The sequence below is a fragment of the Aulonocara stuartgranti genome (assembly GCF_965226115.1).
Source record: "Aulonocara stuartgranti genome assembly, chromosome: 6".
NCBI classification, from domain to species: Eukaryota; Metazoa; Chordata; class Actinopteri; order Cichliformes; family Cichlidae; genus Aulonocara; species Aulonocara stuartgranti.
In genome coordinates, this window is record NC_138944.1 from 16,136,754 (window position 1) to 16,708,290 (window position 571,537).

General features: G+C 40.5%; 17 protein-coding genes and 6 long non-coding RNA genes across 40 annotated transcripts; 10 read left to right on the forward strand and 13 right to left on the reverse strand.

Moving 5' to 3' along the window:
- The first annotated feature begins 503 nt into the window (after positions 1 to 503).
- LOC309708124 (tapasin-related protein-like) lies at positions 504 to 28,920 on the forward strand. 2 transcript variants are annotated; one of them, XM_082535902.1, is made up of 8 exons: positions 504 to 767; positions 6,399 to 6,472; positions 6,565 to 6,865; positions 13,569 to 13,621; positions 14,335 to 14,643; positions 16,293 to 16,397; positions 25,499 to 25,585; positions 25,979 to 26,038. In XM_082535902.1, the coding sequence occupies exons 2-7, from the start codon at positions 6,409 to 6,411 to the stop codon at positions 25,561 to 25,563; spliced, it is 897 nt and encodes a 298-aa protein (XP_082392028.1). In that variant the 5' UTR covers positions 504 to 767; positions 6,399 to 6,408; the 3' UTR covers positions 25,564 to 25,585; positions 25,979 to 26,038. The 2 variants fall into 2 exon arrangements, with proteins under 2 accessions (XP_082392028.1, XP_082392027.1); XM_082535901.1 differs by lacking the exon at positions 25,499 to 25,585 and having other exon boundaries at positions 25,979 to 28,920.
- An 8,704-nt stretch (positions 28,921 to 37,624) lies between these two features.
- LOC309708126 (CD276 antigen homolog) lies at positions 37,625 to 48,625 on the forward strand. Of its 3 annotated transcripts, none has more exons than XM_082535905.1 (8): positions 37,625 to 41,024; positions 44,034 to 44,110; positions 44,193 to 44,546; positions 44,894 to 45,217; positions 46,220 to 46,327; positions 46,888 to 46,920; positions 47,113 to 47,142; positions 47,351 to 48,625. In XM_082535905.1, exons 2-7 carry the CDS (start codon positions 44,044 to 44,046, stop codon positions 47,136 to 47,138), a joined length of 912 nt encoding a protein of 303 aa, XP_082392031.1. In that variant the 5' UTR covers positions 37,625 to 41,024; positions 44,034 to 44,043; the 3' UTR covers positions 47,139 to 47,142; positions 47,351 to 48,625. The 3 variants fall into 3 exon arrangements, with proteins under 3 accessions (XP_082392031.1, XP_082392032.1, XP_082392030.1); XM_082535906.1 differs by having other exon boundaries at positions 47,354 to 48,625; XM_082535904.1 differs by having other exon boundaries at positions 47,113 to 48,625.
- On the reverse strand, positions 48,436 to 78,063 carry LOC309708134. The gene is made up of 3 exons (XR_014277176.1): positions 77,592 to 78,063; positions 60,590 to 63,315; positions 48,436 to 48,523 (listed from the first exon to the last, which is right to left on the reverse strand). It is a non-coding gene; the product is annotated as an uncharacterized lncRNA (long non-coding RNA).
- On the forward strand, positions 63,572 to 66,741 carry LOC309708133. The gene is made up of 2 exons (XR_014277175.1): positions 63,572 to 64,809; positions 66,118 to 66,741. It is a non-coding gene; the product is annotated as an uncharacterized lncRNA (long non-coding RNA).
- LOC309708109 (uncharacterized protein) lies at positions 66,870 to 73,519 on the reverse strand. Its single transcript, XM_082535879.1, has 2 exons — positions 71,557 to 73,519; positions 66,870 to 70,899 (listed from the first exon to the last, which is right to left on the reverse strand). The coding sequence occupies exons 1-2, from the start codon at positions 73,502 to 73,504 to the stop codon at positions 67,148 to 67,150; spliced, it is 5,700 nt and encodes a 1,899-aa protein (XP_082392005.1). The 5' UTR covers positions 73,505 to 73,519; the 3' UTR covers positions 66,870 to 67,147.
- A 39-nt stretch (positions 78,064 to 78,102) lies between the features above and the next one.
- LOC309708170 (uncharacterized protein) lies at positions 78,103 to 90,468 on the reverse strand. The gene is made up of 21 exons (XM_082535958.1): positions 87,557 to 90,468; positions 86,120 to 86,188; positions 85,843 to 86,020; positions 83,627 to 83,707; positions 83,373 to 83,428; positions 82,989 to 83,061; positions 82,796 to 82,879; positions 82,252 to 82,307; positions 81,842 to 81,932; positions 81,694 to 81,756; positions 81,484 to 81,584; positions 81,304 to 81,360; positions 81,072 to 81,203; positions 80,856 to 80,979; positions 80,618 to 80,769; positions 80,413 to 80,512; positions 80,196 to 80,272; positions 79,908 to 80,016; positions 79,241 to 79,298; positions 78,914 to 79,071; positions 78,103 to 78,827 (listed from the first exon to the last, which is right to left on the reverse strand). The coding sequence occupies exons 2-21, from the start codon at positions 86,152 to 86,154 to the stop codon at positions 78,822 to 78,824; spliced, it is 1,791 nt and encodes a 596-aa protein (XP_082392084.1). The 5' UTR covers positions 86,155 to 86,188; positions 87,557 to 90,468; the 3' UTR covers positions 78,103 to 78,821.
- Positions 90,469 to 93,427: 2,959 nt separating this feature from the next.
- LOC309708166 (uncharacterized protein) lies at positions 93,428 to 105,850 on the reverse strand. The gene is made up of 21 exons (XM_082535954.1): positions 102,939 to 105,850; positions 101,502 to 101,570; positions 101,225 to 101,402; positions 99,018 to 99,098; positions 98,764 to 98,819; positions 98,380 to 98,452; positions 98,187 to 98,270; positions 97,643 to 97,698; positions 97,233 to 97,323; positions 97,085 to 97,147; positions 96,875 to 96,975; positions 96,695 to 96,751; positions 96,463 to 96,594; positions 96,247 to 96,370; positions 96,009 to 96,160; positions 95,804 to 95,903; positions 95,587 to 95,663; positions 95,299 to 95,407; positions 94,632 to 94,689; positions 94,305 to 94,462; positions 93,428 to 94,218 (listed from the first exon to the last, which is right to left on the reverse strand). Exons 2-21 carry the CDS (start codon positions 101,534 to 101,536, stop codon positions 94,213 to 94,215), a joined length of 1,791 nt encoding a protein of 596 aa, XP_082392080.1. The 5' UTR covers positions 101,537 to 101,570; positions 102,939 to 105,850; the 3' UTR covers positions 93,428 to 94,212.
- Positions 105,851 to 108,811: 2,961 nt separating this feature from the next.
- Positions 108,812 to 121,232, reverse strand: LOC309708167 (uncharacterized protein). Its single transcript, XM_082535955.1, has 21 exons — positions 118,321 to 121,232; positions 116,884 to 116,952; positions 116,607 to 116,784; positions 114,400 to 114,480; positions 114,146 to 114,201; positions 113,762 to 113,834; positions 113,569 to 113,652; positions 113,025 to 113,080; positions 112,615 to 112,705; positions 112,467 to 112,529; positions 112,257 to 112,357; positions 112,077 to 112,133; positions 111,845 to 111,976; positions 111,629 to 111,752; positions 111,391 to 111,542; positions 111,186 to 111,285; positions 110,969 to 111,045; positions 110,681 to 110,789; positions 110,014 to 110,071; positions 109,687 to 109,844; positions 108,812 to 109,600 (listed from the first exon to the last, which is right to left on the reverse strand). Exons 2-21 carry the CDS (start codon positions 116,916 to 116,918, stop codon positions 109,595 to 109,597), a joined length of 1,791 nt encoding a protein of 596 aa, XP_082392081.1. The 5' UTR covers positions 116,919 to 116,952; positions 118,321 to 121,232; the 3' UTR covers positions 108,812 to 109,594.
- Positions 121,233 to 124,181: 2,949 nt separating this feature from the next.
- On the reverse strand, positions 124,182 to 198,129 carry LOC309708168 (uncharacterized protein). Of its 2 annotated transcripts, none has more exons than XM_082535957.1 (21): positions 197,934 to 198,129; positions 132,279 to 132,339; positions 132,002 to 132,179; positions 129,782 to 129,862; positions 129,528 to 129,583; positions 129,144 to 129,216; positions 128,951 to 129,034; positions 128,407 to 128,462; positions 127,997 to 128,087; positions 127,849 to 127,911; positions 127,639 to 127,739; positions 127,459 to 127,515; positions 127,227 to 127,358; positions 127,011 to 127,134; positions 126,773 to 126,924; positions 126,568 to 126,667; positions 126,351 to 126,427; positions 126,063 to 126,171; positions 125,396 to 125,453; positions 125,069 to 125,226; positions 124,182 to 124,982 (listed from the first exon to the last, which is right to left on the reverse strand). In XM_082535957.1, the coding sequence occupies exons 2-21, from the start codon at positions 132,311 to 132,313 to the stop codon at positions 124,977 to 124,979; spliced, it is 1,791 nt and encodes a 596-aa protein (XP_082392083.1). In that variant the 5' UTR covers positions 132,314 to 132,339; positions 197,934 to 198,129; the 3' UTR covers positions 124,182 to 124,976. The 2 variants fall into 2 exon arrangements, with proteins under 2 accessions (XP_082392083.1, XP_082392082.1); XM_082535956.1 differs by lacking the exon at positions 197,934 to 198,129 and adding an exon at positions 133,716 to 134,971 and having other exon boundaries at positions 132,279 to 132,347.
- LOC309708175 lies at positions 135,063 to 173,005 on the forward strand. Of its 3 annotated transcripts, XR_014277196.1 has the most exons (4): positions 135,063 to 135,155; positions 169,882 to 171,298; positions 172,671 to 172,739; positions 172,839 to 173,005. It is a non-coding gene; the product is annotated as an uncharacterized lncRNA (long non-coding RNA). The 3 variants fall into 3 exon arrangements; XR_014277197.1 differs by lacking the exon at positions 135,063 to 135,155 and having other exon boundaries at positions 167,788 to 171,298; positions 172,839 to 173,002; XR_014277198.1 differs by lacking the exon at positions 135,063 to 135,155 and having other exon boundaries at positions 167,788 to 171,168; positions 172,839 to 173,002.
- Positions 139,892 to 156,974, reverse strand: LOC309708171 (ubiquitin carboxyl-terminal hydrolase 12-like). 4 transcript variants are annotated; one of them, XM_082535961.1, is made up of 24 exons: positions 153,989 to 156,569; positions 153,420 to 153,752; positions 151,450 to 151,548; positions 150,723 to 150,853; positions 150,066 to 150,157; positions 146,552 to 146,657; positions 145,157 to 145,237; positions 144,903 to 144,958; positions 144,519 to 144,591; positions 144,326 to 144,409; positions 143,782 to 143,837; positions 143,372 to 143,462; positions 143,224 to 143,286; positions 143,014 to 143,114; positions 142,834 to 142,890; positions 142,602 to 142,733; positions 142,386 to 142,509; positions 142,148 to 142,299; positions 141,943 to 142,042; positions 141,726 to 141,802; positions 141,438 to 141,546; positions 140,771 to 140,828; positions 140,444 to 140,601; positions 139,892 to 140,357 (listed from the first exon to the last, which is right to left on the reverse strand). In XM_082535961.1, exons 7-24 carry the CDS (start codon positions 145,181 to 145,183, stop codon positions 140,352 to 140,354), a joined length of 1,524 nt encoding a protein of 507 aa, XP_082392087.1. In that variant the 5' UTR covers positions 145,184 to 145,237; positions 146,552 to 146,657; positions 150,066 to 150,157; positions 150,723 to 150,853; positions 151,450 to 151,548; positions 153,420 to 153,752; positions 153,989 to 156,569; the 3' UTR covers positions 139,892 to 140,351. The 4 variants fall into 4 exon arrangements, with proteins under 4 accessions (XP_082392087.1, XP_082392085.1, XP_082392086.1 ...); XM_082535959.1 differs by lacking the exons at positions 146,552 to 146,657; positions 150,066 to 150,157; positions 150,723 to 150,853; positions 151,450 to 151,548; positions 153,420 to 153,752 and having other exon boundaries at positions 156,494 to 156,974; XM_082535960.1 differs by lacking the exons at positions 150,066 to 150,157; positions 150,723 to 150,853; positions 151,450 to 151,548; positions 153,420 to 153,752; positions 153,989 to 156,569 and having other exon boundaries at positions 145,157 to 146,238.
- Positions 163,384 to 165,266, forward strand: LOC309708177. The gene is made up of 3 exons (XR_014277201.1): positions 163,384 to 163,836; positions 164,287 to 164,423; positions 164,653 to 165,266. It is a non-coding gene; the product is annotated as an uncharacterized lncRNA (long non-coding RNA).
- LOC309708165 (ubiquitin carboxyl-terminal hydrolase 12-like) lies at positions 174,076 to 195,242 on the forward strand. Of its 3 annotated transcripts, XM_082535951.1 has the most exons (23): positions 177,943 to 178,019; positions 178,199 to 178,307; positions 178,917 to 178,974; positions 179,144 to 179,301; positions 179,388 to 179,481; positions 189,897 to 189,977; positions 190,176 to 190,231; positions 190,543 to 190,615; positions 190,725 to 190,808; positions 191,297 to 191,352; positions 191,672 to 191,762; positions 191,848 to 191,910; positions 192,020 to 192,120; positions 192,244 to 192,300; positions 192,401 to 192,532; positions 192,625 to 192,748; positions 192,835 to 192,986; positions 193,092 to 193,191; positions 193,332 to 193,408; positions 193,588 to 193,696; positions 194,306 to 194,363; positions 194,533 to 194,690; positions 194,777 to 195,242. In XM_082535951.1, exons 2-23 carry the CDS (start codon positions 178,261 to 178,263, stop codon positions 194,780 to 194,782), a joined length of 1,935 nt encoding a protein of 644 aa, XP_082392077.1. In that variant the 5' UTR covers positions 177,943 to 178,019; positions 178,199 to 178,260; the 3' UTR covers positions 194,783 to 195,242. The 3 variants fall into 3 exon arrangements, with proteins under 3 accessions (XP_082392079.1, XP_082392077.1, XP_082392078.1); XM_082535952.1 differs by lacking the exons at positions 177,943 to 178,019; positions 178,199 to 178,307; positions 178,917 to 178,974; positions 179,144 to 179,301; positions 179,388 to 179,481 and adding exons at positions 184,417 to 186,048; positions 187,421 to 187,489; positions 187,589 to 187,766; XM_082535953.1 differs by lacking the exons at positions 189,897 to 189,977; positions 190,176 to 190,231; positions 190,543 to 190,615; ... (13 more) ...; positions 194,533 to 194,690; positions 194,777 to 195,242 and adding exons at positions 174,076 to 174,604; positions 174,803 to 174,858; positions 175,157 to 175,226; ... (8 more) ...; positions 177,446 to 177,597; positions 177,703 to 177,802 and having other exon boundaries at positions 179,388 to 179,476.
- Positions 198,130 to 224,331: 26,202 nt separating the features above from the next.
- On the forward strand, positions 224,332 to 281,513 carry septin9b (septin 9b). Its single transcript, XM_082536589.1, is given in 12 exon segments — positions 224,332 to 224,442; positions 237,973 to 238,433; positions 238,437 to 238,650; positions 264,995 to 265,171; positions 268,778 to 268,906; positions 269,071 to 269,152; positions 269,621 to 269,758; positions 273,099 to 273,216; positions 275,258 to 275,353; positions 275,603 to 275,699; positions 279,031 to 279,082; positions 279,543 to 281,513. Coding segments are annotated over 12 exon segments (1,803 nt in total). The 5' UTR covers positions 224,332 to 224,420; the 3' UTR covers positions 279,760 to 281,513.
- Positions 281,514 to 285,205: 3,692 nt separating this feature from the next.
- LOC309708176 lies at positions 285,206 to 331,721 on the forward strand. 2 transcript variants are annotated; one of them, XR_014277199.1, is made up of 4 exons: positions 285,206 to 285,294; positions 286,717 to 286,818; positions 324,837 to 324,939; positions 330,366 to 331,721. It is a non-coding gene; the product is annotated as an uncharacterized lncRNA (long non-coding RNA). The 2 variants fall into 2 exon arrangements; XR_014277200.1 differs by lacking the exon at positions 324,837 to 324,939.
- Positions 331,722 to 385,699: 53,978 nt separating this feature from the next.
- Positions 385,700 to 426,147, forward strand: tnrc6c2 (trinucleotide repeat containing adaptor 6C2). The gene is given in 22 exon segments (XM_082535950.1): positions 385,700 to 385,720; positions 385,722 to 385,769; positions 386,694 to 386,715; positions 397,679 to 398,080; positions 406,769 to 409,225; positions 410,218 to 410,421; positions 411,008 to 411,174; positions 411,266 to 411,343; positions 411,777 to 411,834; positions 412,081 to 412,223; positions 412,948 to 413,091; positions 413,855 to 413,995; positions 414,485 to 414,604; positions 414,847 to 414,930; positions 415,568 to 415,847; positions 416,125 to 416,289; positions 417,242 to 417,430; positions 417,969 to 418,118; positions 418,957 to 419,172; positions 420,601 to 420,674; positions 420,961 to 421,100; positions 421,693 to 426,147. Coding segments are annotated over 22 exon segments (5,646 nt in total). The 5' UTR covers positions 385,700 to 385,705; the 3' UTR covers positions 422,042 to 426,147.
- A 4,939-nt stretch (positions 426,148 to 431,086) lies between these two features.
- Positions 431,087 to 436,191, reverse strand: LOC309708174 (uncharacterized protein). Its single transcript, XM_082535967.1, has 4 exons — positions 436,031 to 436,191; positions 434,955 to 435,308; positions 433,183 to 433,310; positions 431,087 to 432,793 (listed from the first exon to the last, which is right to left on the reverse strand). The coding sequence occupies exons 1-4, from the start codon at positions 436,089 to 436,091 to the stop codon at positions 432,608 to 432,610; spliced, it is 729 nt and encodes a 242-aa protein (XP_082392093.1). The 5' UTR covers positions 436,092 to 436,191; the 3' UTR covers positions 431,087 to 432,607.
- A 9,912-nt stretch (positions 436,192 to 446,103) lies between these two features.
- LOC309708173 (uncharacterized protein) lies at positions 446,104 to 455,176 on the reverse strand. Of its 2 annotated transcripts, none has more exons than XM_082535966.1 (5): positions 454,190 to 455,176; positions 448,654 to 449,007; positions 447,951 to 448,340; positions 446,916 to 447,025; positions 446,104 to 446,482 (listed from the first exon to the last, which is right to left on the reverse strand). In XM_082535966.1, the coding sequence occupies exons 1-5, from the start codon at positions 454,194 to 454,196 to the stop codon at positions 446,285 to 446,287; spliced, it is 1,059 nt and encodes a 352-aa protein (XP_082392092.1). In that variant the 5' UTR covers positions 454,197 to 455,176; the 3' UTR covers positions 446,104 to 446,284. The 2 variants fall into 2 exon arrangements, with proteins under 2 accessions (XP_082392092.1, XP_082392091.1); XM_082535965.1 differs by lacking the exon at positions 454,190 to 455,176 and adding an exon at positions 450,010 to 450,186.
- On the forward strand, positions 451,249 to 453,264 carry LOC309708178. The gene is made up of 2 exons (XR_014277202.1): positions 451,249 to 451,554; positions 451,687 to 453,264. It is a non-coding gene; the product is annotated as an uncharacterized lncRNA (long non-coding RNA).
- A 123-nt stretch (positions 455,177 to 455,299) lies between the features above and the next one.
- On the reverse strand, positions 455,300 to 462,859 carry znf207b (zinc finger protein 207, b). Of its 2 annotated transcripts, none has more exons than XM_082535964.1 (10): positions 462,676 to 462,859; positions 462,065 to 462,191; positions 461,796 to 461,934; positions 459,994 to 460,176; positions 459,058 to 459,133; positions 458,847 to 458,899; positions 458,604 to 458,728; positions 456,993 to 457,238; positions 456,450 to 456,606; positions 455,300 to 456,082 (listed from the first exon to the last, which is right to left on the reverse strand). In XM_082535964.1, exons 1-10 carry the CDS (start codon positions 462,714 to 462,716, stop codon positions 455,931 to 455,933), a joined length of 1,299 nt encoding a protein of 432 aa, XP_082392090.1. In that variant the 5' UTR covers positions 462,717 to 462,859; the 3' UTR covers positions 455,300 to 455,930. The 2 variants fall into 2 exon arrangements, with proteins under 2 accessions (XP_082392090.1, XP_082392089.1); XM_082535963.1 differs by having other exon boundaries at positions 458,604 to 458,731; positions 462,676 to 462,858.
- Positions 462,860 to 471,227: 8,368 nt separating this feature from the next.
- Positions 471,228 to 542,305, reverse strand: rhbdl3 (rhomboid, veinlet-like 3). Of its 2 annotated transcripts, XM_082536351.1 has the most exons (10): positions 541,630 to 542,305; positions 540,889 to 541,432; positions 540,293 to 540,316; positions 501,519 to 501,677; positions 496,667 to 496,891; positions 495,078 to 495,226; positions 484,392 to 484,504; positions 474,653 to 474,753; positions 473,884 to 473,944; positions 471,228 to 472,911 (listed from the first exon to the last, which is right to left on the reverse strand). In XM_082536351.1, exons 2-10 carry the CDS (start codon positions 541,027 to 541,029, stop codon positions 472,640 to 472,642), a joined length of 1,245 nt encoding a protein of 414 aa, XP_082392477.1. In that variant the 5' UTR covers positions 541,030 to 541,432; positions 541,630 to 542,305; the 3' UTR covers positions 471,228 to 472,639. The 2 variants fall into 2 exon arrangements, with proteins under 2 accessions (XP_082392477.1, XP_082392478.1); XM_082536352.1 differs by lacking the exon at positions 540,293 to 540,316 and having other exon boundaries at positions 541,630 to 542,300.
- Positions 542,306 to 547,201: 4,896 nt separating this feature from the next.
- rhot1b (ras homolog family member T1) lies at positions 547,202 to 561,243 on the reverse strand. 2 transcript variants are annotated; one of them, XM_082537211.1, is made up of 20 exons: positions 560,686 to 561,243; positions 559,770 to 559,828; positions 559,527 to 559,608; positions 559,377 to 559,420; positions 559,237 to 559,290; positions 559,024 to 559,076; positions 557,837 to 557,945; positions 556,659 to 556,760; positions 556,422 to 556,520; positions 556,208 to 556,316; positions 555,994 to 556,114; positions 555,712 to 555,796; positions 555,094 to 555,239; positions 554,450 to 554,550; positions 554,173 to 554,303; positions 553,690 to 553,773; positions 551,890 to 552,012; positions 551,578 to 551,780; positions 549,865 to 549,987; positions 547,202 to 548,416 (listed from the first exon to the last, which is right to left on the reverse strand). In XM_082537211.1, exons 1-20 carry the CDS (start codon positions 560,720 to 560,722, stop codon positions 548,299 to 548,301), a joined length of 1,983 nt encoding a protein of 660 aa, XP_082393337.1. In that variant the 5' UTR covers positions 560,723 to 561,243; the 3' UTR covers positions 547,202 to 548,298. The 2 variants fall into 2 exon arrangements, with proteins under 2 accessions (XP_082393337.1, XP_082393338.1); XM_082537212.1 differs by lacking the exon at positions 549,865 to 549,987.
- A 1,983-nt stretch (positions 561,244 to 563,226) lies between these two features.
- LOC309708102 (arf-GAP with dual PH domain-containing protein 2-like) lies at positions 563,227 to 567,565 on the reverse strand. 2 transcript variants are annotated; one of them, XM_082535867.1, is made up of 11 exons: positions 567,456 to 567,565; positions 566,759 to 566,889; positions 566,390 to 566,481; positions 566,107 to 566,195; positions 565,850 to 565,962; positions 565,586 to 565,732; positions 565,383 to 565,466; positions 564,403 to 564,465; positions 564,223 to 564,300; positions 563,787 to 564,015; positions 563,227 to 563,692 (listed from the first exon to the last, which is right to left on the reverse strand). In XM_082535867.1, exons 1-11 carry the CDS (start codon positions 567,541 to 567,543, stop codon positions 563,664 to 563,666), a joined length of 1,143 nt encoding a protein of 380 aa, XP_082391993.1. In that variant the 5' UTR covers positions 567,544 to 567,565; the 3' UTR covers positions 563,227 to 563,663. The 2 variants fall into 2 exon arrangements, with proteins under 2 accessions (XP_082391993.1, XP_082391992.1); XM_082535866.1 differs by having other exon boundaries at positions 565,586 to 565,962.
- Between the last annotated feature and the right edge of the window lie 3,972 nt (positions 567,566 to 571,537).

Consider the following 571,537-nt stretch of genomic DNA (forward strand, 5'->3'; position numbering starts at 1 on the left):
CTACTGTGTTAAATAAAAACCTAGCTGGCTCTGTCTCCCTCTTAGTTCAACATTCCGAAATCCCAATTTTTAAATATAATGATCGTATCACCCCGCGAAAGAAACCCCAGTAGATGCGTACAAACTAGTTAAATTAAAACTAGTGGTTTGATTAAATGAACAGGCTGAAATTACCCGTACAGAAGAAATTCCCATTTGTGCTGTTTTTAAAATAAAATGCATGCATCACTGCATGCTGAGACATTGTGAGAATCACAAAATTAGTGTGATTAAAACACAATTAGTAACACTTTTGACTACATGTAAATAAAAAGCATTCCAGCTTTGTTAAGGTGCACAGTGAAACAAAACAGCTTCCACTCCTCCACGCAAAAACAAAGAATTGCTTTTAAGAACACATATGTCTGCATAACTGAATGTTGAGACACGCCATGACCTCAGATAACCCCGGAGATATCTGAACACGCATGCATACAGGTATGAAACCTGTCAAACCGGTTTGGTTGGCCGCCATAATCGACTGCCGCCAACGTATTCCTACTCTCGGGAAAGGTGTTTGGGACTTGTGTGTGTGTAAATCCGTGATTTAGTCCGGTGAAGTGGCAGAAAATGTAAAACAGGGAGTTGATCGTGGCAGTTCAATCAGTTTCATGCGGGTGAAGAAGTGGACCAAAAAAGAGAAAATTCCCAACTACAGGCGTCAGTTGCGCTGCCATCTGAGATCACACTGGGACCTGTATTACGCAGCAGGATTTCGTCTTATCCAGGTAATTGAGGGTTAACTCTGGGTTTTCATATATGTCCTCTGTAATGGACATTTGTTTTTGGTCTGAAATGACTGAAAGATTAATAGGCTCTGTTTTGAGTTTTGTTCAAAAAAGAATGACTTCATATAGGGAAAAATATATATCACATATGCAGGACACTTTAAACTAGTTTTTTAATTAAGCAGCACAGCAGAACAAAGTCGGGGCTGTATCAAGACACGAGGACTAAACCCCAATTCAACCAGACCCAGAACTGATCCGCAATTAAAACAGGACTACAACAGTTCAAAATCAGGACTACTGAGGACTTAACCAAGACAGAACAAGAATCAGAACTAGATGATAGTAGCACTAAAAATCATCATAGACCTGCACTACACTTTTTAATTCTACCAAAGTCCACTATTTAGATTGAGAAAAGTTTATACAATTATTTAGCCTTGTTGTGCAAACAAGCCTGCATAACTTAATAAATATAGAATTTGAAAAATAACAAACCTAAAAAGAAACACTAGGTACGAGATACATGAGGACCTATGATACGGTGATACTTTTGGTAAACAACCATTTGACTAACGTGTGTCTCACCTGCTCTTGTTCATCTCTGTTCTGTCCTCATTCTCCATCTCCCTCTCTGTCCCCCTCTCTCCCTCTTTGTGCTGACAATAAAGCCAAACACCAACATCATCAAATATACACTTGAAACCAGATATTTACACACTCTTCAGATAAAAACACTTTTTTAATTTTAACATCAAATCAGACTAAATGTTTTTTTTTAGATTGATAAATATAAAAAACATATTTGTTAACTTTAAGAGTAAAAAGAGAACCTATCTGTGTTTCTTAATTGCAAATGGCACCAAATTGTATTCAAAATTGAGCCACACTTATGGAGCTCCACAATTATTTTCCTGGTGTTTTGGTTGACATCTCTTGATTTTCCCATGTCACAGAAACAGGCTCTGTGTTTTGCCTTATATGCATCCACAGCTGTGCCACCAATTTACTCACATGGACTCTACTAACCTATCAGAAGCTTCTTCAGCTCAGAATGGAATCGTCTGGAGTTTTCTTATTAATTAACAATAAACTTAGTGTATATGTACTCCTAAATTTGATGAAAGTGATTAAAATAGACAGTTCCCTCTTTTTATTCTCACATTTAACTAATTCAAATTTAATTCAATATTTATTTATCCAAAACAAAACAAGTTTAGTCTAAATTGATGTTGTACAGTAAAAAAAATGTTCTTGTGTTTTCCATAAAGTGCATGTAAATATCTGGTTTCAACTGTGAATATACTGCTGTGTATTGAAGTTCCTCTTGTTTTGCATAGAAATATACTGAACAACATACAAAGCATAATATATAAAATAACATCTACCAGAGTTTTTTCTTTGAAAGAAGCCACTTATGTCCATTCTTGTATATCAGTGCATTACTGAAACCGATTTATTTAGCCGTGGAGGGTAACAACTGAAAATATGAAATAAACGTACATGTAAGCTAAGACTCTCTAAAGAAACAGCATTGTTGTTGTTCGGCTTTTCATTTCACCATTTGTTGATTCACTTGAAGAGCAAGTACGGTAACGTAATATGGGTCAAGTGATCAGTTTGATATCAATCTTTCGTGATACACCGTCATGTTTACATTATTTGTACAGTACGAATGATTTGTCTGTGAAGGTTCTCAGTCATCCAGGTCATCGTAGTCAAAGGAGCTTGCAAAGAAAAGCGTCTGGACTTCTTTAAGTTGCTTGAAGACGTTTCACCTCTCATCCGAGAAGCTTCTTCAGTTCTAAGGTCAAATGGTGGAGAGTCCCAGATATAAACCTAGTGGGAGTGACCCCCCACAGAGGGACAAAAGGACCCCCTGATGATCCTCTAATCGCCTGAGCCAAGGTGTGGGACCCAATCAGCCAGAGAGGTGAAACGTCTTCAAGCAACTTAAAGAAGTCCAGACGCTTTTCTTTGCAAGCTCCTGCGACTACGAATGATTTGCTTTGGTATCTAGTCAAACTTCAGTTCTCCTCTGTCTGCCTAGCTCCATTTCTCCAACAGCGCACTTGTAGGCAGCAGCTGCCCTGCTTAGTGCCTGAGGGATCATACCAATATTAGGGGGGATTTACACACAGTCATAAATTCCCACAGTGTGCACTATGTGCTTCGAATATTGTGTGTCGTTTTTTGTTTTATACAGTTGTCAACCAGGCATCTAACTATGAAAAAATTACATACAAAAGACCCCGGGTTTCTGAAAAAACAACCCGGGCTTAAGCCCTGTAAACCACCCCCCCGCTCCGCCACTGGTACGAATGATTTGCTTTGGTACCTGGTCAAACTTCAGTTCTCCTCTGTCTGCCTGGCTGCGTTTCTCCAACAGCGCTCTCGCAGGCAGCAGCTGCCCCGCCCCCTCACTCAGTCGCTTAGTGTCTGAGCTCAGATCATACCAATATTAGGGGGGATTTACGCACAGTTGTAAATTCCCACAGTGTGCACTATGTGCTTCGAATATTGTGTGTAGTTTTTGTTTTATACAGTTGTCAACCAGGCATCTAACTATGAAAAAATTACACTCCAAAAGACCCCGGGCTTCTGAAAAAACAACCCGGGCTTAAGCCCAGTAAGCCACCCCCCCCCCCCCCCCCACCCCCCGCTCCACCACTGCTATAAAGGATCACTGTGGCTTATACTGAGGTTGGGTTTAAAGATGAAAAGATACCAAATCGCCATTCAATGAACTTAAGTGATCTTCAAAATAGCGCCCCCATTTCGCAGAAGATCCCTTGGACCTGTTAGCAGAAGTATGAAAATACACAGAGAAGTCCAACATCAATAGTAAACTGCACAGACGAGGATTGGGGAGGAATGAACACACATCACCTTTCGGCCATTTTGGATGAATGAACATACATGTTCGTATACAATGTCCAAACATACATTTTTCAAACCTTCAGAACTTAGGTTTTCTTATAGGTTTTGTCATTACATCTGCTACCATCTCATCTGTTTTACAATAATCTGAAGTTATTTTTCCTTAACTCACATTTGACCTTACAAAGTGATACCTTATGTCAACATGTTTACATCTGTTACAGGATTCTTAGCCAATGCATCAATGTATCTTTTTAAACTTTTCACGGCGCATATTTCTGTTCATCAATACCTCATAACAGTTGAGTTAAGTACAGGCACTCCTGTGAGGTTGTAGATAAAGCCATGAACTCATCTTCACAGGTAGATAATGCAACAGTAGGTTGCTTTTCGGTTTTCCACAAAATCAAAGAACCATTTACAGCCATACTTATACAATATCCAGTTGTACTAAGTCTGTCTGTTACATTACCTGTCCAATCAGCATCCCTGTATGCCCACAACCTCAGTTCTTCATTGTTACATTTCCTGTAACACAGTTCTTTCTCAGATGCCCCTTTCAGATATCTCAGTACATGTTTTACTGTAGTCCACTGGTCTTCAGTTGGCTCACTAAAATACTGCGACAGTTTACTGAGTATAAAACTCAAGTCTGGTCTTGTGCATGGTAGATCACACTACCCACTGCCACTCTGTACCTTTTGACATCATTCATCTTTTCTGCACCATCAGTGTAGTTCAGTTTTTGTTCACAAGGTGTCAGTCTAGCTTGGCAATCCTGCATGTTGAACATTTGAAGTATTTTTTCTACATTTTGTTTTGTTACATTTTTACACAGTTATCATGCTGTGTAAGCATCATGGTCAAAATATATACCAATGAAATGTCCAAGTTTACTCAAATCCTTCATTTTGAATTTTGCTGCAAGGATTTTCTTCAAAACAGTTCACTTCCGTCACTGGCAGGAATGATAAAGTCATCTACCCATTTGATCAAAATCACCTTATTTTCTGTCATCTTTGCGTAAACACAATGGTCAGTGGATTCTGCACAAAGTTGTTCTCCCTCAGATATTCATGTAGCACATTGTCCCAATTTCTACCTGACTGTTTTAGCCCATATAATGACTTTTTCAGCTGATCCTGAGTATCTGTGTGTTCTGTACTCACATCAGTCATTTCTCTGGTCCTGCTGGACCTGTTTTGTATCTCAAAGTCAATGTCATCATCTGGCATTATGTCAGGTTGTGTTTGTCTCTCTGCTCTTGTTTTGGTCTCAAACTTCATGAGTCAATGCTTCTGTACTTGTCCACTGTTTGGGTAGCAGACCATATAGTCTGAACTGTTTTTGTCATATCCAACAAAGATTCCTTTCTCACACCGTGAGTTTAGTTTTCTCTTGTTCTGCTTGTAGGCATAACACACTGACCCAGATCTTTGCAGATTTGTCCTTCTTCCTGTCAGCATTAAATATGATGTCTGTTTTTTGCATCTGTTAAAACATCTCTTCCTCACTTCAGCTGCTGTTTGCACTACATAGGTCCACAACTCCTTTGGTAACTCTTTCTCCATTAGCATACACCTGGCCATATCAAAGAGTGTGCGCCAATTTCGTTCAGCAGTAATATGAATAGCAAGTGGTTTGAATGATTCTGGCAGTACCTTCAAAACCAATAACCCATCACTCAGTGTTTCACCAGCATTTTTCAGGGCAGTGATAGCTGTCTCTGCTCTATAACATAATCAAACTCTCACTGCTGGACTTTTGGAGCGAAGTCAGTTCTGTATACAGACTAATTATACGAGGCTTTTATCATCCAGAAACTGGATCAGCTCCGCGTATACCTCTGCATTTTTTGGTGTCTTCTTCTCCCTCCATGTTGGTAGGCTGCTTCAAAATAATGCCTCTTAGTCCTTGCAAACACAGGTGGCCCACAAATTTTGTCTCCCACAGTTCATAATTCTTTTCATCCCCATCAAAAACTAGCCAAAACCAGCAGCTGTTTGACTCAGTGGCTCGTCGACTCATGGCGCTAGCATGGTATACTGATACTCAACGGGTACACTGTACATTGCGACGCTTCTCTCGGTGGCAATACTTTAACTCCTTTAGAAACGTCGTAGTTATCTGGGCCCATAGCCCGTCAGCAGAAGTATGAAAATGGGCAGAGAAGTCTGACATCAATAGTAAACTGCACTGACAATGATTAAGGAGGAATAAACACACATCAGCCTTCAGCCATTTTTGATGAATGAACACGCCCCCCGAGAGAGCGCAACTTTATTAACAGCCAGCAAACACACACGTACACCATGCATCAAACAGAACATAAACCCACTGGCCGTTTCCATAACTGAGAGCATTTTCTTTCTTCATGTCAACTGGACCTCTGTGCTACGATAGCAGGAGGCTCTAATGTTTTTTAAGACCGATGCTGTTTCCCCAATGAGCATCAATATTGATTAAATATATCCTTATACGCAATTTTCCCTGTTTTGAGTCCAGCTTTGAATCCCTTGGGGAGTGCATCAAGGACATGATGCACCATTGGCTACAAAAATCTGTCAAATCCAATATGTGGAGTTACATACTCTGACTCCTCTGGGTTAAGGGAGTAGCTAAAGTAGCTTTCACTTTGTTATACTTAAATGCACTTTGCACCCTCTTGTTTGATTAGTAAAAAAGCAAAAAAAATCCCTTTGATGTAAAACAGCTGCAAACTGATCCTGCTCATTTTAACTGTCATTTCAGATAAATAATCATGGCCTCCGGTGGTACTCTTTTATTCATTTTCACTGCCCTCTGTGTTACTGCAGTCAAGAGTGGTAAGTTTATTCATAATCTGAGAACTTTAAGCATGGAATGGTGTTTGGTACTCATGTAACCTCAAATCTATTTTTACTTTCTTTTTCTACAGGATTTGTGAAAGTGGAATGCAAAGCTGAAAATGTGGGACAATATGGCCAACAGTCACTGCTGGAGTGTGTCGTCAAAACATCATCAGATGTAAATGATCCAAATATTCGTATGGTCGCTTGGAAAAAACTGACCTCGCCAGAAGACGAAGGTGATCCCGTGTTGGAGTTTAAGAGAGGGAAATTGAACCGGCCAAAGCGAGGCTACAGGTTTGCTGAACCATCATGGAACGGGAAGAACATGAATGTATCTCTGCTCATCACCAACACTGCAGTGGCAGACGAAGGAGATTACAAGTGCATAGTGATTGTATAAAAGGCTCTGGGATTTTATGTCTGTTCTGCAATATTGTGTGGGGTGGAGTCGTAGGAAATGACATAGGCAGAAGTTGGGGGTATCGCGATGCTACTCGAGAAGAGGAGATTTTTCTGTGTTAGTTCTGTTACCTCGTAAGCTGTGTTCCTGGTTGCCATCCTTCACGTGATGCTCCGAGTGTTAAGTTCATGACTGGAAACTGCTGGCAACACTGAGCATCTAGGTGGCAATAAAACAGCTGGCGGTGACAATCCAGCAAAGTGGAAGCCTGTTGTCCTCCTTCCTGTATCCTGACCGATACACCATCTTGTTAGCTGCTGAACCTAAAAGAACTAGCCCTCACCACAAGTACTCCTCAACATTGGTCCTTCGAGCCGGATAGCAGCTATCAAAATGGAGCCAGATGGAGCGACATGTCCTGATGCAAGGCCTAAACGCCATACACGTCGACCAAGCCGGTTTGAGGACTTTGATGTTAACTATACAGGCCACCTCTTTAGGGAAATGCTGCAGTGGGATACCCCACAGCCTCACACAAGAAGCGACAGAGTTCAGCCTCAGTATAGTCATACGCCACCCCTCTACAGCGACAGGGATGGGGCCTATTACAATACACCCCCTCCACTGGGAAGAAGTGAACAAGATGTGGACCTTAATAGGAGCCTCTCACCTGAATTTGCAACTTCTAATTTGCTAGGGTCTTCAATACACACATTTCATACAGAATTCAGAGCCTTGCAGGCTGAAAGAGAGCAGCTACTCCAATCACAGCAAGTTTTACAGGAGGGCCTCAGAGAACTGAAGGAAGCAAAGAGTGACCTCAGAGAGCTGATTGAAGTGGCTCACCTGCTGAGGAAGGATATGGCTCACCTGACTGCCTCACAGCCTAGCACCAATCATCCCCCCAAGCGCGGTTCAGGAGAGGTATACACCACCCCTGAGACAATGCCACAGGAGGAGGATGAGGAGGTGTGGCCTGACCCACCGCCATGGCCTGAACCGATGGAAGAGTTGCACACGGGATTCTCCCAAATGAAGGTTGACGAACAATACTCCGATGATGGTGTACAGTACCACCCTCTACCCCGCACACCATATTTCGCTGGTGAGCCTTCGCTGCCTAGTCATCGCTGCACCCTATATCAAGACCCTGTGGTTAAGGATGGAAACACGTTTCATGCCCCTCCACAACACTCTGTGCCACCCCCCTGCTGGGCACCAAGTAAGACAGGTTTGCTCCCAACCAAGCCTGTTCCAGCCAGTTCCCCCTCTCTTGTCACTGGAGTAACCAGTGGGCACGGCAGCAACCCATCTGCTCCTCTTTCGGCTGAGCTAGTGTACAGGGGGCCCAAACCAACCATTCCAAGGTTCATTCATTCTGATCCCTCTGAGTTTGCTAGGCTCCGCATGGCTTTAGAGAACCTACTCCCTCCTAATGCTACTGAGCTCTTCAAGTATCAGATACTTGTGGACCACCTCAAACTAGATGAAGCTCGACTTATTGCCGATGCTTACCTGAACTCACCCAAGCCTTATACTGACACCATGGCAGCCCTCCACGACAAATTTGGACAACCTCATCAGCTCGCCTTGAGAAAGATAGCAAGTGTCCTGGATGGTCCTGAAATAAGGCGAGGTGACACAGTAGCCTTCCAAAGGTTCTCCCTTCAGGTGCAGTCACTAGTTGGGCTGTTACAAACATTAGGACTGGAAGGAGAAGCGGAGTTGAACTGTGGGTCCCACGTTGCCCGACTAATAAGTAAGCTTCCTGCCGAACAGAGAGCTGATTTTCGTCGACACCAGTTTAAACAGCCCGGGAGCACCTACACTCTGTACGACCTATCTGCATGGCTCCGTCAGGAGTCCTGGTGTCAAGGATTTGACGGCCAAGCAGGTGTAAGAAGCAGTAGAGAAAGGACCAGTGTAAAGGCTGAGGCCCGTCCAGGCCGACAAACCGTGACAGTCCTACATAACCGAAAGGGGCCATCAGAACACACTTTTTCACCAGTGAAGGAGAGTCGAGCTAGAGGGAAGGTTAAGAACAAAGCCTACTGTGCCTACTGTGAGAGCACAGAACACTATTTCAGCCAATGTGATGATGTAGCCAAGCTCTCCAAAGAGGAAATAAAGGACTGGATACAGGTCAACAAACGATGCTGGCGCTGTGCCCGAACTCATTTAGCTGCTCAGTGCACACTAAAGAAACCCTGCAGCCGCTGCCAGGGTAAACATCTGCTGGCTCTTCACGAGGTAAATGCCAGGACAGAAGGAAACAACGCTGGCATGGCTGCAAAGGAGGAAAGCTGCCTAACCAGTTCGGCTTCGGGCTCACTCTACCTTGATCGCCATGGGGCTGGCAATCGTGTCATGCTGAAGATTGTACCTGTGCTTTTGAGCCATGGAGAGCGGACTCTAGACACCTATGCTATACTTGATGACGGTTCAGAGAGGACCATGCTGCTCCCTGCTGCTGCAAAGACTCTTGGTCTGGCAGGCATCCCGGAGGACCTGCCATTACGAACCGTCCGCCAAGATATTCAGATGCTTCATGGACATACCGTATCCTTCAGCGTCTCTGCTGCTACCAACCCCGGATCCTACTACAAGATTGATGGAGCGTTTACAGCTGATCGTCTCAACTTAGCTCACCATACTTATCCTATCGACCAGCTGAGAAGGAAGTACAAATACCTGCATGGGATCCCGGTCCCTGCCCTGAAGGAAGCCAAGCCTCTGCTTCTCATTGGTTCAGACCAGCCACACCTGATCACCCCCATAGAACCAGTCCGCCTCGGCCCACCTGGAGGCCCAGCAGCAGTCCACACCCGGCTTGGCTGGACCCTTCAAGGGCCAAGTCTTTTCATGGGGCGGCAGACCCAGCCTGTCCTATCCCTGTATACATCCGCCCAATCAGACGAGTTGCTCAAACATGTGGAGCGGCTCTGGCAGGTGGACGTGGTGCCTTACCGATCCGAGAAAGAGGTCACTCGGTCGAAACAGGATCAGCAGGCTGTGGCCCTGCTCGAGGCAAGAACAACTCGCAGGATGGTCGATGGAGTCTTCAGGTATGCTACACCTCTACTCCGTCACCCACAGATGCCGCCACTGAATGCACCAAAGGAATCAGTCATGCCCATGCTTCGAAGCACAGAAAGGCGCCTGTTAAAGGATCCCAGTCGGGCTGATGCCTACAGGGCAGAAATGCAGAAGCTGATCCAATCAGGAGCCGTGAAGGAAGTTACGCATGAGACTTCGCCCAAGGAGAACTGGTACATACCGCATCATCTTGTCAGTCATAACGGGAAGAATCGCCTGGTGTTTAACTGTTCCCATAAATACCTTGGACAGTCCCTGAACCAGTTCCTGTTGCCTGGCCCTACTCTTGGAGCTTCCCTGCTGGGGGTGCTGGTCAGGTTTCGTGAACACCCCATAGCTGTGAGTGGAGACATCAAGGGGATGTTCCATCAGGTACTGCTCCTCCCTGAAGACCGGCCCCTGTTGAAGTTCCTTTGGCGGGACTTAAAGGTGGATGAACCCCCTAAAATCTTCGAGTGGCAGGTCCTGCCATTTGGGACAACTTCAAGCCCCTGCTGCGCCACCTTCGCCCTGCAGCATCACGTGATGGAGCACACACAGCCTGACGACAGCCTGAGATTCTCCATCGAGAGGTGTTTCTACGTAGACAACTGCCTACAGAGTGTTGGGTCACCGGAAGAAGCGAGAGATCTGGTGGATCGGCTAAGAGAGTTGCTGAAATCAGCTGGCTTCGAGCTACGTCAGTGGGCTTGTAATGATCCAAGTGTCCTGAGCCATTTGCCTCCAGAAGCTAGATCACAGAGTCTGGATCTGTGGCTAGCCGAGGACAAATCCAACCCGCTAGAGACCACGCTCGGGCTCAGCTGGGACTGGAATACCGACTCCTTGGGTTATAAGCACAGGCCCGTGTCCTATGAGGTGCCAACCCTCAGAAACATCTATAGAGTCCTAGCCTCACAGTACGACCCTTTGGGCTATCTGTTACCCTTCACCACTCGGGCCAAGCTCCTTCTCAGGCAGTTATGGGATAAGAAGCATGGTTGGGACGACTCGAATCTTCCCTCCACCCTCCTGCAAGCTTGGTCTGACTGGGAGGTGGAGCTTCAGTTTTTACCTCACCTTACCTTCCCACGCGCCTATGTTCCTGCCAGTGCTAACTTAAAGGGGGCCATTCGTGAGGTGCACATTTTTGGGGATGCTTCTGAGAAAGCTTATGGAGCGGTGTCCTATATGAGGACTGTAGAACAGGATGGGCAAGTTCACCTCACCTTCATCCTAGCTCGCTCCCGGGTAGCCCCCAAACGAGCTCTCTCTATTCCCCGCCTCGAGCTCTGTGGAGCTTTGCTGGCAGCGCAGCTGGCCAGTACCCTGAATAAGGAACTCACCTCAGCGATTGAAAGAACAGTCCTGTGGTCTGATTCGACCACTGTTCTTACCTGGTTGAGCTCACAGTCCTGCCGCTACAAGGTTTTTGTAGGAGCCAGGGTAGCTGAGATACAGGAGTTGACGGAACACTGTACCTGGCGCTACATAGACTCAGAGAGTAACCCAGCGGATGACCTGACGAGAGGGAAGGCTCTGGCCGAGCTCAAAGTGCCTAATCGGTGGTCGAATGGACCCCCCTTTCTGCTCAACAGTCCTGACACATGGCCAGAGAATCCGAGCTCCGAGCCCAGTAATGACGAACTTGAGCTCCGGAAAACAGTCTTCTGTGGAACCTCTATCACCTCCACACCTACCTGTCAGGATGGAATGGCGTGCAAGACTTGGCAGGAGCTCTTGGATGTTACTGTTAAAGAGCTTTGTGGTCAGGGACTCTCGACTGCGCCATCTAGGGCTGAGGACTATCAGAATGCTGAACAGGCCATCCTCCGGCAGGCTCAACAGGAGTCATTTCCCGAGGAGTGCAGATTGCTTTCAGAAAGAAAACCTGTCTCATCCAGAAGCCGCTTGCTTACCCTGGCACCTGAACTGGATACCTCAGCCGGCCTCATCAGAGTAGGGGGTCGGTTGCGACGCCTAGAAGGTCTGGACGGACCTATATTGCATCCGATTGTCTTGGATCCTTCACACCCTTTCACACGCCTGCTTATCAAGAAATATGATGTTGATCTGCATCATCCAGGCCCCGAACGGGTCTTCGCGGAGCTGCGGAGGTCTTACTGGATACTGCGTGGAAGAGAGGCAATTCGCAAGCACCAGCGAACCTGTCCTGAGTGTCAGCGTTGGAGGGCACAACCCTCTGTTCCCAAGATGGCTGACCTTCCAGCTGCTCGGCTTAGACTGTACAAACCAGCCTTTTACTCAACCGGTGTTGACTGTTTCGGGCCTATGTTTGTGAAGGTAGGAAGACGTCATGAGAAACGCTGGGGAATCATTTTCAAGTGTATGACGACGAGGGCGGTACATCTTGATCTCCTAAGTAGCTTAGACGCGGATGCGTTCCTCATGGCCCTGAGGCGATTCATAGCCAGAAGAGGGACACCGGCAGAGTTATGGTCTGACTGTGGGACCAATTTCAAAGGGGGAGAACGAGAACTCAGAGAAGCCTTTGCCAACATGTCAGAGACATTGCAAGGGAGGCTCGCCCGTCAGAAGATCAGATTCCAGTTCAACCCCCCGGCAGCCCCACATTTCGGAGGTGTATGGGAGAGGGAAATCCGTTCAGTGAAGACAGCTCTGCGCACCTGTGTGGGTTCCCAACCTCTTCACGAGGAGGTACTCCGTACAGTTCTGCTTGAGGTTGAATTGATCCTTAACGCAAAGCCCTTAGGCTACGTTTCCACCGACGTAGCCGATGTGGACCCTGTGACACCCAATAGTCTCCTCATGGGGCGGCCTGATGGATCACTACCCCAGGTGGTCTACTCTGAGACAGAGAACCTCAGTCGGCGACGTTGGAGGCACTCACAGATTCTTGCTGATCAGTTCTGGGCAAGATTCATCAGGGAATACTTGCCTGGCTTACAGGCAAGGCAGAAGTGGCAGTCAACTCCTCCTGAACTTCTGGAAAAGGCAGTTATTATGGTTGCAGATCCACAGCTGCCTCGAGCCTTGTGGCCAATAGGCCATGTGATTAAGGTTCATCGTAGTGATGATGGACTTGTCCGATCTGCTGATGTGAACGTTAATGGACGTGTTTACACCAGACCAGTTGCTCGGTTGGTAGTTTTACCTGCCGTGCCATCGGAAGACAGCGATACTAAGCAGAATAGCAAGTCGCCTCCCTCAACTGATTAGGGAGCCTTTTTTCGGGGAGCAAATGTGTAACCACATTTGGGGGCGGCTGTATAAAAGGCTCTGGGATTTTATGTCTGTTCTGCAATATTGTGTGGGGTGGAGTCGTAGGAAATGACGTAGGCAGAAGTTGGGGGTATCGCGATGCTACTCGAGAAGAGGAGATTTTTCTGTGTTAGTTCTGTTACCTCGTAAGCTGTGTTCCTGGTTGCCATCCTTCACGTGATGCTCCGAGTGTTAAGTTCATGACTGGAAACTGCTGGCAACACTGAGCATCTAGGTGGCAATAAAACAGCTGGCGGTGACAATCCAGCAAAGTGGAAGCCTGTTGTCCTCCTTCCTGTATCCTGACCGATACACCATCTTGTTAGCTGCTGAACCTAAAAGAACTAGCCCTCACCACAAGTACTCCTCAACAGTGATTACAGACAGTGGTGATGACAACATGGTCACTACGCTTAAAGTCCAAGGTAAAACTGAAACATTTTTATATTTTTAAATCAAGAATGTTTTTACATTTTTTAAACACCTTGTAAGCAATGAAGATTGCCTAGAGATGTGGGGACTCCAGGCCAATCAGATTGGTATTCCCCTTGAGCAACTCTAGGCTTGTCTGCTTACTTTCACTTCATTGTGACAGCAGTAACATCTAGAAAGGTTCAAGGTTCAAGGTTCTTTATTTGTCACATGCATAGTTATACAAGTATAACACACAGTGAAATGTAGCCTGACACGCTCCTCGACATGTGCAAAAATTGGGGGGGGTGTAGAGGAAGAACATTATATATATATATATATATATATATATATATATACATACATATAGTATATACATTGGGTGAATGTGCAGTAGTAGCAGCAAGCAGGTGAATTCTGTACATTAATATGAATAGAATCTGACTATTTTACAGGATAGACAATATAAACATATTTAAAATTAAAGGAATTGAAATGTACATTGTGCCTTGGTTTAGTGTCTGGAAGAGTCCTGTCTCTAAATACTAGTTGTACAAGTACTTGCAGCCATTTACTTAAGCAGCTTGTACTGTTTGACTTGTAACTTCTTAATGCATGTGAACTACTATGATTATCACATCTTAAGATACTTAATTGAGGTAATTTTATTTGACATCAAGGTGCAATGTTCAGCTCAGTGATTGTGCTTTCCATTTCGTCTCTGCAGCCAAATACAGTATCTCGACTCTATACTCCATCCCTGAGAAAATTGTCCCAAATACAGACAGTACCCTGGTCTGTGAGTCTCGTGGAGGCTACCCACAGGGAACAATTCGCTGGTTTGTTGAAGAGAAACATGACTGGACAGGAAGCTCTGAAATGGAGGCAAAACAGTCAGACGATGGTTTGTTTCAACTCACAAGCAGACTGTCTTTGTTGAGAGGATCCACTTTCTCAAAGTATACCTGCACTGTGTTCAATGCCAGTGGAGGCAAAGAGAATGAGAAAACATTTGAAATGCCACCATCACCATCAGGTATAGTTTATGACACGCTATTATGCACCACACATGATAGTTGTTATGCCTGCTGGCACCATCCTACTGCTCACAATACTGTTTAGTAATTTCAGCCAAAGTGGAATCAGAGAGAATTTAAATCTGAACCAGCCCCCCACCACCCCACCCCCAAAAGATGTCAGAGTTACATAAATATTATGTAACCATTAAACACTTTGTTTGTGCATATGGGAGATTTAATGGGGGCTGAATTGAAACGAGGAACCATGCTATGTAAAGCGCGTTTTCTCAACGATATTAAAAGTCCTGAAGTTTGTTGCAATCCACTTGGCGTTGTGTCAGTCAATATGTCTGAGGTAGACTTACTGAGTCCCCAATGCTCCATGAGCAGTTTGTTGCAAGCTGGGTGACGCGCTAGCCAACGTCCTAGCAGCATCCCTGACTAACGCATACGTCGTGTCAATATGATATTTTAAGCTGGAAGTGCTTTGGTGAAAAGAAAATTCCTTCTTGCACAATGTGCATAATACTTTCTATCGGTTGATTGTTCCGTCTTGTTATTTTTTTAATACTCAAATTTCCCATCGAGAGGGCCACTGTGCATTTATTGTCTTCCAAATTGAGTTGATGGGTTCAGCTGCTCGTCACTACCAGATCTACTGCCCATTTGCGCATGTGCAAATGTAACTCTACTTGGACAAACTGCCCGAAATGCGTTGACAGAGACATTTCAGAGATTTTGAGTCATTCTGCGCTCCAGATGCACTAATTTAATCACACATTCATTTGCGTTAACACATTGATTTTGACAGCATGAACTATGACAATAACAAAGATTATTATGGCTATCTTGCTCCCACACGGAGGTGGCAGTCTGCTGCAAATCTTCCTCTGTTCAGTCTGACCTCGCCTCTATCTGCTCCTCCTGGAACCTGAAAGACAAAACAAAAAACAACCCCTGCCGAACCTTGATAATAATATTATCTTCTACTGATTCTACGGTCTGGTTCAGTATATCTTGCTCGGCCTCTCTGACACAGAGACTTGTAGAAAACCATTATCAGTGTGTATGTAAGCGTTGCTGCAAAAATCTACGTGTCCCTGCAATATTTCAGCCTAGTCATAACACCAGACAAAGCTCATGACCCTCAAAACACGGAGCGCCAACTTGTTATAAGCACAATTGCATTGTGCATAAATAAAATAATTAAAACAGCTTTATTTAATAATTGAAATCAAAAATGAAAAATTTTCAACCCTAACAGGCCCACAATACTGGGTCCCACAGGTGTGCCCTATTTTTTTTTCTACATCTGTAAATAACAAGAAAAAAAACAGATTGGTTAATGCTTGCTGTGCTATGGAAAATCCCCCCACACATACATGTTTTAATGTTTCTGATGAAAAGAATTTCAGGTTCTCTTGGTAACTATCCCAGGCACTCACCTCACAATCTATAATTTCATTATCTGTCACAATACTGCAAGTATTGCCTGCCCTTTGTCTTTTTTACACTCTACTTCTACATGATTATTGTTTTAAAATTAATGGAGAAATTGAATGTAGTTCACTGTAGTATTACAGGGAGACAAAGAGTTATCATGTATTCCTGTGTTTCTTAATTTTAAAAATGAACTCACTATTTTTTTCTTTTATTTATTTTATAGGACAATTCTCAAATAAGGTAGAGATCTACAAAATAGTTGTCCCTCTGGTGGTCATTGGTTCACTGATCGTATGTGGGCTGTTGATCTACGGATGGCAATCTCGAGGTGAGTACATGCTCCTCGTTTCCTACCTGATGGATTATACCTCTTTAAATATCCTGTCTTCATCATTTAGAAACTAGTTCATGCATTTATTACTTCTAGGCTGGACTACTGTAATTCATTATTATCAGGAAGTCCCAAAAACTTCCTGAAAAGCCTTCAGTTAATCCAAAATGCTGCAGCATTTTGGATTAACATTTCTCCTGTTTTGGCTTCCCTTCATTGGCTTCCTGTTAAATCCAGAATTGAATTCAAAATCCTGCTCCTCACATACAAGGTCTTAAATAATCAGGCCCCATTTTATCTTAATGGCCTTGTAGTACCATATCACCCTATTAGAGCACTTCGCTCTCGCACTGCAGTCTTACTTGTTGTTCCTAGAGTATTTAAAAGTAGAATGGGAGGGAGAGCCTTCAGTTTTCAGGCCCCTCTTCTGTGGAACCAGCTTCAAGTTTGGATTCGGGAGACAGACACTATCTCTACTTTTAAAATCAGGCTTAAAACTTTCCTTTTTGCTAAAGCATATAGTTAGGGCTGGACCAGGTGACCCTGAATCCTCCCTTAGTTATCCTGCAATCCGGTTGTTCAGTCTGACGTCACTAGCCGTGTCTGGACCTAAACTCCGCTGCAGGTCCATATATCAAACGATCACTATGGCATTACTGAGAGTTGAAAAACTGTCTAAAGTCTTTCATCTTTAATAAAATGATCAGCGTTCTGCTCTACCAGGTGTAACAATTGAGTTTAACATCCAGGCATCCATGAAAACGGAATTTATGACATTTAACGGAGTTAGAAGTTAGCAGGGAGTTAGCTCGCTAGCTTCTATCTAAATAAGAGAGATACTCCCATACAGCTTATGACAAAATTTAATCCGAAGTGATTGATGGCCCTAATCATGACCTTTTGACCTCCCCCCTCCCCCCCGGAAGTGTGTAATTTGATCCCCTAAGCGTGTCGAATTGCATCCGGAGAAGGGGGGGTGAACCCCGGAAGCGCGCCATCTGTCGCTAAGCGTGTCGAATTGCATCCTGAGAAGGGAGGGGGGAAACCTCCGGAAGCGCGCCATCTGTTGTTGGGAAAAAAAAAGTTTTTAGAGGGAGGGAGTGCAGCAGGGGAGGAGAATAAAAAGCAGAGAGGAGTCCGTCACAATTTCTAAGGCACAGACGCAAGATGGATTTCCTTCTGCAGCCCAGCAGCGTTCCTGTGTCCGATGAGATCTGCTCTCCCAAAGAAGAAGGCTTTGAATATGACATATTCAAATACAGCATATTTACTATGGAAGGCCTCGATCCGGACCTTATGACCCTACCGGAAATACTCCGGAAGTGTCTAGTCATTTTCAGACCTGATGCGTCATGTTCCCTAAGCATGAGGGGAGGGGTATGGTTCCTGAAGCACAGCGGTGATGCAGCAGATGATTCTGTGATGTATAGAGAGACAGAGCGGCAGTTAGTTTTCCGCAAACTCATAGTTTGAATTCTGTTTCGATATTATGACAATTTTCTCTGTTTTTTACAATAGCGGGTGTAATTTTACTTTCTTAAGCTGCACCGGCGTTTGTAATGGGAATAAAGAGTGACTTCCTGTAGAGATTTCAATAGTATTTTATTTTCCTATAATACAGACGCTGTAAAAAACCTTTAAGATACACCATAGCTTGTGATGAAAAGAAGAACTTTCTATCCGCTTGTAACCTACAGGCTGCCTATGTGTAAAAAATGAATAAATATCCCTTAGTGAATACTACTTTTCCTTTTGAGAGACTGAAAAACAAACCATAATTGCCGCGACAGGCGATCTTGTTTCACACACACACACACACACACACACACACACCGCGGGTCAAGGAGGAGTGAGACGGCGGAAGTTTTTTTTTTTCTTCATTACTTTTACAATGGGTTTTCTCAATAGATAGAAAATGATGACGCTGAGGAGTCAACATCCGATATTATCATTGCTTGTAACCCGGTAAATAATTTCGTACATCTCCCCATAAAACAAGTCTTAGTGGAAAAAAGCTCATATTCGAATAAGTTTATTAAAGCACCCCCCCTCTGTGGGAAAGAGTCAACCATGAGGCGAGTTTTGTCAACAGGAGACGGGTTTTGTCCATTTGGTAAAACAAATATCCGCCTCAAAGTCGTAATTTTACCGTTGCAGAATGTGGGAAACAGACAGCCCTCACAGGAGGCACCCAGGGGCCCACCTCACACACCATAGTTAAAATATTTAAATTTCAACTAAATTTGTAGTAATGATCGGATTTCCTCGCTTATCTACACCACACTCCTTGTCCTTGATTTCTTATCGTTTCTTATCGTTCCTCTGTCCCTTAATAGAAACCACATATATAGAAACTATCCTCCCTTTCAGTTGTCTTTTGCACTTCCATATCGCAAAGCAGTTACTGTAGGTTATTTTCTGCTTATGCATTAATGTAATTAATTAACTTATTTATCCTTAAGTAAGGTAATGACTTGAGTTCTAATGCTTTTTGTCTCTTGAGTTAGCTGTCAATGTGGGATTTTTTTCCCCTTTTGTCCAGTTAAAGCTGCCTTTCATTCTTCAACACAGCTTAAACTCTAATAGGTAAGCTTTCTTGTAATTTCTTAGTTCTGCAGTCTTCTTGAAAGACATCCGAGACTCTTCTTTGGATGCTGGCTGCCTTTTGTTTTGTTTTCTGTCAAGATGATCCCACACTGCTTCGATTATCTTGAGGTTCGAACCCTGGAGAGATCAATCCATGACTGATGCGTTGTTTCATCCAGGCATACTTTGACTACATTGGCAGTATGTTTGCGATCATTGTCGTACTGAAAAATGAAGTTGAAGCCAATCAGACACTACGTGGTATTACATGGTCGATCAAAATCTGGTGGAACTTTTCTACATTCATAATTTGATTAATTTGGATAAGAGCTCCAACAACACTGGCTGAAATCCAGCCTCAAAGCACGGTAGAGTATCCACGCTGTGTTAAAGACAGCTATAGACATTCACTGTTGTATCTCTCTTCGGACCTCTTCCATGCATATTTCAAATTTGGATTCATTACTCCATAAGACATATTACAGCTGATTTCTTTTTCCAGTCAATTTCTTGTGTAATTTGGCACACCTCAGCCTTATTTTTCTCTGTTCTCCTTCCTTAAGAATGGCTTATTAACAGCCACCCTTCCAACTCAGATAACTTTTGATGAGGTTTCATGAAATGTTTACAGCACTTGAGTTACTCGCCACGGCCATCCTAAATGCTAAAAACACTAAACTTTAATTCTAAATTACGTAATTAACGTTAACCAGAAAAAACAAGCCAAAGTCGAAATGTTGCTGAGCTGACCTGTGGTATGCTATGTCTTCTAAAGCACGTATAATGTAAACAGAACTGGTCTTTGCACAGAAGCCTGTGGAGCTTCATAATTAACCTCAGTGTGTGAAGAGGACTCTCCATTTAATAATAGCTGTAATAAAATGTTATGGCCGACGGTGTTAAACGCTGCACTTGGGTCTAGCAGGGAAGATTTCAACTTTTCAATACGAATGAAGGCTGCAAACTGATTAGATTAATGTCTGATGATCTTTTCCGTGCTTCTTCAAGTTTGTAACACCAAACATATTAAAGGATGATGTAAGGCTCACAGGAAGAGTTTAATTAGACACACATTTACTATTTTCTTTATACTCTTTCTTTCTTGACATGTTTAATATGATTACTATCAGAGGAGAAAATGAACCTTGTGTAGTCTAAAAACTTTTTTATTTAATCAAACTGTAATGTTGTTGAACTCTGACGGACGTGTCTTTTAATCTTGTCAACAAATCCTTAATCATCTAAATCTGCCATTTATCATCTTGTAAAATGTTCCCTCTGCTTCTGTTGCACATCTCCCCCCGACACTCTCTGCTTCACCTGTCCTGTGCAGGTGGTCCAACCCCTGCCTGCCTCCTTAAACTGGGGTGTTTAAATCTCTTTACCTCTGTTGTGAACTTCACACAAAGTTTGTGGTAACAAAATCAAACTGACGAGGATCTCGTTTGAAAAACACACACACTCACGAGACAAAATAAAAACAGACTGCTCAAAGCAAAAGCAGAGCCCTCACAGCTGGTAGTACAAACACAGTGACAACATGCGTATTAGATACCCTCAGTGCCATTTTTAGGATATTCTTGACAAGATTAAAAGACACGTCCGTCAGAGTTCAACAACATTACAGTTTGATTAAATAAAAAAGTTTTTAGACTACACAAGGTTCATTTTCTCCTCTGATAGTAATCATATTAAACATGTCAAGAAAGAAAGAGTATAAAGAAAATAGTAAATGTGTGTCTAATTAAACTCTTCCTGTGAGCCTTACATCATCCTTTAATATGTTTGGTGTTACAAACTTGAAGAAGCACGGAAAAGATCATCAGACATTAATCTAATCAGTTTGCAGCCTTCATTCGTATTGAAAAGTTGAAATCTTCCCTGCTAGACCCAAGTGCAGCGTTTAACACCGTCGGCCATAACATTTTATTACAGCTATTATTAAATGGAGAGTCCTCTTCACACACTGAGGTTAATTATGAAGCTCCACAGGCTTCTGTGCAAAGACCAGTTCTGTTTACATTATACGTGCTTTAGAAGACATAGCATACCACAGGTCAGCTCAGCAACATTTCGACTTTGGCTTGTTTTTTCTGGTTAACGTTAATTACGTAATTTAGAATTAAAGTTTAGTGTTTTTAGCATTTAGGATGGCCGTGGCGAGTAACTCAAGTGCTGTAAACATTTCATGAAACCTCATCAAAAGTTATCTGAGTTGGAAGGGTGGCTGTTAATAAGCCATTCTTAAGGAAGGAGAACAGAGAAAAATAAGGCTGAGGTGTGCCAAATTACACAAGAAATTGACTGGAAAAAGAAATCAGCTGTAATATGTCTTATGGAGTAATGAATCCAAATTTGAAATATGCATGGAAGAGGTCCGAAGAGAGATACAACAGTGAATGTCTATAGCTGTCTTTAACACAGCGTGGATACTCTACCGTGCTTTGAGGCTGGATTTCAGCCAGTGTTGTTGGAGCTCTTATCCAAATTAATCAAATTATGAATGTAGAAAAGTTCCACCAGATTTTGATCGACCATGTAATACCACGTAGTGTCTGATTGGCTTCAACTTCATTTTTCAGTACGACAATGATCGCAAACATACTGCCAATGTAGTCAAAGTATGCCTGGATGAAACAACGCATCAGTCATGGATTGATCTCTCCAGGGTTCGAACCTCAAGATAATCGAAGCAGTGTGGGATCATCTTGACAGAAAACAAAACAAAAGGCAGCCAGCATCCAAAGAAGAGTCTCGGATGTCTTTCAAGAAGCCTGCAGAACTAAGAAATTACAAGAAAGCTTACCTATTAGAGTTTAAGCTGTGTTGAAGAATGAAAGGCAGCTTTAACTGGACAAAAGGGGAAAAAAATCCCACATTGACAGCTAACTCAAGAGACAAAAAGCATTAGAACTCAAGTCATTACCTTACTTAAGGATAAATAAGTTAATTAATTACATTAATGCATAAGCAGAAAATAACCTACAGTAACTGCTTTGCGATATGGAAGTGCAAAAGACAACTGAAAGGGAGGATAGTTTCTATATATGTGGTTTCTATTAAGGGACAGAGGAACGATAAGAAACGATAAGAAATCAAGGACAAGGAGTGTGGTGTAGATAAGCGAGGAAATCCGATCATTACTACAAATTTAGTTGAAATTTAAATATTTTAACTATGGTGTGTGAGGTGGGCCCCTGGGTGCCTCCTGTGAGGGCTGTCTGTTTCCCACATTCTGCAACGGTAAAATTACGACTTTGAGGCGGATATTTGTTTTACCAAATGGACAAAACCCGTCTCCTGTTGACAAAACTCGCCTCATGGTTGACTCTTTCCCACAGAGGGGGGGTGCTTTAATAAACTTATTCGAATATGAGCTTTTTTCCACTAAGACTTGTTTTATGGGGAGATGTACGAAATTATTTACCGGGTTACAAGCAATGATAATATCGGATGTTGACTCCTCAGCGTCATCATTTTCTATCTATTGAGAAAACCCATTGTAAAAGTAATGAAGAAAAAAAAAAAACTTCCGCCGTCTCACTCCTCCTTGACCCGCGGTGTGTGTGTGTGTGTGTGTGTGTGTGTGTGTGTGTGTGTGTGTGAAACAAGATCGCCTGTTGCGGCAATTATGGTTTGTTTTTCAGTCTCTCAAAAGGAAAAGTAGTATTCACTAAGGGATATTTATTCATTTTTTACACATAGGCAGCCTGTAGGTTACAAGCGGATAGAAAGTTCTTCTTTTCATCACAAGCTATGGTGTATCTTAAAGGTTTTTTACAGCGTCTGTATTATAGGAAAATAAAATACTATTGAAATCTCTACAGGAAGTCACTCTTTATTCCCATTACAAACGCCGGTGCAGCTTAAGAAAGTAAAATTACACCCGCTATTGTAAAAAACAGAGAAAATTGTCATAATATCGAAACAGAATTCAAACTATGAGTTTGCGGAAAACTAACTGCCGCTCTGTCTCTCTATACATCACAGAATCATCTGCTGCATCACCGCTGTGCTTCAGGAACCATACCCCTCCCCTCATGCTTAGGGAACATGACGCATCAGGTCTGAAAATGACTAGACACTTCCGGAGTATTTCCGGTAGGGTCATAAGGTCCGGATCGAGGCCTTCCATAGTAAATATGCTGTATTTGAATATGTCATATTCAAAGCCTTCTTCTTTGGGAGAGCAGATCTCATCGGACACAGGAACGCTGCTGGGCTGCAGAAGGAAATCCATCTTGCGTCTGTGCCTTAGAAATTGTGACGGACTCCTCTCTGCTTTTTATTCTCCTCCCCTGCTGCACTCCCTCCCTCTAAAAACTTTTTTTTTCCCAACAACAGATGGCGCGCTTCCGGAGGTTTCCCCCCTCCCTTCTCAGGATGCAATTCGACACGCTTAGCGACAGATGGCGCGCTTCCGGGGTTCACCCCCCCTTCTCCGGATGCAATTCGACACGCTTAGGGGATCAAATTACACACTTCCGGGGGGGAGGGGGGAGGTCAAAAGGTCATGATTAGGGCCATCAATCACTTCGGATTAAATTTTGTCATAAGCTGTATGGGAGTATCTCTCTTAAATACAATATAGCATGTCCTGACTGCCGGGTTTTGGAAACAAATTAAAACGTACAGCTCCGTTATCACTTCCAGCATAAATGAAGACAGAAAACTAAACAGCAGTGATGTTTGTAGGGTTACTGAAGTTGGGCTAGCTGGTATATAATGATGTGCTACATGACCACTAGCGACACAGCTATGTTCAGGAGAACAGGAGCCAGAACAGGAGCACAGAGGATGCAGTCTCCATCGCACTGCACTCTGTCCTCTCACACCTGGACAACAACAACACCTACGCCAGAATGCTGTTTATAGACTTCAGTTCAGCGTTCAATACAATCCACCCCTCACAACTCATCAGGAAACTGACAGACCTGGGCATCAGTTCCCTCATCTGCAAATGGTTACTGGACTTCCTGACCAACCGCCCCCAACATGTCCGGCTGGATAACCACTGCTCATCTACCATCACGATGAACACCGGTGTACCACAAGGCTGTGTGATGAGCCCTTTCCTCTACTCCCTCTTCACCCACGACTGCAGACCTGCTGATGGTTCCAACACCATCATTACATTTGCAGATTACACCACAGTGATTGGCCTCATCAGTGACAACGATGAGGCCGCCTACAGGGAGGAGGTGGATCGTCTGGCTGAGTGGTGCGACAGGAACAACCTGCTGCTTAACACCGAGAAGACCAAGGAGCTCATCATGGACTACAGGAGGAATGCTGACCCACATCCACCCATCCACATTAAGGGGACGGCTGTGGAGCGTGTGAGCAGCTTCAAGTTCCTGGGAGTCCACATCTCCGAGGATCTCATCTGGACGACCAACTGCTCCAAGCTGGTCAAGAAGGCTCACCAGCGCCTCTTCTTCTTGAGGACTCTGAGGAAGAACCACCTGTCCTCAGACATCCTGGTGAACTTCTATCGTTGCACCATCGAGAGCATCCTGACCAACTGTATAACAGTCTGGTATGAGAACTGCTCTGCCTCAGACCGGAAGGCGTTGCAGAGGGTCGTGAAAACTGCCCTGCGCATCGCCGGAGCACCACTTCCTGCCATAAAAGACATCTACAGGAAGCGGTGTCTGAAAAGGGCTGGGAAAATCATCAAAGACCCCAGTCACCCATCACATGGACTCTTCACCCTCCTGCCCTCTGGGAGGCGCTACAGGAGCCTCCGGACTAAGACCACCAGGTACCGGAACAGCTTCTTCCCCACAGCTGTCAGACTCCTGAACTCTGCCTCCTGACATCTGACCCACGTTAACACACGGACTGAACATACACACACCCACAATGGACAACTGTACCCTCAAACACACAATAATAACATGGACTGAACCACCACTCTCAACCACTAGCACTTATATAGCCTCTGTAGAAACTATCTACACCCTAACTTATCTTAACTGCACTACTGTATAGCTCTGTGTAAATAATCATTCTGTACATTCGATAATTTTTAATCCTACAACTGTTTACAACTTGCATAGTTCCCATGTCTGTATAGCTGTATATCCCAGATTCTGTAAAGTTATTTATTTCATATTCTGTATAGTTTTTCATATTTATATCCTGTTCATAGCCTGTACATAGCTTGTACTCACTACAGCCTGTACATACTTATAGTTATAGAACATTCACAACATACTTCATATCGTGTACATTATAACATACCATAATAGACCCATTTCTGGAATATACTTACATATCTATACTATTGCTAATATATATTGTAATATATCTATATCACTAAAGCACTTCTGGATGGATGCAAACTGCATTTCGTTGCCCTGTACCTGTGCATGTGCAATGACAATAAAGTTGAATTCTATTCTATTCTATTCTATTCTATTCTATTCTATTCTATGTTAGCATAATATAAACAAGCTAACTTTTTTTTCCACTCGATAAAAGTTAACGTGAGTGTTCTCGGTGGTCAGGAACAAATGTAATCGCATGGCAGGATGCTGTAAAAGGACCAAACTTCAGCCAGGAGAACAACTGAGATAATCCATCCACAATACGAGGTTAGTCATTTATATACTGCTGCATGGGCTGTGCTGTAGTTACATCCTAAGGTTTTAAAAACTGAGCTTAAATAAATGATTAGCGGTAATAAAAGCCGAGGGAGGTCAACGGTGATCACTGACTGTTTTAGGAGCTTTTTGAGATTAAATAGAAGAAAGTACAAAACATTAAACATGTTAACAACACAAAAGCCATATTAAACGCAGACTACTTTAGGCCCGGAAGTAGGATTCGTCGTGTCATCACTGAACAACCGGATAGACGTAGGCTGCTGGGAATTCCCATGATGCATTGAGTTTTTCCTTTCCAGTCACCTTTCTCACTCACTATGTGTTAATAGACCTCTCTGCATTGAATCATACCTGTTATTAATCTCTGTCTCTCTTCCACAGACGATCTTAATAATTTCCATCTCTCCCCCCGACCGGTCAAAGCAGATGGCTACACCTCCCCTAGTCTGGTTCGGCCAGAGGTTTCTTCCTGTTTAAAGGGAGTTTTTCGTTCCCACTGTCGCCAAAGTCCTTGCTCATAGGGGGTCATATGATTGTTGGGTTTTTCCTCTATATCTATTATTGTACGATCTACTGTACAACACAAAGCGCCTTGAGGCGACTGTTGTTGCGATTTGGCGCTATATACATAAAATTGAATTGAACTGAATAGAAAAATAAATGTAACTATCCAGAATAGTTGATGTTGGAACATATTTGACATTTTATTTGTTTGACCAGCTGTTTAAAGACTCAGTTACAATTTAACTTACCTTAAGGTGCTTGCTAGATGTATGCACTGTAACATTAAGAAATGCCACTAATCAACACAGTATTCACCTGTTATTCTAGTGTTAACATTGCCATTCGTAATTTTAAAGCAAAGAAAGTGGGATAATCAGTGGTGAGTGGCTGTAGTTGTTATGTGGTCAGATTCAGAAAACTGTTTTCAAACTTTAATGAGATACTTAAAGACTGCTTTGAGACCACTGACTGGCAGATATTTGAGGATGCAGCTGATGGCAACATTAATGAACTCACAGACTCTGTCAATGGATATATTGGAAAATGCATAGATGATATCATCGCCAAAACCACCGTCTGCAAATAGCCAAATCAGAAACCCTGGGTAAGACATTCATGCTAAGCTCAAGGTGCGGACCTCTGCCTTTAACTCAGGGGATGCTGATGGATAGAAAGCAGTCAGGTATGAAAGTGGAGTCCAGTTACCACAGCCTTTATGCCCGGCGACCATAGCTGGACTAGGCATCGTGCATACCGGGCAAATGCCCAGTGGGCCGATGTGATTTTTCGTATTTATGGGCCGATGGTTTGGTTTTTTGTTTGTTGTTTTGGGATTTTTTGTAACGGTATAAACAATGAAAGGTGGAGAATTGGCCAGATGCTGGGAGATGTGTAAAAATAACTCAGTTGTTTGGTGGTGGCTATGGCAGAGCTTCCACAGAGGCCAGCAGGTGGATGAGGGAAAGGGGAGGCAGGAGGAGGAGAGACCCGAGGTGGCCCCCGGTCCGAGTGTCAGGTGAATTGAACTTCAGGTAAAAAGTTATGACCTGCAGTCTATCTAGGTCAGATATAAACCAAGTTTAGGTGGAGTTTATTTTCGTTGCGTTGACTTTTTACAGTCAGTTACAATAATGCGTACTAGCTAGCATGACAGAGTTTCTATACAGCTGGGGGGGAGTTGCCAACCGTCCCGTAAAAGACGGAATCGTCCCGTAATTAGAGAAAATATTACGCGTTTCGTATTGAGCTGAAAAGGAATGCAGTTTGTCCCGTACTTCAGCTAGAATGGAAAAAAACACAAAGCTGGAATTTTTCTGCGTCTTTATGCTGTCAGCTGCCTCTTCTTCTCTCATTCTCTCCCCTCAAATTTAATTTTCTGTAAATTGCACATCTCTCGTGTTTGTAGGCCACCGTATAACGATAAGAATAAGAACATGCGTCTGTATGTATAAGACAACCAGGCATACCCTGTATTACTGTGATTTATCAGACAGGCCACAAGACCTTTATTCACTTAAACTCTGTAATAAAGAATAAAGTAAAGTCTTGAGCTAAAAAAACATCTTTGAATCAAGCCAAGATCAATGAGAGAACCATTACAGCCAAGTCATTTACAAACAATCACACCAGACTAGAAATGAAAGACTTCTGATTTCACTTGGTTGAGTGAGGAAATGTTTGTGTACATATAACACAGTTGTGTTGAGTCCATGCAGTAATTGTAACTTTAACAGCATTTATTCTCACTTTAGCTTCTCATGTTTATAATATATCTTGGGGATAGCACCACATTGTTATGTGTTTATGTATGTGTGTGTTAGGGACAATATTCTAAAACACTTCTTCAGTAAAGACTCAGAGAAGAGAAACACACAGAACTTCTTGCTAGCAAGGGCAGCCTCCAGACTGAGACTCGCGCTGAGCTTTGCCCTGGTCTTTATTTATATTTCAGTGGTGTGTGTGTGTGTGTGTGTGTGTGTGTGTGTGTGTGTGTGTGTGTGTGTGTGTGTGTGTGTGTGTGTGTGATCAAAGGGTCATAAAAGGCACATCCTTGGTCAGGAAGAGGGTAGACCTCCCTCACCCTAGATAACATTGGTGAGGAAGTCAAACAGTTAAAGCACTTAGACTAAAACAGACGTAACTACGTTAATCCTACCATAAAACAATAAAACAAGGTACGAACTCTCCCATGCTCCCAGGGTGTGGGGGCGCATTCCTGGAGTGCACCCCAAGCCTGCAGCCTGTTAGAGATCACACACAATTGATTATATGCCTCTAAGTCTACATGGTTGAATATTTCCTAATACAAATAACTACATGCAGTATTCTACCATATGCAAACTTATATCACTAAAAGATTATACTGACTACTAAATACAATTTTCCATTAACAGTGTGTCAATCTGTGTGTGTTGTTCTCAAATGTTACCAATGGAGCTTAATGATCTGTTTATGGTTTTATAATCCTTTACAAAATATAATACGTTTACTTAGACAATGATATGTAGAACTGTCTGAGACTATGTTTGATGTGTGGTTTGGCAGAGCAGTGAGGAAATGTTGGCCTTGCTGTTATTGTACTTTCTGTTTAAATCAACATTTAATTGTTATTTTGGATTTTTATTGCAATGCATTTGTTATTTTTTTAAGCCTTAAGTGTCTTTGTTTTTTGTTTATTTTCGTTTTGTTTTTTGTATATAAAATTAAAATTGTAAAATGTCATGTTTCAAAACAGTTTATAAGAAAACAATTCAGAACATTAAAAAATGCAATGTAATGACTATAAAGTTGTACAATAAAACAAAAATGTGTTGCCAATATTTGTTGAACCCTTGTGCTTTGTTTCATATTATATGTATATTGTGCCATATAATTTATTTTAAGCGTAATTGAAGGTGTGGGGACCCTTTGTAATGTAAAGCTCACATGCTTGTTCAAAGTTAATAACTAAGTTTAAAACTAGGGCCACCAGTTTCTACTCTGGTTTAAGTTTCCACATCTGTTTTAAATACTTCTTGCAGCTGGTATCTGAAAAAGCACTGCATTCCTGTTCAGTTCTTATGATTGGAGCATACGTCTTTAGCCAGCATGCAGAATAATTGTGATATGGTACTGTGACCAGCTGTTTACTTTTTACTAAGCTAAACAAGTTGCTCATTGTTACTGCTGCTCTTAGAGGTCAAATTGTGGTCTACAAGCTTGTTTCTTTGCTCTGTGCCTCTATCTGTGGTGAAACTTGACAATCTGTGGAATCAGCAGTTTAAAACTGATTTCCAGAGTGTGCCAGAGATGAAAAGGAACTTTCTAAGGAAGACCAGCAGTTTTTGATTAAAGTTTCCAGTACTGCCAAGCTACTTAATTTTCAGTATTACATTGGATTTCCATTTAAAGATTTAAAAGTCTGCATGCCAGATAATAGAAGTGTTGCTGAACAATGCCTTCAGAATCTGAAGAAAAGCTTCATGTCAGATATAATCTGTAAAGGTTATGAATGTGAGAGTGAATGAATAGTGGTATTGTAAAGCGCTTTGGGTGCCTTGAAAAGCGTTATATAAATCCAATCCATTATTATTATTATTATTATTATTATTATGGAGAAAAAGTCTCAGACAGAAACTTGGAACGCAATGATGGCAGGAAATGATATTTGTCACATCATGGTGTTCTGCATCCACAAAAAATTAGAGTGGTGTTTGACTGTGAAGCAGAGGAGTGTCACTAAATAGCCAGCTTTTAGAAGGTCTTGACTTGACCAGCACATTGATCAGAGTTCTAACAAGATTCCATAGAGAACCTATTGTCATTGCAGCAGACATTAAATCAATTAAACGTTTAAATGTTTCACCAGGTTAAAGTGCCAGAGGAGGATTAAGATGTGTTAAGGTTCCTTTGGTGGCCCGCTGGAGACTTCACTTAAACAATGGTTGAATATAGAACGACAGTACATGTGTTTGGAGCAACATCATCTTTTATCTTAGTGCAAAACTCACATTTTGCACTAAGGAAATGTGCTGAAGATCATAAACTACAGTTTTACCTTCAAGCTGTGGATACCATCTTGAACAACTTTTACGTCGACGATTATCTCAGCTGCCACAGAAGAGGATGCAATAGCTCCCTATCATGAATTCTGTGCAATATGCTTGAAAGCTGGCTTTCTACTCAACAAGTGGATAAGTAACAGTCGTAATGTGTTGGCTGTAATACCTGAACCTAACAGAGCAAACGAAATAAAGGGTCTAGACTTGATGCCTGCCCGTAACAGTGATGGGCTTCCAAGGGAAAGAGTTTTGGGTGTACAATGGTGTGTTGAGCCCAAAGTTCAGAATCACTTTGGAAGATTGACCTTTGACATTGACATGGGATCTTCTCTCTCTCATGGGATCCAAGCAGGAATGGGACACAAAAGCAGAGTCACTGAGGCAGAACATGAACTCAAAACTTCTGAGCTTTATTTGCTGGATGAAAGGCGATACAAAACGAAACTGGGAAAGTTCTAATAATAATAATACACTTGTGGAAGCATAGAGAGAGACACACAGCCATGAGGGAGGGCGTGATACCAAACTGAGGGAGACCCTGACATAAATACACAGAAAGATAACGAGGGACATGTGAGCACACGGGGAACACAGCTGATATAAATAGTCATAACGAGAAAGGGGAAGAGCAAACGCCATGTGACTGATGGGAGAATATCATAGTTATACGGGAAGTACACGGAGATGCTGACTGGAGGGGGAGAGAGAACACGGAGGAGCACGAGGGAGAGAGAGGACATGACAAGCTGGGGAACATAGATAAACATGACGTAATAAAACACAAGGAGAAACACGGCACAAGAACTCACACAATTAAATAAATACAGACGCCCACAGGGAAACACAGAGAGCAAAGACACAAAAGGGAATCTAATAAACAAAAGCTAAACAGAATAACCAAGGGACTACAGAATCAACCCTAGAATAACACAGTAAACTAACATAATACAAAATGACAAAAAACACAAGAAACTCAAAACACTGGGTTAAAAGACCTAGGACCATGACAGTTTATATTTCAAGAGATAAAATAACTAGTTCCTCTTTGCATCCAGACATCCCTGCATCTCTGTGTGGCTGATTTAAACACGTGAGTATCCAGGTGAGTATTTACCATAAGCCCCAGCGGCCGACACTCCAAAGATAAGCACCCCAACAGCAGCGCATACAACAGACTGACAAGCTTGGCTTTCACCAAACCACTGAGACAGGACAGGTGGACAGGATGGAGGGACAGTTAGGACATTTATAAGACATTACAGCATCAATTTTAAAGAGAAAATGAAGCCATAACAAAGATGTTATATTCATTCACATATATCCAACTTATGCAATCTCATACAAAGCCTCTGCCACAATTTCTACTGGTACCATTTACTTTTTTGCTAGCACTGTCCAATAGGTAATATTTTATATTGGCTGCTGAGGTTATTGTGAGGGCAGTAGAGTATTTGCACTGAAAAATGCTCTTAATATTTACCCCAAATTATTAACCTACATGACAAAAAGGAAATGCAGAGATCATGTAAAAGCAGAATTTGTGTCAAGGTTCTTATTGAATTCAATTACACTGTGCAGGTGTTCCTCACGAAGAGGGTGGTAAATATATGCTGATAACCACATGCTTTAGATAATAGCTTGGGACCTTTTTGATAACAAACACATTATCTGAAATCACTGACCAGTATACTAAAATACTCATATATTCGCATGTTAAGAAGAATGATTGTCAGTGAATGTATTCTGTTGGTTTTCTTATTAAGACAGAACATGTGATAAAGTATTTCAGAGCTTAAGTTCACACATGATGATCCACGGACATGACAATGTTAACTCTTCAAAGATTCGGGTGGCGATGTCCTTAGCGTTCAAGCTGTTGACTCCACCGAACCAGTCAATTGAGTTTCTTGCCTGAAGAAGATGACTTGGATCTCCATAGATCCGAGCTGACAGAGGAAAAAGCAAACACAAAACTCAGAAAGAAACTAAAAGCCAATCATCTAAATGTTTGTCACAATCCGTTTTGTTCATCGCCTTGCTTGTGTTTCATACCAACAGACTACAGAGCGAAAGCCAGTTAAACAACTGCTACCAAGACCTTTACACAGAACTATGGTTTCAATGCATCTTTTATAGATGACTCTTCTCTGTCATGAGGGAATATAAGAATCAAACATTTAAATTACTTTGTCATACTTATCTTCAAGCTAAAAAATATTGAAGACTTTGATTATCGGGGGTCAATCTAGCAGTAATGTAGTTGGTAAACAGACTAACTCTTACATAGTGCTTTTCTACTCTACTTGAGCACCCTGCCTCCTGAGCTACAGCCATCCCATTGCAAATGTTGTTGTTTTTTTTACGTGAGCTTAGAATAGAGGCACAAACATTTTGGCATAAGTATTCTTCAGTAAAACTGGGAGTAGTGAAGTATAAAGCAATAAAAGTCCAAGATGTAAAGAGAGTATAAAGAGCTCCACAGAAACACGTCTACTCTATTCAGTGCTCACTGGCGCCCCCTGTTTTTTACACCTTTGACCCTCTACAGAAACGGGAGATTTTACAGTCCCCTGTCTCCTCTTACAGGGTCATCTAGAGACTGCTCCTTGCCTCTTCTCCCATCCTCATATACATGATCAAGAGGCTTCACTACCTGTGGGATTCCCCCACACTGGGTGTCACTCGCTTTCTCAGAGGCATAGCTGTGTGTGCAATAAAGTTAAAATTCAACGCTCTTCCACATGTGTACCCTTTAAATGACCCAAAAGAGATATTACAAAACAAGTAACCAATATTAAAAAAACAAAAAGACATTTCCATTACACAAACCATACAGGAAGCTGTGCTCGCTGTCTTTCCTGTCTCTGTGTATATATACTCTGTGGTTTGAAAAAACAGCCAGTATATGTCGGCACTGCTGCAGCTACGATACCACTCTGGTAGTATGTCCATTTACTTTTCTTACATGTACTTTTTAAATGTAGTGTACTTGTAATCCTCACAAGACCAGCCAACAGGGATTTTTTAAAGCGTGCCTTTTTGTTTGACTTCATGTTCACATACTGGCCCTGTGGTTTAAATTAATGTCATTTTAATGTTTGACATGTGTCTCACATAGTAGTTCCATAACCTGATATTTAATCAGTGACATCTTTCTGATGAACAGATGTCTATCTTGTTATATTTTTACACCCTCTGTTCAAACAGTCTTTCTCTTTCTTGAAAGACAAACTCATTTTGCACATTTCATGGTTTCAAGGTGTGAAAATGGCTAGTGGTGCATTCACACCAACCTCAAAGCGAAGTTTTACATTGTGTTACATGCATAAAAACATTTGCTCCTGATAACCAAGCGAATCAGCTAAATTTCAGGCAATAGCTGAATGAAGTTACTGAAACATATTTTCAGAGCTTGCAATGAAACCTGTGATGTTTAGAAGGGATCAGGAAATCTGAGGTAGCAGCAATCGCTTCAAAGTGTCAGGTCAGGACGTGAGAGGAACAAACAGGTAGAATCCAGGAATAAAGTTAGAATTCCTTATATTCTTTGTGTGTGTGTGTGTGTGTGTGTGTGTGTGTGTGTGTGTGTGTGTGTGTGTGTGTGTGTGTGTGTGTGTGTGTGTGTGTGTTTATGCACTTGCATTTGTTAGACCTTTACTAGTCTTCAAAAGATAGTATTAATTAACTATAATAGATTTATCTCCATCTCTCCAAATCCCAGGACACAAAACATCAAAAGTAATTTTTCACCCTTCAGTTTGATTCATAGGGGCAGATCTCTGTACATCAAAACAGATGTGAACTTACAGTGGGGCAAAAAAGTATTTAGTCAGCCACCGATTGTGCAAGTTCCCCCACTTAAAATGATGACAGAGGTCAGTAATTTGCACCAGAGGTACACTTCAACTGTGAGAGACAGAATGTGAAAAAAAAATCCATGAATCCACATGGTAGGATTTGTAAAGAATTTATTCGTAAATTAGGGTGGAAAATAAGTATTTGGTCACCTCAAACAAGGAAAATCTCTGGCTCTCACAGACCTGTAACGTCTTCTGTAAGAAGCTTTTCTGTCCCCCACTCATTACCTGTATGAATGGCACCTGTTTGAACTCATCATCTGTATAAAAGACACCTGTCCACAGCCTCAAACAGTCAGAGTCCAAACTCCGCCATGGCCAAGACCAAAGAGCTTTCGAAGGACACCAGGAAAAGTATTGTAGACCTGCACCAGACTGGGAAGAGTGAATCTACAATAGGCAAGCAGCTTGGTGTGAAAAAATCAACTGTAGGAGCAATCATCAGAAAATGGAAGACATACAAGACCACTGATAATCTCCCTCGATCTGGGGCTCCACGCAAGATCTCATCCCGTGGGGTCAAAATGATCATGAGAACGGTGAGCAAAGATCCCAGAACCACACGGGGGGACCTGGTGAATGACCTGCAGAGAGCTGGGACCAAAGTAACAAAGGTCACCGTCAGTAACACACTACAACGGCAGGGAATCAAATCCCGCAGTGCCAGACGTGTTCCGCTGCTGAAGCCAGTGCATGTCCAGGCCCGTCTGAAGTTTGCCAGAGAGCACATGGATGATACAGCAGAGGATTGGGAGAATGTCATGTGGTCAGATGAAACCAAAGTAGAACTTTTTGGTATAAACTCAACTCGTCGTGTTTGGAGGAAGAAGAATACGGAGTTGCATCCCAAGAACACCATACCTACTGTGAAGCATGGGGGTGGAAACATCATGCTATGGGGCTGTTTTTCTGCCAAGGGGACAGGACGACTGATCCGTGTTAAGGACAGAATGAATGGGGCCATGTATCGTGAGATTTTGAGCCAAAACCTCCTTCCATCAGTGAGAACTTTGAAGATGAAACGAGGCTGGGTCTTCCAACATGACAATGATCCAAAACACACCGCCCGGGCAACAAAGGAGTGGCTCCGTAAGAAGCATTTGAAAGTCCTGGAGTGACCTAGCCAGTCTCCAGACCTCAACCCCATAGAAAATCTGTGGCGGGAGTTGAAAGTCCGTGTTGCTCGGCGACAGCCCCAAAACATCACTGCTCTCGAGAAGATCTGCATGGAGGAATGGGCCAAAATACCAGCTACTGTGTGTGCAAACCTGGTAAAGACCTATAGTAAACGTTTGACCTCTGTTATTGCCAACAAAGGTTATGTTACAAAGTATTGAGTTGTATTTTTGTTATTGACCAAATACTTATTTTCCACCCTGATTTACGAATAAATTCTTTACAAATCCTACCATGTGAATTCATGGATTTTTTTTTCACATTCTGTCTCTCACAGTTGAAGTGTACCTCTGGTGCAAATTACTGACCTCTGTCATCATTTTAAGTGGGGGAACTTGCACAATCGGTGGCTGACTAAATACTTTTTTGCCCCACTGTATCACCATATGATAACTGTTACTTTTTAAACTATTATTTCAGGTAAAGAAACATGGCTTCTAGTGGCAGCCTTGTTTTCAGTTTCACTGCCCTCTGTGTCACTGCAGTCAAGAGTGGTGGTAAGTTCTTTCATTATTTGAGAACAAGCATGAAAGGTATGTCCTGCTCATGTCACCCCATTTGTCTTTTTCTACAGGTTTTATAAATGTGGGATTCCACGGCCAACAGTCACTGTTAGAGTGTATCATCCAGACAACAAAAGACGTACATGATCCAATTTTACGTGTGGTCAGTTGGAAAAAACTGGCCTCTCCAAAAGATGAAGACGGTCTTCCCTTAGTGGCTTTTGTCAAAGGGAAATTAGAGAAAAAGCCAGGCTACAGGTTTGCTGATCCATCCTGGGACGAGAAAAACATGAATGTATCTCTGCTCATCGCCAAAACCTCAGTAGCAGACGAAGGACTTTACAATTGCATGGTGATCACAGACAGCGGTGATGACAAAGCGGTCACCACCCTTAAAGTTCAAGGTAAAACTGAAACATTTTACAAGGTTTTAGCACAGACTAATTATCTTTTTAAATGAATAATTTATACAAGAAATTAAACCTTTTAACAACTTCAGATGAAATGAAGTTTGATTGGTGACAACTTCTTATTACATGTCAGCTACTATCGCTATCACCAGGTCTGGGCTGGGACATGTCCTGGTATTTTTTAGTCCATTTAAATATCTGCACATATTCTCCACCAGTGCAGAGTGCCTCTTCAAACAGGCTTTAAGCCTGTATGATTACTGGCAAATGATATTGACCCGTCAGTCCACCAGTGGGTATCCCAGATTACCAGTCCAACCCACATCTTTTTAAGGTTTCATGTTCAGTTTATTGACACTGCTATAAAGCCCTGGCTGTCATATGTTCCCCTGCGTGGCAACTGATTGCTCAGTCTGTAGGTAACGGAGCTGCAGCAAGTTTATTGGATTTTCCGGCAGAGTCGGACTGATGCTGGCATGGAACTATAAGTTAACTTTGTGTGTACTGTGTTTCAGTATTAGTATTCATATTAGTTTTCACATTAGTATTCAATGGTATTTACATGCTAGTATTCATATTATTCATATTAGTAGTGTCAATGTAGTATTTCAGCATTATATTTCTGATCAGAGTTATTTCTGCAAGGTATGTTGTTACAGTGCAGGGTTACGATCAGATTTTGTTGTGTTATTTACCTTTATATTTAGGTTTATGAGCTACTAAATAGTTGAAAGAAACATTTAAATATTTTCTACTTATACATACAGTATTCCATAACCATTTTTCCACTGGCCACTCCATGCGCTTGATCTGTGTCAGCAATAAACCGTGACATCGTCAAATGTCTCTGACAATCGAGCATTACAGGAGAACAGCACTGATAACACATTTCAGAGACAGTGGGATTTTGTGTCCAATATAATAGACAACGCAATGTTCAGTAATACAATGAAATACTGTTCAATAATTTCAGCCACAGTTAAATTCAAGACCATGCTTTAAGTTAAATTTGAAACATGTTGCATAGACATGTATTGGTTAAGGATTTGAACAATCAAATGCCATAATTCATAATTCAACTGTAGAATAGCTTTAAAGTTGAGTTAAAAGGTTTATCTCGAGATAGTCAAACTGAATGCCAGCATATTGACACAGATGGGCTGCAGGATCTTGCCCAAGAGGTAGAAATCCAGCCAGAGACAAGCCCTGCTCCATTACCTACCTTCACTCCCACATGGGGTGGCAGCTGAGGTGAGTTTCTGTTGAGTGTCCTGAGTTCATGTATTATTGTGAGTTAATGAGTGACTTAAATCACACTTTATTTCCTTTCAGAGTTAGCAGTCCATGTGTCTTTCCTTTAAATGTTTAAAACCCACAGACTCACCCAGAGTAGTTGCTTTTCTGGTTGGCTTTGGATTGTTGATCGTAGAATGGTTGGTTGCACTGCTGTTCTATAGAAGGTGATTTCTATTTTTTTTCTTTTTCCAACTTTGTTTTATTGATTTCAACAATGACATACAAAGTCAGCAACAGCAAAGTCAATCTTGATTTCAGAACAGTTGTATGTCCATTATACCCTCCTATAGAAGGTGATTTCAATGTGAGTACAGATCACTTGTTCTTTGTTTTGGTTAAAATGAATTGATGCGTTGTATGTCATTAAATGAACTGCATCTACTGACAGACAAAACCACATGTAGAACTACTGATGTTTTAACAATTCATCCATCCATCCATCACTTATCTGAAATCTGGTTGTTTTGGCATAAGGCTAAGCAAGGTGTTCCCATATACAATGGGCAATATCCCCACTCAACACTTCTCCTCCCTGACCAAACAAGGCCTGAGCCAAGCGCTGATTTTCCCTTTTGAAGTCACCAGACAAATTCCGAGAACTCCTTTAAGGCTTAAAGCCCTTTACCCTCCCTCCCTGAACTCCTGCCACACATGAGTTTTTGCTTCCACAAAGGCTAAACCTGCAGCAAACCTACAGAAATTCTCCTTTTTTCTTCAGCCTGGTGACTTTCCCCACCAGCCGTGTTCACCCATGGCTCCTCATGTTGGTGCCATGACCAGCATGGTTTCAATCATACAGTTATACACAACAACACCCGAGAGCCACCTCTGCAATGAGCTCAAGACAGAAAATGACTCTTATTCAACGCAGAACGATAAACGCATGAACAAAATTAAGCCAACAATAATAAACAAAACTAAAGCTATAGAATAACAACAAAAAACAAACAGATCTCAACACCAGTGTTTGGGTTTATCCGTCTACAAGTAATTTAAATTATTTAAAGTCTTTTGCTTGATTTGATTTTCAGAACAGTTTTACATCATGAAATGTTTGACTAGTTCAGTAACACTTTGAGATATATAGCTAAACTCACAAGTGAAAGATTTATGATCTCAAATCGTTTTGAGCTTCTTGAAATAAGTGTTTGGAATTTAGCCCCTAAATTCACCAGCTTTACATGCTGCTCATTACCAACGATTGACACTATGGACTAACAAGCCATTTGTGCAACAAACTTTACTGTTTCTTCTTATTTGTCCTTTCAGAAAGTAAAGTTTCATACTGGACATCCACTTTCTTGATCTTGGGAAAACATTTTGTTTTGGTCACATATCATGAACACTTAAAGGTCATCTGGCTCCATTTCAGACACTTACAGTGGGTATCCAGTCAATTTGCATGTCATGAACTTGTTTTTTCATGGTTTTTACATCTCCCTATGGTAAACACTTAGTGTTATAAATCTTTAAAGCTGATCAGTAGGGATGGGTACCAGTATCCGGTGCCATTATGGTTCTGACATAAACGGTAGTAACCAGACCGAAAAGCAGTGCACATTTCGGTGCTTTTTTTCCCTGAGATGTCACACACTTTGAATTCTAGCCAATCATTTTACCTTTCCAAGGGTAGTAGGCAGGCCCAGGTATGTATGTTCTTTTAGAGCAGAGCTACAGATTAAAAATGCCCAAGGCGAAGCGGTCAAAAGTCTGGCTGTACTCCACAGCAAAAGATGCAAACTCAGCAGCCTGCAACAAGTGCTTTAAGGTGATACTGTGCAAAGGAGGTAACACCTCGAATCTGATGAAACACCTGGCGACGCATAGCGTTTTTTTAAAAGCCGAGAAATGCGCCGTATTTGATAGCTTGCTGCGAGACCTCACACCGAGCACATCTACTTCGTGTGTCGTGTCTGTTATCGGACCCGGAGTTAGCAGCCGTTCTTCTCTGTGTGACTAGCTTAATGTTGTCCGTGTGTAATTTACATTGAGTAGGCTAACCACGTTATTAAATTAATGCATGTAAGGTGAACTAGCAAACACCGTTGTAGTTATATGCGGCTGTCTTCTTGTTTGATGGCAGATGCTCCCTTCACCCTCGCCAAAAAGGCTAAAATGACCAAAGAAAAAGAGGGAAACAGCTAAACATGAGAGGTTTTTGATTAAAGTTTGTGGTTTTTCTCCATTGTTTAAGCACTGCTTCCAGCCAAGAGTGATACCATATATGCCCTATACCTGCAGAAAAGGCTAACATTGTTATCTTTTTACAAAAAGAACAGCTAAACATGAGAGGTTTTTGGACAAAGTGTGTGCTCTCCATTCTTTAAGCACCGGTTCGAGCACCGTTTAAGCACCGGCACCGTTTCAAAAGTACCGGTTTGGTACTGGTATCGGATAAAACCTAAACGATACCCATCCCTACTGATCAGTGTGTGATTCCTACAACTGAATCAGAAGATGAAACAGGTGTGTAAAAATAACATTTTGTTCTACTAATGTTTCCATTATTACTCTGTAAGACACTTGTAATAGTAGGCATATACATTTTTAATATCTCACTGTAATGCCCCCCCCCCCCTCCCCCACCCTCTGCAGGAAGCACCAGATTCCAGATCCATATACTGAACTGTTATATCAAGGGATGGGAATAAATAAGAATTTAGCAATTCCGATTCCATTATTGATATCACTTAACAATTCTACTTCTTACTGAGATTTCAGGCTGTGCTGAAGAGTAAAAGTGGTCATACCAAAAATAACTTTCAAGATCGATAGAAATGTTTAAACATTTTTTTTGCTTTGTTTACTGTATTTCCATATACATATATATGTATCTTAGCAAAATATAAAAAAAGACTGATGCAGAACTCAGCACAGTACTGTAACTCTGATCTTAAAGCTATGTAAATTAAAAGATTAACTAAAATAGCCTCACTTCTTTGGCCTTTTTATTATCCATGTTGCACTCTACGTAATTCATAATGTGAATGAATGACATGAATTAAAATAATTGATGGTGATCTGATTCTTGTGTTTTTGCTTTTATATTGTTTGACACATTTTAGTCATTTCCTTTTTAAAATTTTTTTTAAATCATTTAATCATCTTTTTTCCTCATCTACACATTTCATTGTATCTGTCTTGTCTCTGACAATGATTAGACATAAACTCCTTTCATAGCAGCTTGCACTACCACTTTTTTAAAATAGCCAACAGTCTTGTTTTCTCTTCCTTCACTTATCTAAGAGTAAGTGAAGTACATGTTCTTGTACTTGCTTAAGGACATGTTCATACTTAGAGTGCCCTCTAATGGATATAACTACATGGGCACTTCTTGATGCGTGCTCAATCGTCTAGGTAAATAAGTCCCTTTCTGGCTCTTTCTAATAAAATTCCTTCCATTCTTTTTAGGATTTCTCGGCTTATGCTGACTTCCACAGTGCTTACAGCTAAACTTTGTGTCATTTGGTTACAGCCAAAAGTAATATAACTCTTTTGTCTCGCATGATGAAACACATCATCACTTCATTTTAAATCATTCAGGAAACTGTGCTCGCTGTCTTTCCTGTCTCTGTGTGTATTTATATACTCTGGTTTAAAAAAACAAGTCAGTATATGTTGTCACTGCTGCAGACATTCAGGTAGTATGTCCATTTACTTTTCTTACATGTACTTTTCATATTTATATATTTAAGAGTTTATTTTGTGTTTGATTTCCTTGTTTACATAATGACCCTGTGGTTTAAATTAATATAATTTTAATGTTTGGTATGTGTCTCACAGAGTACTTCCAAAAACCTGATATTTAGTCAGTAAGGGTGGGTTTTAAAAATTGCATTGATTTTAGTTTGAATAATGCAATAACGATTGATGAAATCTTGAATCGATTTTTCTGGTCTTTTGTTTCTGGTTCTGTGAATTTTGGAGACTGACTAAAGTTGTTGCTTCATAATGTGAGATGTCTGCTTTCAGCACCCGACGGCACCCACACGGACATGCCGTCAGGTGTAAACGTCACTCATGAGTTGCCTCAGAACTTTGCACAACACTGTAAATCTGAAACTTTTTTCATACCAGCTTGCACTACCACCTTCTTAAAATAGCCAACGATCTTGTTTTCTGTGTCTTGCCTTACTCTTTGGTATTCCTAAGAGAGTAAGTGAAGAGTAAGAGTAAGTGAAGCACATGTTCTTGTACATGTTTTAGGACATGTTCATACTTATAGTGCCCTCTAATGGATATAACTGCATGGGCAGTGTTATCCTTATCACTAAACCTATTTTCTTTAAAATTATGAAAATGCTTTTCTACAGAATTTAAACATAGGTGTCATCATGTTCTCAACTCTATGAGATAATCACATGAAAAAAATAACTCATAAGGTTTTACTTACTTTACTTCAGCACAACATCAGTTCCTTGTCTTTAGATTCCAACTTAGCTGGAATCATGTAGTTTATTACATGATTCCATGTTTACCTTTTTTAATCTCTGAGATTGAATGTGCTATGTTAAAGCTCACAGATTTAATGATTTAATAGATTTTGTTAAAAACAAAACAAAACATATACACACCACTTACCCTGTTAGTGTGGGGATGACCACTACTCTGTGGTGTTTGGAATTTTGCAAAACTGAAAAAAACAACAACCCAAAAAACAAATTAAACAGACACAAACTATCTACACATATAAATTAAGGGCTCTTTCTAATAAACACATCATCACTTCATATTAAATCATTCAGGAAACCGTGCTCGCTGTCTTTCCTGTGTGTGTGTGTGTGTGTGTGTGTGTGTGTATATATATATATATATGTGTGTGTGTGTTCTGTGGTTTAAAAAAAAGTCAGTATATGTTGTCACTGCTGTAGACACGATACCACACTACTGACGTTGAAACAACTAGTAGCTCAGCGTTCCAAAATTCAGAAGAAGGAACGGCTAGAGATCGACAAGGTACAACACAAATGCTATGGCAAGGGGGAGCCAGGACGAAGTATCCAGGTCTTGAAACCTGGATACTTCGTAGCTGGTTACCAAGGCTACGTGAAGTACCCTTAGATCAGGGGTGTCAAACTCAAATACACAGTGGGCCAAAATTCAAAACTGGAACAAAGTCGCGGGCTAATGTTAATATTTATTGAAATATATTTATTCCTCCAGATATAAGAATGAATCTTTTCTTATGGACTCAAACACGTTTTGCTGAAAAACTGAATATGGAACAAGCAAAGCTTAATACTAAACAATATATATATTAGCTGTATAATACCAGTAGGCCAGCTCTAATAGTAATTTGGTATGGCTTCGCGGGCCAAATGTAATTAGGCTGCGGGCCAAATTTGGCCTGCGGGCCAGAGTTTGACACCTATGCCTTAGATGATGTGTATGCAGCACTATGGACCACGACCAATACCAAGACTACCCAGCTGATCTACACTATGGCAGCAGTGAACAGTGAGATGCTTGGTTACAAGTTGAACAGCCACAAGGAGCAGTACCCTCCATGGAGAAGGAGACCAGAGGTCAAACTCAAGGTAGAACAGAGGGAGGTTAGCCAGCTATGGGAGCTGCAGAAAGAAGTACAGCAAGCTGTCCATACCTGAGGCCTTGGAAACTGCAAAGCAAAGACTCACAGCCTTGGCTAGCCGCTTGAAAAAGTTTACCAGAGAAATAGAGGTATACTCTCAGTGGCAGGGGAACATTATGAGAACTTTCACTTACTCTTAGGTTTCTGTTTCTGAGTCCATACATATTATGATGACAGGTTTGACCTGACCAGGTTTAATCAAAGAAATTATCCACATCTGCTCATTCTGCTTAAAAGATGGGCAAGATGGGAGGTGAGGTTAGTGAAAGAGCAAGTGTGGAAGTGACACAAGCATAAAGAGGAGTGCTAGCATAGTTAGAGAGTCATTTAACAGTTTTTCTGTTTCACCAGAAGCATCAATATTGTTTAAATGTATGCTTACACACAATTTTCCCTGGTTTGAGTGCAAGAGGACACATAAATAACTTGGGGATTACATCAAGAAGGACATGATGCACCATTAGATACAAAATTCTGCCAAATCCAATATGTAGAGCTACACACTCTCACTTCTCTTGGATAAGAGAGTAGGAAAAGTAGCTTTTACTTTGAATCACTTAAATGCATTTTGCACCCTGTTGTTTAATTTGTAAAAAAAAACAAAAAAAAAACGTCACGGTGGCATGGTGGTTAGCACTGTTGCCGCATAGCAAGAAGGTCCTGAGTTCAATTCCACCATCAGGCCGGGGTCTTTCTGTGTGGAGTTTGCATGTCCTCCCCGTGTTTGCGTGGGTTCCCTCCAGGTACTCCGGCTTCCTCCCACCATCCAAAGACATGCACCTTGTGGGGATAGGTTAATTGGATAATCCAAATTGCCACTAGGTGTGAATGTGCGAGTGAGTGTGAATGGTTGTCTGTCCCTGTGTGTTGGCCCTGCGACAGACTGGCGACCTGTCCAGGGTGTACCCCGCCTCTCGCCCTATGACAGCTGGGATAGGCTCCAGCGCCCCCCGCGACCCTGAAAAGGATAAGCGAATGGATGGATGGAAAAAAAAAAAGCAGATCCCTTTGATGTAAAACAGTTGCAAACTGAGCCTGTTAATTTTAACTGTCATTTCAGGTAAATAATCATGGCCTACGGTGGCACTCCTTTATTCATTTTCATTGTCCTCTGCATCAGTGCAGTTAAGATTGATGGTAAGTTTATTCATAATCTGAGAACTTAGTGTGCTCTCTACTCATGTAACGTCACATCTAATTTTACTTTCTGTTTCTACAGATTTTATAAAAGTGGAATGCAAAACTAAAAATGTAGGACACTATGGCCAACAGTCACTGCTGGAGTGTGTCGTTAAAACAGGACAGTTTGTAACTGATCCAAATATTCGTATGGTTGCTTGGAAAAAACTGACCTCTCCAGAAGACGAAGGTGATCTCGTGTTGGGTTTTAATAGAGGGAAATTGGACCAGCCAAAGAGAGGCTACAGGTTTGCTGAACCATCATGGGACGAGAAGAACATGAATGTATCTCTGCTCATCACCAACACTGCAGTGGCAGATGATGGAGATTACAAGTGCATGGTGATTACAGATAGTGGTGATGACAGCATAGTCACTAACCTTGAAGTCCAAGGTAAAACTGACATATATTACAACATTTTAGCACAGACTTATTAAATCAAGATTTTAAATAAGAAATTGAATTACATTTTTTATCACATATAAAGGACTATGGCTATTACATATTATTATTATTATTATTATTATTTTATTTAATTAAAAACAAAGTGCAGTCTTCATCTTTGTAATTACGTTTTTATTTCTTTAGCCAAATACAGCACACTACACCTGAGAAAATTACTGCTGACAGCTTTTACATATCAGCTATTATAATAATCACATCTTTTAAAGATGTTATTTTATTAATGTCAAGGTGCAATGTTCAGCTCAGTGATTGTGCTTCCCATTTTGTCTCTGCAGCCAGATACAGTATCTTGACTGTATACTCCATCCCTGAGAAAATTGTCCCAAATACAGACAGTACCCTGATCTGTGAGTCTCGTGGAGGCTACCCACAGGGAACAATTCACTGGTTTGATGAAGAGAAACATGACTGGACAGGAAGCTCTGAAATGGAGGTGACACAGTCAGACGATGGTTTGTTTCAACTCACAGGCAGACTCCATTTGTTTAGAGGATCCACTTTCCAGAGGTATACCTGTGTTGTGTTAAATGCCAGTGGAGTCAAAGAGGATGAGATCATATTTGAAATGCCAGCACCACCAAGACTAACACCTCCTTCAGGTATACTTTATTACACAAAATTATGCACCACACGTGATACTTTATATCATATTCCCAGCAAAGATGCCCATGCCCACAGCTGGTAGGTGTGTTCAGCTGTGTGAGCAGGGCAAACCCACACATTCTATGTGGATCTCAAGTGAGTGTGCACATACAGGGTCCAAAGCAGTTTTGCCCTTTGGGGCTCCCAAGAGGGAATTCTGTGGACATCCACAGTTAATGACAGAAACCTATGGGGAGCTCATGAAGAGTAGCTACAGTGAGGAGTTCTTGTGGGGCTCCCCACAGTGCCTCCAGTGCATGGCCCAGGGCTCTGATAGGGGATATTTGCTGGGATATACAATCAAATATGAGAATTCATCTGTAGAATAAGTTTGTATTTGTGTCACATCAGATTGTATTGAACAATAAACTCTAATAGACTTAGAGCTTTTTATTGTCATTGTGCAGTTTCTTGCACAGTGAAATCGGCTAGCTGGACCACAAAGGTGCAAAAGTAAGAAGAAGAGAAACCAATATACAACTAGGGGGGAAAAACAGTAAAGGGTTTACACATTTAAAAAAATATAAATTGTATTTCAATTCTCTTTTTTACGTCTAAAAAAATAAAACAGATGTTTCTGACCAACATCGTATTGAACACTTAAAACAGTCTGGTGTTAAAGGCCAGACCAGACTGGCTAATGCTTGTTGTTTTATAGAAAATTCCCCCACCCATTCATTAACTATCCCAGGCACTCTCCTCACAATCCTATTATCCGTCACAATACTGCAAGTAATGCCTGCCATTTTGTTTCTTCTTTACTCTCTACTTCTACATGATTATTGTTTCAAAATAAAGGAAATGCTCAATTTGTACATTCCCCTCTGACAGGTAAAGAGACATTGAATGTAGTTTAGTATATTATAACAGGGAGAACTAAAAGACCAACAATTATCATGTATTCTTGTGTTTCCTAATTTTAGAGATTAGCTCACTATTTTTTTCTGTTGTTGGACAAGGTCCAGAGCCAATAGAGATCTGCAAAATAGTTGTCCGTCTGGTGGTAACTGGTTCACTGATGGTAGGATTGCTGTGTGTGCTGTTGTTCTACAGATGGAGAGCTCAACGTGAGTACGCGTTCCTCGTTTCTCTTATCTGATGGATTACACCTGTTTAAATGAACTGTCTTTTTAAGAAGAATCACATATAGAAAATAAATGTAACTATCCAGAATTGTTGATGTTTGAACATATTTAATATTTTAGTTTTTCTGAGAATCAAGACCCACTGTTTAAAAACTCCTTTACAATTTAACTTACCACAAGGTGCTCGCTAGATGTATCCACTGTAACATTGAGAAATGCCACTAATCAACACATTATTCAGCTGTTAATGTTGCTACTCATGAAGGAAAATTCTTACAGACAAATGCTAAAGTGAAGATGAAAAACCTGTAACACCTTTTTTTCAGGATGGGAAAATGCACTCCTTTTGTTATTTTATTGGATTAAATGAGGCTACTGTAAACTTTAATCAAGTTTAATCAGGTTACTTTTTCAATAATTTTTCTTAATAGGCATCATAAGCTGTCTCATACAGGTGATAAAATACAAGTATAGATATCTACAGTAATTTTTTTTTTTTTACCAAATACTGTCTTGTAACTTTTTTTCTCTCTTTTTGACAGAGGTCCAGAAGTGCTCTACTGAACCTCGTACGGGTACGTAAATCTTTGGATATACTGGATTTACTGCTCTTCTACTTCCTTCCTCCAGTATCACACTGAACATTTCCAGTTTTCAAAAGGCCAAGATTTCTGTTTGAGACACTTACAGCAGGATATCCGTCTGTGCTTGTATGTCCTGAACGTCTATATAAGTAAAATCTTAAACAGTGTTTTAAATCATTCCAGTTTACAGACCTGAAGTGAATCTGTAGGCAGGTATGTACATCACAGTAATCTGTCTGTATTTAACACTTGGTTTTAAGACATCATTCAGATTGTGATGTTAAATCTTTCTGTAGATTGCACTTCTCACATGTTTACAGGCCACCATATACTGATAAGAATACCAACATGCATCAAAATATGTATAAGACAAATACATATCAAAAGTCTAATGCCCTAATGCTGTTTCTTTGTCTCTCAGCAGGAGGCACCACACACCAGATGATTATACTGTATCAATTTAATGCAACACTTCCTTATTCGCTATTTGCGCTATTTGTATTTACCTATTGCAAACACAGTGTATAACCAAACATACCCTGTATTACTGCGATTTAGCAGACAACCCATAAGACCTTTATTCACTTAAACTCTGTATATAAAGAATAAAGTCTTGAGCTTAAAAAAACCCATCTTTGAATCAAGCCAAGATCAACGAGGCAGGGAACCGTTACAGCCAAGTCATTTACAAACAATCACACCAGACTAGAAAGTGAAGACTTCTGATTTCACTTGGTTGACTGAGGAAATGTTTGTGTACATATAACACAATCATGTGTTGTCCATACAGTAATTGTATTGCTTTGCAGTTAAACAGCATTTATTTGCAGTTAAACAGCATTTATTCTCACTTCCACTTCTCATGTTTATTATATATTTTGGGGATAGCACCACGTTGTTATGTGGTATGTGTGTAAATCTGTTGTTCCCAACACATACAGACATACAATGATCTTTTTATGGTTTTATAATGCTTTACAAAATATATATTAACGTCACTTAGACAATGATACGGAATACGTAGAACTGTCTAAAGCCTGAATAACTGATGGAACTGTATGTTTGATCTGTGGCTTGACAGAGCAGTCAAGAAATGTTGGCCTTACTGTTATATGATGTACACTTCTCCAAAAGGGCATTAAATGGACTTTCCATCCCCCAGCTCGCTCCCTTCATGGAGGTGTATGGGAAAGACAGGATCTGTGAGAAAAATTCTCAATTCCACCTTAAATGTACAAAGTCTTGATGAAGAGGGTCTCAGGACTGCTTTATGTGAAGCTGAAGCTTTTTGAATGCTCGTCCCACAAAGGCTTCTACAAATCCAAATGACCTTGAAGCACTTACCCAGAACCACCTGTTGCTTCTTAAGACTGCACCATTACTACCACCAGGATGTTTTCAGAAAGATGACATATATGCTCACCGCACATGGAAATAAGTCCAATATATGTTGGATTTATTCTGGAAAAGTGGATTAAGGAATATCTTCCACAACTGCAACAAAGACAGAAATGGTGCAATCCAAGACGAAACTTCATGCCAGGACACATTGTGTTCATTGTTGATGGTTCAGCACAATGGAATTCCTGGATAACTGGAAAAATTGAAGAGACAATTCAGGACAAAAAAGGATTTGTTCTTAAATAGAGCTATAAATAAAGTCTGTCTTTTGCAGGAAGCAGAGAACTTTAACAAACTTGAATTACTTAATCATCTCCAAGTGGCTTACTTTTTTTACTTATGGGTTATTAACTTCACAGATGGTGAACCGTGGTGTTATAAGTAGTGGTACTGGTCAATTTTGCACTACAGGGTAATTGGAATTCTTTATAAACCAGCAAAAGTTGTAAGACTTGATTATTTTGTAATTATGATTTGAAGAAGAATAATTAGGGGCCAGTATTGTAAGAGCCAAATTGAATGTTTATGTTTTGTTTATTTGTTCTGGTGGCACAGGTGTTTAGATTTTCCTGCACCTCAGGTGATTACATTGGGGTGTTATTTACCTGACGCTGGCGCACTAAACAGAAAGTACGGGTAAGTGTTGGGGTCTTTTTGCAAACTTTTCTGATGACCGTCATTTTAGCACGTTATTTCACGTCACCTTTCAGTCCTATTCACAAACAACGTAAGTTAATACATGCGCTATTTGTTTTGATTGAAAGTGGAAGTTTATTGTTTTTGTTTTAAAATAAAACAAAAACTAACTCAGCCTGATGGAAATCACAACACAGACTGATGCAACAAAAACCAGTAAGTAGGGTGTACAGCATACACCATAGTCTATGGCACACAGGAGTATTAGGTTATTAAGTACACGCTGGTAAGTTGTCTTGTAGAAACTGATTAATTGAAACAAATGAGCTGGCTGTGTGTGCAACAGCACAACAAAACATTACCTGTCCTTTTATTAACTGCACAAGTAGTGGTGGTCATTAGCTGCTAGCTAACTGGGTTAGGGTGTCAAGGGTTTGTAGCTTTGTCCACGGTTCAAGAGAACATATTTAGTTTTAAAGTAGGTTACAGGGCTTTTCCCTGCCTTTCTGGAGCACTTATATTTCACGAAAAACTATCTGATATGCCAATCCACATAATTATGGATCATTATAACATGATATTTTAAAAAATTACAGTGTTTAAAAAAATACATGAAGAAACAGATTATATTAGATTTATATTTGGAAAATGACAAAATGCTGATTTTACAGCAGTAAAATTATTGTATTTCTACAGTTTAAACATTTAATAAGCTTTCTACCTTGCACAGAGTTGATAGTGAAACAAATTATATCATCATAAATGCATTATTTATATTTATTACTTTATTTTTTAAATTCTCATTACTTTATTATTATAGCACTAGGAGTAAATAACAAGGCAAGGATTCTGTATCAGCACCATGATGAAAACTTGTGTCCATAGTGTATTAGAATTAGTATTAGTATTCTAAAGAAGGTATAAAATGTCATTGTGCGTGTGTTTGTACATGTTTTACATGTATCGATTTGTTTAATATATTACACATGATATAACATTGACCACACATGCCCAGTAAGGACATGAGGAGGAAACTGACAGAAGGAGCTGTGAGAGACTGTGGATCCCTCAGCAGCTGGATTAAAAAGACAGGTAACATTAACACATGTACAGGTTGTTGCATTGCAGAGGTATTCAAGTATTAAAACAATAATAAACACAATTGCAATGATTTGGTTCTATAACATTTTCTATTGTTACTTTATTATGGATTAGGTACAAGAGTTTTTAAGTATGGATAATTAAATAATAGTTTAATGCAATAGCAAATTGTGCCTTGTTCTCAGATGGACAGCAAGTGGACAGTGATAGATCAGTGAGGAGATGAAAGGAGGAAGAGAGGCAAAGAGTGAGTCACAGGCAGAGCGTTGTTTATTTCTGGTGTGTTATGGTTCCAATCTTTGCATTGTATTGTTATCATCTCATAGCACTTGTTTAATCAGCTACCATCTCTCCTATGGACTTCTTAATGTCTACAGTCTCAGATCAGCACAGCTCTGCCCTCCAGCACTGTTAGCAGCAGGAGCAACCGCTCAACAGCAACATTGTAGCTCATCAGGTAAAACACAGGCTACGTTTGCTTTGCATTGTTCCCACCTGATGACAGTGATATAGTATGATGCAATTCCATATTAGATTCTTGATAAATGTGGGTTTTTGTTATTCAGCCTGGTTTTAAACGCCCCTTTTTAACTTTGAGCACCCGCCCCTTTAAACATCTCTGCATGGCCCTGAGTACCTTTAATAGTACCTTATAGTATTGCTGTTTGTGCTATAACTGTCAATATTAAAGAGGGGGGGGGGGGCACAGTGACAAGTTTTCTGTCTTAATTTATGCTGGAAGTGATAGCAGAGCTGTACATTTAAATTTTTCAGAAATCCATCAGTCAGAACATGGTATATTATGTTTAGCTGGAAACTAGCAAGCTAACGCCACACTGAAAAAATGGGAATTGGGAGGCTTTTGAATTTGCACAAATGAATTTAGTTAATGCTACACAAGCCTTTCATGTTTCTCTTATTTACATGATTAAATAAAGTACTATTTACTTGATTATAAACAATACTGAGACTACTCATTTTTCTTGCATTGATTTAAAGTGACTAAATTAGAATACTAAAACCATTGTAATTGTGTTTGACCACAACTGGAAATGATGCAATATATTCAAAGACAACAACTAAATATGATTGGATAATAAGACCTAGTCTTATCCAATAAGACAACAACATAATTTAAGGAGAGCGCAATTGACCGCCAGATTCTGGAAGACTGTTCAGCCACATGCAACCTTTGGCACTGAGTCAGGCATACCGGGAAGGTAAGTAATTTAAATACATTTGTTTTAGTTGGGTATGTTTTCACAGAATTGTTGTAGTGCATGCTATATAAATAGTAGTCTGTAATGCATCTACATGTTGTTTTTACAGTGCTAGCTAAAGTTGGTATTAGCTTTGTGGCTAAAGCTGAAAAATAGTAACAAATTGCACATAGTCGGAGAAAGCAGCTGTTGTCAGTCAGATATGGAATTTATGCATGTGACAGAGAGCACTGACGTTTTTTGATGGCTTAGCAAGTTAAAACGTCACTGAGAGAGCACAATCGTGTTTGTGTTACTCGTGCTAGTTATGGCTACAGTGGCTAATTAGTCTGGCTGTAACCGTCAGAGTTTAAGAAGCTGGGAGCACAGTGCCATACCTTAATTCTTGCTGAGGACACACACTCAAGTTATAATAAGGATCCTGCCACCTTAGACGTGGGTTTAAGAACCTGTGCCCATAAATGCCAAATCATTTTTCCCATTTAGTCATTGTTTTAGGTGAAGTGTCACTTACTTGACTTTTCTATTGGTTAAGCCCAAATAATACAGCAGATATCTACAAGGAGATAAGTTTGTTCAAAAGAGTATGTCTTATTAAGTGATGTATTGTGAATTTTCCAACATTGTCCTTACAAAAATTAGGACCCTTTCCCCCGCTTTTTTTCTTCTTTGTGTAGAACATATGTGAGCTGCTTCTCAAAACATTATGTATAAATGAGAGAAAGATTGGTACTTTAAAGAAACCATTGATGCTCTTCTGGACTGGAATATCTTTTTTCAATTAAAATTAATGTTTTTTGTGATGGTGGAATTTTTACCTTTATGATTACAGAAGTCAAAACATCAGATGATGATAGCTTACCATCTAAACTCCCCATCTCTTGGCAAGTCTGAATTAGAGGTCTCAGCTGTATCTGCCTTTCTAGTGGATTTGCTTAAAGAGGAGATAGCTTATTATTATTATTAGGTACATATTCCCTGACATTCTAGAGGTCAACCTTGCACAGTGTGTGACATTAAAGGGCATAACCTATAGAAATGGAATGGCACTGGCCCAAAGGGCAGCAGGTGGATTGCCAGAATACTGAAAAACCATATCTGCATTGTACCACAGCATATTCTACATTGTCAGAGAGCTTGGTGGCTGGTACAGAGAGCACCACAGAGCTTTTGAGCTCAGCCCAGTATCCACAAGAATATTCACTCTGTGAACTCCTTGATACTTATCCATTGGTTGGCTATGAGATTGGATCAGTCCACATTGTGACTTTAAAAAGGCATATAGAATTAAAAGGTGTTCATATAAGTGTAATAGCTTTAGTAGCATGTATTTCATTAAATAAATTCTTTTTTTATGTCTGATCTTTATAACTTTGAGTATTGGGTATGGATAGCTTTATGAAAACTAAACTGAAAGGATTCTTTCTGAATGTCTGATATGTAATTCTTTTTTGCCTACAGAGTCCTATCGTCCTAAAGACTATTTTGGCTGACGGAACCTGTCGAAGGCTCACTCTCTAATGGAGCGCCTGAATCAACTGAGGATCTCATTGTTGAAGTCAAGTCTTCAGAGCAGTTTCAGACTTCAGTTTATGGATTCCTTGTTTGGGAATGAGTTTTTTAACCTTACCTCAGTTTCAGAAGTAGCAGACAAAGGGACTCTTAAAGCTATTGACATGCCAAAGCCCACCACATGGACATAAAAAAGAGTAACAGAGTTGGTGAAACTCAAGATGGAAAAGATTTTTTCATACAGAAGACATGAAGTTGTTCGTGATGCACCAATGATGGAGGCTTTCATAGCAAGATGGCCTGCTCTAATTGATTTCCATGAGGTAAGGTTTGCCTCATATACGGTGTTCTTGTGGTATTAACTAGAGATGGCACGATACCACTTTTTTATGTCCGATACCGATATCATAAATTTGGATATCTGCCGATACCGATATGAATCCGATATAGTGTTTTTTAATCAACAAAACTGTTTTTTTAAATATCTTGCTGCATTTTGTATAAGTTCATACTCAAGTTTAAAACAACAACTACACTAAAGCTATTCTGTTATACCTGTATGCAAAAAAAAATGTTTCATAGTTCAGCAATACTGATCAATCTAATAAACTTAAGCCTACACCATCCTCCCTATTCTGGTATTTTAAAGAGTACTTAGCGTAAATATTGAGCAACCTAACTAATAGGGTTCCAACTCCCAGCAACAAAAATAAATAAATAAAAAATAGGGAACCACCCCTCACACTCCACCTCATGATGCTTAATCGACGTAATCAACCTTAATTTGATGCAGTGTGAAAAAAAATGCACAGAAATCAATTATTTTTCAAGAAATATTAAATAGATTCAACATCTTTCTTCAACAAAATTGCAGACTGCACAGATGGTACCTTCCCAAAGTAAAAAGTACTATAGCTTACTAGGGTATATATTAGACTTAATAGTCACTATATACAGTAATTGACTTCTATTCATTTTACATCAAATTAAAACTTTGGGTGTCAGATAATTATTTATTAAAAGCTAGACATTTTAAATGAGAATAAGAAAGAAAACTATGTCTTTGTGCCCCCTTTTCCCTGTTAATGCCCTATCGGCCCCCCTGGCTAAACTTTGCTAGATCTGCCCCTGCACAGTTACCAGCGTCAGCTACGTAGAAAAAGATCCTGGTGTAGAAAGTAATATTAAATACATTCTAACAATAGCTGATCAAGCTTAAACGTGCTGCTGTTGTTCAGCCGCTGGTTTCCTCTTTCTGGTGCAAAGTGGGCCAAAAGCAAACCAGAGAGACAGACTCGCGACAGAAAAGCCGATCAGCTGATCGTTAAGCAGTTTCATGATTGAAGTAGCAGCAGGAGAGGCAGTCGCTCCATATATCGTTTGTTAAGCTTAACGCAGGAATGCTTTACAAACATTCAGAGATGGACTTACACACTTGCTTTACTTCTCTCGGGATAACTTTGTCGGAGATGAAATGCCGGGTTGCTAGCGAAGCTCCACATGCTATCCAGACCACCGACAGGTCCCGCATGCCACAGCCGCTCTATCACGTGATGCATACTGCTCCGACGTGCTAACTTTCTGAGGTGAGTTACGGCGTGTTGCAAGTTTTGTGAGGTGCTTTCGTGATATTTAATGGATCGGATTACATTTTTTATTTTTCTCCGATATCCGATCCAGTAATTTAGGTCAGTATCGGACCGATACCGATACGTGATATCGGATCGGTCCATCTCTAGTATTAACCTAAAATGGTTAAGGCACAGTTGTTATTTGACAGCCCATTTCTTCAGCATGAGTGATTGCGGCCTTCTTCCAGGTATTAAACCTTTGAAGCTCATTCCTCTGTGCTCATGTTTTCAGATCAACGCTGAGTTTAAGAGAATTGCCACCATCCCCCCTCAGACAAAGTTCCTGGCTCAGCTGGCTCTCCACTTGGACAACCTGGTGAAGTTGGTCAACAGAAGAGGAGAGCTTGGACTAATACTGAAAAGAATTGTGGCATAAATGGATAATGTAAGTGATAAAGCCTCAACATTCACTTAACATGATCCTCTTTGGATGAAACTTTACAATTGTGGAAGATTTCAAATGTTTTCCCATGATAAATTCTCTCATTTTGTATTTTTACATCTGCTTGTCTTTTTAACCTTCACTTTGTCAACTTATTATTAATTGCCAGTAAACCTATTATTAATTTGTGTGCCTTTACTTTAAAAACATTCATGTAAAGTACACTAGTAAAACTTAAATGAAGGACAAGGGCTGAATGAAGATGCTATATACATACATTTCATTTCAGTGTGAAGATGTTGATGCTGAGTGTGTTAAGGGAGTGTGTATCTACATGGGTGAAGGCGCTGGCATGCTTATCCAGGAGTATGTGGTATGTACTTGTCTTTTTTTTCTTTTCTTTTTTTTGGATTTTCCACAGTGTGTAATATTACTTACTTGGCATGAAATGACTAACATGGCTTCTTTTTTACAGGGCATGGAAGAACGTGCCATCAGTGAGACTGTTGAAGACACCACTGTTTGAGCTTCAGCAGATAAACAAGAGTTGTCCTTGCAGGCATCAGGGTGGCGAAGAATTTGGATAATGTAGCATTTGCTGTGATAATGCTATTTGGACTCATGTATGCATTAAACCTTGCCTACCCTGCTGACCTTCGCTACAACTTTGATGTTTTCCAGAAGGTTTTCATGGAACTGGATGGAGCTAAACTCTCTAAAGTTCTTGCTTTAAAAAAACCATCTGTTTCATTGAGAAGTCAAAGACTGCACTTCTGCAATTCTTTGCAGTTTTTCATTTTGTGTTCAGTAACGTTATACTGCTTATGTTTTTATTGCTTTCCCCTCATGTGACTGCAATGCAGGATGATTTTTCCTTTTGGTATCATGTTGTAAGAAATTTTTACTGACGATTTTTAACAATATGTTCTAAATCAACCTTAATGTCCTGCTTACATGTTTAAAATGAATATTAAAATTCATGTAGGTGTTTGGTATTAGTTGTGTAACAATGTCATTTAAGGCTCAACTTAGTTGAAATCTTATACAGGTAAATACTTGTACAGAAGCTGAAACTGTTGTCAAATAATACACAAGTTATATTTGTGTAAATCTATTTATTCATAAAAGCATGTTGCTTTTTTTCAGGTAGTCTTAATTTAGTTTACATTTTCAATTGTGTAATTAATACAAATGTTATATGTAAGAGATGACAGGATCATCTATAAGCACTTTCTTTTATTTGCTGCTAAGGTCACTTTTTTGTGAAACATTTGCAAATATATTCTCAAACTAACTTTGTCTTCTAGCTATTTCTGCAGGCTATCTTTAAAAATGTGTTAACAAGTTTATGGATGCGATTTTGGACTTGTTCATGGCAGAATTGCTGCTTTCACTGCTGTTACAGTTTAATAAAGGTGTATTGTTCAGTAGCACTCACAGTCTTTGCCTTTTTTGTCAATAATGATCAGTTAATATTTCAATTGAAAAAATTAAGTAGGATTTAAAGCCATAATTTGTCTTGCAAGAACATAATTGCAATGTGTTTACATTACATAATATCATTGCGTACCACTGGCAAATAAAAATAAGTTGGTGTTAAATATTAAAATATATTGACATTATGCAATATATTGATATTATGATAATAGATTAATTTTAGTACATCAAACATGATTTTTTAAAGTAATCTGATGTAAATAAAATACTTTGATGTGACAAGCATTAATTACTTGAGGGAAAGTGGAAAATTAAGTCAGTCATACTTATTCATATTATGTGGGACCGATGTACACAATAAAATCAAGTAAATTGAAAGAACTTTTTTTTTCAGTGCAGGCTAACTTCCCATTACGTTAAATTTCATGAGTTCTGTTTTCACGGATGCCTGGATTTTGAACTTAATTGGTACACCTGGTAGAGCAGCCACACTGACCATTTTATTAAAGCTGAAATAATTTAGACAGTTTGTAATGCTAAGTGATACCGCAGTGTTTGGACCCGGAATCGGCTAATGTCGTCAGACTTAAAGACCGGGTTACTATAAGCTATGCAGAGCGAGTCCTCTTATTAATAAACAATCTTTGGTCAACCATGGAGGCACGCATGCCGCGTCATTCCCTGGTTACAGGAAATGACTACGTGAGATCAGGGTTTCACTCAATTTTCACCATCTGGAAAGGTCCTGGGGAAAAAAATGATTTCTTCAGCTATTGGTTATGAGTTTTAGCTTCTTGTGTTTTATGCGTAAAGGAGGAACAGGTGCGCAACATGGCTAACAAAATTAAGCCAGAGGAAAATCCCAAATCTGAGTACGGTGAGCTGATGTCAACCATTGGTGTTCTCAGAGATCTGCTTTCAGCCTTTAAAGTTTCCAATGGCAGCTGAGAGAACAATGAAATAAATGAGTTTAGAGTTAAATGCTTTGTAAGAACTGTGTTCATTTGTTGTTAGAGATTTAAATCAGTTTCTAAATTTTTTTAAATAAAATTATTATTAGCATAAACCCATTGTTTCTAAAGTGGATTATATTTTTATGAGTGTTAGGTTGTTAAGTTCAGTGTTATCTTAATTATCTTCCTGTTTAACAGTAGGCAGTGTATTTTTATCCCACGTGCCAATATTAGCCTAATGAAACTGTTTTATTGTTTTACAGATAACTTAGTTGTAATATGTTTTGACAGTTTTTTTGCTGACAAATCAGGACACCTCAGAAATCTGACTGTAAGGAGAACGACAAAATATCCAAATGGGAGAAAATAAGAGGCTAAAATAGCTTTAAACAAGTGCATCCTATCCTTTAAATTGTATTCCATTATTAATGTCATGCTTAGAATTAACCACAGTGTCAGCTGAGCATGGCCTGATCAGTTAACATTGTTTCATATCAGTCCTTCAGTATTGCAGCATCTTTGAGGCCAAACATCTCCACTTTGGTCATGTCTGTCCAAGGGACACTGTCCCAGAACTCTCGTGATTTGTTCACATAAAACTTTGCAAAATCCTGCTGCCATGTTGTTTTGGGGGAGAATAAACTTCTTATTCCTTTTTCATTATTTTGCAAATTGGTGTTCGAATAAAACAACCGTGTTTTATTGTAGCCACTGGAATTTCTGTCATAGTAATTATACTGCAGCACATCTATGAACAATCAGCCCATAAAATATGAATACAAGTCTGTGAAAGTTTTCCTTATTCACTTACAAGTAATTCATTAACTTTAAAAATAGGGCCCCTGCTTTTAAAGTTAAACAAATATCACTGTAAGAAATATTTCAGGAACTGGCTAAATAACCCATATGGAAAAAATATATATAAACCTTATAAAGTTTGTATCCGTCTTGTGTGAAACTTGTATGAAAAGCATACAAGAGTGAAAACAGAAAAATTATATAAATGAAACTTGTATGTTCTGGATACTTACTAAAACAATAAATGAAAGGGGCCACTTTCATGAGTAAATCATATAAGCCTTATATGATTCACTATATGAAGTAGGCCACATCTGATGCAAGTCTTTTATAAGTTTTTCTATTTCTTTTCCATATGGGAAACCTCCAGTATAAGCAGGTTAAAAGACGACAATGGTCAAAATATGTCTTTATACAAAAGGGCCTGTTATTCATAACAGTACCTTCTCCATTGTTGCACTGTTATATACACAGAGAAATCAGCAGTTCAAAAATGTGTAAGAAACTGTGTGTCCTTGATCATCTTTTCATAAATAAGGAAGCTGTTGTTTAATGATGAATGTTTGCCTTTATCTTGGCAACCAGTGCAGTTTGATCCTAATTTCACAGGACCTGTAATGAATAGGTAAGTCTCACTCAAAGCTCACTGGATAGGTGGTGAAATCCTTACATTTTAGCCCCCCTGTCCTCTGTCTAGCTGTGTGGTTTCTGGTGTAATGTGTAGAGCAGGGCGATATGGCCAAAAATATTTATCACGATATATATTTGAAAATTTGCGATAACGATATAACTGACGATATAATTGATGCGAGACAAAATACAACTCCACAACATTACTAGCGCAAAAAGACAACCTTCCATTTATTTTCACTTAAATAAGAAGCTGGTTTTTATGTACATTAAAGCTTTATAAAAATGTAACAGTGCAAATGCAAATTCCTTGCTGAAAGTTTAACCAAAAGGCATTTCCAGTAGAAATGTGCTGACACATCCTGAGCATAACCATGTATAATATCCACTGAAGTTAAAAAGAGGTGCTTTGTAACATTAAACTGCAGTGTGCAGTACGTATTTTTCGGACCATAAGGTGCACGGGATTATAAGGCACATTAAGCGAAACAAAGCAGTCAGATAAATCAAACTTTATTAAACTCATTCTTCTTGCTTCCTCCACTTCTGTACCATTGATTCATTAATGTTGAATTCTCTGGCAGCTGCTCTATTCCCATGTTGTTGCAGTATATTAATGACTAACCTCGTATTGTGGATGGATTATCTCAGTTGTTCTCCTGACTGAAGTTTGGTCCGTTTACAGCATCCTGCCATGCGATTGCATTTGTCTCTAACCATGAAGAACCTTCACGTTAACTTTTATAAGTGGAAAAATGTTAGTGTTCGTCCTCCAGCTTCACTGTTTATGTTATGCTAACATAGCTGTGTCACTAGTGATCACGTAGCACATCATTATATACCAGCTAGCCCAACTTCAGTAACCCTACAAACGTGCTGTTTAGTTTCCTGTCTTCATTTATGTTGGACGTGATAGCAGAGCTGTACGTTTGAATATTTCCAGAAATCTCTGTCAGAACATGCTATATCATGCTTAGGTAACTAGCGAAGCTAGCGAGCTAACTTCCGCTAGCTTCCTGCTAACTCCGTTAAATGTAATAAATTTTGTTTTCATGGATGCCTGGAAGTTAAACTTCATAGTTACACCTGGTAAAGCAGCAATGCTGATCGTTTTATTAAAGATGAAAGAATTTAGACAGTTTTTAACTCTCAGTGATGCTGCAGTGTTCGTTTGACCTGAAGCATATGGAGTTTAGGACCCAGATTACTCCCAGATTTAAGAGCATCTTAGTCCGACAAATACGACAATAACGACGGCCGCTTGCATGTTCTGCAAAAAAATGTGCTTTGTCGTGTATCTGACGGACAAACACCAAACCAGTTCCACATCACTGAAGTTGCACCATTTTTACAAACCAATTGTGGTTCATCTGTTTCACTCAACAATCGGCCATGTGCGTATGAAAACAAAGGCACTGCGCATGCGCGTTTTACTCATATTCTATCGCGATATTTCATTTTCCTATCGTTACCTAACATTATACCGGTATTACCGTGAACAGTATAATATGGCCCAGCCCTAGTAATGTGTGTGTTTTTGTTGACCCCTGGAAGACACATTTATCACCACAAAATTAAACACCCATGCAAGACTTACCCTGTCCATGTTACTTAATGTTATCTCACTTCTTTTTAAAAAGAAAACACAGACGGTGTACTGATATAATGCGCGATATTCTCTTCCTGCTGTTCATCACCTATAGTAGTCAAAGTTTTAGTTTTAAAAGAAACCTAACCCTGTCACCCAAACTTTATCTGCCCCACTGTTTTCATATGTCCTTGTTTTTCACTCCACACTCACTGCTGCACTTTAGCAAACAAAGTCTCAATAAAGAGTCAATTATTAGTGTAGTATTAATGTGCTGTGCAACCAGTCAATTATGCTCATAAACCATTTGTTTTATTACAAGTGCATGTTTGAAACAATGTAAGACAGGCCATCAATTTACTTGTCCTTACCGCTGGCTGTGAACACTTCTGATTGTGAGAGTTCCTGTTCTCCCCCATTGTCTGCATCATGAAATGCCCACCCCTTGTCTGACCTCTAAAAAAAAGTAGAAAACTTTTGATCTGAGTCAGTGAGAGTAACAATCTGAATATAACTACTGTCCGATGCAGAATTTTTTGGTATACTGTATTTGTTAAATGCCTCTTACCGGACTCGTGATGGTATGACATATAGTCTGATTGCTGACAAAAAACCATCAAAAACGGTTGTAGCTTTGTTGTTGGTGGCAGCTTTAAGGTAGACAATTAACCTAGAAGAACCATCTATCCCACCATGGACAACAAATCTCCTTCTGACAAGGCAGAAATATAAAAAGAAATGTACTGACGACGGCTTGCAGTCTGAATAGATAACCTTCGCATCATGACCCCTTCTGGATTGACTCGTCTCATTGAATCCATCAGTCGAAATGCTGATTAACAAACAGATCATATCTACAAACAACTACAACTACACAAAGACTGTATTGTAAACACTGTGATGCATATATGACAGATCATCCTTGCTTGGTACCTGCTTTTTAAGGTACCATTTGTGCTACACTTCTGATGAAGAGGAAGAATATGTGGAAGAGGACCCAGCTGAGACGGAAGAATATATCCAGTCAAATATATAAATATCCAGTCAAAGGATGAAAAATTGATCTGGTCTTTAGTTCCTCCCAGCGACAGATTAAGCAAGTTGACAATAAAGAGAGGCAAAAGCCACCATGGTCCAACCGCATATGCAAGGTCTCGTATTGATGACATAAATTCCACTTTTTCCCAAGTTTATTGAAGAGGTGGTGCTGAACATGACAAACAAGGAGGGCCGACGTGTATGGCATCAAGTGGAGAAAGATGGATTGAATCGACCTGCAGGCATATGTGGGTATGCAGATTTTCGCTGGTGTGTACCACTCCAGTAAAGAAGCTACGGCTAATTTATGGCATGCTGAGTCTGGTAGGACAATTTTCCGTGCTAGCATGACACTCAAGATGTTTCATAAAATCTAAAGAGTGATTTGATTCAATGATAAAGACACAAGAGAAGATTGTCATGCACAAGGCAATGTTGCTCCCATACGAGATGTATGGGATAAGTAGGTGTCTCTTCTGCCAATGATGTACAATTCAGTCACTGATATGACTGTGGATGAGCACCTAGTGTCATTCAAACAGCTGTCCATTGTCGCTGTCCATTCAAACAGCACATCCCAAGCAAACCAGGGAAATATGGAATAAAAATATGGGCAGCATGCGATGCCAGGTCTAGTTATGCATGGAATATGCAAGTATACACTGACAAACCTGCTGTGTAATTGCACTACGATTCGTTATAACGTTTGACACCAGCAGCTGGCAGACTGGTTATGGAGAACCAGCACTTCTGCTCCAGCTCTACCTCTGCCGCAGTTCTTCCTCAACCAGCTGTCCCTACTTTCCCATCACCCAAGGAGGTGCAAATTCTGCCCTTGTAAGACTGATTTCAAAACATCAAAAATGGGCCAAAAATGCAATCCATACATCTGCAAAAATCAACCCATTGATTTGAAAAAGAAAAAAATTAAGTGCTTTAAAACTAACATGCCATCTTAACTTTTACATATTACAAAAAGAGTATGGTAATTTGGAAGACATTACAAGGGTTAAACTAACGGATTCAGATATTTGAGTACTTCCAGAATTCCCACCCACAAAGTGGTGACTAGTAGTAGTGTAGTAGTATCAATGGTACCAGGAACTGTAACCCTCTGGTGAGTCTACAGAGATACATTTTCAAACTTGTCTAAGAGATAATTAACTTACAGTCAATTCAGGGTCAACTGATCCAGCCCAAACTATGATCTTTATAACAAAAAACAAAAATTTCCAGCATTATCTTAAAAATAGAGAGGTCTGTTTTGTGAATTCAAACGGGGAGCTGACTTTATAGCAAAGGGGCCTGATAGCTGAGGGCTCTACCTCACAGTCTCAGAGCAAAGTGTTGTGATATGATGATTGATGAAGTCTTATCATTCAGGATTAAAGTGGATTTAAAATTAATGTTTACTAATTGGTTAACAATGTCATGGTCTGGGTGAGTAGATGTATTTTTCCCCTAAACCCTTAACGGTCTGCACCTGTTTGCAATTTGGACTACCTGCATAAAAGACCAGCGCTCTCAATGAGTCCTTGCCAGATCTTCTGCTAGCCTGCGTTAGTGTGAGGCCTCCAAGTTGTGCTATGCTTTTATTGTAAATATTTCTTGACTTGCCTCTCCTTTCACCGCCCCCCTCCTGATCACTAATGTGCATGTTAAAAAACACAGCAAAGCAGCAGGCAGAGTTAAGAGCTCTGCCTATCCGGGGTAAATCCTGATCAATTTCGTTTTAAGAAGAAACTCCGGTGAAATAAAAGAATAGTGACTGCCACTGCTCCTCTCTCCTTTAGTTGGCACCAGACAGGCAGAAAGGACAGGCGAGGACGGATTTTAATTTTGTGGCTGAGGCCATTGGACTTTTTGGCTGTATTGTTTTTATGCTTTTAACTTTATGTTCTCCCTGGAAGGCGTGTTTTAACTGTTTTTGTCTTTTTCTGAAATTATTTACATAAAACAAATCTTTTATATTTTTCTATTGCCTTGGCTCCCCAACTGCTCTGTCCGCTTTTGAAGGGTTTCCCATACCTGTTGTCCACACGCTCACTCAGGTCGGTTCCTGCAACAATAAATGAGTAAAGATTGTATTAGTGATGTGTCGGTTGCGAACGAAATGGCTCTTAGAGCTGCCTCTTAGAGCCGGGATCTTTGACGTGAACGACGCGAGCCGGCTCCTTATCGCGAGCCGTGGGGTTTAAATAGTTTTAATTTCAATAGTTAAAAGTTGAAACGTGAATAGTTTTGTATTATATGATTTCTTTATTACATTTTATGTGGAGTGAATAAATAAAAGTATATTTACGGTGGCCCTGAAGGATATAAAAAAAACAACAACAGCAATAGAATAATATTAAACACAAAGTGAACCCGTCTTCCTTCATTAAATAGGTTCTTTTAGATGTTAAGGAGGAATTGACTTAACCAGGCTGGCGGAGAATGAAGACAACCGGACACCTGCTGCAGATGGGGAATCAGTGAACTTTTATTGAGACAGAGACAACCTCTCAACACAGCTCACATCAGGAGATTCCTAATATTTGCTGTGAGGATGGGTATATATTCTCTAAAACTTACAGGAGGGGGTTGTGAGGAAAGTGCTGCATTAGCAGAAAAACAACTCCATAAAAGGAAATCGGCCTTGGGTGTTCTAGTCTCTTCGCTTGCAGATATCTTACACCTGCAGGATGAGGCGATCGCTTCTTATCGCTCTCAAGGCCAAAGTCGTGAGCACATTTTTATTACACAGTTGCACAGTAACTTTAAAGCTGAACAATATTTAAAGCTGAATAATGTTTGATCAGATTATATTTTCTTCAAATCCCCCTTTTGACCCATCTTAAATGGGTCAACACACAAAAATAAGTAACATTCAAAGGAACACAGAGACGTGTCGAAGCCTGGCTCGAAAAACTCCTCGGGTCTTATCATTTGTCTTTATCTGTCATTGCAGATGAGGAGAAAAGAGTCCAGGCACCACCCTGCCCAGGGGTCGGCTGCAAGCAGTCTCGGTTCCCGACGAAAGCAGTAACAGCTGTCCTGCAACCAAGGATACAACGAGTTAGTGCAACCAGGGTAGTGACACAAAATTAACAGTTCCTGTAACCTAGCAACCAAAAAGCATAAGTAATGATAAAAATGTGGAGAGTACAGAGTATACTATAATAATGAGAGATATAAACGTGAAAATGTGAAAGAATAAATCAACCGTAAAATAAACCCAGAACGGTAACTGCTAAGGACATTCAAAAGTGAATATGGTAAAACGTGAGGAAGGGGTGTGGAAAAAAACAATTTATATCCAGTGGTGGGAGTACACATTCGCTCAGGCTTAAGTCCGGAGACCCTGAGAACATCGCTTAACCCTCACAACCCGACCAGACACAGTTCAACCAGATATATCCTTCAAGAGGAAGTGGGTGAGGGAAACAATTAATAACAAGCCTAATACAAAACACCACAGAGAAACAACCATTCTAGAAGCATTTAAACAAGAGAAAGACGATAATGTTCGTCGCCCTCACGATCAGAGTTTTCATCATCCGTTGGCGAGGAGGTGGGAAGTTGACCAGCCAATAAAGGCATCTGCCGGGCGAGATCCTTATCCTCAGGAGTGAGAGCTGTAACAATCAGTCTCTGGAAGAGGGATCGAATGCATGGAATACAACAGCAACCGCAGGTGACTAGGACAGCAACAAAAACTGAGATGGAAACTAGGATGGAAGCTACAAGGGCCTTATATTTGCCAAACATGTTAAGCCAAGAGTCCCACATGGCAGTATCAACGCCCGAGTGTTCCTTCATTTTAACAGTAAGAGCTGTGAGACCAGTAATAGCTTTAGTGAGGGAACCATCAGGAGCTGTGTTATTGGGGATATAGGTACAGCACTCCTGACCAAAAAGGCTGCAGACTCCGCCTCTTTCTGCGAGGAGAAAATCCGTTGCGACCCTGTTTTGGAAAGCCATTAGGGAAGTGGCAGATAACTGTGCATGCACAGCTTCAAAACCATCTCGAGTGTAATTAGCCAACAGTTGCACATTAAAGTGAATGTAGTTAATTCTGTCTACATTCGCATTTATTTCAACCATCCAAAGTATCGAGGCCCATCCTGCTTTAACCTGGTCTCGCAGTTTATATTCATCGGGGACCCCACGGGGTATACCTACAGCATCAATATAGGTTGGATTATGAGCTGAACCTGGGATTAGAGAACGTTTAGAGCGGCGTTCAGAGGAGGATGGGAGGCCAACTTCGTGTACTTTTATAGAGAGATCTACTGGAGTGACTAAAACAGGTAAAATAAGAGTTATGAGAGCGCAAAGACCTGACGCATCCCGAGGGAAACCATCATATAACTTGTTATTGCCACACCACCACCACAAATCAGCCCTAGCCGTAGGTCGGAAGTTTGGTTTCATAACCGTCATCTCAGTGCACCAAGAAGAGTTCAAGCTACCTAGTTTTACTGCATTGCCAGTCAGGTTAATACAAGTGAAATTGTTCACAGCTACATCTGAAGAAAAGAAAGGTGGTTTATTAGAGACCGAGCGTTGAGTTTTAGGAAAGTGGTTTTCCAGATATGAGCAATGACCTCGTTTTGTATTGTTCATAAGATGCAGGAGGCATGCACTATTGACTGGCGCCGGTACCACTCGTAAAGTGGGGCGGGCTCCCATACACACTATGCAGTCGGAAGCCGTCTTGTCAGCAGCTTGTTCAGCTAGTAGTAACCAGTTGTTTGTTGCTCCAGAAATACCGGTTAGAATTTGGAAGAGGTCATCTTTAGACATTTTATTTGTGTCTACAATGCGTATTCGGCCGTTTCTTCCCCCGTTTGTATATGTCACCGGAGGGCCATTAAAGGTGGGGTTATCATCTTTAACTACAGAGCTTGGAGCTGCGCCAACGCTAGGGCATATTTCCATTTGCCAATACAGGGCGGTGCGATCAGTCCAAGGGGCAAGTATAAATTGTTGACAGGAGGTCAAGGCCAGATCCTTTAGGGTAAAAATTAAGCCTGAAAGATCCGGTTTTTTTGCTATTCTGAGCATATTTTGGTTTCTCCAGTGCAAAGCCTGACCCCTAGAGTGCTTGGACCAATCGAGGTCCGTTTCTGACACTAAACTGGACCACTTCCACTGATGCCAACCTCCCAGGGTTATATACCACACTGAGGAGGAGAGATGTACTGCAAGGTTAAAAAGATCCCCCCCTTGGTCTTTGGTGACGGGAGTGACTGGGAAGCTAGCGAAATCTATTTCGACTACCCAACTTTTATTGTTGGGGACACAGAGAGTAATCATTCTAGTCGTACTTGGGGTGCAGGAGGTAACCGTGTGTCGTTTCTTTCTAAATGGAGCGGGCGTGGGCAAAACTGGAGAGGAAGTGGTGGGCAAGACCCTAGGGGCTACATTTGTCAGATTGGGACTGTCAGAAGGGGGCGAAGCTTTTGAACTTGAAGGTGTCAGAAGTGTCGGGGGCCCTTCACAGATCAGGATTATGCCAATGGGAATGAGACCCAGGGCCAGGAAGCAAACAAAGACGCAACATCTTTGCCTGCCTGTCATTTCAGGGGGAAAGGGCCAAGACATGTTTACTTAGCTTGGATGTCGTCTAATAGAGGATGATAGGGCACAGAAAGGTGGTCCAGTTCCCCCCACCTCGCCAAGGGCGTGTTCTAGGAGTTAAAGAGCAACAAAAAGTATCAGTGACACAACTTTAAATGAGCTTTCAGCGGTTAAAACTATTGCAATGTAAAATGTAAATCTTAAAAACTCAAGCCAATATAAAAGCAAAGTCATAAAAGATGTTAAAAATAAAAAAAATGTTTAGTTCAGTATGAAGAACACCCCCTTTTGTAACCAGCCGGCTTGTAGGTTGAGTTTTGGCTCCCTCAAGTGGTTGGTGATGCTGTTGCAGCTCCTTCTGACAGGTCCTTCTGCACCTCTCTCAAGGTTCTTCCTGGTTCGGTGGCAGCAGCGCACTGTGTGTAATGAAACCAGGTGTCACCTTTCCCTTCGAGCCTGACAGCGTGGGAGGTCCGCTCTGTTATGCGGTAAGGGCCTGTCCAGCGAGGCTCAGCCCACTTTCTCTTTGTCACTTTCAGGAGGACGTAGTCCGTTCCAGGTGTAGCCGCCTCTTTCAGCTCTTGCTGGTTTCTTTCAGCGACCTGTGAGGAATACTGGGCAACAAAACTGCGGAGCATGTTATAATATGTCCTCGGATCGAGGTCTGAATCAGCTTCATCCGACATTAACAGGCGAGAGGAGGGGCCAGGAAAAGGCCTGCCATGCTCCAACTCAAATGGAGTGTAACCAGAGGTTTGATTTACTGAGCATCTTATGGACATTAATGCAAGAGGCAATGCCTTAACCCAATCTAATTTGGTCTGTGCACAGATTTTAGCCAATTTAGTTTTTAGAGTTTGATTCATCCTTTCCACTTTCCCTTGGGATTGGGGGTGGTAAACTGAGCCAAACTTATGTTTCAAACCTAATGCGGCTTCAACCCTCTGCAGATCGTGGTTCCTGAAATGTGAACCATTGTCCGACCTTATGACCTCGGGAAACCCATGCTGTGGTATATAATGATTAATCAGACACTTCACCACAGTTCTACTGTTTTCACTTGCTGTCGGCCAGGCTTCTGGCCAACCTGAAAATGCATCCACAGCCACCAGCAGGTACCTGTAACTACCTACTCTGTCCACCATGTCTGTGTAATCAATGATTATTTCTTTCCCTGGGCAAAGTGGGATGGGGAAGTACCCTGCTATTGGCTTGAAGGCGGGCTTGATTCCAAATTGGTTGCACTCCTTACAGGTTTTAACCATGTATTTTGTCATGTCTTTTAGATAAGGGTGCCACCAGGCGGCTAAGTTCCTCATCATTTGTGCAGGTCCCACATGCCCCACTCCATGTGCCTCTTCCATTGCTGTCTGTCTGACCCCTGGCGGTAGAATGGGCCTTCCATCTGGGCCACGCCAAACATCTGTGTTTGTGGCCCCTCTTGTTACCCATAATGATTTTTCCTGGGGGCTGGCTTTGTCCTGTAACTCTCTGATTGTGGCTAGGCCTAGTTGTATGGGTGGTCTTTCTGGAGGGGGTGTGGCTTCTGGGTCCATTACCATAATCAGGGAGGGTAAGTAACCAGCTGTCTGCTTCGCTACTAAGTCGGCCTGTTTGTTACCTAATGCCACTAAATCCAATCCGGCACTGTGACCTTTGCATTTTACCACTGCCACCTTAACAGGTAACAACAGTGCTTCCGCTAATTCCCTCATTTCTATCTCATGTTTAATAGGCTTTCCGCTGGCTGTCAAAAAACCAGCTCTTAGCCACTGCTTGAGCTCCACATGCACTGCTCCCACAGCATAAGCTGAATCACTGTATATATTCACTTTCTGTCCCTTTCCCATCCTTAAGGCTTCAATCACCGCTCTCAGTTCAGCTCTCTGTGCAGACTGTTGTCCTGTCAACTGCTCCGCCTTCACTGTTTTCCATCTCATGTCTGTCTGTTCCACTATTGCCCATGCAGCCTTCAACATTCCACTTTCAGTTCTGAAACAACATCCATCTGTGAACCAATCTTTTTCTGCATCCATTAGAGGTTCTGCCTGCAAATCTGGCCTGATTTTCTCCTGTACCTGCACAACCTCTTCACACATATGTGGTTCCCCTGATCCCATGTGATCAGCCATGTTTATGCCTTCATGTGAGTAGGTGATGTGTGGTGCTTCCAAAATGGTACTGAGGCGTCTCTGCCTGAGTGAAGTGAGTGTGAAGGCCTGTGAAGAGACGTAGGCCACCACACTGTGTGATGTCAAAATTTTTAGTGGGTGGTTCATCACTATGTGTGCTGTTTTCTGAATGATTTTTGCAAGTCCAGAAACGTGTTGTGTGCACGGTGGGTGGCGTTTTTCAGTGTTGTCAAGCATTACGCTTACATATGTCAACACTTTTCTCTCTCCCCCTTTTTTCTGGAACAGGATACCATTGATATGGGTTCCAGTTCCAGAAACATCAAGATGAAAAGGCAAAGCATAATCTGGCACAGCAAGGTCAGAGGCGACAGAAAGCTGTTGTTTTAACTTTATAAACGCCTGTTCTGTTTCTGTAGTCCATGAGAGGGGAGCAGAGAGGTTTCTCATGCCTTGTTCATTTACCAAAGCGCGCAAAGGGGAAGTAAGGCCAACATAGTCTGGGACATAGGTCCTGCTGTAACCAGTCAGGCCCAAAAATGACAACATGTCTTTTACAGTTAGAGGTTTTGGATGGTGCAAAATGGAGTTCCTGTGTTCTGGGGACAAGGAAATACCGGACTGTGAGACCATGCGGCCTAGAAAAGAAACCTGTTTTCTTGCAATCTGTAGTTTGTTTTTGCTCACTTTAAAACCTGTGTTGGCCAGGTGTTGAAGTACCACTCTGGTGGCCTCCAAACAGATGTCAGCCGTGGGGGCAGACAGCAAAAGGTCATCCACATATTGTATTAACATACAGTCAGATGGTAGTGGGCTGGTTTGTAAAAGTTCTTTCAAACACTGATTAAACAGTCCTGGGGAGAGGGCAAATCCCTGTGGTAAGCGAGTGTAACGCCATTGTCGGCCTCTAAATGTAAATGAGAAAATGTCACGCAGTGACTCACGAAGTGGGAGGCAGAAAAAGGCATTAGCCAAGTCAATGCAGGTGAACCAGGCATGAGATGGTGGGAGGTTGGTCAAGGCAACATAAGGATTAGGCACAGGCAAAGTAGGAGTGCCAAGTAAGGCATTAATCCTTCTCAAATCATGTGCCATTCTGAACTTCCCCGTGCCTTTTTTCTCAACGGGTAGGATGGGCGTGTTCCACTTAGAGCAGGAGGGCTCCAAGACACCGGCAGTGACCAAACCAGAAATTGTTTCTGCAATCCCAGCCTCAGCCTCCGGTCTGTGTGGGTACTGAGGCTGCCACAAAGGGGTAGCAGATGATAGTTGAAAAGAGACTGGCTCCACATCAACTAAACCTACATCTGTGGGTCCAAGGGACCACAAACAATCTGGAAGAGAGTCGAGTAAAGGCGCAGCATCACAGTGGTCTGTGTGTTCTCTGCCATGTGACCCGCTGACCACTCCATGTTGCAGTGTTGAGGAATTAAAGCAATCATTTAAAATTTGGTATGTCTTGGTAGATGGAGAAAACAAAACCTGTGGGAGTTTTGTAGGTGTCCAGTCAGTGGCCGCAAGGGAACGTTTAACCATTCCACCCAGCTCCTTAGCCTGGTGTCCAGGATGTAAGGCCAGTGACACATGGGGAGCTGCCTCATCAGACATCATGTACCACTGTAATTGATCTGTTGTAAAAGTAACCGCTGCTGCCACTCCCTCCGGTGCCGCAAAAATGCACGACATGTTCAAAGACCAAGCCCGCCCCTCACACTGCTCTTGGAACATGTGCTGGTACCAGGTGGTGTCATGCCTGTCATAAAACAGTGTAACATGAGGTGGGTCAGGGGGAGGGACATAAGGATGTAGGAGTGAGAGCCACGGCCGCCATTGCTGAAAAGCAGTCCAAACTCCTGGTTCAGCAGGTGTTTCAACTTCCAATAATGCCCAGTAGATGTCAGCAGAGTCCGCCAAACAGGAGGAGGGTTGCAGCAGAAACTGACCACCTCCCTCTGGCCCATTAGAACAGGGAAGCACAACCCCAGTAGGGAGAGTCACAGTTAGGCCTTGTGAAGAGCAGAGTATTGTGGCTCCTAATTTAATCAACAAGTCTCTTCCCAGTAAATTCACAGGCGCCTGTTTTGAACAAACATAGCTGTGTAACAAAGTCTGATCTCCAACCGTTGTGGGGAGGGGCACGGTGTAAGGCAGAGTTTTAGGTTCCCCAGATATGCCCACCACTGTAATCACTGTGTCAGTAAGTCTTTCACGAGCAACATCCTTAATGGTGGAGTACGTAGCTCCAGTGTCCACTAAAAAGCTGCTTCTTCTTCTATCTACAGTTATGGACAGCATAGGGTCCGCCGTTGTCCCTTCACCGTCCTGGGCAGTCTGTGGGGTGTCCTATAGCTGGGGACCACCCTCGTAGTACTCCCACCCCATCACAGGCATCTGTGGGGCCGGGGGCACTTCAACTAAAGCACCACGAGGTCCACCTCTGTGGCCAGGATGCTGATAGGGCCCACCACGGGCTCCCCTGCCTCTTCCAGCAGCCGGGTTCAAAGGGCAAGCTTTAGCCCAGTGTCCAGGTTGTCCACAGCGGAAACAAACATACATCTGGCCTCCCCTACCACCTCCCATCTGACCCCTTCCCCTGAAACCACCTCTGTTTCCTCCAAATGGGGAACCTCTCTGCCCATAAGGGGCCGGGGAGTGATAAGCACCATACTGGGGGGGCTGTGGATCAGTTGGCCATGGGTTCGGATACAAATCAGGGGCAACTGGACCAGGAGGGGGAGCCGCAGCGGCCACAAGCTGCTTTTTAGGCTTGTCACCTTTTCCACCCAGGTCGTTTTTAGCTTTCTGCAGCTGAACCTTCAACAGTTGCAACTGTAAATCTTCGACGCTCTCCGCTTTATCATCAGACTTAATCTGCACTTTGTTAAGATTAAAAATCAAATGTTTCTTCCAGATTGCAAAGTCACAGTCCTGCAAATCAGGATTATCCTCCATTTTCTGGCTTACTGACTCCGGAATGCCCCTCAGCACCGCCCTTCTAAACCACATGCTCTGTGAACAAGTCCTACTGGGGTGATGACCTGTATGGTTCACCCAGTCTTCAACAGCCTGATTTAGATAATGGGTGGGATTTTGCTTTCCCTCCCATTTAAATTTCTGTAAGGTGCCTTGATTTTTGGGTGGGAATTGTTTGCGCAGGGCCGGTCCAATAAACCTCAAGGCCTGCATTAGTGGCACCTCGTTCTCATGCGTGGTAGTACCCGCATTTTGTTCCAGGTCCGCTGCCTGAGATCGGGATGTGCACCTAGTTATAATAGCTCTAAAATCTCCCAGTGCGAGGTCCTGTCCAGCTGTGTATTTATCCAAACCAGCCAACCAGGCATTCCCTCCCTCCATTATGTCAGGGAGTTTGTCCACTAGGGCCTGGACATCTCCGAATGAATAAGGTTGATACACTGGTCTACGTTGCGCTTTAGTCTGGACCAGGGGAAACATGCCTGGAGGCTGAGGCACAGGGCCCTTAGATCTAGTCTGATATCCTAAACTGTGAGGGGTAGAGGGGGGTGTATTGTTAAGGTCACTGAGTTCATCATCAGTATCCTCAGTTTCTTCCCCGCCTGGTGGGGTAGCAGTGTCAGCAAAAGCGTGGGCTAAACTCATCTGTGTTTCCGGATCCTGACGGCCCACCAAAGACATGGTAACTGTGACATTTGGTGAAGTGCCAGGCTCAGTTTTTGCAGTAGCGGTCAGATCTCCTTTAACAGCGACAGGAGTGCTGGCAAAGGGGTTGGACCGGGAAAGAGGGGCTGACGCAACACGATTATTCACCTGGACCGCTGACCTATGTTCGTTTAAGCAGCTGCGTAATGCTGCTTCTAGATCAGTTAATTGTTGTTCAGTGGGTTCCTGTCTGTTCATTCGAACCGCAAATGGTGCGCTCGCAAATGGGTCAGTTAGGCCCTCAGATCCGGTTCCAAAACAATGGGACATAGAAGAGGGGGCTCTACTACTAGCTGAGGATGTCGCCGACAGAGAGGAGCTTCCTGGGCAAAAATGCTTGGTATCTATGGGAGTTGGAGCTACGGGCGGTTCTTCTCCAATAGTCATTATTCCACCAGAGATATTAAGTACCGGATATATGCCTGCTGAGGGAGGAGTTGAGGCAGAATAGGGAGGTGGCTGAGACCTATTTTTCTTCATGTGTGGTTTTGCAGTTTCCCATAAACACACCCAGTGATTAAATTTAGCTTTGCGGCCTGCGTGCTTATCTGCTTCCTTTCTGTGTCTCACCCCGCTTATCACACCTGCACCTGCTGCTGCTGAGTTGGCTTCTTCCTCTTTCTCTTTTGCCTGCATAGCCTTATTCTGCCAAATTATTCCCCAGTTACCACTACTCCCCTCGTCCTTTCCCTTTTCTTTCATTAACCTTTCAGCTGTTTTCCTCAATGACTCTTTCTGCTTTTTTGCTTCTTTAGGCTGGTGTGTGGAGTTGATGACTGTCTCAACACATGTTAATTGTTCTCCCAATGTGCTAAGAATAACACCGGGACCCCAACCATCATCATTAGTTTCTCGAGCTAATTCTCCATCCATTTTACTGTCAATGGAGGAGTGTTCTTTTATTGATTTTAAAGGAGAATTTGGGCCAGCTGGGTTTCTGTCTCTGTTAGGCACTAACAGCTGGGGCGCTGCTTTAAAGGTGAGTCAGCACTGAAATATCCCTTCAGGTGTTACCAAGCTTCTACCAAACCGGAGTCTGGCGGGTAACCTTGCCTAGAGCTTCCTGATAGGGGTGCTAGTTGGTTGTCACCTTGTTCACACGTCTCATTCACACTTCATACATTACCTGCAGTCACTCATTACCCTCCTTATGTATGTAATAAATGTGTAAAAAAAAAAATTCTATGTGTGGTGTATTATTTTAACCAAAAGAGGAACCTAGTTCCTTTAATTGTGTAATCTGTGAACAACGGAGAACCGAACTGTCCTGCCCAGTGTTCCACAGCAAGCATTCAGCGTGTATTTATGTGTGTCCAATATCAAACAGAACATCAAAACATTTAAAACACTAAAATCATCGGGGTTTTAAGAAGAGATCCGTTTTCTCCTATTGATCAAAGGGACCCCTCCTTTGGACTCCAACCAGTACTTCTCCTTTTTAAGTTTTAGAGGATCTTTTCTAATAAAGTCCTCTGGGCCTTCCTAACCCTTCTGTAGTTTAGAGAATATTACTAAAAAATATTCTCAAGGCCTTTAACCTTTTAATTTGTTTAGAAAGGCGTTACTAATAAACCCTTTCAAGGTCCCAGACCTGCACTGAGGTATATATCCGACACCGGAGAGCAACCCGTCGGCTGCAACCGTGGTCAGACCTCAGTTCACTCTTATCTTTATTCACTTATTCACTTATTTCTTATTCACTTATCTCTTATTCACTTGTCTGATTCTCAACAAGCCTTAAGTAAGCCAGACAATTTTGGTTATGAATTACTAGGAGTTTGGACACTAAGTATTTTTATAATGTTCAATATAGCAGAAATAAAAGGTCTGCTTACCTTGTTTTTGTGTGCACACAGCTTTTGTCCAAACTCCGTTCACTCAGACCACGGCCGAACTCCTCCCATCCGTTCCAGTTGACCTGGAGCGGATCCTGTTCCGTGACGCCAATTGAAGGATATAAAAAAAACAACAACAGCAATAGAATAATATTAAACACAAAGTGAACCCGTCTTCCTTCATTAAATAGGTTCTTTTAGATGTTAAGGAGGAATTGACTTAACCAGGCTGGCGGAGAATGAAGACAACCGGACACCTGCTGCAGATGGGGAATCAGTGAACTTTTATTGAGACAGAGACAACCTCTCAACACAGCTCACATCAGGAGATTCCTAATATTTGCTGTGAGGATGGGTATATATTCTCTAAAACTTACAGGAGGGGGTTGTGAGGAAAGTGCTGCATTAGCAGAAAAACAACTCCATAAAAGGAAATCGGCCTTGGGTGTTCTAGTCTCTTCGCTTGCAGATATCTTACACCTGCAGGATGAGGCGATCGCTTCTTATCGCTCTCAAGGCCAAAGTCGTGAGCACATTTTTATTACACAGTTGCACAGTAACTTTAAAGCTGAACAATATTTAAAGCTGAATAATGTTTGATCAGATTATATTTTCTTCAGCCCCTAGAGACAAAGCACGTACAAACTTCAAAACATGTCCGAACTCTGAAGCACGTACAAACCGTGAAGCCCGTACAAACTCAAAAACACGTAAAAACTCCAAAACATGTAAAAACTCCAAAACATGTACAAACTCCAAAACACGTACAACTCTTTCGGCTCGGCTCACTAAAAAGAGCCGGCTTTTTCGGCTCCGAACCGGCTCTTCAGATTGTTTTGTTGCTTTAATTAATTTATTATTAACAATGATATAAAATTATGCACAAAAGGAATTACTAATGTTAAAAAAAAAGTGGTTTTATTTATATATGTTTACATATAAATATATGCGGTGGCCCCTAGAGACAAAACACGTACAAACTCCAAAAAGCACGTACAAACTCCAAAACACATTTCTAGCGTTAACTGAACTTCCAAAGTAGAGCTACCTGGATCACTTAAATTACACAATTGAAAGCATATGTGTATTGTTTGTGTATTTATACACAAGCACTCATATATATTCAAATAATTAAAAAAAAAAAAGTTCATTTACCTGTTACTACCACACACCAAATCCGGTCGTTGGTACTTGCTGGGTTGTGTAGCCACTAGGTAACAAAAGCTCAACACTGCGCCTAGCATCCTGGAGCACTTCTGTTGTGTTTTGTACTGTTTTGAGTTTTTATGTGCTTCTGAGTTTTTACATGCTTCGAAGTTTGTACGTGTTTTGGAGTTTTTACGTGTTTTGGAGTTTGTACGTGTTTTGTCTCTAGGGGCCACTGCATATATTTATATGTAAACATATATAAATAAAACCACTTTTTTTAAACATTAGTAATTATCATCCCAGTCATGGTGTGGGTGCTTATCTTTTAGTGTTGGCTGTAAAACCATTATTTTATTCATATGTTAACCATATTGGGATATTTTTCTATCTTATATAGAGGTTCATATAATAAACTCTTGTTGTTTGGTTTTTACATGTTTCATTTTATTTAAAAATCTTAAAAGTCACATTTTAACATTTATTTTCACATTTATTTTTGTGAACTTTGAACATTATATGTTTACACAAAAAACCCAAATAATTCAAAATTGTTCATCTTTCTTTTTTTAAGTTTATGTTTTTGCAATTTATATATGTTTTACAATTTTTCAATTTTAAAGGAAATAGCAGGCAGACTAATGTGATTTTTTTGGAAGAAAGAAAAGGTAATTTTGGCTGTTTGCAGTCTTTCACTGGACAAGGCCTTGTATCCAGCATGATCAAACAGTACCCATGATAAAAGGATCTATTACAAATGCTGATAAGAATAATGTTCAGATATGTATATCATAAAAGAACCTTTAGAATATAACATTTAATAATACAAAAGTATTTATATATTTTTGAAAATATAATTTATATTTTAGATATTAATAAAATGTTATATATTTTTTTCAATCATCTGCAGTATCGACCTGTCAAGTCTGTGTCAAAGAAATATTATATATGTGGGAGAGTCTGACGGAGACATAAAATAACTAGCATGAATGAGTACCTTGAATAGTACCATATAGTAGTGCTGTTTGTGCTATAACTGTCAGTATTAAAGGAGGGGGAGGGGGCAAACTGACAAGTTTTCTGTCTTCATTTATTTCACAAGTGATAGCAGAGCTGTATGTTTTAATTTTTTCAGAAATCCCTCAGGCAGAACATGGTATATGTTTAACTGGAAACTAGTAAGCTAACTGCATGCTAACTTCTAACTGCATTAAATTTGATAAGTTCTGTTTTCACGGATGCCTGGATTTTCAACTTAATTATTATGCCTGGTAGAGCAGCTACTGCATACATTTTAATTTAAAAAAATTAAATTTATCCATTCGCAAAAACTGAGTTTTCGAAAATCTCCACCGTGGCAGGAGTTCTTAAAAATCTCAGTTTTCAGTGATTGAAAACGCAGTTTACATGTGGATGAAAGGTGCAAATGCATAGAAAAAGCTGCGTTTTCAAAAATACGTGTGTACGTAGCCTTTGTTTCACTGCTGTTGAGCTGTTTTTTTTGTTTTCAGTGATTATTTTACACTTCTTAGGCTACGTCTACACTACTCTGTTTTCCTTGACCAAAAAAGCCATCTCACTGAGACACTAATTGTCTTACGCAGTTTCAAACAGCTAGAACAGATTCTGTTTGGCAGAAACTTGTGAGTTCAACTTTCTCAACAGTTTTCCACCTATTTAACTTCAAATCTCAAATATCTTACTGCAATGATAGATTACCAGAGTTTTGAATGAGAGTGTATAGGAGTCAATCACAGTGATCAACCCACAGGGCGTTCCCTCTCAAAAGACAAGCAAGGCACGTCAGAGAAAAACCATGCCATGAAAGAGCTCAGGTCTTAGGAGGTTGAAAATGTCTCTGCTGATGAGACCAGTGAATGTGGGGCGACGGTGGCAAGAAAAAACTCCCTCCTGGAGGAAGAAATCTTGGGAGGACCAGGCTCTCTGGGAGGACCCTTCCTCCTAAGGGCAATACTTACTAATATTTGTCCTCCAGTCAGCGATGGTGGACTGGGACGACTGCTTTTCCTTCTCAGCATGATGATGACCTTAACTTCCTTCCGTATCCTGTTTTAGAACTCAGAATGAAGACAAAACTGGTTAACAAGGAAATAGCACATTTAAAAATTTTCTCACTTCAGGATGAGATGCTGTGTCTTCTTACGTTTCTCTTGTAAAACAGCATGTAGGCCGAGTGCTGCTGTTCCTCACAAGCTGCAACTGATCGAGTGAATGTTTGTCTGAAAACTTAAACTGAACTCCAAGCGTACCATTGCTCCAGCTTACCATCTTTACCTGAGTGAATCAGTTTGTTGAACAATCTAAATGATTCAGAAACTTCTGTGACATCAACTTAACTAAGGCTCATTACAAATTTCACAAAACACTGCTGAATACTTTTAATATTTTTTTTATTAGTTATTTTTGTTTTGTTGTTATTTTGATTTTAATAAAACAAAATAACATAAAGAATCAAATAATTTCTTTGTTTTTTTAAATTTAATTTATTTTACAAATAAATTAATAATAATATTAATAATAATAACAACAAATTAGTGCTGTCAGCGTAAACGTCATTAGTTAAAATGACGTTAACGCTGACAGCACTAATTTGTTGTTCCAGAGAGCAAGCCAAACACTGGTCTAGAAAAGGACGATCTCTAGTAGTGCTGCACTACTAGTAGATTTTGTTTTAACCTCCTAGGACCTGGTGTCCACATATGTGGACATAACATTTATGAGACCAAAATACAAAATTTTGCTCTTCAAAAACCTGATATCCACTTATGAGGGAGGACATTACACTGCCCCTGTTCAATCGAACTTTAAAATGAATGTCCTCATATGTGGATCTCATTTTTTTGAGAAACAAAAAAAAGATAGTCCGAATCTGATGTCTTTGTTTTCACATTCATCAGGTCCCAATCAACCCAAATGGCACAGAGAAATTAAAAATGCATGCCATGAAAGAGTTCAGGTCTTAGGATGTTAAAAATGTCCCTGCTGATGAGACCAGTGAATGTGGGGCGACGGTGGCAAGAAAAAACTCCCTCCTGGAGGAAGAAATCTTGGGAGGACCAGGCTCTCTGGGAGGACCCTTCCTCCTGAGGGCAATACTTACCAGTACTTGTCCTCCAGTGTGCGATGGTGGGCTGGGACGAGTGTTGTTTCTTCTCAGCATGATGATGACCTTCCTTCCATTTCCTGTTTCAGAACTGAGAATGAAGACAAAACTGGTTAACAAGGTAACAGGACATTTAAAAATTCTCTCACTTCAGGATGAGATGCTGTGTCTTCTTACGTTTCTCTTGTAAAACAGCATGTAGGCCGAGTGCTGCTGTTCCTCACAAGCTGCCGATCCGGTTGTGTGGAGCACCTGTGCGTCATTATAGGTGAGCCAGCGATCTGATGTAGAGTGCTGACTCTCCTCAGGATGGACAGAACTACAGATGTAGTGTCCTGAAATCACATTAAGACAAATGAATCCAACTTCTGGAAGTCAGCTGATTCAAGCAAACAGTGATTTTGACTTAGTGCGTCTTAGAACATCAAAAGCTTTTGTGTGTGAGTCCTTCACTGAAAAGTAGAAAGTTTTCATTTTCTGTTTGTAACAAGTCTGTTGTTTTACCTGACTCTGTGCCTCCATAATGATTGATGATGCTGACAAGACTATAACAGCCACCACCCTGAGAAGGAACAAATCCAAAGAGTGTTAGTTTCACAAAGTCTCACATCAGAGCCATAATTAAGCTGATTTGCTGAGGCTACGTCCACACTAATGCGTTTTCGTTTGAAAACACATCGTTTTCTCTCCGCTTTGACCTCCCGTCCACACTGAGATGGCGTTTTCCTCAAGGAAAAACACAGCATCTTGAAAACGCTCTCGAAAACGCACACATTTCAAAACGGAGTTGTCCCGTCGCAGTGTGGACACTCGAAAACGCAGACTTTCTAAAACGATGACGCATTTTAGCCATGTGATGCAGTCATGTGAGCAATTAAACAAAGATAGCCGAGTGCATTATACAGCGGTTGTTTTGATTGCTCTCAACTTTGACAGCCCTAAAAAAGATTAATATCAGTTTGTACATGCTCCGGATAGCTTTTCTTCAAATTCTGTAATCCTCACTCACTTTTGCGCATGCGCAGGACTGGAACGTAAGCGTTTTCGGCCGTTTCAATGCAGACGCACAACTATTTGAAAATGACTGAAAACACTAGTGTGGACACGGAGTTTTCAAATCTATCAGGGCTAGTGTGGACGTAGCCTGAGACGTTCTGCAGTCTCTTTTTACCTGATTGGATGGCACCACCAAGTCCCTCTGCAGCCTGACGGGGTCATCCACCTTCTTAATGTTGTAGGTTTGTGTAAAGCCAAACCTCTTCAGATGCAAGATCAGGACTCTGGCAGAAAAGAAAAAAAAAACACAAACAAGGTAGAAAATAAGAAGAATGAGTGTCAAACACAAACAGAAGATGGGAGAAAACGACTGCTCAAGTATTGTCTCGAAAAACTCTGATATTTGATGCGCCACAGTTTGGAAACCTGGTCAGTCGATCACTTCTGATGTGACCTTACTCACCTTGGCAGTGTATCAAAAGACGACTTCAGTTCTGAGGCCGTCCCTCCACAATCACAGCGAAATTCTATTTCTTGTTCCTGAACAACAGCACAGAGAAAACAGGCTTTATGGTAGAAAGAAATCTCAACATATGCACACACACATACGCACAAACACTAACAAAAAAGGTGTGTTAAGATCGCTGACACTACAACTCTATTGGAATTTGTGATCTTACCTTCAAGTATGTCTCTAACATGTTTATAATAGACCCCTCTGGAACAAGGTCAAGAGACAAGCTGGTGAAGTCCTCGTGCTGTGATGATTGGTGACCACAGCTACACATTTCAGGAGTAACGTAGTTAAAGTAAAGATCAGGTAGGTGGAAAAGAGGTATATGAAAATATTGCAACCAGCTCTGCGTTTCTGAAAGACAGGCTTACCTCTTGCATGTCCTCATGTTTTCCATTTTAAAAATGTGATGCTCTTCTACTGGGCAGGTATAACTTTGGCCCAGGAGAGCTGCGTTCCTCTCCAGGTGAGGTGCGAGCCTTTTGACCTCATTGAGGAACAATGTTAGGAATTCATGAGCGTCCTGAAAGAAAAGCAGAGAGATTTAAAACAGTACATCAAAATCAGAAGGTAAAGCAAAAAAACAAAATGTCCAAATAGCTGACGCACTTTCTGTGCACTGCCGGTGTATTCAGGAGCTTGACTGCTGAATGCCTTCTTAAAAGCTCTTAGGTGGTGATCTTTAAGGCCATAATCTGTTGACTCATGACAGTCCCTGACATCAATGAGCCTTCTGTAGAAAGGAAAGGGTAAACAGACATTTCTGCTGTTAGATCTCTTTGTTCTTCAGGTTTTTGAAGAAAGTAGAAGGTTGACGTAGCGCACCTTAAGAGCTGAGCTTCTGGATCTGTGCTCCACAAAACCTCCTGACGCCTGATGTCTCTTATGAACTCCTCAATGTTGAGGAGGCTCTGCAGGCAGGAGTTCATATAGCAGGTGTTTCCGATGTTTGGAAACCTGACACACACGCACAACGTTTACAGTATCAGTGTAAAAGAATTCATTTTCTCCACTTTGACAAAGTGAGCTTTGGTCTTTGTGCACCACGTGTACTCACCCGAAGCAGTCTATAGTCCCAGTTTGACTTTCTATTATTTCTCCACCGCATGCTACACTGCTCCAAAAAGGTAAAAACACAAACACAAAATTAGGAAAGATGTCAGGATGCTGAGCAGTGTATGTGCATGGATGCATGAGCTTTGAAGTTGAAACATTTTGGAGGACGTCTTTCTCTTACCTGTTAAACACATGCTCCCATCCACTCTCTTGGTCCAGAAGCTCCATAATCCAAGTGTCCCAACTCAGGTCTGCTGGGATCGTTTCCGTGGTGCTTCTTACCTGATATAAATATATAGGACATAGCTGTGTGCCTCATTGCTCTTAATTGCTCTCATTTAACTGTGATGAGTAAATGCTTGATGACAGTGACTCTTTCCATAAAACATACCTTCCCGGATTTAAAAAGAGTCTTCACAGTGTTGCTCTCTGCCTCTGCATCGCTGTCAGTTTGCTGCAGAGGACGAACAAACATAAGTTTATTAAAAAGTACATTTTAAAGAGAATGTGTATTTCATATGTTTTGTGTAAAAGCAAACCGAGGAACAGCAGAAGATGTGTCTCCATTTTCTCTTCTTTTGGCCATTTTCAGGGTTAGCTGGTGTGGCAGCAACAGAAGCATCCGGGATGCTGATGAGGACAAAAGTGTAAATGTTGTGGAAATTTATAAGAAGGAGTACATTTTGCTAATACAGATTGCTAATAAAAGTGAATAACTGTAATGGAATACCAACATGAACAAAATCATGTATTTTATACATTTACACTCTACATTTTCAAACGCTAATCTCTGCATCCATATAAATAATAGACAAGACTAGAAGGAGTAAAAAAGATGTAAATACACAAGGTGGAAGAAAAATGCCAATAAAAGGGAAATAAAAGAGCTCCAACCAAACCACTGCTATAAATATCTCCAGCAGCATTAAAGAGTGGCGCATTTCTTTACCTCTGATGAGACGTAGAAGGAATTTCCTTCTCTGCCACGTTTTGTTTGTGTAATTTCTGTTTAGAAACAAGAAAAGCAACATCAGTAATGGCATAAAACAAACATACCAAGTGGGTCTCTCCATGAAAAGTGTCCAGTTAGAGAATTTGGTATTATTTCATATTATTTATCACTTTAGTGAGCTGTCAGCTCATGAAGCAGATATAGGAATATCTTTAAATAAAATAAAAACAATTTATTCATGCCTTAAATTGAGTTTTAAAGTTTGTCCTATGAAATACAAAATCCTTCATTTGGTTCTGATCAAAATTCAGTTTTTACAGAAATCATCCATGAAGCTTCAAAAATGCTTATTCACCATAAAAAATATTTAGAGAAACATCCTGCAAGTCTCTTCGAACTTACCTTTCTGTGAAAAAAAAACGTTTAAACATCTTTGAACTTAATTTGAGGACATGGCTGTGTGCTAAATTGCTCTTAATTCTTCTCATTTAACTGTGATGAGTAAATGCTTGATGACAGTGACTCTTTCCATAAAACATACCTTCCAGAATTTAAAAAGAAACCAGCGACACTTTTTTTGTGTCTTCACAGTGTTGCTCTCTGCCTCTGCATCGCTGTCAGTTTGCTGCAGAGGACGAACAAACATACGTTTATTAAAAAAGTAAAGTCACTTTAAATTAACAAGTGCAATTTAAAGAGAATGTGCATTTCATATGTTTTGTGTAAAAGCAAACCGAGGAACAGCAGAGGTGTCTCCATTTTCTCTTCTTCTTTTGACCATTTTCAGTAACAGGAGCATCCGGGATGCTGATGAGGACAAAAGTGTAAATGTTATTTTTCAAAGTGCAAATTTTTAACAAGGAGTACATGCTGGAGATTGCAGATAAAAATTAATAACTGTAATGGAACAAAATCATGTATTTTGTACATTTACACTCTACATTTTCAAACGCTAATCTCTGAATCAATATAAATTATAGACAAGACTAGAAGGAGTAAAAAAGATGTAAATACACAAGGTGGAAGAAAAATGCCAATAAAAGGGAAATAAAAGAGCTCCAACCAAACCACTGCTATAAATATCTCCAGCAGCATTAAAGACTGGCGCATTTCTTTACCTCTGATGAGACGTAGAAGGAATTTCCTTCTCTGCCACGTTTTGTTTGTGTGATTTCTGTTTAGAAACAAGAAAAGCAACATCAGTAATGGCATAAAACAAAGTATATGGTATGAAAATACAAAATCCTTCATTTGGATTCAAAATTCAGTTTTTACAGAAATCATCCAAGAAGCTTCCTTAAAAGTTTCAAAAATGCTTGTTTACCATAAGAAAATATTCATAGAAATGTGCTGCGAGTCTCTTCAAACTTACCTTTCTGTGAAAAAGAAGTTTAAACATCTTTGGACTTGATGTGATCGCAGCCAAAATCTCCTCAGCTTTGCAAAAGTTCAACTGAAAACAAGCAGTCAAAGGTTGTATATTTATAAACTTTCAGCATAGAATGTTCATACCCTGAACAGCAAACATCATCATTATGATGTATGGGGCAAATTTGCATATTTTGGAATGTATGCTCATTTGAACTGTATGGTGCTCGTCTCCAAGCAACTGCTACACAAAACAGGTCAAGTCAAGTGGCTTTTATTGTCATTTTAACCACGTGCAGAGGTGCTGTACAGAGTGAAACGAGACAGCGTTCCTCCGAGACCCTGGTGCTATATATGACATATACGGACAAACCCAGGACTACATAAAGTGCAGTGTGCATAAATTGCAAAAATAAACAAGACAAAACAGTGCAAAACGTGACAGAACAGGACGAAACAGACACAAGACAATGGAAATGTGCAAAATGCTGAGTATTGTGCAAAAGTAACTTGGTGTCTGTATGTATGTATATGAGTGTGAGATACTGCAGATAAGTGCTTGGTAGTGACATGTGTGAAGGTGTGCGTGTGCCAGTGCAGTCACTGAGTGTTCAGGGGTCTGACGGCTTGTGGGAAGAAACTTTTCCGTAGTTTGGTAGCGAGGGCCCGGATGTTGTGGGACCTCTTTCCAGAAGGCAGCAGGGTGAAGAGTGTGTTTGAAGGCTGTGTGGGGTCCTCCAGCAAGCGGGTGTTATAAGGAGGGGAGAGGGGCTCCAATGACCTTCTTAGCTGCTCTCACAATCCGTTGTAGGGTACTGCGATCCAATACGCTGCAGTTACCATACCAGACAGTGATGCAGCTACTTAGGATGCTCTCATTAGTCCCACTGTAAAAGGTGGTGAGAATGGATGGTGGGAGATGGGCTTTCCTCAGCTTCTGCATGAAGTAGAGACGCTGCTGGGCCTTCTTGGTTATGGAGCTGGTGTTGAGGGAGCAGGAGTGGTTCTCCGCCAGGTGGACACCAAGAAATCTGGTGCTCTTGACGACCTCCACAGAGGATCCATTCATGTTAAGTGGGCAGTGATCCCACTGTGCTCTCCTGAAGTCAACGATCTCTTTTGTTTTGTTTTGGTGTGCTGGGGGAGCAGCACAGCAAAGAAGGACTCATCCAGGCTGGAGAAACTGATCAGGAGGGCTAGCTCTGTGGTCGGCATGAAGCTGGACACTCTGGTGACAGTGGCAGAGAAAAGGACATTAAAGAAACTGATGGACATTATGAACAATGCTGGGCATCCTCTGCACATGGCCATTAACAACCAGAAGAGTCTGTTCAGTGACAGGTTGCTTCTCCCAAAGACAAGAACTAACAGACTTAAAAACTCCTTTGTCCCACACGCCATCAGACTGTTTAACTCCTCTCTGGAGGGGAGAGGGAGGGGAAACAGGAGGACAAAGGAGGGGGGAACAACTAAGCTGTAGTGCCTCTTCACCTCACTGTGCAATACCTTTTGTGCAATACTTTTGTAAATAGTCAACAGTGCAATAGACTCAATACTTGAAATGTGCAATTCACTTGTATTTTTATTTTTTATTCCTATTTATTCTATTTATCCCCTTCGTATATTTTATTTATATTGTCTCTGTATTTATATATGTGTGTGTGTGTGTGTGTGTGTGTGTGTGTGTGTGTGTGTGTGTGTGTGTGTATATATATAATATTCAGTAACTCTGTAACTTCTGTCGGTGCTGTGCTTTTTTGGAAATCGAATTTCCCAGAGGAACCCACCCGAGGGATTAATAAAGTTCTATCTAATCTAATCTAATCTAATCTAATCTAAACATTCAGAGACAGGTTGTTGACTCTACACCTCTACAGATGGCCCGCAGTGCAACCCTTCAGCTTCCTAGTAAATGCACCTATATACAAATTTAAAGACCTAGGAGACTTACTTCTCGTCACAGAGTTGTAGCATTCACAACATTTTCAGAAAACTTGAACTCAAGGTCAAAGTCACTGATATTCAAACTGACCCCAGAACTTTAGTAAATGCACCAATGGCATCAATTCAAAATCCTGCCCCTCGTTCTCGACCAAGCTGAGTATACAATTATGAAACAATCATTTCCCATTTTATTTCACTATCTGTAACTAAGACAAATAAACAGTATTTGGGACACAAGTCACTATTAAAGTGGTTAGTGAGACTGTGTCTTCTTACGTTAATCTTGTAAAACAGGATGTAGGCTGAGTGCTGCTGTTCCTCACAAGCTGCAGATCCAGTTGTGTGCAGCACCTGTGCATCATTATAGGTGAGCCAAGGATCTGATGTAGAGTGTGGACTCTCCTCAGGATGGACAGAATTACAGATGCAGCAGCTGTTTCCGATGTATGGAAACCTGACACACAAACAAAAGTTTACAGTATCAGTGTAAAATAATTCATTTTGTCCAGGTTGAGAAGGTGAGCTTTGGTCCTTGTGCACCACGTGTACTCACCTGAAGCCGTCTCTAGTCTGAATTTTATTTTCCATTATTTATCCACCGCCCAAATGTTTCACTACGCTACTGCAAAAAGGTAAAAACACAAACACACAATTAGACGCTGAGCACTAGATGTGCATGTATGCTAGTGATGTGTCGAGTAATGGAGGGGGCGTTTCCGCGATGCACGTATCGAGGCTTGCTTCATTTATGGGAGGAGCTGAAAATGATGACGTCCGAAGCCTCGCTGCCCGGCTGTACCACGTGACTGGTTCATGAAGTGGTTCGAACTTTGCCGCGAGATGTGACAGCGATACAAACCCCTCAGACTTCAATCAAAATGTGGGTGTTTGATGGAGAGCTGCGGTTAGTGAGAGTTGGAGACAGCTGGGAGGCAGTTTGGAGGTTTATGAGAGTGAGGAGAGAAACTCAGGAGAGAATGGAGCCAGCTAAGAAGAGGAGGATGTCCTCCCCTGTGTGGGAACATTTTGATCTTATTCCTCCCAACAAGGTATTTCTACAGAAGATGTATTTTCATAATACTGATGGTGCAATACAATTTATGTTAAGCTGTATTTACTTTTGTACAAGGTGAAGTGTTTGCTATGTGCCAGGGAGCTGGGATATAACAACAACACCTCATCCATGCTTAGGCACTACAGAGCTTTGCATGAGAATAAGGGGAACAGCGATTGTTGAGCAAGACCAGGTGAGCCATCAAATGCCATGATAATAATAGCATGCCGTAATGTTACTAAATGATATAACAATATTATACAACTGTAATAAGTTACGTGTGTGATATTTATATTTGTGCTTTGTTTTTATTGTCTTTCCTCAGGAGAACAATCTCAAATAGATGAAAACCTGGTTAGCATGGTGATTGAGGACTCCCAGCCATTTAGCATTGTGGAGGACAAAGGATTTATAAGATTTGTTAAATCATTAAATCCTAGCTATGTTCTCCCCACTAAAAAGGTCATAAAAGCAGTGAAAATTTAGTTTTTACTGAATAAAATATGGGCAGGACTGACGCCTCAGTGTGTAGCTGTCCATACCTCAACGTTACAAAAGCACAACCACTGTCCACACCCCAACCACACCTCACCTCACAGTAAATGATCATTTCCATTTTAAGCATTTCCAAATAATCATTTTCCATACTGCCAGTATAAATATACACAGTATACTGCATCACTACAATATACATGTTTTACACACTCCTTTTGTTGTTGACATTTACAGGCTGTGTGCAAAAGGCCACACTCTTCAAATTCATGCCAACTAATATTTTTACGTCCAGTAGGTGTCCTACTAGAGCAAATAAAGCTTCAAGAAGCTTTGCGCTGGGGTAAACCAATTGGATGAAAAGCTTCAGTGCTTCATCTGCCCATCACTAATGTATGCATGAGCTTTGAAGTTTAAACATTTTGGGGGACGTTATTCTCTTACTTATTAAACACATGCTCCCATCCACTCTCTTGGTCCAGAAGCTCCATAATCCAAGTGTCCCAACTCAGGTCTGATGGCATTTTTTCAGTGGTGTTTTTAACCTCTTGGGAACTTTCACTACATTCCTTACTTGATGCAGAAAGAAGAAACGAGTCCATATCCAACCTTCAGAGCAGAGGCGATTAAGATCGGTATGGGTGTCACAGGTGTACCAGTCCGCCTTTTCTTCCAGGGCGAGAGGGGTTGCCATTCTTGTTCGCAGAACTATTCCTTTTATATTCAAAACTCAGATATGTGATCCAGGTGGGAGGTTCATACTTGTTACAGGTACAGTCAACTCCACCCCTGTAGTCCTCTTGAACATCTATGCCCCTAATTTTGACAACCCTGACTTCTTTAGTAAAATATTCAATCTTGTCTCACAATACAATGACCATAATATCATTATCGGTGGTGATTTTAATTGTTATTTCGATCCATTGTTGGATAGGTCTTCTGCGTCCCTGGCCCCAACCTTGAGAGCTGTTTCTGTACTCAATACTCTTACTAAATCTTTGGACTTGGTTGACATTTGGAGGCACCAGCATCCGTTAGAAAAGCAATACTCTTTCTTCTCCCCTGTCCATGGCAGCTTCAGTAGAATTGACTATTTTCTTATTGATTCCAGGCTTATTTCGAAAGTGGTTAGTTCCACTTATCACAGTATTTTAGTTTCGGACCACGCACCTCTCTCAACGGTAATTGACTTCAACCTATATACCCCCCAATACAATTGGAAATTTAACCCCTCTTTATATCTAAATGACTCTTTTACGGTTTACCTATCTACTAAAATCGCAGAATTTTTACAATTTAATGATAATGGTGTAGTTTCAGACTCTGTTTTGTGGGAGTCCTTTAAAGTCGTTATTAGAGGCCATATTATTGCTTATCAAGCTTCTCAGAAGAGGGACAAACTCAGGCTGCGTACTAATATTGAGGCAGAGCTGTCTGTGTTGGAGGAGAAGTATCGCGATACCGGGGCTGCTGACACACTTAATACCATTCTCAAATTGAAATATGACTACAACCACATGTTGGGGGAGCAGGTCATGAATTGTATTCGTCGATTAAAACAGAAGCATTTTGAGCTTGGTGAAAAGGCTGACAAGGTGCTTTCCAGACAGCTGAAGGGCATTCAAGCTGAAAGGGCGATACACAGAATTCTCTCTGCAACTGGCCAGTTGCTGTCCGATCACAAGCAGATAAATGACAGATTTCGCAGTTTTTATTGTCAGTTATACACATCTAGTACTACGGCCACAGTTGCTGAAATCACTAATTTTCTTAATGCTTTAGACATCCCGACTCTTCCTGAGGCTGCACGGGGCTTACTCGATGCAGACTTTACGCTGGAGGAAATTAGAAATGCAATCTGCTCCTTTCCTAATGGAAAAGCATGTGGTCCGGACGGTTTCGGGATAGAGCTTTATAAGACACATATTGACGTTATCGCTCCCCTGCTACTTCGGATGGTAAATTGCGCAGTGTTAAACGGCTCATTCCCTCATTCTTTCTACGATGCCCATATATGTCTCCTCCTGAAAAAAGACAGAGACGAAACTAATGTTTCTTCCTATCGTCCCCTAAGTCTTCTCAACTCAGACCAAAAGATAATTGCTAAAGTCCTAACCAACCGGTTAAATAAGCACATAGGCTCTATAATTCATCCTGACCAATCGGGTTTTATCCCCAATAGATTCTCTTTTTCTAATACTAGATGTCTCTTAAATGCGATGTACTCAACGACACTGCCCAATTCTGCGGTGATTTCACTCGATGCCCAGCAGGCTTTCGACCAAGTGGAATGGAGTTATTTGTTTGCTACTCTTGAAAAATTTGGTTTTGGGTCGAATTTTTTGAATATGATTAAGTTGCTTTACGCTTGCCCTCGTTCCTCGGTCCTTACCAACCATGAGAGGTCGCTCCCGTTCCTCTTACACCGTGGGACAAGGCAGGGTTGTTGCCTCTCTCCAATGCTTTTTGCTTTAGCTCTTGAGCCGTTGGCCATTGCCATCAGAGCCAATTCCCATATCTCTGGTATAAATTGTGGCACGTCAGAGTACACCATCGGTCTGTATGCAGATGATATCATATTGGCTCTTTCAGATTTAAAGATCTCCCTTCCTCCACTTCTTAAGCTGATTGACAGCTTTGGCCACCTATCAGGGTTCACCATAAATTGGAAGAAGTCTGTTCTTATGCCGCTGTCGTCTGGTCTGGGCCCTGATTTCCTGTCTAGTTTGCCCTTTAAGGTCTCCCAGGATTACTTTTCATACCTGGGTATTAACATCCCTAGGAACTCAAAACTCCTCTTCAGGCTTAATTATTCGGTTCTAACTGATGAGCTCAAGTGTATGATAGATAGGTGGAAACTTCTCCCACTTTCAATGATTGGCCGTATCAATATAATCAAAATGGTTGTGCTCCCTAAATTCATGTACCTATTCCAGAACGTTCCTATTTTTCTCAGGTCTTCCTTTTTCAAAGCGTTGGATGCCATTATCATGCCTTTCGTTTGGGCCTACAAGCCCCCCCGCATCTCGAAGTCTCACTTGCAAAAGCCCTCGGACGAGGGTGGTCTGGGCCTTCCAGTTTTCAGACATTATTACTGGGCCTGTAATGCCAGAGCCTGGGTCTTCTGGAATCTGCCTATAGTTGGTGATGCTGTGGGATGCAGGTCCAGCCCTAAATGGCTCGAATTGGAGCTTAGCACTGCTATCGAGCACACTGGAGCATCCTTGCCAGCTATCTTATTTTCAAAATCGGTTATTAAAAGTGCATGTGATGACTTTATTCTTTGCAACTCCGTAAAAATATTGAATCAAATTAAGAGAATCTTGAACCTCCCGGTAGTGTCAACTTTTGCCCCGATCTGCCACAGTCCTAGCTTTACGCCTAGTACAATGGATGCTGCTTTCAAACAATGGCCTGTCAAAGGGTTAATTGCTATAAAGGATCTTTATATTGACAATCATTTTGCCTCTTTTGCTCAGCTTCAGACAAAGTACAATCTCCCTACAAGTCATTTTTTTCGGTACTTACAAATTAGGAATTATGTCAAGCAAGCATTCTCAAATTTAGATACCATCCCCATACAGCATGTCTTTTACAATATGATGAACGAACCTCCCACCTCAAAACACTTAATTTCTCGGCTTGTCAACCTTTTTTCTTCGGCAGCCCCCTCTTGCCATATTAAAGAGGCTTGGACAAGGGACACTGGTTTGGTTATCTCTGACGATCTATGGGCTGAAGTGTTAAGTCGGATAAAACTATGCTCTGTTAACGCCCGGCTTCAGTTAATTCAATTTAAGGTTGTCCATAGACTGCACTATTCCAAAACCAAATTGAACAAGATTTTTCCTAACGTTTCCCCCAAATGTGATAAATGTAAACTTGTGGACGGTACTCTTGGGCATCTTTTTTGGTCCTGTTCTACGCTTACAGCCTTTTGGACTAGTATTTTTAGTTTCTATAGCACTGTTTATGATAGGCAACTGTATCCTGACTGTCTTATGGTGATCCTGGGCTGCTCCGGCGACTCCTTGGCACTTCCCTTTGCTGTTCAACAGGCCCTCATGTTTGGTATGGTGATTGCCAAACGTTTGATTCTGGGGGAGTGGAAATCTGCCTCCCCTCCCTGCTTCAAGAGGTGGCTCGAGGAGATGGTCTCCTGTCTATACCTGGAAGAAATTCGGTTCTCTACGTCTGATTCCATGGAGAAGTTCAGGAAGATATGGGGGCCCTTTATAGACCACATTAAGAAGGACAGTCCACGCCCTGGGTCCTGACCACATTGTTTTAACTGCTTTCATTCTGAGCTGTTGCCCATAACTGTTTTTGCATGATTGTTATCAGCTCCTCCTAGCGATCTTTGGATTTGATCTTGTGGATTGGACTCACTAGATTGTGAGTTGTTTGACATGTATACCAGTTGCTTTGTTTGCTTCTCTGCTGTTTTTAATAAGTGCTGGCCTTGTACCCTGTTGTGTGGTTTGTTGCTCTGTTTTTTTTGTTTGTTTGTTTGTTTGTTTTTTGGTTGTTATTGTCTTTATTGTCTGTGTTCTTCTGTCCCACTGTTTGTGAATGTGTAAAAAAATTTTGAAACTTGCATAAATAAATACATTAAAAAAAAAGAAAAAAAAAGAAAGAAGAAACGAGTCAGGGATGCATAGCAAGCACAACAAGACACCAGCAGCCCAGACCTTTCACCAACTGAAGACATTTGCAGCACCATAAAACATGACAGAGAAGAGCTGGGACTATGTGAAAGGGTGAAGTGCTGCAGTAAAGTTGCAATGGTCCTATCTTTTATACAGTCTATAGTTCACTCTATTCGATTACCCTTTTCTCATGTTTTTGTTAGTTAGGGAGATAAGACATTGTTATTTGGTTTTATTCTTTTCATAAATAAGTTTTGTACATCCTTTAGATACGGTCCCTTTTGTTTGTTGTTTTGGGGTCCACCCCGAAGCTGTAGTTCGCTCCTTTCCTTTGTTAGAATTCAATCACTGTGAAAAAAAATCACCATCAAAATTGTACTGGTTGTGTGATGTGCTGCTTGGGGTCAGACAGGGGTGGATCACCCTTATATTATGGTCTGGCCACCCTTAGACAGGCCATAACACTAACTAAAATGAAAATTAAAACTAGACTTATAACTGGCTGGCTGGTGTCCTTACCAGTGTCCTTGGGTCTGAACTGTGGGCTCCTCTTTCCAGGTGTTCGTACTGCCTGAGTGGCACCAAGGTGTGCTGTCTTGCCTCTTTTGGGTTTTCTGCATGTTTCTGGCTCAACATGCAAGTATCCACTTCTTGACGTTCGCTGTTGGTTGCAGCCACTTGAGGTTTTTGGGCTCATTTGGGTTCTCAACACTGGGCGACTTTGATGGGAGTGAAAGCATCCTCACAACATAAATCACCACACTACCTGCTTTTGTTTCAGGTTTTTTCTTTATCCTTGTTAACATGTTTGGGTACTGGGTTTACCTGTAATGCATTTTGTGCTCCAAAAGCTGTTATTTTGTGCAGCTGTGCTCCAAAAGCTGTAAGCATGACCTTTCTTATCATTAGATTGTGCCACACCAGCACCTGAGAGAAAAGCTTTGAGTTTGATTTTGTGTTTGTGTTTTGCAGGCACTCAGGAGAATAAGTCATGATGTTTCTTGTGTTTGTCATGTTAGTATCTCAGTGCTTGTCAATCACCAGTCAACAGTGTCACCACTGTGAACAACATCCTGCGACTGTTTGAGCCAAAACCTTCGAGAAGTCCCTGCAGCTGCTTCAAAACTCATCACTGAGCTCGATCTCTCTTTTAACACGCTGGAGACAACAATGAAAGATGACTTTCTTTCATATGCTGCTTTGAGGGCTTTGCTGATGAAGTTCAGCCAAAACAGGAAACATGCAGCAGGAGACAGTAACTTGTTAAAATGTTATAAAAGGTACAATTAAAGATTTTCACCCTACAGGGTTGTCAATGATCCAAGGATAAATGTCTAATTTGGTCAAAAGTTTATAAGCCATTTCTGGAGAGACTGCAGTGGAAATGTTGTCACTTTTGGACTTTGCTACCTGCAGCTAAACATTTGCAGCTAAATCATTTATTTAAAAGCAGAAGCTGCAACTGATCGAGTGAATGTTTGTCTGAAAACTTAAACTGAACTCCAAGCGTACCATTGCTCCAGCTTACCATCTTTACCTGAGTGAATCAGTTTGTTGAACAATCTAAATGATTCAGAAACTTCTGTGACATCAACTTAACTAAGGCTCATTACAAATTTCACAAAACACTGCTGAATACTTTTAATATTTTTTTTATTAGTTATTTTTGTTTTGTTGTTATTTTGATTTTAATAAAACAAAATAACATAAAGAATCAAATTGTTTCTTTGTTTTTTTAAATTTAATTTATTTTACAAATAAATTAATAATAATATTAATAATAATAACAACAAATTAGTGCTGTCAGCGTAAACGTCATTAGTTAAAATGACGTTAACGCTGACAGCACTAATTTGTTGTTCCAGAGAGCAAGCCAAACACTGGTCTAGAAAAGGACGATCTCTAGTAGTGCTGCACTACTAGTAGATTTTGTTTTAACCTCCTAGGACCTGGTGTCCACATATGTGGACATAACATTTATGAGACCAAAATACAAAATTTTGCTCTTCAAAAACCTGATATCCACTTATGAGGGAGGACATTACACTGCCCCTGTTCAATCGAACTTTAAAATGAATGTCCTCATATGTGGATCTCATTTTTTTGAGAAACAAAAAAAAGATAGTCCGAATCTGATGTCTTTGTTTTCACATTCATCAGGTCCCAATCAACCCAAATGGCACAGAGAAATTAAAAATGCATGCCATGAAAGAGTTCAGGTCTTAGGATGTTAAAAATGTCCCTGCTGATGAGACCAGTGAATGTGGGGCGACGGTGGCAAGAAAAAACTCCCTCCTGGAGGAAGAAATCTTGGGAGGACCAGGCTCTCTGGGAGGACCCTTCCTCCTGAGGGCAATACTTACCAGTACTTGTCCTCCAGTGTGCGATGGTGGGCTGGGACGAGTGTTGTTTCTTCTCAGCATGATGATGACCTTCCTTCCATTTCCTGTTTCAGAACTGAGAATGAAGACAAAACTGGTTAACAAGGTAACAGGACATTTAAAAATTCTCTCACTTCAGGATGAGATGCTGTGTCTTCTTACGTTTCTCTTGTAAAACAGCATGTAGGCCGAGTGCTGCTGTTCCTCACAAGCTGCCGATCCGGTTGTGTGGAGCACCTGTGCGTCATTATAGGTGAGCCAGCGATCTGATGTAGAGTGCTGACTCTCCTCAGGATGGACAGAACTACAGATGTAGTGTCCTGAAATCACATTAAGACAAATGAATCCAACTTCTGGAAGTCAGCTGATTCAAGCAAACAGTGATTTTGACTTAGTGCGTCTTAGAACATCAAAAGCTTTTGTGTGTGAGTCCTTCACTGAAAAGTAGAAAGTTTTCATTTTCTGTTTGTAACAAGTCTGTTGTTTTACCTGACTCTGTGCCTCCATAATGATTGATGATGCTGACAAGACTATAACAGCCACCACCCTGAGAAGGAACAAATCCAAAGAGTGTTAGTTTCACAAAGTCTCACATCAGAGCCATAATTAAGCTGATTTGCTGAGGCTACGTCCACACTAATGCGTTTTCGTTTGAAAACACATCGTTTTCTCTCCGCTTTGACCTCCCGTCCACACTGAGATGGCGTTTTCCTCAAGGAAAAACACAGCATCTTGAAAACGCTCTCGAAAACGCACACATTTCAAAACGGAGTTGTCCCGTCGCAGTGTGGACACTCGAAAACGCAGACTTTCTAAAACGATGACGCATTTTAGCCATGTGATGCAGTCATGTGAGCAATTAAACAAAGATAGCCGAGTGCATTATACAGCGGTTGTTTTGATTGCTCTCAACTTTGACAGCCCTAAAAAAGATTAATATCAGTTTGTACATGCTCCGGATAGCTTTTCTTCAAATTCTGTAATCCTCACTCACTTTTGCGCATGCGCAGGACTGGAACGTAAGCGTTTTCGGCCGTTTCAATGCAGACGCACAACTATTTGAAAATGACTGAAAACACTAGTGTGGACACGGAGTTTTCAAATCTATCAGGGCTAGTGTGGACGTAGCCTGAGACGTTCTGCAGTCTCTTTTTACCTGATTGGATGGCACCACCAAGTCCCTCTGCAGCCTGACGGGGTCATCCACCTTCTTAATGTTGTAGGTTTGTGTAAAGCCAAACCTCTTCAGATGCAAGATCAGGACTCTGGCAGAAAAGAAAAAAAAAACACAAACAAGGTAGAAAATAAGAAGAATGAGTGTCAAACACAAACAGAAGATGGGAGAAAACGACTGCTCAAGTATTGTCTCGAAAAACTCTGATATTTGATGCGCCACAGTTTGGAAACCTGGTCAGTCGATCACTTCTGATGTGACCTTACTCACCTTGGCAGTGTATCAAAAGACGACTTCAGTTCTGAGGCCGTCCCTCCACAATCACAGCGAAATTCTATTTCTTGTTCCTGAACAACAGCACAGAGAAAACAGGCTTTATGGTAGAAAGAAATCTCAACATATGCACACACACATACGCACAAACACTAACAAAAAAGGTGTGTTAAGATCGCTGACACTACAACTCTATTGGAATTTGTGATCTTACCTTCAAGTATGTCTCTAACATGTTTATAATAGACCCCTCTGGAACAAGGTCAAGAGACAAGCTGGTGAAGTCCTCGTGCTGTGATGATTGGTGACCACAGCTACACATTTCAGGAGTAACGTAGTTAAAGTAAAGATCAGGTAGGTGGAAAAAAGGTATATGAAAATATTGCAACCAGCTCTGCATTTCTGAAAGACAGGCTTACCTCTTGCATGTCCTCATGTTTTCCATTTTAAAAATGTGATGCTCTTCTACTGGGCAGGTATAACTTTGGCCCAGGAGAGCTGCGTTCCTCTCCAGGTGAGGTGCGAGCCTTTTGACCTCATTGAGGAACAATGTTAGGAATTCATGAGCGTCCTGAAAGAAAAGCAGAGAGATTTAAAACAGTACATCAAAATCAGAAGGTAAAGCAAAAAAACAAAATGTCCAAATAGCTGACGCACTTTCTGTGCACTGCCGGTGTATTCAGGAGCTTGACTGCTGAATGCCTTCTTAAAAGCTCTTAGGTGGTGATCTTTAAGGCCATAATCTGTTGACTCATGACAGTCCCTGACATCAATGAGCCTTCTGTAGAAAGGAAAGGGTAAACAGACATTTCTGCTGTTAGATCTCTTTGTTCTTCAGGTTTTTGAAGAAAGTAGAAGGTTGACGTAGCGCACCTTAAGAGCTGAGCTTCTGGATCTGTGCTCCACAAAACCTCCTGACGCCTGATGTCTCTTATGAACTCCTCAATGTTGAGGAGGCTCTGCAGGCAGGAGTTCATGTAGCAGGTGTTTCCGATGTTTGGAAACCTGACACACACGCACAACGTTTACAGTATCAGTGTAAAAGAATTCATTTTCTCCACTTTGACAAAGTGAGCTTTGGTCTTTGTGCACCACGTGTACTCACCCGAAGCAGTCTATAGTCCCAGTTTGACTTTCTATTATTTCTCCACCGCATGCTACACTGCTCCAAAAAGGTAAAAACACAAACACAAAATTAGGAAAGATGTCAGGATGCTGAGCAGTGTATGTGCATGGATGCATGAGCTTTGAAGTTGAAACATTTTGGAGGACGTCTTTCTCTTACCTGTTAAACACATGCTCCCATCCACTCTCTTGGTCCAGAAGCTCCATAATCCAAGTGTCCCAACTCAGGTCTGCTGGGATCGTTTCCGTGGTGCTTCTTACCTGATATAAATATATAGGACATAGCTGTGTGCCTCATTGCTCTTAATTGCTCTCATTTAACTGTGATGAGTAAATGCTTGATGACAGTGACTCTTTCCATAAAACATACCTTCCCGGATTTAAAAAGAGTCTTCACAGTGTTGCTCTCTGCCTCTGCATCGCTGTCAGTTTGCTGCAGAGGACGAACAAACATAAGTTTATTAAAAAGTACATTTTAAAGAGAATGTGTATTTCATATGTTTTGTGTAAAAGCAAACCGAGGAACAGCAGAAGATGTGTCTCCATTTTCTCTTCTTTTGGCCATTTTCAGGGTTAGCTGGTGTGGCAGCAACAGAAGCATCCGGGATGCTGATGAGGACAAAAGTGTAAATGTTGTGGAAATTTATAAGAAGGAGTACATTTTGCTAATACAGATTGCTAATAAAAGTGAATAACTGTAATGGAATACCAACATGAACAAAATCATGTATTTTATACATTTACACTCTACATTTTCAAACGCTAATCTCTGCATCCATATAAATAATAGACAAGACTAGAAGGAGTAAAAAAGATGTAAATACACAAGGTGGAAGAAAAATGCCAATAAAAGGGAAATAAAAGAGCTCCAACCAAACCACTGCTATAAATATCTCCAGCAGCATTAAAGAGTGGCGCATTTCTTTACCTCTGATGAGACGTAGAAGGAATTTCCTTCTCTGCCACGTTTTGTTTGTGTAATTTCTGTTTAGAAACAAGAAAAGCAACATCAGTAATGGCATAAAACAAACATACCAAGTGGGTCTCTCCATGAAAAGTGTCCAGTTAGAGAATTTGGTATTATTTCATATTATTTATCACTTTAGTGAGCTGTCAGCTCATGAAGCAGATATAGGAATATCTTTAAATAAAATAAAAACAATTTATTCATGCCTTAAATTGAGTTTTAAAGTTTGTCCTATGAAATACAAAATCCTTCATTTGGTTCTGATCAAAATTCAGTTTTTACAGAAATCATCCATGAAGCTTCAAAAATGCTTATTCACCATAAAAAATATTTAGAGAAACATCCTGCAAGTCTCTTCGAACTTACCTTTCTGTGAAAAAAAAACGTTTAAACATCTTTGAACTTAATTTGAGGACATGGCTGTGTGCTAAATTGCTCTTAATTCTTCTCATTTAACTGTGATGAGTAAATGCTTGATGACAGTGACTCTTTCCATAAAACATACCTTCCAGAATTTAAAAAGAAACCAGCGACACTTTTTTTGTGTCTTCACAGTGTTGCTCTCTGCCTCTGCATCGCTGTCAGTTTGCTGCAGAGGACGAACAAACATACGTTTATTAAAAAAGTAAAGTCACTTTAAATTAACAAGTGCAATTTAAAGAGAATGTGCATTTCATATGTTTTGTGTAAAAGCAAACCGAGGAACAGCAGAGGTGTCTCCATTTTCTCTTCTTCTTTTGACCATTTTCAGTAACAGGAGCATCCGGGATGCTGATGAGGACAAAAGTGTAAATGTTATTTTTCAAAGTGCAAATTTTTAACAAGGAGTACATGCTGGAGATTGCAGATAAAAATTAATAACTGTAATGGAACAAAATCATGTATTTTGTACATTTACACTCTACATTTTCAAACGCTAATCTCTGAATCAATATAAATTATAGACAAGACTAGAAGTAGTAAAAAAGATGTAAATACACAAGGTGGAAGAAAAATGCCAATAAAAGGGAAATAAAAGAGCTCCAACCAAACCACTGCTATAAATATCTCCAGCAGCATTAAAGACTGGCGCATTTCTTTACCTCTGATGAGACGTAGAAGGAATTTCCTTCTCTGCCACGTTTTGTTTGTGTGATTTCTGTTTAGAAACAAGAAAACCAACATCAGTAATGGCATAAAACAAAGTATATGGTATGAAAATACAAAATCCTTCATTTGGATTCAAAATTCAGTTTTTACAGAAATCATCCAAGAAGCTTCCTTAAAAGTTTCAAAAATGCTTGTTTACCATAAGAAAATATTCATAGAAATGTGCTGCGAGTCTCTTCAAACTTACCTTTCTGTGAAAAAGAAGTTTAAACATCTTTGGACTTGATGTGATCGCAGCCAAAATCTCCTCAGCTTTGCAAAAGTTCAACTGAAAACAAGCAGTCAAAGGTTGTATATTTATAAACTTTCAGCATAGAACGTTCATACCCTGAACAGCAAACATCATCATTATGATGTATGGGGCAAATTTGCATATTTTGGAATGTATGCTCATTTGAACTGTATGGTGCTCGTCTCCAAGCAACTGCTACACAAAACAGGTCAAGTCAAGTGGCTTTTATTGTCATTTTAACCACGTGCAGAGGTGCTGTACAGAGTGAAACGAGACAGCGTTCCTCCGAGACCCTGGTGCTATATATGACATATACGGACAAACCCAGGACTACATAAAGTGCAGTGTGCATAAATTGCAAAAATAAACAAGACAAAACAGTGCAAAACGTGACAGAACAGGACGAAACAGACACAAGACAATGGAAATGTGCAAAATGCTGAGTATTGTGCAAAAGTAACTTGGTGTCTGTATGTATGTATATGAGTGTGAGATACTGCAGATAAGTGCTTGGTAGTGACATGTGTGAAGGTGTGCGTGTGCCAGTGCAGTCACTGAGTGTTCAGGGGTCTGACGGCTTGTGGGAAGAAACTTTTCCGTAGTTTGGTAGCGAGGGCCCGGATGTTGTGGGACCTCTTTCCAGAAGGCAGCAGGGTGAAGAGTGTGTTTGAAGGCTGTGTGGGGTCCTCCAGCAAGCGGGTGTTATAAGGAGGGGAGAGGGGCTCCAATGACCTTCTTAGCTGCTCTCACAATCCGTTGTAGGGTACTGCGATCCAATACGCTGCAGTTACCATACCAGACAGTGATGCAGCTACTTAGGATGCTCTCATTAGTCCCACTGTAAAAGGTGGTGAGAATGGATGGTGGGAGATGGGCTTTCCTCAGCTTCTGCATGAAGTAGAGACGCTGCTGGGCCTTCTTGGTTATGGAGCTGGTGTTGAGGGAGCAGGAGTGGTTCTCCGCCAGGTGGACACCAAGAAATCTGGTGCTCTTGACGACCTCCACAGAGGATCCATTCATGTTAAGTGGGCAGTGATCCCACTGTGCTCTCCTGAAGTCAACGATCTCTTTTGTTTTGTTTTGGTGTGCTGGGGGAGCAGCACAGCAAAGAAGGACTCATCCAGGCTGGAGAAACTGATCAGGAGGGCTAGCTCTGTGGTCGGCATGAAGCTGGACACTCTGGTGACAGTGGCAGAGAAAAGGACATTAAAGAAACTGATGGACATTATGAACAATGCTGGGCATCCTCTGCACATGGCCATTAACAACCAGAAGAGTCTGTTCAGTGACAGGTTGCTTCTCCCAAAGACAAGAACTAACAGACTTAAAAACTCCTTTGTCCCACACGCCATCAGACTGTTTAACTCCTCTCTGGAGGGGAGAGGGAGGGGAAACAGGAGGACAAAGGAGGGGGGAACAACTAAGCTGTAGTGCCTCTTCACCTCACTGTGCAATACCTTTTGTGCAATACTTTTGTAAATAGTCAACAGTGCAATAGACTCAATACTTGAAATGTGCAATTCACTTGTATTTTTATTTTTTATTCCTATTTATTCTATTTATCCCCTTCGTATATTTTATTTATATTGTCTCTGTATTTATATATGTGTGTGTGTGTGTGTGTGTGTGTGTGTGTGTGTGTATATATATATAATATTCAGTAACTCTGTAACTTCTGTCGGTGCTGTGCTTTTTTGGAAATCGAATTTCCCAGAGGAACCCACCCGAGGGATTAATAAAGTTCTATCTAATCTAATCTAATCTAATCTAATCTAATCTAAACATTCAGAGACAGGTTGTTGACTCTACACCTCTACAGATGGCCCGCAGTGCAACCCTTCAGCTTCCTAGTAAATGCACCTATATACAAATTTAAAGACCTAGGAGACTTACTTCTCGTCACAGAGTTGTAGCATTCACAACATTTTCAGAAAACTTGAACTCAAGGTCAAAGTCACTGATATTCAAACTGACCCCAGAACTTTAGTAAATGCACCAATGGCATCAATTCAAAATCCTGCCCCTCGTTCTCGACCAAGCTGAGTATACAATTATGAAACAATCATTTCCCATTTTATTTCACTATCTGTAACTAAGACAAATAAACAGTATTTGGGACACAAGTCACTATTAAAGTGGTTAGTGAGACTGTGTCTTCTTACGTTAATCTTGTAAAACAGGATGTAGGCTGAGTGCTGCTGTTCCTCACAAGCTGCAGATCCAGTTGTGTGCAGCACCTGTGCATCATTATAGGTGAGCCAAGGATCTGATGTAGAGTGTGGACTCTCCTCAGGATGGACAGAATTACAGATGCAGCAGCTGTTTCCGATGTATGGAAACCTGACACACAAACAAAAGTTTACAGTATCAGTGTAAAATAATTCATTTTGTCCAGGTTGAGAAGGTGAGCTTTGGTCCTTGTGCACCACGTGTACTCACCTGAAGCCGTCTCTAGTCTGAATTTTATTTTCCATTATTTATCCACCGCCCAAATGTTTCACTACGCTACTGCAAAAAGGTAAAAACACAAACACACAATTAGACGCTGAGCACTAGATGTGCATGTATGCTAGTGATGTGTCGAGTAATGGAGGGGGCGTTTCCGCGATGCACGTATCGAGGCTTGCTTCATTTATGGGAGGAGCTGAAAATGATGACGTCCGAAGCCTCGCTGCCCGGCTGTACCACGTGACTGGTTCATGAAGTGGTTCGAACTTTGTCGCGAGATGTGACAGCGATACAAACCCCTCAGACTTCAATCAAAATGTGGGTGTTTGATGGAGAGCTGCGGTTAGTGAGAGTTGGAGACAGCTGGGAGGCAGTTTGGAGGTTTATGAGAGTGAGGAGAGAAACTCAGGAGAGAATGGAGCCAGCTAAGAAGAGGAGGATGTCCTCCCCTGTGTGGGAACATTTTGATCTTATTCCTCCCAACAAGGTATTTCTACAGAAGATGTATTTTCATAATACTGATGGTGCAATACAATTTATGTTAAGCTGTATTTACTTTTGTACAAGGTGAAGTGTTTGCTATGTGCCAGGGAGCTGGGATATAACAACAACACCTCATCCATGCTTAGGCACTACAGAGCTTTGCATGAGAATAAGGGGAACAGCGATTGTTGAGCAAGACCAGGTGAGCCATCAAATGCCATGATAATAATAGCATGCCGTAATGTTACTAAATGATATAACAATATTATACAACTGTAATAAGTTACGTGTGTGATATTTATATTTGTGCTTTGTTTTTATTGTCTTTCCTCAGGAGAACAATCTCAAATAGATGAAAACCTGGTTAGCATGGTGATTGAGGACTCCCAGCCATTTAGCATTGTGGAGGACAAAGGATTTATAAGATTTGTTAAATCATTAAATCCTAGCTATGTTCTCCCCACTAAAAAGGTCATAAAAGCAGTGAAAATTTAGTTTTTACTGAATAAAATATGGGCAGGACTGACGCCTCAGTGTGTAGCTGTCCATACCTCAACGTTACAAAAGCACAACCACTGTCCACACCCCAACCACACCTCACCTCACAGTAAATGATCATTTCCATTTTAAGCATTTCCAAATAATCATTTTCCATACTGCCACTATAAATATACACAGTATACTGCATCACTACAATATACATGTTTTACACACTCCTTTTGTTGTTGACATTTACAGGCTGTGTGCAAAAGGCCACACTCTTCAAATTCATGCCAACTAATATTTTTACGTCCAGTAGGTGTCCTACTAGAGCAAATAAAGCTTCAAGAAGCTTTGCGCTGGGGTAAACCAATTGGATGAAAAGCTTCAGTGCTTCATCTGCCCATCACTAATGTATGCATGAGCTTTGAAATTTAAACATTTTGGGGGACGTTATTCTCTTACTTATTAAACACATGCTCCCATCCACTCTCTTGGTCCAGAAGCTCCATAATCCAAGTGTCCCAACTCAGGTCTGATGGCATTTTTTCAGTGGTGTTTTTAACCTCTTGGGAACTTTCACTACATTCCTTACTTGATGCAGAAAGAAGAAACGAGTCCATATCCAACCTTCAGAGCAGAGGCGATTAAGATCGGTATGGGTGTCACAGGTGTACCAGTCCGCCTTTTCTTCCAGGGCGAGAGGGGTTGCCATTCTTGTTCGCAGAACTATTCCTTTTATATTCAAAACTCAGATATGTGATCCAGGTGGGAGGTTCATACTTGTTACAGGTACAGTCAACTCCACCCCTGTAGTCCTCTTGAACATCTATGCCCCTAATTTTGACAACCCTGACTTCTTTAGTAAAATATTCAATCTTGTCTCACAATACAATGACCATAATATCATTATCGGTGGTGATTTTAATTGTTATTTCGATCCATTGTTGGATAGGTCTTCTGCGTCCCTGGCCCCAACCTTGAGAGCTGTTTCTGTACTCAATACTCTTACTAAATCTTTGGACTTGGTTGACATTTGGAGGCACCAGCATCCGTTAGAAAAGCAATACTCTTTCTTCTCCCCTGTCCATGGCAGCTTCAGTAGAATTGACTATTTTCTTATTGATTCCAGGCTTATTTCGAAAGTGGTTAGTTCCACTTATCACAGTATTTTAGTTTCGGACCACGCACCTCTCTCAACGGTAATTGACTTCAACCTATATACCCCCCAATACAATTGGAAATTTAACCCCTCTTTATATCTAAATGACTCTTTTACGGTTTACCTATCTACTAAAATCGCAGAATTTTTACAATTTAATGATAATGGTGTAGTTTCAGACTCTGTTTTGTGGGAGTCCTTTAAAGTCGTTATTAGAGGCCATATTATTGCTTATCAAGCTTCTCAGAAGAGGGACAAACTCAGGCTGCGTACTAATATTGAGGCAGAGCTGTCTGTGTTGGAGGAGAAGTATCGCGATACCGGGGCTGCTGACACACTTAATACCATTCTCAAATTGAAATATGACTACAACCACATGTTGGGGGAGCAGGTCATGAATTGTATTCGTCGATTAAAACAGAAGCATTTTGAGCTTGGTGAAAAGGCTGACAAGGTGCTTTCCAGACAGCTGAAGGGCATTCAAGCTGAAAGGGCGATACACAGAATTCTCTCTGCAACTGGCCAGTTGCTGTCCGATCACAAGCAGATAAATGACAGATTTCGCAGTTTTTATTGTCAGTTATACACATCTAGTACTACGGCCACAGTTGCTGAAATCACTAATTTTCTTAATGCTTTAGACATCCCGACTCTTCCTGAGGCTGCACGGGGCTTACTCGATGCAGACTTTACGCTGGAGGAAATTAGAAATGCAATCTGCTCCTTTCCTAATGGAAAAGCATGTGGTCCGGACGGTTTCGGGATAGAGCTTTATAAGACACATATTGACGTTATCGCTCCCCTGCTACTTCGGATGGTAAATTGCGCAGTGTTAAACGGCTCATTCCCTCATTCTTTCTACGATGCCCATATATGTCTCCTCCTGAAAAAAGACAGAGACGAAACTAATGTTTCTTCCTATCGTCCCCTAAGTCTTCTCAACTCAGACCAAAAGATAATTGCTAAAGTCCTAACCAACCGGTTAAATAAGCACATAGGCTCTATAATTCATCCTGACCAATCGGGTTTTATCCCCAATAGATTCTCTTTTTCTAATACTAGATGTCTCTTAAATGCGATGTACTCAACGACACTGCCCAATTCTGCGGTGATTTCACTCGATGCCCAGCAGGCTTTCGACCAAGTGGAATGGAGTTATTTGTTTGCTACTCTTGAAAAATTTGGTTTTGGGTCGAATTTTTTGAATATGATTAAGTTGCTTTACGCTTGCCCTCGTTCCTCGGTCCTTACCAACCATGAGAGGTCGCTCCCGTTCCTCTTACACCGTGGGACAAGGCAGGGTTGTTGCCTCTCTCCAATGCTTTTTGCTTTAGCTCTTGAGCCGTTGGCCATTGCCATCAGAGCCAATTCCCATATCTCTGGTATAAATTGTGGCACGTCAGAGTACACCATCGGTCTGTATGCAGATGATATCATATTGGCTCTTTCAGATTTAAAGATCTCCCTTCCTCCACTTCTTAAGCTGATTGACAGCTTTGGCCACCTATCAGGGTTCACCATAAATTGGAAGAAGTCTGTTCTTATGCCGCTGTCGTCTGGTCTGGGCCCTGATTTCCTGTCTAGTTTGCCCTTTAAGGTCTCCCAGGATTACTTTTCATACCTGGGTATTAACATCCCTAGGAACTCAAAACTCCTCTTCAGGCTTAATTATTCGGTTCTAACTGATGAGCTCAAGTGTATGATAGATAGGTGGAAACTTCTCCCACTTTCAATGATTGGCCGTATCAATATAATCAAAATGGTTGTGCTCCCTAAATTCATGTACCTATTCCAGAACGTTCCTATTTTTCTCAGGTCTTCCTTTTTCAAAGCGTTGGATGCCATTATCATGCCTTTCGTTTGGGCCTACAAGCCCCCCCGCATCTCGAAGTCTCACTTGCAAAAGCCCTCGGACGAGGGTGGTCTGGGCCTTCCAGTTTTCAGACATTATTACTGGGCCTGTAATGCCAGAGCCTGGGTCTTCTGGAATCTGCCTATAGTTGGTGATGCTGTGGGATGCAGGTCCAGCCCTAAATGGCTCGAATTGGAGCTTAGCACTGCTATCGAGCACACTGGAGCATCCTTGCCAGCTATCTTATTTTCAAAATCGGTTATTAAAAGTGCATGTGATGACTTTATTCTTTGCAACTCCGTAAAAATATTGAATCAAATTAAGAGAATCTTGAACCTCCCGGTAGTGTCAACTTTTGCCCCGATCTGCCACAGTCCTAGCTTTACGCCTAGTACAATGGATGCTGCTTTCAAACAATGGCCTGTCAAAGGGTTAATTGCTATAAAGGATCTTTATATTGACAATCATTTTGCCTCTTTTGCTCAGCTTCAGACAAAGTACAATCTCCCTACAAGTCATTTTTTTCGGTACTTACAAATTAGGAATTATGTCAAGCAAGCATTCTCAAATTTAGATACCATCCCCATACAGCATGTCTTTTACAATATGATGAACGAACCTCCCACCTCAAAACACTTAATTTCTCGGCTTGTCAACCTTTTTTCTTCGGCAGCCCCCTCTTGCCATATTAAAGAGGCTTGGACAAGGGACACTGGTTTGGTTATCTCTGACGATCTATGGGCTGAAGTGTTAAGTCGGATAAAACTATGCTCTGTTAACGCCCGGCTTCAGTTAATTCAATTTAAGGTTGTCCATAGACTGCACTATTCCAAAACCAAATTGAACAAGATTTTTCCTAACGTTTCCCCCAAATGTGATAAATGTAAACTTGTGGACGGTACTCTTGGGCATCTTTTTTGGTCCTGTTCTACGCTTACAGCCTTTTGGACTAGTATTTTTAGTTTCTATAGCACTGTTTATGATAGGCAACTGTATCCTGACTGTCTTATGGTGATCCTGGGCTGCTCCGGCGACTCCTTGGCACTTCCCTTTGCTGTTCAACAGGCCCTCATGTTTGGTATGGTGATTGCCAAACGTTTGATTCTGGGGGAGTGGAAATCTGCCTCCCCTCCCTGCTTCAAGAGGTGGCTCGAGGAGATGGTCTCCTGTCTATACCTGGAAGAAATTCGGTTCTCTACGTCTGATTCCATGGAGAAGTTCAGGAAGATATGGGGGCCCTTTATAGACCACATTAAGAAGGACAGTCCACGCCCTGGGTCCTGACCACATTGTTTTAACTGCTTTCATTCTGAGCTGTTGCCCATAACTGTTTTTGCATGATTGTTATCAGCTCCTCCTAGCGATCTTTGGATTTGATCTTGTGGATTGGACTCACTAGATTGTGAGTTGTTTGACATGTATACCAGTTGCTTTGTTTGCTTCTCTGCTGTTTTTAATAAGTGCTGGCCTTGTACCCTGTTGTGTGGTTTGTTGCTCTGTTTTTTTTGTTTGTTTGTTTGTTTGTTTTTTGGTTGTTATTGTCTTTATTGTCTGTGTTCTTCTGTCCCGCTGTTTGTGAATGTGTAAAAAAATTTTGAAACTTGCATAAATAAATACATTAAAAAAAAAGAAAAAAAAAGAAAGAAGAAACGAGTCAGGGATGCATAGCAAGCACAACAAGACACCAGCAGCCCAGACCTTTCACCAACTGAAGACATTTGCAGCACCATAAAACATGACAGAGAAGAGCTGGGACTATGTGAAAGGGTGAAGTGCTGCAGTAAAGTTGCAATGGTCCTATCTTTTATACAGTCTATAGTTCACTCTATTCGATTACCCTTTTCTCATGTTTTTGTTAGTTAGGGAGATAAGACATTGTTATTTGGTTTTATTCTTTTCATAAATAAGTTTTGTACATCCTTTAGATACGGTCCCTTTTGTTTGTTGTTTTGGGGTCCACCCCGAAGCTGTAGTTCGCTCCTTTCCTTTGTTAGAATTCAATCACTGTGAAAAAAAATCACCATCAAAATTGTACTGGTTGTGTGATGTGCTGCTTGGGGTCAGACAGGGGTGGATCACCCTTATATTATGGTCTGGCCACCCTTAGACAGGCCATAACACTAACTAAAATGAAAATTAAAACTAGACTTATAACTGGCTGGCTGGTGTCCTTACCAGTGTCCTTGGGTCTGAACTGTGGGCTCCTCTTTCCAGGTGTTCGTACTGCCTGAGTGGCACCAAGGTGTGCTGTCTTGCCTCTTTTGGGTTTTCTGCATGTTTCTGGCTCAACATGCAAGTATCCACTTCTTGACGTTCGCTGTTGGTTGCAGCCACTTGAGGTTTTTGGGCTCATTTGGGTTCTCAACACTGGGCGACTTTGATGGGAGTGAAAGCATCCTCACAACATAAATCACCACACTACCTGCTTTTGTTTCAGGTTTTTTCTTTATCCTTGTTAACATGTTTGGGTACTGGGTTTACCTGTAATGCATTTTGTGCTCCAAAAGCTGTTATTTTGTGCAGCTGTGCTCCAAAAGCTGTAAGCATGACCTTTCTTATCATTAGATTGTGCCACACCAGCACCTGAGAGAAAAGCTTTGAGTTTGATTTTGTGTTTGTGTTTTGCAGGCACTCAGGAGAATAAGTCATGATGTTTCTTGTGTTTGTCATGTTAGTATCTCAGTGCTTGTCAATCACCAGTCAACAGTGTCACCACTGTGAACAACATCCTGCGACTGTTTGAGCCAAAACCTTCGAGAAGTCCCTGCAGCTGCTTCAAAACTCATCACTGAGCTCGATCTCTCTTTTAACACGCTGGAGACAACAATGAAAGATGACTTTCTTTCATATGCTGCTTTGAGGGCTTTGCTGATGAAGTTCAGCCAAAACAGGAAACATGCAGCAGGAGACAGTAACTTGTTAAAATGTTATAAAAGGTACAATTAAAGATTTTCACCCTACAGGGTTGTCAATGATCCAAGGATAAATGTCTAATTTGGTCAAAAGTTTATAAGCCATTTCTGGAGAGACTGCAGTGGAAATGTTGTCACTTTTGGACTTTGCTACCTGCAGCTAAACATTTGCAGCTAAATCATTTATTTAAAAGCAGAAGCTGCAACTGATCGAGTGAATGTTTGTCTGAAAACTTAAACTGAACTCCAAGCGTACCATTGCTCCAGCTTACCATCTTTACCTGAGTGAATCAGTTTGTTGAACAATCTAAATGATTCAGAAACTTCTGTGACATCAACTTAACTAAGGCTCATTACAAATTTCACAAAACACTGCTGAATACTTTTAATATTTTTTTTATTAGTTATTTTTGTTTTGTTGTTATTTTGATTTTAATAAAACAAAATAACATAAAGAATCAAATTGTTTCTTTGTTTTTTTAAATTTAATTTATTTTACAAATAAATTAATAATAATATTAATAATAATAACAACAAATTAGTGCTGTCAGCGTAAACGTCATTAGTTAAAATGACGTTAACGCTGACAGCACTAATTTGTTGTTCCAGAGAGCAAGCCAAACACTGGTCTAGAAAAGGACGATCTCTAGTAGTGCTGCACTACTAGTAGATTTTGTTTTAACCTCCTAGGACCTGGTGTCCACATATGTGGACATAAGATTTATGAGACCAAAATACAAAATTTTGCTCTTCAAAAACCTGATATCCACTTATGAGGGAGGACATTACACTGCCCCTGTTCAATCGAACTTTAAAATGAATGTCCTCATATGTGGATCTCATTTTTTTGAGAAACAAAAAAAAGATAGTCCGAATCTGATGTCTTTGTTTTCACATTCATCAGGTCCCAATCAACCCAAATGGCACAGAGAAATTAAAAATGCATGCCATGAAAGAGTTCAGGTCTTAGGATGTTAAAAATGTCCCTGCTGATGAGACCAGTGAATGTGGGGCGACGGTGGCAAGAAAAAACTCCCTCCTGGAGGAAGAAATCTTGGGAGGACCAGGCTCTCTGGGAGGACCCTTCCTCCTGAGGGCAATACTTACCAGTACTTGTCCTCCAGTGTGCGATGGTGGGCTGGGACGAGTGTTGTTTCTTCTCAGCATGATGATGACCTTCCTTCCATTTCCTGTTTCAGAACTGAGAATGAAGACAAAACTGGTTAACAAGGTAACAGGACATTTAAAAATTCTCTCACTTCAGGATGAGATGCTGTGTCTTCTTACGTTTCTCTTGTAAAACAGCATGTAGGCCGAGTGCTGCTGTTCCTCACAAGCTGCCGATCCGGTTGTGTGGAGCACCTGTGCGTCATTATAGGTGAGCCAGCGATCTGATGTAGAGTGCTGACTCTCCTCAGGATGGACAGAACTACAGATGTAGTGTCCTGAAATCACATTAAGACAAATGAATCCAACTTCTGGAAGTCAGCTGATTCAAGCAAACAGTGATTTTGACTTAGTGCGTCTTAGAACATCAAAAGCTTTTGTGTGTGAGTCCTTCACTGAAAAGTAGAAAGTTTTCATTTTCTGTTTGTAACAAGTCTGTTGTTTTACCTGACTCTGTGCCTCCATAATGATTGATGATGCTGACAAGACTATAACAGCCACCACCCTGAGAAGGAACAAATCCAAAGAGTGTTAGTTTCACAAAGTCTCACATCAGAGCCATAATTAAGCTGATTTGCTGAGGCTACGTCCACACTAATGCGTTTTCGTTTGAAAACACATCGTTTTCTCTCCGCTTTGACCTCCCGTCCACACTGAGATGGCGTTTTCCTCAAGGAAAAACACAGCATCTTGAAAATGCTCTCGAAAACGCACACATTTCAAAACGGAGTTGTCCCGTCGCAGTGTGGACACTCGAAAACGCAGACTTTCTAAAACGATGACGCATTTTAGCCATGTGATGCAGTCATGTGAGCAATTAAACAAAGATAGCCGAGTGCATTATACAGCGGTTGTTTTGATTGCTCTCAACTTTGACAGCCCTAAAAAAGATTAATATCAGTTTGTACATGCTCCGGATAGCTTTTCTTCAAATTCTGTAATCCTCACTCACTTTTGCGCATGCGCAGGACTGGAACGTAAGCGTTTTCGGCCGTTTCAATGCAGACGCACAACTATTTGAAAATGACTGAAAACACTAGTGTGGACACGGAGTTTTCAAATCTATCAGGGCTAGTGTGGACGTAGCCTGAGACGTTCTGCAGTCTCTTTTTACCTGATTGGATGGCACCACCAAGTCCCTCTGCAGCCTGACGGGGTCATCCACCTTCTTAATGTTGTAGGTTTGTGTAAAGCCAAACCTCTTCAGATGCAAGATCAGGACTCTGGCAGAAAAGAAAAAAAAAACACAAACAAGGTAGAAAATAAGAAGAATGAGTGTCAAACACAAACAGAAGATGGGAGAAAACGACTGCTCAAGTATTGTCTCGAAAAACTCTGATATTTGATGCGCCACAGTTTGGAAACCTGGTCAGTCGATCACTTCTGATGTGACCTTACTCACCTTGGCAGTGTATCAAAAGACGACTTCAGTTCTGAGGCCGTCCCTCCACAATCACAGCGAAATTCTATTTCTTGTTCCTGAACAACAGCACAGAGAAAACAGGCTTTATGGTAGAAAGAAATCTCAACATATGCACACACACATACGCACAAACACTAACAAAAAAGGTGTGTTAAGATCGCTGACACTACAACTCTATTGGAATTTGTGATCTTACCTTCAAGTATGTCTCTAACATGTTTATAATAGACCCCTCTGGAACAAGGTCAAGAGACAAGCTGGTGAAGTCCTCGTGCTGTGATGATTGGTGACCACAGCTACACATTTCAGGAGTAACGTAGTTAAAGTAAAGATCAGGTAGGTGGAAAAGAGGTATATGAAAACATTGCAACCAGCTCTGCGTTTCTGAAAGACAGGCTTACCTCTTGCATGTCCTCATGTTTTCCATTTTAAAAATGTGATGCTCTTCTACTGGGCAGGTATAACTTTGGCCCAGGAGAGCTGCGTTCCTCTCCAGGTGAGGTGCGAGCCTTTTGACCTCATTGAGGAACAATGTTAGGAATTCATGAGCGTCCTGAAAGAAAAGCAGAGAGATTTAAAACAGTACATCAAAATCAGAAGGTAAAGCAAAAAAACAAAATGTCCAAATAGCTGACGCACTTTCTGTGCACTGCCGGTGTATTCAGGAGCTTGACTGCTGAATGCCTTCTTAAAAGCTCTTAGGTGGTGATCTTTAAGGCCATAATCTGTTGACTCATGACAGTCCCTGACATCAATGAGCCTTCTGTAGAAAGGAAAGGGTAAACAGACATTTCTGCTGTTAGATCTCTTTGTTCTTCAGGTTTTTGAAGAAAGTAGAAGGTTGACGTAGCGCACCTTAAGAGCTGAGCTTCTGGATCTGTGCTCCACAAAACCTCCTGACGCCTGATGTCTCTTATGAACTCCTCAATGTTGAGGAGGCTCTGCAGGCAGGAGTTCATGTAGCAGGTGTTTCCGATGTTTGGAAACCTGACACACACGCACAACGTTTACAGTATCAGTGTAAAAGAATTCATTTTCTCCACTTTGACAAAGTGAGCTTTGGTCTTTGTGCACCACGTGTACTCACCCGAAGCAGTCTATAGTCCCAGTTTGACTTTCTATTATTTCTCCACCGCATGCTACACTGCTCCAAAAAGGTAAAAACACAAACACAAAATTAGGAAAGATGTCAGGATGCTGAGCAGTGTATGTGCATGGATGCATGAGCTTTGAAGTTGAAACATTTTGGAGGACGTCTTTCTCTTACCTGTTAAACACATGCTCCCATCCACTCTCTTGGTCCAGAAGCTCCATAATCCAAGTGTCCCAACTCAGGTCTGCTGGGATCGTTTCCGTGGTGCTTCTTACCTGATATAAATATATAGGACATAGCTGTGTGCCTCATTGCTCTTAATTGCTCTCATTTAACTGTGATGAGTAAATGCTTGATGACAGTGACTCTTTCCATAAAACATACCTTCCCGGATTTAAAAAGAGTCTTCACAGTGTTGCTCTCTGCCTCTGCATCGCTGTCAGTTTGCTGCAGAGGACGAACAAACATAAGTTTATTAAAAAGTACATTTTAAAGAGAATGTGTATTTCATATGTTTTGTGTAAAAGCAAACCGAGGAACAGCAGAAGATGTGTCTCCATTTTCTCTTCTTTTGGCCATTTTCAGGGTTAGCTGGTGTGGCAGCAACAGAAGCATCCGGGATGCTGATGAGGACAAAAGTGTAAATGTTGTGGAAATTTATAAGAAGGAGTACATTTTGCTAATACAGATTGCTAATAAAAGTGAATAACTGTAATGGAATACCAACATGAACAAAATCATGTATTTTATACATTTACACTCTACATTTTCAAACGCTAATCTCTGCATCCATATAAATAATAGACAAGACTAGAAGGAGTAAAAAAGATGTAAATACACAAGGTGGAAGAAAAATGCCAATAAAAGGGAAATAAAAGAGCTCCAACCAAACCACTGCTATAAATATCTCCAGCAGCATTAAAGAGTGGCGCATTTCTTTACCTCTGATGAGACGTAGAAGGAATTTCCTTCTCTGCCACGTTTTGTTTGTGTAATTTCTGTTTAGAAACAAGAAAAGCAACATCAGTAATGGCATAAAACAAACATACCAAGTGGGTCTCTCCATGAAAAGTGTCCAGTTAGAGAATTTGGTATTATTTCATATTATTTATCACTTTAGTGAGCTGTCAGCTCATGAAGCAGATATAGGAATATCTTTAAATAAAATAAAAACAATTTATTCATGCCTTAAATTGAGTTTTAAAGTTTGTCCTATGAAATACAAAATCCTTCATTTGGTTCTGATCAAAATTCAGTTTTTACAGAAATCATCCATGAAGCTTCAAAAATGCTTATTCACCATAAAAAATATTTAGAGAAACATCCTGCAAGTCTCTTCGAACTTACCTTTCTGTGAAAAAAAAACGTTTAAACATCTTTGAACTTAATTTGAGGACATGGCTGTGTGCTAAATTGCTCTTAATTCTTCTCATTTAACTGTGATGAGTAAATGCTTGATGACAGTGACTCTTTCCATAAAACATACCTTCCAGAATTTAAAAAGAAACCAGCGACACTTTTTTTGTGTCTTCACAGTGTTGCTCTCTGCCTCTGCATCGCTGTCAGTTTGCTGCAGAGGACGAACAAACATACGTTTATTAAAAAAGTAAAGTCACTTTAAATTAACAAGTGCAATTTAAAGAGAATGTGCATTTCATATGTTTTGTGTAAAAGCAAACCGAGGAACAGCAGAGGTGTCTCCATTTTCTCTTCTTCTTTTGACCATTTTCAGTAACAGGAGCATCCGGGATGCTGATGAGGACAAAAGTGTAAATGTTATTTTTCAAAGTGCAAATTTTTAACAAGGAGTACATGCTGGAGATTGCAGATAAAAATTAATAACTGTAATGGAACAAAATCATGTATTTTGTACATTTACACTCTACATTTTCAAACGCTAATCTCTGAATCAATATAAATTATAGACAAGACTAGAAGTAGTAAAAAAGATGTAAATACACAAGGTGGAAGAAAAATGCCAATAAAAGGGAAATAAAAGAGCTCCAACCAAACCACTGCTATAAATATCTCCAGCAGCATTAAAGACTGGCGCATTTCTTTACCTCTGATGAGACGTAGAAGGAATTTCCTTCTCTGCCACGTTTTGTTTGTGTGATTTCTGTTTAGAAACAAGAAAACCAACATCAGTAATGGCATAAAACAAAGTATATGGTATGAAAATACAAAATCCTTCATTTGGATTCAAAATTCAGTTTTTACAGAAATCATCCAAGAAGCTTCCTTAAAAGTTTCAAAAATGCTTGTTTACCATAAGAAAATATTCATAGAAATGTGCTGCGAGTCTCTTCAAACTTACCTTTCTGTGAAAAAGAAGTTTAAACATCTTTGGACTTGATGTGATCGCAGCCAAAATCTCCTCAGCTTTGCAAAAGTTCAACTGAAAACAAGCAGTCAAAGGTTGTATATTTATAAACTTTCAGCATAGAACGTTCATACCCTGAACAGCAAACATCATCATTATGATGTATGGGGCAAATTTGCATATTTTGGAATGTATGCTCATTTGAACTGTATGGTGCTCGTCTCCAAGCAACTGCTACACAAAACAGGTCAAGTCAAGTGGCTTTTATTGTCATTTTAACCACGTGCAGAGGTGCTGTACAGAGTGAAACGAGACAGCGTTCCTCCGAGACCCTGGTGCTATATATGACATATACGGACAAACCCAGGACTACATAAAGTGCAGTGTGCATAAATTGCAAAAATAAACAAGACAAAACAGTGCAAAACGTGACAGAACAGGACGAAACAGACACAAGACAATGGAAATGTGCAAAATGCTGAGTATTGTGCAAAAGTAACTTGGTGTCTGTATGTATGTGTATGAGTGTGAGATACTGCAGATAAGTGCTTGGTAGTGACATGTGTGAAGGTGTGCGTGTGCCAGTGCAGTCACTGAGTGTTCAGGGGTCTGACGGCTTGTGGGAAGAAACTTTTCCGTAGTTTGGTAGCGAGGGCCCGGATGTTGTGGGACCTCTTTCCAGAAGGCAGCAGGGTGAAGAGTGTGTTTGAAGGCTGTGTGGGGTCCTCCAGCAAGCGGGTGTTATAAGGAGGGGAGAGGGGCTCCAATGACCTTCTTAGCTGCTCTCACAATCCGTTGTAGGGTACTGCGATCCAATACGCTGCAGTTACCATACCAGACAGTGATGCAGCTACTTAGGATGCTCTCATTAGTCCCACTGTAAAAGGTGGTGAGAATGGATGGTGGGAGATGGGCTTTCCTCAGCTTCTGCATGAAGTAGAGACGCTGCTGGGCCTTCTTGGTTATGGAGCTGGTGTTGAGGGAGCAGGAGTGGTTCTCCGCCAGGTGGACACCAAGAAATCTGGTGCTCTTGACGACCTCCACAGAGGATCCATTCATGTTAAGTGGGCAGTGATCCCACTGTGCTCTCCTGAAGTCAACGATCTCTTTTGTTTTGTTTTGGTGTGCTGGGGGAGCAGCACAGCAAAGAAGGACTCATCCAGGCTGGAGAAACTGATCAGGAGGGCTAGCTCTGTGGTCGGCATGAAGCTGGACACTCTGGTGACAGTGGCAGAGAAAAGGACATTAAAGAAACTGATGGACATTATGAACAATGCTGGGCATCCTCTGCACATGGCCATTAACAACCAGAAGAGTCTGTTCAGTGACAGGTTGCTTCTCCCAAAGACAAGAACTAACAGACTTAAAAACTCCTTTGTCCCACACGCCATCAGACTGTTTAACTCCTCTCTGGAGGGGAGAGGGAGGGGAAACAGGAGGACAAAGGAGGGGGGAACAACTAAGCTGTAGTGCCTCTTCACCTCACTGTGCAATACCTTTTGTGCAATACTTTTGTAAATAGTCAACAGTGCAATAGACTCAATACTTGAAATGTGCAATTCACTTGTATTTTTATTTTTTATTCCTATTTATTCTATTTATCCCCTTCGTATATTTTATTTATATTGTCTCTGTATTTATATATGTGTGTGTGTGTGTGTGTGTGTGTGTGTGTGTGTGTATATATATATAATATTCAGTAACTCTGTAACTTCTGTCGGTGCTGTGCTTTTTTGGAAATCGAATTTCCCAGAGGAACCCACCCGAGGGATTAATAAAGTTCTATCTAATCTAATCTAATCTAATCTAATCTAATCTAAACATTCAGAGACAGGTTGTTGACTCTACACCTCTACAGATGGCCCGCAGTGCAACCCTTCAGCTTCCTAGTAAATGCACCTATATACAAATTTAAAGACCTAGGAGACTTACTTCTCGTCACAGAGTTGTAGCATTCACAACATTTTCAGAAAACTTGAACTCAAGGTCAAAGTCACTGATATTCAAACTGACCCCAGAACTTTAGTAAATGCACCAATGGCATCAATTCAAAATCCTGCCCCTCGTTCTCGACCAAGCTGAGTATACAATTATGAAACAATCATTTCCCATTTTATTTCACTATCTGTAACTAAGACAAATAAACAGTATTTGGGACACAAGTCACTATTAAAGTGGTTAGTGAGACTGTGTCTTCTTACGTTAATCTTGTAAAACAGGATGTAGGCTGAGTGCTGCTGTTCCTCACAAGCTGCAGATCCAGTTGTGTGCAGCACCTGTGCATCATTATAGGTGAGCCAAGGATCTGATGTAGAGTGTGGACTCTCCTCAGGATGGACAGAATTACAGATGCAGCAGCTGTTTCCGATGTATGGAAACCTGACACACAAACAAAAGTTTACAGTATCAGTGTAAAATAATTCATTTTGTCCAGGTTGAGAAGGTGAGCTTTGGTCCTTGTGCACCACGTGTACTCACCTGAAGCCGTCTCTAGTCTGAATTTTATTTTCCATTATTTATCCACCGCCCAAATGTTTCACTACGCTACTGCAAAAAGGTAAAAACACAAACACACAATTAGACGCTGAGCACTAGATGTGCATGTATGCTAGTGATGTGTCGAGTAATGGAGGGGGCGTTTCCGCGATGCACGTATCGAGGCTTGCTTCATTTATGGGAGGAGCTGAAAATGATGACGTCCGAAGCCTCGCTGCCCGGCTGTACCACGTGACTGGTTCATGAAGTGGTTCGAACTTTGTCGCGAGATGTGACAGCGATACAAACCCCTCAGACTTCAATCAAAATGTGGGTGTTTGATGGAGAGCTGCGGTTAGTGAGAGTTGGAGACAGCTGGGAGGCAGTTTGGAGGTTTATGAGAGTGAGGAGAGAAACTCAGGAGAGAATGGAGCCAGCTAAGAAGAGGAGGATGTCCTCCCCTGTGTGGGAACATTTTGATCTTATTCCTCCCAACAAGGTATTTCTACAGAAGATGTATTTTCATAATACTGATGGTGCAATACAATTTATGTTAAGCTGTATTTACTTTTGTACAAGGTGAAGTGTTTGCTATGTGCCAGGGAGCTGGGATATAACAACAACACCTCATCCATGCTTAGGCACTACAGAGCTTTGCATGAGAATAAGGGGAACAGCGATTGTTGAGCAAGACCAGGTGAGCCATCAAATGCCATGATAATAATAGCATGCCGTAATGTTACTAAATGATATAACAATATTATACAACTGTAATAAGTTACGTGTGTGATATTTATATTTGTGCTTTGTTTTTATTGTCTTTCCTCAGGAGAACAATCTCAAATAGATGAAAACCTGGTTAGCATGGTGATTGAGGACTCCCAGCCATTTAGCATTGTGGAGGACAAAGGATTTATAAGATTTGTTAAATCATTAAATCCTAGCTATGTTCTCCCCACTAAAAAGGTCATAAAAGCAGTGAAAATTTAGTTTTTACTGAATAAAATATGGGCAGGACTGACGCCTCAGTGTGTAGCTGTCCATACCTCAACGTTACAAAAGCACAACCACTGTCCACACCCCAACCACACCTCACCTCACAGTAAATGATCATTTCCATTTTAAGCATTTCCAAATAATCATTTTCCATACTGCCACTATAAATATACACAGTATACTGCATCACTACAATATACATGTTTTACACACTCCTTTTGTTGTTGACATTTACAGGCTGTGTGCAAAAGGCCACACTCTTCAAATTCATGCCAACTAATATTTTTACGTCCAGTAGGTGTCCTACTAGAGCAAATAAAGCTTCAAGAAGCTTTGCGCTGGGGTAAACCAATTGGATGAAAAGCTTCAGTGCTTCATCTGCCCATCACTAATGTATGCATGAGCTTTGAAATTTAAACATTTTGGGGGACGTTATTCTCTTACTTATTAAACACATGCTCCCATCCACTCTCTTGGTCCAGAAGCTCCATAATCCAAGTGTCCCAACTCAGGTCTGATGGCATTTTTTCAGTGGTGTTTTTAACCTCTTGGGAACTTTCACTACATTCCTTACTTGATGCAGAAAGAAGAAACGAGTCCATATCCAACCTTCAGAGCAGAGGCGATTAAGATCGGTATGGGTGTCACAGGTGTACCAGTCCGCCTTTTCTTCCAGGGCGAGAGGGGTTGCCATTCTTGTTCGCAGAACTATTCCTTTTATATTCAAAACTCAGATATGTGATCCAGGTGGGAGGTTCATACTTGTTACAGGTACAGTCAACTCCACCCCTGTAGTCCTCTTGAACATCTATGCCCCTAATTTTGACAACCCTGACTTCTTTAGTAAAATATTCAATCTTGTCTCACAATACAATGACCATAATATCATTATCGGTGGTGATTTTAATTGTTATTTCGATCCATTGTTGGATAGGTCTTCTGCGTCCCTGGCCCCAACCTTGAGAGCTGTTTCTGTACTCAATACTCTTACTAAATCTTTGGACTTGGTTGACATTTGGAGGCACCAGCATCCGTTAGAAAAGCAATACTCTTTCTTCTCCCCTGTCCATGGCAGCTTCAGTAGAATTGACTATTTTCTTATTGATTCCAGGCTTATTTCGAAAGTGGTTAGTTCCACTTATCACAGTATTTTAGTTTCGGACCACGCACCTCTCTCAACGGTAATTGACTTCAACCTATATACCCCCCAATACAATTGGAAATTTAACCCCTCTTTATATCTAAATGACTCTTTTACGGTTTACCTATCTACTAAAATCGCAGAATTTTTACAATTTAATGATAATGGTGTAGTTTCAGACTCTGTTTTGTGGGAGTCCTTTAAAGTCGTTATTAGAGGCCATATTATTGCTTATCAAGCTTCTCAGAAGAGGGACAAACTCAGGCTGCGTACTAATATTGAGGCAGAGCTGTCTGTGTTGGAGGAGAAGTATCGCGATACCGGGGCTGCTGACACACTTAATACCATTCTCAAATTGAAATATGACTACAACCACATGTTGGGGGAGCAGGTCATGAATTGTATTCGTCGATTAAAACAGAAGCATTTTGAGCTTGGTGAAAAGGCTGACAAGGTGCTTTCCAGACAGCTGAAGGGCATTCAAGCTGAAAGGGCGATACACAGAATTCTCTCTGCAACTGGCCAGTTGCTGTCCGATCACAAGCAGATAAATGACAGATTTCGCAGTTTTTATTGTCAGTTATACACATCTAGTACTACGGCCACAGTTGCTGAAATCACTAATTTTCTTAATGCTTTAGACATCCCGACTCTTCCTGAGGCTGCACGGGGCTTACTCGATGCAGACTTTACGCTGGAGGAAATTAGAAATGCAATCTGCTCCTTTCCTAATGGAAAAGCATGTGGTCCGGACGGTTTCGGGATAGAGCTTTATAAGACACATATTGACGTTATCGCTCCCCTGCTACTTCGGATGGTAAATTGCGCAGTGTTAAACGGCTCATTCCCTCATTCTTTCTACGATGCCCATATATGTCTCCTCCTGAAAAAAGACAGAGACGAAACTAATGTTTCTTCCTATCGTCCCCTAAGTCTTCTCAACTCAGACCAAAAGATAATTGCTAAAGTCCTAACCAACCGGTTAAATAAGCACATAGGCTCTATAATTCATCCTGACCAATCGGGTTTTATCCCCAATAGATTCTCTTTTTCTAATACTAGATGTCTCTTAAATGCGATGTACTCAACGACACTGCCCAATTCTGCGGTGATTTCACTCGATGCCCAGCAGGCTTTCGACCAAGTGGAATGGAGTTATTTGTTTGCTACTCTTGAAAAATTTGGTTTTGGGTCGAATTTTTTGAATATGATTAAGTTGCTTTACGCTTGCCCTCGTTCCTCGGTCCTTACCAACCATGAGAGGTCGCTCCCGTTCCTCTTACACCGTGGGACAAGGCAGGGTTGTTGCCTCTCTCCAATGCTTTTTGCTTTAGCTCTTGAGCCGTTGGCCATTGCCATCAGAGCCAATTCCCATATCTCTGGTATAAATTGTGGCACGTCAGAGTACACCATCGGTCTGTATGCAGATGATATCATATTGGCTCTTTCAGATTTAAAGATCTCCCTTCCTCCACTTCTTAAGCTGATTGACAGCTTTGGCCACCTATCAGGGTTCACCATAAATTGGAAGAAGTCTGTTCTTATGCCGCTGTCGTCTGGTCTGGGCCCTGATTTCCTGTCTAGTTTGCCCTTTAAGGTCTCCCAGGATTACTTTTCATACCTGGGTATTAACATCCCTAGGAACTCAAAACTCCTCTTCAGGCTTAATTATTCGGTTCTAACTGATGAGCTCAAGTGTATGATAGATAGGTGGAAACTTCTCCCACTTTCAATGATTGGCCGTATCAATATAATCAAAATGGTTGTGCTCCCTAAATTCATGTACCTATTCCAGAACGTTCCTATTTTTCTCAGGTCTTCCTTTTTCAAAGCGTTGGATGCCATTATCATGCCTTTCGTTTGGGCCTACAAGCCCCCCCGCATCTCGAAGTCTCACTTGCAAAAGCCCTCGGACGAGGGTGGTCTGGGCCTTCCAGTTTTCAGACATTATTACTGGGCCTGTAATGCCAGAGCCTGGGTCTTCTGGAATCTGCCTATAGTTGGTGATGCTGTGGGATGCAGGTCCAGCCCTAAATGGCTCGAATTGGAGCTTAGCACTGCTATCGAGCACACTGGAGCATCCTTGCCAGCTATCTTATTTTCAAAATCGGTTATTAAAAGTGCATGTGATGACTTTATTCTTTGCAACTCCGTAAAAATATTGAATCAAATTAAGAGAATCTTGAACCTCCCGGTAGTGTCAACTTTTGCCCCGATCTGCCACAGTCCTAGCTTTACGCCTAGTACAATGGATGCTGCTTTCAAACAATGGCCTGTCAAAGGGTTAATTGCTATAAAGGATCTTTATATTGACAATCATTTTGCCTCTTTTGCTCAGCTTCAGACAAAGTACAATCTCCCTACAAGTCATTTTTTTCGGTACTTACAAATTAGGAATTATGTCAAGCAAGCATTCTCAAATTTAGATACCATCCCCATACAGCATGTCTTTTACAATATGATGAACGAACCTCCCACCTCAAAACACTTAATTTCTCGGCTTGTCAACCTTTTTTCTTCGGCAGCCCCCTCTTGCCATATTAAAGAGGCTTGGACAAGGGACACTGGTTTGGTTATCTCTGACGATCTATGGGCTGAAGTGTTAAGTCGGATAAAACTATGCTCTGTTAACGCCCGGCTTCAGTTAATTCAATTTAAGGTTGTCCATAGACTGCACTATTCCAAAACCAAATTGAACAAGATTTTTCCTAACGTTTCCCCCAAATGTGATAAATGTAAACTTGTGGACGGTACTCTTGGGCATCTTTTTTGGTCCTGTTCTACGCTTACAGCCTTTTGGACTAGTATTTTTAGTTTCTATAGCACTGTTTATGATAGGCAACTGTATCCTGACTGTCTTATGGTGATCCTGGGCTGCTCCGGCGACTCCTTGGCACTTCCCTTTGCTGTTCAACAGGCCCTCATGTTTGGTATGGTGATTGCCAAACGTTTGATTCTGGGGGAGTGGAAATCTGCCTCCCCTCCCTGCTTCAAGAGGTGGCTCGAGGAGATGGTCTCCTGTCTATACCTGGAAGAAATTCGGTTCTCTACGTCTGATTCCATGGAGAAGTTCAGGAAGATATGGGGGCCCTTTATAGACCACATTAAGAAGGACAGTCCACGCCCTGGGTCCTGACCACATTGTTTTAACTGCTTTCATTCTGAGCTGTTGCCCATAACTGTTTTTGCATGATTGTTATCAGCTCCTCCTAGCGATCTTTGGATTTGATCTTGTGGATTGGACTCACTAGATTGTGAGTTGTTTGACATGTATACCAGTTGCTTTGTTTGCTTCTCTGCTGTTTTTAATAAGTGCTGGCCTTGTACCCTGTTGTGTGGTTTGTTGCTCTGTTTTTTTTGTTTGTTTGTTTGTTTGTTTTTTGGTTGTTATTGTCTTTATTGTCTGTGTTCTTCTGTCCCGCTGTTTGTGAATGTGTAAAAAAATTTTGAAACTTGCATAAATAAATACATTAAAAAAAAAGAAAAAAAAAGAAAGAAGAAACGAGTCAGGGATGCATAGCAAGCACAACAAGACACCAGCAGCCCAGACCTTTCACCAACTGAAGACATTTGCAGCACCATAAAACATGACAGAGAAGAGCTGGGACTATGTGAAAGGGTGAAGTGCTGCAGTAAAGTTGCAATGGTCCTATCTTTTATACAGTCTATAGTTCACTCTATTCGATTACCCTTTTCTCATGTTTTTGTTAGTTAGGGAGATAAGACATTGTTATTTGGTTTTATTCTTTTCATAAATAAGTTTTGTACATCCTTTAGATACGGTCCCTTTTGTTTGTTGTTTTGGGGTCCACCCCGAAGCTGTAGTTCGCTCCTTTCCTTTGTTAGAATTCAATCACTGTGAAAAAAAATCACCATCAAAATTGTACTGGTTGTGTGATGTGCTGCTTGGGGTCAGACAGGGGTGGATCACCCTTATATTATGGTCTGGCCACCCTTAGACAGGCCATAACACTAACTAAAATGAAAATTAAAACTAGACTTATAACTGGCTGGCTGGTGTCCTTACCAGTGTCCTTGGGTCTGAACTGTGGGCTCCTCTTTCCAGGTGTTCGTACTGCCTGAGTGGCACCAAGGTGTGCTGTCTTGCCTCTTTTGGGTTTTCTGCATGTTTCTGGCTCAACATGCAAGTATCCACTTCTTGACGTTCGCTGTTGGTTGCAGCCACTTGAGGTTTTTGGGCTCATTTGGGTTCTCAACACTGGGCGACTTTGATGGGAGTGAAAGCATCCTCACAACATAAATCACCACACTACCTGCTTTTGTTTCAGGTTTTTTCTTTATCCTTGTTAACATGTTTGGGTACTGGGTTTACCTGTAATGCATTTTGTGCTCCAAAAGCTGTTATTTTGTGCAGCTGTGCTCCAAAAGCTGTAAGCATGACCTTTCTTATCATTAGATTGTGCCACACCAGCACCTGAGAGAAAAGCTTTGAGTTTGATTTTGTGTTTGTGTTTTGCAGGCACTCAGGAGAATAAGTCATGATGTTTCTTGTGTTTGTCATGTTAGTATCTCAGTGCTTGTCAATCACCAGTCAACAGTGTCACCACTGTGAACAACATCCTGCGACTGTTTGAGCCAAAACCTTCGAGAAGTCCCTGCAGCTGCTTCAAAACTCATCACTGAGCTCGATCTCTCTTTTAACACGCTGGAGACAACAATGAAAGATGACTTTCTTTCATATGCTGCTTTGAGGGCTTTGCTGATGAAGTTCAGCCAAAACAGGAAACATGCAGCAGGAGACAGTAACTTGTTAAAATGTTATAAAAGGTACAATTAAAGATTTTCACCCTACAGGGTTGTCAATGATCCAAGGATAAATGTCTAATTTGGTCAAAAGTTTATAAGCCATTTCTGGAGAGACTGCAGTGGAAATGTTGTCACTTTTGGACTTTGCTACCTGCAGCTAAACATTTGCAGCTAAATCATTTATTTAAAAGCAGAAGCTGCAACTGATCGAGTGAATGTTTGTCTGAAAACTTAAACTGAACTCCAAGCGTACCATTGCTCCAGCTTACCATCTTTACCTGAGTGAATCAGTTTGTTGAACAATCTAAATGATTCAGAAACTTCTGTGACATCAACTTAACTAAGGCTCATTACAAATTTCACAAAACACTGCTGAATACTTTTAATATTTTTTTTATTAGTTATTTTTGTTTTGTTGTTATTTTGATTTTAATAAAACAAAATAACATAAAGAATCAAATTGTTTCTTTGTTTTTTTAAATTTAATTTATTTTACAAATAAATTAATAATAATATTAATAATAATAACAACAAATTAGTGCTGTCAGCGTAAACGTCATTAGTTAAAATGACGTTAACGCTGACAGCACTAATTTGTTGTTCCAGAGAGCAAGCCAAACACTGGTCTAGAAAAGGACGATCTCTAGTAGTGCTGCACTACTAGTAGATTTTGTTTTAACCTCCTAGGACCTGGTGTCCACATATGTGGACATAAGATTTATGAGACCAAAATACAAAATTTTGCTCTTCAAAAACCTGATATCCACTTATGAGGGAGGACATTACACTGCCCCTGTTCAATCGAACTTTAAAATGAATGTCCTCATATGTGGATCTCATTTTTTTGAGAAACAAAAAAAAGATAGTCCGAATCTGATGTCTTTGTTTTCACATTCATCAGGTCCCAATCAACCCAAATGGCACAGAGAAATTAAAAATGCATGCCATGAAAGAGTTCAGGTCTTAGGATGTTAAAAATGTCCCTGCTGATGAGACCAGTGAATGTGGGGCGACGGTGGCAAGAAAAAACTCCCTCCTGGAGGAAGAAATCTTGGGAGGACCAGGCTCTCTGGGAGGACCCTTCCTCCTGAGGGCAATACTTACCAGTACTTGTCCTCCAGTGTGCGATGGTGGGCTGGGACGAGTGTTGTTTCTTCTCAGCATGATGATGACCTTCCTTCCATTTCCTGTTTCAGAACTGAGAATGAAGACAAAACTGGTTAACAAGGTAACAGGACATTTAAAAATTCTCTCACTTCAGGATGAGATGCTGTGTCTTCTTACGTTTCTCTTGTAAAACAGCATGTAGGCCGAGTGCTGCTGTTCCTCACAAGCTGCCGATCCGGTTGTGTGGAGCACCTGTGCGTCATTATAGGTGAGCCAGCGATCTGATGTAGAGTGCTGACTCTCCTCAGGATGGACAGAACTACAGATGTAGTGTCCTGAAATCACATTAAGACAAATGAATCCAACTTCTGGAAGTCAGCTGATTCAAGCAAACAGTGATTTTGACTTAGTGCGTCTTAGAACATCAAAAGCTTTTGTGTGTGAGTCCTTCACTGAAAAGTAGAAAGTTTTCATTTTCTGTTTGTAACAAGTCTGTTGTTTTACCTGACTCTGTGCCTCCATAATGATTGATGATGCTGACAAGACTATAACAGCCACCACCCTGAGAAGGAACAAATCCAAAGAGTGTTAGTTTCACAAAGTCTCACATCAGAGCCATAATTAAGCTGATTTGCTGAGGCTACGTCCACACTAATGCGTTTTCGTTTGAAAACACATCGTTTTCTCTCCGCTTTGACCTCCCGTCCACACTGAGATGGCGTTTTCCTCAAGGAAAAACACAGCATCTTGAAAATGCTCTCGAAAACGCACACATTTCAAAACGGAGTTGTCCCGTCGCAGTGTGGACACTCGAAAACGCAGACTTTCTAAAACGATGACGCATTTTAGCCATGTGATGCAGTCATGTGAGCAATTAAACAAAGATAGCCGAGTGCATTATACAGCGGTTGTTTTGATTGCTCTCAACTTTGACAGCCCTAAAAAAGATTAATATCAGTTTGTACATGCTCCGGATAGCTTTTCTTCAAATTCTGTAATCCTCACTCACTTTTGCGCATGCGCAGGACTGGAACGTAAGCGTTTTCGGCCGTTTCAATGCAGACGCACAACTATTTGAAAATGACTGAAAACACTAGTGTGGACACGGAGTTTTCAAATCTATCAGGGCTAGTGTGGACGTAGCCTGAGACGTTCTGCAGTCTCTTTTTACCTGATTGGATGGCACCACCAAGTCCCTCTGCAGCCTGACGGGGTCATCCACCTTCTTAATGTTGTAGGTTTGTGTAAAGCCAAACCTCTTCAGATGCAAGATCAGGACTCTGGCAGAAAAGAAAAAAAAAACACAAACAAGGTAGAAAATAAGAAGAATGAGTGTCAAACACAAACAGAAGATGGGAGAAAACGACTGCTCAAGTATTGTCTCGAAAAACTCTGATATTTGATGCGCCACAGTTTGGAAACCTGGTCAGTCGATCACTTCTGATGTGACCTTACTCACCTTGGCAGTGTATCAAAAGACGACTTCAGTTCTGAGGCCGTCCCTCCACAATCACAGCGAAATTCTATTTCTTGTTCCTGAACAACAGCACAGAGAAAACAGGCTTTATGGTAGAAAGAAATCTCAACATATGCACACACACATACGCACAAACACTAACAAAAAAGGTGTGTTAAGATCGCTGACACTACAACTCTATTGGAATTTGTGATCTTACCTTCAAGTATGTCTCTAACATGTTTATAATAGACCCCTCTGGAACAAGGTCAAGAGACAAGCTGGTGAAGTCCTCGTGCTGTGATGATTGGTGACCACAGCTACACATTTCAGGAGTAACGTAGTTAAAGTAAAGATCAGGTAGGTGGAAAAGAGGTATATGAAAATATTGCAACCAGCTCTGCGTTTCTGAAAGACAGGCTTACCTCTTGCATGTCCTCATGTTTTCCATTTTAAAAATGTGATGCTCTTCTACTGGGCAGGTATAACTTTGGCCCAGGAGAGCTGCGTTCCTCTCCAGGTGAGGTGCGAGCCTTTTGACCTCATTGAGGAACAATGTTAGGAATTCATGAGCGTCCTGAAAGAAAAGCAGAGAGATTTAAAACAGTACATCAAAATCAGAAGGTAAAGCAAAAAAACAAAATGTCCAAATAGCTGACGCACTTTCTGTGCACTGCCGGTGTATTCAGGAGCTTGACTGCTGAATGCCTTCTTAAAAGCTCTTAGGTGGTGATCTTTAAGGCCATAATCTGTTGACTCATGACAGTCCCTGACATCAATGAGCCTTCTGTAGAAAGGAAAGGGTAAACAGACATTTCTGCTGTTAGATCTCTTTGTTCTTCAGGTTTTTGAAGAAAGTAGAAGGTTGACGTAGCGCACCTTAAGAGCTGAGCTTCTGGATCTGTGCTCCACAAAACCTCCTGACGCCTGATGTCTCTTATGAACTCCTCAATGTTGAGGAGGCTCTGCAGGCAGGAGTTCATATAGCAGGTGTTTCCGATGTTTGGAAACCTGACACACACGCACAACGTTTACAGTATCAGTGTAAAAGAATTCATTTTCTCCACTTTGACAAAGTGAGCTTTGGTCTTTGTGCACCACGTGTACTCACCCGAAGCAGTCTATAGTCCCAGTTTGACTTTCTATTATTTCTCCACCGCATGCTACACTGCTCCAAAAAGGTAAAAACACAAACACAAAATTAGGAAAGATGTCAGGATGCTGAGCAGTGTATGTGCATGGATGCATGAGCTTTGAAGTTGAAACATTTTGGAGGACGTCTTTCTCTTACCTGTTAAACACATGCTCCCATCCACTCTCTTGGTCCAGAAGCTCCATAATCCAAGTGTCCCAACTCAGGTCTGCTGGGATCGTTTCCGTGGTGCTTCTTACCTGATATAAATATATAGGACATAGCTGTGTGCCTCATTGCTCTTAATTGCTCTCATTTAACTGTGATGAGTAAATGCTTGATGACAGTGACTCTTTCCATAAAACATACCTTCCCGGATTTAAAAAGAGTCTTCACAGTGTTGCTCTCTGCCTCTGCATCGCTGTCAGTTTGCTGCAGAGGACGAACAAACATAAGTTTATTAAAAAGTACATTTTAAAGAGAATGTGTATTTCATATGTTTTGTGTAAAAGCAAACCGAGGAACAGCAGAAGATGTGTCTCCATTTTCTCTTCTTTTGGCCATTTTCAGGGTTAGCTGGTGTGGCAGCAACAGAAGCATCCGGGATGCTGATGAGGACAAAAGTGTAAATGTTGTGGAAATTTATAAGAAGGAGTACATTTTGCTAATACAGATTGCTAATAAAAGTGAATAACTGTAATGGAATACCAACATGAACAAAATCATGTATTTTATACATTTACACTCTACATTTTCAAACGCTAATCTCTGCATCCATATAAATAATAGACAAGACTAGAAGGAGTAAAAAAGATGTAAATACACAAGGTGGAAGAAAAATGCCAATAAAAGGGAAATAAAAGAGCTCCAACCAAACCACTGCTATAAATATCTCCAGCAGCATTAAAGAGTGGCGCATTTCTTTACCTCTGATGAGACGTAGAAGGAATTTCCTTCTCTGCCACGTTTTGTTTGTGTAATTTCTGTTTAGAAACAAGAAAAGCAACATCAGTAATGGCATAAAACAAACATACCAAGTGGGTCTCTCCATGAAAAGTGTCCAGTTAGAGAATTTGGTATTATTTCATATTATTTATCACTTTAGTGAGCTGTCAGCTCATGAAGCAGATATAGGAATATCTTTAAATAAAATAAAAACAATTTATTCATGCCTTAAATTGAGTTTTAAAGTTTGTCCTATGAAATACAAAATCCTTCATTTGGTTCTGATCAAAATTCAGTTTTTACAGAAATCATCCATGAAGCTTCAAAAATGCTTATTCACCATAAAAAATATTTAGAGAAACATCCTGCAAGTCTCTTCGAACTTACCTTTCTGTAAAAAAAAAACGTTTAAACATCTTTGAACTTAATTTGAGGACATGGCTGTGTGCTAAATTGCTCTTAATTCTTCTCATTTAACTGTGATGAGTAAATGCTTGATGACAGTGACTCTTTCCATAAAACATACCTTCCAGAATTTAAAAAGAAACCAGCGACACTTTTTTTGTGTCTTCACAGTGTTGCTCTCTGCCTCTGCATCGCTGTCAGTTTGCTGCAGAGGACGAACAAACATACGTTTATTAAAAAAGTAAAGTCACTTTAAATTAACAAGTGCAATTTAAAGAGAATGTGCATTTCATATGTTTTGTGTAAAAGCAAACCGAGGAACAGCAGAGGTGTCTCCATTTTCTCTTCTTCTTTTGACCATTTTCAGTAACAGGAGCATCCGGGATGCTGATGAGGACAAAAGTGTAAATGTTATTTTTCAAAGTGCAAATTTTTAACAAGGAGTACATGCTGGAGATTGCAGATAAAAATTAATAACTGTAATGGAACAAAATCATGTATTTTGTACATTTACACTCTACATTTTCAAACGCTAATCTCTGAATCAATATAAATTATAGACAAGACTAGAAGTAGTAAAAAAGATGTAAATACACAAGGTGGAAGAAAAATGCCAATAAAAGGGAAATAAAAGAGCTCCAACCAAACCACTGCTATAAATATCTCCAGCAGCATTAAAGACTGGCGCATTTCTTTACCTCTGATGAGACGTAGAAGGAATTTCCTTCTCTGCCACGTTTTGTTTGTGTGATTTCTGTTTAGAAACAAGAAAACCAACATCAGTAATGGCATAAAACAAAGTATATGGTATGAAAATACAAAATCCTTCATTTGGATTCAAAATTCAGTTTTTACAGAAATCATCCAAGAAGCTTCCTTAAAAGTTTCAAAAATGCTTGTTTACCATAAGAAAATATTCATAGAAATGTGCTGCGAGTCTCTTCAAACTTACCTTTCTGTGAAAAAGAAGTTTAAACATCTTTGGACTTGATGTGATCGCAGCCAAAATCTCCTCAGCTTTGCAAAAGTTCAACTGAAAACAAGCAGTCAAAGGTTGTATATTTATAAACTTTCAGCATAGAATGTTCATACCCTGAACAGCAAACATCATCATTATGATGTATGGGGCAAATTTGCATATTTTGGAATGTATGCTCATTTGAACTGTATGGTGCTCGTCTCCAAGCAACTGCTACACAAAACAGGTCAAGTCAAGTGGCTTTTATTGTCATTTTAACCACGTGCAGAGGTGCTGTACAGAGTGAAACGAGACAGCGTTCCTCCGAGACCCTGGTGCTATATATGACATATACGGACAAACCCAGGACTACATAAAGTGCAGTGTGCATAAATTGCAAAAATAAACAAGACAAAACAGTGCAAAACGTGACAGAACAGGACGAAACAGACACAAGACAATGGAAATGTGCAAAATGCTGAGTATTGTGCAAAAGTAACTTGGTGTCTGTATGTATGTATATGAGTGTGAGATACTGCAGATAAGTGCTTGGTAGTGACATGTGTGAAGGTGTGCGTGTGCCAGTGCAGTCACTGAGTGTTCAGGGGTCTGACGGCTTGTGGGAAGAAACTTTTCCGTAGTTTGGTAGCGAGGGCCCGGATGTTGTGGGACCTCTTTCCAGAAGGCAGCAGGGTGAAGAGTGTGTTTGAAGGCTGTGTGGGGTCCTCCAGCAAGCGGGTGTTATAAGGAGGGGAGAGGGGCTCCAATGACCTTCTTAGCTGCTCTCACAATCCGTTGTAGGGTACTGCGATCCAATACGCTGCAGTTACCATACCAGACAGTGATGCAGCTACTTAGGATGCTCTCATTAGTCCCACTGTAAAAGGTGGTGAGAATGGATGGTGGGAGATGGGCTTTCCTCAGCTTCTGCATGAAGTAGAGACGCTGCTGGGCCTTCTTGGTTATGGAGCTGGTGTTGAGGGAGCAGGAGTGGTTCTCCGCCAGGTGGACACCAAGAAATCTGGTGCTCTTGACGACCTCCACAGAGGATCCATTCATGTTAAGTGGGCAGTGATCCCACTGTGCTCTCCTGAAGTCAACGATCTCTTTTGTTTTGTTTTGGTGTGCTGGGGGAGCAGCACAGCAAAGAAGGACTCATCCAGGCTGGAGAAACTGATCAGGAGGGCTAGCTCTGTGGTCGGCATGAAGCTGGACACTCTGGTGACAGTGGCAGAGAAAAGGACATTAAAGAAACTGATGGACATTATGAACAATGCTGGGCATCCTCTGCACATGGCCATTAACAACCAGAAGAGTCTGTTCAGTGACAGGTTGCTTCTCCCAAAGACAAGAACTAACAGACTTAAAAACTCCTTTGTCCCACACGCCATCAGACTGTTTAACTCCTCTCTGGAGGGGAGAGGGAGGGGAAACAGGAGGACAAAGGAGGGGGGAACAACTAAGCTGTAGTGCCTCTTCACCTCACTGTGCAATACCTTTTGTGCAATACTTTTGTAAATAGTCAACAGTGCAATAGACTCAATACTTGAAATGTGCAATTCACTTGTATTTTTATTTTTTATTCCTATTTATTCTATTTATCCCCTTCGTATATTTTATTTATATTGTCTCTGTATTTATATATGTGTGTGTGTGTGTGTGTGTGTGTGTGTGTGTGTGTGTGTGTGTGTGTGTGTGTGTATATATATAATATTCAGTAACTCTGTAACTTCTGTCGGTGCTGTGCTTTTTTGGAAATCGAATTTCCCAGAGGAACCCACCCGAGGGATTAATAAAGTTCTATCTAATCTAATCTAATCTAATCTAATCTAAACATTCAGAGACAGGTTGTTGACTCTACACCTCTACAGATGGCCCGCAGTGCAACCCTTCAGCTTCCTAGTAAATGCACCTATATACAAATTTAAAGACCTAGGAGACTTACTTCTCGTCACAGAGTTGTAGCATTCACAACATTTTCAGAAAACTTGAACTCAAGGTCAAAGTCACTGATATTCAAACTGACCCCAGAACTTTAGTAAATGCACCAATGGCATCAATTCAAAATCCTGCCCCTCGTTCTCGACCAAGCTGAGTATACAATTATGAAACAATCATTTCCCATTTTATTTCACTATCTGTAACTAAGACAAATAAACAGTATTTGGGACACAAGTCACTATTAAAGTGGTTAGTGAGACTGTGTCTTCTTACGTTAATCTTGTAAAACAGGATGTAGGCTGAGTGCTGCTGTTCCTCACAAGCTGCAGATCCAGTTGTGTGCAGCACCTGTGCATCATTATAGGTGAGCCAAGGATCTGATGTAGAGTGTGGACTCTCCTCAGGATGGACAGAATTACAGATGCAGCAGCTGTTTCCGATGTATGGAAACCTGACACACAAACAAAAGTTTACAGTATCAGTGTAAAATAATTCATTTTGTCCAGGTTGAGAAGGTGAGCTTTGGTCCTTGTGCACCACGTGTACTCACCTGAAGCCGTCTCTAGTCTGAATTTTATTTTCCATTATTTATCCACCGCCCAAATGTTTCACTACGCTACTGCAAAAAGGTAAAAACACAAACACACAATTAGACGCTGAGCACTAGATGTGCATGTATGCTAGTGATGTGTCGAGTAATGGAGGGGGCGTTTCCGCGATGCACGTATCGAGGCTTGCTTCATTTATGGGAGGAGCTGAAAATGATGACGTCCGAAGCCTCGCTGCCCGGCTGTACCACGTGACTGGTTCATGAAGTGGTTCGAACTTTGCCGCGAGATGTGACAGCGATACAAACCCCTCAGACTTCAATCAAAATGTGGGTGTTTGATGGAGAGCTGCGGTTAGTGAGAGTTGGAGACAGCTGGGAGGCAGTTTGGAGGTTTATGAGAGTGAGGAGAGAAACTCAGGAGAGAATGGAGCCAGCTAAGAAGAGGAGGATGTCCTCCCCTGTGTGGGAACATTTTGATCTTATTCCTCCCAACAAGGTATTTCTACAGAAGATGTATTTTCATAATACTGATGGTGCAATACAATTTATGTTAAGCTGTATTTACTTTTGTACAAGGTGAAGTGTTTGCTATGTGCCAGGGAGCTGGGATATAACAACAACACCTCATCCATGCTTAGGCACTACAGAGCTTTGCATGAGAATAAGGGGAACAGCGATTGTTGAGCAAGACCAGGTGAGCCATCAAATGCCATGATAATAATAGCATGCCGTAATGTTACTAAATGATATAACAATATTATACAACTGTAATAAGTTACGTGTGTGATATTTATATTTGTGCTTTGTTTTTATTGTCTTTCCTCAGGAGAACAATCTCAAATAGATGAAAACCTGGTTAGCATGGTGATTGAGGACTCCCAGCCATTTAGCATTGTGGAGGACAAAGGATTTATAAGATTTGTTAAATCATTAAATCCTAGCTATGTTCTCCCCACTAAAAAGGTCATAAAAGCAGTGAAAATTTAGTTTTTACTGAATAAAATATGGGCAGGACTGACGCCTCAGTGTGTAGCTGTCCATACCTCAACGTTACAAAAGCACAACCACTGTCCACACCCCAACCACACCTCACCTCACAGTAAATGATCATTTCCATTTTAAGCATTTCCAAATAATCATTTTCCATACTGCCAGTATAAATATACACAGTATACTGCATCACTACAATATACATGTTTTACACACTCCTTTTGTTGTTGACATTTACAGGCTGTGTGCAAAAGGCCACACTCTTCAAATTCATGCCAACTAATATTTTTACGTCCAGTAGGTGTCCTACTAGAGCAAATAAAGCTTCAAGAAGCTTTGCGCTGGGGTGAACCAATTGGATGAAAAGCTTCAGTGCTTCATCTGCCCATCACTAATGTATGCATGAGCTTTGAAATTTAAACATTTTGGGGGACGTTATTCTCTTACTTATTAAACACATGCTCCCATCCACTCTCTTGGTCCAGAAGCTCCATAATCCAAGTGTCCCAACTCAGGTCTGATGGCATTTTTTCAGTGGTGTTTTTAACCTCTTGGGAACTTTCACTACATTCCTTACTTGATGCAGAAAGAAGAAACGAGTCCATATCCAACCTTCAGAGCAGAGGCGATTAAGATCGGTATGGGTGTCACAGGTGTACCAGTCCGCCTTTTCTTCCAGGGCGAGAGGGGTTGCCATTCTTGTTCGCAGAACTATTCCTTTTATATTCAAAACTCAGATATGTGATCCAGGTGGGAGGTTCATACTTGTTACAGGTACAGTCAACTCCACCCCTGTAGTCCTCTTGAACATCTATGCCCCTAATTTTGACAACCCTGACTTCTTTAGTAAAATATTCAATCTTGTCTCACAATACAATGACCATAATATCATTATCGGTGGTGATTTTAATTGTTATTTCGATCCATTGTTGGATAGGTCTTCTGCGTCCCTGGCCCCAACCTTGAGAGCTGTTTCTGTACTCAATACTCTTACTAAATCTTTGGACTTGGTTGACATTTGGAGGCACCAGCATCCGTTAGAAAAGCAATACTCTTTCTTCTCCCCTGTCCATGGCAGCTTCAGTAGAATTGACTATTTTCTTATTGATTCCAGGCTTATTTCGAAAGTGGTTAGTTCCACTTATCACAGTATTTTAGTTTCGGACCACGCACCTCTCTCAACGGTAATTGACTTCAACCTATATACCCCCCAATACAATTGGAAATTTAACCCCTCTTTATATCTAAATGACTCTTTTACGGTTTACCTATCTACTAAAATCGCAGAATTTTTACAATTTAATGATAATGGTGTAGTTTCAGACTCTGTTTTGTGGGAGTCCTTTAAAGTCGTTATTAGAGGCCATATTATTGCTTATCAAGCTTCTCAGAAGAGGGACAAACTCAGGCTGCGTACTAATATTGAGGCAGAGCTGTCTGTGTTGGAGGAGAAGTATCGCGATACCGGGGCTGCTGACACACTTAATACCATTCTCAAATTGAAATATGACTACAACCACATGTTGGGGGAGCAGGTCATGAATTGTATTCGTCGATTAAAACAGAAGCATTTTGAGCTTGGTGAAAAGGCTGACAAGGTGCTTTCCAGACAGCTGAAGGGCATTCAAGCTGAAAGGGCGATACACAGAATTCTCTCTGCAACTGGCCAGTTGCTGTCCGATCACAAGCAGATAAATGACAGATTTCGCAGTTTTTATTGTCAGTTATACACATCTAGTACTACGGCCACAGTTGCTGAAATCACAAATTTTCTTAATGCTTTAGACATCCCGACTCTTCCTGAGGCTGCACGGGGCTTACTCGATGCAGACTTTACGCTGGAGGAAATTAGAAATGCAATCTGCTCCTTTCCTAATGGAAAAGCATGTGGTCCGGACGGTTTCGGGATAGAGCTTTATAAGACACATATTGACGTTATCGCTCCCCTGCTACTTCGGATGGTAAATTGCGCAGTGTTAAACGGCTCATTCCCTCATTCTTTCTACGATGCCCATATATGTCTCCTCCTGAAAAAAGACAGAGACGAAACTAATGTTTCTTCCTATCGTCCCCTAAGTCTTCTCAACTCAGACCAAAAGATAATTGCTAAAGTCCTAACCAACCGGTTAAATAAGCACATAGGCTCTATAATTCATCCTGACCAATCGGGTTTTATCCCCAATAGATTCTCTTTTTCTAATACTAGATGTCTCTTAAATGCGATGTACTCAACGACACTGCCCAATTCTGCGGTGATTTCACTCGATGCCCAGCAGGCTTTCGACCAAGTGGAATGGAGTTATTTGTTTGCTACTCTTGAAAAATTTGGTTTTGGGTCGAATTTTTTGAATATGATTAAGTTGCTTTACGCTTGCCCTCGTTCCTCGGTCCTTACCAACCATGAGAGGTCGCTCCCGTTCCTCTTACACCGTGGGACAAGGCAGGGTTGTTGCCTCTCTCCAATGCTTTTTGCTTTAGCTCTTGAGCCGTTGGCCATTGCCATCAGAGCCAATTCCCATATCTCTGGTATAAATTGTGGCACGTCAGAGTACACCATCGGTCTGTATGCAGATGATATCATATTGGCTCTTTCAGATTTAAAGATCTCCCTTCCTCCACTTCTTAAGCTGATTGACAGCTTTGGCCACCTATCAGGGTTCACCATAAATTGGAAGAAGTCTGTTCTTATGCCGCTGTCGTCTGGTCTGGGCCCTGATTTCCTGTCTAGTTTGCCCTTTAAGGTCTCCCAGGATTACTTTTCATACCTGGGTATTAACATCCCTAGGAACTCAAAACTCCTCTTCAGGCTTAATTATTCGGTTCTAACTGATGAGCTCAAGTGTATGATAGATAGGTGGAAACTTCTCCCACTTTCAATGATTGGCCGTATCAATATAATCAAAATGGTTGTGCTCCCTAAATTCATGTACCTATTCCAGAACGTTCCTATTTTTCTCAGGTCTTCCTTTTTCAAAGCGTTGGATGCCATTATCATGCCTTTCGTTTGGGCCTACAAGCCCCCCCGCATCTCGAAGTCTCACTTGCAAAAGCCCTCGGACGAGGGTGGTCTGGGCCTTCCAGTTTTCAGACATTATTACTGGGCCTGTAATGCCAGAGCCTGGGTCTTCTGGAATCTGCCTATAGTTGGTGATGCTGTGGGATGCAGGTCCAGCCCTAAATGGCTCGAATTGGAGCTTAGCACTGCTATCGAGCACACTGGAGCATCCTTGCCAGCTATCTTATTTTCAAAATCGGTTATTAAAAGTGCATGTGATGACTTTATTCTTTGCAACTCCGTAAAAATATTGAATCAAATTAAGAGAATCTTGAACCTCCCGGTAGTGTCAACTTTTGCCCCGATCTGCCACAATCCTAGCTTTACGCCTAGTACAATGGATGCTGCTTTCAAACAATGGCCTGTCAAAGGGTTAATTGCTATAAAGGATCTTTATATTGACAATCATTTTGCCTCTTTTGCTCAGCTTCAGACAAAGTACAATCTCCCTACAAGTCATTTTTTTCGGTACTTACAAATTAGGAATTATGTCAAGCAAGCATTCTCAAATTTAGATACCATCCCCATACAGCATGTCTTTTACAATATGATGAACGAACCTCCCACCTCAAAACACTTAATTTCTCGGCTTGTCAACCTTTTTTCTTCGGCAGCCCCCTCTTGCCATATTAAAGAGGCTTGGACAAGGGACACTGGTTTGGTTATCTCTGACGATCTATGGGCTGAAGTGTTAAGTCGGATAAAACTATGCTCTGTTAACGCCCGGCTTCAGTTAATTCAATTTAAGGTTGTCCATAGACTGCACTATTCCAAAACCAAATTGAACAAGATTTTTCCTAACGTTTCCCCCAAATGTGATAAATGTAAACTTGTGGACGGTACTCTTGGGCATCTTTTTTGGTCCTGTTCTACGCTTACAGCCTTTTGGACTAGTATTTTTAGTTTCTATAGCACTGTTTATGATAGGCAACTGTATCCTGACTGTCTTATGGTGATCCTGGGCTGCTCCGGCGACTCCTTGGCACTTCCCTTTGCTGTTCAACAGGCCCTCATGTTTGGTATGGTGATTGCCAAACGTTTGATTCTGGGGGAGTGGAAATCTGCCTCCCCTCCCTGCTTCAAGAGGTGGCTCGAGGAGATGGTCTCCTGTCTATACCTGGAAGAAATTCGGTTCTCTACGTCTGATTCCATGGAGAAGTTCAGGAAGATATGGGGGCCCTTTATAGACCACATTAAGAAGGACAGTCCACGCCCTGGGTCCTGACCACATTGTTTTAACTGCTTTCATTCTGAGCTGTTGCCCATAACTGTTTTTGCATGATTGTTATCAGCTCCTCCTAGCGATCTTTGGATTTGATCTTGTGGATTGGACTCACTAGATTGTGAGTTGTTTGACATGTATACCAGTTGCTTTGTTTGCTTCTCTGCTGTTTTTAATAAGTGCTGGCCTTGTACCCTGTTGTGTGGTTTGTTGCTCTGTTTTTTTTGTTTGTTTGTTTGTTTTTTTTGGTTGTTATTGTCTTTATTGTCTGTGTTCTTCTGTCCCGCTGTTTGTGAATGTGTAAAAAAATTTTGAAACTTGCATAAATAAATACATTAAAAAAAAAGAAAAAAAAAGAAAGAAGAAACGAGTCAGGGATGCATAGCAAGCACAACAAGACACCAGCAGCCCAGACCTTTCACCAACTGAAGACATTTGCAGCACCATAAAACATGACAGAGAAGAGCTGGGACTATGTGAAAGGGTGAAGTGCTGCAGTAAAGTTGCAATGGTCCTATCTTTTATACAGTCTATAGTTCACTCTATTCGATTACCCTTTTCTCATGTTTTTGTTAGTTAGGGAGATAAGACATTGTTATTTGGTTTTATTCTTTTCATAAATAAGTTTTGTACATCCTTTAGATACGGTCCCTTTTGTTTGTTGTTTTGGGGTCCACCCCGAAGCTGTAGTTCGCTCCTTTCCTTTGTTAGAATTCAATCACTGTGAAAAAAAACCACCATCAAAATTGTACTGGTTGTGTGATGTGCTGCTTGGGGTCAGACAGGGGTGGATCACCCTTATATTATGGTCTGGCCACCCTTAGACAGGCCATAACACTAACTAAAATGAAAATTAAAACTAGACTTATAACTGGCTGGCTGGTGTCCTTGGGTCTGAACTGTGGGCTCCTCTTTCCAGGTGTTCGTACTGCCTGAGTGGCACCAAGGTGTGCTGTCTTGCCTCTTTTGGGTTTTCTGCATGTTTCTGGCTCAACATGCAAGTATCCACTTCTTGACGTTCGCTGTTGGTTGCAGCCACTTGAGGTTTTTGGGCTCATTTGGGTTCTCAACACTGGGCGACTTTGATGGGAGTGAAAGCATCCTCACAACATAAATCACCACACTACCTGCTTTTGTTTCAGGTTTTTTCTTTATCCTTGTTAACATGTTTGGGTACTGGGTTTACCTGTAATGCATTTTGTGCTCCAAAAGCTGTTATTTTGTGCAGCTGTGCTCCAAAAGCTGTAAGCATGACCTTTCTTATCATTAGATTGTGCCACACCAGCACCTGAGAGAAAAGCTTTGAGTTTGATTTTGTGTTTTGCAGGCACTCAGGAGAATAAGTCATGATGTTTCTTGTGTTTGTCATGTTAGTATCTCAGTGCTTGTCAATCACCAGTCAACAGTGTCACCACTGTGAACAACATCCTGCGACTGTTTGAGCCAAAACCTTCGAGAAGTCCCTGCAGCTGCTTCAAAACTCATCACTGAGCTCGATCTCTCTTTTAACACGCTGGAGACAACAATGAAAGATGACTTTCTTTCATATGCTGCTTTGAGGGCTTTGCTGATGAAGTTCAGCCAAAACAGGAAACATGCAGCAGGAGACAGTAACTTGTTAAAATGTTATAAAAGGTACAATTAAAGATTTTCACCCTACAGGGTTGTCAATGATCCAAGGATAAATGTCTAATTTGGTCAAAAGTTTATAAGCCATTTCTGGAGAGACTGCAGTGGAAATGTTGTCACTTTTGGACTTTGCTACCTGCAGCTAAACATTTGCAGCTAAATCATTTATTTAAAAGCAGAAGCTGCAACTGATCGAGTGAATGTTTGTCTGAAAACTTAAACTGAACTCCAAGCGTACCATTGCTCCAGCTTACCATCTTTACCTGAGTGAATCAGTTTGTTGAACAATCTAAATGATTCAGAAACTTCTGTGACATCAACTTAACTAAGGCTCATTACAAATTTCACAAAACACTGCTGAATACTTTTAATATTTTTTTTATTAGTTATTTTTGTTTTGTTGTTATTTTGATTTTAATAAAACAAAATAACATAAAGAATCAAATTGTTTCTTTGTTTTTTTAAATTTAATTTATTTTACAAATAAATTAATAATAATATTAATAATAATAACAACAAATTAGTGCTGTCAGCGTAAACGTCATTAGTTAAAATGACGTTAACGCTGACAGCACTAATTTGTTGTTCCAGAGAGCAAGCCAAACACTGGTCTAGAAAAGGACGATCTCTAGTAGTGCTGCACTACTAGTAGATTTTGTTTTAACCTCCTAGGACCTGGTGTCCACATATGTGGACATAAGATTTATGACACCAAAATACAAAATTTTGCTCTTCAAAAACCTGATATCCACTTATGAGGGAGGACATTACACTGCCCCTGTTCAATCGAACTTTAAAATGAATGTCCTCATATGTGGATCTCATTTTTTTGAGAAACAAAAAAAAGATAGTCCGAATCTGATGTCTTTGTTTTCACATTCATCAGGTCCCAATCAACCCAAATGGCACAGAGAAATTAAAAATGCATGCCATGAAAGAGTTCAGGTCTTAGGATGTTAAAAATGTCCCTGCTGATGAGACCAGTGAATGTGGGGCGACGGTGGCAAGAAAAAACTCCCTCCTGGAGGAAGAAATCTTGGGAGGACCAGGCTCTCTGGGAGGACCCTTCCTCCTGAGGGCAATACTTACCAGTACTTGTCCTCCAGTGTGCGATGGTGGGCTGGGACGAGTGTTGTTTCTTCTCAGCATGATGATGACCTTCCTTCCATTTCCTGTTTCAGAACTGAGAATGAAGGCAAAACTGGTTAACAAGGTAACAGGACATTTAAAAATTCTCTCACTTCAGGATGAGATGCTGTGTCTTCTTACGTTTCTCTTGTAAAACAGCATGTAGGCCGAGTGCTGCTGTTCCTCACAAGCTGCCGATCCGGTTGTGTGGAGCACCTGTGCGTCATTATAGGTGAGCCAGCGATCTGATGTAGAGTGCTGACTCTCCTCAGGATGGACAGAACTACAGATGTAGTGTCCTGAAATCACATTAAGACAAATGAATCCAACTTCTGGAAGTCAGCTGATTCAAGCAAACAGTGATTTTGACTTAGTGCGTCTTAGAACATCAAAAGCTTTTGTGTGTGAGTCCTTCACTGAAAAGTAGAAAGTTTTCATTTTCTGTTTGTAACAAGTCTGTTGTTTTACCTGACTCTGTGCCTCCATAATGATTGATGATGCTGACAAGACTATAACAGCCACCACCCTGAGAAGGAACAAATCCAAAGAGTGTTAGTTTCACAAAGTCTCACATCAGAGCCATAATTAAGCTGATTTGCTGAGGCTACGTCCACACTAATGCGTTTTCGTTTGAAAACACATCGTTTTCTCTCCGCTTTGACCTCCCGTCCACACTGAGATGGCGTTTTCCTCAAGGAAAAACACAGCATCTTGAAAACGCTCTCGAAAACGCACACATTTCAAAACGGAGTTGTCCCGTCGCAGTGTGGACACTCGAAAACGCAGACTTTCTAAAACGATGACGCATTTTAGCCATGTGATGCAGTCATGTGAGCAATTAAACAAAGATAGCCGAGTGCATTATACAGCGGTTGTTTTGATTGCTCTCAACTTTGACAGCCCTAAAAAAGATTAATATCAGTTTGTACATGCTCCGGATAGCTTTTCTTCAAATTCTGTAATCCTCACTCACTTTTGCGCATGCGCAGGACTGGAACGTAAGCGTTTTCGGCCGTTTCAATGCAGACGCACAACTATTTGAAAATGACTGAAAACACTAGTGTGGACACGGAGTTTTCAAATCTATCAGGGCTAGTGTGGACGTAGCCTGAGACGTTCTGCAGTCTGTTTTTACCTGATTGGATGGCACCACCAAGTCCCTCTGCAGCCTGACGGGGTCATCCACCTTCTTAATGTTGTAGGTTTGTGTAAAGCCAAACCTCTTCAGATGCAAGATCAGGACTCTGGCAGAAAAGAAAAAAAAAACACAAACAAGGTAGAAAATAAGAAGAATGAGTGTCAAACACAAACAGAAGATGGGAGAAAACGACTGCTCAAGTATTGTCTCGAAAAACTCTGATATTTGATGCGCCACAGTTTGGAAACCTGGTCAGTCGATCACTTCTGATGTGACCTTACTCACCTTGGCAGTGTATCAAAAGACGACTTCAGTTCTGAGGCCGTCCCTCCACAATCACAGCGAAATTCTATTTCTTGTTCCTGAACAACAGCACAGAGAAAACAGGCTTTATGGTAGAAAGAAATCTCAACATATGCACACACACATACGCACAAACACTAACAAAAAAGGTGTGTTAAGATCGCTGACACTACAACTCTATTGGAATTTGTGATCTTACCTTCAAGTATGTCTCTAACATGTTTATAATAGACCCCTCTGGAACAAGGTCAAGAGACAAGCTGGTGAAGTCCTCGTGCTGTGATGATTGGTGACCACAGCTACACATTTCAGGAGTAACGTAGTTAAAGTAAAGATCAGGTAGGTGGAAAAAAGGTATATGAAAATATTGCAACCAGCTCTGCATTTCTGAAAGACAGGCTTACCTCTTGCATGTCCTCATGTTTTCCATTTTAAAAATGTGATGCTCTTCTACTGGGCAGGTATAACTTTGGCCCAGGAGAGCTGCGTTCCTCTCCAGGTGAGGTGCGAGCCTTTTGACCTCATTGAGGAACAATGTTAGGAATTCATGAGCGTCCTGAAAGAAAAGCAGAGAGATTTAAAACAGTACATCAAAATCAGAAGGTAAAGCAAAAAAACAAAATGTCCAAATAGCTGACGCACTTTCTGTGCACTGCCGGTGTATTCAGGAGCTTGACTGCTGAATGCCTTCTTAAAAGCTCTTAGGTGGTGATCTTTAAGGCCATAATCTGTTGACTCATGACAGTCCCTGACATCAATGAGCCTTCTGTAGAAAGGAAAGGGTAAACAGACATTTCTGCTGTTAGATCTCTTTGTTCTTCAGGTTTTTGAAGAAAGTAGAAGGTTGACGTAGCGCACCTTAAGAGCTGAGCTTCTGGATCTGTGCTCCACAAAACCTCCTGACGCCTGATGTCTCTTATGAACTCCTCAATGTTGAGGAGGCTCTGCAGGCAGGAGTTCATGTAGCAGGTGTTTCCGATGTTTGGAAACCTGACACACACGCACAACGTTTACAGTATCAGTGTAAAAGAATTCATTTTCTCCACTTTGACAAAGTGAGCTTTGGTCTTTGTGCACCACGTGTACTCACCCGAAGCAGTCTATAGTCCCAGTTTGACTTTCTATTATTTCTCCACCGCATGCTACACTGCTCCAAAAAGGTAAAAACACAAACACAAAATTAGGAAAGATGTCAGGATGCTGAGCAGTGTATGTGCATGGATGCATGAGCTTTGAAGTTGAAACATTTTGGAGGACGTCTTTCTCTTACCTGTTAAACACATGCTCCCATCCACTCTCTTGGTCCAGAAGCTCCATAATCCAAGTGTCCCAACTCAGGTCTGCTGGGATCGTTTCCGTGGTGCTTCTTACCTGATATAAATATATAGGACATAGCTGTGTGCCTCATTGCTCTTAATTGCTCTCATTTAACTGTGATGAGTAAATGCTTGATGACAGTGACTTTTTCCATAAAACATACCTTCCCGGATTTAAAAAGAGTCTTCACAGTGTTGCTCTCTGCCTCTGCATCGCTGTCAGTTTGCTGCAGAGGACGAACAAACATAAGTTTATTAAAAAGTACATTTTAAAGAGAATGTGTATTTCATATGTTTTGTGTAAAAGCAAACCGAGGAACAGCAGAAGATGTGTCTCCATTTTCTCTTCTTTTGGCCATTTTCAGGGTTAGCTGGTGTGGCAGCAACAGAAGCATCCGGGATGCTGATGAGGACAAAAGTGTAAATGTTGTGGAAATTTATAAGAAGGAGTACATTTTGCTAATACAGATTGCTAATAAAAGTGAATAACTGTAATGGAATACCAACATGAACAAAATCATGTATTTTATACATTTACACTCTACATTTTCAAATGCTAATCTCTGCATCCATATAAATAATAGACAAGACTAGAAGGAGTAAAAAAGATGTAAATACACAAGGTGGAAGAAAAATGCCAATAAAAGGGAAATAAAAGAGCTCCAACCAAACCACTGCTATAAATATCTCCAGCAGCATTAAAGAGTGGCGCATTTCTTTACCTCTGATGAGACGTAGAAGGAATTTCCTTCTCTGCCACGTTTTGTTTGTGTAATTTCTGTTTAGAAACAAGAAAAGCAACATCAGTAATGGCATAAAACAAACATACCAAGTGGGTCTCTCCATGAAAAGTGTCCAGTTAGAGAATTTGGTATTATTTCATATTATTTATCACTTTAGTGAGCTGTCAGCTCATGAAGCAGATATAGGAATATCTTTAAATAAAATAAAAACAATTTATTCATGCCTTAAATTGAGTTTTAAAGTTTGTCCTATGAAATACAAAATCCTTCATTTGGTTCTGATCAAAATTCAGTTTTTACAGAAATCATCCATGAAGCTTCAAAAATGCTTATTCACCATAAAAAATATTTAGAGAAACATCCTGCAAGTCTCTTCGAACTTACCTTTCTGTGAAAAAAAAACGTTTAAACATCTTTGAACTTAATTTGAGGACATGGCTGTGTGCTAAATTGCTCTTAATTCTTCTCATTTAACTGTGATGAGTAAATGCTTGATGACAGTGACTCTTTCCATAAAACATACCTTCCAGAATTTAAAAAGAAACCAGCGACACTTTTTTTGTGTCTTCACAGTGTTGCTCTCTGCCTCTGCATCGCTGTCAGTTTGCTGCAGAGGACGAACAAACATACGTTTATTAAAAAAGTAAAGTCACTTTAAATTAACAAGTGCAATTTAAAGAGAATGTGCATTTCATATGTTTTGTGTAAAAGCAAACCGAGGAACAGCAGAGGTGTCTCCATTTTCTCTTCTTCTTTTGACCATTTTCAGTAACAGGAGCATCCGGGATGCTGATGAGGACAAAAGTGTAAATGTTATTTTTCAAAGTGCAAATTTTTAACAAGGAGTACATGCTGGAGATTGCAGATAAAAATTAATAACTGTAATGGAACAAAATCATGTATTTTGTACATTTACACTCTACATTTTCAAACGCTAATCTCTGAATCAATATAAATTATAGACAAGACTAGAAGTAGTAAAAAAGATGTAAATACACAAGGTGGAAGAAAAATGCCAATAAAAGGGAAATAAAAGAGCTCCAACTCAACCACTGCTATAAATATCTCCAGCAGCATTAAAGACTGGCGCATTTCTTTACCTCTGATGAGACGTAGAAGGAATTTCCTTCTCTGCCACGTTTTGTTTGTGTGATTTCTGTTTAGAAACAAGAAAAGCAACATCAGTAATGGCATAAAACAAAGTATATGGTATGAAAATACAAAATCCTTCATTTGGATTCAAAATTCAGTTTTTACAGAAATCATCCAAGAAGCTTCCTTAAAAGTTTCAAAAATGCTTGTTTACCATAAGAAAATATTCATAGAAATGTGCTGCGAGTCTCTTCAAACTTACCTTTCTGTGAAAAAGAAGTTTAAACATCTTTGGACTTGATGTGATCGCAGCCAAAATCTCCTCAGCTTTGCAAAAGTTCAACTGAAAACAAGCAGTCAAAGGTTGTATATTTATAAACTTTCAGCATAGAATGTTCATACCCTGAACAGCAAACATCATCATTATGATGTATGGGGCAAATTTGCATATTTTGGAATGTATGCTCATTTGAACTGTATGGTGCTCGTCTCCAAGCAACTGCTACACAAAACAGGTCAAGTCAAGTGGCTTTTATTGTCATTTTAACCACGTGCAGAGGTGCTGTACAGAGTGAAACGAGACAGCGTTCCTCCGAGACCCTGGTGCTATATATGACATATACGGACAAACCCAGGACTACATAAAGTGCAGTGTGCATAAATTGCAAAAATAAACAAGACAAAACAGTGCAAAACGTGACAGAACAGGACGAAACAGACACAAGACAATGGAAATGTGCAAAATGCTGAGTATTGTGCAAAAGTAACTTGGTGTCTGTATGTATGTATATGAGTGTGAGATACTGCAGATAAGTGCTTGGTAGTGACATGTGTGAAGGTGTGCGTGTGCCAGTGCAGTCACTGAGTGTTCAGGGGTCTGACGGCTTGTGGGAAGAAACTTTTCCGTAGTTTGGTAGCGAGGGCCCGGATGTTGTGGGACCTCTTTCCAGAAGGCAGCAGGGTGAAGAGTGTGTTTGAAGGCTGTGTGGGGTCCTCCAGCAAGCGGGTGTTATAAGGAGGGGAGAGGGGCTCCAATGACCTTCTTAGCTGCTCTCACAGTGTGTAGCTGTCCATACCTCAACGTTACAAAAGCACAACCACTGTCCACACCCCAACCACACCTCACCTCACAGTAAATGATCATTTCCATTTTAAGCATTTCCAAATAATCATTTTCCATACTGCCAGTATAAATATACACAGTATACTGCATCACTACAATATACAGTTGTGTGCAGCACCCGTGCGTCATTATAGGTGAGCCAAGGATCTGATGTAGAGTGTGGACTCTCCTCAAGATGGACAGAATTACAGATGCAGCAGCTGTTTCCGATGTATGGAAACCTGACACACAAACAACAGTTTACAGTATCAGTGTAAAAAAATGTCCTTTGACCTTTACTTTTGTCAAACAGCGGCCATATGGACTTGTACTGAACATCGACAGCACGAGAGGTAACGTGGCAAAGTAACAGAATAACCGATTAAACAAAGATGCGCCAATACAATACGAGGAATAAAATAAATGAAATGAAATACAAAAAACAAAAATACGGCAGTGGCCCCTGTCTGTGCAGAACAAAATACAAAGAACTAAATCACACAAGGCTCCTTTAAAAAATGTGGAAGTGTTACATACATTTTTATAAATACTTACATTCCACAGAAATCTCAGCTCACTTGCAATACTGCAGCACACAGATGATCTCGCAGCTTATCCCTTGCATGGAGAAAATGGCCGCTCCACACTGCACATACAGGTCCTTTGCATCATACATTTAAGAAATACATCATCTTGTTAAAATACTGACGTTTTGCCACTGCACTACAATTATAACAATATGTTTCAATGAGTTATGTGCATATTTAACAATTCCCTACCAACAATTTAACTCCTTCACAACATTCCCGTTCCACATCCACAACAAAAAGAAAGGTAAACAGGAAGTCCCAAGATGCATTTCTTGTTAAGTTTTTTTGGAAAACTGCAGTTAACCCTTAAGCACTGCCCCCTACACAAACCTATAAAATTAACAGCTTCAAGTGCACACAACATGCAGATAACCCAAGAAATAGCACAAGCAATAACATTAAATTACCCAACAACATTCTTGTCTTACCATACATGGAAACAAAGAAAAACATTTTAAGACCCCTTTTTGAACCTTAAATGGATATTTGGTTAACTGAAATGGAAAATATTATTAATTTACCACTCGGCTACACTCTCCCCTGCAATCAGTCAATGCCCTCGGTGGCTAATAAACCTCGACTGAATGGAAACCCCCCCGCAGTGTTGTTTTTCTTTTTTTCTAAACAGAGCTGCCCCTAGACTTGTTCAAATCTGAGATGCCATGTCAGTGCTAATTGCTACAGCATTGCAGGCAGATTTGGGCAAATGAAACAGGTTTGAATGTGACCCTGCAGTACTGCAGATTTGACCTAAGGTGTCCACAGTCGTAAATTCCAGCGGAGATGCCAGAGGGATCAACTGCAACCCAACCAGTGAACCTGCAAATTGGTTTTGTATGGTTTTTTTGGCTTTTTCTCTACTCATTTTTTGTCATGTTGGATTATAGAATCAAGAACATTTGAATTCCCAGTCAACACAGAACACAGAAATAAGTGCATCTCTAGGCCTGGATGTGCCTTTCTCCTTCAAACGATCAAAACAAAATCAGCATTAGCTCAGAGTAGGTTGATTGGATAAGCATAGTTCAAGTGATTTAACTGATTATTATTTAGTTTTATTTCATTTAGCTTTTTTTCCTGCCAAACTGCTTTAATAAAATATCCTGTAATAGGTTCAAATGGTGGATATTCACTTTTTAAACTTTTGTTAAGCAGTGCAGGTAAAAATCCGAGTATTTATCCTTATTAGTGCAAATAGCTTTTACAGGTTACTCCAGCCCTTTAAATACTGTCCAGGCCCGTAAAATTGACCATGTTATTAAGAAGTGCACCAATCTAGAGGGGAGCTGTCATAACAGGTGGGACTGGTAGGATTTGACCTGCAAGGCTACTCAGGTTTTGCTTATCTCATCAGGGGAAGCAGGGAGGACGTGCCGACTTCAACGTATTTAGAGCTGGGCGAGTCCCCCCACCCACATCAGCTCCATCTGAATTGTGCATTTCCTTCTGGGTAAGACCCATAGGATCAGAGATTGCAACCTTTTAACCACAGAGCTGATCCAGGCTTCCTGTATTTGTGGTGCCGGTCCTGCTGATCCTACTGGAAGAGTTTTACAATAGAAAAACTGTCAAGTGCTGCTCTCTTGTGGTTAAAAGTGAGACTATCAGTAGCCATGTGACTGGCTTTTACTCTGCAGGAGACTAAATAAATAAAACAAAACTAACTGATGAATGAATGAATAATCTAAGAGTTCAAATAGATCGTGGCTTTTATTGGTCATATTCTTTTTTTCACTCTGGGACTGCCATTAAAATGTATATTCACAAATTACACTGTTTGCCAAATTTGTGTCAGTAAAACCAAACCATAGCAGGTCTCACATTCACTCCTCATGCTATCCCTTTGTCACAAATCACCCTTCACAGTGGTCTTCACACACTCCAACCTACCTGCATTATTTTCTTCACCTCTCTGCATTGCCCGTTGTTTTGAATGGCACGCACCAGATACATAACACAGCTACCTTCACTACTTATACTTCTGCAGCTCTGTTGTTACACCTTTTTCCCACTCATTCACAAGTATTCTGTCTTCCTTCTACTGACTTTTATACCTCTTCTCTCCAGAGCACACATCCACCTGCTCCCTGCTTTCACAATGTCGCTTGCAAACATCAGTTCATGGAGACTCCAGCCTGACCCCATCAGTAAACCTACCCACCACTATTGCAAACAAGAAGAAGCTCAGAGTCAATCACTGATGTAATTCCACCCTCACCTTAAACCCATCTGGGACTCGTACTGAAAATCTCACCACTCTATCAAGGTACAACTCCTGACAAAGTCTCCTCTCAAAGCAAACATTCCTCTCAGTGCAGGTGATATGAAGAAGACACTGCTGAAAATAGCCCAGTAACCTGAAAAAGTGGGGAAACAATGCCTAGGAAATATGCTCACAAAACCCTAAATCAAAACAAATTTCACTCTATGAAAGTGCAAGCACCACATAATGCAGGTTTTTATTGACAGCAATGACAAATGAGTTTAATCCAGAACATACTGTACACTCTCCCCTTTGAACAATAAAGATCTTGCAGCATTTACTTAAACCAGATATACTGTTTGTATGTGTGTGCGTGTGTGTGTTTGTGTGTGTGTGTGTTTCATTGAATATTTTTCATTGAATGTTTTTTTTATTATATACCTCAGATTACTGTTCTTATATTCCAGAGCACAGAGCACAAATTATGGAGAAGGTTTGGAATTAACAATAATAAAGCATACAAGCCAAGAAACAAACAAACAAACAAAACTACAACTGTTTCAAAACATGTCTGTTATTTCCATTCTAATAAATGACTGGGTGTGTAAAGCGCTTTGGGGTCCCTAGGGGGACTAGTAAAAGCGCTATACAAATACAGGCCATTTACCACTTTCAGAACTCTAATTACATCAGTTATTTATATGCGACTGTTATCAAATCAACATTAATAAACCATGTGAGATATCTGCATGTAGAAATATAAACCACTCATCCCCATCCCCACCCTCCCACCCATCTTCGGTGGTTTTTGGCCACAAGTGTGTTTCACATGTCCTCGCATGCACCCTCCAAGTTATAATACATAAACAAGAAACACTCACCACGTGTTCATTTGTGCTAAACTAACAGATGAATAATCAGGCTGCTGATGTTTATTATGGTGTCTGAGGTCTAGGTCCACACAAGCAACAACCCAAACCTATCCCTATGATATCACAATATATATTTATGCTTTTTTCAAATGCCCTCTCAATTCTCGAATAATCAGGGAACAGAGGCAATGCAACACTATGAATGGTCACTTTGAGTGCATCATTGTGATTTATATCACTTCAAAAACAAAAATCAACCAAAAGCAGTGAAACAAAAGAAGAAGAAAAAACACCCCATCAACAGCTTCAAAAGAAACCCTCCAGAAGTGAATAATATTCGACTACATATCTAAACAAGCTCATAGGGGTTTTGTGTTGGCTGCTCTGGAGCTGCTGCTGGGCACCTGTTGGTCTTCATCATAACTTCATACACATAATCATTGGATCCTTGCAGGGAAGGTCTTGCTTTTCTTTCATGGCTTTTCATTTTTCTCGCCTGTCAATAGTAAAATATCACTGTATCAGTTTTCTGTATAAATAGTATGATGGTTTAAGCAGATTTCAAAAAAGTACATCCAGTTAACTTCTAGAAAGTTTTCATTTTTGACAAATGATTTGACACATGGTAAAACAATAAAACAGTGCTCACAGTGGGTACAAAGCCAAGTGGAGTTCTTAAGAAGTGGAGTTTACAGAGGACAGGTGTGTTAGTGTATTATTAACGTTGGGTTTTGTAACAAAGAAAAATTATTTTCATCTTGAGCTAACAGAGCGAAAGACGTGAACAGTGTGATGCACTTTCCAAGGAGCTGCAGCCCTTTCACAGCTGCACTTCAAGATCCAAACAGATAATTCAGTGGTTTCTGATATAATCAGCAAGTCAGCGCAAGAGCGTTTACAGTGTTTACAGCAGTCATACTTGGTTGCGGTGAGGCTAATAAATGTGTACATTTACATGTCTGCAGACAGAAGATAACCACTGCTGCACACCATAGCTGCAGGGCTGGATTACATAACAGTACCTTACATAGAAAGCTTTAAGTAGAAAGAACTGAACTCACCTTCTGGATCATCAGTAGGATTAAGATTATGATGAACAGCAGGATGATGGTGGAAATACTGATGATTAACACCAGAGGTAGATGTCTCTCCTCTGCAGTGGACAAGAGCGCTTTTTGTCTGGAACATGGTTCTGTGTGAAATACAGGGAAACACAAGTGATGTCTTCATTCAGCTACATAAGAAGTTTACCATCCTGGTGCACTCCTTTAATTACACTGTTCTAACTTTAAATTTGCAATGTAATACAGAATTCTCCAAAAGAAAACTCAAGAAGAGCTCATCTAAAAATAAAAGGAAGATTGCTCTTCTCTTTGTATATCATATAGGAAGAGGAAAAGTAATTAAAAGTAATTAAAATCTGTGTTGTCACTGTTTGTTTAAAAAAAACAATAGCCTTTTACATTACTTTTATTCAGCATTACTGTTGAGGGTGTCACCAAGCCCAAATGGCACATCAGTAATTGTGAATTATGGTCTATTGTGTTTTATATCTACTGTAAGTTGAGTTCAGCCCTACTGAAGACCACAACCATAAGAGATATCACAATTGTAAAACTTAACATAAAATCGTTTTCTTTGTTATTGCTACTTCTTTTTTTTATAGCTTCATAAAGTGTGCAAGCTAATTTGTGGCAATGGAAGCATCTGTATGCAGTGCACCTCACTTGGCTGATAACAGCACTGGGAGTTAACAGACAGGCTGTTAGTTGAGAGAATCAAACTGACCTTTGGGATGCTCGGTAGTATTATGCTCACGATTACCACCAGGTAGACGTCTCTTCTCTGTGGTCGTCTGGAGCTCTCTGTTAGGTTTGTTTGTTATTTCTGTATGGAAAAAAATGTAAATACAAATTTAGAATAGCTTTAACTGTACTTTAACAGCAAAAAATTTTTTGATACAAAACCCTTCATAGTCAGGAAGGACAACAGAAAATTGGTATTTTTTGTATATGTCACCTTGACAAGAAAAGTGGATTAGGTCACATCATTTACAAGCTGGAGTAATGAAACATATAGAAGACACATTAAACAGGAGCCCTGTGTTTGTATACGACCAAAGAAGTTGTGTAAAGTGTAAATTAAAACTGAATGTAATGATCTGCAAATCTCATAAACACAGAAAACATGTCAAATATTTAAATTGTGAAATTTTACTTTTTCATGAAAAATATTAAGTCATTTTTCATTTGATGGCAGCAGTTTGTCTCAAAATGATGGTGGAGGGCAAAAAAAGACTGTAAAATAAAGTAGTAGCAAAAACAAAGCCCTGCAGGAACACTTCACCTCTTGCTAATTAGGTTAATTGGCAGGAAGTCAGCGTTATAACAAAGTACAAAAAGAGCATTGTAGCGAGGCAGAGTTTCTAAGAAGTAAAGATGGGCAGAGGGCCATTAATTGGTAAAAACTATAATGTTCCTCAATGTAAAACCATTAAGACTGAATATCTCATCATCTATATTACATAATATCAAAAGATTCAGAGAATTAGTATTGGATGCCAGTGATCTTTGGGCCTTCAGGTGGTAGTTCAGTAAAAACAGGTATGATTTTACCTTGGAAATCATTGCATGGTTTCAGGAACACAGCCATAAATCACTGCCTGTGTTAGTTGACCATGCCATCCTCAAAAGGAGGTTAAAGCTTTATCATGCAAAGAAGCCATATGTGTATGTGATCTAGAAACAGTGCCATCTTCTCTGGGCCAAAGTTAGTTTTAAATGAAGTCGAAAACTGTTCTGTGGACAAAAAACCCGAAATTTGAAATACTTCTTGGAAAACTTGGACTCTTTCAGACTAAAGAAGAGAGGGACCATTAGTGAGGATGCATTAGTGCCTGTGGAACTGAAAGCCTGTACATTTGGCACCATCGATTTTGAAAGGTATATGCAGGTTTTAGAGCAACAAACAGTAGGTTCCAATCTGGACAACACGGTGCCGAGCTCTTCAGCCTGTATTCCAAACTTTCACCAACTGAAAACATTTGGTGCATCATAAAAAGAAAAACATGGCAAGGAAGACCCTGGACTGTTGAGCAGCTAGAGTGCTATTGGACAAAAATGGGACATTACTTTCCTAAAAGTCCAGCAACTGATCTGTTGTTTAAAAAAAAGTAGGTATGCTGCACAGTACTAAATGTGACCCTGTCCTAATGTTTTGTAGATGTGTTGACCTAATTTTTTTCTTTAAATTGTATATATTTTCAGTTTAAATATTCTGTTATGAATAAAATGTGGGTTTATGAGATTTGCAAATCACTGTGTGCTGTTTTTAGTAACATTTTACAGTGAACTTTTTTTTAAAAATGAGGTTATATTTTACAGATTCAGAAGTGCAAAAGTATTAAACTGAAACAGTTGTTGCTGGTACAATAACTTTCTTAAATATATTTTTCAGCAACAGTGGTGTTTATAGAGTGCTATCCTGCCTAAATACTTCATAAAAATACTACATATTGGAGTTTAGGGTTATAAAAAGCTGACTTTCCTGGAGCCCAAATAACCACATCCATGTGTAATGTCACCACTGTGTAGGTAAATATAAACCAACTTCCTATACTGTTGCTACTTCGTAATGTAAAAATCACATCCTGAATTTGTAACTGTGTACTGTACATTTACAGTACACTGTCTTTAGCCCCTCTAAAGTCTTTTAGTTACTGGACAAGATTTTGGAGTTAAATGGAAGAAAACACTCACCTCTTACAAAAACTGTGTAGACTTTGCACTCAACACTTTTGTCTACTGATTCTTTGTAGACACAAGTGTAGACACCAGAATCATCCACAGTCAGATTGGTCATGGTGATGCTGTGGTTCATGGGAGCTCCGTTTGACTCAATCCTGCCTTTGTATCTCGATCGCACAGCGACTTTGCTGTTTACATGGTTTCTATAGTAATACACCTCATTCTGTTCAGTAAACCTATGATACAGATACATCCCAACATATCGACCATTGTTTTTGGGGCATTCTTCTGAGGAACACTTCAAAGTGATGCTCTCACCAGGCTCTGTGATGATTATAGTGCCTTCTGTTATAAAAGAGACAAAGTCTCTGATTAAAGACATGTCAAAGACACCTGCATTAACAGTGGCTGAATACCAGTTGTTCTGGAAGCACTTTAGACACATATCAAAATGTAATGTGACATTAATTTAAACCAGAAACAAATTAAGAAATGGTAAAAAAGTCCTCTCTCAGCTAGTGTTATTTCATGCAGACATAAACAAAATGAAAACCTCAGAATAGGAAAGTAAATGAACATACCTGAAGTGGAATAAGAAAAAATCAGTACTAGGGCCCAACACAGTCGCATCATCTCTGCAGCAGTGGCAGCATAAACTGCTTGTGTTTCTAATGCTCTCTCTCTATTTACACACACACAGATAAAAGAGACAGTGAGTAGTGTTTCCTGTATGTATGGTCTGGACTGATGATTAGCGCATCTTGTAGGATAAAATCACTGGTTTCAGTTTTAGATAGTGAAGTTGTGTTTAGCTTTTAAATCTCGATGCAAATGTGTTCATGAGAAAAAATACAGTACAAGTATGTCAATAACTTCTTTAAAATGACTCAGATTTACCATTTAAAAGCAAAAAGCAGATTGCCATGCGCAATCTGACAATGAAGAATAAGACAGCAATAAAAAAAAACCCAACTCATTTCTGTGCTTTACTAACAAAGACACAATGTCTGTTTTTTTAAAAATTACATTTTTTTAAAGCATATAACCTAGTTTACCTCAATATTTTGTAAATAATGTAGATGTAAATCAAATCACCTTTTACAAAAGTTGACAACAGACAATAGCAGTAGATTTTCAACTGGTCTCACGGTTCACATTCCTGCTCATCATCAGAGTATCATAAGTATTAAGGAATATATAACATACCGTAAGATGAAGAAATACTGTTAAGGTCAAGGTGCCTCAACCAGATGATCCACTATGAGTCTCTGATTGTTGGACTTAGACCTACACAAAAGCCAATTTTGGCTTCTGATAAATGAAGGCTGGGATGTATTAAAGAAGCATAGTTAATATGTAATGATTGGGAAGTATGGACAGTTATTTCATTCAGTTATTTTTTGGCTATATTACATAAATGTTTGGAGATGTTTCCCTTCCACACTGCAACATTTGAGAAGTGAAATGTTCACTTTAAGCAAGTCCGAATGTCTGTAAAACTTCTTTATTATTTTGGGGATTTCAGAACCATCTGTAACATCTGTGTGTTGCCATATTGTAGTTACTTCACGCAGGTAATGAAACGGCAGCTTTTTTTTCCAGCCACTCCATTTAGGAATCAACATAGTGGGACATCTGCCTCCATCTCACCCATCCTCCACTGTCACATCGCCCTTCTGCATGTCCTCCATCACAACAACCATGAAGGTTCTGTGTGTTCTTCCTTGCTTTAAAGCTGGTGTGCTCCAAATGGCAGCAAAACTATGACTTTGTGGAAAGGCTTAGGGTACTACTGTTGTTCCATGTGCATTAATGTGGAAAACTCTGATGCTTTGGGGATACTCCCAGAGATCTTGGGTCCGTATCCAAAGTTCTTGAGCTGCAGGGATTTATGACTTTCAGAAGAAATAATCTTAATTGAGAGCAGCCTAAGCTCACATGCAGTTGTATACAAACAAAAGCCATGTGCTGCTCAAACCCAGTCTGCCACAATACGCTAAGCAACAACTCAGGTTACTTCCTTCTTAGACAGGTGTGTAGCTTGGTACGGCTGTGGCTGCTCTGTGGTCTCTGTGTCTCAAAATTTCAGCCTGCTAAGTAAAAAGGAATGGCTGATTAGAAGATATGCAGCAGCTGTACCATTCAGCTCAAGCTGGCACTGCTCTCTGAAATGCTCTGCCCCACCTCTGCAGCTAAGCTAAAACCACAGTGTACATCTACAACATTTTGTGTGGTAGTGGGATGTGGCTGTCTTGTCAAAAGACAAAACACCAAATGTTCTTCTCACAGTCACAATCAGAGAAATAAAAGTTTTCCAGGTGTGTGAAAGCACACCAGTGGTTATGTGGGTGCACAAACTGCAATAAAGCTTTTATTTTTAATATTTCCCTGATGTCATTTAAGATGTGTGACATTATTGTATACAACACACACAGCAAAATGTATCGTGCCTACTGCATGTTATAGGCTGGGAGGATGCACAGTCATGCACATTAACCAGCTATGTGGTAACTAAGAGTTCTGTAAAAAAAAAAAAGAAAAGGGAAGTTAAATTTGATTTCAAATAATATTTGTTTGTTCTTCCTTCATCAGACAGTCTGTCGTTAACGAGCTAACTGCGCTAACGCACTAGTTCCCACCATTTGAGCATTGCGTGGCACATCCGACATACTGTTTTACTTTTGTCCATGACGCGCTTACCATCAGGGTCATGCTTCACATGAAAACCAAAATAGTTCCAAACGGCAGATCTGAATGAGGGTGGGGGCCGTTCAATTTCGGGTAGCGTTGAGGCAGTTGCCATGTTACAATGAGCTTAGCTTCTGTCTTGCTAGCTTGTGCTGCGACAGTGCAGCCTAGGCGGAGTAGTTGAACGCAGATCCACTGAGCGCTCGACACAGACAGCATCGTCAGAAGAAAAGTTGATAAAATAAATAAAAAATGTGTATTGTTCAATACATATGCATACCGAACCGAAAGCACTGTATCGAACGGTTCAATATCGATACGAGTATTGTTGCACCCCTAATATAATATATTAGCACAGGTATCAATAAAGGACTACCGTATTAAACACTTTTACTAACCGCAGGAAGACAGACATTGGTGTTTAGGCGGGCGATGCTGGGACCCACGCGGGACAGCAGCTCCTCAAACTGGGCAAGGGAAAGACGGTGGTACCGCTGAAAGCGGCCATCATCCATATGCAGCTCCTGGAGCAAGTGGTGAAACTCACCAAACTGCTCATGCTTCTAGAGGACCAGATGGACCCAGGTACGGCGAGGACATCCTTTACGCCGCTGCTCTGCTCTCCACAGTAAATAGAGAAGGAGACTCTCTCTTCAAACGCTAGATTGACAGCTGCCATCTTGCAAACATACCGTCTGGCACTACTTCCTCCCACATTTCCGCTTCACACGCGTGAAAATTGCATATTTTGAAGCGCGACCAATTCGTGTTGGTCCCGCGTCGAGGTGCAAATGTGCACGCGACCAGCTAGGGGCGGTCTGGGTATGGCAAGCCATTAGAGCCAAAATTCGCCACTTTCCTAACCCGTTTGGTTAAGAAATGGCGTAAAAAACGCCGTTTAATTATTCAAAACGCCGAAAAAAACGGCGTTCTGTTCCGACAAACGCCGCTTTTCCCGCCACTCGGATGGCGCCCTGAACGCACCATCCGAGTGACGTAAAAAGCGGCGTTCAAAGACAGACGGAAACGCCGTTTTTTACGCTACTCCGCACAAAACGCCGTTTTTATGCATCTTTGAACGGCGTTTTTTACGGCGTTCTCTGCCAGCTGTAACGGCGTTTAAAACGGCGTTTTGTTGAAATTATGCAGGGCACTCCCCATGGTTCCCTCATCCAATTACTTTCAACTCATTTCACCCAATCAAAGAAGAGGAAGTGCAGACCACACTAATGCATCACCGATTCACCTTGCTGCTAAGTGATTGCCTATTCAGTACCAGTGCTTGTCACAGTATTCACTTGTATTATAATCCCACTATGCATTTTGATGTGTTTAAGGCATGATCGAGCAAACAAACGACAGAATACTTTTTCTGAAACCTTAACTGTGTTACCTGTTATGGCAGCTAACAGGTAATGAGCTGAGCTTCTTTCTTATTTTCCTCTTTACTTCTCTTAACCTTAAACTTATGTCTTAGCAATCAGATCCTGCCATCTTGCATTACCGCTTCGTGCTAGTTATGTTGACTTTTCTCTTCTTTTTACTCCACTTTTTTCACCCGTGTTTGGACACTCGGGGCATGGCTCCTTTGTTTACATTAGGGATCAGCTGTTAGCGCTGCGCCCTGCAGCTGCGCTACCGGCAGACAGACCCTACATCCCCAGTGAGGGAAGAAACGGGGGTGATGTCTCCCGAGGACACCTCACACACCATCTCTCCTTCCTGTAATCACTTTAAATGTGAGATCGCTCCCTGATATGATTGAGGAGCTAATGACGCTAACCCGGTCACAGTGGCAGTATCCCGGCACTGCCCGGCACTCCCTCTGTGAGTAGGCTGCCCGGCTTCCAGCTGCTGCGGGCGGACAAGACGAGAGACAGCGGTGAGAGGAAAGGAGGGGGGCTGGCGGTGTTTGTTAAAGACGGTTGAGGTATCTCTGGGCACATCGCTGTGAAAGAACAACTCTGCAACACAGACATTGCCGTTAGCATTAGCGTTAGCATCCGTGGAGGTAGCCTGTGACTCTGTGGTCCGCAGACTGCAAACGCAATCTCCGAGAGCTCTTCTTCTAATATCAGGGGACTTTAATCATGTCTCGCTGGACTCCACACTGCCCACCTTCACCCAGTATGTGACCTGCCCCACCGTAGGCAATAAAACATTGTACTTAATGTATGCCAATGAAAAAGTGGCATACAGTTCATCACCTCCCCCTGCCCAGGGAAGATCCGATCGTAACCGAGTGCGTCTTGTCCCTGTGTGCAGCCCTTACTGTGCAGGGAGCCACTAATCACCCACGCAGTGCAGAGATGGTCCGCGGAGGGCATATAAATAAATAATAAAAGCAAGTAAATGACAGTATGCTCTTTCTGAAACAAACGGAGACCTTAACTTTTATCAAAATACCGTTTTACTCAGTTTAAAGTAATACCACTGTATAATAGCCTTCAAATTTAATAATGTTAACAGTATCTCAGGAATATTTTTGCCCTTTCAACATGCATTAAAAAATAGATATACAGTTTTGAATCAGACCTGTATGTACGTTTTCTCAAAAGTGATGTAAATAATCTCAAGAACCTGAAATAATAGTTTCCCATGTAAACTGGAGATGTCCTTGTCAATGTCATCAGAGTACTCTGGATGTCTTACACGAATTTGAAACATAAAACCAGAGTGGCACATGACAGTGTTGCACATAACATAACTAGTTTATATGACATGAAGTTATTAAAAAAAAAAAGAATCCATGTAACATGGTAATGACATCTTTCTGATAACTGTCGGCTGCAGTGTGCATTATCTTGACAAAAGTATAAGATACTGAACCCACTGATATCATGTGGTGGAGGAGCACAAATACCTGGACACCCACATATATACATTTGCTGAACTGGAAGATCAAAACAGAAGCTGTACACAAGCAGTGTATGGGCAGGTTATTTTTTGTGAGCAAGCTTGTGCAGTGCACTTTGATGTGTTCTTCTTGGATCAGGAGAGCAAGCTCTGTGATTGGCTGCACTTCGGAAGCTGTGGTGGAGAGGAAGTGAGTGAACAAACTGCCATGCATCATGGATATTCCTCTCAATCCACCTCACCAGGTACTTCTCTAAAAGTGTGACTCAGGTCTGTTGCCCCAAAGGATACAGGAAATGCACTGATTTCCATGACAGAATTCACAACAACACAGACACAGGTCGGTTCTTTGAAACGGGCGTTTATTACTTGGGCCTTCTCTCCTCGGCTTCACCATCACCAGTACGCCGATACACCATGAGAACTGGTCACAAGCGAACAGTACAAATCAATTAGCAACTTTAGAGTACACATATTAAGTCCAAACACAAATAACAACATTTCTCAAATGACAAATACCTCGTTGGCTGCTTGTCCTGAAAAGAGGTCCTTATGTTCTTGTGTTGCTTTTTCTTTTAGTAAACTTTTAACTTAAAATCGCTTCATGAGAGACATCTGCTCCCTCGCAGTCCATGCAAAGTCTCGTGTACTCTCGTTAAGGGTATTCTCACGAGACACTAGCTCTTACACTTTACACATGTACATTTCAAATAAAGACATTTCAACACAAACTATATATATTCATGATATTATGTAACTTATTATAAATCAGTCATCTACATCATGAAATCCACACAGAACATTTTAACAGCATTTACACCACTACTCAATGGTACATAGTAAACACGTATCATAACTTTTCACATTGTATGTATCCAGTCACCTAGTTATTTTGAAGTCTTTCCACTTGCTGCTATTATGTTTCAGTCATTAATTGAACTGTCTCAGTGATATGTGGAGTCCAGAAAGTATATTAAGCCAGTGATGAGCTCAATACCATGACTCCCTCTGGTGCCACTTAGTGGATTAAACAGTTCTACCACTTGCTCCATCACCATTCCGTCCAGAGTAAATTCAATGTCTGGCACAGTAATCCTCTCAGGCCAGTCGACCAGCAATCCCAGCTCATCTGTACCATGAGCAGCAGCACCACCACCAGAATCTGCACCTGAGCCCTGAGCAGCAGTCGTCTCACTCTCAGTGGCTGTCACACCACCATCAGCTGTCCCACCAATAGTCCCATCAGCAGCAGCTGCTCTGGTCTGAAAGATGTCCTGCATGGCAGTTGAGAATCGGCCCTGTTGCTGGAGGCTGCCTCGGACAAAAATCTGTAATGGGCTCAAGTGTCTCTCTGTCCGCAAGCCATGATTGTTCCACTGTTGAGTGAAGTCTTTCAAATCTCTGTTGATCCTTGGGAGATAGATGTAATGGAGAGCCCAAAGGTGCATTTCATTGTCAATGTCAATGATGCCTTCCTCCTCCAGGTGGTGAAATAAATCACAGTACACATTGGTCATTCCTCGCCACAGATCACCCCAGAGCCTCTCAATTCTCTGATTATGGGTACTCCTTCCTCTTAGGGCACTTCCACGATCAAAGCCTCTGAAAATGTTCATCATCAGGCAGACAGCATTGTTTTCCCCTCCTCTGTCTGTCCGGACCCTCGAGGGTACACCATAGGATACCACGGCTCTGATGAAACTTGATAAAACAGTACTGCTTGTTTGAGGCATGAAGGAAGACCACTAGACGACTTTATCCATCAATACCCCCATGAATGACTATCCTCCACCTAAAACCGTGGTCCATAAGAAGAAAAATCTTATTTCTGCTTTGTTATTGAAACAATGGAAACACACACTCTTAATTGATTTACATGGCACTATTGCATGTCAAGTTTGTCTGTACGTTGCTTGCGATGTCTGTGTTCTCTCATTTTCCCCTTTAAACATAACCAGTTGTGTTAGAGGACTGCCCATCCCAGGGCCTGGCTCTATTGGATGTGTCTTACTGTTCAACAGTTATATTTGATGTAATGCTGAATTTCACTTTGGTCAAAATAGGTGTTCAACAAATCAGTGTGCTTGGTTACCTTATCAGCTTGTGATTTCCATCAATGTGCCACAATGAGTTTGGACCTGCAACCTGATATGTTCTTCGTTCTGGTCTCCGCAAAACTGCTCTTATGGCAGCTGCTCCAGGATTTATCCGTAGCATGCTTGCTCGAACCCTCCTTCGCTGTACACGTAGTCCACGTACTCGCAGGGAGGCTCTGACAGCCTCAGGACCAATTTGTTCATTGCCAGCGACAATGTCCTGCACATGTTCATCCAGCGCACTGTCAGTCAGTTCCGCATACATTGATGCACGGGTGAAATGATACTGTCTGAAATCAGACAAAAAGAACACGAGTATTTTATCACTGCCATAACAACACACATCATTACTTGACTAGTTAGTGCACATTCAAATATACTAATTTTTACAATTTCACAATACCATTTAATTTGAATAAACAGTGGGTGTGTGTCACAAAAGAACTGAAAGTCACACTGGTTTCAAAAGTCACTGACCGCAGACGTCTTCGAATTGTACGAAGTGAAACATTCAAAATATCAGCCATCTGAGGTGCAGTGAATCCACATGACTTCAGGAATGAAAGCTGTTCCCGAGTGATAAGGTAAAGGGATCTGCCTCTACCTCTGTTGAAAACCACTGGCGCCTGGTATCCAAAAGAGCCTGAAAATATATAAGCGTTTGGTGTATTTGGAAAATAGGTTAAGACAGAGTCATAATTTATTTCACACTTTTGATCAGTCAAGGAATCGACACAATATGTGCTTACCTTGTTGGCCATGCTGAGTAGACAGTTCGACCTCCTGAATCAATTCAGCCAAGTCACGCAGAAGTTGATCTGCTGCAGTTACACTGATCAGTCTTCCTCTTGCCCACCGAAGGCTTCTCTGCATTGTCTCCAACCTCAAAGACATCAAAAAATTACTTCTTAATTCATGTTATATTTTCAGGCCATATTCCCCTTAAACATTTTATGCAAGTTAAAATGTTAAATGTTTTCCATCATGCTTTCATCATACCTCCTTAACGCTAACTGTAGCACATCTGGCCCAACATCGTCCATCAGCAGCCGCCGTGTACAGTCATTATGAATGTTCTTGCACCTTGAGATGAAAATCCTCCAGGCCATACTTTGTACTGTGATTCTACAAAGACAAAAATTTAAATTATTGCTTTCAACAGGTTTATATATTTAAATAAATCAAAAAATTTCATGTTAGTCTTCTGAAAATTGTGACTGAGCACTTTTGGAAACACTCTGTCATCACTAAGTATTGGGACTGTGAACAGTTACAGAATGCATCTGAAATAAATGTCACATTCTAACAGGTTATAGTTCTGTTAATAGAGCTTTTGAATCTACGTTTCATACATATTCCTATCTTTAATAGCAGTATGTCAACGATGTCAACCAATATTTTCATATTTCAAACACACACCCAAGTTAAAAATTTGAATCTCCGCATCTTCTACTCAGCATATCTGAAAAATCATTTTTGATAATGTTCCAATTCCATTGTCAAATGTTCCCATCCATGTTATTCATCTTTGTTTATTTTAAATGCTGTCATTAGTTTTTTTTTTTTTCAACTAATTACCAAAATGAACATGGTCTACATTGTTTTGCTCACTTAAATAAAACGACATTTTTGTATTGTACCCTGGGTTCATGAAGACCATGCTGTCTTTTAACTTTATTATTTATTTTCTGCATATACTGACTGTTCTTTATTCATTTCTTTACTTTCTCCTCTCTTCTTCTTCTTCAGTCAAGTTTAACGGCAGCTTGCATCCACTTTCTCCTCTCAATTCCGCTGAGATTAATTCCCGCTCTACTGTACAAGACTTGTGAATGGTTACCTGGAGGGATGTACCACTGTGAGAGGGGTGATACGGAACAGTCCAGGTGATCGCTGCTTTAATTTACCGGTCAGATATACCTAAATTGCACGTCGACATAGCTAGTGAACTGTAACTAGACCATAAATCAGTGATAACAAAAGAACATTCAATCTACTTTCTCCGGTACTTTATAGAAAAAAATCAACATCAATTCAATGTCGTCTTGCTATCTGGGATGGCAGTGCAGTACCGTGTAGCCTAATCCGGCTAATGTAACAAGTGATATAAAACCGTATTTTAAATAATATAAAGTGGCTAAACGGAGTACCATATTAAAGACCTTATTAACATGCCTCACCTAAAATGGCATGTTGGCAACATTCCTAACGGACAAAGGTTAGCATGACTTGTCTGTGAAGGTTCTCAGCATTACTTTTTTTCCCGCCTACTACAATACAAAGCTAACATATAACATGTGCTTAAAAGGACAAAGCAATGTTTTTGAATCATCGCTTCGCTTTTAGTTAGCAAAGTCGAACAATAATTGAGATTAACTAGGGTACTTACGGTGTTTTTTGTTGGCGCAGAGATTTCGCATGCATTCATCTGTATGTAGTTTGTCGCACATAGCTCGATTGAGACAACACAAATATGAGGTTGACTGTGATTGGTTAACACAAATTCTGATCACAGGTTGTGGTAAGGGGTGGATTAAAAAAAAACACAACCTTCAGTCTTGCTGATCCAATCACAAACAATGTACCTTCTCCCGCCGTACTTTGAATTTTAGGGATGCTATATATATATATCTGCCCAGCCTTTTGGCGAACTTTTTGTGGACAGTCATGTCCGAACGGAGCGCTGCATTTCGACGGAGAGTCACTGATATCAGAGACAGAATGAATGCCCAATTTAACCGGCTACTGAATCAAGATGACAGTGAAGAGGGGACATCTCTTCTACAAAGGTGAAATGCTTTGGTGGTGGTTACTCTATTGGCAAGCTTTTAGCTTTGCGCCTTTTTTGTTTTTGCAAAAGGAAATAACTTTTACATTTTTAAATAATAAATGGCTCGTTTACTAATTATCTGTTACAATTCAACAACAAATTCTGTAATCATAAATGTCTATCCTAGATTGACGACTTCAAATGACAGTCATTTTAATCCCTGTTATGTGCATTTATGCATAAAGATTTTAGTTTATAAATGTAGCATATCCCATATTTTCAGGGAGCATTTAATTTGCGAGACAATCGAAAAATGCATGCAATAAACACCGATGTGTTGAACACTCATTCCTTACTCTGAGTGTGTTGGGTGGTTTTGTTTTTTTTTCCTTTTTTTTTCTTGGGGGGGGGGGGGGGGGGGTGTCTCTGTCATTAGTTTGACTAAAATTATCTCATGGTCTAATGATAGCTTTGGAGTTTTCCGCCAACAGCACGGAGGTGGGCCAGTGCGCAGACCAAGAGGCGGGAGAACCAGACATCGCCAGTTAACGTTTAAGGTGTCAGTACTAAGGAATCCCACACTGACACACTACCGATCTCATAGGGGTAATCAATATTTATATTAATATTAATTATTTGGAGTGATGGGTTTGAAAAATGAGAATTACATCATGGTGTCAGTTGTTTACAAATTGTAGAATTTGGCATTAGATTTTTAGCACCTTTGTAATCTTTATTTCCTTGCACCAATAAGTTGATGTTGAGACACTACAATGTGACAATTTACCCTTTTCCGTTTTTAGGGAAAGCTAATTTGGTTTAAATTTGATTACAGATGCCACTCCTGCTACTCGGGTGGTCGTTCCTGTAAACCTAAATGCAGCTGAATTCAGGCAGGCACTACGGGACAATATTGCAGACATACCCTTGCAGTTCGATCTATGCAAAGTGAATGGTCAGCGGCTCATTCTTCCTCTTTTTTTTTCTTTTTTTTTTTTTTTGTGTCCCGTTTGGATCTATAGCCATCAGAATTGTTGTCTTGAGGCCAAGAAAGATGCCAAGCGGATTTATTTTACCAAGTGGATCATCATGGCCTTGCCATATTGGTCCATTTGATTGACCTTTATTATAATTATGAATTTATTTTATTTTCAGTTGCAAACGGGACAGACATAACTGTGGGATAGGACAGGGGGAAAGAATGAAAGAAAGAGGGGGAGAGAAAGAAAGAAAACCAAAGGGGAGAAGAGACGGTGAGAAGGGGGGGAAGAGAGAAAAAAAACAAAACAAAAAACTCCTGGGTCACCTGTATGGAGAAAAAAAAAACAGAGGAGACAGCAAACAACAAAGAGCAACATAATAATAGAAAAAAAAAAGCACCATCACAATAAACTAGCTAGCAGTAGATATCAATAGTTACTAAATAATAAACGATATTGTGCAACACGCAAGATGGACAGCGCACAATGTGCCAAGGCACTTGGCACTAATTTGTTGTTATTATTATTAATATTATTATTAATTTATTTGTAAAATAAATTAAATTTAAAAAACAAAGAAATTATTTGATTCTTTATGTTATTTTGTTTTATTAAAATCAAAATAACAACAAAACAAAAATAACTAATAAAAAAAATATTAAAAGTATTCAGCAGTGTTTTGTGAAATTTGTAATGAGCCTTAGTTAAGTTGATGTCACAGAAGTTTCTGAATCATTTAGATTGTTCAACAAACTGATTCACTCAGGTAAAGATGGTAAGCTGGAGCAATGGTACGCTTGGAGTTCAGTTTAAGTTTTCAGACAAACATTCACTCGATCAGTTGCAGCTTCTGCTTTTAAATAAATGATTTAGCTGCCAATGTTTAGCTGCAGGTAGCAAAGTCCAAAAGTGACAACATTTCCACTGCAGTCTCTCCAGAAATGGCTTATAAACTTTTGACCAAATTAGACATTTATCCTTGGATCATTGACAACCCTGTAGGGTGAAAATCTTTAATTGTACCTTTTATAACATTTTAACAAGTTACTGTCTCCTGCTGCATGTTTCCTGTTTTGGCTGAACTTCATCAGCAAAGCCCTCAAAGCAGCATATGAAAGAAAGTCATCTTTCATTGTTGTCTCCAGCGTGTTAAAAGAGAGATCGAGCTCAGTGATGAGTTTTGAAGCAGCTGCAGGGACTTCTCGAAGGTTTTGGCTCAAACAGTCGCAGGATGTTGTTCACAGTGGTGACACTGTTGACTGGTGATTGACAAGCACTGAGATACTAACATGACAAACACAAGAAACATCATGACTTATTCTCCTGAGTGCCTGCAAAACACAAAATCAAACTCAAAGCTTTTCTCTCAGGTGCTGGTGTGGCACAATCTAATGATAAGAAAGGTCATGCTTACAGCTTTTGGAGCACAGCTGCACAAAATAACAGCTTTTGGAGCACAAAATGCATTACAGGTAAACCCAGTACCCAAACATGTTAACAAGGATAAAGAAAAAACCTGAAACAAAAGCAGGTAGTGTGGTGATTTATGTTGTGAGGATGCTTTCACTCCCATCAAAGTCGCCCAGTGTTGAGAACCCAAATGAGCCCAAAAACCTCAAGTGGCTGCAACCAACAGCGAACGTCAAGAAGTGGATACTTGCATGTTGAGCCAGAAACATGCAGAAAACCCAAAAGAGGCAAGACAGCACACCTTGGTGCCACTCAGGCAGTACGAACACCTGGAAAGAGGAGCCCACAGTTCAGACCCAAGGACACTGGTAAGGACACCAGCCAGCCAGTTATAAGTCTAGTTTTAATTTTCATTTTAGTTAGTGTTATGGCCTGTCTAAGGGTGGCCAGACCATAATATAAGGGTGATCCACCCCTGTCTGACCCCAAGCAGCACATCACACAACCAGTACAATTTTGATGGTGATTTTTTTTCACAGTGATTGAATTCTAACAAAGGAAAGGAGCGAACTACAGCTTCGGGGTGGACCCCAAAACAACAAACAAAAGGGACCGTATCTAAAGGATGTACAAAACTTATTTATGAAAAGAATAAAACCAAATAACAATGTCTTATCTCCCTAACTAACAAAAACATGAGAAAAGGGTAATCGAATAGAGTGAACTATAGACTGTATAAAAGATAGGACCATTGCAACTTTACTGCAGCACTTCACCCTTTCACATAGTCCCAGCTCTTCTCTGTCATGTTTTATGGTGCTGCAAATGTCTTCAGTTGGTGAAAGGTCTGGGCTGCTGGTGTCTTGTTGTGCTTGCTATGCATCCCTGACTCGTTTCTTCTTTCTTTTTTTTTCTTTTTTTTTAATGTATTTATTTATGCAAGTTTCAAAATTTTTTTTACACATTCACAAACAGCGGGACAGAAGAACACAGACAATAAAGACAATAACAACCAAAAAAAACAAACAAACAAACAAAAAAAACAGAGCAACAAACCACACAACAGGGTACAAGGCCAGCACTTATTAAAAACAGCAGAGAAGCAAACAAAGCAACTGGTATACATGTCAAACAACTCACAATCTAGTGAGTCCAATCTACAAGATCAAATCCAAAGATCGCTAGGAGGAGCTGATAACAATCATGCAAAAACAGTTATGGGCAACAGCTCAGAATGAAAGCAGTTAAAACAATGTGGTCAGGACCCAGGGCGTGGACTGTCCTTCTTAATGTGGTCTATAAAGGGCCCCCATAGCTTCCTGAACTTCTCCATGGAATCAGACGTAGAGAACCGAATTTCTTCCAGGTATAGACAGGAGACCATCTCCTCGAGCCACCTCTTGAAGCAGGGAGGGGAGGCAGATTTCCACTCCCCCAGAATCAAACGTTTGGCAATCACCATACCAAACATGAGGGCCTGTTGAACAGCAAAGGGAAGTGCCAAGGAGTCGCCGGAGCAGCCCAGGATCACCATAAGACAGTCAGGATACAGTTGCCTATCATAAACAGTGGTATAGAAACTAAAAATACTAGTCCAAAAGGCTGTAAGCGTAGAACAGGACCAAAAAAGATGCCCAAGAGTACCGTCCACAAGTTTACATTTATCACATTTGGGGGAAACGTTAGGAAAAATCTTGTTCAATTTGGTTTTGGAATAGTGCAGTCTATGGACAACCTTAAATTGAATTAACTGAAGCCGGGCGTTAACAGAGCATAGTTTTATCCGACTTAACACTTCAGCCCATAGATCGTCAGAGATAACCAAACCAGTGTCCCTTGTCCAAGCCTCTTTAATATGGCAAGAGGGGGCTGCCGAAGAAAAAAGGTTGACAAGCCGAGAAATTAAGTGTTTTGAGGTGGGAGGTTCGTTCATCATATTGTAAAAGACATGCTGTATGGGGATGGTATCTAAATTTGAGAATGCTTGCTTGACATAATTCCTAATTTGTAAGTACCGAAAAAAATGACTTGTAGGGAGATTGTACTTTGTCTGAAGCTGAGCAAAAGAGGCAAAATGATTGTCAATATAAAGATCCTTTATAGCAATTAACCCTTTGACAGGCCATTGTTTGAAAGCAGCATCCATTGTACTAGGCGTAAAGCTAGGATTGTGGCAGATCGGGGCAAAAGTTGACACTACCGGGAGGTTCAAGATTCTCTTAATTTGATTCAATATTTTTACGGAGTTGCAAAGAATAAAGTCATCACATGCACTTTTAATAACCGATTTTGAAAATAAGATAGCTGGCAAGGATGCTCCAGTGTGCTCGATAGCAGTGCTAAGCTCCAATTCGAGCCATTTAGGGCTGGACCTGCATCCCACAGCATCACCAACTATAGGCAGATTCCAGAAGACCCAGGCTCTGGCATTACAGGCCCAGTAATAATGTCTGAAAACTGGAAGGCCCAGACCACCCTCGTCCGAGGGCTTTTGCAAGTGAGACTTCGAGATGCGGGGGGGCTTGTAGGCCCAAACGAAAGGCATGATAATGGCATCCAACGCTTTGAAAAAGGAAGACCTGAGAAAAATAGGAACGTTCTGGAATAGGTACATGAATTTAGGGAGCACAACCATTTTGATTATATTGATACGGCCAATCATTGAAAGTGGGAGAAGTTTCCACCTATCTATCATACACTTGAGCTCATCAGTTAGAACCGAATAATTAAGCCTGAAGAGGAGTTTTGAGTTCCTAGGGATGTTAATACCCAGGTATGAAAAGTAATCCTGGGAGACCTTAAAGGGCAAACTAGACAGGAAATCAGGGCCCAGACCAGACGACAGCGGCATAAGAACAGACTTCTTCCAATTTATGGTGAACCCTGATAGGTGGCCAAAGCTGTCAATCAGCTTAAGAAGTGGAGGAAGGGAGATCTTTAAATCTGAAAGAGCCAATATGATATCATCTGCATACAGACCGATGGTGTACTCTGACGTGCCACAATTTATACCAGAGATATGGGAATTGGCTCTGATGGCAATGGCCAACGGCTCAAGAGCTAAAGCAAAAAGCATTGGAGAGAGGCAACAACCCTGCCTTGTCCCACGGTGTAAGAGGAACGGGAGCGACCTCTCATGGTTGGTAAGGACCGAGGAACGAGGGCAAGCGTAAAGCAACTTAATCATATTCAAAAAATTCGACCCAAAACCAAATTTTTCAAGAGTAGCAAACAAATAACTCCATTCCACTTGGTCGAAAGCCTGCTGGGCATCGAGTGAAATCACCGCAGAATTGGGCAGTGTCGTTGAGTACATCGCATTTAAGAGACATCTAGTATTAGAAAAAGAGAATCTATTGGGGATAAAACCCGATTGGTCAGGATGAATTATAGAGCCTATGTGCTTATTTAACCGGTTGGTTAGGACTTTAGCAATTATCTTTTGGTCTGAGTTGAGAAGACTTAGGGGACGATAGGAAGAAACATTAGTTTCGTCTCTGTCTTTTTTCAGGAGGAGACATATATGGGCATCGTAGAAAGAATGAGGGAATGAGCCGTTTAACACTGCGCAATTTACCATCCGAAGTAGCAGGGGAGCGATAACGTCAATATGTGTCTTATAAAGCTCTATCCCGAAACCGTCCGGACCACATGCTTTTCCATTAGGAAAGGAGCAGATTGCATTTCTAATTTCCTCCAGCGTAAAGTCTGCATCGAGTAAGCCCCGTGCAGCCTCAGGAAGAGTCGGGATGTCTAAAGCATTAAGAAAATTAGTGATTTCAGCAACTGTGGCCGTAGTACTAGATGTGTATAACTGACAATAAAAACTGCGAAATCTGTCATTTATCTGCTTGTGATCGGACAGCAACTGGCCAGTTGCAGAGAGAATTCTGTGTATCGCCCTTTCAGCTTGAATGCCCTTCAGCTGTCTGGAAAGCACCTTGTCAGCCTTTTCACCAAGCTCAAAATGCTTCTGTTTTAATCGACGAATACAATTCATGACCTGCTCCCCCAACATGTGGTTGTAGTCATATTTCAATTTGAGAATGGTATTAAGTGTGTCAGCAGCCCCGGTATCGCGATACTTCTCCTCCAACACAGACAGCTCTGCCTCAATATTAGTACGCAGCCTGAGTTTGTCCCTCTTCTGAGAAGCTTGATAAGCAATAATATGGCCTCTAATAACGACTTTAAAGGACTCCCACAAAACAGAGTCTGAAACTACACCATTATCATTAAATTGTAAAAATTCTGCGATTTTAGTAGATAGGTAAACCGTAAAAGAGTCATTTAGATATAAAGAGGGGTTAAATTTCCAATTGTATTGGGGGGTATATAGGTTGAAGTCAATTACCGTTGAGAGAGGTGCGTGGTCCGAAACTAAAATACTGTGATAAGTGGAACTAACCACTTTCGAAATAAGCCTGGAATCAATAAGAAAATAGTCAATTCTACTGAAGCTGCCATGGACAGGGGAGAAGAAAGAGTATTGCTTTTCTAACGGATGCTGGTGCCTCCAAATGTCAACCAAGTCCAAAGATTTAGTAAGAGTATTGAGTACAGAAACAGCTCTCAAGGTTGGGGCCAGGGACGCAGAAGACCTATCCAACAATGGATCGAAATAACAATTAAAATCACCACCGATAATGATATTATGGTCATTGTATTGTGAGACAAGATTGAATATTTTACTAAAGAAGTCAGGGTTGTCAAAATTAGGGGCATAGATGTTCAAGAGGACTACAGGGGTGGAGTTGACTGTACCTGTAACAAGTATGAACCTCCCACCTGGATCACATATCTGAGTTTTGAATATAAAAGGAATAGTTCTGCGAACAAGAATGGCAACCCCTCTCGCCCTGGAAGAAAAGGCGGACTGGTACACCTGTGACACCCATACCGATCTTAATCGCCTCTGCTCTGAAGGTTGGATATGGACTCGTTTCTTCTTTCTGCATCAAGTAAGGAATGTAGTGAAAGTTCCCAAGAGGTTAAAAACACCACTGAAAAAATGCCATCAGACCTGAGTTGGGACACTTGGATTATGGAGCTTCTGGACCAAGAGAGTGGATGGGAGCATGTGTTTAATAAGTAAGAGAATAACGTCCCCCAAAATGTTTAAATTTCAAAGCTCATGCATACATTAGTGATGGGCAGATGAAGCACTGAAGCTTTTCATCCAATTGGTTCACCCCAGCGCAAAGCTTCTTGAAGCTTTATTTGCTCTAGTAGGACACCTACTGGACGTAAAAATATTAGTTGGCATGAATTTGAAGAGTGTGGCCTTTTGCACACAGACAGCCTGTAAATGTCAACAACAAAAGGAGTGTGTAAAACATGTATATTGTAGTGATGCAGTATACTGTGTATATTTATACTGGCAGTATGGAAAATGATTATTTGGAAATGCTTAAAATGGAAATGATCATTTACTGTGAGGTGAGGTGTGGTTGGGGTGTGGACAGTGGTTGTGCTTTTGTAACGTTGAGGTATGGACAGCTACACACTGAGGCGTCAGTCCTGCCCATATTTTATTCAGTAAAAACTAAATTTTCACTGCTTTTATGACCTTTTTAGTGGGGAGAACATAGCTAGGATTTAATGATTTAACAAATCTTATAAATCCTTTGTCCTCCACAATGCTAAATGGCTGGGAGTCCTCAATCACCATGCTAACCAGGTTTTCATCTATTTGAGATTGTTCTCCTGAGGAAAGACAATAAAAACAAAGCACAAATATAAATATCACACACGTAACTTATTACAGTTGTATAATATTGTTATATCATTTAGTAACATTACGGCATGCTATTATTATCATGGCATTTGATGGCTCACCTGGTCTTGCTCAACAATCGCTGTTCCCCTTATTCTCATGCAAAGCTCTGTAGTGCCTAAGCATGGATGAGGTGTTGTTGTTATATCCCAGCTCCCTGGCACATAGCAAACACTTCACCTTGTACAAAAGTAAATACAGCTTAACATAAATTGTATTGCACCATCAGTATTATGAAAATACATCTTCTGTAGAAATACCTTGTTGGGAGGAATAAGATCAAAATGTTCCCACACAGGGGAGGACATCCTCCTCTTCTTAGCTGGCTCCATTCTCTCCTGAGTTTCTCTCCTCACTCTCATAAACCTCCAAACTGCCTCCCAGCTGTCTCCAACTCTCACTAACCGCAGCTCTCCATCAAACACCCACATTTTGATTGAAGTCTGAGGGGTTTGTATCGCTGTCACATCTCGCGGCAAAGTTCGAACCACTTCATGAACCAGTCACGTGGTACAGCCGGGCAGCGAGGCTTCGGACGTCATCATTTTCAGCTCCTCCCATAAATGAAGCAAGCCTCGATACGTGCATCGCGGAAACGCCCCCTCCATTACTCGACACATCACTAGCATACATGCACATCTAGTGCTCAGCGTCTAATTGTGTGTTTGTGTTTTTACCTTTTTGCAGTAGCGTAGTGAAACATTTGGGCGGTGGATAAATAATGGAAAATAAAATTCAGACTAGAGACGGCTTCAGGTGAGTACACGTGGTGCACAAGGACCAAAGCTCACCTTCTCAACCTGGACAAAATGAATTATTTTACACTGATACTGTAAACTTTTGTTTGTGTGTCAGGTTTCCATACATCGGAAACAGCTGCTGCATCTGTAATTCTGTCCATCCTGAGGAGAGTCCACACTCTACATCAGATCCTTGGCTCACCTATAATGATGCACAGGTGCTGCACACAACTGGATCTGCAGCTTGTGAGGAACAGCAGCATATACGAAGGGGATAAATAGAATAAATAGGAATAAAAAATAAAAATACAAGTGAATTGCACATTTCAAGTATTGAGTCTATTGCACTGTTGACTATTTACAAAAGTATTGCACAAAAGGTATTGCACAGTGAGGTGAAGAGGCACTACAGCTTAGTTGTTCCCCCTCCTTTGTCCTCCTGTTTCCCCTCCCTCTCCCCTCCAGAGAGGAGTTAAACAGTCTGATGGCGTGTGGGACAAAGGAGTTTTTAAGTCTGTTAGTTCTTGTCTTTGGGAGAAGCAACCTGTCACTGAACAGACTCTTCTGGTTGTTAATGGCCATGTGCAGAGGATGCCCAGCATTGTTCATAATGTCCATCAGTTTCTTTAATGTCCTTTTCTCTGCCACTGTCACCAGAGTGTCCAGCTTCATGCCGACCACAGAGCTAGCCCTCCTGATCAGTTTCTCCAGCCTGGATGAGTCCTTCTTTGCTGTGCTGCTCCCCCAGCACACCAAAACAAAACAAAAGAGATCGTTGACTTCAGGAGAGCACAGTGGGATCACTGCCCACTTAACATGAATGGATCCTCTGTGGAGGTCGTCAAGAGCACCAGATTTCTTGGTGTCCACCTGGCGGAGAACCACTCCTGCTCCCTCAACACCAGCTCCATAACCAAGAAGGCCCAGCAGCGTCTCTACTTCATGCAGAAGCTGAGGAAAGCCCATCTCCCACCATCCATTCTCACCACCTTTTACAGTGGGACTAATGAGAGCATCCTAAGTAGCTGCATCACTGTCTGGTATGGTAACTGCAGCGTATTGGATCGCAGTACCCTACAACGGATTGTGAGAGCAGCTAAGAAGGTCATTGGAGCCCCTCTCCCCTCCTTATAACACCCGCTTGCTGGAGGACCCCACACAGCCTTCAAACACACTCTTCACCCTGCTGCCTTCTGGAAAGAGGTCCCACAACATCCGGGCCCTCGCTACCAAACTACGGAAAAGTTTCTTCCCACAAGCCGTCAGACCCCTGAACACTCAGTGACTGCACTGGCACACGCACACCTTCACACATGTCACTACCAAGCACTTATCTGCAGTATCTCACACTCATATACATACATACAGACACCAAGTTACTTTTGCACAATACTCAGCATTTTGCACATTTCCATTGTCTTGTGTCTGTTTCGTCCTGTTCTGTCACGTTTTGCACTGTTTTGTCTTGTTTATTTTTGCAATTTATGCACACTGCACTTTATGTAGTCCTGGGTTTGTCCGTATATGTCATATATAGCACCAGGGTCTCGGAGGAACGCTGTCTCGTTTCACTCTGTACAGCACCTCTGCACGTGGTTAAAATGACAATAAAAGCCACTTGACTTGACCTGTTTTGTGTAGCAGTTGCTTGGAGACGAGCACCATACAGTTCAAATGAGCATACATTCCAAAATATGCAAATTTGCCCCATACATCATAATGATGATGTTTGCTGTTCAGGGTATGAACGTTCTATGCTGAAAGTTTATAAATATACAACCTTTGACTGCTTGTTTTCAGTTGAACTTTTGCAAAGCTGAGGAGATTTTGGCTGCGATCACATCAAGTCCAAAGATGTTTAAACTTCTTTTTCACAGAAAGGTAAGTTTGAAGAGACTCGCAGCACATTTCTATGAATATTTTCTTATGGTAAACAAGCATTTTTGAAACTTTTAAGGAAGCTTCTTGGATGATTTCTGTAAAAACTGAATTTTGAATCCAAATGAAGGATTTTGTATTTTCATACCATATACTTTGTTTTATGCCATTACTGATGTTGCTTTTCTTGTTTCTAAACAGAAATCACACAAACAAAACGTGGCAGAGAAGGAAATTCCTTCTACGTCTCATCAGAGGTAAAGAAATGCGCCAGTCTTTAATGCTGCTGGAGATATTTATAGCAGTGGTTGAGTTGGAGCTCTTTTATTTCCCTTTTATTGGTGTTTTGTATTTACATCTTTTTTACTACTTCTAGTCTTGTCTATAATTTATATTGATTCAGAGATTAGCGTTTGAAAATGTAGAGTGTAAATGTACAAAATACATGATTTTGTTCCATTACAGTTATTAATTTTTATCTGCAATCTCCAGCATGTACTCCTTGTTAAAAATTTGCACTTTGAAAAATAACATTTACACTTTTGTCCTCATCAGCATCCCGGATGCTCCTGTTACTGAAAATGGTCAAAAGAAGAGAAAATGGAGACACCTCTGCTGTTCCTCGGTTTGCTTTTACACAAAACATATGAAATGCACATTCTCTTTAAATTGCACTTGTTAATTTAAAGTGACTTTACTTTTTTAATAAACGTATGTTTGTTCGTCCTCTGCAGCAAACTGACAGCGATGCAGAGGCAGAGAGCAACACTGTGAAGACACAAAAAAAGTGTCGCTGGTTTCTTTTTAAATTCTGGAAGGTATGTTTTATGGAAAGAGTCACTGTCATCAAGCATTTACTCATCACAGTTAAATGAGAAGAATTAAGAGCAATTTAGCACACAGCCATGTCCTCAAATTAAGTTCAAAGATGTTTAAACGTTTTTTTTTCACAGAAAGGTAAGTTCGAAGAGACTTGCAGGATGTTTCTCTAAATATTTTTTATGGTGAATAAGCATTTTTGAAGCTTCATGGATGATTTCTGTAAAAACTGAATTTTGATCAGAACCAAATGAAGGATTTTGTATTTCATAGGACAAACTTTAAAACTCAATTTAAGGCATGAATAAATTGTTTTTATTTTATTTAAAGATATTCCTATATCTGCTTCATGAGCTGACAGCTCACTAAAGTGATAAATAATATGAAATAATACCAAATTCTCTAACTGGACACTTTTCATGGAGAGACCCACTTGGTATGTTTGTTTTATGCCATTACTGATGTTGCTTTTCTTGTTTCTAAACAGAAATTACACAAACAAAACGTGGCAGAGAAGGAAATTCCTTCTACGTCTCATCAGAGGTAAAGAAATGCGCCAGTCTTTAATGCTGCTGGAGATATTTATAGCAGTGGTTGAGTTGGAGCTCTTTTATTTCCCTTTTATTGGCATTTTTCTTCCACCTTGTGTATTTACATCTTTTTTACTCCTTCTAGTCTTGTCTATTATTTATATGGATGCAGAGATTAGCGTTTGAAAATGTAGAGTGTAAATGTATAAAATACATGATTTTGTTCATGTTGGTATTCCATTACAGTTATTCACTTTTATTAGCAATCTGTATTAGCAAAATGTACTCCTTCTTATAAATTTCCACAACATTTACACTTTTGTCCTCATCAGCATCCCGGATGCTTCTGTTGCTGCCACACCAGCTAACCCTGAAAATGGCCAAAAGAAGAGAAAATGGAGACACATCTTCTGCTGTTCCTCGGTTTGCTTTTACACAAAACATATGAAATACACATTCTCTTTAAAATGTACTTTTTAATAAACTTATGTTTGTTCGTCCTCTGCAGCAAACTGACAGCGATGCAGAGGCAGAGAGCAACACTGTGAAGACTCTTTTTAAATCCGGGAAGGTATGTTTTATGGAAAGAGTCACTGTCATCAAGCATTTACTCATCACAGTTAAATGAGAGCAATTAAGAGCAATGAGGCACACAGCTATGTCCTATATATTTATATCAGGTAAGAAGCACCACGGAAACGATCCCAGCAGACCTGAGTTGGGACACTTGGATTATGGAGCTTCTGGACCAAGAGAGTGGATGGGAGCATGTGTTTAACAGGTAAGAGAAAGACGTCCTCCAAAATGTTTCAACTTCAAAGCTCATGCATCCATGCACATACACTGCTCAGCATCCTGACATCTTTCCTAATTTTGTGTTTGTGTTTTTACCTTTTTGGAGCAGTGTAGCATGCGGTGGAGAAATAATAGAAAGTCAAACTGGGACTATAGACTGCTTCGGGTGAGTACACGTGGTGCACAAAGACCAAAGCTCACTTTGTCAAAGTGGAGAAAATGAATTCTTTTACACTGATACTGTAAACGTTGTGCGTGTGTGTCAGGTTTCCAAACATCGGAAACACCTGCTACATGAACTCCTGCCTGCAGAGCCTCCTCAACATTGAGGAGTTCATAAGAGACATCAGGCGTCAGGAGGTTTTGTGGAGCACAGATCCAGAAGCTCAGCTCTTAAGGTGCGCTACATCAACCTTCTACTTTCTTCAAAAACCTGAAGAACAAAGAGATCTAACAGCAGAAATGTCTGTTTACCCTTTCCTTTCTACAGAAGGCTCATTGATGTCAGGGACTGTCATGAGTCAACAGATTATGGCCTTAAAGATCACCACCTAAGAGCTTTTAAGAAGGCATTCAGCAGTCAAGCTCCTGAATACACCGGCAGTGCACAGAAAGTGCGTCAGCTATTTGGACATTTTGTTTTTTTGCTTTACCTTCTGATTTTGATGTACTGTTTTAAATCTCTCTGCTTTTCTTTCAGGACGCTCATGAATTCCTAACATTGTTCCTCAATGAGGTCAAAAGGCTCGCACCTCACCTGGAGAGGAACGCAGCTCTCCTGGGCCAAAGTTATACCTGCCCAGTAGAAGAGCATCACATTTTTAAAATGGAAAACATGAGGACATGCAAGAGGTAAGCCTGTCTTTCAGAAACGCAGAGCTGGTTGCAATATTTTCATATACCTCTTTTCCACCTACCTGATCTTTACTTTAACTACGTTACTCCTGAAATGTGTAGCTGTGGTCACCAATCATCACAGCACGAGGACTTCACCAGCTTGTCTCTTGACCTTGTTCCAGAGGGGTCTATTATAAACATGTTAGAGACATACTTGAAGGTAAGATCACAAATTCCAATAGAGTTGTAGTGTCAGCGATCTTAAAACACCTTTTTTGTTAGTGTTTGTGCGTATGTGTGTGTGCATATGTTGAGATTTCTTTCTACCATAAAGCCTGTTTTCTCTGTGCTGTTGTTCAGGAACAAGAAATAGAATTTCGCTGTGATTGTGGAGGGACGGCCTCAGAACTGAAGTCGTCTTTTGATACACTGCCAAGGTGAGTAAGGTCACATCAGAAGTGATCGACTGACCAGGTTTCCAAACTGTGGCGCATCAAATATCAGAGTTTTTCGAGACAATACTTGAGCAGTCGTTTTCTCCCATCTTCTGTTTGTGTTTGACACTCATTCTTCTTATTTTCTACCTTGTTTGTGTTTTTTTTTTCTTTTCTGCCAGAGTCCTGATCTTGCATCTGAAGAGGTTTGGCTTTACACAAACCTACAACATTAAGAAGGTGGATGACCCCGTCAGGCTGCAGAGGGACTTGGTGGTGCCATCCAATCAGGTAAAAAGAGACTGCAGAACGTCTCAGGCTACGTCCACACTAGCCCTGATAGATTTGAAAACTCCGTGTCCACACTAGTGTTTTCAGTCATTTTCAAATAGTTGTGCGTCTGCATTGAAACGGCCGAAAACGCTTACGTTCCAGTCCTGCGCATGCGCAAAAGTGAGTGAGGATTACAGAATTTGAAGAAAAGCTATCCGGAGCATGTACAAACTGATATTAATCTTTTTTAGGGCTGTCAAAGTTGAGAGCAATCAAAACAACCGCTGTATAATGCACTCGGCTATCTTTGTTTAATTGCTCACATGACTGCATCACATGGCTAAAATGCGTCATCGTTTTAGAAAGTCTGCGTTTTCGAGTGTCCACACTGCGACGGGACAACTCCGTTTTGAAATGTGTGCGTTTTCGAGAGCGTTTTCAAGATGCTGTGTTTTTCCTTGAGGAAAACGCCATCTCAGTGTGGACGGGAGGTCAAAGCGGAGAGAAAACGATGTGTTTTCAAACGAAAACGCATTAGTGTGGACGTAGCCTCAGCAAATCAGCTTAATTATGGCTCTGATGTGAGACTTTGTGAAACTAACACTCTTTGGATTTGTTCCTTCTCAGGGTGGTGGCTGTTATAGTCTTGTCAGCATCATCAATCATTATGGAGGCACAGAGTCAGGTAAAACAACAGACTTGTTACAAACAGAAAATGAAAACTTTCTACTTTTCAGTGAAGGACTCACACACAAAAGCTTTTGATGTTCTAAGACGCACTAAGTCAAAATCACTGTTTGCTTGAATCAGTTGACTTCCAGAAGTTGGATTCATTTGTCTTAATGTGATTTCAGGACACTACATCTGTAGTTCTGTCCATCCTGAGGAGAGTCAGCACTCTACATCAGATCGCTGGCTCACCTATAATGACGCACAGGTGCTCCACACAACCGGATGGGCAGCTTGTGAGGAACAGCAGCACTCGGCCTACATGCTGTTTTACAAGAGAAACGTAAGAAGACACAGCATCTCATCCTGAAGTGAGAGAATTTTTAAATGTCCTGTTACCTTGTTAACCAGTTTTGTCTTCATTCTCAGTTCTGAAACAGGAAATGGAAGGAAGGTCATCATCATGCTGAGAAGAAACAACACTCGTCCCAGCCCACCATCGCACACTGGAGGACAAGTACTGGTAAGTATTGCCCTCAGGAGGGAGGGTCCTCCCAGAGAGCCTGGTCCTCCCAAGATTTCTTCCTCCAGGAGGGAGTTTTTTCTTGCCACCGTCGCCCCACATTCACTGGTCTCATCAGCAGGGACATTTTTAACATCCTAAGACCTGAACTCTTTCATGGCATGCATTTTTAATTTCTCTGTGCCATTTGGGTTGATTGGGACCTGATGAATGTGAAAACAAAGACATCAGATTCGGACTATCTTTTTTTTGTTTCTCAAAAAAATGAGATCCACATATGAGGACATTCATTTTAAAGTTCGATTGAACAGGGGCAGTGTAATGTCCTCCCTCATAAGTGGATATCAGGTTTTTGAAGAGCAAAATTTTGTATTTTGGTCTCATAAATGTTATGTCCACATATGTGGACACCAGGTCCTAGGAGGTTAAAACAAAATCTACTAGTAGTGCAGCACTACTAGAGATCGTCCTTTTCTAGACCAGTGTTTGGCTTGCTCTCTGGAACAACAAATTAGTGCTGTCAGCGTTAACGTCATTTTAACTAATGACGTTTACGCTGACAGCACTAATTTGTTGTTATTATTATTAATATTATTATTAATTTATTTGTAAAATAAATTAAATTTAAAAAAACAAAGAAACAATTTGATTCTTTATGTTATTTTGTTTTATTAAAATCAAAATAACAACAAAACAAAAATAACTAATAAAAAAAATATTAAAAGTATTCAGCAGTGTTTTGTGAAATTTGTAATGAGCCTTAGTTAAGTTGATGTCACAGAAGTTTCTGAATCATTTAGATTGTTCAACAAACTGATTCACTCAGGTAAAGATGGTAAGCTGGAGCAATGGTACGCTTGGAGTTCAGTTTAAGTTTTCAGACAAACATTCACTCGATCAGTTGCAGCTTCTGCTTTTAAATAAATGATTTAGCTGCAAATGTTTAGCTGCAGGTAGCAAAGTCCAAAAGTGACAACATTTCCACTGCAGTCTCTCCAGAAATGGCTTATAAACTTTTGACCAAATTAGACATTTATCCTTGGATCATTGACAACCCTGTAGGGTGAAAATCTTTAATTGTACCTTTTATAACATTTTAACAAGTTACTGTCTCCTGCTGCATGTTTCCTGTTTTGGCTGAACTTCATCAGCAAAGCCCTCAAAGCAGCATATGAAAGAAAGTCATCTTTCATTGTTGTCTCCAGCGTGTTAAAAGAGAGATCGAGCTCAGTGATGAGTTTTGAAGCAGCTGCAGGGACTTCTCGAAGGTTTTGGCTCAAACAGTCGCAGGATGTTGTTCACAGTGGTGACACTGTTGACTGGTGATTGACAAGCACTGAGATACTAACATGACAAACACAAGAAACATCATGACTTATTCTCCTGAGTGCCTGCAAAACACAAACACAAAATCAAACTCAAAGCTTTTCTCTCAGGTGCTGGTGTGGCACAATCTAATGATAAGAAAGGTCATGCTTACAGCTTTTGGAGCACAGCTGCACAAAATAACAGCTTTTGGAGCACAAAATGCATTACAGGTAAACCCAGTACCCAAACATGTTAACAAGGATAAAGAAAAAACCTGAAACAAAAGCAGGTAGTGTGGTGATTTATGTTGTGAGGATGCTTTCACTCCCATCAAAGTCGCCCAGTGTTGAGAACCCAAATGAGCCCAAAAACCTCAAGTGGCTGCAACCAACAGCGAACGTCAAGAAGTGGATACTTGCATGTTGAGCCAGAAACATGCAGAAAACCCAAAAGAGGCAAGACAGCACACCTTGGTGCCACTCAGGCAGTACGAACACCTGGAAAGAGGAGCCCACAGTTCAGACCCAAGGACACTGGTAAGGACACCAGCCAGCCAGTTATAAGTCTAGTTTTAATTTTCATTTTAGTTAGTGTTATGGCCTGTCTAAGGGTGGCCAGACCATAATATAAGGGTGATCCACCCCTGTCTGACCCCAAGCAGCACATCACACAACCAGTACAATTTTGATGGTGGTTTTTTTTCACAGTGATTGAATTCTAACAAAGGAAAGGAGCGAACTACAGCTTCGGGGTGGACCCCAAAACAACAAACAAAAGGGACCGTATCTAAAGGATGTACAAAACTTATTTATGAAAAGAATAAAACCAAATAACAATGTCTTATCTCCCTAACTAACAAAAACATGAGAAAAGGGTAATCGAATAGAGTGAACTATAGACTGTATAAAAGATAGGACCATTGCAACTTTACTGCAGCACTTCACCCTTTCACATAGTCCCAGCTCTTCTCTGTCATGTTTTATGGTGCTGCAAATGTCTTCAGTTGGTGAAAGGTCTGGGCTGCTGGTGTCTTGTTGTGCTTGCTATGCATCCCTGACTCGTTTCTTCTTTCTTTTTTTTCTTTTTTTTTTTAATGTATTTATTTATGCAAGTTTCAAAATTTTTTTACACATTCACAAACAGCGGGACAGAAGAACACAGACAATAAAGACAATAACAACCAAAAAAAACAAACAAACAAACAAAAAAAACAGAGCAACAAACCACACAACAGGGTACAAGGCCAGCACTTATTAAAAACAGCAGAGAAGCAAACAAAGCAACTGGTATACATGTCAAACAACTCACAATCTAGTGAGTCCAATCCACAAGATCAAATCCAAAGATCGCTAGGAGGAGCTGATAACAATCATGCAAAAACAGTTATGGGCAACAGCTCAGAATGAAAGCAGTTAAAACAATGTGGTCAGGACCCAGGGCGTGGACTGTCCTTCTTAATGTGGTCTATAAAGGGCCCCCATATCTTCCTGAACTTCTCCATGGAATCAGACGTAGAGAACCGAATTTCTTCCAGGTATAGACAGGAGACCATCTCCTCGAGCCACCTCTTGAAGCAGGGAGGGGAGGCAGATTTCCACTCCCCCAGAATCAAACGTTTGGCAATCACCATACCAAACATGAGGGCCTGTTGAACAGCAAAGGGAAGTGCCAAGGAGTCGCCGGAGCAGCCCAGGATCACCATAAGACAGTCAGGATACAGTTGCCTATCATAAACAGTGCTATAGAAACTAAAAATACTAGTCCAAAAGGCTGTAAGCGTAGAACAGGACCAAAAAAGATGCCCAAGAGTACCGTCCACAAGTTTACATTTATCACATTTGGGGGAAACGTTAGGAAAAATCTTGTTCAATTTGGTTTTGGAATAGTGCAGTCTATGGACAACCTTAAATTGAATTAACTGAAGCCGGGCGTTAACAGAGCATAGTTTTATCCGACTTAACACTTCAGCCCATAGATCGTCAGAGATAACCAAACCAGTGTCCCTTGTCCAAGCCTCTTTAATATGGCAAGAGGGGGCTGCCGAAGAAAAAAGGTTGACAAGCCGAGAAATTAAGTGTTTTGAGGTGGGAGGTTCGTTCATCATATTGTAAAAGACATGCTGTATGGGGATGGTATCTAAATTTGAGAATGCTTGCTTGACATAATTCCTAATTTGTAAGTACCGAAAAAAATGACTTGTAGGGAGATTGTACTTTGTCTGAAGCTGAGCAAAAGAGGCAAAATGATTGTCAATATAAAGATCCTTTATAGCAATTAACCCTTTGACAGGCCATTGTTTGAAAGCAGCATCCATTGTACTAGGCGTAAAGCTAGGATTGTGGCAGATCGGGGCAAAAGTTGACACTACCGGGAGGTTCAAGATTCTCTTAATTTGATTCAATATTTTTACGGAGTTGCAAAGAATAAAGTCATCACATGCACTTTTAATAACCGATTTTGAAAATAAGATAGCTGGCAAGGATGCTCCAGTGTGCTCGATAGCAGTGCTAAGCTCCAATTCGAGCCATTTAGGGCTGGACCTGCATCCCACAGCATCACCAACTATAGGCAGATTCCAGAAGACCCAGGCTCTGGCATTACAGGCCCAGTAATAATGTCTGAAAACTGGAAGGCCCAGACCACCCTCGTCCGAGGGCTTTTGCAAGTGAGACTTCGAGATGCGGGGGGGCTTGTAGGCCCAAACGAAAGGCATGATAATGGCATCCAACGCTTTGAAAAAGGAAGACCTGAGAAAAATAGGAACGTTCTGGAATAGGTACATGAATTTAGGGAGCACAACCATTTTGATTATATTGATACGGCCAATCATTGAAAGTGGGAGAAGTTTCCACCTATCTATCATACACTTGAGCTCATCAGTTAGAACCGAATAATTAAGCCTGAAGAGGAGTTTTGAGTTCCTAGGGATGTTAATACCCAGGTATGAAAAGTAATCCTGGGAGACCTTAAAGGGCAAACTAGACAGGAAATCAGGGCCCAGACCAGACGACAGCGGCATAAGAAAAGACTTCTTCCAATTTATGGTGAACCCTGATAGGTGGCCAAAGCTGTCAATCAGCTTAAGAAGTGGAGGAAGGGAGATCTTTAAATCTGAAAGAGCCAATATGATATCATCTGCATACAGACCGATGGTGTACTCTGACGTGCCACAATTTATACCAGAGATATGGGAATTGGCTCTGATGGCAATGGCCAACGGCTCAAGAGCTAAAGCAAAAAGCATTGGAGAGAGGCAACAACCCTGCCTTGTCCCACGGTGTAAGAGGAACGGGAGCGACCTCTCATGGTTGGTAAGGACCGAGGAACGAGGGCAAGCGTAAAGCAACTTAATCATATTCAAAAAATTCGACCCAAAACCAAATTTTTCAAGAGTAGCAAACAAATAACTCCATTCCACTTGGTCGAAAGCCTGCTGGGCATCGAGTGAAATCACCGCAGAATTGGGCAGTGTCGTTGAGTACATCGCATTTAAGAGACATCTAGTATTAGAAAAAGAGAATCTATTGGGGATAAAACCCGATTGGTCAGGATGAATTATAGAGCCTATGTGCTTATTTAACTGGCTGGTTAGGACTTTAGCAATTATCTTTTGGTCTGAGTTGAGAAGACTTAGGGGACGATAGGAAGAAACATTAGTTTCGTCTCTGTCTTTTTTCAGGAGGAGACATATATGGGCATCGTAGAAAGAATGAGGGAATGAGCCGTTTAACACTGCGCAATTTACCATCCGAAGTAGCAGGGGAGCGATAACGTCAATATGTGTCTTATAAAGCTCTATCCCGAAACCGTCCGGACCACATGCTTTTCCATTAGGAAAGGAGCAGATTGCATTTCTAATTTCCTCCAGCGTAAAGTCTGCATCGAGTAAGCCCCGTGCAGCCTCAGGAAGAGTCGGGATGTCTAAAGCATTAAGAAAATTAGTGATTTCAGCAACTGTGGCCGTAGTACTAGATGTGTATAACTGACAATAAAAACTGCGAAATCTGTCATTTATCTGCTTGTGATCGGACAGCAACTGGCCAGTTGCAGAGAGAATTCTGTGTATCGCCCTTTCAGCTTGAATGCCCTTCAGCTGTCTGGAAAGCACCTTGTCAGCCTTTTCACCAAGCTCAAAATGCTTCTGTTTTAATCGACGAATACAATTCATGACCTGCTCCCCCAACATGTGGTTGTAGTCATATTTCAATTTGAGAATGGTATTAAGTGTGTCAGCAGCCCCGGTATCGCGATACTTCTCCTCCAACACAGACAGCTCTGCCTCAATATTAGTACGCAGCCTGAGTTTGTCCCTCTTCTGAGAAGCTTGATAAGCAATAATATGGCCTCTAATAACGACTTTAAAGGACTCCCACAAAACAGAGTCTGAAACTACACCATTATCATTAAATTGTAAAAATTCTGCGATTTTAGTAGATAGGTAAACCGTAAAAGAGTCATTTAGATATAAAGAGGGGTTAAATTTCCAATTGTATTGGGGGGTATATAGGTTGAAGTCAATTACCGTTGAGAGAGGTGCGTGGTCCGAAACTAAAATACTGTGATAAGTGGAACTAACCACTTTCGAAATAAGCCTGGAATCAATAAGAAAATAGTCAATTCTACTGAAGCTGCCATGGACAGGGGAGAAGAAAGAGTATTGCTTTTCTAACGGATGCTGGTGCCTCCAAATGTCAACCAAGTCCAAAGATTTAGTAAGAGTATTGAGTACAGAAACAGCTCTCAAGGTTGGGGCCAGGGACGCAGAAGACCTATCCAACAATGGATCGAAATAACAATTAAAATCACCACCGATAATGATATTATGGTCATTGTATTGTGAGACAAGATTGAATATTTTACTAAAGAAGTCAGGGTTGTCAAAATTAGGGGCATAGATGTTCAAGAGGACTACAGGGGTGGAGTTGACTGTACCTGTAACAAGTATGAACCTCCCACCTGGATCACATATCTGAGTTTTGAATATAAAAGGAATAGTTCTGCGAACAAGAATGGCAACCCCTCTCGCCCTGGAAGAAAAGGCGGACTGGTACACCTGTGACACCCATACCGATCTTAATCGCCTCTGCTCTGAAGGTTGGATATGGACTCGTTTCTTCTTTCTGCATCAAGTAAGGAATGTAGTGAAAGTTCCCAAGAGGTTAAAAACACCACTGAAAAAATGCCATCAGACCTGAGTTGGGACACTTGGATTATGGAGCTTCTGGACCAAGAGAGTGGATGGGAGCATGTGTTTAATAAGTAAGAGAATAACGTCCCCCAAAATGTTTAAATTTCAAAGCTCATGCATACATTAGTGATGGGCAGATGAAGCACTGAAGCTTTTCATCCAATTGGTTCACCCCAGCGCAAAGCTTCTTGAAGCTTTATTTGCTCTAGTAGGACACCTACTGGACGTAAAAATATTAGTTGGCATGAATTTGAAGAGTGTGGCCTTTTGCACACAGACAGCCTGTAAATGTCAACAACAAAAGGAGTGTGTAAAACATGTATATTGTAGTGATGCAGTATACTGTGTATATTTATACTGGCAGTATGGAAAATGATTATTTGGAAATGCTTAAAATGGAAATGATCATTTACTGTGAGGTGAGGTGTGGTTGGGGTGTGGACAGTGGTTGTGCTTTTGTAACGTTGAGGTATGGACAGCTACACACTGAGGCGTCAGTCCTGCCCATATTTTATTCAGTAAAAACTAAATTTTCACTGCTTTTATGACCTTTTTAGTGGGGAGAACATAGCTAGGATTTAATGATTTAACAAATCTTATAAATCCTTTGTCCTCCACAATGCTAAATGGCTGGGAGTCCTCAATCACCATGCTAACCAGGTTTTCATCTATTTGAGATTGTTCTCCTGAGGAAAGACAATAAAAACAAAGCACAAATATAAATATCACACACGTAACTTATTACAGTTGTATAATATTGTTATATCATTTAGTAACATTACGGCATGCTATTATTATCATGGCATTTGATGGCTCACCTGGTCTTGCTCAACAATCGCTGTTCCCCTTATTCTCATGCAAAGCTCTGTAGTGCCTAAGCATGGATGAGGTGTTGTTGTTATATCCCAGCTCCCTGGCACATAGCAAACACTTCACCTTGTACAAAAGTAAATACAGCTTAACATAAATTGTATTGCACCATCAGTATTATGAAAATACATCTTCTGTAGAAATACCTTGTTGGGAGGAATAAGATCAAAATGTTCCCACACAGGGGAGGACATCCTCCTCTTCTTAGCTGGCTCCATTCTCTCCTGAGTTTCTCTCCTCACTCTCATAAACCTCCAAACTGCCTCCCAGCTGTCTCCAACTCTCACTAACCGCAGCTCTCCATCAAACACCCACATTTTGATTGAAGTCTGAGGGGTTTGTATCGCTGTCACATCTCGCGGCAAAGTTCGAACCACTTCATGAACCAGTCACGTGGTACAGCCGGGCAGCGAGGCTTCGGACGTCATCATTTTCAGCTCCTCCCATAAATGAAGCAAGCCTCGATACGTGCATCGCGGAAACGCCCCCTCCATTACTCGACACATCACTAGCATACATGCACATCTAGTGCTCAGCGTCTAATTGTGTGTTTGTGTTTTTACCTTTTTGCAGTAGCGTAGTGAAACATTTGGGCGGTGGATAAATAATGGAAAATAAAATTCAGACTAGAGACGGCTTCAGGTGAGTACACGTGGTGCACAAGGACCAAAGCTCACCTTCTCAACCTGGACAAAATGAATTATTTTACACTGATACTGTAAACTTTTGTTTGTGTGTCAGGTTTCCATACATCGGAAACAGCTGCTGCATCTGTAATTCTGTCCATCCTGAGGAGAGTCCACACTCTACATCAGATCCTTGGCTCACCTATAATGATGCACAGGTGCTGCACACAACTGGATCTGCAGCTTGTGAGGAACAGCAGCACTCAGCCTACATCCTGTTTTACAAGATTAACGTAAGAAGACACAGTCTCACTAACCACTTTAATAGTGACTTGTGTCCCAAATACTGTTTATTTGTCTTAGTTACAGATAGTGAAATAAAATGGGAAATGATTGTTTCATAATTGTATACTCAGCTTGGTCGAGAACGAGGGGCAGGATTTTGAATTGATGCCATTGGTGCATTTACTAAAGTTCTGGGGTCAGTTTGAATATCAGTGACTTTGACCTTGAGTTCAAGTTTTCTGAAAATGTTGTGAATGCTACAACTCTGTGACGAGAAGTAAGTCTCCTAGGTCTTTAAATTTGTATATAGGTGCATTTACTAGGAAGCTGAAGGGTTGCACTGCGGGCCATCTGTAGAGGTGTAGAGTCAACAACCTGTCTCTGAATGTTTAGATTAGATTAGATTAGATTAGATAGAACTTTATTAATCCCTCGGGTGGGTTCCTCTGGGAAATTCGATTTCCAAAAAAGCACAGCACCGACAGAAGTTACAGAGTTACTGAATATTATATATATATACACACACACACACACACACACACACACACACACACACACACACACACACATATATAAATACAGAGACAATATAAATAAAATATACGAAGGGGATAAATAGAATAAATAGGAATAAAAAATAAAAATACAAGTGAATTGCACATTTCAAGTATTGAGTCTATTGCACTGTTGACTATTTACAAAAGTATTGCACAAAAGGTATTGCACAGTGAGGTGAAGAGGCACTACAGCTTAGTTGTTCCCCCCTCCTTTGTCCTCCTGTTTCCCCTCCCTCTCCCCTCCAGAGAGGAGTTAAACAGTCTGATGGCGTGTGGGACAAAGGAGTTTTTAAGTCTGTTAGTTCTTGTCTTTGGGAGAAGCAACCTGTCACTGAACAGACTCTTCTGGTTGTTAATGGCCATGTGCAGAGGATGCCCAGCATTGTTCATAATGTCCATCAGTTTCTTTAATGTCCTTTTCTCTGCCACTGTCACCAGAGTGTCCAGCTTCATGCCGACCACAGAGCTAGCCCTCCTGATCAGTTTCTCCAGCCTGGATGAGTCCTTCTTTGCTGTGCTGCTCCCCCAGCACACCAAAACAAAACAAAAGAGATCGTTGACTTCAGGAGAGCACAGTGGGATCACTGCCCACTTAACATGAATGGATCCTCTGTGGAGGTCGTCAAGAGCACCAGATTTCTTGGTGTCCACCTGGCGGAGAACCACTCCTGCTCCCTCAACACCAGCTCCATAACCAAGAAGGCCCAGCAGCGTCTCTACTTCATGCAGAAGCTGAGGAAAGCCCATCTCCCACCATCCATTCTCACCACCTTTTACAGTGGGACTAATGAGAGCATCCTAAGTAGCTGCATCACTGTCTGGTATGGTAACTGCAGCGTATTGGATCGCAGTACCCTACAACGGATTGTGAGAGCAGCTAAGAAGGTCATTGGAGCCCCTCTCCCCTCCTTATAACACCCGCTTTCTGGAGGACCCCACACAGCCTTCAAACACACTCTTCACCCTGCTGCCTTCTGGAAAGAGGTCCCACAACATCCGGGCCCTCGCTACCAAACTACGGAAAAGTTTCTTCCCACAAGCCGTCAGACCCCTGAACACTCAGTGACTGCACTGGCACACGCACACCTTCACACATGTCACTACCAAGCACTTATCTGCAGTATCTCACACTCATATACATACATACAGACACCAAGTTACTTTTGCACAATACTCAGCATTTTGCACATTTCCATTGTCTTGTGTCTGTTTCGTCCTGTTCTGTCACGTTTTGCACTGTTTTGTCTTGTTTATTTTTGCAATTTATGCACACTGCACTTTATGTAGTCCTGGGTTTGTCCGTATATGTCATATATAGCACCAGGGTCTCGGAGGAACGCTGTCTCGTTTCACTCTGTACAGCACCTCTGCACGTGGTTAAAATGACAATAAAAGCCACTTGACTTGACCTGTTTTGTGTAGCAGTTGCTTGGAGACGAGCACCATACAGTTCAAATGAGCATACATTCCAAAATATGCAAATTTGCCCCATACATCATAATGATGATGTTTGCTGTTCAGGGTATGAACGTTCTATGCTGAAAGTTTATAAATATACAACCTTTGACTGCTTGTTTTCAGTTGAACTTTTGCAAAGCTGAGGAGATTTTGGCTGCGATCACATCAAGTCCAAAGATGTTTAAACTTCTTTTTCACAGAAAGGTAAGTTTGAAGAGACTCGCAGCACATTTCTATGAATATTTTCTTATGGTAAACAAGCATTTTTGAAACTTTTAAGGAAGCTTCTTGGATGATTTCTGTAAAAACTGAATTTTGAATCCAAATGAAGGATTTTGTATTTTCATACCATATACTTTGTTTTATGCCATTACTGATGTTGCTTTTCTTGTTTCTAAACAGAAATCACACAAACAAAACGTGGCAGAGAAGGAAATTCCTTCTACGTCTCATCAGAGGTAAAGAAATGCGCCAGTCTTTAATGCTGCTGGAGATATTTATAGCAGTGGTTTGGTTGGAGCTCTTTTATTTCCCTTTTATTGGCATTTTTCTTCCACCTTGTGTATTTACATCTTTTTTACTACTTCTAGTCTTGTCTATAATTTATATTGATTCAGAGATTAGCGTTTGAAAATGTAGAGTGTAAATGTACAAAATACATGATTTTGTTCCATTACAGTTATTAATTTTTATCTGCAATCTCCAGCATGTACTCCTTGTTAAAAATTTGCACTTTGAAAAATAACATTTACACTTTTGTCCTCATCAGCATCCCGGATGCTCCTGTTACTGAAAATGGTCAAAAGAAGAAGAGAAAATGGAGACACCTCTGCTGTTCCTCGGTTTGCTTTTACACAAAACATATGAAATGCACATTCTCTTTAAATTGCACTTGTTAATTTAAAGTGACTTTACTTTTTTAATAAACGTATGTTTGTTCGTCCTCTGCAGCAAACTGACAGCGATGCAGAGGCAGAGAGCAACACTGTGAAGACACAAAAAAAGTGTCGCTGGTTTCTTTTTAAATTCTGGAAGGTATGTTTTATGGAAAGAGTCACTGTCATCAAGCATTTACTCATCACAGTTAAATGAGAAGAATTAAGAGCAATTTAGCACACAGCCATGTCCTCAAATTAAGTTCAAAGATGTTTAAACGTTTTTTTTTCACAGAAAGGTAAGTTCGAAGAGACTTGCAGGATGTTTCTCTAAATATTTTTTATGGTGAATAAGCATTTTTGAAGCTTCATGGATGATTTCTGTAAAAACTGAATTTTGATCAGAACCAAATGAAGGATTTTGTATTTCATAGGACAAACTTTAAAACTCAATTTAAGGCATGAATAAATTGTTTTTATTTTATTTAAAGATATTCCTATATCTGCTTCATGAGCTGACAGCTCACTAAAGTGATAAATAATATGAAATAATACCAAATTCTCTAACTGGACACTTTTCATGGAGAGACCCACTTGGTATGTTTGTTTTATGCCATTACTGATGTTGCTTTTCTTGTTTCTAAACAGAAATTACACAAACAAAACGTGGCAGAGAAGGAAATTCCTTCTACGTCTCATCAGAGGTAAAGAAATGCGCCACTCTTTAATGCTGCTGGAGATATTTATAGCAGTGGTTGAGTTGGAGCTCTTTTATTTCCCTTTTATTGGCATTTTTCTTCCACCTTGTGTATTTACATCTTTTTTACTCCTTCTAGTCTTGTCTATTATTTATATGGATGCAGAGATTAGCGTTTGAAAATGTAGAGTGTAAATGTATAAAATACATGATTTTGTTCATGTTGGTATTCCATTACAGTTATTCACTTTTATTAGCAATCTGTATTAGCAAAATGTACTCCTTCTTATAAATTTCCACAACATTTACACTTTTGTCCTCATCAGCATCCCGGATGCTTCTGTTGCTGCCACACCAGCTAACCCTGAAAATGGCCAAAAGAAGAGAAAATGGAGACACATCTTCTGCTGTTCCTCGGTTTGCTTTTACACAAAACATATGAAATACACATTCTCTTTAAAATGTACTTTTTAATAAACTTATGTTTGTTCGTCCTCTGCAGCAAACTGACAGCGATGCAGAGGCAGAGAGCAACACTGTGAAGACTCTTTTTAAATCCGGGAAGGTATGTTTTATGGAAAGAGTCACTGTCATCAAGCATTTACTCATCACAGTTAAATGAGAGCAATTAAGAGCAATGAGGCACACAGCTATGTCCTATATATTTATATCAGGTAAGAAGCACCACGGAAACGATCCCAGCAGACCTGAGTTGGGACACTTGGATTATGGAGCTTCTGGACCAAGAGAGTGGATGGGAGCATGTGTTTAACAGGTAAGAGAAAGACGTCCTCCAAAATGTTTCAACTTCAAAGCTCATGCATCCATGCACATACACTGCTCAGCATCCTGACATCTTTCCTAATTTTGTGTTTGTGTTTTTACCTTTTTGGAGCAGTGTAGCATGCGGTGGAGAAATAATAGAAAGTCAAACTGGGACTATAGACTGCTTCGGGTGAGTACACGTGGTGCACAAAGACCAAAGCTCACTTTGTCAAAGTGGAGAAAATGAATTCTTTTACACTGATACTGTAAACGTTGTGCGTGTGTGTCAGGTTTCCAAACATCGGAAACACCTGCTACATGAACTCCTGCCTGCAGAGCCTCCTCAACATTGAGGAGTTCATAAGAGACATCAGGCGTCAGGAGGTTTTGTGGAGCACAGATCCAGAAGCTCAGCTCTTAAGGTGCGCTACGTCAACCTTCTACTTTCTTCAAAAACCTGAAGAACAAAGAGATCTAACAGCAGAAATGTCTGTTTACCCTTTCCTTTCTACAGAAGGCTCATTGATGTCAGGGACTGTCATGAGTCAACAGATTATGGCCTTAAAGATCACCACCTAAGAGCTTTTAAGAAGGCATTCAGCAGTCAAGCTCCTGAATACACCGGCAGTGCACAGAAAGTGCGTCAGCTATTTGGACATTTTGTTTTTTTGCTTTACCTTCTGATTTTGATGTACTGTTTTAAATCTCTCTGCTTTTCTTTCAGGACGCTCATGAATTCCTAACATTGTTCCTCAATGAGGTCAAAAGGCTCGCACCTCACCTGGAGAGGAACGCAGCTCTCCTGGGCCAAAGTTATACCTGCCCAGTAGAAGAGCATCACATTTTTAAAATGGAAAACATGAGGACATGCAAGAGGTAAGCCTGTCTTTCAGAAACGCAGAGCTGGTTGCAATATTTTCATATACCTCTTTTCCACCTACCTGATCTTTACTTTAACTACGTTACTCCTGAAATGTGTAGCTGTGGTCACCAATCATCACAGCACGAGGACTTCACCAGCTTGTCTCTTGACCTTGTTCCAGAGGGGTCTATTATAAACATGTTAGAGACATACTTGAAGGTAAGATCACAAATTCCAATAGAGTTGTAGTGTCAGCGATCTTAACACACCTTTTTTGTTAGTGTTTGTGCGTATGTGTGTGTGCATATGTTGAGATTTCTTTCTACCATAAAGCCTGTTTTCTCTGTGCTGTTGTTCAGGAACAAGAAATAGAATTTCGCTGTGATTGTGGAGGGACGGCCTCAGAACTGAAGTCGTCTTTTGATACACTGCCAAGGTGAGTAAGGTCACATCAGAAGTGATCGACTGACCAGGTTTCCAAACTGTGGCGCATCAAATATCAGAGTTTTTCGAGACAATACTTGAGCAGTCGTTTTCTCCCATCTTCTGTTTGTGTTTGACACTCATTCTTCTTATTTTCTACCTTGTTTGTGTTTTTTTTTTCTTTTCTGCCAGAGTCCTGATCTTGCATCTGAAGAGGTTTGGCTTTACACAAACCTACAACATTAAGAAGGTGGATGACCCCGTCAGGCTGCAGAGGGACTTGGTGGTGCCATCCAATCAGGTAAAAACAGACTGCAGAACGTCTCAGGCTACGTCCACACTAGCCCTGATAGATTTGAAAACTCCGTGTCCACACTAGTGTTTTCAGTCATTTTCAAATAGTTGTGCGTCTGCATTGAAACGGCCGAAAACGCTTACGTTCCAGTCCTGCGCATGCGCAAAAGTGAGTGAGGATTACAGAATTTGAAGAAAAGCTATCCGGAGCATGTACAAACTGATATTAATCTTTTTTAGGGCTGTCAAAGTTGAGAGCAATCAAAACAACCGCTGTATAATGCACTCGGCTATCTTTGTTTAATTGCTCACATGACTGCATCACATGGCTAAAATGCGTCATCGTTTTAGAAAGTCTGCGTTTTCGAGTGTCCACACTGCGACGGGACAACTCCGTTTTGAAATGTGTGCGTTTTCGAGAGCGTTTTCAAGATGCTGTGTTTTTCCTTGAGGAAAACGCCATCTCAGTGTGGACGGGAGGTCAAAGCGGAGAGAAAACGATGTGTTTTCAAATGAAAACGCATTAGTGTGGACGTAGCCTCAGCAAATCAGCTTAATTATGGCTCTGATGTGAGACTTTGTGAAACTAACACTCTTTGGATTTGTTCCTTCTCAGGGTGGTGGCTGTTATAGTCTTGTCAGCATCATCAATCATTATGGAGGCACAGAGTCAGGTAAAACAACAGACTTGTTACAAACAGAAAATGAAAACTTTCTACTTTTCAGTGAAGGACTCACACACAAAAGCTTTTGATGTTCTAAGACGCACTAAGTCAAAATCACTGTTTGCTTGAATCAGCTGACTTCCAGAAGTTGGATTCATTTGTCTTAATGTGATTTCAGGACACTACATCTGTAGTTCTGTCCATCCTGAGGAGAGTCAGCACTCTACATCAGATCGCTGGCTCACCTATAATGACGCACAGGTGCTCCACACAACCGGATGGGCAGCTTGTGAGGAACAGCAGCACTCGGCCTACATGCTGTTTTACAAGAGAAACGTAAGAAGACACAGCATCTCATCCTGAAGTGAGAGAATTTTTAAATGTCCTGTTACCTTGTTAACCAGTTTTGTCTTCATTCTCAGTTCTGAAACAGGAAATGGAAGGAAGGTCATCATCATGCTGAGAAGAAACAACACTCGTCCCAGCCCACCATCGCACACTGGAGGACAAGTACTGGTAAGTATTGCCCTCAGGAGGGAGGGTCCTCCCAGAGAGCCTGGTCCTCCCAAGATTTCTTCCTCCAGGAGGGAGTTTTTTCTTGCCACCGTCGCCCCACATTCACTGGTCTCATCAGCAGGGACATTTTTAACATCCTAAGACCTGAACTCTTTCATGGCATGCATTTTTAATTTCTCTGTGCCATTTGGGTTGATTGGGACCTGATGAATGTGAAAACAAAGACATCAGATTCGGACTATCTTTTTTTTGTTTCTCAAAAAAATGAGATCCACATATGAGGACATTCATTTTAAAGTTCGATTGAACAGGGGCAGTGTAATGTCCTCCCTCATAAGTGGATATCAGGTTTTTGAAGAGCAAAATTTTGTATTTTGGTGTCATAAATCTTATGTCCACATATGTGGACACCAGGTCCTAGGAGGTTAAAACAAAATCTACTAGTAGTGCAGCACTACTAGAGATCGTCCTTTTCTAGACCAGTGTTTGGCTTGCTCTCTGGAACAACAAATTAGTGCTGTCAGCGTTAACGTCATTTTAACTAATGACGTTTACGCTGACAGCACTAATTTGTTGTTATTATTATTAATATTATTATTAATTTATTTGTAAAATAAATTAAATTTAAAAAAACAAAGAAACAATTTGATTCTTTATGTTATTTTGTTTTATTAAAATCAAAATAACAACAAAACAAAAATAACTAATAAAAAAAATATTAAAAGTATTCAGCAGTGTTTTGTGAAATTTGTAATGAGCCTTAGTTAAGTTGATGTCACAGAAGTTTCTGAATCATTTAGATTGTTCAACAAACTGATTCACTCAGGTAAAGATGGTAAGCTGGAGCAATGGTACGCTTGGAGTTCAGTTTAAGTTTTCAGACAAACATTCACTCGATCAGTTGCAGCTTCTGCTTTTAAATAAATGATTTAGCTGCAAATGTTTAGCTGCAGGTAGCAAAGTCCAAAAGTGACAACATTTCCACTGCAGTCTCTCCAGAAATGGCTTATAAACTTTTGACCAAATTAGACATTTATCCTTGGATCATTGACAACCCTGTAGGGTGAAAATCTTTAATTGTACCTTTTATAACATTTTAACAAGTTACTGTCTCCTGCTGCATGTTTCCTGTTTTGGCTGAACTTCATCAGCAAAGCCCTCAAAGCAGCATATGAAAGAAAGTCATCTTTCATTGTTGTCTCCAGCGTGTTAAAAGAGAGATCGAGCTCAGTGATGAGTTTTGAAGCAGCTGCAGGGACTTCTCGAAGGTTTTGGCTCAAACAGTCGCAGGATGTTGTTCACAGTGGTGACACTGTTGACTGGTGATTGACAAGCACTGAGATACTAACATGACAAACACAAGAAACATCATGACTTATTCTCCTGAGTGCCTGCAAAACACAAACACAAAATCAAACTCAAAGCTTTTCTCTCAGGTGCTGGTGTGGCACAATCTAATGATAAGAAAGGTCATGCTTACAGCTTTTGGAGCACAGCTGCACAAAATAACAGCTTTTGGAGCACAAAATGCATTACAGGTAAACCCAGTACCCAAACATGTTAACAAGGATAAAGAAAAAACCTGAAACAAAAGCAGGTAGTGTGGTGATTTATGTTGTGAGGATGCTTTCACTCCCATCAAAGTCGCCCAGTGTTGAGAACCCAAATGAGCCCAAAAACCTCAAGTGGCTGCAACCAACAGCGAACGTCAAGAAGTGGATACTTGCATGTTGAGCCAGAAACATGCAGAAAACCCAAAAGAGGCAAGACAGCACACCTTGGTGCCACTCAGGCAGTACGAACACCTGGAAAGAGGAGCCCACAGTTCAGACCCAAGGACACTGGTAAGGACACCAGCCAGCCAGTTATAAGTCTAGTTTTAATTTTCATTTTAGTTAGTGTTATGGCCTGTCTAAGGGTGGCCAGACCATAATATAAGGGTGATCCACCCCTGTCTGACCCCAAGCAGCACATCACACAACCAGTACAATTTTGATGGTGATTTTTTTTCACAGTGATTGAATTCTAACAAAGGAAAGGAGCGAACTACAGCTTCGGGGTGGACCCCAAAACAACAAACAAAAGGGACCGTATCTAAAGGATGTACAAAACTTATTTATGAAAAGAATAAAACCAAATAACAATGTCTTATCTCCCTAACTAACAAAAACATGAGAAAAGGGTAATCGAATAGAGTGAACTATAGACTGTATAAAAGATAGGACCATTGCAACTTTACTGCAGCACTTCACCCTTTCACATAGTCCCAGCTCTTCTCTGTCATGTTTTATGGTGCTGTAAATGTCTTCAGTTGGTGAAAGGTCTGGGCTGCTGGTGTCTTGTTGTGCTTGCTATGCATCCCTGACTCGTTTCTTCTTTCTGCATCAAGTAAGGAATGTAGTGAAAGTTCCCAAGAGGTTAAAAACACCACTGAAAAAATGCCATCAGACCTGAGTTGGGACACTTGGATTATGGAGCTTCTGGACCAAGAGAGTGGATGGGAGCATGTGTTTAACAAGTAAGAGTATAACGTCCCCCAAAATGTCCCTAACTAACAAAAACATGAGAAAAGGGTAATCAAATAAAAAGGCCGTCCACCCCTACATGCTCTTGTATAAAGAAACAAGTAACACAAAGCCTGCTGGTTGAGGTCCATGGCGGTGTCATCTTATATGTTGTCTCCAGGTCAAGCAGACAACATATAAGATGGATAGACAGACAGATTTCAAAATAGCCAGCTGGAATGTTAAGGGGTTGAATAACGGGATTAAGAGGAAGAAAATATTAACATATCTAAAGTTATCAAGAGTTTATATAGCCTTTATTCAAGAAATGCACATGTGCAAGTCAGAAGCCTTAAAACTTAAATGTTCCTGGGTAGGTAAAGTCTTTTACAGTCCTGGAACTGGTAAAAGTAGGGGAGTGTCGGTTCTGATTCATAAAGCAGTTAGCTTTGCTGAAACAAAAGTAATAACAGATAAGGGAGGTAGATTTATATTGGTTTATGGACAACTACTGGACACACCAATAATTTTATGTAATATCTATGCACCTAATGCGGACATACTCGCCTTTTTTCATAACCTGTCACAGTATCTTTTGGAATTAGAAGGTGCACAAATAGTGGTAGGAGGAGATTTTAATCAAATACTGGATCAAGACCTAGATAGATCACTTCCTAGGAGAGGCACAGAGAGTAAATCTGTAGTTGCCATAAGGCAGATGACCTCAGATTTAGGTCTGAATGATATTTGGTGGACAATGCATCCAGAAGGCAGGGAATATTCCTTTTACTCTCCGCCTCATAATGTTTATACTAGAATCGACTACTTTATTTCTGAAGCCTTAGTGAATAACTCTATAGATTCTAGTATTGGTAATATAGTATTCTCGGACCATGTGCCAATTTTTCTATGTCTTGGAAATATTTTACAGATACCTCAAAGCCGCAGATGGCATTTAAATGTGTCCTTAATTAAAGACTCTGGGTTTATTAAATTGATAAGAGATGAAATACAATTTTACAAACAGACAAATAATCGAGAGGACACTACATTGGCTACTTGGTGGGATGCTATGAAGGCATACTTAAGGGGGAGGATAATTTCTTACGCTTCCTTTAAAAAGAAGGCAGCTAACAAGAATATCATTACGTTAGAAGCCAAATTAAAGGCACTTGAGGCAGTACATTCCCATACAAAAGACAGAGTTACGTTGAATAAAATTGTTAAAGTTAAATATAAGTTGAATGTACTGTACAACAGAAAGGCAGAATACGCTTTATTTCGCATTAATCAAGCATATTGGGAAATGGGAGAAAAGCCGAGTCGTTTATTAGCATACCGTCTTAAACAGAAAGACAGTATGAACCATATCCCAGGCATACGACAATCACATGGGGTTATTTCAGCTTCTATTAGACATATAAATGATGGATTCAGGGCCTTTTACAATAATCTTTATTCTACACAAGGTAGTTTAGATGAACAGAAATTCGAAGCATTCTTTACTGATTTAAACCTGCCACAGCTTTCTACTACTGACCAGCAGATTATAGATGCTCCAATTACAGTGGAGGAGATTACCCATGCAATTAACAGTATGCCACTTAATAAATAATAATAAATTCCTGGTATTGTATTGGCGCATCTTTGTTCAATCGGTTATTCTGTTACTTTGCCACGTTACCTCTCGTGCTGTCGATGTTCAGTACAAGTCCATATGGCCGCTGTTTGACAAAAGTAAAGGTCAAAGGACATTTTTTTGGTTTATTCAGTCGTCATTGACAATAAAACTGCACATTAAGAACCCCAGTAATTGTGTCCTGTGTGGCTAATCATTTCCCAGGCTACATAATTTTGGTACCAGGAGTGGGGTGTGCAGCAGAAGGAGAGTTTTAGTTCACTAACTTATAACTGGCAGCACAGTGGCATGTTATTTCCTTTTTATTAAAAATACAAAAAAATACGGCAGTGGTGAAGACTACAGGGACTAACCATCACTGCGGGAGGACGTGCGGAGGTGGTGATTCTGCAGAGTTGCTGGTGCGGCGCTTGGAACAGAACCCATCTGGACCTGGCAATCTGATAGCAGCAAACAAGATTTGTCTTGTTCCTTGAACTGGACTTTTCCCATAGTATCCTTATTATAGCTAAACTATACTTAAGCTTGGACTGTGGACTGAATTAGAAGCGCCATTTCAAGTGCTCCAGATGCTGGGGATAAGGCCAGTGGTGGGGATTTATCCAGTCAGGGCCCATTAGAGCCGGCAGGACCAAGTAGGGCTCCAGATGATGAGATACAAAACCAGCTTCAGGAGCTGACGAGGTTGAGGGATGACCTTATCAGATTAACTGATGAAACAAGGGCTCAAAGGGACAGTGCTGGTCGTGCCCTTAACCGTTCATACATTTGTGTTCCACGTGAACGCCAGGTCCAAGTCTTTACAGGGGAATTGGGAAAGGACGGGAGGTCTGTTGAAGAATTTATTGAAGAGGTTGAAAGAGTGACGAGGTCCAGAGAACAGAGCACCGAGGAACAGTGTGATTTTATACTCTCATTGTTGCGTGGACCAGCACTTGAGGAAGTGAGGTTATGTATGACCCAGACCCAGGACCCTGACACTGAGTGCTTCCAAAATAAATAAAAATGTTGTCACCGTTAATGCAAATGTATGTGTCTTATATTACACACACTCTTTTTTTTTTAACAGAGGGCACTATAATTGTCAAAGAGCCTGCTGAGAGCATCACTTTGAAGTGTTAAACAGAAGGAAGTCCCCTGAGCAATGATGGATATGCTGGGATGTATCTGTATCATAATTTTACTGAACAGAATGAGGTGTACTTCAATAACAAAACTGTGGAGCGACCAAGACTCAAAGTCAGAATTTGGGTAAATGAAGCTTTCATGAATTACGAGATCACCATCATTAATCTGACCGTGGATGATTCTGGTGTTTACACTTCTGTCTACAAAGAATTGCTTGACAGGAGCGTTGACTCCAACGTCTACAGAGTTTTTGTGAGAGGTGTGTGTTTTTTTCTTCTATTTGTTAAAAACTCCACAATCTCATTGAGTAATTCACAATGCTTCAGAGTTGGCTAATTGCAGTGTACTGTATGCATGCATACAGTCCCATTTCCATCTTCAAGACATGATGCTTATCTTTTTCCTCAGCTAAGAAAGTGAAAAGTGCAGAAATGTCTAAGAATAGGAAGGAAACTTCCTTTACGCTTACCTACACAGTGATGATATTACACCTGAATGTGGTCATTTGATCTACAAGAAAGTCAGTTTCTCATAAGCCTAAACCTAAAGCTCACAACGTAGTCAATAATTATCCCCCTTGGAATGGGTTAAGGTCTATAAAAAGATTAAAAAGCATATAAAAAGTTACTGTATTAACACAAGTTTGGCACACCTACCCCTGTAGGTGTAGGACTCTTCATGTTAACATAATCTATTTATTTATTATTTTATTACTTTTTACAGTTTGTAAAATGATCTAAAAAGAGAATTTAACAGGTGGCATAGATAGAGGTGGATGGTATACACCCTTCTAGCTATCTGTATGACACATACAACGAGAATAGAAACATTTTTTTAGCTTTAGATGAGTTGTTCTTCAGTGCACATTGCATATTTATTGTTACAACATTCTAATAAAAGATGTACCCCAGAGTTATAGTGTAATTACAGGAAAACAACTAATTTGTTATAACCCATGTCTTCCTATATTTTCACAGGAAATGCATGTACAAACCGAGAAGAGCTCCAGACCACCGCAAAAAAGCGTTATCTACTACTGGTCTTAATCATCAGCACTGGTGTCCTCGGCATGCTGTTAGTCATAACATTCATCATATTCATCGTCCAGAGGGTAAGCTCATGTCCTTCTGCTTAAAATTAATCTTTTCTGGAATAAATCGTTTTGAAATCTGTTAAAATTGTTATACTACACACACACAATCACTGCAGTCTTGTTTTACTATTGACAGGTGAAACAATGGAGTAGCTGCAGGGCAATCCACTGATTTTGTAATCAAAGTTATACGAACACTGGTGTGCAACCTCCATCAGCTCCAGAGGAGTTTCCTTTGCAGTGCCGTTAAATCTAAGGATTTTCTTTTTGTTGTTGTTGATGTTGTTTTAACAATGTAGTAATTTCAATCAAAATAACTGAGACAAAATGTCAAACATTATCATGCTTAAGAGCTAAACAATCAATTCACTCCATGTGCACGACAATATCTGAATGGTGCAGAGAGATGACTACATTTAAGGATTTATAATCCTTTAGTTTGTATCTACCTAAAAGTTGTATGCCCTCCACCCCTATCAGAAATTATACATTAGCTCATTTATCTTTATATTATTACAGCAATTTATTTAATATGCTTATTCTTACTGGAAATTACTGCACTCCCCAGGAGGGAGCTCAGGCGCTCTGTAATCAGTCATCACTAAGTAATCAGAGATGACTCTGACATTAGCCCAGATCCTTTGCTTTGGGGACAAACAAAAAGACCTGTTTTAAAAGATTTTGGTGCATTGTAATTATGATTATTTTGTCACGATCCTGGGTCTTTTGACCCTGAGTTTTGAGTTTTAGTTTATTTCTATGTTTAAGTCATTTAGGTTTTCTGAGTTCATCTCTATTATGCTTAGGTTGCCGTTACAGTTCTTTGTTATTAGACTCCGCTTGTGTCTTCAGCCCTATGTTAAGTCTCCCTTGCCCTTCATGTGTTTCATGTCTGCATGTCTTTTGTCGTCAGGTTCGTGTAGTCATGTCTGCGTTTCATTATGTTTCCTGTTTTATTTTGAAGAGGTCCTGTGTTCAGTGTGTTTAGCTTTATGTTTCCCCTGTGATGTCGTTATTTTCATGTGTGTCAGCTGCTTCCCCATGTGTACCTACTACCCTCATTAGGGCGGGGCCATCTGCTGCGACTGGTTGGGGTGAAGGACGACAGGATGAAAGACATGCTGTGGAAGAGAGCCAGAGATTAATAACAAGTGTGATTCATCAGATAGGTCTGTTAACACATAGTGAGTGAGAAAGGTGACTGAAAAGGAAATACTCAATGCATCATGGGAATTCTCCAGCAGTCTACACCTATTGCAGCATAACTAAGGGGAGGATTCAGGGTCACCTGGTCCAGCCCTAACTATATGCGTTGGCAAAAAGGAAAGGTTTAAACCTAATCTTAAAAGTAGAAATAGTGTCTGTCTCCCAAATCCAAACTGGAAGCTGGTTCCACAGAAGAGGGGCCTGACCTGAAAATGCATGGATTTTTTGCGCGATCGTGTAAAACTATATCTTCAGTTTTTTCTCCACTTTGCCCACAAGAGGGCAGAGTTGTCATGGCAGCAAATATACAACATCATAACCACTCATATAAATGAGTGTAGAAACAGAGATAGTGATAGATAAATATGAACATAAATAGATAAATATAGGGATATAGGTATAAATATACATATAAATATAAAAGGTGTGTGTTTATGATTCCTTTTTTGGTTTATGCCTGTTAAACATAAAAGAGAAATCTTAACTCCATCTCAGATCAGCTCTGTGAGAAGGATGTTGCTGTTTTTCACTAGTGTATCAATTAATGTACTCAATATACCAAATATTTGGGCACTAGTATTAACCACATGTTTCCTGCTTTTATAAGTCTTTAATCCAGGAATAAAATCCCAGGGATTCATGTGGCTAAAATGACCATTTAATCCACATGAATCATTCTGCTAGAGAGGCTTTCTCACTAGCAGACTATACTGGAAAGCAATATTTATGAGTTGGTGTTCGAGTTAGACAAGGAGGATGAATTCAGTACTTTGTATCAATCCTGGAACTAAACGTAAATGTATCTTCTGGCTCCATTATGGCAGAATTCATGGTTTATACATGAAAAGAATTCCTACATGAATGAATAACTAACTATATGAATAGTTTTATTACTTTTTGGGATTCGTAGTAATAGCATGAATTAAAACTATTGTTGATGAATTGAGTTCCCCCTCTTTTGCTTTTTAATGCTTGGCATATTTATGTGTCTTATTTGTTTTATTGAGTTCTTTATACATTTGTAAACCTTTGTTTTATTTGTACACATTTTCAGAGTGTTACATAAAGCTACACGCTGTCTAAATGAGTGAATGTAATGAATGATTTAATCTCACAGGATGCACACATCATTGATCTACATCAAAAACCATACAGGAAACACTGCTTGTTGTCTGAACTGGTGCATAAGTATGCGCATTGTGTTTGAAACAGAGACTTTATGCTGTTAGTGCTGCAGAGATGGTACAACTCTGTTGGGCCATATTATTGATTTGTTATTATTGCTATTCAGGTATGTCCATTTACTTTTCTTATAATATTTTCTTGTGTTGGTATAGTTCAAGACTGCTTGGAACAATATTTACAAAATTATCAGACAAAGATATTTTTATCCATACTGACTTATTAATGTTGACGTTTATATATTATATTATATTATATTATATTATATTATATTATATTATATTATATTATATTATATTATATTATATTATATATTTTTACACCAACTAATCAGATATTTTGTCTTTTTTTTTAATAACAGAGAGCACTATAATCATCACAGAGCCTGGTGAGAGCATCACTTTGAAATGTTCCTCAGAAGAATGCCCCCAAAACAATAGTCGATATACCGGGATGTATCTGTATCATAGGTTTACTGAACAGAATGAGGTGTATTACTATATCAACCAGGTAAACAGCAAAGTTTCTGTGCGATCGAGATTCAAAGGCAGGATTGAGTCAAACGGAGCTCCCATGAACCACAGCATCACCGTGACTAATCTGACTGTGGATGATTCTGGTGTCTACACTTGTGTCTACACAGAATCAGTAGACAAAAGTGCTGAGTGCAAAGTCTACACAGTTTTTATAAGAGGTGTGTTGTTGTTTTTTACCCTTCTTCTTAAAAACTCTCTATTTTTATCCTGTAACTCGCATCTCTGTAGAGCTGGCCAAATGCAGGACATTGTCTGTTGAATATGCAAATCTATGCAATGTTTTGTAATCTTGAATTTTGTGAAGGTGAGAAATTGCAGAAATATCCAAGAAAAAGCAATATCATAACCTATGCAGTGGCGACATTACACTTGAATGTGATCTCAGCTTCTTTACAGCCAAAATTTAACTCCAATGGGCTAAATTATATAAATAAAAGACTCTTACTTTTATTATTGTCTTTCATATTGTTTTAATATTTCTTTCAGTTTTTAAAATGATGTGAAAAAGAAAATATCACTAGTCTACCAGTATTTTAATAATTTTTAATGTTCTTCTCTTTCTGGGTTTTTTATGGTTTCTGAGAATTATTTAACAAGCAGAAAATTTATTGATGGAAAAGTACAAAAGATTGTCGTGTAAATATTTTAAGGGCAGCTGCAAGATTTGAGACATTTGGTGTAACCTGCATTTTCCTTCATTTTGCACAGGGGTACATGTAGTGGAGAACTGTTCCTGTGAAAATACACCCAAGATACCCACGAGTGAGTTCAGTACACCGTTATTGGTTTTAAATAGCCAAATTTCTATGATTTTTTGCAGTTGGCTGCAAAATAAACAGGAGTTGTGGTTCTAATTTGACATAAATTAGTCCACCCTTATTTTTATTTTACTGCTTGCCTATATGATACATACAGTTTAGTTTTAGATGACCTCTCTTCAGGGTTTCAGAGAATTCTGTATTGCATTGCAAAGAGTAAAAACAGTACATTTAAAGATGTGCGACCAGAAAAAAAAAATGACAGCAAATTTCTTGTGTAGCTGCACTAAAATACCACAGCTTGTATAAGCAAATATCCAATTTTCCTATATTTTTCACAGCACATCCTGGACAAGATGACCAGCACATCTTGGTGTTGATCATCAGCATTGGTGTCTTGGGCGTACTGTTAATCGTAGTCTTCATCCAATTGATCATTCAAAAGGTGAGTTCAGTTCTGTCTGCTTAAAGGTTTTAAAGTAAGGTCATACTCTGCAAGCTATCATGTGCAGCAGTGGTTATTTTGTATAGCTGCAGATACAGTAAGTTTTCACATTTATCAGAATCACCGCAAATGCTTAGAACTGCTGTAATCATTATAAATCTTCTTGCCCTGAGTTCATGATAACATCTAAAACCACTGACTGCTCTGTTTGCATCTTAGAGTGCAGCTGCAGATGTTTGCACGCACACACACACACACATATATATGTATGTATGTATACAAACTTGTATACAAACTTTTTTGGTCTTTTACTACCAACAGGTGAAACAAAAGCGTAGTGACAACATAAGACCAAGACGTTCGATGCAAGAATCCAATGACGTTTACGAAGTCATGACCAAGAGTGACCTCTCCCCTGTCTCAGGGCACTAATCAAACTCAAGTCCCTATGAGTTTGATTAGTAATGCAGTCAAATGTTGTTGGCTCACTGAAGTCTCATGAAGTCATTTCAATCACAGGTCAAAATGTCAAACATTAATTTGTTTTTGGTTTTTTTTACATTTTTTAAACACTGGTTAATCGAAACCACTTGAATTATTTCAAATCATTCTTAGGATTGATCAGCATTATTTTCACTGTCATATTTCATTGTATAGTATTGGTCTATATTTGAATAATGAAGCACAAGTACTGCAAATAGATAAAGGAGTTGGTACACACAATCGTTTTTCTTTTTCTTTTCTTTTTTTTGCTTATTTAATAGAAAATAGACTATTGTGTTTAAAAATATACACTTAGTGTGTAAATAGATCTTCGGCCAATTAATGGATTCTCATGATTAATTAGAATTAGTCCATTAAAAAAAGATAGGAATGGGTATAGTTTTGCAGCTGAGATGGACATTGTTGAGATGGCCAAAGACCAACCATATACGTAGTACACCAAAACCAGAGGAGAAAGGGACGCGTAGACAGTTGCATGCCATGGAGGTAAGTTTTTAGTCATGTCTGCACTTTCAGAAGATATACAGTGGCTTGCAAAAGTATTCGGCCCCCTTGAACTTTTCCACATTTTGTCACATTACAGCCACAAACATGAACCAATTTTATTGGAATTCCACATGAAAGACCAATACAAGGTGGTGTACACGTGAGAAGTGGAACGAAAATCATACATGAATCCAAACATTTTTTACAAATAAATAACTGCAAAGTGGGGTGTGCGTAATTATTCAGCCCCCTTTGGTCTGAGTGCAGTCAGTTGCCCATAGACATTGCCTGATGAGTGTTAATGACTAAATAGAGTGCACCTGTATGTAATCTAATGTCAGTACAAATACAGCTGCTCTGTGACGGCCTCAGAGGTTGTCTAAGAGAATGTTGGGAGCAACAACACCATGAAGTCCAAAGAACACACCAGACAGGTCAGGGATAAAGTTACTGAGAAATTTAAAGCAGGCTTAGGCTACAAAAAGATTTCCCAAGCCTTGAACATCCCACGGGGCACTGTTCAAGCAATCATTCAGAAATGGAAGGAGTATGGCACAACTGTAAACCTACCAAGACAAGGTCGTCCACCTAAACTCACAGGCTGAACAAGGAGAGCGCTGATCAGAAATGTAGCCAAGAGACCCATGGTGACTCTGGACGAGCTGCAGAGATCTACAGCTCAGGTGGGGGAATCTGTCCATAGGACAACTATTAGTCGTGCACTGCACAAAGTTGGCCTTTATGGAAGAGTGGCAAGACGAAAGCCATTATTAACAGAAAACCATAAGAAGTCCCGTTTGCAGTTTGCCACAAACATGTGGGGGACACAGCAAACATGTGGAAGAAGGTGCTCTGGTCAGATGAGGCCAAAATGGAACTTTTTGCCCAAAATGCTATATGTGGCGGAAAACTAACACTGCACATCACTCTGAACACACCATCCCTACTGTCAAATATGGTGGTGGTAGCATCATGCTCTGGGGGTGCTTCTCTTCAGCAGGGACAGGGAAGCTGGTCAGAGTTGATGGGAAGATGGATGGAGCCAAATACAGGGCAATCTTGGAAGAAAACCTCTTGGAGTCTGCAAAAGACTTGAGACTGGGGCGGAGGTTCACCTTCCAGCAGGACAACAACCCTAAACATAAAGCCAGGGCAACAATGGAACGGTTTAAAACAAAACATATCCATGTGTTAGAATGACCCAGTCAAATTCCAGATCTAAATCCAATCGAGAATCTGTGGCAAGATCTGAAAACTGCTGTTCACAAACGCTGTCCATCTAATCTGACCGAGCTGGAGCTGTTTTGCAAAGAAGAATGGGCAAAGATTTCAGTCTCTAGATGTGCAAAGCTGGTAGAGACACACCCTAAAAGACTGGCAGCTGTAATCGCAGCAAAAAGTGGTTCTACAAAGTATTGACTCAGGGGGCTGAATAATTACGCACCCCACTTTTCAGTTATTTATTTGTAAAAAAATGTTTGGAATCATGTATGATTGTCGTTCCACTTCTCACGTGTACACCACTTTGTATCGGTCTTTCATGTGGAATTCCAATAAAATGGATTCATGTTTGTGGCTGTAATGTGACAAAATGTGGAAAAGTTCAAGGGGGCCGAATACTTTTGCAAGCCACTGTACCTATGTTTCACCAAGAAAAGGCTAAGGAAAGACAGCCAAAGTTAGCTTCACTGACTCCTCCAGAGAAAATAGATATAGATGTTTCTTACCTGGCTTATTAACAGCTGAGGTGAAACGTGGACTGACAGCCTACCCAGAGTGCCACCGTTTTTGAGGAGACTCAAGAGTAAAAGCATAAAATATTGCAAAATATTTAATTGACACATATTTTGTTTAATTTATTCTGAGTATTGATATTATTCAGAGTTAAAATATAGTTTGTGCTATTTGTTTTATTGATTTTGCAGACATTTTTACAGACCATTTTGGGGTACAGTCTATATTTACTCCCATCTAGCTTTGAAACTTTTACACGCAGTGACTTTAAACCCTATAGAAAATACTATGCTACAGTATCTTTTACCTACACTGCTACAGCATCAAGGTTATCAAACTATTTGTAACTGATTATGAGGCAAATACTTCTGAAGGCTAATGTGTAATAAAGCATCATTCTGATTATTTCATCTGTACAGTAACAAAGGAATGTAAATTCTATCTAATCTATTTCTTTCACATCTTTTCTAAAAGTGTTATTTAATTCAAATATTTCATATGTCACTCTTTTATCTCTGTTTGTTGTCTTTGTTGCCACACAAAAATTAAATTTGTGATGCTCTTTCTAGTGTCCTTGAGCCTTCCTGTCCAACTTCAACGTGTATTCTTCTAACATGGGAGTTTCCCCAGTTGACATAGTTCACCTCAGCCTGTCAGACTATAAAAACTGTTCATGTGCTCATGCTGTCTTTCATTTCCAGCATCTGATATATACAGTACTTTTCTAGTTCTAGTTTTGATTAGCTGACAGCCTAAACACTTTTTACAGCATGCAACACTCACACGCACACTCTCTCTCACACATTCCTGAGCTCCACACCGATTTATAGTTTTGTGTTAACCTACCTTTGAATAAAGTACATTTGTTTTAGGGAAATCTCTTGCCAGATTCTTACAAGATTCATGGTAGAACATTATACTGCAGGATTGTATATTAATAAAATGCTTTTATTACTTAAAATTGTATTCAGAATATTATTCAGGCCGCATTGCTTTTACTTGTAATAGACGCTTAATTATTTTTAGGCTTATTGGGTTTGACTATGTGGTTCAACCAAAACTCCCAATGTGGTCCTAACACCAGCTGTGACACATCCAACCACAAGAGAGCAGCATTTCACAGCACTTCAACATACTTCTCATATTCATGGCTGATGTTAATGTATATCGTGTCTTCCTGAGTGATCGTTTAAACATGACTGCATTTAGACTGGTTTAACTCTACATAAAAAGGAGAAAATGTGAGTTTTGGTAGGTCAGAAAAATATGTGTTCATTTTCTTCTTTCTAATGGGAAGTATGTGGGAAATATTTCCTTAGCATCACATAAGCCTGTAACGGATACAGCCTACTAGCTTCCTTGGTGCTAAACTTCCACCCTGACAATAACCACTGAAGCAAAGCCGGTTGCTTATTTGTTTTTTGCCAAAGAAAATGGCTTCAGGATGAACTCCCTTATATCTCTGATGCGTTTGTCACATAGATTTTATATCAGTGTGACTAAGTAAACAAATTTCCCTTGGGGTAAGCTGCCCAACACTGGATAGATCCTGTTATCTCCTCTTTGGATACGTGCGTAAAAGCGCGTCAGTGGACCTCTCCACCCGCCCCCTCGTGCGCTCACGTTTCTTTTAACATGGTCTTGCGGTCTCGAGATTCTCAACATCCCACTAAAGTGCACATCATTGAGGCATATCTGCATCAGCGCTGCCTGCAGTCACACAGTGTCGTCACGCACTCAGCTTTCTGCACAAGAACAAGTGCGGGGAAACTGAGGCAACAAAGTCAACTCCAGTTTCTTTGGTCGACGTGGTGAGAAGGACGACCGACAGTTGCAGCTTCTCTGCTTTTACTGACGAATACCTGAAGTGCACCAGCAGGAAACGCAGAGCATGAAGAAAGCTCAAAATTCGGGTACAGGTGAGTCACGAAAAAGCATCCTTTGAAATATCACGTGCACTAAACTCTTCAAAAAGTAATTACAAGAGTGATTTTTGTGTGTAATTAATGGCACAGACTGGGAAAGAAATATTTATTATATACTTTTAAAGTTTTGCATATTGTAATACTGCAGTCAAGTACTTAAACGTACATTTCTGATATATCTTAGATAATTGTAGCTTTTTTTGTAGGTCTTACATCTTAAATTCTATAAATCCAGGTTATCTTTTTTATAGTTCTTCAACTACTTAAACTCTGACTTGGGATTTACCACATCTGTTGTTCTGGTCCAATCTGTTTTGTGGCTGAGGTAGCAGCACTCACGGGAGCACCTCAGGGTCTCCTGGCCTTTACAGTCTGATGTGCATCATCTGTCCTTCCCAGTCTGACCTTCTGAATGGATGGAATGGACCCTTCAGGCTGAGCTGCCTTCCTGGACTCGCTGCTGTCTGTGTGTCTGCGTTAACAATCATTTCTGACGTTTGCTTGCGCATGATGTCAGACTAAATGGTTTTGTGTAGCCTATATGTGGGACCCTGCCTTGTAAGTGCATGGCACAACATAGTGTGTGCGTGTTATACAACATGTCTCTGGCCTTGCTCAAGCCCCATCTGTGTGTTCACTCTCCTTTAACATTGGGAACTCAGGATGGGCTCTGGGGGGGAAAATAACATGCTCTAGATTAAACACGAAAATATGTGGCACAAGCTGATGCTGTTGGGGCTTGTGTTGAAAACAGGAGACAAGGTCCACACTGTAAGTGCTTGGACACTTAACGCTTCAGGCTCTGAAAATAAGAAAACTGAAATAAAACAATAGCCAGAACTTTATTTCTGTCTATGTGTTTACATTGATAAGGAAAGAAATGCATTGAGGAGTCTTCCAACTTCACAGGGCTCAATAATAAATTAGTGCTTGACTGTTTAGGGAATAAAGTTGTGGGAAAAGTGCATATGGATCTATTCATGGCTACACCTGCACTGACACAGTATTACTATACAATCACATTCAGTGATTACTGTGACTGTGTTATATTTAACAGCTTGTGGTTCCACTAGCTTAGTATATGGTGAGACTACTGAAGAGGCGGGCAGAAATAAACAGTGTCCAGTGTTTTTTCAAACACTTACCAGAGAAAGCAGCCTAGGAGGATTATCACTGCTGAGTGAATAACGCAAACATTTTCTCTCAAAGGTCTCTGTACACTTTGATCATTAGAGTGTCTAGTCTGCTCTCCCTCCAGAAGAAAGAAAACCCATAAGACCTGGCAGCCGCACTCACCCCTTTTTAGCTCAAAGCTTGTAACTCCAGCGTTTTTTTTCACGCAGCATCATGACCTTAAGGTGTCAGATTTTCTCCCAGGCTAGAGCATTCATGGCTGAACTGAGAGAGAACCCAATTAGTAGTATTGAAAATGCATTTCCCCTAATAAATATGCTTTAACGGGAAGTTTTTTGGTCTTTCTCATTTTGCATATCTTTTTTGCAAAGTTTTAGTTGAAGTGTAACATTACTGGGAGTGCAGATGTGTGAAGTTGTGCGGATGTATTCTGGAGTGTAGCTATGATCTGGTGCATTAGTTCAAACAGCCTAAGATAACAGACCATTGATGTGTAAAATCTTTCATTTTTCGTAATTACTTTAAACATACCTTCAAAGCTAAGCTTAAAAAGTCCCACTGAATATGCCTGAAAAATGCCAATGCTTTCAGAAAGAGCAACTTTTGGGAAGTGTCGGAAGGTTCTCTCATTTTCCTGGTACCTGATGCTGAATTTTATACTCTTAAGTGGGACCGTTGTGTTGTTCCTGGTCAGGTCACATATAAGATTATGTTATGTTGTTCTGATTTATTAAAGTCCGGTAAGACTAGCAGTCTGTTGGGCTTGTTGAACTGGAGGTGCACATGTTGTTCTGTAGTTTCATGTAATGTAAACCTCAATGAACAGTGAGATCCAGCGGAGTCAAAGAAGCACTGTTGTCTTTTTTCTCTTGCTCTTCCTACGCATGAGAGATCCCAGTCAGCTGTGATATATATTGTCATGCTTTTTGAAAACAGCCTAAGCTTGAGTGGACTTTTTTTTTAATGGTGGATTTTTGCTGAGGGCTGGTTGTGTGTATTTGCTCGACTTGAATAGAAGATTTCACAGAAAAATGCAATGAAGCAGGAGATGTCGACTTGTGGACGAAATACAGGACACTGAAAAATGTGCAGCTGATAATTAATTTCACATTGCACACATGTTTTTATAGGAATTTTGTTTTGTCTCTCAAAATCTCTACTGCAGTGCTTTGAAGTTGATATATCAAAGGACACTGCAATGGGCACAGCTTTATTTTGAGTACACAGTCCTACCTTTTCTTATATTATAAGGAAATGGCAAATTATTAATGAGTCAACTTCTCTGCAGTGCACCAGCCCGATGATGGCCAGGATTTAGCCTGCTGGATTACATGTAGTGGGAGGCATGGCCCACTCACTACAATATACAGTAGAGTGAGCTGATTTTTGTTAGTACATGCTATACTTCTCATGTGAGTATTTGTATACCAGCAGTCAGACGTTTAGCAAATGTTTATTAAATGTAACTGTCATGTTAAAATGTTATTTTCCTTAAAAATTTTGTACATAATACAATTTAAGACAGAAGTACTGTCATTGATCAGAATACCTTTCTGTAAATATAATTGGCCTCTATTAAGTCAGTACAGACAAACAGTTATTAATATAACGTTTTGTTTTTTATTTGTCAGCAACCTAAAACTATTGATAAAGAATGGGGAACGTCAATCTATCCATGAGAACAGGTTGGATTTTGGACATTAAGACTGGATCTAAAGATTAATGAGCTTTAACAGCACAGTTAACATAAAAATAATAATGCGAAAGCATTTTAAACAGACATTATTAACACATTTACATTTAAATACACATTAACTGCACGGCCTAATCGTTTCTGGCGATGAAAGACCCTGGAATGTACTTCTTACCTTTTTTGTTCACTAGCGATCTCTTTGTGTTAAATATATTATCTCTCCCTGCTGGTAATGCAGCTTCTGCATGTGTGTCCATTTCATGCTTTGGAAAAGCAAAGCGTGAAATCTAAACATGTCACTTGCACATGGTAACAATAGATTTTCAACATCACGGTCTTTACCCACTGTTATGGTGATTGTACCACTAGCTAGCTGCTCGCTCCCTTTAGCTTATAGATATTGCTCAGAAGTTAGCACTATTGAGTCTAACTGATTTCTTTAAAAATCCATCACACTTTAAATTCCACATCATGCAGCCTCCCACTAAACCACACCAGTAGGTCCCCTAGAGAAAGAGCAGATGAGGGAAGTCAATGCAGCTCTTTATTTCTTCCTAACAATGGCTCTTTAGTGACAGCTAAGCTAGATTCCCTTCAGTCTGAGTCACATATTGGCCTGGACTGCATTCACTACTTCTCCCTGTGATAATAAGGCCGCCTTTGGAGACTTTGGTATTCATCGGTATGCGTCTGTTTAATTCACTACCTTAGAGTCAGGCTGCCAAGTTTTCCAGTTCATATAATCCTTATCACTTTAAAACCCCTGCTTTAGCGTTTGACTGCTTTTATCAGTCTTCTTTCATGACTGCCATGTACAAAAGCTCAGTTTTATCCCTTAGTGGCGCTCTGAGATAGAAGTTACTCAGCCAAGGTTTTACTCACTGAAAGGTCTGGACTTTTTCCTTCAGATATTAGCCTAAAGCGTTCCCACCTACTGCAGAAAGTGTCATTTGATTTTGCTCCGTCTCTTGAGGTTTTACATCTCACTTCGTCCCTGTTAATATCTGTAAGTCACATCTGAATAAAGTTGCTGATGAATAACCTGATATACCCTTGCATATACCCTTGTGCTTAAGTGTACGCGCATGGACACAGACGCACACATGCAAGTATGACATCATTTGCCACTGTGTCAGAGTTTGGCTATAAATAGAGAAGGCGGACGATGACGTTTCAGCTTAACAAAACCCCCCGTGAATAACATAAGGATGAAAACAGGCCATGTCACTGCTGCTTATCATGATGAGCAGCCAGCCAGTCATGAAAAATGTTGCTGCATGTTCATTAAAGAAACACCTGATGTTACAAGCACATGTCATTAGTTAAAGCATGGGATGATAATGAGGGCATTTTTTGGCCAGTATCTTTATTTACATCAAACTGAGATGCAGTTTCCATGAACATAAAGTTGAAATCATGTCAGCTCACTTATTGAGCTGCAGAATAACAGAATGCAGTTGCAGTTGGCCAACAAGCAGCTGCTCACAGTCCAGTCCGGTGCTTAATGGTGCTTTTATTTATTGTGGTCCTGGTCTTTGGAACAATCTGCCTACAGACCTGAGATCAATTATAACTGTGGATATATATTTAAAAACAGACTCAAAACCTTTTTATTCACCCAGGCTTACACAATAGGTCCCATTCTTTTGTTTTATTTTGTTGCGTTCACTGCTTTATGGCGTGGTAACCTACACATGTTTTTATGTTTTTAATCTTCTTGAGTTTATTTGATTTGAGGCTTTTCTGTGTGATGTTTGTATTTTCTTCGCTTCTCTGCATGGCTTCCATTGAGTTACTTCAGCTTCCTTCCATTGTCTAAATGCATCCATTGGATTAAACTAATTGGTGTGGCCGATTAATGGTATGCCACAGCTGTGAATGACTGTCTGTCTAATGTTGTATTGCCCTGCAACACACTGACAACCTGTCCAGAGTGTACCCCACTTCTTTCCCTATGACAGCTACAATAGGCTCCAGCTAGCCTTTGACCCTCAATTGGGTAAGCTGAGGAAAACGGATGGACAATAAATTCTACCTTTATTATGTGAAAATGATAACATAATAATTTGCTCAAGATCGTCATTCTCATGAAGATCTTGTATCACTTCTTGCTACTGTAGCTGCCATTACTACAATTATAGGTATTATTTGTGACTGTTGTGATTATGTACTTAAATAAAATGAAATTCCAGCACAGATTGTTAAATGTGTTTAAAAACAGCAACTCCATTACGTCTTTCTCCCACTGCAGACCACTTGTGAATTTTTTTTTGGCCCACTCATATCTGGGTCACAGTAATTTAATAATAACTGAAGTCACTCTTATCCAAAAGTCGCACTGTAACAGTATCTGCCTCTAAAATCCAGCATGACTTGGGGTCTGTTAAAAATCTCACTAATCTTTTTTTTTTTTCTCATCTCTTTAGAAAAGTCAGAAAAATGTTAATGAATTCTCTTTAACCTCGGATCTGTGCAACACACAGCTTATGTAATTGAAACTCTGTCTTCTTGCATTTATTTGGGACGTACTTCTTTGCCAATCTCCACATGAACACCGCAGAGCTCATGTGTCAGGCACTCGCTCTGTGTGCATCTGTGTGCATGTGCCTATGTGTATCTTTGCCTGTGTGTGATGAGTATGTGCGTGTGCTGTCTGGGTCCGAGTTGTGGATTTAGACATCAGGAGCTTGGCATGCTGATTACAGAGGTCTGAAGCCACAGGGAACCACAGGAACTCTCCTCTCTTTCTCCCTCCTTTTTCTTTCCAGCATTATCCCTCCATCAGTTCAGGCTAATTTGTAGAGATGGAGGTGAAAGCAGGAGGCCTGGGGCTTATGTGGCAGGATTCTGTGCCTTATGATAATCAGCCAAATCGCATAGCTTTGCTCCTCTCATCCGTGCTGTCTAAGCTTACCTTAGTCATTTACCTAATGCGCAGTTAACCACTGTGGACTGTAAGTTTATAATGCACAATGAGGTATATTACACACTGTAGCAAATGTAGCATTGCTGACAGACTGTTATTGTTAGAGCCTAACAAATCTCATATGGATTTGGGATGTCAGTATTTCAGGCTGTTTTTATTCTGGCTTCTGTGATAATCAGAACTCAAAATGAGCTTTTTAGAAAACAAGAAGTCCTGCACGGTTAATAACGATGCACAGCGGCTTCGGCTACTGTCTGCAGCATCTACTTAGTGTCCAAATATTTATCAGTTGCTGCAACAGACGCCTTATTTCCTGCAAGGGATCAAGAACTTTTAGGATATCCCATTTTATGCAGACTGCTGCCAGCCCACTATCACATCTAATGATTACCTTATGGTGAATAGGAAATAGCCAGCAGTGTTACCACAACCACGCTGGGATGGACAGACATGCAGACTGCACTACTAGCACTTTTACAGCCTCCGACAGTCCAAATGACCTGAGAATGGGATTTAAATTGTCAGAGAACTGGGAGAGAGGAGCCTGTGTGAGTTATAGCTTAAAGGAATGGGCTTTCCTGTGAACTGGATTTGGCTGGATGGACTGTGTGAGCGTGTTTCACTCTGCGTAAGTGTGTGTCATGGATTGGTTCACTTTCTGGTTCTCACAGAGGATTGCTTGAGTGCATCTCAACAAGGATGTACCAGCTGCTGAGTCAGCATCAGTAATTACTTCAGCTATGTGTTTTGTACTGCTAATATTATGAGCTGTGAAACATCTTCTCGGGCGGAGCCTTAACTGTCTTGAGATATTGGATGGCTTGCTTTGAAATTATTTACAGACCTCGGAGATACTCAAGGGATGAATCCCACTAAATCTTGGAACCCCCTTGAACTTGTATTTAGCGTCACCACAAGTTCTGTTCAGGTTCATAAACACGCTAACATGCTTCAGTAAGGTGGTGATCATGGTAGACATTATACCTGCAGCACTGCTATATTTAATCACAGCCTCACCGTGCCGCTGGTGTGACTGCAAGCTGCTCTTACTTCCAGGCGGTGAGTGGTTTATGCCACGGCTGTTCCACTTTGTTGCCTTCAGTGGCCTCTAATGCATCTACAAACACTTTTCAGGTCAATCTGTTGCCTTTTCCTTCCTATAATCTCACCAATACAGAGGGTTGCGGTTTAAATAACAGGAAATACTTAGCAATACGACATGATTAATAGCGACTTTGCTGACTTACGGCATCGTCATTAGATCGGGAACTGCGCCGTTTCTCTTCTGTTTGTTCTTGTGTTGTTTCTATAGTTTCCATTGCTGTTCATTCTGTGATTGTGTCGTTCGCACAATGAGCAGTGGGAGCTTGTTGAAAAAGCGGAACCATCTTAAACTCCCAATTTAACACACAGAGCTGTGCACACTCACAAGAGTGCAGGCCATGTGGCTAGCCATAGTGGTTCTCATATCAGTAACACATCTGAGATTTATTTGTTTTTATCACTTTAGGTCATATTTGTTGTGTTAAATTAATTTACATCCAAGTCAATTATGACCTGTTTATTCTTCTTGCGTTTTTTTAATATGATGAAAAGCATGCATAAAAACATGTAACGACTCCATCATGATTGGATTATTACCACAAAATAAACTCAAATTTTGTTCTTTACCCACAGGAGCTCTAAACATTGTGACTTGCATGTTTTAAAAAGGTGGTTTACAGTTTCTCGTGGCTGATTTCTTAACATGGAATAAGACTGAGAAATGGAGCCGGTAGGTGTTTGTATTGCAGATTCGGTCGTGGTTTGAGACCTCTAGTTGCTGCTATATTTTTTCTCATGTTTTCAGTCTTTCGCACTAACATTTTGTAAATCTTTCTTTTGAACAACCCCAAATGTCGAAGTGGCTACATGGAAATCTCAAAGGGGGTTTCCCCACAGAGATTTATATGGTTCATATAAATGAAATGTTTACAATACTTAGACAGTCGTTTATTCTTTTTACTGAATCCAGCCTGACTTGATTCACTTAAGCCAACAGATCAGCAGTTCAAAATCTGCATGATGATGAATGGGAAGCAGGCTGGGTTGTTCAGCTTCCATACATAGCTGACATGTATTATTTCAAACATATCTGATGCATTGAATAGAAAAAAAACTTCACCCAGTAGATTGTCTGCAGGGCCGTGCAGCTGGGCCGGGAGTCTACGATCTAAAAACCTGGGATAAGATCTTCTCTCGTTCTTTCTTTTTCTAATTCCCAGATTGCTGTAACGATGAGCTCTCACGGTCTAAAAGTGTCTGAATAGCTCCTGGGCTTTTTGTGATTTAGTGACTTAGGAGGTGGATTGTTATTTTTAGTTCAGTACTGTAGCGTAGGAGTTCTTTTCTGTTTACAAAAATGCATTTCCCGAGGTTTGTGTGAGCACATGGGCCCAGTTCTAAATTTGGCTAGTGTAGATGAGTGATGTGAAGTGTTGTGTCTTCCCTGTACATGCCCCAGGTTGTGTGTGTAGGCTGGAGCAGCAGAAGCAGCAGGGGACGTAAATGAGGAGGACAGTGCCTTTCTCTCTCTGTGTGTGTGTGTCTCACTGTGTATGTGTGTGGTGCACATGCAGCAGGGGGGAGATGAGTGCTGCGTAGCTCTGTGGTGAGGTCATCAGACTGTGGCTAACAGCACCACATCACTTTTTGTTATTACTGTTTTTTTTTAGCTCTCCACCATCTCCTGAGTGCAGATGGGATTCTTGAATACTGAACATTTGGAGAAAAGAGAGGATTTGAGCGAGCTGTGCACGTGTGTGTGTGTATGTGTGTGCAGTTAGGCATGTCACTGTCTCTGTTATTACATATGAATATATGTGTTTGCACTGCAGCGTGAATGCGCAGCATAAATTGCAATGTGTTTCTGTATGTCTGCCTGTGTTTTGACAGGTGCTTGTCTGTTTACTTGAAGCCAGATTTATTCTTACGTGTAAATGAGGTGTAACAGCAGAGATTTATTTCTTTAACCTGGAATCCATACTTATAAAGTTTGCTCTGGCTAAAGTGCACTTTCTCTTAAATGTAGCAGAATTCATGGTCACATGAAGATCACAAACATGATGACTGGTTATTGTGGGCTGAGTTTGTTTTCTCCTACATGACTCTAAAGACACCAAACAAGTTCAAGACAGACTCAGTTAGCCAATCAGAAGCCAATCTCCCCTGGAAGGCTCGTCCGTGCGAACATCATCACTCTCACAAGTAAATTAACAATGTAAATAGGATAATTTGGCCTTTTAATAATCATCACATGTAAAGTAAATATGTGACATCTAAAGGTAATAATTCACTTTAGTTTGTAGCACAAGTGTCAGCAGGAACATTCATAATGGCTTTCTTGTTCTGTCCCTGTTAACCATGCCATTGTTACACTGACCAACCGCGCACAATGCCAAGACCCTGAAAGTCAAGCAGCCAAATGAAATCCAACCATCATTCATTTCATTTTAAACTGTTCTCCCCCATCTCCCAGTAAAAATATCTTCCCATGAAAGCACAATGTTTGTAGATTTTCTTTTTACAACTCTTGCATTGCAGCGGCTGTAAAACTAGCTGAAAATAAACACTCAACTACAAATCAGTTTTAATTTGCCAAGTTTAGTTTTGTCTGTAGAGTGTGCAGTCTGAGTGTAGATCCATCTAAAAGGTGTTTTTCACTCCTGAAGACACAAGAAGCTTTCAGCTCTCACCTTTTCTCCTCTCTTTCCCCTCAATTTGCCTCTTTCACCGCTTCCCATGCTCGCTCCTCCTCTTCTCATTTCATCTTTTATCTTCTACTCGCTGTTTCTTTCTCCTTCATTGTGCACCGCTGCCCTGCAGGCATCCCTTTAGTGTTGGCTTACATGCTGGTGAGCTTTTTTGCCCGACTGTTATATAACTAAATTTAGCATGTTTGAGTCACGTTTTGCCCATAGGTCGGGCTATGCAGTGACGGCTTACATTAATGTGCACCCCAAGGCTCTCCATCCACTCTTAGTCAATGTGTGATAACCTTGCGTTCATCTGGACAGGGTGGGTGGGGGTTGAGCTTGTCGCACATGAGTGAACGAGCGCACGTGCCTTTCTGTCTCATGACCATCTGCCTTATAGTGTTTGTGTATTTATGTCAATGAAATGACTTAAATTCATAACAGAGGCACATACAGATAATAGAGGCTGATTATGTGTGTGTGTGTGTGTGTGTGTGTGTGTGTGTGTGTGTGTGTGTGTGTGTGTGTGTGTGTGTGTGTGTGTGTGTGTGTGTGTGTGTGATAGGAGGTTATCTCTCCAGCAGGTGATGGAGAGGTGTTGAAAGGTATGAATGAGGGAGGCCTCTGTCTGTCTCCCAAACTGTCTGATTTATGTCTTTTACAAGCTCAAAGAAACAAATTTCCCATAAACTACGCACAAATTTTGTTTTGCAGCACCCAAAATAAAGTCTTTTGGTCTGTCACATACATCTAAAATGTTTGGGTTTTGCTATACAAAAGAGATTCTTTCTAGGACCAAGGCCAGTTTACTATGTATAGTTAAACAGAAGGCATATGCAAGAGAAACGAGGCCATAAATGTCATGTTTATTCACTGGGAACATGAATTCTCTCAAAACTAACACAGTTAAACCCCTTTTTATGAGCTGTTTGAAGCTAATAATGTCCCTCTTTAAACTTGTAATTTACATTCAAGCAGAAAAAGAACATTTAAATAAATAAAGCTGAAAGGTCAGTGTCACTTTAAATAAAGATCCAAAGCACTGCTGCGAGTAATCTTCCAGCAACACTTCCCCAAACTAGGTTATGTGAGATAATTAGGAAAAGAAATGGTAATTAAACTCATAAATAAAATGATAAAATATCTAAAATGTTATTTTGGGTTTTTTTTTATCTTTGTTTTCACTTTCATATTAAATAAGTAAACTAAGTCATGGAATGTCTATTTATCCTTAAGTTATAATAATCTTTACTAACCCTAGCTCCTGCATCCACATCATCGGCGCCATTTAAAGGATGTTTCCATGTAAATGTGCACATTCCTGTGTACTAATAGATACCTGCACACACAAATCAGAGAAGAAGAGTGAGACATATATAACAGGGAGAGAGTGCAAGAAACATGATTCTGGAGCATAACTTGTCTCCATCCAAAAATAAAAGAAAACAAAAGTAGCTCTTAATGTCAAACGTGGCATTTTAACACATTTTGCAGCATCAAAAACTACATTTCTGTTGTGTTATATGTGAGTGAGTCAACAAATGCACAAGCACATGTTGTGTGTTTGGTGTGTGTGTGTGTGTGGGGGGGGGGGGGGGGGGGTTCTGACCTTGTGATTAACTGCAGCTTTGTAAGTCTGGAAAATCATCGTGGGGCAGAAAGAGCCAGTGGCCAAAACAGACATATCTCTATTTTTAAACGCACACTTTTGTCACAACATCGACTTCCTGCTTGCCATATGGATTCAACGCCAGGACGCTCACTCACAATTTGTCTGTGTTTTTATTCCGATTTGGGGTTTAAAAGGTCTCCTCCATCAGAATTTTATCGTCATCTAAACTCACCAGACGGGTGGAATTCAGAGCTGCGGTAATTGTTCTCAGCCCTTGAAAAAATGGCTGATCTGAGGCAGACTTTCCAAGGTAAAAACATTGCAATTTATAAATGCATATGGATGTTTAGAAATATAAATGGAAATCTTAATTACAACCAACTTATGAGACATAAGATTTTACCAGAATCTTCGGTCAGGTGTTTGTATTTAAAGCCCTTTGTGCGCTATAATCCATGTGTTTTTATTTTTAAAATAGTTATTTTGTTTTATTAACCTTGTTAATGATATATAAAATGATTGTTTTTATTCTAGGTATTATTAAAACTCTAATTATTGCAATTAGCCACAGAGCCTCCCTGGAGCTAAAGCTACTTAAATCCTCACATCGCACCTACACTTGAATATCCCTAATCTGTTTCTTCTGCTCTGCTTCTCCTCACTTCCCTTTTGCAGATGTCAAATGATGGCCCCCGGGACTACAGAAGAGTGGAAGCTGTGTATTTTTTTGTATGTTAGTGGCGCTTCCTGTTTTAGTCAGGATGATCCACCCCTCTACCATTTGTGTTCATTTCATGTGGAAAAGCGTGTTGAAAAATGTGAAATAATGGGAATAATCTTTCCCTTACTAGCCCTGAAATTTGAAACACAGACAAAGCAAAACAAACATTTGGTTACAAAAGACTGAAGATGAAAGTGCTCTGGTAAAAGTGCACTCCAAATAGAGAAAATCTTCTCATCATTACAGGAAATACAGTACTGTGCAACGGCGCCAGACAAAAGGAGCCAGACCTGGCTGTAATTTTTTTTAAAGTTGTCTTCTGCAATAATTCTCAAGGTTTTATGAATGTTTTTCTTTGGACATTGGCTGCTTTTTCACTCACTTTCAGTCCATTCTTTGACCATTTTAATGTGTTTTGTTAGTTCAGCCACTTAACGCTCACCTAAAAATCATCTAAGCATAAAAAGGCATCTAACTCAAGAGATGAACCGGTGTTATATTTATGCATAACCCATTTTAATTACATCTTTAGGCACTTTCTTACTATACTGATTGTCACTGTACTTCTTTTGTTTCTTGCTATATTGTTATTTGTTATATTTGTTGTAATGACCTGGCAGGACCTGAGAAATATATCTGACTCATCAGAAATGAGGGTGACTGTCCAGAAGTAAACATGGTGAAGGCTCTGTCATGGTTTGGGTTCTGCGTTGAGATCTTGTCAAAATTGATGGACTGAAAACATTTGGATCTACCATGCAGTACCATCAGGAAAGCTTGGGACTGAAAGCAGCTTCATTTGTTAGCATTACAGTGATCCCAAACTCACTGCCAATGCAGTGAATACATACCTGAATAGAAAAACACACAATGGAACTCTTTCAGTCGTGAACTTGTGTTCCAAGACCCAAGAGCTCAACATCGTCGCGGCAGTGTACGATCATCTTGACAAAGTACAGAGCAAAAGGCAGCCAACATCCAAAGAAGAGCTCTGAATGCCCTTCAAGAAGCCCGAAGAACTATTCCTGAAGACTGTTTAAAGAAATTACAACAAATCCTGTCTAAGAGAGTTCAGGCTGTGTTTGAAGAATGGAGGTGGTCATACCAAATATTGAATTTCAAGCTCATTACAATTGTATAAACTCTCTCTTTGCCTTGCATACTTTCCATTATGTTTGCACATGTTTCAGTAAATCGCTGCACGTATTTCCCATTTTCCTAACAAAATATGAAGAGAAGAAGAGCGGCTCAAGACTTTTGGACAGTAATCCTTACAGGTTATTTGACCACTTTGTCCAAGGTCTGAATAAAGAGAGATGTTGTCTATCCGCTTGTTTTCATGTATTTTTTTGTGGGTGATACAAAGACTGTTTTAGGTTTATGCTTTCTGCTGACGTTAGCTTTGCAATTTAAAGAAGGGATGTTCCTTCTAAGAAAGAGGAAGTGAGTCGTTCCATGTTAGTCTATTACTCCTCATTCTTTCCCAGACACAAAAACAAAGATGGATGCGTATGAGTTTGTTTTGCCAAGAGAGCAGCTCCCTAAGTGGCCCTTGACCTTGTTGAGCAGCAAGCAGAGGGTCAGGCATGATGTGTGAAGTATGTGTGCATGCTGCTCTGGAGCACCAGTGATTTCTGCTGCTAAATCTGGTTTTGGTTTCACAGAACAATTATGCTTTCAGACTGTGAAAAATGTTGTCATTTCCTAAATGCTGAGCTGAAAGACACAGACACAGAGGTCAACAAGCTTGTTGGTGGAGATCTTGTAATGACGATTATTAGCAAGTTGCAAAGAAGCCTCATTGAGAGGCTCCTCATTCATGAGTGCCAGGACTGAAGTGTTTTTAGATTAGGTTGGATGAGAAATCTCTTTAATCCACTTAGAGACTCATCTGTGGTTTGAAATGTTGGCCTTGGTGAATGTAGGGTTTGTATATCCTGATAGCATAATTAGTATAGCAATGATGACATGGAAACATGTAGTGTGTGTTCTTGGAGTAGTTCAGGGAGTCCTTGTGGACTGTTAAGAGTATTTCTCTTGAAATAAGCGAGTTTATTTTCACATGAGGACCTATGGCCAAGTGGGCTGAAGTTCTATTTGAAAGAGATAATACAGCCTCAGTGTCACGGGAGCAGGCGAGATAAAGAGAAAGGAGGACTCGTTTCGGTATCATGGAGATAATATAAAACACTGGAAAAAGAAAAGTGGAGGGAGAAAAAAGGCGACAGTGAAAAAGTGTCCGCTTATGATAAAAGTCTGTGAAATATGTGTGTAGGAGAGAAAATCAAGAAAGAGAGAAAGAAAAGAAAGCAAGAAAGAGGGACTCCATATGACTCGCACATGGCTGTGGTTGTCTGTTCTGTTCACTTGTTATTCTGACAGACTGAAGACATTAAAACTTGGAGGAAGTAAGAGCAAGGGAGACGGAGGGAGGAAGAGGAGGGAGGAGAGAGGGAGGGTTGGAAAAGGGGGACAGGGTGACTAAGTCAGGAGAAAGGGGAAGTCTTCAAGCAGAAAAAAGAGAGGGAAGGAAAGAGAGGAGAGAAAAGCGAGAGGGTTGCATGTGGCTATCTGAGGTAGCCATTGAGTTATGGAGCGAGACAGAATAGCTGGTAAGTTCAACGTTTTGTTCAGCGTAGCTTCTTTTCTTTTGGTTAGACTTCAGATGGAAGCAGCTTCTTAGCAGTACGGCAGCATTCAGCTATAGCCACCCCACTTGCGTTTGCATTGCTTGATCTGTTGCGGTGGGAGCCGCTGCCCTGTGTCTGTGTGTGTTTGTGTGTCTGTGTGTGTCTGTGTGTGTTTGTGTGTGCGCGTCCGTCTACAGGTCAACTTTAACCTTCTGATCTACGTCTCATAGATGTTGCATGAGCTACAAACCTTCAACTTTTCTTCTTTGTTTATCATTGATTGAACGCACAGCCACAGGTACAGTAGGCTGTAAAGTGCTCAGACTATTTCTATCAGCTCTCGCACACAAAGAGCCAGTGAGTAAATCTCATGTGATGAGCTGTCAAATATGACTTCCCAGAAAGAGAAATCTTCCAGTTGCTGCTGAACTGAAGCTACCAGCTTTGGGTACAGTTGATCCACATACACAGCCCATCAGTAGATAGACAGAGCTGAGTCTCCTTGCTGTCATCACAGCATTTTAAGCTGCACAGCCTAGTTGTCAGATTAGTTCTAGCTGGCACATGCAGTTTATTTTAAATTGAGGGGGATAGGAAGCAGAGCTAATATTCCTGCTAATACGATTTAGCTCTGGAAAGAAAACTCTTTCAACTTTCTTGCATCTGCTGCTACTTAGTTCTCTTCTATTCTATACTCTTTTTAAATGTATAGATTTGCTAAATCTCTAATCTGACTTATTGAGCTTTTTTTAAATAATTAAATCCTGGCATCAAGATGAGCAACAGTCTCTTTAAATCAGGTGTTTGAGCTCAGTGAGTGGCATTATGCATAGACACACATGGCACACCTATCTTTGTTTCCACTTGATGGCACTGTTGCAGTGTCATTTTATCTCCTGCACTGTAGTCACCATTTCTCTCAGTTTGTGAAATTTCCCTTGTGGATGATTCATATTTTACAGCTGAAGTGATTCTTATGGAGGTTGATGAATTTAGTAAAGACTGTCACAATAACTGGGAGGCGGTCACGGGTGGTGTTTTCGAGATATGTGACAGAGCATTGTTTTGCCAACAAGAAAGCATTGTAGTTAGATATGACTTCACCCTGGTCCATGCAAGACTTCCTCTTATTTAAGGAAGTCTTGCATGGCTGTTTCCTGGTTTTCCGTCTGTGCTGTATGGTTTAGTTTGGACCTGTTGTCTTGACAGCTGCCCCAGCCCTTACACCACCCATCGCTGATCCTCTCAGCCTCTGTTTTGTAAATGGTAAGAGCTAAGACTGTGATTGCTTAAAAGTGCAAAAATAATTCTTGTGTGCATTTGTAACACAACCATCTTGTTCCTTTTCTTCATCTGTTTGGGATTGAAGTAATATGTTCAACATGAGATATCATCTACCATGGCTGTCCTGTATGGTGAACACATTGACTTGTTAGAATTACTTTGAAAATACAACTAAAGGAAAAATAAATCAAAGCCTACGACTTGACATAAGAGATGTGTCAAGTTGCTTTATGTGTTAGCATTTAAACTGGAAGGAAATAGCCATCATGACTGTTGCGATTACATTAATTGCAGTATTTTGTGGCCTGTTTAGAATCAAATGACAATAATTCAGTAGATGTAAAAAGGATATTAAATAGGACGGTTAAAGCCCTCTTTGATAGTTTTAAAAAGACAAGTTGATACACTTCCTTTGGGAAATAAGGCAAATAAACATCTCCTCACATTTGTTAAGATCAAGAAGTTTCATCAAGTTCTTGTCTCGACACGTCTTAGTATGATGCATTATATAAACTCTAAACACAAAGTTAGTCTGGTCAGGTTTTGTTAACACAGTGATGACCCAGCAAATTCATCCAAAGCTCAGACTGTGCAATGCTCAGTAGAGTCCAAGCTGCATCTTAGACTCTGCAGGCCTCAGTTAGCATGTTAAATGTTAAAGTTCATGACAGTACAGTTAGAAAAAGACCGAACAAGTATGACTTGTTTGGAAGGGTTCCCAGGAGAAAGCCTCTTTTCACTAAGAAGATCAGGAAAGCACAGCTTGGGGTTTGGAAAGTTGCTACTGAACAAACCACACTACTTGTGTTCTTCTGAGAAGTGGAGATGTCTGGCCACAGTGCACAGCCCCATGTTTGGTAAAAACCAAACATAGCATATCAGCACAAACACCTCATACCAATTGTCAAGCACAGTGGTGGAAGAGCGATGATTTGAGCTTGTTTTGCAGCCACGGGATCAGGGTGCCTTACAGTCAGTGAGTTGACCATAAGACCACATCGGTCCGACAGATAAAGCTTGGGTCATACAACAGGCCAATGATCCCAAGCACAAATCTACAACAGAATGGCTGAAAAAGTATTGAAAAATTGAGGTGTTGCTATGGCCCTGTCAAATTCCAGACATCAGCGTGATAGAAATGCTGTGGTGGGACCTGAAGAGAGCTGTGCATAAATAAATACTTGAAACTTCAATGAACTGAAGGAACACTGTAAAGAAGAGCGGGCCAGAGTTCTTCCACAATGATGTAAGAGATTGATAAAGTTGTACAGAAAAGGATTACTTCAACTTATATCTGCTAAACGAGCTTCTACAGGCTACTGAATCATAGGATGTGCTTTTTCCCTCTGTTTTCAAAAGACTGTATCTATCATTAAAAATGCAGTCCACTTTGTTTGCAACTTTTTGGTTTATGTGAATACGATGTTTGCTTTTCTCCTCGAAGTTATTATATTCTAAAAATGCATCTTAGATGTCTAATTATGTTTGTGGCTATTTATATTCGTAAACATCAGCACGCAACGTTTAGCATTATTTTTTAATTTTAGCCTTCAGATGAATCTGAGCACACAGTCTGCAACTTCTGTCTTTAATTAACTGTTCACTCTTTTAGCACATGCATATGGGGTTGTAGAAGTGCTGTTGTGGTGTATCCACTCTGAGAGCTGTATACCCTCACCCTAAAAGACACGTGCACATAACCTCACCCACATCCACAAATACACATGAACCCAGAGTTGAAGGAAATCAAGGAAATCACTCAGCTCACCATGTTCCATAAAAAAGGTGTACAGGACATCCTCTACGAGTGAACGCCTCGCAGTTCTCCTCCCGCTGCTCTCCCAGTATCTCACCTCATATTGTTTCTTTTATTATTACTTAGTAATGATAAATGAGGGAGCCATGAAAACAGTGCATAGAGTAAAGGAAACTGATAGGGAAGCCCCACCTTCACTCCTCCTGAGAGAGGATTTCTGACAGGTGATGTTACTCAACATGATGGAAACATGGGTTATTATAAGGGTGAGAAAACAGAGATAAACAAACTCCTCTGAAAAGTTCATTCGGGTGCGAACAACTGTACAATAGTGGTAAAGTGTCAAAATATGAACAAAGCGATAGCTGTGTATGGGGAACTTGTGGGAACATTTCATGGACAAAATACTCAGGCTTGCTTTTCATCCCTCATAATGTATGTCTCACCCAAAAACTTAGGAGGCCAATTACTTACACAGGGACTAGCATCCAAGTCTGCAGACCACGACAGCCTCCTGCCACTATAAATTGTCCACGCAAATTTTAAGCCAATTTATCTTACTACGATGGAGACAACATGAATCATTTTATGTTCTCACTAGTTTTTCCAGTGAACAGTCATAGTTAAAGCAAGGCCTTATGTGCCAGTGCTACCCTAGGTGACTGCAAAATGTGCAACTTTGATCCAGGCCTAATGTCAAATCTATATAGAAAACAAAGTGATTAAATTATGTCTTTTTCCTAAGAGTATCTGTGATTTTGCTATGTTAGAAATGCTCTACATCTCCAACACTTCAAAGTAAAAATTGTATTTGTGTTCTTTGAGGCATTGATTATAATATAAATGTGCAATTAAATGCAATGTCTCTGGAAAATCCCATCAAGGTGATCTCAGCGTGAATCATTAAATCCCATTCAAACCCCGCTCGTGAAAACATTAAACTGCTCTGGGAATAACGCATTGCTTAAAGGGTTGAACACTCGCGCACAGGTAAAAGACACAAAGCAAACAGTTCTGGTGTCTTTCACTGCCAAAGAGACAGGACGCTGAATGATTCGGGCTCGGTTTATTACAGAGCTCTTTCAGGGACACGGACCCGCAGACACTCACAAACAAACCTGCGCCTGCAGTTACAGTCAGTTTACACAAAGGCACATTTTCATGTAATGTTACTCACAGATTTGTCACTCCAGATGTCACTCTGGATTTTTGAGCTCATGCTGTTGCCCTGCCTGGATTGTGTATCCATGTTTGGATAAATACACACAAGCTTAAATGAGGTGTGTGTTTCACAAGCCGTGTGTCCTTTAGTGCAACTGCTACAGAATCATGTTGCATATTGTCCACAGTGCAGCACAAAATCTACAGTCAGCATACAGAGAGAGCCCACACACACACACACACACACACACTAATATACACTATAAAGACCTGAACACACAGCTTAATCATTACTTTGCTCTGTCCTTTATTAAGGTGGACTTAAAGCTCAACACGTGAAAATAAATGTTAATATTTTACTATTGGATTTGGAATACACTGCATGTGCTGTGCTCTGTTTTTTGTCCTGAGACACCTTCACAGCAGTTGTATGAAGTAATGACACTGTACCACAAACACACAGTGTTATTCTGTGTTACTGTTGACCTCTCGGGTGTTAGGGTTAGGGGCCACTGGGTGGGCTTGGCACCCAGTGCACCTTAAAATGAAGCTTTTCATTCAGATAGGATTCCGCGAATGCTTCTTAAAAGCTGTAAATGTGCCACGCAACACTTAAGCCTCTTTGTCCATTCTTGTGGTGAAAGACGCCATTTAATTTGTGATACCTAATGTGTGACACTGAAGTGGGAAATACCAGCTTCCTGTGGTTTATTCTTTAGTTTTGGGTTTCCCTTCAATGCCAGTCGGGAATCATCTGCTACATTAATGCTTATGACCGCTACCATTAGTGTGGAAACTGTAAAACTAACCCAGGATCAGAGTGTATTTGCCACAATTCTCATTTGCAGTCATTCCTGTCTCCAAACAGGAAGTTGTGATAAGCTGCTCACTCATGACCAATCATCAATTATCGTGATAGCATCACTGCTGCATTGACTCCGCAGTAGATTCCCGCATAAGAAATCCAGTAGGACGTCCCACAGGGAGACAGTGGAAGTGGTTAAGTAAACGCATGGCTAACTTTGATATTTCACCACTTTGGGTTGTTTTGTCAGCACCTTTTCAACACGATTTCTCTATCGCTACAAAGATCAGTCACCAAATTGGTTAGAGCAGCCTCAAGGACGAGCAATGTAACCATATCTACCACATCAAAAAGCAGGCTTTTCATCAGTGCCACTGCCAGCAGAAGTGCAGTAGTGCTATATTACCTGTGTCCACGGAGCTTGAATTCCCATGTTTCTCCTGATAACACAGTCACACAAGGCGGGCTGGTGCACAAATCACTTGCTGATTGCCCTGAGGCGCCATTGTATATCCCTAATGTCAACTTTCTCCAGGAAGTCTCTCAGGTTTTCGTGTCACAGGAAAGCAGCTACTCCTGAAGTGACTGCACTCTAATTAACATGTCAGCCAGTTTTAGAGGTTGTTTACCCAAAACTGAAACCTCAAAGGCTCACTTTAACTGTAGTCCCGCTCTAGCTGTGCCAGAATGAAGGTATTCTTTATGAAGGTGATCATAACAGCCACAGTTGTAACAAAGATGTCTGATCTGAGTTTAATTTGGTTTTTGACATGCTGTCCACTTCGGCTCTCAGAGCTGTTCAGAGGCTGACTGAGGAAATCACACCTCAGGTTGGTTGGTTGGTTGGAAAGGGTCTCAGAGTGACGTCTGTTGTCTACATGAGTGTGCATGTATGAGTGTGTGGGGGGCAGGGGAAACACACGTACACAGGACATTTGGGAGAAGGGTGGGTGTGTAACTACAGGGAGGAGGAGAAGGGAGGAGGCTTGCCTTTTCTCTCTCTCTCTGAAGTCTGAATGCAGCAACATAGAGAAGTTGGTGGGAAGTCAGAGAGAAACAGCTGATACTTTAAGAGAAACTTGTGGGCTCCGACTTGTTTCACACTGATTCTATTTTTGAGTTTGTTCAAAAGCAACAAACTTTCTTTAGAAGTTGAAAGAAAAGGTTTCTGCCTGAAAAAATGTCTGATTCTGGAGTCAACCCACACTTGGAGGGAATTATTTCAGATTTTGAAGGTTTGTTATGTATTTTTCTGCATTTCTTTCACTCCATCTGTAAGACATTTTCATTGGCTAAAGGCTAAAATTGATCAATAGGTGGTGTTAATGTACATTGTGCTTTTCTTAGTTTCAAATATGTTTCTGTGGGCGGGGGCACTTGTGCATGTATTTAAAAAAACAAAACAAAAAAACATAGCGCTGGATGGATGCTAGCTTCCTGTACCTTTTGTCTGTTATTGATTATACTGAGGTTACAGCAATAACAGAAAGAAACGCAGTATTGAGACGACACAATACCATCACCGGAAAGCCTTCAGCTGTAAACACTGAAAGGGAGACAGTGAAAACCTCAGCAGTAAGAACTAACATCTGTCTAACCCCTCATAAAAAAACTCACAACTCTGTCTCTGTTTGTCAAGCCAGTGTGGAACTAGCACTGATTGCCTTTGTCCTCCTTTTCCTCTGCTATTCTGTCTTTCTTCCTTCCTCCTCGCTTGTTTCTTTCCTGTTCCTCCTCCTGTCAGTTCCTACAGCTGCTGTTTGGCCTGATGCTTACCGTCAGACGTCATGGGCTGATGCTGACTTCTGTATCCTTGAGATTGACCAGATTATTGAAATTACACTTGTGTTTGGATTGTTTAAGTAAAGCAACTTCTACCCAGTAATCTGGTTTACAGTGATTTGATACAGCTTTGATGCAGTTAAGCTGTAGACGGGGATAATATCCATAGATTCAAAAAATATAAGGCGGTATAACTGTTTCATGCTTATTGTGTGTTGTGTCCCGGCACTCTTTCAGAGGTATTTACATATGAGCTTGTTTTGGTCACATTCAGCTAAGGATTTTTTTTCTTTAAAACACTTTTTCAATTATATAAGAAAAGTCTCATCCACTGAATTGAATGCACCGATGCAGAAATTAGACAGACACTGGCAGCAGATGCTTTGCATTGGGGCCTCTGTGGATTAGGCTTGTTAGGACGCATCCCATGGATGCTTGATCAGATTGGGATCTGTGGAGTTTGGAGGATGGGTCAAGCCTGGGTGTTTCTCGTTTCCCTTCTTGAGCCTTTTTTGCTGTTTCACAAGCTGCATTCTCTTGCTGAGACCACTGCCTCTGGAGAGTGTCATTACCGTGGCGGGGTGTGCTAGGTCTGTAACAGCTTTTAGATTGATGAAACGCCTCAAAGTAACATCCAGATGAATGTGTACTTTGCATTGGTGGTTTTAATGTTGTGGCCATTCAATGTGTTATTACACTGACTACATTTTCCATTCAGGGTAGAGAAAGCTGCACAGCAAACACTTGACTGAGTAAATCCCCATTTTACCCCACATCATTATGCTTTACAGTGCATTGCACTCCACTATATTTCACACTGAGGAGGAAATGGGTACCGAAACAAAAAGGCAATTTAATTGGTGAACACACTGAAGATGTAATAATTCCTCTTCGGATAGACCCAATAATGGAATATGGGTGACTGAAACGTCCATAGAAACTACACACTGAAATAATATTATGAATTTCTGAAAGGAAGAGAACGTATCTGTCTAACCTTAGGAACAAGTCCATATTTATATATTCACAGAGACGTTTGAACAGTGGGCCTCTCATGTTTCTTCCAGCCTAAACAGAGCCAAGACATTTAGGCACATTATCTGCTTACAGGTGCAACATTTTTGTCCCGCGTGACATGCATAGACAGAGAGGAAATTAACATCGAAATGAACAGAGTGTCTGTGTGTGGCACATTTTCCAAACTTGGCAGAGAGGCAAGTGTGTTATTAAGTTGGTATGAGTGGATTATGTGCATATATGCAACACATTCTTTACGGTTCTCTGTGGTCCTGTTCATTCTGAGGCAGACATATTACAGTGCAGGTGGTAAGTTATTGCTAATATGCCAGTTAGATAGAGCAGAGATTTCTTTAAGTATTGTATGCTTGGATTCTCTGACCTGCAAGGAATTCGATTCCAGCCCCGTGTTAGTGAATCTGCGTTTGCTGCTTGTGACATCATCACACCCAGAGGCTAGAGATACAGCTGACAGCGCTGGATCGTCACATCCTTTATCTGTTAGTTTAGTGGCAGATTCAGTGCACCTGCTTCGTTTAAAGAATTCTTTTTTTGCTGAGGCATCTTCTAATGTGTGTTGTGTGATTCAACTTGCAAAAAGTTCTTCATTTGAACATCATCGTTTCTACTTTGAGGTCACTAAGCTCCAGTGAATCACATGTTTAATCTGCATTTTGTCAACCACTTTCTCTCCCCCTCACTCCCTTTATATCAGGACTTTAAGCCCAATCAGTTTGTTATCTGTCGGTAAGTGGAATGCAACAACTTTCTTTATACCTTCACTGATCACTGATGTAAATCTGTTTATTCATGTGGAATACAGTTAGCCAGTGGATGATCAAAGTACAAGAATAAGGATTTATCTCTCAGGTTACAGCCTTGAGAACCTAAAGCCAAGAACTGGGGTAGCCTTTCAACATCAGACTCCAATCAGTTTGGAAAGTGTGCGCATTAAAAAATCTAACAGGTGAAACTACCTCTTGGTTCTGATTAGAGCTCAGATCTTGGTTTTAAGCATCTGCTTCATCAACATTATGGCAAAAAATAAAAACTAAAAATGCAAATTTTGGTCATTTCTCCACACTCGCTTCTCCTCTAATGTCTTTCCACTTCACCACAACACCTATAACATTCCCAGAATTTCATTTTCCTCGGCCAGACCAGTGCAGACCAGTGCAGTAAATCTGACACACTGAGATGTACTGCTCCCGGGCACCATTAGCTAACCCAACACCGTCAGTGGGCAGCTGAAGGAAGTGTGTGTTTGACAGTTTAGCATTAAGGTTTTGTCTTACCCAGCAGAATAGCATAGTGTGAAATTCTATCGTTTATTGTTTGGCCTTGTCCTGTCAATTAAAGCCTTGGTCATGTTTTTCCTTGCCTGACCACATCGATATATATTCAGTGGCTACTGACATCAGATAAACTGCACTGTGCATAAAATGGTCTTAAATAACCAGTGTGTGACAGACAGCAACTGTCTTAATCACTTGACGTATGACTCTGAGGCTAGAATTACTGGACCCAGTTGTGAGTTCAAGGCTATGTAAAATGAAGTACGCCCTCTTATTAATCAAAATACTGATGTACTGTTTTGTTTATGTTGTTGTTGTTGTTTGCACTGCAATATATGCAGTATATATGCAATATACTTTTATATACATTTACCATCTAAAAGGACGTTACCACAATACTCAAATGAATGAAATGTTTGCAGGTGTGCTGTAAAACTACGCCTTTTATCTGACAGTCCTTTATTTGTAATTCTCCCAGTTTTGTCATCTTAGTTTAAAAAAACATAATTTTCTAATCTGCTCCTGTTTATGGTGTTCATTTGCTGTTAAAGCAGTTTGCTGTTAATGCAAACTAAGCACTTTACCCATCTGTTCCACATTAAATGCCTTACAGCAGTTCAGATGCATAATCCCTTCCCTTTCCCAGCGGACCTTTATTGGGCTACATACATAACAAGTGGTGAAGTTCATTAACAGGAACTGAACATCAATCAATTTAAAAATAAAAAAATAAAAATCAGTGTTTTTAATCACTGAAATAAGAACCAGTCATCTCTAAAACTTGCCAGCACCATATGCAATATATTTCATGTTGTAAGATTTTTGTCAATTATATTATTATATTTCCAGTCTTACGACCTTTGCAATCTTATTGCAGCAATGTAATAATGTGTCAGCTCATCCCTTAACAAATGATGTGCGCCTTTGACATACCAAATCAGTGTGGAAAGCCCTCACTCCCAGCTCATGCCAGTAATAGAAGTGCTTACAGTTTTGTTTTGGCTTCTCCCACTTTCTAGTGTTCTGCCTTTCCCTCCTTTCTTTTGTGTTTGTTTTCCGCCCTCAAAGCCCTGACTATCTCTTATTAGTCCATCTGCACTGAGATGATACCGAATGTTTGCGTTCATTTGTTGGGATGTCCTTGAGAGTAAGTGATGACACTGATGATAAAGAGACAGTGTGGCTAGGCACCTGGGCTGCATATAGGATAAATGACTGTGAACAGCTGCTTCTGTTTTTGTGTGTGTTTTGTTTTGGGTTTTTTTTATAGTGGTAGTCCTGAGATACATTGTCTGAGCTGCATTATCTTCCCACAGGAGATAGTGTGAGATACTGGAACACTGGGCAGTGATAGGTAGTGGAGGGACGTGGGGAGATGAGGCCTCTGGCTCCTGTTAATGAGTTTCCTCTGGGGTAGACTGGACCTCTCATTTCTTGCTCATAGTCTGGGAATGCTCTTTCACAGGGAACTATGCTCTTTCATCCATCTGTCAGTCCTACAGAAATACAATTTCTATTGCTATATGATCCTGTACTTAGGATATTCTTTCTTCCTCTTTTTTCTTTGGCTAAACAAGAAAACAGAACGAGGTATGACAGACTTTATGAATAAGAATATAAGAGTTGACTGATGAGTGAATGAAAAATGCCCCCGAATGCCCTTTTCCACTCTCTTTATTCCTAGAAAAAAAAAAGCAGAGAAAGATTAAAATACACTTGTGCTCTTAAATTATGTACACTTGGCTGCACGGCCTCTAAATACAAACAACCTGAGAGCAAAGCACTCAAACCCTTTGCTCCAGTCACGTGCCTGAAGGCATATAATCACAAAGCAGCCAAGACCAGAAATACTAATCTGCAATCACTTAACAGGTCACTGGAAAACATTTTGGTTCAGCTCTCTGATTTTGGTCAGACTTGTGAATATATCCCCCAGGTTTCGCTTCTCACACTTGCAACTTCTCCAAAGTTAAACAAAAGTCTACAGCAAGTGTCAAGAAAAGTTAAGAGTGTGCACGGGTGTCTGCAGTCCTGACTGCAGAGGAGGTTAAAAAGAATGCCTCACTGATTAGACTCATGCATGTATCACAGCCTCTTTGCTTCCTGTGAAATGTGCAGACTGATTTTGGCACACCGACTCATTTTCTGGTCAGAGTTGAAAGTAGCCATAACCTTGGACTCCCTCTTAGGAATCATCAAAAACAAGACAGCAGGCGTAAGAAGGGCATAGTTCGGTTGCAGTGTGGGTTTGGACACCATTTACAGATTGCATATTCAAGTAATAGACTGTAAAGTTGGATATTGAACTTCAGGCAATAAGAAACAGAATTGTGAGAAAGAATATTGTTAAAGTGTTTATTAGTAGTTGTTAATGATCTTTTGTCAACGTTTCAATTTTTCTTAGTAAAACAGATGTTTTCCACACATAGCACAGGCGTTGCACAGCTACATTATATTCAGTGACTTCAGGTTTTATCTGCCTAATGGCTAAGACAACATTTATAAAACCAGTCTTCTACATAGTAATAGTGCCAAGGATGAAAGGTAACTGTACCTCAAGGTCCAGATGAGTGGTGTACAGGGAGGTGCGGGGAGTTAAAGGGATTTGTAAGACAAATCACCACGAACTCCAAGATGTGAGATCAGATTTATTTATTCCCGCGGTGCATGGGAATTTCCTTGGTGTGTCCAACTAACACAAAAAGGAGAACAAGACATCGGCTTTGGCCTGAATTTTTCTTAGACAGCAAATTGTATCAAATGTCCACCATGCTGCTAGGAGGCATCTCATGGCAGTAAATCAGATTAGGGATGCTGGCTGATGTGCAGCTTTGATGTGATTGTGTTGAGTTCCGCAGAGTTTTGAGAGCAGTGAAGCTGCAGCTCTGTGTCCTCCCTGTGTAGTTGCTTAAAAATAAACATGTATACATTCCCTCAACACATACTTACATGTCTTTACAAGCATTTTGAACAAAACTCCAAATAGTTGCATAAAGACATAGGCACACTTGGGAACACCGCAAGCCACAAACAGATCAAATAATCAGCACTGTGCTTTGGATTGTAAGAAACTAGAGATGCTCTTAAAGGGTGTGCGTGAGTGGACTAGTCTTACTAGTATATCATTATGATGCCAGCTCCTGGCCACTGGCTTGGCACAGCAACTCTGAGAGTCAAATTCAAGTTGACTCTCAGCCAGCACAGTCTTACCAGGGGGTGATTCCATCCTTCAGTGTCTTCTTGGACAGTGCTGTTATTTTCTCACATCACAACTAACCTTGGGGAACTATGTGCCTTTATCTGTGTGTTGACTTTGCTCAAAAACAGGGAGTCTTGGGACTTTTTTTTGCCCAGATGCTTGGCAGTCGATGTTTGACTGATTGCGTGCGCTATAACATGCCGTGAAACGCTTCGAGTGACTCTGTGTGAAAGCCTAGAATTTTATATTGTAGCGTACCACACACGTAGCAAGCAAGGTCATGACAAAGAAAGGCATGGACTGGCTTAAACATGTCAGTCCATACGGCAGCGAAAAACTTGCTGCTGGTGATTGAGAATGAAATTAGATACAGTACACGGCTTAATTACTAGCGCATGCTGTTTCTCTCGAGTGCCACCAAAACTGTTCCTACAGCTTCTCCACCCTCAAACCCCAGGCGCTTTACTACTTGGGTGCTGTTCATAATGCCTTTAGAAAAAACAGTTAACTTTTTATATTTCTCACTTAATTGGTTTGACCTTTTTGATGACTTTTTTATGACTTTGTTCCTGCTACTTGTAAATGTCACCATTTATAAGCGAAGGATGTACTTGATTTATTTAAGAAATTGTACCAGTAAATTAACGAGCTTTCAACCAGTTGTGTTCTGTTTTATGTGAAAAGTAACCAAGTATGTTTAGTACAAGTTAGAGATACTGCTTGCATGCATTTGTCAAGCAGAAGAGTGTTTTTCCTCTTTTTTACTTCATTAACAATTCCACACTTGTTACAATGACCTGTGATATGAATATAAATATAATTTAAACTATTTTGATGCCAGACAGCAGTAAAAGAGCAAACTGCTACTTGTGAATTGAAGCATTTCTACAGGAACAACAATAGCTTAGTTATGTTGTTCATACATTTCTGAAGATTGTTTTTGTACTTATGTACTACTATTTGCTTACTTTAATTACATATGTAGTGGGTAACACTTTTACCAATATAGACCAATACTTTTGTGTTATTTAACCTGTGTTTTAACTAGATTTTGTGTTGTTATTAATCAGCGCTTTAATTTTCTATAATATTTTATTGTGAATCCACCAACTTTTTGCTTTTTTTCTAGATCACTTGTAAAGCACTTTGTAACTGCTTGCGTGCACTTGAATGACTGTATGAATAAAACGCTGTCTTGGTCTCCTTCATGCAGCCCTGAAGAGGTCCTTTGAGGTAGAGGATGTTGACACTTCATCTCACTCTTCACCCGGCTCCCGCCGGACAACCAACTCACCTCACCGTAACGCCATGTCTCCCACCAGCATCTATTATCGTGACCTCGGTTCTGCCACCCCGGCCACTAACAACAACAACCTCAACTATACCCAGCCCCGCTCTATCATGGGTGGAGGAGGTTCCAAGACTCCGGAGCCTGTGTCCCGCCGTTCTGAACTCTCCATCGACATCTCTTCCTCCAGCAAGCAGGTCGATAATGTCACCAGCCCTGCTTCCGCACGCTTTGTGAGCAACAGCGCCCTGAAACGCCCAGAAGTCCTGGGGCACTCCAAGACGCCCGAGACAAGCCACAAGAGGGAGGTGACTTTTGCCAAGACGTCAACTGACTCCCCGGTCACACGCCGCAATGAGAGCAGCATGAACAACAACGGGACCAGCTGAGCCCCTGAGCAAAATCACACCCGCAAGTTTGAGCCCCCTAGTCCAGGGGATATCCGTAAACCTGATATCAGCATCACTAAACCACCTCCCGAGAACAATGGCCACCATCCAGCAGTGCACCACCCGCACCACCCCAACCCTCACCACAACACCATCGTCACCACTTTCCGCTGCTCCTCGCCTAACCATGGACGCAAATCCCCCAACCCTGACAGTAAGTCTGCTTTCACCATATATCAGTCCAACCCACGCTTATTCCACTCATATTTTTCCTTCTAGTCGTGCCCTGAAATTATGTCTGCTGAACTCTTTTTGAAAAAACACGTCTGAAACACAGTAACTTTATGGTATCTCCATGAGATTTGTTAGGTTATTTGTTAGCCTCTCATCTGCTACTTGTATCACGCACCCTTAAGGCTGTTGTTTCAGATGGATGCTGTTGGTTGTTAATTTGGAAAATTCTCTTTGACAAACTGCTCAGATTTGTTAACATGCTGTCTACTCATGCATTCTAACGTCTTTAGTAAAGTGGTGCTTTGGTGCATTGATATAGTTCACCAGCTTGTGTAATTGCTTTAGCATTGACTTACCATATTGATGTGGGAATATCATCAGTGGAAAAGAGATTAAAAGGTTTATAAAAGACTGTCTTAAAGTCAAATGAAACCAATTACATTTTCTCATGTGATGAGAAACAGCAACTTTAAACTCCTGGCTGCGAGTTTACATTTGAAAATCCCCCAGTGAGAAATGTTGTCACATTTTCCAGATTGCATTTTATTTGATCTCTGGTGTTATTGGACTTCCATTTGGACTTTATTTTTTCCTGCTCCCTTCTGTACTCACACTGCACACTGCTCCATTCTGCACAAAGTGACCCAAGTATCAGATCTCTAACCAAGGAAAAAGCAGCAGTAAGAGCAGCTGGTTTGATTAATCTGATGTCTGCGTATCTGTCAGTAATACAAGGAAACTTATCTTTAGAGGCCTGTTTCTGGGTAGAAACAGTAGACTGGGCTGTCTGTGTTTGTGGTTATCCATGTCTCTCCTGAACAGCGCATTAGAGCCGGGGCAGTTTTGTGATACGATGAAAGCCTGACCTTTATAGTAATTATGGCAGCTAAATAGTATTTGTCTTAAGTACAAGGTAAGAAAGATGAAGTAAGACCATGAAATGATTTTATCCCACAGGACTGTGTTGTATTTCGAGCCGCTCGAAGCTCAAATGACTGATCGTGATACAGAATATAATTTTTGGTTATGTTTATGTTCAGGTAAATGTGGTATTTGACAAACTTCTTTATGTATTGGGTCTCTCTATGGTAGAGCATCACTTCCTGTTCATGTTACAACTCGCAGTTGTGTTTTTTGCGAAGCCAATTTAATTAAAAACCTATAGATAGTGTCTCAAAACATTTATTCTGTTCATCTAGACATAGTGTTTTCTGAAAACTCTACATCCAGCTACATGCCTTGTGCTATGCTATGTGCCTTGCACCAACTCAGTGTAGAGCAGCTACCTGAACGCTGCTCCCACAGAGCTCGATTGTCTTTTTAATATTTTTACTTCTTCAATGAGTACAATTCTAGACACAGTAGTTCCTCTGAAAAAGAAAGCCTTAAGTCATACTTCCCTGGTATAACTCTCAAATGCACACCTTAAAGCAGGTAACTCGAAAACTGGAGAGGAAATGGTGCCTCGCTAATTTAAAAGATCATAATTTGGCCCAGAAAGCCCTCTGTAAAGCTAGAACATCTTCACTGATTGAATGAAATACAAACAACCCTAGCTTTCTCTTCAGCACTGTAGCTGGGCTGGCAAAGGTCAGCTGGCAGTAGTTAAACCGTTTCTAAAAAAGTCATCATTTGAACTGTCTTAGGTAATTATAGGCCAATCTCCAACATTCCTTTTATCTCAAAAATTCTTAAAAGAGTAGATATAAAGAAGGTAAATGATCATCTGCGGAGGAATGGTTTTAATTGAATAGTTTCCTTCAGGTTTCAGAGCATACATTTTATTGATATACACATTTGACACCCAACTTTATCTTTCCATAAAGTAAGATAACACACACCAATTAGTAAAACTGGAGGAACGTCTTAAAGACATGAAGACCTGGATGACCTCTAACTTTCTGCTTCTAAATTCAGATAAAACTGAGGTTTTTGAACTCATCCTTAAAAATCTTAAAATGCAGTTTCCAACCAGATTCTTAGTCTGGATGGCATTACACTGGACTCCAGTAACACTGTGAGGAACCTTGGAGTCATTTTTAACCAGGATGTGTCCTTCAATACACATATTAAACAAATATGTAAGACTGTTTTCTTCCATTTGCGCAATATCTCTAAAATTAGGAACATCCTGTCTCAGAGTGACACTGCAAAACTAGTTCATGCATTTATTACTTCTAGGCTGGACTACAGTAATTCGTTATTATCACGATCTCCTAAAAACTTCCTGAAAAGCCTCAAGTTAATCCAAACTGCTGCAGCAAGAGTCCTGACAGGGACTAGAAAGAGAGAACATATTTCTCCTGTTTTGGCTTCCCTTCATTGGCTTCCTGTTAAATCCAGAATTGAATTCAAAATCCTGCTCCTCACATACAAGGTCTTAAATAATCAGGCCCCATCTTATCTTAATGACCTTGTAGTACCATATCACCCTATTAGAGCGCTTCGCTCTCAGACTGCAGGCTTACTTGTTGTTCCTAAAGTATTTAAGAAGCAGAATAGTAGGCAGAGCCTTCAGCTTTCAGGCCCCTCTTCTTTTGGACCAACTTCTAGTTTGGATTTGGGAGACAGACACTATCTCTACTTTTAAGATTAGGCTTAGAACAGTTTCTTCCTGTTAAAAGGGAGTTTTTCCTTCCCACTGTCACCAAAGTTCTTGCTCATAGGAGGTCATAAGATTCTTGGGGTTTTCTCTTTTTTTCTTTGTATTATTGTAGGTTCATTTCCTTACTATATAAAGTGTTTTGAGGCAACTGTTGTTATGATTTGACTGAATTGAATTGAATTAAATACCTTTGAGCTCTTTCAGCATAAGTGGCAGAAGTAAACATAAAGAATAAACCTTGTCTTCTGTACTTATGAGTAACTGATGATACTAAATTGGGCATGAGTGTGAAGGTCTGCTTCTCTGTATTAACACTGGGAGAGCCCAGCAACCTGTTCAGTGATGGATACAAATATGGATAAGGAATGTATGAATTGGTAGCTTTGTGTAGTTTTTGGTATAAAACTTAAACGTGACATTTTCTTTTTATTTCCTTGGAGTGTCGATTATTTGGATCTGCAAATTAATTTGCAAATGGCTTTTAAAGATCATCATTAGGATTAATTAGCAAAATGACTATAAATCTCTTTCACAGATTCAGGTGATGATTAAGTATTTTAATCACTGGGAGTAACCACTGTCATGTCACACTGTTTTCACAGTGTCATTTATTAAATTGTTATTATAGAAAAATTGGATTATGGCCACAGACTCTACAGCCATCTGCTTTATTTGTTAAGTTTTTGGCTGCACCTTTAGCCGCGAATGCCAATTAAATGGCCATTAGCTTGCATCATTCCAAAGCTAGTATAAAAATGCAAAACTCTGCTGTACTGGATATAAGCTGGATATATCAGCTTTTATCAACAATGCCAAGTATTTTGCAATTATCACTTGATGAAACATAATGTGTGTGTTTTCCTGCTGATTTTAGACATTTAATTTTATATTTACCTGGTTTGAAATATTACACTAGTTTTACCATGAAAACTGCACTTTATCATCTGGCAGATTTTTTGTTGTTCAAAAGTGTCCCAGTGCGCCCATCTGCCTGTGCTGTAAGTATGTCACGTTGTACTTATAGTCTTTTTTTATTGCATATTACTATAAATCTCTTGACGGTGTGCTGAGAGTTTTAAACGGTTCTCTTCGAGATTATGTGAGCTGTAGCCACTTATTTGTCCACAGGGAGAGGCCCAAATAGGGGTCTAAATGAGGGGTGACCTGAATGGGCCCGCCCTCTTCGGCAGAAACGCAAAAGAGAACTGTGGCAAAAACACATCTGCAAAGTTATGCTTATAAATGCACTACTGTCACAGATTTGAAATTTCTGAAGTGTATCTGCCTCATAGATAACAGGGAAAGTTATTTGCAACACTTCAACTAATGATTATGATTTGATTATTTTTTCCATATTACTTTTTTAAAGTGTTTTGCCCTGATTTCCGGCCTATTCAGTTTTTCCAGAAAAATGACATTACACATCATATGAGTGCATATGCACACACGCACATGTGCGCACACACACACACACACACACACACACACACACACACACACACATAGTGTACGCTGTGCTTGCTTCCTTCCGTGTTCTCTCAGTGTGATTGTTTCCCCTGCAGCTGACCTCACAGCAGAGCGCTTCCTCTCACAGGGGTCATGTGATCTAAGTTAGTCAGCTTCCTCGACAATATCCCTCCGTACTTTGATGTGAGCATTAAGGGGAATGAAATACGCCAGGATGTTTAGGTAAAAGGTCAGCATGAAAAGAAATGTGCACGCACATCCACTGCTGTGTGACTTACAATCACTGGTAGATCAATGAATAGCACATACGTCATCTGAAGAGGGTTAAGTCAACAGAGGCCGCACAATTCTGTCAAATTTTATTATACTGCACCAAATCATAGCAACAGATGTCATCTCAGGCAACTGTACATACTAAGTTCATTATGGTGTTTTAGCTAGGGACGTGGACGGCTGTTCTACTCCCAACAGATGCACAAAGACTCAAATGCACATTTGGACTTGACATTAACACTTGTTGGAGTTTTCTTATATTTATCTGTAAGCCACTGTCTTCAGTTTATTCACCCTTTTAGTCTATTAGGTTCCATAAAAAGTTTAGTGTTAAAAAACTGTTTCATTACAGAATTCTAGTCAAAATTTTGCTGATAATAACCAAGGGGTTGAGCTGAACAGGGAGAGACGTGTTTAAATCTCAAACAAATTCAGAATTTTCTATCTTGTATAATGTGGTGAAATATTAAAAGACCTCAATATTGTCTCGGTTCAGCTGTGATAGATGGCAGCTTAAGTACTTGAAGCAGAAAGAAGCAGCTTTTTTAAGTAACAGCTTTAAACTGATCCAGCACATCTAAGAAATGTAACAACAAAGCTTCACTTCAGGCCAGAGGCATTCTGATGGGTATCTGGTCCACTCGTTATCTTGACAGTTAGGCCTGCTATTCACCAGTTCATTGCAGAAGGAGCCCTAATATCTCTGGACAGAAATGCTTGAACCACCTGTAGTCAGAATTTTTTTAGCACTTTTTTTCTGACACATTTTTCAACTTTAATACAATTTCTTCTTGCCGGAAAAGCCTTTATTTTAAGATCAAGCATGGACTTTTATAGTAACTCATTAGAGTGGCTGACCATAAATAGTGTCTTTATCTGTGGGATGATGGGACTGGTATAGGTTATCATTGGGAAAGGGTAACATCCAGTAACCTCATTTGCTCACTTCTTTAGTATTTTGTTGTGATAAGGGTAGAGAGGAAATTCAGAACATCAGAAAGTGTAAACTGTAACACACTAAAAATACAATTGCAAAGGAAACCAAGGCTATGGCTTTGAGAGTAAATGTGTATTTAATGGGTGTTACTGAGGAGTCGCTTCATGTAGTGCCATTGTGTCCTGTCTTCCTGTTGTGATGGTACGGAACAAAAGTGATATCCTCATTTCAGCTGGACAGAATATGTCTGCCTATTGCCTTAATAGATTCCTATTATTATTGACATTTCTGTTCATAATTAAAATGTGGTCACTGTGAAAGAAAGACCAAGTGAGGCCATTTGTCTTTAGTTTGGACTGACCTTCTAAAAGTGAGGAGGAGGCGTCCACAGAGGGTGGAGGGCGATTTGTCTCTGCTTGTCCAAAGGTCAAAAAAGGCCACACACGCACACACACATGCACACACAAACAAGCATGCTTTCTTAATCTCTCTTTTTGTGTGTATGCGTGTTTTTGTTGTCTCTCATCGACACACACACATGCAAACACGCAGCCTCCGGCAGAGGCACATGTGGGGTCAATCCTCTCCCAGTGTAATTACTCTGGACTGATCCCAGACCATTACTCAGTGTGACCCTTCGGCTAATTGCCAAGGAAAAAAATGAGAGCGGGGGCAGGCTTTACCTATGCGCTTGTGAGGAGGAGCTGTTCCTTAATGGGAATAAAATCCTACTTTAGTTTGTTGTTCTTTCATTAACGCGAGAATCATTTTGTTTGAATTGTTTGAAAATCCTCTCTTCTGTTGGATTATAATAATATTTTTTTAGATAGAAGTACATTTTTGCCAAATAATTCAAGATCCTTGATCATGATGATGAGAAATTTGTGGCTTAAAATGACGCTCTTGCGCTGAAGGGGAGACTCTTCGTGTCTGCGTCTTTGGCTGTGCTGCAAATTAATGAGCACTTTTGCTCATGTGAAGTCAGCGAGCCTCGAGTTTACATCTATTTTTTCAGTTCAAAAAACGCCCTGCAGTGACAGCAGTGACAAGCGTCAGTTCCTATTATCTTGTGCATGACTTTCACTGTCACTGTGCTTCCCCAACAAGCCAGCAGGAGGCAGTGTGTGATTAGTAAATCTTGAGTAACCCTATGTAAATAAATTATCTTTGAATCTGACAAAAACGAAATTCATGATATTTGGCAATCGTGTAAAGGAGGAAGAAGTCATTATGTCCATTAATGGAGAATTGATTGAAAGAGTTACTGAATTTTGCTTTTTGGGTGTCATAGTAGATGAAAATTTGATGTGGAAATCACATATCGAGTATATTAGAAAGAAGATGGTTAAAAACATTTATATTTTGGGAAATGTAAGAGATTTATTAGACTACAAAACAATGCGCATTTTATATTTTTCATTGTTTTTCTCATACTTTAGTTACTGTGTCGAAGTTTGGGGGAATACATATGAGAATACTATAAAACCTCTAAACTTATTACAGAAGAAAGTGATATGAATGATTCATAATATTAAATAAAGGGAACATACAAATAAATTATTTATAAAATCGAAATTGTTAATTAATATAATTAATTATGTTTAATGCTAAAAGTAATATTTTGCCTTTTAAGTTACAAAGAGTGTTTTTAATGTGTTCGGGGGGAGAAGACAGCAGAAGGAAATTTTCTTTTAAGCATCAGCTAGCTAGGACTACACAAAGATTAATGAGTCCAACGGTTAGGGGTATACGACTGTGGAACTCTCTTCATTATAATTTAAAGAATTGTATAAATTTACATTGTTTTAAAAAGTGTGACATGCTTAAAACGATAACTCAATATGAAGAATGTGAATGAAATTGGAGTTCATTGAAAAAGGATCCATTGTTTTTTGTTTTATTTATTTTATTTTCTTATCTTTTCTCCTTGTTACTATGTGGAGTGGTATATTCTGATTGTAAATTTGTTGTTTGGTTTGAGTCAGGACCGGAGATAAATGTTACAGTTTTTCTCAAATGCTAAAACACATGTCACAAACGTTACCACCAGGTCCCCCAATGTCCAAACACAACACCCTTCTCTAAAGCTACATAAACACAACCACACCTTCCCACTGCAAAACTCAAACTCCCACACCAAGAGAGCAGCTCGAAGCTGTCAAAACTGTAAACACTATACACAGCATTACACACTACAGCAAAACAATTGAAAACACAATGCTCAATTTGTGAGAAGGTTCTTTGTTTCATAACTGCCAATGCATATTTTAGAAACTATACAGTAACGGATCGTCGTAGATCTCTGCAGAGGATTAGGCATTTAGATTTGTGAGTTTCATATGAGTAGTATAAATCTATAGAAAATCCTGCATGTACGTACACTACTGTAACACAACTCAATGCAAAAACAGAATCTATTGCACACAACAGTAATCTTGAAAACATGAACAGGGTGTGAAATTTTTTTATTTACGTTATTCACACCACACACACACCACAATCACTGTGCGGCATCATGTCGCTGAGCTGTTGCTCGCATCTCGTCCGTAATGATGGTGCGAGGTTGTCTTGCTCTCCCTCCTGGACCTTCTCCTCTCCCATGTTGGCCTTCTCCTCTTCCTCGTTGGTCGCTCCTCTTCCTCCTCTCATTTGAACTCCTCTTCCTCATTGGCCTGCTCCTCTTCTTCCAGGGCCAGCTCTTCTCCCTCCTCTGCATCAAATTCCTCTTCCCCTGACTCTGCCTTCATCCATTGTGTTTGTTTGGAACCTTCAGCATACTGTGCACTCTGAACTTGCTTTTACATGTGGGTACAGCATTAGCAACAAGTGTCTTCAATTTTGAGTCATTGTGTGTAGTGAATGACGCCAGGTGTGTTCCCTGTGTTCAAAGATTGGTGACTGTGGCAAGCATTTTGCATCACATGGGCTTTCATTTGAGAATATGAGCAGAGTTGTTTTGCAACATGTGTTTTAGCAAGGAAAAATGTGTTTAGATTTATGAGTACAGAGGGTTGTGTTTTGTGAATTGTGTCTTCATGTGACATGTGTTTATGGTACTGGAATATGGTGGCTACATTTAGTAAATGTGTTTAGACTACTGGTCATTTGGGTTACAGGATTGGCTTTTGTGTTTTAACATTTGAGGAAAACTGTAATGTTAGTTTGTTCCTTTATTTGTGGTGCCCACTTGCAATATAAGTTGGATTGTAGATAGGGGGCAGGGTTTAATAAGAATATTTTCTTCTTCCTGCTCCTTTTCACACATTGTTGCAGTGCTTTACTGACAGAAAGTGTGGTTGGTTTGTCTGAAAGAACTAACTGTGGAAACTGTTGTACCAAGTGTGAAATAAATAAATAAATAAATAAATAAATAAATAAATAAATAAATCAAATGAAAAATGAAATGAAATGAGTCTGGGTGGCAGGTAAAATAAAGCTGTGTTTCATGCTTTTTCAGACAGTTTAATTTTCAAATGAAAAATGTTATCATACAACTGCGCTTTCTCTCATGGCTGGAGCTTAATGAAGAAAAAAGCTCCAGGGTCAGAAATTTGAACCATGCTGGTGCAGAAAAGAGATGTCAGGCTTTTCCATTCATATGTTATGAATGTTTTTAATACACCAATATATCAGTGGGATAGACATTTTTTCAATAAACTGCTTTGCAGTTCTTTGAAGTGTGCAGACACTAAAAAGACTTGACATGAAATGTTTTCCTTATTTACAATGAACATCTTACACTGGAAGGTGGAGCTGAATAATGGGAAAGGGACAGCCCTTCTGCCTCAGATAAATAGTCCCACATACACACGCACACACACAGACCACAGACACACACAGTTCCCCTCTCACCCAGAAAAGGCTTTCGGAAGTTAAAGTTTACACTGAGCATCTGGGGGAAGTCAAGGGTTAAAGAAGTTTCCCACCACTGCAGAAAGACCTCTGTCCTGTTAAGTCATTATGCCAAATCCCCAAACTGCTGTAAACACCCCCTTCTCCATTCAGTTACCCCTGCATGCTGTGAACCCAAACATGTTCACATAGTTCTCCTTCACTTATATTTTAAAGCATATGTATACCCAAGCATATACTACTTTGAATATACTAAACTCATCTGACTAGGAAATTAACTTTTGGCAAAACGTAAACAGCTCAGCTTTAGACTTTCACACACGCACACACATCACAAAGAAGCAGCGACCTTGCCGTAAGAGAAAAAGACAGATAGTAGGATATGGGCCATCAGAGCCTAATGAAGGAAGGCAAGATAGCATTTAGTCTGTTGACATTATCTTCATTTATCTGGCCTTCCGGCGTATGATTCTTCCTTGTTATTTATCTAGATATGGGGCTAGTGATTCATTTGTCTTGGAAAAGCTGATGAGAAAATCATACCTCTTATCTTGGTCATGAAATTAAAGAGGAGGTTAAAATGGAATATGGCATGCTATTATCAGCCATTGTTTTGTTTTTTCAGTAAAACTTTGATAAATTTAAAGAACTGATCTTCAGATATGTTCAGGTGGTGAAACTGAGCATTAAATCCACTATTATCATATCAAAAACATTTACAAACAAACCTAAAACGTGACCAGAATGACGATGAATTGCATAATTATGATAGTAAGCAGCATTACACGTATATAACTCCAATTCTAAAGTTGACAAAAACAGTTTTTTCCCACTTTTAAATCTGGTGAGCTCGTTTGGTTAACGCCTCTTGCTCACTCAAGCGTGTTTCATGGATCTGTGTGAGTCGGGGTAAAATACATTTCAGATATTGATTGTTTAGAGTCGTTTCAGTGCAGGAGAAAAGTTCATGTGTTTGTCTCCACATTTTCTACTAATGATGTTTTATCCACTTGTTGGCTGATAGGGGGCTGTTTTGTGCATGGACAGACAGATGGCCTTTTGCATCACAGACTTACCATCTGCTGAAACGAGTAAAGCGGAGGGACTGGTGTGTTAGTATGTCTGAAGTGAATGTGCGTGGAAAAGAACCCAAAAATAAAGATGAGATTGTGCAGTCTCGTCCCTCATTGTGCACCAACAACAGGTGATTATCTTAAACCACTTAAAGACAGCGCAGTTATAAAAAATGTGATCTTGCTGATGCTGAACTGTGCAGACTCTGCACATGTGAAATTTAAAAGTATAAAATTTCAGTGTCAGTAAATGACATTTCATAACAGAGAATGAAGTTTAGAAAAAAAACTGAAGTGCTACATAACTTTTTATATTAATAATCTTCATCGCCTCTTTTGCGCTCTTACCTTCACCCTGCTGATTAATGTGTTAGATTAGCTTTGTAAGCCTGATTCAGACATGCTGCGCTGCTGACTGATTGGTTTCTCAGTTCAGAAAGGGCAAGCATCATTACTGATGCTCAAGTCTTTACTTTCCAATAATCAGCACAGACTCTAAAAGCAGTGATCTGGATCTTTTGCTATAAATGGGATTTACAATGATAGTTTAGGGATTTAGATAATATGCCTGCAGCTTTGTGGTTTTTAGTGCAATTACCTTGTTTGAAGAACCCCGTCATCTGTTGAGAAAAGAAATGTACCAATTGAGCTTGAAGGAACTTTGGGTGAACTTTCACGTCCAGCCTCGATGGTGTGAAGGATTTGCTAATGGTACACAGCCAACTGTAGTCATCAGCATCACTCAGCGGCAGAGCGGGCAGATGAGGGTGGAAAACACAACTGCACAGAGAAATGACAAGTTTCCTCAGATTCATTCGTCTCTCATGCACCATCAAACTGAGGTTCAATGTTCAGTGGAAGCCTTATGTGGTATTTTTGTCCTGTCGACAAACGAATGCTGACACCAGTTACAGAAGAAGGATATTTATAATGTCAGAAGCTGAACTTCATTTTCCATCTCTATCTGCTTCCATGTCTGTGCACATCCCAGGTTTCTGTTTAGATTTAATTAGCATCATAACATAGTTAGATGTTTCACGAAGACATGCCGTGACCGCACAAACAGTTTAATCACAGAGCTCCTTCCGTCCTGTTTTCATTTTTAGAATTGAGTCATCCCCAATCCTGGCCCCCGCAGACCTAGCAGGGGGCTAGAGATTCCCCAGAAGGCCAGTTCTCTGTAGTTTTTCTGCTTGGTGGTCAGCAGGGAAGACTAGAGGACATTGTGAGAGATCACACACTGGCTTGTATGGACTAGAAGTTTAACTCCTGGTCTTTCACTTGTGAAAGTAAGAAAGAGGTGCAGAAGGAAAGGCGCTTTGAGGAGATATGACTTCTACTTGCAGCGAGATGTACAACAACCACAAGACAGAACCCCTGTGTGAGTATCTGTTCAGGCATTGTCTTTTTTGTATCTGTGGGAGAGCTTGGCTGTTTTGGACTATCTCCTTACAGAGGCAGAATAACTGTCTGGTTTCCATTAAGGACAATCATGGAAAAGGATGAACAATGAATCCTCCTCAGATGGGGATGCAGGGAAATTGGTGCAGGAAAAGAGTTTTTTTTCAACATTTTTTCAATTCACAATTTTGCAAAGATCAGTGTTTTAATGTCTTATGAGACACCATTCTGCACTTCCTCCTTTCATTCCTATGAATTGGAAAAACATGTTGTTCTTACCAGAATGGTGATGTGGTTACATTTGAAAGAAAACATCGTTATAGAAGAATGAGTGGGATTTTTTTTTTAAATATGGTAATTGAAAGTGGAAGAGGCTTCTACTTCTCTTTGTCTTTTTAACTCATCTCTGTATTAAGCAGTCCAGCTGGGAATGCTTTAGTGGCTTTTTAAGAGAAACAGTAAACCACAAGCAGACACATCTCTTTAAACAACTGCTCGGACCACAAAATCACTTTATCTTCAATGGTTTCATCATTGTTAAAAACAAAAAGAAAGAAAGAACGAAGCCCATTCTTTTCTAGTTTGGTACAGTGAAAAGCTAATAAAATACAAGCATGAGCATACGTCATAGTAGCCTTGAGATAAATTGTCCAAGCTGCAGGCTGAAGAAAAAAACCTGGAGCAGTGAAATATTTTACTGTCAACATGTGAAGTAGCTGGAGATATATTTGCAGACTAATCCAGCAGAACTGTTAATATATGTTTGGCGATTTTAACCAGAAGTTGAGTCTTGCGAGAACACTTTTGGGTGTCCTCGCTCATCACACATGCTGTCTCCATTTGCACCACAGGAGAGCAGAGCAACCACAGCAAAAAAAACACAACAGGAAGTCTCCAGCAGACCCAGCTATCTTCCCCATAGATATCTAGGCCAAGACAGATGTTCTTCTTCTTTCCCCTTCTCTGTCTTGTTCCTTACTTTCCCAACCACCCCCACCCGCTACTTTTCCTGCTGCTATCTCTCTTCTCTGCCTCCTCTTTCCCTCCCGGCCTTCCTTCCCTTTGCTTTCTGCTCTCTCCTCAGCTCCCCAACCTCTCCTGGGGAGGATGTGTCACTGAGTCCGCTGAGTCATGGAAGCGACTCTTTTAATCAGCTCAGTATGTGCTCTGCCCTGATTGGGTAGCCTTCAGAAATCAGCTTTGGCCTTAAGGCAAAGCTCGTATTCCCCTCAGCCATCCCTACATATTAGCATTCGGTTACCACAGGTTTTAATGGCTTGATGTATTTGAGCTGAAATTAAAGTGAAAGAGGAAACTCTTTATTTATTTAGATTTACAGTGAAGCAGCGACACGTGGATCAGGCCACAGATAGCACTGTGTGGCTGAAGTAGAGGTGATTGTTGGGTTATTTTGGCCGTCTGAATCACTTATTTGTTGTGCAGATATGAGTCATAGCATTTTAGCATGGGATGCATACTACACTCTAAATATACATTGATAAGTAAGGAAATGTATCTATAATACACAAACACACATATTGCACCCCCGCCTGCTTTTTCTGAAATCCGTCTTTTAGGCTCTTTGCAGCACTAATAAAATGTCTCCTCTCCTTTGATGTTTGTTTCCTCCAAGAGGAAATGGGAACTTCAGACACTGGTGTGTCGCAAGGTCCATACTGACAACATTGTTTATTGTCTGGTGACAACTGAAGGGAAAATATCTTCTTTGATAAAACAGAAATTTGTCAGAAAGCGTGTCACCCAAAAAGGCATGTGGGACAGTGAAAACATTTATCTTTTTGGTTTTTTTTTCCTTATGTAGCAAAAGTTCATTAGATTTATATTCATAATTGAATCTGATGACAGCTGTGATACAAGCCCAGGACATAGCCTAAACTGAACCTTGGAACTGCTGCATATAGCTTAAAGTTGTTAGATGCTTTAGTCATATAGATCACAGGAGAATTAACCATAAATGATGTCTCACAAAGTTATGCTGGTGTTCTAGATACAGACATCAGATAACATGGTTGATCCGGTCCTGTGGTAAAGCTAATCTTTTATCATGGTCCGAGTGAAGGAAGTGAATGTAAACTTTCTGAGCAGTTGCTCAGTATTAAATCGATTTGCTGTTTCTATGTTTGAGATTTCTTAATAGGTGTATCTTAAAAACTCGTAGCTTGTATATGCAAACTGATAACAGCAGTGAATATGTTTGGGTACCTGATACCCACAACACAACATATTGCACGTTTGCTTTGGTTTCATATTCACAACAAAACCGCTGCCAAGAGTCAGATTCAGCTCCATTTTTGACAGGAAGGAAGTATTTCTGCTGAATGTTATGAAAACCTCTGTCAGACCTTCAGCCTGCATGCTGATGGAAAAAAAAAGCAGAGCCAAGTCAACAAAGGAACAAATTAATCACGCTCTTCTTCCAGTAAGTTAAGATTAAATCCAGTTTGTAGCAGAAATCTTTCTTTGTCTTTATTCATAAAAATCTGTTCTCAGAAAACAGCTCCTCGCACGCTGACTGCACTATTAGTATTTCTCAGTCGGAGGGATGGATTTGATCAATGTGAACCTCTATGTTGTTGGAGAGGAGGGACACAGGAAGCAGGAGCACAAGGCCTACACATTTCCAAGGAACATTTGGGATTTGGAAATACTTTCTGCTGTTTCGCAGCCAATGCTTACTTCAGTGCAGCTTCACACAAGTACAGTCTAGTTCTTACACGACTATTTCATACACTGAGCGGTGCTGGGTTACCACAGCAAAATAAAAACAGCATGTGTAACAGGGGGAACATCCAGGACATACGTTTTCTGTTGGAAAACAAGTAGTTTGGCATCACTGGAAATAACCGTATTGGGTTTTTGGTTGCAGGTTAAAACGGCAAAGACTTCTCTTACGTCTACCAATTAAGAGTGTACCTAAAGCCCACTGAGGCAAAGCTAAAGCCCAGCTGGCTAAGTATAACAACTGAAAGGAGAAGAAAACAACTAAAGTTAATCATTCCTTGAGTCTTTATATCAACCGCCTTGGACCACAGGAAGCCACTATACCTGGTCAACACATAACCCTCCAAAACAACACTCACTAATTGTTTGGTAAGCTTTACTGGGGGTGGGGGCGTTCTTACAAACTATGAGCTTATTTCCTTGTTGCCAGTTTTTAGAGGGAAATCGAAGCTGAAAAGGGAACGGTGCATAAAACAAGTAGATCCTTTTACAGCATTTTTCGCAAAATATTCCTTTATGTAGTTTTATTTTTATAAACTCTGAAATGTTCTGAATTAGTCATGGTTTTGGTCATGAGTCAGCTACAGCTGGAGGGAGAGGATGCATGTTGGTGTGTGTGTGTGCTGCCTATTATTTCAGAAAGAGGCGCAATGAGGACTGAAGGAAAGACCAAATGCTGTTAGTGTGCACACACAGATAATCTGTTACACTTCTTGCTGTGAAGCAAAGCAGTTGGGGGTGGTAGAGAGCATATGGGCACACATAAGGACAGGGAAGTAGGTATTGCCTGTTGTATTGTGCAAACACACACTCTTCTTTTGTAATTTCCTTTTCCCATAAAGACATAAAACTTTATCTATAATAAATGTGGTTTAGGATAGCTCGCTATATCCACAATATTCCTCATTCACTTTCTTTGAATGAGGGGTGTGACTGCCGAATGCCTTCTTAGCCACTTGGGATGGCAGTCACATGACCACGTGTGGGCGTGGCCGGGAGGAGAAGCGGCAGCCTGGCCTCTACAGCTGAATCTGTGATTGAGAGGAAGAAAGAGAGGAGAGGAAAGGGTTGGGTGAGTTGTGGATTTTTATGTTTACCGTGTACTTTTCTGTTTCGCAGTAACAGTGGGGAATGGTTTTAGAAAAAGTATAAAAGGGGGCAGGCTGTAAGAGGGAGGGAAAGGGAAACAAAAGGGCGGTGTGTCGGTGTGTGGGGAGGGGGTAAATGTGTCCTCTGGGGCTGTTTGGTGTCAGAGTTAGTTTGCTAGGTGCTTCATGTGTGCTCAGAAAGTAAAGTTTTGAAGCTGGGAGTAGATTAGATGGGGGGTTTTTTTGCAGGAGATCTGTACAGCTAGCCAAATTTAGTGTAAATACCTTAATTTTTCTCCCTTTCCCACTCTTCTTCTTCTTTCCTATTGTTCAACTATCGGGAAGAGTTTGGGGGGTCAGCATTGCTACTCTCCCCCCTCCTTACTTTCCCCCTCCTCCCACCCTCTCCCTTTCTTTCTTGCTTTCCCTCCCCATTGTGTCCTCAACTCTGAAGCATGGATGGGTAGTCAGCCTCGCATAAAGAGGCAGAGTGATTGACCAATCAGGGTAGCCCGTATTCCTCTTTAAGTTGCATGCCTCCAGGGTTCTCTGTAGTAAGGATCCCTTCTTTTAGCCTCAGCTCTCCTCACATCACAGTTTCAAGGCTCTGTTTGATCCAGTGCAGTGGATTAGCCAAGGACCGATGGACCTAAGCTGTTGTGATGTGATTTAATTTTGTCAATCCCTTGTGTCTTCTCTCCAGAGAGTTTGTTGCCAAGTTCAGCTAAAGTTGAAGAGTCAAACAGGTCATGTTGTGAGTTTGAGATTTGCCTTGAGACTTTCTCAGGGAAGGACTTATCTCTTCCTCTAACTCCTGTCAGTTGCTTCAAGCAGGAAGAAAATTGTGCAAGGATGTGATTAGTCACTTTAGCTGTGATCTCATACTTTTGGTGTCTCCGATGATCTTCTCTTACCCATTTTTTTAGTACAGTAGCTGAACAGTTGCTTTGTTGGATACGATGCCCTTGAATCCCACTCATCTCATAGCTAATGTAGCAGATAGATCTTTCCGTTCCATTTGCTCTCTTGTTGTGTTATTGGAAATGTTCTCGTTAACCAACACGAACCAGCTGCATTTCATCTTAATGTCTGATAAGTAAAGAGATGCATTCATCCTTGCGTATTGCGTCTGCATGAATAAATGCATGCATTTTGTGTTGCTACCCTGAAGTCACTGTAGCGCCACAATACCACCAGAACATTATTGAATTAGGAAATTAATTTAAATGTGTTTTTCCCCACAGCAGTCGTGCTGCTGTCACTGTTACAGCTTATCACACAATACATTTGATATTACTTACTCCTAATGCCTCACGTCTGATTTACATGAAGCATTATTACAAAATCCTTTGGTTAAAGTCAGTCATCCATTGTTTACATGCTACTAATCAGATTACTGTAGCTGGATAATAATAAGTAATTCAATCACAACAGGTAAACGCTTCATTAGGATTGTTTGGGGCTAGCAGCCCAAAATAAATGAAGGGGGTTACTTCCCCTTCTGTAATTAAGTCTTGCATTATCGTGAGCTTTGGCAGATGGATCATTTTCAGAGACTTATTGTTGTTTTGCGAGCGCATAAAGACTTCAAACCTGATCCTTTAAAGGTATAAATCCACCCCTGTGGACACATAACCCACTGCTGGTGTCATTTTTGACATTCAACACACTTTTGGTGTTCTTGACCAAAGAATTTTCCCCGAAGGAAGAAGAGCTGAGTGGAGAGGAATAGTGTGAACTTGTTTTACTATTAAGAAACAGGCTGACAATATGTTTTCACACATTAGCGTGCACACCTTTTACCCACATGTTAAAAGCTTGCTTGTCTTTCTTGTTCGCCATTGTGAAGTTTTTATTCATTCTTGTCTTTGTCAGGTGGTGGTAGGAAATAAAAATGCACGAGTCATAAATGTCACATTTTGTTTAAAAAATGGCTTGTTTATCTGCCCACAGCTGACATTTTCTGTCTGTACGTATGTCAGTGCCTGGAGGAAGTCAGACATGTCACGTCCTGTCAGAGGTGACAGTTTGAGGACCTGCCGACACTGGGTGGGTGGAGGGGGTTAGAGTGGATTATTATTTGCGGTGGTCTGCTCTACAGAACTGCACCAGTCTATAATATTATGCTCTGCTGTGGCATCTTGACTCTAAACTGGTAATAGAAAATGATACAATTTGGTCTATGGCTTGCACATAGATACCTCATGGTTCTTTAAATTAGAATCAGTTTTTAGCTTTGGCTCACTCTGAAGTCTTGACTTGTAGCTTGTCTATATAATTGCATTGAAAAGGGTCCGTTAATAGACCCGATTAGCTGGATGTTTTTCTGAACAGATAAAGGGTACAACAAAACTGTGTGCAGAAGAAGTGCAGAAGCCATTTGTGCACAGCGAGTTGCTTCTCATTTCCCCCAATTAAGTGCTGCCCATTGATATATGCAAACAAGCCAGCCCCTTTCCCACTTGATGCTTAGTGGTTGCTTGATTTATTCCTTTATGGTCTTTGTTTGTCCTTTGCCCTATCCTACTTCCCTTATTGCAGCTGTGGATGGTTCTGTGGTGAGACCCTCCTAGTTCCCCTTCCATGTTTCTCAGAAACGCCTGGGCTTCTGAGTTACAGCTGTGGTCTCTCAGTCTGCTGAGTGCTGCCCAGAACAGCGGGCTCTCACAGTGGTACACAGCACCACAGTGTCTGCCCTGCTGCGCTGGGCTTTGTATTCTCCTATTGTTTTTCAGCTTGTCACTGATATTGTTTCATTTGGCTCATGTTTCTTTTCCTTTTTTCTTTTCTTGACTCGTCCTTCACCTAAAGGGTCCTCCATTTACAGCTTTCTCTGGTCATCCACTCTCACTCTTTCAATCTTTGTGAGGTATTTTGTTAAAGGTCCTTAACAGACGTTTACGAGTGACAAGCATATCAACACCATCTGCTTTTGCTCCACACCGGGACAGCGGCTGCGTTCTCAGTGGGCTGTCATGTTACAAGACTGAAAGATGAAGTGGGCCAGTAGCCTTTTCCAGACCTTTTCTTGAGTTCTCATTTCAGTTTGTGTCAGCTCTTTCCTTGACTGACCTCACAAAATCACGCCATTTTACGGAGAAAGGAGAACCTTTAAAAGTGGATCTGTTAGGGGTTTCCCCCCCCAATTTTTTTCTACTCCTGGATCATTATTATGCCACTGAGACATTATACAGCAGCCGCTCAGACTTGCTTTTGAAACCTTCAGTTAATTAGAAGAAAGTATAACAAAGTGTAGGCAAAAGAGCTAAAACAGCTTGTTTCAGTGTGAACTGAGGGGCTGCAAAAAGGCCCAGCAGATAAATAAAGATTATTTTGAAATAAGAATCATGCAAAGCTAGTCTACTAGAATGCAAAGGATAATAGGTCCCTTTTTAATCATTGTGTTCCTGTGGTTTGAACTTACAGATTGGGGGGGATTATGTTTGAGGGATTTCCTCTGTCAGGGATACACATGAGAGCCCAGTGAGAGGCTCCACTACCCTTCCAACTTTGAGCTGTCAGCCTCGCTCTGTCACTGCCTTCTGTAAACATGTCATCATGTTATCTCCATCAAACAGAACACAGGGAAGGATTAAGCTAGGGGCCTGTGCTGCTGTCAGCTTCACCAGGCAAAACCTGTCATAGGCTTTCATGAGGATTTAAGAAGGACTTGTGGATTGAGCGTTTACAATATGGATAAGATGATACAAACACCACTTGGAAATAGACCTTGACGGAAAAAGGAAATGTGAGCTAGTGCTGTGGAGAAGAATTCGTAGCATTCTCACACGATACGCAGTCGTGTTATTTAGACTAGTCGACTTTATAGCTTTTGTGTGTTTAAACTTCAGACCTGTGTTTGGCGTATGTGATCATTATGACTGGAGTCCTTCACAAGAATTCGTTCATGCTTGTGTGATTTAGGTGATTCAGTTTTATCTCATTTCTTTGAAGACAATGTTGTACGCCCTTGTAGCAGGAGTTGATGCTAATATAGGCATATATTTGAAGTGTAAGTGCAATATTGTATGCTCTATTTGTTTTGTTTTTTTAATTGCGTTATTTTGTCTGTGTCACAGTTTCTATAGGATACTTTTGTCTGATATTGCAACTATTGGTGAAAATGGTTAAAAAAAAACAGCAGCTTTGAGTAGAACTGGGTTTTAATGCAATTTTGCCTGAAGATGAAAATCTTTTTAAATTCTTTAACTGATATTTGGCATAGAAACATTCCATTAAATTATTAGAGGATGCTAAATTGTGCGTATATTAACCCCACACTTCTATTACTGTGTACTCTTGTGGCTTCCTTCTTCTCTCTGGTCTATCTATTGAACTCTAGACAGCAGCTGGCATAAAATTTAACGATCTCTTCCTCTCGAGAGCGAGACGCCACCTCTGGAAATGTAATTTCTGGTTTAAGAAGAGAGGAAGGGATGAGGACAGCAACAGAAAAACACAAACACACACACATGGGAAAGGAAAGGATCAGGGGATTTGACTCATGGGAACCATGACTTTTAAAAACATAACAGAGCATTCAGAAAGCAGATGATGTTAAAAAGCTGTGTGAGTGCGACAACAAACCTGATCTTCCTTTTACCCAGGGTTCACTTCCCCTCAGGAGGGACTGGAGAGGTTTTGAACACAGGAAGAAAAAGGAGAATCTCAAACTGTAATGCACATTTACCCTCATTATTAAGATTAATTGAATGAAAGTGGACTTATCAGTGATTTAAGTATAAGAGCTAATCAAGATTTCCCAGAGAATTTTTCTTTTTTCGTCAACAGACATTAAACGCTTCACTTAGAGTAAAGAATCTGACTCTTTAACAAGTAACTTTCAGGGAGGTAATCAAGATCTGAAAATGTAAAGTTCAGTAGATTTTTAAAAACTCAAGTGAGTCCAAGACATAAACCAAGTCTTGTGTTTGTATTTTATTATAACAGAGATGCTGCTTATTAACATTGCTGCATGTAAACAAAAATTCAACCAATGCAATATATGTAGGAATTCTAGCCACGAGTAATTTGCAGACCATGTCCTTGGTTATTTTGGCATTCTGATGAGCCTCAGTGCAACAAAGTTAAATACTCTCTGACTGCTTCGGAGGATACTAGCAAAAAGTTTTTCATAATTCTGTCTTTCCTTTCTATGAGGCTAGAAACTTTTGTAGCTTCATGCACTTTAAACCATTTATCTGATGAACTGTTTGAATCCAGAAAAAAAAGAAAGTTATGTCCAGCTGTAAAATCCTCAGATACTGGGTTCAGCAGCATATTGCTTTTGCCGGGGCCCAGGTTTGAGTGCATCTTGACCATTTGCTGCTCTCTCCCCAACCCCCACTCTTTGTTTTCCTGTCTACTCTACTGTCATCTCAAAAATAAAGGCTAAAAAGCCTCACAGTAAGTCTTTAGGGGGGTGCTGTAAAATCCTCAAAATGCACAAATTTCAAAGTGTCAGTCATCGACCACAGCGTTTAAACAGTTTGGCTCATTTGCGCTAATTACATGCTGTACACGCACTGATTCATTTTACTCATTTCTTCTATCTCTCCTTCACCTCCTGCTTCCTTTTCCCTCTGCAGCATTGTCAGGGTCTTGGCTGTAGTCGAACAATAACAGAGAAAAACTTTCATGTAATTTAAAGCAGGGCTGAAAAGTGGTGATGTGGCGTCCGTGGATCGATGGAAACTGAATTTCTTTGGTTTGAGGAGGCTTTTCGAGAAGACAATAAAGGCTTTGTTTCTTGGGAAGGCATGTTCAAGTTTCACTTGGTGAATATTAAATGTAGAGTTGGATATGATATGCCTGATGGGATTTTAATGAAGGGCTTGGGAGGGAGTGTTGAGTTATGTGTGAATGTGGAATGGGAAGGGGATTCTCTGTTACAGCCAAACAGAGTATTATATCTGACGGAAGAGTAATACTGTGTGTTAGTTTTCCAGGAAGGTTATATTACAGTGCAGTGGGTTTGGTGTCCAGGATTGCACTTTTTGATCTGTCAGCTGTATGCAAGTTTTGAAATCTCAAAGTGGTCTATCTTTCTACTCTTATGATATAAGAATTGCTGCCTGAAAGCCGTTCTGTGTTTTTGTCTACAAAAAACTGCTGGTGTTGAAGATAAACGGCAATCATTTCTGTTCTGTGAGTCGTGGATGTTGAGCTCTCCTCACTTTCACTCCCTCCGCAGTCCTCTGAGGACATTACCTGATGGAGATTAAAATGTCTTTAATCTGCCCCCTGACTGGTACGAAGTCTGAGTAATGCCCATATGGGGCCATGTAAGAATAGGGCAGATAACTTTCCAGTTAATTACCAGTGAGCGAGGGGTTGTCACGCGTCCTTGATAATGCACCTTCACCTAAACCACCCAGCTAGGGCAAACTATCAGCAGCCGTGTGCTACATGTGTCAAAGGGCAACTGCATGAAATTCAACAACTTGGTTCTCCCAGAATAGTTCATATTTTTGTATGACATAAATTTAAGTCAGAGACAGTTTATTGCAGGCTTTGTGAAAGCTTTTTCATATAGTAGATGCAGATAATTATCTATTTTAAACTGAGATGTTCTGTAGCACTGTCACCTAAATCTAAGAGGTTTTCAGATTTCACTGTCCTGATCGCTACGGGACTTTATGTACAAAGTTTGCAAGCTGTCTCTGTAATTGCATGGGCTTCCTCCATGTCCTGCACCAGCTCATAGACATGCACGTTAAGTCAGTCAGTGATTCTAACTTGGTTGTCGATTTAAGGCAAAAGAAGTCTATAGACCAAAGCACTTTAGGAATGTATGGTTAAATAGGACTTGTCGTTTCAGGCTGGAAAAGCACGATCTACATGTCAGTCCATTTCTATTACATTAGGTATCAAATGGGATCGCTATGGAAAATGATAAGAAATAATAGTTCATTAAACAATAGTCGGTTTATTCAGTGGTACATTTCTATAAGATAAGGCCTAAATATCCTTTGCAGTATCTGCATGTACAAAACTCTGTAAGGCTAAAATATCCCCGATGACGTGTCTAACAACCTCGGGATTACTTTCACAGACTTGACAAGGTTAAATTCAGAGAAATGGAGGATACTGTACAAGTGCTAAGTGATATTTCTTGTGGCAAATTAATTGATCCTCATGAGTACAGTTTGCTGGTGTATGCCTTTAAGCTGTACAAACCGTTTCAGTGCGGATGTAAATGCTGTGGTTTGTCTGCTGTGAGGCCCTCTGTGACAAACAGGAAATCTTTTAGAAAACGTGCACAACTGAAACTCGTTTTAATAGAGCAATTATTTTGTAGCATGCAACTCCTATTAAATAAAGACACATTTCGCCATTAAGACAACATAAAATATGTTTGTGTGGAAAACTGTGTCGACTTCTAAAGAGCAAGAACAAAACAGCAAGATGCCATCTTGAGTGCAAATGAACGTCAGCTTCCCATAAAGTGCCCTCATTTGAAAATAACTAACAAGAGATTGGAGTAATCTCTTTGATGGGATCTATCCATTCATGCAGGGAAAAGGCTTGAACTCCTCTCCATTCATTAAACAGAGCTCTGAAATCAGTTAATCCCAAAGTGCTGCTTTTTCATATTACGAGGCAAAACATCCTCTGTCTAGTGGGGTTTTTTTTTCTTCTTTTGTCCTCTTCAAAGTGATCTTAAGACAGAATATTTTTGCAGATTAATAAAGCTGTTTTCATTTGAAGTAAGATTCAAGGGCGGTAAAATAAATGTAGTGTGCTTTATCGGTATAGGTGCTCGCTGAGGCTCCTTGATGCATCGTTGTAGTCCACTGCACTTTGCCATCAATTGCTTGCATCTCACAGTTTGATATGTTGTTCCATTATGATGACTCTGCTGAGTCTCTCTCATGTAGAAGCAGTCTTTATTCAACGGCTGTGGCAGCCAAATCATGATCTGAGTCACAGCCTTTGTTTCTGTTCATTTATGAATGAGGTTTGGCGATTAATATGTTCTGCCACTAGCAAGCGTTATTGGTGCTTTTCTTGTGGAACTTTACAACATTATAATCAAGATCTGATGAAAAAAATGGTTTTAGCAGAATTGGCTCTTATGTACGTGAAGACCACAAATAATTCTTAGTAAAGTAGATGCCCGCTAGTGGTCAGTTAATGTATAGCTCAGCGATTAATTATATTAATCAATTAGCTGTGGGTTAGCTCAGAGATTAAAAATGAAAGTTCTTGGTTCTCCTTGGAAAAGGAGAAGTGACTTTAAAAACAGTTTCAGTATGATTGACAGCAGAGAGCTTTCAGGCACTTTCCTGGTATTGATACTTGTTCTCCTTTTTCCCTACGTGTATCACACATTTGTCTGTTTTTGCAGGATTTCAGTAGCCTGGCTTGTTTGCCCCACCTAGCTGGTGGCTGTCCATTATTAGAAAGCAGACTTATAACGTAGTAGGTGGTCTGGGGCTGGCATGGTCAGGGTGACCAGAAGGCAGTTTGGCAAATGCTCTGGATATCGTCATTAAAGCGATCTTTCATTCTGTCATTCAAGAAGCTACTGTTGCATTCACGTTTGATGTCATTGTGCATAGTTAGCCAAACAACAATTTGTAAACCTGTACAAATATTCTGAAACACAGGCTAAAGAAATACCAATCCAAAAACCTTATTGTATCATGTCCAACAGACAGCAGTTATGTGTTGGGTTTCCTGAGGACAGCTGTGCTGCTCGAAATGATCACACTGTGCAGTATTGCCAGGAGGTTTACATCACAGCATGGGTTAAACTCCTGAATTGTTGTGGTGGATGGATTTTCCCCCCATCGAATTGAAAAAGAAATAGCATTTTAATTTCAGTTGAGTGATTTCTCAAGAGAAATGCATTGTTTAGTGATCACTTATTGCCTGATGATTGATTTGTTGAATTTTATCAAGCCACATGAGTAGTTCGTCCACTAAACATTTGGCCATCAGAGTCTGAAAGTCAGAGGTCTGATGGATACCACAGAGACTGCTGAAGGTGCAATAACCTTACTCGTGGTCCAAAATTGTGGCTCTTTGTCTCGCTCAGAGAAGAAGCGGTCATTGATTTCAGACGTACTCAGTATTATGCAAGTGTGTAGAAGGTTGAAATTATGTTATGTTAGTAGACATTCAGTTCAGTTCAGGTTTATGTATATCGCACAAGCTCACACAAGCTTCTCAGGGTGCTTTGTATTATAAATTGATACACCCATCTTTGAGACAGAACCAGTGATGGTCAAATGCTCCCCAATGAGCAAGAACTTGGAGACGGTGGGGTGGAAGAACTCAGTTTTAACAGGAAGAAACCTGCAGCAGGCTCAGGAAGGGGCAGCCGTCTGCTACACCGGTTAGTTGGTTGCTAAGTGGAGGAACGTAGAAAAAAAGATGACACAGAGACACCATGAACAGGAAACAACACAAACTATGGGACAATGTAGACAGATGGTAATGACATGCATTAGTGACGCATGAATGCGCAGGGAGTCGACAAAAGTGAGTGGAGAATGGGACGTCCCCCAGCAGCCTGAGCCTATAGCAGCATAACTAAAGTTATGGTGGTTAAGGGCCAACCCTAACTGTAAGGTTTAACCAAAAGGAAAGTTGTCAAGGTAGTCTGATAGCACTGCAGCCATTCCTGTTTGAAAACTCTTATTTAACTTCCTACCTTCTCGTCATGCATGTAGTTTACCTACTTTTTGTGTTATATCTATTAAAATAACTGGGTATCGGTGAACATGTGTGCACTGTTTTTCTAATCTTGGCTAAGGGAAGCATGCATGACTTGTAAAGTAGAAAAGTCTGTGGTTTTCAGGCTTGTGCTGACTAATGGTGTCCACTTGAGAGTGGACACCCACAATCTTGTGAGTCTTTGACTTTCAGCCTCTGTGGGTAAATCTCTCTTTTCTATGCCTGTAAACAACCAGCATGGTATCAATATAAAAACAAAACGCTCACAAAAAAATGTTTTTGTCTTACCCATACCCAGGAAGAGAGAAACTCTGAGCAGGGAGCAGTATCAGAAAGTTCATTGTCATAACTGCTTCATTTATATTTATAGCGTTAAAAGGCATGATGCTGCAGAAAGCACTTTATGGACAAGCTGTTGTTTTAGCGTGCCTCATATAAAGATAAATCCAGGATGGCTGTAACAGATTCAGTTTCAGGTACACGTCTGTGGTTTGTAGTGTCTTTGGCTGCAGACCTCACGCAGGCATCGGCACACGCTGTCACAGTACAGGAAATGATATCTCCTCCTACCATAGGAGTGAGTCTTGCTGTTGATGCAAGCACATACTAGTACAGTTGGTAGGGTTGAACTGTTTTTTTTATTTTGCCTGTTGCAGCAGTGCTTTGGCACACAGCCTTCGCCTTCAATTGATCCGCCTTAAAGTGAGGTAAGCTGTGATTTATATTTGGTCGCTTCTTCCACCGAGGTCTGTTTCTTTTGTCTTCCTTATTAGTTTATCTTTACTGCAAAACACAGCTGCATTGTTTGACTGTGGCTCCAACTTCCACATCATTATTTTTTGAAAAAGTCAACAGCTTTTGTGCAATGGGTTGCTAGCGTGAGGTGGTTGCTGGAAAGTTTCTTGTTCTTCTATAATGTCTCATTTACACAGTAACTTGTAAAAGGGGGTTGGTGCTATGAATTTTGAGTCTGGTATCCTGTTTCACACAGGAAGTCAGCCTCTCAGATGAGTATCGTGTATGATTTGCACTCCTAACTTGGTGTTCACTGCAGTTAATAAGGTTTCACTTGAATTTATGTTGCTTGTTCAAATGTACTAAATTTAAACGTTAACTTCATAAACTAATGTGCTCAAACATCAAGCTTTGGGGATAAACACCAACAAAATACACTAATTTGTCCCCCTCTTTGTGTCCCTTAGGGTCAGAGGTCAATCTGAGCCATAGCAACATGTCTGAAGCCACCAAGCCCCAACCTCAAGCTAAGGGGGAGAAGACCCCGATCAGCGACACCAGCTATGTGGGCATCGATGCCATCCTGGAGCAAATGAGGAGGAAGGCCATGAAACAAGGCTTTGAGTTCAATGTCATGGTTGTGGGTGAGTAAGACACACAACATTACCCAGTGAAAACCTGTGCTGTTGACTCTAACCCTGTCTTGTCAAATTAAATGGCCAGAGGGGCCGATGGCGCGATATGGCAGCCTCGCTTCTGTCAGTCTGCCCCAGGGCAGCTGTGGCTACAACTGTAGCTTACCTTCACCAGTGTATGAATGTGAGAGTGAATGAATAGTGGTATTGTAAAGCGCTTTGGGTGCCTTGAAAAGCGCTATATAAATCCAATCCATTATTATTATTATTATTATTATTATTATTATTATTATTATTAAATGGAGAAGCGGGGGATGCTAAAGATGCTAAATTATGGCATATAAAAAAGATAATTACAGTGAGTAAAGGTGGTCGCTTTCGTACAAATCTGTGGAATGATGTAAAGGCCTAATTCTAAATGTTTTCCTCCCATCTAGTCTGACCTCACACTTTAATGTTTATTATGCCTTCATGTTAGATTTGAATATAACTATGTAACCAGTTTAAACTAGCACAGATGTGTCCAAGAAGGCTTGAAGCTGTAATTGCTCCCAAATGTGGTGTGTTTGCAACAGATATTGTCCCAGTCCTGATTTCAGCAAAGCAAAAAAAAAGGGGGGGGAATCACATGGGAGTCATTTAAAACTTTTCAGTTTGTGCAGCAACAACTCAAAATGCAGAACAAAGCAACGAAAGAAGAGTTGTGGTTCAAGTAACACATGAGTCAGCATTTAACTGAGACGCAACACACATCAGGAGCACACATATCGCCAGTTAAAAGAGGACATGCTTGGTTTGCTTGCTGTCGATTCAGAAAATCGCTTTTTATATCTATTACGAGGCTGCCGTAAAGAGCAAAGGCAGGACGAACCGTGCGTGTTTGATAGTGTGGTTCTACTTCCCTTGTTCTGGTAACAGTCAGCTAACGTGGCGACTTCCTCAACAAGCTCTCTTTTTGAGTGTCCACAGTTTATCAGACAAACACTCTCACTTGAGAGGATAAACTTAGGCTGTCAGGCTGAGTAATTGCTATAATGATGGCGATTACTCTGACAAGCTGAAGCACACACTCTGTGTGAGACTTCACGTCCTCAGAAAGCAGCTACGCACCTCCAGTTAAGCCTCACCATCAAAGTGTCAGTACATCTATCCAATCCTGCACCTGTGTGCATACATGCATACAAGAGACACAGACCTATGCTAATGTTGCTTATAAACAAAGGAATGTTATCAAGCTACATAACAATCAGAGATTTTATCTGTTTTGTTTGTTGGTACTGGCCTGTTGGAAGTAACTGTAAAACTCTGATTTGAGGCTCTTCGGGGCTATGTTTAGTACGGTGGCATGTCAGTGCAGCTTCATGGAAATGGATCATAGCATGGCAAATGAGGGCTGCTGCATAGTTACTGTTTATTGCATTGAGTGTGAAGTGAGAGTGTCAGATTTATATTGAGAGCATGATGGTGGAACATGACTCACCGAACGTTTATTTTCTGAGTAAACACAAAAAGCTCCCGAGTGAAACAGCAGCGTGTTTCAATCTCTGTGAGATTTGCATCCCTGCTTACACATTTGTGTTGTTGCAGGAAAACTGCAGATTTCTACCCAACATTGACATGTTTGCTTGCAGCGCCCCAAATGCATCAAGGATAACTGAAAATTAACTGATAAAGTCTATCGCTGTTAAATAACGCTCACTAGGAAAAGAAAAGGCAAGTTTCAACCGGCACGAGGCGTCTTGATTGCCAAAGGGAGCTTTAAAGTACATCACTATAGCAACGTGTCAAGTTCCTCGGGCAATGTGTTAGCAAACACCTAGCACATGATTGGCATCTACTTCTTACTTTCCGTTCAGTGCTGGCCTGCCGTTGGGTTCTGACTGTTTTGACAGCAGGGTGTGCATCATTTTGGTGATAATTGTGAGACTGTCTTCAGCTCTTGCTCAAGGCCATGAAACACAGTAGGAATCTGGCTACCGTGTGTAGTCAGATTACTACTGTTTTGTTGTTGTTGTTTTTTTCTGTAGTTAGATTTGTTAGATTTCTTTTAGTTAACGTTAAGAGATAATCTATTCCCATTCTAATAAAGTTCCTGCTGGATAACAGATTTGCTATTTGAGTGGTTAGTTGAAATGTAAAAGGTTAACTGGTGTTGGTCTTGTCCCTTGTGGTCTTGTGGTATTCAGAGAATGCATTTGACCCTAATTTCTCCCCTCAGCTACCTAGTCCTGGCCAATGTGTCTAAGTGTGTATGTCAGTAGAAGAAGGAAAGAAAATGTGACCATGTGCTTGTGGGTGAATGCATACAGCAGGGCAGACTGCATGTGAAGTGTGTGCTAAAGAGGCAGTGTGTTTATGTAAGGTGAGAGAGAGGCAGTAAAGGCCACCAAGAGGGGTCACAAAGGGACTGGCAGCTTGGCGACTCTCCATATGCGCTATCAGATACCCACAGAGTCTACATTTAGGATAGGAAATGTGGGACATGGCACACAGAGTGGGTCTGTGTGCAGTGACCCGTTAATCCGGTTACTCCTAATGTTTCAAAATGATGCTAGTATCAAATCAAGATTTTCGCTTCCACCTTGTATTATTTTCGTCCAGTCAAAGGAAACCAACTCGTTGTTGTTTCAGCACAAGCACGCATTTGTTTAGTCGATGTTTCCATTGGCTAAACAAGCAATGAATAGCATCACAGTATCGCTGTAAGTCACCTTTAACTTCATAGACTCGCCATGTTGGCATCCTCTGTCCACAAGTTCGACATATTTACTATCTGACAATCGTGCGTGTCATGGTTTTAAATAATGATGTCGTCAGGCATACAGCTAATGCTTAAGCCAGTCAGAGTAAAGTTGAGTTACAGGAAAGGGAGCTACAGCAACTGTGAATTATGCAAATCTACCTCAGTCTTTAGAGTAAAAATGTAGAAGTGGAAATGAGCAGATTGACTAAATTTTAAATTCATTTGGAAGTCAAAAAAAGAAACGTAGCCGAACGACTCTGGATACCATACTATGCAGGTGCACATTTTTTGAGGCTATTAGATGTCGGAGTATAACTCTTGTACTGATTAATAAATGCTAAATGTAATGTATTGACAAGTATGATAAGTATACACTGTGGAAGGGGAAATTGCATTTTTATTCATGGTATCAACAGCAGTGGACCTTTTTTAATTAAGTAAGAGAAATGACACTATAATATTGTATAATAAGTATATATGCACTTTCTACTTAGTTTCCACCCACCCCATCTCACTAAGACCATATTCAGTAGAATTATATAATACTGGAGACACAACGTAAGAGGATTCAGCCCCTAGTGGGTGATGTCTGCATCTCTGTGTGTGGTCTGTACAATACTGTGGCGTCCAAAGGTGGCTCTTCTGGGGGCTATAACGAGGCTCCCAATGCAACTACACACCCACCACACAACCCATGCAGAAGAGCGTAAGGTCCTGTTATAAGATGTAGTTTTCCCCACTCTGAGGTTTTAAAAAAGAGAAGCTGAATTGTGCTTTTGTCTTCAGAGGGATTTCCCTTCTGACCGCCTAAGATGGTTGTTTTCCTACTTTTACTAAATGTTGCATGTTCGTCTGTTCGTTTTTCGGATCAGGGCAAAGCGGCCTGGGAAAGTCCACTCTGATGAACACGCTGTTCAAATCCAAGGTGAGCCGTAAGTCTGTGCAGCCCAACGTGGAGGAGAGGATCCCCAAGACAGTCGAGATCAAGTCCGTCAGTCACGGTATGCCGTGTTTTGTAGCCTACCACCTGATGCAGCACATATTGCATTAATAATATGAAATATGGGCTTTCTGTCTAATCTGTCATTATAAATATATAAACGGTACATCGTTCTGGCAAAAGTGAAGTGTCCTAAATTACACGAATCACTTTTTCTTTCTGTAGATGTTGAAGAGAAAGGTGTTAGGATGAAGCTAACAGTTATTGACACTCCTGGCTTTGGGGATCAAATCAACAATGAAAACTGGTGAGCCCAGACTTGATCTACCTGCCTACAATCACTTCCTGTACTTATTCAATTTGTCTCAAAGCTGAAACTCAATTTCTTTCTGTTTTTGTTTTTTTTAAACACTTTTTCCATTTTATTTTGTTTAATCAAGACGGTGGATTTCATGTTATTATTTTATAATTTAAGTGTTGAGGAAATGTGATTCAGTTTTTGTGTAAGTAAAATATGCATGATTTAATTAGAAGTTATAATGTCTTAAAAGTGTCTTTAGCATTACAGGAACATGTGCCTCCCTGGAGGCAATGCTGCATGTTATAATATCGCTATATCACCGAAAAGGAAAAAAAAATCCGTAGTTTTTTCTTTACAAATTTCTTTGGAGCGTATAAGTTAATGTTGCAGAACAAAAGGAGTCACTGTAGCAGAGTAACTGTTTACAAGAGGTTTTGAGGTAATAGTTTCTTTCCTTAATTTTCTTTGTTACAGCTGGCAACCCATCATGAAATTCATCAATGACCAGTATGAATCCTACCTGCAAGAGGAAATCAACATTAACAGGAAGAAAAGGATCCCAGACTCCAGGGTGCACTGCTGCATATACTTCATACCTCCCACTGGCCACTGGTAAGAGCCTGTATTAAAATGATACAAGCTCCTACTCCTTTTTTCTCACCACAACTACAGAGGGTCTTCAGGGGACCTCCCCCGACCTATTGTCTCTTTCTAGCTCTTTAACCACATCGCTTTCCTGGTCTTTTTCATCTCACTCTCTAATGACCACATGTGGAACTCGTTCTCTCCTCAAAGACACGTAAGAGTCACTCGAAGGGTCACATTTCACAAAGAAACTGAACTCTGCAACTTCCGCTGTATTCCTTTCATTCTGAGCCGTCTCTCTCTTAAATATCTCTCGGCTTTATCATCTGTGACTGAATAGAGAGATGTGATATCGAGCAGTTGACAGAAACTTGATGATGAAATCCAGTGCGACAGTGGTCGGAGACGAGCGTGTTTCACTGAGCCGCCAAATGTGCAAAAGACGTGGTTGGAGGCTAAAGCAGAAACAAAATGGTGTGAATGATTCTAACATACCAAAGTGTGGACCAAAAGAGTGCAGGTGTCTCATTTAGCAACTAATGCTAGTGTCCTTGTGTTACCTCAGGAGCAAGAAAGATACTGTCTCTTGAGTGTGTGTGATTGATAAAGCCACCTTGGCTTTAAAATATTGTACATATGTGAATTAAAACACTCAAAGCTTTAATGCGCACCAACTGTAAACACCCATTAACTGGCTTTCTTACCGCAGATCCAACCCAGTCGCATATTTCTGTGCACCAATAACTCAACAGTTGTCCACTTAAATGTTTTTCAAGGATCGAGGGATGACATGTGCGAGCCCCACAGTTTGACAGACCCCCTCATCATCTGCTCATGTCACCACAGCTGTTGCTTCAGCGAGTGTGTGTTCGTGTGTACCCTTGTTCTTGTAAAGCAGGGCGCAGGGAGTGGACTCAAGTGGGCAGTGGGCATGCTGAAACTTGCACGGGTGCGCATATGTGGATACCCTGAATGTGTTTGTGGATAATTGTGCTTACAGCTGCAGAGTTCAGTCCACCCTCTTCTATTGTGACTGTGCATTGCTTCTCTTAGTGCCTAAATCCTCCAGCGTCATCTTTGTAATCATAGTATTGCTGCAGGTCAGATACTGCTCATAAGCAGAGGTGCCCGCTTTGCAAAAATTCACACCTTTTTTCTTAATCAAAAGTTATAAACATCTGTCAGGAAGTGATCTTCCTTACAGCTATCCAGAGAGTTGTATGCAAGAATAAAGGAGACATCTGCTGGGGCTACCGTTGGAGTATGGCACGTGGTAGAGAGTTCCTGTTTGGTAGTTTCATACGTACATATAAGGATACTTACAAACCTACGGCAGATCTTTGCAGTTGTTTTTTTTTTTTTTTTTAACTTAGTAGAAGTGATTCACAAATAAAATAAGAACATAAGTCCCTGAAAGAATCACAAAACTCTTACCCTATTATGCTCTGCTTGCTTATTTTCTCATTTTAAATTCTCACAGTAATGTTAGCTGAAGGTTTTTTAAATGAGGCCTGTTACCAATTACCCAGACACAATGCCAAAGGCTTCTGGATGCCTGCGCCATGTGACCAAGAATGACAGGAAGCAAAATGACGACAGATTGAGCTTTCATAAGCCTCTATCGTTGGAGATGTGCATTTCGGTTGCTACTGTGGTTTCGGATCGAAGAGCAGCGCTCAGTGAAGCAAGACACAGCCTTGGCATCAAAGAAGCCATTTCCGATAATGGCAGCATCAGGCACATTATTTTCATGTTGTCACGAGAAAACAAAGACTCCACTTTGGCTCTCGTCAACTCCGAGCTGGTTTTCTGACCCGTTGCTGAAATGGTGGGAGGGGAGTGCTGCTCGCAGTGTGGTTGGTTGTTTTCTCCTCATTTCATTTGACCACCGAGCTAACCATTCTCAGTTCATTTAAACGTCACTGCTATGTTCTTCGACTTGCTAGACAGAAGGATTTATTCATGCATGCACAGACATACAGTTGTACGTCTGTGCATGCATCCATGTTTAATTTATAAAGACTGTCCATGCTGCATATGTTGCAGTAAGAGTGCATGTGTACATCTGAAAGTGTGCATGTATGCTCTGTCATGCATGTGATGCTGCACACATGTACATATAGCCCCAGTTTATTTATGCACTGACACACATGGATCGTGAGCCACAGTTTTTCTTTTTTTGGAGGGGGGGGATATCCTTCCTGTCTGCGTATTTATTTCACGTGACATTTTGCCCCCTGAGCATTTGATGCCTCGCTTATTCTGCATCGCTCCTCTCTCTTTACCTCTGCTGCTCTGTTTCTCTTGTCCTGTCTCTGTGCTCTGTGTAGCACAAGCTCATCCCATTTTGATGGTGACATGTCTGTCAGTTGCTCTGGAGAACTTGCCTGGCATCCTTCCTCCCTCCAGCTGCCTCTGGGTCTTTGAACCAGGCTGGCTGAGGTTAATTGGAGGGCAGAGCAGACAGCATGAAAGGAAACTGTGTGCAGGAGCAACTGGAGGCAACATGGAACAACAGTGTGCACACTGACGGTCCTAATCATTGCTACGCTAGGCACGATTACAGGCTGCTAAAGGAGAAACGTAAACAACTTTAATCAAACACACTGTTAAGATGTGAAAGATTCACAAAGCCAGTGAGGAGGAATGCTTTTATCTAAACTGGCTTTGAGTTAGGTGAAAGCAGGATATTAAGGACAAATGGGGAAAATGGTGAACCTGTCAAAATGAGAAAGCCCCTCTGTGTGTTACAGCGACATGGTTTCAGGGTGAACAGAAAGACTGCAGTGGACCATGACTGCTCTCTAGTGGTTGTTCTCTTTCCTTACAGTCATGTCAGTTCTTAAATATAACTTCCAGTTGCCTGTTTGGAGCAGTGAAGTACATGTAATTAACCACGTTTGCTATTTTTGGTGCAGTCAACTACTGAAAAGAAACAGTTTGAGTCTCTCCCCCCCCCGTTCTTCTCTTTTACTGCAAGCCAGGCATTGGTCAGTGCTCACACTGGAGAACATCATCAGGCGCAAGCTCCTGGAATTATTGATTATTTCATATTATTAGCAAACATTTGGAATATTTTATTTAGGTACCTGCCTAACTGATTGATCCTGTATGTGGCGATTCCTGTATACAATATCTAAAACCTAAACTGACGTTCCTGCACTTTTAATTAAATTATTATTACTATTCACTTAAAAATGAAACAAGGTGTTTACATCTTGGTGTCTTTTTATCTGTAGTATAAATTGCTTTGTCCTTCCATAGTGTAAGACCTCTTAATTTAGAACCTCCTTGCGCATTTATGTGTAAAATATGAATTATTTTACTTAAAGTAAAATTGAATTTTGTTGTCTTTTTCATCTTCCAGTCTTAGGCCTCTGGATGTGGAGTTTATGAGGCATCTCAGTAAGGTGGTCAACATCGTTCCTGTCATTGCCAAGGCCGACACTCTCACCCTGGAGGAGAGGGACTCCTTTAAAAAGACGGTGAGAGAAGTGTGTTTGCATGCATTGCTGGGTCTTGGTAACTGCATCGTGTTAGCTGTGTGCGAGACCTGGCTTGCAGTAGCCTGTAGGAGCGCTTCAGAGTGTGCTTAAGATAAATAAATGCAGTGCGTTGGTAGATCGGACGACAGAGTGTGTTCTTGAACACAGGTGTGTTCAGTAACCAGTAATAATCATTAATCACTGGTGTATAGAAGCTGCCAGGCTTAACCACAAACTGAAGCCATCTGTGCAAACTCACACTCCATCCATCCTGGGAAATACTCTATTATCTCTGTGAACTGTGAACATTTTAAGCTCTTATTAATTACAGATATTTAAGAACTGTTTATCTAAGCAACAATCCAAGAGATTTAAGCCCACTTTCCAGCTAAGCAGACAGGCTCTTCGTTTGGCTACCACTGAATTATGGGGTGAGCATACAATACAGCCAAGCTCAAAGAGGTCTCCACTGTGCAATAAAACATGACTAGAATTAAATGAGTTCAAAATTAGCATTTTAGTAAACCCTGAATATTCATCAGTTTCTCTAAATAATCTGAGATAATTTGCCCGTTTTTGATACGTGAGTTTATTTTTTCATTGTTAAGTCCCATACTGTTTTTTTTTAACGCCGCAGAGCTTTTATACATGCAGTTACGGTTCCCAAACTAAACAACATAATGAATTTTATGATCTCCTGGCTTTTCCTCTATTTCAGCAACATGATGGGCATTTTTTATTTTTGGCAAATGGCAAGAAATCTTTATTGTCACTGAAGTTTTTTAAGCACATTTTAGCAAATGCATCCAGGCTAACCACTGTAAATCTGTGCAGGCTTTCATCCACAGAGTGTAATTTGGGGGTATATTTGGCTTTACAGTCAACACTTTGACTTGTAAACCTGACAATCTGTAGCCTCACACCGCTCACCTTCTTATCATGGCTTTCCCTGCTAAACAGATTCCTGCTTCACCTGGGTTGAGTCCCTACGTGATGCTGAATCTCTTCCTCGCTGCGTTTCTCTGCTGGATTATTTTCACTCCACAGGAGGCAGACAGCCACCTGCCTTCCTCCATCTTTTTCTCTGTGTCACATCCCTTGTTTTAAGAATGCAGACTTCCCAAAAGCTTTATTCATTTTAGAGAGGTGGAAGCACAATGGGTGTCTCGGCTACCAGTCTCCCCTCTATCCCAGTAACACAGTCCAATAAGTACAAAGCAGAGTCTGCTTTCTGGTTTCTGTGCCAGGCCCTGGCAGAGAGTCGAAGCCTCGGGGCTTGTAGCTGGATTGTTTTGGTTGGCTGCACATGCTCTGTTTGACCCTGAAGATTATTGACTAAAAGCTTCTCGTGCCAGTTTTTTTTTTCCCTCCCATTATCCCCGCAGCAACTTAACATGCAACCAGAACAAGCTGAATTTTTTTTGTTTTGTTTTTTATTAAATGTTGGGTCTCGGTGTGTTCAACTATGAATGTGTGTTCACATAACCACCGCTGATGTGGCTTTTTTGTAGGATTTCACTTGGTTCGCATCCTTTAATGTAACCCTGAGAAAGCTTCTAAGGATGCACAATAAAAATGTTTGATCAAGGACCAAGTGGAAATTGTCAGAGTAGTAATTGTGGGAGTGAACAGTCATTCATTAAAAGGACATTTCTCTCAGAAACTTTCCTGCGCCCGTGCCCGAGTTTTAGTCGTTTTAAAAGCATGCTGAAATTGAGGGGTGGAGATTTTATGAGCTGTACCTCTGTCTGGATGTCAGACTTCTCAAGAAAGTCTGTTGTTAACCAGCGTGTCCCTGCCCCTTTCTGTCACGGGTATCAACAGCTAGCTTATATTCTGTTATACTGGTTTGACAAAATGCTCCAGGACACAGTCAAGTGAGTTTGTGCACAACTGCCACAGTCTCACTCTCCGTTTGTACATTTTTATCTGCGTAGACTGAAGCATCTTCATTTATATATTATGTGCCGGTGTGACTTTTTTGCATTTTTTGTCATCTTAACTTTATTGTTTTTGTGTGTCATTCTTTACTTGTGTATAGATTAGGGAAGAGCTGCGAGCCAATGGGATCGATGTTTATCCTCAGAAAGAGTTTGATGAGGATGCAGAGGACAGGATGATCAATGACAAAATCAGGGTAAGTTGATACTGCTTTGTTCATTCACTTCGAATTTTAACAGCAAACCTAAAGAATAGCATCCTGTGGCTACAGCATGGATGTAATGTAAGCCTTTGTTAGATGCAACTTTTTTGATCTCCGGTATGTGTTTCTTTGGAAAATCCATGATAACTGGGGAAATTGCAACAAGTCAAACATGACCTGAAAATGAATCGGTGCAAACACTTCAGCGTTTTCTCTTCATGCTTGCATGTGTGCACTCAACAGGAGATGACCCCTTTTGCTGTGGTGGGCAGCGACCAGGAGTACCAGGTGAACGGAAAGAGGATTCTGGGAAGGAAAACAAAGTGGGGCACCATAGAGGGTAATACACACTTGCAAATAAAACACCACAGCTGGTTAGTTTCCCTGCCAGATAATAGAAAATGAATAACAAGGTAGAACAATGTGATCATTTATTTACTGTCTCGATGTAGATCGGCCATGTCGACATGTAGCTGTCACTGCCAGTGCCACTAATTGCTCCAGCAAAGCAGTTAAAAAAATACTTGGCTTGGCCTAATAATGTTATAATGTCCATCTGGTCAAACGTTAAAACGGCCCATTTCCTGTACTCATGACTGGGTCGCACCTGTCCAGACGACAGTGCCAAAGCCATCTGACTTCACCCAATAAATAATACAGCAGCATGCAGTTACTAACTACAGTTGAGTTGTCTCACCTTGCTCATGCTGGTATTTGTGGTGGCAAAATGACCAGCAAAACCAGCAGACTGATTTTGGTGAACTTTCAGCATGTGGAAAGTTAGAGACTGCTGCTTGAAAACGTGGCCAGCTAGTTTAACCATCTGCTGTTTGAATCCTTGTTTATATAAGTTTCTCTGAGTCTGTAACTTGGGAGACGTAGGAGACAGGAGGAAAAGATTTGCAGACACTTTCTATGTCCTTTGAGATTACAGGAAGAAACATAAAACACACGCACACTGTCTCACAGACACACTTGCATGCAATAACTTCTGTGATGTGGTTTACATTTGTTGGCCGGTGCTGCACGCTCACAGTGCCAAAGAGGTTCTAACAAGTAACTGTACTTGCATTACTCACAATTGTGCAAGTGTGTGTGTAGAGATGGAGAAAGAGCGAGGACATCTCTCTGGACACGTAGCAAAAAGACAAAAAGCCAACGGAAGGATAGCTCAGCAGGGACCTATCACTGTTTAATAGTGTCTCCTGCTAAGGACACCCTTCAGCACAGTCCTTGCAGAGCATCTAGTTCATTTGCTGTCCTATAAATGCATTGTAATGTATAAATCATTCACCAAAAAACCCCCTCAAGCTATTTAATATCATGTAAATGATAAATGTAAATGACTCAGACTATGTTTGTTTTGTGATTCAGTGTAGCTGGGGAAACGCCCAGTGTTCACTATGAAATATGACCTTGAAATACTGTGTCTGAAACACAACAAATGTTCAGATAAATAAGAGCATTTCAATCACACAAGTATCTAAACAGTATGGTAGCATGCAAGACTTGGCGTGACGCTTCGAGCAGAAAACACTGGGATAAAAATAAAAAAATGATTTCAAAGATAAGGATTCAAATGCAAATAAACAAAATGCAGTGATTTGTAAACCTGTATTTTATTCAATAGCACATAGAAAACATATCAAATGTTTAAACTGAGAGACTCATGCTCATTTTGAATGTGATGGTAGCAACTGAAGAAAAAAGTATGGACGGAGCAACAAAAGGCTGGAAAAGTAAGTTGTACTAAGAGGAAACAGCTGGAGGAACATTTTAGATTAACTGAGATCAACTGGCATCGGGTCAGTAACATGACTGGGTATAAAAAATGGATGGATGGGTTCAACCTGCAAAAAGCTGTCTATACATTGTAGAATCATTTCAGAACAGTGGATATAAATTATTAATGAATAATAATTGCAATGACTTTGAATATTTAAAATCACTTAAAATGGACTGAGGCAAAGTGGGAAACCGTTCGGTGGTCAGACGGATCAAAAGTTGAAATTATTTTTTGAAAACACCATGTGCTCCAGACTAAAACAGAGGGCCCATCTGGCTTGTTCATCAGCTCTCAGTTCAAAAGCCTGCATCTCTGATGGTGTCGGGGTGCATTAGTGGCTGTGGAATTGGCAGCTTGCACATCATGAATGGCATCATCAGTGCTGCAAAGTAAATACAGGGTCTAGAGCAACATACGCTTCACTGAGATGACCTCTTTTTCAGGGAAGACCTTGGATATTTCAGCAAGACGATGCTAAATCACATACTGGATCTATTGTAAGCACTGGTTCTGTAGTAGAAGAGTCTGGGTGCTGAACTAGCCTGCCTGTAATCCAGACCTTTCACCAAAACATCATAAAGCAAAAATATGACAAAGACAACCCAAGACTGTTGAGCAGCTATAATCATTTATCAGACTAAAATGGGACAACATTCCTCCCCCAAAAGTCCAGCAGCTGCTCTTCTCAGCTCCCAGATGTTTACAGCTGTAAACACAGCACTTCCTCATCTTTTATGAAACATTTTGCCATCAAATTCAAACTGACCTGAGTTTGGACCTTGGTGGTACATTTTCTTAGTTTAAACATTAAATGTTTTATGATAAATACAATATAGGTTTATGAAATTGCAATCATTGCATTCTGTTTTTAATGTACATGTCGCACGGTATCCCAATACTTTCAGGTTTGACTTTGTACTTCTAGTGTATAAACCTGCTTTATATTCAGAGGTGCATGCAGACTTTTCTTCCTCCTCAAAACATGGTACTTTGGACTTTTAACCTTTCAATTTTACATTCTGAAGATGTCCAGTCTACTCATACGAAAGCTTACAAATGAATTCTGTAGAACCGCAAGGTGAGGGAGATAGAGTACAAGAATTTCAGGACAAATGCAGTCTTGTCTGGCTAAGAGAACAGTGGCTCAGTTCTGGTTAAGCCAAGTAGTAAGAGAGCGGGAACAGGGAAAAGAAAGGGAGAGAAAGCTCCCGGACATGCCGGCACCATCATCATAAATTAAGCCTCAGAGGAGGACTAAGTCTCTATACTATCACAAGCACTGAAAATACTGTTTATTTTCAGGGGCTGTGTTGGTAACGGGTATATTAGACATACATATCGATTGATATAACAGCTCCTCACTGCTAGTTGAGGAGTAGAGCGTCTAGACACCAGCAGTTCAGCTCGTTACAAGTTGGTATCTTGTTCCCTTGATGCCGTTAATCAGCGCTCACAGGCCCAGCAGTTATTCCACTCTCCCACTTTCAAAGAGAATTAAATTTCCTGCCCTGGATTTCAAAGCTTTACTTAAGTAGTAGCCTCCTTTACTTCATTTTCACTAGACATAATCTATAATTCAAACATGTTAGGCCTACTAAAGGCACCACAAGCTTGTCATAGGGAATTTGTTAAAACGTCTTACTTAAAGTTCTCCAATACAGTGAAGAGCTCTGATGTGTTAAATTGCTGGAAAGTGGAGGAGGGAGTTATCATGGCTTAAGAAAATTGCTGTAGATGTCATGTTAGAGGACGCCCTTCAACTGGATTGTGAACGGCACTGCCATCTTGTGACCTTTTTAAGGAATTGCAAGAAAGCAGGATTGGAAAGGATTTGGGATTGTTTTGTGAATTTAGTCTCAGCGATTTGCTCTTTCTCTCTTTGCAGTTGAGAACATTGCACACTGTGAGTTTGCTTATCTCCGAGATCTCCTAATCAGGTGAGCATCCATCACACTTCTACATTTATTTTAATGTTTTTGTTTTTTAGGGGTATAGTGTGATTTGAATAAAAACCCAGCTACAGGTTCACCATTTTGCTAAATCAGAGCTCACTCTGTCTTTTAGATGTGCTGAAATGAATTGGAGACAGGAGTGATTCTATAAAGCTTCAATTTCCGACTGAAATCAATACCAATGAAATTCCTTTTGATGTTTTGAGTGCTTCCCTAGACAGTGGTAGAGCAGGCATTTCTACTCAGGTTCTTCCAATGAATCTGTGCATTTAAGCTTGTTAGTGTAGGACTGACTCCTCGCACACAGTATGCAAATACATGCGATTGTTTCCACAACACATGACCATAAATATAGAGTGATACCTGTTGTAGGCATTTCCTGTTAAGCTTGCTTTGCGGTATTTTCTCATTAGATGTAATACTCTCTTCTTCGTCTTGTTTTCAGGACACATATGCAGAACATCAAAGACATCACATGCAGCATCCACTATGAGACATATCGTGTTCGCCGGTTAAATGAATCCAACATCCTTTTCACCTCTAACCCGCCTGACCATCCTGCTGTTCAGCCAAAGGCCAATGGCCAACCCGAGGAGCAGCCCGCCACCCCGCAGCCAAACGGAGTCGCTGCTCAGCACGAAGCCTTGTCCCACGAGATGTAGAGGGTCTAATGTGGAGCCAAATTGCCAATTTATGATATCAGGACACAGCTTGGCACAAAGCGTACACTCTCTTGCATATATTCTGTTTACAAAAACAAGCCCAGATGTACACAAACACACACACACACGCATTCATGCTGTGAAGATCATTTTTATTACCAAGAAGGACTACCTAACTACATCTTTTAATTTATCAGGAAGTTACAAGAAACAGAGCGGAGAGTAAATTCCTACATTTTTCCATCCATGGAGCTGTTTTCTCATCTTTTTACATCATTACAGTTGAAAGCAAAATCACATCCTCGCTGTGGGCCACAATATCATACAGTGATCTATTTCTTTCTTACTTTCTTTTAGTTCATTTTCCCGTCATGATAACTGTCAAGTCCAATCTACATTCAGGATTGTTTACAGAAATCCACAGAAGTCATCCACACACACAGATAATCGAAATTATGGGTCGACAGAAGTGTTGGCGAGCCAAGGCTGCACGGATGAGGAGAAATGTCATGTTGCAGAGTACAGTAGAGCTTTTGAGATGCCAGTAGATTAGCTCTAAACTACACCTAACTTAGTGCCACTGACCCAGTAAGACTTGTGTTGTGGTGTATAGTATTGTATAGTCGCTAGGGTTAAGTAGGGATATGTAGGTTAGGCTTATAGTGTTACAGAGAAAGTAAAGATATTGTTGACACCTCCGCATTGTAGAATTAAACAGACAAGCAGTAGCAGTGTGGAGTAGCTTTTGGAAACAACGAGTCTTGTAATTTTCCAGTGTTTTTAGGATGTTTTTTAAAACCCTCCCCCCTTTTTTTGCCAAACAATATTGTCTCTTTCCATATAATGCCAATGTTGTGTAATACAGTCATTTTGCATTGCTCTTTTACTGTTGTATTTTAATTGCTAATGTTCTAATTTTATTGTGTAAGATGGGGGTGCAACTGTTATCCCATGCAGCCGTTTTGTCCTTTTTTTTCTGACCAAATAAAAGTCCATTTTCTTTTCTAAAGAGAAGCACATACAGTATACAGTATAGATCTGATTTTATCAATAGGTATTTATGTGTGTGTTTAATGTAATCACTTTAATTCATCGTTGATTCCAGCTGTTGGCTTCCGGTTTGTTGCAGGTCTTAACCAGTGATGATAATTTAGATTTAGAATATGTTTGGGTTTTTTGTATCATGCAGTATTTTGTACGCTGTTTGTGAGACTTTACCGTACCTGGCAACCAGTAACTTTCCAAGAATTGATCATTTTGTACATTGAATTTTATTATTTACAATCAGTCATGCCAACAAATAATGGGAAGACGGTGACTTTTACATTGCAAGCTTACATCATTTCATCAGAGGCAGATGTCCCTCGCAGTTGTGGCAGAACAATTTGTACCTAAAAGCCTGAAATGATACCTCTAAATGTTGCCTGTCATATCATATGATATACATCACGTGATTATATTCTTTGGGGGGGAAAGTATTTTTAAAAGCTCATGGGATATTTTATAGAGACTACATCTAAATATACCATTCTAATTTCCAAAAGAGAGTCAACAGTATAATTGAAGTCAAAGATATTTTCATTACTTAAGAGTAAAGAAAAGAAAAACAAAACTATTGTTTATCAAGAGAAAGTTATTGGGTTACACTGTTTACCGTTGTATAGTTCTTGTGTAATTTGTCATGGTATTATAGATCAAGGTTTATCTTTGATATGCTATCTCAAAGAATAAAGATTGATATTTTTATTGTTTAATAGTTGTTTATTTTTTTTCTCCAAAATGTACAAATGAAGAAGGGTAGAGGTCATTTTTTACTTTGCTTTTCAAAAATGAAATGAATGGCCCAGTCCTCACAGTGTTTACACTCCTCACAGCATGCTAGTATCTCATCACTTACCGCCTACGGTTAAAAGGATAATCATTTCAAAAATTCTAATTTCAGTTTACCGTATTTCCCGGACTACAAAGCGCACCTGAATATTAGCCGCACAAGCTAAAATCAGGGGAAAATCCTGTTTTGTACATACATTAGCCGCACCTGACTAAAAGCCGCAGGGTTCAAAGCTTGTGCAAAAAGTAGCGGCTTATAGCCCGACAATTACGGTACTCCTTTTTTCATATTTAAGACTACACCTCATATACCTGGTTTTTGAAGGCAGATCTTTTCCCCCCCAATCAGTTAAATGAAAGTCAAACGTTAATTGAGCAAAACTTATTTTGGGTACAGCCGTTTAATTCAGTTCAGTTTTATTTATTTATATGGTGCATAATCCCCATTCATAATTATAGAAAGAAATCCCAACAATCAGGTGATCCCGTAAGAGCAAGAACTTGGCGACAGTGGGAAGGAAAAACTCCCATTTAGGAAGGCAGGAACAGACCTCCAGAGTCAGGGTGGGGCAGCAATCTGAAGCGATCGTTGAGTGAAGATGAAAAACTCAGGGCATCATGAGAAGCCCCCAGCAGCCAAGGCCTAATGGTGTGTAACAAAGTGAGGACTCGGGGTAATCCGATCGAGCCATAACTTTAAGCTTTATCAGAATTGAAAGTTTTGAGCCTAATCTTAAAAGTAGAGAGGGTGTCTGTCTCCTGAATCCAAACTGGGAACTGGTTCCACAGAAGAGGAGCCTGAAAGCTGCTTCTCATTTTACTTTTAAATCCCCTCAGGAAGCACAAGTAAGCCAGCAGTCTGAGAGCGAAGTGCTCTATTGGGGTGATATGGTACGATGAGATTTTTAGGATAAGATGGAGCCTCATAAGTCAAGTCCTAATATGTGAGCAGAAGGATTTTGAATTCAATTCTGAATTTAACAGGGAGCCAAGAGAAGAAGAGGGGAGACGCCAGTATAGGAGAAATATGCACTTTCTTTGTAATCCCTATCAATAATACGTTGTTAACTCAAGATCAACCAGGCTACTTTGAGCTGATAGAACCAAGGCAAGCAGTAGAGCATCTCTAAACCTTTGAAGCAGATGGGCTTCGGTAGCAGACCACCCTGGGTAACATTTCTGTCAGCTAAGAACTGGAAACTAAAGCTGCATTTCACATGGGCCCATCAAAATTGGACATAAGGAGATGGAAAAAGTTTGCTTGGTCTCATGAGTCTTGATTTCTGCTACGACACTGATGGTAGGGTCAGAATTTGACATAAGCAACATGAAAGCATGAATCCAGCCTATCTTGTATCAGTGGTTCGGGGTTGTGGTGGTGTAATGGTGTGGGAGGTATTTTCTTAGTACACTTTAGACCTTTAGGGCAAAATGATGAGCACTGTCTAAAGCCACGGCCTGAGTTTTGTTGCTAATCATCCCTTTGCAACCACAGTGTATCCATCTTTTGATGGCTGCTTCCAGCAGGATAAGACACCACATCACAAAGCTCAAGCCATCTTAAACTGGTTTTGAACATGATAACGAGTTCACTGTACTCAAATGGCCTCCACAGTCACCAGACCTCAATCCAGCTTTGGGATGTGTTGGGACAAGAGATTTATATTATGGATGTGCAGCCAAATCTGCAGTAACCATGAGGTGATGTCACGTGACTATGAATCAAAATCTCTGAAGAATATTTCTGGCACCTTGTTGACCCTGCGGCAGTTCTGAAGTCAGAGTTAAATATATCACTAACTATATTGTTATATTGTTGTACTGTTGTTACTGTTTTTCACTTATCAAACTGTGCAAAGCAAGAATAAAAAAATCAAAAAACTCTATTTAAATTGAAGAAATGACACTGAGTGTTATTAATGAAGTAATCTCTAAATGACTAACTTTTTTCTGGTGGATATAAAGCACACCAGGTCGCACATATGCTTTCTGAGCCGAGTCAGTCATTGCGATGTTATGATAAAGGTACTGACAAAAAGAAATAATTTCCTTTTCTGAGTGCAGTTCCTAATAGCTTTCAATCATGTAATATACTGACCATCAAGCACCGCATTCACAAAACAAATCCAACTGAGAGGAAATATGTCTTTGCAGCGGCATCACACCATGCCCACATAGCACCGGTTTAATAGGGCTTTTCATTTACACCTCCTTTCACACTTTCTCAACTATTCTGTCGATTGTAACGTGTTGACACCGTTGCTTGTCGAAGGTCATTGTCATCCTTTCACACGTTGCAGCTCCTGCTGGTGCTTTTGCAGCCGTCTCTTGTGTTAGATTCAGTCCTCGGTTTGAAAGTCCTCTTTGCCGAGGACGACGCCGCTCTGGTGACAAATGACAAATGTGAAGGTGAGAGACAATGAAATTTGCAGAAAGATCAGTATCTACTGAAAACTCGCGTAACTTTGACACCTCTGTCTAAACAGTTTCCCTGGCAGCCACCCAGAGCCATGAAGGTGAGTGATAATGACATCTCTGACACTGCTATGACAGTGCCAGATTCACTGGCTAGCAGAGGCAGACCAATTTATTGGTGCATGTAAACTGACATCTGTACTTTCTCACTGCTGCCGTTCGTCTCCTACAGTTAGCCGTTCCAATGGAAATCGTACATCAGAGCAATAAAGTGGGCAAGAGGTGGCCTTTCACAGACTGCCTAAAACTAAACTTTCAGAATCACTAAGCAGCAGTTACTAAGCAAGTGTAAAGCAGAGTGTTTACATTTAATGACACCAGAGCAGATTTGCTGTGAAGCCAAGCTGGTTATTTTATGTCACAGAAATAGACTGTCTAAGCCAAAGATATAAACAACTTGGCAATGCCAAGTGCCTTGCTAGAAGCATCTGCACTTTAACAAGCTGATATGTTTCACCACATGGCCTTCATCAGGATTAAGAAACCAGCATGAAAACATAACACACAGAGCAATATATGTTAATGGAAAGGAACCAATCATTTCACTGTGCTGATGATACTTTAGGATATATACATTCAATTTTGGGATATTTTTATGAGATATATCTTACATGTTCTGTGTGCCTATAATAAATATTATGAAATCAAAGTAGGTTTTTATCACTGTTTTGTGTTTTGATCTCAAATTCACCAGCATAAACAAGCAAAAAAAGGCCTGTCTCTGCTCTTTTGGGAGTGGAAATTATCAATATCCAATGAGGTCCATGATACATATTTTATATTGTATAGTGCAAACACATTACCAAAGTGCTGCTGCTGCACACAGCTGTTTTTCTCCTTTGTGGCTATTGATAGGTGCAGTTCTCCAGCAATGTTTGTATGACAGCCTTGGAGACAGGAGGACAGCTGCCCTCCTCTCCCACTGCATTACTGCAGGAGTGCCGCTAGCAGGCAAACCCAACGTTAGCACGGTTAGCTGTTGGCACTAATGACAAGAGAAACTGAATGTTGCTAATGCAGTTTGGTGCAGGTGGATTAAAACTTTTGCCAACTTCTTTTCAAAATATGAGTAAGATGACGAAAACATGGTGTTAATAATGACCGAAACACTGTTGTGGCCTGGTTGGTTCGGAGGTTGAGAGGAAGAGTGGCAGGATGTGGGAGGAGAGGGAGGAATTTCATCTGAAGTCTTGTCACTGAAAAAAAGAAAAAAGGGAGTTTCTGCATCAGGTATGTTTTTATTTATTTCTCTTTTCCATCTTAAGTTTTGCCAACCATCTAATTTATACATTTGCGCCATTGTATGTGCAACAGACATAAATAAAAGTAGACTTCTGCTGTACTGTTTGTGATTAGACTATTTCATACACTGATATAAGGATCATTTGAACCAAAATACATAAGCTTTGTACAAAACAGAAATATATATATTTATCTGTGTCATTTCAATTATGCTAACTGGCTGCACGAGGGTTATCCAGCGACCTAGCTTTGTGAAATGCTGTGCCTGCCTAGGGTCTGAAATTAGGTAGTAGCAAATGTTGTTGTTATGAGAGTCACTTTTCTTATGCATGGTCCTGGTAAAAATAAAGAATAAAACTAAACTGAGAGATTAGTGAATGGATAGGTAAGTCAACTCACTTTTACACATCCAGCTTACAAGGTTGTTTTGTTTTTGTTTCTGTATCCGTGGGGAATTTATAAAACCTGACTTTGCTCTACTTATTTGTATTGTATTGTACTATTATATAAAATGCTTAGCTGAGGATATCCTTATTGCTCCCTGTTACTTGCCGGTCTGCATTTCTCATTTAATGTAATGTCTGTTTTAGTAGAAATGTATATTATGATTTTGAATAAGTATTGGTAAATGGACTGATTCTTATATAGCACTTTTCTACTCTCCTGGAGTATTCAAAGTGCTCTATACAACATGCCACATTCATCCAATCACACAAGTACTGTTTCTACCTAACATGTAGACTGGAGCCAGGGATCGAACCACTAACCTTACGATCAGTAGATGACCTGCTCTACCTTCTGAGCTACAGCCACCCCATAACTGCAATATACTAACCATATTTACTGAATCTATACTGAAATGTATAGATTCTGGACTGCCCTCGTGCCTTCATCTGTTCGTTTGTTATCTGGTGTCAGGAGCTTACCACAGTCTTTACTGAATGGCAGCTCAGGATGTTTCTGATCATCTGAACAAACAAAGCTCATTGCTGGCACTGATTGCTGGAAACGTCCTGCTCAGCACTTCAGAAAGACTTCTGACTCATCATCATCATCATCATCATCACCGCCATCGCTCATCACAGGCTTTGTTTCCTAACAAATAAGTCACAAGAACAGCAGAGACAGCCCCTGGGGCTGCTTTATGTTTCTGAGTATTTTCCGCGGATAGCTGATGCAACACATATTGAGTTACATTGTGTTTTTGCAGACAACCAATGCTCAGTTCAGGCAACGAGCCAACGTGTAGTGTCACATTGTAAAGCTGTGGGAGGCCTGAATTAATTAGGCTTTCGACAACACTAGCTACACGGCATCGTTTGAAGCCGTTTGATCAACCAAAGCAGATCTGATGTGTGTTTAAATTTGACAGCAAGTGATGGTGAAATATGTTTTCCTGCTTTCTCTCAGTCAGCGAGCGGCCCATCTGCAGGTGGCCGGCTGGGCTTGTGCCTCACTGATGAAGTGTCGGCTGGATTGACGGCGGTGATGGGGCAGCTGGAGTTTGACAAGGTATGAATGTGTGCCTTTTTTTCAGTGAGGCTGGATAATAATTGAGAGCTCTTTCAGAGGGATGAAAAAAAAAAAGGCTTCACTGTAACTCTGAACTGATTAATTCTGATAAAGCAAATGGCAGCCAGACTCCCTTCCATCACAGTGCTTTAGAAATATAGAAACTCCCACCAACTCTAAGAGCAGGTACATAATGTGTCTCAGCTGGATCATATCACCTAATATATCACTGCACTTCATCCACAGCCATACTGCTCTAATGCGGCACATCACTAGTGCCCGTTGGTAGGAACACAGACAGGTGGGTTACGTTGCATGTTGATCATTTAACAACAAAGATAAGACACCGTTCCGCCTTTTCCACACGACAGGATATACTTTTGTGTGTAAACAAATACTAAATAACAAAGAAGAGTCAAAGCCAGATTTAGAGAAGGAACAGAGAGAAGAAAAGCAGGGTTCAAAAACACAGGCTTCCTTGTTCCTTCACTGGCTCCGTCGTTACCAGGCAGAGTTCTTCCAGCCAGACAGCCAATGAGCCACCGGTCTAGCCAGACAACCAGCACGCCAACCACATAGACTTCCACTCAGCCAGTTTACCATCTGCCTGGTAAGTTTGTCATTGAGCGAGCCAACGCCCGTCTGCACTGGTGAGGCACTAGTGGCTACTTTGCTTGCTTGTCTCAGTCCCAAAATATCACACACACACACACACACACACACACACACACACTCTTTCCTCAGCCAGTCTCCTTCACAGCTACTTATACACACACACACATGCACACACACAACAGGAGAGAACTCTCTTATTTCTGCCTGTTCCTCAGTCCTCAGCCGCAAAACACCCAAAACAAAAGGCTGCTACCCGTTGCCCAGCTCCCACATCCCCTGCTTCGCTCCGCAGCGCCTTCAGAGTAATCGATGCAAGGTAATTTGCCGGTAATTAATTCGCTGTTCGTTTGCATTTATTAAAGCTGTGCATGCTGACAGTTGTTTTGCGTGGCATCCAGCTCACCCCGGGCTAATCAGCACCTTTAGATTCGGCAAACTTATTTACACCAAAACAAATACGTGTACACAGACCAGCGCTCTCTGTAATCCTCTGCCCGGTTTACCCTTGAGCCCTGCTGGACATGAAGCATAGTACCCCTGTTTATTGTTGATGTATGCAAATGTGCCACATCCATCTGTTTGTTTAATTTAGATTTTTCTTGTTTCCAGCCATGTTCCCGCCCCTCCTACTCCACCTCTCCCTCCCCTCACCCCCCATCCACACCTTCTATGTCTCCTGCTCCTCCTCCTCCAACCCCTCCTCGCTGTCTCCTTCATACTGCTCAGACATCAGAGTGCTCATCTGCTTAGATCGCAGCCAGCTCTGACGTGGTCAGGACGGAGGGGAGTGTCCACTGTCCCGTCCCGGTCCGTATGCAAATTGGTCGTGTTTTGATTTAAAGACAGCTGCACATTTCATTAAAGTCACCAGTGTAGATGAGACAAGAAAAAGTATACCTCTCCAGGGATGCAAAGGTTGTTTAGCTGGAGTCAGTGTTGTGGGAGCTGCTGTTTAGTGCTGCAGTGGGGAACAAATAGAGGAGACGAAAGGGCTGCCCAGGGACTGCTTTGGGGTTTAATGGGGCTGACTGACTGGCACATAATTTAAAGCTCACACTGATGCAGAATGTGAATGAATGCACACTGCATGATAACCAAAGCAATTGACAATGAAATATAGACCAGCCTTCAAGGTACTTTGGCATGCCAAGTCAGTTGTATTTCCACCAACCGCTGCCAGGCTGCTGCGAGAAAACAGTAAACCCGGTGTCTGTGTAATAAAATGGCTTGTCGTGTGGCCATCCCTCCACTCTGTGGCAGATAGACTGTTCCCTGTGGACTGGGTGACAGACAAAACGTTGCTTCCCCAGAACATTTTCAGCTTTTCAGAGAAATAAGTTGTTGCTGTGACAGAAGTCACCTAGACCTACAGTTATAGTTCTTCAGTTTGGTCTTACAATGATTGCAACAAACCTACAGTTGCATGAATAATTACCTGAATCCTTGTTACTGTTAGTCTGAATGGATAAATTCCTAAACGGCATCTTTCCCCTGCTTTATTCTCCTTTTGCTATTACTAGTTGAGGGTGATAGTTGTCCAAGAGATGAAAGAGGGGTGATGTATAGGCAGGTGGGCATGCTGTAGGGTTAAACAGTGCAAGCAGGAACGCTGGGGGAGGATCTGCTGGCATCGAGCCAGCTCTGGTTGAATTCAAAGACATGGGGAGGAATTGAGAGGAGAAAGTGTTGGTTGCTCTGCATAAACCATCAGAAACAATAGAGGAAGAGAGCAAGTGGTTCTGGTTTTCTTGACAGGGCTGATTATATTTATGCAGGAATGGAAGTGCGGTTGCGGGGGAAAGGCATTAAAAGGGGTAGTAAGATGTGGGCAGGTGCATGGAGCGCTATTATAGGTGGCCCCACTGCAAAGCCAAGGACATATACCCAAGAGGAGCTGATTGAATGCCATGCCAATAAAAGGAGGCAGTTTCATGCACCATTGACCGAGTTGGCATCCTCGCAGTCTCACTGTAATGAAACCCCCTTCGAGGTCAAGATAATATGAATCACATTGTGTTGGTCTGTAGCTCGTACTGCTCAGAGAGAAAATGAAAGCCCAAACCTGTTTTGTTTTTTTTCTTCTTCTTGTGTTGCTCTTAGAGTATGTTGCATACGTCTAATGTTTTCATTGTATGTCAAAATAAGAAGAAAATTAGATTGTTTGTTTGACAGAAATGAAAAGATCAAATTCTGAGTCACAATAGGTGGGGAACATAATCAGATTTGAGCCCACGGTGCGCCTACAGCCAGAGAGATTGTCCTTTCATTTTCTCTGTAGGCAGAGCAGCGTGTCCCCGAGCAGACTAATAGAATGCTTGTCTTGTGTCTTCTCAGCCATGAACTTTTCTCTGTCACAATTACATTCAGTCTGGAAGCATTTGTGCCTTGCAGCCAAATACAGTATATTAACTAAAATGAAGCAGTCAGATGCTTTTGTTGATCTCAATGAGAAGTCATTGGAGAAGTCTAGTTCTCAGCAAAAAAACCTCTATTTGTTTAGATATAGTTTAAGGACAAGAAAGACAAAACTTTAAAAGATAAAAAAATATATTTATATGTAGTTTTACATAAATATAGTGAGCTGATAAAACAGTGAAGTGATTTAGCCTTGGTTAAGAGAATACTTAACTGGAGCCAGCTACCATAGGGCGAGAGGCTGCTTGCACCCTGGGCAGGTCGCACCCGGACAACCATTCATGCTCACATTTACATCTACAGGCATTTTAGAATCACCAATTAAGCTAATCCCTCTAGCTGCATGTCTTTGGGAGGTTCATACCCAGGACCTTCTTGCTATAAGGTATCAGTGCTAACCACTGTGGCACTGTGTTTTCCCTTTTTCTAGTATATTGAAAGCATATTGGTTTCAGTAGCTACAGTAATCTACATCAATAGGTCAATTTACAGCATGGACACCTGGAGTTGTAGATGCACAGGAAAAGACAGAGAGAGGAAAACATGGAGGAGCCAACATACTGTCCAGAAGACATTGTAGGTAAGGGGCTGTTGCACTGTGCAGCACCAAAAAAACCCAAACCCAAACTAAACAAAAACTGAATTAGTAATGTTTAAAGCAAAGATTGTATATAAAAGATGGATATAACCAAGAGGATGTCATCCTGGTTTATGAAGCCTGGTGTTAAAGCTAGCACTTTGGCAGTGTGCCATTGCCCAGAAGGTGGAGTTGGTGACACACACACACACACCCCACCGGTCCCTAGCAAAAAGTGGTTAGTGAGTGGTTGTTTGAGGTTGTTACTTGTCTGCCTGTGAAATTAACTGCTTTAGTCATTTGTATGCAACATAAACGCTACGACAAAGGAGGATGTCAAGGCGAACCCTGGTCAAGTATGTGCTAAAAAAATACCTGGTACTAGGTACTACCACCTATTGGAAAACCCTAAAGGTTCACTTCAGTGACTCAAATTAGTTGTGTTGTAGCCTAGCAGAAAGCTAACTGCTACAGCCTCCCTTGTCACCATCTATCTGCCAGTCATTGTAGTTTATGGTTGATTGTTTTCAGTTTTAGTGACCGATGCTTTTTACTCAGTTGGTTATAGACAATATTTGACCTCACTGTAAGTTTCAATTAGAAGTTATGCAAAGAAACAAAGCTTTGTGATTTAACACAAGCCAAGAACCATTTTGAATGCAATGATGTATATTAGTTATTTATTTGCTGCACAGTGTAGGGTTATATAGTATTTAGTGTTATTTGTAACAGTACATTTAATGTTTCAGAATAAGTACTCGACCGATTAAAGAACAAATGATAATGCAACATTAAAAAACTGCCTATCAGAGTAAAACATTCAGAAGGCACATGGTTGTGCTCCTGATGTTGCACCATTGCCTCGTGCTGTTTGTCCACAGCTGTAGCATTTGAGGCCAAAAACCCCTCCAAAAACAAACTAATTCCCTACTGTTGGTCCCCAGTATTAATATATATACTGATCCACAGGCACCTTGGAACCTTCTCCACTCCATCCACTGCTCCTTTGCCTGCTGCTCACTCATGTTATCAATTCACAGTTTTTCTCAAGGAAAATATAAGTTAAGCTCACCTTATTTACATTTATATGATCAGATTTTCTTCCTTATGGAGGGTATGCAAATTTGCCCTTTTCTTGAGTCTTCGAGCCACATGGTGTGTAGATTTGTTGCAAGGAATGAGGTAAAAAATAATAACATTGCCCTCCAGGAGGAAAGAGGCCCAAGTTAGGATTTCTGGACCTCATGAATTTTGTAATGATCAATTTTGTTTACCGTACCTCCTCCAAGACTTATCGGGATATATGAGAGCTTGATTTACACCCGAAATGTCGATCTGTTTTAGTCTATATACTGTTGGCTGCTGCCGCTGCAGTGTTCTGTGTATTATTTTTCATTTTCTCCATGTGATGACCTCTAAATTCCACTATCAGTTAGTGTTTGTGCAACATGGGGAGATGCCAGAGTGCACCGAGTTACTGGTCATGTCTGAAATCCTCTGTAAAGGCAAATTTGAGGGCTGGATGGATGACACTTATTTTACTGAAAAAAATGAAAATAAAAAAAAAACGTATTTGTAGTTGTGTATGTGTACAAGTGAGGGCCAGAAAATGTGTATGATGGTGAGTGCTTTACCCGACTGAAACTCGGCTAGGCTTTGCACTTAGTGTGCACATGCAGGGGTGTGTGTGTCCGGTGGAGGGAATAGCTTTCGAGCAAATTGCTTTCTGCCAGCATATTGCCACCGCCAGTCTTTATTCCCCAGGACGAGAAGGCATGTCTCAGACGATTACAGCCCCAAACTCAGGCTCGTGCTGCTGGCCTGCCCCGCTCGGCCCATAGCCCTTCTTTACAATACAGTCCTCTATACCATGCTATACCCAGCATGAATGCTGATATAGAATATTTAACAGACACTCCAAGCGAAACCCAATAATATAATCAGGTAATAAGAAATTAATTTTCCCCCTGGCTGCGCTTTGACTGGGCTGTTGATACAGGGAAGAGAAATCAGGAGGCAAACGTCGGAGTAGGTAGCTTGGCCTCTCTCTCGCCCTCCCTCGCTCTCGTTTTCTCTCTGTGTGTGCATCAACATTTCTCATGACACACTTCGGTGATTTGATAGCCAACCCCACGCATCCATTCACACGCCCCATGCTCCCGTGCACATACAAATTTGAAGGAACCCTCAAAATAACAAGGAAGCCTCGGTCTCTACTCCGCTGAACTGATGACCAAAGTAAGAAAGCCACTCGTGATAGCCACACAACAATACATGCATATGCATATTAACACACAGCGACGACAGTCTCTTACACGTGGTGAGTGGCAGTGGCGTGCTGGCCTGCACCACATACAGATGTTGGTGTGGCAGATGCTTCATGCTAGTAAGAAAGTAGCATCTTTCTGGTTTGATTTGTCCTTTCTTTTCTCACTTTTCATTCCAACCCTCTGCATGCATTTTTCTTCTTTCTCTCTTTGAATATCTGAGCGTGTCCTTTATGTGGTTAATTAGGAGGCAGGAGTCCATTGGTGTCATTTCTCTGGTGTTTTATTGTCTTCCCCTTCTTGGCTCCCCCCCCCCCAGTCCCCAACTGGGAGACATCAATAACCCTCTCCCCCAACACACATTTCATGCCAGAGTATCCACGGCCCTGGCTGCTCTCGCCTGGCATAGCCATCCATCTCTGTGCACTCCCTCTTCTTATATCACCCACCACCCACCCGCTTCTCTCTACTTCTCTCTTCCAACACCCCCCTCCTCATGCTGCTTCTCCATCCCGTGCCATCGCCTCTCTACCTGGAAGCATTTGTCATCCTCGCTTACTGCGAGCTGCGGCCGACACAGTGAAAGAAAAAAAAAAAAAAACAGGAAAAAACCCTCAGTGGCAATATGCAAAAATGCGAAAAGGTAGATGCGGGTTGCCCTGGCAACGGCTCTGAGGTTATTTCCAAGCACTGATGGAAATCAATGTCATGTGCCAGGCAGGCAGGCACCTCCGTCCTCAGGAAAATTAGAAAAAAGGGGGGAGGAGGGAAGGAGGAGAAGGGAGGGCTAGAAGGACAAAGAAAAATGCAGAGGAACAGAAATCAGGTTTTTCTCCTTTCTGAACCTTAAGGGTTCCTGACTTTTCTTCAAAGAAACTCCAGGCATGCTGGCATGTTATTCAGTTCTGCTGCGGGTCACTTTTGTCTTTGTTTTTGCCTTTGCATTCACCATAAATTGTGTCCTTTTTCTGTAAGTTACTGCATGCAATTACTGCCACGAGCCCCGTTTCATCGTTTAATGTGCAAAGCGGAAAAAACAATTTTTCTGGTTGAAAGTGCACCAAATCAACAAGATAAATAAATACATGCAGGAACATGTAGGAAACATGCAGGAGCATAAAAACATACAAGAAGAAGAGGATTTTGAAAAAGGCATATCAGTATAATTATGTTTTTGGTGGCTTTTTGTGTTATTTATTTCTGATTTTACTTTGAAACTTGACAACTGAATTTGATTTTGGAGCAGTTTCCCTCAAGCATATTGAGTGAATATCTTTTTGGATGTAAGTGGGCCAAAGCTCCACTGCTAAACTCCTCCAACGCTAAAAGAATGACTAGCTTGGTCTTGAACTTGTCATATATTAGATAATGTTAAATACCTGCTTATAAATTATCCAGTCCGTTTGTAAAAAGCAGCATGTGCTCAAAAGATTTTCTTAAAAGAAAATCAATTCATGCAGCGCAGTATATCCAGAGGATAGTGTAGAAGCGGTGTCAGTGCCATACGCTGTCTATAACAGATGGATACGTGTTTGAAAAGAGAAGCCACTGAGGACGTGCCTAAAAACCTCATTCTTTCTATTGGTCATCAGCGAGGCGACGGTTGACTGCAAAAAGAAGTCGCTTTGTATACAAGTCGATAGGAAAGTGATCCTCAGTGCTTTCTAGTTGTGTTTATGGCGTCAGTTAGTTTTAAGTATACAGCACAATGTTTATTTTATTAATTATGATTCTTAATAATTAAAAAAAAAAAGACCATAAAGACAGCATGCTTTTGAGCGGGGCTGCTAAGGTTAAAAGCTGATTGTTCAAAAGTGTCAGGGGATGACAGTAAAGTCACCACACATAGACAGAAGTGCAAGAAAAGCAGCATTAAAGGCACAGACAGTGGCTGCACTCGACACTTTGTACAGTGTTTCACTTCAGCGCTTCGTGTGTTACCACTTAGCTCTTCTCCCACAAACTGGTTGTTCTAAAAAAATTTGACACTGCCCCCTGGTGACAATAAACAGCTACAACATATAGAAAACTGTCTGCAAAGCTGTGCAGCAATGCCGGTCCCTTCAGATCCCTCTGTACTCATCCATGTTTGTTTCTATTTTTGTTTTCATCAGTAGTTGTAGTTTATTGAGATACAGCCACATCTGAACTGAGATGCAGTATTATGCAGTCGGCTAATGAGCACCCTAAGCTTTGTTTATCTTTGCCCTGTATGGTGCCTGCGTTAATAAAAATTCCCTTTGGAGGTGGAGGAACAGTAAAGTATATATTGGAAAAGAAGGGCATTTTTATTATCATTTAGTTTACAGCAAGTGATATATTGAATTGATTTTCCTAGGGTGGAATCAATAACCCATAAACTCGAATTTATAGTGTAAACTGCTGGAACCACCACAGGCCATCTCTGACAAGTCTTGTATCAGTGTGGCTGGCGGCTGCGGAATAGATGGGCCATGCATTCCAAGCCAATAGGTTTTCCTCCTCATTTGCATACCTAACATGGCGTTCACACTCCAGTTGACACATTTGCAACCCGCCACTTATCCCATTACCGGCTGTCCCTGGTCACAGCATTGTTTGCTGTGTCGGCACTCTTTCTTGTTGCCTCGCTGCCTGGCTCTGTTTTGTGTCGATGCACTCGCGTGTTTGCTTGGATGCTGGTGAACTTGATGCAACTGGGCACACGATCAGACACGCATGCCAGCACACATCCTCGCATACATACATAATACTACTCTCAATAGTGCATTCCAGTTATAGCATGAGATATATGTAGGATTACCAAAACAAAGCAAATGAAAAGAAAACTAAAACTAAATATTTCTGCATCAAATCCCAGCTACAGTGTTTTAAACTGACATTTTCATGTTTTTCATTTGGCTCCATTTGGTTTTGAGACTCATTTAAGACAAGCTGCATAAGCAAAGTAATACAAACTGTATTTTTTCTGTAACGTTTTCATATGGTCATAACGGTCTTTGACATCATCTCAGCACCAACACAAAAGACCACAAGTAAATATCCTCCTTACACACACACACGCACGCACACTGAACCTCTGAACCCCCCTCTCCTTCTGTTTTGTGAGTTGCTAATATAGGGGTAATAATTTGTCATTAAGGTTTAATTTTTGTTGGCGCCTTTGCTCTGGATGTTTAATTTGAGTCTTAAATAAACTCCCCATAACCTGCAGCCATTTTTGCCTCCTCTCCTCCTCCCTCTCTTGCTCCCTCACTGCCTGGCCGCTGCCTCCCTCCCTCACTCCCTCCCTCCAACATTCTCCTTCTCATTCCCTCTTTTCAGAGGGCGGCATTACAACCTAAGTAAAACCGATTCCCACTGGCAACAAAAAGAAACAAGGATGAGCTACCTTGTTCACCTTCAGTTTCGCTGCAGGATATAGTCCGTTACTGTCTCACAGAGCCACAGTGGCATTTGCTTCTTCCCTAAATAGGCGAGTTAGAGTATGCTGCTCTGCAGTGAGTCTTTTGGAGTTTCATGTTTTACAGCAGGGGGTCTTGATATCTCTCACACAAGACTTACATGACATTTCTGTTGAGCTCTGTTATCAAATGGCTGTGTAAACCGGCTTACACCAACACTCTGAACTCAATGAACTTAAAATCACTGAGCAGATTCTCCATGGTGAAGGACCGCAGCCGAACGTTGTATGTCACCCGTGGATTTTCTGATAAGATCGTTTTCCACCCTGCACATCTATTTTTGATGTGCTGTGTTGGTGGCGTACGGAATAAATGAATATTCATGACTGTTCGGAAAGCCTATATGTATCATAGTGATTTCCACCCATGTCATCAAGCTATGCAAATTACATCCTCACATCTCCATACGACCGTACAGCCCCCGCTTTCTCTTTAATTAATGGTGCTGAGAAAATGTTTTTTCTTCCAAGGAAAAATTAGCTCCTTCAAAATGGAATTGGTGCAGATATTAATGAGAAGTGATAATTCAGGACTTGTTTTTGCTTTGATGACTGAAGAAACCGCACGTTCCCTAAATGGCCACACATCTTTATGTTGCTGTCCTGAAACTGAAGTTCTTGAACCCTATACAGGATGAATATTCATGGTGACGTCTGATTGGACGGTCTTTTAAATATTTGTAGTCTTTATCTATAATCCAGTTCTTCATCTTGTATTAATTAACTGACAAATCAAATATGCACATTGATATGATGTAGAGCTCATTTGCAGTAGCAAATCCATTTTCTAACAATACATGAAAGTACCTGCCAGGTTGCAAAATGTTCATATAGAACATACCATATAGAAATTTGTCAGCATCTTTTGTTCCCTTCACTTTACAATACTTAATGTTTTAAATTAAATAAAGTAAGATAACTGCAGAGAACTGTTATGGTCAGCATTTACTATAAATGATCTCACAAAGATACAAACTTTAAAGGTACTTTTTGTAATTACCCTCTACAGAATTTGAAACAAACACCTCCAGGGGGCAGCATTTTACCAGTGGGCATGCTGAAATATGTTTGAACACTGTGAATAAGAATGTGCTCAGAATGCCTTTCTTCATGACTATTTATGATTATTTGGTGCTTTAACTTTGCATTTTTGTCTCGATAACACCGTGTGGTTTTTTTTCTATTTACGCAATAATGCAGTTATTATGACAAAACAAAAATTCAAGTTATTTACACGCGTTCATTACCAACAAAATGAAAGAATGTAGAGTATTTTAAGTCCTATCTATGTTTGTTGCTCCAAAAATAAAACATAAAGCAGCCTAACTGTGAAAGAAATTGTTTAACTTCAGTTGATATCTTCTTAACACAGCATGACATTGTTGTTTCTTTACAATCTGTTGGTAGTTTTAAATAATTATGGAATGTTTTAAATGACAATTTCCCCCAAATTTCCCGTGATGTGTAAATGTAAACAAAAACAGAATTCACCGATTTCCAAATTTCATAAACTCATTTTTTAATCACAATAAAACAAATGTGAGACATTTTAACATTTCATGAAAAATGTTAGTTGATTTTTTTAATTTCATGGCAGCAACACATCAAAACAAAAAAACTGGGAAAGGGAGAACAGAAGGCTCTAGTGGTACTATTACCACTAAAAAAAAGTGGTACTAAAAAGAAACAGCTGTTTTGCAGCTCAGGAGAAATCTCTGTGTACAAGGTGTAAGGCCAAATATAAGGCCAAATATAAAATGTATCGCCAAGTAATATCGATATTGAATGATCTTTAGTCTTTCGAGTGGTACTGCTTTAAAAACAGACGTGATTCTGTCACGGAGTTCGCTGCATGAGCTCAAAAACACTAATAGAAATTGTGATCTGCAAACACAGGTCACCATGCCATTCACACAAAGAAGAAGCCATATATCTACATTATCCAGAAAAGCCGTTTTCTTTTGACCAAAGCTCATTTAACATGTAGTAAAACAAAGTAAAAACCTGTTCTGTGGTCAAATGAATCAAAATTTGAAGTTCTTTTTTGGAAAACATGGATGTTGCGTCTTCTGGACTAAAGAGGAGATAGGCCATCCAGCTTTTTATCAGCTCTCAGTTCAAAAGTCTGCTTCTCTGATGGTATGTGGGTGCATTAGTGTCGATGCAATTGGCAGCTTAAATATCCAGAATATCCAGATGACACTGATTGGCTGTCGTTCAAACCTCAAATACCTGTATTTTACCTTGCTGTGTGTTCGATGTCCTTCAGGAACATCAGCCATGCTGCGCTTTCTACAAACTTCTCAAAACTTCTCATAACATATTATCAGTCATTCTGTTTTATCCTACTGAACTAACAGGCAATGCATTTCATAAATACCTTGCAAACTTATGTTTTGCTTACACTGGAAGGGCAGAGGGTTGACTGTTGCTACCATTACGGCTCAGAGGCCTTTATACGTATGTTCAATAAGTTGCAACACAAAATAAGACAGGAATTTAATTTATATGTAGATGTACATTTTAATAGAATAAAAGTGTTTAATGCATTTTAAAAGATGTAATTCTTTGTATATTCAATGGATGTCTTGTGGCTGGCTGAGCACAACTTAATAAAATTGTTGTATTAAAAAATACAAAACATACCATTTGCGTTTTTGGCAATAATATAATGAATAGTTCCTGCTTTGTATGAGAGGATCTGGCTGAACTGCTATTGGACCTCTGGCTATCCTGATCATAACCACATTCTGGTTTTTTGGCATTGAACCACAAAGATTTTGGATGAAGGCTAAGACGTCTGATTTCAAGCTGGGTATGTTTCCTGTTTACTCTAAATGCATTTTTTATCATTTTTAGGAGACACAGTTGAACTTAAATGCTCCCCTGCTGTTAATCCAAATGCTAGCTCAGTTCGCACATGAAGCTTTGGTGTAATTTGGTTTTAAAAGGAAGAATGGAAATGTTCTTTATATGCTGCCAGTACTCTTAATTTAGCTGATAAATAATATTGTTGGTGTAATATTCATATAGATTTAAAAATATATATTTTCTGCTTCATTCCATTATAAAACTACAGACTTACGCCTAAATGTGACAAGCATTTTAAATGATGAAGGTTTTTTTCTTACACATACCTGCACACCTATAGCTACTGTTCTTGTATGATATTGCTTAAGTGGCATTTTACGGTCTCCCACAACACATCTAAAGCCCACAAAGACCCCCCAACCTCCTCTATTATAAGATAAAACACCTGAGGGTGGGCAGATTTGCTGAATTACAAGTCGTGCATACATATCATCATCAATGGCAAATGTGGGCGACACAAATCTGGTCTTCATCCTGAAAGATGAAAAAGATGATTGTTTGAGGAATGGAGGTGGACTCATGAAGAAGAGAAGGGCAGAAGTGAGGATAAGCGGTAAAGCTGACATTAGGGTCAAGTGCTGATCTCGTGTTCACATTTCCCTTTTAAATCCATCTAAATGCATATTCTCACATACACACATAGGAGCCTTTAGCTAGCAGTGTGTGGCTGCACGCCCACATGCTCTGCTGGGAACAACCAGCCAGACACACGTGGAGTCACTGAGACAAAAAGCAGATGGATGAAATCAAATGAGTAAAGGAGAATATTGCATTTTATTTAACTGTGCTTGTGTGTGCACGTGCCACAGTGAGAATATATAGGAGAGGAGAGAAAGGGAGAATCTATTCAGGATAGAGGTAGTAGATCACTGACAGCCTGCACTGCCATGCTCAGCCAGTTCATTGCTGTCATTCCTTACTTCTTTTGACATTTTCAATTATGTCTTTCACACATGGCTGGGCACTTGTTTTTTTTTTTTTCTATGCTCCTCTTATCGTCCTCGTCTGCTTTCCTCTCTCGCTCTCCCTCGCTAACACCTTCCTATTCTATTCCCCCACCTTATTCATTCCATTTCCTCTTTAAGTGGCCGCTCCCTCTTTGCTTTGTATGTCAGCGCCTTTCATATATAGGGGTCAGTTAGCCCACAGATCCCATTACTTCCCAGCTCTCCGGTGGATGGAGCGAGTGGGGGACAGTGGAGTGAGCTAGGATAGGGCAACCAAGGAGTGAAAGGGACCCTGTCAAATATGTCAGGGAGCCCTGTTAAATCTATCAGGTTATCCTGAGGGGGACCTGACAGGGCGAGAGGTAGAATACAGGAATACCTATTTTAATACATGATTATCCCTTTTTTCCCCTTTTTTTTAACCAAGCATTCACCTGATACCAGTGGAAAACAGATTAACACTTGTCAGTAGTGTAGACTGAGAAGGTCTCTAGACTGTAACGTGTATAAAGTTTTCTGGTATGTTATGGTCACCTCTGTGTAAAACCTTAACTTCAGCTGTGAGAGTTTAAGTTACTGTAATCAGCATTCTCCAATCCATGTCACGCATTAAGGAAAATAGCCCCTGATACAGGGGTTGCCTGCTTAACCAGGACACCTATAGGGGTTTGCACTGTAATCAGTATAGTCTTATGCATGGATTTTCAGGATTTAGGTTTTTCACCCAGGAAACTGTGGTTCTTTTTCCATTTTACTTCATTATTTCAAATTATTTTTTAGATTTTCTTTAGTTATTAGTTACTGTTGTTTCATTCATTACTTGTTTTATGTTTTTAAGTTTAGACCAAATAAAATATGTAGCTAGCAAAAGTTTGCCAGTTTTTACTTGTGACTCAGAAGAGCTATTTTTAAGGAATTTTTGACCAAAGAAATCTGTGTGAAGTTGTAAATAACAACATTACTAGTAGGTTAAAATAATTCAAATCTTTACCACATGTGACTACTCTACAGGCTATGATTATCTGAAACTCCTCCTTTGTACTTTTATTGCAATTTTTTGTTATATTTTTCAAATTACAGAACTAAAATATTAACATGTTTTTACACCTTTTTAAGTAGAAAAATGGTGACTTCTTTGGGGAAATACCCATGCTTGTGAAAATGACTCAAAAATAAAATTAACAGAAAAATAGCTAGCGACAGTTTCTGTTGTAAAATCTGCAAACAAACAGTGCACTTTTTTGGCCCGAATCCTTGTCCAGGAACTCTCAGTTATTAGGGGAAACCCCCTCGCTCAGTGTAGCTACACACACCCAGAGGTACGACCTGGCCAGCCATTCAGCAAAATTTGCCCTCTTTGTGATGCTGGTGACTTTTCTGTGTTGCTGCAGAAGTTTAATCATAGTAATCCAAAGAACAGACACAGTTTGACATCTTCATGTCAAACATTCATAGAAAAAAAGATAAATAAGTAAAAAAATATATTTTTCATGTTCATTTCAGGAAACAAGTTTAGCGCTTCAGCTTGGTTTTCCCATTCTGCACCATAATTAGTCCAAATCCAATGTCAACGTGACTAAAATGGTAATTTATCCAAAAAAACAATAAATCACTAATGTAATGCACTTTCAGTAAACTTTTTGCGGGACTCTTACAAGTCATGATTGTGATTGTGATGATTATGACAAAGCTTTATTATTACAACAGTGATGTCCATTACACACAAACAAAAAAAGGTAACAAAACCCGAGACTGAAAATGAGCATCACCATCCCAATAACAGTAAACACAAAGGCTGTCTTTCATATAGGAAACATTTAAATACTGATTGATGGATTGGCTCTCTGAATGATTATCTGACTAACTAATTGATTGAACCATAATGAGGACATGATGTTTTTCTCCACTAAGAACATCAGAGGAGACACAACATCCATAATGCATGTTTCATATTAGGGAAGGAAGGGATCATTCAAGACTAACTGATGGATTTACTGATTGATTGGCTGACTGAATGACTAATTGATTGGTTTTGCAATGAGGGTAAAACACATTTTTCTCCATTAAGGTGAACCAGAGGGGATTCCCCTTGCTGGCAGCCATGATGTAATGTGTAGGTTCTAATGACCTCAGCATAATCACCACCATTATGAAACAGGCACTCTGCTCTCTAAACCACTTCATCATCAATGTTGCCTACTCATCCCGACAGCCATCGCTCATTCACTTTTTGCTCCTCTTTAACTAAGTGAGCCAAACAGTTTACCAGCAGTGCTGCCAGAATCGCAGCCAAATCGAAGCAGAAATTTAGCTGGCTGCCAGCAAAGCTTTGTTTGTCTGAGTTTGGATGAAAAAGAGAGAAAGTGAGTGGCTGTGTGTAAATGTGAGGTGGTAGACTGCTGGCATTGCAAAAAACGATGGCCCTGGATGTACTCACTTTCACCAGGAGGCAGACAAGTAGGCAGAAGACCAGATTGCTATTTTTTCAGACTAATCATGAAAAGAGGCTTGCCAGGTATTCTCCCCTCTAATCCCCTCCCTCCACTCTCCTGCTGACTCTTAACCCTGACCCTTCAGCGGGAGATCCCTCTCTTGGCAAGAGGGATGTAGAAACGCAAGACAAAAAATGGGGGAAGTCAGTGGCACGGGCTGAACAAGAGGAATGGGGAGTCATGGTCAAGGGCTGATTAATGAGCCTTTAATTTAATCAGCAATTCCCATCTCGCCAGGGCCTCTCCACGTGGCTCTGTAGCAGCTTATTAGTTTTAACAAGTCTGTGATCTCCCCCTTTTCCCTGTCTTATCCAGTTCCTCTTTCATGCAAAACCCTTATCTGTGTGAGAGTCAGGCATATGAATAGGGGGAAATGATTAATGGATATTTAAGAACTATGAAGGACGCCTAACTGACTTGTCATTCCACACAGTCACATATGTGTCACAAAAAAATTGGCTAAAATGATTGCGCTTGGTCTAATAATGTGAAACATGTTATCTTATCATCTTATCCACCAAATAGTCTTTTATTTGGTTAGTATTTATTATTTAACAACAGTATTTCAGTACTGGGGTTAGTTTCTCTTCTGTGATTTTTGTTTTGGATCTGTTGCCTTAACACAAGACACACATTATGTGACATAAAAAAGAATTCAGGAAACACTGAAGCCGTTCAGATTTTTTAACATCTCGCTAGGGCGTTGCTGTCAAATTTTACATAGTCTTCTGTTGCTGTCAGCTGTCATTTTAATCTCTGATCAAGCTTCATTAAAAACAAACATGTACCAGAGATATCTTAGGTCATGTGTCGGCTCTTTGCTGGACTTTTTAACTGTTTCGACTCTCATGTGCTGCAGTTTTTTTAAGGCCTGACGCTTCTTCTTCTGTCCTCCCATTTTTTGGGGACGCTCTGCACACCTGGAAATGCCAAATTTGTTGGTTCCGAAATACCACTTTTTGCCATTTGCACTGTTTTTTGGCATATTTTGTAGATTCAAACAAAGAAATGTGAGCAAATTGTGTTTTTTAATTTGCACTGATTTCTTTGCTAAAGATAGATCAACAAGGTGGTTCATAGGTCAGTGTTAAATGGCCTGAAAAAATGGAAAAAATTTAAAAATTCCTCTGAAAATCATAGTTACAAGGAGTGGACTGCAAGTGTCCGAAGAAAAACTTTGAAAGACCTTATGAAAGTCTGGAGAAGTAATCCTCAAGGCCACTTTAAAAATTATAAGCTGGCTCTTTTGGAAGCAAAACGTAAAGAAATCAGGGGTGGCTTGAAGACTTTAGCACATTACAGTAAACACTGAAGTTTCAGTGATTTCTTTTAGTTCATAATTGCAGATATTAAGAAATACATGGCTAAAATGGTCTAAATATGAGATGTCACACAGTCACCAAACAACAAGAATGGTGGAATTAGCAACTTATTTTCTTTAAAGGTTAATATTAATCATGTTTGTACACAATGACAGCATTCTGTCCTCTGAAAACAACTTCACCAGACTCTCCAGACCTCTGTTCCCTCTTCACACACAGCCGCTCTGCCTACTCTGCCTTCACTCTCATTTCGACTGGATAAAAACAGCACACACAGCATCTTTTTTTCTAATGCAGAAGCAATGCATTTATTTCTAGATAATTAGAAATGATGGCAGGTTAAAAAAAAAGAGAGAGAGAGAGCGTAAGAAGTGATGGAATAAGAAAAGCTTTGTAGTGAGTCAGAATGGAGATGAGAGAAGCTCTTTAATTCTTCCTCTGATTACTAAGTGGCTCCGTCCATTATCTTTACACAGTGAATAGCAGAACACCATAAAAGTAAAATGTGACTCATCCATCCCCACTGGTTATCGCACTCAGTTGCTTATGGAAGTCAACCCTGCACACCCCCACCCCCACCACCCCCATCCATCCGCACACAGATTGACAGTGCCCACTTAATATAGACCTTCAAAAAGTGCTTTTAGATGGTGTGTACTTGTGTGTTTGTACATCGAGGTCCAGACATTGTTCATGTATGAATGTTTGTGTTTGCATGAAAATGTGCATACGTGCCCTAGTGAGTGTGTTTGCGTCTCATGTTATTTCTTCTCATATTCTGAATCAAGAGTAGAGTACATAGGTCCTCTCTTCTCTTCTGCTGAACTTTTCTGAGAGGTATTGCCTCTCTTATGGCTGTTGAAAAGTCCCATCAGTGCCAGGCATGCTGATTTATGTCCCTGATCCCCTCCACCTCTAGCTCCTTTCCATTAGGCTTTACAATATTCCCCCATTGTTCAGCTCCCTGCGTTATCGGTCCTGCCCAGGCCTGTCAGCAAGACCTGCCTCATACACAATCGCACCGAGAGTAGTAAAAGAAGGGGGGCGGGGGCTGATGGGATGGAGCGAGAGATCGACGAGGTGGGGTAGACACAGAAACAGAAAGACGACGAAGGGGAGGGAAAGCACGGGCGCTGGGATGAAGAGGGACATGGAAAAGTGGCAGGCAGGGATGGGTGGGGGGAGGAGAGGGGAAGGACAGAGAGGATTGGATGAAGAGGAAGACGAGGTGGAGGGCAGCGTGTAGAGGGAAGAAAAGAAATGGGAGATGTCCATCTAAGCCTCGGTTTTATTGTTTCTAAAAAGGGTGGGGGTGGTGATTTGAGGGGGAGTGGTGGGGTTGCTGAGCATAAGTTAGACAAAATGTGAGAGGTTGACTGTAATGATGGGGGTGGCAGTGCCATTTGGATGCATTACTGTGGGACATTCTCTTGGAGTACGTCCATTAAGATATAGATTTTATTGTCTCAGAATGGGCTGGGGTTGCTGTGCATTAGATGTTGACAAAATAGGGTGTTGGAGATTGAGCTGGCTGGTAAAGCTTCTGATATGGACCCCACTCGGCCAATTTCAGCCAGTTTTACTGCCTTGAGGAAAGGTACGATGAAGCGATGCACTTGGTTAAATGTAGGTGCCTTTCAGGCTGAGGTTTACAGATGCACCGGAGTTAAGTGCAGTACAATGACTGCTTGAAAGGCAGCCTTGAGAAAGGTCGAGAGGGCCACGTGTGCAGAATGTGAATGAGGGGACGACTATTAAAGAGATTCAGGATCAATGCTTGCCTTGACGATGTGAAAGCAAAGACGCAGCACATAAAGGTTGCTTGTGAGGGTAAAACACTGAAAAAATGTGCTGGTTTACAAGCACTTCAAGGCGACTTTACTTTGCTTCACTATTTAAAGCGTTATCTCTTCAACTGCCAGTAATTTGATGACAATTAAGCCCCATGTCATCACAAATCTAAAATGTATTCTATCCCCCACCTTTTGAATTATTGCCAAAGTCTAAAAAATGTGTGTGTGTGTGTGTGTGGAGGGGGTGGAGGGGAATCCTATTTGTTTCAGTTCTGCAATTGCCTGCCCAGATAATGGGATGGTAATTTTAAAAGGGAACTCAAATCGCCCCCATTTTTATATGCAGGGGGCTTCTCATCCTTTGAAGAGCTGGATCCTTCCTCTGAAAGATATTTCTGACATATACCTTTAAGAGGAGGAAGATGAGGAAAGGGGAATGAAAAGAAGAAGAGGCAAGGGAGGAAGGGGATGAGGAGGGGTGGCTGATAAGCTTGCTTGCTTTCAACTCTGTGGAGGATAAGGGAGAAGAAGTTTTAATATCTCTAAATCAGCTGCTCGATATTGAAAGTGTCATCTAATTGAAAATGATTTAGGACACCGGGCTCGCCTGGCAATCATATATAAATTCACTCCTGACACCAGCTCCAAAGTCTCTCGATTTCTACTTTATGAGTCATTTGCATGGTGGGGGCCTTGGAGAGTATAAACCATGCAAATGATATGGAGCGCTGCACAAGGTGATGTATCCCCGCTCCCTCCCCTCCCCTCCTCCATCTCTCCATCTCTCTCTCTCATTGCCCCTCTTAGCCTCAGGAGAAATGCTTTCTGCTTTGCCGCTGCCTTTGTCCAGAAAGTCATTTATTTCTCTTGTTGTTTGCTCGCTTGCTATTTTACTGCTTGCCACATAGGTTAGGGGGAAAAAAACAGCTGCCTCCCCATTCAGCTGAATGACTGTCATCTTCTATTTGCAAGCCCGTGTTGTGAGTGGAAGTTATTTCCTTATTTTGTGAAAAGACAGATAGACAAACCCACAATAGAAGCTGTGGTGTATATCCACACTGGTAGAGATTGCAATAAACATACCTGTGCTTTAATGAGGCCCCGAAGTGCATCTGTGTACTTCAATCTCTAATGCGGACTAATAGTGTCTGCGGCTTGAAGCCGAATGAAAAGTTTTCATTTTTCACTGAGCTTTTTTTTCTGCCTTTCCTCAGCGATGTGGTCATTAGTGTGAACACAGACTCAGACCACTAAACACGCACACATCGGTGAGTAGAATTAACCTGAATCACATGGCAAAATCAGAAGAGGTGAAATAAAACAGGACAATACGCGAAACTCAAAATAAGTTAATGTTAGACTTGGTTCTTTAGCTGACTGAACACCTCTCCTCTCAGGTGGATATAAAGAGCGCCAGTGAGAGTTCAGAAGGGCCGACTGTACATGTTCACCCTTTACGACTCCCATAAAACTTTTATGACTTGAAAATCCTCTATTTCGCTCTCTGGAGAGAAAAGCAGAGATTAAGGGATGAGAGGATGAGGGAGTAATGGAGACAGATGGAAAGCAAGCAGAGAGGGGAGCGCGCTCCCTTTCGCCTCTGTTCTCCCGTAAGTGGGCTGAAATTTGAAAGCAAAATCCTTGTGGTCTTTATGGCTACTTGCACCGCCAAAGCTGCTGTTAATTAAGTTTAAGTAAACTGGCATAAGGGCATATCCATGTTCACATTATCATCTAACACTGTGGCTTTCTGTTGTAGAAACAAGACTAAGTGATTCCACAGGGTGTAATTTGTGCGTAAACATGTGTGGCCTCCCCCCCGGATCTGTGGTTTTGGTCCATTTACCAAGAAGCACAGTGGTATAAACCTCTTTATGTGTGTATGCGTACATGTGGTTTATGATTTGTGTGTCAGATTTTGCTATTTGCGTGTGTGTTTCTAGGTTTATTTCTATTTTTTTATTCTCTTTTTTTATGCTTTTTTTGATTTGTGCCTATATGCACTGATAAATATATGCAAATATAGTGTTAGCATATATGCGTGCATGTTCAGGAGACGGTGAGTGAATGACTGCGGCGGTTTCGAGTGTTGCCCAGGGAGCTCCTGTGTGCTGTGGCGGTCTTGTTTGTCTTCCAGCTGCTCAAACAATGGCTCCCCATGGGCCCGCTCGCTGCCTAATTGAGAGACTACAGAGAGAAGAAAGAAGTGATAGGGCCACACTTACACTGGCTCGCTTACACACACACATATATCCACAAACGCACCCAAACACCTCCACGCGTTCACAAGTAAACACAAACACAGACATGTAGCAGCATAAAGCATTAAAAATGGAGCAAATAGTGCTCATAGAGCCACTCTTCATCCCTTTTATGTGTAACAACAACACACACACACACGCCGTTCACCTCAGCTGCACTTAATCCAACAGCACCGAGGAGCCTCACAGAGCAAAACCACATTGTCGATACAATATTTTGTTGTATCTGGTTCTCTTTTTCACCAAGTCCTCCCTCACACAACTGTAATGCGAGCCATGGCTGGTTACAAGCTCTTAATTGTACGAATTATAACTGTATGTCGTATGTAAGTGTATGTAGACTGTACAAAATGGCATATGTGGAGATGCCTCTTGTTTGATGAATGTACAAAATTAAAATGTGATGTGTTATATGACCTCAGATTTGCCATGGGCTACAAGCAAAAGCTTATTAGTTCAATAATCTTCACCATATGGTTGCCCCAATACTTTTTTTTTTCAAAGCTGTATATTGAAGAAACCCTGTAGAGGACAGCATCATGTATGGGAGTCATTATATGGGAGTGTATATGGCTGCTCTTTGGACTTGTCTGACAAAAGTAATGGTTAGGAAAACTTGAGTGGCTGTATGACTTTTAGCTAGTCTTATTCAGTATTTTTAGTCTCCATATTAAACTGAACCGTTTGAGTAAACACAATATAGCTTTTAGCATGCATGCCACCTATGACTGTGAAAAAACAATATTTGGCTATTAAGGGGCATAACAGCTCTCCAAAAGCACAGTTATGTTACCTTGATACTTCTTTAAAGGAATGCTACCAAAGAATCAAAAGGGGAAAAAAAAACAGGGAAACAATCTTTTTATCATAGACTTGATTGCCTGATTACTTGGCTGCATCATGAACAAAAATAAACTCCATTATTCTGATGTATTTCCAGTCTGCAAAGATTACTCATTAACAGCTCCAAGTGGGTGCTTCACAGAACAGGAAGATGAAACTGTGACACAATACTGCAGACGTTTCAGAATTGTTACAAGCCAACAGCATATGCAGCTGACAACTGTTACCACAAAATGTTTTTAATCTTCAAAGGCAGAGGGAACTTGAATGCCAAATATGTAACAAATAATTTGATCTGATTTGGTTTTCTGAAGCAGATGAAACTCATTATGAGTTTTAGGAGAATTATATTCAATGCTGTACAATGCTGTGTAACACATACATAAGCATTTTTAAACTATGGCAATAGGAAGTAAATATTAATGTGCTTTCATAGAGCTGTGGTTGGTACACCTAACATGTGAAGGGTCCTGAATTTGAAACCCACTATTTACTCAACAAATACTTCTGTTTTTTGTGGGGGGGTTTTATATAGAAATGCATGCCACTGAAGCAAGACTTTTATTGTGAAAATTCAAGCTGTCAGAATTTTTTTGACTTCCTTTGCCCACACTCCACCTTTCCACCATGTTTCCTGCAGCATTTGTGTAATACTGCTGGCAGACAGACAGGTATCCTGATCAACAACAATGAAAATGGTTTACAAGGAATACATCTTTTTATGTAGTTATGTAGTTGAGATGGTGTTCCCACCCTTGTCAGAGGCCACAAGCTGTGGGTAGCAACTGAAAGAATGAGGTCGTGGATACAAGCGATGGAAATGATTTTCTGCCAAATAATGTCAGTGGTTTGTCTTGGCAATATGGTAAGGAGCTTGGTTATTCAGGAAGAAGAGTAAAGCCAGAGTAAAGACACTAGTCCTTCACATTGAATGGAGCTGTTAGAGTGGTTTGGGAGTCTGAGCAGGAAGCTTCCGAGGTGAGATGTGTAGGGCATATCCTACTAGGAGGAGCCCCCTTGTAGTCCAAGGACACCCTGGAGAGAATGTGTCAGTGGAGCTGGGGGAGGTGGCGAGGGAGGAGGACACTGCTGCCCCCGTGACCTATAGACCTGGATAAGTGGCAGAAAATGTAAAAACTATACTGGATTTGTTCTTCGAAAAAGAACAAAAAAACATTAGGTGCTCTCCCGCCCTATAATACTCTCTCTCTCTCTCTCTCTCTCTCTCTCTCTCTCTCTCTCTCTCTCTCTCTCTCTCTCTCTCTGACACACACACACACACACTCACACACACTCATAGTTTGACAGCAATGGCCCAACATTTCTCTTCTTTCACTCTCAGCACTCCAAGACCATTATAGGAGGAGAAGGACGGAGAATGTGTTTGTGTGTATGTGTGTGTGTGCGCGTGCTAAGCTCTCTGGGCCCATTAAAGTGGTAGCACAGGGCGACTACCAAGAGAATAGACTGCAGAAACAAGTGGATTAGGAGTTTCTAATAAGGACAGGCAATACCTCTTGATGGATGACAGCCTTCATACTGTACTGCCGCGCTTCTAGGTTGCATGTGCTGAAGGGGTTTACTGTATGTGCACATGTTAGTGTGTGTGTGTGATTAAGTCTGTGTATGTGTGTGTGCTGTGTGTTCTGGTTTGAATGTGGATGTCTGCATGTCATTACCTTCTGTATCAGTGTTTGTGTAGCCCTCCCTTTCAGAAGAAAACAGCTAAAATTATATCACAAACTTCACATCCCCATAATACGTTTTCTCCTTTTTTTTCTTTCTTTTTTTTGGTGTCGTTTTCCCCCAAGTATCATAGAAGACCATCTCACGGATATCAATATAAATATGCACCGTGCACTAATGCTACAAACCTATTGAAGAAAAAACCCACAAGATATTGTTAAACAGTGCGCTGTGTTCAGCCAGTATCATTGACACATTCAGTTGGAAGTACAATAGAGGCCAGAACGAAGAGGCATGGAAGTGTTGGCTGCTTGTGTAGTCAATGGGACCCTTTTGCAAGCTATTTAAGGGGATATAAAGCATGTCCTTTTCAGCATGACACTGGTGTCAGTGTGTTTCAAAGGTGCTCCAGGGCCAGTGACAGCGCCACCTGCTTTGATTAAAGCGCCACAGTGCAGAAAAGAGAGAGGCAACACTCTGTTAAGTGAATATGTAAATGACCTTCGCCATCCTCTTTTGCTCCCACGCCAACCTTTCTTAATGCACAGAGCAGTGTGATACAAATGAGTATGTCCTGTTTCTCTGTAAGCGACAAGGCATTAAAAGAGGCCCCCTGTACATTTCTAGTTAGGTTATAGCACTCGAGAAGTGTGTGTGATTTTGTGGAGGAAAGAAAAGAATCAGGAAAGAAAGAGAAAGAACATGGGGACATTTGGTTGATATCTGAAAACAGACTCCCCATGGTTTTAACAAAAAGGCTAGCTTTATTTGAATGAGAGAATAAGAAGTTCAGTAACTTGTGGAATCACCTTGATCAGCAGTAACTTGAAGTATAAAATGATCACATCATGGAGTTTTGACCCACTCTTCTCTACAATTACGTTCATTGAGGTTTGTGGCCATTTGTTGATGCACAGCTCTCTTTAGTTCATGCATCGAAGGAGAAACACCTTGATGCTTTTTTAGCCATTCGGTCGTAGATTTGTTGTTGTGTTTGGAGTATTCATAGTGTTCACAGCTCATAGTGGAGTGACTGCAAAGTGCCCAAGTCCCAGGCAAAGCTGGCCCAAATCAGGAGCCCTCTACTACCATGAGGCATTGTGCTGATGTGATAAATTATTCTTCTCCTGATGTGGTTCTGTTCATTATGATCTAACATCTTCAGTTTGTCCTTTAGACAGATCCGTACCGACATGTTTTTGTTTTTTGTTTTTTAGAGAGAAGAGGTTTTCTAGTGGTAACCCTTCCAACCAAGCCATACTTGTGCAGTGCACTTTTTCTAATTGTACTGGCATCATCTTTAACATGTAACATGCCAACACGATTTCAAACCCTGTGTTTTGTTTATTGTTATCAAAGTAGACTGTTTTAATTCGATTCATTTGCACAGGCACAGGTGGGACTCTGCATAGCTTTAAAGCAGCTTTATTTCAAATAGATACTATTAGAGGTTTTTTTCTTCAACTTCCCAACTGTTTGGTTTCGTTGGTAATAAAACATAAGAAAATAGTAAGCAAAAACTTGTAATTATTTTAGTTCTGCTAACAAAACATGCTATTATTGTGTTGAAAATGCAAAGTTAAAGTAACAGTCATAAGTAGCCGACCACAGAGCTGTTACATGTTAAAGGGGATAATTAGGGCGATCGTGGCTCAAGAGTTGGGACTTCGCCTTGCAATCGGAAGGTTGCCGGTTCCAGCCCCGGCTTGGACAGTCTCGGTCGTTGTGTCCTTGGGCAAGACACTTCACCCATTGCCTACTGGTGGTGGTCAGAGGGCCCGGTGGCGCCAGTGTCCGGCAGCCTCGCCTCTGTCAGTGCGCCCCAGGGTGGCTGTGGCTACACAGCAAATCCAGCATGTCCAAATTAACACTGTCGGATTTGATTTCAACACTATTAAAGTGTCTATATGGGTCCACACCAGAGAGTGTTAATTTAACTCTTTTTGGAGAGTTGGTACGTTAACTCTGATTTAGTGTTAAACTAAAATACTCTTTGAGAGTTAATATATAAACTCTTAACACCAAGTGTTAAATTATCAACTCCAGACAGATTTGGTGTTTACGTAACTACGTAAGAGTTATCTTCTAATTCATTCTAAAAAGCGGGAATTTTACTGTTCTGAACTTCTAGAAATTTCTTTTGGAAATAAACATTTACTAAAAAGATGCAATGGTTTTTGAAAAACATTTATTCTGAACTGTGCACCACAATTTCAAAACATTTTCTGAAAGATGTAACAGTGTACATGTTCTCACTTTTTATTAGAATTTTGTTTATCAAAAGGTCTGACATGGTAAATGCAAATAACAGCATTCTCATCACTTATTTCTTCAATACAATATGCATGTCCTTCATTCATCCCTTTGTGGAACTTCAACGCACTTCTGCTCTCCCCCATATTCCATCTTAACAAGCATATCCTGTGTGGAGATTGAATAAAAATTAGTTGACACTAATTAATGGCACAAATAATCCAGTAATCAATTGCAGCACAGTAAAAAAAAAAAAAGGAATCCTCTTTGAGCCATTACTTGTGTAAAGTATTTTCCCAAAAGACAAGGACGCAGGCAACAGGTAATACTGAACTAAATGTAAAACCTCAACCTTTTTCATTTTTACCTAAACCGTGTGCACAAAACTCTGGAGGGATCTAAATGCTAACGTAGAATCCAGTCAGGACGTCAGCTACTGCTGTTTGCTCGTTGTTGTTTTTTTATGGGCGATCGTTTTCAGGCTTCAAGTAGCACCATTACACCAACATTTCACATTCTACACATTGTTTTAGGTGTATTTGACCAAAAGTTTGACTGAAAATTCACATGCAAGCTTTTTTTCAAGGCTGTGGTATTTGCCCGCAAACAATACCTTTCAGCTAGCTAAAACAGAATATTATGCTATCAGCGAGCAACATGGCTAATGCCTTTCACACAGCTTTGTCTCAACTTCAAAGAGCCACAGAAGTAAAAGCTAATAATAATAATTGAAACAATCTTTGAAAAAATGACTTACCAAGCATGGCAAACAACTCAAATATGTAGAGCAAAATGTTCTGAAACGGCTTCACTTCAGCTTCGATTGGAGCCTATGGTGCTGAGGGCGGAGTCTGTGAATTTACTCTATTGGTGTCATAGCCCCTCTAGGAGTTCAGAGTTAAGAGGTCAAGAGTTAATGTTTCCATTTTAACACCTCCAGATTTGACAGAGAAACACTCATTTTTAACACTCGATTTTAACTACTATCATTTTACACCTCAGAGTTACATTAAAAGAATGTGACTTTGCTTAGAGTAAAATTAACTCTACTTTTGCAAGGAGACTATTAACACCAAAAAATTTAACACTTTTGAATTTGCTGTGTACAATGTAGCTTGCCATCACCAGTGTGTGAATGACTGGATGTGTAAAGCGCTTTTGGGTCCTTAGGGACTAGTAAAGCGCTATACAAATACAGGCCATTTACCATTTAAAGATTTTTTTTGTTTTGTTTTACACCTCTTAATAATATTAATAATAACTTAATAGTAATTGATGGGCCTCCTCTCATGTCTTTCTAATCAAACTAACAGCACGCCAAAGATTCATAACTTTTATATATATAATGTACACACACACACATATATAGTCTCTGTGCCTCTCTTTTCCTCTCTATAAATATTTAGTTCGGGGTAATCTATTCACATTTAGACAGGTTGGGCGAGATATACAAATTCCACCCAAGCCTAAACAGCTATGAAATACTGATAAATTACAATGAAACAAATAATTCCTTCATCTATCTCTGGAAAGATGCAAAAGAAAATGCATATACAGCTCAATACGGATCCTTATTCATAACAGATCACATGGTCGGGCATAGCTGTGTCCTGTAGGTGAGCTCATTTGCATGTGCACTCTGTTACATGCCATTGGCCCTCAAATGGATGTGTCTCACCATGGAAGATTCAAGTAATTAACCCAGCGCAACATAGTTGTCATCCCGTAATTGACCTAATTGTTTGGCTTGTCAGCTCCCGTTCTACGTATTAGGCATTAAATATGTTGGGCGTCATTAATCAAAGGATTATCATGTATTCAGGGGAAGGGAATGCACTGCATCTTGCTCTTATTTAGCAGTGTGAGGTGTTTTGGTATCAACAAGGTGTTGTATAACTCTGTGCTTCTTTATGTATTTTAATCACCATAACATATTTACAGGCTCTGAGCCTTTAATAGCTATTGAAAGTACTTATTTTACAACCCAACAACACTCCATCAAATTATGCACAGGGTTTACTGTGTGTCGTCTCTTCCAGCCAAAGTGGGGGGCTCTTTGAAAAGTGGGTAAAATTGAATTTTGTTTAGCCTGGGTAAATCGCAAATCAAAATCTGTTTTTCCAAACACCATCATCCCATTACTGTAAAGCTCCTCCACTCTAGCCTTAATGTACTGACTGTGAGTGCCGACATCAGCTTACCAGCCCTGATACTTTTCTGTAGGCCCTCATGGAGGTACTTGTGTGCATGTTTGTGTATCTGACTGCGTGCACACCTGTGTGTGCATATATGTGTGAGCAGGAAGATGGCTCAGGTCCAATTCACAGCTGATTCACGGCTGAGGCTTATGTATTTAGAAGCAGATTGCCTCCAGGTTGCAATAAAAGGTGTTGAGCTGCCACTTTTATTGGATTTTTAAAGTGAGGCGATTACATTCCGAATATGTCTAATAGTTCCCTACATACTGCTTATTCAGTTTCAGCTCTCTCCTCTGGTCAGGTTTTTGTACTGGCTACACCAAACGAGGACGCGTAGCCAGTACAAAAACCCAATGCACACACCCAGTGCATTAATAACAATAACAATGAAAAAGTAATCAAATCTGTAAAAACAATATGTACTTAATGTTGGCCCAGGATCCGCTGCTAAAAGCCCACCTCATCAAACTGCAAATTAGTCTCGGCCGTAACTTTATTACAGCCTGGCCCGGAGACGGGCAGCCATAAATAATTCAGCTGCACTATCTCTGGAAGTGGTGAGATTTAATTCTGCAGACTGGAAAGTGTGTGCACTTGCTTAGATGCATGCATGCCTGCGAGGTTTTGTTTGAGCTAGTATGTGAATGTGGTTCTGAAATTAGACAATACCTCCCTCCACACATGAATAGTCATATAAACGCACACACCGCTAACACCGCCCTCCTCTTTCTCTCCGAGTTGTCATTGGCAGACTGCTAGCCTCCTGTTGCAGGAACATTCCCCGCCAGGTAGCACCATGGCAACACGCTCCGCCGCATCCGTCAGTCAGCTACTACCTCAGCCCTCCCAGCTTTAACCACCTAGTGAGAGACACACATAGGGAGAGTGGAAAGAATAAGGGCTGGGGTGCATCAGTGGAGAGGGTAGAGGATGAAACTCCTCAAAGAAAGACAATAACGATTTCCATAACAAACACATTTTGTCGCAGTTGGCTTCCCATTCATGTTGTAATAATATAACCCGTTCCCATTCCCAGGGCATTAACCACTGTTGTTTTGTTAAAGCCGCTGGCGTCTCACAGATGCAAGCTTTCCTTTGGCGTCTGTGGCATGGTGCAGCGGGTCATGGCAATAGTGAGATGGGTCTCTCGCTATTGGTCTGTCACATTCGGATGCTTCAAAAGGACCTCTCTGCATTTAAAAGCACTGAGTATGCATAGTTTTTCAATGTGAAGGGTTAATATGGTTCAATGGCATTCTTTGACACAAACAAACATTAGTATTTTCCTAAACTTCATCTGGTACTTTTTGGCGCTTAAACCCAACTACAGAATTAAAATATAAAGGGAGTGCAAATTAAACTAATCATAAAGGGAACACAAGCCAAACAAAATCCAAGCAGATCACAGATCACGGTCTTCTGGTTGGCAAATACTCAGAAAATCAAGTCTTGTATACTTTATCTGAAAAACATTATATTTACCGGCCTTTGTTGACAGTCATCTAATGGCTAATGGGTTTTATCAAAATAGTAAGTTTACGTAACAGTCTTGGTACTTGTATACACCTGGGAATGGTTTCCCTCTATCATTAATTTTTACTCTTAACCATCCCATAATATATAACTATATATAACTTTTCATTTATGCAAAAAAGCTAGAAAAGTCTTGCCTAAGTTTTACTAAAGCTGTCCATTTTAGCTATCATACAGATGTGCTCAGCAGCTACATTTCCTGCAGCATTATTAATATATTTTTTTCAAAGGTGATTTGACTTTGTATTAAAGTGACTTAAAAAACCCCTTAACTTCAGTGTATCGATGTAGTGTTTCTAGTTCTAAGCGATTATTGTGGTGAAGACTGTGCTTACGAAAACAAGCTAACGTATTTTCATCCCATGGTGTCAGATACGCAGATACTGCTGTTCCTTTTCTATTGAGAATGGTGTTATTGCACACTGAGGTAAAAGGCATCTTTTAAGGACTAACGACACAAATTTAGAGGTTGGCATTGAAGAAAGTCTTCATACCTCAAAACATTAATACAGAAAAATGATGTTTAAAGGTGGTGCAAAGGGGTTTTCTGTGGATAAACTTTAGCCAACTTTTGCATAACAACCGATCTGTAATTTTTCAATGTCAATGAAAACAATAACTTAAATCAGCATGGCAGAATCTGGATTGAGTTTTCTATCTGACAGGACAGAGAGCTCATTTTCCTAAACTCTTCACTGTATTTTTTTTTTCCTCATTGTGTGTGAAACGATGGACTTTCCAAATCACGGAGCAGACAGCCATCGTATGAAATGATGCCTCGGGACAGATGGAGGATGTCTGCTGCCTATGAAATTGTCATCACTGTACCTGTGCCATATATCTTCATTAACACAGCACAGATAGGCATCATGGGAATATGTCCCCAGTTTGCCTGGGAATGCTTAAGTGCAGCACGTTAAGCTTGGTGTGGTGTACAGCAGGCAATTTGAATTCATTGTGTGTGTAGAATCAGCCTATTAGTGGCATTTAGTGTTCAGCACTGCAAAGTTTCCCCAGTATGTTTGTGTTAACCTGTCTGCATGTGTAAGGGTGACAGCAAGAGTGTGATGTATGGCGTGGTGTAGCATCGGAGCATATTACCAGTCTACTGTAAACTCTGACAGGTGTCACTTAGAGAGAGGCACCTTTTATCCACAGGGTGACGGTGGGTGGGTTAGGAGAGGGGGGCGGCACGAGTGGAGCTCCAAGTCTTATAATTTAGCAGTGGAATGAGAAAATATGTAAAAGTGAAAATGGTCAAAGAGGGACAGCTGTGGGCGAAATGTGAAATGGTTTTTTGCCTTGTGGCTAGAGCAGAGGTTGTGGCTTCCTTGAGATTACTGGATGGTGTGTGATAGCAGTGGGGAATGCAATGTGTGCGTGCGTGGGTGTGTCTTGAATGATGTAACACCGAGGCAATATCAGCGGGAATATTGGTGGTCTACGAAGGGCTCGAGTGAGCAGGACCTGGGGGAGTTTGTTTCTCTCTTACTCTCTCTTTGTGTGTGCAGCCATATTTCTGGAGTTTTGAGGACATAAATCAGTTTGTGGTTAGAACAGATTTCGGGTAAGGAAAGACTAGACGGGAGTTCATTACATTGCATTTAGTTATTTAGATGAGTCTCCAGGAAATAAATATATGTACTGTGAGTCACTGCCGTCCACTGCAGTCATGGAAGCAAGGCTGTTTGTGTGTATTTTTGAGTGTGTGCGTTTATACCTAATAGAGCAACAGCTCTGTGACTGCAAAGCACAATCAGTTCCACCAAGCTGACATTCCACCAGAACCTGCCTCGCCTCTCCTCTCCTCACCCCCACACCATCCGCACCCCCATGGCTCGCCGAGTCTCGGCATAGATGCAGTGGCGCGAGCGATAAGGCCAATATTACTTGGGGATAAAAGCAGAATTAGCTACCTGCTGTGAAAAACGGGCACTGTGAGCCGTGATGGGAAGCCAGGGGGTTTCAGGAGGGAGGGTTCCACAGCTTTACACTGTGTGTGTGTGTGTGTGTGTGTGTGTGTGTGTGTGTGTGTATTGATGTGGTGGTTGTTCTGATAATATTGGATTCCTGTGAGAAAAATGGCCTTAAAACACCCCTTAGGTTGTGCTTCAGTAGGCTCGCAGATACTGACCCTCACTGCTGCACACTGATTCAATTTCATATCCCCTTATTTTTATGTTTTGACTTCTTTATCTGTTGCTGTAGATGCCTAAGCTCCTCTTATTATATTTTAGTTCCATTTCAATAAATGGCCCAAAACGAGCAAGTCAAGTGGTGTCTTCACAAAGAGTAGCAGCACACGATGTAACTGTTAGCTAAATAGTTTTCCAGAAAATACTCCGTGTCAGCTTCTTTCAATCACGAATGTTCCCCCCCTAAAATCTTTACTGTTAAAAATGATAGTGAAGTTCCCAAAACCTTTTCAGTAATCATTTTAAGCCTAACCATAATGCTTTCTGAGACTTCTTTTGGCCATTTTAGCACTTCTCCTGAATTTCATCATTTCAATCTTAGGTCCTGAAACCTAAAACCTTCATGAAAGCATATTTCTGCCTCCACTGATTTTGGAGGGCGCAGACTGACAGTGTCTTCCTGCACGCTGGAACAACATAAAAAACACTTCAGTGTGCAGGAATAAAGGGGAATTCCATTTTTTGGATAATCTGCTACTTGTTGTAGCAGATCATCTCACCCATCATCTCTGGCATCCTCATCTGTCAACAGCGCTGAAGGCAGTCATTGTTAACCAAGTCCGCAAGTGATCCGGTAAGGAAATTTCATTCTTTGTGATCTGAGTGTTTGATTTAGGCAAAAGTTTTATGTCAGACGCAATTCCTTTACATGGAAGTGACCTGAACTCAACCCAAAGTTGTCATGCAATTGAATTCTGTGACTTGGAAGAAGAACAATAAGAGGAGACGAGAAAAAGACTAATAAGAAGAAAAAGCAGATTTGTAAAACAAGCCAAGCTGATAAAAATCCAAAAACAACAGCCTGTGGGGGTCTTTTTGTGTCTTACCAGCAAAATCCCCAGAGATAGACGCTTACTGGAAATACTGAAACCTGCCACTGAATTCATACTCTGTATGAAACACCTACCTCTGCCAAAACAAATAAGACACATACTTCAATGAAACCTCATTTGTGTCCATTTGCTCTTGTTTTAATTCAGGCTTAAATGCTCATTTCCCAACACAACCCTGCCTGAGGGTAGGAAAAGTTGAGGTGTGATGTGGGCTATCGTCGTCCAGATAAAGGGAAATACAGTATAAAGAAAGAGTCCTGAAATATTGATGAGGGCCCGACATGGAGCTTACAGCTCTGTAGCTCAGCTACCACCAAGTGCTTTATCATTCTCAGCTGTAATTGAGCACTAGGTGAGAAGCCCTCAGGGCAGCTTGCAAGACCCAACAGCTATTGGGCTGCTCCAGCCAAGGACCTCCCATGATGCCTCCCAGACTGAAACAGAGAATTGTGGGGAAAAGACTTTTGTATCTCATATTAATTGGACATCATTTATCTTCCAAATGCTGCTAAGTCCATCTCTGCAGGGACTGACTGGAGCCTGTGCCTGGGCTCTACATAAAGACTTTCTTTATATACATAAATAGATCCTTTCCTGGCAAAACCTCGCTAGTCAGTGGGGTAGAGAAAAAACTCTGCTTCATGTTGTCTAAATACTTGGCAACCAAAATAAATTCATTCAGAACAATGAAGAAATTGCCTGCTTTAAAACTGCTGGAAGCGGGACTATCTCTGAAACAAAAATGGTTGCTCAGATTTAGTCACATTTCATTTTATGGAAATGAGATTTCATTTCTGCTGTTACGCATTATCCTGTGGCTCTTGGCTCAGTTTGATACTGAGATGCACCACAGTCTCTTCAAATTGTAATTTTTGCACTCTGAAAAAACTTAGAGACACCGCCAGCAGCTCTTTTTGTGAGTCTCCCTGTTCATCCTTGGTGTATGGCACTTTCAACATTGCTCTCATTTACATATTTTGAGGAACTCCTCCCCGCGGAGCTGCCCATGATAATGACCATGTTTTGCCCTTTCCAGCAAGCCATGTGGGCACAGGGGCACAGTGACTTGCCAGTTGGCAGGATGAAAAGGCTGCCTGGGGTTGATAACTGTAATCAAACAAGTGAGCGGGTCTGTTGGAGGACAGACAAGAAAAAAGCAAAGAGGGATGGAGCGAGGAAAGAGTAGAGGAAAAAAGAGATGGTGACAAAAATACGCCCCAATAAGGGAGCTGGTGGAGGGTTTTCATGAAAGGCAGGCAGTTGAGGGACTAGAACCTCCACCCTGTGTCACTTCGATACTCCCATTTAAATCAGTTAATTAGTGTGAGGCTACATAGAGGGAGATTGACGAGTGTGTTGCCATGAGACGACTTGCTTGCTAATTAAGACGAGCTCTGGGAGGGCATGGGATGACTGCGTGCGAGGGAGCGAGCACACTCGCATGAATAACCTTTTGCATAAATCTGCGTGCGTGGTTTTTTTTGTTTTTTTTGTGCTTGTGTATCTGCGTGTATACTCGCATGTTGTGCAAGCATATGTGTGAGTGTGTGTGTTTATGGAGTGCGGGTGGGGTGGGGTGGCACAGGAAGGGAGGGGATGATAGGGGCTGTTGTAATCTGTGGGGGTACCCGTGTGAAACAAGCGTGGAAGGTAGAGAGGGAGAATCTGTTATTTTCTGTAATTACCTCATAATTGTGTCTCTTACTATCAGTGATTGCTTTGTTTATTAGAGGGAGAAGGGTAAATGAACTCCGGGTGGTTTCACTCATACAGTCTCCGCTATTTCTACTGTCTATATTTGTCATTAAGAAAGTGTGCCATGGGGTCTTGTTTGTTAAGGTACAGTAGGCAATTGGTGTATTAATAAAGTGGTTAAAAAATGTAACCCCAACCAGCATGATAGTGGCGGAAGAGGTAGACGTGTCATTGTGCCGTATCACGTCCGTACAGCTGTGTTGAACTGAGAAGATTCATAAGACTATAGTGGCTCAAATAACATCCAGCAGGTCTTCAGTCGGACTTAAAATTTAGAAATCTTGCTGGTTCACTACAAATTATTTAAGCAGCACATACTTTATTCAGATCTCATGGAAAAACATAAAGTAATCACAAAATTACCTATTTGTTAGCATGCATGGATGCATTTTATGTTTATTTTTAGTTCAGCCTGAAGTCTAATTAGTTCATTCACTTAAATTCTACTCTTTTGTATTTATAAAGCACCAAATCACAACAATATTTGTCTTAAGGACAATTTATATTAAAAAGTAAAGACCCGCCAATAGTACAGATAAAACCTCCACAATCAAATGATCCCTTATGAGCAAGCGCTTGGCGACAGCGGGAAGGAAAAACTCCCTATTAAGAGGATAAACCCTCAGGCACAACAAAGCGCACAGTGATGGGCGAAGAGTGCCTGAGATTCAGAATACTGCAAAGTAGAAGGTGAAAAATAGTGAGTGATGGTGAAAAACTCAGTGCATCATGGGAAGTGCTCAGTAGCCTCTGCCTGTTACTGCACAATTAAGGGAGGATTCAGCCCTAACTATATGTTTTATCAAAACGGAAAGTTTTAAGTCTAATTCTAAGTAGAGACGGTGGCTGTTTCCCTCATCCAACTTGGAGCTGGTTCCACAGAAGAGGGGCCTGAGAGCTGAATGCTTACTTTTAAATATCCTAGTGACCACAAGTAAGGCCGCAGTCTGAAAGTGAAGTGCTCTATTGGGGTGATGCGGTGCTCTGGGGTCTTTAAGATAAGATGAGATCAATAAAAAAGGCCTTGCATGTAAGGAGAAAGAGCTTAATTTCATTCAATTGTGATTTCACAGAGAGCCAGTGAAGAAAAGACAGTATGGGAGAAATATTTAGTGCCATCATCAAATATGTATATCAGCTGGGGAATCAAAAAAGTTGAAAAACCTTGAATCAGTTAGTAAATTTGAACCCAAATCATGATCCAAACCGAGCATGTTTGATCCCTAATGTAACCAACTACCAACTGAAAATCAGATTGTACAGTAAAAATGATTGAAGGCCAATGAAAACAGAATCTGAAACACTGATTCTGTATGTAAATCCAAAGAGTTCTGGGAGGCTAAGCCAAGGTGAATATTTCCATGTAACTGATTCTTGGCTGAGGACATTCGCAAGAGTTTCTTAATTTCTAGAGTTTCACCATCTGGTAATTCCTCTGACATTTTCTGGGCTGTGAAAACAGAGAGTAGAAGTTTCTGGCACAAATGCACCACGAAGAGCATGAAGTCTCCAGAAACACGTGAAGCATATAGATAAACGTTATTGTTTGACGAATGCGTTTTGGCTCGTGGGCTTCTGGACTATCCTGACGGAGGCTATGAGCTGAAATTCTTGAGAAACTCGTAGGGCCAACGGATTCTTTCGGCCAGAATTCAGTTAGATGGAAGTACTTAGCTTGCCCGCAGTCTGCATGGCGAGCTTTTTTCTTGTGCTGTTGCACACAGAAAAGAGGGGAAACTTTGTGCCAGTGAAAACGAAAGAATAGATTCGGTTTTTGTGAAGGTAATCCCGTTAATTTGCACATGTGGCTGTTGTCTACATCAAAACAATGTACTGTTCTCCTTCCTACCATGGCTAAAGGGGGGAAAACACATTGCAGCACTTGCTGTGATATATGGTGCAGCATTTGCATATGCTTTTATCGTCCCACATATTTAGATTTGTAATTTTCTCTGCCCACAGTTTGTTATAGGTTTGGGGAATTTCGAGGGATTATTCATTCTATCCCTACGGCAATGAGTTGTGAGAGATTACGAGGTTGCATAGAAAGAAATCTTTATATATGGTGCAGCTCTGTTGTCTATTGCTACAACAATGGCGTTATAATGTGCTGCTCGGGCAATTTAACAAAGTATATCACAAGAAGATGTGCGTTTTTAGTATGAATGGCAAATGACGGCGGGACTTAGGCTATAGTATGCATACAGAGCTCTTAAAGGGCTTGGCTCATTAGAGAGATGAGTTTATGATTGCACACAGTGGGCTGGAACTTCAGCATGTGCATCTACTTTTGAGGTGTACAAAAACAGTTAGTTTCAAAAGGGAAAGGAAAATCACAGGCTTTTCATGTAGTTCCTCTAAAAGAAATGGTCTAAAAGAACAGCATAAGCAGAGTTTTGCCTTAAATTATCCAATCCACGCGGAAGATGTTTGCTTCATTCGTCATCCTCCTTTTTTATTTTTCTGCCTTTTCCTTTCCTCACATTCAGATACAGAGGCTCAAAATGAAAGTACCAAATGACCTTCAGCTGTCTCTCTTCTTCATTGTGCTTCTCCACTTTCTGTTGTCTTCTAAAAATAGAGCTCCCCAATCATCAGCGGAGTTCTGCAACCGGCCCTGTGGGCACAGGCTTCAGCAAGAGGGTGCCAGAGATGAGCCTAATTAACTCATTGAGAGGGAGAGAGCGAGAGATGTTGTGGGGGGTGAGGAAAAGAAAGAGAGAGCGTAACAGAGGTAGGGGGTGGGTGAATAATGACAGAGATGGAGAGGGTAAAGGATGGAGTGGTGCAAAGAGGAAACGATGAGGAAGAAGGGAGAGAGGAGTAGATAATGAGAATGAAGGGTCAGAGACAGAGAAAGAAGAGGCGAGGCAAGGTCTCTGGGGCAAGGATGTAGTCGTGAACAAGGCAGAAGAAGAGTGATGGAGAGGAGCACTAATTAGACATAGGACCAAAGCCCCTTCTCACTTTACATGGGGGGAGAGAAGGAATGGAAGAGAGAAGGAATGGAGATAGATGGGTCGGGCGGCTGCAGCACCAAGATATGAAAAAAGGAAATATGTAATCTCCAATATGGAGAGAGCAAACCGAGCGACGGCAATCTAGCCAACTCAATTAGCCCACGTCTATAAAACAAACTGCTCTTAATCGCCTCTGTCAGGCACTCATAGGCAAATGAACTGGCTGCTTCCTGCAGGAGCGGGAAAGAGCCAGAGATAACGGCAAAGATGACGACACCCCGGCACCGCTCCACCCCTCCTAGCGCTTATCTGACGTCCACTCAGTGTGCTTTAAAATTGTGTGGTTTTTTTTAACTTTTCATTTACCTTCTCCTGCACCCTGCTCATTTTTTACCACACAAATTATCTCTATCTTTTTCCCCTTTGTCACCTCATTTATTGCCCTTTCTGTCTGCTTCACAATAAAAAAAAGCTGTTTGTTTTCGTTATGGCTCTATGTATAATGATTTTTTTCTATTTTAGTTTGCTAAATATTTCCCAGAGTGGTTATTGTAAGTGTAGAGACACAGTTACATCCAGAGTTTTGAAGAACTTTTTAAAGTATGTTAAAGTCAGAGTTAAATTTAAGGTAATTTCTGATAAACTTTCTGACTTTTAACAGCAATGACTCAAATATGAGCCTAATGATGGTTTCTAAGTATATGCCACGAATTTGCTTTAAATAACTACACTCATGCGTAACAGATGTGTATAATCACAGGTGTTCGCCAACGAGACTTAATTAGCAACTGCTCTCCTTCTCTGCCATTCTGCTGACTGAGGTCTAACAAGCATCGGAGCCGGGAGGTTTGATCTGCAAACAGGTGATGTACATCCATTTGTGGCTTTCTCCTGGATAACTTTGTAAATCTGACAAAAGAACACTTTTGCATATTTCATTTTTTTTTTTTTTTGCATATATCGAGTTGTGGCTATGAATCTATGCAAAGTTTCATGAATTTGACCTCAGATGTCCTGGTTTCCATTCATTTCCATAAGAAATATAAAAACCATCACGTTGGCAATCAAATCTGCATACATTATTGTCATAGTTGTTCTTGTGGTGTAATGCAGACATGCAGACGTTTAAAATGAGTCTATGCTAAAACTGCATTACCACTCCGTGATATTGTATCGCTTACGTGAATTTATGCAGACTTTATGGAGGCCAATATGTTTTGTTTTTCTCAATTTGTAGGGAATATACAGATAAGTACCCTAACTTATATGACTTCTACAGGTGGTTCTACAGATTTGGAGCCTTTCTAAAAAAAGATGGCACTACTTTCAGTGAAGTCTCTCTTAAATAAGAGGAAATAAAGGAACAAGAACTGATTATTTGCATCTGATATCAACCAACATTTAAAAATGTCCCTGTGATCCTTTATGTTAGACTAACAAACTATTTTTGTAAGATCTATATTTTATGATCTTTAGTGTTGGCCATTTGTAACACTCTTCACTCTTTGGTGAATCAATGCAGCAGATACCATCTCAGTCATATGTCTCCTTACTCGGCCTTGTCTGCCCGACTGTCTTGCATTCAGTGGCCCCTGATGAGTGGCCTGGCCCAGACTGACTGTAATTACCTAACAGGAGGAGCAAGTAGTCTAATTAACACATTAACAAGCAGCAGCCAGCCGACAAGGGTCTACAGCACCACCGAGCAAGGGTCTGACAACTTCATCCCCCATCTGTCACCATGCGTGTGCAAAGACATGCACAGTGTGCGCATTTGGTGCATTTGTGTGTATGCTGCTTGGCATAAGAGAGGGTCCACCCCCTTTTGCACAGAGGAGGTTAACAGAGATGGAGAGGCACGATGTTAAGCGCCTGTTCTTCATGAGACCCTCCTGATGCTCTTGTGTCACTGTGCAGGGGGTCCCTGCCAAGGTAGAACTATACATCACAGTTGGCATCAGCCAGGTGGTCTGGCTCTCTGTGCCAGGCCCAGCCACACTGTGCCATGCTGTGCCATGCCACATTGAGGAAAGGCGGAGCAGAAGTCTTCAAGCTGTTTGTATGTAGTTGTGATTTCACCATGTTTTATAAAATTATAATTTAGAATGAATATCATTCAGATCAAAATAAGCTACAGAGTCTAGATAATCCAACCTTTAAAGGTAACAGCTTAAAAAAAAATTAGCTTTATGAAGCTATTGTTGTACTGTACCATTTGTAGATGACCTAACTTATTTGTGAATATTACACTGGTTTGTTATAATAAGGATTCATATTATTTTTACTGCTCCATTGGCCAGCTATCTTATTTTGAAAAGGAGGCATACCATGAAGTCTATTAGTGAAAATTAGATATTTAAACTCTAAAAGTGAAGTTGTCTTTGAATGGATCGTTCGCTTGGTTGCTCATGTCTGATTGCGTTATCAGATGCTCAGTCACCACTTTGCAAATGAATAATTAGTTAGGAGATTAGTAGCAAGGCGCTACTTTGCTCTTTTTTGGGGACTCTTTTTGGAAATCCCTCCCGATAGCCTGGATACAACTGTACACAACTGTGGTACCATACAACAAACCCTGCTCTGAGACCCTCCTGGGTGATCGAGTTTGTCATCCTATCTCTCAGACTGAGCCCAGACACAATTTGAGAAAACTCATTTCCAAAGCTTGTATGTGGGATTTTATTCTTTTGGTTACTGTCATCACCTTGTGATCATAGATAGGAACACAAATCGACCAGTAAATCGACAGTTTTGCTTTGCTTTAATGCTCAGCTCACGCTTCACCACCGGTGTACTGGACACCATCTGCATCACTAAAAACACTCCATCGATCAATCTCACGCTCGCTTCTTCCCTAACTCGTGAACAAGACCCTGAGATACTTGAGCCCCTCCACTCGAGAAGATACAGACAGCTTAAGTGTTATTTCTGGTGTAGTATTATGCAGAGATGAATGCATCTAGACATGTTCAATAGCACACACGTACATCGGTGTGCTGCACAGTAACACTCAGAGCAGAAACATAATAGTTACTCATTTTGAAGCTCACGTTTGGATTTCTTATTTTGGACTGCAGCTCAGACTAATGTCAGGGTTCATGTTGGGTAGGATGATGATCAGGATGTTACAGCAATCAAGGATAATGGGCAACTTTTCAGTGCATTGCTGGTAGCTCATTAAGCATTCTTAGAATGGCAGTTGGGGTGAAATCAGTGGAGATAACATAATGGGCTGAATGAACAGTTTTTGATTAAAATAGCCAGTCTCCATTATTTCATATTGTCAGTGGATCCTGACAGAGGCATCTATTCTGCAAAGGTTGGATGCTGTAGCACAGACTTTTTTTCTTTTTTTTAATGGTTCATGTGTGTTAACGGGGGTTTAGGAATGCTTTTTCTGTCCATCCCTCCTCATGTCTCGATCTCCATCCACTCTCAGGGTGCTGCTCTTCTTCTGTTGTCAAGACAACCGCACACAGCGGCTCTGCCTGTGTGTCCATTTGTCTGTCTGCCCGCGCCCGCCTGTCTATTTTTATTTGTGTGGTACTTTTCAGACATCCAAGTACTTTGCAAACTGAGAGCAGTGTTTGGTTGCAGTTTCCAGCAGCAGCGTGACCGATCACAGAAAGGCTGCGTCTGACCGATAAACTACGAAACTAGGAGTTTTCTGCTGAAGCTTATATCAGTAAGATAAAGGAGCTTCTCTTTTTTTGTAAGTTGCAAATCTAAACTAAAAAGAGCATTTTTCCATGACCCTGTTGTTGTTGTCTAATCAGCTTCTTATTGTGTTTGCGCCTGAGGTCTTCGGTATCACACTGTCTCAGCAAACAACACGCTTTCCCCAGCGGCACGGCGATGCTTCATATCCAATTGGTTTGATTTCCTCTCTGAAAGAATATAAGGCGCATCACCCCCCTCCCCCCTCCAGCCTTGTGAAGTGTAGCGGATAGTCTTTTCATGCAGTGTAGACCCAGCACTATTCTCATTCATCAGCTTGTGTATTTGCATTTTCAATTAATTGCCAGCGTCACGCGCGGCGACTCCGAAAGCAGCCCCAGCATTGTGTGTGACCCTTAATTGCAATCATTACGCAACGCAAGGAACCCGCCTTTGAGTGTTCAATTGTACACTGGGTTTAATTATGGGAACGGAGTTAAAAGCATTACTCAACAGTCTAATAGACCAGATAGCTGGTTTTTTTTTAACTGAATGAACTGATGGTGGAATGCTGAACTGGTAATTGTTACAGATTTGCATAGCTGCATGGTTTCAAAGAGGATGTAAGCATATTTGAAAACACAGACGGCACTAATGCAGCTTAAAGGAAAAGTGTCACATTCAAGCAAAGCAGCTTATTATGTCTCACTGAGAGTTAGTTGAGATTAATATCCATTTCAACACTGTGTGCAACGTAAAGATGGAGGTAACTCTGTGAGATAGGTAAGCTGGTTCCCATCCACTTACTGTCTTTCTGCTAAGCCATTCAAAATGTTTTGCATATTTACACAAAAGATCAAATTAATATTTATCTCCACATCTAATTCTGGCTGAGACAGCAAATAAAGACTGAAAAGTATGAATATTTTTTAAACACTAACACAGGCTGAGTCTCATATTCATTCAGATGCACATACTCGCAGGCAGCCAGACTCACTCTTATTTATTCATCTGCATGCTGGCACGTTCTCACTCACAAATAGATTTCGCTTCTTGCGTGTGAGCGGTTAGGAACAAAGAGACGGCATGATGCAGAGGGATGAAAAAAAGCAATTATTCTGTGCAGGGCTCTGTACCTGGGGTTAGAGCCTCGCCTCTGGAGTAAATAAGTCACTGTGAGTGTGTGTGCTCACGTTGCAGATCTAAGGAAGCCACATACACACACACACGTATATATGCATGCTTCCTAGCGCAGGCACACAAATTCAATCCTGCATCTCGCTACAAATGTAGATCGCACACATATACGCTCCTTCACAGACACGTACGCTCCCCATCCTTCTTTCTGTTGCACAGATAGTCGTCACGCTCCAGTAATGAAGCCCGGTGTGTTGCATTCACACTTGGCCACTGAGCCAATAACAGAAAGACTGCAGCAGAGAGCTCCCCTCTGCTCTCCAACTCCATTTTTTTCCCTCTCTCCCCTTTACCCTTTCCATTTTTGCTTCACGTTTTTTGCTCCCCACTCACTCCTACACTTTCTAGAGCCCTGATGACAAATCATCCTCTCAGTGCCATGAAAGAAGCAAGGACAATTTGACTTGAGCGAGAGAGCAGGAGAGAGCAAGAGAAGAAGATGGAATCAGTGTGCTCGTGAAAAAGAGAGACAGGTAGAAGAAGGAGCAATTGTGTACTTGTCAGTGTACTACTGGAGTCTGATATAAATCTTAATACCCTATTTAAGGCTTTTCTTCATCATGAGCCCTGATTTATTAGTGGGTCTTCCCCTTCAATTTATCAAAATAAACTATGAGCTCACAGACACGGCCAGCAGGGCAAATTAAAGCAAACAGCCAAGTGAGAGGGGGAAGGGGTGAGGAGACTTACACACACATATACTTAGATATGTCTTTTTGTCTTCCTTTCTTTACCTCCTTCCATCTCCATCAGTGGCTCAATGAGGTCAACTAGTGTAAATGGTTGAGCTTCCCAAGAGCCAGACAGACAGAGAGAGAGAGAGAGAGAGAGAGAGAGAGGGAGGGAGAGCGATGGGGGAAGAAGAGCGGGAGAGCCGGGTGGGGCACGGATCTAAGACACCGGGGAGAGATTTGTGTAAAAGCTGGATAAATTTGTTTAGGGATCTCCAGTGTATCAGTTGTGAGGAAGTGAAATCTGAAATCCACTCAATTAGTTCTGTGTGCATTGCTTTGGAGTGTGTGTGTGTGTGTGTGTGTGTGTGTGTGTGTGTGTGTGTGTGTGTGTGTGTGTGTGTGTGTGTGTGTGTGTGTGTGTGAGAAGGAGAGGCATATTCTTGTGTGTGTAGATAAAGGGTTTATTGTATTTGGTTACTATGTATGAATGCAGATCTATGCACAGCAGATTTTGCAAGAAATTCTTGTCATTATTTGTTTGACAATACAAGATGGAGATGTTCAAAACTGGGTTTTTTCTTGCAAATACACAAAATATTTGCACTAGTAGGTAATATGGAGAAGATGATATGATATTGTACTGATTCATTACAAAGAGAGAGCGTTACATTTACTACATATGTTGAATTTTACATGTGAACAGTACTACAGCGCTTTAATTGGAGCCCAACAAAACTATATCCAGTTTGGTCTTAAAACAGGAACGGTGGTCACAATGGTGTCAGATGGTGCAACAATGATGGAGATGGTGGCATTGACAAGAAGACAGAAGACCGACCTGCAGGATTAGAAACCACAGGTGCAGCTTTGGAGACAAAGTTAGAGAAGCAATGCTGAGATGGGTTGGACATGTACAGAGGAATGATGGTGGGTATACAGGACAAAGGAGGCTGAATATGGAGCTGGAGGAGATTCATGGATGTAGTGAGGACATGAAGGGCGACAGTGTTACAGAGGAACATGGGGCTCTAGAGAGAAAGATGTTCAAGCAAAACCTTCATTTGACCTTTAACAACTGCTACCTGACTCTAACGTAGCTATAAAAATGTTTAATAATGCTATAGTTACCCTAAAATCCCCATATTACAATGTTGAATATAGTGGCCCTCGACCAGTAAACTGATTTTAAACATTTCCCCATTATAGAGAATATAAACCGGTTGGCCTTTCTTATTTAACTTATATTTTATTTTTGTTTTCTGTATATACTCTAGAAGTGCCTTAACTTGCACTCATTTTAATGGCCTCCAGGGGGCAGCCCAAGTGGGAGAAAAAAGACTTTTAGTTGTATGGAAAGTTGTATCCCCACAGCTTTGTGACATCAGTAAACACTTTACTGTTGAATTTATGGGCTCAGTTACCATTTTTGGGGTCATATTGAAAAGAACATTAAGTCCATTTTGTAAATTATGGTCCAAGAGTCAGAAAGGAGCATCATCCAGGATGTCATCACCGGAAAGCTTGTGGGTTTGCTGTCAGATGTACCTCTTACTCGTCAGGCTTTAAAACTCTAAGCCAAGGATGGCAGGCTTCGTAATGGGATATCTCAACCCACTGGGTGGTATGATGGGAGGCTACATCAATCTTTGATATTGTACCATTAGACTAAATGTGAAATGAACAACAATTTGAAAGCACTCTAGACACCGATGGCATCGCACCAACTAAGTAAACACCATTCTTGGAACACTCATCTTTGATTGTATTATATGTTTAATTAGGGCTGGGCAATTAATTGAAAATGAATAAAAAATTGACATTCAGAACCTGAATGCTGGGAGCCTATCCCAGCTGTCATTGGGCAAGAGGCGGGGTACACCCTGAATACGAGGAGAACATGCAGAAAGACCGTATCTGAAAATTAAAAATTATAAAATCATAAAATTATATTGTTAATGCTAAAATAATTATTGTTGTTATCCATAAATTTTCACATTTACTTTGTTCAAAAAAGCAGAAATGTTTTTAAAGCACATCATCATTTTTTGATTAAAAAGCCAAATTATGGTTATTTACTTGCATTACTGAACAGAAGAGTTTGTTTTTGTGGTTGAATGTTATGCTTTATTAATTTCTGACTTCTCGGAGAAGTTCATGTGTTTCACCTCAAATTTGGGTGTAAATGTTTTTCTAAATGTGAATTCAGTTGATTTGCCTAATAAATCATTTTAAAGGATTTAAAAAGCTTTGAAATATTTGGGTTTTCTAGTTTTTATGACAGATGGTCTAATAAAATTGTTAATGCTCTTTCTCTATCTATCTGTCTGTCTGTCTGTCTGTGAGTGGCTGTATTTAATTGTTACTTGTTCATTATTCAGAACTGAGATAAAAAATTTATTTGAGGTCATATCACAACCTGTGTCAGATTGGCGACCTGCCCAGGGTGTTCCCCCGACTCCTGCCCTATTGTAGCTGGGCCAATCCCCCCCTAACTCTGAGTTAGAAGTGAAACAGAATGGATGGATGGATTTTTAAATTTAGAGCATTCTTGCAGCTCTATATTACACTTGTTTTGTGCAAGAACTCCTTATATTTCTTCTTCTTGTATTGCTTTATTTTACAATGCAGCAGATTTTATTGTTAAATTATTGAAAAGTCACTTTTGTGGGGAGAAGAGCTCCAAGAAACTCTACGTCGCTCACATCTATGAAAACCCAAACAACCTACCATTCAAAGCCAGTCGATACACTGTACAGCCAGGGAGGCTCTCTGGGGATCCCAGCCTGTGTGTGTGTGTGTGTGTGTGTGTGTGTGTGTGTGGTTTGTGTGTGTGTGTGTGTGTGTGTGTGTGCGTGCGTGTGTGTGTGTGTGCGTGCATAGCAGCCATAATGCACATACAAGACACAGAGCGGATTGGTATGGGTGCAGACATGAGCACACTGTTGGATGAGGGAGGGCTGCAGGGAATTTACACAGGAAAGGAGGACAGAGATTTAAATGATGCACACTGATAAGGGAGAGATGGAAGCAAGAGATTCAGAAATGGATCAAGTTTTGAAGTGAACAAAGAAAGCTAGCAAGAGATCATGCTCTTATTTAAAAAAAAAACATTTTTTCTATAAATACATGCTTTCCATTTATTATTTCAAATACTATTTAGGAAGTATTTTTGCCCTGATGCTAATGCTGTTCTTGTAGGATTTTCTTCCTGTGGGGCAGCTGTGATTTCATCAGACATGATTTCCCCGCAGGCAAGACGTAGCAATGATTTAACCCACCGGTCAATCAGCTGTGGGGTGACTGATCGCCAGCCATGAGTGAAAAGGCTAGATGAGGTCGCCAACCTTGTCACCTTGCGACCTTGCTCTCGTGACCTCTGGCTCTGTTGTGGTGGGAGTCTGGCGTAGGGATGCTGGGTTAATCAATAGCAGGGGCAGCATGTAATAAAACAAGGGCTCCCCAGAGAGGATCCCAAACAAGCTATCAGTGTCCTGAGTGACCAGACTGTCTGTCAGACAACTGCTTTATCTCATTTACAGCATCATGCTTTTTTGTAGGCTTGTTTGTGTTAACAGTAGCAGCAGGAGGGGTGTATATATACACAGAGGGGAACACTCCTCTGTCAAGAACAATCTTCGGAAACTCTTTTGCTTTGTTTTATTGCCATTAAGGCTGCAGCAGGCACTATAGGCACAAACAAAAATGTAAAATATATGGCTCTCCTGCTGTGGCTTTTCTCTCCCTCTGCTTCAATCCTTCCCACCAGGAAGGATTCACAGTCAAGGTCACATCTTACGTCCTCTATGAACTGTTTCTTTTTCTGCTGTTTCATAGGGCTCACCTGATCTGGTCTGAGAAGGCACGGCCAAAGCTTCTTGACATTTTTCTAAATCTTGAAAATATGCTCAATTTTTACATCTTCAAATAGCTGATGACACAGTTCCAGATGATTTATATATGGTCAGATTATTCTGTCTGAGGTATAATTTTATGCTAACTGAGGTTTGTTAAACAAAACAAAAAAAGATTCCTGAATTTCTTATTTATTGGTAAATCTAATACATCAATTTGTCTATGATGTTACTGTAAACCCCCCTGAACCCTACACCGTAATCTACAACATAAGGTACCTGCACCTCACGAGAAATGTAACTGGACATCAGGTTGAAGGAGCCTGTATCCTGCACATTTCTGAGACTTTTTCACTGTAGTTTTTTAGTTTATCAGTGAGAGAATAACAATCATCACCTCAGTATAAGGAATCATCATCATAGCATCAATATAGGGGTTCACAAATCTCAGCAAATTCCTGGAGGGAGATTGCTGAAAATATCACAACAGTTGTGATAATATTTTGTACAAAGAACTGGAAAAACTGGAGGGGGAAAGAAATGACCACGGCAAAGAGTGGAGGCCCTGGAGGGAAAAAAGTCCTGGCATTTAAAAAAAAAAAAAAAAAATATTGAATATGAAACACCGGGACACGACCGGATGGTAATTTAAATGTAACGCAGCAGGACAAACATAAATGTCGGCAGCAACTTTGGCCACTTACGTTGTAGACCGTTCAAAGATTTCCTGCTCAAGTCTAAATCAGCCTGTATCTAAACTGCTGAGAGTGAAAGCCAGAGAGGGAGTCTGAGAAAACAAAAATGTCTCTTAAAGAATGTGTTAGATGAAGAAAAGAGGGGAAGAAATGCCTTTTTGCACATTTGGTAAATGGAGTGATTTTGTATGGTGCTTTTCTACTGTACTTGAGCACTCAAAGCACTTTATGCAACTCATTCATGTCTCATTCCAACAAACTTTTCTCTACGCTTTTACAGATGTGGGCATGATTCTGGGTTTATATCGGATTGTCTGTTTAGTGATGCACTAACTGAACTCACTGGGTTTGTATGCTCGGCTTACGGTGACAAATCACACAAGACTTTTATTTATTTATTTTTTCTCTGTGCACTCTAGTCCTACCAAAATACTGTTTCTAGGCAGATTTATTTTCACACACCCTCCTGCTCCTCCCTGTTTCCCCATTGTGTTTCCATCAGAGAAAACAGTCTAGCTGTTTGGCTTGGCTTCTTCAAAACCTGGGGTCCCACCTTCCATCTCATCCTGCTCTTTCTGTCCGACCATCTCTCCGTTCATCTTTCTTTTATCTTTGTCTCATCAAGGTCTCCGGTGGGAGTGGAGAGGTGACAGGCTTGGCCCTGCTGTCTGCTTTTCTAATGAGCCTGAAACACAGGGGGTCAGCCTATTATGGAGATGAGGAGATGCGGGCAGGCCAAAAGGTGACGGACCTTGCTAATAAGGGCCCTCTCCATTGCTCCACCCTCCTACCCCTCCTCTTCTTTCCTCTTTTCTTCTTCAAGTTCCTCATTTCCTCCATCTATTTATAAGTCTTTCAGTCAGCCCTGCAAGGTCTAATGAAGACACTGGTATGCTAAACAGGAGCTACTGCCTCCTGCTTGCACTCCTCTTCCTCCCCATCCTTCTTTCCTTATCCCTTTATCTTTTCCTCCTGGAGGTTGTTTGAAATTTCTTTCCCTCATCAGTTCAATCATTTCTCTCGGCCCAAGGCCACCTCTGTTTGTCTGCTCGGCCTCAGTGGGGTCTCTTTGTAGCCTCGTGCTGGAGCCTACCACTGCTTCCTTCAGTAGAGAAGTGCGTGCTTTGGTGTATGCATGTGTGTGCGAGCTCACCATATTTCTTCAGACTTTCTTCAGTCATACGCAGCCCTCCCTTTGCCTTCTGGCCAGGCCGCCATCCGTCAGGTTGGCTTTGAAATGAAGCCAAGACTTAGCTATGCAGGGATGACAAAAGACGGGGAAGCTGTTTTATCATCTTTTACATTTTCTTTTTGTTTGTCTGAAGGAGGAGGTGGCAAACACATATACACAGAGACTGGCACATGCAGAGATGAGCGATCTGTTTTTTATCAGATGTGAAATACCTGATACACACTCACCCTCCCCCCGCTTTTTTTAAATTTTATTTTTATTATGCAATTTAGTTTATTTCTCATGGGGGCCAGACAGTGAATTTACCCTGGGTAAATATATACCTGTGACTGTTTAATATTGAATTGTAGCCTTGATGAATCCATGGAGGTGCATTCAATAACCTTGGTGCAGTGTGAAGCAGCAGGGTCACCCACATTGAGTAGTGGCTCATTAAAAAATGAAAAAAGGCTCAGAAATCTGCCTCATTAGCTCTTTCTTCAATATTTGATCTTCGGCGGTCCCAGGGATGTATTCTATTTTACTCATCGGCAGTCAAAAGCTCACCAGGTGCTTTTGGTTGCCAGGTCAAATGGAATGATTAAACAGGAAGCGATTCATTGGTCAGATCAGGTGATATGCAGATTAGAGCTACCGTGCTGTTCCATTGCTTGGCAAAGAGGAAAAAAAAACACATACTCTGAAATGGTTGTTGCTAGGGGAACTTTTGGGGGTTGGGGGAGCTGTGACTTGTAATGAATTCACCTGCATCATTTTTAGCAGGCTTTGTGCATCATTTGATATTTTCCCGTTTTTGAAAGCTGTGATATTTATGAAGGCGTCCTTCCTTTTTTAGTTTAAAAAGAGCACATTAAAAAGACCGAGTTAGAAAGGTTAATATAAGACTTGAAAATTAACAGCGACAAAAGGGGTGTTAGCACTTCTGAGGCCATTCGCGTGTCATATCAAATCACACACACACACACACCGCGGCTAGTTCAAATATTTGAGACGATTTATTGAAATTTTATTAATATAATGCTCCAGGCTCTCGTAATTATCTGATTGCCTGCGCCTGAGGTTCCTGCCTCTGAGGGATATTTAGTGTCATAGCTGAACTCACAGTGAGAGGTTGTCTCGATGATTAGCTCCTGTTAGCGTCAGGTCTCATCCACTTTTCTGTGTTATCCCTTAGCATTAGTCTAATGGCCCAGGAAACGCAGATAATGGCTTTCCGTACAGATTAGCATCTGTCGCCACCTCTGCTGCTGCTGCTAGACGCACACACTCACATGTTATACAGTGAAATTTGTTCTGGGAAGGTCAAATATTTCCAAGATGCAACATTAAAGGAAACACAAAAACACAGACCTGAAAGTCTGAACTGAAACTGACTATCGCACCAGTCAGTCGGCATTGAAACAGGTGAAGTGATTAACACTGATTCTCTTTTTTACAGGTAAATGTTCAGCTGGAAAAACCACTTTCTTGTCTGTCTAAAGCATCTAGTAATTGCTTCTAGCCTGTCCAGAAACGCTGCTGTGAGGCTTTTGATCCACTCAAATAAATCTTCTCATATCGCTCCATTTTTAAAGCTTTTGCACTGGCTACCTGCCAGGCTTCCATATCAGTTTAATTCTTGGTTCTTACTTTAATGGTCTTATGGAGGGATGTGGTCCTCTTGCGATTCCGCACGCTAACGTCTGAAAGCTAACACATTGTGCATTTGAAACCTTAGCTGGAAAACTTTGGAAGAACACCCTTAACTAGGTGGCTTCCTTTACAAAGTAGCTGTTCAGACAGGCGTTTCATGTTTGAGGTGACATGTGCTGGTTTTTATTTACCTTTGGAAAGCACTTTGTGACTGTTTCCTTGCCTTGAAAAGTGTTATATGAATAAATTTTATTTATATACTTGCTTGGTTCCTAGAATTCATGTGGATATTATTTTGAGGTGTACAGTATACCTGCATGCAACCGAGTTGCATGCAGGTATGATGATATGCCTCACCACACTGCAAAAAAGCCCAGGAACAGCTTGAAGAACACAACAAAGAGCCTGAGGCATTGACCTGTCCTCTAAGCTGCCCAGATCCCAATCAGATTAAGCTTCTGCAGAGACAAACCCGGTCCACGGAGACTCCTACTTTGCAACCCACGGGATCCAGACGTTCGGCTGCCTTTAATCACTACAGCTCTAGAAAAATACTTAATCAGCTTCCACTTAAATTGATGACAGTTCTGCTGCGGCTCTCTGCGAGTGTCAGCAGTACAGTGAGTTTTTCAGCACTTACCCGAGAACTAAAAAAACCGCACCGCGTGGCTGTGTTTGTGTGTGAGCGCTTAGAGGAGGCCCAAGGCTTCATCTGTGATGTGTTTGAAGAAGGAGTCGTGTGAGTGTTGCAATGCAAATGAGTGTGTGTTTCTAAACATTCCCGCTCCACCGCATGCCCATGAATGTTTACAACCATATGGGTGAATGTTGTGTGTGTCTGCCTTGTGCATGTATGCATGAATGCAAGCCTCTGTGTGCAATCCCTCCTGCAGGGCAGTGGAGTGGGCTGGAGGGAGGAGGCTTTTTTTCTGTGCTGTCTGAAGTCTAGCCATCTATAAAGAGGCCTCTTCACATGTGGAGCGCTGGTGATAGATAGTCACTTATGTTGCAGCTGACATCCAATCTGGCATCAGTGATTATAAAGCGCTCACCTCTTCATGTGTCCCTCTGTAGCCATTGGACCCCCTCTGCTCAAACACAGAAATCCCATTTTGTGTCACGGGGCAGTGAAATGAGGTTGTGTCTGGGTATGTCTGTATATGTGTGTTTTTCATGTGTCTCTGATAGGAGTGTGTCTCCAGCGTGTGAGAGCCCACAGGCTGAACGCATGTGTGTCATTGCTCATTCTGTCAGTATCTCAGCGCCCCCCCCCCTCTCCTAAAATTGTTTGTGTGTTTTTATCCAGGCTGAACAAATGTTAACATTTCTGAGGCACCTAAGTGGTGCCTGACTGCCTGCCTGACTGCCTGACTCTTTTTGGCTGTTTTCATACACACGAAGAAATATCTGCTGAGTTGACAGGTGTCTCTGTTTCAAGATTGAACAAAGTCTCCTTGTTCATGTTTTATTCTCGTCCTGTCTCACTTCTCCATTCCTCTATTTCTCTTCTGTTTTTTCTTCTCGTCTGACCTGTCCTGTAGCTTCTTGATACTTGATCCTTTTTGATCCCCGTGTGTGACAGCACCTGGCGCTGTGATTCCAGACATGATCAAGACACATGCACACATTGGGTTGGCGTTCACAGGCGAACTGTAAGCCCAGCACAGAAACTCCTTTGAGAGAGCTACACAGAAATGCATACTGGCTATGTCATTAGGCTCGTATGTATCTACATGTGTGAATATGTGTATGTTTTTGATATGGTCACTTTGTATGTGATAATCAGAAGCCTGTACCTTCTGGGTTTTCGCACTGGCCCTCTCAACACCATTCTGTTGATCCTGAGAGAGTCTGGCAGTCTTTTAATGAGCCTCGACTCACAAAGCACAAATAGCTCTAGAGCGAGCCTTCATAAGAGAGCATGAGTTTAACTCCCCCGGGTCAGTCCCTGTGTTCTCTCAGACCAGGTATCTATGACCCCGCCTGACCAACCACATCCATCATTGCTACATCTTATAGTATGCCGTAGTTCTCTACTGTAATTCAAATATTCCCTATCTTTGTTGTAATAACAATTTTACCTTTAAATTTTATGTTAACAAAGGTTTAGATTAAGTTTTTTTTTATATGAATATAGTCACTCATAACAATAACAGCCACTACCCCTTTTCATGTTTGTTTTTAGGTCTTATTTCCAACAAAAAGATGAAATAAATCCACCGTTCACTGCTCAGAGTACCAGAGCCATATGTAGAAGTAAGCATAGAAGCAGATGGCACCTCAATTTTATATTTTTTTTCTGTTTAGGTACAAGAAACTGTAAGAACAAAAAATGTGCAGTTGTTTTAAAGTATTGACTGAATGTGAATAGACACTGATTTTCAGTCCAGTTTTTGTATATGATCGTTGGAGATTTCTCACGTTTCTTTGCATTATTGTGGGGTCTATACCTGACAATATAAAGTGCCTTGAGGCAACTGTTGTTGTGATTTGACGCTACATAAATAAAATTGAATTGAATTAATTTGACATACATCAGTCTATTGCCTGACATCCTTCCACTGAGATCATTTCTGATGAAGCTTCAGTGAACAGTAGATGGATCCGCAAAAGGACAAGATGCGTCTCTCCGGTCCCGTGCCAGTTCTTTGCTTGATATCTTTTCTATTTCTATTTCTTAAACTCATCTGCTGTGTATAGTTTGGACCAGTGGTCCCCGGGCCACGGACCGGTACCATCCAAGAGTTGTTTGGTACCAGGCCGTGAGAGTTGAGGCTCGGGTGTGAAATACTTGGCTTTCAGGGTTTTTATCGGTTTTTAGCTTTATTTTTAAATTGTTTTTATCGTGAACTCGGTTTCCCTGGGTCTTTTCCTGTGTGTTATGAATAAAAAATTTTTTTACCGGTACTGGTTACAGTGGTGATTGTTCTTATTAAACATGGCCACAATTTAAATGTGTGTGTGTGTGTGTGTGTGTGTGTGTGTGTGTGTGTGTGTGAGAGAGAGAGAGATGAAATATCATATTAAACAGTGCAAATCTACTCTAATAGACCTCTGTAGTAGAAATATGGAGCCTAATGAGCAATACATTCCCTTACAACACTGCATTACATTACAACACTCTAACATAGTTTAACATAATGGTGTTTTAAAGTTATTACATCTGAAAGCAACTTCACACAGCCTCAAGGATGCCAGTACAGAGGGAAGATAAATGGTGTGTCAGAGACAAGTGGATTGAGATGCAGATCAGAGATTTCTGAAATTACTAGATAACTGTGGTCATGGAAAGTAGTGCTACTGAGTTTACTAGTTTTGTATCCTTTTCATGTGTCTCCACTGCTTTTTGTGCTTTTTTGTTTCGCAGCAGATGCCTTATTCTTAGTAACTGGATTTCCAAGGCCGCTTGTATCCCTCTATTTCAGACATGTCAAAACTGATTTTCCTTTGTGGAAGTCTGATTACAGTATACTAGAAACAGACATATCCGTGCCACATAATACTCTACAAGCTCCAAAATGTGTCCTGACACAAAGCCGACGTGATGGCTAATGGAAGGACTTTATGTCGTTTCAGCAGAGGCATAAAAATGGCTTTTAATACCACCTCTGCTTTTTCCATTTAAGAAATCTCTCCTCCACTTTTCCTTTTTCATGTGGTATTTTGAAACTCACCTCAGAGGAAAATGCCAAGAAGACAAAAAAGTCAAAGCCAGGATATTGTATGCTTAAGCAGCTGGTGATAATGATGGTGCATTGAGTCACTAATGGATTTTTGAAATAGCTTTTGTCTGCCAAGAAACAGCTTGACCCCTCTTTGGTTGTGTCTTTTATCAGCCAAAGTGCGTGCCGCATTCTTTCACATTTCCTCACTTTGACTACACTATCTTTGTCATTATGATGATTTTGCCAGGAATTCAGAGAAAAGTCACAATTTAAATATTTACCGGAGACTCTTGAGGGGAAAAAAAGATTTTACCATCCGGCCTTTGGGTCTTCTATTTTAGACTGACTGCCACTAGTTCTTAATGAAAATATTACAATCATTTTTAGCTGAAATAGATACATTTGCTTGATTGATTTTTTTTTACTCTATTTAGACAAGAAGCTCTTTTAATTTTTTTTTACTTTGAATAAATGTGCCATAACAAGAACCTTGGCATTCATCTCACAACTCGTTTTCTATTAGTCCTAAGGTGGTTAAATCTGAACATTGCAAAAAAACTAATGTTAATATCTCTAAAGTCAATTAAAGATGAGCATCTGAAATGAAGATATTATCTCTCATTCATTGTGGGAGCTTGCCTACAGTAAAGATTCAGTATCACTACTCTTCTTCTTTTTTCAATTTATGTTTTTGAGCATCATAAAATTGTAATAAATTCTCAAAGTATCTGTCCTGTCATCTCTTAATGGGGCTGCGGTAGTAGTTGGGATAAATTACTGCCTCAGTAGCCAGGTGCTGCTAATCTTATAACTTGATCATCAGCAAGTGCTGAGCACCTCTATAAAAGCAGAATCTTTGGCATTTTGCCGGCCTGGAGCATTCAGGTGTTTGTTAACGCAATGGCAAGAAGGGAAGGCTCAGCAGTGATCTGAGAGAAGCAATTGTTGCTGCCCATCACTCTCAGAGGGGTTATGAGGACATTTCTAAATCCATCTTTCTACAGTGAGAAGGATTATTCACAAGTGGAAAACGGCTAATAAGGTCTTGGGTCTTCCCTGGAGTGGACGTCCTCCAAATTTACCCCAAGGTCAAACTGTGCAATGCTCTGGGGAAAAAAAGCTGTCTCAGACTAAATGTTGGAGTTCATGACAGGGGTTCCAGCTTAGCTCACTGGGTCACCAGGCACCCATATGCTTTAAGCCTGAAAAGCAGCAGTACAGGTAAGAGTCTGACCTGCAGCCCTTTGCCACATGTCTTCCCCTTCTCCCTTTATTCCCTGTTCCTGTCTACTCTTCACTACTGATCTGTTTAATAAAGGCAAAGACTTCAGGAAAAATGTCCTTTAAACAGATGACACCAACTGGAGATGTTTGACCATAATGAACAGCACCATATTTGCAGGAAACCAGACACAGCATATCAGCATAAACATCTCATACTAACTGTCAGTCACAGTTGCGGAGATGATTTGAGTTTATTTGCAGCCACAGGACCCTGGCGCCTTCCAGTCATTGAGCCAACCATGAACTCCTTTGCACACCAAAGTTTTCCAGAGTCAAATATGTGTCTGACATCTAAAGACTGGCCGCAACTGGGACATGTAACAAGGTAAAGATTCCAAACACAGCAGCAAATCTACAACAGAATGGCTGAAAAAGAAAAGAATTGTGGTGCTGAAATGGCCAGTTCCAACCCACTTGAAATGCTGTGGTGGGACCTTAAGGGAGCTGTGCATAAATGAATCCCACAAACCTCAAAGAACTGAACCAAGGCTTTAAGGAAGAGTGGACCAAAATTCCTCCACAGTGATGTGAGAGACTGATAAAGTCATACAGAAAATTCACACTTCACGTTAATTATGTAAAGAATTTCTACAAGCTACTGCATCATGAGGTGTACTTTTTCACACACTTTACACTCTTTAAGTGGCACATATACCAATCAGGTTAGCAAGCTGAGGTATGCAATAAGTAGCTTATAGTCATTTAAACAGACTCCCTCCTCTGGGTTTGAGAGCTGTTTTTCATGGTAGCCATGCTCTCCGATAAGGTCTGGGGGCAACTCAGAGCTAGTTGATCATGGTCTAAGGAAAATGAAGATGGTGTCAAATGTTGGAAGCCACTCAAGTAGGACCATTTCTTTCACTTTTGTTTACTAACATTGGCATTTAATCATCTAACTGAATTAATTACATTTGAACTATATACAGATGTATACCCATTCATTTATTTTATTTTCATCTCTTCAGTACACTTGAATGAATATATGTTGCAGATGTGAGATGAGTCTGCAGCAGTCACACTGGATGCTTTCAGCAAAGACCTTACAAGAATCCCTCATCCTGAGCTAAATGCACTCTCTTCTTCTATCACTTATCACTTTTTATGCCTTAGCACCATCCTAAGAGCTGTTTACTGTTCATTTTCACATGGAAAGTAAAAGGCAAGTTGACTAGTAAGGACAAATGTGGTAGTTAGCAAGTGAGTGCTAATGTCTGTAAATTTGTGACTAGTATGTTTTTAACACCCAGTACTTGTTAAAAAAGGAAAATTGAATGTAAGTTTTGAGGATAACAGCAGATAAATGACTGTACCCTGTAAAGTAGGACGTTTTCATCTTGAGTGCAATAACTATTAAACCACACAAACAGAAACAACATTACCAAGCATATTGCACAGTGGGGTGTTGTCACGTTATATTTACTAGGATAAGAAACAGATGCTTTCTTTCTTCAATGTCGTACATCCTGTTGTGTTTTTTGTTCCCTGTGGGCAATTCCTGCCATCATTAATTAAAGCTTCAGTTTTAACAAGTGCTGAAACCACTCTGGGAGGAGTTAAATTAAATGCATTTGGGCTTGAATGACTTTTTTTGGTTTGTTTTCTCAAATTCCTTTTTATGTTTTATATTTCTGCAGATATGTGAGGATCATAATTACTTTTATCAAGGAATTCACTTTGTTATTGTTTATTTAACCCACTTTTTCCGGTGGAACATGCTTTTTTTTTCTAATTTCTTGCACACTGTAGTTGAAACAACTGATTTTGTAGTTATTTTGACAGAGGATGCATAGTTACCAGTTAATGTGTGGCCTGTGACATTACTATATGTGTGATAAAATTCATGCAGTACTCAATTTAACTCAACCAACTTTTTAAAATTTATTTTCAATACAATTCAAATCACACATATTCTGTTATAGTGGGCTAATATTGTAAATTATCACCTGTTGCATGTTATTCCAGGTTTTCATCAGGACCTGGGAAACAATGGCAGTAGATAATGTACTAAAAAAATGAATTAAAAACTTCTTGTATTTATATTTTTAATCCCACAGAATAATTTTCACATTTACTAAGAAACAGCTTTACATCCCAGTTAGACCTTTGTGGTTACGGATGATCTAAAAAAAAAGAAGAAGAAGAAGAAAGAACGAAACAAATTGTTTGATGCATTTATGGGCACCAAAGCCCTCTCAGCTCTATGGTCTGTGAAATTGTGTTGCTCCATAAGGACCTCATCATCACACCACTTCAGCTGTGTAAACAATCACACACACATGCGCTTTGGTCGGTGTACAAAACACATCCACCTACAGTGCATACACATGCAGTCACACATTATACAAAGAGGGGCTCAGCATTGTCCCCATCCCTCCTTTGATCACACACTAATTTACAGGCCATCATTGCAGTGATAAAAAAAAAAAGACACTAGCCACAGAAAAGGAGGCTCCCTCTCATCGCAGCGGGGTGCCTCATCTTCCCACATGCCTCCCCTACTGTACCTGCTCCCCCAGTCCCCCAGTCTGCTCTTCCCCTTGGGCCCGGCTAGATGCATCCACACTAATTGGATTAGCCATGACAGTAATGCACTACTGGGTCTCAGCGGCACAAACACACACTAATAAATTGTGTGGGTGGGAATTAAAGCTTTCACTATCATTTGCCAGATTAAAAGAGATTATGAGTGGCAGAATTAAGTAAGTGTGAGTGCCCCTTGACAAGAGGAGGAAAAGGTTCCTGACCTTGGAGCTGTGGACCAGCACCATGCCTGGACAGTCAGACGCAGTAATTAGCCTGCAGACTAAGTAGCACACCAGCAGACAGGCTAATAATAGTGTCATTGCTATTAATAATGAGAGTGATAACAGCGCTCGTAATTATGACAGTCATAATCATAATGATGTAAATCATGTTCCGAGTTAGCACTTTAATCGTGTGTATGTGTGTGTTAGGAATAACATGAAGGTGATAGATTAATTCGAGGGTGTGTTTATGATTTAATGTCATTAGCGCCCTGTGTGTATCCATTGGGTTATCATTTATGTTGCACTGCTGTGCTGTGGGAGCTATCGTTATCTGTCTGGTTGTCTATATATAGCTCACTGATACTTGTGCTCATTAAAAAAAACAAAAACAGGTCCTTTTCACTGCTGCTCTCTTTATTTTTTAAGTCACACACACAGAAGAAACACTGAAGTGTAGCTCAGGCTGGCTTTCATGAAACACACACTCATGAGTACTGCATGTCAGCTTCACACTTATTGCAGCCCCTCATCAACTTGCTCATTCTTTTCTTTAGGCATCAGTAAGCCTCTGTGCCCGGTCCTTCCACTGCGGTTAGTGAACATGATGTTCCCATCTCTACCACATTATTTTTTTCACATCTAGCTCATTTTTACTGGTACCAGTCGACCTTTTCCCAGTGCCTCGCTTCCCGTTGACCTTTCGCTAGTCGTTGTGTCTGCTTTGTCCTTTTGTTTCGCCCTGAGGTAATATCTCACATTCATGTCTAGCAAATTATTTACTGCCTTCCTTAACACTGGGCACAGGCGTATGCAACCACACAAATGCCCGCCACAAGTCCAATTTACATCTTTAAAAAAAAAAATCATTGCCTTTATACCCAAATGTACACACACTTCAGGGTGTATGAAAGGGAAAAAGCCCGGATTGCCCAGTGGAAAAAGATGGGTTTTTTTTATCAGTTTAGTCCCTGGCTAAAATTAGACGTGGTCTGATTGTGGCATACAACTTGAGCACTTAATTTAAGTCATTCATTGCTCTTTGAATAGGTTATATCAGCAAAATACGCTGCTGATTTGGATTCCCAGAATTTACCTGCAATACTTAAAGAACACTGGGCTCAGATTGCAATCCAGGTTATGGTTGTGCCGATGCCGGATGAGCTCGGGGATCTACCATGATCAGAATAATTACTAATAGCTTAAAAATCAAGGTGTTTTATTTGTCCTTGTTTTCCCGGGAATGGATTAAATCATCCGTCTATCTATCAATCTTCTTTGCTGCTTATCAACTTAAGGTTTGTGGGCGGCTGGAGTCTATCCCAGGTGTGGTAGGATGAGAGACAGGATACATCCTAGACAGGTCGCCAATCAATCACAGAGCTAACGTGGAGAGACAGACAATCATTCATGCTTGCATTCACACCTACGGCCAATTTAGAATCAGCAATTAACCTGACATGCATGTCCTTGGACGTGCAAACTCCACACTCAACCGGCCCAGCCAGCAGATTCAAACGTTAAGTAAATCAAATTATTTTTATTCGATTCCTAATAAATTTAATCTCTTTTGCTATAGCATCATGATGGCTTTCTGTATGTAAACAATACTTGTGACATAGATGTGCGTGTACATGTGTGCTATAAAAAGCCTAAGAAAACAGGCAGAGATTATGACTCAGTTCTGTTTGAGCTGTTCAGCTGATAGCCATATGCTTATTGTCATGAACTAGATTAGACTAAATCATTTATCGCTGTATGTAAACAGTACGCTCTCCAGCTGGTAGAGCCTACAGTCTCTTTCTTTATGCTGGAAGTGGGAGATAAAGTCCCAGTGTCTTTCTCTAGCCCATCAACTATGATGAAGGGCGGCTTTGGGCCACATAGAGTAAGCATTATGGGGAATGGATTGCAATGCCCTAAAGAGTGCACATTAACCCCCACCCACTGTCTCAACCAGCATCCCTGTAGGTTGGGAAAGGTCTTAAGTCTCTATAGTGTCACAAATACTCTCTCCTTCTGTCTTGCACTCATACTGAGCAAATAATCTCATGTTAAATAACAGGAAGCCTCTAACCCACACCAACACAGACTACTTAACATCACAGACAGCAGAAACCAATTCTCCTCAAAATTCAGGCAGTTTTTGGAGAATCTGGTTGGGATTATTTCCACACTTGTCCTTTCTCACATGTAGCACACATTGTAATATTACCATCACAGCTGGGAAGCTGACATTACTATAAACCAGATGATGTCTGATTCATGTGTGTTCTCACATGCACTTTCTTCTGGTGATGTTTAGAAAAGGTTGCAGTATCGGTGAACATGGCTTTGGACTCAGTTGCCCATTGGTGGTTTAAGGGGACCAGGGTTGCAGTCATAGGGGTTGGCACAGTTTTAGACATTGCGGTAAAGTTTGTCAGTCCTCGGGTGAACCCTATGTTCTTGAGCTGCCATGCATATGCCTGTCTTGCTCATTTAAGCTGTTGTGAACAAGAAACATGAAGCAGCCACTGATCCACTTCCTGGAATCCCCAGCCATCAGCCCAAGAAGTGTGAACTGGATCAGACGAATGGCTGGTGAGAAAAGCAGAGCACAGAGAAAGGCACCAGTTCATTACTCCCTCATATCAACTTAGCATGAGTGAGCGTGAAGTTCTTTTAGAAATTTTACAGTTTTAATAAGGAAAAGCAAACTAAACAAATGACTTCAGTTCCACCTTCTTCAACTCTGTTTCCCCTTTTAATCGAGGGACTCGTGCTTCAGTTTTGACTGACTGTCAGTCAGCCTAAGTAGCGTATGATTGAGGTTTATTGCAGCAGATTTGGGAACCTCTGTTTGTATTTGCCGGAGGGTTTTTCTCTGCTGCTGTGTGCTGAGCTGAATTCATTACCAGGCGCGGATTTGGTACATTTCTGCTGTAGGTGGCAGCATCTCTCATACAGTAGCTCTGCCAAAGTTGAAGTTTGCCTCAGGGGCACAGTTTGGTGTAAGAGTTTCTTTACTTTGATTTCTGAGATACTGAGATAGCAGATTCGCTCTGCTATTGACCTAGACTTCTGCACTCACTATTGCAGATATCTCAATTTAAACATCAATCCTCCATCAAGGGAGCGCCTGCCAAAACAAATCCTTAAATCTCCTAAAGATATTCAAGAGAGTAATGTATAAATTTATAAAAATGTTTTCTAACAGGAGTAACTTTCACAGTATAACAATTTCTTAATTCCTTCGTTATTATGATTAAAACAAGACTTTAAATAGTTGGTTGCTTTTTATGTGACGTATACTTCTCCTTATGGCCACATAAATATTTTAATAGATTTGTTTACAGGGTTTTTAAGGCAGCTGTTTCAAACCTTTCTCACTTGTGATCCACCTGTTATTCCTCACCAACTCGACTTGACTTATTACCTCAGTATTGGCAGGACTGTTTTTATAAAATATGGTTTTCCTGTGCTACATGAAAAGGTGAATGGACAGTACTGTGCAAAAGTCTCACGTCACCCCTCACATTTGTACATTTTTTCCAGGATAATTGGAAAGAGGTGCAGCAATTTATTGAAATGGAAATTGAATTGGATATTTAAATGGATATAGAATATATAATCAAACCTTTAACACAGCCTGAACTCTCTTATGCATGCTTTCTTGTCATTTTTGAGTACATCTCAGAAGTATTTCTCCAGGCTTCTTGAAGGACTTTCCAAAGCTCTACTTTGGCTTCCTTTTGTCCTGTTTTCTCTCGAGGTGATCCTAGACTGCCTCAATCATGCTGAGGTTCGTGCTCTGGGGAGGCCAATCCATGAATGACAGTGTGTTTAGGATCATTGCCATGTTAAAAAAATGAAACCATTGCCAATGAGGTGGATCGACTAAATTGAAATCTCTTTTAGCTCCCGTATCAGCTCTTTGCTTGATGCTTTTGCTATTTCTGAAGGACATGACTTTCAGATACTGTTCATCTGCAGCAGATTGTATTTTTGTTTGTTTGTTTTAGGCCCGGCACTACTTTTATCATCCATTTATCCTGTTTTCTCAGTTTATTTTTAAAATACAATGCGCAACATGCCAAGATATGTCAAGTGTTCTTCGAACCTTTTTGGTGCAGAAATACAATGTTATATCAAATTTTTTATCTTTAGCATTATTTTAGGGATCAAGTAAGAAATGGGAACAATTTGTCTGTTTTTGTGTCAGACTGGTAGTAGCAAAGTGTCTTAAGATACAGTTTAAAATTGGTTCAGCACTGGTTCATCCCCTGAGGTCATTTCCTAAAAATAATTGAAAAAGCAGCCAATGTCCAAAGAAAAAACCTCCAAAAGAAAGGTTGGCTCGTTGGAGGTGAAAAGAAATGAGTGGTTGCTCAAAACTTTAGGCAAAAGGTTGAATTCATAGACACATACACATACAATAGATAGATAGATGTCTATCTATCTATCTATCTATCTATCTATCTATCTATCTATCTATCTATCTATCTATCTATCTATCTATCTATCTATCTATCTATCTAGTGACAAGTAAAACAAGGGACTTCATGCTAAGTCATCCTTACTGTTGTTTTCCTTACTAATATAAACAAAAACACCAGAAATAGATTAATTCAAGCATTTAGATAATTGTTTCAGTCAGGCTGTGTGAACAAGCAGACTGTCAGCATTATCCGTACTACAATACCCATAAGCCCTGGGGTTTAGACTGTCAGCCAACCAATTAACTCCAAATGGCTCTGTCAGCCAATTATGCTAAAATAATATTTTGGAATCCACAATCCAGAAACACATACACACAAACACACAGATACCACCTTATTTCATCAACTTTGTGCGTTTGTATGCGTTTGTATGCATTTGTATGCGTTTGTATGCGTGTGCGAGCATGTGTGTGTGATGATGATGAAATAGCCATCTGCCACGGGCAGTTGTGTGTGAATCCCAAATGAAGATGAGTGGCTGGCTTCAAACAGCAAAAGCCTGTAAATTTAAATGAATGGAGAGCATTTTTTGCCTTTGGGCAACCTTAACCTACACAGCACCAACACTGCACAGTGCCTTAGATAGAGAAACGCCGGTCAATTACTCCGCTTTATTCATGTTAATCCCATTTCTCCTCCTTTCTCCCCTTTTTTTCTTTTGATTTTTGCTCCCTTCTCTTTGAAGATGATACTATCAGAAGTGGGTCAACAGAGAGCTGTGTCAGCTGTTTGCTGATATTTGTGGAGCATGATGTGCACTGTGTATATATAGTGTGTGTGTGTGTGTGTGTGTGTGTATGTTTAAAAAAAAGGAGAGAGAGATTTAAGTGAGCCCTAGGAATGTGTTCATTGAGGTGATACTTAGTTACGCATATTATTGATTTGATGATGTCAGTCCAGCCCTAATAGTTAATGGCATCTTAAGCACCTCCTGGCACTGTGTAAAACTGAAGAAATACATCTAAAGTCAAATTGAACATTTTCATCTTTTTGATTTCAGTGATATTGTTCAGTTAAAGACATTATTTCTTTTTTTCCCTTTTTTTCCATCTTCTGGGGAAATATTATATGGAATAGCTGAAGCACAGAGCTGAAGTTTCACCTCTAATGAAATAATACGTTTTGACATGAATGAATTAAGATTGCAGTTCCCGAGTTTTTACCCTATCCCGACTGTTACCACTGTAATTACTCATAATTAATTATTCCAATGACATTGACCGGCAGGTCTCTGAGGGTGGGAGTGCAACTTTTCATTCGTTTTTCTGGTTGCCCAGAAAACCTCTCCATTAGTAGCATGCATGCATTTTAATTGGCTAAATTAGCCAATAATCCACATGGATGCAAAAACTTTCCCTCCAAGCTGTTTTTTGTGTTTGAAGAGAAAATAAGATTAAAATCCAAAACATAACTGAGGAACATCATCTGGCATAAAAGACTACAAATGTTTGTGTGCGATAGCAAAGCTACAACGTGACAGCAGTGGTGGCTTGTTGCCCTTCAGATCTTATCAGTGTCAGTCACTCTGCAGCTGCTGTGCAGGTCCCATTGTGCTACCATCTTTGTGTGCGTGTCATGTCAATGTGCATATATACCTGTGTTTGCTTAAACGACATATGAGACGATTCCTATAGAAGTGTATGTGTTTTCATATCATGCTGCATATGCATCCCATCCTCTGTGCCTGGGTGTTTATGGAGTGCTGTGGGTGTATACAATTGCTTCTGCATGGGTGTAGACAAGCCCCATATGAGACCTCTCAGACACAAAGAACGTAATGTATGTATAGAAGGGCCTCTATGTCCCAGTCTTATGGAAATACGGTCTAGCTTAGTGTCTCCATGCTTCCTGGTAATGCCTGCTGCTAAACCCCAAATGGACCATTATGTGTCTGCAGAGTGGGAGGTCAAGAGACCTCCATTGGAAATTGGAATGGGGGTAGGAATGCATTAATTCAACTTAGGACTAGTCATACTCAGAAAGGATATGTTCATTTGCGTGAAGCACATGCAAACTAACACACACATACACACCGCAGAAATGCATACACCAACATAAAGAGGATAATTATGCACACATACAGATAGGGTGGACGTATACCATGTGTGATATGCATGCATACATGTATAATTAACTGCACTGGATTTAAATCTATAAACGCACGCACGTGTAAGTATACATATAACCACTTATCTCAAACTCCAAAACTCATCATGGACCTAACTCAGTCCCATAATCTACACCAGCCACATGCTTTCAGAGATCAATACAGTGATTACTCCAGAATCGGCCTAACACCCCCTGCGCTCCCCACCCCCAGCAGCTCTGCTCTCCTCTCTCCTTGGCGACCTTATCTCCTAGACTTAATCAAATTGCCAGCCAGATGTAGAGGCTGTTGCTGAAGGTGGCGGATGGAAGATAGGTTGGGAGAGAGCGTGAGAGAGAGAATAATGAATGCACCCATGCAGCTTTAGTCAGCCTCAGAAAAGGAAAGGTGTTATAATAGATGTGGACAGACGTTCTCTGTCAGCAGACAGGGCTCCGTTCAGCCTCTCATCTCCTGCTTTAACGCGCCCTCGCCATCCCTTCCCTGCCTTCCCCACTTTCCTTCCTTCAACAATCCACTGTAACCTTTTGCTATCTTTGCCCGTCAACCTGTCTCCGTCCCTGTCCTCATCCTTTTTCCTGCCGCTGTCTAACATCACACCTCTTTTCGGGTGTTTTTTTTTTCTTCCCACCCATTCTTCAGGTCTACGTCCTCTCTTCCTTCTTTTTCTCTTCCTTCATTCCCACTCTTTCTCATTGCAGCAGTGTCTCACTCAGATCTACATATCTTCAGCAGTAATTGACATTTTCTATTTGCCAGCCTCTTTTCCTGTCGGCTGCCAGCCAGCGTCACCAAGGCAACTGCAATGGGTCCCTGTGCCTGGCGTGAGAGAGAAATGGGGAAAGGGGAGGAGGGTGAGGGGTTTAGTAGGACTGAGTCTGAACTGGTTTTCCCTCCCCTGACACACACACACACACCTACACAGACATGCACACATGCTTTGACCTGATAGGACCTTCGGCAGCCCACTTAGGGAATAGTTAATAAGCAAAAAATAATCATGAAGGTGCTGTTCAATAAGGGCATTTAAGCTAATTTAAGGAATTAATGAGCATTTTACGATCCCCCAGGGCAGAAAGGGTTGTCGAGAATGGTTATGTGCTCTGTGTACACACACATATAATCCCTCAATATGTTGTGTCCATATGGATTATGATACAGAGGGGTATTAAATGAGTATTTCAAGCCTTTGCTGGGAACACAAGAGCAGTGTAGCTGTTTGATGTATATATTCTGAAGTAGGTTCAGATGGCGTGTCGTTCTGTTTATCTTGGAAGTGTTTGAGGCTCTCTTCTCCCATTTTCCTTCTCTTTCTCACATTTTCTTTGATCTCTCGTTAGTCACTCGACGTCTGTGTCTCCGTGTGTGTGTATTTCTCCTAAATTTATGAAGTAACTAATGTCCTCATTGAGGTCATTTGTGACTTTAATTATCGCACTACATCTGAAAAGCAACTTTTTCAGCCAAACATCCATATGATGCTTTACCCTGCTTCCCTTCAGCCATCTCCAGCTTCAGTAATTTATACGTGATACATGGGTATCATTTTAAAGTGACATAGATGAACAGCTGTTGAGTAATTTTTCTTGTTACGCTATTTTTATTTCTTTTTATTTGATATTATGGTTGTGTTGCCAGATCCTGATAGTGGTTTTGGAAATGCAAACTGGCAAATGAGATCAACTTAAAAATGAAAGTGACAACGGAGATAAAGAAAAATCAGTTTGCCTTAATTAAGGACTTGATTCTCACTCTTCCTGTGTATTTTCCTAATGATCAGCCATTAATGTGAGCAGATTTCAAATTGCAGTCAATGTAAAAGCAGACATAGTAAGAAGATGAAGATCAATGTGATCAGTGGGATAAAATGTGCTATTGTACTTTTGTTTGTGTGTGTGTGTGTGTGTGTGTGTGTGTGTGTGTGTGTGTGTGCGCGCAGCAAAAAATCACACACTGTGTCCTCAGACCAAGTAATGAGAGCCCATAGTAGAGAGAGCTGACATTCAGTAGTTTTTCTTCTTCTTTTAGTCATTATTTTGTTTTTTCTATACAATTCCAGAGATTTTATTTGGACTCTCATTCTTTCAGTCACTATGAGCTCATAACAGAGATCAAGATCAACTGCTAGAAGGTTTAACTTTTTCCTCAGCTCGCTCTTCACCACATTTCAGTGCACTACATTCCTCCTAATGTCACACCAACGAATCCACCTGTCAGTCTTTTGTTACATTTTCCTTCACATGTGAACAAGGTTCAGAGATACTTCAACTGCCTCACTTCGAGCAGCGACTCAGCCCCAACCCTGAGGAAGCAATACAGCATGTTTCCCACAGAGTGTAGCCTCTTGGCTAATTTATAATACTGCTTTTGTGTCCATCTATGGAAAGCCTGTGCAGAGGATGTTATAGTCTACACAAACATACAAAACACCAACAGCGTGTATCTCAACCTGGACGATGGTGCATATAGGTCAACAGCTGATAAAATTATCATAACAATCCTCGAGACACCAGTTGTGATTTGGAGCTATATATAGATAACATTGAATTGAAGTGAATAAGAAAAAATACATCTTGAGAAGTTTTTAACACTCTTTAGCTCTTTGTTATGCTTTAACTTTGTTCTTCTCCGTAGCTGGCTGAAGGACCTGTAACAGCACAAACAAGAGTAGCCCACAGACTGATTGTTTGCCACACTGCCCCCTAGTGACTGTAAGCTGCTATAGTTTGTTTTATGGTACCACAAATGTGTCGATTCTGGTCGGACAGAGGGTGGAGAGGGGTTTTCACCCACCCCAGTGCACCCCACCATTCTGCACAGTCCTCCAATACCCTGACTGCACATTGCTGGAAGCGGATGACGTTAACATCTGCCAGATTTTGTTTGGAAAAGTGGGCCGAAGAGGGGGCATTCTACCTTTGCAAGACCATAAAACCAACTTAAGCTGTGCATAGAACTGCAGCATCTTCCCACTCAGCTACAAGCTGAACATTTTGGTTTGCAGCCAGCAGAATTGCATCCTCTGCAAAAAGTAGAAGGGCATTTCTAGAGTAGGAATAAGTGACAAATGGCACCCTTGGCTGAGAAACGCATAGACTGGAGACGTGACTTCTTGATGAGATTATGAAACCTCAACCATACAGAAGCATCTGTCTTCAGTGACAAGAAGACCAAGCAGTGCAAATTCTATGGTTCTCACAGCATTCAAAGGCAGGGGGTGGTTACACTAAATATTGATGGAACGGTGTGCACTGTTTGAAGTTTGCAAATTACTTTTGAAAGAAACCTAACTTTACTTTTAGTTTCCAAAGAATTTGCTCGATAATGTGTATCTGATTCATGCTGAACACATGTTCTCGGTCATTACTAAGTAGAATATAAATCATATTCTGCTGTGAAATTTCTAGAAGTAGCCATTTACAGCGTCAGTAATAATCATAGGTTGTCACACATGTACTGTTGTTGACAGAGCTGCATATAAAAATGCCTGAATTTGTCGGATTAGACATTCATTGGTCTTTTCCCTGCCAGCTCCCTACTACAAAGTATGTGTGATGTGTAATTGAGCCCATGCAAGAAAAGAGCAGGTAACTATGCAGAGAACTCAAAGAAAGCAAGTGGGAGTTGTGTGTCATGTATTCTGCCTCCTGCATTCACTACACAGGTGCTAAACCGAACAGAGTTTTTCCATTAGTGTGAATTTCCTGTTGTGTGTTCTATGCTTGAGACAGTCTACAAACGGCTTTAGTGTTTGAAACATCACCAAAAACCTCAGACTTCTGTGAAAAGTACAAGACAGAAATCAAACTTGTGCTCTTAAAAGTTACTTCAAAATTGTGCTACTGTCTCTCATATTGTGAGATGTGGGTTTCCCTACCATCATATGGAGACGTGGGAGCTCAGAGTAATGTGTGTGTTGGAAGGTGGGGCGGTGGGGGTGTTACAAGATCGCAAAAGCAGATTATCAGCACGACCGGAAATACGCTTCGTAAACCGCAGCAATGGCTTTATTGAAGACCCGCGTGATCTCAGTTAGTATTGGGCTTTATATTGCAGCCAGCGGAGATGCATGAGATATGGACGAAGTCTTCAATAAAACAACATGCAAAAGAAATGACATACATCCACAATCTAGTCTCCATCAGGTTCATCTAACACATATCTAGTATGTCTTGTCATTAAAAATGCATCTATTTGGCTTCCCTGCAAAGCAGTCTTATAACTAGGTTGTTGGCATGGCAAAAGTACAGCCAAGAATTACTTTCTCCGCTTCCATTTTTATACAACAAGAGACTCAGTCAGCAGCTCCAGGACTCTGCTACTTTTTTTTACACGCATCCGCGAGCCACGGAGAAAAAGCTCCTTCCAGATAAATTGCTCCATTATTTTTCTTCTTCGTCCAAACTCCTGTTTCTATCCACACACGTTGGTTTCCTGCCTGCTTCAAGGTTCAGGCTTCCTCCCTTGATGAGCAGCTAAATTATTTCAATTAAAGTGTCACCTGTCAGTCTTACAGCTTCAGGTGATGCTTTGTAATGTTGAGCCAACATCAGAGATCCCAAGCCAAACCAAACTGCCGGCAGAATTCATTTCAATCATCTCCGCAGCGAGCGGCAGAACCCAGGGACCGAGACAATCCCCCTGCCTCCACTGCTACACACACCTCCTGTACTGTCTCACCTCCGCCACCTCCTCCACCCATCCTCCCCCTCTTCCTAACATCCCCCCTCCCTCCTGTCCCCTCACTTTAATTAGCTACAGATTAAATTAAAAGCTATATGTTGGCGTTAATAGATTTATCTTGAGACAGGGTCTATAATTACAGGTTCTCAATGGAGAGATCGACGCTGTGAGGCTAGAGGCTTCCCTCACTTCATTGTCTGGCTCTCTCTCTATGCGTGTGTGTCTGTGTGTGTGTCTGTGTGTGCATGCATGCACTGCCCGTGTTTGTTGTTTCCGTGTGTGTGATCACCACCCTAAGCATAATAAGCATTGTTTAAGACAGCCAGAGGTTAGTGAGCAGGCACCACTCACCGAGCATGGGAATAAAAGATGATGCAAATAGATGTCGTCTCGCCATAATGAAACACAATTACAGCTTTATTAGAAGATGTAATTGCTTTGTTAGAGCATCTCAATTTGTCCTTGTTGTGCGCCGTTTACTCCTGCCATTATACAATGCACATGCTCATCCGTACTTGACCTGCTATGTAATACGTGACATCCCCCTTCAGTTATTATTCTACAAGCATGGAGAGAGTTGTCTTTATTGTTTTCACGGGGAGTAGTGAGCTCTCACTGGTAATGGGAGGCTTGCTATGAAATACGCTGAGCGAGTCTGAAGGCTTTGGCTGTATCACTGGCTTTTGGTATTCTGCATCATTACACACACACTCACATATGCACAAAGGTAGACACAATCTGACAAAAAACGCTTCCCCAAAACACACTTCAGCATTTCTAGGTGCACAATTTTTAAGACTCACTCAAACACTGGACCCACTCTGCTTTACACGCACATGCTCACCCTTCTCCCACCCAATTCATTTAATGGGGGGAAAATTAACCTGCCACACTCCAGTATTTCTTTCACCCCCATTTTTTCCCTTTCAGTCCACTGTATGCATCCTAATCAGGGCCAGTAGAGTGCCAAGAGCCGTCTGTCTGTCAGTTGTAACACCACGAGCGGCTGACTGGCTGGCATCATGCCCAGAGGTGTGAAATGAGCCCACTGGGGGCTATAGTCTGGCGTGAGCACTAGTCAAACCGCTCAGGACATCATAAGAGAGGAAAAGGGATGGGTTGGAGGCAGAGTGAGCGCAGTGAGATGGAGGCAAAAAGAAGAAGCGGATGAGAGGAGAGAGAACAAAGGAGTGAGGGAGAAAGAAAAATATAGAGCCAACTCATCTGGAGAATGAGGGAGAGGGGAAAAGAAGGGAGGAGGATGGATAGAGGGGGGAATGAGAGATGGAGAGACATGGCTCATCTGCTTCTGTTTTCTGGCTTCTGAGAGATTGCAGGATTTCCTAGATCAGCCAGCTGTGGAAGTGAATTTTTCCCCCCGCTTGTCTCCTCTCACCGCCTCTCTTTCTCCACCTCTCACTCACACTTTCTCCCAATCCCTCATCACATACTGCCTCTCACTGACCAGTGGATTCAATTCCAATTTCTCTTTCAATCCTACTGTGATGTTACATTGTGCTCCTGTATCCCCTGTCTGTATGTAACCATATTTTTATACCTACAGCACATAATTCATAAGAGCCCATTTTCATAATTAAAGCCTTTCAAAATAAATGAAATGATATCTTTCCAGTGTTGCTGATCTCAACTTACATTGTGATGTTCGTTAATGTCATTTTTTTGTCCTTCAAAAGAGGCCAAAGAACACTAAGAGTTGTCTGGTTAGTTCACCAGTTCATTTGTTCATCCAACAGTTCATCATTAGACAGACTGATGTAATTCATTGGGTCTTTTTTTCACCTTTTAGGTAGAAAATGTTTGCAGCACACACTTCTAAAGCGTCTGAGATGTTTATTTCCTTAAGAGGTGTCCAGTCAGAGAACATTTCTGTCTCTGTAGGTATCATTAGTAACCCTTCATGACAACTATACCAGCCATGGATATTTTTATAACCCATCCACTTGGATATTAGACACAGGGAGCTCTTTTCCATGAACTCTGTGGGTTTTTGTCCTTTCTAGATTATCCTAGTGGAATTATCTGATGTATAACTTGTCATTTGTCAATGAGTAATGACTAATGAGTTTGCTATGAATGTAGTAGCCATGTGCCTTTGAAACCCACATAAATATTGACCCCGTTGGTGTAAGGTTTAATGACTAAAATCCTTCTAGCAAGAACTTCTTTTTGTCATCACAACTGTATTTTTAAATTTGAAAGTTTAAACAATTATCATGTCATGTAGGTCAGCGGTCCCCAACCCCCGGGCCTCGGACCGGTACCGGTCCGTGAGTCGTTTGGTACCAGGCCGCAAGAGTTGAGGCTCAGGTGAGAAATGTATAGTTTTCAGGGTTTTTATCGGTTTTCAGCGTTATTTTGTTATCGTTTTTATCGTTTACTCGGTTTTCCTGGGTCTTTTCATGTGTGTTATGAATAAATTTTCTTTTTTTCGGTACCGGTACTAGTTTTATTTTGCTGTATTTATCCGCGACACCTTAAAGGCCGGTCTGTGAAAATATTGTCGGGCATAAACCGGTCCGTGGCGCAAAAAAGGTTGGGGACCGCTGATGTAGGTCATTGCCGGTTTTGGACAATATGTAGCTTAATCAGAACTTGAAGAGAGTATTAATATAGTTATAATAATACTGTGGCTTCCCTTAATTAATTCTTAGATTTGGCTACATGTTGTCAAAGCAGCATCATTAGTAACTAGACTATGCAATTTTTGTAGAAATCGCAGTATTATTGTTGCTACTGGCCAACTCAGTCTGTAGTTTGCCTCTGGTGCAGTTAAAAACTTGGAGGTGAAAAGGTTGGCTAGCAAAGTTGAAGGGAAATGGCTTATAGACGCATAAACACACGGGCAGCTACTTTAATGAGCCACAAGTGTGCTGTACCTGAAATATCAGCTACTCTGTATCTAATGGAATTGCTCTGAGTGGTTGAAATAATTTTTGTCATACAAGTTTATGTATTTGAAGTGTAGCCACCCTCACTGTTCAGGAACGTTTACCTCACTTTAGTGAAGCTGTTCCTCTGCAGTATGAAAGTTTTTTTCTGAGTTCATAAGGAGAAAAAAACATTTATAAAAACTGTGTTGATGTGCAATGCACAGTCCATCCATCCATCATCCATCCATCCAGTTCAATTCAATACAATATAATTTAATTTTACTAATATAGCACATTAACAGCTAAAGCCCATATACACCCATCCATCTAGCCATCCAATTGACAATAATTACAAAAAGTGTCATTGTGAAAAATATTGCATGTTGTACTTTAACTCACAACCTTGAACGTACAGCAGGAGAGGTCAGCAAGTGGTGACTTTGCCACTGAACCACTAAAGACAAGGTGAACGAGGCCTCGCTCTCCAATCAAAATCAACGGGATTTTATCACAAGAAAAAATTGAACGTTTCAGAAGTGATCATTTTGAAAATCTGAATAGAAGCCAGTCGAGCTGTTCATTATGAGGTATGAATGGTCTGTCTACGATAAATGGCGTGAGACTAACTAGGTGACGACAAATAAGAAAAATGGCTGACGAGAATAACCCGTGCTGGGATTGCTGCTTTGTAGCAGTCCCACCAAATAATTGCCAGGAGCTAAAAAATACTGCCTGATTTAAGTTGGGGCTGAGTTAAGTGGGAGGAGTTAGAAAAACGTGATCAAAGTCACCACAGTCCTGATCATCATCGCTAACATCTGTCCTGAGAGGAGTTCAGTAGGCAGGAGGCTAGGAGAATGCACTGTGCAAACTAAATATCAGGTTGTAAATGTTATCATTGCAGAGAGTTTAAACTCTCTGCTCAGAATAAGTGATGATGCGTAAATTTTCCTGTAGTTGAAGCAGATACTTCCTTAATTTATCCTTGTTGTAGATTTATTATCAGAGTGCTAACTGTGGCCTGTGACCATTTCTGGTCAATGAATGCCATTCTGATTATCACGCAGGCTACATGTCATCTGTCAACACTGGTGAACTGGATAGTAAAGGTTAATATCTGTCGTAAACATTAAATCTCAGCAGAAGTCATTAAAACGTCTGATCACGTTCTGTTTTATTGCTCACGGCACTCCCATGAGGTAAGCGCAGCGATCACTAAAAAAATCAACACAGATAAACAGAAATGAGACTTGATTTCTGTTTTTGCTTTGTTCTGTTGTTTCTTTATTAGTTTGCCCACTTTTAGATTAAACTGGAAAACAGCCATTTTAGTCTTTGACAATGAAAATGAAAAACCTGTCAGAGTGAACATACAAGGCTAACAGTAATCTGCTAAAGTGATGGCATTTGCTTACAACACCATTGGTTCCAGACCTTTATGCATTTGAAAAATGGATTTGCAGTGTGTCTGGGACAAGGGCTTCTCAGGGGTAGGTAGTTACCTGCATCATTATTGAACACAGTGCCATGCTGTGTGAAATTCATCAGCTTGGCTCTATTTGAAGGCACAGCCTAGACAAACAAAGCCTCCCCAAGGCGCTCTACCTTTTGTGTGGGCTCTTCAGACAGAAATAAGTGCCTCTGAAAGCTGTAGCATTTCTGCCAGTGGTAAATCTAAATTAAGCAGCAGAAGCATTGCCAGACGTACCTGGAAGTCTGAGTACTCAAGGAAAACTTACCTAAATATGGAGAGAATACAAACTACCGCCAGGAATTTTTATCCTTAGTCTTTCAATAACTGAACCATTCAGTTACCTCTCCCACAATACTACAAACTAGCCAAATGGGATTCTGTTCATCAGTAATGTCACAAGAAATCATATTTTTACTTCATGAGGAAAAATGCTTATCTGTATTAATTTGAAAAAGCCTTTGATAAGTAGCTAGCCTCTATCTTTCCATGCTGGCCAGCTGTCAAAAACTCTAACCAGCTATCCTTCGAGATTGCAGTTTGCCAGCCTTCCTCCATCTATCTTTCTCTTCTTCTGGACGGATGGACAGCAGATTAGGCCTGCCTTCACTGTAGTCCCCATACCCCATCCTGCGCTAAGTGACCTATGATTAATTGCACATTATTAACTTAACTGAGATAGTTCTCCAGATACATAGGCGTCGATAATGTCTGATTCCTCTTTAATAGGCCACTACTGACAGTATTCATAATGTGCCATTTGCCCTGATCTCTCCCTAATGTATTCCCGCTTTGTGAAATTTCAACTAATTTAGGGGTGGGGGAAATGGGCCAAAGGGAACAGCAGATCAGGAGTGGGATGATACTCCCATCGGTTAGTTAGCCCACAGGCACAGACTCATGCCTTTTGGGGATGGAGGGAAAAAGCAAAGTTTGCTCATGTGTGAAATCCTCATTCTGGGGTTTTTTCATGAAGGAGATGAAGAAGAGGTTTACTGAATACAGCTTCTCCATGTTTTACAATAATGTATTTAGAAATTATTGCTCAATTTGCATCTCTCTTTAGTGTTTTTATTTAACTGCATGAATCGTTTCCTTTTCAGTGTTAATCAAGCTAATAATTTAGACTGATGAGCAGCTGCTGTGCAGCCTTATACATTTGTGTCGAATCGATGTTGATTGCTTTACTTTGAAAATCTTGCACTTGACATTTTTTTGCACCATAGGTATTTTTGCTCAGTGATTATTCTGCTCTATCCAACTTGTAATCGTACCATGACTGCGCGCGCGCGCGCACACACGCACAGACACACACACGCGCACACACACACACACGCACTCCGTATCTCCAAATTGCTGTCCTTACAGCTGTCAAAAACACTCCAGTCAAACACTTCAGCTGACCATCGTCTTTTCCACTTTTGTTAATCTTCTTCTCTCCAATCTGCTGTGTTCATCAACCTGCACAGGTTATATCTTCAAATAAGGTGTCCACACAAGAGTGACTTCATGTCTGTCTAGCACACACACACACACACACACACACACACAGACACACACACACACAGACACACACACGCACCTTAACCAACACTTTCCAGTCATTCTAGCAGTATCTCTTGAATTCCTCATCACTGTTAGACATATATGTGTGTTTCTGTGCAAATCTGTCTCTATTTTTTTTCCTATATATCAGCATTTATATGTGTTGCAAAAGAGCAGCAGGGTTTATCTTTCTCCCTGTATGTAATGGGGCACTAACAAAGGTGTCGTCCACACGGCCCCAGACTGCTCTGCAGCAGGACTGTAAACATTGTGCCACTACAAAGGGAAAACCCTTGCCGCCTGCGTGCCTGTGTAAATCCCACTGCTTTCACCAATTAAAACCCAGCGATGAAACAAACGGCTGATATTTGCCACTAGAAAAAGAGAGAGACACACACACACAGGGAGAGAGAGAGGCAGGGACAGAGAGAGAGAGAGAGAAAACATATTACTTAGTTGTACGGCAACTGTGGGTGGTACAGTATGCGCGAGATGACGTTTATGACTGTTTAGATAACCATAACCACAGCAGGCGGTGATGGTAATAATGCTATGTTAACAATAGCCCAGGTGGGAATATTACACATTGAAATGCTACCATCTAATTGCCACTTCTATTGTTTTGTAATTAATGCTTAATTAGCAAGCTTGCTTCAATCAGCGGTGGGGTCGTTAAGAGGAGTGTCATACATGCGATAAACAAATGTTACCTCTGCGAATGCAAATTGAGCTGTTTTTTTTTTTTTTCTCGTGCCCTCTTTCTGTCCTTGTGCTGCCAAGCATGAGAAGTGAATGCACCGAGGCATCCATCTTGAGAGCTGGATGTGAGTGCTGAAGGGCTGAGTTGAGACAAGGTTTCTCATGTGGTGCTTTACTCTACTGGTGATTTAGTTTTTTTCCTACCTTGTTTCTTTCTAAGGGAACTCTGTTTTTGTCAAGATTTGCGGGTGGCAGATCGTGTGGAGTGGAGAGTGAGGACCCAAATGCAGACAGCGGAGGCAGGAATGAACTTAAACAAAAGGCGAGCCCTTTATTCAGGCTGATTCTCAAAACAGAGCCAAATAAGAAAACCAAACTAAACAAGGAACTAATTGTCAAAACTTAAACTGTGAAAACACTAGGGAACCTGGCCCGCTAGGACTAGAGAGACACAGGAGTCGGTGAACAGTTGCTCTGACAAAGGACCGAGGAAAACAGAGACGATATATAAACTGAGGGATGATTAGGGAAGTGGAAACACGTGAGAGCACAGCAGGAACAAATTAGACATAACGAGACAGGGGAAGCAAACCTTGAATACAATGCACATGAGACAAGGACTATCAAAAAAAGACAGGAAGTAGCACGAAGACCGAGACACAAGCTTAAAACTAAGACGGGAATAAACAAACATGCAAACACACAACAGACTGGGAAGACAAAGGATGAAACACAGAGAAGAACAGAAGACAGAAGGAAGGCAGAACACCGAGACACAGGGGAAGAGGGTGGACAGGCACAGGTAGGTAAATAAACACGGAGACAAGACACTGACTTCCACAGGAGACACTGAGGAAAAAGAAACAGAGAAAGGGAAACACTAAAGGGAAATCAACCCGAACCACAAGAGATAAAGACAATAATCAGAAAACTCATAAACGCAAGAAAACGAAACTAGGAAAGTAAAGTCACTCTAAGAATGCAACAGTAATGATTAAACAACATTCAAAACACCGGGTCTGCAGAACCATGACAGTTTTGGTCTTTTCTGTTCTCTGGGTTATTATTTAGACAAGCATCCCCTAAGCAACTGGGCTGTCATACTCCAGCCTAAGCAGAGAGGCTGGCGGGAGCAAGGGAGGATGGATGGAGTGGGTGGTACAGGCGTTGGAGAAAAGGCTGTGTGCGTTTATAGATGGGGGAAGCAGAGAGTTGAGGTAGGGAGAAGAAGGAGCATACAGCATGCAGCTGAAAGAGGCAGAGAGGAGTGGAGGCGTGAAATTGGCACTGCACTGTCCACCACCCACGGCCCCCACCCCTCAGTCTCAACCTACTTGCCCCCTCCATTTTGTTCCACCAAGGAAGGGACAACTGTGGTGTGTGTGTGTGTGTGTGTGTGTGTGTGTGTGTGTGTGTGTGTGTGTGTGTGTGTGTGTGTGTGTGTGCTGGAAGGACGGGAGACCTATGAGTATAGGTCCTATACATGCTCACCCTGAAGCATCAACAACATAAAAAACGCAGGCAAAACCCTCCAACACCTGCGCATTTACCTGACGTAGTATTCATATTATTAGTTGTTCCTGCATGCATTTGTATATGAAGGAGCTCTTCTCCTTTATTCAACCTTTCCTCAGCTGTTCGTTCATTCTGACCTTGAGACATCCCAGTGAGATATATGGAACTTCACATGCATCAGTATCATTAGTATCTTTTTTTTCTCCTTAGATGCTTATCTATCTGCAGCATGATTTCAGTGATATGCACGGAGACAGCCGTATTTGCAAACACATGTCTACACACATGCACGGGCCACCTTTTTGTCTTGTACAGCCTTATTAATCAGTGTCAAATTAAATCAGGGTCATGGGGTGTGAAGGTTGGGGGGCATAATAAGCTCATCAGGCCAGTGAGAAGGTGCTTACCGCTGCTGTGTTGACTGTCATCTCAGGTAATTATTGCAACATCCACAACTATGCTGTCCAGTCTCTATGATTTCTCCATTGTCACTCCATTAGGAACTTACCGAGACAACCTGCAGTCGGGTTGACTCACTCCAAAGCAAGCCGATATGAAGCTGATAAACTGTGGTGGGAGTTTATTGCAGGGACTAATATGGTGTATTTATTAGAACACATCCTAAAGCTTGAGATGAAAAAGGATGGCAAACAAGAAATGGCTTTCATAACACAAGAGAAGGTGGAAAAAACGCTGTCTATCATCCCATGTGTTAGGGTAAGCAAACTGTCTATTGTGAGTATGCTGTCGTTATATCATAAAGCGCGTAGCAGGCAGGGAATTTATGTGTTAACAATAAAGATTCATTCATCAAAAAATATCATATTAGGAAACTTGCAAGATGTCCAACTGATGAACACCCTGTTGTCATTTAAGCCATTTTTATTTGATAGCATCTCAGTCTTTTTCATATATTGGGTTTGATGATATTTCTCTTGAGAGTGAGCTAAAGAAAAAAACTGGACTTTGAAGAAACTTTATGATGACCTTGGTCTTTGTATGTGGGGGGGAAGGGACTATAATAACAGATTTGAACATCTCATTCCTTTTTTGTCTGTGTTTCTCTCTCAGCTGTCTACCACTGCAGAGTTTCTTATAGGAGGACATCATTTTCTCTTTTTTAGTGGGTTTGGCTTTTCTTGTGTTAAGAAACTGAACAAGATCAAATTACACTGATTCTGTGGTAAAAGCAGAAATAAATAGGCTGGTTAAGTTTGATATTTTCATATAAAAATTGTAGAGCTTTATTTCTCATGTTCAGATTGAATTTCAAATATAGTTTGGAAATTCATATTTGGTTTATGTTAAGTGTAAAGTTACATTTTATTGCAGTCTTAAAGGGATTAAACTGTAAATGTAGCATGTGTAAGTGTGGTCATCACATAGTACTTACAGCTAGCTGTGAGTCATTGTGTCTACAGTTAGCTGGTGTTTGGAGGAGCGATGTTCCTTTATCTTTGCAATGCTTCCTGTACCGCCGCTTCCACATAACCACATGCAGATCATTTACACCTGCATGCTGAACAGCTTGCTAGGTGTTCTGATAAATAAATGCTGCTCTAAACATTTTCTCGTCCACAGAAGTTGTTTTTTTCAAAACCATTTCTGGCGTACGCAAATGTTGCTTTGCAGAGCCGTGTCGTCAACTTTTGTGATTCGGTTGCAGGTAAGGTTAGTTTCAGATGATTTTTCCATGTAGGCTGTCTTTGTGCATCATTGCTGTGCACGATATGTTGAAGCGGCACTGCCAGTCCTGTCTCAGCTAAAGCTTCCTGTGGATTCTCTGCAGTTTTTAGCTTTGACTTTCTGCCCAGCAGGCAGAAAGTCAAACTTATCTGAAGTTTGACTTGGTCTTCTAGACCATTCCATGACTGCAACACTATGCACCCTCTTAAGCTTCAATATTCTCACAAAGGCTACAACATTTCAATAAACAGGCTCTATTTCTGGCTTGTGTCTGATAGTGTGCAATTTCTTCCCCCTTTGTGCCTTTAGCACCTATTTTTTTTCTTGACAACTCCAAATGTACCCACTGTTTTTTTTTTAAAGACAATTTTTGAAGAGTGCCACTTTCAAGATGGAAGTGCTTTAAATTTCTTTTGATAGACTCACTCGGCTTTACATCATTTAATTTTCATGTTCCAATTAGTTGTTTAGAGGATCCCATGGCTGTTGAGTGTTAGCATAAGGTTAAAGAGTATCAGGCTCTGAATTGTCATCTGTTGACAATTCTTAATGAATTCTTAATTCTTCAGCTGCCTGGCAACTTCTGAAAAGTCAACTGAGGTCAAACTAGTTAATCACACTGCAACAATAATTGTTTTTTAGCCCATGAAATTGTCACAAAATGTGCATTAAGAATACTGTTTTTTGGGGTGCCTAAACTTTTCCATTCAACAAGGTGTATTGTAACAAATGTGTATGTACACTGTATGTAAGCATGGATGTGCCCTGTGTCGATATAATGTGGGCATCTATTTAAAAGGCAGTTTAGAAGACATATAGATCCTGATGCCATCCATTTTTCAGTCTCCATTGTGCTTCCATCAGACAAAGATTTGAAATGATACACTTTGACTTTCCAGCACCCAAGACGAAAGAGAACCAACCTCCCATTGTTATCTCTCTTCTTTTATTCCTCCCTCAGTGGTCAAAAGAAGGGAGGTAATTCCAGCCAGGTCCTACTTAACACCTTCAATTTGTCTTTTGCTTCCCACACCCTTGCACTCCCTCCTCCTTCTCATCCTCCTCCTCATCCTTTCCTCTCTCCACTTCACTCCCCCCCCCCCCCCCTTCCATGTCTCTCCATCTATCTTTCGATCTCTATCCCTCGCCTTCTCTCTCACTCTGTCTCTTTCCCTCATTCCCAGTGATGGCTTTCCCTCTCTCAAGGTGATGGAGGCGGGTGTGTATAGGTCTCAGAGAGCACGCCTCAGGGATTATACAGCCCGCTCGCATGAAAGATTCATGATGCTCAGGAGTGTCGGTGTGTGTGTGTGTGTGTGTCGCTCACGCTCAGGCACTGACTGGAAAAAGGGAACATGGAGAGACAGAGAAAAAAGGAAAGGAGGTGGGGGATGGAGGGTACAGAGTGTGAGACAAATTGATGGTGCACACCAGGGCTAACTCTCCAGGCTGTGATTATACTGCTGGCTTCTTTGTACACACTTTTGGATGCCATCTTAGTCAGGTCTGTCTTACAGATGACAAAAGTTTTGAACAGAAATAAACTGCATTGACTGGACTGGTGGAAAATACCCAAACATGAGCTACATGAATGAATTTTCAACAGGAGAAACGTGATTGGAATAAAACCCTATCACAGTCAGTGCCGATGTGAATACATGTAATAACTGTCTAAAAATGAGACCTTATCCAAAATGCTATTTGTTTGAATGGACCGAGAGAGAGCTGCGCGATGCACTATCAATTAAGAAGCAGCCATAGTCAGAAAGTGCATTAACTGGATTATTATAAACTAAGAAACAGGTATTATCTATTCATTATGTATTCAAAAACATATTTACATAAATCCATGAAAAGTTTAGTGTTTCATCCAAGAATTAAATATTCTCTAGACAACTGAACAATTAGTAGACAGAAATGAATATTTTTCAAACCAATTCAGTACCTGGCAATGCAAAAGTCATCATTTTATACAATAAATCTCATCAACGCCTGATGATTTCGTATGATGTGGAATCTGCTTACCTTTTTTTGGACCTACTGACTTATTTGATAGCCCATGCCTATTGAACAAGATCCTACCCAGCCTAATAAGAAAAAATTTGGGCCCAATCTAGCTTTAAAGTCATCAGTCAGGTCTTGGACTGAACCAGTAAAGACATCTGATGTACATTTTTACAAAGATCTGCCATGTGGTGCACACAGACAGATAAAAAGACCTGTACATCAAATGCCAAGTTTCCTTTTCACAGAGCTGTACAGGTGCTCAGTCTGAAAATAGCACTGTGGTAAAAAGCAAGCATTTTGTTTGTGTAGTTGTACTGTTACAAGTTCTCATGAGATGAAATGCAATCTGGAGGTTCAGTTTGACCCATACATCCACAAGAACACTAAAATAGGTTTATAATACAATGGAAAAAGAAATGGCTTCCAAGAAAAAACACCTAGAAGAGCCCTGTGCATCGGGACTCCCCACTGTGCCAACCCACAGGTTTCACAGAAACGAATGAACAGGCTATGTTTCAAGCAAGTAAAGCTGATCTGAACAAAGCTCACACAGAGACCGACACGAATACATATTGTGTACTGTCCAGAGGATAAGTGTTGACAATATATTATATGTAGTGAGGATTTCTATAGATGGGGCAAAAGGAGATTAGTAATGCAAAACTGGAAGAAAAAGCTGGGAAATTATCAGGTTAATCGGGGACTAACAAAAAACGAACAACTGATAGAGTTGGGGAGTTGAGTAGAAGGAAAACTAACTTTTTCACTGCCCTCCTCATGTCTCAGCCTTCGTCTTTCTCTCTTCCTCTCTTTGTATGTACATGGCTCCCTTCTTGTCAGGTTCATGCCAGGAAAGGCCGTCTGGCACAATAAGTAGCATTTGCTATGAGCGTCTCTGCCAGAGGAAGTGTGTCAGTGCCAAGTGTCTATTGGTGTAGGACAACTCTATTCATATGCCTTCACCTTGGCAGTCTTTCTGTGAACGGAGAGAGGGGAGGAAGTGGTGGTTGTGTGGAGGTGAGCATGTGTGAGAAATGTGAATGTGTTTATCTAAACCTCTTTCGGTGGCCTAATGGCCCTTTCCCGGCCTGTTCTCTCTCCCTCTCGCCAGCGTCTTCAAACACATTGCATTATTGCCACTTTTGATTGCATTTCAGATTAGAGAGTGCTGGTGGCGAGCACATAAGAGTCAAACAGAGGGAAAGAGAAATGGTGGCAGAGAGAAAGAGATGGATGAGGACCAGAATGAGAGAGCCCGAAGAGAGGCGGGACAGAACGAGGGTGGGGAGGGAAAAAAGAGATAGACGGACAGACGGCGAGGATGAGAGAGAGAGATAGAGCTTAAATGAGGGACAGAGAGGAAAGTGGAAACAGGAAAAACAGAGGAAACTCTGGAGGAGCATATTATATGGCCCTTACCCCCCTCTGGTAAAGCAGCAAATGGGAGCGGCTGAGTACCCACTATTCCAGTGACCTTGGAGGTCAGTTGGAGGAAAGCAGCATTAATCAAACTGACGCCCAGGCTCAGGCGGATGATAGCAGGCAGCAATGCTCACAACAACTATGCACACATACACATTCAGCCGACTGCCATCCCCAGCACCCCCACCACACCATCCCTGCTTATATACACATCTACCTCCCTCCACATTTATTTGTATTTTTCCTCTCATTCTTTCTTCTCTTTGCATTATACCCTCTTTTCTTTCGCCTCTCTTTCCCTCCCATTATCCATTTCTCTCCTCCTTCTTCTTTGTATGCCCTAAACTCCCTCCGGATCTCCAGCTACACACAGTGAATTAACCCATCTCCACCCTGTGTTAATGGACTTCTAAATATCAGCTCTTGCCTGTAGATATGCCACCAACATTTACATTGGTTCTGGGATTAAGTCAGTTGCCTTCTGGCCACTCGCAGACATATAGATATCAATTTGCTTGTGTTGCTCATTGGTACATATTCCATGTAAATGGCTGGTGGGGTGTCAAATATGCATATTCTTCTCTGTGTCTGGAAATGTAATGTTTGTATAGAGGTGTGGGGAAAATGATATCCAGTGCCAGACCTGTATATGTATATCCATATGGGCTTTATTCTGCCCTTTTCCATAATGTCAAACACGCATGTAAATACAGAAACAGTCATTCATATAATATTACATTGACAAGCAAGTCAGTTATTTTTTAATTTTTTTTTAATTGCAACATGTTTGCAATCATAACAAGATGAGGGCAGCAATGGGTAGATCGCCCTCTCCCCTTCCTGTAGCTGGGGATAGATACAGCTACATTAGGACCCTTTCACTCTTTATACTGTGCAATAAAAGCCAGCCAGAAAAGTATAATCAACAAGCGCGTACGTGTGGTGTTTCTGCGTGTCAGTCAGTACAAACCAGTCAATACACCCAGGGCCCTGCTAAAAAAGATGTGTGCACGTTTGTTGTTGTGTATGGGAGAGAAAAGTGTGTGCGCACGTGTTTGCGTTGAGAGCTGGGGGTTGGTTAGAGGAGTCTGGGTTAATCTGTGACCGCTTGTCTGTGCCGATGATAGTATTGATCTGATGAAGATCATCTGAAGGTCAGGATATGTTGTCTTTGTTCAGGGGGCGCCTTGATCGTGAGGCGCTGGCTGTCTTTTTGCTGTCTGTATAACTGCTTATAATACTTCATTTTTTAGTAGACATTTTTTAAATACAAAGTGAAAAGTGAAGAAAAATAAATTTCCAGCTTTGGGCCAATACTAGTATGAGATTAAGTGGAAAACGTGCTTGTATCGGTGTTTTGACAGCATTATTATGATCAGTAGATTACACAGGCTGAAAAGCAAATATTGTTATGTTGGCATTTTGTGATTGACACTTCTACTACTTTCCCTTTCTGTGGGTCATTATCATCATTTCAGAATGATGAAACAGAAACTAGGCTTGTTAGTACTTAATTATTCATTTGAATCCATAAAGGCAATCAATTAAGCTTAAGTGTGCAATAAATCTGATTAACCAGTCAGTTCCCAAAACACCATAAAATCCATGCAGGTCTTATATGCTGGTAATGAGTTTGCAAGAAGGGAGGGGGAAGGGGCTAATAAGTGAGAGTGCTCACCCACAAACACACACACACAAACCTTGGTGCGCAAAACACAATTGTGCTTGATGCATTTTTTTTTTCGGGTGATAATTTGATGTATTAGCTTTTGGGGATGAAAGATAAGCAGGGCTTAATGTATGCTAATATTAAGGTCTGCAGCTTGTAACAAAATAAAGCAAGGTCATCAGAAAACGGCGCATGTGTAATTAATAGATGAATTCATTACAAAAACAATGACTCAGTTTAGAAACACTCATTAACAAGATAAGGCATTTGAAATGGAAATACAAATGTTAACGGTAATGTGTTGACAATCAGAGCGGCTAAATTCAACCTTGAAACGTTTTTAATGCAGTCCGTGCCCATTCGATTGGGCGAATGTGCTGCCCTCTTTTCTGCCACTGCTGTATCATTCCTTATTATTCTCTGACATACTTGCTTGCTGATGCTCTCCCTCCCTCCCTTTTATCCCAGCCTTCATCTATCCTTCTCTCCCTCCCTCCCTCTTTTGCTGGCCTTTACCTGCTCGCTTGTCTCGGGGGAAATTACCACAGCTCAGAAACGCTGTCCTACTGCCTGCACTGCAACGCTCTGCTCTGCTGTGCTCTGCCTCCCTCCCTCCACGCATACAGCACACATATGGACACATGCAAATGCATACACACACACATGCACCGCAGACACACAGTCAAATACAGGCGTGCACTTAAAAGCACCAGCACATACACACAAAGACTGCATAACCCCTTTCCCACCCCAAGCATAAACCCTTTACCAGATGCTGCTTTCTGTTTATTCTTGCTATTATGCTACCCAAAGCAGTACACGGGTACAGAGCAGTACAGAGGATTAGAGACACTTGCTGCCAGTGCTTAGACTGAATTTGTGTGTCTTCATGAACTTCATACATGCTGTATGTGGCTACAGCTAAAAAGAGCACGACTTTTGTACATCAGACCTCTTCTTACACTAATTCGCTCTTTAGTCTTAATGAAAGTTAATGAAAAGGATCCCTCCTCCTCTTCTCCTGCACTAGCATGCCTTTAGCTACTAGCAGTCTTCCTTATCTCCCAATGCAATGCTGCAGACCTTGGAGATGAGCAATGAGCAACTCAGCAGGGTTTTCCCACTCTGTGCGTGTATTTAATGGATAGGCACTTCAATCAGCACTGCTAATCAGAGTGAGAAAAGCTTCCCATGAATGTTTCAGTTCAACCACAAAGCAACCCACTTGCAAATTTCGCCTTGAAGTGGCAGAACTGGAGGAGTCACTGTGCAACATTCTTCTTTTATGGGCAGTTAGGAGATGGTCTCTTCCTGTCAGAATTATCATCATGACGGCCCTTTTGCATATGTCAAGTCATGCCTTTGGAAATGTCACTTTGAGAGAAGCGACAGTAGCTCGCTGTCTGCATTTTGATTACTCACATACATAGAGTCCAGACTGATGCAGAGGATTGTGTATTCATAATCAATACCAAAATACTGACATCACCAAGTCATCAGTTACCCCACATCATACACCAAACTGTAAATCTCTTTTTCTGCATTATGTAGTGAGTGAGGTTTTAACACCGAGACCTGCTTTTGGACTTGGTAAATCCTCAGATCATGTTTAGCTAATTCCACAAAATGAAAGCTCTTGGTAGTACCTTTGAAGAGGTGCTTTGTATTTTTGAGTAAGGCAAAGAAACATAGACTGTAAGTGCTATGAATTCATTTAATGATCCCATAAATCTACCTGATCTTTCATAAACTAGATTTTGATCTCAGAAGGAAAAATACAGTTCGGGATTCTGGTTATGTAATTTGTCTGATGCGCCTGCGTTTTAATAATGTGTGTGTGCGCATATTAAAGTCTCAAGTCTCAAGTAGGAGATACTTTGTCTTGATAAGACGTAGCCAGAGAGCACGTGCATTAAATTTGCATGTTGCCTTGTAACATACAAGTGTGTATGCGTGCTTGTGACGTGAGTAACGTGTGCGCGGTAAGCATAGGAATTTGTGGTTTGGTGTATACACATGCATACTTGGGTGAATATGCATGTGTGTGTGTGTGCGCGTGTGGCAGACTCTGGCAGCAGGCTTGAAATTAAAACCTTATGCGGAACAGAGCTCGTGATTGAACTGGAATTAAAACAAAAGGCAGAAGAGCACGGAGTAAAAAAAAAAAAAGAAATGGGGAGAGGAGAAGGAGATGGCGAGAGCAGCAGGAGGAGGAGAGGTGTATTGTCTAAGAAGAGAAGAAGTGAGCGATTGCCACCACTGCAGTACTACAGCTCGTCTGGGTTGTTTCTTATCAGAATGTCAGGCAGACCTTTCCCATTGACTCGCTTCTGTCAGCAGTCTTCTTAAATGTGAAAGCAATTAGGGAAATTGGCGAAGTCAAAGAAACATCTCAAAGACACCTAAAAGAATAGCTGTGATGAGTTGGAGAGCGCATGTGGAACAGGGAGGGATGAGCGCACACTCACATAAAATACATGTGAATGTCTGCACTCAAGGAAAGACACACTCCCTGTCTTTTTTTTTCTTAATGCACATACACCTGAGTAGCTCTTGCCTTTGATGGCTGAGATCATGTCGAACCACAGTTTTCGTCTCAAGTCTGACCTGTCCTTTGTGCTGCATGCATTTCTGTGTCTCTTTGATATCTCCTAAGTAATGCACTTTAGTTTTCTTGACCTAATAAATCACTGAATTGACGCTTCAAGTAAGCGTATTATATTAATTCAGGGACAAAATGATTACTAGGAACACAGCTTATTCAAATGGCACACATTACAAGCGAATTCCTGCATTTTCCCTTTTAATAGCCTGCACTACACTTGCCTTAAGGCGTTTCTGAAGGCATTCCCCTCTGCTCTCACCTCTCTTAACCCCTGAGCATGGAGCATCTGCTTTCTCCATTCAGTTGGAGCTTGCTGATTTAATAGCTCTGGGCATATTGCCTTGAAAAGGAGGAAGAAAAAAAACTTTTGGCCAGGGCCCCTGGCTTTCTCATTAGTAGTCTCTCCCTGCGATGTATAGGAGCATTCTCACTGGTCAGCCCTCCTCTTTGTGGAACACAGTCTTGACCTGTTCCCACCACACATTGTCTGTGTGTGTGTGTGTGTGCATGGAGCGGTCATTTCCATGAGAAAGGAGTGCAGAGAATGGACAGGGGCTGCGTTTTCTTTCTGTGAGATGGCTGCAGACGCGACTGAGGGTGCACAAGGGCGACCTCATCCATCATGTTGTGAATAGCCTAAAATTATCACCCAGTGTTTCTGGACATCATGTGATGAAGAGATTCTTGACAAAGGTCATCTTGGGTAAGAGCAACCCGGGGCTGGCTCTCTGACCCCAGTTTTTGGGGGGTTTATTTTCACTTGCTTAAATAAAGTTCACAGTGTAACTGCCAGTTGCTTATGGAATTTATACACATTTACCATTTTAGTTATGCATCACATAATGTATTGTACTAGATAAAATATGAAATCTTATGTAAAATATGTGGCCCTTTAAACAAAAACTATAGGTTAAAAGGAGGCTAAAATGATTACACATGGTTACTAACAAAAGTAGCTTTGCAACTATGAACATTGTCTTTGCTATTATATTGAGTAATTTGATCCATTCTTAAAATTAACTGATTGGAGCAACTTTAAGACTTAAATAGCTAATCTGCTGGGTATATAATTCAAAATGCCTATACTTTCTTCATGTATGTTCTTTCCACAGCATGACATGTCTCACATTTGTTTCTTTTTTAAGCACACAGTGCTTGCTGCACGCTTCAGCAATTACCCTGGACATATGAGCTGGCTGCCTCTGTCCCTTTTTTGTTTTGTTTTTTTCCTGGTTGTCCGTCGCATGGTTGTATTAAAAAGGTCCATCCTCGGTGGCCAGTCGGGAGGTTTGAAGACCGGAGGAAGGCGGGGCGAGTGGGCGGGGTTAGTGTTTTGGTTGGTCGGGAGTGACGTATCCGGAGCGACTTCCTGGTCTGTCTGCTCCCTGGGAGGAGGAGACGGAGACTGCAGTGTTGTTAGTTTGAACAAAATGGCTGCGAGACCACTGTCAAGGAGAGCTCACTGAACGCCTACCATGAGTGTCCGCTCCGCCGTCTGGATCAACACAGAATGTATTTCCCCGGAGTCGCTACTCATTTTGCATTTGCGGTAGCCAGTCCGTCGCTAGTCGTCCAACCGACGACTTAAACAACAACAACAAAAATCTTTTGCACTTTAAAACAAGTTGGGTGGCTGGCTGACGGCCGTCGGCTTGCTCCGCGAGAAGTCATCGGCGATTTTTTTTTTTTAACGAAAACTGCCTGATTTCTCTGGTTTGCAAAACCTTGCAACGGTCGACGACTTACGACGCCAACCAGCTAACGTTAGCTTACATAATTTAGCTGCTTTTAAAAGTCATTTTAATCGTGTTCGTATTTTTTTTGTTTTTGTTATTAGTGGTGCTTCGTCCGCTTCCCCGCCCCCTCCCCCCGTTAAATCGTGACGTTTTAACAAATTGTTTTTTGGTAAAAATAATTTCACAGCGTATGTGTTTTGGGTTTTATTTTTTAATCTTTTTTCTTCTTGCTCAAAGCATAAATTACCGTACTTGCTGTGTATATATCTGGCTGAGTAGCCGTTGTTTACCTCGGTATCTTGTCACCAAGCTGCTACAGCAGCAGTCGGCTTATCTACCAAGTCTGACTTTAATTACGACTAAATCTCTGCTCCATCTCTTTACGGGTAACTTTAGAAAAGACATCGGAGAATGCTTTTATGCATTCCCCCCCCCTGCCATGCATCGACTCTTAACTGAAAGCTGCCAAAGCTGTGATTAAAGCAAGGTAAGTTTATACATGTAATTTATTTATATATATTTTTAGATTCTTGGCAAACTGATGAATAATGTTAATCAACGTTTGGCAATCAAAAATTGTAGCGGCAGCCGAAAAATGAAAATCGCCGTGTTCCTCTATAATTAAGCTAAAGTATATCACTCAGCTCTAGTCTCATTGACATACAGACTAAGCCCGGTTAACAACAGCGGTAATGCCCCGGCAAACGCTCAAGTACTACATCATTAAAACATCCATTAACAGTTTACTAAGCGTGTTTGTTTTGCCCAGATTTCTGCTCACATTGTTTATGCAGGGCATTCTTCGGCAAAGGAAAACACTGATTGAGCCGAGGTATTCTTAGATGTGCCTTTAGACACGGGTTTGATGACTAATTTTAGTGTATTTATTTGAAGGGTCTTGAATATGTTGGGAACTTTTGTGTTATATCATAGCCCTTTTATGATTGGCTGAGTGCGCTGGAGCACACTATGTACATGTGAGTGTGTAATGTGATGGTTTCTTGGAGCCACTGGGAGAATTGCTTTGCCTTTTCCAATGTCTGTGTGGTTATTAGAAGGTAATGGGGCGCTAATTTTATAGTTATAGTTTGATTGCAGATAGCACAGAGTTGCATTAGGGCTGTAACACCTTTTTATATTTTCGTTAAATGTTTTAATTCGTGCCTATCCGATGTAGTTACACTTTTCTTAAATGTGGCAAAGGCACAGTCCCATTTGTTCCCAATTTTCGCTACGCTTCGGTCTGTGGTTCAACTGTATCACATTATGTATCTTGTACACCATTGTACATTCCACTACACTAATTCTTAGTACATTATTAAACATAGCTGTCCTGTCTCTCTTCCCTCCTTTCCTCCACACCCCTCCTTCCCAACTCGGATTGAACTGTCGCTTTCCATTGCTTCCCCCCCTCGTGCATCCTGTCCCCAGGCGCTGGAGTATAGCTTTTAATATCTCCACCGCGTGTCTTAATTGAAGTACATAATTTCCTGTTCAATTTCAAACCCCCTTTTCCTCCACCCCTCCTCTGACATCTCTGTCACCACTGTCTTATCTCTACCGTCACACATCAGTGAGGTGATGAAATGAAAAATGTGCCCAAGCTGTAGTGGCACACCGTACATTTGCAGTCAGATGGGGATGGTTTATTTTTGTGTATGATGGATATATGCACTGTCTGTGAATGTAAATATTTTTGTGGCATATTCAGCCAGTGTCTGCACATGTGCAATGCCTTTCATTTTTTTGGCCATGGGACTGTGTGACTATTTATGTCTAGCTCAATACCTTTGCCATTAAGTAATGCCCTCCAGTTGTTAATCAGGACTTGAGTGCACCCTAGACGGCCAGCTGACAGACGGGCACAAACACACAGCCCTTTTTTGCCCAGAGCTAAGGGTCCTTCAAGGCTGATGAGCATGCAGTAAGGGGATAGCTCTGAAAAGATGTTTTGGGGGGTGTCCAAAATGAGTGGAGAGAATAGGATGCTCTTCACCGTGGAACAAAAAGGAGGAGGGAGTTTAGTTTTTCTTAAATACCATGCAATTACCTTTACCATTACCAGACACAACTGTAACTAGCACTTAAACCACAGCAAGTGGTTTAAGGCACTAGGGTAAATTTTGGGATTGCACATGGACCTTAGATCACCATTGAGGGGGTCACTCCTTAGGCAGTGCATGTTATGCTGCAATGAAGGTGCAGGTTTTCTGCCAGAAGCAGTCAGGAGCAGTGTGGAGTATCTGGGGGTGTAGCACTGATTTTTGCATGCCACTGTCCACTGTACTGTGATACTGAGGGAGCAGTGCAGTAGTCTCTGTGTACATGCAACTCTAGCAACTGTTGCTAATGAAAGCAGACAGAGAGAGACACTCTGGGGAGTTTATTCCCTACTTCCAGCACGAAGGGAAAGTACTATACCAACAGTATTGAAACATGTATCGAAATACGCTTAATGTCATTCACCTGCAGCAGTAAATTAGGTAGTCTGCCCTGCTGGAATTAGTCAACATAAGCAAAACATTATAAGTTGAACTGCCGATGGGAAAACAGTGTTAAAGATTTGCTTGGTTCCTTTTTACTTTTAACTTAAAAAAAAAAACAAAACTTCAATTCATTTGAACTGTATTTATGTGTGGAAAGTGGTTAGCCCACTGTCACTGTTAATGTAACAGTTGTAGTATAAAAATAACCTAAATGTATTAAATATGCAGAAAGTGTGGGATAAATATTGGTATATGTCCTATTGTCATTAAAACATTTCTGAATTAAATTAGCTCGGTCTTGTGACGTTTACCTTAGTCCCAAAATGCAAAAGGATTCAAAATGAGAAATTTCATCTCACAGAGGCTCAGACTCAATGAATTGTATTACTTCTTTTGCCTTTTTGGCAGCATTGCAGGCAGGAAACACATTACCCATGTTGGCTCTGGATCTAACCAGGCTTTAGGCTGTTGGCATCTAGACACTGTTTTGATTAGAGTGTATTGTAACAATGCCGGGAGGACAAATCTTGGCAGTAACTCCATCTGCAGCCCCTTATCACTAAAGGGGCAGGATCATTTATTTGAAAGGAAACCCAAGTTGCTTATCCTTAGTTGACCCTTTGCAGACAAAACATGAACACCAGTGTAAGTTACTATCATTAGCCTTGTTTCCACTGCAGGGCCAAGTGTAAATATACTGTATCCACCATGCATTTTTCTGTACAGTGGTAAAATAGTTTATTTTCCTTGTCAGATATTTTGTTGTGGCCCTGGTGAAGCCCCCTGTAGTTGGACTTGTGTGTTGCTTCTGTTGTCAGTCCTCTCCCCCTGTCATTGACCCTATCCCAGGCTTTAGTGTGGTAGTTACTGAGCCTGTGATTATGAGGCTTTTCAAACAACTGGCACAGTCGCGATAGATAACGCGCTTAACACCGCCGCAGGGTGCTCCTCAAGTAAGGGTACATTGACAGTAGAATCAGCTGGATTGAATAGGGGGCTGCCAAAAGCCATTAACCTCTTCCTCTGCTCACTGTATTGCTATTTTAATGTCAAGGGGGGCAGGATCTAGATTTACCAAGCAATGGTGTTTGGTTTAGCCATTGTACCAAATGAGTAGTGTTTATGTGGGCACACCCCTAAGGGGGGAGTGTGTCTGTACTTTGTGTTTGCAGTTGTAATAACAGAGCACCAGAAAGTCATAAATGGTTACAGTGTCCTTCGATGGATGTAAACTAGAAAACAAAGCTTTTTAGGTTACATCCATCCATCGTGTAGACCAGGCTTTACTGTTGTTTTGGTATAAGATGGTGATCTCATGTTATGATAGATGTGATCTCCACGTCTTACACTCTCATACCCATATCTGGCATTTCTTGTGAATTTGCAAAAATTGAAGATGCACTCTAAATAGGCATGGATGAAATTAGTTTAAGTTGTGAGTAAAAGGTGGCAGTTTAAGGAATCTTCTTGTGATTAGTAGCCACACATACAAACTAAAGGGAGGTGGATGTGTAATTGTCCTCCTTATCTAACTTCTGTGCCAATTGAGGGGGCAGGGGCTTTAGGGGCCCACCAAGGGTAAGCTAGGACTGGGTGGAAGCAGGGGGATGGGGGAAGCGAAGCTGAAACCCATCGAGCTGCTGCCTGAGAGTCTTGGCAGGGATCCAGGGGAATGTTCAATGTGCCGAGGTTTGGTTGAGGCCCCGGTCCCTCCCTCTACTTCATGTTAGCTAATTGGAGAGACGTGGACAGAAGGAGATTGGCATCAGATAGAAACTGACAGAGAATATGCAGGACAAGCAACCATATAATATTCCCATTTCCTGCTCAAAATCAACAGACATCCTTACTCATTATGTAACAGGACTTGGTCCCTACAGCACTAACAAAGCTTTCAGTTATGGCAGTGTAAATCGCACTAGCATGCACTAGCTCTCCCTTCACTGGGGTCATGGCTTTGGTTGATAATCCACGTCAATTCTTACCCCTGAACACAAACTTGAATACAATCAATGAACTTTATCCGTCTGCTTTTACTTTTATTGATGTATGGATGTAAAGTGGTTTTCACAGCTCAATTTGCACTTCAATACATGACAAATTATAACAATAGGAAATAAAAATAAATCATGTTTGTTGGTGGCAAATCAGGTCACCTTACAACACAAAAACAACAAGAACAGTATTAAAAGGTAGGAAGAATAAAAACATATAAAACAAGATAATAGCTGATATGCAAATTAGCATAGTACAGTAGGCACAAACCATTGAAGGCAGCAGGAATGTCATTTTGCAAGTATTTTTCATATTTAAATATCTTTATTAGTAGTTTTCTCAGTTTTTTCTCAACCAATAGCTGCAAGACATTTCTGAGGATTGTTATTGGCCACATAGACCTAGGGTGGGTATTTATTCTTATTAGATCAGTTAAGCCAATTTTTACTTTAAATTTAAAAAAAAAAAAAGGTCTAATGTTTCATTTCACTTTGATAGATGTAGGCTTTTTTTGTGTCAGAATATCTGTATCTCATCTGCTGTCCAAACAGAAGGAGCTGTTGTGGCTTTTTCTGCCATTCTTTTCCTCTAGGCATTGTTCCTGCATCTCTTTGCAGGCTTGCTTCTCACTTTCAGAGACTGACTGATTGCTTATACTGCTGGCAGTCAGTAAATTGCTGATGGGACATTGTGTATGCCCGTGTGCTTAAATATCAATCTTTTCTGAGTAGAACTTTGTCTTTTCAGCCTTGGGTGTGTGATCATTTGGTGGAAAGTAGGGAAATTTTGGTTAGTCCTCACTTCCTGATATACCTTCAAAGGACTCTTTGATGGTTAAGTCTCAGTTTATGACTCAGGTTAGAATAACATTTAGGTGTGGGTAAGGTAGCCAGATGTACTAGCTGACAGAGACAAGTGCCACTGGCAATGGTAGAATTGCTGGTACGCCGACAGTGCAGTCAAGCTATAGAAAGCACTCAAAAATAAACACATACACCAACACATTCAGCTTGACAGCTTCTTCTTGAATTCACTAAGCTTTAGCAGTGGCGATGGCAAGGACCAGGCTTTGCTTAGTCTTGTGTATTGTGCTGTTTTTCAGTTTAATGAGCTGCCACTGTGTTAAAGTTTCATATCTGCTTGGCAGAGGCAGCAGCCAAGACTGTGAGAGAGAATTTTCTGGAAGCAAACCTCAAAGCTGTTATTTATAGTACAACTGACTCCTAATATGTGGTTGTTTGACATTTCTTCCTCCCCAGTATTCCCCCCGCCGAACCAAAACACTGCTCTCCAGGGGCCATCTCTTCTTTACAGGTTTTACCAACATACAATATGTATTCCACAATTCACTGAGCAAGCCTAGTCTAATAGCAATAAAGTGCACTGTATGTTTTCATAGACCATTTTGACCACCGGCTGTAAGCAAAGCCGACATGCACTGTATGCACAGGATGCTTACAAACCGAGCACTCACTGAGACTGAAGGATAGAAAACACAAGAAGATTGTTATTAGCACTTACCAACCGTGGAATTTACAGGCTTGTTTTCCCCAAGCTGTTCAGGTTGAGAAAACACAAATGCACTCCCACACACATTTGTGGAGATTAGTTGGGGTGTGTTGCAGTATTAGCAGGTATTGAGGAATTATTCCCCAGGTAAAGGCTGCCTAAAATGTTCCATGTAATAAGGCTCTGGAGAGTCTCATAGCTTCCATAATACGACAGGAATGGGTGGTTTTCTGAATGGCAGCGGTGGCAGATTTACCACAATCTGTGGTCATGAGTCTTGACTCTGTTATTCTCCCCCTGCCCCAAGAGAGGAAACTCCTCTTCCTACTCTTGTGTTTGTGGTGTTGTCTGTAGCCATTCCAAACATGATTCTCCATGTTTTGATTGCTCTTCTTTTTCTTTTGAAGTCCTGTGTCTCCCTTTCATTGTAACGCAGAGAATAACATTAGCACAGTTATCCTCCATTTTTCCCATTCTCTACCAGCCTTGCATTATCTTTTGCCCTCAACCTTATTTTTGCTGTCTGGTTCTTTTGACACTAGTGATCAAGGTGTACGAATATTTCAGCCCCCCCCCCCCTCAAACTCCACCCCTGTCCTCCAGTCTCTCCTTGGTCTGCCAGCCTCAATAGAGCTTCATTCAGTTTTGTTTCCAACTCCTCTCCAGTGAGGATTCTTTTGGTCTTTGCCCTTTTCCAGCAGTATTTTTTCTTTCTCTGTGTGCCCTGTCTAGTTCTCTGGCGGCTGTCGTTCTTAATTGGTATTGCTCTGCGTCTGCTTTCATCCTCCGCCTGCTCCCTCCCTTTCCTCCATCCCTCCTCCCTCTTTTCTGCATCCCTGGCGGAAGAAGACAGGCATCAGACTGTCTGGTCCCGTGTGTGTGTCTGTGCTTTTATGCATGGTTGGTGTGTGTGTAGTGAGTTTCTAACCTCTTTCCTGTATAATAGCATGTTTCTTGTCATGTCTCCTCCTCTGTAACTTATCCCCACATATAGAGATATTAAGCAGTTGTATTTAGCATAGTAAGAAAGGGGGATCCTGCTTGGATATGAAATCATGAGTTTCCAGTGGTCAGTTTGGTCAGTAGTCAGTTATAATAGTTATAATACACAATTGAGCTCTGCAGTTACAACATGGAGACACATTAATTTTTATTTTTTTGTTGGGTTAAATGCACCTTTGCATTGATTTTTGTCTTTTTATCTGCAAATCTCCATATGTCATTTAACCATATCTTTTTAAGGGGAAGAATATGAGCTGATTGCTGGTTATTGGCTGTGGTGTTGCAAGTCCCTTTAATTTAAGAGAACCTTAAGTGACACACGCTGGCTTTGTAGGTCATTAATGTCAAAATGGGAAATGTTTCCCTAATTGCAGAGTCTTACTGCCAGAGGGGGTAAACCTGATGCTGGGGAGTGTGGCAGAGAGCGATACAGCCCAGAATCACTGCTGAAGAAGTGCTGCTGTCAGCAGTACTGAGAAAGGGGGAGAGAGGCAGGTAATGCAATATGTAGGGTCAACAAAGGTCAGGATGGAAGCTAACTTTGACGATGACTACATAAGCTCAAAAGTCAACTGCCCGCTCTCTGATTTCACATTCACATGCTGTTAGGACATTACCCTAAATGATATTACAGAGTGTGACACATAGGAAATCAGGATAATAACTTTGTTGTTTTAATACTTGGACCTGTTTTTGTCCAACCCTCATAGTGACAGCAATACTTGTAAACAGACACTAGTGCAATCTTTTGTGTATAAAGACTATCAGGAGGCGCTGTAGTAGAAGAGACTCTGTCACTAGCAAATGAAAGGAAAACAAAAATAGTTTCTGTCACCTAAAACTCCTTTGTCCATTTCTTTCCTCCAGTCACTCCAATTTGTTCCATCGGCAAAGCTTTTCATTCACTTTTTTCCTATTCCTATTCTAGATGTTTATAGCAGTGCAGCATTTTCTATTATTTTCTTGTTAGGTGGCCAGAAAGAGACTTAATACTATACTTAATAATGGTCTCAAATACGGAAGAGAATTAATAAAGAGTAAGATCACTTCACACTGTTGTCAAAATAGAATTTTTTTTGTTGCACATTTATTTGAAGTGGTTTCAGTGGTCATTTTTCACAGTATCGATGCAGCATTATCAACATCACGAAAAAGGAATAGAATATCATTAATCTATTGGTATTGTGTCAAATGTAGAAATCCCAGTATTGAAATTTCTAACTTTCCCACTCCTATCCACAGTGCACATATTCCATACCGTTATCTGTATGCACACTGGATCACACAATCACATCCACACATAATGGAACCCCTATTTATTCCCCGAGGGCAGCGTTCAGTGGGGCTGTTTGATATAACGATATATATCGGATGACAATATAAAAACATCTATCGTTTCATTTTATGCTATCGTTTGTTTCGTGGTGTGGCAAAATAAACTGTTTACGGTAATATTTTTTCATCGTTTTGATGGTCACTGTAGTGGCTATATTAATTTCTTAAAGTACTCTCTTTCTCTTATATGTAAATAACCACACTACTGACGGACAAGCGCCTGTTTTTATGCGTTGTCATTAGTAACAACGACGGTAACACCATCGCGTGTCCGCTTGTTTATGTTCCACATAAACCTTTCACAATAAAGCTCAAGATCCTGTTGAGACTTTTCAAAATAAACAGAATCACGTGAAAGAGCAGATTATTAACGGATTAGAAGTAAAAAAGAGCCGCCAGGTGCTAAAAAATAAACCTTAGACTCAAACGTTAGAACAGGCTTTTACCCGCAGCACGCCGTGTAATAAATACAAAGAAAACGGCGGCCGTTACAGCTTATGTCTAAAAATGTATAGTTTCACGCATTAGTTAAAACAGTCGACTCCAGGTAAAGGACGCGCAGCTGGAAACACTTCACGCAAGTCGAGCTGCCCGAGATTCACAGAATTTACAGAAAATGTTAGATTTTTGTGATTTATATCGTTATCAGGACGATAGAATTCTTATATCGGGATATGAGATTTTGGTCATATCCCACAGCCCTAGCGTTCAGTGAGCTGTTGAGATAGCACAATGAAAAATGGGATTGTGTTGAGTGTATGCGTGAATGTAAGGGAGAAAGGAAGAACAATGAAGCAGGAAAAGGAACAAGGAAGCTAAAATAATTTCCCCCAGGGATCAATAAAGTATTCTGATTCTGATTCTGAAAAAAAAAATACAGTTGGAGGAGCAGTAATGCAAGATCTGTATGTTTGCCCAAACCCCTTTATATGATTCCTCTTCCGTTGCTGCCATAGAGACATTACTGCACCATCAGACTGTCTCATTGAAGCCTCTCCTGTCTTTGTGATTGACAGCTCCCTCCCACTGCCAGTGGGCAACACAGTGGGAGACAGGCCTTCCATTAGTCTTCTGTTAGGAGAGTTATGATTCATTCATATATTCAGACTTTGATTCATATCCATGCTTGTGTAGGCACTTTTTATATTTAGTGTTTTGTTCAGTTGTGGTCGATAACACACATTTATCAACATTGGGATTTTAACTAATGATTTTTCATCATATTGATTATTATTGTGCTAATTGTTTCACTAAACCAGATATAATGTCAGTCTTATGTATGTATGTGAAAAAATGCTTTATTCCCTTCACTGAATATGACACATGCATTGATGTCCATTGCACTTGGTGAAGCCTAAAAGCATGCACACAGTCACTGCCTGTGTTCTAGCTCATGCCTTTAATAGTTTCCAGGAGCTGTCACTAAAGCTGAGCCAAAGCAAATGGAGACTGAAATGAAGTACTTAGTTTCCCCTGAGCCCTTAGGCTAGCTATCTAGCTAGTTTGGAACCACACTCCCACTAAAAGGAGATCTTCGTTAGAAGAACTCGTGCTTTATTTTGTCTGTTGGCCTTCATGTTTTATTCCTTTTGCTCCTTTAAATCCTTTCCTCTTTTTTCCCCTTGACTCGTTTGTTGTTTTTAAGCCTTCACACTCACTTCATCTCCCCCTCTGTCCCTTTCCTTTTTGTACTCGAGTAGTCCTCCTCTTTCACCTTCTACATTTTAGTTTCTGATCATTAGGGAAAGTGTTTATCACAAGTTCCTGGATTGATTTTTTTGTATGCAGTGATGCTTGTAGATGGAAATGTTGTTGTTTTTTTTTACGTTCTCTGAGTGCACTTTGGCCCTGACTTACAAATGGCTCATAAGGAAGGTACTACAAGTTAATGTGTGCTTTTGAACATGCTTGAAATCCCCTGAAATAAAAATAAAAAAAGTAACAGTAATATTGCATTACCATTTAAGTTCATTTAAAGTTTAAAAATGAACAAAACAAACAATTTACAGTGTGGGGCCAAGATGTTTCTGAATAACTCTTGATGTCCAAAGTCTACAATGCAGATCATACCAGTTATAATGTGTAGAAGTATTCCTTAATTGTGCTCTTCTTTTTTTCTTTTTTACTGATCATTCTTTCCCCTTCTTGTTGAACAGCTGAGAGAAGCTAGCAACAGAAGAAAGAGAACCATTTGATGGAAAAGAAAAAGAAAGAAAAAACAAGAAGAAAAGACCAAGAAGGAAATTGCTCAGAAAAAGGTGAATATAAAACCCCTATTAAGGGTTTGCAGACATGTGAGTGCTAATCAAGTGATGCTGACTTGTCCACCATTTTTGGACATGTGACAATCATTGTGATGGTCAAGTTAATAACCGGCAAGTCAGACAGGCCTTTGGACCAGTCAGTGACCCCCTGTCACTAGGGAAACATGTATTCCCCAACCTCTTGGTAAAAACCTCCTTGTGGTTGCTAGCATATTGCTGCAGTCTTGTTTTGAGTGGAAGTGGCAGCCTTGTAGCCTGACCAGCTACTCTCTGAGCTGTGCTGAAACCGTAAAAGTGTGATGCACAATGGAAATTTACAGTTTGCCCTCACAATAAAAGTTGCACACTTTGAAACATGTTGGCTGCAACGCCGAAGTACAGCTTTTACTGTGAAGATGAACCCTCTCCATTTCTGGTATATAAAGTACTTCCACTTCTAGCTGGCAAGTATTTGCAGACGAACATGAAAAACTCTAGGCAACCGTGGCCATCTGTGAGCAACCAAAGTACCACCTTAGTTATGACTGATTTCACCAAGCAACAGCCCAAACATCCAGCGACCTAACAAACAGTGATTGTATCATGTCCGATATGTCTCGCACAGTGTGCGCATGACGTCACGTGAGAAACCTCAGTGCTATCCATTACTCACACTTTTCTGTTATTAAAATAGATAGGATACTAGCCTTCACTTAAGTTGCCCCTGTGCATGGAGTGGTTTTATTGTAAGTGCTTAATGGTTGATTTGTTGAAATGTAGGCAGCAAATTTCCATTAAAGGACCAAATGACTACTTCTGTTCACTGATGTCTTGAAACGATAGGCTCACTTTATTCGGTAGCACTAGTCGTTTGATTTATTTGTGAACATCATACTTAAACTATTCATTTCCTAAATCAGTTTCTCTTCTCCTCTGCAGGCTGCTGATCAGAAACCCAAAGGTGAGTGTCATGAGCAGACAAACTACACCCTCTCATATACTTCATTTTCTAACACTACATTCCAGCCACTGATGTACATTAATCAGCTCTGATTAATACATAAAGGCACACACATTATTTATGCATTATACACACGTAGCATTTAGCATTCTTGTACACAGATGGACACACACATTTTGCACATGCATGCACAATTGTGCTGTTTGACTCGGCACACACACATGCAGACGCTCATTAGAGCAAATACAGGGGCGTTTTAATGCAGAGTGACGCTCAGTATGCCAGGAGCACCAGGCAGTGAGGCGTGAGGGGACCCAGACAGCTCACTGAGTGTGCTGTAGGTAAAGCGATGGGGGGATGGGCTATAGAAAGAAGGGAGAGGATGAGTGGGATAAAAGAAGCAAATGGTGTTCAGCTGAAATGCAAAACTAAAGGAACAGTGTCCTCATATCCCCTCTGCAATTTCTTAAGATGTTAAAATAGTTTCTCAGCGTTCTTGTTCCTGTAACAAGTTTGTAATTTGGATTGTTTAAGTAAGACATGTATAACGATCTGTACAGCCAATAGATTTGCATGCTTTTGTTTTATAAATAGATTTCTAAATAGAGTTCTACTTTAATGCAGTAGCTTACATCCACATGCATACCGGTATAAAATGAAATATGGAAGCGTTGTGTCCCAGCTGTCTGCATTAAAAGGAATGAACAATTGTTAGTTAAGAACATCTAAAATGCTCCATTGCCTCCATAATTTGCGATCTGCTTTCAAACCTGAATTTTCATACATCATGGACGAGGATAATTATCAAGCACACCCTCCCGCTTTGTTGTCACTTAGCAACACAGTGAGGTTATTCCTGTGTTGACACTTAAAAAAATGCTGTTAATGCTAAATACCTAAACTAAAGGTTTCTGTTAATGCATGGTAGTGTTGGATTGAAGATGGCAGAAGATTTCATCCTGTCTGGGTTTTTTTCTTAGTGTGTCTCTTAGCACCTGCACTTTGCCAGTTTGAGCAGCAGTTTGGCCATCTGGGTGAAACTGTGAGGCTTTAACAAAGGTCACCACAGCTTGCCTTGGACTCTGACCTGCCTATTTAATTACCCTCCCTGTGTTTCACTGCACTGTCTGTGAGTTTGACCTATTAACCAAGTTTCAAAGCTGCCTACAAAGCTGAATGCATCCAATTTCAATAAGCATTTAATGCCACTGTTCTTCTGCTTCAGTGAGAGATTAAAATATCAGACTCCTCTAGGGCTACAATTCAATTCAACATTTGTATGACTTCTGCTTGCATAGTACTCAGATGGGGGCTTGTCACAAATATTAACAAAGAACATCAGGAGTGAAGAGGCACATTTTATAGTGGGTTTTCTTTTTTGTACACAGGACATATTCACTGAGATCTTTTCCAGAAACAGTTTGTACTAATATACGTTACTTTCACACATGTATGCTGGCATTTACAACAGAAAATGTATGTTTTGGTCACTGATGACGCATTAAAGGCAAGCAGGACTGCTGCACGTTTATTTGTTTTCTCAAACTTTACCAATGATCCGCATAATGCATTAGACAAGGAGCATGGAAAAGATTATGTTGTTAGGCTGTAGCCGTCCACCTAACCACAGGATGTGGCCAACAATACGTGTCACATGCTGTTTTGTGTTGTGAAAGCCTGCATTGTTTCTTTGTGCATCTTCCTATTTGTCTTCAGAGATCTTGTATTTAAATATGAGGCAATACCTTTTGACCAGTAATGTGTTTTGGCCCTGCAAATCTGCAGCTGTTGCTATTTTTTTTTTTTTTTTTTTTTTAAAACCAAACCCTCCAATTTAGTGCACTGAAAGTAATTAGATGCATTATATACATGAGCAGAAATGTGCTATAGCCACCGGTGGTGCTCTGAAAAGCATGTTTTACAGCCATCTTCACTGTGCTGCTCAGTTCAGGAGCCCTTTTTACTAACTTGCTTTAAAATGTAGGCACTATATATAAAGCACATCCTGCTACACTGATGTTTCCATTGTTAGATTTGAAAGCCAGTGTGCCAAATAAATGTCTAAATAATGAAAAGCATAGCACAGTCTTCATATTTTCTTGCTGCGCTGTATGAACGGTGTATGTTGGATGTGTGATGCAGCAATTGAAATGCCAAGAAGGGAAGGGGGGAAAACTCTTTTTAGGAGAGAAACCCATGGATTAGGGCACAGTTACGAAGGGAAAAAAAGGGAGCGAGAGAGAAGAAATAGGAAGTGTAACGAGCTGTTTTGGTTCCACATAAAAGCAAAAATGAAGAAAGGAAAAGAGGAAGGGAAGTAATGAAGCAGCGAGCAGCAGACAAGTGCCAAAAATGACCGTCAAGAGTCAATGACGACACTAATATAGCAGAGGACTAATGACATGGAGATTTATTTTATGGTGTGTTTAATGAGAGATAGAGAGGGAAAAGGACATGGGATGAGAAACTGATTGCGTTTATGTAGTGGGTAGTCATGCAAACAGACAGATAAAGAAAGTAGGTGAAAGAAGACTAATCGAGAAATCAGGACTTCTGTGAGTTTGCTTATAACCTCCCATCTGCAATAGCTTTTAAAAGGAACGTGGCATCGACTAGAATGAGATGGGTTTTCATGCATGACACTAAATAATAGAGGTGTAAGTGTGTGTGTGTCTGCTCGCGTGTATGCACGCAAGACCGGGGAAATCGGTATGCGGTAGTGATTTGTGTCTTTCCATCCATATCAGTGCATTCTGTCTTCCTTATACACTTTCAGAAATTCATAGTCACATACACACTACCACTCCCCACCCTCTCTGCCTTTTGCTGCTTTCCTCTCTGCAGGCCTCCCTGGTCCCAGGCATTTCAATTTGTTTGCGGTAATCGATCTCGGCCTGGCGCGTTCATATGTATGAAAATGAGATAAAGCTTCGGCGCACTGGAATTAACTTCTCTGCCCCCTATTAGGCATGGAGCTTCACAGAATGCAAGGTTCCAGGAGGCAGTGTCCCATTGCCCCAACCCACCCCCACTCCCTCCTACACACACACACACACACACACGCACAGACAGGCTGGACCTCTGCCTATACAGAGCCTTTCCATCCTCCCCCCTCTTGGTCCCCCAGTACCTCGGAGACGCTGATTATTCACCCCCAGCACAAACGCACCTTCATCACAATCTTTGCTCCTGCTGCAATCACAATCAGTCGATTTGATTGCTACACATATCTACTAACCTTGACAAAAGCATGTGCACATACACAGAGACACAGGGTACGTAGTGAGTTTGATACCCACAGCCATCAAAACGTGCTCATTGCAGCGACTTGGAGCCTTTCAATATGTTTTCAGTGAAGGAAGCTTACATTGTTTAACTGCAAAACTGCCAAGATAATAATGTCCTTGCCAAGATTGCTCTTAGCATGCACAAACACATGTGCGGACATACAAATATGATTGAATTTGTAAGAAAACATGGCCCAAACAGGAAGTTAGACAAACGGAACTCAAAAATACAAAACAAAAAAAATTTAGAAAACTACATTTAGAAACAAAAAGCCACAAGGAACACCACGCTGTGTCTCTTACATTCCTACTCTCCGATAATCAGAAAATCTGCAGTCTCTGTTTCTCCTGCTTGTGTGCTTTTCCCTGATGAAAGGTTGGAAATTTAATGTGCTGTCTGTCAGTACCTCGTTCCTCACTCTCCTCTTTGACCATGCTGTTACTTCCGCCTGTTTCATTACCCTCTACGTGTCCCAGCGACCGCATCCGAGGAGAAACATATTTACACGGTGTCACCATGGTGGTAACAGCATTATGTTTTCAAAGTGGCAACAGACACACATAAACACAAGTGTGTCCTTTTAATACCGCATTGGATTCATTCGCAATTTCACATGCTATTAATTGCGTCAACACAGCTCAAATGGAATTTCATGAATTGCAATCTAATTAGAGGCTAATTTACTTTAACATTTGGGCTGCTTTTTTTCCGCTGTTAAACACATTTCTAAACACTGAATGAATTAATAGTGAATAGCTTGTGAATTACGTCCTGTGGATTTATGACTGCCAAGCATAATTGTTTTTCCTTTACCCCCTGTGTGCTCACCCCACATGAATGTCAAGTGTTAGGGGAAAGTGAGGGATGTAGGAATGGACCAAGGGAAGCGATAAAGGAAAACAAGGGGGACGCTCAGACTTAAACAATGCTCTCCTCCCTCCGTATTCATGTTGTATGATCACTCACAAGCTGCTGACAAGAGAGCCTCACATACCTCCCCCATCACCTTGTTCTCCCCCACCGGAGAGCTGCTTTATGTCAAATACCAGGCAGATTAATAGGATGTATCGAGAAGGATATGAATGACACTTAAGCCTGTTTTTGAAGCGCGAGGTCTATGCCAATTTGTTTGTTTAATGTTGTAAAACTGTCTGGTCTCCCCCTCATATGGCAGCTTGCTCCCCCAAAAAGGTGATCTTGTCCATATGGCAATTTATACTTGTAGCTGACTTACAGTTCAAGTTCAATGATGTCCATAATCACCGTGACCCATAGGTTTGGGAAGCCCAGTTTTAAGTCGGACTTAAAACTGACCTTCAGCAGCCAATACTTCATCCAAAGACTTTATGGGTGCCTCCCATGTATGCAGAATTAATAATTAAGGGTTCTGTACTTGATTGTTTAGATAGTTGGGCATAGACGTCTATGGGGATTGACTTGTTTTTCACCCATGTAAGTGGTCTTTTGTATAAAATGTAAGGCAATAATGTCTGGGACCTGTAGTCATAAAATACCTATGTATGAAAACATTCTTTTGTAGACCCCCAATGAGTTCTGCTCAGATTGTTAAACTGATACTCAAATTGAGCTCCCTTGACTCTAATAACACTAACATTATAACTGGGGCAGACTTTGTTCCTCATTTATGTAGCAGCCTTTAAAAGTTTACAAAGCTTGAATCACACTATGGAGCTATCAGAGCCAGAGGGATTCACAGCCGATCGTTGCACTCAGGCACTGACCTCGGAGAGAGGTGTAGTGCGATCTCATTAAGGCTTTTTACCTCGTTTGAAGTTGGCTGGTATTAGGGTTAAAAAGCAAAAAGGGGTTCTTGAGGCCACTCTGTCATAATACTAACAAGCAGGTGAGACACGGCTGAGATGAACCTGGCACAGCCAGAATATGGCGGCACTAATTATGGAGAGAGTGTAGAAGAGGCGTGGTGGGAGAAGGGGTCACAACAGGCACATGGAGGTGCATTAGGCAACTGTCAGTCTCTATAGTAGTGGTCCTTTTATAGGATGGGTGAGGGGTGAGAATTTTCTCTCTCTCTGTGTGTTTTTTTTTTTTTTCTTTTCTTATACAGACAGATGGGGCTCTCTATAGACACACCCACTTGACCATTTGAGTGCAAAATCGGACACACGCACATGCATTTGCCTGTAAGTGAAGAGTCATCTCATCGAAACAGCCAAACCTAATTTCTTTGTAGAACCAACGTCTCTTTGCAGAACATTGCCATCTGCTTTATACTCACAATGCTTGTTGATTATATTTAGACATTTATTACACTTGCTATAGAAAGTAACAAATTACAGCAACTGGCGTCTCCAGGTAAACAAGAATATTGTGCCAATTGTGAGAATTGTAGATGAAATGCACAGAGCAGTGTAATGAAAGGAGTCCTGATCAGATTTCTGGGGAGGGACTTGACTCTGATGTGGTGATTGTGGTGTTAGTGCCTCTGCTTACATATTGCCTGCAAATTTAGTCTGTGTTCCACTACTTTTGCTAGGGTATAGACATGCATTCTTTCTTTGCCTTGTTTACATATGCAAAGAGGAAGCACTGCAGCACACACAGTCGAACACAGTTTGTAAAAAGTTATTGTGTGTAATGCACTTTGTAACCTTCCAGGGGTTTTCTTTACCTTTTCTGCTTCTTGGATGTTGTTACATTGAGAAATTTGGCACCGTGTAGGGCATAGAAGCCTGTGCGTTGCGTCTGTCCCTCCCCCCTCTATAAACATGGCTGCATAATAAAGTGGCTCAGCAGACAATAGAAGAGATCTGTGAACCTGCACTGCCTGGCACTAAGCTCAAGGAGCAAATCAGTTCTTTATAATAGCAGATACCCTCTTTTTGTGCTTCATTCGTGGATTTTCAGTTCTATATGTGATTTTGTTATAAACTTCAGTTTGCGGCTGAAGTTTTTTTGCAGACTATTCTTAAGCCACTGATCCTTTTGATTGTGTAATTAACCATTTAGTGAAAAGAGTTGCTTTAATTAAAACTTTGGTGCGAGGTTGCAGAGAGTCCTTGAGCTGGAGGGTTTAATGGAATTTGCAGGGCACTTGATACAGATGCTTACTTAATTGGCTCTCATTTTCAGGTTCAGTTAGAGGCACTAAGGGCCAGACCACCACATCATAAAAGCCTAAATTTGGTTTTCACAGCACTAGTTGAAGTTTCAAATAGTTTTGTATTTACAATTGCTAGTAAAACAGTTATTTCCAATAGTCCATTTGTCTTTCCTTGCAGTTTTAAAAATTAGTTTCTTATCGAGATATTGTCGAAAAGTTGTAGTTTGATTTTAAATGCCCAGTAAATATGTCTTCAGATTCTTTTAAATCCTGCTTGTGAGTGAATATTTATAAAATGTTTTCTTTTGCTTTTTTGTTTTTTTAATCTGAGTTAGAATCTCTAAGAAAAGATACTGGACCTTTTAGAAGAGCTTAATAAACAGTGAATTATAAATTATGAATTTATTCAGTAAATTTCATTGCCATTCCCAGTGAACCAGCATATGCTTCACTCTCCTCTTTTAATCTTTTATACTTATACACTTATCCAAGGGACCCCCTCCACCTTCCACACACACACACCTCTTATTTTATTTTTTTCTCCTTGGCTCTCTTTTTCTGTAACCCCCCCCCCCCCCCCCCCCCCCCCCCCCCACCTCTTCAAAAGCACTTAACCATCCATCATGGATTAGGAATCTCTCTGAGCAAAATAAAAGACGTGTCTCATTAAATGTATTTATGTTTGTGCAGGGTAGAGGGGAACAGTGTCTGTACTATTTTTCTCACCTCTTACGCACTCAGACAGCCATTTTTGCCTGTCTACACACACACACACACACGCGCACATTACTTCCCTCTCAGGAGAGCATTAATTCTCATTCTCAATTCTGATGTACTTATTAAATACAGATTACACTGAGGGTGGTTACACATTATCCAGTTTGGAAGTGTTATAGAAGAGATGTTTTTTAAGCTTCCTTGCAAGGAAGTTTTGACAGCATGATTTAAAAAAAAGTTTAATAGTTATTGTATATGTGTGAAAGACATTTATTGTCTTAAAGTACCCTTGTTACTACCACAACAAACAGATTGTATTGTAGTGTGTGTGTGTGTGTGTGTGTGTGTGTGTGTGTGTGTGTGTGTGTAGCTAATCAGACAAAAAAAAAAGATTTTCCTTTTTGTAACAGAAATGTGGAGAACTGGAAGCAAAAGATGTATAGTAGAAACTTTGGGCTGGAGTTTGAAGAAAGACCAAAGAGAGAAGAAAGAAGGTATAAAGGCAGGTTGAATGAAAGGTTGAGATTCGGAGTGGAAGGATAAGGAAGTGGAAACAAGAACATGGCAAGGAAAAAAGACAGAAACAAGGCATGGGTGAAAAGAGACAGAAAGGCTAGAGATGAGGGATCAAGATGGATAAAGGCCCTGAGGGAGAATAACATAGTGAGCAGTGAAAGACAAGGAGGCATGGAAAAAAGGAATGGCAAGAGAGTGAGTGAGCACTGGGGCTACGAAGTAACTTGCTGGTGGGAAGATGAGGGGAGAAACGGGTGGAAACAGTGGGTAGAACAGAAAGGGAAGGGGGCAGGGCGGCGTGTATTCACCATACCGGTGTACGATTGGCTGAGACAATGTCAGGCGGGCAGCGCTGAATTAAATCAGATGTGCGTCACCAGCTGCAGTTCCAAGCCAACAGCCAACCACATACTGCTGGAAGGGGGAAGGTTCTTCTTATCCCTGTCTCTCTCACAGGCTCCCTCTTTCTCTCTTTCTAAAAACTCAATTGAATTGGATGAAAACAACTATGAAAGTGTCTTTTTGCCTGTATGTGTCAAATACTATGCAAAATATAAAATTCTTACCTTAAATGTGCGTTTGTATGCCTGTGGAATAACACTCTTTGTGTATGGGAAGTGGATGTTTTTTTAATTTATTTTTTTAAAGATCATTATGTTTTGATTTCAAATAAAAATAATACAAATACTTAAAATACTCTCTACAGGAAAAAAACATATATTAGTGAGTGGTTGTAATTTGTATTTCTTTCTGATACAGATCAATGCAAATTCCCCTGCTGTTAGTGTGTTTCAGCAGGTAGGCACCCTGAGAGGGCCTCTGTTTTCAGCTGTGCTTTTGGACAAGCTTTTGGCAGCCACAGCGAATACCTCTGCACTCTGATTTATTTTAACCTCCTATGCGGTAATGTCGGCTGGTGTGTGCATGTCACTGTGTGGTTAATTACTACCACTGCAGTATAGGCCTGCTGTAGGAGTAGTTTAGACTCTCATACCAGAGAGACTGAACCCCTAAATATAGCTGCAAGCAACTATGGTCAGAGTGCAATAACCTTCCAGCGTTTGGTGATCTCAGTGGGCAGTTTGACCCCATCTTATCTGAGTGACCTTATAGTACCATCTCACCCCACTGGAGCTCTTCCCTCTCAGACTCTCAGAGTAAAATTTGAAATTGAATCTAATTTAATTTTAAATTGAAGTTGAACATATTCAACCAATTCACACGTGTAGTATTTTGGCAAACAGGACCTTGAATCTTTTTATCATTATAGAAAATGTTTATTAATTACCAATGCAAAAACATGATTGTCAACACACCCAATAAGGTGAGCGTATTGCATTATATTTTATTATAGGTTTATTTGTGTATTTACATTTATAATGTTTAAATATTGAAAATGTAGGTCTTAAGTGGTTCTCTGCAAATATATTATTTGCTAAGTGACATGTAACTGAGTAATAAAAGCAGTCGCCTCTGTGGATGACCTCCATTTTCACCTTGTTAGACTGCACCTGCAAACTGGTAAGCCTTATTCTGCTCTGCCACCAAAGTGAGCTTTGGTTGGAGCACTGGCCTTCTAGTTCACAGCAAATCTCAGTAGCAGAACAACTACTAGAGTCTGTCCAACCAAGGGACGAGACCCTCTTTGGGCAAAGAGCTGAGTGATATTGGGGAATTCCCCAGCAGTGCCCTGACTAGAGAGAATGCAAAGGTAGGGAAGGACACAGCACATTTTTTAGTTTTAAAGGGACATGCAAGGGTGTTGTCCGTTAGTAAATCAATCACATGGGTTTGTTCTTTGACGAATATAAAAATATAACATTAGTTGCCAAGTATAGATCTCAGATAATGAGTTGCGGCCACAGCTCTGGCCTAATGTAACTAAAATGAGCAATTTTCTTTTTGTTTTATTTCCTCCTGTTAAATTCTAAATTTTGGAGGTACACCGGATAGTTAAAAGAAAATGTTTGGATGCAAATATTATTGAAAAGTTTTTCTTAGCTTGGTCGCAATATAAGAAGATGAGATCACTCAATTATTTTTAAGTAGATAGGCATTTGCAGCCAGTAATGATAAGAATAAGAAATTCATAACTAATTTAATTAACTAAGTAATAAAGAAAGAGAATGTAAGTAAATACAGATAATAGGATATTTGCAGCTTGGACTAATTAATTTCTATTCCATTTATTTTTCATTCGAACAAACTGGCCATCCTACCTCTACAAATACAAGAACTGTCTTTCTGTCCCTCTCCCACTCCCTTGAGTCAAGGCAGTCTCAGCTGTTGTGTAGAATGGTTGTGTCTATCCAGGGACTATAGAAAATAACATCATCAACTATTCATCATGTATTTTCCCTTGGACCAAAAAACTGTAATTCACAGCAGCTATTGAGTTACAAGCTATTGATGTCAGTATGAAAGCAAATATTTCTGTGCAGCAGGAAATTGTGAGGTAGAGTACTTATACATGCTACAGCCACAGACTCACACCAACAAGCTGCTCAGTTCCCATGACGATAAAGAAGTGCGTAATCTTATAGCACCCTGTAGAGAAAACTTTAGCAAAGCCAATCTGTTTGGTTGCTGACTATCCAAGTCCTACTAATAATAACACCTTTCAGGCTAACACTCGATTAGATGGCTGGCTGGTCAGTGTAACCACAGGGAAAGGTTCAGACTGAGGCCAAACCAGCAGGGAAGGGAAACGTGTGTAAGTGTGCGTGTCTGTGCTGGGAAAGGAAGAGATAGAGAGGCGAGTTTAATTAGGAGAAAAGGAGGTATCTCGTCGTGTTTGTGTGTTGGTGTTCTTTCAGCAGAAAAAATCTGACCTTTTCATAGATTGCATCTGGGTCAGTAACATATGCTCAACAACAGGCTACATGAGGCAGTTAACTTCAGGTGATAGTTCACAGGAGAAGTGCAGAGAAAAGGTTAGATTGCTCACTACCTGGATAGTACCATAAATAAAATGAAATGCACTGAATTTACAGAAACTGCATGAACATCTATTTTTAGTAAACTGTCTTTAAAGCTTTTTTCATCAGACTTCAAGTGTCATTAATTGTAGTTAAGACCATTAAATATGCTAGGATATAATTTGATAAGATGACAAGTTTAATGTGCTGGCATGCTGTGGGCTATACATATGGCTCTGTTAAAAAGGTTGACAGCTCTCTTATAAAAAAAGAATAGCTCTATATTTTCAGCCTTTTTCAGTGTTGGTACTGCCCAGACAAATAAATATCTTCTGCTCTGTGTAGTATTAATAGTGACTTAACCCCGACATTAATACCTTGCTACCTGCATCTGTCTTTCTGTGTGTGAATGCTTGTGTGCCCATGTATTGTATCTGTCCAGTGCCAGAGCCTGCTCCCACTAAGCCCAGTCCCGGCCCATCCCACCACCCCGCCAGCCCCACGCTGCCCCTCTCCTCCTCCTCCTCTTCTTCTGGCAATGGCAAGCGCGCCTCCTGCAGTAGCCAGCTCCTGACTCAGACTCCCCCTCAGCAACAGTGCCAGTTGTCCTCTGCCAGTGCTCGCTACCCACCCAGAGAGGTGCCCCCGCGCTTCCGTCAGCAGGAGCACAAGCAGCTACTGAAGAGAGGCCAGCCACTGCCAGCAGGAGCCCTCAGCACTCTCACTCTCTCCTCCTCTTGCTCCTCTTCCTCCTCTTCACCCTCAGCATCTTACTCTTCTTCTACGAGTACCAGCAGCACTACCACAAACTCTACCACGTCCACTGCGAGCAAACACCACCAAGGTTTGTGTCAGTCCAGTAAAAAACATTGCGGCCAAATGGCTTTCTCATATAAATATATATATTTTTTAGTGGTTGCTTTAGGGTGATGTTGTGACTTTTGTCCTTGTTAGATGTGCATTTTAGTGAGTTTAAATAATACAATACATATACATGATATACAAAAACCCTCCTAAAGCATTCAGGAACCATTATCCATCTTGGGATGGATTATGAGAGAGAGATGTTTGCATTTGTAGATGTAACTTCATTTCAAACTTTGCATCCTTTTTTCTTCTTAGAGACGCATAAGAAAAGCAGTACTGGCAATACAGTAAAAACAGTGATTATAATTGCACTTTCTCTGTCAGCAAATGTAATGACAAGACTCGCCACCTAAAATTTTGTGGGTAGACTGACCATATTAAAACGGGCCTCAGATTTTTTTAGTTGATTGCTGCTTTTTTCCCCATTTCCCTTTGTGGCTATTCTGAAGTAGTGAGGTTCTGGTACTTGGATGCATGTTTTCAAAGCATGTCTGTGTTTTCTACGTGTATTAGTGTGAATAATGATACTTATAACGGTGACAATTGTCTTTTTTTCTTTTTTTTTTTTTATAATCAAAGGCCATCTGGGATATTTTAGTGTTTGAAGAACTTGGTTAAGTGGTTTTAGCCTTGTGCACTGTTTTTAAAATCACCAGCGGTAGGCTTTTAACGAACTCTTTGTTGGCCCTGAAGTTCACTAATGTTGAACCTGCCTTGAGGGGCTCATTATACAGTGGTTTGTGTGTATTTGTAAGCAAGTCATGTGTTCTTAAATCATGGCCATTTATATCAATATTACAACTATATTTCTCTGGTTTTGGACATGAGCATTTTTCATACAGTCACTTTTTATTTTTCTTCTATTTATTAAAGGAATCTTAACCATCTGTTTAATGTACACAGATGCAAAAGTGAGGGTACTTCTCATCCTCCAACGTAACAAGCCGTAGCTTTGAAGACACAGATGTGAGGCTACCTCTGTAGAACACCACACATTGTTTGCGCAGGATCTAGCACGAGCATCTGCTTGCATCTTTGTTGCATCTCCTGTCTCTTTTTTTTCCACTCTAGCTTTTGATCATGCTGCTCTGTGCTGCTTTTCATTATTGTCTCTAAATTTGCTGTGCGAACACGGATTACTCAGTAAACAAATCTGCAGCTGCTGCGGTGTATGGTTAGCTAGCCAGGAGGCTACAGTCCTCAGCATTACAGTCAGCTGGTCTTTCTATGCTCTGCTGCTGCTGCTGCTGTTGTTGTTGTAGTCAAGTCTGTGCCACCAGTCACAGCATCAAACAAAGGCTTTAAGCCTATGCAGCCACCCAGTGACACTCTCTTTGCCAGAAATTGTGCTTTTCAGTCTATTTAGTCAATTTACTATGTTTGGATGTTATTTTTCACTATGTAGCCATTTGATGTTGTTTCACAAATAGTGTTATTAGTTTTTTTTAACTTATTTTTTAATGTATTGTTTTTAAAAATATAATAATAGAGCTAATTAATTTAAAAAAAAAGAAAATAAGAAGATCAAAAAATAATTCTAATATTATGACATCATATAAAAACACAGAATCTATATAAAATGGATTCATTTTAATATTGTCTAAAGAATTTTCACAGGAAGTAAATTCAAGGCAACTGCATCACTGTATTTTTTAAATTCAGTAAATATATTAAATTGGTGCAAAAATTCAACAGATTCAATCTGTCGGCACAAATTTCTTTTTTATTACATTGGTAATAATGTTTTTTTTCTCTATGCACAGCTATTTACTGCAGTGTTTCTTTGGCTGTGGGCCAAGAAAAAATTTAGCTGCAGGCGTAACTCTCTTAAGAGAAACATTAAGTCAGAACCTTCAGATTTGAAAGCATATGTTTCTTCTTTGAGCTCTGGACACGTTAGGATGCCCTGGCTGAGTGTGTTACGTTGTAATGCTGTATTATTGTCCTAGTCCAGCACTTGTTGTCCTAATTGGCCTTTACCTACCTCTGGTTTCCCCTGGAGTCTCTCTGTACAACAGCCTGTGACAGAAGTAGCCATTGGCTGGGTTTTCACCTCCTTTTCCACTCATGTCCTTGTCCTGAGGGCATCCAGTCCACAACATGTTCTTTCCTGTCTGCACAGCCAATAGCCTGAAGCCAGTAACCAGTTGTTGCAGTGCGTCTGCGATACATAACTTAGGGATTGGACACTGAAGTTAAGTCTACAATGCAGAGCAATTATTTAAGTCTGTGGCTTCTTTCATTTCAAACATGACTTTTGCTGCAGAAAATCTGAAAAACTTCTCACCTAAAAATGTAAACCCAGCAAATGTATGTTTGCTGGATTTACAAGTTAATACTGGACTGTGATAGATTTAATGAAGTTTTTCCTGATCATAAATACATCTTTTTTTTTTTTAAAGTCAAAATGCTTATATCTCAAAGACAATGTCTGCAAATATAGAGGTAAAGTTTCATTTCATTTTGCAAGTTACAGATGAACTTTGTTCCGAGGACAGTGTTTCTATTTTGTTTTCGAGGACAGTGTTTCTGACCTCTGGTGAGGTTACTGAGGCCCTAAGGGTGGCAGTGATGTGATGGTTCACTTTTGTAGTTGCACACATGCAAACACTAACACATGTATATAGATATAATGAATGTGCAGCAGAGAGAGTACTCTAGTCTGACCTAGTTGTGTCCCCTCAGATATGCGTCTCCCTTGCAATCTGCCTCACACTTTAAAGAGGAGTGTACTCACACTGTAGTTTTAGTTAGTAGAAGTACACTGTAAAGATGTTAAATTTATTTCTTTGACACATTTTTGATCACTCCACATTTGGCTTGGAAAGTCAAATTTAATTATTGTAGAATCTATATGAATTCTGTGTAAATCTGTAACGCTTGAGATTCCAACAGGCTATCCAAGCACCCCATCCCCAGTGTCTAAAATGCAGTCTGCTCTCGACACACCACCCTCCCACACAACGTCTTTTCTCAACCCATTCAATTGTCCCACCAGACAGAGACCCCCTGTCCCATTTCCATCCCCCTGTCACACCCACCATTCCCATCTCTCCAGCTGACTGGAGACCATTTAAGTAGTCCGGAGCATCCAGCAGCCAGACAGACTCCCCAGTAGCAGGTGCTGGAATGGGGTCTCTTAAGACTGTGGGAACTGTAGCCCAACAGCTGTTTGCCGGTCACCCAGACAGCACGCGTAGCCAGAAGGCACTCTGCTGGGTGCGGTTTAAAACACTTGACCCTTTCATAATGCTTCCTTTGATTTTTAGGTAAATTAGCTTAGATTTTGAACACATCTTAAGTAAACTGTTTGGTGTTGCTTTATTTAAAAAACAAAACACGTTTAGAACACTTGCGCATTTTTACATTCTTTAGATATAATCTTATAAAAATGTTGTTTACCTCTTCTGACATCATCAAAAAAATAAATCTGTTATTTCTACGTTTTTTAAAATCAAATGAAAAGATCACTTGGCCCCAAAGAAGCCACGGAGGTATAGATTGGTCCATATGCTCAAGCTGTGACACACACATAGGCACACACAAGTGAGAGAACCCCCTAGTGGCTTCATTAATGCAGCCTCTCTCAGGGAAACCAGAGAAGTCACTATGGTCTCGCTCTTCTATTTTCTCTCTTCTCTCAGCAGAGGTAAACAGACATGAATGATGAGCTTTTTAAACCCCACGGAGACCGTCCCCTCTGTTTTTCTTTTTCTCTATGTTTCCAGAAAAACATGTGCATGCCGTCCTCTATGTGAGTGGGCGTAAAGTTCTTCTCAAAGAGAGATGGAGAGGGTCAGTATGGTGACAAAAGACTAGTAAAGGTTCCCTCCTCCTTTGATTTTGGGTTTATGTCATCCCATAATTTTAACCGAGAAGCCGAGCTGCCTCTGTTGCTCACACTCAAGCTAAAAGAATCACTTTGTCACTACAGTTATTCTCATTCTGTTCATGCTTTCTCTTTCGCTGTCTCCCTTTCTTTTCCCTCACCACTGTATGTGCTGACCTCTCCCCACCCCCACAGACTGTCTTCCATCTCTCTCTACCGCACTCTTCTTCTTTCTTTCTGTCACCCAGCCCTTTATTTCATTCAAATGGGGAAGAAAGGCATTTAATTCTTGGCTTATTGCCCATTTCCATGATGGCAGCTAGTGTCATTAGCAGGAATTCACCTCTTGCTTATTTGTGCTTCAACTCCGGCTGGTATCACACAGCTCCACTGCAGTGTTGATGCTGCTTGTCCGTGTTTTGTAGTAAGCACTGTCGGTGTACCTACATTAGGATGTTTTTATTATTAAACTGATGTCCACCATTTCTGTAGTTCAGTGCAGGTGAGAATAAGCTAGACTCCACATACACGCATACAAAAAGGCTGTCTTTCTGTCCGTTTGAAACGTGAAGAGCTACAGAGATGCTACTTTTTTTCCCTTTCCGTTTTTGACCCTTTTCATTCACAAGGCATAATCATAGGCTGCCCTCCTAATTGCAACCAGAATGAAAGCAACACATTACTGACATATGATTGCAAATGGTAGATGGAAATAATTCTCCCCTTGCCTTTGTTTTTCATATTCAGCTTGCTTTCATGCCCTTCCCGCAAATCAATGATTTGCCAAGAATCAGCAGTACCTTTTTCTGGAATGCCTGGAAAGGGAGTTGAAAGGGGAACAATGGAGGCACATTAAGGTGAAAAGAAAGGAAGGCTGTTTTGCATTAGTCCACTCGTACATGTTGGCAAAGATGCACCAACATTAAAACCTTTGCAGTGTAATGCAACCCTGTAATCCTGTTGTAAACACTCCTTTTGTGGAGCTAATAATGGTCCGGTTTTGTTGAGGTAGATGTCCACATGTGCTGCCTCTGCAAAAGGATTTTTTTTTTTTTTTTGCTTCACTGACTAACCTGTTGCAGATGTACTAAGATGATGTCTGCTGTTTCTTATTCTTGCGTGGATCTGTGTAAGCACTCTTAAGACGAAGGCTGCTATACTTCTCCTCAGGTATTTTTCCATTCTCTCGCTCTCTGACCTCCTTTCTTTTATCATGTGCATGAGAGTCACCTTTTCTTTCATATTTTTTTATGTGTGTGGTTTGGGGGGGCTTGTTCAAAATTAGCTTTGTACATTTCCTCTGTGACAAAGGTGTTGAGTGTGATAAAAGAGGACTGCTTTGCAGAGTTTACATTAGTCAAGTAATCTTTTATTTTCAAATTGTGCGAATGAAGGAGGAAGATATGCTGGGTGGTAAGGAACTGACTGAACAAAATAGTTTTACTTTGACTGCCCTCCCCTGAGCTTCTTGGATAGGGTCCAGAGTGATAAAGTAGTGCTCCTATTTGCTTGGAAATCGACCACGTACAGTTGGACAAAGAGAAAACAGTAAATCAGTGGGCTTTGCTGATCAGGATTTGTTTTCCTACTGACTACGGTAGTAGTAAAAAGTTGTTTTGAACAATTTAATATAAGGCCAATTACTTTTGCAGTCTACATCAGTTTAAACTAGGAGTGCACAATAAACTTTCCCAAGGGGCCAGAAGAGAAACTGAGTATGTTGTGGAGGGCTGCATCAGTAAGCTAAACTCAGTTCTGCTCAGTAGCTCTGGGTTTTGAAAAGTCCTATACAAATAAAGTTATTATTATTAATGTTATGTTTTTATAAGCTGGTGTAGCTCTCACTACCAGTTTCTGAGTTTTGACCCCAAACTTTTTTCTTATATCAAGTTGGGCTGGGCGATATGGCCTAAAATCCATATCACTGTATAATTTGAAGCATGTGCGGTAATATGATATATATCGCGATATATTCTTTTCTTCTGTATTAAGTATTTTACACACTATAGGGACATTTAAAATCCTTTAATTTTCTCAAAAATCGACAGTGTGCCTTATGTACGAATTCTGGTTGTGCTTACTGACCTCAAACTGATTTTATGTGGTTCACGCCACTCAAAAATCTGTCAAAAATGTTTTAGTACGACTTTGGTAAGCTACGAAGGCGCACAGCTTGATGGATTGTCGGAGCATTATGGCTGCCGTAGTCAGGAGCCTTGCGGAGTAATCTGGTTCCTAAACTCCGTCTGGTTCAGGTCCCAAAGTCACACGATCACTGCGGCATCACTGAGAGTTAAAACTGTCTAAATTATTTCATCTTTAATAAAATGATCAGCATTTCTGCTTTACCAAGTGTAACAATTAAGTTTAACATCTAGGCATCCATGAAAATCGAATTTATTACATTTAACGGAGTTAGAAGTTAGCAGGAAGTTAGCTCGCTAGTTTTGCTAGTTACCTAAATATGATATAGCATGTTCTGACTGAGAAATTTCTGAAAAAAATTAAAACGTACTGCTCTGCTACCAATTCCAACATTAATGAAGACAGAAAACTAAACAGCAGTGATGTTTGTAGGGTTACTGGAGTTGGGCTAGCTGGTATATAATGATGTGCTACGTGATCGCTAGCAAAACAGCTACGTTAGCATAACAGCTACATTAGCATAACATTAGCACAGTGAAGTTGAAGGATGGCCGCTAACTTTTTTTTCACTCAATAAAAGTTAACGTGAGGGTTTCTGGTGGTTAGGGACCAATGCAATTGCATGGCAGGATGCTGTAAACGGACCAAACTTCAGTCAGGAGAACAACTGAGATAATCCATCCACAATACGAGGTTAGTCATTAATATACTGCAACAACATGGGAATAGAGCAGTTGTTAGGGAATTCAGCATGAATTGATTGATAACATTGATTCATTCAGCAATGAATCAATGTTACGGAAGCGCAGTTTTTGGCTTTCCCTATATTCCAAAAGTGCTTTGTCTCTGCTATTACTGTCGCCCAGCATAATTTGCAGATGATGTTGTTTGCAGCCACTGCAATGCTGTCGACCAAAATAGGTGCAGCTTGATGACACCATCAACATGCGCTACCGTTGGCCAAATTTATATCATTTCTACCGTATACCGTTCACACCGCCCACCCCTAATACCAAGCTGTTGTCAGAAGTCAGAAAACCCATGGCAAGTGTAATTTAAAAACTTTCTGATGATAGGCACACATGGCTTTTTTTCCAGCATCTTTTAAATGAACGTAAAAAGAAAAGTACACTTACAGCAAATATGGGGATTACTTTTGTTGTGATGTTTCATTAGTTATTTCTGTTTTCAGCTGATTGCAAACTGACTGTAGATTAATGTTGGTGTGCATGTGTGTGTCATCAGTCTGATGACCCTGAACGATAAGGCTGCCTGGGAAGTGGAGATAAGTGAAAATGTAATTCACAGCCTCTGTGGCACGTTCAAAGTATCTAAAAGTCATACATCTGCCAGAATATGTGTCTTTGTCTTCACACCTCAAATAAATGGACTTTTCCTTCTATATCTAGTTAGTTGGTCTGCGCAATGGTGATATTCGTAGCTCCTACTTCTCATTAGCTTTTCTGTCATTTGCCTGAAGCTACCCTATTGGTTAGAGTGTTTGGATGCTGGATCAATAGCCTCTCTGCTCTCACCCACTAACATTAATAAGATTATTGATTAGCTGCCTCCCACAGATTGATTACCCCTTTGCAGCATCAACCCAGTCTATTATTAGTTCACCATTTGATGGTGGCTGCTTTTGTGCCTAAAGAATCTGCTTGTGCGTGATTCCATCTTGATCAGAGTTGTAAAAAGCTGCGATTTGGTAGCTTGGTGAGGGATTTGTAGATCATAGATCATAAGTAGAAGGACAAAATCTATGGACAATCCCTCATTTTCAGTTTTGTCATACAGATAATTCCTAGATATACAGAATCGCATGTGCAGTATTATGTATATGCAGGTAGTGAGAAGCAAATAGACACACACTTATTCACACAAGCTTGGAGGAACTGTTATGTGGTTTCTTATTGCAGTGCAGTTGAAGGAGGAGTAGGCCCAGTAAAGCGTAAGGAGTGATGGATGAGACTCTGTCCTGGTTTCATTCCAATAAATGAACGGCGTTCCACTTGGGCTTCCCTTCACAGTCCCAGCCAGTGAAGCCACGATGGAGACGGATGGGTCTCTCGCTGCCGGGTGTTGGAGGAGTGCAGAAGGGAGAGAGGGACAGGGTGAAGAAAGTGGTGGGGGGAAAAATGGAGGAGGGAGACATGAGTATAATAGGACATAGGTGAGAGATGGGATAATAATAAATAAATGACTTTAGAGAGTGAAAAGGGAGTAAATCAGTAACCTCTGTTTAAGAAATGGAAGTTAAGTAAAAACTGGGGAGAAAAAGAGAAGGAAAGAACGATGTAAAAAGAAAGCAAAGGCTCCATCTCAGTGTTTCTGTTTGGCTGACTGCACCAGAGCAAGGATATATGGATATCCTGAAGCTGATATGACAAGAAGCACGCTTGGCTGTGCATTCTGATTATGTTTTAAATCCTGAAACATGCAAGCCTGACCATCTCATCCTGCCAAGTCTGATAGCTAGCGTTAACTAACCAAGAAGATAAAATTGGTTCAGGAAGCTAACTGTAGCCTGGTTGTGAACTTGCATTACATGATTCTCCTTACTCTAAACTTATGAATTTCTTTTCTTTCTCCCCTCCTCCTTGTCCTCCCTGTACTTTTACTCCTCTCTATCTGTCTCCTTTGTTTAATCTCTTACCCCCCCCCCCCCCCTTTTTTTTTTTTTCTCTTTAGACATATCCCTCCAGTGTGGCCCTGGTGCCCAGTATGAGATCTCTTATTGGGGAGCCTCTGTACCAGTTGACAGCCCATCAAGTGCCAACAGCTGGGACAAAGTGATTATTGACAAGAGTGATACAGAAGCTTGGCCCTCCATCAGCCGCAGTAGTGACCCCTGCAACCCTGTAACACCAGAATGCCCCTCGGGCTCCACCAGCTCTAACCTAGACACCAGTGCTGTCACTACTACCAGTAGGAGTAGTTTTGTGAGTATGGCCACAGGCGCAGCAGGCCAGCAGGCCCACTACCCCTCTCTCAAAGCTAACAATAACATGATGACAGGACCTGGATCAACCAACGCATTAGTAGGTAATAGAGGCTGGGTTTCAGATGGTAAACAAGATGGTATGAATAGTGGCAGAGTTGGAGCACCCAATAACTGGGGCTCTTCCAATTTTAACTTGAATCTCAACCCAAATGCCAACCCTTCAGCCTGGCCTGTTCTGGGCCATGAGAGTGTTGGAGGTGGTACCAGTGGGGTGTCCAGCTCTTCATCCCTTCCACCAGGCATAAATGGCAATGGAAATTTAGGAAATGGGAACATGGGAGGTGCTGATAACGGTGGGGGAAGTTGGGTTGGCATGATGAGTGCTACAGAAAATGAGCAACAGCACCCTTCAACCAACACAAACTTGTCCTTCAATATAGAGCCTGTTAACCTTAACACTGATGGACCAAACCACACTAAACAACAACAAGCTCAGGAGCCTATGAGCCCTATCCATGGTTTAACTGGTTGGGGAGGCCAGTCACCCACTGAGTCATCCCAGCTCAATGGGGATACAACCGGCAGCTCTGTATGGGGTAGTGGAGAAACCAAGGCAGCTGACTCCCCCAAGGACTCCAGCTGGGACTCAACAACATCTGGAGGCCTCTCTGCTTGGGGTCGCCAAGGCAGTGGTGGTGGGAGTAGTGGAAGTGGTGGCTGGGGTGATTGGGGAAAATCCTCTGGCGGTGGAGAAGCAACTAAAGGTTGGGACAACATAGATGCTGGTAGTTCTGGCTCAGGCCAAGACCAGCAACTGAGCTCTTGGGGCCAGCAGCTTGGAACAGCCCCAGCAAGTGAGGACAGCGGAGACAGCAGTGAAGGTCGATCCCAGCGTAGAGACAGATCCTCCAGCATGGAATTTGCCCCTATGCTACCACGGCAAGACCTTGACCCTAGAGTCCTGAGTAACACAGGTTGGGGACAGACCCCCGTCCGACAGAACACTGTATGGGAGATGGAAGAAGCAAACTCTGATGATGGAAAGAGCAGTAGCAGCTCAGACACCATAGGAGCCTCCAGCTCCAATGGCGGACCCTCATCTACCAATGGCACCATAACTCCTACCATTGCTCAGAGGCCTGGATCTGGAGGGAAAAGTGACAGTGAAGGATCTTCATCTTCTGGGTGGGGAGCTCCAGCATCTCAGCCAGTCCAGACAGGATCAGGATGGGGTGACCCCCCACAGTCACTCAGTAAAGCTCCGAATGGCACTACTAGTGGCTGGGGAGATCCTTTGCCTTCCAGTGGTCCCAAGAATGGGGGTACCTCATCCTGGGGATCAGAGGACAAGTCATCCAGCTGGGACAATGGCCTAGTGAAAAACCAGCCTACTAGCTGGGGAGAAGGCCCCAAAAATGCCCATAAGTGGGGCAACAATAATGGTGGTTCTAATGGCTCCACCACAGGGGAATGGGGAGAGCCAGACATCAAGAATAATGGTTCCTCTAGCAGCATGTGGGAAGGAGAAGGAAGTAACGGAGGAAATGGTGGATGGAAGGAAAGTCCTCGAGGAGCAAATGGAGGAGGCTGGGGCAAAACTCCTGCTGTGAGTAATAGCAGCTGGGGGGAGACCTCACGTGCCAATGGACCAGTGCAGGGTGGCTGGGGCTCCTCCAAGCCACAAGAAAGCAGCAGCAGCAGCAGCACTGGTAGTGGAGGAGGTGGAAGTATTGGTTCTTGGGGAGGTCCCAGTTCTGTGAAGCAGAACAACTCTAGCTGGGGTAATGTCAGCAAACAAGACCAAGGTATGGAGCCTACTGGCTGGGAAGAGCCCTCTCCTCCCTCCATTCGTAGGAAGATGGAGATTGACGATGGAACATCTACCTGGGGGGATCCCAGTGCCTACAACAAGACAGTCAACATGTGGGATCGTAACAATCCCACTAGTAACCCAGGCAACAGCGGCCCCCCTCCAAGTAAGAATGGTGGAATGATTATTCCCAACAATAACAACAACAATCACTCCGTTGGACCTGGCAACAACAATCACCATCACTCTCACCCTCACCATATGCACCACCATACTCATCATGGCCAGCCCCCAACTCACCTGCAACACCATGGAAACAACAATGGGTCGCCCAACAATGCAGCATCACATCCAAGTGTGGGGCCCCAAGGCAGACCCACCCACTCCAACCCAGGTATTTAAAAGACTTAGACATTAATGACCTAAAATCTTATTTTGCTTAACATTCAAGTAGTATTTGAAATTCAAAAATGAATTAAAATTTGATTTCTGATCTTGTAGTCTCCCACCATACTATATTCAATGAAATGTTTAAAAATTTCAAACTGACTTTTACAAAAGTGGGTATTTCTTTCTAACAGCATATGTGTGTTTTATTCAAGGGATACTGATTTTCTTGTCTGTTAACAAGCCAGGGAGACAGACAAAGACAAAGAGATTTTGTTTTCACCTGTTCCCATAAAATGAGAAAATTATAACAAGCTTGGGAACTATGGTCCTTCCTTTCAAAAATAATTTCTTTGAAGAATTTACAAAGTGACTGTTTTTGCTCTCAGAGAAGTTAAAATCTTCACAGTTGTCATCAGCATTTAATAGTAGGTTTAAGTTTGCACTTTCACAAGATCTAGTAAGTCTTTGAAAAACAAAAGCCCTGTGAAGCATAGATATTTGCCAAAGCTTTAATGGCAAACAGTTTTAATTGTGAATGAGACCACTGCCATCTGCTGTCTGCAATTTGTGCTGCAGTGACTAAGGAGCATCATGAACACTTCCAAAACACATTTAAGCCAAATAGCTGCCCATTTCTGCTGATGTCATTAATTTAGGCTTTTCCTAATCTGCTGCTTTGCTTTGTCTTGTCTCATTCACCTACACATTCATAGACACAGCTTGGCAGGCTGGGGTGGTGAAAGGCATATAATTATAAAAAACCACAGCATACAATAGAAAAGGTTACTATCACTTATTGATATGTCACTAAAGCTTAGTCTCTTTAGACCTTCATGCTATGTGATGCTGGCCTTGATGGGAACAGTGGTATTATTCCATTTGTTTTCAGGGAAGCACATAAGAGGATTAACTAATGATGTTTTAAAATTGATGAAAATTTCTGCTGTAAAGAAGCTGATTTCATTCTTTTAACTAATTAATTGCCCTTTCTTCCAGGCTGGGGGGAGATTCCAAGTGTTCAGCCCAAGTCAGAACCTGCTTGGGGAGAGCCAGCAGCTCCAACATCAGCTGTGGACAATGGTACCTCAGCCTGGGGCAAGCCCCCAGGTGGGGTAGGAGGATGGGGAGACGGTGGCCATGAGTCCTCTGGCCCCTATGGCAGGGGAAGTGGACCCCCAGGTTCTGCACCTTGCAAGCCAGGTAACACTCAGAATTTATTGTTAGTGCTGGATGTTAATAATAGGAGTTGATTAGCTGATACCACCAGTGCTATATTCAGTGCCATCAATTAGTTCAGACTTACAAAATTACTGTTTTTCTGCTTTAACCTGTGAACACAATTGTCAACTTAGGCACTGGTTTGCTTTGGGTTCACTATTTTGTTTATGGCAGTAGCTCCATAATATGTTTGCACAGCACACTTCAGTTAGGGAACACAAACGGGAAGTTTCTACAGAACTGTACCGTTTGTGCCAGTTTTGAAAGTTTTTGTTAGTGCTGCTGGAGTGTTGCTTGGATTAAAGCAATTCCACGCCTCAGTGGAGCTTGGTTATTTGTGCTGTTGGTTTTAAATGTTGGAAACGATAGAGGGGAGGTGTAGGGAGAAAGTGCAGACTGGCATGTAGCAACAGTGGCACCAAGTGGCTGTGTTTAAAGTTACGTGCTGCTCAGCTTCTGAAATGGTATTGTGAATATAGAGGACACATAGTATCGAGTAATGCACTGAAGATTTTTTTTCTTTTATTCCTCACAACTTAATCCTATATTTCCCATCCCTTTCTTTCAGGCCCCAAACCTATGCAAGATGGCTGGGGAAATGGAGGGGAAGAGATGGGCATGTCTACCAGCCAATGGGACACTGAGGATGGGGATGTATGGAACAGCCCAACCCCCCAGGAGAGCAGCTCTTCTTGTAACTCCTGGAGCAATGGACCCAAGAAGTGCCCAAACAAGGTCAGTGAACTCGCCTGTCACAGTGGCATTTATGACCTTGGAAACATCATGTAATGTTGAATTCATAATATTTTTGCTTCTTTGTTTTCAGGGGAAGATGGGCAACAAGCCAGATGAGGCCTGGATTATGAACCGTCTCATCAAGCAACTCACTGACATGGGCTTTCCGGTATGAACCCTGCATATTTAGAATTAAGTGTCAATGCAGACTCAAAGCACTCGCAAGCTTTCTTCTGGAATTTTTGCTTTAATGCCTCTGTGCTGGTGGCAGATTTAGCTGCGAGGCATCATTTATTTAGGTTATCAGTTCTGAAAGTGATACTCAGAGATGAAGGTCACTATGACCTCTAACCAGGAATTTGATATTTATTCAACACAGGAAGAAATTTCTTACGATTTAGCACAAGCATGCACTAGCGCTGTGGAATGAACAAATTGGATTTCAATGGTCAAAGGTTATTGTGACCTTAAACAAAAATTTTGGGGCATTATAAATGAAACCTTTTCAGGCTGGAAAAACTATCAAGTGATGAAATATCAGCTCTTCTGGCAAATTAATCCCAGTCTGGTTATGCTAATTACAAGGTTTTTGTACTTCACAGAGAGACCCTGCTGAGGAGGCATTGAAGAGCAACAATATGAACCTTGACCAGGCTATGAGTAAGTACACCAGCATTTTCGTGTGTCAACCTTGTCTTTACGCTTGCTGTTCTGAGATGTTTGTTTTTATTTGAATAAATCAGTTCATTCTCTTCAGTTCCGCTTGGTTGAATACTGAGGGACCTTTTTCTTTAAAATATATATTTTTACCACTAATGAGATTAAATAAAACTCTCTTTTATAGTGACACAATATATTTATTTGGCTAGATTTCACAACCTCTGCAATCACCTCTTCTCCTTCTAGCTGCTCTTTTAGAGAAGAAAACAGACCTGGACAAGCGAGGCATGGGCATGTCTGATTACAGCAATGGCATGAACAAGCCTTTGGTGTGTCGGCCTTCCGCACTCTCCAAAGACCCCTCCGAACGCAACGCCTTCCTCGACAAGGTACGTCGGGTATAAATGCATGGTGGTATTCAATTCAATTTAGTTTTATTTATACGGCACCAAATCATAACAACAGTCGCCTAAAGGCGCTTTATATTGTAAGGTAGACCCTAAAATAATATGTACAGAGAAAACCATATGACTCCCTATGAGCAAGCACTTTGGTGACAGTGGGAAGGAAAGACTCCCTTTGAACAGGTAGAAACCTCCGGCACAACCAGGCTCAGGGAAGGGTGGCCATCTGCTGCGACCGATTGGGGTGAGAGAAGGAAGACAGGATAAAGACATGCTGTGGAAGAGAGCCAGAGATGAATAACAAGTATGATTCAGTGCAGAGAGGTCTATTAACACATAGTGAGTGAGAAAGGTGACTGAAGAAAAAACACTCAATGCATCATGGGACTCTCCAAGCAGCCTACACCTATTGCAGCATAACTAAGGGAGGATTCAGGGTCACGTGATCCAGCCCTAACTATATGCTTTAGCAAAAGGAAAGGTTTGAGCCCTTACTGTAACTTTAGGCTTTTCTCTAATTATATGCTTAGATTGTAGCTTTTATGATATGTTAACACATCACATTGGAAGGTTTTTAGATTGTAACGTCTTGGTTAGTACAAGAAATGTTTTTACACACATATAATTAACATTGTCAACGTGTAATGTTTGATGTTGCACTCATCTGCCTTTATTCCCCTCATTAACTGTTTATTTTCCTCTGGTCTAGGATGGCGTCCTGTCAGACGACACCCCCCCATCACCGTTTTTGCCTTCCCCCAGCCTGAAGCTCCCCCTGGCCAATAGTAGCCTTCCTGGGCAGGGTCTGGGACAGGGCAACCCGGGGCTGGCCATGCAAAACTTGAACAGACAGGTAAAGCAGGTTTTCTTTTCTTTTTCTTTTTCTTTTTTTTTTAAATATATGTAGTATAAAATACTACATATGTAGTATGGGGGGGGCTTTGCACCCTTGGACAGCTGATACAGACAGTATCACTGTGCACAACCACTAATTTGCAGTGCTCTCTGTGGGATTTCCATATACAGATTGCAGTAGCAGCAACAAAAGATGTGTTAAATTGTTTTATACACATCTCTCTATTCACATGCTTTCCCACATCTCCCTTTTTCTGTTGCTCACTTTTGTGTATAACCTTGCCTGAAGAGCCCATTGAAACCAGATAGTTATGCTCTATCAAATATCACCCCTAGAGGCAGGCATGGCCCAGAAAAACTACAGGATGTCCTTGAAGTCCAAACAAAGGCACTGCAAGCAGCCTTTTTTCAAACTGAAAGGAAAGCCCTCTTCAGCAGTATGGGGTTAGAAATTTGAACAAGTGGCTTTTACAGGCTGATTGTTTTTCGTCAATTTAAAAAATGCAATTTCTGACATTTTTATGATCAAACAAACAGTTGCTCTCACCTTTTTCCCTCAGTATATGCTCTGCTGTAAAACACGTGATCTAGACCTAATCAAATTTTGCAATATTGCAGACACTTCACCTTTTCTTTTTTTTTCTTCATTTCAAATTTTTTTTTATTTATGTATTTTTGTTTTGACGTTTTTTTGTTTATACTGCCATTACATGGCAGTACTCTTGAATATTTAATTGTACCATTGTGATTCCTGCATACAGATACCCAGTGGAATGTTTGGCAGTAGTGGAGCAGCACAAACCCGGGCCATGCAGCAGCAGCCTCCTCAGCCACCAGTGCCACCTCTCAGCTCCTCCCAGCCTAGTCTACGTGCTCAAGTGCCTCCGTTTCTCTCCCCTCAGGTAGTCAAACACATGATAATGCATATTAGATTTATTATGTGCTACTATGTCAAGTCCTAACACATATAAACAATCGCTTAAAGCTTGAAGATTTTGTGATATGGCCGAGGAACATGATTCTTTTCTTCCCCCACGTGTATATTTTGTATATTTTGGGCTTTTTAACTCATTTTAATTCTGTTGAATATGTCGTCTTTGTCCTCTTAAAATCTCCACAGCGTAGATCGCTTTTTACCTTTTTTTTTAAAATCACACTTAAAAACTCATGTGCAGTTTCAGTGATGTGGTTGACATACTGTGGCCATAACTCTTGAAATTGCAAGATTGCCTCCCAGACCTTTCACCTCCCTTCTTTTCTATCCTGCACAAATGCAGCGGTGGCTAGTTTCATCTTGCCAGAAGGTGCTTTTATGTACAGTTATTGTGATGTGCAGTGACTAACTTGTCATCTCTCTTTTGTTCCACCTCCATTTTTTCTATTCGCTTCAGGTCCAAGCACAGCTCTTGCAGTTTGCAGCAAAAAACATTGGTCTGAACCCTGCACTTTTAACTTCACCAATAAACCCTCAACAAATGACCCTGTTGTACCAACTTCAGCAACTGCAAATGGTGAGGTGCCATCGCTCTTTGCATTGCATTTGCAGCGCAGCTTTAACCTTTACAGCTTGTGCGAGAGAATATGTCTTCTGGACCTTTATTTTCATTTTTGATTTGACTTTTTAATTAGATTTTACTTCCTATGAATATGTCATTTTTAAAAATGACGATATCTAACAATGCATGAGAAAGGGAGTGTAGATTTTTTTATTGTTTACATCAACGTATTTCTTTATTTGTCTTCATCGATTCAGGCGTACCAGCGTTTACAAATCCAGCACCAGATGATGCAGGCGCAGCGCAATGTTTCCGGCCCTATTAGACAACAAGAGCAGCAAGTGAGTCAATAAATGTGTCATTACAAATAAAGTATGACCGTGAAGGTCTTTTAAAATTTCATGTGCGTGACTACATGTGGGCCATGAGTCATCGTACTGTGACCCAACTTCATTTATTCCTTTTTTTTTCTCTTTTTTTTTCACTTATTTTTTGTCACATCATTACAACAGCGAAAAGAATATGCTTTGTAACAACAGGAGTTGCTGAAACGTTTAGATAACACAGGAACTTGTTACTTCCCATTATCTGACAACTTCTCCATTTTGCAAAAGGCGATAGTTTGTTCTCCTTTTTGTAAAAGAAATTATGTTTTGTTAAAAATAACCCACAAGATCCATAAGATATAGGTAAATCTTATCTATCTAACATTTTCTGTTTAAGCTTATCTTTGCAAACCACCCCTGCGTGTTCTTTTTGTTTGTTTTTGCTTGCGTATCTTTATCTATAACATTGAAACATTTTATTTTCCTCTTGCTTTTCCTTTCTATTCTCCACTGTCTCGACTTCCTCTTTGTTTTTCTTTTGTTTCATTATTTCCATCCATAATTTGATTAATGTTGTTGCTCTCCTGGCCTATATTTCCCAGTGCTTTCTTTTGAAATACATAATTATGACAGTCCTCCTTTTCTCTCCCAGGTTGCACGTACAATCACCAACATGCAGCAGCAGATCCAGCAGCACCAGCGTCAGCTGTACCAAGCGCTGCTGATGAAGCAGCAACAACTTCCCTCTCATTCCTCTTCTTCTTCCTCCTCCACTGGTCTGCATCCCCCCGGTGGCCCCGCCGGAGGCCCCGGCTCTGGCAAATCAACCCTGGACCCCTTCACAGGCACTCACCAGGCTCCGAGCCTTGCCGATACACTGAACACCAAAGAGCCGCCGTCGTCGCCCAGCGCCTACAGCACCTACCCTCTCTGTGAGTCTGCTCTAGCAACAACACGGGGCTGAAAGAACTACACTATGGTCACTTTGTTTAAAACTCAAATTTTCCCATGACACAGAAATAAAAGAAGAACCCTCATTGTGTATTACAGCCTGTGTAGCACCTGATTTTGTGTCATGTGAAGTAAAATAAAATCAGCAACTCTTTAAAAAAAAAATGTATCAAACAGTGTATCGTTGTGTTGTGTGTTTGAAATATTTGTTTTTATTTGTGCAAATATTAACAAAAGATTCCTGTGTTTTGTGTTCAGCTGGACTGAATCCAAACATGAATGTAAACTGCATGGAGGTTGGGGGTCTGTCCCTTAAGGAGCCCCCTCAGCCCCAATCCCGCCTGTCCCAGTGGACACACTCCAACTCCATGGACAACCTCTCTGGCAACTCTTCAAATCTGGAGAACAACCTCAATAAGCACGGTACTTTGCACAATAACACAGACAAGCATGCTCACATAATGTAGAGGCTTTGAGAAAATTGTTAGATGAAACCAGCCTGACATTTAATGTTAAGTTGTTTTTTTGCATAAATACTTTCCAACGCCTTTTTAAAAATAATCTTGAGATTTTTGTGCAGACATGCTTCACTTGTTGAGGAGTGCTTATAAGGCACTATTGCAAACGCCACACCTCCTAACACACTTAGGACTCGTTGACTTGTTTCCCAATGAGTAACTCAACAGCTGACAGTAGCTTTTTGCCACTTGTATCATGCAAGACTTTCGACTGTGCGTTTGTTTTTTTCCGCACGTTCTGTTTGCAAGCTCATTAAGAATCCCTGAGTCTGAGGTGTCATAGTTCCACCCAATAACAATGACAGGTGTTGCAGTCACATCCTTGAATATAATTGTGACATTTCTGTGATTTTCGAGAAGACAAATGCAGTCTTATATTTGTGTCAGTTTGAAACCACTGAAGTACACAAAGCACTCAGTAATGATGTCAGTTACTTTCCATAAAAACAATTTCTGTAATGTTTTGAGAAACTAGTTAACTGACGCAGACTTGTCAACTACTGCATTACTTTCATTTTAGCATTTAAGATTTCGTCAGGTTCTGCATTTCATACACATGATCTGTTTTCCAGCTTATACGTAGATAACAATCTGTGGACTGCAAACAGTTATTCTTAGCTCATAGTTTCATCTTTTTTCTCCCACTATGGAAATGTTTATTGAAGATCTTAATCTTACGTCTACTGAAGCTCAATAGGAGCATCAGTAGACTTAAAAATAGACTTAATGTAGACACCATTTTTAGGGTGGTGTTAAATGTGCATTTATAATATTAATACTTGCAAAAATGTGTATATTTTCCTACTAAGTTGGACTAGGTTCAGGTGACTTTCTTACTTTTTCCTTGTGTGTTTCAGGTGCCATATCTGCTGCCTCTACCCTGGTCCCTCCTGGGAAGCCTCCTCAGCTGGAGGACTCATACAGCCCTTACAATCTAATCTCCAGCTCTGAGTCTCCCACCAGCCCCCTCGTGCCCCCTGACTGGGGCCAGGGCAAGAGTCCCAGTGAAAAGATCTCCAATGGGACCAACATTAACTGGCCCCCAGGTGAGAATGAGATGCAGAGGTATAAAGGTGTAGAACAGACAGGTGTTTTTCTTTAAATTGTGTGAAAAAGTCTCTGAATCTTTGGATACAAAGGCATTTATGAACATGTCGGGTGTTTATCTAGAACGCAGTACAATCTCACTGGACTAATAAAATACAAACAGTACTTTTCTTATGTTGTAATTGCTTAATTGCATCAATTAAGGCTGCTGCTAAGGAAGCAGCTATTCAGTCTACAAAATTCAGAGGAAGATTTAAATACGAAGCATAGCATTAGATCAGGTTGGTTCACCACAATACCATTTTACACATTTACATGGCAGCTCTTATATAAAGTAGGCTAAACAGTATTACTGCTAAACTTAGCCTGTCCAGAGTGGACCTCTATCTGCAAGCCCTCTTGCAATTCATCTCACGCACCCCAGTTGCTGCAGTTGCAGTGCACCAAGTATAATTCAGCGTAACACCTCGCTTCACACCTTTGTGTACATCTAACCTTGAAGTTTTAGCAGTCCTTTATTGTGTGCGTGTGTTTTAGAGTTCTGCCCAGGGGTGCCATGGAAAGGCCTTCAGAACATCGACCCCGAGAATGACCCCAATATGACCCCTGGCAGCGTCCCCAGCGGTCCCACCATCAACACCAACATCCACGACGTCAACCGTTACCTGCTGCGAGACAGGAATGGAGGTATGACAACAGACAAGGGCCCAAATATCAGTACGACCGATAGCCCCACCGAAAAGTCGCGCTTTGTAAAGTTAGATGAATATACGTTAGTAACCACTTCCACAAGCCTATCCATGCTACCATATCTGCTTCACCACAGACCCCCACCATCATGCTGCACAGCATATATGAAATTAACCTTTTTGGGGGTTTGTGTCTGCTCACCACACTGTTCTCTACAACCATATAGCCACAGCTTCTCCACTTCAGAATGGCTCTTTGCCTCCAATCAGCAGCGACTGGCCCGTCAGTGGCTACTCTAGATCTTTCAGACTGTCGTCCTGTGATGGAGATGCCTCAGGTACACATCCCACGTATTCCCACTCATGTGTGGACCTGCTGACCTTTCCTTGCCCAAATGGAGAAATTCTCCTTATCTTCAACCTTACTTAACCTCTGAACTTTATTTATACATGTCCTTACCTCAGTCACACCTAAAAACCTGTTCCTTCAGCGCCTTAAACATCCTTTACCAAAACTCTTTGACCAAACCCACAAAAAAAAACAAGCCTCACCTAACTGGTCGTGACATTGGTACACACCCTATGTGTTCATGAATCTTAAAAAAGGATATTTGAAGTTTTTATTTGTAGACATTTTTGCAAAGTATGGTGTAATTGAAGACAGGTGGGTTTGTGGCTTGTTTTGCTGTTCATTTCCACATTTTGAAGCTACTATAAAGAAGTTCCAGATGATCCAGTTGAACGGTCATATTACATATAAAAAAAATAAATACATTAAAAAACATTTTTTAACAGTATCCTCTTTCTCTTTCTCTGTTTCTGCTCTCCATGTACAGGTAAACTGTCTGACATGAAATCCACTTGGTCCCCAGGGCCCATCTCTCAGAGCCAAGCTTCTCTGTCCCACGAGCTTTGGAAAGTCCCACAGGGGCCACGCAGCACCACAGCCCCATCACGGCCTCCGCCAGGCCTCACTAACACCAAGCCCTCCTCTACCTGGGGAGGCAATTCGCTGGGTCTGTCTCAAGGCTGGAGTGGCTCATACTCCTCTGGTGAGCACTCAATTTCTTTTTATCAGAAATAGTGATGTGAAACTATCTGATACGTCATCACTGAGTTTTTATTGAAAATAAGCATACTATTGGAAAAAGAGAAAAAAAACACCAGTATTGACAGTTTAGTGTGTGATTCAGGCACTTCAGGTGTGTGATTACTCCACTTTACATTTTTCTTCAGTTCTTGTTTTTATTTTGTGTCGTTCTGTTTTGAATTGACTTTAGTTTCAATGAGTTTCCTGAGTGAGATTTCTCATTTCAGTATCTATTGTGTCTAGTTTTAGTTTAGTTTTTATTCGGTGTTAGTTTTAGTTTTGTTTTTACTACACGAGGAAGAGTCAGATTGTGTGATTTAGAAAGTTTATAACGATATGATGTTTCTTTTCAAGCTATACAAACAGTCATGTAGACAGTCTCAATAACCAGATTCCCCAAAGCCTGCTCAGACTGGTTGCGTTTATAAATTTGATTATAGTAACATAAAGTAAAGACATTATTCCTTTTTTATTTTTTAATGACACACTTTACAAGTAATTTTCTTATTTTCTTTTTTTTCTGAAGTCTCATTTATATTTATTTCAGGTGGCTAAAATGGTTTTTAATGCCCAGTTTTAGTTTTCATTTTCATTTCAGCTTTAGTTAATGATCATCATGTGGGTTAAACTGCTTTTTTAAAGAACAGTGTATCATCATCATAACTGCAATATTGGCTATTTACTTCATGAACAAATAAATATCAGGTTGCTTCTAACAATTTCTTTGAAATTGCTGAGCTTAAGCTGCGTACAGTGCCTGTAATTTACAGAGGACAAATCAGGACATTTGAGCAGATTGCCGTGACCACGAATACAGGCGAATACATCTCTATGATGTATTACACGCAAGCCACAGACATGGTTGCCTATGCATAGGTGTGGTGTTCACAGCTGCGACTTAGCACAACCCAACTCTTGGTATTGTAAAGGTTGCCTGAACACACCCTGCCAAACTGACATCTTGAGGTTTACCAGCTTTCGCGTGACCTCGTTTTGACATGACAGATCTATACTTTATGCAGCAAAGAGGAAATAAATTTAGTGTGTGGAATAGATAGCAACTGGTGTCATGTTTTCCTTAGTAGTTGAGCTCTTAGACTTCAAGGCCCAGAGTCTCAGGGCTCTGGAAAAAGTCTCATAATATCAGAGAGTGTTGTATGTTGAATACAGCTATTTTTCTCTTTCTGTTAGAAGGGCACTGTCACATTGATACACACTCACTTTATCTTTCTTTAGAAAGAAGTCATCTAGGCTTCTTGCAATGCGTGCCTGTGCCTGACCAAGATTCAGTTTTGACATTGAGTCAAATAACTTGTAATGAAAGTATTTCTGCAAATCATTATTCCAAGAAAACTCTTAATTTTTAACTCTGTCTGCATCCGTGTTACAGAGGGAACCACATGGAGTACAGACAGCTCCAACAGAACCAGCAGCTGGCTGGTGCTGAGGAATCTCACCCCACAAGTGCGTATGCTTTTCTTTTTTTCTTTTTTTTTCTTTCCTTTTCTTTTTTTTTTTTTTGCTAGTTTTTCACTGATACCTTGGGCCATTATAAGGAATTCGAGTTTAGTCCGCTCAAATTTGAATCTGCAGTTGTAGATTTCTGCTGGTGTAACCTTTTATATAGTTGCAATGACAAAAGAAACAAAGCAAAAGGAATAAAAACAGAAGGTAGACTGTGTTTGAGATAAAATGGTAAGATAGTTGTGACTGCAACTTTAGTGTGCTAATGTCTTGTTCTTTGCTGCAGATTGATGGTTCAACTCTGCGGACCCTGTGTATGCAGCACGGCCCCTTGATCACATTCCATCTCAACCTGACCCAGGGGAATGCTGTGGTGCGCTACAGCTCCAAGGACGAGGCTGCCAAGGCCCAGAAGTCCCTGCACATGTAAGCGTTAGCACAAGTCTCTTACATCAGCAAAAGTGGACTTAAAAACGGGGGAAAAGGGCACTTTTTACTGAGGCAATATAACAGTGAAAAAAAAGACAAATGCTTGGGGAAAACACAGTGTTCCTGATTTCTTTAGTATCTTTTCTCATGAATAGAACAGTTCAACATTCTCAATAATTCCAAGCAATGTTATTTTTGTGTCTGGGACAGTCACATGGGGGTGGGGAGTCACACCGTGGTCAGATGTATTGCAAAATTACAGAGATTGTTGTGATAATTAGTTCATCATGGGAAAAGAGCAGTGTGGAGACACGTGTTTAGGCTGCACGCTCACGTTGTTATTTCTGTGAGTCTCATGAGAGTTCCCTGATTCGGTTTAGCTAATAGTTTGTTGCCATGGAAACAAAATACAAGCCTTGTGACCCACTTTTCATTATCAGCAGCATTAAATGTGGTTACAGTGTAATGTTGGCATTAAGCACAAAAACAATTGAATAACATTAAAAGCAATCATCTGTCATGTCTGGTTTGCTCCTGATCGTAAAAACCATTCATAATTTTTTTTTTTCTTCTTCTTCTGTGCGTTAAGGTGCGTGCTCGGAAATACCACAATCCTGGCGGAGTTTGCTGGCGAGGAGGAAGTGAACCGCTTTTTTGCACAAGGCCAGTCGCTGGGGGCAAACACCACGAGCTGGCAGGCCAACCCGGGAACCAATCAAAACCGAATGGGCGGGGCAGCGCAGTCCCACTCAATTGGCCAGTGGAGCAGCAGCACCGGCGGAGGCAAGGCCAGCGGAGGCGACCTGCTGTGGGGCGGTGTGCCTCAGTACTCCAGCCTGTGGGGTCCGCCCAGTGGAGAGGATGCACGCGTGATTGGGAGCCCCACCCCTATTAACACCCTGCTGCCTGGAGATCTGCTGAGTGGGGAGTCCATGTAGGATGATGCCACAACACACTAACCAACCAACTAACTCACCGCCACCATGTCATGTAAGCCATTGGTGGAGGGTGGGGTGGATTAAGAAAAGAAAAAAAAAAAAATCAATGTGAACAGGAGCAAAACCCAAGCAAATCATGTGGTGATAATCAGTATCAATTTGAACTGTTTGAACTGTGAATTGTAAATCAGAAGGTTGGGGTCATTACCACAGACTGCAGACCCCAGTCCTTTTGTTTTACTTTGGTCCCTTTCTCATTTGGTTTGCCGTTTTTTGTTTTGTTTTTGAGGGAAAACAGCCCTTTTTGTCCTCTTGGTATTTTTTAAAATGCATTATATTAAAAAAAAAAAAAAAACTGAAGTGAGACACAACACAAAGAAACCTTTTAACTGTTTTATTAGTTTTTCCATAAGTATTCATGGCATTCTGTGGGAGGATTTCTTTTTAGGAGAAGCAATCAAAGCTGCCATCTGAGACTTTCCTTTTCCCTCCTAAAAACAAATAAAAAAAAATCATCCCAAAATAAGACTTACAACAACCATTCCCAGCATATCCATGGCCAATGATGTTGTTCAAAGACCTTTACTAGTTATGTTAATGTTTGTTTCTCAGCACTAATATTAGCCTTAAGTGCTCTCTGGCCCAGGTCCTTCCCAAGCCGTCTTTGTTTTTTGTTCTTTTTTTTGTTTTGTAACTGAAGAAAAAGCTGAAATCTTGCACAGTTTCACCTCTGAGCCAGCGAGCGGTACAGGACACAACTGGTGACTGACTTTGTCGCCGGGCAGTAAGAAGGCCTGGCCACGCCACGTGACTGGCACTACCAATCATCTACGTATTATTTTAATTTGTCTTAAAGGGATTGACACAGTTGTTTTTTTGTTGTTTTTGTTTTGTTTCTTTGGTAGGCCTAAATCCAAGCAAAAGTTTTGACACCCATCACAACGAATAAGCTGAGAGAAGATTATTTGTCAGCCTTGCTGCGTTTGTCCATTTCCTTATGAATATGTATGTCCGGTGGCACCTAATCATTGACCTCTGTGAGCCCGGATCCTTCTGGTCACCTTTAAAATCGGAACCCAGTTGCTTTCTGGTGCTTTGTCGAATTTTCTAATGACAGATTTGTTATGAAGCCCAGCGGCCTTTATGGTCGGCCAATTTTCGGAGGAAAAAAACCTCAATTCTACTTTCAAGTGACAGTTACATTGTGCAATATACACCATAGACCTTTCTTCCGTCCACAGTCGATGTCCACCGGAGCTGGTTTGTCTAATATTTTTGTTTTCTTGTTTGTCTTTTATGTTTTGAATGTTGCTGATTTCAGCAAAAAGACTTTGGAACTTCAAAAAAAAAACAAAAAAAAACCCACCTTACCCCCATTTTTCAAAACTTGGATTCCCTCCAGACCACCAGTCCCCTTGAAACTGTTGGGAAAATTCTGCAAAGAGGAAGAAGCAGCTGTTGAACTGTGTATGCAGCAAATTGTACTAAAAAGTGACACTGGGGTACACAACAATGCACACTTCCTCTCTGCGTGCCACAGCCACACCCAACAGAGACTGAAACCACAGCGGGATTGGATGGTTCTGGGCATCTGGCACAATACCAAATAAGAGGGGTTTCTCCTAATGCAGTAGACCTACGAGTGTTCCTTGCGTTTGGTACTGTACAAACAGAAGAGACTAAGATTTTTTTTTGAGTTCTAAGGGTTTTATCATAGCACTTATGAAGAGCAAATCGCTTCAACTGCAATCCAATAAATCAAAAAGGAGCAGCAAAAACGATGAAAACAACACAAAAAAAGTACTGCTCTTTTATGTACTGTATCTATTCCATGGAAACGTGTCTGGCGTTGTTCCTCTGGTAGCAGGCTGAAGGGAAACAAAACTGAACTGTACCATTGGACTTTTGGGGGGAAAAAACTTCACTCTTGGTTTTTTCCCCTTCTTTGAACTATATCAACGTGATTATCACTGTTACTCCAAAAATTGTTATCCTTGCTCTCTTTGGAGGCTCTAGACTTTGCAGTGTCAGTGGTCTCTGACACCCGCTGGACAGCCAATCCGGTCAGTCGGTGGTTGAGTCAGAGTGGGGTGAGGTGGGGGAGTGTCCACTGAGTGCCTCTTTGCTGTGGTCCTCTGGATGTCGAGCGGCAGCCCCACAGCGCAGCACTTCCTCCTGGGCTCCACTTGACCGTCTCTCAGTCTGGCGTGAAAAACGGATCCTCCGGGACTGGCCAATCACGGCTCTCTGCCGCACACACGGCATCTCCAACAGGGGCCCACTACCACTCGACCCTGCTGTCATCCTGCCCTCTCCCCCACCTCCCATCTCTCAGTTCTTTGACACAAAGATCACTTTAGCTGGAAGATGTAATAGTCATATTTCTGGAATTTTTGCCAGTGTACTTTGTATTTTTTGGAAAAGATCATTTGACTTTTTTTTTTTTTTTTCCAGTGTGTTATATTGTTATTTTTATCTACATGCAGTGGTCTACAAAGTACTGGCTGCTGAACTAGCCCTTCACTGTTCATATGCAGAAACACTTTGGTCAGAGGTGCCTCTGTATGTTCATCCTGTGTATTGAATGCAAAATGAGGATCAATACTACAGACCGTTAATGATTGTCTATTTGTTTTTAACTGATCATGCTTTCTTCGTTTGACAGTATTCTGTAGTACTTCCAGGTAGTATCTTGAGATGTGTAAGAAAAAAAAAAAAGGTGTCTCAGACGGGGGATGTGGGTGTTTGCCGCTCCAAGCTGCTCCACCTGCCCGCAGGCTGTCCCCCCTTGCCCTTTGCCTAGCTGCTATGCTATGACCTCCTCTCCTCCTCCACCACAAGAAGACCCAGTAGCCCTCCCCTGACCAAGCACCTACAGGCCCTCATATCTGTTTCTATGCAAAAAGACGAGAGGCTGGGGCCCTTTACAGCACGCCAAAGCTGTCTTGGGAATGAGCACTCCTCCCAGAGCTTGGCATATCCTAACAATTGTCCCCCACGCGCTCCTGTCAGCACTTCAAACTGGCCGCAGTTTCTGTAAAGTCAGGCTCAGCCACCAGAACACTGTCATGTATCTAAAAGTTAGAACACTTTATCAAAAGGTCGGCCTTTCTCTCTGAGCTGAAGACGCTTCTGTCCAGCTTGATCTCAGGGTAGGGGAGTTGATGATACAAAGTATGAGATGCAGCTCTCCGTATCTGTCCTTTCTACTGTGAGAGCAAAGTCTAAAACTTCGAAGGCCATCTGCACGCAGCAGGACGTACAGACCTCATGCCTCGAAACTGAATCCTTATTGTTGGGGGGAAGAGGCTCGCATTGAATCCTCTTCCCAAAAAGATGGCCTCTTGTTATTGTTTGGGGAGACATTATTGCATGTAAAAAGATGCCAATGTATTGTGCCAATATAAATTTGCTGTGTCATACTGTATATTTATAGAGAGCACTTCTGTTCCCTGTTTGGAGGAGCTTTGATGACCTTTGCAGAGGGTGTAGGGGGGGACAGGAGGGATCAAACAAAAGGGCGGCAGCATCACACCCTGAAGCGACTGAGATTTTTTTTTTATGCTTTTGTGGGGAATGCCCCAAGCTAAGGAGAAAATCTTTACTCAGTTGGGGGTTCCGGTTTGCTACAGTGCACAGTTGATGATGGGTAATCCCGGGTACATATTTTTTTAAAACCAAAAATGAAATTGCATTTTAACGTCATTTTTATGAAGTTTGACATAAAAATCTTAAAAATGCTAAAAAATCTAAATGGAAAAAAAAAGATCTATAATATGTTAAAAGCTCTGCACTTCTAGCTGAAACGTCTCTGGTCATCAGCCTCTGCTACCAACATCTAAAGGAGCAGAGCGGTGGCTGGGGTGCCTTTTTTTTGTGGATGCTGTATTTATCTCGTTTTACGTTTGTGCCCTGCTCAAAGCAGGCCCACTGAACTGTACATTTCCACAGACCCAGGTGGCTTGGGCCCACTGTATCAGCCTCACTCTCTGATTCTGCATCAGCAGGAGCAGAGAGGCACATTTCAAGAGGTACAAAGTCTTAAAAATGAAACAAAAAAACAAAAAAAAAAGCTTAAAAAATATATATTAAAAAAATAATAAAAATAAGAAAACGGGAAAAGGCTACCTTTCAGGACTTTCAGTCCTGCAGCACACAAGCAAAAATCACTATTGCCTGTTTCTGTAACTGCCTTGATCCAAGCTCAGACAGACCCAATAGCCGAGGACCTCCCAGCATCCTGTACTAACTGGAGAACCCTGACAGTGAAGGGGGTTTCCCATGCTGCACCAGCATCGAGAGGCTCTCCTCTCTACAGCTCTGTTCTAGATAGCAGTATATGTATACACTACATATAAATATATATATCTATATATATATATATATATATATATATATATATATACTGTGAGTACGGTGTGTGGTATCACCTCTTCAGACTTCTTGGATCGTAACCTCTGAAACTTTCATTTTAGTTTGAAAGGTCTTGGTTTAACACAGCTGAAAATGAGCAATATGTATTTTCCCCGCAAATAAGTGAGACAAAGGAAAGAATTTGGGTCGGGTATAAACTGATACTTGACTGATCGAAAGCAAAGTCTTTCTTGTACGGAGTCAGATATGCACGTTCTGGTTTTGATGACATATTACAGTACTATGAAGTGTTTGTACTGTATATGTGTGTTATTTGTTTGTTAATTAGGCTGCCTAAAAGCCCAACCTGAATCACCTGGTTTAATGCATATTTTACCCAGTTGATTAAAAAAAAAAAAAAGAAATCACAAACATATCAAAACAAAACAAAACATTGAACAGAAATACTTGAATCATTGAACGCCAATAACATAATGTGAAGTCAGTAATTATTTTTTTTTTTTGTTCTTTCCATCTGACAGGTACACTTAGGGGCTTTTAGAGAACACCAGATGTGTATTGCATTAAGTTACAAATACAAAATCTTTGAAAAAAACAAAGTCATCTTAGATGTGTGCTTGAAAGTCAGATGTTTGTATGAATGTGTGCTCAAGAAACTGTGTACAGGGCACGTGGCCTGCTGTTATGTTCCACTCAGTACGTTATATTTTGTGTCTGTTTATATCTTCTTTTTTTCGTTGTTGTTATTGTTGATGATCTGTCAAAAACTATTCTGATAGACGTTGTTATCTTCTAACGTTGCACTGAGTGTCTTCTACCCCTCACTCAGCTAATCGTAGTTAAACGAGTCTAAGTACGGAGGGGCGATGGTGACAATTCATGTGTACATGTTTACTCAAGGACTTTGTTTTTCCATTCTGTAAAAAGTTTATCTACCTTATAGTGGCTTTTATTGTGGAATAATCCAATACAAGGATTATCTTGAGTATTGCACCATTTTGTTCCAATTATATAAAAAAGGAAATAGGAAAAAAAAATTAAAAAAGAAAAATGTGCAAAAAAAAAAAATGATAAAAGGAAAAAAAAAAGAGTAACAAAAACAAAACAAAACAAAGAACTGTGGCCATAGATAGCTGTAGAAGGACTAGTAATCCCGATTTTAACTTCATGGAGAGACGGAAAGGGATAAAGTGTGGGAGGTGAGTTTGTTATAAGACTCATTTCAGAGGTGCCTATCTTTTCTTTTTTTATTTTGCAAAAGCCACCTGTCGTTTACAAAGCATTTCATTTATCGGAGTTCAAGGAAACAGGAATGTTTTTTGGTTTCGTTTTTTGTTTTTAAGGACAAATTTCATCTTCCATCAAATATGGACATGAAAATCTTGCAAAATGAAGATTTATGCTACTTTCAGAACTCTGGGATTGATCAGTGTTGTCATATTTCAATTTTTAATTTCTCTTTTAGTATCGATGGACTATCTCTGTATGTGTTACATGGTGATTTTATGTTTTCTGTAATACTGCAACGCAGTTTACTCACTATCTTGCACACTCATTTAAAAAAAAAAAAAAAGATGTGGATTTTGTCTCAGGAAGGCCAGGGTTCCAGATACCAACTCCATCATTTCTAGGTTTGATGTTCGTGTGAAAATAAGCAACTGAGAACTATTAAACTCCAAGAAAGCACTGAAGTTTATGAGTTTAACAGAATATAGAGAGTACCATTGTTTCTTTAAAACAACAAAAAATGTTCGTAGCAAGTCACATATTTACCAAATAAGACTAAGAATCAACTTTGAGAAAAGTGGAGCGCTTTACATGTGAAATTTGAAGTAGAAATTGCTTTACATTTAAACGCGATCAGTGGTTTGATTGTCATTATGACAGTGACAGGAAAATGCATTTGTATGTTTTGACTTTGAGTTTCCATCCTGTAGTTCAGGAGCACGTGCAAGACACTCTTTGTTTGTTTGTTTTAAAATCATCTCTCCTGCCTGTTAACATGTCAGTTCCTGTGACAGGTATTCAATAGCTGAGAGATTTCTTAACATGTAACAGATGGTTTTCAGAGGCATGTTGAAGAGGAGGAATAAAGCTGGTTTTTAATGGATCATGATCTATGCACAAGTGGGAGGGAGGAGTCCAAACCCTGCTGCTGTACTGCGGCGTTTGTCGACTCAGACTCTGGGGTTCAGGGTTTGATGGAGGGTTTTCATTTTTTTGTGTGTGTTTTTTGCTGAAATTTCTTCCACTCCCATCCCACCTATTGTCATCTAATGTTTTAGCAAAATTTTACATTGCGTCGTCATGCTGTGTAATCCTTAACCAATGAGCGCTTATCCTTCTGCTAAAGCACTGTGGGTTGTACTGAGGAAAAAACAAAAAGAAGCCCGTTACTTTTAAGGCTGTCTGTTTTTTTTTAAGGGGAGGACGGCGGGTGGGTTGTGGGAGTGGGGGTACTTTGCCTTTGCCTTTCTCTTTACTTTGAAGAAAAAAAAAAGTGAAATTGTCTGTAACTGAAATACAAAGTTGTGGCTTTTAATGTTGTTCTTTTTTTTCTCCTCATAGAATGTGATTGTTAAAGACATGCACCGAAGAAAAAAAAAAATGTTTCCATGGAACTTCTTTCGGACTATATTAATAAACTGCAAATTTTCTTGTCTGTTATTTTGTATCTTGTCCTGTTTTTTTTTTTTTTTTTTTTTCTTTGTTTGTATGTTGTTTTTTTTTTAATAGTAGAAGGGAAAAAAAGCTTTTTGGGGGGCAACTAAAATCAAACTTTTAAAGCTGTTTTTAGCATATTTTACTTGTGATTCCATACGTGCAGATTTTAAGGTCTGGTGAATATTTTTATAATGCTCCAAAGTAACAGCCAAGAGCTATGTTGAAGGTACAATGTGTAAAATCTCAGCACCTTTCGATTGCAGCCAACTGAATTCTGGTTTCTTACCCCTTCCAATTTAATTGCATAATCCTAGTTACAGTGGCTGCTGTAGGGAAAAACACACTGTGGTAGTTTTGGTAGTTTATCTGTTGTAAATGCAGGCTGTTAGTCGGCTGTTTACCTCAGCTGGCAATGCCAGGTGAAATGCGTGAAAACTAATACAAGTCGCAGAAGCTCACTTCTGCTTTTGATGGTATCCTGAACGTTTGTTAGTAAGCGCTGCTGTTGGCTGATATTAGTGAAACTTTCTTTGAAGTGGATCTAACATTGGACATTCCATTCAGTTCAGTTAAATTCAATTTTATTTATGTAGCACCAATAACAATAACTTAAAACCAGCTGTTTTAAGTTATTGTCTAGCCCACTTGTCAGCTGTCCAGAGGTGGAAGGGTGGCATGTCTCAAAGTAAGTAATAATAATGTTTAGGCATCTTTTGATGTGTTACAGCTCTGATGATGAGGATGAAAATAAGCATGTACAATTCTTAAATGATCATACATAGTTTGAAAGCAGTTTAATCCCCCCCCCCCAAAGAAACAAAAAAAAACTTATAAGGTGTACAATAGGTCTGTAAGTGGTCGATCTCTTGCTAGATACATAAAACAAGATCAGGCAAAACGTGTCCGTCTCAGCTGCTGTATTTAAAATAGCAGGACAACATAGCAGCTTCCACAGACCGGCGCTCTTTCCTGTGTATTTTAAATGGATTCTTTTTTTTTAGTTTATGAGCACATCAATTTGTTGTAGCACATAATCACACACTAATCATTGTATAGTTATGAGTACATCATTTTTTTTCTATTACATAATCTCAAAAATTACTGTATCTTTAAGATTTTGTTTAATTATTTTTATTTTATTATTATGTATTTATTTATTTTACCAATAATCTTAAAACTGCAGAGTTGGCTGTAGCTTACGAGGTAGAGCAGGTCATCTACTAATTGGAGCTTTGGTGGTTGTCTGTTCGCTCTCTGATACATTCATTGGAGTATGGATGTCTGAAAATGTTAGAACTTAGGTGCAGACAAAACATACTTGTATGAATAAGTGAATGAGGCTGTTGTTGTTTAAGGCACTATACAAGAACCAGCCCGTCTTTGCCTTGCATTATAAAACACTTTGAGATAACTGTTGTTGTGGTTTGACACCATATAAATAAACTTGAATTGAATATTCTTTTCTTAGTTAATAATTTGGTTCAGTTCTTGACTGAAAGTCAAAGTGATGTAAAATCCTTCAGAACATTTAATTTATGTACGACTTCACGGAGTGTGATGGGTTAGACAGACTCACCTCCCAGAGGTGAGCGTTGTACATGAAGTGAAACTTAGACCAAAATAACTCATTGTAACTGGAAACAAACACATTCTGGGCACTACAGCCTCACTTCACTTCTCCTGATCTGAGGAAACCACTGACTGTCTTTATAGGGCTGTCTGTACACACACAGTTAGTTTAGCTGGTGCCAGTAGCTAAAGCCAGTAAACCTACAATTAAATGACACTCACTAACTGATGACTGCTACGTAACTTAATAGCACCATACAGAGACAAATGTTCATAGCAATGTATTTTTTAAGTGATAAAACAAAAGAAAAAAGCCCACCGCCACCTGATTTAGCCCAACTGCTATTAAAAAAAGAAATCAGGCTTTGGAGTCTCAGAACAAATGTATGATCAAAGGAATAAACAACATTTAAACCTGCAACATAGTAAAAAAAAAAAAACTGACTGCATTTGCTTTAAAATGACTTTAATGCAAACTGCAACACAATGCTCACACAAACAAATCTGGGATAGTAAGTGAAACAGTGGTAGCTACAGTAAACCACAGCAAATAAACACATTTAGAAAACAGTACGATGCAGCATGTAAAAAAAATGACATATTAACACATGACACAATTGGTGAGAAGTGAGTATTCACCGACCTTGTCCCAACGACGGTAAAATTTCTGATTCGTGTTAGAATTTCCTTTCATCGCAAGTGTCCTCAATCCTATAAACAGTACAGTTGTGTAGATGAAGTTGCAAAACAATCAAAATCAGCACAACTGCCAAAAATTGAGCCACAACAGTTTCTCATTGTTAACAGGTAATTTGCCATGACTGTTTGCATGAACTATATTTATTATATTTAACTATATTGATGACAACACTAACGGTCATGACGGTTTCAAATTAATAAAAGCAAAAATGGCTTATTGTTAGGCAATGATGCTAGTTTTGAATGTTATGCAACTGCTCGGTTTATAAAGCTGGGAAACCTGCGGTCAACTGAGACTGAAGAAATCAGTTGGATGAGTGATGAAACATTTCTCCCATTTCTCCCTGCAACAAGTACAGATTTCTATCTTTTTTTCAGAGCTAGCTGAAATATAATTTTGTGCTGTTCATTTTGCTTTAGGATAAACTGCTTAGTTTTCTGTGTTGTGGTGATGTTTGCAGCCCTCTGTGCTGGACTGGTGCAGGGCTAGGTGTGGTGTTCATTTTAGATGAAACCCCGCCAGATTCAATTCACGTCTGATTATTTTCCATTAACATTTTCTTACTGGTTTCCTTCAAAATGTTACATTGTATTATTGCATGGTTACATTGTAATGCTGGTTCTCTGAGTGAAGAGACTCACTCACATTCCATATGTAGCCGCTTACTTCCACCTATACTGGCTAGTGTACTTACTCAAAGAACCAGTGTTACAATGTAACCATGCATTCTTCATTCCTTCTTCCTGTTATATAACCCAAATGTTCAGTTTAACGTGTAAAAAGGTGACTGAATGTACTACAAGATAAGTTCAGTATATCTTTGTGTTGTCTGTCTTCACAAAACCTAAAAACCTCAGTTAGAGATAACGAGTATTGCAACACTGATTATCTACTTCCTTTGTCAACTCAGGCTTTCTGCTAAGTTGAGTCACCGCACACCAGAACGAAGCCCTTTGACAGATTATTTGGCTCTTTGTCTGCTAAAACGGATCAACTTACCACTATCTACTCCAATCTGAGACAACTGCTAAGTAACTGGAAAGGATATGTATACTGGGATATGTAACGGAGTGCAGAATAAAATTCAGTAATGTACAGAGCATTTAATCACTATGATCACAGCAAAAGCAGCCAAAGTTATTTTATAATAAGGTTAAAAAAAATGTCAGAATGCAAGCTGTCTAGCAATATGCAGGAGATTTAAAAGATATAAGAATTCTGCACACTAACTGGAGTTTAGTGTTTTTGGACACTCTAGTTTATGATGTTGATGAGAGCACCTCTTGAAATTCATAGGGGTTCCCCAGGTGAAGTTTACTTTGTTGGGAAGCTTCTGTTATTTCCCTCTGATGGGCAGGTGCTTGTGTTTGACTGGGAGGTGTTGCCCTACCCATTTCCTCGTAGACATCGGCTTCATGTGACTTCATACTCTGAGATCCTTTGCACTGACAGTCATTGTGAAAGGAGGAGAAAAAAGACAGAATTAACATACACTCACGATTTCCTGTGTTGAAATCAAAATGCATCATTTTCTCTCAATGCAGCATCCTCTGTGGAAATTTAAGAAGAAGTGTTAACCTAACTCAGACATGACTGTAATACCATTTTATTAGCACTCAAATAACCTGAAATAAACTAGAAGAGGAGGGGGTTTAACTCAAAGGTGCCAACTGGCTGCACAAAGTTTTGAAACCAGTGGGGGTTTCTGTGGTTAGCTGCAGAGGATCTTGATGGCAACAAACAGGCAGTGTAGGTGGAAATACTTGTGACACATTTCCACCTCTTGCCTCGTGTATATATGTATATTCAAAGTGGCACATAAAAAGCTACTCACTTTAGAAATCACCACAAATCCAGTGAAGAGCAGAAGGAGAAAAACCACAGCTGATGACAAAGCGTACACCAGAAAGGAGTAACTGGAGCCACCAAACTGAGCACCTGTAGGCACAAGGTCAAAGCATCCTACGAGGAACCAGACAGAGACGTTCAGAACCTCTGACCCTGTGCTAACATCATACTTATTGCACAGTTGGCACAATTCTTGATTGATACTCCAAATCTCAAAACGACACAAACTCCTTCACAAACATTTGACTTGTGAATACGTTACAGATGATTTCTCATTCATTATTGCCATCTGCAAAAATGTAATAACATTAAGAAAAATGGCGAGTGCATCTTTGAACAATTATTGAATGTTTATTTCTTTACAATCCAAAAGGTCTATTGCATTATTTATAATTAGGTTAACTCTCACACATCACTGATACAAAAATCCCTGACTACTGTATACTATTCGAGACAATGAGTCATACATCCCCATTTATATCAGCAGTGTCACCAGACGTATTTGTACAGTTACTTATTTAAGCTGTCTCTCACATACAACACTGGCTCATTTGATGTCATTTACAGACTTTGTTTCGTCAGTTGTCCACATGCCCACAGACTAACTTGTAAAAAGGCAAACGGTGCTGTTGTAATACAGGGGTTATGTTTTAGAGCCTTTAAGTGCTCCGTAGCACCTGATCTAATCAATTAAAAGTTATCCAGGACCCTCTGGGAACTAAAAAGAGGAGAAAGACTGCCTCTTTAGAGTCATCCCTCCCAAGCCAAGCCTTCCTCCATGTTTGGGGAGGCAGGGGAGCATGGCTGAACCCCAGGCACACATCTCTGTCACCTCCATGTCCGCTGACCTCTGTCCTCAGCTCCATCTCCAGAGGGAAAGGCAAACAACGTGAAGTAACAGACAGGGGTACCAACAGTAAGGATTTTTCCTAAACTTTTAAAAAGCTAGGTTCACACTTTAATTCATCTTTTGATATTGTTGCTGTGTGTATGAATCTGGCACCGTGTGTTAATGAGCAAATTTATATTTAATTTCAAATTCTTACGCAAAAAGTTGATAAAAAAACTGCATCTATGAAAAGAGAAGAAACTTGGGCAACTCAAATATTAAAATCAGACCTGAACTTTCAAGATGTTTGAGACACCGTCTTATGCTTTGTACTCCAAGAGACGGGTACTATAACTCAAACTGGCCAAAAAGAAAGTCGATGCTGGTTGTGTGTAGACCAGTCAGAGTGCCCCTGTCGACTGCTGAAATCACTAAAGCATCATTACTGGACACAATGGAAGAAGGTGACCTGGTCTGTTGAATCACGTTTTCATTTACATCACATGGCACTAGGATGAAGTATTAGAAGAAAGCAACATGACAGAGACGATGTGATGCTTTGGGCAATGTTCTGCTGGGAAACCTCAGGTCTTGGCATCCATGAGGATGTTACTTTGACACATGCCACCTGCCTAAGCGGTTTTGCAGACCATGTACAGCTTTTCATGGACATGGACATATTCCCTGGTGGCTATGGCTTCTTTCAAAAGGATAAAGTGCCGGTTTAGGAAAGGCTTGATGAGCACAACAACGAAGCTGACGAGTCGACTTGATTTGATGTGCTAGACAAACAAGTCCAATTCCCAATACAACAGCACCACATACTTACTTTGGAAAAGAGTAGAGAGATTTTTGCCTTTATACTCAACAGTTCTGGAAATAAACAAAAAAACCCTCTAGTTTGAATAAAAAAACAAAATTGCACTCACCAGCACCAACAAGGAGGAAGAATTCCATCTTTCCACGTATGCGGTCATCTGCAGAGGAAAGATTTTCCACAACAAACTCGCAGTAGTAGCGATCTGTGTCGCTGGCGTTCAGCTGAGAGATGGTGATATTCACAGAATGAAGGCTCGGGTCTCCCCTGACGCGAATGCGGCTTTTGTCAGCAGAATTTTTAACTGTAAAGTCTTCCTTGGTGTACTTGAACAGCACTTCTTCTTCAACCAGCCAGGATCGTTTGAGTGAGACTCCCAGGGGCGCTGGGTACCTCTGTTCAATCTCACAGGAAAGGACAACGGATTCACCCTCATACTGCTTCAAGAAGTGAATCTCACTGCAAACTTGATGAAAATTTTAAAAAAGGGAAAAAAAAGAAAGGCATCACAAACAGAGAAGAACCACACGTGATTTATTTTTAGCCCGAATATATTTGTAATTTATCTCTGTCTCCTCTCGCTTTTTTATTACTCGTCTGACCAAAGCTAGCTGGGTTCTTAGGCCCTCAGATAGGGTCCTTCTTGTGATTCTACATACAGGGACGAAACTTCACTCCAGAACTTTAGAACAACTTACCACTCACGCTTTGCACCCGTGACTGTGTGGCCTCTTTTGAAAAGTAGCTTAAAACTTTTGTTCAATAGAAATTTGGGTTGTGGTTGTGGTTTGTGACCTTTTGCACAGTTTGTGTGTGTTCATTTCGCTTTCCTGGGTGATTTTTACTGATACCTATGCAAAACACTTTGTAACTGTTCCTCATCTTGAAAAGGACTATATAAATTAACTCTCTGTTTACTTAAAAGCGCATTTTCAAAAAAGTTGGGCTTGTGTAATACCATACAATGGTATACATTCAGTACATACATATAAATAAACAGTAAACAGCAGTGAAAAGTGTATATTCTAACATCATATTATAACAAATGTAAGAGATTATCCATCAGGACTTTTAAAAAGTGGCTTAGCCCAGAAATTATTCAGTGACTTTTCGGTTCAGCCTCACAGAAAAAAGCAAACGATCAAACTGCCAGCCTGAGCTGTGCAAAAAAAAAAAAAAAAAACTTACCAAAACCAGTCTGTGTGATGACAAAAGCCCACGAGTAAGCCAGGTACTGAATCCCAGACATCTGGTCCACTACCACAAAGCAGTAAATAAGATCTGGAGAGAATTATGAGATTATAGATGGCAGGACTCTTAAATGGACTTCAAAACTAGATTAATTGAAAATGAAACTATGTGAAACTTCATTAGCCCCACCTTCAAACCTCAAGACACAAACAAAAGGAAGTAAAAACTAACCAAGCGGTTAGTGGAATAGTTCTCCCGGCTTTCTGAGTGTAAAACACAAGTCAAAAAAAAGAAAGAAGAGGAAATTCTTTGGACAGTGGCTGCTTTTTCATCCACTTTCAGTCCAGTACAGATCATTTTCATTGACCACTAATTCTTCTTTTTTAATTTGCTTATTTGTTTGTTAGCAACTCTGACCTACACTATATTGCAGAGTCTTCTCTCAGCTTTCCAATTCATTGTATTCATGTGTTCCAGTTACTCCGAAGGCCACAGGTGTATAAAATGAAGCACCTAGGCATGCAGACTGCTTCTACAAACATTTGTGAAACAATGGGTCACTCTCAGGAACTCGGTGAATTCCAGCTTGGAACAGAATTATAACAAAATGGAAGTGATTGGGAACGACAGCACTGCAGCTATGAACAGTTGTAAAGCCACAGAGTGGGGTAAACGGATCCGAGGCAGAAGTTGCCAACTTTCTGCAGAGTCAGTTGCTACTGGGGCTTGTTTTTCACGAGCTGAGCTCAGCCATAACAAGAGTACTTACAGAGAGCAACCCCTGCACCAAAGGGCAAGCTTTCTCCATGTCCTTTCATGTGATATGTTATACTCGCAGGCCTTGCAATCTTACAAGGCCTTGTTTAATGTTGTGAAATTTGATGACTGATAATATAATGTTTTGACTAATTTTCATTTTTGGTGTAACAACCAAAACTGAATTAGCTCGAGCTTGTACTAATAGCTACCGTCGCACAAAATTTGACAAAGATTTTATTCAAACAGTAGATCGCACACTCTTATAACAGAACCAGCCTCAGCTGTCGACTGGTCTGATAAACCTCATTGTGTGGGACCCCAGCAGCTGTTATAAAGTGGGGTGTTTACTAAAGCACAATGGAAAAAATAAAAAATAAAAATGAGGAAGACATGGGTGCAGTGAGACGAGAGGAGGGGAGAAGACGTTGTTTCCTGTTGTTGCAGCAGCAGAGACGGCCTCAGATACAAACTGAGGTTGTTGCTTCTCCACGTGTGGGCTGACTTGACCACAATTTGAAACTGAGGCCCTTAATATTTCTTAAATATGTGTTATTAGAAGGTAGGACTGTCATCATATATTTAGCAAGAGATTGCCAAACTGTCTCGCACGTCTATTTTTAATCAACTGAAAAGCTTACATCAGACAATATCACAAAATACCCACAACTCTATTGCATTACAAATATAAAACCATGCACAATGTTTGAAAGTTCATGCTTTATTAGAATAGAATAGAATAGAATTCAACTTTATTGTCATTGCACATGTCACAGGTACAAGGCAACAAAATGCCTTGTTTGTAGCCAAACCCACAGAAATGCGGCAACACCAATAAGTCCATGATGTCTTCCTGACAGTCCAAAAAGACTCGTATAGATTGAAATTCTTTGTTTTTACATTCATCAGAGCCCAGCGTGCCCAAATATCAAAGAGAAATTAAAAATACATGCCATGGAAGAGTTCGGGTCTAAGGAGGTTGAAGAAATAGACTCATGCCACCCACAGAAGATAAAAATCAATTGAAAAGAATTGGAATATTGGAATATTTCAATTCCAAAATGAATGTTATACATTTGTCTATGAGCCTGGGAGTAGGGATGGGAATCTACAAGAATTGGTTCTTCTAGATTAGGCTAGGGATTTGTGTTTCAGGAGCGGGACCTCGCCTCCAAACACACCCCTTCCGGGTCATATATATATATCACCCACCCAGTTCTACAAGCTGTTTGTTCTCATGTTCGGGCTCCACCTTCCATCCCCTCTGCCAGGCCTGGGAGCTGCTGCCAGTCCCCATTGAGGCCTTCCCCAAACCCCAGCTCAATTCTTGATTAAGCCATTCGCCTTTATCTCTTAAAAAAAACGCTGCCCGCCTAAAATGAAGACGTGAGCCCAGCTAGTGAGTTGGTTTGTATTGATAAACGGTAATTTTGAGACAATGCGTTTCAGCTATTTTACAGTAACATGAAAGTAATGTAACGAGTAATGGAAATTAATTACTTTCTCCTGGGAGTAATTAAGTAAATTTTTTGAGTAATTATTGTAATTCTGTGTAACTGTATATATACAGGGAGTGCAGAATTATTGGGCAAATGAGTATTTTGTCCACTTCATCCTCTTCATGCATGTTGTCTTACTCCAAGCTGTATAGGCTTGAAAGCTGCCACTTGCCACCAGTTTGGCCATATTTCAGAGCTGCAACATCACTGGAGTGCCCAAAAGCACAAGGTGTGCAATACTCAGAGACATGGCCAAGGTAAGAAAGGCTGAAAGACGACCACCACTGAACAAGACACACAAGCTGAAACGTCAAGACTGGGCCAAGAAATATCTCAAGACTGGTTTTTCTAAGGTTTTATGGACTGATGAAATGAGAGTGAGTCTTGATGGGCCAGATGGATGGGCCCGTGGCTGGATTGGTAAAGGGCAGAGAGCTCCAGTCCGACTCAGACGCCAGCAAGGTGGAGGTGGAGTACTGGTTTGGGCTGGTATCATCAAAGATTAGCTTGTGGGGCCTTTTCGGGTTGAGGATGGAGTCAAGCTCGACTCCCAGTCCTACTGCCAGTTTCTGGAAGACACCTTCTTCAAGCAGTGGTACAGGAAGAAGTCTGCATCCTTCAAGAAAAACATGATTTTCATGCAGGACAATGCTCCATCACACGCGTCCAAGTACTCCACAGCGTGGCTGGCAAGAAAGGGTATAAAAGAAGAAAAACTAATGACATGGCCACCTTGTTCACCTGATCTGAACCCCATTGAGAACCTGTGGTCCATCATCAAATGTGAGATTTACAAGGAGGGAAAACAGTACACCTCTCTGAACAGTGTCTGGGAGGCTGTGGTTGCTGCTGCACGCAATGTTGATGGTGAACAGATCAAAACACTGACAGAATCCATGGATGGCAGGCTTTTGAGTGTCCTTGCAAAGAAAGGTGGTTATATTGGTCGCTGATTTGTTTTTGTTTTGTTTTTGAATGTCAGAAATGTATATTTGTCAATGTGGAGATGTTATATTGGTTTCACTGGTAAAAATAAATAATTGAAATGGGTATATATTTGTTTTTTGTTAAGTTGCCTAATAATTATGCACAGTAATAGTCACCTGCACACACAGATATCCCCCTAAAATAGCTAAAACTAAAAACTACTTCCAAAAACATTCAGCTTTGATATTAATGAGTTTTTTGGGTTCATTGAGAACATGGTTGTTGTTCCATAATAAAATTATTCCTCAAAAATACAACTTGCCTAATAATTCTGCACTCCCTGTATGTATGTTTGGGCTCGCTAAAGTTGTTTGAGTTCATCCAAGCTGGTGAGAGACGGTGTCGGGGTTTCACAGGAGTTCTTCGACGAGGATTTCTTTGCTATTTAGAGGACTCCACTTCCTTTAACTTGAGAGGGGCTCGGTTTTGGGTTGGGACATTTCTCTTTGATCACCTGCTGGTAAATCGAGGGTTCAGGATGTTACTCTGCACGGTGGTGAGCTTCACGCTTACAGTCATCGAGAGAGGAAGGGTGGAGGAAAATCAAAAATCAGTGAAGGGTACAAACAGAGTTAACACACGCTCTTGATTTCCTGTGTTAAAATCAAAGTTTGTCAAATTTTCTCAAGACCACATCCTCAACCGAAACTCTTCAGAAAAGCTTAACCTGAGTCTGACCTGACCCTGGAAAAAAAAGACTGCATTTTATCACTAATATGAATGTAATAAACAAGCAAGAAGAGGAGGGTTTCAAAATATGCCTCACTGAACTTTAAGAAAACATGCTGATAACTGCATGCACATGAAACCTGTGTGGTTTTTGTGGTGAGCTGCCGAGCAGGCATGACCGTAACAAGCAGCTACTTATTACACTTCCACTGTGCACGTGCGTTCTTATGTATATTCAAAGCAGCACATTGTAATCAGAAAGCCACTTTTTGCATACATCACCAAAAATCTAATGAGGAAAAGGAGAAGGAGAACTCCCACAGCTGATGACAAAGTGCACAGCAGAGAGGAGAAACTGGAACAACTATGCGACGCAAGGCCAGAACATCCTGCAAGATTCAGTTTCTCGGACACTGTGCTGCTGTCAGTTGCTTCAGCTCAATTTTAATAGTTAGTTAACCTAGTAAAAAAAATTTCAAATCCTACAAAACATTTCATTTATGAATGACAGATGATTTCTCATTCATTTGCGAACATTTCATCACATCAAGACAAATCATGAGTAACAGTTAATGGCTGCATATACTGTCATGACCTAAAAAATATTGTAGTTATTAGTTATTATAGACTATTCCATCACTTCTTTAACCCTTACTTGGCATCGCTGCTACTACTCCTCACTATCAGATACCATTCCCCATCTCCCAATTTATATCACCAGTCACTGCTGCTATCTCATTAAACTTACTCAGACATAAAATCTAAAAACATACGTAAAACTTGAATTTTATCTCTTTTTAATGTGTCTTAGTTTGATCGTGTTATTAGTTGACTGCACAGCCAAATAAGGTGAAATGGGAACATGATGCATAGCATGTGCTTCAGAGCCTCAGAGCACCGAGTCCAATCAATGAAAAGTCATCCAGTGATATCGATAGTGTTCGGAAAAGCTAGAAACTGTGGTGTGACCCACCTCGTACAGACATGCACAATGCTAGTCTCTCTAGGTTGGTACTGCTATCGGGTTGACTGTGCAGGATCAGCTGGCAGCATCATTGTTACCTGTGAATCTCTCCTGGTGTGCCCTAACTAATCAGAAGGATTGGCCATAGAGACAGAAACAGAAACAGACTTCATCCTCCAAGCAACATCCTCTGGGGCGATCGTGGCTCAAGAGTTGGCAGTTCGTCTTGTAATCGGAAGGTTGCCGGTTCGAGCCCCGGCTCCGACAGTCTCGGTCGTTGTGTCCTTGGGCAAGACAGAGGGCCCGGTGGTGCCAGTGCCCAGCAGCCTCGCCTCTGTCAGTGCGCCCCAGCTACAATGTAGCTTGCCATCACCAGTGTGTGAATGTATGGGTGGATTACTGAATGTGTAAAGCGCTTTGGGGTCCTTAGGGACTAAGTAAAGCGCTATACAAGTACAGGCCATGCCATTACCATTTACTCTGTTAGGCCCTACACCCACTGCCCTACATAGTGGACCCTGCACGGATAATAAGCAGAAGGGGAGCAAGAAGTGGCTGATATTAAAAAATAAAAAACATAACAGCAGAGTGCAAGATGCTAGGATGCAGGCATAGATGGAACGTCAAAACCAAGTGGCCAACAGTTATCTGCTGGATTGTTTCAGGGACAGCTTGCACGTAGCAGAGGGCTGCCGTGGTCAAGAAATGACCGCAATCACTCTTCAGCTTCACTAAACATTTAAACTAAAAGAAGAAATCAAATTGTTGTATTACTAGCCTGAGCTGCAAACAAAGTTAGTGCACGGGTAAAGCAAGTAATCAATCCTGGATATCTTTTACACCACCACAAAGCACTGATTAAGCTCTGGAGGAAATCCACTGATCTAAACTATCACAGTATAAATAGTAAATGCATCAGGACTCAGAAGTTAAACCCAGGGAAAATTAATTTGCCTTGTATTCAAACCTAAAGATGCAAATAAGAGGAAGCATGCACTAACATTACAAGCTAAGCTCTTTAAACATTAAAAAGTTACTAAAACCTAGAACATAACAAGAAGATCCCGAAGGAAACCCAGAAAGGTTCTTCAGTGTTCCTTCATGCTTTTGCTTGCAGGTTTGCTATTGAGACGATTATAGTAGCAGCCACAGTAGCGCTGACATTGAGTGCTTTTTCACATTCTTTATTTTATTTAGCCAGACCTAGGAAGCTGTCACATACATTATTCTGCAATAGCCCCATATTATACAGTACTGCAGCGATAGCATCTAACCAGTACTGTGTAGGATTGGGGCTGTTGCAGAGTAATGTATGTGATTGCTTCCTATCACATACATTCATTGTAGACTGCTGTACTAAACTTCACCATAATTTAATTTACAGTTAATTCCATCATATCACAGGCACCATCTTACTTTCTTTGGTGTCAAAAAACACAAGGGAAATCTTTTTTAAGGTTCTGATCAATGTACAAGAATTTCATTTGTATGTCTTTTGTTTATCAGCAACATTTTCATTTTCATTTTTCTTCTGAGAGTCATTGGAAATGTGTTACTTTAACATACTGCAGTAATACTTCAATTCAATTCAGTTTTATTTGTATAGTGCTATATCACAACAGTTACCTCAAGGCGCTTTATATTGTAAGGTAAAGACACTAGAATAATACAAAGAAAACAGAAAATCCTGACAACCATATGACCCCCTATGAGCAAAGAAACTTCCAGCAGAACCAGGCTCAGGGAAGGGTCCCTTCTGTTGCTACCGTTTGGGGGTGAGCGGAGGAAGACGGGACAAAGACATGCTGTACTTGTGATCACTACAATAGAAACTTTGATTCAGTTTGCTCACTGCTCATTTATAATAAAGTCTTTACAGAAATACCCAAATGCAAACATGTTTACAAACTGGCAATATGCACCAGATTCAAAACATATTATATATAATGGAAAGATTCTGCGTGCTAACTGGAGTCCAATTTGTTTGGACCAGATGAGTTGACAAGTTGTTGTAGTTTATGATGGTGTTGAGATGAGAGGCACTCTCTGGGTTTTGTAGTTTCAATTTCGATTTCTTCACTTCACTTCTGAACTTGGAGCACACCATTTCCTCCAGATGGAGGGGGGCTGCTGTTTGACTGGGAGACTTCATCTCCTTTTAGGTGTGAGGATGTCACTTCACATGGTGGCGCACTTTCCACTTTCATTGAAAGAAGAGGAAAACAGAGTTAACGCGCACTCTCGATTTCCCATATCGAAGTTTGTCTCAAGATGTCGTCCTCAACAGGAACTCTTACTTGACTCTGACGTGACTTACCTGGGAAAAAATACTGTATTTCAGCACTAATAAAAATTTACTAAACAAACAAGAAGAAGCGGATTTTCAAAGTGTTTCTGACTGAACTTTAAGACAAACATCCTCGTAACTGACTGAAACCACGTCATGAAACTAAGCTTTGTTTTTAATGTCTCCTGTCTTCGTCAGTGACAGGTATCTTCGTCATTAGACACTTGTACACAAACATGCAATGAAAGGTTCATAGCTGTTGTGAAACTGATGTAAAGCGTATGCTTCAGAGCCTGTAAGAGCCATGAAGAAGCCAGAGGTTGGCTGATGGTCACTAAGAGGATACCACAAAAGAGAAGGAAGACTGAAAATTTCCACTTCGAGCATGTTGTGCTTTATGGTTCCATGTGGTAAGCCTTGAGAGCTGCTCTGAAAAGCAATAACGCTTTCAGTTATATATGTATGTTTGGTTTATATCATTTTACAATCATCACAGTTTTGCTTTCTTTAACTTTTTAAAACTAAAACAGGTTTCTATTTTATAAAAATTTCACCGCTGGTTATTGCTGTGGTGATCAAAAAAAGTTTGGACGGTTGTTCGTGTGTGTGAATTCTTACGACGCTATAGCCGGTGGGCTTCAAGGTATATTTTGAAATCATATTATAAGAAATGTTAGAAAATATCCACTAGCTCTTTAAGAAAGTGACTTCCTGTGGCTCAGCTCAGAAATTACCACAGCTGCACGTACAGTTCCCACTGAAAGTTGACACCAAAATATCGAAATACCGGCCTGAGCTGCACAAAGAAATTTACCAACCCACTTTGTGTGATGACAAAAGCCCGAAGGCATGCCAGGCACTGTAACACCACCGCAAAGCACTAATTGAAGCCTAGAAGGTAATCTACTGACATAAACTGCGAGTATACAGCAAATGGATCAGGACTTTGAACATTTGAGGCAAAGTGAAACTTCGTTGGGCCCACGTTCAAACCTCAAGACACGAACAAAAGGAAATGTGTAACTAACCAACATCACAAACGTTGAAAAACACTCATGTGTTGAACATAACTGCAAGAACTTAATGGAAGAGTTTCACCACCAATTGTTCGAAGAATGACTTTGTTGTGTAATCATTATTAAAATGGTTCTAAGTAGAAGTAGTAGGAGTAGAAGTAGCATACCCAGAAAGGTTCTTGAGGGGTTCTTCAGTGAATCACTTTGTGATATCAGGGGTTTGCTAGTAGCATTGACATTACAGTGGGGCAAAAAAGTATTTAGTCAGCCACCGATTGTGCAAGTTCCCCCACTTAAAATGATGACAGAGGTCAGTAATTTGCACCAGAGGTACACTTCAACTGTGAGAGACAGAATGTGAAAAAAAAATCCATGAATTCACACGGTAGGATTCATGGATAGCACGAGCAAGACAAAACCACCCGACAATAAAAACCAGCACTATGGTAAAAAGCTGTTTACAGCTCATGATCACTTCTTGTTGTATTACTTCTTGTCAGTACTAGTCTTGTCAGTACTAGTCATTCTGAGAACAGCAGGCAGGAAGAGACCACAGAAATAAATAAGCAGTACACTGCACCGTTGGTGTCTGCAGACACAGTGGTTAACACTGTAGTCGTCCAGACTTTAAAGAACAAAATGTTAACTCAGTTTCACAAAGTTGGCTTTTAATCCAGAGCTGCTGCAGTTTGCTTTGTGTTGCTTTCCCTCTTTAATGCATTAGACAGAGATTACTGAGACATGTGACCACACTTCACTTCTATGAACCTGAGTGAAACCTAAGTTTCACTAAATATCTGTCTTCACCACCATTGGTCTTTATGCTCTTTGCTTTTCTGCGTCTGTTGCATCCAGCCAGAGACATGGCATACTTGTTGGAGTGCCTCTCTGGTAAGGGGGCCCCTTCTCACAAAAAAAAATCCCTTCAGGTGATGAGGAAGAGCGCCATTCAGACCCACAGAAAAAGAAGAACGGTGTGTTTTAATGCTACGGTTCAAAAGGACACATGAGGTACAGATTATCTGATGAACCCCTCCACCTGGCTGTCCTTTCAGCCTTTTTGTGCGGCATGTCTCTTTGCAGATGTCCATGAGGTGGTGTGGCTTGTTTTCAGTGACAGTGACACTGGTCACAGCTGGGTCACAGCTGCTCTATCAAAGCCCTCAGAGCTTGATTGAATTTTAGCTGTTTCTTTGCATAGTTAATTTGAGTTGTGCACCTGCAATTGTGGTGTGTGTTGACCCCTGGGCAGGTGTGAGATATTATCAGTTTTGGTCTGTGTGGAGTTTCTCCCTCTCTGCAAGTATAGTAACATAGTCAGTTCATGGGGGGTTTGTTGTGTGCTTGCTTTGGGCCTAATTGGGTTACTGAGTTGAATATTTAAACAGCCAACTGCTAAGCTTCTTAAAGTAGATAAGTAAAGGGAGGATTCCACTTTAGTTGAGGTACGTGTTTGTCTCTTTGCACTAAATGACCTGAGGCCATGCTGGGTTTCCCCCCCTTCCTGGGCCTCATGGCAGCGATAGAGGAATTTGTTGCGGTGCCATGTGAACGCTTTCTGGAAGGGGAACTAGTCAGACATCAACACTGCCAATTGTGGTTTCACCAGGAAACTTGACTAAGAGCTAATTTAGTTGTTAATATTGTATGAAAAGGAAAAAGAAAAGTTGAAGCAAAGCATAGACATGGAATAAAGAATGCTGAATATGGAGATGCCACGAAGGAAGAAATGAGGAAAACCTCAGATGACTCAGTATACTGAAAGGAGGATACTAGTGATCCACTGTGGAGACCCCCTAAAGGGTGATGGATGGACTCAACAAAAACAAGATGACAAATGAAATGAAACGTGTGCAGAAAAAACCTCCGCACGCACATCACGACAAACCAGCTTTGAATTTCAAGATGGATTTTATTGCAGCAGGTCAATAAAATATTACAAAGGATGCACATAGCCAGAAAAATATTTACGCCAAACCAGAAAGTGAACTGACCCCCACCAGCCAAGTTCAGGCACAAATGTCCAACTGCAACATTTTCTTCTGTGTGTTAACTGGAGTTGCGAGTGTCGCTCTAGGTTTTGATGCTGTTGAGAGCTGCTCTTGGAGTTTCATAGTGGTTCTCTGACGAGGATCTCTTCGCTGGGCTGTCTCTGTACTCGGAGCACCCTATGTCCTTCAGACGGAGAGGGGTCTCTTTTTGACTGGGAGACTTCATCTCCTCGTAGATAGGGGCCGGACTATGTGACTTCGCATTGTGGCGTGCTTTGCCCTGACAATCATTGAGCGAGGAAGAGAAGTAAAATAAAGACTTAACACACATTCTCAATTTCCTGTGTCAAAATCAAAGTTTGTCATTTTTTCTCAAGGCGACATCCTTAGTGGGAACTCTTAACCTGACCCTTTCTTGGAAAAAATAAAGGCCAATTTAAGCACATAATGTAAGTAAATGATACAAATTTGTTAAACTAAGAAGAAGAAGAGGGTTTTTGAAAGTGTTCTTCACTGAACTTTAAGACAAACATGTTGATAACTGGCTGCACAAAGTTGTGAAACCAGCGCGGTTTCTGTGGTGAGCTGCAGATCAGCCGTGATCTTAACAAACAGGTGCTGCTTGTGCTAATGCTTCAGTTAGATTTCACTCTCTTGCCCCTGTGTACGAGCATACTCAAGGTAGCACATCACAATCAAAAAAAGACACTCACTTTACATAACACACATCCAGTGAGGAGCAGGAGGAGGAGGAGAACGCCCACAGCTGATGACAAAACGTACAGCAGAGAGGAGTAACTGGAGCAACCGCACCAATGACCACCTGAGGAGAAGCAGAAAGAGGAAGGCGTGTTTAAAATGTGAAACTCCATACCATTCCCCTTTCTTCAACATAGACACACAATCAGAATCAGAAGTCACTTCCTTCTTAGTTTTAAGCTGCAGTTTGAATAATATACCTCAAAAGGATATCAGATAGTGTGGAAACTTCTGCAAACTTTAGGATAAACAGCTCCAAAAAAAAAAAAAATCCCCTAAATGTTCATAAATAGGCAAATGTTATCAAACATCTGATAAGATTTGGTTTGCACATTAAAAGCAGGAGATATGCTAAGCAGCACAATGACCTTTAAAGCCTTAAAAACAAAGTGTACACATCCCTAAACCTGCTGAAGATTACAGGATATCTGTTTACAGAGGGGGAAATGTAGAACATCATGACACAAATGATTACAACTTTAAAATAAGACTTCATTAGAATAAAAAACAAAAAGCTTTCAGTTGTTTCCAAATTGAAGATAAGCTTAAAGGATATAGTTCACACTACATTCAGAAACAACCCCTCAATACCAGATACCATCAAAGGAAATGAGTCAGAAATATTCCTGTTCTCATCACTAGCGCTATCAGATTGATTTGGTTAGCACCTTATTAAACTTATCTCACATGCACAATATATTAATTTCTGCTATTGTCTTTGTGTTATCAGTTTTTCACATGCCTACAGAGAAAGAAAAGGGCAAAAGACATTGGAACATTGTTGATGTGAAACTAATACAGACCATAAGCTTTGCTGGCTGTAAAAGCCCCACAGCAACACAGCGTTATTGATTACATCATCAGTGGCAGCTTTGTTAGTAAAAGCTAGAAATTTTCACAATTAGTATGGAAAGAAGTTTCATCTTGAACAGCAAATACCAGTCAGCTGAAGTCACCTGGTGAGAAATTCTCACTGTGATGTGACCCACCTTGTACAGAAATAAAGAATACACGTCTCCCTAGGCTGGTACTGCTATCGGGTTGACCGTGCAGAAGCAGCTGGCAGCTGTACAAAGCACTGTCTTCTGGCTGCAGCTGCTGCAGGGTGAGGTTGTAGGTGATGCCGCCGGGGCCGGGCGCAGAGGACAACTGGACCCTCTCAACAGGGAACTGAGAGGAGGAGGAAGAACGGCTGCCGCTGTGGTGCTGCTTTGAGTTGTACAGCAGCTCTACAGGTCCCCGACCCTTCTGCCTCTTTAGAATCACCCCCTCCACGGCCAAGCCTTCCCCACGTTGGGGGAGGCAGGGGAGTACCGCCGAACCCCCAGCACATCTCTCTATCACGTACTCTGGATAAGTGTCCACTGACTCAGGGACATCTCCAAAAGGAAAGGGAATAAAAACGATATAATGGATATGGGTGCCACTAGTAAGGATCAAGTTCCAAATCTGATTTTATGTGCATGAGTCTGGCATGATATGTTAAGGAGGAAATGTGCCATACTTAGGAAAAAACAAACAACCAGAACTGCTCTGTTAAACTTTTAAGATGTTTGAGGCACTGCTGAGACGCTATGTTACGCTTTTTACATCCCCAAAGAAAAAAAGCTTCATCGTAGCACTGTAATATGGTTTGGAAAGTGTAAGTGTAGTTTAATGCTAAACCTAAAATAAATCAAAAAGTACACTCACCAGCACCAACAAGGAGGAAGAATTCCGTCTTTGATGGTATCTTTTCATCTGCAGAGGAAAGATTTTCCACGACAAACTCGCAGTAGTAGCGGTCTGTGTCGCTGGCGTTCAGCTGAGAGATGGTGATATTCAGAGAATAAAGGCTCGGGTCTCCACTGACGCTAATGCGGCTTTTGTCAGCAGAATTGTCAACTGTAAAGTCTTCCTTGGTGTACTTGAACAGCACTTCTTTATGATTCAGCCAGGTGCGTTTCAGGTAGACTCCCAAGGGCGATGGGTCCCTGTGTTCAATCTCACAGGGAAGAACGACAGATTCACCCTCATGCCGCTTCAAGAAGCGAATCTCACTGTGAGCTTTAGATGAAATTAAAATGACAAAAAAAAAGAAGCACATCACAAACAGAGAAGAACTAAACATAATTTATTTTTAGCCCAAATTTTCATAAAACTGGGGTATGCAAAATGTAAATACCAGCAATGAAGGTGTATGTGTTTGTATACGTATACAGACAGTATGCACCTAAACAAATGTTTCTAGCGAACGATAAGCTCTTTAATGCGCCGCTCTGTTGTACTACATGCAAAATGTGGTTTGGCATTTATTGAAATAAGGAAGATATTCACTGAAAAGGATGTTATTCTCAAACCAAACGGCATTATGTGACAGATTTTCAGGTTACCAGTTCCACCAACTGGCACTCTACGCCAAGATCACAAAGTGGTGAACCACTTCCCATCTTTACTTTTGAAAGAGTGCCTCTGACTCATGATAGTATTGTATAACATAATAAGGCTTTAGCTGTTACATATTAAAAATTCAAAAGATCTCTCTACATTTTTTTCTGTTAAATGTATTGTTCAAATGATTTGCAAACCATTCTAGTTGCTTTTTAATTTCCATTTTAGATAAGCATGTTTTAAAGTGTTGGAAAAATAAAGATAATTTTCACGTATTTTTTTAAAACATTTCACAGATAATTACTGCAGTGGGGGGCAACAAATATATTAAATATGAAGAGTATTGTTCAGCAGAATGTAAAACAAATTGTATGTTTGAAGTCTAGATTACAATCTATCATTGTAATAGACATTAGACTTGCCTAGTGACTATATTTCAATTTCACACTATAACAAAAGGCAAAAAGGTTCAATAAATGTGACCAGACTATTTTCACAGATTTCCAGTGCGCTCTTTTTTGCTTCTATCATTTTATCCACCAGCACTCCAAGTGACTTCAGATTCCTTCGCACAGAAATTACCCAAACCACTGTGCCGCATGCACAATTCACATTGAAAGAAAAACCAGTGATCAAACCACCACCAGCCACCAGCCTGAGGAACACAACCAAACTTACCAAACCCAATCTGCGTGATGACTACAGCCCACAAAAAAGCAAGGTATTGGATCCAAATCATCTTTTACATCACACACTTAAGATCTTGTGGGAAGCCACTGATGGAAACCATAACAGCAGAGATGCAAGTGTAAAAAACTGAATTTCAAGTGTGTCTTACAGTAAATGAAACCAAGAGGAACTCCATTAGCTCCACCTTCAAACCTCAAGACATTCACAAGAGGAAGCGCGAACAAATGAACATCACGACTGTTGGATCAGCTCCTCCTACAGCCATGAATTAAAGCATTTAACACCTCAGCTGAAACAGTTTAGGATCATATTGAGTATTTGCTGAGCACTGGCTCTAAAGAAAGAAGCAGCATGTGCTCTCTTTTGTCTTAACTTCAATTAACTTCAATAGCAGAGCTTTATTTGCATTAATTGGGTTTCACATGTTTCGGAAAAAAACTTTCCTCACATAGTATTTCTGTATGTCCCAGAGGAAATGATGCTGAAGACTCGTCCGTGAACAGGATGTGTCTGCTTTTTGATGATAATTTGCATCATTGGAGAGAGACTAGAAAATAGGTCCAGTGACTGAAGGGAGCTAAAAAGATATTTTATTACTGAAAAATTAATCAAGAAACTCAAGAAAGTACTCTGAAAACATTCAGATCTCAAGTTTTTACTGAAGAATGTAACAGCTTCAGTACATGTTAAATAAACTTGGTCTCAGCTATAAGACAATTGGATCATTCTTCAATATTAGCGATTCACCTTCTATCTACAGACAAAACTACCGAGTATTTCGTTAATCTAGATAAGAATCCTCATTGTTTCTGACTTATGGGGAATTCCAGTTATCAAAACATTCATCATGCTATTGTTCACATTCCAATTAGCAGATATAAGAAAAACAGAACAAATAGGACAGCAGTGTAATGTCATTTGAATGCATCAACAACTGAAGCATGGTAGAAAAAAGTGCATTTCGTGCAACCTCGACCTGCACAAACTAATTTCGTGCTCTAGATTTGTATCAGGAAAACCACAATTAGGTGTCAGAGGTGGCTTTATAGCATTTTTCTGAATAATGAGTCACAGTTTGAGAACTCGCTTTATTTTTGAACTGTTATCTTTACTTCAGTGGCTGAATGTGAATGCATTCAAATAAAAATCTATTAAGTAAATCTTAAGTAAGTAATACTTACTTAAGCAATTAAGTAAGTCTTACTTACTTAAGATTTACTTAATAGAATTTTATATGAAGACTTACTTAAGTAATTAAGTAAGTCTTCATAAATGAAGACAGAAAACTAAACAGCAGTGACGTTTGTAGGGTTACTGAAGTTGGGCTAGCTGGTATATAATGATGTGCTACGTGACCGCTAGCGACACAGCTATGGTAGCATAATATAAACAAGCTAACTTTCTTTCCACTTGATAAAAGTTAACGTGAGTGTTCTCGGTGGTCAGAAACAAATGTAATCGCATGGCAGGATGCTGTAAAAGGACCAAACTTCAGCCAGGAGAACGACTGAGATAATCCATCCACAATACGAGGTTAGTCATTCATATACTGCTGCATGGGCTGGGCTGTAGCTACATCCTAAGGTTTTAAAAACTGAGCTTAAATAAATGATTAGCGGTAATAAAAGCCGAGAGAGGTCAACGGTGATCACTGACTTTTTTTAGGAGCTTTTTGAGATTAAATAGAAGAAAATACAAAACATTAAACATGTTAACAACACAAAAGCCATATTAAACGCAGACTACTTTAGACCCGGAAGTAGAATTCGTCACGTCATCACTTGATAATCGGTTTGCATGTCCACCATGACCAAAACCGGAAGTGACGTCATTTCGCGGAAATGTAGTTTTTTACCATCAGGACCTTACGAGTCTATACTTGTGTTTTTAAAAGTTATGTTTGACTTTATGACTTTCTGTGTCGTTTCTGGAATGCTTAGGATTCATATTGCACTACTGGAAATAGTTTATTTTGATGCATATGCTGTTTTTTTTTTTGCAAATTTGCATTATAATACTTATTTTTGTTTTTCCTGCAGTATATAAAAATTGATGTATTTCAAAAATAAAACTATGAAGACACTTAAAATAAATTTCCTGTGGTGGGAAACTATTTTGTGCAACTTTTTTGTATTTACAGATAAACCTCTTAAATTTCTCTAACTAGAAATATATGTTAAAAACACAAAAACGATTTTAAATTTTTTTGTAACTTTTTTGCAATTTATGTAATTACTATACACTTAATGCATACATATCATTAAAATTTGGGCTATAATGGTTTTATTGATGTATATCAACTTGAAATGCTCCCAAAAATGGCACTACAACATGTAAAAATATAAGCTCTGGCGAACTTGGTTCTATGGTAGGTCTTAAAGGGTTAATACTGTATTGTACACCAACTACTCGATGGCAGGTGAAACAAATACCTTGATGAACTTTTGCACCTATGTGCAATAATGTGCAATAACATGTTTTACTTTAGGAGCCTTTTCAAAACATTCAAGGTCATGTGACACAGAAGAGTTAAAAATGGTAAGAACAAAAGTACCTGACAAGTCAAAACAAATTTGCATGTAAATTAACTCTGAACAGAGGATTCATGTGACAGGTGAGGAGCGGAAACAATACAATATTTAACCGGAAGCCAACAGAACTGCTGAAGGACTAGTGTGACGTGACTAACGGAAGGACTTGAAGTAACTTATTACACTAACAGAAATTAGATTCCACTGAAAGTCAAGGTTTTCACTGTTTCACAATTATTTGTATGTTAATCAGCAGTAAATCACAATTCTGACCTTAACTTGGGTTAACATGCATTTAGTGATCATGAAGTTGGGGTTAAAATCTGACTAATACTCTGTGACGGAGCAGTGACTCGTAGAGGGGCAGATAGTTTCTGAATGCCTACAAGCATGAACACGTGGATGTTATAAACCAGAATGTATTTTTTTTTTTTTAGACCCGTTAAAGAAAACAAGTGTCAACAGAAAATTTCAATTATTTTTATTAAATTGACATGTATTATTTCTGTACTTTATATGACAGCTTATATTTATTTTACTATCTGGAGAGAGAAATAAAGCATCTGATACAGAAAACCGTTATGACATGAATAAGAAGCACATGTTAGACAGACTCATAGCTAAGCACATCTGAAATCCAATAGCTTGGTCTAAACATGAGCCTGATGCTAACCCCCCCCTCAAAAAAAAAAAAAAAAAAAAAAAACAAACACCCAAAAAGCTGGGAAAAAAAACAAAACAAAACAAAACCAAAAAACACCTAACCAGTATCAATACTTTCACTTTACGTATTACAGACATTAGCTCTTATGTCAGAATTTAAGAGTTAGTTCACCCAAGTTTAAAACAACCTTCCTACTCAGCTCTCACCTGTGGTGTCCTGTTTTGCTTCTTTTTGGTTCAGATATTCTCGATACAATTTTATGTTCAGGAAAAAATGTGATATTGTTTTGGAGAATGTGTAAGACAGCAAGGTGAAGAAAAAAAAAATTCAAGTTTAGCCTAAATTTTACTGCTATATAAGACTAATCCTGAAATCATGGTGTTTTTCCCAAAAACACTTCAGGGGAAATTCATATTATCATTTTACTTATTACAAGGAACAAAAACAGTGATGATTCTTGAGACTGAAGGGAACTTCCCAGAGAACAATCACGTTGGTGTGAAACATTTGACAGAAATTCTTTAATGTCAATGTGCAAAGTTAGTAAGATGCTGGAATTTACCTAGCAAGCACAAAAACTAAGAGCAATCAGGTTAGACACCACTTGCGAAATCAGGGTGAACTGACCCTTTGACAGAAGCCCCGGTGACACTGGCGGCCCATCCCACGACTACTTACCATGTTTGTAATTTTCAAACTCAGACAGGACAAGAGAGACAAACTCAGTGCACATTTCAATGTCACTTCAGGCATAGCTCTTCTGACATCACACTAATGAGCCACAACCTTGAAACCACTCACAGATGAAGTGACACTAATCATCTTAAAATCTGCTGCTGGGAGACGTGTAGTCCAAGTGTTCATGTGCTGTGGCTGATTGGTGTGAAATTTAATAATACAAGGCCTAACATCCACATGTAGAGGATGGAGCCACACTAGAACATCATCAGGTACTTACTGAGTTTTAACTGACCTGTCATGCCAGCTGATTGGGTTTTAAGGCTGAAAAGCTGATATGGATGGGCTACAGACAAAAACAAATACAAAGCAGTAAGTGATATGGGCAGAGGAAACACTGTGCCACATCAAATACCTACAAGCACTTCTTTTTAAAAAAACTGCTATTTTTTGTTTTTAATCCATATATGCACTACACAGATTTGCACACCTGTGGTGTCTGTTCTTTCACGGATTGCTTTATAGACAGCAATCTGTAACAGGATAACCCCAGATGTCCGACAACTATGATACGTCTAGGATTTAAAACAAAACCACGCAGCAACACAGGCCAGCACTGTGGTAAAGACCAGCCAAACGCCAAATGTTAAGGGGTTAGCAGTGGTCACAAGAAGACCCTCAGGTGTCTGTTCTTGCATTTTATTTTTCCTATAGAAATGACAGTGCTAGTTACTCTTTAAATTAAAAAAAAAAAACTGCAGGGAGAAAGAGACTGCAGAAATAAGCACTACGCTGCAGACAGTGATTAACACTATAATGAAGTCTAAAGTAAATAGCAAAGACCTCACCTTAAAAAACAAATATGTTAAACTCAGCTGCTGCTGTTGGCTTTGCTTTGCTTTCCCTCTTCAATGCATAATAGAGAGATGACCACGACAGACACCAACATTATTAAAGCAGTCAACCGTGTGTGTGTGTGTGTAGGAGTTAATGGGTCAGAAATGAAACTTAGCTTTTCCTTCATTGTAGACTGGGTGTACTGCAACTGTATTGCTTAATTTGCAGTTAATTCCATCATATCACAGGTACCATGCAGTATTTTGGAACATAAAGTTAGCCAACATCTCAGTTTTTGGCTGGAAGTACACAAACTCAAAGCATGTAAAATCTTTATTAGGCTACTGAATTTATGTAAAGAATTTTTTTTTTAATTTATTTTTCATAATCAGTCTATTATTAAGGCAATGATTGATGCACTCAACAAAAAACAGATGATGGCAAACTTGGTCTTTGTCTACCTGATAAGATTCTGCCATTAAACAAATCCCTAAGCTGTGCAGAAAAACAAAAGACATCAGTACAAACCTTCATGACTCACCTCCACGCACGTCAGGACAAACCAGCATTGGATTTCAAGATGGATTTTATTACAACAGATTGATAAAACATTACAAAGGATGTATACAAGTAGACTTAGGACCAGGAAATATTTAAATCAAACCTGAAAAAAAGAATAAAACTAGAGCCTGATGAGTCATGGAGTTTATAGACTACGTAACTGGAACCAGTTTCTGAGACCCTCACCAACCAAGGTTGGGGACGAATGTCCAACAGCATCTAAGCATGCTGTGAGGGCCTCAATCATTCCACCAAAAGAAATAAACAAAAATATGATTAAATGTTTACAAGAGAAACTTGCCTTTGTAAGGAGTTGGTACGTTCATGAAACTCCAGCAGCTTCAAAAGAAATATGAATCATTTAAACACACTTCACTTCTATGAACCTGAGTGAAACCTAAGGGGAAAAATATATCCTCACATGTAATTAGTTAACAACGTTATAGTTGTTAAAAACTTATGTGGTGTTTGGCTCTTTTCAAATAAAGATGTTACATTAAATGTCCATGTGTTCTAACAAATATTTGTCTTCACCACCGTTGGTCTTTATGCTCTTTGCTTGCAGCTAGGTTTGAAAAAGCACAAGGGTGATAGAAAGGTGTTAACCTCAAACCTAATGTGCAGGTTGCTTTGCTGCTTCAGTAGCGTCCAGCCGGAGACATGACGGGAGGCCTCATACCCATGGGAGGGCCTCCCTGGTAAGGGGGCACCATGGGAGGCCCCTGCCCATATGGAGGCATCCCTCCAGGCATGTAGCCTGGCATGCCCTGAGGAGGGGCACCATACTGACCTACAGAGAGAAGAGCACGGAGTGTTTTAATGCTACTGTTCAAAAGGACATCTGATCTCACCTGCTGTGCACCATACACCTTCCTGTCCAAATCTACAAAATTCAATTAATTATATTTTTCAAACAGCCAAATATACTTGGTTTTTTCCTGTTGCGGTTTCTTTTTTTAAATTAAACACCTACTTGACAGAGACTGCTGAGAAAAAGCTAAGCTTTCAATGAAATGTGAACTAAAATGATCCACAGACAGGTAATGAGCACAAGCTGGTAGAACAGTGAGTTACACAAAAAATGTGTTTGCTAGAACAGAAACAATTCTGTACACTGCCAAAAAAAGAGAAAAAAAAAAAAAAAAGGATTTTCTTACCATGTATGGGATGCCTCATGCCTGGCTGCTGTGGTGGCAAGCCTTGCTGTGGGGGCATTATACCACCCACAGCTGCCACTGGGGGAGCAGCCACATGGGCCTGACCAGGTCTTGGTGCAAGACGCTGGTAACGAGGAAGTTGGGCCTTCATCTCTTCCTGTTGGCAGGGACAACGCACAGAACAAACATTCAGACTAAAGAAACTTTGTTATGCCCCTTTACAGTACAAAAAAAATGATGAGGAACTTGTACCAATGTTGACGTGCCCTGATTTCAGACTGAGGATGTTCAAGTTCAGAATCATCCTTTAACATAACCACAAAAGAAGAACTACTAAGTAGTATTAAGGATGTGCAACCAAAGTGTTTAGCTTCAAACATATTCTGAATATATAGCTGAATTATGATCAAGATATACAGAATCAAGCTGGTGGTCAAATACTGCACCAGTCTATTATTGTCTATTGCCCAATGTGCTATTATAAATATGTATCAGTCATTACTTACTGTGAAAAGGGCAAAATAGAAAGCTCAAGCAACTTACCAGTGAGATATCCTCATCAGGGTGGATCAACTTACTAGTTGCACTCGTGGTGGTGAGGGTAGCAGGCTTACTGGTCACTGTGGCTGGGGGTTTGGCCACAGTGCTGCTAGAGGGATTAGAAGAAGTGGAAGAAGAAGAGACAGAGGGCTGGGTGTAGGCAGGGAATGTTGCTTTGGGTGGGTCAGTGGAGGCAGCTGTGCTGAGGGAACTTGAAGCTCCTGCGACTCCTGGAACAGTCTGCTGGGCCTGTGCAAAGACACCATACATATAACTGATTTTTTTTAAATTAATAATAAGATACTAGCTTAATGTTGCAATATGCAAAAAAGGAATGAAAATAACCCCAAAATAAATTCATTTTAAAAATTACAGTGAAAAGATGACATCTCAGTAACAACATTAAAAAAAAATGGAAAAGTTAACTAATCATTTGATTTAAGCTTTACATTTTAAAGCACTGTAATGTACAAGTGTATTATGATTTGGTTACTCTGAAGCTTAAATACACAAATTACACATGATTTTAATAATCCCAATTAATTTGTTTCCATTTTATTTTAATTGGAACAAAGCTGTTGTGCTATTTTGTCTCAACCACAGTGCAATTTTTACATTAAATGGAGAAGAACTAGAAGTATCTATAGCACTTCAGATGGGAAGAACTCGGGTTAAGGGAGAAAAATAAAAATCTTGCAAAATCTGTTGGGTACTAATTGCATCATGCTCCTGAGGTTGAGAGAGAGTGGAAGATTCTAAATAAAGTTCATCTCATCTTAGGCCTATTTTAACTAAAGCGCATGCACACTAATGAAGCTCACAAACAAAACATGTCAGTTCTTGTCAGAGATGCCCATCCTGTGACACCAACATCATGGCCAGCATGGCTATTTTGGTGCACAAGTAGACTTATGAAGCAAATATGGTTAGTATCCAGCCATGTTTAAGTTTGCAAATTCAGAATTTACAGGCAGTGTTAATAAATATTCAACATGCAGCTGCCACAGAGCACAGAATCCTGTCTGTGAGCATACTTGTAGCATATTAGGAAAGGGAGGCTGGGGAGACGCAGACTGAGGGTCTGCAGATGGAGAGGAGACAGCTGCTGTGCTGCTGTGAACACCAGAGCCCATCTGCAGCATGGTGGAAAGGAAACCACAGCGTTTGCATGTAACATGTCTACAATGTTTTTTAATCTGAATTTTACCCTTTACAACATACCCTAAACAAGGTTAGAAAGCAAAGGGACACATCAGAAACAAGAACAAATGGGAAATAAAATATGAGGGGTTTTTTTCCTCTGGTATACAAGACTAATTTTAACCAGCTTATCTGAGTGGGGTTTCTTTTATGTTCTACTTCTGACAATTTGTTTATCAATCAACCAGAAATGTAGCAAATATGAGCAAGTGACACAGACTCCAAGCCTAAATTTTGAGCCTGGAAAAATCCTGTTATGTATACAACGACATCATAAAACACCCTGTTGACGGTTTAATTCCAGATAAAGTAAACTACATTAACAACATGAGACCTAAGAAAACAATAACATCTCTTTGAGGCAAATGTCTAAAGAAGTCACTGCATGTGTGTTAGTGGGATTACAATGCCCACCTGTGCTGCACTGGGGAAGAGAGGTTTGGTGACAGCTGGCTGGGCCGCAGGTGCGGCTGGTCGAGTGACTGCAGGGGCTGGGGCCATGTGAGGAATTCCTGGCCTTGGGGGTATGTGGGGTGGGACTGCTGTAGGATGAACCGGAACCAGGATCAGAAGTGTTTACATGATCACATTTGTCAAATTTAGTTCTTTGTGTAATATAAGTTCAACGGTTGTTTCTGAAATGCAAGCACAACTCACCCGGGGGTATCCCTGGCATCATTGGGGGCATCATCCCTCCCATTGGCATCATACTGCAAAAAGCAGAGACCCACAGAAAATTGGACACACTGATCTGACAGTGAACTACAGTAAAACTGCATTTCAGTTAGCTCCATGATTGTATTATCCCTACAGACAAAACACTGGATAGTAAAGTTACTATTAAATCAAAAGTTAGTAAATGAATTACCCTGGTGGCATTCCAGGCATTGCAGGAGGCATGCCATGCATCATGTGAGGAACACCGGGCATCATAGGAGGCATTCCTGTAACAACGGGTTAGAGAAGATTTATTTAGCAATAACTCATCATGCCACACAAACAATCAAACAAGTAGGCAAATAAACACAGCAAAAGGATACACATACATAAACTACATTTTCACAGGCTCCATTTAGTTTCTTGAATGATTTCAGTCGTATATTTAGATATTTGTGGCAAAAAACTGAAGGAGTGTGTTAAAAGCATACATGACAGATCATCTATAGGGTTAAAATAGATACAACCGCTGAACAAAAATTATTTGTTGGTGCTCTCTGGTGGACAAACTGCATTAATACTGTCAACTTTTTAAGAAGGTAGCTAAAAACTTACAAAAATACTAAGATATATACTGAGGTGGATTTGTTGGTTAATTACGGGTCATGCGTGCCCAACAATTACACCAATTATCTGAGATTGTTGATGAATTTAGAGACACATCCAGCAGGAATGTGTTATGTAACGTGCTACAGAAATCAAATTCCCATGTCTCCTTAAATGCAGCTGTGATTCAGCAGTAAAATCCATCTAGCAAAAACATTTAAAAATATTGTGAATTTGTGGATGCAAGATTTCCTAGCATTAGAATTACAATTCAATTGGAAAGAAAAAGAATACTTTTAAACTGAAATAAACCTGGAATGAACTTGAACTTCTATCGACTGGCAAAAGGAAATGAAAAGGATGTGAAGGATGGCGACATGAGAAACTACTGCAAAACAATTCAACACAATAACGGTTTTAGTTAAAAAGCAGAACTGCAACTGGAATTAAAAGTTGATCAGCTGCGAAGCCAGTTTCATATGTGTAGTTGATGCATAGATTTTTAAGTTTGTAAAAAAAATAAATAAATAAAAAACCTTGCCTTGATATCCTGCAGGAGGAATCACTGGTGCTCCAGCCACAGGAGGGATCCCAGGTTGTGCCATTGGGGCAGCATAACCTGCCTGGGCCTGGACCACAGTGACCTGCTGAGCTGACGGTCCAGCTTCATCATCATCAGACTCATCAGAGTCATCCTGATTGTTTGACTTCTTCTTTTGACTCTCTGAAAACAGAAAATGTTGACACCTAAGCAAAATCTTATGTAACCCATACCATAACACTATATTAGATTACTAAGACTCGTGCATCATATTACAAACTAGGGCTGGGCCATATTATACCGTTCACGGTAATACCGGTATAATGTTAGGCAACGATAGGAAAATGAAATATCGCGATAGAATATGAGTAAAACGCGCATGCGCAGTGCCTTTGTTTTCATACGCACATGGCCGATTGTTGAGTGAAACAGATGAACCAGAATTGGTTTGTAAAAATGGTGCAACTTCCGTGATGTGGAACTGGTTTGGTGTTTGTCCGTCAGATACACGACAAAGCACATTTTTTTGCAGAACATGCAAGCGGCCGTTGTTATTGACGTATTTGTCGGACTAAGATGCTCTTAAATCTGGGAGTAATCTGGGTCCTAAACTCCGTATTCTTCAGGTCAAACAACACTGCAGCATCAATGAGAGTTAAAAACTGTCTAAATTCTTTCATCTTTAATAAAACGATCAGCATTGCTGCTTTACCAGGTGTAACTATAAAGTGCCTCTCAACTTTAACTTCCAGGCATCCATGAAAACAAAAGTTATTACATTTAACGGAGTTAGAAGTTAGCAGGAAGCTAGCGGAAGTTAGCTCGCTAGTTTCGCTAGTTACCTAAGCATGATATTGCATGTTCTGACTGAGAGATTTCTGAAAAAAATCAAACGTACAGCTCTGCTATCACTTCCAACATAAATGAAGACAGGAAACTAAACAGCAGTGACGTTTGTAGGGTTACTGAAGTTGGGCTAGCTGGTATATAATGATGTGCTACGTGATCGCTAGCGACACAGCTATGTTAGCATAACATAAACAGTGAAGCTGGAGGACGAACACTAACACTTTCCCACTTATAAAAGTTAACGTTAAGGTTCCTCATGGTTAGAGACAAATGCAATCGCATGGCAGGATGCTGTAAACGGACCAAACTTCAGTCAGGAGAACAACTGAGATAATCCATCCACAATACGAGGTTAGTCATTAATATACTGCAACAACATGGGAATAGAGCAGCTGCCAGAGAATTCAACATTAATGAATCAATGGTACAGAAGTGGAGGAAGCAAGAAGAATGAGTTTAATAAAGTTTGATTTATCTGACTGCTTTGTTTCGCTTAATGTGCCTTATAATCCCGTGCACCTTATGGTCCGAAAAATGCGTACTGCACACTGCAGTTTAATGTTGCAAAGCACCTCTTTTTAACTTCAGTGGATATTATACATGGTTATGCTCAGGATATGTCAGCCCATTTCTACTGGAAATGCCTTTTGGTTAAACTTTCAGCAAGGAATTTGCATTTGCACTGTTACATTTTTATAAAGCTTTAATGTACATAAAAACCAGCTTCTTATTTAAGTGAAAATAAATGGAAGGTTGTCTTTTTGCGCTAGTAATGTTGTGGAGTTGTATTTTGTCTCGCATCAATTATATCGTCGGTTATATCGTTATCGCAAATTTTCAAATATATATCGTGATAAATATTTTTGGCCATATCGCCCTGCTCTATTACAAACCCTATAATATAAACCAGGTTTTAGTCAACACAAGCACAGCCCTTGCATAGGTGAACAAACCTTGTGATTTCTGTTCTAACGTTCGCCTTCGTTCCTGCATGTCTTTATCTGGAATTCCCTCCATGCCATAGATTTCCAGCTCGATGTCTGTTCTTCCTGGAATTGCATTTGGTACGCTGTCAATGGTCTCTTTGTGCACCTGAAAAATATGCAAAGTGAGTCACCACAAACTCGAATAACTACTCGATTACCTGTAACTAATGTGTGTGTTTTTTTAAACAAAGATGCTACAAATCTTAATAAGGTTATTAATAATTAAAAACCCATACCTGCATGCAATGAATAGCCAAGCCAGGGCCAGTGTACAACTTCTTGTGGCAAATGTGGCATTTAAAATGTTTTGCCTTTTGATGCTGAATGAGGATCTTTTCATCGTCGAAGTCTCGATTACAGTACCTGGAAACTGAAGTTAAGGACTGCCCAGTAACACTGTACAAGATCGAAATTCAGCGACCATACAAGCCGGCAAAATAACATAAGAACTGCTTAAAATAACCATCACTCAGCGACTAAGTAGCGCAAATCGTCTGGTTACACAAATCTAAAGACGGATCAGTCCTGAAGATTGAATCATAAACGAAGCTAAATGCTAACATAGCCGTTAATATCCAAGGTATTATTCGATTCCTGTAACCAGCACCACGAACCCAAACTCTACTAGAAATGAAATACAACCGATACCGAGTATTTTACAGCTTTAAAAATATCTCATTAAGTAAAAATCAACCAGCAAAACTCTTAAGTTCGTGAGTGCCAGTCGCTAATGCTAACGCAAGCTTTAGGGCGTCAAGAGGCTAGTTTGGGCCTTCCCTTTGTCGAGCTAACATGTAGCCCCTCGTCTTTCCACAGCGGCACCTTATCGTCGAAACAAAAAGGATACCAGCACCATGGCTTCATCTGCTTCTTCTTTTTTCGCCCCATTTTATGAAATACTGGAAAACCGGTATCAAAACTCTAAACACTTGTCTTATTATCTGTTTGAGAACAGCATGCTGTAATCCCGTGACAAGGCCGAAAATGGCGCTTCAATGGCGGAAGTTGTAACGAACGTATTCTCGCGCGAATACGAAATGAGCGTCACAGACACGCCCAGAGGTTCAAAACAGGAAGCACGGTAGACAGGATAGCCGACAGGTGAAGTAAATAACTGATTTCACTGCAATGCAATATTCTGGCGAACCTTTGGTGCTGAATAGCACTTGGAGACTTAAAATGAAGTGTGTCTCATTCCATCATTCCTTTATAGCAAAAACACTCCCCGATGGACAGACCTCCCAAAGCCAGCTCGCCATGTAACATGCAACTGTCTTGATCATGGCCAACACACTGCTGTCTCACGAAAACGTTCATGACTCACGAAGTCTTAAAACAAGAATATTAGCAGATTGGGCTGATAGTCAATGATGTCTTATTTGGAACTTAACTTACAGGACGGTTTTTCTCTTTACATATTATTTATTCTAACAGATCCGTTTACTGAAATAACTGCTGACATTTTCTTGTATTGCTATAACCATTGTTAGAAGCGTTTATCCACCAACATATTTAAAAGCTTTATGGACACTAAAACATAGTTCATGATTGACTGGCAACTGTAACCCAATAAATGTGCAAAGATCTACTTTCACCAGAAAGATGAACTAAAGTTATCATCATGATAGGTATTACGTGTTTCATATATTTTTAACAAGATTAAAAACAAGAAGTAATGATATAGCTGCATGGGCACAGATTACAGCAGGGGGATTATATCATCAATAAATAGCTGCCACATTATCCATATTTTTCTTTTAACCAGTGTTGACTTTTTTCTTGTTGCGTGGAGTCTAGAGGTTTCCATCATATAAATGGAAAAAAAATATACTAGGTGTAAAAACTACAGTTTTGTCCATAACAAAACTGGCTTTTGTGCGCCACTTTTGCATCTGAGGATGGTTTTTATTTAAAAAATGGTTTTACTATAATGTAATTTAATATACTTATATTAATATAAGTAGGGCTGCTCGATTATGGCAAAAATGATAATCACGATTATTTTCACTGAAATTGAGATCTCGATTATTTGACGATATTTATTTAACCCTTTAAGACCTACCATAGAACCAAGTCCGCCAGAGCTTTTTTTTTTTTTTTACATGCTGTAGTGCCATTTTTGGGAGCATTTCAAGTTGCTATACATCAATACAACTGTTATAGCCCATATTTTAATAATATGTATGCATTAAGTGACCGAGGACAAGCTGATGACATAAGCTTGTCACTGGCTTGCCATCACCAGTGTGTGAATGTGTGTGTGAATGGGTGGATGACTGGATATGTAAAGCGCTTTGGGGTCCTTAGGGACTAGTAAAGCGCTATATAAATACAGGCCATTTACATAAGATGTAAGTACAACTCCTCCGGTTTCTTATGCAAAACAAATTATTGCGCTAGCTTACGCGGTTCTGGTTCTACAGGGATTTAAAGGGTTAACAATAACAATGTATTGAATAATGATTTTAAAAAAATAATATAAAATAGTGTGCAAATACTGATAACAGTGCAAATGTTTGCAATATAAAAAATAAATGAAAAATGTAAACATCTATGTTTAGTGAACTTTGCAGTGTTCCTCTGTGGTGCAGCTACTACACGTAGCAACGTTTACACACTATGTCTACTTGACGTCTGACTCTGCGAACCCATAATGTTTCCACACCACTGAAGGTTTTTTTTACCTCTCTTTGGCAGTCACTCTCCTCTCCAAATAACTTCTGCTTAGCTTTCCGAGCTTCCCTTGGGTTGTGACGGGTGTTCGAAATGCAGAGAGGTGCGCTCGATTTGCCACACGGAGCAGCGCGAGAGTAAAGCACGAGGGAGGGGCTAATAATCGGCTCAGTCATTTTTAATGATCGTTGAAAGCCCAGATCGTAATCGTGATTAAAATTCGATTAATTGAGCAGCCCTAAATATAAGGTCTGTGGGACTATTTTGATGTAGTTCTAAAGTTTTGTCACAGGATGGTGGTGTTTTCTCCTGCATAACATGCAGTCACTCCAGTAAAACGTATACAGAACCAAAAAAAATGCTTTATCTTCAGGATTATGTTCACGTAGCCAGACAGCTAAATATCTGTACCTTTTGCTATTAAGTTGTTGCAATGCCAGGTGTATTTACAGCTAGGTCCATATATATTTAGACACAATACAAATACAATTATTGTTATATAATGGACATGGGCATAATGTGTAGAACTTTCATTTGAGGGTATCCACATTCAAATTGGATGAAGGATTTAGGAGTTTCAGCTCCTTAACATGTGCCACTCTCTTTTTAAAGGGAACAAAAATAATTGGACTAATTAGCCCATGTATTTCATTGGCAGGTGTGTGCATTCCTTCATTATGCCATTAATGTGGTGCTTGCATTTGGAAGAGTTCGCTGTCAACAGACAATATGCAGTCAAAGGAGCACTCCATGCAGATGAAAAAAAGCCTTCCTTTAACCTCGAAAACAGAAAAAACCATCAGAGAAAGACAACAGTGGTGGATGATCAACAAAAGCCAACCAAGTGAACAACATTCAGAGGGTATCAATATCCAAGTCCACCATAAAGAGAAGACTACATGAAAGTAAATACAGAGGGTTCGCTGCCATCTGCAAGCCACTCCTAAGCCTCAAGAAGAGAAAGGTTAAATTTAAATTTGCTTAAAAATGAAAAAACAAACAAACAAACAAACCCCAAAACAAAAACAAAATCCATAAAAAAACAACATAGTCCTGAAAAAAACATTTTTTGGCAGATGAATCCAAAATCAACCTCTACCAGAATGATGGCAAAAAATGGAAGAGCTCATGATCCAAAGCATACCACATCATCTGTAAAACACGGTGGAGGCACTGTTGTGGCTTGGGCATGCATGGCTGCCAGTGGCACTCTGACACTAGTTTTTATTGATCATGTGACACAGGACAAAAACAGACGAATGAATTCTGAGATGTTCAGAGACATGTACAAAGAAATGCTCAAATCCAGCTAAATGCAGTCAAATTGATTGGGCGTCATAATACAGATGGACAATGACCCAAAACATATAGCCAAAACAACCCAGGAGTTTATTAAAGCAAAGAAGTGGAATATTCTTCAAATGCATTTCACTTGATCAAGACTAAACTTCAGACAGAAAGGCTCACAAACAAGCTGCTGCAGTAAAGGCCTGACAGTGTTAAAAAGGAGAAAACACAGCATGTGGTGATGTCCATGAGTTCAAGATGTCAGGCTGTCATTGGCAGCAATCTTTTGTTCAACCCACTGAATTAAAGCTGAAAATCTGCACTTTAACTACATCTGAGTGGTTTCATTTAAAATTCTTTGTGGTAATGTGCAGAACCAAAATTATAAAATAAACATTTGTCTCTGTCCAAATATATATGGACCTAACTGCAGTTACTAAGTAAAAGGGAAAATGGGGTTTAGGAAGAGAGACCTACTTTTCTGTCTTTCTGCTTTCCTCCTTCTTTTCTTTTATATCTCTCCTTATTTTTTGTTCTGTTTTTCTGTTTCTTTTTCTCTTTTTGCATTCCTGTTATGTTGCTCTTTCTTCAACTTTTTTCACTTTATGTTCATGCTTTCCTAATCTCTTCTGTTTATCTACTACTTCCATTTCTAGCCTTCTCCCTTTTCATCTCGGCTTTGCCTTCGTCAGTTTTTAAGGTAAGCTCCTAAAAAGACACACAAAGCATTTTATTTTCATTTTGAAAAGAAAAAATCTTACAATCCATCATATTATCATGTAACTCAAACGATGAGGTAAAATGGCATTAGCTCAGCGTTTTACATGGCTCGTGAGCCTGATGAGCCTGATCTCCTCCTCCAGCTTTCTCACCATGTTGACAAACTCCTCACCATGGAAAGCTACTTCTCTTTATTGTCTCTTCTCTGTTTCTGAAGCCTTTTCTCTTTCTTTCTTTCTTTCTTTCTTTCTTTCTTTCTTTCTTTCTTTCTTTCTTGCTGCCAGCTCACATCTGAGACAGTCCTCCAAAGCTTTGAAATTTTTCTGGCATTCAGTTTTGCTCTGGTGGTGTTTCGACTTAATTGTTTTCAGCTTGGCCAAATGTTTTTCTACCAGTGCCATCATTTCAAGTTTGAAAATTCAGCTGTCTTGGATGAAGTTTTTCCACAGTGTTCCTACAGAGTTTTAAACTCAATGGTCACCCCCCCCCCCCCCCCCCCCCGCACCCCCCTGCCAGCTTTGCTGTTGTGTTTAGTGACAGCTTCACCTCATTGCCTTGTTTGCACTCTGTCGCTTGGTGTTTTTTGACCTTCTCACTCTCACTCGGCTGGATGCTCAGATTTTCTTTTAAGATCCAACCTTACTTCTCCTTTTCTTTCAGTTTTCTGTCAGTCTCCTCGCACATAGTGTCAAACTGTTTTTCACTGCTTTTACAAAGCTTTCCAAGTCCTGTCTGGCCATTAAAAGTGTCGACACTTTCTTGAGCTCCTTTCCAGCAAATACCTCTCCACACAGCAGCATTTTTTTTCTCCTGTCAGCTCCTTGGATTTTTGTTGTTGTTGTTGTTGCTTGTCTTTTTAAGTCCAAAAGGGGTTTGTAGCAAGATGTGCTGCATTTTGCTGGGGTATGTGCATGTAGGTATGCGATTTCCTTAGCCTAAAAAGTTCAAAAATGAAGTAAAAATACATGTTCACAGTTAAATGCAATAAAACTATTTACATTTTGATGAGACCTAACAAGAATCTGTGAACTATGAATGAATATGAACTTTTAGCCAGCTAAACATTCATCACTTATCTTATAAATAATTTATAAAAGTTAATTATCACAAGAGTTTACTTACATGCGCAAAAGACACAGAGGATTTAATGTCAGAGAAATTTTCCATCATTCACAGATTTTTCCACTTTCAGTCCAGTCGCCAACAGTGTCTTCAGCCCTTCAGATTCAAAATGTAATGCCATGTCATGTATTTGATATCTCTCTGAATTTCCAACTTAGTTATAACTAAAAATATATTTTGCATTCAATTTGAACCCATATTGTGGACGCGGCGGATTTTTGTCCCAGATGTAATAAATTCCCTCCAAGGCATCCTGATAGATCACATTTACAAGAAATTGACAGATTTTTGACCGGTGACGCTGGAAGCTCAGGTAACACTGATAGATGAAATAGAACGGCGCACAACTTGTTTTGGCCACTAGGTGGCGATAGTACTTCAAGAACAGTACATTGGGGGTTTCAGGCTGTGGAAATTGGGTGGAAAGGCTTTCCAGAACAGCTGTTAGTAATGGTTTATATATACATTTCATTAGGAAACGCTCTCATTAGAAAACGTTCGATGGTTACTCTATCTGTACCAACATACAGTGTCGATTACGCTTATGGTCCATTACAATTTAGAGCCAAATATACATGTATTTGAGAGGTTTAGTAACCGTTAGGTAATCAACCCAAACAGGAAAATAAGGTGTAACAACATTGACAATTTTAATGTATTACAATACCCAGTATTTAAAATCAAGTCCAGACTGACCCACTGCAATGTAATAGTGATATTTTTATCACTCCTCATTACTTTTGGTCCTTTAAGTGTACTTCGTACTTGTCTCTGTGTGCACCTTCATGTTTAAACAAGGATAAATAAGTAACAAGTGTTTCTCGCAGCAGGTTGCATAAATGCTGAGATGCAACAAATGTTTCCAGACAGATTTTCCTTTCCTGCGGCCTCTCGTTTTCTTCATCAAGGTGAATGATTACCTCTGAAAGGAAAGATTTATGAAGGGGAAACACAACTGAGGCGGCTTTCCTTGGCTGCATAATGAATTTTTCATCGTAGGCCTTCAAAACTGCTACTCCATGGTTGTACCGGCTAGACAGAGAAGATGTTCAGTGACAGCTTAAGGGGTCCCTTCTCTGAATGAATTATAGCTGATTCTTGTATTCTCACACATTTCATTGATCACTCTGACATCTGCTTTTTTTCACAAAGGCTCTTACCCCAGCTCTCTACTCTCTGTATGGCCCTATAATCGCTTCCTCCAACTTTTACGTTTACATTTAACACATAATCCTGTTTTAAAGCTGCTCAGTTTGAGCACTTTTTTCTTTGATATTGGACAATATCCTCTGTCCTTCCTTCCTTGATACTGAATCAACCGACATTAATGTTTCCAAAGAAAGTTGTTTAAATACAATCATCATAGGCATGAATGTCATGGTAATTTTTAATTTATTTGAACTGTTCTTTCCCCAGGATGGATAGATAGCAGTGACGTTCCTTAATTTGTTTGGGAACTGCTTCTTTTAACAGACTTTAAATGTTTGGGAACTGAGAAAACCACTTGCTGCATTTCTGAAAGCCAAATGTTTTCCCCATTTCTACTGAACAGCTGTTCAACACTTCAGGGCCTCCTTTGTTGTCATTTTTATTTCATAATGTATGCAGTGAAGCTCCTCTTTATTACTTCACAAAACAGCATTTGCTCATGGATAAATTGTACACATTGTACAGATAAATGATCACACACACACGCAAAGATTGAGGTTATGGTGTTTTATTGATTAGTGTTGTTGGCAGGGTCCAAGCTGGGAGTCACAAAAATAAAGATTAGATTGGAAATCTTGGTTATGCCAAATAAACAAAATCATTTTAACTGATGTCGCTGAAGTGAAATAAAGGATAGAAGTTAATGAGTGCAATAACTAACCCTTTTATCTGTGTTTCCTTTCCCTTGTGTAAGTATACAAGTATAATAAGTATACAAACTTATATTTTCAATGATAGCTTGTCGGTGAATTGTTTTCTATTTAAATAAAGTTCACAATATTTGTAAATTTATCTAGTACTAATAAAGTTTAATATTAGCAATCTGATTGTGTAATCCATTAGTTTAGCTGACTTTTTAATAGCAGTCCACAGAAGTTCAGCCAGTTCACATCAGAGGATGCTAAACCCACATGCCACCTCAGATCACAAGTGGTGTTTTGTGGTTTGTGATGTTTGTCTAAAAAGGCTCTATAGAAATAACATTTTACTTAATTACTTTTTAGTTTGCTTTTTAATGTTTTGTCCAAATTCATTGAAGCCATCCACAGGACGGGCCACAAGCCAGTGTCAGTCCTAGTGTCACTCCTAGTGTCAGTCCTACACCCAGATAAAAGGGCAGGACTACGTCAGGAAGAGCATCCGGCTTAAAATCTTTGCCAAATCAGACATGCGGATACAAAGACCACAGATGAGGTTCATCGATGGAGTGATGGAGGAGATGCAGAATGTTGGTGTGACAGAGGAAGATGCTTGGGACAGGGTGAGATGGAGGCAGATGATGAGTTAATCTCTAATGCAGGTTTTTGATGCGTCCTCGATCCAGCACAGCTGATTTAAATGGCTAAATTACCTCCTCAACATGTCTTGAAGTTCTCCAGAGGCCTGGTAATGAACTAATCATTTGATTCAGGTGTGTTGACCCGGGGTGAGATCTAAAACCTGCAGGACACTGGCTCTCGAGGCCTGGAGTTCCCTACCCCTGCTCTAACAGGAGCAGCCAAAAGAAGATGCAGCTGAAAGAAGACCTGCTGGTCTGTACTTCATTTCCTCCTCCTTTAATCCAACTGCCAAATGTTTTGGCATTTTGTGTTTCAATCTTTGATTAAAATATTTGAAATGATTTTATTTGATCAGTCCGGTGTGTGTGTGTGTATATATATCCATGTATGAAACAAATTTATTTGGTCAAGATATTTCTTGGCTTAAAATATTTGAGAACGTGCTATGACCTGCTGTCAGGATGCTGTAGTAACAGAGAGTTGGAGCCACCCCGAGCAAATGGAAAAACAATAACAAAGGCATGCATGAGTCCAAACACTCACAACAAAGATGAACAGTACACTTATTGTTGGGCACATTCAGATTCTACATTGCTAAAATATATTATTGTAAAATTGTGTGACAGATGGACAAACAGCATCATTAAAAAAACTGGTACAGAAGAGGGCAAAATCAAGCCATACGTCATCTTAACCACTTTTCTAGTTCAGGGTCAGAGGTGGACTGGGGCTTGTCTCAGGTGTTACAGAGCGAGAGGCGGGGTCCACTCTGGTCAGGCTGTCAGTCTATCACAGAGATTGCAAAAATCCAATACATCAGTATTTGTTTCTGTATAAAACTGTTTAATGCACTCCAGTATTTACATATCAAATCTAGAAAATATGCACAAAATAGCAGTGATTTGCCCCTCATTCAGTTTTGTGCCATAGCCCTTATTATATACAATCCCAGGCCATTAATAATCAATCTTTAAATAGGACACATATAGTATATAGCTAACATATCACAATGCAGACCGACCAGACGATTTACACAACATACCAATATCACAATCTTTTTTAAAAAAATCAACAGCAAACACATGTTAAAATATTAATCTGTATGTAATTACATTATGTTTGTGCCAAGCAGTTACCAGTGTAACATGAGGTTAGAATACAGTACAGTTTAAGACTTACAGCTTGGGGCTGGGGTCGCTTTCTGTCTCGGTTCAATCAATTAACAAATTAAGTTGTGTCAGGAACTAATGAGAAGACCATTGATTTCTTTGCCCAGTTGATCCTGAACTGAGAGGGAAACAACCCCAGCCCAGATGTATTCGAGGTCAGGCATGTGTGTTTGTCTACATTTGGTAATGAAGAAAAAGAAAAAAAAGATGTATTCAGAATGGCCCGGATGTCTTTACTGCTGTGTGTATTTATTACATTTCAATAAATAAACTTCTTTTAACTCTTTGCAGATTTTTATTTTCACCTTTGCAAAAACTACTTAAAATGAAAATAACTTTACTCTTCTTGGTGTCAGTAAAACATTTGTTAGAGAAAATATAGCATTCAACTGAAAAAATTAGACCTATTTCACGTCAAAAAAAGCAACACTTGTTACGGGCTGTGCTCTTGCTGCTATTAACAATGTTTTGGCATATTTTTTTAAGCAAAAAGCCTGAATGGCACTTCCGCTTCTTTTCTTTTCGCACACACAATGATACATTTGTTGCACTCCTTCCAAACACACGAAAGACACAAGTTTGAGGTTGAAATTGTGCCGAACACAAATTGACTGAACCCTGAACCCACAGTCTCCTTCAAACGGTAAATTCATAATAACCTCTGAAGGTAAACTGTGCCTACACACTCCTCCGTTTCCTGTGAAACTTGGGGAAGATTGACTATCCTGTTGCCTGTTATATCCTCTCATGCTCATGGGGTGCTCGTAATTATGACAAAACACCAGCTTAGACTAAGTTCTGATATACTCTCCTTCATTTAGAGGAGTTTCAGAGACGTCTCCCTTCAGAAAATGGTTGTAGGATTTTACTGCTGTCACCCTACACTACAGGCAATTGTGCAGAAATACTTTCATCAGGCTGATGTCTCCATGAATAGGCACCATTGGATCAAGGGAAAAGAGGCAGAGAAGGTCAGGCCATGCAGACAGCTCTTCTTCTGCCTTCTGTCCCACTGGTTGATACTCTTGACACCAACATCCAGCAGACATGGAGACAAAGAACGAGTGGAGATTAGCTTGTATGGTGAGTGTGAGCCAATGTAAGGCTTAACCAGAAAACGTAGCACACGTGTCCAAAAAAGTTTAGTGTAACACAGAGGGCTTCTGCATGCCAAGTATCATTGCATCGGAGCACTGGATGTATGAGTAAAGCGGTTGTCAGACAACTCTGACTGGCTCAAGATGAGGCTCAGTTAGTGAAGGCCCGGGTGACTCATCCAGCCGGGCGGTCAGGCGTCTACCAAGGGAGGAATAAAAGGGATACAGTGTCTTCTGTGCCTCTAATAAGCAACTCATGGTGGTGGGGGCAGTCGCACATCAAGCAGGCTGTAGGCAAAAATGTTCCAGAAAACAGCGCAGAGCACAAACAAGGTGTAGACACAGAAAAATATCCAAAACAGGGATTGCTCCTGGAGCCGCTGCTCATAGTTCTGCAGAACAACCACACCAAGCGTCAGGCCGACCACCACTCCTCCCAGGTGAGCTACAAAGCTGGGATTCGGGCATGGAGGAAAGGCCGGAGGGTAGAACCGGAGCCATACTGCTCGACCAAACTCTACACTCACTGTGGACAGAAAGGAGAAAGGAAGACATAATGGCAGCGAGATGTGAGCATGTAGGTGACAACAGCAGCACTTTATTAAAAATAAACAGTCCTGACTTTGAGGTAGATGAGCTATGATAAAAAAAGAAGGATGTCGAGATGTCTTAAAATAAGACATAAAGCAACAGTGAACCTTTGTTATACAAGTTTCAATTGCTCTCATCCTTTCTCTTGTGTATTTGACTTGATCTGCTCCTAACAACCTTCTAGTGGAACTGGGGGTAAAAAATTAGACAGTCCTTGTGCTGCTGCAAAATTACATTCTGAAGTTTTATGCAAAGTTATTATGAGGCTTCAGCTTCAATAGCCAGGATTATGCAAATCAAGTGGATGAGCATGTTACACACTCAAAGTCAATATTAGTGCAACTTTCCCTCTTGGGGTTTCACAGACATATTTTGCTACTGCGTTTATGTGGCAGGATAGTAACAGAAAGAGGGAGGATTTTTATTTGATTTAAGACTGACTGGAAGCAACTCACCCAGCTATTTGGATGGAGTGTGTCAAAGGTTACGAGCAACAGAGGAAATTTAGTTTAATTTCAGTGAATCTGGCACGACTACAGTTTTTGATTCACTGCTTGTTTAGTTGTTGTTTTCTGTTTTTGGAGAAAATCACTTTGAACTTGTCAGATCTGGGTTGCCTGGAATCCCATCTAGCCTTGCAATGAAGTTTGCTTACATCACCCCATTGCAGTGCATCACAACAATCATAGTGTCTTAGCAGCGAGAAATCCTTCATGTGCTGAAGCTCCAAAGCCAGAAAGCTTATTATTGTAGCATTTGGAGAAAATAAACACTTTTTTTTTTTCAAGAACAGGAACATTTGTTTTGACATAATTAATTTCTGGTGCTGAAGTAGTAACACAGCAAAACTTTTCTGTTGAACGAGAAGTGTTAAGAGTGGGAGTGTGGCATATTTATTCAGACTTACTGCAAACCAGAGCCATGGCCATCCGAAATAACTTAAACTGACACTTCATTCCTGACCAATTCTGCAAAGAAGAGAAAGAGAGAGTGGAGAAATCATAATGAAACACATTTCTGATGATAAAGACAGAACTAACTCTGCTAGAAGAGAAAGTCCTCCTTACATACACACTCACACACACAAACAGACATGCATGACTACCTGAAATGACCTTAGATTGTGCCCTTTGTCTGAATTCACGTCAATTTTAAAGGCTCCAGAGACACTCTGACCCCCAGTCTGTTCTTGCTGTGTTAGATAATAAGATTTCAATGGAGAGGAGGAACACAAACTCCTCCATACTGACCTCAAGAATGCTGTGAAGGATGTGGCAGGATACATAATGAGAACCCCACTGCACATAATAGAGGTTCACCTTGACTGATATTTGCTACATGTGTCTAATGACCTGCTGAATGGGTTAGACCAAACAGAGTAGGCATAGAAGTCAAAGGACAGCAGAGTGCATTGAGATGGGATGCATTTTATTCGCACTCTGTCACGTAAACATGTGCACACGCTCAGATGGTTTTCTGATCTTTGAAGGAATGGGAGAAAACTGACGGTGAGGAATGCATGGCATCTGTAGATAAAGCGGCACCTGTCGAGGGGCCACTGTAGGCTACTTTGACGATACGACAATGATGTGTAGAGACAGGAACACTGAGTGATGTGGTAATCACTGATACACATGTGCGCACACATAGCATGTGCATGTAAATGGAAAACTTACCATTACTACATTGGCTAAATGTGCAGAGACCAGGGCGTAGACTCCCCCAGACGAGCCAACCACCGGTGCCGTCATATCCGTGACAGACACGGCCAGAGACCCTGCAGTGATGATAAAGGCCACATGTCAGTGAAAATTTATAAATAAATGATGACATCATTTTACTGTCTGATAATTCATTGAAGAATGATCTTTTCAGTCAATCTTTGTTAAAACCTTTGTTTAAAAAAAAAAAAACCGCTGGGGGTTTTCTTTCTTTTTCAAAGCTGCCACTGAAATTTGAAGTAATGATCAAAGCCTAGGGGATATTTAAAAGGTGAAATTAGACAGGTATCCAAAATAGTGAAATATATAGGATTTCATTCAACCACACCTAAGAAAACTTTCAAGCGATTCAACTCCCTGACTTTCCTTAGGATTAATTCAGTTTAACTCTATTTAACAAATCTATCAATTATATACTTTCTGTTGAAAAAAAAAAAGTACTTTGAATCTCAGCTTTTAAGCAGGCAGTCACAAAAACTACTTTATTACTAGAGGAAAGACAAACTTAACCAAACCACTGACTGTATCACCGGCAACCTCTGGGGTCAGTGTGAAAGCACAAAAAACTGCAATTACCCAAAAGGCCACTTGAGGATGGCTTCAAAAGCAACTCAGTCAGACCCCCACAGACTCCTCTGTAAAAATCCCAAGTTCAACGCAAAAAGAAACATGTCTGCAGTCTAAATGTTTTGGTCTCTGTAGCCTCTGTTCCTTTACCTTGAGAAAACTATACGAGAGGCTTTTTTTTTTTTTTTACAATTTTTTTCATATCTATAAATCCTCCCTTTAAAAACTATTTTAAAGTTGCCACTTTGAATCATAGGTATGTGCATGCTGTTGCTTCTTGTGGCGGAGGTGTGGTCCCTGGCTCAGCTGCAAGGGAGGAGCGGTGCAGTGAGCTCAATGGGGCGGTGCTGGGGAGGCAGGTGAGAACACAGCTGGTGGCGTTTGGACTGATGATGGTCTTTTTTCCCCTTTTAGACGAGAGAACTGGTTGTTAGAAAAGCTGAGACCAGCGCTGACCAGAGTGTGGGTTGTTGCACAAAGAGCCCTGAATAAACATGACATCTGGGAGCATAAACAGTGTCTGTGCAGAGTGCATTCTACACTTTTTAGCATCTGGTTAGGTATAACAACCTAATGCCAGCAACTGCACTGACCAGCTCAGCAACACCAAAAGGCCTGAAAAGTTGATGATTGCAGAATTGTTTCCTTCTAGAGAGATTGTCAAGGTCTACAATCAAAACACTTTCATGAGTGTAAATAACTGGTACTTATAGCCTCTTTCTACTCAATTTGAGCACTCAAAGCACTTTCTACTGCAAGTCACAAACATTCATACAGTGTTTTAACCTATCTATGACTAAGCGTCTTATCTAACAGTGCACACGCTGAGGGCAGCTCTTGCCCAAGGATGCTTAGACATGGGAACTGGAGGAGCCGGAGATCGATCTACCAACCTTCTGATTGGTAAACAACCACTACCAATGTACTGTAACGACAGAACATATCGCAAACTACTGGTTACACTCAAGAGCAGGAAGATCATATTAGACTTTCTAAAAGAGCCCTGCACAGGTCTGGGAAAAAAAATATTTGGACAGATGAAAACTGAGCTGGTGGTGGAAGCGGAACAGCTCATGATCCAAAACATACCAGACATTATTTGTTAAACATGGTGGAGGCAATGTTATGGTTTGTGCATGTATACCTGCCAATAGAAACCAGCTAACTAGTGTTTCTGATGTGACTGCTGATAGATGCAGGAAGATGGATTCTAATGTGTAGAGGCCAATATCACCTACTCAGCTAAATGCTGCAACGCTGATTGAGCTACAGAGCACAAATGGATAATGACCCAAAAGCAAAAGCAATCCACAAGTGTTTCAAGACAAAGAAATAAAATCAAGTCAGTCACCTGATCTCAACCCAAAAGAGCATGGTTTTAAGTTGAAGATAGAAAACTGAAGTTAGAAAGTCCGACAAACAAGCGAAGGTGGCGGCAGTAAAGGCTTGGGATAAGTCCTCAAGGAAGGAAACAGCATCTGGTGATGTCCATTTGCTCTAGACTTCAGGAAGTCATTGATTATAAAGGAGTTTCATCCAAGTACTTAAAAAATCTTTATATTTGAAATTATGTTAGTTTTGTCCAATTACTCAAAATTACAAACATTATGTCATCTTAGAAACTGTACATATGCTGCAAACTTTCTATAATATGACAGAATGCTACATGGTACAAGACTTTCTTGATTTTTGTGTCACATATTTCAGTCTTGAGTTTTAATTTATTCAAGAGGAAATACTCTGACAATATGTCTAATTTAAACTGCTTTCACACCAGCTGTGACCATTCGTGTACTGAATATCTATTGTGAATAGCATTTTGGCAGCTTTGCTATTAGCTATTTAATGTGGGTGTATTATATACAGACCTCCGTGAACTGAGGCTTACTCATACCGTAACAGCACACGCTATAATTTAATGTAAGACAAAAGCAATCCAAGCAAATTGGGCAGCAGCAAGGAGCTGCTCTCTTTTGTGCAACTGGTGGCAATTCATTGCATACACAAAAGATCCAATCACGCATAGCAAAGTTTAAACATGCGGACATTCAGAGGGTGAGACACATTTGTTCTCACAGCACTCACTTTACAAGAGATGGAATAAAAGGAAACAAAAAAGGCAGACATGTTTAGCTGGGCTATTCAAATGTCCAAACACTTACAGTATCTGTTATCGTCCCTTTCCTCTCACTCATTTCCTTTCTTCATTTACACTTTGCTTCTCTTTTCCTTTCCTTCACTTTTTGGCACTGAATGTTTACTGTATTGATGCAAAGTACATAACACACAACTGCCCACACTATGAAAGAGAGCACAAGGAGATGCAGATAAATATTCTCACATTCACTCTGTGTTCTTCCACTCTTGTTCTCAAAGTACGAATACGGATGCATATTACATATTTCTCCTTTAAGCAATACACAATAAAATGTGCATCATATACTCAAACGCATAGAAAATCTAATGGGGTTATTCTCCACCGTTTCTCTTCACCATCTTGATTTTGATACAGATGCTTTATTAACTTTCTATAGATGAAGATTCGATTTTTTTAATGTCTGGTACTGGTTCCAATAAATTCAAATTAAATTTTTAAAATGGAATGGAAACTCTTGAACTGGATATTTTCTATAATTCTGCACCTTTGGCCAATCCCATAATGTTTAAATTAATGTTAAAACCCAGTTTGATCAATGCTCAGTTTTACTTTCTCCTATATTTCTGTTGCTGCTGCTATTTCTCCTTGATGTACAGAATTTATTACACCATACTTTATCATTCATACATGCCTTATTCCAAAAATGTTGTAAAATGTGAATAAAAAAATAAATAAAATAAAAGGAGCATCTTAGAGAAGCAGATGTTCACCAGTTTGTTGAACAACTTTAGATTGATGCCCCTCAACATTTTGAATATCTCATCATCTACAGTACATAATATCATCAAAAATCTGGAGAAATCTCTGTCCACAATGGATAAGGCCAAACATTGGTATTTGATGGGAAAAGCATGGGGCAAAACATGAAATATTCTGTCACTGAAATCACTGCATGGACTCAAGAATTACTTCCAGTAATTTCCACAAATGTTATACTATCCACAAATACAGGTTCAAGCTCTAGCATGCAAAAAAGAAGCCATATGTAACATGATCCAGAAAAGTCACCGTCCTGTTTGGGCTAAAGGTCATTAAAAATGCATTGAAGCAAAGTAGAAACCAACAAAAATGTGACATTCTTTTTAGAAAACATGGATGCCATCGTTCAGACTAAGGAGGAGATGGACCAGCTTGTTATCACCGCTCTGTTCAGAAGCCTACATCTCTGATGATCGTGGCTCAAGAGTTGGGAGTTCGCCTTGTAATCGGAAGGTTGCCGGTTCGAGACCTGGCTCGGACAGTCTCGGTCGTTGTGTCCTTGGGCAAGACACTTCACCCTACCGCCTACTGGTGATGGCCAGAAGGGCCGATGGCGCGATATGGCAGCCTGTCAGTCTGCCCCAGGGCAGCTGTGGTTAGCCTCCACCAGTGTGTGAATGGGTGGATGACTGGGTGTGTAAAGCGCCTTGGGGTCCCTAGGTGGGACTAGTAAAAGCGCCATACAAATACAGGCCATTTACCATATCTAATCCTTTACTTTTAAACACTGGCACCCAACCTAACAAACAAAAAAGAACAAATAAAAAAAAGAACAATTGAAAAACAAGATAATCAGATTCCTACCCTAACAGATCTCTCTTTCTCTCTCTTTCACACGCACGCACACACACACACACACACACACACACACACACACACACACACAAAGAGCAACTCCACCTTCTAGTTCCTGTGTTTTGGAAGTGTGTCTCTGCAGGGTGACCTCCATCTCTGTAATTACCTTGGTTTAATAACATTATTTTAGCAGTGTGCTTCTGTGTGCACATAATCTCACACACACAAACACACACACAGACAAGGACACGGTCTCTCATAGTCATTCAGCAGGCCCCAGGAGGCCTGTAGGTTTTACAGTTGAAAGTGGCAGCTCATTTTTCTTGGCTCTTCTTCCAAACTGCAGCGAAACAGCCAGACACATGAGGAGAAATAATAACGCACATCAGTGCTCATAATGAGAAAAATCAACAGCTTGGCTGCATGTTGAGCCAACTGAATATACCGAGCCTTTACAGTAGTGTTTTATGTGTGTGCCCTTTGTAAGTGACCCCCATGTGCCCATAGTCAAGTCTTTGACTTTGTGTAGCTGCTTTATTGTCTGTGTGTCTGTTTTGTCTCGTCTGAGTCTTAGTTATCATTGTCCACTGCTGCACCTGTCTTATATCCTTTGCTCTGAAAAGCCACTTCTTGTCTGTTTTCCATAAGGGGAGCTATGACATTAAAGTGTCAGAGTGTGTGTGAGCCCTAGAGGGTCAGACACCCTTTTCTGAGTCATTACTTGACCTCTGAACTATGCCTTAACCTCTGTATGTGCCAGCTGAGCCCTTTTCTGTTTGATGCAATATTTCCTCACATAGTAACCTATGTGAGGAAATTATGTCATTATGCAGCAACAGAGTAGCTGTTTGTCCCCTAATATATAAGGATTAAGCTAAAATGTTTAAATGGCCTCAAATCAAACAAAACATGTAGGGAATTCAAAGTTTTTTGTTAATATTCATTATATTTGCCTCCCCAGAACCCAGACCTCAACATTTATGGAAGCAGTGTGTCATCTTGACAGAGATGATCCCATGACAGAACAGAGAAGAAACAAAGATATAGAGCTATCACGTGTTCTTCAAAAAATCTGGAGAACTGTTCCTCCAGAGTACTTAAAGAAACTTGCATGAAAGCTTTTCTAAGAGAGGCCAGACCACGTGGAAGAATTCAATTCAGTTCAGTTCAGTTCAGTGCAAATTACAACAACAGTTGCCTCAAGATGCTTTATATTGTAACACAATATAACCGAGAAAACAAAGAAAACCTCAACAATCCAACGACCCACTATGAGCAAGCACTAAATAAATAAAGGTGGTCTTACCAAATATTGATTTAAAGCTTGTTAAAATTGTACACTCTGTTGTTCTGAAGAGAATTGTTCGTAGAGTTGTGATACAAACAAAACCAAAAATAGAAAAACTGAAAACACTTTTGTATACACATGTATGTCTACATTGAGTTGAATTGAAACACACTCAGAAACTTTATTGTCATTGTAGCAATGAGAAATTAAACAATGCAAAAGAAGAATAGAAATTAGAATAAAAATAGTCAATTATTCCTTATTGTTTAAATTCCCTGCTGACTCGGCCTCAGGATGTCTAGAGGCAAGAACCAAGCGCACCCAAATGAGCGCACCAGTGATCATGTGCGCATCACGCAGAGGGAGAGTGAGGGACGAAAAGCAGCAGCAGAGCATGGCAGTTGTATCGCAGTTTGTGTGATTCCGTGTGCGTTAATGAGACTGTAAGTGTTATTGCCTTTGACAGGTTAACTGGTATGATAATAGTTATAGTTGTTTGTGTATGTTTAAGCTAAAGTTATGCCTCAGTACACTGCTACCACGTTAGTAGGTTTATTTAATTATTTAATTAATAAGCACTAAGTTAATACCAGTGGCCAGAATCTCCCCCAATGATTATATCCCGCGGTTAAAGGATTTTTCTGTTGTTTATTGTTTAGTTTAGCTGTTGTTAGCTTGCCACATGCTTGCCTTAGTACTAGCAACTGGGAAGATATGTGCTATTTAGCCAACTTCTGGTCTTACGGCGACCCCTTGTGGACATTGTAAAATATTGCTGTGTCTGAGTAGATGATGTGTTCTGATTGTTGTTTGGTTGTCTTTGAGCCTGCTAATTATAGTGTTACCTGTTTCTGTTTCCAGACAACCATGCTTATAGTCACCGATACTGCACCTGCCACAATTATCAGTGCATATCTTCTGTGAAGCTTCATTAAAGACAGTGAACTAAACTCCTGGACTGCTGCAGTCTTTCTGACCGAAGACTTAGGCCAGACTTGTATACCCAGTAGGGCTGGGCGATATGACCCAAAATTCATATCTCGATATTTTTTAGCTGGATGGCGATATAAGATATATATCTCGATTTTTTTTTTTTAAAGCCATAAAGTAAGAACAAAAAGAGAGTTCTTAGTCAAAGCTGTGTCCCAGATGTCACACAGGCACTTTTATTAACATAGAGCAGATGTACATAAAATTTACTCAAAAATAAATTATGAGCATTTATTAAATAATAATGCTCCATAAATAAAAGAAAACAATGTTGTTTTTGTGCATAACAAAAAGCTCACAAATGTGCAGTCAAAATGTAAACTAAAAGACGAGCACTATAACAAGGACAGATTTCACAGCTGCTCTGTTCCCAACTTGTACTGCGTGACTGACAACCTGGAGTTTGAAATCCGCTTCGCAACCACGTCTCTTAACAGGTGCCATTTATGGTCCTTATACACAGTAAGGTAATATTACGTTGAAGCACAGTACGTATCACTCCGCGAGGCTCAGCCGTAATGCTCCGACAATCCATCAAGCGCTGCAGCTCCGTAGCTTACCAAAGTCGTACTAAAACATTTTTTGACAGATTGCTGAGCGCCGTGTTCCACATAAAATCGGTGCGCGGCCATCAAGCACAACCAGAATTCATACATAAGGCGCGCTGTCAACTTTTGAGAAAATGAAAGGATTTTAGTCCGTGCAGCACCTCTGGGCTGCATGGCGTTAGCGTGGTTAGCTCGTTAGCGTGGTTAGCTAGCTAACACGTCCAGCACGGGGCGATGCGCAGTAACTCGTTAACGGATTTGCCGTGTCCATCTTGTCGCTTCCTGCAGGTGAAGCGATGGGGGAGGAGGGGGAGTTGTGTTCAGTGAAGGAGAGGCGAGGCCGAGTAACGTTGCGTAAAGACGAAAGTGGACGAAAGAAAGGCAAACTTGCGGCTCCGCAAGTATAATTATAACGTAACATAGACTATATCGATATAAAGGATATTGTCACATCTTATATCTCGTATAAAAATATATCGATATTTTTTAAAAACTCGATATATCGCCCAGCTCTAATACCCAGCACTTCCAGTATATATATATTCTACACTTATCATGAGAGAAAAAATTACTTGCTCAGTGGCTGTGGCTATTGCGCCTTTGATTAACTCCTCATAAACCAGTCAATTATTATTCCTAATGAGTTATGCATGAGGGGCTATATTGCAGGCCATAACTCACTAGAGTCTCTTCAGAGTATTATCCGCCTTAAGTCTCAAACGCTGATTCATGTCAATTTTTATTGTACCGTTTTAAAAGTAAATAAATACATAGAAATTGAGGTCCAGAGCTTGATGACCTCATAGATGTTTATGGCCATGTGTCCCTGTGAACAAGTTCAAATTGTGCCCCTCCAATGACCTCGACTGTTTGAAAGACAAAAAACAATCTAAAGCCGGCCTTATATTTGATTTATTACACTGATAAAAAGCATCTAGTGTAAAGAATAAAAAGCTCACAGTAATTCTTTTAAAGATCCTTTACACATATGTTTGAAATCATATACAAATACTCCACAAACAGGTTCATTCATGTTAAAAAAAACTACAGGCACCTCTGAGTAGGATCCACAACAGTGCAAATAAAAGTAAGTAAGTGAGAACAGATAGTAAGGAAACACTTCTGGCAATTTAATGTAAAAGATTAATATAATTTAGGCTAAAAGGGGCAAAAACTAAACATTAAACCTCAGTGAAAACTTCCTTTTTTTAAATTTAATTTACTGTTTACTATTAGAAAGTTTCTGTTAAAGATAATCATAAATCTACAGTCTACACAATACATGTGCTGTATATGTGCCACATACACAAACATCCGGTTCTTGTTAAATATTACAGATTTTGGTTGGAGTCTTTCTGCTGCCCAATTTTACCTGCTGAGCTCAGTCAGACACAAGAAACGCAAACATGGCAGCCGGCACAACCACACTGCAACTCCCCTCTTCCTCTTGGTGGTCGATATCTAATTAACAGACATTTGTGTGTGTGTGTGTCTGTGTGCATATGTAAGTGTGAGTGATTTATGTGCTCCGTCCTCATTTCACTGTGAGGTTAATGCTACAGGCCGCCGCAGCTGGTATCCCCAGGGGTGTTTGTCAGTGACCCTTGTGCGTGCACGCACAGACACACACTCTCTTACACACAATGGGGGCTCGCAGATGTGTAGAGAGAAATGTTCATGAATATTAAACAAAACCTCAACGGCTGCGATTCATATCACACAATCATTTTTTTTCAGTCTATCAGTAAAAACCCTCATTTCCCGCCACGAGGCATCATGTTTCTAAGTCTCGTCTCAAAAAGTAGCCCAATATTTCCACTCCAGTTGTTTTGCTAAAAATGACACCCCAGGGTACCAAATAAAAGGGGGGGAAAAAAACAGGAAAACAGCACTGGGGTTGATCACTGTGCTGGAGATCACAGATTCAGTGAAGAAAAACGGTGCTTATGAGCTCACACATACACATGCTTTGTCTCAGCTGAACGGGCCTGAACACTCAAATTGCACCAGTGCTTGAGGTTGATAGGGGAGTAGGAAGGGAGCAGTGACATTTTGTTCAAAGCTGTGTCCGCTTTTGCTTTCTCATTGGTAGTTCCTCTCCTAATTCTCGCCCAGCTCTGCTTCACATCCATTTCTGCATTTCTCATATCCCGGCTCTCCTCTTCAGACTCTGTGTTATTAGCGTTTAAGAATTCATCACGTTTCTCTTTCTTCATCCCCCCCGATTTCATTATTACTGTGTGTGTTTCTCTGATTGAGCTTTATTTGAGATGACTCTCTTTGCTCTGCCCTTTACTGAATGAATATGGAGGACGCGGGGGCTTAAATAAGGGCTCTGAGAACCCCCTGCATCCCACCATGTCTGGTAGGAGGACAGAAACAGAAGACCATCTGTCCTGAACATGCCACACACATATGCACAGTTCTCTCCCTGACCAGTATCCACCAACACACGATGAAATCTGATAGGTGATTAAATGCATAAAACAAGCAGATGGAACAACGACGGAGCTGAAAGGGAAAACCCCGCCATGTCTGTTTGTGTTTTCGTCCCTGGGTAGCAGAGAGACAGTGAAGCCACACACCTACCTGCTAACACACCACACACATAGACCAGTCCAATTCTCAGGGCACCGTGGACCATTTCTAGAGGGACGCCCACCAGCAGCTGCATGGCCATGTTCAGGCTCAGGTGTTCAATCCTGTAACATGAAAAATATATAACCCTGCACTTAATACAGTAGCAATATAAAAAGGTCATTGCAGAAATGTGAGTGGCACATGAGCTATTGAGGTCACACTGTGAGGCCTCAAAGTTTTACCATTTGTGTTTTCAATATTTTGAAACAGGATTTTGAAGACCACAACTTTGTCCTCCTTTTTAAATCAAACGAGGACCATGTTTTACAAAATGAACCCTATGTTGCATTAAATAAAACTTAAAACAAGCATTTGAGGAATTTAAAGTCATCAGGGAAGTGTTCTCTCATTAGAAAGTACAGCTTTTATACATTTCTACATCAATTTCAGATGTGGATGCTACATTCACCCTCTATACAGCCTATACATTCAGAGCAGGATACAACAAATGGAGCTCAGACTCCCCAGTTTATAGTGTAGTGTGATTTATTTTGGAAAAAAGTAATGTGTCATTCCAGAAACATTCTTCCCTAGAAACAGCCCCTTGTCATTTTGACAAGTTTCTTGAATCTAAACTGGAAGCTGGTTCCACAGAAGAGGGGCCTGAAAACTGATATGTGCATTGAAGGACATATCCTGGTCAATAATGACTCCAAGGTTCCTTACAGTGTTACTGGAGACCAAAGTAATGCCATCCAGAGTAAGAATCTGGTTAGATACCATATTTCTAAGCTTTTTAAGGCCGAGTACAATAACCTCAGTTTGATCTGAATTTAAATGCAGAAAATTTGAAGTCATCAAGTTCTTTATGAGACATTCCTGCAGTTTAACAAATTGGTGTGTATTTTTTGGTTTCATGGATAGATAAAGTTAGGTGTCATCTGCATAGCAGTGAAAATGTATGCTATGCCTTCTGATGATACTGCCTAAGGGACGCATGTAAACAGAATTGGTCCTAGCACAGAACCTTGTGGAACTCCATAATTAACCTTAGTGCAGGGGTGACGAACTCCAGGCCTCGAGGGCCGGTGTCCTGCAGGCTTTAGATCTCACCCTGTTTCAACACACCTGAATCAAATGATTAGTTCATTTCCAGGCTTCTGGAGAACTTCAAGACATGTTTAGGAGGCAATTTAGCCATTTAAATCAGCTGTGCTGGATCAAGGACGCATCTAAAACCTGCAGGACACCAGCCTTCGAGGCCTGGAGTTCGACACCTGTGCCTTATTGTGTAAAGAGTACTCTCCATTTACATGAACAAATTGGACTCTATTAGATAGATATGATACAAACCACTGCAGCGCAGTACCTGTAATACACACAGAATGCTCTAATTGTTCATTTGTAACCTTCACTAAAGCTGTTTCTGTGCTGTGATGAGCTCTGAAACCTGACTGAAACTCTTCAAATAAGCCATTCCTCTGCAGATGATCAGTTAGCTCTTTAACGACTACTCTTTCAAAATTTTTGAAGAGTATCTAGAATTTAAATTTTTGAATTTTTGTTGCCATAGACGTCGTCAAATGTTATTTTGAATTAAAACACACACACACACACACACACACACACACACACACACACACACACACACACACACACACTTTCTGCTGATTAACATAGCTCCTGGATTTGTTTTTGCCTTTAAGGCTTAAAAACATTTCCATAAAAATTAATATTCCTCCTCCATCTGCACAAAAAGAAAGAAAGATGGGGAAGAAATGGAGGTTGGTCAGTTTGCATACTTCTCCATTGAGGTTTATTTCTGAAGCCAATATTTGCAGTCAGTTTATGACTTAAGAATCTGTGCTGCTGAGCTGTTGACAGGATTACATGCTTTGTTAATGTGTGTGCACGCATCTATTAAGTGTCTCATAATTAACAACTAAATTTCTTACTATATTGTTTATTAGTGGTTCAAAGCAGTTGTTTTTCCATTGCAGCTTTTAAACACTGCATAATGTCATAAACACACAAATCCACCTTTAGTGTATCTAAATAAGCATGCTATATCATCGCATATGATACATTTATAATGATTTTTACCCAAATTTGCAATGAAAGAAACTTGAATATCAACAATTTCCCAGCCAGAAAACCCATGTGGCCTTATCACTCACTTATGAATGTGTAACACAACATAGCATTGCACTCAATTCCAAATCTTAAACATGTATCGTCTGCCTAATCTTGACAAATATGAAAACAGACATGAAAGTGTTGGGTTTTGCATTTCTCTCAAGCGACATGCTGTTTGATCATATTTAATTAGTTTTATGTCGCATTAAAAGTGCAAAAATGACCACTTTCATGACAAATTCCTTGTATGAGACATAGAAGTCTTTAAAAGGCAACTTTTTTCTCCTGTTTCTCTTCTGTAAACTTTAAAAGTGAAGACATGAAAGTGATAAAAAATTCTGTGATGGCAAAACACTTCTTTTTCCTCCTGCGGATGATTGGCAGGAAACGTACTGAACTCTGGCACGAAGAAGTAGTGAAACAGAAACTCTGATAAGAATCAAATTCTGGATTCATGTTTACTGGGATGGGAAATGTTTTTCACACTGTGTAAAAGTAAATGGGAGCTACCTCCTCAAAGAAGAAGAAAACATGATTTCATGAACGCTACAGAGCTTGCAAAGGCATTATCAGAAAAAAAGGGCAACTTGAATGTCACAAAGAAAGGAAAAAAAGCCATATAGGAAGGGGAAAAAAATATGTCCCCAAGAGTAAATGTTTATGTTTTATATCAAAGTCTTACATGACTCACGTCTCATAATTTAATCACAAAAGTGATTAATTCACTTTTCACTTAATTCTCATGTTTTATGACACAACAGCAAAAGAAGCTAAACAGCATAATGTGAGATATGAGTCCTTTGAGATATACAGTACAATATATATAGAAGACAAACGCTTGAATTTTAGACAAAAAAGAGAGTGGCCTCAGGGGAAAAAATCTCTCATTATTTTTATGTTTTTTTAGTAGCATTTCCTTTGTAACTGTCCACTTTGGCCTCATTATTCCAAAACTTTCATCAAAAGGCTGAGTTCATACATTGGTAAGCTGTCAGCGAGGCAAAGGGAGGTGAAAGGATAAACAGCCCGAAAACAAGTCCAAAAAGTCACACACACACACACACACACACACACACACACACACACACACACACACAGACCTATTAGACACAAGGAATACACAGAAGACAAGAAACTTTTCCTCATCTGACAGTGTGCGCATGTTTATGTAAGCTATATCCTAATTAAAATCAAACAAACAAACAAAAACCCAAACAATCTCTGTATATAAATTGAGATAAAGTCTACTTGACGCCAAGCTGGCTCTCATTTAATAAACTTATCACTACCATAGCTCAGCAGGAAACAAAATGCTTATAACCAGAAAAAAAACAAGTACCAAATTTGTTTTTTTTACAGGTAATTTCAGGGTTAACACCGGATTTTCAGGATTATGAAAGCGGTTCACTTCCTAGTGAGGTACATCATGATGGAAACTTGCACTGCCCGTATTCAGGTTATCTTCAGGTTTGATGAATACAATTAAAAAAAATACATTCTTTTGTTTTTTAACTTTGCAACCCTAATTCCAAATAAGTTAAGGCACTAAAATGTAAATCCAGTAAATCCATATTTTATTCACAACAGACCACAGAAAACATGATTAAATGTTTCAAATGAAAAATAACAGCTCTTGAATTTGATGGCAGCAGAACATCTCAGAAAAAGTTGGGACAGGGAGAATAAAAAGGCTGGAAAAGTAAGTAGTAGAGATGGCACGATACAACTTTTTTTATGTTCGATACCAATAACGATATCATAAATTTGGATATCGGCTGATACCAATATGAATCCGATATAGTGTATTTTGTAATCAATACAATTTTTTTTATAAATATCTTGCTGCATTTTGTATAAGTTCACACTCAAGTTTTAAAAAAACAAAACACTAAAACTATTCTGTTATACCTGTATGCAAAAAATACACTGCACCCAAAATATTTTCTAGTTCAGCTACACTGATCAATCTAGCAAACTTAAACCTACACCATCCTCCCTATTCTGGTATTTTAAAGAGTACTTAGCATAAATATTGAACAACCTAACTAATAGGGTTGCAAACCCTATAGTTTAGTTATGCAAAAAGAAAACAGGGAACCACCCTCCACCCTGTGATGCATAATCGACTTAATGCTAATCCGCGAATCATGAACTAATCGTTCAGTACTCGAGAATCACTTTACTGACTCATGAATCATGATTCACAAGCCCAACTGACTCATCCCCGTTGCAGTTAGCAAACTAATTTTATTAGTAGAAATATATCTAGCTTATAATTAAAATTGTGGAGAAAAACACAACATCCAGTATCTTAACAAAAATATTTCTGCTCTGAGCTGGAAGAAAAAAACCCTGAGTAGAAGCTCACATCAAGACAATAGCTCCTTGGTTCACAGTAGCATCGCTCTGCTAACATGCTAACAGCACATTTGAGCTACTCACCCCCTCCCTCCTGTGCTTCTTCCTGGTTGGCAACCAATGTTAAGGCGCATTACCGCCCCCTGGCTTACAGCACAGTGGACATTTAGATGAGAAAATATATATTTGACACATTTAAGGAAAATACTAATAAAATAAAAATAAACAAAATAAATGTTCCCTTTAGAATTTTTTTTTGCTCTATAAAATAGTTGTTTTCTTTTAGAATCATTCATCTTAGCAGTAGGATATACATGAAAAGAGAAACAAATTAAGTTTGAGTGAAAATGTACATTTTTTGCACTCTCTGGTCAAGTGAATCAAATGACTCAAAAAATTCGATTCACTTTGGTGAGTGACTCATTAAAACTCGATTCAGTAAAAAAATCAAATTTACCATCACTAGCTGTGGCTCCAGCAAACAGCACTAGAAATTAATATTAAATCAATTCTAACGACAGCTTATCAAGCTTAAATGTGCTGCTGTTGTTTATCCGCTGGTCTCCTCTTTCTAGCGCAAAGTGGGCGATAAATAAACAAGAAAGACCGGTTGATTGAAGTAGCAACAGGGGAGGGAGGGGAAGAGAATGAGAGAAGAGCCAGCTTTGCAGCAAGGACATAATAACTCCAGCTTTGTGTCTTTTTTTCATTGTAGCTGTACCTCAATATGGAACTCCGATGGCCAGTCCAGCTGTGGCTCCATGTATCAGTTGTTAAGCTTAACGTGGAAATACTATGCAAACATTCTGAGATGAACTTACGCACTTGCTTTACTTTTCTGGGATAGTTTTCTCCGAGACGAAATGCCGCGGTTTGGAAGCAGTGCGGCTCCAAATGCTCCACCAGACCGCAGACAGGTCTTGCAGACAACAGCCGCTCTATCACGTGACACATACTGCTCCGATGCGCTGAGCTGGGTTATGCCAAGCAGCGCGTTTTGTGAGGTAATTTTGTGATACTTCGGATCGGATTACATTTTTTATTTCTCTCCCATATCCGATCCAGTAATTTAGGTCAGTATCGGACCGATACGTAATATCGGATTGGTCCATCTCTAGTAAGTAGTACCAAAAAGAAACAGCTGAAGGAGCATTTTTCAAGTAATTATGTTAATTGGCAACAGTTAGTAAAATAATTGAGTATAAAAAAAGGATATTAGATAGGCAGCGTTTCTCAGAGGTTACAATGAGCAGAGATTAACCCATCTGCAAAAAACTGGGTCTGGAGCAATTTCAAAATAATGTTCCTCAACTTAAAATTGTTGATACTGAATATTTCATCATCTATATTAAATAACTTCATCAAAAAATGTCATAAAAATAATCTGTGTGCAAGGGACATGGGCAAAAATCCATATTGTATTTCTGTCCTGCTGCCTATATCAGAACGGGACAGCATACCTCTCTCAAAGTTTCAGCAGCTGGTCTCTCGTCTAAACAGGAGGGGATACTAAAGGGTGGCAAACATGGCCCTGTCCCAACTTATTTAAGAGGTGCTGTGTTGCGGATTGCTGTTCTATTTTTCTATTACTATAATCGCGTTGGTCATGAATGCACAATTTTGCTTGGCTTTGACTGTTACCTCAGAGCCCAGACTCAGTCTCCCAGCTATGATGCTTTGAAAGAAGAGAAAAAGAGTCTTTGGTCAACTAGAAAGGGTAAAGCCTATTCATCTGCTTGGAAATACTTTTTATTCAAGGGAACCAATGAGGAACAACAAATATAGAAAAAATTCAAACAAATGCACAATGTTTCAGAAGCCACTAAATCTCCGTGACCTCAGTAGTGACCAAAATGATTACAGTGTCAGCCATGATTAAGCAGCTCTATCACAGAGTCGCAGAGACATGCACCCAGCATTTAAATATTTCAAAAACAACAAAAGATAAAAGAGGTGTGCGGCTGCCATAAATGGACCCTAATCTGCTCACAGCTTGTGGTTCAATGTGATGACTGTAAGCAAATGATAGCTTTGCACACAAATACGTACACCCACACACACAAACACAGACACCCTGTGCCCTTCACAGCTAGAGAGTCCTTCCAGCCAAACCTCAGTCAGCAGCTCAGGCACGTTCGGGTGTCACAGCAGAATCCAAAAGGAAAGCAGCTAGCATAATCTGGCCTCTCAGCCTCTCTCTGCGTCTCGGCTTTGATAACTCTCTCTCGCTCTCTTCAATCACTTGGTGTGTTTTTCTGTTTCTAAATTATCCTGACGTCTCTTTTTCAGCGAATGTGTGAGAGCGCTGACAGAAACGAAGAGAAAGACATGGCGATGACTCTTGTAGGAGTCTCGTTTTTTCCCCTGTTTGACAGGTTGACAGAGGGTTCCAGTAAACGCTGCGTTTACAGACAGACTCAAACAAAAATAAACAAAAACTTTCCTAAAACAAATAACCTCTCTCTCTCTCTGTGTCTGACACACATGCTATTCCTTCAACTCAGGCAAACCCAGTAATCTAGTTAGCTTGAAACAACGCAGCCACCTCAACTACAACGGCGACATAAAGCATCGCTCAGCGATCAGAAAGACAATGGGGATATTGATTGGCTGGGAGAACCCTGTTCAGAGAACAACTCCCCTCCAGATAACAGCAGCTATATATTTCTATACCACTAATGAGGCTGTGAGGAACAGGCTGCACTGTCAGGCAGATCCGTGGATACCCATGAGAAGCCCTATTGTGTCGAGATAACCGTGGCCTTTCAGGGCACTCAACAAAAGCACTGTTGAATCTTACTGTCTTTATCGCTGCTTCACCAAACTACAGAAAACCTTATTGTTAGTTCACGTTAATGGAACAACTTTAGCGCTGAACTGAGTGCAATCTCTTGCCAGTTTTCCACAAATTATTACACTATCATCAGGTGGTCAGGCTCCTCTGATTATTATTGTAGGTTACATCTTCCCACATTAGACTGAGAACTCGAGAAACACAACCGGGCAGAAACTTGTCCTGGTTTAATCTCAAAAAGCACTAATCTTTCTGAAGGCTTCACACTTGCTACAGACATCCTTCGTGTGCTTGTGATGGAAAGTGAGAGCGAGGGGAGAGAGAGCAGAGCAGGCTCTGTCTGTCTGAGAGGCTGCTCTGCTGAGGGATGTTTTGGGGCCAATATTTACATTTTGTTTTAGTGTTGGGAACTGGAGGGATCAGTGGTACTGAGCTGTTGACAGGATTACATGGTTTGTAGATGTGTGTGAGACTCTCACTCTCTGTTTCTGTGTGTGTGTGTGTGTGTGTGTGTGTGTGTGTGTGTGTGTGTGTGTGTGTGTGAGTGAGAGACACAGGGAAACAAGAAGAGAAAGCGGGCAAAATTCAAATATGGAAATATTGGTATCAGTCAGTTGCAAAGCTTTGTCAGTGCCACTTTTAATGTGAGCGCCGAGTATTATCTTGCAATACACATCAAAGTTCGTCTGCACCATTGGATAAATGAATCAGAAAACCAGCCTTGACTTTTGTTAAAGGGCACTCCATTTCTGTGTCTGTGCTCTCTGTCAGTGTTAAATCAATTACAGCTAAATAAAGAAAGACAAGACTTGTGCACTTTACACTCGATGATGCATGAGTCTATCTGAAGTGACATGAATTGGGTTACTTTGTCTCTAAAATCTATAAAAACTGAATGTATTTCAACATTATTTAAAGATCCAGAGTGAATCAGTGATTAAAGGTTTATATTCTCTGAATAAATAAGAATATTGATTTTCAGTCTGTAGGCGTTAGAATATCTTTGACAAAACACGATCCATACAAGCTGAAGAAGTTCTGCTGCAGTGTGATATAAACGATCATTCTCTGCATCAAAAAGACCAGCATCATGGATTTCACACAGCTGTGCGGTAGCTACTTGTTCAGCTATTAGCGATTAAATTATGTGGACTATCATCAAGTGCGACCTGGGCTACTGCTGCTGAAAGCAAACAGCACAAATCAGCAGCTTGATTGCAAATATGCAATATATCTGTTTAGGTGAGAGCAGCCAGCTACAGATGATGGAACATTTAAGGATTAAATTATGCAATCATAGTAATGCTTTTAAAACATGTTTGTTTTTTCTTTGTGATTAATCAATAAACTGTTCGTGCAAAAACTCACACATTCATAGGTCTCCGCTATGAAAAGCAGCTGGTCCATGTTTTCTCCATTATAGCCGAAGTCCTAAAAGCAAATCTTGTCACCCAGCAGCCATCTTGAATCTATATTAACTTTTAATCAGGATTCTTTGAGCTCTTTCTCTTCTGACAACGCATAACAGGGTTCCTGCGTACATCACATGACCGCGTGAAGCTGAATATCGTGATCATCTTTCAAACTTTTTTAAGGGCACTGTGCTGAATTCATGTCACTTTGTGTGATTATACATATGTCTGTGAAGGTTCTCAGTCATCCAGGTCATCGTAGTCTAAGGAGCTTGGAAAGAAAAGTGTCTTTTATGAGACGTTTCACCTCTCATCCGAGAAGGTTCTTCAGTTCTAAGAGTCAAATGGTGGAGAGTCCCAGATTTAAACGACACGACATCCCAGTGCATTTCCGACCCAGCAACGCACTCAGACAAAAACTGGTTCTCCCGAAAGACAAAACGCCAAAACACAAACTTAACAATGTGGTGTATGCTGTACAGTGTAACGAGGAATGCCCAGACCTCTACATTGGAGAGACCAAACAGCCACTTCATAAACGTATGGCACAACATAGAAGAGCCACCTCCACAGGACAAGACTCAGCAGTCCATCTGCATCTAAAGGACAAAGGACACTCTTTTGAGGATGCCAATGTTCACATTTTGGACAGAGAGGACAGATGGTTTGAAAGAGGAGTGAAAGAAGCCATTTATGTTCACTGTGAACGACCATCTTTGAACAGAGGCGGTGCTTTATGACACCAACTGTCTGCCATCTATAATCCAGTTTTGAGATCCCTTCCCAGACACCTTAACAGCCACTCACACCCTGGGCCATCTGACCTCAGGAAATCACATGATAGGGTGGGGCCAGGTTTCACAATGAGCTCACCTGAAACCCTGGCTAATTGTGACCTACACCCGTCTTCACACCTTGGCTCATTGGACTAAGCAGAGGATCATCAGGGGGTCCTTTTGTCCATCTTTTGGGGGGATACTCCCACTGGGTTTAAACCTGGGGCTCTCCACCATTTGACTCTTAGAACTGAAGAAGCTTCTCGGATGAGAGGTGAAACGTCTTCAAGCAACTTAAAGAAGTCCAAACGCTTTTCTTTCCAAGTGATTATACATAGTTTCCTCAGTCAGACTGTTTAAATCCCAACAGTCCCTTTTCCCGCCAGCCACTTTCCTTGAGAACCGTAATCATTTCAGTGAGTTCCTCTGTGATTGGGGTGTGTTAAACATCACTCCATCCTTTCCAGTTTATCTTCTCACCGTGCACGAGCCCTTCCCTCGCACTGAACCAGGTTCTCTTAAGTAAATTACCATTTTATTAGTTCTCTTTATCGCCTGAAACTACATTTAGCCAGAAGAGTAATTAAACCTGGATGACCTGGCCGGAACTGAACAGATAATAATATAGTCAGAGAGGAGAGGAGCGGAGGAGGGAAGGAGGAGACTGAAGAAATGTAGAGGTGGTTTTATTAAATCTGTCAAGTTGATATTTGGTGTTTTCTCTTTTTTTGTGAAGAGTACCTGTAAAGATAACTGTTTTCTATGGTCAAATATGAGCACACATAACACACGTTACAATAATCCAACTACAAACAGTTATTAGAGGACCCGTTTCTTTCAGTCAACATTATTGGCTGCATCCATCGACTACGTTTCTCATCTCTTACTTCTTTGTCCTGCTCGGTGTGTTTGAACGAAAAATCACTGCTGTATATTTCTGTTGATGAATCTGTTGCATAACTTGTGCTGATTCACTTCAGCACCTCACATGCCTTAGGTAACACCACCCCAAGGCATCACAGTTATGCGGCACTTCAAATTAGTGTTCATCAATATGTCATATCCACCTAAAATGCTACAAGCGTACCTCCTTGATCTAAAGGCTGACATGAACACACTGTAGCAGATAACTTCATCTAAAATATGTCACCAAGTTGTTTCCAAGATCAGAAAATCTGAATGGTGGCAAAGTTATGAAAAGCAATAGATTTAAACTCACCCAGTGTGCATGAAAATGTAGCTGAGATACCTCCAGGCCTGGGCTCGTAGCTGAGGATGGTAAGGTAGGGGACTTTTAAGGAAGGATGGACTGGAAACTTGCAGGACCAAGCGGTCCATCTGGCACCCATAGTACATGAACACAGCTACCTGGGAGAGCAGAGAACAAACAATAAGTGACTTGCTGTAGTATTTATGATAAGAATAACAAATACACAAATCCATTCATAGATTATTATAGAAACAATGCAAATAAATTACTTCAGTAATTTCACAGGAGTTGAGCAAAAGCTTCTGATTTAATATTGTTTCAATCAAATTAACCTGGAAAAATCAGTGGTGGCATCAACATCAAATACTATTGTTTTTTTTGCTTTGTTTTGGTTTTTTTAGGGGATTTTGGGGGGCGGAGCCATCCCTTTCTCACAAAGCTTTGGATGTTTTGCATTTTGTGTTTTGTTGTTTTTTTTCTAAAATTTTTAATTTGATGATATGAAACATTAAAGTGTAAAAAACATACAAAAAACAGGAAACCAAGAAGGTGGCAAACACTTTTTCACACCACTGTATGTTTATCCTATTATTAAATGTTTTATATACACCTTATATGGGCAAACTATTATATCACCACCACCACTGACACAAGCCGGATGGATCCATGCTTTTATGTTCTTTATGCCAAATTCTGACCCCACCATCCCAATATCACAGCAGAAAAAGAGACTTCTCAAATAGGTAACATGTTATTCAGTCTTCTGTTGTACAGTTTTGGTGAGTCTCTTTTTCTCAGCTGACATCAGTAAAAAAATATATATATATGTGAAGAAATAATAATTTAAACGAATTTATCCTCTCCCAGTTACATCTCCCATCCATCGTCCATCCTCCCACCCACTACCCCCCTGCGTGTGCAGTGATTTTTCTCCCTTTGTTTGGTAGAAGGGGCAAAAAGGGTTCTTTTGACACTAAAAGTTGCAAACCACTCAGCAAGAAAGATGAAACCTGGACACATTTGGGTGTCCCAACAGAACAATGATTGCAAACACACAAAAACGAAATGGTTTAGGAATAGATAAAGCAGGCTAACATTAAACTTCTGGAATGATCTTCCCAAAACCCAAACAGATTTAAATATAGAAGAGTGTCCAAATACCCGACGAAAATCATGCCAAGAGCTTGTTGATGGCTAGTTCAGGGACATCTTGCTGAGGGACATTTAACCAAATATTAGTGGCTGTGTTTGTATTTATTTGCACCTTTATTTATAATTTTAACCCTGTGTGAATTAGAGAAAATCCATATTAAATTCAAACTTGTGCAGTCAATTAAAGATTACATTATACTAAAGAATATGTCGTACAGTCATTCCACCTGGAAAAAGAACAGCTCAGAAATCAGTAGCTCAAAATTACTACAACGATCATGTCCATGATGAGTGTAAGTAAACGCCTGACCACAACTGTATAACAGGCACACTGACATCATACTAGAGGTGCACAAGAAGGCACCGTTGAAAAGCATCATGGTCAATTCATATTAAAATGTACTATTACTAAAAGATTCATCACATTTTATGTTCCATCAACTTACCTCTGCGATGGTGATAGCCAGGATGAACCAGGGAGGGGGACAGTAGGTATAGCTGTCAAAGTACCACTTGCGGTCGACCTCACGGGGTAGCGTCTCATAGGCAACGTGGCGGACCAACCGCTGGGACAGTCCTAAGCCTGCCTCGTCTCTGAGACTGCAGCCTTTTAGCTGCCTGCTGCCCTGCAGAATCGCCCTCCGGAAACTGTTGGAGCGCTTGTTGCTCATCTATCGAAACAAACATAAAAAGAGGAAGAAGAAATATTAAGAATGGAAGAAAACTGAAGAGGAGATGGAGGTAAGTACAAATAGTTTAATATAACAGTCTAACTATAACCATCATTATTAAAACTCACTATCAGAGAGTTTTTTCAATTGCTGTATCTGTGAGAGCAGGTACGGTCATCACAAGTACACAGCTCAGAAACCCACCCGCTGATCAAATCTTCTGTTTACAAGGGGCAGCCAATCGAAATAAAGTTGCTTCAAAGGCAATGACAAGGGAGATAAAACGGCTTGTTTCATGCAGTCGATGAACTGAGGGACTGCACCAAGGCCCAGGATAAAAAAAGGATTATATTGAACCGTGAATCATTCAAAACTACCCAGGCTGAGAGTCTAAGGACAAAAAAATGAAGCAGGAATGTGTATGATTTGGTGCTGTTGGCTGAACAAAGGCATTTTTCACACTTTTGTGATATCCAATAGGTCAAATGATTGACTGACTAAGAGAATAATCTGCAGTGAACTGATAATGAACACTGCCAGCCACCCTACATTAAACAGTACAGACACGTACAGGCATTAAAAGCTAACACATCTTTTGCTGAACAAACATGTCCATCAGAAACCCGTCCATGGAAAAAAGGTGCAAAATCCACAAGAAATGAGGGTTTCCAGGCTTTATCGCATTTGTAAATGTTTCGCCATTTTCAGCAGCCTTTGTTTGAGCGTAACAGTACATTAAGAAGGTCAGAAAAGTGAGAATAATAATAGGAATGTGTTTTAGCTATCTGCCACTTAATTATCTTTACATTTTCCACAAATAACCAGACGAAAAAATGTTTGCACAAATCTTAAGAGTAACTGAGTAAGGCTTTTTGTTTTGCATAGATGGCAAAAGAAATTCTAGTTTATCCTTTCCAGCTGCCTAAATCACAGCCGTCTCTATGCCGTTTATTGCACTTGCTGTGTGTTTTATAAGATTCTTGTCCCACATCTCCATCCTTCTCTCACTCTGGCTATCGGTCCCAGTCTTTCCCTCCTCCCCCAATCTGTTTCCAGCTCCGCTCTGTTTATGTGACACTCCATAACTCAATTTTACGGCTATGTCTGTGTCTCTAGAACTGCAGGAAGCCCAGATGTGTCAGTTAGCAGATGCTACTTTAAGGCAATAAGGATGAGTGTTATTGTTTTCAGCAAGGGCAGAGATTGGGGAAAAAAACATAAATGTGTTGTGGCAGCGGAGCTGTTGGCAATAGAGGTAGATGTGGACGGTAATACTGGATCTTCAAAAGCTACAACTTTAAATTGGCTTCAAAATTGCGATGTGTAAGAAAGCTTCAATTGATGTTTATTCAAGTACGAGCACTGGCTTATCAGAAGGAACATTTTAGTTTAAAGCCAGCAGGCTTATCTTCTTGTTTACATCTTGAAAGCAAAGACATTTATCACAGCTAAGCTCAGTTTAACAGAAACTGCACGAGAAATAAAGATAAGAAGGAATACACGAAATCAGAAAAACAATAAAATCTCTGAACAGTTGTCTGATAGTTCTTCTGACGCTTTTTAATGAGACTTTTAGAGTCTTAGGACTCATTGTTTGGAGACAAACTTCAAAAAAGCCAATTATTTCAGCCTTTATATCAGTCACAGAGAACTGTGGGAAAATGATTACAGGTTACCATGGCCACTTCGAGACCGCACACCGAAGCAAGCGCTCTCACAGACATCCCCCCCAGGCAGCCATGCCCCATAAAGACAGTCAATTCTTCGTGTGAAGCAACTGTGATTCCTCTCGTCTTTGCGAGGCACAAAAGAAAGAATAATGTTCTGTCTGTTTTCTCGCTGCCAAGAGGAGAAGGGAGAGGGGCAGAAGAGGTGAGAGGCACTGATGAGCGTTCGGCTAGGAAGAGACAATTTCTCTGTTTGATCAGTGGAAAATACAATCAGAGAAAAGAGACGGAAGAAGAGGCAGAGGAAGAAACAAGTACAACAAGAAGGGGACAGAGAAGGACAAATAGGCGGAGGATCAGAAGAAATATGATGAAGGCTGAAAAGAGACTATAGAAGTGTGTTAGTATGCGGTTTATGCCTTAATGCCTCCGTTAGCTCCACCAGGTCAGCCCTGAGTTTCATCTGTTTTGTTGGATTACCCTCAGTTTTTTGGCAGAGCGCACAATGTTGGCATCAACAGAGCGGCTTTTAAAAAAGCACAGGCAAAGACACACACGCACACAAGGTGGTCACACTAAAAAAAAGTTCAACCAGGCTTAACATTTACCGCAACACACAAAACAACGTCATCCGTCCACATTCCTGGTGGACTGCTTTCCAAGCCAAGTGAAACAATTAAAACAACTTCCACTGTCATAACAGAAAATCCTTTCTCATATGCCACTGTGTGTTTTGGCATTGTCGAATCACAAAAACAAAAAGATGTTGGGAGATCTTACATCAGCATAAACAAACGTCCACATAAAAGAAGAAAAAAAACTAACATAAAGCTCAAGCTCTCTCAGGTATACATAACACAAAACAGGACATGCGAGCATGCATCATAAGTTATGAGCATTACCTGAATTTATTCCACTCGGGCGAGAAACTGAGTGGTTAAAAGTGTAGATATTTTGTAAAGTATAAACACATTACGTAGCTATTTTCTGCCCAGGAAAGCTGTAAAAAAAAATGCAACACATCAGGGTGATGTATGAGAGAGAGTTAAATACAAGGAGACAAAATAAGAAAGAAATAAAGAGCTGGAACCTGCTGGTTTATTCAATGCAAGAAAGGCAGGTGGAAAGGTAAAGAGTTAGAGAGGATGAAGAAAGCGAGCGAGCAGTGATATGAAAGCTAACTGTGATGGAGCAGTGAGCAGGCAATTACTGACAATCACGCTGATGGAAGAGCTGTGGTGCAAGGGAGAGATGGCGCAACAAATAAAACCCTCACAGTTTGTCTCTGTCTGTCCTTTCCTTTGCCTCCTTTTCTGCTATTCCTCCCTACTCCTCTACTCCGCTCTTTCTTTGCTGCAGTCCTTCTTTCTCTGCCTCAAGCTCCCAGTTTGCAGTTGGTACTTTTGAGCATCGTGCCTGCGTGTTTACATACCACGCATTTCTTCAGATAGTCATAAAATGTTTCACAAGCCTTTTCACAGAGCTGTGGGTTCACATGTGAAGGATCCCACCAACAACATTTTTACTGTTGACCAATCGAAACAGTTCAATGTTAGTGTTAAGGTCATCGAAATTCAACTTACTATAAAAAAACCTTACTATGTTTTTTACAAAGCTCAGGAAATGTCTAAAGATGGTCAACCTTTGTAATCCACCAGTGCAAAGCAGTGAGTAACTGGAAGATGATGATAAATGCTTTAAAAATCTGAAATTTTAGCACCTATTTACTCAAACATGCACACCTTATTACCATAACCATGAGTCACTCCTTTCTCTCTTATGTGTTTAGCTGCTGTTGGTGCTGCCTCTGTGAATGTATAAACTATACTTCACTATATTGTACACAAAGATCCACACGCACGCAGACCTCCATTCCTTTCTGTCCCACTTCCAGTTGCACACCATGACCCACAGGCTCTCACGTGACATGAATGCACCAAATAGAAAATGTCCTTTTGACATTTTTCCAAGCTTCCTACAGGCCTCATTCCTCACCCACTGTATCACACAATAAACAGCTCCGAAGAACAAGAGAGACAGGGAGAGATGGACTCTCTTACAGTCAGAGACAACAATGAATTCCCTACAGTCTGTACAGAGATGTACACCCCCACCGCATCCCTTAGCCACCCAGTAGTTATTGTGTACCACATAAGACCACTTCACAGTATCCTGGGTCAGCAGTTGAGTCTCCCACGAGGTATAGCAGCAAGAAAAAAGAAAAGAAAAGGTTATGAAGAAGCTAGCAAGGCTGAAGAGACTTGAGTGAGACCTTGGACAATCAGTGGCGGGCTGTGGTTTGAAGGTGAAACTGTAAGTGGGGCAAGGTGAGCCTTAGGAGGGGTAATTCTCACCAGACAGGGAGTTATTTCCTATTAGGAGCAATCTTGTGTAGCTGAGGTGATTTTGGAATATGGTGGATGTAAAGCTGAAAAAGTTCCAGATGTGGCAAAAAAAAAAACTGTTCCACAAGTCACAAATAAATCTCAGTTGCTGCACATTAGGAGACAATTAACAAGTCTTGGCCATACTTCAAACAGTTTTGGCCTCATACAGAGTACTATGAACAATTTTTAATCAGTCTTTTTAATGTCTCTAGTGTTTAGAGTTGTACTCTACTGCTTGCAACGTATGTTTTGCTTTGGCGTATTAGATATTCTTTAGCCTTCGGGTTTGTGGAAGCTTTAATGTCATCACAATTAAGAGAAAAGGTGTGACGTCCACGTGAAGTCATAAGTATTGAGTCTTTGACACTCACCAGACACTTTATTAAGTATAGTCGTTCAGCTGATCAAAAAGCAAATATCCAGTCAATCAATCACATGGCAGTAACTCAAGTAGACATGTCGACGCATATTGGTGCTAGGCACAGTATTTCAGAAACTGCTGATGTAGTGGGATTTTCTCACATAACCATCTTTATGGATAATACAGAGTTACAGAAAGTTAAATCATCTCACCAGGTTGACAAAGTCCTGATAACAGATCTTTCCATCAGCATTGCCATCAGCAAGGGCCAACAGGACTTCCAGTTTGTGGGGGTCGAGCTCAGAGCCATGGGTGGCCAGCAGGTCCCTGAACCGCTCTGTACTGATGAAGCCTGAGTTTTCGGGGTCATACTGCAAACAAAAACATATGGAAATGCAAAAGATTATTATTGATTCATTATTTGATTGATTATGTGATGATTACCTGTTTAAAAGTATTATTTAAATAGAACAGACAGAAAAATACTAGACAAACGAAACATGGTGTCTTTATGGGCACAACACTTGCAGTATATCAAACAAATAAAATAAAATAAACGTTTTAAAAAGTCTAGAGTAGTCAGTTTCACCTCGTGCACAGTTTTCTGCAAAGCCAAATATCAATACCCTAAAAACCATCAGCAGCGGTTTAGTCATGGTTTGAAGATCTTGCATAAAAGAGCTCTAATTGCTCTAAAAGGCCCAACTGTGGAGATGCAGTAACTTATAACAGCTTTGAATTTCACTTTGAAATGACACCCTGCACCGCATTTAGCCACAGGCTGCTTTTTGCTCATGAGAGGAAGCATTCAGACATATCTGAAAAATAACATACCCAAGATTTTCTGACAAATCCAAATATGTCAAAAGACCTTCAGAGCAGTGATTACTAAAGCACTTAAATGGTAAAAGAGCTTTGCTTTTTTCCTCCACTCTTTTCTTTCCTTTGTGCCGTGTGGCTTCAAATCTTAAGTGCCAATTTATAGTGAAGTTGCCACTCAGCCTATGCATATATACATGCACGCACACAGACATTTAGGGGGCCAGAGGAAGGACCTCTTACAGAGGCTTTCTGATTGCAGAGAAGTGAGCAGTGTTTCTGGAATAATTCTGAGTGAAATGTGAAAAATCGAGCTGCTCATGACGCCCTAAAACAAGAAAAACAGAAAAAAGGTACAGCCATATGCGACAATATCTGTCTGGCCTCAAATTACACTAGAAAGGACTTGAATGTGTTATTTGGATGTTGGGTTGATTGTGGATTCAGACAGAAGACAGCTGCTGCCACTCTGCTTGCCTCTGTGCATGTGAGTGTGTATGCACATGTAACTCTGTCTTTCTCTATCTGTATATTTGCAAATGTGCACATCCATGCATAAAGATGTGGCATTCAGACAATATTAGCCGCCTGCCAGACTTCAACACCCCTGAACCAGATATAGTTACAGCACGCATGCATGCGCGTGTGTATGCAAACGTGTGGTTGCCATATGACAGCGCTAGCAGAAGCTGAGCACAGCCAGTCTGGCAGCAGGTGGTCTATGGTTGACCAAGGGACAACAGACAGAAGAGGTTCTAGCTCTCTCTAACATTGTGTGTCTTTATTTTTACATGTTATCTAACAGCGATGATGCAGTTTTCATTTAACGCAAGCCCATTTGTACATTTTCAAGCCAGTGTTATCTCTGAAATTTGCATCTAGCCTGAAACTTGTTTATATGCAGTTCGTCTGGCAGCAGACAATTAAATGCAGCTCGTTCCAGCAGGCAGTCATGTGTAGCAAGCATGCCGGTGCTACAAAGTATAGTAAGTAAAGTGTATGCTATGGACTGACTCATCAGACAATGACAGATGTTTTTAACATATGCAGTCCTTTGAAAAAACTAAGTTTACCTTCACTTGCAAAGGAATAAAGAGGTTAAGAAGCAGCAAGTGCTGATGACCAAATACACTTAATAATAACACTTAGATAATCAGCAAGTGTGAGTTTATTAGTCTGGAGCACTCAAGCGTATGTTAACACAATGCCACAATCTTCACAGGTTAGAGGTCCTAGCAAAGTGACCTCTAAGTCAGATGTTCAGAGAACATGCAAAAAATCCAAATGCTACATCTCAACTTTACAGGCCTCAGTTAGCATGCTAAATCACGGCAAAAAAAAAAAAAAAAATCATGATAGAAGAATTAGAAAAAAAAGACTAAACAGCACCTGGAGAAATCACTAGACCTCTGACACAATGTCCTGTGGACAGATGAAACTTTGACGCACAACAGAATCTTTCTGCCAAAACCAAACACAGCATAGCACCACCCATCCACCACTGTCCAGCACAGTGGTGGATGGGTGATGATTTCAGCTTGTAGTCACTGTGACCATGAATTCCTCTGTATATCAAAGCATTCAGAATCAAATGTGAAATTGCAATGAGCTGAAGCACACCAGCAAACTACAACAGAGGGACGGGAAAAGAAAATGTAACTGGACTTGGTCCAGATCTCAGCCCGATCAAAATGCTGTGGCAAGACCTGCGGAGAGCTGTGCATAAACAAATGGCTGAAAACTTCAATGAACTTAAGGAACAATGTAAAGACGAGTGGGACAATTTTAATCTATCACAACGTGAGGAAGTAATAAAGTCATATAAAAAATGATGACCTGTGAAAATGTTTTTTCCACTTGACAGTAAACAGAAGAAATGACTGACAGCAGATAGTAAGTGAGACCTTTAGAGTATAGAAAGCATGATGAGAGGCTCACACGATTAATGCATGGAGTTCTCAAATGTTGAAAAGCAGTACAGTTGCAACAAAGCTGTACATTTGCAGAAGAGGAAGTAGCATGGAAAAGTGTCTAGATGTCTGTATTTTTTAAATAAGCCATAGGTTTTCCCACTTCACTATATAATCGCTGACAATCTGATCCCCTGAGAATCAGCTGTTTTCGTTTTGTTTTTATACAACAACTGATTCATTGAAACCATGCAAAATGAGTATTTTCTGATGCACAGACCCTCGAAGTACATCAGGTGGTGCATTTGAATTTGTCTTCATTTTCCCAGCCTTTTTGAGCCCTCTTACGTAAAGGAGATAGCTACATGAATTTTCAGGTGTGAAAAATGCATTTAAACTCTGATTTTTTTTAAATGGCACAAATGTTCATAGTAGGAAAGTACAATTTTGCATAGCTTCATTAAATATGTTCTGAGGGGATCAGATGGAAACCTTATTTTAGATTTGACTGATTTTACTTGGAATGGTACGGAAGAGGATTAGGGCCACTGGAAAAAAAAAGTGGGCACATCTTTTTTTTCCAGTGGCCCTAATCCTCTTCCGTAGAACGGCCTTACTACTATTCAATATTATATTCAATATCACATGAGTAATATTACATTTGATGATGTGACTACTTACTTTCACATACATATCTGTAAGCAATGTTTGGAAAATGTGACAGCAATCTGAGAAAAACCATAGTTTAATGCTAACAGATGTAGCACTGAGAAAAGACAAAATAGGACCACAAGAGTAACCTCACCAGAAGGGAGCCAAGTGCTCTTCGTGCCTAATGACCTCAAGCATACAGTGCTGTGAATAAGCATTTGCCCCCTTCCTGTTTTATTATTTTGTTGTGTATTCGTCACACTTACATATTTCAGATGATCAAAAAATTTTAATATTAGACAAAAACAACCTGAGTCGATACAAAATGCAATTATTTAATAATTAAGGGAAAAACAACTATCCAGACCTAGCAGGCCCTGTGTGAAAAAGTAATCGCCCCCTAGACCTAATAACTACTTGTGCCACTCTTGGCAGCAAGAACTGCAATTAAGCATTTTCAGTGACTGGCAGTGTGTCTTTCACATCGCTGTGGAAGAATTTTGGCCCACTCTTCTTCGCAGAATTGTTTTAATTTAGCCACACTGAAGGGTTTTCAAGCATGAACAGCCCATCCATTTTTGCATTTTTCAATATTAGACAAACAGTCACCCCTGAATATGCTCAAACTTGCACTTCTGAGTGCAACATGCTCTCTTTACTTTATGCACCACCAAAAAATCTCACTTAATGCGTAAAATGTAAACTCTCCTCTACAGAAGTAAGAACAAACCTTCTTTTGCAGATCAGTGAGCTCCCGTTGAAGACATTTTGTCATGATGAAGTAACGTCAGCCAAAGCCAGTCTCACCACTCTGAGCCAGGCAATATGTTCAGTGTGTGTGTGTGTGTGTGTGTGTGTGTGTGTGTGTGTGTGTGTGTGTGTGTGTGTGTGTGTGTCTGAGAGAGAGAGACCCTGTCATATTGTTTATCCCAGACTGTGCAGGGTTATTTCAAACCAGGACTAAAGGATTACAGTCCAATCCAAGACCCCCGCCACATACACCGCCCCAATATTATCCCACACCCACCCTACTTACGAAACCCCCCCCCGGCCCCCATCAACCTCCTATCACCCCCCTCCATCTATCCCCTTCACACAACACCCTCTTTACCCTACATCCATGCACCTCTCCTTCACTTATCCCCTTTACTTTCTCACTGTAAAGTAAAATACAAGAAATCCCTCAGAAGAAAAATAAATAGTTCAATAAATGTGCCTGTTATCTCTTCCCATGTCACTCACAGATGCAGACAGCCATGCATTATTTTCCTCACACACACAAACATCTTCCTCGCTCCACCCTGCAACACCACAGGCTTCATAGCTGAGTGAGCACCCTCTGAAGTCAATGGGCAGACTGCTGGGGTGGAGCTGCAGAGGGACACACACTCAACAATGGACCACTGATGGCAATTTCATGCAAGGTTTAGCCAGTTCCTTCACTCCAATTAGTGATCGTTTCTTTCGATGCAGGTCCACGCAGAGAAGGACATTATATCGCACAAAAAACATTTTTGACCAAGACTCTTGGCACAAGCTAAAACTGGCACATTTAAGCAAGTTTAGTTTGTTTGTGTATCATTTAATCAATTTAATTAATTAAGTTATGAATTAAATGATTAACATTTAATTGCACTTTGCAAAGGAAATGAGTGTGAGCTGCACATAAAGATGTACTAATGCTGTTTTTAAAATTATGCACCGACGTTATTATCATCTGTCTAGCAGTTATGAAATAACTTTGAGTTTTGTTGGATGCATTTTGGCTTGTGTTGTAATAATATTTCCCAGATCTAGAATTTGAATTAGCTTCTATCCCAACACATTTCATTTTCATAATTATGTTATTGTCTCTGCTTCATAAGGCCTGTTTTGCAAGCAGCAAAGGGAGTGTGATGCAAATCTCTCAGATTAAAATAAGCACACACACACATACTCTCAAATCCTGGTACAGACATAATACCATAAAACATTCACAACCAATATTAAGGGCTTCTCAGCAGCCTGTCAGGGGGAAGAGGAGGAAAACAACAGAGGGAGGGGAGTGTGAGGGGTGTTAATGCTGAGGCCGAGGGGTGCATTTTGGACACAATGCAGGGCTTTTTGTCTTCATCCTCATTTTCACAAAGCTGAATATTAAGGAAGCAGAGGGGAGGCAGCGTGTGAGGGTCAGGGACTTTTTTTTAAGGATTTAAGTTTGCATTGAGAGCCTGGAGAAACAAAGCAGGCTGTGTAAAATATACTCAAAACAACTCGAGGATGATAAAATCGAACCCTCATTTATTTTAAGTGGCTGAAAAGAATGAAAACGCTGAGATCCTCTGCTGTACTCTGGGCCTGGATTCCAAAATATTGATCACAATTTGTGTTGCTGTGTTAAAATATAAGACCGAAAGCCTTGATCTGTCTGACCTTTTAGTTTTTCAGTGACCATTGACCATGACCCCACACTGTTTTGAATCGCTGTCTCTGAGTCGTGAGCTACTAATTAGATGGTGTCTGGAACAAGAAGCACAAGCTAAGAAGAAAATTGGACAGATGACGACGTCCAAACGATCATCTTGCTCTACCACAGCTGGTGGCCACGCTCAAATCCTGCTACACCTGTGATGGGAATTTTCAGCTGCTCACTAATTTCCCAAAGAAATTCCACAGCAGATGGACATGCACGTTTGATTTGGCACAGACTGTTAGATAGGATGCCCTACCTGATGCAGCACATCCATCTATCTGGGCCTGGGACCGGCACTAGGAGTACACTAGTTTTTGACCTCATGAAGCTGATCTCAAACCAGATATCTTTTACATGTAAGGCTAATGTTTAAACGACCACATCACAGAGCCACTCAACGCCTGCTACACCAACAGTTGTGGTCAGAAGTTTACATACACTCATCCTGGGCATAAATGTCACGGTAATTTTGGGCTTTTAATGATTGCTTTTCTTGGTTAGAAAAACATCTTTAAATCACTTTAAATACAAGAACTGGGTGCACATGTTTGAATCTATTCTGGACTTTCTCGAATCCACTCAGGGTCAAATGCATACAAACAAGCTCAAATATATACATATATCGACTTCCTTAAATCTTCCACAGTGCCTTTTAACTTGTCAAGGTCAAGGCTTACTAGTGATCATGTCTGGCTACAACTGGCAGTTCTTCTTTGACAGCAGCACTCACTGGATTAACCAATATCCACAACTATTGGAGAATCCAAGGAACTCAGTGAAAAATACTAGAGCTACACAGACTGGGAAGATCTTTTGGAGCTATCTCTAAACAATTTAAGATTTCAACATCACCACTTCAAACAATTGTATGTAAGTTCAAGTTATTCTGATGTATCACCGGTTTGCCAAGGTCTGTAGAAGACCCAAAGTGTTACCCTCAGATGAGAGGAAATTGGTTAGAATATTCAGGAACAACCAAGGAGCCAACAATTGCACAAGCCTGCCATGAACTAGAAACTCCTGGAACACCACCGTCACTCTCCACAGTGAAGACAGTTTGAAATCGCCATGGACTGAGAGGGTGCTGACCAAAAAAGAAGCCCCTGCTCCAAAACCCACACCTCCAAGTTCGAGTGAAATTTGTAGCTGCCCACATGGACAAGCCAAATGCCTTTTGGAGAAAAGTTTTATGGTCCGACGAGACAAAGACTGAGCTATTTGACCACCAATGCGAGAAGCTTGTTGATTGTTACCAAAATTGACTGATTTCGGTGCAGATTGATAGTAGAGATTAAACCAAATATTAGTGGGGGATATATGCATATATTTGGGTCTGTATGTATCCCAATTTAAACCCAAAATACATTAAAACTTATTTTTAGTTCAAAGAATGCCTTAAAAGCCCAAAACTACCATGACATTCATGCCCATAATGAGTGTATGCGTATGTCTTACCACAACTGTACATCAGTAAACAGTTAATAAGCTGTCAAGCCGTTAAGAACTGATGTGTTGAATGCTGAAATGGGATAATTGCACACAGTGGGAAAACTTTTTATTCTGTGTCTGACAAAACCTTTTTAATTGTTTAGGAAGAAAATGAGATCTGTTGTTCCACTGCTGACAGTAAACTTATGTATGATTTATGCAACATCAGCGGAAAACAGACTGCCAAAATTTTTGATAACCTCATCTACATTTTAGACAGGATGTACCCTGGAGGCTCTGCAGGAAGAAGTTCATACTATAGCATGTAATCACAAAATGTAGGCTGTGAGTCATTCTGACAGTCACTCTTTTCTCACTGCCTACATCAGAAATGTGGTGAAACAAACTAACAGGACAGGAAATTGAAGCTGCATCACCACAGAGCTAATTTCACACTGGAAAATAATTCATTCAGTCATACGGGTTGGTGCAGTAACAAGCGTGACATGTGTGACCTGTCTCACTGGGATGGAATGACACGCACGAGCCATTTTTCCCATTGATAATGTCACTCTATCCCATGTAAAGAATTGTTAAGTACCTGGATTACCTGAAAGCTGCAAAGGTTTGCACATGGACAAGGACGTGAGGAAATAAACAAACATGACTGCTGCCCGTGGAGTCAGTAAAGATTCCCAGTGTCACACATTTTAAGAATAACATCCTCCTGGTGGTGTAGGTACGACTATGGCTAAGTAGCAAAGCACCGCGCTGTGGCAGCACATCCAGGTTGAGAATGCAATTACATGTGTTTGAGTGTGTGCAACCACACACTGCAGGTGGTTTTAAGGAGGGATTGCTAAAAATAGACACTATCTTTAGGATGCAGTAGACTTACTTTTGGTAGTGTTATTTGATATTAAGAAGAATTAGAGAGCAGAATGCATGTAAATACAGTCAACATACAACTTTGGCTCTGCAGATGTATGCTCAGCTCAATTATTTTTTACCTAAATATTGTTATTTGGGGTATTAAGGAAAAATATATATTACATCTACATACAGTGTATCATTTATTACTTCCTTCCAGTTAAATACATGGTGTGGCATAATCCATCAGCAAGCAGCCTGTTCAGCAATATAATTACCTACAGTCATACCACACAGTCAGACAGTGTTCAGTTGTTGCTATTTTAAGGATTGTGCCGTACAAAAAAAAGCAGCTTCTGCCCGCTCGAGTTGCTGACCCACAGACAAAACAAGATTTTTGGTTATCCAGCCACTGGCATCTTGTATTTTCTACAGTAAATCAAACATCTCATTACAACTCACAGCAATGAGGCTATTCTACCGTGTCCTGTTAAATTCTTTCAGAGAACAAGTTGCTTTGCTGTAAAACACTTGGAGATGTTGAGGTTCTCCCAGATATATATATATATATATATATATATATATATATATATATATATATGTATATAGTGTTACAGTATTTTTATATGTAATACATCATGAAGGATGGAGCATGAAGGCAGAGCAGCTAATTGACTGTGGCTGACATTACAAAAGGCAATTTAACGAGCTGGCAGATTCTCTTTCCTAATGACTTTTGTAAAAACAGCATCTGAACTTCAACCTGCTGGTGTTAGAAACTCCGAGACACCCTGTTAAAGATTCAAAATCTGTCTCAGTAAGACTACATGACATGTTTGATCACTGAGTATGAGGACAACACTGTAATTAATTAAAAGATATGTGTGCATGGAGTCTAGAGGGAATCAGAATCAGTAATTAGCATATGAAAAATAAAAAAATCAAGCAACTTTTCTCAGGAAATCAGAGCTTGTTCAAAACATCCAGTTCCTTAACAGCTCGTCCATTTCGTGGCCCTGATGTAGCTGGAGCTTATCCCAGCTGTCATGAGTAAAAGGCAGGGTAAATCTTGGACAGGATGCCAGTCTATTGCAGGGCCAGCACAGAGAGTCAGACAACCATTCACATCCAAGTTCACACTGACACTAACTTCATATCACTAATAAAACTAACTTGCATGTCTTTGGACTGTGGGAGACGCAGTGACAACATGTAAACTCCACACAGAAAGGTCACAGCTGGCCAGCTGATTTACAACCAGGAGATCCTTGCTGTGTCCTATTCAAATCAATCATAGTAACCAATGAATATTCTTCATTAACTTGTGAATCTGATAAGAATGATTACCGAGGCCTAGCATGCAGATAAACAAGTTTATACGAAAAAGAAATTCCTGAATGAGAGTCAGCTAAAAAGAACCTTATAATTTGAGTTAACAAAGTTCAGTCAGGGCAAAGAGAAGGAAATGCAACCATTTGAAACTGGAAATGATTGGAAGAAAATCTCAGTTTGATTAGAGCGTTACATCAAACCTAAGCACACCCAAACAGAAGCACAAATACGCAAAGGTAACTGAAGATGCTAATTTTTCCTTTAATTTGTCTCACCTATAAACATGGAATACACATGTGAATTCAAAAGGGAAAACGGGAATGTAAATAAGCATGTGAACAATTTTACATGTAGATTCCTGTCTAAATACAGTCTTTGAGTGTTATTGTCTTTCTGAGCAGATACTGCACATTTACACACACACACACACACACGTATTATAATTCCACTTCCCTGTGCTTCCTGAATATTCCCCTGGCATGGAGCAATTAGCAGTTCTAATAAAAAGCCCGCCTCGTTAAAGCTTGTTAGTCTCCTTGCTAATTACACTGAAGCACCAGGGAGGACAGGCAAAACCAGCGGCACCTCATTCACTGGCCATTACTCAGACCCTACAACTGAATCCACTCAAACACACTCACCTTCTCATGTTAATCAGGCTTTTCAGGATGTGACCTTGACAACAGGAGGGGTTTCCCTGTGTGATTTTTTTCCTTCTTTTGCCTTCTCTTTCATCTTTCTCACACACTCCCATTCTTTTATTTCCTTTGCTTTTTTCTTTTGCATTATCTAGCCCAGCTGAAAGAGTACATTATCAGAGTTATTGCCACTGTAAGCTGGGAGACGCTCTGTGGTTTTAGAGCTTGTCATAAGCCCCGCTAGCAGGACCCAGCCTCATTTAGGAGACTAGTTCAGGTTGAGTGGAGCCGACAGCTTGTCGGCGGGAGGCAACCCTTAATGGTAGAGGCGGAGCAGCGATGGAGAGGTGAAAAGTCAAACACTCAGACCGACAGCTGACATCACCCAAAAGACCCCAGTCAAGATTATGGGGCTATGAGCAATCATGGATGAAAATCTTCATGTTGGTGATGTGTGTGTCTCTGCACCAATTCTGGCCATTTCCATGCGAAGTGATGCATTTGAAAAAGCATTTTTCCATATTTTCCCTTTAGCAACACAAAACCACATATACAAAATTGCCATGACACATGTGTAGTATGCAGAATCCTAATGATCTATGGTGATTACTTTATTATGCCCTGATTTTTTCTTTGCCCTTTGGGTTTTTTCATTTCAATGTTCTAATAGACAAGCTACTATCAACACCTTTGTTAATATACTTTATCTGGGGCTGCACAGTTCATTGAATTTTAATGTTCACGATTTTGGCTTCCCACAATTAAAGGAACGTGACCGAGAGACACTGAAAATGCATGCTAAACTCAAAGCAAAAGCTAATGAGGCACTCCCTAAATTAGATCCATAACCTGTTCCTGCATGTGCCAGTCACAGCTGCTCCCTGCATCACACAGCTTGAGTTTTTCCGGACGAGTGTGGATGAGCAAAATTACATTAAAAGACAAATATACAACAAAACTGAAATGTCTGGCATAAGAGAAGATGAAGAGATTATCCTCCAAATGGATCACCCTCTGTTGTTTGGAAATACTTTTGATTTCCAAACAACAGCGCTTGATTTAGCCCAAGTGTTGCTAACCGAGAACTAATCATGTGCAAAAAGTGCTGTAGAGTTGTGTCTGCAATGAGCTTATTCAGCCACCTGAAAACAAACCACAAACTGTATAAGTATAATGAATGCATGAATATCAAGAAAAACTATAATAATAATAATAATGGATTGGATTTATATAGCGCTTTTCTAGGCACCCAAAGCGCTTTACAATACCACTATTCATTCACTCTCACATTCACACACTGGTGGAGGCAGCTACAGTTGTAGCCACAGCTGCCCTGGGGCAGACTGACAGAAGCGAGGCTGCCATATCGCGCCATCGGCCCCTCTGGCCAACACCACTATGAATTGGTCACTTACTTAAAACATCCAATATCAACTCTGATGTCCATAAAAGTGAGCCCGTACAGCTGACAAAACTTACTGAAATCACCAACCAAAGATAGGAGCCCACTGAACACCGTGTGCATTTTAGTCATATGCATCATGCATGTACAAACACTTCAACAGGCAAGGTGAATAAACACCCTGTTTTAATTAACAGGTATGTAGCTTAATGTAAAAGTAGTGTGGTGTTGATGTTATCCGGATGCAAAGATTTGTACAGATATGAAAATGTGAAAGGAGTGTTTACATGACAATGCAATGAAAACATTTTTTGCCAACACAATTGAAGAATAATTGTGATAAATAACCACAAACAATACTGAACAAACTAAGCATGATAATCATTTTGGCCATAATCGTGCATCCCTAATTTTATTTGTTGGTTTTAAATTTAACACTACAAGGAAATAATTGGATAACAACTTAACAATTAAGTATTTTTCAAACGTGATCATCATTCTCAGAAGTTTTGTCTTGGTGCAAGTATGCTCAAATGCATGAACATCAATAATAACTCATTATTTTGAAAATTCATTTACCGAAAGGTTCAAAGCCTTGCAAACACACACATTGTAAAGCATATATACATGTAAGACAGCACAGCAGTCAGCTCTCTTTCGAAGTAAAAAGTGCCAAATTGACGTCGGTCAGTCTGACATCAGCGGTTCTAATCTTTCCCACAGCCTGGGGCCAGTTTGACAGCTTCCAGCTCAGGCAGGCACTGATGCAGACGGGCTACCAGTCAGTAGCCCGTTTGTCGTATCATTGTTTTCTGACAGAACAAATTCAGTTACCCAGACAAAACCAACACCGTTCAGAGCAGAAGAATTCAGCAGCATCTAATCGTTACTTTAATTATGCTCTGCAGTGCATGTGTTATTTTTTTAAACCTCAAAGGGTAGAACTTTTTACTGAAATGAAGGAAAAACAATCAGCTCAAGTCAACTTGTCTCACACTGAAGCTGGATGACTCGCTTTAGTCTTGCTGTCACACAGATCCTCTTTTCAGTTTCATTATCATCCGTGTTCAAAATGAACTTTGAAAGCATTCAGCTGGGGAGAGATCTCCACCTGGGATAAACACAGAAAGGAAGATCCATTACCTCTCTGCTCCTCCCAGGTGGATCATCCGCCGGTGTCACTTGAAGGCTGAGTGACAAGACGTCGTGAAAGGAAGGGATGTGATGAGCAACCACAGTTTCACACCATTAATTACTCAGACTTCACCTCTCTTGTCGTGGAGGATTCTGCTGGAAAAGGTCAGCCGTCTGGCTCGCATAGAGACCAGCTCACCATGCATGTCACGGCCCCCGCTGGCCAAGCCAGTGCTCTGCCCACATCACACTTCAAACGCATGACTAATGACTCAACAAGACTTCTAATAGCCCCCCAAATGCCAAGCAGTGCCTGTTAATGCAGCCATAAAAACTTAAGACTCAAAGGCCAAGGCCACAGATGAGTAAGGGAGAAGAGAGGGAGGAAGAGAAAACAAGGGAAAAGCTAGAAATAAAGCAAAGAAACTCAGGAAAGGATTAAAAGTTATAAATATGCTGACCACTGATGGGGGTTAAGCTGGCTATCCAGTTGAGTCTTTGATCTTTTGAGATAATGGTAACATTTCTTTTGCTAAGTCGTGATAAAATAACATGAGGATGAAGTTTAAAATAATACTTAAAAGAATGTCCAGACTGTAGCCTACAAATGGAAGCTTGCAGGACAGAAAGTACTACAGATTCCAGGTGCCAGATAAAATTACTTCTTTTGATGCAATAACCTTCAGCTGGGCACAAAACAAGTCAATTAAGCAACATTGTGACAGAGCATACATCAGCAAGTTCAACAAGCTGAGGGAGGACCTTTCTTGTCCCAGCACAGCTCTCTATTACAACCCACTTTCATTAAATAGCAGGACCAACAATTTCTCACCCACTCCGCTTTCTTTACCTCGTTACTCATGCTTGAATATGAGCAGTGTTTTCCCCTGAGAAACTCGGGTGAAACACTGAGGGGCAAGTGTTGCACAGAACGCACACTTGAACTTGTTATTTCCCCGAGCTTGTAGCGCAAAAAGATGATTGTTGTAGGACAGAGAGCAGGATGAAGCCACTTTGCTTTGGAGTGTAAGAGACAAAGGAGCAACAAGAGAAACAAAAGAGTAATCACTGAGAAGTGCATGCAAGTAGCTCGGGGATGTGAAATACATATAATAATCAGAATAATAATATTAAGAACAATAATTATTCAAATGTCAATTTTATTAAGGCTGGCATTTTACAAACCACTTAAGGACGCAGAAGAAGATGCGTAGAAGAACAGTGTGAGAAATAAAGAAAGTCACTTAAACATAAATATGTGATATATACTACATTATATTCCAAACTATTGCTAATATTGCGTCTCTATCATGTTTGCTGACGAGGTAAACAAAACATTTACTAGTGATGACAACTGTTATTTCTGTTTATGTCTGCTCTCTGGTGAAATTACAGACACAAAAATAGTCACAACATAAATGCAACAACCTAACAATTGCAGAGCGGGCCAGAGGTGCACAAGGGTATGACCCTGAAGAGCATACTGGCCAAATGTCTGTGGGCAGAATGGTGTAACATTAAGGTCCTCACTCATTGTGACGTTCACCTGAAAAACCAGGAGAAGTGGGGAAAGAACAAAAGTAATATTTTATATAATGATAATGTATTGATAATGCTTATCTACTCCATTACCTGCTAATCTACAAAAGTGTTTTGCCATACGGGATAGTTCTGTAGGAAAAAACTAAACTTTTGTCAACTAATTCAAAACAAAAGTGTATTTCAAACTAAGGACTGAAACTATGGCACCATCAAGAAAAAGCTTTGCACTGCACTTTTGAATAACGTACAATTTAAATCCATGTATAGAACATGCACAGTATGTATCAGATCAAGTAGAAATTGAATGAAAATTTGTTTCTCTTTTTACCTTCGGCACATGTATATGCATCTATGGATATGTGCAGTTACCTGTATATTTACAGGCTTGTGTGTTCATGTACCTGTACCTGTTCATGTATAACTTTCCATGGATTTACATACATATTTGTATGGCTTCTACTACTGGATGTTACCTTATCGTAAGCCATTGCTTGTTCAAAGTGTTCAGGTTGAAGACAAAGAGACCAGGAGGCAAAAATATCAATTAAATAAAAGTTGTTATTAATAATTAAACTAGAAAAGAAGGACAAGGAGCTAACACTATCAAAAGAAGTAAAAATACAACAATGCCTAGAAGCTGCACAAAAAAACAAAAGAATCAAAAAGGTTAAATGGTCAAAAACAACCTTTCTTCACAGAGCAGGAGTAAGAAGTCCAGACACAAACATCGCTCACAAGCTGTAAAAAAAAAAAAAAAAAAAGGCTCTCTGGCACTGAAGCTCTGGCCTTAAGCACTCCTGGCCTAATTGCTGATTGGAGGCAGCTGCACAGAAGGGTGGCACTTAAGGCAGGAGACACCCACACAGGTATAAGTCACAGTAGTCTCAGCTAGGGTTGTAACACTCATATTGAATAGAACAGGGTTACACAGGTGTTTCATAAGTGCTCAGAGAGTGTGTGTGTATACATATATTTTGGTCATGTTCTAAAAGAAATACTCAGACAAATAATACAAGAACAATGCAGAGCTGTGTATGGTAAAAGTGAAGTCACTTGATGTTTAAGTCTGAGCATTAAATTGAACCAACTCTCATGTTTTTAGAAGACGAGAAAGAGTCCAAATAGAAAAACTTTCTGCACCGAAGCTAAAGTTCACTCGGCGGAGCAGCTGGTTGCACCTGGACATGTCATCCCTTCCTCCTAGTAATTCAAACTCAAAGTCTCAATATCACCCCCCCCCCCCCCCCCCAAAAAAAAAAAAAAAAACCCTCGAAATTTCAAATGCATGGCATTACTTCCAAAACTCTATTCACTCAGATTAGTCTTATCAGCTCTCACAGAGACAGCTGACTTGCAGACTCTTTCGGCCTCAGTATCTCCGCTCTTTCCTTTTTCCTTTCCTTTTTTTCCTGATACAGCTTCCGCTCCCTTTTGTCTTCATTTCTCCTCTCTCCACTGCTTTCCTGTTCTATGTGATGGGAAGTGCACGTAGCCGTCCACAGGTAATTGCTTTTTCTTGCGCGTAGTCTAATATACTCTCTCCGCTCGCCTTCTTTTACTCTGTCTACTTCACCATGAAACAGACAATTCTGACACAGTACATATTTCTGTATCAAAAAGCATGCAAATAAGAATATGTGAGAATACACTGCTTCATTTTATTCTTTTAATTAAAAAAATCTTTTAAAAAAGATCAGAATTATGCACTGCTACTTCTTTTAGGACCACTTCAGTATCAAAATATATTTTTTGAGTTAAGTCAGGTAAGTTGCTCATTTTGTCGCTATAACATAAATTGATTTTAGAGAGTCTGCTGTTGTGTCTGGGCAAATCAAAGCCTTGCTGGGTCACCTGTCTCACTTGACAGATTAGAAACCTTCATTGATCTTACACATACACACACACGCGCGCGCACAGACACGTAGGCACGAACAGAGTCATCTCAGGCCATCACAAATTAGCATGGGCTGTCACCGTTCCCTTGCCAACTGGCCAGTAACCAGGCAACGTTGATCTACGTGAAGATGTCTTCAGTGGGTACATGTGTGTGTGCACACACAGATGGAGTATATGGATAGGTGTCAGACGCAAAGGTATTACTTTAAATCTGTAGACATCTTACTGTGCTGCACGGAGATAGCATATAAACATACAACTACACACTGACATGGAAACAGCTTCGCAGTTAATTCATCTGTAAACCCTGATCAAAACTACAGGAGTGGTTTCACATTTAGTTATCATTAATGGCAATAAGTACAGTTCCCAGGTGACACTGTTTATTAAGAGATCCTCGTCTACTTAAGGCTGAGGAGGAAATCCTGCCTGAGTGGGATGCTTATTGCAAATTTATCCTTTCTACAATTGCAATGGTGCAAAAATCCGCTTAATGGTATCATTATGATACGATTGAGACATACAAGTGAAACATTAGATCAGGCTAGATATCTGAAAAATGTCAGAAACATCATTTCAGTCAGTTTATTCATGGCTGGAAGACTAAAATGATAATTGGTGTTTCATTTCTCCAAAGTTTAAGGTGGTATTAAAGTAGCTTTTTTTAAAGTGTCTCCGTCTATATTTAATGCACAGTTTTTTTGTATTTTTTATGGACTCGCTAGATTTTAATAGTGTCTGTAGAGCTGTTATGCTGTGCAACCTGTGTTCAGTGGGTCTAAGCAAACCTCTACACTGTAATATTAGTTTCTGCTGAAGGTGTGAAATTGTACAACCTCTCTCTTTTCTGTGCAGCCACTCACTGCTGTAAATACTGGCATCCTCTTTATTCTGCTTCACTAAGTAAGACCGAATAGAAAAAACATAGGCACTCTGCCTTAAGCAAATAATCTTAATAAGCAAATAATCTTAATAAGAAAACTCACTTCCATGTAACTATAAAGCACCTTGGAGCAGCTTAATCTAAACTGAATGTTTCTGGGTAACACAGTATCAATACCCTTGATCACCCAGCAGCATGCTGAGTATCTGTCCCATCGACATCTCTGCTAATTCCCAACACATCACAGCAGCTCACTGCACAGACAGCTGAGATCTATCACCGAGCGCCACAAAAGAGGGCTGCATACCAACTGTGTGTCCCTGAATATCCATTAACACACCCTTAGATGCACACTTCATTGCACTGTTAAATCACAAAGCCTATGTACTCTTAAAGTTTAAAACCACATTCCTTCCTGGTTTAAAGCTGTTGCAGACAAAGAGCTACTTTGGTCTGTGGGTGACAAGATGCAGTCATAATATCATCAGCAGTTTTCTTTGACAGATGCTGAATGGGGAGACATTACATTCAGGCTCTACATTTATTAGCAAGTTCTGCGGTGCTACTTGTTGGATGAAGCTTACTCCATGGAAGCCAACTGTTGCAATAACTTTGATAAACCGAGTGTGAATGAGACAACAAACTAACCATAGGTGAGTGTTACTACTGTTATTCCTATGGGTTCAATAGAGTTCTGTGATTGGATTCTGTGATTTACATCAGCGGTCCCCAAACCCCGGGCCTCGGACCGGTACCGGTCCGTGAGTCGTTTGGTACCGGGCTGCGAGAGTAGAGGCTCAGGTGTGAAATGTATGGATTTCAGGGTTTTTATCGGTTTTCAGCGTTATTTTGTTATCGTTTTTATGGGTCTTTTCACGTGTGTTATGAATAAATCTTCTTTTTTTCGGTACCGGTACTAGTTTTATTTTGTTGTATTTATCCGCGGCACCTTAAAGGCCGGTCTGTGAAAACATTGTCCGGCATAAACCGGTCCGTGGCGCAAAAAAGGTTGGAGACCGCTGATTTACATGCATGCATGCTTAGGTTTTGTTTAGTTTTTGTAAAGATTTTACTATATGAATTAAAACAGCTCAATCAGGACCAATTGAAATGTATGGCTCTGGGATCACCCCTTCAGTACAAAACATAAATCGCAACAATGAGAACAAAGATGACACTGACACATGATGCTGGGGTGGAGGTGGGTTGCAAAGCAGCCTGCAGACGGAGCAGAAACTGGCCTAAATAGAACACCCCTTAGCTTATTAGTTCGTTCTGCGAATCACATGCAAGACTTTTTACAGCTTTCAACTTTCACTGCTGTAGGGATGTCACCTGAACTGATATGTGTGGTACCATTAGTTGTCCCAACCCATAGGTATGTATCGAGACAGTACATACCTATGGGTAAAGGTATGTTCCAGTCTTCTGGAACTGAAGGAGGCAGCGTACAGCTACAAGTGGTCTAGTCTATCCTTGCATCCAGAAGAAGAAGAAGACTAGTGCGATTTCAACATTGGTTCTGCTCCAAATTATTGGTAAAAAAGGCGGAGTCTGCAATAACAGTACTGTGGCGTGGACGTGGTCTCTGGCCCGCTGCAGAGGAGGGGTGGCACGGTGAGCTCCCGGGGCAGCGCGGAGGCGGGGCTGAACAGGTGTTTGGGACGAGTGACTGATTGTGTTTGCTGTCACTATACCGCTGGTCTGTGTGCGTGTGTTGGGGTCCGACATGACAAGTACTGTGTTCAACGGGGGTTTAATAAGGGATCATAACTGATTCACCAAAGGCAAGATGCAATTGATGTTGGGCGGAAGTATTTCCAATGTAGCGAAGCACCCAAGACCTATTCAAAGAATTCAGTTTGAGTAAGTTTCAACTCACAGCAACAAAATGTGATCTTTCTTGGCCTTGTAAGCTCAACTTTTGTTTCATAGATCAAAATGTTTACAATAGCAAACGTTAAACTCTTATGCTAATGTAATGCAAATGTAACATTTGTAGATTACTCAGGAACCATCTTAACCTTTCACTCTGTGTCTTGTTAACAAAATATAATTTAAAAATTGTAAACTTTTCCACCATGTCTGTGTTTTAAAATGACTTTTTAATAAAGGAGTTTGTGTCCGCAGGATGATCGTTTTGTTTTGGCATTCAACTGGGTATCGAGAATCTTGCAGTTCTTCCGGTATTCGTACCGACTACTAAATTTCTGGTAGTGTGACATTCGTATAGTACTGAACACTGAATTCAGAATTACATATTATAATTGCATTGATGGTAAAAGCTGGTTTACCAATATTGATCTCTAGTCACGAGCATGTGTAGACTTGGATGTATGCTTGGATATCTACAGGTGGTTTTTGACATGGGGTTTAGAGTATCCAATGTCATGTGAACTTTGGCAGCAGTGGCAACAAGCTTATGGAGGGGACAAGGTATAGCAGCAAAAAGCACATTGCTAATTAAATTATACATTACATGCCAACAAACACTTTTGCAGATCCTAAGTGCATCATTGACAGAATGGCATTAATCCATGCAAAACAAAAAACTGCAACATTTTCTCCTTAAATACTATTACCTGCATTTTAGAAAGAATTGGGAAAAACTCAAATTTAAGCCTTGACATCCACGAGTGGGTGTAAGAAAAAGATGTGCTTTCAGAGTTATCTGCATTAGTATGGATGGGGTTTGATTTTGTCTGACAGAAGGCAATATGGAGCGGGACAGACTGGTTGATAGTTTAAAAGATGGGTGAAATGAGAGAGAGCTGTACTGCCCCCAGGGCATTTCCAGAAGCAGAGGGGATTGTAGCAGACAGAATGGCCCTCAGCAGGCTGTCTAACATGTGTTCAAATAAACACTTTACCTCCCGTCTGTGCTTGTGAAAGCATTCACACTGGAGAAAAGCATGTATGGAAACACAATTAAACACACAAACAAAGACACAAACTGGACACGCAAGACAAGACATGACTAGGAAGAAAGCTTTTTACACCACAAGAGCACAAATGTCACTTTTACAGACACACACACGTGAGCTAATCTGCCAGGAGGCATGGAGAAGTCAAAATTCATGTCAAACACACACATACACCAACAAAGTTATAACAGAGCATCCATGTCACTCAGGCAAAGGGCACAGGCAGGTCAGCGCTGAGACAAAGATGGAGATTAGTGACCTTTTCTCCCCAAACCTCCCCTTTACAACGAGGTGAGAACCCTTCATTATAGCCAGGCCAAACCCTCTATCAAACGTCCCTTCAGTGCTCAACACATTCAGCAGCTCCTCACAGGATAAGAAGGGGAACAAAAAGTGGGGAGAAACATTTGTTTAATGAGCCATTCCCCAGGCTGTCTTTCTCTCGCATTCATTCCTCTCTTTTGCTACAGGCCTGCCCTCAGGTCAGCTCTCCCCAAAACACAATCAAATCCCTGCACCACTGATGGCAGCGGTTCCATTCACCACAGAGATTTATGATCTATAATAGCTGGCAAATGGACCCGAGCTTGGGCTGCCCCAAGGGGAGGCCCCAGACTTATTTTCTTTAAATCTCAAAAAGAAAAGGGGGGAAAGGGTGAGCTGCGAGAGGCTGGGGGTGAGGATGGTGGAGTTAATCTGGCTCTCAGAAACATTTTCAAGGTAGCCATCTGGGCCGGGTGGGACTTTTGAAACTGTCTGTCAATCTTAAACAAGAATTTCTCCCTTAATAGAAGAAACACACTGCATGCAAAAGGACATGTTACACCAGTATACAGAACCCTTCATTTGCTCTTTGGAGGCCACTCTGCAAGCAGTAGCTTTTATTAATCAGCTACAATCAGGCAGCCAGCCAGTTAGCTGTCTCCTGATCCTTGGCAGTAGTGGAAAGTCCCATTCAGGCACCCTCAACTTCATAATCCTATTCCCATAATCCTTAGAAATCAGCGAGCAAGAGACAATCCCCAATTCCATGGTAGACTCCCCTTTCCTTTTAAGGCAGAAGAAGAAGGGAGTTCTTTCAACCCACATTACTCGAGTTTCAAAAAAACAAAAAACAGAAAAAGCAGTTCAAGGTGTTTAAGATGTGAGGCAGTTATGTTGCATTCATACAGCAACCAAAGACCTCACAATCAAGTTTTTACAGGAAGTGTAGGTTATTATATAGTTTTTTCCAAAAAAACACCATATCTGACTTCTTTCAGGTTTTTTTTGTCCTTTTACGTAAATATTTGAGAATAGTTGAGACTCATACTAACATTTTCAAATAGAAACAAAATGCAACACATAAAGCTAAGTCGATCCCCATTGACTCCCATGTTCAGATGTGAAAACGTCTTCAGCTTCAACAATGGCATTAAAAATACATCCTACACTGGATGAGAGGTCTCAATTGTCTTTGTGATGCTAGTGACTTTGAAGCTTTTTAACTGAATTATTGAAGTCTTTGTTGCAGTTTAGGTGAGTAAAATTCAGGTATTTTATTAGTGCATTACTCGTCACTAAATAACAGATATTTGTGGCGATGCACCATGCAGTTTATGGATGCAGCTTGCTAAACATGCATGCTAGCCTTAGGCCTCAGACTTTCTGGCAACCGCTAGTCACTAAGGATAAATGTGAATTCTTACTAGCAGTTTCTGGATCAAACTGAGATATAGTGCTGCAGTGCAAACCTTCTTCCTGCGGTCATTAGAAGACTATGGTGGCCTACGATTTGCGTTAAAGATGGTGACTGGGCTGAAAACAAATGGCAACTGCTCTGTGAAACACATAACACAAACTGGAAACAGAAACAATTCGCCTTCAAAAAGCTGCCCCCAATATGTTGGTTGCAGCTGTAAGACAACTTTTACTTTGAAGACAAACTTTTTATATTTCTGGCTTCTGTTGTACTTTTACAAGTTTCACTTCAACTCAGGGACCATCCACAGACCAGTCCATGCAAGCTACATGTGAAAGTGGCAATCTGCTAATGACCAAAGTAACTGCAAGGTTTTTGGTGCAACATCCCCTTTGTGACTGGTTTCATCCGGAAAACAGCAAGCAACCATCAGCAACCACTCACCAACCAGTTGGGGAATACACATTATTCTCCGGCCGCTCTGTAGGCTTGTATGACAGGGGTCTTCATTGAGGAAGTCAGGGTGACATGTTACTCGTGACCCTTAAAAATAGCAACATGGCAGCGGCCAAAAAAAAAAAAGTTGAAGTTTTAAAATTGGAAATCCAGAAAACAGTGGCTAATGATGGCTACTTCCATCATTTATATACAGTCTATATTTGTAGTTAAGTGCTTGAACACAAACAAAATGACTTTAGCTACCAAAATAAAAGAGCATATTTCACTAAACACTATATGTGGTTAGCTGTTTGAAATAAGTTATAAATCAGAGTTAGCTAGGTAACAGATATGATTAATAACAGCTCCATAACTCCATTTTGCACACCTGAAATTGAACTGTAAGTTATCGTAACCTTGGCAGTTTTTCCCCTGAAGGAGATAAGCGTTATCTAATGGCAACTTCAGTGTCAGACTCTGATAGGCACTCTGACGAGCCACTATGTCTGCAAATGTGGCTTCAGCAAACCCAGTGACGACCATAAAAATACCCCCATCTCCTTCTGTAACTCTGAGAAGATTTCTACTAAACACTGCAACAGAGGAGACAAGGTGATGGTGTTGTCACAGAACAGGCCCTGTTTTCACACTCAGCATTAACATGCAGTTTGTTTGATCTGATTCCAAGTAAACAGAGCGACTGCACCAAAATACATTAAGGATGCGCTGTGATCACTACAGCCACATTTGGAAGTGACACAACCACATAAAAACGCAAATACCCCACTGGGCTGGCAAAGGATTAGGGATGGATTTACAGGCTGAGAATCTTCCATTATCAATGCTGTGAAATGAATCTTCTCTCACTTAATGTCAGGTTACAGCAATTCCCTCTTATGTTATCCTTACGGTTAGTGTCAGCACTCAAGACAGCACTACGAGACCAAGTGGATATACAAAAGATTTTGAGATTGCAATAAATGAGGTTTTTACTGCCCCACAGCACAAAAGTGATCGCAACAAATCCGGACAGAGTAATAAGCTGAAAGCTGAGTAACATTCATTCTGACTACAACATATCAAATTCTGATTTTTTACAGGAACGGAGCTAACTTTAGATCCACTGACTAATTATTGAGGTAAGCTGAACACAAACACATTACAACTACAAAAAAGCAACGTTGAAGATCCACAAATACTATTTATTTCTTTTAAAAGCTTTTCAATCCATATCTAGAAATATCTGCACTTTGCATGTTTTCTATTGTTGAAGGTTAATTCAGCTCAATTTACAACAGTAAAAGCTATATGAAAATTTCTATGTTGCCTATTATCTATTTGAAAAGCCTCTGTTATCTCAACCTCTGACCACTGTGTATCCTTATACATAAAAAGCCTGTTTAAGGATGTTCCCCCATGCTAACAATTATTTGAGAGACTGTATCTCAGTCAGCCAAAATATAGTCCCTATTCAGTGACATAATGTGACCAATCTATATTAAATACTGTTTGGTTAACAGTGTAATTTTATTGTGTTTCATCTAACAGTTATAATAATCAGTCATGACATTTCCCAGTTTTTAGCACAGCAGTAATTCCCGTCCTCAATTTGCCTTAAATGAGAATTACTAAGCTGAAAATTAGCTCCCTACAGTGAGTTCAACAGATATTAAATTAAACAACACACTAAGACTCAGTGTTGGTAAATTCTCCACAGATAGTGAAATGTTAGGATCAAATGCAGTAAGCTTTATTAGTCCTTTATGTTCTTGACTGGCGGGTCTTTATTCAGGGTGTGTCTAATAGCCAAAGTTCAGTCATTCATTAATTTTACCGTCATGTGAAAAATACAGTTGGTGCAGGACATTGTAGCCCTGTGGAAAAAGCAAGTACGCCCCATAGTTCAATAGCTTGTAGAAACACTTTTAGCAGCAACAAGTTGAAATAGTCATTTTCTGCATGACTTCATCGGTCTCTCACATAACTGCATAACAGGTTTAGTCCCCTGTTCTTTACAATGGTGCTTTGATTCATGGAGATTTACAATCATTTATTTATGAAAAGATCCAACCACAGGCTGAAGTCTGGACGTTGACTGAGTCATCGCAGCTCCTTGATGCTTTTCCCTTTCAGCTATTCTGTTGTAGATTTGTTGTTGTGCTTGGGATCCCTGTCCTGTTGCGTGGTCCAATTTTGGACCAAAATTTAGCTAGTGGACAGATGGCTGCACATTTGACTCTACAATACTTTGCTATACAGAGGAGTTCATGGTCTAATCAATGACTGCAAGATGCCAAGGTTACTGGAAAACAAGCCCAAGTTATTACCCGTCCACCACCGTGCTTGGCAGCTGGTATGAGGTGTTTCTGCTGATATGCTGTGTTTGGTTTTTGTCTAATGTGGCGATGTGTATTCTGGTCAAACATCTCCATTCTACGCTTATGTATTCAAAGGGCATTGTTCCATTTGTTCCATCAAGTCTTCTGGTTTGTTCAGATACAACTTCGGCTTAAACTTAAGCCATGATGTCATGTTTTAGAGAGAAGAAGCTTTCTCCTGCAAACCATTCCTAATAAGTCATAATTGTTCAGTCTTTTTCTAAGTGTACTACTAACTGAGATGTAGCTCTTGAGTCTGCTACAGTTTCTCTGAGTACTGGGGTGAATTTGCTGGGATGTCCACTCCTGGGAAGATTGTGGCATTGTGTTAAAACACACTTAAAGGCTCCAGACCAGCAAACTGCTAAAACATCTGCTTTCATAGAGGAAGTCACACTTTATGATAACTGATGATGTGCATTTGATAAGCTACACCAGTGCTGCAACTTACCCTCTAAATTCCTATGGAAACAGTACGGTTATACTTAGATTTTTACAGGACTGCATAGAGCCCTGTGAAACCTTTCATTTTCACATGACAACTGGGGCACATCAGACCCACACAGCATCTGCCAGTGCCATAGCTGAGCCATGAGAGTCAAAAACAGCTCAGATAAGCCCCGCTGTGTCTGCATTATAGGTCTGAGTTGAGAAACTGAAATGAAAATGTAAGATGCAATTTCTTGCCATCAACAAACCCAACCATCAAATCTATAAATTTACAACTTGTGTCCATGTAATGAGCAAGTGCCATAAGAGATCTAGGATCAAGCCCGAGATCTATTCTAACTTACAGCAGCGATTTATTATTTCTTACTAATATCTTAATTAAGCACACAGTCTGACATTACTGTGCTGTAAAACTATGGCAACAGTTTTTTCCCCAGTGCTGAACAACACAGGCTATTCTCTTTGAGGAGTACAAAATATATTTTGTCTAAAAACAGTTACGCCTGTCCAACCATGAGAGAAAAGGGAATCAAAGTATCTTCCCTGAAGCTCATGCTTCATAGTAAACAATGCTGAAAAACTGCTGAAATTTTTATCATCAGTGGGAACAACTCCATCTATGACCTAATTTCATATCCCTGTATTTTACCATGGGCCTTCATTGTAAAATTACATGCAGGACGTCTGGATTATGTTTTATAACCTGAATGATTCAGTGTGCAGTTTATCTTATTTACCCCTTTATGAACAGACGCCACTGCAGCAGTCAGCAGTATCAATGCTAATATTCAAAAGGATGCTAGAATTCAGTAAACATCAAATCAGAAAGTTAAGGAGTTACAATGGCTGCAGATCCTGTTTGTCTAATTTTGTGTTGCACGCTGTGATGTGGTTTTGCCCTTGGCACTGTTAGCCACTTCAGCACTTTGGACCGGCTGGCAGGCTTTGGCATCGATGCCCTGTAAGACGACACAGGGGAGACAGGATGGTATCTGTGTGAAAGCTAAGCACTGTCACTCACCTTGGACATTTGCTGAGCCTGCCGGGCTGGCACAAGATGTCTGAGAGTTACTGACCCATCCTCTCACCCAAACAAATCAAGCGGTTATGTTGACATAAAAGAGCTTTTATATAAAATATAAAAGCTCCAAAATCTCTAATAACCCCACTAATATTTAACGTTTACTCTCAGACGCATAACAACTTTTTCTCTAACAAAATTATGTTTTAGTGTGTAAAACCTCTTTTCATCTTTTAAGGTTATATAGAGTTCAAAGTCAGAAGAAAAACTCAAATCACTACATAATAGCCTATTAAAAAGCCAGTTATTCCCTTCCTTTAGTGTAAGATAGTCCAAATACACTTTGTACACTTATATTACTTATGTTAAATAAAAATAAAAAAATAAAATTACTACCCATGCAATTTCAACATAACTCAGTTTTTTTGTAACTTTTTTTGATATTCATTGTAATTGCTTTGCAAAGAAACACCGATGTCATGAATCACATAAAAACATCAGGAAGCTTCCTTTGCTTTGCTGTGGTATGGGTAACATAGTCAGTAAGAAGGCTGCAAAAATGTGAATGATCTGGACTCCTGACTTAAAAATGCAATTCACAGAGCCTCTCTCCTGATGTGAACAGTCTGACACAACAGCTCCTGGTCCAAGATACAACGAAAAGCTCCAAAGTTTTGCCTTTCTTATCTGCAATATTCAAACTTTTGAATAAAACCCATCCAAAGTTACAAGCATTTTCTTCAATTTGACTTTCTTCTTGAAATCTAAAACTGCCAACATTCAAAACTCCTCTGGTTTACTCTGAAACTGTATACAAAAGATGGAGGAAGCCATTATGATGTCATCCATCGGTGGATGATATCCCAGAGTGAACCTCATGCTGAGCATTTTCATCACCGTCATCTTGATGTGCATAATCTTAAAGTACCGCCATTCACCAGGATGACACCCTAAGGCATACCCTTTATGGGGGTTTTATTGGTCAATGTTACATTACATTACTTTATAGGTATAACATCAAACATGGCAATAAATAAATGCAAGGGAACCTTATATACTTGAAAATAAAATAAGAAAGCAGTAAGGAAACAGTAGGATGGGGCTAAGTATCAGTATCACGTATCACTTTCTCTAGGGACACCATTATCATTGTGCTGTCACCAAATACCAACATTTCGAATAAAACACGCAGACACTCTAAAGAGAATTCTCCACTAATGTGACCTACTGAGGTCCCACACACACACACACACACACACACACACACACACACACACACACACACACACACACACATATACACACTGACAGCAAAATGCAGCTGCTAAAAATATTTTCTTATTTAGTTATTTACTTAGATGCCATGATGTATCAATTGCTACAAAATCAGTGCAATACCATCGTTACTGTGGGTAATGTGTGATGATATTATCATCTCAATCGTGACTCTATGATTACCCACATTAGTAAACAGTAAACATCTCTCTCCCTTTCTTGAAGCCAGCTTCCTGATCTTGAAACTGGGGCAGGCACCGAGTCTGAGGGAAGTCACTTGTCTGCCTAATTTATTTAACCAATCTTGATGTGGCAGACAGAGGAACCTGATGTGAGGGCTGCAGAGAGAACAACTGCTCTGCAAAAAGTTATAACGAAGCGTCCAGGCCCACAGTCCCACCTGTACCGTGTCAAGTAAATTGTTTATATTCTTCTAAGTGCGTTATTAAGTAAAGTGACACCAGTTTGGGGGTTATATACAGTCTGCTTCTGGAAAGTTGTCATGTGAACACAAACCAGAGAAGCCACTGAGCACAGACAAAAGAGAGAATGGACACATTTTCTGTTCATTTTTAAAGTGGTGTTGAGCAAGAGTTCTCCAGGCTTTCTGGAGGTCTTATATGTTTTGGAGGGGTTTTTGGACATTGGCTGCTTGGCTCCAGTGTTTATCTTTCTTATATGTGTCTATACATAGAAAAGAATCCATTTTAAATTGTGTCTGTACACATTTTACTACTAGCAGCCTGTAAAAGATAAATAAGTAAATAGATAAATAAAGGCAAACTTTGTTCCCATTTCTTTAGCAGAACTTGTGAAAAATATGAGAGACAAACAGAGTCACGTGACCTCAAAGCTGGTACAACTGTGAGTGTCTACAGCTTGGAGCTGCATTTCACACAGTGGTATTGGGAATGGTGTTGGTGTGAAAACTGATGGAAATACGGAGATAGAAAAGTGTCTTCAGATTTTGATTTACCCTGAATTATCATCTGGAAAGGTTTTGATTAGCAACAGCTTCATTTTTCAACAAAAGCAGTAAAAGCATGAATAGAAGAACACACAACAGAGCACTATCGGCCAACATCCAAAGCGTTTAATGTCCTTCAGGAAGCCTGGAGAACTACTCCTGAAGACTACTTAAAGAAACAAAGAGAGTTCAGGCTGTGCTGAAGAATAAAGGTGGTCACACCAATTATTGACTTGCAAGCTCATTAGAACTGAACAAACTTAGTTTTTGCCTTCTATACTATATTTTAATGTATGTGTGCAGATATTTCAATAAATAACTGTATCTACTTTCCATTTTCCTATAAAAAATATAAAGAAATGTCAGGTACTGTATACTGTACGCACATGTATCTATCTTCTCAGCTATGCCACCACCCATGATGTTTAAAGCAAACGTCTGCATACTTTAAAGTATGCAGACATGTGAAAGTGTTTAATCACTAAGCTTCTAAAGATTTTCATACCAAATATTGACTTTTAAGCCTATTAGAATTGAACAAACTCTGCTTTTGCCTTATGTGCTATATTTCCATGTATTTTTGGACATGTTTCAATAACATATTGCACCTATTACACCTTTAATCAAGAAATTCAGATTTTTTTCACAGTACTGTTTTGTTTTTGTGACAAATGTATGGATGGAAAATGCCCCTAAACTAAGAAAAAGGTTTTAGTAAATTTAGAGAAGTAAATCCAGAAAAATGCGATCTGAGCTCACCACCTAAAGTTTTACTGTGGGCGTAAAAAAAAAAAAGCAGCAAAAAAGAAAAAAATGCCATTACCTTTGAATTATGCATTTTTCCTCTTGTCTGCACAACAGTCTGTCATGACTGCAAACTCTCCGGAGAGACAAGGAGGTGTGGGAATAAACAAGGAGTCGCTGGAGAAGCACTTTGTTAGAACAGCGCTTCACGGACAGCTGAGCACATAGTGAGACAAAGTGATCTGAAAGCCAACAAACAATTTAGAGTTCAAACTCAGCAAATACAGCCAGCATTATGAATCCAGCACATGGGCCTAAACATCTGCGGTAGCAGTTGTCAGCTTTCGTTTGAGGTGGTTGTCAATGTGCCATCTGTCTTAGTGAGCACTAAACGCTTCTTCTACTGGGAGAAGAGAGGGGAATGAAAGAGTTGGCTCAGCTGAACACTCAGTCAGAAACATTCCTTAATGGGAAGTGCTTGACTGAAGAGGCAGAAATCAGAGCACTGAAACACACAGACAGGTATACACAGCAAACACAGGGTTATTGTACCTGTGTCAACACCACACCTGCAAGGCTTCATTGTGGACCTGCATGGCCTATGGCATAGGAATGCGTCCTAAAATTGTGGTTTTCTTGATATCTCACTGGGGAGAACATTCACACAACATCTATAAACTGAGAAAAAGGGAGTCATTTTGTATTTCATGTGCCACAAGGTTCAAGAACTGCTTAGCTTACAAGTGTGCCACACATGTAAACACACACGCACACAGCTGCTAGTTGCTGTAATGTGTAATGGGTCATGACCAGATCTGTCAACAGCTCTGCAACCTGTTGATACAATGAGGAATGAATGGACCTGCAATGTGTCTTTGATCCCCTGGAGGATCAGAGTGATGACCTGCTACAAGGAAACCGGACTCTGTTAAACAGTGATCCTGCACTGCTACGTTGAAATAGACGAAGAAAGTAAACTAGCTGTCATCTGTGGAAGAATGAGCAAGATTTTTACAGCTTTTAATTTCTTCATATGACTACTTCTGTAACTCATATTGTATATCATCAATACCTACAAAGAAAAAGTGAATATTGAGTGTTCAAATGTATCCTCTTATCTAAATGAGTTTTTGCCATCTTACATTTGTGACTTTGGAGCATCTCTACATCTGATTGGTTTGGACAAAATGGTTCGCACTTAGTGTCTTGAACGATACAAATGTAAGCGCATATATAAAGTAAATAAGAGAATAAGTATATTTTATTACATTTGTTTCTCCGTGCATGATCAACTTTAAACGACAACAGGTGAAACAACTGTAGGCAACGCAAAGTGGATGATCCTGAGTTAAGCCCGTCCACTTGATGAGTGGGATTCACTCATCAAGCATCACTTTGTCGCTGATGGTTGATCACTAGTGGACATTCCTGTAGGTAACCCTCTCATTTATTTACTACCTTGTCATATGTCAATGAGTGCTATCCTGCGCTCTCAATCATTTGCCTCAACATTGAGAAAAGTTTAAATTGGACCCGCCCACTTTGCAGGTATTTCGCCCATCCTCTCTTGAAGTCATTGAATGTAACTGAGTTCCTGTGTGGACAGGGCTTTAAACTTTTCTCAACTTTAAAATAAGATATAGAAAATACCTACCAATAATCATAAAGGACTGTACACCTACAGCAGCCTCATGGCTACAGGTAACCCATCCCACGAAGCTCCTGGTGCACAGTCTTTATGCTGATGTTAATAAAAGAGGATATGTGGAATGCTGCAGTTACTGAGTCAGCAGAGCATTCATGACTCTTACACACTAAGCACCTCAACATACCTCACTCGGAAACTCTGTTCTTGACTTTATAAAATCGGTCACTTCTCAGCTGAGCTGAGATCTATTTCTTTCAGTGGAATTGTTCTCCTGAGCACTGGCATGTCTGGTTGATGATCTATTATGCGTGTTGATACTTGAGTTGTGCTTTCTGTTTAGTAGAAGTGAATAATGATTCATGAGTTAACCTGACTCGATGACTCCATCTTTTTTATATATGCTATGTTCCACACTGCAATAATATCAGTTATAGTTGATCATGAAATATCTATGACAACTGGACCAAAAACACTTGAATTCAAAGATTAAGAGGTGCAACCCAATACTTTTGGCCATAAAGTGTAGAGCAACCTCGAGCCTAGAAGCTACCAGTTGTCAGCAACAAAGCGATGTACATTGAGCAAAGTGCTTCCTTTGCGATTGCCCCTTAAATCTGGTTTTCAAACCTAAAAAACAGAATTTTTGAAATCTTAGATTGGCTTTATTTATGGGTGAAAATAAGCTTTGGTTATTTTTTTCTCACTAAAACCTTTTGCAGCATGCCTGCTAATTGGCTGTGTTGAAAAAGCTAGATCTATCTATTTTCTTCTATAATTTTCAAGGTTGTATTCCTGTTTGATAATTATAAAAAGCAAATCCTTTTGGCACTTTTGTTCAAATAACAAATAAAAGATGACAGCAAAACATGCTTGTGTAAAGCAGGAGAGGACAAAACAAGTCTGGATACCTGAGACTAAACAAAGTAAGCAAATGTGTTTGTTTGATGTCCGAACATTGGCTGATAGCTAAATCTTGTTATTATGATTTATTATGATGAATAAATAAGGAGAAAAGGAGAATTTGGAGAATTCGTTTCATGCTGCAACATGAAAAGATTTTTTTTCACGTATAAATCGTGTTTGCAGGTTAAGCTGGCTTTCGGGAGCACACTGGATGTGCTTTGCCCTATGCAAAGCCCAGTGGCTTAACAGGACCATAACAATCAAACAGTCATTTTGTGTAGCTTAGGCCAGAGCCTGCGGGCTGACTGCAGGCAGCCTACAAGCGTAACATTGAGCAATAAAGGATCCAGAGTTTATGTCATGCTGGCACATACAGCACAGAGCGGGACCAAGCTTTTCTCTTAAAATTAAACTCTTCTGTTTTAACCATCAGAGCTAACTAAACCATCCCAACATTGATAAGTGGTGTTGAGAAATGCCACCGCATTAATGGTTAAAAACAGTGCAAAAATGACAGGTTACCAACAAAAGCCATCATTCAGGAATAAACTAGAACCCAGTTTCAGCCAAAACTCTCACAATCTCACAGCTAGAGAGACTACAACATGATCTTCCAGACAAAAAATAGCTTATTGTGAGCTGTGTCAGCAGTGACATAGACACGCACTCGGCTCACAATCACAATATATGTAGCCTTGCTGAAAACAATACCTCAGGCTCCTTTATCAGCCACTGATTTGATGTTTTTCGTCTGTAGCCCTTCAGTTTTTGGGCTGTTATTGTATCATTGATGAGCTAGTGCATGGTGATGTGTGGATCTGTGAACAGAGCTAATGGAAAGAGATTAAATAAAAGCACTGATGAGCAGACAGAGACTGAAGCCTTGTCACATCTGCAGTGTCATCCACTTAACTCTGATGGCAAATCGCATTTCAGAAGAACGAGACAAGAGACAGAGAGGTAATAAGTGAGATGAAAGAGAACGTAGAAAGCAGACCAGTCAGGGATAATTTGTGAAGAAGCCCCATCAGAATGTACGCACTGGCATTGGTCCTAAAAGGCAATAGGCATACCCCGCCTTCTTCACTGCCCTCCCTTGACTTCTAGTAATGGATTTACATTCTCAGGACCGGTGTGTACAAATCTACTAGATGCACATGCATACAAACACACGGCATATGGAGGTTGCCAAATTACCGAGCCATTCAGCTATCAAAAGAGACACCTCGGATTCATGTCACTGCTGTGTTTTGCACACTGTAGCCAATTACAAATAAACCGGTGCATCGTCTATCTCTCATTTACAGATCGACAGACAAGGCGGCTATTTTTACCTCTGCAAAAAAGCAGAAACTGTTTTCACACTCCGCCAACTGGAACTGTGCCTTTCATTAAGGAAATCTATTTAGAGCTGAGCAGGGGAGCGGCAAAGGAGTGGGGGAAAGATGAGCACTGATTAAATCTTTCAATGAAAATGTTTGAGGCTCTCTCTGTTATTTCATCACCGCACAGGCCAGGCGCTTTGCAATAAAAATGAGGCGGAGTGTATTTTGCTTTCAGGATCCTGAATCGAGACAACACACTTCAAAAAGTGTTTGTCGTTGGCTCATCTCCAGGACTCAGCTGGTGTCAATCACATGTGTGCCGTTGGATGAGCAGGTCAGCAAACTGTGACCTCGCCATCTGTGTATGTGTCAGAGGCAATTAGGCTCATAAACACATCAGGATACTAAAAATAATGTGGATAAAAGAGAGAAACACTAATAAGTAAATTTATACACAGAAAGCAATTAGAAGCTAATTGATATCAAGGACATAAAAGGTACAAATACAGGGAAAAAACGCCTGTCCTGGAAATATTTTGGTCAAACATTGACCATCTGATCTAGTCTCAGATTTCTTGAAAATGGGGAGCGGCAAAGGTCCTTATGATTTATCCTTTACAGTCTGCGGGTGCCATTCTTTGAAATGATGCAGGCCTTACCCTCTTCAAACACAATACCTAACTACCACTAGATTCACTCACTGCTGTTGTCTCATTGTCTAAACCTCCTTCTGTTTTTAGTGTAAGTAAAACTGATGGGGCGTGTCGAGACATCCTCTCCCTGCATGCACCGCTAATAGCAGCTGAGGCTTCCCAGTTGGCTTTCCATTAAGTGCCAGTCAACTGGGTGGTGGACCATTCGCTCATTTACTCAGACAACATGATATCCTTGTTTCCTATGGTGTGCATTGTTTCAGATTAAGTGGCAACAGAGTTGCTAAATATCACCTTTAAGATTTTTGCTTGATAACTTGTTTATCTGCATACTAGAATTAGGTGACCCCGTGTTTGAATGTTACTTAACACTAATTATAAGATATGTGTCTGTGCAACGACAGCATCGGCGGCCAAAAATTAACGTTGAGCCAGAGCCCAAATCCAGTATATGATGCTAGGAGGCTACGCCCATCATTCACAAAGTTCGTGGTTTCCCCTCGATCAGTCATGCTTGACATCTTTTAGAATATACGGGTCATGAGGAAGGAGGCACTAACCAGCAGTTTACAGGAAAATATACACTAATGAGCAAAAGTATTGAGCCAGTCTAATTTATTTGGATTTTGCTACCATGTAGTCAGACTTGCTTGTCATTTTTATTGTTGTTGAGCAATAATTCTCCACACTTTCCTGAAGTTTTTCTTTTGACATATCCACTTCTTTGCTTATGTTCAAGTGAGAACGTGTTGCCAATCCCTATACCTGGCCATTTTCACTGTTAAATCACTTTACACTGAGCTGTGAATCATTGAAGCACAAAAAAGGAACCTAAATCAAGGGATGAACCTTTTTTTCTAGACTTAACAGACAACTTAGCAAAGAACCAATCTCTGTGTATTTAGGTATTTCGTTATTTGCAGCATGTCGCTAAAACACAAAATGTGTTCCAATTATTTAGCTGAATCTATTTTTTTAAATTCCAAAAATAACATCATCTGATACTTTTTCTTCACCAAAAACATGATTATTGAAGAGCCATTGATCAATATTTTTGTGTGCCGCGTGTCACTAAATAATTTGAGGAAACTGGACATGTGAAGGTGAAAAAAAGACACTACAGAAGATGAGCAGTATCTTCAAGCCACATCCAAAAGAAAAACAGCAACAAAAAATAATAATAACAATCCAACAAAGGCCTTGATAGAGTTGGCCCTTCAGTTGATCCATCTATGGTTCACTGAAGCCTCATCAGAAATGGTCCCAAATGAAGGATGGCTGTCAAGAATCCATTCTTAAGGAAGTGAAACAGGGAGAAAAGGCTGAGGGATGCCAAATGACACACAAATTGGACTGAAAATCACTGGTAACAGGTCTTATGGAGTGATGAATCCAAACTTGACATTTTTGGTTCAAATAATCAGAGGACTCAGGAGAGAAGCCCAACAGTGAGAGTCTACAGCCATCTGGAAAACACGGTGAAGGCTCGTTCATTTTAGACAGTGGGGTTGGGGATCTTTTGAAATTGATGGATTTATGAATTCGGATTTGACCAAATGCAACACCATCTGTAAACATTGTGATTGGCCATAGCCTTATCTTTCAGCACAATGATTCCAAACGAACTGCCAGTGCAGTAAAAACATACCCTGACAGAAAAGCACACAATGGAACAATATCAGTCATTGATTGGCCTCCCCGGAGCTGTGACCTCTCTGGGATCATCTTTACAGAAAATGTGAAAGAAAAAAGGCAGCCAACATCCAAAGAAGAGCTTTGAATCTCCTTCAGGAGGCCCGGAGAACTGTTCCTGAAGACTACTTCCAGAAATAAGAAGAGTTCAGGCTGTGATGAAGAATAAAGGCAGTCATACCACATACTAATTTCAAGCTCATTAGAACTGAACAAACTTTGTTTTTTCCTCACGTTTTGATAAATAACTGTATCTACTTCCCATTTTCCAGGAAGAATAAAAAGAAATGACATGTACTGTATACTGTATCTCCCCAGCTAGACAACCTTCCTAAAAGAACTATAAGACATTGATTTATGTGGCTCCAGTCAGTTGTTTTGGGATTTTCTCTGCCACCAACCATGAAGTTAAAAGGGAAACACTTTCACGGAAAGTATGCAGACATGTGAAAGTGTTTAATCACTAAGCTCCTGTGGGCGCATGCCTGGGGGATTTTCGAAGTGGCATTGGGAGCATGCTGTCAACACAAAGGCATCTGTGGACACACTTATGGATTGCACATAAACAAACACACACACAGAATCAAAGATGTATTAGTATTCACTGACAATTTATGAGAATTGACAAACAATCCTGTTGTGCGTCTTCAGTCGAGAGTTAGCTAAAGAAAAGTTTCTAAAGAAGAGGAAGACAATCTATGGTTTGTATATATCCTGCCTTTACAGGTGCTTCATCTCATTTGAGCTGAGCCACGTCGCAATCAGTACATCTGGGGACTTCTACTATCAGCAATCGCAAACGCAGATATAGTCCCAGCCCCGGTAAATAATAACTTTGAGTCTTTGCTGTGTGTACGTAGCTCTTCGCAATCAATATTGTAAGAAAATCACCATCTAGGTCAAGACAGCTAAAGGAGAGAGACGCTTTTTTACCAGCGGGTTGAAAAAGAAATCTTTAGCGCTCCCAGTCACACATAAAAAGCCATCTGATGTGCCTTCCCTGGCTGAGCAAAACAAATGTGTTTCCTCCATTTTACCGTGTGATTTAAACATGCTTAATATGGTTTATCAAATAAATCCTAGACATAAACTGGATTGATTAAATCCACAGAAACCTTCAAAAAAAGAAAAAGAAAAAAAAGAAACATCATTATCTGAGCTCTGGTGTGCAAATCAGTCAGGGTAGAAAGAAGAATCTGTAAAGGGCCCTTTCTTTTTCTTCTGATGACATGTGCCGTGTGTAATCACGCTACAATGACTGCAGCCTTTTCAGATTTGTGTGTCTAGAGGACAAACAGAGGCTGGGACACTTTGATTATGAGGGAGAGCGAGGGCAGTGCAGCTGCTGTCCGCGCTAACAGCATCTCCTCTGCTTCATTAGATATCGCCTGTGTCTGTGTTGAGTCTCGATGTTTGTTTCAGGCGATGGGAAACATGAATCAAAGCATTCTGAGGTTTGCTCTCTTGCTTCCTGTGTGCAGAGAAAGAAAGCACTTATACAGCAACAAAATCCTCTCCAGGGACTGGAGAGAGGAGTGAGGGGGAAACAGAGCAACGCAGCACTTTGATTCCTGTCCCCAATGGTCTGAAATCCAGAAATGATAGCTGTATGTACAGAGTCACGTGGGAGCTGGTAAAATTGATAGGATGGCAAAGGGTTGTTGTTTTTTTACACAGCTCAAACTGCTTTAAAGAGTTGGGAGCAAAGCCAAAGAGTGAGGCTGAAAAGAATGAGAGAAAATGATCCTGTAGTTTCTTTGCTGTGCAAACATCACTGAGAGAGATGACAGGATAAAATGCGCGCTGTCGAGACCATACAGAGGTGTCAGGACTGATTAACAGAAAAGATGCATCATTGTCCTCAACATTAGACGCTGTATTTTTAGCTGATTTGTAACATCTAGTTATTAGAAGGTGAGATTTTCATTCGTGGGGCATTTTCAAGTTTACATACTGGGATATCTTTTAAAGAAACAAATGTATACAACCTGTCAGCCAAGAAAAACTGCTCTTTTTTTTTCGTTTAGAATCGACAGATGTTCTCAGCTGTCCTCAAATACGATGATAATATGTTATAAACGTGAAGAAAGGACTTTGTTACCTGTACTTGATTGACCTCTTACCGGTCAGTCCACTAAGTCATGACTTTTCTTTGTTTTGAAAACTTGTTTGGTGACCTGTTGCATGTCACACCCCTCTCTTCCCTTGTTCCACATCTCTGAACCATACATATTTCTATTCATTCACATCTTATATTTACCAAATAAAGTATCCAACACATGAAATAGACTTCCACACATACAGATGAACTTTGAAATGTGTATCTTTACTCATAAATCTTTGGATCTTGCTCTTTGTTTTTCAGTAGCTTTCATCTTTTGTTCCACATGCAGTAACACGGGCTGCCAGGGTGGATTAAAAGCCTTCTTTTCCTGGTCTTCAGTGGCCCATCATTTCTCTTGTCGCTTCACAGAAGCTGGGGGTCCCCGAGGTCAGCCCCTTGACAAATGGACCAACTCATTGTGTGAACCAAGAAGGAAAGGAGACCGAAAGAGTGAAAGGATATTTGTTGCTACCACGGTGAGTAGAGACCCTGCCATTTGCTTTTTTCTGACCGACGCCCACTTGAGGAAACTCCAAGCTGTGCAGCACACATGGAGACAGCGGCTTGAGAGGCCCACTTAATGCCGCCATCACTTACACACACACACCATAATCCCACGGGACCTCTGTCTCCCCCTTAAAAGTGAGGCTGACACGAGCCTCAGTCTCAACCCTAAAAATCCCAGCTGACCACTGCACTCACGCACACACACACATAAATATGCACACAATTCCCCACATGAGAAAGTGGGGGGCCCTATGCCGAGCAGGTGATGCAGTAGTCGCACACACTGCAAGCTGTGTGGGCATAAGTGTGCGTGTGTTTGTGTGATAGAGGGGGGCTCATTTGCCGTCTGTCAGTCCTGTCAGACCTGCTGCTTGCATGATCAGCCAGTCGCTGTTTCTCTTCTCCTGGGGTTTCTCGGTTGTGTGTGTCTGTGCATGTGTGTGTGCATGGTGGCATGTGTTTCTTACAAGACTGCTCTGACTCACAGATCAATCCATCCAGGTGTATCGTCCTAATTGTATTACTGGGGCCGATATCAGTTAATGACACAACCACCACAGCCCCCTCTTCTCCACGAGTTTGGTTTGACAGCGATTCGACCTGGTTACACATTATGCCGTCATACCCAGCGGGCGAAGGATTTAAAGCTGCACTAGGCAAGATTTTGATCTGAAAATATATTTATCAACTCATCCTAATTCATAAACTGGGACTGGAGGGGAAAAAGACTCAGGATTCAAGTCAATTAACCCCACGAAACTCTGATGCTACTTTTTTGTGGAACTGATCAAAGTTTAGCAGTATTTTGAAACTATAAAAAATATTAAGTAGGCACTTGTGATAGCTGAACAGAAAATATTTGTATCATATTTCTAAAATCTAAATTTTTTTTTGTTGCTTTTGTATGTCATTTCCTTTACCAGTTTGCAAAATCCCCCAGCGCAGGTTTAAATCACTTCTGTTAGTGATTAAGCCACTGTTACAGCACATTTACAATGATAAGGTCATGATCCATGGGCAATTCACACTAAAGCGCACTAAATATGGAGTTTTTAATATTAAATATCGTTGCCTCTGGTGCAATCCTGCAATCCTGATCTTGCTAAATCTTTCCTATGTTTCATGACCTTTAAGCAAGACAATGCCGTTTTTAACAGATTAATATATCTGTGTTGCTTGGAGCGGATAATAAAGATTAAGACATAGGTCACCAACAGTTCACACACAGATGAGCACCTTCAGAGACAACACAGTTCCACGATGAGTGAAACATGCATATGAAAAGTCAAGCCTAAAGGACTAAAGGTTGTGATACATACCTTGTCAAACAGAGACTTCCATTGCTGAGACAAGTAAAAAGAGAAAAAGAGCGTGTGAAGCAATGAATAAGAGGAATAGATGGGAAGAAAAATAAACTCAGAAACAGGTACCAGACAGGAGGGAAGCACCTGTTTGATAATGATGAATCTCGGCCAAAAGGGCTTCCTTCACTAAGCATTTGCCATAATTGCAGTCTTGCGATCACATGCAGCTATTATCTGATCATTACGGTCAATGAGCCGCAGCAAAAGATAACAAGGTACCAAAAGTGTGCCTCATTATGTGTAAAAGGTAGTATGCTGTGAGCGTGTGTCTTTGGAAAAGATGAAGCAAAGTGCTGGGTGCTTTTACTAACTCGGCTCTCAAAAGAATAAACAATATTTTAAATTCCATCTCGTGTCTTTGTAAAACGCTTGTTTTTGTCAGTTGTGCCACTGAATTTAGGGACAAATGACTTTCTGAAATTAATTTTAGAGGGACTGTGTTTAACTTCGCTCAAAGAAAAAGAAGCTGAAGGTCCTGATTCATAACTGTGAAAATGTCAAAAGGTTACAGGGGTCATGTGTTCACTTGACGCCACATTGTGTAGACCTACTTCTTCTGGAGCCACTGGGATGACTTCGGTACTTTCCAAAACCTCGATCTCCTCGCCTTCTGCGTTGGCCGCCACCGCCGGAGAGATGTTCACCGGCGCCTCCCGGGTTCCGCCTGTCATTCTCAGGCTGCTCTTCTCCATACACCCACGGAGAGCAGCGATGCGGTCCTTAGGAACGACTCCACATGCTGTAGTTTAAAATCCCATGCTCCCGCCGCGATGAATTAAACGTGTGCGCACTCCGGTTATGCCCGACGCACTTTCACATAGACAGAGCAAGCAAAGCTTCATCCGCAAGGGAGAAGTTGACGTCTGACAGTTTAGTAAAAGCCAGTTAGGGGATAAAAAAAAGTATCCATACAGTGTCACACAATTTGTCAATACATCGTTAGTCAGCAGTGACAAAAGGTTTTCAGAGGTGGAGATGAGTCTTTCCGCGAAAAGAGGCGACGATCCAAGTTTGCGATGCTGGGGACGCGCATTGGCAGAGCGAGTCTTCTCACTTCGAGAGGTGCGACGCAGCAGCAGCAGAACGCAGATCAAACTGAAAAAAAAATAATTACATCATCAGTAGTGACAACAACATGAAACCCTGAAAAGGGATGACGACATCGACCTATGAAGTCTCGTATGGCCTCTCCGGGCAGAGGTAAAAGTCTACTTCAGAAGCGTGGGCACATGGCACACTGGGAGAGAAGTTCAGTTATGTGCCAGCTTCTTTTTTGTGGTGCGTCACGTTACCTGGCACGCTGTTTTCTGCCGGTCGACGGCGCAGAGCGGGAAAGGCCGTCTGGTTTCTCCACCGTGCGCCGTGCAAGAAACCTCACTAGGGGGCGGGGGGCACAAAACGACCGCCTCAGACGGGATGGTTGGATCAGCTCCAGGAGACGCCGCGACTCTGCTCCATCCGCATACGTCCTACCAGGCACAGAGGGAGTGAAGAAGAGAGGGAAGGTGGGGGCGGAGAGATAAGGGAAGGGAGGGAGAAAGGGAGAGATTTGGCCGGCGGTGAGGAGGGATCACCAGCCACTGCCTCTCGGGGGTTTCGAGGAACTCCGGCTCCCTGAGCGAGCAGCTGGCTGTCGCTGGCTCGTGGGGTTTAGGGTGATTTGTGCACGATCGTAACGACTTGTGTTCATCTTTACTGCTTAAGTGTGACCATATGGAATACAACATGCTCATTTTTTATTTTTTACTTATTTTTATTTGTATTGTTTGTGGAAAAGTCTTGTTTTAAAAGACTTTTGTAGCTGTCGAGCACAGCTGTACCCAAAAGACAAGCCCCATCCACCCAACAATTAGAACATGCACTTGCCCTAATCTCTTCCTCCCCGTAAAACATTAAGGAAGCAGATGGTTTATTTTGGGAAAACACGATAACATTACTAAGCAAAGAATACTTCTGGAGCAGGCAGGTGTTTGTTCTTAAGCAATTTGCTCCCAAAATATAAATATTAAGCATAAAATATTCATGCAAAAAGAAGGTTTAACCACAGAATCTTCTGAGGTAAAGGTAATTATGCGCCAAAAGCTGACAATTACTCTTAAAAATGATGGAGAATACCAGAGAGAATCACTGCATTGTAATCCACTATGTGTTTTGTTTTCCATGCATACACTGGTGAAGAAATTCATAAAGTTAAGTTTATGACACTTAAAATTTCCTAAGGGAGGACCCTCGCTTAATGTCCCACCATATGCTCAAATAAAAACTACAGACATAGTATCTTGGTTCAACATTTCCCTGTTAATATTTGCAGCTAGAGTGAGCATTTCACGTTTGGTCTGATCCATCTAATCTAAAACAGTCCATTCATTTAACTTTATTTTTATAGCACAAAATTACTGTAAAAATCTACATTCACGATTTTATTTCAAGGTAAAGATTCCAAAAAAATCTCGAAGACAAACTCAACACAACAGTAAGCAAGCACTTGGCATACAGCTCTATTGTGCTATAAACACTAATTAATCATGCCCCAAAAAACAGCATACAAAATCGCTTCAGTCTAAAAGCGGGAAGGAGGGAGTGTCCAAAGCTATAAATTCCGTTTTATTTAGAGGGATATAAAATGTCCCCTCCAGCCCGCAGCTACAAAAAGCAGGGGCCCCACCTCAGACAAACACATACCAATTACCTGAGGAGACATCAAACAAACATAATAGTTGGGTGGAAGCCATGTATGAGGAGAAATTATGTGGTCTGCAGTGTGTGGGTTGATCAGTATCCATCAAGTAAACCTCCCCCAGGTACTTCGTGTTCGCATTACCATGGTAACCACATGACCAGTTGATATTTTTAACCCTGGGGGTCTCTCCCTGACTCCCACACAACAACGTGGGATTAAAGCTGAACTTTGTCATGTTGCTTAAAAAAGGAGGAAAACAGAATAATTGGTCAAAGGTCACCAGACCCAGTGTTGAGATTCTGTATTCTTATTTTGTGCTTTTTGTGCACTGGAGAGAAAAAAGTTTAATGGCAGTTTTTTGAACTTACTGTAGGTTGCACAAATAATTCACTCTTCATTACCTCACATGACCATCTCCGTGCAGGTGAAGCAGATGCATGAGCGACACCTTACGATCTGATTTGCACTTCTATTTATATCCTGAAGCAGAAACACAGCCCCAGACCATCACACTACCACCACCATGTTTGACTTTATGATGTTCTTTTTATAAAGCAGCATTTGTCTCTTCAGTCTACAGAATATTTTCTAAAAGCCTTGGGAATCATCAAAACATTTGATGGGTTTTTTACAAATCTGAGATGAACCTTTGTGTTCTTTTTGGTCACTAGTGATTTATTCATACTGGATCTCTCCCATGGATGTGCACTTCTCTCTTGTTGCTAAATTGTGAACACTGAACTGAGGCAAGTGAGGCCTGCAGTTCTTTAGATGTTGTTCTGGTTTCTTTGATTTGTCATTGAGTCTCTGTTGTTGTCATTGTCGTAGGATGGGCACTGCTGGGAAGCTTCACTACTTCACAAAGGTTCACAAAGTTTGGATAATGGCTGTCTCTGTGGTTCGCTGGAGTCCCAGAGCCTTATAAAAATGAAACGCTTTTTTAGATGGATTGATGTCAATGACTTTGATTCTCAGCTGTTTCTTTAGATTGTGGCATGATGCTTTTTGAGATCTTTTACCTGCTTCACTTTGTCAGAAAGATTCTGTTTAAGTGGCTTTAATTAGGCTTCAGTGTGGCTAATGAAATTAAAGTCAGCTTTCAAACAAACATGCATAATCACAGTTAATTGTGGGAAATTAGTTTTTCACACAAGGCTGACGATGCACTGAATTGTGACAAATATGCAAAAACCTAAGAAATCAAGGAGGTGGTAACTACTTTTTCATGACACCCTGTCTTATTGTAAAGCTCAGCCAGAATTGATCTTTTCAACTATAAAACCAGGCATAAAATCATAAAAGACACCAGAGAACCGGCAAACTTATTGTCTCAACAGCTGCAGACAGCCCAGGAATTTCCATTTAAAACAAGTACAAAACCAGCTTTGAGGTGGCTTTCACAGGTCATGTGTTAACATCAGCTGAAGAGCTGTAACCCAAGAGACAGAGGGAAAGGACAGAGGTGATGAGGAAAGAGAGTGTGAAGAAGAAACAGAGAGAGACAAGATGTTTGGTTAGAAAAACACCTGCTATGTGGGGGAACTTAGCTCATCTATAAATGAAGACCTGAACTGTATCACTTTCTTTTCGCATCCGTGTAGCTCAGGGCTGTTTGCAGGCACCAACTGCTCTTTATTAACACCATTCCTGATGGTGTGAAAGTGTTTATTTGCACTGAAATTAAAGTGACTGAGTGAATCAGTGATGGACTCATTGATTGTTAATTATTTAAATGTTGTTTTTCTTCTCTCCATTTTTATGTTTTGTATTCATTTATTTATTTGTTTGTGTATTTTGCATATCCCATACTTGCAGTAACAGATGCTGACTAAGTTTAATTAGGTTAAGTGTTTTAAAAAGTTTCCATTATTGAGTAGTTTTAGCTACTATGACCACTGTCTGCTGTAGAAAACACTATTTTTTTTATTTAACTTCATATTATCTGTTGCTATAACTAGTCTGCTATTTAAAATGTATACAAGCACATTAATTTTAGCTAGACATTTGAACTAATGGCAGAAGTTATTTCACTCATTTATTCATTTGCTTTAACCAAGAACATCACAAATCTGTTATCTTTTTATATAATATATAAATATATAAAAATATATATAAGAAAAAAGACTTAAAGACTTTAAAACAGTAGTAATTAATAGAAACTAAAATTCCCAGAGATTTAAACGGAAACTCCCAGGAATTTCAATGTAGTTTATTCTGAAATACATACCAGAAAGTGCACTGGGATAAGGTGGTACTAATTTGGGTTTTTACAGGAAGGAAGAAACATTTTGATTGTAATTTTGGGTAGCAAGTAACTTCAGGTATTTTACAGTAAAGAAGAAATAAACTACACTGTATGTGACTTCAAGTAGTGAGTATCTTTAGTTATTTTAGCTGAAAAACTAGCAACAACATTAAATATATAACTATGCAGATTATGGAGTGACTTAGAGTGTTTGACCAGTCACCAGGGTAAAACATATGACAGTCAACAGTTCAAATGTTGTGGTTCACATTAATTAGGTGGTTAATATATGCCCAGCTAATTCTTGCTGGTGCCTCATTGGTCGATATGTAGGTATGTTGAATCTGATGTTGTATATCATTGGTTGTCTTTGGTTGGTTGCCTAAGCCACTTCATAATATGGCCCTTTCCCTAAAACATGCAGAATATTACTTTATTTTTCTGCTTAAAAAAACTGAATTACCTGCTAATTACCTGGTAATTAAAATCATCCATCCATCCATCCATGCTTGTAGGACTTTAAATTACTTACAGTATAAATTTTGCTTTTTTCAAACTTTGTAGAAAAACAAAAAATTTGAGAAAAAAATATTGAAATTTTCTAAGCCACAGCCCGATCAGGTTTTCAGTAGGAGACATCACAGCTAGAGAGTAAGAAGTAAGGCTGTTATTCTAAGCAAAGACAGGTTTTCTCACGATTCAAGTTTCTCAGAGAGCAATAACTGGCGCTCTCTGCAGAGCCGCAGCAGACAAAAAGACAGCACATCGAGCTTTGTTCACAGAGACATAGAAAAGTACCTTCCACAATGAAGATGAGACACCAACCAGAAAAAAGCAGTCAAAGGAAGGCTGCCTCAAAGTAGTCTCTAAAGACAAGTAGTGATTTCTAAGTTTCCCTTTAAATGGAGTTTAAAGTTTTCAGTGGGCTGTGATATGCCAACATTTCACAGCGGATGACTGGGGGAATAACTAATGAAGCATACAGCATGACATATTGCTGCGTATTGTGAAATCAATCCTGTGGGGTTCAGTCATCTGCAATGGATCAAATTCACCAAGAAGCTCTACTTCATTATTTAGAAACTTCCAGCAACCTCTGGTTTCTGTCCTTATGCAGTTTATGATGCTAAACACATCTCAAAGGATTTATACATTTTCCAGAGGTCTGGAAGATAACTTCAGAAGTTCAGCGTCTCTTATTTAATAAATCTAGGATAAATTATGGTTCAGTTTAAGCCTCTTCTGGGGTGTAGGGAGATGCTACTTTAACACAGTACTGGGTCTCACTTTAAAACATTCTGGGAGAAAAGCCCTCCACCACATTCCTCATGAAGTTATTCCAAATAGTTACAAAAAATACGCAAATTTTTTTTACCAAAGCCCAAAAAAGCCTGCAGAGATTTTTCATCATTATAATTCTGTTAAATTATAAATGAGTCAGAATGATGAGCACTAATTCTAACTTGTATTTCACTGCACAGAATGAGTTGTTCTCAATTTAGGGAGAGGACCACTTGCTGAAGAGCAAAACTGGATTTAATAAGCCAAGACATTATGTCGATAACCGCAACACCGTGTGTGTGTATATATATAAAAATATAAACATGGACAGTCTTGAGTCAGAATCAGACTGTATGGCTCACAATCTGGTTTTAGCCACTGATGGAGATTTTTTTTTTTTTAAGCAACGCTGCCCTCTTGTGTTAAGGTAAACCTTATTTCCAAATTGTTGCATACCGAATATAATCTGGAGAAAGACAGGCCCAGAAGAGGACAAGAGGAAAGTTAATAGTGTAGTAAACATCCTGAATATAAAAGCATGAATAAAGTTACTGTTTTTCAATAATTTAATTAGTTGTGAATAAATAACGGAGTCTTCGGGAGATAACAACTTTCAAAAAAAGAAAATCTTTGAATAAAATAACTCCAGTACACCACATTGTTCAGATATATTTATTCAATGTAAACTCTTGGAAAGGCAGGGATGAATGAATACAGAAACCAAGCAGTGAAGCAAGTAGCTGCATGTGGTTGAAAATGAGCATCTAGAGAAAATTATTACACCTTTTGTAACCAGGAGAGATCAGCGAGTCCTCGATTTTGGGGACTTTACAAGCAATGAGGAGAAGCTGTGAAGACGTTGGGCTACAATAATTCTTAAAACACTGAACTGTCATCAAAAAGTTTGAAGCATGCAAACTTTATGACAAGTACTTGCATACATACAGATAAAATGTAAAGTGACCAACATAGGAAGACATGAGAGAGCGCAGCAGACCTTCCGTTTCACACATTCACTTCCACTGATATAATCTTGATCCGCTCAGGTAGCAACAAAAAATAAAAAAAAATAAAGCAAACATTTAAAAAATAAAATTAAAAAAAATAATGTGCATCCAGGCATTTGGCCATTAAAGGAAATCCTCATTTCTGCCAGGTGATAATGATGAAAGATTGTGCTGTTAATAGCTCTGCAGTCAGTGCTGAAATGTGACTCAAAAGTGGCCTTTTAGACACAAATAAATCAAACGTACACATAGTCTACGCTATATACAGTATTTACATCTTCTTCTAAAGAATTACTTGCATATGGTACACATCACAAGCCTTATCGTACTGAAAGTGACACTAAATTGTTCATCATATCAGCAAGCAACCAAAAAAAAAATAGCTTTTTACGTAACTCAGTATGACTAATCAACCTTGTTTCTTTTCATATAAATATATTATCTTTATTTGCACAGGACAGATTGAGCAAATTAGCATTTGGTAGAAAATTAAATATTTCTTTGTATCGTCCCCAAAGAGAAACAGAAATGAAAATGCAAAAAAACAAAACCTAAATGTTTGCTTATTTGCACATAAATCTTTTTTTTTTTTTTTTTTTTTTTTTTAAACGGGGCTTATTAAACAACAGAATTATGAGTGATTTTCCATAAAGTTAATTCAATGAAAACAGGAAAATCAAAACTTCCGACTGGTCAAATTAGCTTTTATGTACCCCGGGTAGTGAGGGCTGGACTGAATGCTGAAGGATCACCGCGTTTTGAGCAGCACTCTGTACATGGCGAATCCCAGCACTGCAAACACTGTGGCTCCAACGCTCGCTCTCAGCCAGAAGGTCGAGCTCTTCAGGTCCGCTTGGCTAACGTGTCTGTTAAATAGAGGGATGCAGAGTGTAGAGACATATGTAAAGAGTTAAAAAACAAAAAAAACAACTGATTTTCCGTATCATACAACCCTGTTTTCACTTGGCTTTAAAATTCATTTTTGTGCGACTGGGTTAAAACAGCTAAGATGTAGTTACATTTGTCGCCATCATGTGTATTCATGGTGTCCGATTTAACTCACATCGTGTTACTGACTATATGACCGGTACGCCTGTGGTGGATGAGCATGGGAAAAACCACTGAGTTAAACTGATTTAAGTAGGAAACTACACTACAAAAGACATGCGGCTAAGTTTCTCCCAGACAACCCGGGCAGGTTGTTTGAGTGACTCGTGTGTTGTTGTTGGGTTATTACATCTGGATTTAACGCCGTCAACTTGTGACTGATCACCCAAGATGATGCATTTTAAAACTAAGTGTGAACAGGATCACAGATAATTCATCACTAGGACAGAAGTGACTCACAGACATCTCATCCTCTTTAACATCGAAACAAAAATTAAACTATTTCTCTTCCCCGATTAGCTCTCAACTTTCCAATAAAAGTGACAAACAGATCAAATAAGCAGTGACATTAGTTGTAAAGAAGGATCGCATAGAAATGAACATTGAGAAAATATTGATGAGCGGATGACAGAACAAGCAGAGAGCTGTGACATATTGAGACGCTGAAGCAAAAGCCAGTCAAACAGATGAGGGACTTAGAGGTTTATAGTTACGGATGCATGAGACAGCGAGACCAGAAATGAGTTGTGACAACTCTGTTAGATGAGACGGCTGAGGCACAGTGACATATGCAAAGCTGATACCAACAGAATGACAATCAGATTGAAGTCAAACACTGGGAAAAAAATGATGATGATGAAGTCTTTATAAAAAAAAGAAAGCAATATCAAGATTGAGATGAAAAAACAGAATGAGCAAAATGAGGACAACTAAAAAGGACTGTAGAGGGAAAGCGAGTAAACTTAATGGCATTTCTATTCTTCATTACAGAACAGCAGTATAAATGCAGTATAAGAAATAAAGTATGAAAGACTGGAACTTCAACAAAATCAGATTAGACAGAAGCAAGCATCATATATGCCGTGAGAAGCATTTAAACAGATCTACAGCAACACTGAAGGCTCATGTTGCTCCAGAGGAAAGTTACTAATATTGAGCAAATCGAATATTTTCTGTACATTTGTATAGGAATGAGGATATGAGGTTTTTGCATGGATGAGTTAAGGTTCACCACCATCCTCGAATTTGGCGATTAAGAATTAACGGGAAAGAACTGGTCCCTTTGGTGCAACCAGCCGGGTCTGCTGCTGTGTTACAAATGATGATGCCACAGAAAAAAAAAAGCAGCTTAAGAATGAAAACGTGAAAAACATAAAAATGATAAACGCCAACACGTCAACAAAGATAAGAGAAGTTTGTAAGAGACCTTCGGAGTACGACAGCGTAGAGTTTGGCCCTGACCGTCTGCAGCAGCTCAGAGTTGAGGAAGTTCTGACACAAGCAGAATGTGCACCGGTTACAAGTGCACATGCAGCGCAGCCGGGCGTGGCTGAGGAGAGACACAGGGTACGTACACGCACACACGCCAACAAACATACAGACAAACAGGACACATACGACAAACAAAAACAAAGTTAAAAGCTGAAAGAGGCCGCCACCATTAAAAGGCTCCAGTGTAGTTCAGATCACAAGAGAAGCAGCTTGATAAAAGGCTAAATGTTTCTCCTTTTGAGAGAAAAAGAAAATGTTACCTAATATGCTGATCTTTTAAATATTATTTCTACAAAAACAAAGAAAAGAAAATTCAAGCAAATTAAAGAATTTTTAAGAAACCTGAGAAAACAGAAACAGTGATAAAAGCAAAAAAACAAATCTCAATCTACCTGAAACCGTCACTAGAAAAGGCATTGGCCATGGAGGCGCCTCCAGCTTAAACACTTGAATCTCAGACAATAAAGTTGACCTCCTCAAGATTAAAGTCTCTGTGCAATCGTATAATAGCACAACGTGCAGCGAGGTGATTTACGTTGACAGTAAAGTGAAGCCTGACTGATGGCATGAGTGTGATGCTCAGGGAGAGATCACTATTACAGCTCAGCAGGAGGCCCGTGTATCCACAGTGGAAAACACAGTGGCATCAGACTAAAAGCAACATGTCCAGAGACCAGTGAAGTGCATTAATGCGTGTCGAGTGAGGCGCATGATGACAAATACTGACACTTGCAGACAGCAGGACCATCCCCAGAGGGGACCTGGGAATATTACACAGAGTACAGCTCTGTATTTAAACTGTCAGACTAATCTTAACCATATGGGGGGGGGGGGGGGGGGGGGGGGAGTATTCTATGATTCATCAGATTTATTTCTACAGTTGGGTCTTAAAGGGCAGAAAATCCTCAAGGACTACAGGAAACACAATTAAAACTTTGCAAGTTGCCTCCTTTTACAGCAGCAAACGAGAACTGTGACTCAGCTACTTCATCACCTCAGACCACAACATCCTCTAAAACTTATGTTTGGAGCCAGAGCGAAGGATTTAGAGGACTATATTGTCGGTCCGCATTTCCAGACCCGAGGGAGATATAAAGAATGCTCTAAATTGTATTAAAAACCTCATCCAGCACCAACAGCTTTAATAAAAATTACCAAACATAAATAATATAGGATTTATGTAATCATTTGCAGGAAACAAGAAAACTATGAGATTACATCTGCAGTTAATAAATGCATATAAATCTTCCTCTTCTGGGTGATGATTTATACTCATCATATCCTTATATCATAGTTAAAGGGTTAACAATATATAAATAGAAAAAATAAAAACAGGATATCATGAAGAAAAACATATTTTCCACAAATCTTCTCATTCTAATTTGTCAGCTAAGCTCATCTCAGAGCTGCGAAACTAAAGCTGCACTTCAATTAAAACTCAGACAATGCCCTCCAATAACAGACAAGACAGCTAAGTGGGATAACTTCAGTTAGCACTAATAAATAATTGGATTTCTCTGAATTAAATACAATTCACTATGTTCTTAGTTACCTTTTTACCCTTTCGGGAATCTAATCTGAAAATGTGACTCGTAACAAAGTATCACATTTACAGTCAGGTTGATGTTTCAAATTTCTGCATACTTACGGATACATAGCCATGGTGGTAAGTTTGGTGTAGATGTCTCTGTTGGGTGCTGAGGCTGCGTTACAAGTGAAAGACTGAGGCGGGGGCATCTTGTGCCTCCGACAGAACTCCAGAGGACTGCAGCCATACATCTGCTTGACCTCTGGCAGGTCTGACTTTGCTGCAATCATCATACATGGCGTCTTGCTGTCCATGAAGTATTGCTGAAGGAGAAAGACTCGTTAATGAATGATTATGGTTGTGGTGGTCTTTTGTTTTAAGTGGACAAACATCTGTGTTTTGGTACAATGTGAACACTAAAAACAGTTTTACCTTGAAAACCTTGGCGCAGTACTCAAAGGAGTAAGGGTTGCTGACGTCATAGACTAGGCAGACGATGTCACAGGCCAGATCAGAGTCAGACAGGTAGTCGAAGTCAGGAAACACTTCGTGAAGCTGGAGAGGTAAGGTGGTTAGAATTAAGTGGTTAAAGTGGAAATACTCTCTTTTCTAAATCTCTTAATTAAAATCCACTAAGCTAGAGGAACACAGCTGAGTTTGAACCTTAGTTCCTTTAATTTGACTTCAAGGTGGCACATCCCTAGTGGTCACAGTTGCTTAAATAGTTTGTAGAATGTGTGTGGACTTTATGTTAGATGCTGAGTTTGACTCAGTTTAATGTGATCTCATTCGGCAGTGCTGCTGGCATTTTTCAATTGCTTCCTAGAATTCCAGTTTTTAAAATTTGTGTGTCTAGGAGGTGCGTTGGAGTTCATCTAGTGTTTGGAAACAGCAACTCTTGGAATGAATTTCATTTTAGGGTAAAAGTTGCAGGGACACAAATCCGTACACAGTGAGAAGTGTACAAGAAAATGTGTTTTCAGTGCATTGGTGAGGGACACACAAAGTGCTGGTTTCCCTTAGACCAGCAACTTTGTGTGTCCCTGTCTTACCCTGCTAGCCAAGTTAATGAGTGCAACCAAGTGAAAAAAAAACAACAAAAAAACAAAAAACAAATAAAATGAGCATTCATTGTGCTCCAGATCTGATGACCAGATCACCAGAGGGCCCCATAGACCTTTGTTGTTTCTGTTTGACACAGACATTGATGTCTTGTCTCAGTGCAGGTTTGATGTCCATGATGAAATTGCAGACACACAAGTTGAGGAATTTGTACAGGGAGCGATCTAAAAATAGCAGCTGTGCTGTAAGCAGAACCAGTGCAACCCAGAAGTGCACAAGCACATGACATTACAGAGGGAAAATGGTCAAAGTCAGATAGATAGATACTTACTTTTAGTTAACTACTGTACAGTAAGTATCTAACCAGTTTAAAAACCAACCCACAGTGATGAAAACCAAAGTGATGAGAAGCACACAACCATCCAAGGACAACAGAGTGAATCACACTCATTAATTATTTGTTCTCCAGCTGCCTATAAGTGCCAAGACAAACAGGGTTGTTGTGCTTCACTATGGATGCCAGGACAGAGGGAGTGGAATCCACCCTGGAGGGTGAACCTTTTAAAGGTCCTTTAACCAGTGTCAAAACAAACAGTGCAGTCAATGTGCAAATCAATACAATTTCAACTATTGAGTTTCATCTGCTAAATGTTGCCATCTAAAAGAAGCCAGTTTGCTATGGTATTTGATATTTTGCCTACAACTTTACAACAACTGTTCCTCTGTATCCCTGCAGCACATGAACTGTGCTTGCACTTTGTCAAAATAGGCACAGCAGTGCTAATGCCTTTGTTAAGCAAGTACAAATGCTGGCTTGACAAAAGCATTAGGCGAGCATGATAAGAAGCTTACATAGAGCGAGCTAAGAACAGCCAACCTCAAGCTGGGCTGGCCTTCATGGATCACAGTTGACAACCTCACGTACAAGACACAGCGGTACATGCACAGTACAAAATGTATTTGTACCGTTACTGAAGGTCAGCACATACATAATGTGTAATAAAAGTATAGGAGCTACATTAAAGTGCCCAATATGAGAAATAATTAGAGTAACTTTATGTTAAAAAAAAAAAATCTGCCTGGAAGACAGTGTCCACACTGCAAGGATAGAAGATATATGTGCCGTCATGTGTTTTCATTAATGATTAAAGCAGTGTGTTTGATACTCACGAGAAGGTATTTCTCCTGGCCGTAAACATAGGTTGTATTGATGGCATAGTAGGATCTGTGCTCCTCTTTAATGGTCTTCTGGCGCTGAGAAGACAGAAGAGGATCTGGCGTTAATTAAAACATGATGTGAATGACATTTTCAATACATGCAGCAATGCAAAAATATATATATTGACATAATCCCAAATGTACAGAGTTAAGGCATTTAAATAAACCTTTTTACTGGAACTTTTTTTTGATACTTGCTGTGTCTCAGAGTAAACACGTCAGTCAGGGTAAAGCAAAACATGTTTATGGCAAAGCCTGAAATCCAGTTCAGGCAGCCGAATCTAAGCCTCTCACATAATACACCCCACAAACATGCAAAACACCTTTCTGAATACCTCTTCAATATGTTACTGCATGCCTATGTGCACTGCTCATTCTATAGCTATTGCAATGCTGGTGTAGTGGATGGCTGAGCTGGTGCTTAGTTCTGCTTACCATGAGGTTTCTACCCAGAAAGGCTTGTAGGAAGCCACTCTTGCCACTGCCAATGTCTCCAAAAACATTACAGCGGAAGACGCTGCGCTGGGTCTGCTTCTTCTGCAGGTCAATCTTCTTATCCCTGGTCACTGCACGAAGGAAACCACATACAAACACAAGTACCAGAGGATCAGTTCAGACAGCTGCTGTGCACAGTCCAACAGAGTCAACTACACCATTTAACTGTTCTTAAAACAGTTTTGTGATTAAATGAGGATTACATGGTAGAGTTTACCTGTAATTCCTGCAGCTTGGGACTCCTGCTCAGCAATTATTGAGTAACCAAGATACCCCAAATACTCCAAACATCTTTGGACATCCAGATAAGTTGTTAACCTGAACAAAAGGCAGCTGAAGTTAAGACACATGAACTCATATACAGTAATGTAACTAATATTATTTTATATTTAAATGACAATATTAAAATCATCAGTTTATTATTTAAATAGTTCTTCGTTGTGTCCCTGAATTGTCCTGACCCATCAGGGCAAGGACACAGGACGTTCCTGTATCAGAATTTGGCTGTAGGGTTGTAAGTGCTGTGGGGTGGGACCTCTATTATTTGGGCTTTCCCTGACAGATCCTGCAGATAGCTTACTCAATTCAGATGCCACATGAAAACTTTGGACTCTTTGTTATGCTCTCTCCTGTCAGTGCTTTTTAGAGTGTGGTGAAAAGCACTGGAAGTGGGAGACCATTGCCACCGGGGAGGAACATTACTTTAGGGATATGTTTGGTTTACACTGTGTCCTTGTAAATGCCAGTTTCAAAGGTTTCTGTACAGGTGTCAGTGGTTTTATTGTTGTGGCTGATCAGTCAATCGGAGCAATCAACAAGCAGAAACAAATAAACATGGACACCAGTTTAATGCCTACTTACGTCCACTGTGAGAGATACCCCTGGTAGGTGATCCAGCCTTGGTCATTAGTGCAAACTGTGTTATTGACATCTGGCCCCCAGGGCATGTAGGGAAAAACATCAAACAAGTCCCTCAGCTCCTCTGGTGACAAGGCACAGTCACGGTCCTAACAGACACAAGGATCAGTTACTGTGTACAGCTACACCTAAATAACGAACAGGGTGCTCGTGGCAGGAATAATTTCCTGTGGGATTTTGTGGGTGAATGTACACTGAACAAACTGCTCTAGTTTGATAGACTTCAGAAAAAGAATGGCCTAAGCTGGCTGGCTGTCACTTCTACCTGAGAAAACAAACATGACAGACTGAAGGCACACATTCACAGCAGGACACTAATCACTATGAGAGAAAGCAGATCTTGACACAAGCTGTCACTTTCACTCTTTGACTCTTCTAACCTCATGGCTAATTCTCCCTGCCAATCCCTCCTCAGCTGCAAGGAGTTACATCACACCTCAGCAGGTGGTCACACTTGACTGTGGGAAAGTGCCTTCCTAAATGTCAATCAGCAACTTCTTGTTTGTGTCTCATCAGGGTGAAGGCCAACATAAATACAGAACCAGATATACAGGACTGTACCTTATCGTGTTTGTCAAAGACGCTCTGGAGGAAGAGGTAGGCATTATGGTTGAGCTCAGTAGTGCAGTCTGGGGGAATTTTCAACCTAGAGAGGGAGAAATAACATTTATTCATATTTAACACATAAAATAAATGCAAGCATATTTACAAAATGTATCAAACAAGCAAATACGGAAGGAAATGATTCAACAGAGTGCCACAAACCAACAGACGAATGGAAATATAATGAGGTGCAAGAGCAGGAGCAGATTTTAGTTGCTTAGATGTCAAAGTAAAACTCACGGAGGGAAGAGATAGTCCTGATTTAACTCCAGGTCATCATCATATCCAAATCGCCTGAGTACTGTCCAGGTTGTTTCATGGCGTCCTCGCTGAATGAACAGCGTGTGGAGAAACAAAAATCCTGGAGAGGAAAAAATAAATAGATCTCAGGAATCCCACTGTGAGGCGAGCTTGTATATACATAAGCATCAGAAATACGTCCCATCACTCCTACCTTTAAGAGTGAGGCCGTTGTCACACACGCCATCAATTAAATTCTTCCTCACCACATTTTTTACATCCTCTAACGCCTGAGGCTCCAACGGGGTGTTGAAGCACGTCCGCTATGGGCAGACAGGCAAATGTTGTTATCTGAATTAGCTCAGCGTCTCCCACCGAAAGGAGGGAACAATAAAGACCGCCTGGATATTCTATTTTAACCAGTTTACCTGAAAAAAGTTGAGCTCGTTGTCGTTGAGATTACCATCGTTATCTAGGTCTGACACTTTGAAGATTCGAGTGAGAGCTTTTACACAAAGTGGCTTCATCTGAAAAATCAGGGACACACATCAAACGTTCTTTAAACAAAAGCAGGTTCTGCTAAGAGTTCAAATCCAGCCCTTAATGCAAAACAAACTCAGAACACTAAACAGCTCAAGAGTCATGTAGTGTACATTTATCCTTACATCTTTTTTCTCTGGACAGTAGAGGGGACCAGTGGGGTGGAGAACTGCCTTTTGAGCATAGTAGAAAAGCTCGGAGATGTTCTTCAGGTTCTTTGCTGAACACTATAAACAACAAGGAAGAAGAAAATGTGCACACATGTGCACACACACAGACACTATGTTCAGTGCTGTAATGCAGTTCTGGTATCGAAGTGGTTCATTTGAAAGCCCCATTAATACGCAGTGTGAGGCTTCTTGATCTCATAAGTATTATATGCGGCACTGTGAGCAAACAGTCCAGTCAGCAAAGGGTCATCCCTATTTACCTACCTGTGTGTGTGTGTGTATTTTGGTGACTAAGTAGTTGCCAGACAGGCTATTAACACACGTGATCTGTCTGAGCGGCGCGCCCGGTCCAATTAACAGACTGAAAAAAACCCCCACAGGTGTCAGGAGGTAGTGAACTAACTTCAACAGAAAGCAAACTTGGTAGAAACTGGTGAGGGTTTTTTGGTTTTTCATATCGAGGAGTTGAATTCGTGCTGAATTCAAAGTTCTAAACAGGTTATGGCTTAAACTCGTGACCCTTTACAGTTGTTTGACTTCCTAGATTTAAATACTTATGCAGAAATACCACTATTTTCAGGAAGAATTAAAAAAGGGAACCAAAAGGCATCACTCACACAAATGCAACAGGCCAAATTAGGTCAGTGTTTACAAGCAAGACAACAATAGTCAATATACTGTAAGTGGCAAAGATTATCTTTAGGCTGTTATCCTCCCTAGTTTATACTTAAATATCAAGTTAGCCAATCACACTGCAGCAACTCTGTTTCTATATTAACATCCGCAAGACTTTAATTGTTTAACTGTTTAAATGACATGTCTGTTAAGATCCCTTAAAAGCAACAATGGCTAAAGTGTGGATGTCATTATTAAGAGAAAAAAAATGCCGTTCTTCTTTGTTCCTGTAAAGATGGAAGTTTCTGCACAAAGGTCATTGTAATTAATTGTTATTAACTCTGTTGTGTTTCTTCCTCTTTAGGTTCAGCACAAAATAGAAGAATGTACTGATGTCCACTGTCTGAAGCAAACTATTTAAATACTTGAATCTAAGCAGATGATTGTTCTTGCAATCTGCCATTCTGTGTTTTATTGTTGAGAAATGGTGGCAGCAATAAGAGTGGTGACTGTCTCACCTCAACGCAAGTCTCTATCTCACTGTACTGATTCATAATGGGAAGTATGGTCTCCATGCTGCTGTGCTCCACCAAATCAGACTTGTTCCCCACCAGGATCAGGGGAACCCTGAAAATGTCAACACCACAAAGCAAAGTGATTAACAGACAATAACTGCTTGATATACACCAACTAGCCCCTTTATTAGGTATACCTGTTCAAATTATTTTTAACACAAATGTCTAATCAGCCAATCACACGGCAGGAACACCATGCATTTAGACATGTGAATCTAGTTTGTGGCATTTTCCCCACACAACCATCTTTAGGGTTTACAGAGAAAACTGGCAGATCTTTGGATGAAAAGGCCTTGTTGATGCAAGAGGTCAGAGTAGAATTACCAGTGTTTCAAACATCAGCAGAAAGGCAACAGTATAAAGCACTTAAACAACAGCAACCGCTGACCAAAGACGCTGGTGGTGATGTAAAGGTGTGAGGGTAATTTTGCTGGCAAACTTTTAGGCCCCTTAGTACCCACTGAGCATCGATTAAACACTTCAGCCACCTGGGTATTTTTCCATGTCCATCCCTTTATGACCACGTCTTCTGTTGGCTGCTTCTAGTCACAAAGTTCAAATTGTCTCAAACTGATTTCTTGAACACTTGACACTGAGTTCACTGCACTCAAATAAGCTTCACAGTCACTAGATCTCAGTCTAATAGAGCACCCTTGGAATGTGGTGAAAGGGAGGAGTCACATGATGGATTTGCAGCAACTGTGTGACGCCATAATGACAAGATGCAAATCGCTGAGGAATGTCTACACCAGGGAGAGCTATGGTAGTTCTGACTGGCTCCAACCCAGTACTAGCAATGTGTACCTAATAAAGTGACCAGTGAGTATACATATCAGTTCTTTTTTTGGTGAACCTGCTTGTGTGAAATGTGACACTTCTACTGCTGCTTTTTGCTTAGAGTGAAGACACTGTAAGGGGGAAAAAAAAAACAAAACCAAATAATCATCCTGGGAGTGTAGGTCATTACATTAACCACTACTTGAAAATTACCAGGTTTGGCTTCCTGCTACAGGACCTAATATTTTGCAGCTGCCTGTCCTGTCACACACAACTGCACAAACTGAGAATCTGATCCCACTCTCTTCTTATATTTGGTGGAAAACAAAAGCCCAGAATATTTCTGTATGTACCTGCTGTCCTTGTCTGTGTTCTCTGTAATGAGGGGGATCCAGTGGCTCGTCACCTATGAAAACACAAGTAGATACGATAAAAGATTTTCTCAGTTCAGAGAGACATGATACCCAATTCTTTAGTATCACGCTGTCACACCAGAGTCTTACATATTATACAGTTCAGCTGATATACAAACTAAATATGGAAATTCTGGCAGCAGAGGAGCTCACCTTCTCTATAGACTTCTTGTTGTTGACAGCGTAGACAATGCAAATCACATTTGCCTACAGGACAGATCAACACATAAGCATTAAGCTTTTACATGAACCCGAAAACTTTTCACTGAGCAAAGCAAAATCCACAGACTCACCTTGGAAATCTCCTGAAATAACTGCTCATCCGTCTGCTCTGCCTCTGTGGAGGGAAGATGAGCTTGCTTAAGTAAAACAAGGATGCTCCAATTCTTTATTTATAAAACACACACACACGCACACACACAAAGTAATGTTCCTTCAAATACCAGAGTAATCCACAATGTGTGTGGGAACTCTCTCCGGTGTAACATCAGCCGGTATGGTAATTTCTTCAGCTCGATAGGGAACCTGGGATACAGAGATGTTTAGAGCTGGCTACAGAGCGTAAATAGCACAGTCAAATCAATGCAAAATAAGGTGAATAGTGGGCACGTTTAATCCCAGATGGGTACAGTAACATTAAATTATTAAGTGATTAAGTTTCTGGCAAAACAGGAATGCATTCATACCACATCTGGGAACTCCTCGCTGACCAGTGACATGATGAGAGAGGTCTTCCCCACCTTGGCTGCAGATGGAGAGAAGGAGACATATTTAGTGTGTTTAGCAAACCCTCATTACTCATAAGCATAATGTATTATTATTACTGAGACACGTTTCTGTAGATGTTTAAGAAAATACAGGTTAGATGTGTGACCCATCAATTTTAGCCTTCATTTTTGAGGACACCAGATGTCCCACTTTATGGGAGCAACTTTGGAAGTCTGTCATTTCTTGTGCAAAGAGAAAGTTGCCAATCACTGGATGCACCTCTTCTGAAACTCAAAGATGACCACCAGTCAGATATCAGATAAAATAACACAGACATAACCCCAACGTGTAAAACAAAGCCCATCACATTCCAATAATTCAGATGCTTGAAAGGCTGTGATGTTACCTGATAGAACCCAACTTTCAAGGAGATAGATAGATAGATAGATAGATAGATAGATAGATAGATAGATAGATAGATAGATAGATAGATAGATGCAAAGTGCAGTGAATTCACATGTATACTGTAGAGTACATGTGAAATTAGGGCAATCAGATTGCAATACCATCAAGAGTGTTCACCATCAAAGTGGTAAACTGAGGTTAGGTGAATAATAGAAAAGAAATTATCCGCCTAACTGCTCTAAAAAGCTACAGTGGGGGATAGCATGGCCAAGATAAGCTCCAATAACACATACAGACCTCTAAAGCATAAAGCAGTTGCAGAACGAGTGGCCTGAAACAAATACAGAGCTCATCGCGATGAAGACACTGCTCAGCATCACATGTCCAGCTGTCTGGCAGCAGCAGTGCAATTCAAAGTGTGCACTAAAAGGCTGACTCTGCAGTCAACAAACACACTGCAAACACAGCTTTATCTAAAGCCTTACTTACGCTCTCCCACTAATAATATCCTCACGTCTTTGCGCATCTTCCCCGGCGTCGTCAACCACGTCGGCAGACCGGTCTGTGTGCAACATTTATGCTCCTGTCTGTCTGGATGAAGGATACAGCCAGCCACTTCTACGCGGCCTGGCTCGCTTGCTAACAGCTACGTTCGCATTTCAGCCCCCGTCTGCTCAGCTTCAACGCAAACTCCACACGGTTAGAGAGAGCCCTACAAAACGCTGTTCTTCTTTCTTACTGTACTCTACCGTGCATACTGTCACACAGCCAGCAGGGAGCTCACACGAACAGCCAGATAACCACACAAACTTGACTGTTACAACACCATCGGCTGCTAGCTGTCGGCCACGCCCCTCCTCGGGTCAGCTGAGTGCGTAAAGCCGAGATGAGCTCGCGCAACACTTAAAAACAAAACAAAAAGTCATGTAAAAAAATAAAAATAAAACTATCCCCCATGTACTTGACCGAGAAGTGCGGCATTAATCTGCGGGTTTGAATTAAGACAGGTGTGAGCTCTATCTGCGATATTTTTTTTAGTACTGGGAAACTGGAGTGGAGTGAGAGATCTTACTTTTTCCTCTAGCTTTGAATTTCTGTCAAAAGGCGCTATCTGGAGGAAAAGAAAAAGCAGCACGTGCAAGTCTGAGGTATTAAAAGAGTGGCGGTTATGGTCTGTTTTTCTTTTTTAAGTCAAGCGGCGATACCTGCGTAATACATAGACAGAATAAGATTTATGGTAAGAAGATTGAGTTATTTCTTTTCTTACACACACACAGACTATGAAATAGACTTCTACCTTATACTGCAGGGGGTGATTTAGTTTTTTTTTTAAGGACATCGGGTGTTTATTGAGATGCTTTCGGCTATTTTGCCCTTGTGTGCATTAAGGTGGATTCCACACTCCATAAGACTCCATCACTACTGATTTCCAGTCCAGGCTGCATAATTTGGCAAACCTCGGCCTTTTCTCCCTGTTTCTCTTCCTTAAGAATGGCTTCTTTACAGCCACCCTTCCACTGAAACCATTTCTGATGAAGCTTCAATAAAAGGTAGATTGATCAACTGAAGGCCAGGTGTATCTCTCACATCCTGTGTCAGTTCATTGCTTGATATTTCTCCTATTTCTTAAGAACATGACTTTCAGATACAGTTCATCTGCTATAGATAGCTTTTTTTTTTTAGACCTGGCACTTCTTTTGTTCTCCATATGTCCAGTTTTCTAAGAACACACTGAACACTATTCTGAAATATGTCATGCTTCTGGCCACTAGCTCTTTGGTAATCACCTTGTTGATGCAAAAATACTATTTTATGTCATCTTGATGCATTCTCAATCATCCAGGTAAGTAAATCTCCAAAAGTTGATTCTGTTCATCTGGACGTAGTGTTTTCAGTGGGAGAAACGTTTCGTCATTCATCCAAGTGACTTCTTAAGTCTCAGCTGACTGCAGGTTCCCCCACTTTTACGTGAAAAGGGAAAGACCATCTCTGAATCGAGGAGGGGGTCTAAGGGTACATCTTTCACCATCTTACAATGCTGTGATTGCAGCCATTCCCCAACTCTCTGTGAATGGTTCTCATGGCCATTGATCAGTGTTCTTTGATCAGTGGTTGTTGATCAATGGTCATGAGAATTTGCATAATCATAATCAAGAAACTGACCTCGCACCCCATTGTTCCTTCAGTGGGCTGGTTTCAGTCATAATGCACATGTACTGTTTATAAGATTGGGGGAAACCTGCAGTCAGCTGAGACTGAAGAAGTCACTTGGATGAGTGACGAAACATTTCTCCCACAAAATGCTACGTCCAGATGAACAGAATCAACTTTTGGAGACTATTTTATGTCTTCTGTAACTTTGGCATTTTTCACAAACCCAGCTAGAGAAATGGGAACAAATGGTGTGTTTTTCTTAAACGCTGCTAGTAATGAAGTGCCTAAAGATACAATTTAAAATGGTCTCTTTGCTAATTTGTCAGGTACAAGCAGCTGACTGAACATGAGTGAAAAAGCAGCCAGTGTCCAAAGAAAAACTTCAAAAAGTCTGGAGAACAATATTACTCAAGACCACAAAAAAGAAAGTCTGGCTCCTTGGGATGGGTCAGGACTTTCACACTGCACAAAGTTTCTCTGTACTGCAAAACTGTCAAAACAGAAGATTTTCTGGTACACTTTCTTAAGCCTTTAGCATATCCTTGTGTATGGAAGAATCAAACTTTTAGATTGAAATGTTCACTTAAAATAATAATACTATTAAAACAGCTTTTAATAAGAGATGGAGCATAAAGTAAGTGTTTCTTTAAGGCTAGCAGCTAAATTACTGTAAACTAATTGATAAACAGTGATATGTGGTCCTGGTGGTTGTTGTGGTATTCCCATCAGCCCTGATGGAACCCGCTACTTAAAATCAAAACATCTCAACAGAGGCACATATGCCTCATAAAATGCCCAGCTGCACATATGTTACTGATGAGGAAGAAAGCCAGCATGTTCCCCAACAACTGGTTAACAAAAAAAGAAAGAAAGCAGTTATTTATCAAGTGTATTTAAATTATGAGTTTGAGAAATTCACAGACAGCTACAAACACAAAAAAGTATCCAAGTACATCAAAGTTAACAAAAATATTTACAAAATAGCCATTTCAGTCTTTATTTTAATAAATACAATGTCTGTTTTCAGTGACTTTATAATGTATTACAAAAGAACGCTGACATTAATTTCAACAAAAGTGCATCAAAATCAGGAGACATTGCTTTTAATGTGCGTGGATCTTACAGAGAAACAAAGTCTCTACGGTGACAGTAGCTTCTCCACATTGCAGACAGTAAGCGCCTTAGTCGGTCTGTGGTCCTGTCTCTAATTATGTTTCTAGCCACACAGGTTCGGGCGCGTCTTTGTGAGAAAAGCTTCAGGTCTGTTCTGTCCCCAAACGGTATTTTAATTTCCTTGCAAAAAAGGAAATGATTCATTTTCCTCTCCTCAGGTTGGCCTCATCTGAATATCGCAAAGAGAAAGAATTAGGAATGCTTGACAACCAAAGGAGCAAAGTTGATGCATTTTAACAACACACGGGACAACAAATTCCTACTAGAGTAGTCTTCTGGTGTCATGGGTTGAGAGATGACCTTTCTGAAAGCCATTATCCACTCGCTCTGCTCCTGCTCCTGCTCACACATAAAAACAAACTGCCTCTCCGGAGTCTCCAGTGAGATCCCGCAGCACCACCGGCTTCCCCTCGCGTTGCGGCTGCTGGTTTCTGAAACAGAGTAGCCGTGGCTCTCTGTGCCGATGAAGACAGCACCCAGCTCTGTAGCATCCTAACAGTATAAATAAACAAGGTACAACTAAATAGGATCATTATGATTATTCATTGTATTTTATGAGCATTAGAATAACTTCTTAATATCTCCAATTAAAAGAAAAAAAATGACAAATTTTTATGTTTCATTTATTTATGTAGGTGTTTCATTTTCACAAAGATATGAGCAACACAAAGATCTCTGTTCTTCATCTCTGTTCATTACCAGTGGAGATTTAAAGTATAGAAGCTTTCTGTTCATTGAGCACAGCGTGAACCAGCGCTTCTTGAATGGCTCCCGTTGCTGAAAACACATATAAACACACCAATCCAATTAGCCAGGCAGTTAAACTAAAAATAAGTAGACCCAGTAAATCCAGTTAAAAATTTTGGATAGTTCACAGACCGTCGGACCAGTTTTCTCCATGTATCCCTCCTTCAGGCAATGTGCTGTTAGCTGATGTTTTAACTGTGCAAAGAAACACCAACAAATACTGTGAGCTGAACAACAGCAGCAGCTCACAACCAGAATGATTCAACCGTGCTGACGTTGTGCGGGTTTGCACATTAAATGTAATGTGTTTAAATGGGGAGAGAACAAACCGAAATTATTATTGAATTTAACTGCCGCGAGTAGCATCATGTTTCATCTGATATATTTGTTCATGGAATAACAAGGCCTCGCCTAGCCATGTAACTGCTCTTCAGTCAATTGCCCAATTACTTTAGAGCATTTGAAAAGACTGTGTATAAAAATGGCTGTGATTCCTAAACAGTTCATACTAATTTTTTTGTTACACTAATTAAAATAAAGCTAGGGGTCTGCACTTCTATCATAGCCTGACTGTTTGGTTGAAAATCCATGGTTGTGGTGTACAGAGGCAAAAACAAATTCATTGTCCAAATATTTATGGACCTAAGTGTATAAATCCTGCCTGTGCTAGTTTTAAAGTGTATATTAAGTACAATAAAGACAAAGGAGCTTTCTCAAATGCTAAGACAAAAAAAAATTATATAAACACGTGGTACTAAAAACAGAAGACTTGTGGTTCAGCAGCAACTTTCTTGGGTGTGAAAGGTCATTTTAAAACAATCACTGAGCAAAAGCTGCGGCATTAGTAACAAAGACTTGCAGATATGAGCGGAAACTTTAAAAAGAACATTAAACAAGGCTTCGGTCGAGGCCTTGAAACCTCTGCACACTTTCTTGAACAGAAAGCCATTAAATTGGAAAGTTCTATGTAGTTAATTACAGAAAACGTTTGATGTATGAGGTATGACTTTGAGGTTGTATAATTTTACTTAGCGGCTTTTTGAGGATAGACATCACTAGCCTGAAGTAAGAGGGGTTTACATAGCTGATGACCTAATGAAAGTTTGTCTCACGTCTTTTTCTTGAAGAGTGGGGTTTTTCTTCAGGAGGTATGCCAAACGTGTTGCCCGAATAGCATTGAAAAAAGACACAATCACCTATAAGAGATCATAGACATAGGTTTTGCCAGGAAGAGTAATTGTCTCAAATAAGGTATAACTCTATGAATGTGGGATGGAAAAGAGCATGCAGCATACATCTGGGAAGATGCCCTCACCTGCCCGTCCTCGTGGTACACAAAAAGGTTCTTTGAGCGTTCATCATCCACATAGGAGATCTGCAAACCGGTAGCATGACCGATCTTCTCTGGTTGGAAGACTGCATTCAGATCCTTCATGTTGATGACAGCTTTGGGAACCTTGGACTTGGTTTTAATGAGATGATTGAGGAAGATTAGAAAAAGAGGTATTTGGCCAGAGTCAACTGAAGAATGCTTATACAGCTGTAAACTAAACGGTCTTATGACTGAAGAACTGCTCACATCCTCTTTGATGAAGTATCTGAGGGTGAAGTCTTTCTGTGAGAGCAGGAAGGTGCTTTTAAAGAACTGCTTACTGTCTTTGCCTTTCTTCCATAGTGTTGCCTCAAACAGTTCTGGAGTATCAAACAGTTCAAAGAGGTGAAGCAAATAAACTGCAGGTTAGACTTTGATGGGAAAACAAATGCTGGGTTGTCAATGTTTTGTTGACGGGGGAAGGTTTCTTTTTTTTTAATTAAAAATATTGCGAGGATAATTACCTGCACTGTACACTTTTTGAAAGTAGATGTTTTCTCCTGTGAATTCCCGTCTTTCGTACTTGGCACGGATCCACTGATCCTTAAGAACGCTGAAAACAAACAAGTCCGTGAAAATGTGTAGACCTGTCACTGAGCCTTTACACTTCTCTGCTGTTCCTCTTTCTACCTGAGAAACGTGACTACTCCACTCCCATTCACTAAACAAACCGTTTGTTGTCTTTGCTTCCCACTTCCGTTGAGTTAATGAAATGAATGGGTGCCAAATGCAGTGAAAGTCACTTACATGCAATCTTTCTGCTGTGGTTGGTAGAAAAAGACCGGGACACACTTCTCAAAAATAGCTTTGGCAGCAGAATTTCCCTTCTCTTGCATGAACTAAAACCGCATAATGTGAGAGTTAAAAATAAAGGTTAGAACAAGATAATATTGTTTACATGATGAACAGACTCAAATTAGAAGGATTTATTTTAAAATGAAGCACAAAATGAAAATCTGGAGGTAACGGAGTAATAACAGAGGGAACTGGGGGGAGTGAAAAATCAAAGAAATCTAAAGGTATCCAACACCCTCTTTATAATAAAAGGAAAATGTCTAAATTTAAGAGAACATGAATAAATAATTAATCATATGAATTCATGCTAATAATTAATACCTCTACAAGTGAATCTTCCCAATGATCCAGCCGTATGGATTTCACTTTGCTGACTGCAGGCAGATTACGATGCATCCCCGAGCAGTTCAGGCACACAAAGATGCCGAGAGTGTAAGAAGCCCAGTCAGGGTCTGCGAGCAAAAAGTGATCACAGTGTTTATTTTATAAGAAGGAACTAAGTACAGTGCAAAAAAAATAAATAAAAGTAGTCCTATGAACTGCCTAATGACCATAATGTACAAAGATTATAAAGCAAAAATCAGTGTTTCTTTTCTGCACAATTATAAAGTCGATAAACAGGCGAAAGAGTAAGCGTATAAAGCACTGTTTGCACTACCTCTGTCTTCATTTCACATAGGTACACACTGTATTAACTGTCCTCATACAGTGAAGGTGAAAAGTGGTGGAAAAAAGGAGGAACAATAAGGTCATACCACCCTATACAGCAGTTTTCTCTTCCCCTTCTGAGAGCTTATTACAGTTTTACTTGGTTATAAAATAATATTTTGGACACAATATTGTTAACTAAATAAAGCACATGACTCAGTCAGATGGGCCGTCTATTACCACTTGTGACGTAGTGAAATAAGGTAAATAAAATGTTCTCTGGAGAGAAAGTTAAAAAAAAGTATAAATAAATAAAAATCTATCAGTGCTAATCTATAAATTAAACCTGAGTCTGTTGAAGTGTACTCACCAGGAGCTCCACAGTCAGCACACAAGTTGTTACCCGGCTGTTGCACCAAATCAAGGAGAATTTTGTTATTTCTTTCAGAAGTGGCCATTGATGAAGGGCGTCTGCTTCTCTTGGGCTGACAGTCAAATCCCAACAAAACATCTACTAGGTAGTAACTCCATATTGACTCTACACACTTCACAGTACAGAGCTATTCTGCCCTGTAGCAGGTACAAACATCTCCGTGGCCAGTGGGCCAGTATTTCCTCTTAACAATGCCGCATCATGAAGTTTATTGTTCTGCACACAAACACATATATCCAGAAATAACAGAGAAAGGAAGTGAAACATACGTCACTCAGTTACTGGGTGATTGACTTACAGTATTAGGCTGCTAGGCTTGTCGCTGTTCGAAAGCTGTGAGAGCAGCAGTTTTGTTTTTAAAGTTAAGGTCAGCAGCAGTAGCAAGAAAAAGGAGGGAACTTTCCAGAATAGCTCCAAGCTTATGTGCCAGTTTTACAAACTGTTGCAAACTTATAGCCAGACCTTTGTCCTGCATCTAAATTTAACTGCTGCTGTTGTCACGAGTGGCATTCATTTGCTTTAAGTCCTGGGCTAGAATTAAGACTGGATAGGCAGATGTCAGTGAGACAGACAAAACCCACCTTTAAAAATGTACTTTTACACATCGGATAAAAATACCTCCTGTGGGGAGTTGCCACTATATTAATAAAATGTCTATAAGATGTATCTGGTGTGCCAAAATAAATCGTCAACTGCGTTCATACAGCAGATAAAGAAAAGGGGGAGATGCAAATTGCACTATTAATTTAAAAATTACAAAACCCAGAGTGAAACAGAGGAATGAAGTGGGAAAAGTCTGTGTGTCAACTAGCCTGCTTACATTTTATGACCTTGACTCACTATTCTTCAAACTCGACCTTCATCTTGGCCCCAGCTGCACAACTGTAAAATTTTGTGACTATATTTTGAATTGTTGAGGTGACAAATGCTTTTTGTTGCAGTTTCCGCTGCAGTACGTATCTTCAGCACTGCGTGTTGACAAGCTGACAAATGCACGTAGGGACAAATGCATAAGGTAACAACTGCTCAAACAACAACAGCTGCCTGAACCCACTATGAACATGAAAGTTAGAAGAACGGTGTCTCTCTTAGGAAAATTCAGTCCAAGATATGTGGTCCAAGACTCCCCTGTTGGGACCTTAAAAAGAACTATTTCCTTTCATTGTTTCCTCCACAGAAGTTGGCTGGAAAACTTAAATATAAACAAAGAAAGCTTTATTAAACACACTTGGGAAAAATGTGTTTGTTTGGTTTATAACTCTATAGCTCCTGCATAGTTCTGCTTAAACCAGTTAAATTAAACTAGAGGAAAGTAGTAACACTGAATAGAGTTTATTTTAAGCTAACCGGAACAAAAAAAAACTGTTCACATAGATGCAGAACAGATGGACATTCTTACTTAGTGACTGTCTGACGATTTTTGTGTCCATCCAGATTTAGAAGCGAACGTCTACTTTCTATACTGTTTATATGCAGAGAAATGGATTAAATGGTGGAAACCAAAGAAGGAAAAATGTTGCACAGATTTCAGGGAAGAGTTGAGATGGGCTCTGGGTGGTAAGGAAGAGTTAGCAGATGACTGGGAAAATACAGCAGTAATGGAAAATGGTAAATGGACTGGTTATTATAGAGCACATTTCTACTCTACTCTTTATACAACAAGCCTCATCAACCCATTCATACAAGCACCTTTTTCTATGCTGAAGTGCTTTCTAATATTCACACAAATTCACACTTTGATGGATGCATCGGAGAGCAGCTTGGCGTTAGTGTCTTGCCCAAGGATATAGGGCATTCAGATTGGAGTAGGCAGGGATCAAACCACCAACCTTCAGATTTGTAGATGAATTTGGGATTGTGGAAAGAGTTGTTGAAGCTAGGTTATTGAGAGAGGTGCTGATCAGAGCGCAGCAGTATGGCTTTATGCTGAGAAAGTTTGCTTGAGAGTGATGACGGAGAAGTATAGAGGTCACAAGGAGTTGTACTGTGTCTTTGTGGATTTAGAGAAAGCATATGATAGGGTGCCAAGGGAGAAACTGTGGTACTGGATGAGGAATTCACAAGAGGCAGAGTATGAGGGAGTATTTGAGGGGGGTGCAGGACCTATGAGAACAGTGACGCAGTGGTGAGGTGTTTCACCAGGAGTGACAGATGGGTAAAAGATGGGGGTGGGATTACATCAGGGATCAGCTCTGAGTCCCTTCTTGTTTGCATTGATGATGGACAGGTTGGCAGATGAGGTGAGGCGGGAGTCTCTGTGCACTACGATGTTTGGAGACAATATTGTGATCTGTAGTGAGAGCAAGAAGCAGGTGGAAGGGAGCCTGGAGAGGTGGAAGTATGCACAGGAGAGAAGAGGAATGAAAATCAGTAGCAGCAATACAGAATACATACTTATTTATTTATTTAGGACAGTGCATGTTAATGAACATAAATGTAAAAAAAAAAATTTACATGAATGTAAACATACCAGATTATAGCCAAGGGCTAATTTCCATCTGTTGTCCTTAAGCATAAAAATAGACATAATAATTCATAAAAAAATCATCATTCATTCATAATAAAAACTCCATCACCAAACTTACACATACACACCATTCTGTTCCCAAATAAAACATTAAAACTATATAACTCATACATGATCACACACTTGAATTGTCCATAACCAGTTTTTAACCTTTGCCCCCATACAAATTGAATGTCGAGCATTCTCTAATGGGTTGAGGAAGACTGTTCCACAGATGGCCACCCTGGACAGAAAGGACGTTCTGCCCAAATGCTGTCCGTCTGTGGGGTATAAACAAGTCTCCTCGGATTGTAGCTCGAGTGGTCCTGTCTGAGCTTTCTTTATGCCTAATGAACTGCTTTAGTGGTGGTGGAGCAAGGGAGTGTAAGACTTTATATATTAAACTCACTCTTTTAAGTTTCACTAAGTTATTGATATTCAGTAATTTATGTTTTTTTAACACATGACAGTGGTGGTGGGAAGTCGGTTTTTTGTCAAGTAGTTTTAAACTTCTTTTATAAATGTTTTCAATAATTTTAAGTGTTGTTGGACAAGCAAGTGACCAGGACGTCAAACAATAGTCCATATGAGAGATGATCATTGAGTAAAAATAAGTTTTTGCAACATTCATATTTAAATTATTACGTATATGATTAAAATTTCGATTATTAAATGTAAGTACCTGGGACACTTTATTTATGTGACTCTTGAAGGACAATGTTGGGTCTAGAATGACCCCAAGATATTTAAATTCTGGAGCCAATTCAAGCTCTACTCCATCCAGGAATATGTTTGACTGCTTCAAGTTTAAGGGGCGTTTTGAAAAATACATACCGACAGTTTTTGAGGTGTTCAACATTAGGCATGAGTCCTCCAGCCAGCTATGCATTAATGCTAAAGCAGCTGTAAGATCTTTTGCCACCTGCTGGACACTATTTGCTTGCGTATATATAACTGCATCATCTGCATACATTTGAGTAAATATATTTGGACAGACTTCAGGTAAGTTATTGATAAAAAGAGAGAACAATAAGGGCCCAAGAACAGATCCTTGAGGAACCCCTGTATCACAGTCTAAATATGGAGATTTAACCCCATCCAACACCACACACTGTTTCCTGTGTGAGAGATATGAAGCAAACCACTGAAGAGCCTGACTGGAGATATTAAACCGAGTCAATCTGGATAACAATATCTGATGGTTTACAGAGTCGAAAGCCTTCCTCAGATCTAAAAATACAGCTCCAACACAGGGACTCTTGTCCAGCAAGCTCTTCAAGTTCTCCACTAACATACACAGGGCAGTATCTGTGGAGTGATGTGCCCGAAAGCCAAACTGCAATGGATGTAATGAGGGTTGGGTGTTTTCTAGATGAGCAGTGAGGAGTTTAACCACCCACTTCTCAGCTATTTTAGATACGACCGGGAGTATGCTTATGGGGCAATAATTAGCCATGTCAGTCTTCACACCTGCTTTGAAAATTGGTGTAACTGCAGCAATTTTCCAATCTGT

Bases quoted from the DNA above. Each gene is read 5' to 3' on its own strand.
- LOC309708171 (XM_082535959.1), bottom strand. From the start codon at position 156,610: ATGGATGATGGCCGCTTTCAGCGGTACCACCGTCTTTCCCTTGCCCAG. The intron at 143,115-143,223 runs GTATGTTTTATG...TATTTATATCAG, and splicing joins CTCTTTTTAAATCCGGGAAG to GTAAGAAGCACCACGGAAAC. The intron at 140,829-141,437 runs GTAAAAACAGAC...GTTCCTTCTCAG, and splicing joins TGGTGGTGCCATCCAATCAG to GGTGGTGGCTGTTATAGTCT.
- LOC309708165 (XM_082535951.1), top strand. From the start codon at position 178,261: ATGACCCCGTCAGGCTGCAGAGGGACTTGGTGGTGCCATCCAATCAG. The intron at 179,302-179,387 runs GTAAGAAGACAC...CTTCATTCTCAG, and splicing joins TGCTGTTTTACAAGAGAAAC to TTCTGAAACAGGAAATGGAA. The intron at 192,749-192,834 runs GTGCGTCAGCTA...CTTTTCTTTCAG, and splicing joins ACACCGGCAGTGCACAGAAA to GACGCTCATGAATTCCTAAC.
- rhbdl3 (XM_082536351.1), bottom strand. From the start codon at position 541,029: ATGGAGAAGAGCAGCCTGAGAATGACAGGCGGAACCCGGGAGGCGCCG. The intron at 495,227-496,666 runs GTAAGTTGATGG...CTGCTCTCCCAG, and splicing joins TGGCTATCACCATCGCAGAG to GTAGCTGTGTTCATGTACTA. The intron at 472,912-473,883 runs GTAAGTCTGAAT...TTCTGTCCACAG, and splicing joins GGCCATGGCTCTGGTTTGCA to TGAGTGTAGAGTTTGGTCGA.
- LOC309708174 (XM_082535967.1), bottom strand. From the start codon at position 436,091: ATGTCTGGGATTCAGTACCTGGCTTACTCGTGGGCTTTTGTCATCACA. The intron at 433,311-434,954 runs GTGAGTGCAATT...GGTTCCTCGTAG, and splicing joins CTTCCTCCTTGTTGGTGCTG to GATGCTTTGACCTTGTGCCT. The intron at 432,794-433,182 runs GTGAGTAGCTTT...AATGACTGTCAG, and splicing joins GATTTGTGGTGATTTCTAAA to TGCAAAGGATCTCAGAGTAT.
- LOC309708170 (XM_082535958.1), bottom strand. From the start codon at position 86,154: ATGGAAAATAAAATTCAGACTAGAGACGGCTTCAG. The intron at 82,880-82,988 runs GTTTGCTTTTAC...CGTCCTCTGCAG, and splicing joins GACACCTCTGCTGTTCCTCG to CAAACTGACAGCGATGCAGA. The intron at 79,072-79,240 runs GTAAAACAACAG...ATGTGATTTCAG, and splicing joins TTATGGAGGCACAGAGTCAG to GACACTACATCTGTAGTTCT.
- LOC309708102 (XM_082535866.1), bottom strand. From the start codon at position 567,543: ATGGCCACTTCTGAAAGAAATAACAAAATTCTCCTTGATTTGGTGCAA. The intron at 566,890-567,455 runs GTGAGTACACTT...TTTTGCTCGCAG, and splicing joins TGCTGACTGTGGAGCTCCTG to ACCCTGACTGGGCTTCTTAC. The intron at 565,467-565,585 runs GTGAGGGCATCT...GATCTCTTATAG, and splicing joins TGTACCACGAGGACGGGCAG to GTGATTGTGTCTTTTTTCAA.
- rhot1b (XM_082537211.1), bottom strand. From the start codon at position 560,722: ATGCGCAAAGACGTGAGGATATTATTAGTGGGAGAGC. The intron at 559,077-559,236 runs GTGAGCTCCTCT...GTGTTTTCATAG, and splicing joins ACAAGAAGTCTATAGAGAAG to GTGACGAGCCACTGGATCCC. The intron at 555,240-555,711 runs GTACAGTCCTGT...TGTGTCTGTTAG, and splicing joins TCTTTGACAAACACGATAAG to GACCGTGACTGTGCCTTGTC.
- LOC309708126 (XM_082535904.1), top strand. From the start codon at position 44,044: ATGGCCTACGGTGGCACTCCTTTATTCATTTTCATTGTCCTCTGCATC. The intron at 46,328-46,887 runs GTGAGTACGCGT...TCTTTTTGACAG, and splicing joins CTACAGATGGAGAGCTCAAC to AGGTCCAGAAGTGCTCTACT. The intron at 46,921-47,112 runs GTACGTAAATCT...AAATCATTCCAG, and splicing joins CTCTACTGAACCTCGTACGG to TTTACAGACCTGAAGTGAAT.
- LOC309708173 (XM_082535965.1), bottom strand. From the start codon at position 450,070: ATGATTTGGATCCAATACCTTGCTTTTTTGTGGGCTGTAGTCATCACG. The intron at 448,341-448,653 runs GTGAGTGTACTT...TTCCTTTTGGAG, and splicing joins CTTCCTCCTTGTTGGTGCTG to ATGTCCCTGAGTCAGTGGAC. The intron at 446,483-446,915 runs GTGAGTGTCTTT...AATGATTGTCAG, and splicing joins CTGGATGTGTGTTATGTAAA to GGCAAAGCACGCCACAATGC.
- LOC309708124 (XM_082535901.1), top strand. From the start codon at position 6,409: ATGGCCTCCGGTGGTACTCTTTTATTCATTTTCACTGCCCTCTGTGTT. The intron at 13,622-14,334 runs GTAAAACTGAAA...TCGTCTCTGCAG, and splicing joins CACTACGCTTAAAGTCCAAG to CCAAATACAGTATCTCGACT. The intron at 16,398-25,978 runs GTGAGTACATGC...TCTCTTCCACAG, and splicing joins CTACGGATGGCAATCTCGAG to ACGATCTTAATAATTTCCAT.
- LOC309708109 (XM_082535879.1), bottom strand. From the start codon at position 73,504: ATGGATGGAGAATTAGCTCGAGAAACTAATGATGATGGTTGGGGTCCC. The intron at 70,900-71,556 runs GTGGTTTCAGGG...GGCCAGAGGGAG, and splicing joins CCCATTTGGAGGAAACAGAG to GTGGTCAGTTTCTGCTGCAA.
- LOC309708168 (XM_082535957.1), bottom strand. From the start codon at position 132,313: ATGGAAAATAAAATTCAGACTAGAGACGGCTTCAG. The intron at 126,428-126,567 runs GTAAGATCACAA...GCTGTTGTTCAG, and splicing joins TGTTAGAGACATACTTGAAG to GAACAAGAAATAGAATTTCG. The intron at 126,172-126,350 runs GTGAGTAAGGTC...CTTTTCTGCCAG, and splicing joins TCTTTTGATACACTGCCAAG to AGTCCTGATCTTGCATCTGA.
- znf207b (XM_082535963.1), bottom strand. From the start codon at position 462,716: ATGGGGCGAAAAAAGAAGAAGCAGATGAAGCCATGGTGCTG. The intron at 462,192-462,675 runs GTATCCTTTTTG...TTCAGTTTCCAG, and splicing joins CAGATGAAGCCATGGTGCTG to GTACTGTAATCGAGACTTCG. The intron at 456,083-456,449 runs GTAAGAAAATCC...TTCTCTCTGTAG, and splicing joins CATGAGGCATCCCATACATG to GTCAGTATGGTGCCCCTCCT.
- LOC309708167 (XM_082535955.1), bottom strand. From the start codon at position 116,918: ATGGAAAATAAAATTCAGACTAGAGACGGCTTCAG. The intron at 112,358-112,466 runs GTATGTTTTATG...TATTTATATCAG, and splicing joins CTCTTTTTAAATCCGGGAAG to GTAAGAAGCACCACGGAAAC. The intron at 111,543-111,628 runs GTGCGTCAGCTA...CTTTTCTTTCAG, and splicing joins ACACCGGCAGTGCACAGAAA to GACGCTCATGAATTCCTAAC.
- LOC309708166 (XM_082535954.1), bottom strand. From the start codon at position 101,536: ATGGAAAATAAAATTCAGACTAGAGACGGCTTCAG. The intron at 97,324-97,642 runs GTAAAGAAATGC...TGTCCTCATCAG, and splicing joins CCTTCTACGTCTCATCAGAG to CATCCCGGATGCTTCTGTTG. The intron at 95,408-95,586 runs GTGAGTAAGGTC...CTTTTCTGCCAG, and splicing joins TCTTTTGATACACTGCCAAG to AGTCCTGATCTTGCATCTGA.